Below are 572,505 nucleotides of genomic sequence, written 5' to 3' on the forward strand. Positions count from 1 at the left end.
AATAACCTATAATAGAAAAGAATCTGAAAAAGACTAGATATAAATATAGATATGTATAGATATATCTGAATCACTTTGCTGTACTCCTGAAACTAACACATTGTAAATTAACTATACTTCATTTTTTTTTAATGGTTAAAAAAATAAAATAAAATCTAGGAAAATAAATGTAAAAACTGAAACCTAAAAAATGGGAAAAAAAAAAAAAAGGCATGCACTCTGGAGACAGCCTACCTGAACTCAAATCCTAGCTTCACAGTTTTTTGCTTTCCATTAGGGCTGTTCGCAAATAATCCCATTCTCCTCCTCCTGAGATAGATGGTGGATTACGTGTCCTGCCACCTTGAAGTTGGGCGTGTCTGTGTGACGTACTTTAACTCCTATGTGAAAAGTGATGAGTCACTTCTGGGCAAAAGCTGATAAGCCCTCCTTACTCGAGAGTGGCCCGTGTCCAGCAGTGTAGGCATCACCTGGAAGCTTGCTAGAAGAGCAGAATCAAAGGCCCGCCCCAGACCGCCTGATTGGCGATGTGTCCTTAGCAAGCTCCCCAGGCCACGCACGTGCACACTGGAGCACGAAGCCCTCCTCTGAGACGAGAGCACGGCTCACCATCTTCTCGGCTCGCGGCCACCGCGATTGATGATGCTCCAGATGGTGGCCTAAGCCCTCGGCCTGACCTGAGATGGACAAGAAGTAAAGCACGAGAGAATTAAAGCTTCGTTCTAAGTCACTAAAACGTTAGGGCTGTTCCTGTGGCGTAAACTAGCCTGTGCTGATACAATCACTTAGTGCTCTGCGACCCTGGACAGTTACTTAACCTCCCTGTGCCTCCGTTTCCTTAATGTAAAGCGGAGACGGTAACAGTACTGATTTTTAGGGTTGATGTGAAGATTACTGAGGTAACATATGAATAGAGCCTGGCACATATCCGATGTAAATGCTAACGTCTATCACTGACACATTCCGTCCCCACAGCTCAAATCTTGCCTAGTGATGTGTGATTCCTCAGTTACGGTAGGGTCAGAACTTTTGCCCTCTGGCAATCCCCTACTCCAAACCACACATACTCCAGGAAAGACAGTGAAATCATGCACATCAGAAAGAGAATGAAAAATGACTCCTTCTCGGAAAGAAGCAGGGGATCTTTGTAATTTGGGCCAAGCATCCCTAGCCTGGGTCTTCACATCACTACCTTTCCTCTACTCTAATATTGCATATGCAGCCCCTCGCCCTCTCACCTGCCTTCCCAAATCCTACTTGCCTTTCAGGGCGCAGCTAGTGTCCCTCCTTCTCCATGAAGTCTGCCTCAAATACTCCTTTACTATGCAATTTAGAATGAAGACATAGTATCTGTCTGTCGTGCATAACGCTTTGTCCTGAACTCTGTGCTGGGTTACAAAAGAAAACACACACACACTCACACAGAATACCTAACAAATGTTTATTTTTTGTCTTTTCCTCTAACTCAGTGTATGTGGTTCTAGCACTAAAGGGTTACCAAGCCTGTTCCCCAAGAACTTTGGGGAAGGCACAGTGATGGGGATGGTATGGAGATAATTTCTGTTTAAGTCCTACTTTTTAAAAGGGTCCAATAGATTTCTGACATTATAGTGACTGCTCTTAAAAGTGATAGATACTTGATAACACTGTATATATGAGCGTGAATAAAGTGGTTTTCTTATTCTAGACTCAAGTAAAATGATAAATTAGCTTTTCTCCTCGCCACTCCCTTAAAGCGTGTGTAAGGCAACAAAATATTCTAAGCCAGGGTAAGTATTTCAGTGCCTGGATCTCTCTTTCATATTTATAAATCGACTTGAAGAGAGAATCACAGCACTGAAGCAATTCACCATGGCTGCGCAGTGAACTGCATGACTCAGTTCCAAAGTCACAGAACTTGAATAAGCACCTTAGAAATCCAGCTTCAACATTTTATATTCTCTAGACCAGGCGGCAGCAAACATTTTCTTAGAGGGCCAGACACTGAATATTTTAGGCTGTGGGAACCACAGGTCTCTGTCGCCACTGCTCGACTCTGCCACTATAGCAAAGAGGCAGCCCCAGACAATGCAGAAACAAATGGGCGTCGCTGTGTTCCAAGAGAACTTAATTTATGGACACTGACATTTGAATTTCATATGTTCACAGGTCACTAAAATCTCCTTTTGACTTTTTTTCAACCATTTAAAAACATAAAACCATTTTTGACTTGTGAGTAGTACCCAAACAGGCAGCAAGCTGGGTTTGTCAGCTCCTGCGCTAGACCCCCAAGTTCATGCTTCTTCAACCACATCATGAAATCTCCCTGGTAGTCATGGATACGTGGTATGGAGCCCAACGGTCACTTACAAATCAGTTGAGAAATAATCCCACGAGCCTGTTTTTATTAGCTCAACTTGAAAAAACAAAGATCCTAAAGATGTCAAACTTTCACCGGAACATATGCCAATCTTACCACAAAAATAACAACGTCACCCATCACCCCTTTCTTCACCACACACGATTAACAATTTACAGAGTAAGAAAATAGTTGGCAGTTGTCTTCATGGATGAAGTCAATGTAGTCTCATTCCTTTGCCAAAAGGCAGGGAAAGCAGTTCCTGATGCCTCTTCTCCCCAGGGCTATTCAAGGCCAGTTGATGCAGAACGACTGGGAAGGACAAGCTTTGGCTTGGACATGGATTTTTAACCAGGAATCTCGCTACTTAAAAAAAAAAAAATGTTAAATGTTAAATTTTTTTTTTTTTTTTTCAAAAAGAGCCTTGGCTTTTGCTATTTTTACTGATAGTCATTTTGAAAGTAGCAGCGCTTAAAACATTTTAAGTCTAGATATCTCTATGGAAACCCAAGAGAACTCACATTTTATGGCCAAATGACTATCTACTAGATCCTCTCAGATCACCACAGGCCATCTGTGAAACCAGAAACATCTTAGACCTATTTTTCCAAAATGCTATCTATCAGATATATAATTAATTTGATATAATTATTAGTTTTGCTGAGGAAAAGATTAGGGAGAACTTATTTCTAAGGCTGTCTTTTGATTTTTAAGGCATCCCTATTTAAAATATTATTAGCAAAATAATTTTGTAAAGAATTTAATAAATTTTGGCAGAAAATAAAAGAGGAAGAATACAATCACATAATTTAACGGTTGCTTTGAAATATACATTAATTTTCTTTCCCTCCTTTCCATCAATGTCAAATACATTTTCTTTTAAAAAAATGTAACAGTTCCTTTCCCCAGACTGCATATTCCTTGCAAGGCAGGGGAAAAAAAACTCCAGTAATTACATGGCAAAGAAATTAGATAACACATTCACCAGGTGACCAAAATGAACATCACCAGAGAGAGACAGATGGTCTTTGGGGGCCTCCAGATACGACATTCTGCGAACATAACATCACCTAGAATGCATAACCTGAATCTAATCATGAGGAAACACCATTATAAAAAAATAAAAACAAAGAAGGTGGGGGCAGAAGGGCTGTATTATTTTTTAAATGTCAATGTCACAAAAGACAAAGAAAGGCTGTGGAATGTTCTAGAATAAAAGAAGTTACAATACGTGACAATCAAATGTAATATGTGACCTTAGAATGGATCAGATATTGCAGGGGGGTGGGGAAAATTCTCTAAAGGAGGTAAAGGGGTCAACTGACAAAACTGGAATACAAACAGTATTTTAGATAAAAGTATTATATTGCTGTTAAATTCACTGAAGTCAATAAATATACCATGATTGTATAAGAATTATATAAGAATGTATGATGATATCAAGTGTGTGTATATATACATATTTACATTTTTTGTGTCCTCCATTTTCACTCAATAATATAATGATTATTTTCCCATGTATTAGATGTTTTAAAAATATCATGAAAAAAATGTATGATGTATATAACTTTCTACTAAATGGTTCAGAAAAACATATATTGATATATTTTTTATACATCATATATTTATATATATACTTTTTAGAGAGAGAGAATAATAGAGATCAAATGATAAATCTAAAGGTATAAAATGTTAATAAGTTTAAACAATAAGGGATATACAGGTGTTTTTGCAACTTTTCACTAAGTTTGAAATTATTTCTAAATAGAGTTTAAAGAAAAATTAACAATTCTTGCCTACATTGGAGTTCCTGGCTATGTATTTTCTCTCCATGATATCCAAATACAACACAGGAAAGGATGCTTGTGCCAAGTCACAAGAAAGCACAAAGATATTTTAACATGATCTTTTATCAGTGATTGAAGCCTGCCAAAGCATTACACACCACCCATTCTCAGCAGAGTCCAGTGCACAGACCAGTAAACACTGGATACTCTAGCAACTTAGAAGCAATCATTTCCCACTAATTTCTCTAAACAAGGCTGTGATTCAAAAACCTTTGTGCATCTCATAACTTGCAGAATTATGTCATACACAAAACAAGCCTCTCAGCTGGTCCTTTAGACACACTCCCTCAGTATCAATCAATCGGATTCAATCTTTCAAACTAAAACATCTTAATATTTTAAGCCACATATAATATTTTAGCTGGAGAATGCGCGACTCGGGAAGCAGGACCACCTCATCATATGTTCTCAACTCCTCACCACCACTGCTTAACTTCTGTCAAAATCCCACAGCCCTCATGTCTATGAGCCCACAATGGTCCTGTATCAGTGCTGGAGGTGCTGACCTCCAATCTTCAGTACTCCATCTGAACTGATTGTTCCCCAAAGCAATGGAGATAACTGTGCCTAAGGCCAAAAATTTAGGAGAGACTATTCTATAAAGTCAGTCATCACTGGAGAGAGAATCAAAAGGAAATAACCAAAATTAAAATTTTCAGCCATGCTTAGGAATTGGAATACTTACCCATTCTCCAAAACAGCAAAGACAGATCTGTGTATACTGGTGTGTATACACAGTATACTATGTATACTGGTAAGTCTTTTCTATCCTTCCCTGTTTATAGTTTTAGTAGTGACCATCTCTGGGTTAAAATATACAGGTACCATTTTTGGCTTTGGCTTTTTATCCCAGATAGTCTCCTTATTATTCATTTTCCCCTAAATTTCAATCGATAATTTTATTTAGCAAATGTTTAGCAAGAACCTACTTGACATAAGAAGCTTGGCTGGACTTACTGGGTGGTACTCCCTAGGAAAAAGTTCCCAGGTTTTTTGTCTACCAACAATTCCCAATAAAATGACAAGAAGACAACAAGTGCGATGAAGTCTGCTTGCAAAAAAGCATAAAAAGCAGAAATGAATCATGACCAATGGCAAAAAGGAATAAACTCATCAAAGCACTAAAATTTAATTAGATCGTTTTTAAAGTAGGTGAAATTGAAGGGCAGGTACATGTAACATTATTATAGACTTAAAATCATGCATATTCTTCTCCATAAAACTTCTCAAATGCAGTTTAAAACACACACATACAAAACCAAGCAATTATAAATCCTCTGAAGCATGTAACTGTGATTAGCTGCTACTCTCAGCAATATAAAAATACTTTCACCACAATTACATTCCAGCCTGTAATGTAATTCAAAACAAACAAGTCAGAGACATCACTCAAATGGCAGAACCAACAAATACAGATGCTTTGCATCAAGGAAATGAATCCACTGAAGAAATGCAACTGAGAAGGAGCTGCCCTCCAGGGCCTGGAGCTGGGCTTCTGGTGGATCAGCGACGCCCCCTTCTGGGCAGACACAGAGCATCCTGGCGTGGCTCTGCAAAGCTGCGGCTCATCAGAGGCAACCCCTGCTGCCGTCAGGAAGGTGAGTGTCTGGGACTTCCTGCTGTGGGTACCCTTTCCAGGGTTGTGCTCACACTTTAATATGTTAATTTTGGTTTTGGTTTATTTGTTCATTTGTTCATTTGTTTGCTTTGCCACGCCGTGTGACATGGGGGATCTTAGTTCCCCGACCAGGGCTGGAACCCTTGCCACCTGCAGCGGAAGCTCACAGTCTTAACCACTGGACCTCCAGGGAAGTCCCTTTACATTTTAGATTTTAAATTCTAATTCTGGATTTTTATAAAGAGAAATAATTGTGTTTGATTTCACATGAAACTAACCATTCTATTTAATTCTGCACATAGCATTCCCACCACCAAATCGCACACCCACCCCCTCTACCCTGTTCTTTTTCTTTTCACCGGAATTCTTATCACCCTCTAACATACTGTGTAATCTATTATGTTCATTACCTGTCTCCTGCGAGCACATGAGCTCCGTGAGGGCAGGACTGTTTGTTCTGCTCACTGATTCAGTGAACCAACAGAGCCTGGCACAGCACAGTTGCTCAATAACAAAGAAGGAGTTGTCCATTCATGCATTGCTTTTATTTTTAAGACTATTCATCTTCAAAAAAGGCATAAATAAGGTTTTAGGATAGCCGTATGCTGTAATTTTTAAATGATACTTAAGCACTTGTTTCAAAAGTATGTATTTTCTCTAAATGCTTTATAAAAGCAAAAAATCTGTTCTAAGGACCATAGAATCATGGTCTACATGTATATGATTCACATACAGTTTCCAAGGAAGTCATGCCTCCCCACCAACCCAACACACACACACACCCTGGAAGAATACAGTGGCTGACAAGAATGAAGGGTCCGAGTCCAAAAGGCTGGGCCAGGAGCAGGTGTCCACAGGGGGACATGCTCCATGCAGACACACCAGGTAACTAAGTCCGGATACACATCCTCTGAACGTCAGCACGTTCCTGGACAGAGCCTAATGATTTTGGCAGGAAGCGCAGGCACTGCTAACTAATTGCTAAAAACCTCAATCTTTCACTTTTCCCCTTTTTAAAAATGTTCCAGCTTGTGGAAAAGCTAGTTGTTTGCAATTTTCAGACGTCTAAAAAATATTAATTTGTTCCCTTAACACAGCAAATAATGAGAAGCCATTTTCCCAAGAATTAAGGACAATGTATAAACATATGATTCAATGATGTCAACAGCTTTCTATCCAAGAATGTGGTCCAGGGGCATGAGTCTTTCATTAGAACAAGTTCAGGATTTCGGACATTCCTTTTTCCGAACCTTTGATTTTGGTGCTGTGAAAAGAAGAGAAAAGATAAAGAGAAAACAAAGAGGTGAGCGCATGCAGCCTCTCTTCGTACTAATTTAAGTGGAGTACATACATACAGTAGCAGAAAACTGACCATTTGGATTCTCTTGTTTGTAGAAGGTCTTTAACATCTCCACTGCTTCCTCAGCCCCGTATCCAGGGATGCACTGATGAAACGAGAAAGCTGAGAATGAACACAGGCCTAGGAAAATGTGTGTTGTATCCCACAAAAACTGCAATATATTCAGAATTATGTGAACACATTTCAGATAACGTTAACACGCCTTGTGGACATTAATAACACATGTAAGGAAACACATTTCCAAAAAAATAGAATATAGTCTCAATTAAACATCTCTCTCAATCAACTAATTATTATTTCTCAATCAATTACTGTGATCATAGTACAACTCACAAGCTATGTGATCTTGGGTAAGATACGTAAACTTTCTATGCTTCAGTTCCCTCATATGTAAAATACAGGTAATTACAGTAATTAACCCAAAAGGATTTTGTGAGGATTAAATGAGATTAGATAATATACCCCTGTTAAATACCTGGCATATCGTTAAGTGCTCACTAAGCACTAAGCTATTTTTATCTGCTGTTCTTTACTGGTGGCCCATTAAGTGTTTGATTCTATAGAGCTAGGGTTGGCAGTCCACAGCTAGAAACAGTCAGCTACAAATGGTTTTTATATTTTTAAAGGATTAAAAAATAAATAATACACGACAGACATAAGTGGCTCACAAAGGCTAGAATATTTGCTCTCAGGCTCTTTACAGAAAAAAATTAGTGGATCCTTACTACAGAGGATTTTTTTAAACTATTCAGTTTGTTCCATCTTCGGTAGATTCCTTCAGAGAAGAGATCAACACATGAAAGAATAAGAAATCGTGATAACAGTAGGGAGGGTGAAACTTAAACGTGCCTTAATGACAGAGACTATTTAAAGAGACTGAGCAGGTCATCTTAGGGAAAGAGTAGGAATAAGCTTAGGTTGTGAGTGAGAAAAACCAGCTGATGGGGGTGGGGTGATTATTAAAGGAGTAGAAGGAAAAAATTAAAGCAATAAAACATGGCTTTGAAGGAGTTTGGACTTGACATGCTGCACCCTTTGGAGGTGCACAAAGCAATGCAATGAATGGAGGCGATTCCAGGGAATCTTCCATCTGGAAGCAGTGCCCAGGAGAGGACGGAGCCAGCACAGGGCGGGCGTGTGTGGTCCACTGCTTAAGATAAGCCTCCCTTCCTCTTCTCCCCTCAGTCGGCTCCTGCCTGGGCCCACAAAGCCTGTATAAACCTTCCCCATTAAAACAAACAACCTTTTATGAGTTCAATGTTTTTGGATTCCACATGCAAGTGAGATCATACCGTATTAGTTTTTGACTTATTTTGCTTAGCATAATGTCCTTGAGGTGCAGCCATGTTGTTGAAAATGGCAGAATTCCCTTCTTTTTTATGGCTGAATAATATTCATATATATATATATATATATAACCATATATACAATACTTGCTTTATAGAAGCAGAGAGTAGAATGGTGGTTGACAGGGATGGAAGAGGTAGGGGAAATGGGGAGACTTTGGTCAAAGGGTACAAACTTTCAGTTATAAGAGGAATGCTTTCCAGCATGGTGACTATAGAGAACAATACTGTATTGTATGCTTGAAAGTTGCTGAGAGGGCAGCTTACATGTTCTCACCATAACACAATAAAAACAACAAAATGATAATTATGTGAAGGATGTATGAACTAACGTTACTGTGGTATAAACATTTTGCAATATATACATGTATCAAATCATCCCTCTGTACACCTTAAAATCACACAATGTTACACATCAATTATATCTCAATAAAGCTGGAAAGAAAGACAAATAACCTTCCTTCTACCCTGCCCCCCACACAAGCTGACACCCTGCTCCTCCCTGAGAACATTCCCGAATCACAGCTACCGCTTTTGCGGCTCTTGCTTCCTCCACAACCTCATCCTCACTGGCTTGTGCTCCCAGGACTGCCCTCTCAGATGTCCCAAGGGCCCTATTGACCAAACACCGATCTTTTCACGCTCCTCAACTCTCTGCAGCCGTGGAGACTTCTGGCCACACTTGCCTCTTTTTAGAACCCACTCCTCCCTTGGCTTCTAAGTACTTCATCTTCTAACCACATTGGTGAGAATGGTATTTCCTACCCTGTTAAGTGTTCTTGTCCCCTGAGGCCCTCGCCTCCCCTCACTGTCTCATGAGCATCCACCTGCACAAAGCGCTGTCCTCTCAGGTAGAGTTAGAACCTTGGTTTTCCACCTTGGTTGCTCAGTGGAATAGCCTGGGAGATCACTAAAAAATACCCCAATGCTCCCCCTCCCCCCACGGCTTCTGATTCAGTCGGTCTGGGGTGGGGACCAAGCACAGGCTTGGGTCTAAGCCCTCCAGGTGATGCTAATGTGCACTCAGGGACCAGACCCACTGAGTTACAGGTGGAGAAGGAAACTGCATCCCTCTAAAATACCAAGATAATCTTTTCAGGATCTAGTGCAGCCACAAATTTGTGGCTTTTAACAAAAAGCACATATTCTTATTAAAGTAATTTTTTTAAACAAGGCAGGTAAGGTAAATTAATCACCATCTTCTTTGAAAAGAATAGTTCTGTAGGCCTCCCCTATGAACTTTAATGCTGCTTATAATGCAGTATTAAAAGAATCTATAATTCTACAGTACAAAAACAGCATCCCACCTCCCACAAACTCCCTCCTCACCCGCACCCCCACCCTAAGCCAGCCAAATAAAAGAATAAAACACAGCATCCAGAAGCCTGGGCTAGCGATAGTTTCTTTAGAATCTCAGAACGCTGTTAAAAAAAAAAAAAAAAAAAAAAAAACCATAATTTGGCATCAAATCTGGAGATGTGGCTTCAAACCATGGCCATTCATTTTGATGGAGCCAATCTGGCCAGGTACACACAGCAAATGAACTTATTTTTTGGTTCAACCAGATCAATTCCGTGCAGGGATTTGCAGGAGAGGACTGTGTGCACTCAACGTCATTGGCATGTTGGTCAGAAATGTTCTACCCATGTCTCATATCCAAGGGCTCATCTCTGTTCTGCCCAGAAGCTCTGAGAAATTCTTTAGATCTTTCTCATAAATGAAGTAGAGTCAGCAATTCCCTTGCAAAGAGTTATGTAAGCAAAATTTAAGCTACTGATAGAAGCGACCGGAAAAAGCAAATCACTTTGCAGATCTTTTTAATGATCAAACTAACTGTATTGCTTACTCTCCATCATTCTATTACAATTTCTTTTCTGATGTGATGTTAAAAGTCATCTGTTCTCAAAAGTGCAGGAGTTGTTAGGAAAGCCAATGTTCAGCTGGGAAAACTCAAAATAGAATGTTTTCCAAATCTTGTTCTCACTGGGATTCAGCCAAATTTAGCCCTTGATAGGTACTTAATATTCTCCGAAGAATATCTGAAGTCTTTGTTGTTAACTACCCACCACACCCAGCAATTTGTTAAGTCCTTTTCTTTTTAAAGCATAATACTTTTAACCTGACATCTTGGAAAGAAAAACAATCAAACCAGTTTACGGAAACTGGTATTTGTCTACAGATCAAACTCTGAACTATAAATTCTTACTGCTCATAGCCTTAAACATAGAAACTTTGGGAGAAATGGTAAGGTTTAAGGGAAAGTAGAATTTCTAAGTGGATTCTTGGGCCTGGGAGGAATTTCAACATTAAAATGGCAGGAGAAAAAAATAATGAAAACAGGTATTGATTGCTAGACACCAAAAATAGTATAGCACAATCAAGCAAAATGACTGACTTTGTGCAAAAATATTGTGCATTCACTGTAAATAGCAACTACTGTCACTGACACAGGCTGAGCTGCACACAAACTTGGTACAGTGTGGAGCTGGGCACGTGTGGAGGGAGAACGCTCACAGGGGTAGGGTCCTCAAACATAGCTGAAGCTGTGGGTGAAGGCTGTTAGAGGAAACTGGGAAGACTGGGGGCCCTCTTTCTGGAGGGATCCTGTTAATTAAGAAAGCTGAGTACTTACCTGGAAACGATTACCTGTTGTCTTACACTGAGGCATCACTGATCTTGACCAGAGGTCCCAAGAGCCCACCTGCTTCTAGCGTGGCTTCTTGGTATACTGAGTACACACTATTTGCAAGCCCACAGTAAGATCCCAGTAATTAGAAAGAAAGAAAAAGTATAACAGTTCATGTTACCTGAAATGGTCTCCCAGTACTCGGTAGATCAGCAGAGGCAATATCTAGAACAGAGCCACAACCACCAAATCGTTCATTCTGACAGCCGTAGACAACCAGAGGGATTTCAAAGGAAGAATTAAGGTCCTACAGAGAGCATGCAGTTCAAGTGCCTATCATGACAAAACTAGGGTGAGTTTATACCAGTTAGCCTGGAGAGAAAAGCCCATGCTACTCTTAAAAACAATACAACTTAGGTTTAGTCTTAAAAATCCAGTCACATGATCCAATTATACAAAAGAAAGAGGTGTAAAGAATATAGAAAGAATATAGAAATTAACATCTCACAGGACTTCCCAGGTGGCGCAGTGGGTAAGAATCCGCCTGCCAGTGCAGAAGACATGGGTTCGATCCCTGCCCCAGGAAGATACCACATGCCGCGGAGCAACTAAGCCTGTGCACCACAACTATTGAGCCTGTGCTCTAGAGCCTGTGAGCCACAACTATTGAGCTCATGTGCTGCAACTACTGAAACCCACGTGCCTGGAGCCCACACTCTGCAACAAGAGAGGCCACCACAATGAGAAGCCCATGCACCACAAGGAAGAGTAGCCCCCACTCGCCGCAACTAGAGAAAGCCCGTGTGCAGCAACGAAGACCCAACACAGCCAATAAAATAAATAAATTTATTTAAAAAAAAAAATCTCACAGTTGCAAATGGAATGAAAACTGACGGTGTAGCTGATAAATGCTCACAGGTTGGTGCTCTCTCTGATCTTTCCTAGATGACTTTTTCGGGATCATTATAGAATTAGAGCCAGAAAGGAGGCAGTAATTTAATCCAGGGAATCTCACCTCTTAGAAATAACAGATTTTTCCCTGTTCTTTCCTCAAAAAAATATAACCTGTGACCTAGTAGAAACCAGACTAAAGCAGAGCCACTCTGTAAGGCAGGATGGGCAGAGAGTTTATAAAGTGGAAACTGTACATATTTTCATACTCAAAACCCTATTATTTTTAAAGTGATTAAATGATTCACACATATAGCAAAATAAGTACATAAAAATATGCAAGTATGAGATTGAGTTGAATTATCAAATAATTTTTTAAAAGCTCTTCTGAGGCTAACTTGCTATAGTCAGTATTTGTGTCACTTATTCTGTGAAAGACACAATTCAAAGAGCTGTAACTTTATCAATTGCCCATTTATTTACAATTACAGTATCATAAATGATTTGTTTGTTTTTTACCTTGTATTTACTTCTGATTTAAAATTTTTCAAGCCTTCTATGTAATAGGTATTCATGGCAAAAACAAACAATAAAAACATATAAACACTGAGACGAAGTGAGAGAGTAGCACAGACATATATATACTACCAACTGTAAAATAGATAGTGGGAAGTTGTATAACAAAGGGAGTTCAACTAGAGGATGGAAGATGCCTTAGAGGACTGGGACGGGGAGGGTGGGGGGGACTCGAGGAAGGGTGGGGGGGGAGTCGAGGGAGGGAGGGAATATGGGGGTATGTGTATAAAAACAGATGATTGAACTTGGTGTACCCCCAAAAAAATAAACAAACAATAAAAAACATATAAACAGAGAAAGAAAAATTTTAAATCACCAATAATCTCTTAACTAAAGGCAAAACAGGTGCATATTCTTCAGATCTTTTCCTATGCACATTGTTTTATAATCTAACTTATGGTTTATCTTTACATGACAGTTTAAGTCGTGTTTCTCACTCTAGCTTACTTAATAGCTATTTGTTTATTGATATTAAAAAAAGAGGTAATTTTATTATTCAGAAATCTTTCTTAAAAATTCTTTGGCCTGGGACTTCCTAGGTGGCGCAGTGGGTAAGAATCTGCCTGCCAATGCAGGGGACATGGGTTTGATCCCTGCCCCAGGAAGATACCACATGCCGCGGAGCAACTAAGCCCGTGTGCCACAACTATTGAGCCTGCGCTCTAGAGCCCATGAGCCACAACTACTGAGCCCATGTGCCGCAATTACTGAAGCCCATGTGCCTAGAGCCTGTGCTCTGCAACAAGAGAGGCCACTGCAATGAGAAGCCCGCGCACCACAAAATGAAGAGTAGCCCCCACTCACTGCAACTAGAGAAAGCCCGTGTGCAGCAACGAAGACCCAACACAGCCAATAAAATTAAATAAATAAACAAATAAATAAATTTAAAAAAAAAATTCTTTGGCCTGCTTGGTGACAACCTAGAGGGGTGGGATGGGAAGGTGGGAGGGAGTCTCAAGAGGGAGGGACTATGGGGATATATGTATGCATACAGCTGATTCACTTTGTTGTACAGCAGAAACTAACAAAACATTGTAAAGCAACTATACTCCAGTAAAGATCTGAAAAAAAAAATTATTTGGCCAAGGGATACTGTATTTTATAACATGCACCTCCTGTAATCTTTTTTAAGTCTGTTTTCATATAGTAGAAATGGGTTACATGTTTGGCCATTTTCAAGTTCACAGGAAGAGTACGAGACATTAACCATGAAGTCAAAGGATACTCATCAGGCGGAGAGCAGCTGCACACATGATACATGGCTCCACGGTGACGTACAGCACAGTGTGTTCAAACACTTCAGAAGGGCTCTTGCTGCGTTGACGACACCAGTCTAGGGCCTGGTCGATGGCCACCATTTCTGCATGTCGAGTAGCCTGAAAAGAGAGGTGCTTGCATTGACCTCATTGGCTACATGTAACTGTATTTTACAAATATTCAAGAGTAAATATGAAAAATGTGCCTATCATTTCTGCCAACATTTTAGCAAATAAAGGTTTCAGGACACCCTTAGCAGTTGACAGTGTGTTTCCTAGTTCAAGTACCATAACCTTACCAACAAAAGATACCTAATCTGAGATGCCAGACGAATTATGCTCTATTTTTAGTTAAGTACCTAAGTACTTTAGGGGACACTCTTTCAATTAAAATGCCATAGAGAGATAAGACTCAAAAAAAAAAAATGTGTCTATGGTTCCTGAATGTTTCAGGGGACACCTGAAATTTTCATAAGCATGTGTTCCAGGTTCGAGTATGTTTTCAAGGCTGTCACGGACCTCACTCTAAGCAAATCTGTATTTGGAATGCTGTCACATATTTTCTTTGGGATGAGATTTTATATACTGGCAGACTCTAAAGAGGAGCAGATTTGGTATCAGTCTCAGATACCTCGTGGGAGTAGTTGAGCATAGGAGAAATCACACAATGTGGAATCAACCACACTTCAGTCTGAATCATAAATGTGACATTACTACTTATCTGGCCCTGAGCAAGTTATATAGCTTCTCCAAGCCTTGGCTTCCCCAGTGTAATACTGGATATACTGGTATCTACATCTCATAAAGCGATCTGAATTGTATGAAGCACAATGACACATAACGTGATATATGTCCTCTGCTATATGATAATTATTTATAATATTCACGATGCTCATGTTTATCAATAAACTTACACTGAGTGTCAACCAGGTACAAGCCACTATGCTAGCCTCTTTGTGGGAAAAAAAGTCTCTGTCCGTAACAAGCATAAAATTTGGTGGGACAAACAGAAAGGTGTTCATTTACCTGTGACGTAGGGCAGGGTGTGGGAAGTGCTGGCACAGCGGCCAAGGTGCCATGGAAGCCAGAGGCAGATGGGAACATTACTGGCCCAGAACTAATGTAAACTCAGAGCTGGAAGGTACGTTAGTGAAGAGGTTCCCACACCTGACTGCATACCAGAACCAACTGGGGAGCTTAAAAAAGAAAAGTTTCCCCAACTCGGGTGCTTTTTAAATATCAGATTCAGAATTACTGAATCAAATGTCCCCATAGTTTTCAAGAAATAATCGTTGACCTAAATCATCTCAAACAACTCTTTTACTGCTGAAGAACCAGAAGCTAAGCTATGTTAGGAGGTTACTAGAGACACGCAGCTGGGAGAGGTGATGATGGTGGTGACGGGGGTGATGGTATCAGAGCCAAAATAGGATTCGGGTCTCCTCATTTGGGGTCAAGAGTCCTTCTATACTGTGATTACAGGGTAATCTTCTATAGAGCACAGAATACTAAAAATAAATCCAGGTTAATTTCAAGGTGTGGAAGAAACCCACTGGGGGTTTAGATAGATGTTGCTAGGACATTCAACGTTCTCATGTTAAAGATATTGTACTGAACCACAAAATACACACAGGGAGATATGACAATTATTTAAAACAAAAAACCCCACTTCCACATAAGTATCTTTATATTCACTAATCGCTGTATTACAGTTTATTACTTATCCCATAGGCATTTTCATATCCACATAACAATTGCTTTGTGAATCTGGGTTCCTATTTTGCTTGTGTGTCACTAAATCTGAGTTTTCTTTTTGATAGGTGTGATGGATGAACTTTAAAGTCCTCATAGCACCAGTTCCAACACCAGCTTGTTCTCTGACTCCCAAGTAAGATCAAGCTGTGTGTGAGGCATATGAAGGTTATAAGCTATCCCTGAGTCCACCTAGCACTTTTTACAATCCTAAAACTTGATACTTTATTTATACTTACTGTGACACACTGTTGTGTTTCCATGTTCAGGAAATGCTGCCTTAATTCATGTACTTCTTAACCTAACCACAATAAATTAAAGTCCCACAAGCCTTTAATGTGTACCTGTAGATACAGAGACAGCAGGTGGTGGAGACTGTATTCCACTGAATTATCTGATTTAGGAATAGCTTCCTTTATACAATCCTTTTATACCTCCACAGCTATCAACTGAGGGTGACTTTTTCATTTACCAGGAGGGATGTATTATTTAAAGGTACTAAAGGATATGATATGAATTAAATTGATGTGTTTATTATAAAGTAGAATTTTCATATATTACATTTGCTTAAAATGGAGATGGACTCATGTCTTCTGTATGGACAAGTGTAATAAAAGCCCCTCTTGGGTTTTCTCAAGTGCTAAAGTAAAACGCCATGAAATAGAAAATCAGACACAAAGAGGTTACTGCTTCGTTCAATTTTTCTGAATTATCCAAATTTTAAAAAACTAACAGAAAAATAATCAGAAAAAAAAGGCATTCAAAAAAAGAGACGTTTAGGGAAACTATCGTTTCACTGATACTCACAGGACTCTACACAGACCCATCTTCTCGCTGACTACAATAAATTCATTCCATGTCTACCATCACTGCCATATGTTTGCAATTATACTATTCAACTCACATACATTTTTGGTTTGATTAACTTCATTTCTTCCCTTCCCCACAACTTCATTGTTGTAGACCAAAAGGCAGCCAACAGGAACCTCGATATTTTCTAGGGCTTCTTTGGCCTGAAAGACAAAGAGGAAAATCTAAAAGGTAGTGTTCAGTACATGAAGAGATGGTAGCAGAGAAAAGATACAGACTGAGCAGTACACACATGTGCAAACACCAGGACAAAGAAATGCAGGTCAGCTTCCCTTTTCTCAAACACACTTCAGTATTTAGTGCCTTTGTTCTCTGTTGTATCCATATTAAGGGAGACTCAGGAACAAATCCCCTTCGCAGGTCCTGAGCCCCCTGATTTTTTACTTCTCGTTGGAAAAGGAAGTAATCAAAAGACTGCTATTGACTCTTGTTCTTAAATTGCCAGGGTCTATGCACCTTTCTACCTCTGCAAAGAGGTAGAAGAATAAGTAACATTTATAAATCTTTCATATTAAAATTCTTTCCATGTTGAAATTCTACTTGCTTAATTTTTTTTTCTTTAAAAATTACAGAAAATATCCTCTAGAGTTCCAACAGCATAAAGGTGACCAGGTTGGATATCTCTCTGGGCCCACAATCTCTGCTCTAAGTAAGGCAATAAAAGTTTCAGAGCACTCTATACAAAAATGGCACAACCACTTTGGAAAACATTTTGGAAGTTTCTTTAAGAAGTAAACACACATATAGCCTATTCTACTCCTAAGCATTTATTTAAGAGAAAGGAATATATGTCCAGCAAAAAAACCTTGTAAAAGAATGTTCATAACAGCTTGATTCGTAATAGGCAAAGTCTGGAAATAGCACAGGTGTCTATCAACAGAAGAATGAACAAACAAACCATGGCATAGTCACACAATGGAATACTATTCAGCAATAAAAAGAAACAAACTACTGATACGCACAACAATATGGATGAATCTCAGACACGCTAAGGTAAAAGAAGTCAAACACAAATCACGTGAAATACTAGAACAGACTGAAGTAAACTACGATGAAAGAAAATTGGAACAGTGTTTGCTTCATGAAAGGGGATTGTAGATTGATTGAAAAGGAACACAAGGAAATTTTCTGGGGTGGTGAAAACTTTATCTTGATAAAGATGTAGCTCGCACAGATGTCTGCATCACTCAAAAGGGAATGAACAATACATTTAAGACCTGTGCATCTCACTGGATGTGAAGTATACCTCAACTGAAAAATACAAATGAGAAAGATAAGTTAAGGCACAGTTCCACCGCCATCCCAGGAATGACAAACTAATTATTTTACTCACAAAGTCTCCCCTCTAGTAGAGGCTGTCCATTTTTCTTCTAACCCTGTGGTTGAGGGAACCCCAGCAGACCCAGGGCCCAGGACAGCTAAGGAATACTTCTTCGGGCAGAGAGCAAAAACAGGCAGATTATTTCTGGGATACCCTGATACCACAGGTGAGAGAGAACTTCAGAAGGGTGTAACCCCTGGACTAGTGTACAATCATTTCCGCCTCACTACAGTTAAAAGAACCCAAGTACAGCTGTTTCTAGAAAGGCATAGCATTTCTTACTTTGGCAGGCCGGAAGACCCTTTGGAAAACAAGACTCCCTTTTAAGCGGCGGTATCTTCACACACCATAGGGTATATAAAGTGCCAAGTTAAAGGCTTTGCTGAAAACAGTGTGCTCTATCTCCTACACTAGCCTCTTGCTCCCGGCTACACTATTTATAGTAGCAATAACGTCCTATCCTAACGCTAGCATGGGTTCCTTAGCTGCTTCAAGCATGCTCAACTGACAATCATTTGGCCAAAACTGCTGAAAGGAGAGGCACACGGTGGGAGCGTACTGTACTCCTCACCCATCTGGAGTGGTGGGATAGAGCTGCAGCGTGGAGAGGCGTAAAAGAGACAGTGTCTGAAGCAGTAAGACCGCACCGTTCAGAACTGTGTCATGAACTACCCACAGGCTAGTTCTGTCCCAGTTCTGTAAGAACAGTTGAAGCATACCCAGTTTATGCAAAGTTTGAGAGAATGAAGAGTCCCAAGGTTTGGTGAATATATACAAATAAATATACAAATGTACCATAGGCTGCTATAGAAAAGAAAGCCAGGAGGAGGACTGACAGCTGGGGAAGGTGGAGCTTTTAAGCACCAGTGCAGTTAAGGCAATCATCACACAAAGAACGAAATTTAAAATAAGCTTAAATTACTATTCTGACTTATTTTTGCCTGTTTTTGAACTTTATATAAATGGACTCACACAGTATATATTTTGTTTCTAGCTGCTTTTGTTTCATGGTTTCCAGTTTCATCCATGTTAATTCCTGTAACTGTAATTTACTTTCGTTGCTCTACAATATCACTTTGTATGCATAAACCACAGTTTCTTTATACAATCTGTTGATAGATGTTTGGGTTGTTTCCCCTTCTTAATTATTATTACTAATGCTGTATGAACATGTTTATACCTGTCTCTTCATGTACTATTAATTTCTGCTGAGTATATACCTAACAGTAAATTGACTTGGTTATAGTCTATGTGTGTGTCTGCCTGTAGATAGGTACTGCCAGTTTCCCAAAGTGGTTATAGCAATTTACACTCCCATGAACAGTGTATGAGAGTTCCCACTGTTCTACATCCTCACCGACAACTGGAATTGTTAATATTATTTACTTTTGATATTCTGATGGATATGAGGTGGTATTTGTGGTTTTAATTTTCATTTTCCTGATGAGTGAAGAGGTTTATCATTTTTTTCATAAGTTGATTGACTTTTGGATATCTCTCATGAAGTGACTTCAAATCTTTTGATCAATTTTCCTTTGTGTTGTTTGTCTTTACAAAAATAAAAAATTAATTGAAGGAAAAGAATAAAATAAAATAAGCTTAGGATGACACATAACCTGGGGTACACAAGAGAGACAAATCATTTATTCATCCATCAAATATTTGTCAAGGATCTTGAGACAGGAAAGTTACCCTGGGTTATTCAGGTGGCCCTAAATGCAATCATAAGTGTCCTTATGAGAGAGGCAGAGAGAGATGTGACACACAAAGTAGAAAGCAATGTGACGACGGATTGGCTTTGAAGATGGGGGAAGGAGCCATGAACCAGGCAAGGAATGTCGCTCCAGAAGCTGGAAAAGGCAAGGAGATGTATTCTCCTCTAGAGCCTCCAGAGGGCGCACAGCCTTGCTAACAATTGGTTTTGGCGCAGTGAGGCTCGGTGTGGACTCAGGGCCTCCAGAACCAAGAATAAACTTGTATGATTTTAAGCTATCAAGCAGTGTGGTAATTTGTTACAGCAGCCATAGGAAACTAATACGCCCTGTTAAGAGGAAGAAAAGATAAGCTAAAACTGGAAGAAAATATTTACAAACCACATTTTCAACAAAAGGTCTAGATCTGAACTATGTAAAGAATCCTCAAAATTCTCACTAAAAATTGTTAGAAAATGGGCAAAAGATATTTAAAGACATTTTATCAAAGAGAGCGTACAGATGGCAAATAAATACATAAAAAGATGGTCACATAATTAGCCATTAGGGAATGCAAACTAAAACCACAATGAGATTATCACTACACACTTACCAGAATGGCTAAAATAAAAAGTATCAATCCCAACTGCCCGCCAGGCAGAGAGACAGGATCACGCACATATTGCCAGTAGGAATGTAAAATGGTACAGCCACCCTGGGAGATTGCTTGGTAGTTCCTTAAAAAGCTAAACATGCACTTGACATATGACCCAACAACTGTACTCCTGGGCATTTATTCACCCAGGGAAATGAAACCTTATGTTCACACAATATACAATTTTGTACACAGACATGAATGTTTTATTCATAATAGCCAAAAACTGGAAATGACTCAAATGTCCTTCAAGGGGTGGCTGGTTAGACAAAGTGTGCTACATCTATCCATGGAAAACTACACAGCAATAAAAACTAATCAACTATTAATTGACTCAACAACTTGGATGAATCTTGAGGAAATCATGTTGAATGGAAAAAAAAAAATCCCCAAAGGTGACGTATTCATGTATAAAACATTCTTGAATGACAAAACTACAGGTATGGAGAACAGATTAGTGACTGCTGGGGTTTAGGGTTTGGGAGGATTGGTGGCTATAAAGGGGTAGCATGAGAGAGCCTTGTGGTGATGGAGCAGTTCTGGTGGTGATTACACAAAATTAAACAGGTGACAAAACTGCATAGAACTACACATACACACAAATGTGCACACACAGGTTAGGGTCAGCACATAAAGCTGATGAAATCTGAACAAGCCCTGCAGACTGGGTCAATGTCATATTCCTGGCTGTGATATTTTACTACAGTTATGTAAGATATTACCATTGGAGGAAACTGGGTGAAGGGTATGTGGGCCTTCTCTGCATACTCTGTTGCAACTTTCTGTGAATCTGTAATTATTTCAAAATGAAATGTTAAAAAAAAAAAATAAAGGTAAAATAAACAAAAACGCTGTTACAATGGCGATTAAGAAGAGATGCCAGGACTTCCTAGGTGGCACAGTGGTTAAGAATCCATCTGCCAATGCAGGGGACCAAGTTCAATCCCTGTTCCAGGAAGAGCCCACATGCCGCAGAGCAACTAAGTCCGCATGCCACAACTACTGAGCCTGCGCTCTACAGCCTGTGAGCCACAGCTATTGAGCCCGTGTGCTGCAACTACTGAAGCCCACGCGCCTAGAGCCCGTGCTCCACAACAAGAGAAGCCACAGCCATGAGGAGCCCGCGCACCACAATGAAGAGTAGCCCCCATTCTCCGCAACTAGAGAAAGCCTGTGTGCAGCAACGAAGACCCAACTCAGTCAATAAATAAATAAATAAATAAATTTATTTAAAAAAAAAAAAAGAAGAGATGCCTACTGAGGTAGGAGGAAAACCAGGAGTGTCCGGTATTATGGAAGATCCAAGGAAAAGACTATGTCAAGAAAGAAGGGTCAATTTGGGTGGAATGAAGGAAATGAAAACCAGTGGCCTGAAGAGTGACTTATCTATAAGCTACATTTCTAGTTTCTATTACAACAGACTGTTATGTCTACATCTCAAGTGTTCTGATTCTGAGCCTGCAAATAGGAAGAACGTAAAGCTTACTAAAAAACTTACCTTGATCCAGGACTATTTTAAGCACTTTATTAATTCATTTAGGTTATAACCCTATGAGACTGGTTCCATGAGCTTCCCCATCTTACAGACAAAGAGACTGAGCCATGTGAAGGTTATGGAATTAGCCCCCGTGAGGGGCTGGGACTAGAGCCCAGGCAATCTGGTTCCATCCACTCACTTGTCTGCCAAATCTTTGTGGAGCACCAACCAGGTGCCAGGTTCCTGGGCTCTCTGCCATGGCTCTGCCTCTAATTTCAGCTCCAGTCACCACTGATCAGATACTTTATCAGTGTTCAGGTTCTTAGTAGGTCTAGTTCAAGGGACAAAAGGAGAGCGATGTTTGGCAAGAGAGTGAAACACAGAAAGTGTAAAGTAAGAAAAACTGCAAGAGGGACTTCCCTGGTGGCACAGTGGTTAAGAATCCCCCGCCAATTCAGAGGACATGGGTTCGAGCCCTGGACCGGGAAGATCCCACATGCCGTGGAGCAACTAAGCCTGTGTGACACAACTACTGAGCCCACATGCCACAACTACTGAAGTTTCTCTAAAGTCATCATTCCCATAAACTACTTTCTAGTGATGCAGTGGTAACAGGAGGGGAGAGGGGGACAGAATGCAGTGTACACAGACTCTTGATGAGTCCCCAGGTATATCTCCTACAAAAGAAAAAAACAAATCAGGGGAAAAGACAAGTTATAGCCAGAACTCTTAGGTAGAAAATAATAACGTTCAGAAGGTCAAACTACACTACAGCTGTTACTAACTCGCAGAAGCTCTCTTCTCCCTCTACAGCATTAAATTCCTCAACCTGGCACCCAGAGCCTCCCAACTACCACCCACGCTCCCCACCAGCCAACTGAGCCAGCCTAACTTCCATTATTCTTCTAGTCCTTGGTTCTTAAACTTTCCGGAGACCCTTTGAGAATCTGATGAAAGTTATGGACTCTCCCACGTGAGAAAGGCACATGCATATGACATTTTTATACACAGCATCAGGGTTTACAGAACTCCCCAAAACCTGGGCTGCAGTTAGGAAGCCCTGTTCTGAACAAACAGCTGGATCATCTCCTAACCCAAGACCAAGTCCTCCATTTCTTTGGACTTGACGGTTCCTCTGCTTGATCAACCTTTCTCTTCTTTTCCACCCACCTACATCCCACTTTCCCTTTATAAAGTTAAGAAAGCATCCTATAATTTAACTCGACTGACTTGCTCAGGACTTTGTCACCTATTATCTGATAGAACTTTATATCTCTCTCTTAATTTGGACCCTGAACTTGTTACTATTAACTTTTTCATTTGTGCGTGGCTTAATTTCATCAATTAAACAGTATGCTCCTGGGAGGCAAGCACTAGATCCAAGCACTAGCAAACCTGCGCTGCTCACATTGGCAGGCCTAGCACATATCACAGGCCTAACACATAGGAAACACTTAATCACACCACATTTGTTACAACGGATGTGTCTGTGCTTGATTTCTTTTTTAACTTCCCCCAGACCTAGCACAATATTATAGTAATATTATATATAGGCACCCAGAAAATGCAATGACAGTAATATGCAATTGATTTACTCTAGAAAGCCTGCAATTTTTTTCACTCTATCTCTGACTCTAATATATATATATAATGTGTATATATATATATATATACACACCCTCAATCTTTCTTTTTTCCTAAGTATGAAGTAGGTATATTCAAGGCAAAAACATTTGGGGGTAAAAAAAATCCACACATGAAAAAGTAAAAACCATTCATAATCCCAACACTCCGAAATATGATCACTGTTATTATTTTATGACAGAAATTTTTCAGGTTTTTTTCTATGCCTGCATATACATATTTGTAGTTTTCTAAAAAGTCAAATTGATTTATACTATATATACAGTTCAGCAGTCTGCCTTTTTCATTTCAAGATATATTACAAACATTTCCCTATGTTGAGCAATGTTTTTTCAGCACATGATTTTTTTAAATTTACATGAGTATTTATGATTCATTTCACTGGTCCCCTATTGTCTGACTAGCACATGCGGCTATTCTTCAAATTCCTCATTATTATAAACAAGTGAAGAATGTTCCTATATATCTCCATCGCTTTCCTATGAATTGTTCCTAGAAACAGCTATAAAATACAAAGGGTTCCTACAATGTGATTTTTTAAAAATAGAACTAATAATAAAGTTGGGCAAAGGAGGATATGTCTAGGCTATTCACAGAGAAAAAAATCCAAGTGTCTAATTATGATGCTCAATACACTGTAGTCAGTGGGATGGAAGTGAAGAGGCAGAGAGGTCCAGCAGGGTACACTGTGAGCAACCAAACACAGCACAGTACAGGTAGGGGGTGAAGACAGGTGGCTGGGCTCAAATCACAGCTCTGTCCTTACCAGCTCCCTAGCTTTGGGAAGTTTACTTAACTCTAAACCTCAGTGTCCCCATCTGAAAATGAGGACAGTAATGATACACACCTGATAGCGTAGGGCTACTATGGGGCTTATGCATCACGGCCAACATGAAACACTGTCCGTGGCACTGTGTCTGGAACGCAAGGGTGCAATGCTGTTATTCTTCTATTTGATTCTAAGCCTATACCCTCAGAATTATATGTTGTGATGATTAAAACAATAACCTTTATTATACACTTAGCTCTTCAAAAGAAAACTGTCATGAAAAATAGTGATTTTACGAACAATAATAGTGTAGAGAACTTTATTTAATGTTTGATAACTTTATCAAAGAACAACAAAAAAAGTAATAGATATTACTTCTCACCTATAACATTGCTAAATATTAAAAAGTGATAATTTCAGAGCTAGTGGGAACAGGGATAGGACAGAACATTCTTAAACACCGGGGATGAAATTGTGACCATTTCAGACCAGTGCTATCCAAACAGAACTTTCTGTAATAATGGAAATGTCCTTTGATCTGCACTGTCCAATATGGTAGCCACTAGCCAAGTGTGGCTACTGAGTACTTGAAATGCAGCTAACGTGACTGAGGAACTGAATACTTAATTTTATTTCATCTGGAAGAAACATATACTATTGGCCAAAACCAAAAAAATAAGTGTAAACTAAGGACCTCCTTGATCCTGTGTACATAATCACACCCCTAGGTGTTTATAATCCAATTAAAAGACAAAAATGTTAAGGCCAGAGAGGGCCTAGAAATTACTTGGAGTTCATTCCACTTTATAGAGTAGAAAGCAATACCATAGGGGGATAAAGTGACTTGCCCAAGGTCATACCAAAAGGTAGTAAAAAGACTCAAATGTTTAGTCCATAAGTCTAGAGAACAGTACAAAGATAGGAAAGGATGGAAAGAAAACACGTTTTGATACACAAAGTGGAAAAACTCAATGACTGATTAAACTTAGCTGTTTCTGGAACCACTATGGAGTCCTGTATGACAGCATCACTCAAAATTTTGTCTACACAAGCTCCACATAAACACAATGAGAGCCCCTGAAGCAAATGAAAATATAAGGACGAGATCACGAATTCTCAGCATTCCAGCACCCTGGGCCCTCCAGGTCTCTCCACCATAGAAAGATATAAACTCAGCTTAACCTGAGATATTTTAGCCTTCGTGTGCATTTATTATCCTCACTACTTACTAAGATGCTGCCGAGGGACTTCCCTGGCTGTCCAGTGGTTAAGACTCTTAAGACTCACTGCTCCCACTGCAGTGGGCGCGGGTTCAATCCCTGGTGGGGGAACTAAGATCCCACAGGCCACACAGAGCCGCCAGAACAACAACAACAAAAGATGCTGCCAGGCATAGCATATTACTGAAATTATCTGGGGGAAGGAGAGTGAGATTTCTGATATCACATGACAACTCCTTGTCTCCAACTTGGAGAATTTAGTAACATAAAAGGAGCTCAGGACAAACAATTCCATATTATAAATTACAAATTAATTATTTAAAGGCACATGCGAACATTAAAGTATCAGACAGAAAGTTATGCATCCTGTAAGTTTAACGGGGGAAATAAATTTTGAAGTGGGCTTGAAGAATGGGTCTTGAAATCAAATCAGGGGTGATAACCAACATATTTTTTTTCCCCGAAATGCAACGAAAGAGAAATACCAGGAAAACTGTACATAGGAAAGTTAAGTACTGTTCTGTAAAACTGCCGTTTCAATTTTATCTATGTGTGTGTTTACTGGAATGTAATGCAAAATAAGATTTTTTTTTTTTACTGTGAGTCACTTTCGAAAAAGTATGAGAAACAAGTTTAAAATAAAACATGCATGTGTGTGCATGATTTACATACACATACATATACGCCGAATACACTTTTATCCCTATTAAAGAGTTCGCTGGCACGCGTAAGTATGGGTAAAGCTTGGATTATACACAAATCTAATTAGAGCCCTCCTTAATCAGTCCTGAAGAGAGCGAGGGAAGGAAGTGAAAGGCTGGCTAGCTGGCTAGCTGAATGAATGGTAAAATCTGACTGATCAGGGACTCGTTTTTATCCTGCTCTCTACCAGAAACATCCTCAGCTTCCTTCCTTAGACTAGATAGGTTCAAAGGGTCATAAATACAAAATACTGTGACTTCGACGATTTGCAAGTGTCCACAGGAAAGAAGGGGACGCAGCACGCACGTGCCAGCAGCCCCCGAATAGGGATGTTTGTCGCAACTTCAAACAAGTGAAAAAGAGATAATTTCTATATTTCCTCTCTTCCTTCCTTCAGGGCCACTGTGAGAATGGGCTAAAGAACATTTCAGGAAAGTAAACCCAGAGAATTGTGAGCGCCAGCGAGATTACTGAGACCAGAAAGCGCCCCCGGGGACGTTGAGTCAAATGCTCGGGTCAGGATTAGCCAGAGGAAATTCCCACCCTGTGCATTCACGTCCCGGCCCCCTCACCATTTGCATCGCCTGTTCCATCCACTTTTCGGTCTCCTCCGCCGACACCGCGCGCGCGCCGCCGGTAGCGGGCGTAGACCCTGCCTTGGCCTCCATGCTGTACCCGGGCCGCCGCTCTCCGCGCCAAAGGCCACGGCGGGGGAGGAGCGCTGGCAGCGGAACGCGGCGCGTGCGGGCCGTCGTTTCCGGGGGGAATCGTACGGTGCGGCACTCAGGAGCGAATTCCAGACGGACCTCGGTGCCCCGGACCAGTGAGCGGCGGCGGCGGCGGCGCGGCGGCAGCAGTAGAAAGCGCAGCTGCTCAGCTAATAGTCCACGCCCCCTTCCCGCTCCGGTGACAGTCTCTGCGGAAAGTCGCGTTCGTGATTTTTGCAGAGCACCGAGCGGGACGACGGCGGTCCGGCCGGGCCGTCCGTGCCAGGCGGCGAAGAAACGGTTTCCTGGTGAACCATCTCCCCTTCCCTTTAGACAACCCGCACCCCCAGGGCCTGAAGATGCTGAGATCTACGTGGAATTTTCTGAAACGTCACAAAAAGAAATGCATCTTCCTGGGCACGGTCCTCGGAGGTGGGTGACAGCGCTCTTGGAAAGGGGCATTGGAAGAAGGGGGTGGGGGAGAGGTGTCTGTCTTCTAAAATAGAGGAGGAGAGACCGTAGTCCAGGATTCGTTCAACCGTGGGGCGGGCAACGGGCTGACAAACCGCCAAGGTTCTTTACGTCTCTGCAGTTGTGAAATTTGTGGCCTTTGCCCTGACACTGCCCCTCACTCTGTTTCTCGCCTGTCTACTTATCGACCTTGGGAGAACCCACCACAATTTTTTTTTTTTCCTGTTTCAAGGCACCGTTCTCGTACAGACACTTTTTTTTAAATTCCCTTTTATTGTTTTATTGTGAGATTCTTCGTTTCTGTTTGGCACTCCCAGTGCTTTGGCTTTCATCCTTCGCAGAAGTTTCATAATATTCAAGAGAAGTTAACTAAAGCTTGCACTTCGAGTTCTTGTTTAAAGTTAATTTGAGTTTTTGAAAACACATTTATACTGAAGGACTGGAAGGTATATGCTAGACAGAAGAACACAAATCAATATTTTTAGCTCTGTTTCTGCTATTTTAGAATACAAGCTATGTAGCTAATTATGCAGTAATGAAGTGCTTTCGGGATGTTGTGTAATCTTCCTTAGGATCTTCAGGATTGGGATGAATTCCCACCTAGCTCACATAACTGAGTTGCACAGGCTAAGAGGAGATTTAGAAACAGATTAGATAGCAATCTTGAGAGCCTTTTTCCTCGTAAGACAGTTATGTCGTAATATGCAGGGATCTGAAGGAGATAATAAAATGTCGTGTGTGATACAGAAGAAGGAGATGTAAGAATGTTAAGAGGGAATTTTTAGCATCTGAGTTTTTTGAGAAGTTTTATCGCTAACTGCATGCTTTGGTTACAGAAGTAGTTAAAAACAAGAGCAGAAGTTTCCCAAAGAATTTGGTTGTTTTTCTCTTACTATAGATTGTATTCTGTTGACCCCAAACAATTTGAAATTAACAGTACTCTTAGCATCAGTAATTCAGCTCCGTTGATTCTTGAAAATTTGAAACAGGCTTCTTGGTAACGAGGCAAGGAGAGTGTTTTCCTTGTCTCCGAGGTCTGTCATAAACCATAATGATCATACGTAAATCTTAATGGCATTCTTTGAAAAATTCTTTATAGATAAAATGTATTTTCTAATATTTTCATCCACTGATATCTAATGTATGTTTAAATTATGCTAAGACTGCTGAGTCCACTTTAGAAGCTAATGATTTATGTGTGATAGAAGTATAAATAAAATATTTTTGCGTCTACTGAAGGAAAGAAAATGGTGTCTCTGTAGCAATCTCAGAAAAAATAGCATACCACGTCAGACTTATGGAACAACCTGATGGTAGGTTAGAAATAATCATAGGGGAAGCAAAAGAGTATACTTAAGAGATAGTGAAGATTTTCGAGAAGCTTTATAGTTACAGATTAAGAGGAATGAGAACGGCGGGAAGAGGTTCAGAGGAACAGAAAGAGAAAATAATCCCAGTGTTTTATAACAAAAAGGGATGTCAGTCTAAAAAGAAAAGAGTACATGACCGTGATCGGCATTTGTTTGAGCCTCATTGTCTTTCTATGAGGAAAGGTCCTATACATGGTACATATCAGTTAATCTAATTTAAAAAATATTTGTCCAGTGCCTGTAGTGTTGAAGGTAATACGATTAGAAATACAAGATTTACAGAGATTTTTAATAATAGCTACCATTTTGTGGGTGCCCGGTAGGCCCCCCTTCTGTTCAGTGGGGATGATGACAGGACAGTTATTGTTATCCCCATTCAGAAATGTGGGAGCCAGAGTGGTAGGAACTTTAAGAAACTTTTTGAGGGTCCCAGAGTTAGTAACAGGGAAGCTAGAACTCAAACCCAGGTGTGTTAGATCCCACAGCACATGTCTTTCCACACTGTACCACTCTGTCTTCATGGACTTTATGGTCTGATAGGAATGAAAACAAGTGACTTAGTTTGTTCACGCTGCTATAACAAATACCATAGACTGGGTGGCTTATAAACAACAGAAATTTATTTCTTACAGTTCTGGACGCTGGAAGTCTAAGATCAGAGTGCAGGCATGGTTAGGTGACGGGGTTGCAGACTTCTTGTATTCTCATATGCAGAAGGGTCCAAGGATCTCTGTGAAGTCCCTTTGATAAAAACACTAATCTCATTCTTGAGGGCCCTACCTTCATGCCCTAAGCACCTCCCAAAGACTCCCATCTCCTAATACCATCACATAGGGCATTAGAATTTCAACATGTGAATTTAGGCAGACACAGACATTCAAACCATAGCAACAAGCATACAAATAATTAAAATACAAAACAATAAGAGCTGAAAAATGCTGTACATATCAAACTGGCAGAAAGCATGTACAGTTGGAAGAAATCAGGAAAGGACATCATGGAACAAGTGGCACATTTTGACAGATTTGCAAATTAGGTAAGATATCAACATGCATGTTCCAGAAGCTTGGCCATTCAGTGGTGGGGGAAAAAAGCTTTAATGCCTAGTCTCTTCGATTTTTTTTTTTATTCATTCAACAGACATTTGAAAGAGAGGGCCTACTCTCTCTAGGTTGGGCTCTGGTGATACAAAGGAATAAGACACAGTTCTTGACTTTGAGAAACTCATAGTGCAGTCCAGAAAGCAGAAATGGAAATAAACAAAAGTAGTACAATGATAGTATTAGAGTAACCATAATAGAGCAGGGTACTGTGGGAGCATAGAGAGAGAAAATCAGGGAGGTGTCCCGCAAGCCTCCCTTAAGAATCCACTGGAGTTACAGCTAGCAAAGCAGAAGGGGGCACAGCAGGTAAAGGAGATGCTCAGCAGATTCAGAGACCTTGCTTTTAGTGAATCAAAGTGTGTTTCACTATGGCTAAGCACAGGGAACAAGTGGGGAGTGGCAAAAGATAAATTTGAAGTAGCTAGAGTGTAGATTGTAAAGAGCCTTACTTATTGTGCCATTCCACAGAATTTGGACTTTATCCTGTGTGCCGGTGCTTCTGACTTTAGTGTGGTTAAAAATTAAGGGGCTTAGAAAACTACAGAATTCTTTATCCAGACTCTGATTCTTTAGGCCCAGAGTGCAGTTCATTAATTCTTTAATTCATTCAACAAATATTTATTGAGCTCCAGTTGTGTACCAATATTATATATTGGGGGTACAGCATCATACAAGACAAAAAACATTTGGGGATGTTTTCAAGGAACTTCCTTTAAGGAATTGTGGTGTAAGTGGAACAGGAACTGTTCATTAAGAAATGATGGCAGGGTATTGAAGAATTATAAATACGGGAATACTGTAGTCAGATTTAAGTTTTAGAAAATCACTTTGCATATAAAAGATGAATTGGAAAGATGTGAGACCAGAAACAAAAGAGGAGAGTTAGGAAACTGTTAAACCGGTTCAAGAGCATTAATAATCTGGGTCTGAATGAAGACAATGGTAAAGGAGTGGACTAAAGTGGCAAAACTTAGAAAATATTTCTGAAATAGAATCAGAATAGCAGGATTTGGTGGTCTTTTGGATGGAAGTGAAGTTAATAGATTATTTTCAAACTCTTATTGACATTATTAATCTAGTGCAATAGTTACATTGCAGGGTTTTCATCCATGAAGACACTAAGAAAACCAAATTTATAATACAGAAAGACTAGAAGATATTTTGCTTAACCAGCAGTGTTCTGAAAGGAAACCTCAAAACATTTTACATTTATTTTTTGAGGTATTTAGTGAATGTTTTCATTATTCATAAAGTCATAGCTAAAGAAGATATTTTAAAGCTCATATAATCCCAGCCTTTCTTTTTATAAAGCTGTTTAGACCCAGAAGGGGGAAGGGACTTGCTTAAAGTTACCTGCCTAGCTGGTGCCACAGCCATCAATATCTGCTCTCTTCCAGGCCAGAATTCAGGCAAGTCGGGTGTATAGATGATCCTGAGCTCCATATTTTAGGTAATGAATTGTCTGCCTTCATTCTTATTTCCCTAGGGAGACAAATCTGACAAAATCAGAATTTATGAATTTTGGGAATGAGAGCCTGGGTAAATTAGTCCTTGTGTAGGAATTTACTTCAGTGCTAACTCAAGGAAAATAATGGATTGTGGGATTTTAGCCTGATGCCTTGTATTAGTTTGCTAGGGCTGCCATAATGAAGTACCACAAACTGAGTAGCTTAAGCAACAGAAATGTATAGTCTCTCAGTTCTGGAGGCCAGAAACCCAAGATGAGTATGCTGGCAGGACTTGTTCCACCTCAGGGCTGTGAGTGAGGAATCTGTTCCAGGTCCTTTTCCTTGGCTTGTAGGTAGCCTTCTCCTCCCTGTGTCTTTACATCATCTTCCCTCTACACGTCTATATCCAAATTTCCCCTTCTTATAAGAACACCAGTCGTTGTGGATTAGACCCACCTTAATGACCTCCTTTTAACTTTTCTCTGCAAAGACCCTGTCTCCAAATAAGGTCACTTTCTGAAGTACTAGGGCTTCAACATCTTAATTTGGGGTAGGATACACTTCAACTCATAATAATTTGTCCTTTTAGCTTTGGTAAGAATATACAACATTTACCAAATTAACACAGTACACTTAGCTGACCCTTGAACAAAACAGATTTGAACTGCCCAAGGACATTTACACAGTACATTTGAGTCTTGAGCTACTCAGGTTTGAACTGTGCGAGGCTACTTATATGCTGACGTTTTTCAGTAAATACTGCAACACAGCAGGTCCTCAGTTGGTTGAATCCAGCAGTGCAGAACTGTGAATTGGGCCCACTGTGAAGTTACATGCAGATTTTCCACTTCTGGAGTGAGTGTTCTGCACCCCTAATCCTGGAGTTGTTCAGAGGTCAGCTGTAGTTCCTAAAGTATTTTTGTCAGACACTGTTGAAAGTCTAGAAAGCAGTGGACCTTCTCCGCAGGGAAACACATAGACCAATCAAATTTACTGTTATTCCAGAAAATTCTTAACTGTACAAGAGTGTCATTGCAGCATTTAATTTTACACTATTTTTATTATTATTTGAGAAAAGATCATTTTACACATAACTTTTAGCCATCTGTTGTGCAAATAAAATAGGAAGCAATTCATTGAGAAGTAGCTGTTATGTAAGAGTTGCCTGTCAAAGGGTTACTTTGTGAAACATAAGTCAGTTTCTTCTTTCTGTTAGTATTATGGCACTGTCATCAGTTTATTGAGGATGGATTACAAAATAGCTCTGAAGCCATTTATATGAATTTTATTTTTTTAAGGAGATTATAATACATTTATTTGCATACAAACATAACAGCAGTCACACTTTATTTGTCTAATTGTAGCACAAACTATTTCACTGTCTTTTTAAGACATATAACATGTTATGAGTTCATCTGTATTGCTTACATTAGTGAAAATAATTCAGGATACATGTTTACTTTGCAGTTCTTGGAGGGCTTCTTGCTTCCCACCTGTGACAAACAGACCAAATCCAGTTATTTAGGTCATGCACAATTCTTATGTTCTTTGTGTGATATTGGAGGTTACAGACAGTTGGAGGTAGGTGAGGATTAGTTACTCTCCTGCAACCTTGTTGCCAGGTTATCTTGAAACAAATTATGGCACACATTAAAACATCTATTAGCAAGACAGATAAAACAGTATCATAACTTGTTCCATAAGCTCATTGAAATCCCAGTGTCCTTTCTTGCTGCTACAGCAGAACCATGCGTAAAAGATTTACCTGAAGCAAATGCAACAGTATTCTAGATGTAGGATTCTGCTGGCCATTTGATTAACTCTCTTGATTAAGAATTCTTCGAACTAGCAGCTGAGGATCCTAGACTAAGCCATTCATAAGGGTGAAGAACTTGCTAGACTTGTATATTCTTGTTCAAATGAATATTACTAAAATGTTGTAGTTAACCCAGTATCTTAAACAGCACTTATTTAATCTATGAAAAGACATTTCTGATATTCATTTTGCTAGGTAAAAGTTAGTTAAAGTGCTTAAGCCTTGAAATGTGGCTTTTGACCAAATGCTAACTAACCACGCCGGAGTGTTCAATCTCAGTCAGGACAACTGACTGCCCATAAGGTATGACCAAAATGTCACATTTATATTATACTCTATACTGAAAAGTGTTAAAGTAAATTACAGGCCACAAGACCCCACCTATATTTTTATACTGTAGTTTTATAATTTAGGAGTTTTTATACCCTCTTGTCCCTCCCTTTTTCACTTAAGTTTCTAGTTTTAGATGTCTGCCTGAACACCTACCTTTCTTTTATTCTCCCTTTTAAATTTTTTCTTATATTTTTAAAAAGTATTATATTTTGAAGAAAATGTGTAAACAATAGAGAAGCGAGCAGAAGGGGAAAAAATCACCTATCCCACTATTGAGCAATGATCATTGTTTAACATATGTTAGAAATTAAAATCCATCTGTTGTTATATATATCTACTTTCATTAAAAGGAAAACTTCCAGGATCTTATTTTATCATCTAACAGTATAACATGGATATTTCCTTGAGTCATTACCTATTTAGCAATGTGGTTACAAGAGTCCATTGTATGGCTAGACCATAATGTATTTAAATAGTTCCCTTTTGTTGGACATTTAGAATATCTCCAGTGCACTATTAAAGGCATTGCCTGACTTTGTAGATTTAATTCCTTTCTGTTTCTTTAGACCTAGTCTTGATATACCCATCTATCATTGGCTTTTAAAATGCCAATCTCCTTTTCCTTCTCTTCAGGTTTCTATTCTTAAACAGTTCTTTAATTTAGGTTCTTAAAAGTTGTAATTTTTAGCTTTTCACTAACATAACCCTTATATTTGGATAAAGTGGGTTAAAAATACTGTTTAGAATTTTTAATACTTTAATTAGCTGGATTAATATACTAACTTGTTTTAAAAAAAATTTTAGGAGTATATATCCTGGGGAAATATGGACAGAAGAAAATCAGAGAAATGCAAGAAAGGGAGGCTGCAGAATACATTGCTCAGGCACGCCGACAATATCATTTTGAAAGTAACCAGAGGACTTGCAATATGACAGGTAAGGCAAAGAGACATATTTATACATGTATAAAGTTGTTTGATGATTTATATTAATTTGCATACCTGCAGGACCAAAGTTAGAAGAAAAGGAAAAAATGATAAATCTAACAAGTATTTACATGATTTAACAGAAATACATCATTTAATGTGGATTTTAAAAATCAATATGTTAATATGCAACATAAATACTTGTTCATTCATTTTATTTATTCAATCAACAGAGTACTCAGCCCTAGGGAAACAGAAGGTGAACAATTGAAAAAAAAAAAGCCTGACTGTCAGAGTTTGTATGCTAGTGAGAGAAAAAAGATGGTAGACAACAGATAAATAACTTTAGGCAGTGATGACTGCTTGTAAGGAGAATGAGCTGTGTGAGGGGTGGGGATGCTCTTTAACGTTGGGCAACCAGGAGAGTCAGGCCTCTTTAAGGAGGTGACATTTGCAGAGAAATTAAGTGGTACAATGGAGGAAGCCATGCAAAATGCCTGAAGTGGGAAAAAGCTTGGCATATTTGTGAAATAGCAAACAGGCTGTATAGCTAGAGTAGCATGAGCGGTGGAAGAAGAGTGATAGGAGATAAGGCTGCAGGAGTGCACCTGATGCCCTTGGGCCATATATGTCATAGTAAAGAATTTCTTACATTTACAAGGCACCTAGAGACCTGTAAGTCTAGCACAGTAGTATACACTCAGTGTTAATCAGTGGTAATAATTTAATCTCCAGAGCCAGAAACCTACTGGGAGGATGCTATAACAAAATCAGCTGCCCATATTTTTGAAGAAAACTAGGTGTTATGTTATAATCGGCATAACTCCTTAAAGAATTAGTTCTCAAATCCATGTCAAACTTGTTTTTCTTTTTTATAGTTTGAAGCTTACTCCTTTTCTACCATTTCTTTCAATAACAATTAAGTTAGAAAAAATTTATAAAGTTAGGTTCTCTTTGTTCAATTTTAAAAGTAGAATTTTTTTAAGGTTGAAAGAACTCTATTTTTAGTTCTGTCTCATTTGATAGATAAAGAAGCTGGAATTAAGAAAGTTAAGAGATACATTCTGTTACAGCTGGAGTACGATTTTTTTTTTTTTTTTTTTTTTGCCACACCCTGAGGCATGCGAGATCTTAGTTCCCCCACCAGGGATAGAACCCGTGCCCCCTGCGTTGGGAGCACAGTCTTAACCACTGAACCAACAGGAAAGTCCCATGATTTTTAATGTTTGAAATAGTAATACTTCAATCTATAAAGTAAAAATTTATCATACGTGCTGTATAAAATGGCAGCTCAGATAAGGTACAGTAAGTAAGAGCACGGGCTCAAGGGTGAGGCAGATCTGGTTCCATTCCTAGTTTTGTCTGTAATATCTGTGTCTTTGGGCAAATCTAAATCTAGTTCTTTCCTCTATAAAATGATCATCATAAAACCCACTTCATAAATGTTTTATGAGAATGTGATGAGATAATTCATATAAAGTGCTTGGTACATAATAAATACTCAGTAACTGGTAACTTTTTTAAAATTACACAGTTCTTTAAGTCAGTGTTTAGCATTCAGTGTAGTGGTACTACCAAGGATATTGTAATGAATTTTTAGAGGATAAGAACAGTTCATTTCTTTTTTTTTCTTTTTTTTCTTTTTTTTTTTTTAATTGAATGAAAGATTCTTTAAATTCTGTAGTGCTTTACAGTTTTCCAAAGTTTCACACACATGATTTCATATAGGCCTGTAATAAGCCTTTCTTTTTTCCTCACCCCTGTATTGCCCCTGCCCTCTTCCCTCTCCCCACTGGTAACCAATAGTTTAAGAACAGTTCATTTCTAGTTATTACTCAGTTTTTCAAAAAAATGGAAAAAGCTAACTTCTGGGGTCTTAAAATACAGTTGGACATGGAGCCTTGTGTCAGTTTAGGTGCTCTGGGAAGCACAGCTAAGATGGATTAGATGTGCAGGAGACTGACTAGGGGAAACACCCATGCAGAATAAAAGGAAGGGAGCAGAAGTAAGCCAGGAAAGCCTTTAGACCACAGTACAGGTCTGATACTTGTGAATAGAGTGGGCAAAGGAAGGAGGGTTAGGTGAGAAGAGTCTCTGACTACTGCACAGTTTTAAGAAACTTTTGGCAGGCCAGTTGGGAGTCCTCAAGCCTGAGCTCCCCAGTAGAGGAGTCCGTCAGGAATGGGCCTGCTTAGGTATCCCCACCAAGCACTGTCATTGGCTGAGAGCAGTGTACATCTGGAGGGGTGGCAGCTGGAGCTGTCAGTTAATTATGCTCCTCCCAGCAGAAGATGTGAGTAGCACATTTCCGTGACCATCACACCCCTCAGATGAATAAATAGCTGACATAGGCAGTGAAAACTAAAATGTGGTGCTAAGAGCCAAAATATAGGTTCACTGAGAAAATTTCCAAATCAGCTTTCTGATATGTATTGATAATAGGGTTACAAATCATATAATTAAATTTCTATTCTTTTAAATAAGATGTAATGGACATAATAAAAAATTTAGTGCTTTTAGGTAAATATAATTAGTTTTTTAACCCAAGAAGTTGGCCCCAGCTTGAAAGATAGCATCTACTGGAATGCTTCTGTGCCCTGCCCATTGACTTTGCCATCTTCATGATTTTACTAAAGATTTGGGAGGAGAGCTTATTAAATTTACACATGACACCATACTTGGGTGCATAACTGACCAAAAATGAAGTTTTGGGATGCAAAATAGTCTAGTCCCATTTAAGTGCTAAACTGGGACAATGAAAGAATTGTCCTGCATTGAAAGTCAATTGTACTGATTCAGAATGATCCAAGCTTGCTTAGAAGCAGGATGTATGAGTAAAGGTTGGGAATTCTAGTTGAGCATAAGCTTGTTATGAACAGAGTATGATGTGACTTCTAGAAATACAAATTTAATCTTAGAGTGCAGTAATGAACTCTGTGGTTCAGCTCAGAGGTAGTTATAACACACTCTGTGGTAGTCAGAGCACAGTCCATTTCTGCCTTTCACATATTAAAAAGATACAAACTGGAACGTGTCAGGAGAAGCCAAATAAGGGTAATAATAAGAAGAGCTAACACTTATTGAGCATTTCCATGTGTAAAGAAGCACTGTTCTAAATGCCTTTTATCCTTAATCCTTACAGCAGTCCTGTAAGGTAAATCTACTATCATCCTCAGATAAGGAAACTGAGGCACAGAGAGGTTAAATAATTTGCTCAGGGTCAAACAGATTCAAGGCTGGTGAAGGGTTGTCCTGTGATTTGTGGTTGGACTCGGAGTGTTTATCATGGAGACCAGATGGCTAAAGCAAGACATGAAAGCTGTATTCAGCCCAATACAGAATTTTATTTGTTCAGTGTTAGTACAGATGGCTAGAAGAGAAGAGTAGCCTTGTCTTTGGCTGCATATGCTGAAGTGGAAAGTCAGAAGCTCTTATCTCTCAGGAGAATTATTGAAGAGACTCCTCTTAAATCATGTTGTTATACCACATAATCTTTAAAGTTCCCTACCTACTCCTTTTTCTGAATGTAGGACTCTAGCGTGGCTTTTTCTTGGTAAGATAAAATATCATGTTTAGGTTAGATATATATATCACGGACACTAAGAGAAAACCACGTTTTACATTGACTCTGAGCTGCTACTTTAGTTAGTGGTCTAAATAACTTAGGTGATTTAATCATACACCTTGGGGAAACATGCTGAAGCTACACAGTGCAGCACTGAAATAAATGTTTAAATTAAGTTAAAAGCTGAATTTTCTATAGAAAAAAAAAAACAGGGACTTCCCTGGTGGTGCAGAAGTTAAGAATCCACCTGCCAGTGCAGGGGACACAGGTTCGATCCCTGATCCAGAAAGATCCCACATGCTACGAAGCAGCTAAGCCCGTGGACCACAACTACTGAGCCTACACGCTGCAACTACTGAAGCCTGCTCGCCTAGAGCCTGTGCTCTGCAACAAGAGAAGCCACCGCAATGAGAAACCGGCACACCACAACAAATAGTAGTCCCCACTCACCATAACTAGAGAAGGCCAGCGTGCAGCAACGAAAACCCATCGCAGCCAAAAATAAAAATAAACAAATAATAAAATTTAAAAACAAAACAAACAAAAAAACCCCACATGGATCTTGTAATAATGTTTTGCCTTGTCAAGAAGTAAAAATCATACGCTAAAGTTTTCCCTTTTACAGTATGGCATTTGTAATCTCTTGATATTTTTTCATTTTGTTATCATTACTTCTTTAGTGTTAGAAATTCATTTTAAATTTATGTATGTACATTTCGCCAACATTTCTTATACCATGCGTAGAGCCATAAATAAACTCCCATAAATTACATACAGTCTTTTTTTCCATAGAGTATTATATCTTATTTTATCTTCATGTTGGTATTTGGAGTTACAGGCAGTAGCCGTTGTCAAAACCAAAACTACAGCTCGGCAGCTCTTAATTCTTAGCCTGATGCACTTTTGTCTAGATTATAACAATTGCTTTGTAGTAAAAATAAATAAATAAATGTTTTCTAAAGTTAGAAATAAAATGTGAAGCAAAAAGTATAGCTAAAGACAAAAAAGCATTTTATTAAATCGGAAATAAACATTTATTGTAAAAGATCTGAGGGAAAAAAAGAATTATCCATAATCCGTAGCCCAAAGACCAACACTGTTAACATTTGGGAATAATTCTTCCCATTCTTTCTTCTACATGTACTTGTTTACATCACTATGATCATAATATGTATATGCATAACTTTGCTTCATGTGAGCAGATAAATGATTTATTAGTATGTAATTGGTTTTTATTATTAATAATAATTTGAAAACTCTAGCCCTGACCTTCCCTCCCAGCCCTTGCTAGTTGCTAGTCCTGTCATAGAGCCTAAACCAATGTGCCTATCTCAGTGAGGGCAGTCCTATTGCTTGTGACCTTTTTAATTTTCCATTTGTATTACAGTGCTGTCCATGCTTCCAACACTGAGAGAGGCTGTAATGCAGCAACTCAATTCAGAGAGCCTTACAGCTCTGCTAAAAAACAGGTAAGTGCAGGTTACAGCAATTCTCATTTATACACTGCACTGAAAGTTCATAAACTGTAACAAATACTTTTCAAAAGTCTTTGTTTCCTTATTTTTCTTTCTAATTAAAGTTTATAATACACAGGCTCATTTAGAAAAAAATACTAACAGTATCATTGAGTTCATATTTTGTCCATTTATTTATGCTCTACCTTGATGTGCAAAGTATTTAGGGTGACAATATCTGTGTGTTTTCTGTTTTTCATATGAAGAGATCTTCTGTCACTTTAACATTTATTCAGAAATTTAATTATTGAGTACTTAGGGAATGTGTTCCTGAACCAGATGTTATACTAACAAACACAGTAAACATAAATGGTGTTCTTTCTTGGTGACTCTGTTTCCTGTAATGCCCTATGTTCCCTGTGTTTTGAGGGATTCAAGATAATTGTAATTCCTCCTTTGGAATTATCATAATTCAAGACATATTATGGTTAGTCTGTGGTATAAGTACAAGCAAACTGTGGGGAGAAAATGTGAGAGGCTAGAGAACAAAGGGATTTGATGGGTAATTTTGATGGGTAATCCTGGATAGCTTTAAAGAAAAGGCATGAGCTCTCTTTTCTTTATACACAGAGAGGAGAATTTCTTAAATTCTTGGAAGGTTAAGATGGGCAACAGTTCTCCTTATTGCCTGTTTCCTCTTTAAATATCTCCATGTTATTTTTTCTTGCCTTCCTTTTGATTTGAAATTACTTTTTGCAATTTGGGGGAGAAATGTCCATCTGAAAAGTATTTGCATAAAGAAGAGCTTGAGCCCTTACAAAGTGTGATTAAGTAAGGCCTCCAGTCTTATGACTGCCTTTTTTTGTATTGATTTTCAGTCAACTCTGGTCTTACATAAGCCTGTCAAGCAAGTTAACTTTCTTCTTAAACTAATTGTGATAACAAATCAAAAATAAATGAAAGATTTGATAGTCTTATTCTATTGGTTTTATAGTAGCAAATAAACAACCATCGCTGTTTTTAATATTTGGCATTTTTATTGATGATTGATAATGGCAGTGAAGATTCATTGGCCCAGAATCTTAAACATCCTTCATCACAGGAGAGGTAGAATACTTTCAAAGGAGCAGTTTAATTCTTAAACATATTTTGGTAACATTAAAGAGTTTGGTTGTATTTAACTTGGAGTTGATTTCCATCAGACAAATCATTTGAAAGGAATCTTGGTATAGAAAGTTCTTTTCTCTGTTCTTCTACATGGGTTTGGAATTAGAATCTTTTAAAAAGATAAGGTGAATTTTTTTCATTTTTTATAAATGTGTACCTTAAAAATGATTACCACAATCAAGCTAATTAACATATCCATCGCCTCACGTAGTTACCATTTTTTTGGTGTGTGGTGAGACCACTTGAAGCTGTTCTCAGGAAATTTCAAGTATATGAAAGCATTATTATTAACCGTATTCACCATGTTGTACGTTAGGTCTCATAACTCAATTAAATCTTCTTTTAAGTCTGATAGTGGTGAATATCAATGTCCTACATGGCTATAGTTCTGTCCTGTCCCACCAAAATCACACCTAATATGTACAGTTCCAAGACACATATCCTAATTTGCTTCCATAGCCTGCTATTGAGCACTTCCTGTATTAAAATTTTGGAACTGCTGTTTTCTTATCTTGTTTCATTTAGAATTTCTATAAGAATCACTTTGAAATTTATCTTAGGTAGCATTCAAAAGATACGATATAATTGCATTAAAATACCTTGAATTATGGTTGATTCCCAGTTAATATGGGACTAAAATACGGTATTCTGCCACAAGGCCTGAACAGTAGCATAAGGTGGCATAAGGGCCTGGTAGGATTTTCTCCATGTAGCTACCAAATTTGTGCCATCTAGGAAAGGGATACATGATGCTCTACAGTCTCTCAGGTGGCAGAGAAAGATAAGAGGCTAGTAATATCCCACAACTGTAATGGTAACTAAACTTCTTATTGGAATGTAAATTTATGTCTGATTATAATAATAAGGAATATGGGATTATATTTTGCATATCTTTGTGGTTTTTTAATTTCATTTTTCTAGTAATTTATTTTTATTGTATTTTATAAAAGTGTTCATCTGTGACAGATTGGAAATAAAAAAAAAACTGATTCTACCACAAAGGTGATTTCAAAAGCACTGAACTCCATCCGCATAGTACATACACTCAGTGGAGTGCTATGCCGTGTTTCTGTTTGTTTGTTTGTTTGTTTTTAAAAAAAGATGGCTATATCTGTATACTATTACGGAATGATCTCCAGGATTATTGTTATATTTTTTTTAAAGGTAAAGGAAAATGTGTATAGTATGCTACCATTTATCTAAGGCGGTAGATATGAATATATACACATATATGCCTGTATAAAGCAAAACAATGGAAAGTTAAAAGTATGTTTTTTTAATAGTTACCTATGAAGAAGAAAAAGAATAAAGGTGGGTAGGAACAGACTTCTTTGAATATACTGTGTTGTATAAATTTGAGTTTGGAACCATGTAAATATTTTATATATTTATGAAACTATGTTTAGTGTTTAAAAAGCAATGTCTAAAAAATGATAGTAAAATAAATGAATCAATGAGATTGTTAAAAAAACCCAGTGGTCCTAATTTTGAATTAGAAGTAACAAAATGAATTCATGATGTATTTTATCTCTTTGAATATATACTCAAATAAATAAATAAATACATATATTTACTAGCTTGGTCTACTAAAAAGGCTTAGAAATAATGACCTACCCAGTAGCAATGAACATCCTTAATCAAAGTTTGCAGTCTCAGACAACTATATTCTGCTACTAGGAACCAGGAGTCTCAGAGAAACGGATGATTTCAGATTTGCAGCAAGAATTTAATGAGATGAACCCAGGACAGCTTTTTATGTCAGGAAATAAGGAAGCTGTCAAAGACTAAAGGGGTCGTGTCTAAAGAACTTAGGAACTAACCTGAATAGTCCCACAGTGGTCAAAGAAGGGCAGTTTGAACATCAATAAGGATGATAACTACAGTGGGTGGAAACACACCGAGCATACATTTAAATGCATGTCTTTGTAATGATACTTTTAAACCAAAAATGTCATTACTTACCTTTGATGAATTATAGAACCTGCTTCATTATTTGTAAAAGAGTAAATAAGGGAAAGAAATAAATATTATTCCTGCTTTTCCAGTATAATTTTATAATACACATATGCTCAGAAAGGAGAGAAGGCCTGGAAGGATGTGCACTGGTATACTAGTGACAGTGGTTGTAATCATCAGTGACTGAGATTACAGTTGCTTTTACTGTATTTTATGGGCTTTGTTTCGGCATTTATCCTGTGATAAAATATAGTTAACTATAAAGCTGTAAAATTCAGAGTTTTCTATTAGATTACCTAGATTATTATTTTCATATTTTCTGATATTTTTCTTTAGGCCTTCAAACAAGCTAGAAATATGGGAGGATCTGAAGATAATAAGTAAGCCTACATATTCTGTGTAACAGCACAGCCTTAAAATATTTTTAATGAAAAGTTTTTGTGCTCTATTATGTGGGTGACTCTTCTTTACCTACCTCTTAGAGTTGTTGTCAGGATTAAATAATTCTCATAAAAGCAAGTAGATCAATGTCTGGTCATAGAAACTATTCAGTAAATGTTAGTGGTGGTGGTGGTGGTATTATTACTGTTGTGATAATATATAAACCTGTCCTATGCTAAATACATATGTGTATATTAGGTACTGATATCTGTAATATACCTCAAAGGAAGTTTTTACTCCAACCCAGATAGTAATTTTACTTTGATATTGTATGCAAACTTTGATTAGTGATAAAAATTTGAAACAAAAAGCTGCCCTAGAATAGATAGATGTATCTCTCTCCCTGTCTCAGAACTTCATACTCTATCATGATTCCTATGTTTTCCTGTCCATTCAGCTAATCCTTATCAACCAAATCATGCTTAAACTTTGCCTGTTTGAAAATGAGCTAAACCTTTGTGGTACCCTGTATTTCCTTTCAGCTGTTGTACTTTCTCACATCTCTTGTATAATATGAAAGATTCTACATTCCCTTTCTTTCCTTCTTTACTCCTACTCACTCACACCGAGAGCCTGGTTTCCACTCCTATATCTCCAACCAAGCAGATGTCACAAGCATCAGTAGTAACTTCTGTGTTGCTAAATCCACTGGACATTTTCCTCCTACTAGACCTCTCAGCCAGAGTCAATACCTTTCTCTCTCCTCTGTTTTGAGCACTCTCTCCGAGGCAGTTGTGAAGCCTGATCTCTGGGTGTTTCCCTGAATTTCTGTACCTTCCTTCAGCCCTTTAAAGGGCTTGTCCTTTACCCTCTTTACCTGCCGTTGATGGCTGGAGCTCTTCCATGCTCAGCCCTCTCCTCTTACGCGGAGCTATCTCCCTGGACAGCTCAGAGTTCTGAGGCTACAACTCTTAGTGCTTCCCAGTCTTTTCTTTTTTTCCTTTCTAAGCTAATATATATAACCTTTCACTGGACATATTGGTTATTGTTTTTATTGGTTATTGCTTCAATTAAGAGATCATTCCTAATTTACAATAAACATTTTGTAAGCAGATAAACTATGAAATATTTTGAATTGATATATTTTTGTACTTGAAACAATTGTATTTTTAAAGTCATCTTGTGAAAAAATAACTATAGGGATGGTTTGTGATTTTACACATTTGTGTTTTAATAATTAGTACCAAGTGGTTTTCTTTTTTCTGTGAAGGTTTCACAAGAAGTATCGTAGCTGTGTACAGTACTTGCATGCTGGTGGTTCTTTTGCGAGTCCAGTTAAACATAATTGGTGGATATATTTACCTGGATAATGCAGCAGTTGGCAAAAATGGCACCGTAAGTTTAATAGACTTAAATAAATATTGCCCTCTCTTTCAAGAGGTTCAGAATTTTATCATGCTAATTTATATAGGATAAATATCTTTATATTCATGTGGTTATAAACTTTTAGCATTATTCTTCTTCATATTTTGAAGCTAGACTTTTTGTTATATTAAAGAATAGTATTTTTTTCCTATCATCCCAGGTCCTAAAGAATCTCAGCTCAAGTCATAATGAGAATATTATTATTTACTAATAATATTGGGGATCTTATTTCTGTTTTGTACAGACAGTTCTTGCCCCCCCAGATGTCCAACAGCAATATTTATCAAGTATTCAGCACCTCCTTGGAGATGGTAAGATTCTTATTCATGACCTGTAAACTAATTCTGATTTGTTCATTTGTGTTGTTGAGGAACTGAAAGAGTGAACAAGGCTTTTGTGTTTGTTTTCACTTTGGTAGGCCTGACAGAATTGATCACTGTCATTAAACAAGCTGTGCAGAGGATTTTAGGAAGGTAAGGCATTGTGCTTTGGCTTTTCTGACTTCCTGATTCTGATGAATAAAAGAGAAATTAGAATTGTTCTAATGAAGTTAGCGATTTGACAGATGGTGGTCTGAGAAGCTCTTTTAACCTAGCACAGACACAGCCCTGTGGTATTCCGTTATGGAATCCATTTTCTTCATCAGTACCAACCTTTTTATACTAAGAGAAAAGTGTTAATGTTGTTTATTGAGTGACTTCCAAACAAACCAGAAATATTCAGATCTTGAGATAAAAGACCCACTTTAAAAAATCTGCCTCTAGGGCTTTTAACTCCCGTTCATACTACTACTATCTTTAGTTACAGTGGGAATTTTCTTGTGAAATCTGCAACAAGGTATTTCTTGGCCCTTAACTGGTGGCTGATTTCTTAATCTACTCTAGTGATTTCACAATCAGCAATTTCAGGTTTGACTGGATGAACCAGGATCTCGGGTAGTAACCTGTGGGGAACAGAGTGTATATAGGATGTGTTGTATAGTTTCAACTTATCCCAATTCCCTTTTCTCTGTTTCTAGTGTTTCTCTTAAACATTCTTTGTCCCTTTTGGACTTGGAGCAAAAACTAAAAGAAATCAGAGATCTCGTTGAGCAGCATAAATCTTCTTCTTGGATTAATAACGATGGATCCAAATCTTTATTATGCCATTATATGATGCCAGATGAGGAAACTCCATTAGCAGTTCAGGTGCTTAATTCATAACCATTTAACCAAACCAGTTACTCTTTGTTTTTAATTTTTTTTCCCACTATCTCTTAAAGTTTAGATTTCTGAGTATCTTGAAAGGTAAGTGATTAAAAGACATATATTTCAATAATTTAAATAAAACTTCATTCACTTAGAAAACAAACTAAATGTAACTGACTTCTAGTTAGAAACCACTTTAGATATTCATCAAAATTTTATTGAATGTGACAGACCCTGTGATGTGTGATTGGGATATAAAATTAATAAGACATGTTCATTATACCTGGGAAACTCAGGAGAAAAAATCATTTCCTGTGGGAAGAGCATGTTTGTATGAAATCAAGTAACAGAAGATAAACTGGTAGTTGGGGCAAGATCATAAAGAGCTTTGTATGCCAAGATAAAGAGTCTGAACTTCCATTTCTAGACAAAGGTAAATTTTAATCAGGCCAGTACCACAATCACATTTGCTTTTTAAGATAAATCAGTGATGGCAGTATCAAAATGGACTGAAGGAGATTGCAGTCATCCAGTTGAGAAACAAAGAAGGCCTAATCCAACAATTGTCAGCTGTGGTGTGTCCTGGGCAGTTGTGATTTAAGTTATTCATTGATTAAGAATAATAAAAATGCCAAAGATTGCAGGTTGTAGACCTCATTTTAGAATAATTGCTGTTTTTTTATACATAAGCAGATTGCATCTGTTTTTTGCAGTTGAGAGAAGACTATCTCTCACTTAACAATTGGAAAAGTCATACCGGAGAGGCCCCTATGTCATACGTCAGCATAAAGCCCCCTTTAGAACAAAGACTGCCATGTTTTTCATTGCCTGCCGGTTTTCCCCTCCCCTAGAGACCCCAGAGATAGACCTGGGTGGGTCCTGAGAGACCCTGCATCCATGAGTAGGCCAAAAAAAAAGTTGCAACCCATTTAAGGAAACCCTGTGAACTGCAGGATGGAGGCTAAACTAGACGAGCAGAACAGACCTGACAGAATTAATGAAAGAAACAGGAGAAAACTTAACTTACAAATTAGAATCTTGAGGAGACACAATAATAGTATTTAAAAAGCTTTCTGTAATGATAAAGCAATTTCCAAATTTTGAAATTCAACAGTGGAATTAAAAAAGAAAATGATTCAGAAGAACAGGTGAAGAGAGAGATAACGGAGCAAATCTTACCTGAATTGAATTTAAACCTGCAACTTCATATTGAAAGGACACACAGAGCCTTAGACTAAACTAGATTGATGAGAAAAGACACATACACGTCCTGACAAAATGTCTTAAAAATCAAAGAAAAAAAATCCCTGGCCTCTGCAGCTTCAAAGACAGTTTTTTTCTTTGTAAGTATATTCTAGAAATGTGTCCAAGAGGGGTCAGGTGATCAAAGATCTTACAAAGATCTTACTGTGACTCATGTTTTAAATACTACTTACCTGTGCACATGAATCTTTATATAGTTTTTTGGGTTTAACGTTTTTTGAGTGTTGATAGAACATAGACATTTAGACTTTCCAAACTCTTGAGTTTATTAATATGATTTGTTTCATCATAACCCTGTGCTAATATTTGAAACCCTGAAGTGTGGCATTTTAATTTCACAGGCCTGTGGGCTTTCTCCTAGAGATGTTACCACTATTAAACTACTCAATGAAACTAGAGACATGTTGGAAAGGTATGTATACTGCATGTAACAGAAAACATGTGTTTCTTTTTTGAATGTACTTATGACCATATTATAGTTTTTCTTGAACAACATATTCAACATACTATTTTGTTAAAATTAAATTTTAAATCTATTCCCCTGCCTTTAAATAGGATTTCCTACCTAAACTAGTGGTTCTCTTATTAGGATAGGGAGGGAAGCAAAGATTTTTTTCCAGATACCCATGCCTTGCCCCCATGTATTTTCTTAGCTTAGAGACTCTGATATACTAGTTAAGGAACTAGAAAATAGTTAGCATTTATATTTTGAGGAGAGCTTTCAAGGATGATTCTCATATGCCCAGTGTATACTGGTAAATGTTTAATAACCAGTCTTGTAAAGAGAAAAAAAAATAGAAACTGAAATTGTAGCCACAGCAGTGCTGACGACCAACTTGATGTCACTCAGTGCTGATTTGGAGAGTTGGGAGAAGATGCTCTTGGCAGCCAGAGCCAGCCAGCTCCAGCTAGTCCTCAGGTGTACACGCACATACTCAATTTTGAGAACTACTTCCCCTAACCCTTTCAGGATAGACTGCAATGTTCCTGAATCTTTGAGTGATAAAAATTTCACATCCTCCCTATTTATTACTATTTTAAATTACCCAGAAGAGAGCCAGAGTATTAAAAATGGAAAAAGCACCAGATTATGCATTAGAAGATGAGAGGACCTAGATTCAAAGTTGGCTGTCCTATTTATTAGCTGGTCAACCTTGGCTGAGCCACTTACACTCTTTGAGGTAATTTTATCATTGTAAAGTCTTAGTTGTAATACCTGTTACATCTGCTTTATCTTAAGTGATTAAAATATCAAAGTTTCTTTTCAGTTAAAGATAATTTAAGATCATTTTTTCTAGTTCTGTTTTCTGGACAAATTATATCCTCTGTTTATAATATTTTTTTCATAGTCTTGAAGAAAATCAGCAAATTTTTAGGTTAACTCAGCTACTGAATCTACTACCTGAATTCATCAAGTTCTAGTCTCTTGACTTACTACAGTAGTGATCTCCACTTTTTTCTTATTTAGATCACTCCATGAAGCTCTAGAAAAAGGTCATCAGTGATCTTTTGCCAAATCCAGTCAACATGTAATGTTCATCTTACTTGACCTTTCTCTAATAATGGATACTGTTGATCAAGGCTTTCTTGAAATTCCTTTCTCTTATGGCTTCAGTGAAAATCTCCCAATTTTTCTCCTAGTTCTCAGATCATTTCTTCTTAGGTTCCTCTATGCCTGTCTTTCCTTTAAATATTAGTGTTTCCCAGGTATTTGTTGTTATTTCATCCTCAGCTGCGCCAGGCAATTTTATATACTCCCATTACTTTACTATCTGTATGTTAATAATTCCCAAGTTTATAGCTGTAGCCCTTGACTCTCATGAGTTGACTTGAGATTTCTACACGTCAAAGATAGAACTAATCTGTGCAACTAGGCAATTTCTAATTCTCATAGCATACATATATTATTCTTTATAGCAAAGAGTTTTTGCAAGGTACTAACATGATGTAACAAAAAGAGCTTAAACTTTTAAGATCAAAAAGGCCTGGGTTCATATTCTGGCTCCCAGATTTATTAGTTACATACCTTTGGTTAAATTTCTTCATCCCTTAAGTATCCAGTTCCTCATCTATTGTACATGTTAATAAAATATTTTGTCTCACTGGGATGATATGATGGAGCATATAAAGGAAACCAATAATCTGTGACTGTAAGAAGATTCCGCTTCAAGTGTTTCCTCAAGAGAAGTAATACTGTTATCAATATTTATAAAAGGCAGTTATAAAGTGCTTCCTAAAAATGTAAGAAAATCTAGCAAATGAATATTCTCATTGTGTTGTGCTAAATAATAAGCTCACTTTTTATAATTAACTTTTGAGGTTGATTCCTTGATATATTTTTATACTGTTTTAGTCTGTAAAAGCTAAATTGTGACTAGAAATGTTGGGGTCTGTCAAAGGTAACCACATGGCTATTGAGTTTATGTCCTTTTCCATTGAAAATCTAAAAAGTAATTTATTTTCTTATTTTGTGTAGTCCAGATTTTAGTACAGTTTTGAATACCTGTCTAAGCCGAGGATTTAGTAGACTGCTAGACAATATGGCTGAGTTCTTTCGACCTACTGAACAGGACCTGCAACATGGTAACTCCATGAATAGGTAAGATGACATATAAGAATGTTATCAGTCTAATGAATGTTCTAATAAAATAGTGCTTTTGGATGTGTGTATTTTTTGTTCCAGGTAGCAAAAAAATCTTAGAGAATAAATTTGAATGTTCATTTTTTCAACAAATTAAACTCTGTTAAACCAATGACTCCTTCATTAGGAGGCGCTCTTTCAGTATTCAATATTAAAACTTTCATTTCCTCCAAAAATTTTGCCACTATATAGAAGGACTTAAGTTGTGAAACCACTTTTCTATAGGCTACATTTCAATTATTGAGACTTTTTAAATTTAACTCTTTAGAATACAAAACTGAAAGTGTTATTTAAGTTTTAATGTTTTCCCTTGTATTGTTCCAGTACTATAACCCATATTGGCCTGTGTAATTCAACCAAGCATTCTTTTTCTAGATTCCCATTTGATGAATTATCTCTTAGTTCTACAACCCTTATTGTAGGATTAGGAATCTTTAGTTAGTACAATTGGTAGTGATTTTAATCATAATTGTTACTAAGTCATGGGGTTCACAGTGCCAAAAAGTATCTTATGGTTTTAGTATATTCATATGATCTCAGCATGGGCACCTTGAATCTCCTATTAAGTTTATACTCTTTTGCAGTTTTTTTATAATAAATTCAGAAACTAATAGGCACTAAATTAACTGACTATAAACTCATTTGTTAGAATTAACAGTAACTGCTATGCAGTGTATATGTGCAGTGTCCAATTTAATTCTCAAATACATAGGGCAAGAGATTATTTGCCCAATTCTCTGGGACCCATCTTTATTATACAAAAAGGAACAATGTGCAGTTTACATGAGGGTTTGGAATGCTTAGGGTCATAAAGTTTATTTTCTGAAGCAACTTAAACATCATCCTAAAATATTTTTTAGCAGTTCTTTAACAAAAAAAAATTTCAGCCTCTATAAACTCCCTAAATCAAAGTGCTCCAGACAACAAAATTTCACTATAATCTCTGCCTAACAAAAGTATTGTTATTTCCTGAGTAGTGGTAAGAATTGTAATAGTTGTTTTAATATAAACAAATACTTGGGGAGTTCCCTGGTGGCACAGTGGTTAAGAATCCACCTGCCAATGCAGGGGACACGGGTTCAAGCCCTGGTCCGGGAAGATCCCACATGCCACGGAGCAACTAGCCCATGTGCCACACTACTGAGCCCGTGTGCTGCAACTACTGAAGCCCGCATGCCTACAGCCTGTGCTCCGCAACAAGAGAAGCCACAGCACTGAGAAGCCCGTGCACCACAATGAAGAGTAGCCCCTGCTTGCCACAACTAGAGAGAGCCCATGCGCAGTAATGAAGACCCAACACAGCCAAAATAAATAAATAAAAATTAATTAATTAATTAAATTAAAAAAATAAAATGTTGGAAATTTTAAAAGTTTTAAAAAAAAACAAATACTTTATCTTGTACACTAAAGAATTATAAAAATTATGTTACAATTACATCAGCCATTGATAGTCTTTTCTGAACTCCTGTAGCACTCGTTATCCCTCCTATAGTACTCAGTGTCTATACTTAACTGTTGGCAAAGAAACAAAATATCTTTTATTATGTGTACTACAGTTAATAATCCAGAACCCTCAAGAGAATCAACTGAAATGTGATGCAAACTAATAAAACTAGATTTTACATATATTTGTATATTATATATGTATATATTTATGTATATACTGTATATACAACATGCGTATGTGTATATATTTATATATATAAAATATTAAAAGTTTTCCTATCACAAGAAACAACCCAATAGAAAATATAATGGATAAACAGAGGGAAATAAAAGAAAAACTATGCTGACTTAAAGTATGAATATGGATATAAGAATCCTAAATAAAATATAAACAAATGAAATCCAGAAATATATAGCAATAATAATAGTGACCAGTACTTCCTTTTTCTTTTTCTGTGTGTAAGCATGATAGGTATTTTTCAGAACATTATCTCACTGAATTCTTAAAATAGCCCTAGGAAGTAAGTGGTAGTATTTTCCTCTTTCCACAGGTGAGGAAACAACGAGAGAGAAAAATTAAACAATTTGAGGTCATGCAGCTAGCAAGTAATAAAGCTAGATGTTCACTCACTTCTTTCTCATGTCAGAGCCTGGAATTTCTGGTTATTCCCCAACACTGTGACTAATTAGGGTTTAAGACTGCAAGGAGGTTTGAATATTAAGAAAGTTATTACACTAATTCATAACATTAATAAGTTAATAGGACAAAAACAAATGTCATCTTCAATGTTGCTGAAAAGGCACTCAATAAAACATAACATTTATTACTGATAAAACCTCTTCTAGAAATAAAAATCCTTTTTATACAGTAAAATATTTGAAATCAAAAGCAAATGTTATACTTAATGGCAACACATTAGAATTATTTCCATTAAATAAAAGGCACTATAAAGATTGTCACTATTGACATATTTACTCAACTTCCCTTTATTATTCTAACCAGTGCAGTAAGACTAGGAAAGAAATTTTGTGAACCAAATTCAGGAATGTCGCTGATTTTTATATATTTATTTTGCAAAGAGACATTTATGAAGTATGATATTTAATGTAATAAATCAAGTCTTTAACCCACACACAAAAAGTAGTTTCATTATTTAACAGTCATTATATATGTAATCACACATAACATTCATTTATTCATTTATCCAAGAAACGTTTATTGAGCACTTACAAGTTAGAAGGTCATTGCTGTAGTCTAGAGAAGAGAGAGTGCTTACTGTGGATGGGTTTGGCAGTGGGGAGAAGTAGACCATTTAAGAAATATTGAGGATTGTGGAGAGGCTGGATATAGGCAGGAGAAGGAAGTGCCAAGGATCCCAGCTGAATAGATAATGGTACAGTTCACTGAAGCGGAGGAAAAAAACATTTCACATTGCTAGTGAAGAGAAATACAGACCAAAGATGTGAGATACCATTTTCAGCTATCAGACATATGAAGGTTAAAGAAAAAGGTAATCCTTGATGTAGAAAGAAGGCATGATAGAGCAAGTATCTTCACACACTGTTAGAGAAGCAGAGGACATTTGGCAATATACATTCTGAAGCTTCAAAGCATTCGTACCTTTCAACGCAGTAATTTACTGTAAATACAAAGAGTTATTTATATTAGGGAAAATTAGGTAAAAACTTAAATGCCCAACTGTAGGGAGCTAATGATATAAATTGTCACAGCTAGAGGATAGATTACTGGATAGTTATTAAAAAACAGACAAAATCTTTGGAAGAACTTTTAATGAGGTGGAAAAATGATTATAACCTCTGAATAAAAATGCAAAACAGTGTTGCTTGGGACATTATAGTTGTGTTAAAAAACACAAAAAGTATAGATGTGTATTAAAAATTACTGGAAGAAATTAACTATGTCAATTGTAGTTATTTGTAAATGGTAGAATTATGTGTGGTTTTTATTTTCTTATTAATACATTTCTGTAAGTACTTTTCAATGACTATTACTCTTATGAATAAAATATTAAATTCCTATAAGATCATTTCAGAAAATAATTATTACTGTGATGATTTTTCAGTCTTTCCAGTGTCAGCCTGCCATTAGCTAAGATAATTCCAATAATAAATGGACAGATCCATTCAGTTTGCAGTGAAACACCGAGTCATTTCGTTCAGGTAAGAGGAAAGCTTGGGGGTATTATTAAAACAGATTGTACTTTTGGTTGTGATCCTATTTGTCCAACATAAAATTACATTTACCTTCTATGATATTTGTTCAAAGAAACCAAAAACTTGAAATCGTGTGTAGAGAATGGTAGAATGGCCCAAGAGGGTAATAATGTATCATGGCACTTTTATGAGGTTGGGAATACCTTTCTCCATGTTATAGTCCAACACGTGTTAGACAGACTGCATTTTAGTCCAGATACATTCTAGTGGTCATTTCAGTTTACAGTGTTAATGTTTTGCACTAAGCTGTGGTAGTGAGAAAGTTGAGCCTTGAGGCAAATCAAATCAGTGAACTAGTTCCTCAGATTTTGAGGAGAAATGAAAAATTTTTGTGGAAAAGAAAAGCATTTTAGTAGTTAATAAATATACCTATTAATAGTGCACCAATAATCTGCGCACTGAAAGCTGCATACTCAGTAGGTTATTTAAATTTTTCACTAGACTACCTATAACTCCATCTCCTTTCTTAGGAAAGCATTTTATCAATAGAATACATCAAGTAAGACTGATTTTATTAAAAGGACAACTTTGAATCCACAGGTTTTTTTCCCAGGTCACTTGCCAACTTGAAAACTGTATAACAGGTAATAAATTACTTGCAATACACCTAAATTCTGAACTACTGCCATAATGTGCAGTGAGAAGAGACCCTGGGCCTAAGTGTAAAGACGGTATCTTCTCAGTATCATTTGTCTCACAGTAGAGTATCTCTGTGGTTTTCTGCTTGAGGACACGAAGAGCCCTGAGGCTGTGGGTTGTAGTTCTTCCTTTCTCTGTGTAGTGTCACTAGCTTGTCCTTCACATGCTACTTTTCCTCACTGTTCTCTTCAGTCTTCTGTGTCAACCTTCTCACCCATGAGAGTTAGCCATTCATATTGCAGAAGAAAGAGTGAATAAGGCTGACCTCATTTCACTTAATTTTAAGCTTAATTTAAGCTCAAATTTTTTAAATTAAAAACTTGGTTTTAAATTTTTTGTTTATTTTAATTTTTACATGTATATTAGTGTGAGAAAAAAGTTGTAACTTCTGGCACCTAAACCTTAACTTTACCTTTCTCCATTTTCATAAAGTCTCTGGCTTCACCAGTAAGCTGTTCATCTTGACATATAGGAAATACAACCAAGCATAATACAACACCATCTTTGGTGCTTAAATAGTTTATGTACTACATTAATTAAAGTCTGTATAATTGAGAATGAAAACAAAGGGTTTCAACCTAGTAAAAACATCATTGATAGTAATGCTTAGTAAATTTTCTTAGTGGATATAGATTAAGTTTATATACTAGACCATTAATTTACAAGACTTCCACCAGTTTTTTAACTGTGATTTCTGTGAACTAAAATACCATGTGGTATTCAGAGAATTTAACCTTGAATTTGTGAGATCAAGACTTGCCCGAGCTCACTTGGGTTTTCTGATGCTTAAGAGAGAACACAAAGAATCGGTTCACTTCCTGTTTCTCTGCTGCTCACGGGGCACATAACGGTCTCTGTTGTCATGGGTCCTTTCACTCTCTGGGGAAGCCTGTGGATGCCTTCTCAGAATAATACCTATAAATGCAAATTGTAAAATACATAGATTTTAAAGAAAACCAATTGCATACAGTTTCAAAATACTTTTTAAAATAAAATTTACAAGATGTAGTGGCACTTCATGTAACTTCCACAACTACCTATCATATATAAAAATGTCTGATTTCTACTGAAGGCAAACTCACAGGTTCTGCTAATACTATCAGTTTGTTGCTTACATTAATAACTGAAGGAAATGCTAGATTTTAAAGGTTAATAATAATAAAGATGTAATTTTTTCCTCATCTACATTTACAAATCCCTTAAGACCCCCTGTTGTCAGGTGTATATGTGTGATTATGTACATGTGTATATATAATATATGACATACAACGTGTATGCTGTTAGAAAGTAATATACCTCAATCATGTTGTCAGCTTCCAGCAAAAGTACCTTTAGACTTGTATCGTTAGTGTTGTAATCATTTATTCAACAGATACTCATCCAGCGCTTGACACACAAAAATCCATTTGAAAACTATTTTGGGTCTTCTTCTCCAAGCCACACTTGCATACTTATCATATCCACTATCCCTCGTATAAGAACTTAAACAATAGATATCTCCAGGAATTTATTATAAGAAAAACTACTTTTTCCATTAAATGGTTTTCTTTTGGGCCTTAATGCCACAAAACTTAGTGCTTGATTGCAGAGATGAATTCAGATTATCTATTCTTTTTATAAACTGAGATGTTTTATCATCTTTGCTAGGATCTGTTAATGATGGAGCAAGTGAAAGACTTTGCTGCTAATGTGTACGAGGCTTTTAGTACTCCTCAACAACTGGAGAAATGATTGTTTTTTCTTCAAAAAGAGCTACAGTGGAATTCATTTATTGTAAAAAAAAATACACTGAATAAATCAACTATATATAGGGTAATGATTTGTTACTGAAATGTCTAATAAAAATATATTCTTAATCAAAGTCTTCATTTCGTAATAAAATAGATTTATTTGGCATCTTAATATATTTTTTTAAAGTCATCAACAGACTGGTTTTTGTGGGCATATCTGAGTGTACACAGTACAAATGTCAGAATTATTAATAATTTGTTACACCATGGATATTAGTTCCAAACTGATTAGTGTAGATACTTTTTTATATAATATGAAATTCAGTATACTTTGACATTAACACTGAGGTAAAATCTGGGAAGTAGGTGTGAAGTTTGGAAAATATGCTATTTCATCATAAAGTTCACTGGACTACAGGAACTACAGGAGTGAATCAGACTTTTTTCCAGTTAGTCTTCAAAGGGATAAATTATTTGTCTTAAATATACCTGATAGAAGACTTTGTTTTTTATAGAAATCAGTTAATTTAACAACTATGATAGGTACTTCCCTGGCGGTCCAGTGGTTAAGACTCCCCGCTTCCCCTGAAGGGGACATAGGTTCGATCCTTGGTCCCTGGTCGGGGGAACTAAGATCTTGCATGCTGCATGGCGCGGCCAAAAAAAACAGAAAAAAAAGGAACAACTATGATCAGCAATTATTTTCTTTACAGTTGTTAACAATCCTTAGAAAACTACATATTGATTTAGAGGCAAAATTGTGTTGATGCTGTTTACTCACAGCTATTACTAACTACTGTACATAGTTTCATTCATTTGTATGTAAATTTAATAAATTACTTTGTATTGATTTTGAGCACAGTGAATCTTACTGCAATAAAATATTTTAGTAAAATATGGTTTTATTGAATTAATGCTTTACAGCTATTAATTTGTACCATAGCATTTTTGCTGTTATTTTTGGAGATTACGCTAGTTTTCAAGTTTCATTTTAACTGGTAATTGATGCTTTTATTTGTTTAGAAAAACTAAATAGCATTTCCTTCTGAAAAGAAATAATTCATTGTTCTAGTAAATCTATAGTTCTTTATGTGGGTAATTAGGGCAGAAATAAATTAATCATGTATCATCATTATATTAGATATATTTTCAGTGGCATAAGAATATTTTCAGTAGCATTGTTTTATGTTGTTTTATGTTCCTATAACATATAACATATAGCTAAATAGTAGAAGGTAAATGAATTAAGTCTCTTTTAAGGCCAGGTTAGGCCTGAAGCCAACTACTAGGGAATCTATGCCTAGAATATTTTTTTAAAAAACCAGAAAACAAACAAACACAAAATAATCAACAACAGAAAAAACATGTAAAAGTAGAGAGGAGAGCAAATGCTTTTTTTCAAAATTTGACAGAATATAATGATGTTTTTTCTAATAGGGCGGTAGAAAAACTGTATTTTGGAAAATTAGTGAATGTGTGTGTAATAGGACATGAATCTCTTCCAAAAATATTAACCCAGGATTTCATCCAAGGAAGTTTTGAGACTGAACAGGTGTGACCTTGTAAGGATACAAAGCTGATCATCTGAAAATTACCACCTGAAATCATCTACATCTGTAGAGTTGTAGCAGTTGTAGCGATAAGGTAAAAACCACATGTATTTGAAGCTAATTGGCCTCAGACATTACAAATTTGTCTTCTAATTGTACAGTAGGAATTCTTTTACCTGGAACCCTTAGTTATTTGGTTAATCCAAAAAGTCATTTAAAGCAGGGTATCATTAAAAAAATAACATATATATTCTTAGATATTTTAACTGAAAATATAAGTAATCTTTATTTGCCAGTTATTGAATGTAGGACCCAGGTCTTTTCTACCTTTTCAGTTTAAGTCTGCTAATAGGGGTTCTCTAATTGTCTTTCTTATACAAATCACATGTATTACATTATATAGTTGTAAACCAGGAGTACAGAATTCTTACTCTGTTTCCCTCCAGTCTTTTAGAACTGTTTTGCCACAATTAATTAACCAGTATGTTTAAATTGGAGGGGAAAAAAAAAGGCACCATACTTTTATCTAGGTTTTCCAAAGTATTCAACTTGGTTTTCACAGAAACTGTAACTCTTCACACTCATTTCAGCTGCTTAGGTAACATGATAAAAAGTTCTACTGGCATAATCAGTTTGGTAACTGTATTGGTTTCCTAGAACTGCCATAACAAATTACCACTAGCTATGTGGCTTAATAGAAATTTATTCTGTCACCATTCTGGTGCTTCGAAATCCAAAATTAAGGTGTCAGCAGGGCCATGCTCCCCCTGAAGACTCTTAAGGAAGAATCCTTCCAGTCCTTTCTTGACTCTTCCAGCTTCTGATGGCCCCAAGTATTCCTTGGCTTGTAGCAACATAACTCCAATCTCAACTTCTGTCTTTACGTGGTTATCTTTTATGTGTTTGTGACCCCCACATCCAGTATGATCTTACCTCAATACTTACCTTAATTGCATCTGCAAAGACACGATTTCCAAGTATGATCACATTCTGAGCTTTTGGGTAGACATGGATTATTGGGGAACACTATTCAACACACTACAGTAACAAACTCAGCTAACCCTGGGTAAACATACATTGCAGCAAGTGGACATCAAGGGGAAGCATGTGCCAGACAGTAGCCTGCTCACTGAAGCGTGCAGCTTGCTTAGGCGTCAGTCAATGTGTTTTTCCAAGGAGACGGAAAGCATCCATTAATCTACCGAGTTGGTTAAGTGGAGGTTACTTAAAACAGCTTCTACTTTCTCCTTCAAACTTGTATAAATGTGTTTGTTACTGTGTATATATAAAAATTTGATATGAACAATTATTTATTTGTTTGCAAGTTAGGAAGGTTTTTATCTAACCAGGTCTTTTACTTACAAAATCGAAATGAACAGAAAGCAAGACATCTGTCTTGTTTTCTGTTGTCCTAATTCATATTTATTTGATTAGCCTGACCTTTTAAAGTAATCCTGTTGCTTCAATATGGCACTCATAAGAAAATGAGGTAGAATCTTATTAAAGTGATATCCATCTTTTAAATGATATCAATGTCTAAATCATTCAGTCTAATAATCTAGCTTTGTTTGCCTTCAATATTTCTCTCATCATTAAAGAAAAATCTGAAGTTACTGAAATTCAAAACAAGTCAATTTTGTGCCTATTTAGTAACTCTGGGAAAAGAATTAATTGGTTATGGGGATAAGAACTATTGGCCTAAAATAGGTAATGAGAGATCTGATTTTTATTTATCCTTACTTTAATTATTGCCCTTTATAGCAATGATAATCCTAAGAATTTGATGGAATATTTTTAAATGCTTGTTATGAGTCCCACTTACAATATATTTCACATATAAGCAAGATATACTGTAAATAAATTTGGTATCTCATTCTATTTCATATATAATGTCTGGTTGTTAGCAAAGCATTTTATCAGCACCTCTGAATGCTGAGCTGTATTTTATCATTTAGCTCCCTCACAGCTACCCACTAACTAAACCCTATACCTAACTATAATTTGCTTAAATAGTCCCATTTTCCCTCTATATTCTCTATTTGTAAAGGTCAAGATGGACAGGGTAGGAATTTAAATGATTGACAGGTTTTAGTCTCAAAAATACTTTCTTCAAAGGAACAGATGACCTCACTTTTATGTTAAGATTCTTCTAACCCTATTTATTTGGGTTTGTTTGAGGGCATTTTTCCTTTTTTATGTTTTTCCTTAGTCTAGTGTTTGGGATCATGTAAATCTGTCCTTGTTGGGCCTCTATTATAATGTTAATTGGGATTTAGAACTCTTAAAGTACTTACTCGTGTAACTACTTTGGCATGGTTTCAAAATTTTGATGGTTGTGAAAACTTCAGCAATGAAGAATTTTTTTAAAGATTTTCAACTTCAAGATGATTTTAGAAAATAAATATGAATAGTGTTTTATTGCTGTCTCTACTTGAAGCATTTATAGGGAACAATGAGATGTCTGCCTTTGATTAATCTGACAAAATGAAGCCCGTAGCACTTCAAATAAAGATCTAGCCATGTGGAACATCTTTTGTTAAGGGGAGTGAGTTCTTTAATCAGCGTTTCTTTAAATTTACATCAGTGTCAGCATTATTCGTGCTTCATTCTTAGGGAAGATCTGAATAGACTTCCTAATTTTCACCTAGGTGTTCAACTTCCTTTGCTTAAAGGCATATACAGGAAGTAAATTTATTAATTTAAATTAGACCTCATATTAGCCCACCTACAAAAACAGGCCCATACCTCCAATCCCACACCCTCACCCCACCCACCCAAAAAAAAACCCTGGAAGAATATATACTAAAATATTATTACCAAGAGGAAAAAAAGACAAATTTTTTTATAAAAAGACAGTTACTGTAAGCATTGGAAATAAACAGTAAGTCAAATTTATTGTGTACCTATGAACCTATATTAGTCTGCTAGGGTTGGCATAATAAATACACAGATAGGATGCCTTAAGAAACAGTAATTTATTTTCTCACAGTTCTGAAGGCTGAAAGCCCAAGGTGTCAGCAGGTTTGGTTTCTCTTGAGGCCTCTCTCCTTGGCTTGCAGATGGCCACCTTCTCACTGCATCCTTACATGGTCTTTCCTATGTGTGCTTGCATCCATGCTCTCCCTCTCCTTATAAGGACTCCACTCATACTGTATTAAGGTGCCACCCTTATGACTTCATTTAACCTTAGTTACTGCTTTAAAATCACACGGGCTTAAGGCTTCAGCATATGAATTTGGTAGAAGACACAATTCAGTTCTTAACACTACCAATTCCTCACTATTCTAAAACAAAAATCCCCACCTCTGAATCACACGTGGAAATAAATTTAATGTGAAGAGATGTCGATAGCAAAGAACACTGGAGAGTTAAAACAGTTATGTGAGTAATTTAGGAAATTCTTGGCCAATTTTACATTCGCTTTTTCTGTGTGCTACAATTGTAGAAACCTGAAACATTCTAGTCTTGGACATAACTGCATCAGGAAGCACTCTGCTGCAAATCAGGTCACATTAGTTAGCGCTAGAGCCCAGCCCCATTTACAGGGCATCTGATGAACAGTCAGCTGAGGTAGTTCTACCGTAATGCCATTTTGCTTCAAAGGAGTCCAGTGAAGTGGCTGTCCATGTCCCAGTAGTTTAACCTGAAATTAAAAACATACACATGAATGTCTCCAAATGTATCTCTGACTCCCTCACTTTATTGGGAAGGAGTGGTTGATATTTCTTAAAAAGCAATGTAGACAGGAGAGTCATTTTTTACTTTTATTTAGTGGGTCACAAGCCATTTTAAAACGAGTGCATACATCTGTCTTGCTCCTATTTTACTCTCGAAAGTATGCAGGATTTGGGGAAGAATTGTAGAGACTGAATAGTGTCACAGTAGAGAAAATTATTCTTGAACCAATTTGCACAACTAAAGCCTGCCTGGTTCTCACAAAGAATGTTTGAAGAAAGGCTCACCTTCCTTATCCAGCCACCATTCCTCCCCAGATGTTGCAATAACCTCCACTAATCAATAATACCTAAATGTGATCAATTATTACTGTAATTGTTCTACATTCTTAGTCTTATACAAGGTGAATTTAAATAAGTAGTTTTCTATACATCTGTGGTTATTTTGAACCAGAAAACTTTGCTTATCATGTAGAGTAATACAAAAACAAAACCCATGAACTTTCAAATAACAGTATTAATGGTGGCCAAAGAGAACATAAATAAAAAGATAATGTCATGCCCAGGTCACTAAGCTATAATTAAACATCAGATTTGAACTCTTATCCCTTTTCTGCCTGATTGGCCACAAGTGTTAGAAATGAAATATGGAAAACTGATGGAAGGAGAAGCATATTGACAATTCATATCCCAGAAAAATTTCAGTTTCTTAAAAATAAGCTATATCAAAGTGAACTCAGTGCCACAGCTGATGGTTACAACTGTGAGATTAACCTTTAATTTTCCTCCAAATTTTTTATGAACTTAAAATGGTAGGGCTATGACATCCTATATTTATTCAGGTATGTTCTGGGGTGGGGTGTCAGGGAAAGGATCTGAACTCCAGTTTTAAGAAAAGAGTCATTTTGGATGCATGCAGTGAGCCTGAATGACACAGAATGACTGTGAAGAAGATATTTTCATTGATATGCATGGAGATAATATAGCTGTTTTTATAGGTTTGGCTTTTCTCGAAATGAAAGAAAATGTTCAAAGTCTTTTGCCAAACATTGACATTGATAACCTTCATTTTTAAATTACTCTTATGAGGTATAAGAGGAACACATATAAGACTCACCCTGAAGTTAAAAGTTATGTCCTCATCAGGATATTCTAGTCAGCAAGTTAAAGGAACAATAAAGACAAAATTCCCTCTTACCTCTGTTGCCCCCAGAGTAGCTTTGGGCTGACCAAGAAACAGCTGTCCTGATGTGGGCCATTTAAGAAATATGGCATAGACCAATTTGTTTTTAGGTTTAGATGTGTACCTGGTTAAAAGGGAAAAAACGCATAGTAATATTTCTCATTATTTATGGGTCAGATATAGAATTATTTTAGAGATACTTCCATTTTGTAAATATTTCCCTATGTTTTTATTAATAGAGGGAAGGGGGAAAAGCCCCATGGTAGCATCAAACACACCCAGAAGGGTTCTGATCCCAATTCCGTGTATGTGTGTGGTGTCGGGGAAAAGTTCCCCACACCACCAAGCAATTCTCGGACACTAGCTGGGTGTCCTACAATCCAACTCAATTCTGACACCATCTCCCCCGAGATAGTGTCAGATTCCACAGGTTAAGGGTTTGGTCCTACAAGACTGCCCCCTCCCCAAATTCAGGCACCAGTCACAAGTCCGGATTGTCACCTGGGCTTCTGACCCACAGGTTATAGATTGGCAGTTCCTACAACCCCCTCCTTAAGTTCAATTAATTTTCTAGAGCAGCTCACAGAATTCACAGAAACATTTTACTTCCTGGATTACAGGTCTGTTATAAAAGGACATAACTCAGGAACACCCACATGGAAGCGATGCACAGGGCAAGGTATGTGGAAAGGGGCAGGGAGGTCCCATGCCCTCTCCAGGTACCCCACACTCCCTGTACCTGCACCAATCCAGAAGCTCTCTGAACCCCATCTTTTGGGTTTTTATGGAGGCTTCATTAGTCATTATTGATTACATCATGGGCCACTGACGGTTGGTTCAACCTCCACCCTCTCACCCCTCCCTGGAGGCTGTGGGTGGGACTGAAATTTCCAATCCTCTAATTACATGGTCGGGTCTCCTGGCAACCAGCCCTCACCCTTTGGTAGTGTCCAAAATAACCTCACTGACATAACAAAAGACACCTGTATGGCTCTCATCACTTAGGAAATTCCACAAGTTTTAGGAGCTCTGTGCCAGAAACAGACAAAGACCAAATATATATTTCTTATTATAAATCACAATTACCACAGCACCTCTCTCCCCCACTTCCCCATTACTAAAAGGAAGTTCTTGGAACAGAGATTTTTCTAGTACTACTCTTCTTCATCAGACTGTTCTCATGGAGCTGGAAGCAGGCAGGGGAATGTGAGCAAAGACGGTGAGATGCAAGAATAGATGGCTTTCCACCTGCTGATCAAACCTGCATAATCCTTCACTCAACAGCTCTGTATCTGTCAATGCCAGGCCCAGTACCGTGCTTGGTGTTAGCAATACAAGAGGAAACAAAACATACTTAGTTCTTGTTCTTGTAAATCTTAGACTAGGGTGAAGAAGAGAGACATTAAATAATCATACAAGTAATATATGTGTGAATTTTTATAAGCACTATGAAATAAGAGGAAGTTGAAAGGTTATAATAAAGTCATCTTTTTAGGAAATAACCATTAGCAAGAAGCCTCTCCAAGAAAATGACATTTAATCTGAGACCTGAAAGATGAATGAGCAAAAGGGAAAAGGTAAGAAAAGTCTAGACAAAGAAAACAGAATTCATTCATTGTTTCACTCAATTATTTGACAAATATTTATTGACATCTTAAAATGTTGACGACTGTTTCAGAGCTGGAGACATAGCACTGAACGCAGTCCCTGTCCTCATGGAGCTTACATGCAGTGGAAAAAATTAGAATGAGCAAAAAAATATATGTCAGGAGATGATTAAGTGTTATGGAGAAAACGAAAGCCCAGTAAGAATAATAGAGCATGCTAGTGTAAACATTAATAAACAGAAACCTCGATTAAAACAGAGTCAGGAGACCAAAAGGGGGCACTCGCATGCCCTGCAATAATGGCAGAGCCCACCAGGAAGAAGGCAGACTGCTCTTCGCTCCTGGCAACAACTCAGCCAATGAAAGGCCTTGCACTCTTTGTCTACTACAGCCCTCCCTACTTCCTTTTCCCCCTTTAAAAGAGTTCTCCTTCCCTTGCTGCGCAGGGACTTGCATGTGGCTTGCCATGGTTGCAGTCCCCAAATTACAATTCTTTGCTCATCCCAAATAAACCCATTTTTGCTGGAGAAATAACCGGCAGTCTGTTTATTTTAGGTCAACACTAGGTTGAAAAAAAGGGATCTGGGTGTTATTTTAATAGAACAGTCAGGGAAGACCTCTTTGAGGAGGTAGCATGGAGGAGACCTGAAGGACATGAGGAAGAATCATGTGCGTATTTAGAGGAAGACAGAATAGCAAGCACAGATGTCCCAATGCAACAGTATGCTTGGCCTGTTGATACAACAGCAAGGAGGGCAGAGTGGCTGAAGGAGAAGAAATGAAGGATAGCATGATAGCCAACAAGATCACCGAGACAACAAGGTACTCGTTATTGTAGGAACTTATAAGCTTTTGCAAGTCCTGGCTTTTTCTCTAAGACTGAAAGCCATTGCAGGAATTTGAGCATGAGAGTGACATAACCTGACTTATTATTTAAAAGGTTTTGTGGCAGACAGATTAAAGGAGCAAGGATGGAAATATATCAGATAAGAACCTACAGAAATAATCCAGGGGAGAGACAATGAAGACTAAGAGGATGAGAGAAGATAAGAAGTGGTCAGATTCCAGATATATTTCAAAGATAAAGATGAGGATATTTGCCGATGCCTTGGCTGTGGGATGTAAAAGAAAGGGAAGTTAAGGACTCCAAAGTTTTGAGCCTGACAACCACCTAAAAGGATGAAGCCACCATTAACTGAGATGGGGGAGACCGTGGGTGGAGCTACTTTAGAGCAAAATTTTAAGGACCTAAGATTTGGACACAACAAGTTTAAGATGCTTATATTTCCAAGTGGAGAGATGTTGACTAGGAAGTTGAATATATGCGCCTGGAGTTGAAGAAAGACATTTGTACTATAGAGGTCATCAGTATGCCATTTAAAGCCATGAAAATAGATGCGATCACCCAGGGAATTAAGATAGCAAGTAGAAGTCCAAGGGCTGAGCCTCAGGGCACTTCAAGGTTTAGTGGTTTGGGACAGGAGGGGGAACCCACAAAGGAGACGAAGAAGGAACTGCGATAGGTAGAGTGAAGACAAAGAGACGGCAATCGTCTGCGGCAAATGCTCGGATAATAGGGACTGGGGCTGACTCTGGGTTTGGTGAGGGAGAGGTTCCTACGGGCCCGGAGAACCAGGATTTTACAGAGTGTGGGGTGGAAGTTTGACCAGAGTGAGCTCAGGAGGAAAACTGGAGCAAGAAGTTGGAAATAGCAAGCAAAACCATTCTTTCAAGATGTTCTACTATAAAGTAAAATAGAGAAATGGGAAAGTAGCTGGAGATCTAAGTAGGGTCAAAAGAATTTTAAGATGAAAAAAATAACAGGCTTTTATGCTGATAGGAAAGGAGCTAATAAAGAGGGGACGTTGAAGATGAGGAGCAAATGGGGAGAAGTGCTAGAATAATACCCTTAAGTGGATAATCTGGGATGGGATTCAAGATACAGAGGTTTGCTTTAAAGCCAAAAGTGAGACCATGTGACGTGTGTGTGTGTGTGTGTGTGTGTGTGTGTGTGTGTGTGTGTATTTCTACTCACATTTAGCTGCCCAGGGGCAGACATGGAATAAGTGGAGCTGAATTTAATCAAAGTTGAGTTTTACTGAGCACGACAGAGGAAGCGAGTTAAGGGGGTGAGGGTGGATGCACTGGAGTGATGGACAGAATCTGACCTGGATCAGTAAGAAGAAAAGACAGGAGAGGGCTGAGGCATGAGGGACAGAGAAAAAGTGACAGAACCAAAGATGGCAGATCCCTTTGGAAGCTGAAGTGAGCTGGAACATAAGAGGTTGGAGTTAGGCAGTGGAATGCTTCCGACTGAGATCATGCAAGGAGTACAATTGGAAATGCAAGGTCTAAGATACAACCAAAAGAAGCAGACAGGATCTTTAGAAGAGAGGAGGTTCGGGAAAGGAGGGGCCAGCAAATTAGAAGAGCCATCAATACAGACATTAAAATCCCTAAGAATTTAGAGTAGTTCTGGGGACACTGACAGTGAGCCAGGGCTAAAATCTCAAAGGATTTCAAGGATGGTCCTGGGAGGGGCAGGAGGAGAAGCACACACGATGAACCTGGGTAGGGAGAGCTCCTCCAGTGAGGAGGGGAGAGCGGGCCACCTGGGCTTGGTGCAGTGGAGACAGGTATGGCTTTATAGGTCTTGTTAAGTAGTTTGGCTTTGGTCTTTACTTATTGAAAGAAAACAATGAAATAATGGTTAATACTTGTCAAGTCCCAGACCAGACACCCTCATAGTCAAATATAAGCACAGAGGCAAAATCTAAAACCAAATTTAAACTAGCCTCTGTAAGATGAAAGATTGGTTCTGAGTTCTCCTATGGCTTCTCCCAGACCCAACATTCTAAAATTCTGTAGTTAGTTGCTTCTGTGTAGACTGCCTTACTTCATTTTCTTCAATGAATTGACAACTTGTTCTAAGTCATAAGTTCAAGAAAGATTATTTAGTCCCATCTTTTGATATATACTTGATCAGGCTGTATTCACTTTGGTGGCAACACAAGGTGGATTTTTAGAGCTTCACTAACACTACTCTTATTTATATACGTTGAGACGCCACATCAGAAACCACCATGTTGGCAGAATCTGACTCACTGGCCCACAGAACTTTCGAAAGCTCAGACAGGACCTGAGGCAGGGCTTTTATAGGAGATACTAGTTAAAAGAAAAGTTAGCCAGTTAAGATGATGAATTTTAAAGAAACTTCAGGTTTCGATTTAGTAGAATAATAGGAATAAGCTATAAGAGTTTTAATCAATTTAAATAATGCTGTGATTTGAGCTGATTTTTAATATGTTTTCTGCCCTTCCAACCCTCCTGCTAATCTGATGCAACGTAACACCTGCAAAAGTTAGACTTTACCTGACTAAACCAGAAGTCTCTTGGATTAATTGCTCATCATTTCTTTTCTTTTTTCTGAATGGCCTACAATTTTTCTAAGAGATGAATATTTTTCCCTAAAATTTGTCCACAATTTGGAGGAATCTAGAGATGATTTCAGCACAGTTTGATGAGTGTTTTAAAATATGCTAATTTCTTCTAGCGTAAGTAAAGTTAATAAAGTGTGTTTTGTATAGGTGGGCATTCATCCATTTCCTTTTTTATTATAGTGTTCTCTTTATCTCTGGGAAATGTTAACTGCCTTCCTCTAGCTAATAGTACGTACCATACATCTGGGGTGACAGTGTCATTCTGGGATCGCCAAGCGTGGGTTTCATAGATGGCCTCTCCATTGACTTTTAGCCAGGTCCCCATTTGCCTTAATCGCTCCTCAAAAATTGCAGAAATGGTGCCATCTTGTGTGGGCCCAATATTCATCAAAAGATTGCCTCCACATGAAACTGTTTCTACAAGTTGCTAAAAATTAAGAATAAATATAGTTCTTAGAGAAAGAAAGCAATTCCATCATGAATGTGTTAACATGTTGTATTTATGGACTTAGACATATATATATAGTTACCATCTAGGAGAACACACACAGAAAAAAGAGTAATGTCCTGTGTTTATAGGCCACTGAGCTATACAATTTAGAAAAAGTAATTCTTTGGTGGTCGAATGGCTAAGACGCCACACTTCCAATGCAGGGGGTGCGGGTTTGATCCCTGGTTAAGGAACTAAGATCCCACATGCCACACAGCCAAAAAAAAAAAAAAAATCTCACACACACCTGCACTACTACAGATATTACCATAATGGCCAGCAGACATTTTACTGTACCTTCACCAATTCTTCAATTGGAAGATAGTCAGAGATTCCAGCATTCCTCCTATAGCCCCAGGAAAATTTGTCTATTGTCATGCAGTTTTCCCACTTATGTGGCAAAAGATGTCCTGGGTTATAACGGTCACTGCAGGTATAGTAGCCACCATGCTTACAGATGCTACCAGCTCCCCAACGGTCATTGGTAACCACTGTGTCCCGAACGGGGCTGAAATGAAAAGGATGATTTTTTTTAAACAAAAAGTAAAACATGTTTACACAAAAGCAATGTCACTGGAAAGAGGTCTGACTGAAATCCACTCCTGGAAAATAACCATAGTGGAATATAATACAAAGCCCACGGTTCTGAAGTCAAATAGACCTGGGGAGATTGTAGTCCTTGCCTATCACCTTCTAAGCTACCTGTCCTAGAGCAAGTTACCTAACTCCTCTGAATAATCAATTTCCTCACCTATTATTAGAACAGAACTAATTTATGTAGAACACCTAGCCCAGTGCGCAGCGCACCCAGCACGTATAAGAGTATCATATTATTATTTGAAGGTTCTCCCCACCCACATACGGTGAAAGATAGCTAAAATTAATTTACACTCAAGACATTCTTCTCACCTAGGACTGAATCATCTCCTACATAAATTCTAGCCTTTCTTTCTCTTATAATTGTGCCTAATATTGAAAAATCTCAGGAAAGTTGACTGTTATCATGGAATTTACTGTGGCCTGAAATATCCCCACGAAATCATTCATCATAGCAGGTGGTACCTCCTGATCATTTTGGTTCACAAACTGAAGTGGAGGGCTCCCAGTCTTTCCTTTTGGAAGGCGTACCTAAAGAGACTGGGTTACATATCAAGAGCTCTCTAGAGTACTTGTATGTGCACCCTTTGTGGGCCCAGAGAACACAGGCAGGACACTCCCTGATTTCATAGCACAATACCAAGTATTTTCAACGAGTTACAAACATAAATTTGGTTCATATAGTGTAAGCCTTATAGAGGAGTTCAGCCAGAACTCCCTGTTCTAACGGGACAGCTTGGAATATGTTAGAAAGCAAGAGGAAAGAACAGGAAGAGGTGAAATGCTGACCATGAGGGAAAAAGAGGAGACGGACAAGGGTGCCATTGTCTGAGCAGCAAAGATTATCAAAGGTAAAAGGATGAAAAGAAGCAATTAGAGGGATTGAAAAGCACATCATCAGAAACACTGATGAATCAACAGAGCTGTCCCAGAAGAGGCGATGAAAACAGGGACCCTCAAAATTCATGTCTTCAAAGTTCTTGATCCTGTGATTTTTTAGTCTGATTTCAAAACCAGACTATTGAGTTGTAACTGTTGATTAACTTGAGTAAATATGGATATATTTAATAAGCATGATTTACAATGATTTCCTCCCCCATACCACAAATGAGCCTGAAAGGAAATATTTCAAGAAGCAAGGGAATTAAAATGTTATACAAGTATTAGGAATGTTTAAGGTCATGACAGCAATCTAATAACACACACCTGTCATTGTACAACCAGGCTAGGAAGCCTGTGCTGTTCCAGTAGGTATCTGGGGCCCCTCCATCACCATCCGACCACAGGACCTCAGGCTGATACTGGTTCACTAACTCGTAGAGCTCGGGCAGCATCTTAGACACTGGATATTGTCGTTTCTGGAATGAGCTGGATTCATCCTCAAGGAAGAGCGGATGAAACCATTCAAAAAGGGAATAGTACAGTCCAAAGCGCAGGTCGGTCCTGTTCCTAATGGCTACTGCAAGTTCCTTGACGATGTCCCTCTTCGGCCCCTCATCTACAGCATTCCAGTTCCATGAATACTCTGAACCCCACAAGGTGAAGCCTGAAACATTATGTTAGAAAGCTCTGTAAGCATATCGATTCTGTTTTAGTAAATTTCCACATATACAAACACCAAAACAAATTACATAGGGGGAATTTCCTGGCGGTCCAGTGGTCAGGATTCCGCACTTTCAGTGCCAAGGGCACGGGTTCAGTCCCTGGTTGGGGAACTGAGTTTCCACAAGCCCCACAGTGTGGCCAGAAAAATAATAAAAATGTCTGCAAATTTCAGAGGAAGTACACGTGATGTGTAATATGAATAACTGTTTCTACAAACAAGTGCCATGTGACAATTTTTTCCATAGTATATATTTTGCTTTCATACAAGAAACAAATGAGAATTTAAACAAAATAGCACCGAGACGATTTTAAAGCAAATCTCAGGCTACCCCATAAGGTCTGTATAGTCTGATCCAGCTCCTGTATCCTCCCTCTTAGACTATAAACTCCTTGAGGGCCAGCATCATACCTGCAGTGTTCCCCGCTTTATCCTCAGCCAATGGCTAAGCACAGCGTCTAGCGCAAAACCAACAATCAACACTCGCAGATCACAGCTGAGATAGGAACATCTTCCATGTCTACTATGCTAAACAATGACTAATACTACTTACAGTGAAGATCCTGAGATGCACTCCTGCAAGATCTGTCTCCTAAACCAAAGACTAAAGCATATTCCCTGGCTTTAGGATTCTTTATTTTATTATAGTATGATTCTTAGAACACTGGCAATCCATGTGTAGTACTAAATCTCCTTTCCCCTCATTATTCATTTAACCAAGGTGGGTGTGGGGTACTATTCCCCAGTAGTTCTGTACTTTCCCCAGGAGAAATGCACCCACCATTTGTAATCTCATGCTACTCTAAAATCATAAGCTTGGACGTTGTGCTTTAAATTACCTAAAAGTGAATTATCTACTAACTAAATGGGTAAGAAGAATGTCTGACTTTACACAAGCACTTTGAAATAATTCATATTTTAAAAGGAATTTGCATTTAGATTGCTGGTTTTTCTATATAAAAACCACAGAAGCGCTATATAAACTGAAATACTTAAGAAATAATATAAAAGACAACATTTTTGTTAGCATCTAGGAACATAAATACTGGTATTGTCCCACTAAAATCTAAAAGAATCTTTGAGAACAGCCACACATCAGGTGCTTTGGTATAACACTACTCTTAAAATTGGGACAAGTCTATGATGGACACACTTTTTTTGTTTGTTTTCTGGTTTTATTATTTATTTATTTTTGGCTCTGTTGGGTCTTCGTTGTTGTGTGCCAGCTCTCTCTAATTGTGGCGTGCCAGCTCTCTCTAATTGTGGCAAGTGGGGGTTACTCTTCGTTGTGGTGCGCAGGCTTCTCAGTGCGGTGGCTTCTCTTGTGGTGGAGCACAGGCTCCAGACACGTGGGCTTCAGTAGTTGCGGCATGCGGGCTTAGTTGCTCCGCAGCATGTGGGATCTTCCCAGATCAGGGATGGAACCCGTCTCCCCTGCACTGGAAGGAAGATTCTTTCACTGTGCCACCAGGGGAGTCTCCGACACACTCTTTAGATTCACTTTGAAGAAGCTTTTAAAAGAGCTCACACTGGCTCTAAAGACCTTTGTGGTAAGCTTCAAAGCATTGTCCATGATATTTTAAAGTCTTATTCAAAATGTTTCAACTTGACAGGCACTAATGTCTGGAGGTACTAAAACCACACAGGTCTTCAGTTCAGTAGCACCACCAGAAACTCACACAGTGGTCTTCCCACCTAACCAGGCTTAGCAGGGTCTCCTCCATAAGCATGAAACTTCTAACAAGGATCCTAGAAAGTTTATAAATGTGGGCTACATCATCTGTCCTCACACTGTGATTAAGAGTTGTTTTGTTTTGTTTTCAAATAAGTTCACTATGTAATACTTTGTGCCATACAGCTTGGAGAAGTTCCTAGACATCAGGAAATCAACATGTTCACAAGCAAATACACTTTATAAATATCCATCTCAACCTGAGAAACATCCATAGGAGAGAATCATTAAGCCACTAGAATGTGGCCAAAGAGAAAAATATTCTAAGATAAATCCTTATTTTGGGTTTTGTTTCTTCCCTTCTAATCCCCTACCTATCCCTGGAGAAAATAATGAGGCAAAAATTTTTATTCTAAGGCAAAGATGGCTATGCAAAAAAAACTGTCTAATTATTAACATGCTGTTGGAACACTAGTAATTTGCTGATGCTTCCTTGATCTTGCAGATACTGGAATGGTAATGGTAATCTAGCCTATTAATCTGAGATCGTTATAATGGTTAATTTTGTGTCAACTTCATTGGGCCACTGGGTGCCCAGGTATTTGGTTAAACATCATTTAGGATATGTTCCTGAAGGTGTTTCTAGATGAAAGTAATATTTGAATAGGTAGACTAATAAGTAAAGAAGATTGCCCTCCCCAGTGTGGGTGGGGAGGGCATTGAATCCGTTGAAGCCCTAAATAGAACAAAAGTCTGATTAAGAAAGGATTCTTTCCCTCTGCATGTCTTTGAGCTGAGACATCAGTCTTCTCCCGCCTTTGGACTCATACTTGGACAGGAACCTAAATCATCCACTCTCCTGGTTCTCAGGCCTTTGGACTCAGACTGGAACTATACAACTGGCTGTCTTGGGTCCGGACTTCTCAGTCTCCATGGTTGCATGAGCCAATTTGTTATGATAAATCTTTTTACACATATTACACTTCCTGTTCTGTTTCTCTGGAAAACCCTAATGCAACCACTATGTTTCCTCTGAGATATTCTTCCATCTCTAATATTTCTGGGCAACCATTACAGCTCCATAATCCTGGTCTTTCCAGTGACCTATATCATTTTCATCACTAGCAAACTGTCCTCAATTGGGCCATATAAGAGTTGGCCAAAAGTACCACCTTGTGTGTCAGTCATGATACAAAACTACAGCAAAATAATCCCCAGGGCACCTTCCCAGAATGCATTACAGAGGTGGAAAGAAAGGAAAGAATGGAATTCCAATTACAAACTTTGACCTGCAACCCACGTCCCACTTCAAATAGCTTTAATCAAATCTTGGATTACTTGGAAATTAATGGAAATTTGTTAAATATGCATATAACAAAATGTGATCAGTTTCCATTTTTTCTCTGTTACGCGGAGGGTATGATCTTTCTGCATATTTAGTGCCTCTTAATTGGATGGAACACGTGGTCTGTTAAATTACAAGAAAACGTCAGTAGCCACTTACGATTGCTCCTAAGGGAAAACTCTGATTTCATGTGGATGACCTTGCTTTAGTATCTTCTTCTAAAAGAACGACTTTACATTTCATAACCCCTGTCAGTATTTGCAAATATTCTCCATACTTACCTTCATGATGTTTGGAAGTTAAGACAACGTATTTGGCACCAGACGCCTGTAAAATATCTGCCCACTGGTTCGCAGAGAAAAAATTTGCTGTAAATAGTGGTCCAAAATCGATATATGTGAAATCAGGAGGGTAATTATTTTTCATAAAGTTCACATAACTTGGTATCTTTTCCTTTTGCCAATACCACCTAAGGGGATGAAGGGAACAGCATATAAGCAGCATACACAGAAACATTTGAAATACAGTAATCCCTCGTACCCCAGGAGCCTCAGCAGATACCAAACTCTGTGGGTGCCCAAGTCCTTTATATAAAATGGCATAGTGCAGTCAGCCCTCCATATCCAGTTCAAGCAACCGTGGATGAAAATTCAGAGATGCAAAACCCTAGAATATAGAGGGCTAATTGTGTATTTATTGGAAAAAAAATCCACATAGAAGTGGACCAAACCTGTGCTGTTCAAGAGTCAACTGTAACTGCCACAGCTCCCTTTTCTAAATCCCTCTTACTCAGATATTACCAAGATTTTCTTCCTCACTTCCCCATTTAGTCTGACTTCACCTTAAAGAAAGCTTCTGTAAGCTTTCATAGTTTTCCATCTATCCCTCTGTGAACTCCACTCAGCTCATCAACCAGAACATTCTAGACAACCCAGCCACCCATAAGCTCTTAATTCTTCACTTTTAAATTGCAAAATGTAGTATCTTTACATAGTTAGTCCTTTGTAACATAAATGATGAAGGCTTCAAAGAAGACAATATGCATAAAACATAATACAAATGTATTACATTCACTAGCAGAAAACAAGTGAGGGAGGAGATGACAGTAAAATTAAGAAGATGCTGTTGTTTTCATATATTGATTCAGCCTTCAAGGATTACTGGTTATATGCATTTATTCTGAGCAATGGGGCCTAAACTGCCTAAGCAAAGCTTCAGGAGGAAAACAACATCAAAAACATAATTTTTAGGTAAACATTTTAAATAAACATGGCAGTAATCTTATACTCATGGAACAGATGCAAGCCCCATCTCTGACCTACCTTCCACTCTTCCTTCTACCACTCCTTTCATAAGAGTGTTTCTAAGGGATGAGAAAATTCATAATCAGCACTACATCCCCAAAGATGATCAAGAGGTTATTCTTGCTGAGAAGCGTTCACTGAAGGACAGGATATGTCACAGGCACTATTCTTTACCTGCCCTAGAGTCAGATACATACTTTCCCAGTTTCCATCACAGCTACCACATGGACACCTGACCCATGCTGGCTGATGGAACTTGAGGGGAAGCCAACTTGGAAGATTCTGGGAATGGTTTCCTAATAGAGATACAACCTGCCTTTGGACAAGGTTGCATGAAGTGATGCCTGGCCACCATCATGTGACCATGACAGGACAAGTCAACCAGCTGAGGATAACAGAAAGAGCCTAGGTCTTTGATTTCATCAATGAGCCAACTACCTCTAAATTTCTCATTAGCTATAGTAACAAACCCCTATTATTATACCTTTTATTTGGTTTTTCTACAGCTTGAAATGAAAGTATCCTAATTGATCCATGATGCATTGTTACCTTTTAAATAGAACTACAAAAGAGAAACTGGGACAGTCAGAAAGTTAAAAGATAAGCGATTTCTATTTTCTCCTAATACATCTAATTTGAACCTGCATCCTCAATTGTAGAGTCACTTCTCAAATTTCATACTAACAGAGATGAGAAGAGGCACTTATGGTAAACAGCCCATCATTTATATTTGGTTTTGAACTGCCATTAAGGAGAGTCAGATATACTCATCTCTACTGTTGATTGCCCCAGGTCAAACTGGAGTGGGGAGCAGAGATTTAGAGGGGACACAAAGGGAAACTATAGATTATTAAAGGATCTTCGATAGAGTTATTGCACTTCCAGACCATCAAAAACATACGCTGTTTTGTATGAGAATTATCTTTGTTCTAAGTCAAAACAAACAACGTTATGTTCATTGGTAGGAAATAAAAAGTTAACCACTGCAAAGAATAAGGTGACTCAAAACTAGCTGTTTTGCACAGAGCACTAGTTTCAATTAACAAACATCAAATCCTCTCCCAGCACCAAATATATATTTACCTCATCTTCCCAGTTGAACAAAATGGCAACTTAAAGTATAATTTATTATATCTTAATATAAGAGGAAGAAATCTGTTAATTTAGGTACTTTCCTAATCTGAAACATTTGAAAAATAAACTCAATATGCCTACAGCACAAAACTTGCAAAGAAAGATTGATAACATCCTGAAGCAAATATGTCTGGTAATACATGTTATGGGAAGAAAGAGTCCCTTGGTTTCCAAGTTGATTTCAAAAGAGCACACGAATAGTTCTCCATAGTTTATATAGTTCTTTTACATCAACTGGCCAAACTGATTAAGAAAAGTTACTGGTTGCACATAGTCAATCTCTTTATAGAAAGTGATACAATGTTTACAGTGTAATGTTAATACAATATAGAGCTTATACTCTGTATTGTATCTGCCAACTAAAAGTTGTCACTTGCCTTCTGGTTCTATTAGAATAAAGCTGCTACCCACTGCAGTGGCTGACCTTCGACACACCCTGAAAGGAGTTCAGGGTGGAGATCAGGAATGCGGCACTCTGTGTCTAGGAAAAACTGGCAGAACAGGCCTTCAGGTAGTGAGATATTTTTCAGGAGAAGATTTTATGAGCCCAAGTCCTTGCATCTCCTCATATCTAGAAAAGCACTAAAATCATTAAGGGAGACATGGGCTCCTGGTGACCGGCAGAACCCTTCTCGTAACCAGCGGTGACTCTCCGCCAGAATGTGTGGCGACAGCACATCTCCGCCTTCCCCAAAATCACCTGTACTCGCCTCCCCCCACCCCTCCAGAGCAGCTCCTCAGAGCTCTCTGAGAGGCTGTCTCCCCGGCTCTAGTTCTCATTTTGCCCCACACAAAACTTAACCCACAACTCTCACATTGGGCTTATTTTTTTTTTTCAGTTGACGTATCTAACATATACTGTATATATTAAATTTGTCATACACTACGTGTATAGTATAAAGTAGATTTAAATACTCATTGTTTTTCTTATCTTACTTAGGAATATATGATATATGTGAATTATGTGTATGTGTATATGTATACATACAAAAAAATAACATTTCTATCTTGAAGAACTTAAAATACCTGAAGTATTTCATCAGGAAAGGTAAGTGAGACACTTCAAAGTTGTAAGGGATTGCATGCACATTTTTACATAGATCTCAAGGTAAAATCTAATGAGCAATTTTTGTGCAGCACTTTTAACACAGTGGTCTATTAATATTTTGGGGTTTTTAGGGTTAACATTCTAGAACCTTTTTTTCTTCTTAATTGTTCCTTGAGCCACATGTGGTAACATGTTAAGGTTGAAGTGCCAGTGAATGCCCAAATGAACAGAAGTCTCACACACCCATGAATTTATGTTTAAACCATACTTCATGGCAGAACAACTGAAAAATGGCAGGTAGCAGCAGAACAGCGAGGGACAAGGAGTCTGACTCTCTAAGCACAAGGACTGCAGTTTAGGCCCACGCTTCACAACATGACCCCACACAGTCGATTAATTTTCTGTTGTAGTCATTCGGTGGATACAGAGTGATACTACAAATTGCTACGTGCAACTATCAAGAAGCTGGGAAGCCAGAGTCACAGTAAATGTCTGACAACTCTTGCAGTCACAAGGAAGAAAAATTCGGTGTTCACCCAGGACGAACCACTTACACAGTCAGTCATACATTTAACACCCGGAAATGCTAAACGCGGTTAAAACAGCCGGAGTGAAACTGACTAGTGGGCAAAACAAGCCGGTACAGGCTGGGGTCTGGGTCGCGGCCAGAGGCCAGTGGGGAGCAAAGCGGGGTCAGAGGAGCCGGAGGGAGGCGCGCTCACCAGAACCACTCGCTCCCGAAACTGGGCACGGAGAACACACCCCAGTGGATGAAGATGCCGAACTTGGCCTGGTCGAACCAGGCGGGCAGCGGGCGGGCGTCCAGGGACTCCCAAGTGGGGTCGAAGCGCGCGGCGCCGCCAGCGGGACCCGGCGGCAGCAGCAGCAGCTGCAGCGACAGCAGCGGGAGCGCGAGCCCGGGCAGCTTCGGGGACCGCATGGCCCCGCGTCCGCCGTCCTGTCCGCACGCCCGCGGCCTCCCGAGCGCTCGTCCTTCCGCGTCCCCGTCTGAGTACGAGCCGCCACGGTCACCTGACCAAGCGGTCCTGGGACAAAGGCACCCTCCCCGCTGGGATGGGGGGGCCGCGGTCCAGGCGCTGGAACAGAACGACCTCAGGAGGCCTGCATCACTCACTTGCCTAACTAAGGAGGCCAGTATTACCCCAAAGCCAGCCCCGAGGCTGCTCAGCTCAGCCTCCTAGTCTCTCCGCTCAGTGGAGAAAAAAATGAGGCCGGCTCAGGGACCTGTTGGGAGCGCCTCTCCGCTCAAGCGGCAGAACCCTTCCAGAAACCGCCGGAGAAGGCACGCGACAGGCCAGCCTGGGTGGAACCGTGGCCCTGGAGCCCAAGGCGGGAACCGCAGCAGGGTCATCCAGTCCCTCCCTGGTCGGGGGCACGGGAGAACCCACATGTTTCTCAGCCTCTGCATTTTACACCCCGCTCCCACCCTGCAAGGTCCTGGGTATGTTTAGAACTGTGGCTGTCAACTGGAGTCTGTATCAGGTGAAATTCCAGGAGTTTCCAATTCAGGTTAGAGCCCCAGAATTTGCATTTCTAACCAAATTCTAGATGATGCTGATTTTGCTGGTTGGAGCACCAAACTTTGAGAACCACTGCAGTAGAAAACAAAGTGATCTAAGACAGATGAAACCAGTGAAATGAATGTTTAAGAAATCTTCAGGCTTGGATGAAAAGCCAGAAACTTGGAATGGTTAATCAAGGTGAAACTGCACAACTCAGATGGGCTTCAAACCCAGCCAAAGCTCAGTTGGGACTTGAGCCCACTGTCCTTTTTTTTATTTCTAATACACTTATTTATTTAATTTATTTATTGGCTGTGTTGGGTCTTTGTTGCTGCACATGGGCTTTCTCTAGTTGCTGCGAGCGGGAGCTGCTCTTCATTGTGGTGTGTGGGCTCCTTATTGTAGTGGCTTCTCTTGTTGTGGAGCACGGGCTCTAGGCACATGGGCTTCAATAGTTGTGGCAGATGGGCTCAATAGTTGTGGCTCACGGGCTCTAGAGCACAGGCTCAGTAGTTGTGGCACTCGGGCTTAGTTGCTCCGTGGCATGTGGAATCTTCCCAGAGCAGGGCTCGAACCCATGTCCCCTGCATTGGCAGGCAGATTCTTAACCACTGTGCCACCTAGGAAGTCCAAGCCCACAGTCTTTTAATTGAAATGGCACAGTAAGTCTCAGGACTTTCTGGAGCTAATGTTCTTTATGTCTCAGCGCAGAAGGAATTCAGCGAGGGGCAAAGTGGTAAGTTGATTTATTTAGAGAGATACACATTCCATAGACAGAATGCGGCTGGTTTTAAAAGGCAAGAGTGGCCCTGGGAGAAACACACTCCACAGACAAAGTGTGGGCCATCTCAGAAGGTGAGAGGCCCCAGAATGTGGGATGGTTAGTTTTTATGGGCTGGATAATTTCATAGGCTAATGAGTGGGAGGATTACTCCAACTATTTTGGGGAAGGGGCAGGGATTTCCAGGAATTTGGCCACCTCTCACTTTGTGGCCTTTTATGGTCAACCTCGGAACTGTCATGGTGCCTGTGGGTGTGTTATTTAGCATATGCTAATGTATTACAATGAGTGTATCATGAGGCTCAAGGTCCACTGGAAGTTGAATCTTCTGCTATCTTGGGCCTAATCAGTTCTCACCAGTTTTTGTCATATCCTCAAGGGCTATGTCATTTCTTCTAAAGGTTGTGCCCTACCCCCTTTCCTCCTGTTTCAAAGGGAGGTCTTCAGAAGTTCATTGTCTTCTCCTCATAAATGCTTTCAGAGTAAAGCCAGAATCCCCACTCCTTCTGCTCTTGCAGAAGACTGCCTCTCATTTTTTCCATGGGCCAGTTCAAAAGTCAGTGCCTCTGTGAAGCCTTCTATCACCACCTTCCCTCCCAGACGTTTTACTCCCTCCTGTGTGTTCCCATTAATATCTCATTCCAATTACTAATATTGCAGCCCATGGATTCTCTTGTAGCTAGGATACAGATCTCATTTCCCATTAGGCTGTATGTGAGCATCCTGAGGACAGGAAGTGATCATCCTTTCTGTAGTCCCTGAATTTATGGCAGAGGCTGACATGGAGCAGCACTCAAAGCATATTTGTTGAAGTGCTTCAGTGAACCAGGGTTCTAATTATTGAGTGTGTTCAAAAAATCAAAATTCAATGGAGTAAATTTGCAGATCAAATTGGCTTTATTCAACCACTCATGAAAGGGCAGTATCCTATCCAGCAAGTAGAAAGGCAATTCAAGGAGTTGCACAAAATAGAAAATTTTTATGGGCAAAAAGAAAGTGGGACAAGGAAGTTCAAAGACTGGACTATTTCAGGTAAGGTCACCTTCCCTTAGGAGAATGCAGGGGGTCTAGGGCAGATTACCTCCCTAGTGCAGACCAGGAAATTTCAGACTGGATGATTTAAAATTCTGCTCCTGGGAGAAGCTGAAACTGCAATTGGTTAGGTATTGTCTTGGTGGGGTTTAGCACAAGTGACTCCATTTGGGACTGCTTGTTTCCTTTTAACAAGAAAGAACAAAGAAGGGAATGACACTAAGTAGCTGTTGCCTTCATTCTCCTATCTTTGCAAAGATCTGTGAGCAGCAGTAGCCACTTGTCGCCCCAGGTATAAAGGCACTTACTCTCTTGATGCAGTGTCAATGTCTTCCCAGAACCAAGCTCCATCATAAGGGCCCCCAGTCTTTCCAGGGTGGGTCTCCTGAAAGAGAGGGATCTGAGAATCCACTGAACATTACCAATTGCAGTAGCCCTAGTTAGTGATAAAGTAGGGTGACAGTTTTTATTATCTAGTCTTTGATCCTAGAATGATCTAGTACCTCAGTGACCCCTGAACATCCAGGGCACATTTGAACAAAAAAATGGCCCTTTAGTCACTGCACCTTGATGTCCCTTGAAACAGACAATTGCATAAGAAGTGTAAAAGACATTTTTCACAGCAACAATGAGATTGTGAACTCTCAGAGGGACAGTAGATATAGCCATGGTGACAAGGCAGTAGTGGAGCCCTGTCTTATCAAGCATCCTTTGCCCATGTTAACCTCAACTTTCAAAATTTTCCATCTTCCAAACAAATTTCTTTCATCATGTAATAAGGTATTTACGTTTCCAAGTATTTCAGTTAAAGAGTGCTAATCAGAACTCTGATCTGCATAAATGCCACTGGGTCATTTATCACTTCACTTGAAGGCAAAGAATATGTTTTTAGTTAATAAGTACAACCTTATCATAAAAGTACAATTTCTGTAGGAAATACTGAAAATAGATGAAAGGCCTTCCTTAGTGCCCTGAGGACACATAAGAATCCTAGAATGCCAGGTGGGGGTACCGTTGATATAAGATTTGGAATGAATAGGAAATAGATTCATCTGGAAATGAAGAGATTCTACTGAAACTATACTTGTTAAATGACTGAAAAGATGAAATTATGCAACATTTTAAAAGAAGATCACTGATGGAGAGATTGTATTTCCATTTTATAAGATAATACTTTACAGAGCCACAGCCTTTCCACTTAAAGCTACTGCCAACTGAGCAATAGAAGCACACGACACTAAGACTTAAACTATGTATTTAAAGGTTTTGATAAAGGATCCAGATATCTGAGAAACAACAGATCTCCAAGTGCGCTTGGCTCGTCTTGGGGAGCCTTGGGCCTCAAGGCGCAACACAGTCAAGGAGCCCCGATCCCATCCTGTTTGTCTGAGGTCACCTGGAGGTGCCAGGTGAAGAAAGTATAATAGAAGGATAAAGTATTTGTCCCTTGTGGCAGCAGGTGGGCCTCAGTGTGGAGACACCAAGGCCAGCAGCCACATGTTGGGCAGCTGCAGGTACACACGGTGCTTACCGTGCTCACCGCTCCCGATCTCTCAGCAGGACAGGGCAGCCCAGCCAGCCCTGGCCAACTGCTGCGGCTGCCAGAGGAAGCAGTCATGCTGTTGATGTCCTCGGGGATGTGAGCTGCGGAGGGTGGAGCTGATATCTGAGTGAGGCTCTCGAGGACACATTCTGGTTCTCCATCTGGGAGTTGGATGGCTGCCACCAGCCAGTCTCCGCAGTTCCCAGAATTCCTCTGCCGTGGACAGTGGAAGAAGTGAAACATTTGCCTCATGGCTGACATCAGCACACAGCCTCTCTCTGGAAACACAGAAGAAAAGCGTTCAAAATACACTGAAACCACACCATTCTTTATATGGTAAGTAAACCAGCTTCATGGTAGCGAGAGAGCATATGATGTGGGGAAATAAAATCCTGCCTTTTTTCTGGCCTGGGGGCAGGGAGTAGAAGAAGGAGGAATGAAGGGAAAAGGCCAAGGGGATCAGAGGAGGCAGGGGAGCAGCGTGGCACGGAGTCTGAGAGCACAGATTCTGTAGCCAGGCCACCAGGATGCTTGTCCTGGCTCCACCCTCAGCTCCAGGGCTCTGTGGTCCTGCGGGAGTCATGCAGCCTTTCTGTGCTTCAGTTTCCACACCTGTTAGATGTGAATGATAAGAGTACATCTTCCTTATAGGGTTGTTCTGAGAATTAAACCAATCAAAGCACATAATAAACCTCATCTAAGTATAGACGAGTATTATTATCTGTGCCAGATAAATAAGGGGTGACTAAGGGAAGGGGTATTTCTGCCCTGATTCCCACTCAGGACTCAAGAGGACTCTTTTAGGCTGATGGACACATTTAACTAGATGGAGCCTTGTTAGATGGAGGGAGAGACTGTTTTTAGATTTCCTGGGAGACCTTGATACTCCAGTGATACAGACAGGACCCAGAGGTAGCAGAGAAGCTAACAGGAAATCTGGCTCCAGTGGTTCCTGGGGCTGGGCCTCTGTGCCAAGGATTTGGGGTTCCCAGTCATATCTTAGAGGACTCCAGCATACCATTGAGAGCTGAGGTGGACCTGATAGAGACCAGATCATGAATTATAGCAGCTTCAGACTTTACCTGGGAACATCAACAGGACAAATATTGGCACCAAGGACCAGAAGGGGCAGGGGCGCCATGTTCCTTGCCAGCACCTGGACAACAGCACCTAAGTCTGCCACCTGAAGGAGAGTTAGGAAATGGAGAAGCATATGAGATACTGAGCTTTTTACCCAAAGAGGAGCCTAAATATTTGCTAAAGAGGCTAATTTATGGGATTTTTCTACCTGTAATCCAGGTTGAACAATTAATTTCGCTCACCAACCAACTGGGGGGGGGGGGTGAGGGGGTGGCAGGGGGGTTAGTCTGGTCTGCAAGGCAAGCAAGTTAACTATTAACAAAACAAAGGAGCCACATTTTCTCTGGATGAGAGCGGGTGGCCCAGGTAATTTGATGATCCTGACATGCAGCCAAGCATCAGAATGTGCAATGCACTTGCCTTCTGTTTCTCACCTTCCCAATGTCTTCATTGAAAAATTAATGATCTAATCAGTGCCTGTGCATGGAGGCCCAATTCAGGAAGAAGAGGTCTCTGTCACACATCAAGTCTCCCTTCCTGTGGCCTTTCGTGGCTGTGTGGGTCTGAGCAGAGGGTGGAGTTTCCACAGCCCTGGTTAGATGGGAAGGAAGGAACCATGTCCTCAGAGGAAGAGGAAGTAGATAAAAAGGAAAGGAACTAATAGAAAACTGAAAAGGGGCTGGGCAAAAGGGAGAAAAGAGACATTAAAAAAAAAAAGAAGAACGTAAGAGCATGGAGCTCTTAAAAAATAAGATAAATAAATAAAGAGGTAGCAGAAGAAATAAAGAGTGCTTGAACTTGGACTCAAAAGGAACTACAAAGAATAGCTGAAAATGTACAAGAATAATGAGTGTCAAGAAGGAAGAGAGGGAGAAGGTGGAGGGACCCAAAGGCACTGCCAAAGAGGCAGAGCAATGTGAGAAACACAGGGGAGCATCCAAGAGGTGAAGGATGCTGAAAGCTAAGAGGATGCTAAGAGTGTGTTAGAGTGAGCCTACCAGCCCAGGTGGAGGAGAGTGATGGAGGGGGAAATGGGAAAAGAGGTGAGCGTGGGCAGGAAACCTGTGGATGAGGAGGTGCGGGAGGGCTGAGGAAGCAGTGGGAGAGAGAAGAGTGAGGGGAGCGGAGTCCACTCTGCAGCCTGGCTCTACCTGAGCACATTTGCTTTCCAAGGGTAGACCCAGAATAGTAAAATCACTTATTGCCAAGCTGTGCTTTCTCAAGGAGCTGCCTGCTCTTACCAGAAACTATTCAGATGGTGCACGAAAGTTGTGACACAGCCACGCTGGCATTTTTGTTCTCATTTCTTTTAACTGAAGGTGAAAGCTCTGAAGCAGAGTGTCAGGCTGAGAACTGCTGGGCTGCATCTGACTTTCCTGGGCCCTGGGCACTGTTGCCTTCAGGGCCCCTTCCTCCTCCATAAAAATAAATAAATAAATAGATAAATAAATCATTTATTTTATGACTTTGCTCGAGTAAAGGCAAACATAGTAATATTATATATGAAAAAATTGTTCTTTAACCTGAAAGCTTTTTTTTTTTGCCCCTTCAGATTTTAGAAGAAATAAAAACATTTTTGTGGGTCTCTACAAGTATTGTGGGCCTGGGCACTGTGCCTACTTCACCGATAGATAAGTCAGCCTGGAGAATGTAGAGACACAGGAAAATAAGCACTAAAAATATACAAAGAGATTGGATGAAATATTGATATTAATGTGAGCCAGGGTGAGTGCATTAGAATAGCAATGGCTGAATGTGGTGATCACGAGAATTCTGTGATCACTGGGAGGGGTTTTTTAAGGTATCGGTATATGCTATTCAGTCCTTACTATATGCTGGGCATTCTTCTAAATATTTAAAGATACACATACAGATATTTATCTATCTATTGGTTGATCTATCTGTATACATACACACAGTTTCATTAAATCCTCATAAGGCACTTTTATTATCCCCATTCTACAGATGAGGACAAGAGGGACAGAGAGGCTAAACAACTTGCCTAAATTGGCTAAGGCCCATGATTTTGACCATCAAGCTAAACTGAAGAGAGCTACCTGGACTCTGGTTATTATATTAATGAAATACTCTATTCACTCTTTCATTCATTTAGTCATTACTCCTTTATTTCATTAGGTCAATATATATTTAGTTATCCGTCAGTGAGCTGGACCCGGCAGATGCAATTGCAAGAAAACAAACCCAGTTCTTTCCCTAATATGGTTTTCTTTCCAGTGGGACACATGGGCATTAAACAAATGACCCAAATATAATATTGCAACCTGGGGTACATGCTATGAAGTAAAGGCTACTATGAAAGCATATGGCAGGAGACCCCAGTCTAGTCTGGCAGGCTGAGAAGGCTTCCCTGCGGAATTAAAATTTGAACTGCGGTCTCTCAATCATGAGTGAGTTAATTAGGTAGAGAGACAGCAGAAGCAAAGGTATTTCAGACAGAGGCCAACAGCAGGGATCGGAATATAAACCCAGCCCTTAAGAAAATTCCAAAACTCAGGTGCCCCCAAGAACCAGAGTCCAGTGTGAAGAGAGAAGGAATCCACAGAGGTGAGCAATGATGCCATGCTGCTGTGAGAGAGATGTGTGGAGCATTTGCGTGTTAGGAGGGAAAGCACTGCGGTCAAGGGTAGTCTAAGCAATAATCTAAGGGTAAGACCTGTAAGGAAGCCTCAAGAAGCCTCAAGCAATTGTTACAAGAGGCAGGCAGAGGATCTTATCCATTTTAGAGCCCTGGGGGCTGTTCACTAGAGTAGCTGAAGACATAAGAAGGTCAAGAGTCAGTCCTGCAGACAGAGTCGAATGAAGAAGAAATTGCTACAATCTTCTGATAAGATGACCAGATGGCAGAAGAAATTGCTACAATCTTCTGATAAGATGACCAGATGGCAAAGGGGAATTCAGACTGCAGATGGCTGATGTGAGACCTGTATCACTATCAAAGATTCTATCATGATGGTCAAAATAGAGAAGTGAGTATGTGCAGTATTGAGGTGGTGGTTCATCTGAAATGTCATGCCCAGACTGGCACCAAGCAGAGACCCCTTTCTTATATCATCTGTAGAGTCTCTTATTGAGGAATAAAGATGGTGGCATGTGTAATACACATGACTGTGCTCCCTGCAAGCCTCTAGTTGGGGGCCACACCCCAGTTCGCTTCACAATGCAGTCTCTTCATCCATGAAGACTGATACCTTGAGAACTTACCAGAAAGGACGTCATTCGTTCTGTAAAAAATCAGTAAAACCCACATTATCTGACCACAGAACTGCTCAAATGTTCATTCCCTCGAATATCCGTGTAAGATTTATTCTCTGTATTTTATGTTTTTTCCCAATTTTCTTCGCAGGAGATTTAAAATTTAAACCATGTAGCTATTCATTAGCAAGGAAAATGGAATTATACAAATGGAACATTCATTACAGTTTTCCAGCAACTATCAGTACTATGAAATCTTGCTTACTTTTGAAGACAAGAGCAATAGCTAAATCCTTTTATATCAGCTATGGAGCAACATAATAAATGAGGAACTCCCAGGGCTGCCTTACTTTTGTCTACAGTGTTGAAACTTACTCTTACATGTCTGGATTCATCCTCAGAATAACAGGATTTTTTTCACTTGCTCTTTTTTTTCCCCTTAAGTGCAGGATTGAATCCTGCCTTTATTTCAAATTTTGATGTTTTGTTCATAGTGTGTTGCTCGTTTGTATTAATTCTGCCTCAATACCCACTTCTCTTCTTGGCAGAAGGCTTATTACCTCCCTCTTTCCACATGAGCTGTTGTAGGCACTCATACTATTCAAAAAGAAATAAGTCCAACTTCCACATTCCAATGGGGAGAGCACTGTTGTTGGACCGTCCACAACCACCCTGCTTTTTGCTGCTTCCTGTACTAGTTATGAAATTTGTTGTGAACTGCCCTATGGAGTTAAATGATTCTAGTTCTGTGCTGTGGCACCTTTGGGGCTGGCCCCTTGGGTTTTTCAAGAAAGGGTACTTCTACATGCTTTACTTCCACACATAGTCATTGTCCTGAGTGCTCAGGGCGATGGTGCCTGGGTTCTCACAATGGTCAGCTCTCCATGATGGTCAGCTCATTGAATTCACATGTATGGCCATCTCTTGCATGGCCATCTCTTGCATGCCCAGGTTGCCTGTACATAGGTTCTCAAAGTTGTAGGTCTTTGCAATCAGCTGTTTCTGTTTACATTCTGTGGTGGGCAAAATAACAGCCCCCCAAGGGTGTTCTCCACTCCTGACCCTCAGAACCTGTGAATAGGCTATAATAGATGGCAAAGGGGAATTTAGACTGCAGATGGAATTAAGGTTGCTAATATGCTGACCTTGAAATAAGGAGATTAGGGACCGGCAGTCCAGTGGTTAAGACTCCACTCTTGCACTGCAAGGGTCACGGATTCAATCCCTGGTCTGGGAACGAAGATCCCGCATGTCACGTGGCATGGACAAAACTAAAAAAAAGAAAGAAAAAAAAGAAATAAGGAGATTATCTGGGATTATTTGGGCGAACTCAATGCAACCACAAAGGTCCTTAGATAGGGAAGAGGGATGCAGAAGAGTCAGAACCAGAGGGACGGCATCACGAGAAAGACTTGACTGGTCGTTGCCAGCCTTGAAGGTGGACGAGAGTCAGGAGCCAGAGAGTGCGCGCAGCCTCCAGAAGCTGAAAAATGAAAGAAAATGGATTCTTCCCTAGAGCTTCCAAAAGGAACACAGCTCTGCTAACACCTTGATTTTAGCTCAGGGAGACCCATTTTCGACTCTGACCTACAGAACTGTAAGGTAATAGATTTGTGTTGTTTTCAATCACTAAGTTTCTGCTAATTTGTTACAGCAGCAATAGGAAACGAATCACACAGGGGACCTCCCTAAATTCCCAGAGTACTGGTAGGTAGGTTTTCAAGGAGGTAACTCTCCATGGTCCCTTCTTTTGACTTGTAGCTATGTTCTAGAGGGCCTGGGGGTCCGTGTCTGGATTTTCAATGTGACAGGTCTTTCCTGTTAGCAATTTTGACTCACATGAGTGGCCACCTCTCTCCGTGCCTGAATGCCCTCCTCTCTGAGTTCAGTGCCTTCAGTTCACACACACGGCCGACTCCAGGATGCTGGGGGCCCTGCAGCGTGACTAGTTCTGGAGTCTGAGCCCTTGTGGTTTCGGAACATCTGTTCTGCTTTCCTTCCCGGGTAATAAAAACTTAGTGCCAGGAATAGGAACACTTTTCCTTGTAAACCCTCAAAACACAAAGGGTCTAACCAACCCTCTCTGACCACTGATTTTAGAGCTACTCACTAATTTCCTGAAGGAAGATTATCTTCAGTGCTTCCAGGGGACCCCATGGCTCCGTAAGGGAGGCTACCTTCAGCAGTGCCGAGTTTCTTTACCTTTCAAGGGGCCATATCTACCTTTCTAGAAGTGCGGGTAATTCTAGAAAATGCCAACTAATTCATAATGACAAGAAAGCAGATCAGTGGCTGCCCAGGGCTGTGGACAAAGGGAGGAATGGATTGCAAAGACACAGGAGGTATCTTCTGGGGGTGGTAGAAATTGTCAGTATCTTGATTGTGGCAGTTTCATCGGTGTGTCCATCTGTCAAAATTCATCAAATCATACATTGAAATAGACACGATGTATTATATGTAAATTAAACTTCAGTGAAGTTGATTTTTTTTTTTTTTTTTGGTAAGGGAGAAGGGGTACTGCCCAAAAGAAAATCAAAGGACTGTTTAAAAAAAAATTGTCCACAACAGAGAGAATAAAGTTGAGAAAGATTTTTTTTTTTCGCCCTCAAACTAAATATATGGTGTTGCTAGTGTGCTTTCTGCATGAAGTTTAAAATTTTGCTTTCATTTCTGATACCATCTTTGATAGATAGGTATAATATCCTTCCACAGTATATACTTTAAAAAAAAAACCTTAGAAGGGTGAGTCCTCTGATAATTATTAATATATATATCAAATCAAGAGACAACTTCATACTTGAGTGAAATTCCAGAGACATTCCTATTAGATTAAGGAAAAAAACTGATATTTATTATAACCAAATGTACTGGAAATGCTGGCTAAAAAAATAACATATCAAGCCTAGATAAGGGTTGTATTCTTAGCAAGGAGGAAAAAACATCCCTACACCCTCTTCTTCCTTCCTTTCCTCACTCCATCCCTCCCTTCCTTTTGTAGATGATGATTATTATAGACTCCCAAAACCCAAGAGAGAATCAACTAAAAACTCTTAGAGCTAAAAAGAGTTCAATAAGGTACTAGGTTATGGAGAGATAAAAATCAATAGCTTTCCTGTATACAAAACAACCGGCTTGAATAAAGGAAAAGAATATTCCATTAACAATAGCAACCCCCCACCCCCCAAAAAAAGTAAAATAGAAACTGAAAGGTGAACAATGAAGTGGGCAAATACATTTTCTACAAATATGAAAAAAAAATTGTACTTTTCTTGGTCTATAAAGTGCTCATATAAATCAATAAGGCTAAAATTCCTGCAGATAAACAGAGAAAGTGCATGAACAACCATTTCACAAACAGGAAATGCAAATGGCCAATAAAGGTATCAAACAGGTGATTGAAGTTACCAGACTTTTAAAATGCTAATTACAGCAACAGACACTTACCATTTTCTTTCTTGTCAATTTAGAAAATTTTTTTTTTTTTTTTAAATTTTATGGCCAATGCTGGCAAAGTATGATGGGTACTCTCAAATACTGCAGGAAGTGTATAATTGATACCATCTTGTGAACCATAATGTAAACTGGATACAGTACTTCGGGAAGGCAATTTACTTTTTAGTTTGTTTCTTAATTGTTTTGCATTATAGGTTTTTATTTTTATGAAGTCAAACATTGATATTTTTCTTTGTGATTTCTTCCATTACTTTCATTTCTAAACAGTGCTTTTCTATCTCATGTTTTCCTCTAACTTTTTATGGTGTGTGTGTGTGTGTGTTTTAATATTTAATTCTTTAATCCCTCTTTATTTAGTGTATTAGTGAATGTGCCAAAGGAAGTCTTAAAAAGTAGTTTTCAAATACTTTGGATAATTTCCAAACACTGTTCATTGGTTAATTTCCATTGATTCGTGATGGTACCTTCATGATAGACTAAGATTTAGGTATATTTGGGGCTTTTTAGGATTCCACATTCTGTTCCATTGGCCTGGCCCTGGGTAGGAATGTGTGGTTAGAGTATGGGCTCTGGAGCCAGACTACCTATGAGCTTTGGACTTGGGACATTTTACTTATCCTTTCTGTGTCTCTGCTCTTCATCCTTAATATAGTGCTACTAGGTCCCCGTCTTGAAGGTTTTTTGTGAGGATTACATGTGTTATACATCCAGGCACTTAGAGGGATGCCTGGTGCATTATACATGTCAAATAAATCTTAACAACTCAATACACGAGCACCAAATTATTTTAATTATTATAGCTTTGTCTCATTTAAAAATATTGAATAAAACAAGTCTTCCTTATTTCTATTCCCCCCCCCCCCAAAAAAAAAGCTAATTTTAGCATTTATTTTCAAGCCAAAAATCTTGCAGTGAGCCCTGGTTCACTGCTTTTCTCATCCCCCACCCTCAACCCATTAGTACTTGCATTAAAAAAAAAAATCCAGAATTTTTAAAAAATGTAATTCGGATCCTGTCATTCTCCTGCTTAAAACCTTTCATTGACTTCATTCCTCTTAAACTAGTGGAGGGTCTAGGCCTCCCCCCCCCCCCCACCCCACCCTTCCAACCTCCACGACTTGCTCATTACATCCCAGTCTCCCTGGCTGCCTTTCTGTGGCTCATTCTTCCAGCAGAGTTTTCACATCTGCTGGTACCTCAGCTTGTAACGGCACCCTCTGTGCTCCTGATACCTTGGATGCCTCATCTTTCAGGTTTGTACAAAGGTCCCATCTTTGGAAAGGCCTTCCCTGACCATCCTAGCTAAAGGAACCCTTCTTCCAGCTGCTTCCTATCAGATCACCCGATTAACTGTCTTCAAAGTATTACAACTGTAAGAAATGACCTTGTTTGTCAGTTTACTTTTTTCAGCCTCTGCTGCTGCACTCCCTGTTCTTCCTGGAGCTTTCTGCAGCCTGCCCCCTCACTCCAACAGACCCAGCCTTCAAAGCAAATCCTGGGATTGGATGCTATTCTGAGATAGAATGTAACAGAAAACTTGTCAATAAGTTACATTACCTTATTTTTCAGCAGGGCAGTCTCCTCAGGGAATAAAGGTAATTTTTATCTACTCCTCCGCTTCTGGAAGTTCAAGCTTAAAAACAAACAAAATTGCAAAGTCCCAAAGACAACCCCTAAACTGACCCCTGGTTTTGGATGTTACTCTTGTTTGTTTTGGTTGTTTTGTTTTTTTCTAAGTCCCACTTCCACCCTTTCGGAAGGGTAGACCTTTGCTTCCTGGGAGCCATATAACAGCATTTTTTTTTTCTTTAAGAACTTTTATTGAGATACAATTGACATACAATAAACTGCATATATTTAAAGTGTACAATTTTATTTTTTTTCTTATTAGTAATGTATCTATGGCAATCCCAATCTCCCAATTCATCCCATCCCAACCCCCCAACATCCCCCCCTGCCCCCCCCCACCGGCTTTCCCCAGTTGGTGTCCATATGTTTGTTCTCTACATCTGTGTCTCTATTTCTGCCTTGCAAACCGGTTGATTTGTACCATTTTTCTATATTCCGCATATATGTGTTAATATACGATATTTGGATAACAGCATTTTTAACATTTTAAAAATGTTTTTGTATATTAGTACAAGGCTTCCAGACCAGAGAAATTTCTAAGCACAGAACAACCTCTAAGCAGGTCTCTGTTTGCTGAAAGTCTTGGCCAGAGAATTAGGCTGGATTGTCCCCAAAGGGAAGGAAATGTGGTGGGTTTTCTCTCCTTTTTCTTTTTTTTTTTTTCTTTTCTTGAGGTGTAATTTACACACAGTAAATTTCCCTCTTCTTGGCATCCACCTCTATGACTTTTGACAAATACAGTTGTTTATTCACCACCACAGTCAAGACATAGAACAGCTGCATCAACCCAAAAGTCATCACTTCTCTCTGCTCCCAGCAACTAGCAACACTGCTCTGTTTTCGGTCCCCAAAGCTTTGCCTTTTCCAGAATGTCACTGAAGTGGAACAATAATATACAAAGCCATTTGAGTCTGGCTTCTTTTACTGAGCAGAATGCTTCTGGGATTCTTCCATGTTGTATGTACCAGTAGTTCATACATTTATATTGCTGAGTAGTATTCCATTGTATGGATGTACTTATTTGGGTTGTTTTCAGTTTTTGGAGATTGTTAATAAAGCCACTATAAACACTTGCTTTCAGGTTTTTGCATGAACATGAATTTTTCATTTCCTTTGGACAAACACCTATGAGTGGGATTGCTAAGGCACAGGGTGAATGTACATTTCACTTTATAAAAACTCTCAAACTAGTTTCCAAAGTGGATGTGCACTTTTACATTCCCACCAACAACTGGTTTTAGTTGAGAGTCAAATTAAGAAGGATCTAATCCCCAGGTGTGCAGAACACTTCCACCCCCACTGGGAATGGGGTTGAGAGTCTTGACATCTAAGTGATGGGCACCCTAGCACCTTCTCTGACAGTCTCTAAGGAGTCAGGACATGGAAGGGGTAGCTTCAGTAAGGACTGGGTGTCCTGGACGCAACACGTTGATGCCTTGGAAGTCTAGGTGAAAGAAGCTATAGCTGATCCTGGCAACCACTGGACTAAGAATAGGACAGTCCCTTCCTATCTCCCTAAACCCAAAAGCACTAAAGTTCTTGTTTGATACACGGAGAAGGAAGGAATCCTGGAAAATGTCTTTTGGGTAACCTTTGTGGATACAGCTGAGCTGGGTATGATTTATGGAAATAAAGAAATATAATGCATGTCCCCAATGTCTTAGAGTACTGAGTTCCCAGCATATACCAATCATTACACCCAGCACTTTACATACGTTTTTCAATCCTTAAAACAACCAACAAATTAAACATATGCATCACACAGGTATCAGATTTAGGTATCAAAATTGAAGCAAAAGATAACCACTGTGATCTATTACTGTGTTACTATTATGCTTAAATCTTTTCACAACCCTCTCTTGTTTCACAATCCACCACTTCCCCACTCTCTTCCAAGTCCTGCCAGACTCACCTCCCTACTCCTCTCTACTATTTCCTACCTGGGGCCTCACACATAGTATTCCCTCTGCCTGGCAGCTTTTCCTGCCTTTTCCTCTTTTTCATCCCCACTCACTTTTATGATCCACTTGTGTTTTCTCCGTTGTAGTTTTCCCTGACCCATCCAAAAAGAGTCAGTGATCCCCTCCATTGTATCTCCACTGTACTTTGTGCACCTCTGTCTCTTAGGCTGTTAGTCTGAGATTAGAGAGATTCCTTTACCTCTGTGTGCACAGCATAGAGCCTGGGCATCTTAGGACAGAGTGGTTGTTTTTAGAGGGAGAAGAAGGAAGGGAGGAAGAAAGAGAGGGAGGGAGAATGGGAGGAGTATGCAACCTAGTGCCATAAGGAGAAATGGTAGTTTGGGTTCAAAACTATGAACAAGTTTTGGCCTCTCTCATGAGACAATCTCATCTTCGATTTTAAAATGAATCCAAATTTTCACAGAATCATCAACTCTCAGACCAGAAGAAAGCTTCAAGGTCATCCAAAGCTAGCTTCCTGTTTCTTGTGGGTTTTTTTGTTTTTTTAAATGGAGACCTACTTTCACTATATGATGGTCCTTTACCCTCATTTCCTTTGTTACCAGCTCTTTGTTACCTGGATTCCTTGTCTCTCTCTTATTCCGTTTTGACTGTGTATCATCCATTCTGATCTCTGCCACTTCTTTTCTGATATTACTTTGGTCACCTTTTTTTTCACTCATGGAGATTTTATCTACCTGTATTAAGGAAACAATATTGTCCATGAAAGACACTAATTTCTAATGCTGTGTATTTTGGAATAGTATTTCCTAAGAAAATACGTATACTATATTTGCGTGTGTGTTGTACATATAAAGTCTAATCAATGGAACTTTGTGTATGTGTGGGGGGAGGGGAAGACAGCAACATAAAATTGCAATTGTAATAATAACCCACCTGCTCCTGCTGAAAGCAGGGTGGACTAAGCACTGATGGGCAGACCAAGCTAGTCGATATACTTTCATATGTCTTTTATAATCGTACATAAATCATAATTTTTTTAAATGGTAAAACAAAGATATTATCATTTTGATGTGTTAAACCACAGTTACAACACTATGTAATTAAAAGTAATTTTTTTTCACCTTCAGTTTTTATTTCTAACCTTTCAGAAATGATATTTAATGAAAAGAGCAGAACAAAAAAAAGCAACTAACATTGAGAAACATTTTGCTTTGAAAAATGGAATGTTCTGCCTCTCTTTTTTATCAGTCTGTCAAATAGCTACATTTATTAAGCACTGGGCAGAATACTGTCCTAGGTGCTGAGGGACATTGCTAAGGAAATTGAAATCTTATACTAGGGTGAGATAAGATCAGCAACACCGGAAATAAAGAAAATCCCCAATAAATACGATGTCTCATCATTTTAGGATTGCACAGACATAATGGCATTTGAAAAGTGAATCCTAATTCGCTTCTTGTCCACTTTTCAGGCTCAAAAATTAGCGACTTCCCATGGACTTCCTGTTCTCCAGCTCTCACAGTGTCCTCAGGAGCCCCACTTTCTCAAACTTCTGTGTCCTTCAGATGCCCTCCCTCATCCTGGGTGCCTGTGTGTCTCCAGTGCCACTTCCTCCGGGAAGCCTTCCCTGATCCTCCCTCTCAGACAGGTTAGATGCCTACTCCTCTGGGTTTCCCTAGCCCTTCCATGAATTACCAGAGAATTATTTGTTAATGTCTGTTTCCCCAAATAGACTTCATTCACTGATTCACTCATCCAACACACAGTGGTGCTGGAAGAACAAAACCCAGCCTAGGGACTTCCCGCCCTGAAGCTGCTCACAGGGAGTGGGGGACATAGATTAGCACCCCAACAACTACAGTCCTGTGTGAAAAGGGACACACCGGAGATACACACATGGGGCGTCATGGCACTGCTCAGAAAGGGCCCTTGCCTGGCTCTGAGGTCGGGGAGGTGTCAGGAAAGCTTCATGGATGGGGAGACACCTGACCTGAGGCTCAAAGGAAACGTGATGATCCGTGAGTTGGGCAAGGTTAGGGAAGGTGGAGGATGCTGCTGCAGGGAGAGGAAATGGGGGTGGCAAAGCTGCCATTAGAAGAGGAACAGGCAACTACAAATAGGTCTGGACACTAGGGAGCAGGGTGTGTATAACAGCAGCAGGATGTAGAAACCTGATACCTCACGCTAAGGAGCATACACTTGAATGTGTGGCATGGGTACTTGTTTTGAAGGGATGTAAATGGGGAAGCAGCAGAGTCTTGTGAGCATTTTGGAAAGATCATTCTAGGAGCACGGTGTAAGAAAGTGAGCCTCGAGGCAGAGCCCCTTCCTTTAAGGGGAACTGGAAGATGAAAGTTCAGGCTAAGGACATGGCAGTGAAAGCAGGGTGGAAACCCATTCTGGAGATATTTATTTTAGATGGAGAATAGACAGAACAGATTCATGGAGGAGGGAGAGTTCAGCCTTGGGAACACTGAATGTCAAGTGTCAAGGAAACACCCAGAAGACAAGCCCTGTTAGATACTGGGATCCAGAGACCAAGAAAGAAATCTAGACAGGAGGAAGAGATTTGGGAGGTATCTCTGCACAGTTTAAAGCTGAAGGTGAGGTTTCCCAGAAAAAATATGTCAGGTGTGAAGAGAAGAGGGCTGATGCTGGATCCCTGTGATGCACTGGGTAAGAACAGATGGAAAGAAGAGATCCTGAGACGAGGGTAACGGGGAGGCAGAGAGCTGAGATGAGCATCCCAGAAACCAGGGACACAGAAGTCCAGAAAAGGAACAAGTGGTCCAGAGGGTCAAGAGCTGCAGCAGGGGTCAGACCTGAGAGGTCCCTTGTAAATTTGGCAACTAAGTGCTCCAAAGTGATAGTGGCCAAAGCAGCCCATGTAACAGCAGGGGCAGAAGTCACGCTGCAGATAGTGAAGGAATGCGGATGGGGAAGGCGGACTGTAGGAACAGGGACTAGCAAGTGGAGGCTACTCTCCAGAAGCTTGGTGCTGCAAGGAAAATGCATGGAGGAATGCAGGGTTGAGGGCCCATGGACTGCCCGGCACAGCCTCTGGCCCTCAAGAGGCACTCTCATACGTACTGACTGAGTGAAAGCTGAAATGATAAATTTCTGAACAATGAACAAGGGAAGACTTCATGTGTTTTGGAATATTTAGTTACTAATTTATTTAGCTTCAAAAGAGATGACATACAGGATAAACCCCAAAGGGAGAAGCAGGAGGCTTGGAAGGACTGTGGGGGCGCTCACGCTGTGAGCAGTGGGTTGAGACCCAAGTGCAGGGAAGAGGCAAATGTGCCCCAGAAAGAATACCATCTACTCTTACAAGGGAAAGCGGGAAATCCTTCCAAGGGCCCTTTCAATCCTACCAAAGACCTATCCCCTAAAACAATGCAAGTTAATGCTCTGAACCAGAGGCATCTTTTTTTCTGTCCTAAACTACACAAGATATCAAGGCAGTGACACTTGGAGCTGTGTAAATTTAAAGAGGTGGGAAAATAGGAGTTATTTAGAGCGGGACCAGACAAGCATGGCTGACTTTGTGGAAATGGACCTGTATTTGCAGAGTTCTCACAGCAAAACTGGGATAATCATGCCCTTCCCAGAGTTGCTGTGAGAATTATAGGTGAAAACCCTTTTAAATCGTTAAGGGTGAGCTGCTATTGTTATATCCTCATTGCTACAAAGGCCTTTGTGGGTATGAATGTACCTCTCTACCTGGCACCCCTCACTTTTGACCCCCCTTTCTCTTACCTCCTCTGCTTGGGTTGGTTTTTTTACTAAAAGATATCATATGTGCAAAGTGTCTGACATCATACGTGGAATACGGGCGTGTGTGTCAATAAATGTGAATCGCTAACCCTTCCCCCTCCCCCCCCCCCCCCCCCCCCCCGTCATCTCCTTCTTTTCCTGCTGCCGCTCTATGGCCTGTGGGTGAACCCAGGGACCCTGGTCCCTTGCCATGAGCTTTCAGGAATGGCGACTCCTGAGTCTGAATCTGGACACATCACAACTTGGGGGCATAATCGTGAAACTTACAAAGCTCAGGTTGTGAAATCACCCACTGAATCCGCAAAATCTTCATTACCCATTTCACACAGTCCTACAAGGCCCAGTGGTAACTCACGATTTCCAACCAACAGCAGCTGGGAGACCCGCATTTCCACTAGAAAACTTTGACTCAGACTTCCAATCTGTGTTAACTGATTCACTTCCCTGGAAGCCTGGCCTTTGAAACATGACCTGTGAGTCTCCCCAGCAGACAGAAACCCAGGAATGTGGGCAAAAGTGGGAGGCAGAGAGGGCCTTGAGGGCAAAGGGTGAGAGGCGAAGGTCACTGGCCTTGACGTAAAGGTCTCCAGGATGGGTCACGAACCCACCAGCAAGTCCAGTGCCCACTGGCGCTGCAGGTTCGTAGTTTTGCATCCTTAAACTAGGTATCATTTGGGTTCCATCACAGGGCGCTTAAGTGTGTGCACGTGGCATTCCTCGCAACCCCCGCCCACGGCTTCTCCCTCCCCCCCTCCCCCCGCCCCAGCAAATGAAAATAAGTATTGTTAACCTTGACCTCGCATCCCAGCTCCTGAAGCCCCAGCTCCACGACTCTGAGGCCTGCTACCTGGGTGACGACCAGAGGGGACCCTACTGCTGCCATCCTGCAAAGGGCCGTGCCCGGGCCCTGGGGGTGGAGCAGCGGGCAGGTTCGCGGGCACCGAGGACGGCCCAGCTCCGAGCCCTGCCGCTTTCGCCCGCGGGAGCGAGAGCCGGCTGTAGGCGGCTCCTTCCTGTGCAAACTTTTCTGTCCTCTTCCTCCTCCCGCCCTCCCTGCCAGCTTCTCGGCGCACGGCGTCCAGCCTCCCCGCCCTTGTCGCTGCCTCGGGGTCGCCGCGCGCCGGGCAGCGCGGTCCTCGGCGCCGGCCCCACCCCGCGCTCCGGGCCGCCGGGAGCCGATGGCCGAGGCGGGCAGGAGCCCCGCGGAGCCCCCGGGAGAGCCGGCCGGGCAGGCGGCGGCCGAGGTCCCCGAGCCCGAGGCGCCCACCCGGCCGCCGGCGCCTGCCCTGCGCAGGCTGCCCGGAGACCCGAGCCCCCGCGGACGCTCGCAGAGCGACCTGTCGTCATGCTCGAGTCGGGGTCGCCCGCTCCGGGTCCACATCTCCGGCTCAGGTAAGGGCAGCTCGGGCGCTGGGGGCCGGGGGAGGGCTGGCGCGGGCAGGTGGCTGCGATGGGGACATGGCCAGCCCGGGGCGTCAGCGGGCAATGGCCCAGTAGGCTGGCGGCGGGAGGGGAGGAGGGGCTGGACGGGGGTCGGAGCTGGGAGAAGCTGAACTCCCCCACCCTCCCACCCCCACCCCCCTGCCGCTCTCCTCCTTGGTGGCCGGTGGCTCGGTCCCCTCGGCGGGAGATGCTCCAACCCGGCAACAGCTGGTGCGCCGGGTGGGCGCGCGTTTCTCCGGGGCGAGGTGTACCCGGCAGGATGGGGAGCGCTGCCGCGCGGCAGTGCGGCTGTGCAGCGCCGAGGAGCACCGGCCGCTCTGGTTCTTAGGCTTGCCCATCAGGAAGAGGAACCTCTCGGTCTTCAGCGTGACTTCGGTCCCTCGGAAGGGTGCGGTCCTTTCACTTGGGTTGGTGGGGGATGTTGTTGGGTCAGTGCAAGTCTTGAAAACCCTCCAAACGGCTTCTGCTTCTGAAATAAAGCTTTCTTTGGGGGTTTGCTTGTCAGAGGACGCGGAGTATGAATTTTTCCTCCCTGTAAAACCCCACGCAGCTGGTGGTTTGGCCGTGCTGTTTGTTCATCCAGTGCTTCACTGTTTGACCAAGCCAGCATCTCTGCTGTAACACCGGCCCGCTGGCTCCCCACTGCGCGGCGGCGTGGATCACCGGCTCCTGGGGCTGCTCCGGGCACCGCATGGGCAGAACCAGGCTGAGGGCCGGTGCTGCCAGCGCCGAGCTGTGTAACGTGGGGCAAATCACTTAACCTTGTCTCTCATATCTCGGTATTTAAAGTGGGAATGAGAGTGTGGAACTACCACATGGGGAGGTTATGGGGATTAAATAATTAATCATTTCTAAATGCGTTTGAACAAAGCATTATCCCAAGAACTGTAGAACTGTTTTTAAAAGTCCACCAGACTTGTTAAGTTTCTACAGATTGTTTTCTGGTTTGCAGTCTCGGGAGGATGTGTGGGAGCTGAAGGGACTGAAGCTACTAGCATCAGAACTACCAATGGCAGTGACAGGCCCCTTGCAATGGTGTGGGGGCTTACATGCCACCGGCCACCACTGCCCCCTCAGGCTCTGGGCTCCAGGGCCAGGCCTTGATGTGCTCAGGCAACCTCTCTCCTACCTGAAGCCTTTTCCCCTTCAAAATAGGGGAAACTTTTTTTTCCACGTCTCTGACTCCACTCCACAGGCAAGCCAGCCCTGTTTTCCATCCAAGCCCTCTTTCTTATTCTTATAATCTTGTTGCTGCACAACATAGAAGACATCAAAGATGCTGTTGATCTGACGTTGCAGATCACTTTGAATAAAGCTGGTCGGAATTGTTACATGCAGGTAGTGGGCTGTAGGTTGTGGGATGTGTGTAAAGAGTCTTCTGCCAAATTCATCTTGTGGAAAGTACTGGGTTGAATGTATTTTTTCCTCCTGGTTTTTATGTCTTGGCCAGACTGAATTTGACCCCTGGATAATCTTGATTGATTTTTTTTTACAAAGATTAGCCATTCAGATGGCTCTAAAGCAGCAACTGAAAATGTGTCCAGTTGGTGACTGTAGATAAAATGAGCGTAGCGTGTATCATCATTTTTCATTTCCATACATGGAAATCAAGGCCCACATACAGAAAAGGGGCAGAAAAAACCTTTTAAATGTAAATGTGCAAAGTGCTCCTCATGTGAACTGTGGCCTTCAATTTATAAAATTATTTTACCTCCCCAAACTCTGTGCCTTCTATGTGCTTGTAAAGGATGTTAGGAAGTGACAGCGTTCAGCTGAGTTGTCCCCTGCACGCCAGGATGCTGACCCATGTGTGAAAGAGTGAACTTCTGCGTGAGTGTATTTCATCTTCAGCACTGAGCCTTGGATTTCTTTAGCAGCAGGCTAAACATGCCAAGGAGCTCCCTGCATTTCTTAGGAGCCAGAGAGATAACGAATGAGTTGGTCCCTCACTGACACACACACAGTATTTCCCCAGAATCCTGCAGCCTCTGCAGCCAGGCCGATGGATGGAGAATCAGCCAGATGACTGGGCTGGATAACGGAATTGTAACCATTCCTTCACCATAGAGGAGCACAATTTCTAGGCCTTCTGCAGATGCTCTGGGCACACAAGTGGGCAGTATCCAAAGTGAGATGATATGTGGCCTGGCCACAGCCAGCCCCAGACCAGCAGCACCAGCCCTATCTCAGAATCTTGGACCTCATCCCAGACATACTTAATCCCTAACCTGCATTTTACAAGATCCCCAGGTTGTTTTTGGAACATTAACGTTTGAGAAGTATTACTCTCTGCCACTGCTTTTCAAAGGTGGTCACACATAGGACTCCCTTGGCGAGTTCAAAAAAAACCCACCACTATCAAAATCACAACAAAACAATTTATGGGTGGGTCCCAGCTCCAGGGATTCTGATTTAATTGGCATCAGGTGATTCCAGTGTGTGGCAAGGTTGGAGAACCACCGTGCTATGGCCTGCGTATCAGCATGGCTTGCTGCCATATGTATTGTGATACTGTGACCAGGGTTGGCCTGGGCAAGTGTAAGGTTGAAGAATTTGGTTTAGTACCTTCTCACATCCCTGTTGGTATTCTCCTCTGCGGCCACCACCTCCCAACCAGCTTTTCTCTCTCCCTTACTTGATTTCAACTAGTTGTCAATACGTCATTCCTCCGGGTTAATTTCTAATGAGTTAACTCCCTGGTATGAGTCCTTGGGAGAGTGTTGAGGCAGGAGGGGACTTTGCAATGGTGTGTGGCTGGGAGGGAGCAGAGGAGGAGAGGGGGAGGAGGGCTGCAAAGTGTTCTTCAAGGGCTGTCAGAGAAGAGCCTCACTCCAGAACCACCAGCCATCCGCACCTCTCACCCCCCCTCCCAGCCCTGCTTCTGCTCTGCCCTTCTCTCCACGAAAGAATAAGAAAAACTTGAAACTCGAAAATGTTGCTTACTATGCCAATAAGAGACAGTCCAATACAAAAAGTATTTTTCAAAGACCAGCTCTGTGCTTGCATTGTGTTGATGCTATGGAGATATCACAAGAGAATCCACTTTGCCTGTACTTTATTACTGGCTTTTTGTCAGGAAAAGCATCTCAGGCTTCAATGGCTTTTATTTCACTTGTGATTTGAACAGTTAATTTTACATAAAAATGCATGTGCTTTGTCAGCAAAAACTCGTTTTAAATTTTAAAATCCGTACAAAACATGTGAAGAAAGCCATATATTTTCAAATAAGTACATTTAAAAAATATAACTGAAGTACAGTTGGAATTGATACATCAGCCCTGTTATTGAGCTTAGAAAAAGATTGTTTTTGCTTTATGGTTTTGAACTCACAGCTCTGGAATTCAACAAAAGTTCTAGATTTTTAAAATCTAGTATTTCTTTGTAAATAAAGTGGTGTCTTATCCATTTAAAAAAATCCCAAAACAAGGTTTTCATGGTATATGGACAGGTGTTCTCTTAATTTTCAGGTCAATCTTCTTCCGCATTGGGAACTTTAATGTATTCAGTGGGTTCTGATGTTGTTTCCTGATAAGCCCAATGTTTAGTAAGTAAACAACCTTAGGACACAGCCCAGGACTTACTCCTATTGTAAGCGCTTAGCAAGTACTGACTGTGGACCTGCTGTGGACCAGGTGCTGTGCTGGACCCATCAGGCTCTAGGGGTACCAAGAGGCATTTGCTGTCTTCAAGCTATGACTCAGTCTTGCATGTAGGGCTGCACAGAACAGAGAACACTTGAGCCACCTTAAAAAGGGAGATATGAGCAGATGGACCACTTTATCAGCTTGGTGTCCAGACACAGTGTGATATCTTTTGGTACCCTGATTCATCCCTCTGGCATCCTTTTGCTCTGGTATATATAGCTGAATAGGTAATGGCAAATCCAGTATTCTTTTCTTGAGTCTTTCATCCCTGGTGTGTTCAGTGCCAGGTGGAGTGAGAAATCTAGCCAACCTGGATGCTCTGTCCATCCATACCTACTACTACCTGACCACTGCCACAAGGTGCTGCTCTCCAAGATGGGTTCTGCCCTTGGTGGTCACCTGTCCCACTGGGGGATGTCCTTGTTGTCCACACCTTGCCAGTGTCCCAGAGTGCCTCCCACTGCCCTCTACGGTTCCAACTATTCCAGTTGGTGTTTGCATGCTCAGCAGTTGTTTTCCAAAGCACGATGCTGTGCCCTGCCAGGGTAGGGAGGTCCCAAGGGGACTCTTGGGCCCCGATCACAGCAGGGCTGGAACAGCCCTAGGCGGGAACAATGGATGCCGGCTCACTTTCTGTTGACATAACTCAGAGTGGGTTTGTTTGTTTGTTTGTTTGTTTTTTACCAAAGACCATTTGGCTCTGGGTATACTTTCTGTCTCTGTCTTCTCATGGGAGAGTAAAGCCATCCTGCCGGGAAAGGTGGGGCTGCGTGGGCAGAGCAGACAAGGCGGGGCTGAAATGCAGCCTGTGCCCTGCCCCGGCCTAGCTGTGCAGTCTGCAGTGGATCTGCACGCCCCCTCCTCCTCTGAAAAGGGAACCGTTTTCTTTGTGCAAAAGGCCATGGGCCTCTCTCCCAGCTAGGAGCTGACCACCGGTCAGGCTTCATCCCAGAAGGCACCATAGAAGCCGAGATGGTCCTATACCCAAGGGTAAGAGATTTTAAAACTCAGCATCCCCTGTTACCCTGTAGCAGAGGCTGAAACACTAAAAATCATCTTCACCTGTTAGGTAAGGGCTTGCCTGTTAAGTCAGGTTGCTGAGACCAGAGAGCTGTCAGGAACAGAGGCGGCCCTTGGGACCAGTTCCTCTTTCCCTTCTAGCACTTCCTCAGGGATGGCATGGCCTCCCTGATTCTCAGATTCTCTTTGCCTCTCTGCTTCCTAATTTGAACAGATTCTCCTTTGCAGGTGCTTCCTCATCCATCTGCTTACACAAACCCTACATCCTAGCTCCTACCTGCCCTACCACAACTACCTTCACTTCCTCTTAGCTCTTGTCCGTATATTTACCTGGAAAACTTTCTTCAGTTTTTCAGTTCAGATTCCCTAGAGAAGATCCACTGTTTGAAGCCATAGGTCATAGGTCACACAGAGGTCACAGAGACATTGTCTGTCTTGATCTGATACCCACCCAAACTCATGCCAGTTGTGACCTTGAGGGTGAAGTCATCACTTAGTGCCAATAAGGTCACTTAGGAAGAACTGAGCTGTCGCAGTTTCATTTATTCATTCAACTATATAATATCTGTTGAGGCGAGGGCTGATTCGTGCCAGTCACTGTTCTAGGCTCTGGGCGTACAGAGGTGAGCAGATAGGGTTCTGCTATCTGGGGAGTAAGGATGAAAGCAGGATATGGCCGGCCAGAGACAACAGCATGTCTAGTGGCCTAAGCCATTGTTATCTGCCATGTTTATGCTTGGAAAATGACTGGCAGTGGTGGTGATGACTGTTCTTGTTTTCAGAGGATGCATAAAGAGCGAATTATGCCTAAACTGGGGAAGCTCTAGTTGGCATCAGTTGTTCTATGGTAGCTCTTGGGACTGCTGACGAAGCTGTGGATTTGTCTTGAGCTTCAGCCACTGCAGGGGGTACTAGGCAAGGGGGCATATCTTGATTTTTCCATCATTCATTCAGTCAACAAACAGCCAGTGGGCTAAACACAGAGGCTGCAAAGACATCCCTAAAGGAACAGGGGGGGAAGACAGGCAAATAAACCAATGATTGCAGTGCTACAAAGTCTGAGCTATGACCTGTGCCCAGTCCTGGGCCTGGGGGAGAACTTAGAAGGCTCAGCTATAGGAAATGCCTTGCTGGAGGGTACTCAGGAAGGGCTTCCTGGAGGGGGTGAAACCTGTACTATCTCCAGGCAAGAGGAGGAACAGGAAGATGGAGGAGCAATGTTTGGGGAGAGAAAAGAGTACAGAAAAAATGCCAAGGCCTGAAACAACCTGGCATCATCAGAAAACACTTAGCAGTTCGTTTGGCTCTGAGTAGGGTCTTGGGGAAGAGAAGGGAGGTTAGGGCGCTGGGCCAAGGCCAGAGAATGTGGGCTTCCTGTGTCTGAAGGCTTCCTGGGAGACACAACTTAGGTGACCTCGGTCAGGCATTCGCAGGCTTGATGGGGGCATGTTCAGAGTATATTCTGACATGGACACCGAGGGGCAATGGTGGGGAGAACGCAGCCACCTGAGATTTGAGACACAGAATCACGGTTATTACAGGTGTGATCTTGGTCAGCTTACTTCCCCTCCCTCTGCTTGGCTTCCTGATATCTGACCTGGAAATGATTAGTAACGGTAACACCTAGCTCACAGGGTTCACGTGAGGCTGAAACTGTGAAAGTGCTTTTGGACTTTAAAGCGCCATGTAAATGGTAGCACCTTGGGCCCCCGTCTGTTATAGGACTTACTATGGTGTATTAACTGTGCATCCTTCCTCATGCTATAACAGCACTGAAAACAGAAACGATGTTTAATTGATCTTTGCATTCTCAGGGCCAGATACGGGGCCTGGTGTATAGTCAGTGCTTACTAAATATTTACAGACAGTGCGTGAATTCCTTAAAAAGTCAGTTCTTTCTACATGAAATCATAAATCAAAAAACTAAGCAAAGTGATAAAAAGTATAAATGGGAAGTTGGATTGAAGCTATGATTTCCAAATGTTTCAAACAAACACACAAAAAAACCCCCAAAATTAACCAGAGTGTTTTTGAAGAGCTGTTGAAGAGCCCTTCCTTGGGCATATTATGTAAACCTTTCTTCATAACATCTTCGTAGAAGTAGTTTGTGAAAGGGAAGTCCTGAGTTTGGGCTGGTGACAATGGAACCCAAGTAACAGGGGTTCTGCAGCCTCCTTGCAGGTTGGTGCTGGGTGATGGATGCCAGAGTGTAGGCAAGAGGGCTTAGAAGGAAGTGAACTCTCACGCGAATCCAATCCTACACTATTTACACACGCCGTTACATTTCGTCTTTATAGCAACCCTGTGACATACCTTCGTATCAGCTCCACTGTTTAGACAAGGAACCTGGCTTCAGAAAAATGGAGTAACCCACCGAGTCCCACAGGTAGCAGGGAAGTAGCGGAACCGATACTCAAATCTTTATGACTTCAAAGCTCACACTCTTTTCCTTACCTCATAGAACCTTAGTGCACGGCCATCACCCCTCGGAGAAAACGACTCGTGTGTACCGCCCACCAGCAGGGAGGAAATCCAGTCATGTTTTACTCCACAAATACTGTTCTGGGAGGGATCATCAAATCAATGTTTCCATCAAAAGGTCATTTTCAGCCCCCAGCCAGCTGTCTCTGTGTTTTAAAGTCTATCCAACACTTCAGATTTCTAGTATAAACAACAAATTTGGATTCACTGTGACGGGATTCTGGGATCCAGTATTTTAAGGCAAGCACGCTTCAGTGATCATTACTGAGGTGCGTTCTTTTAACCTAAAACTACCCAGTCTTGGAGTCATGTGTGTAATTCATGCCCAGGAACCCTATCTGGTCTCAAAGTTCAAGTGTAGTTTCAGTTACACTGAAGCTCAGGAAGAAAACCCTGAAGCAGCTTTAGTGTTTTTAAAACACCCTACCGGGTGACTCACTATCTTTGATCACACTAGCTGAAATGTGCACGAAGTGGGTTGCATGGCTTGCCTTAGAAAGGTTTCTGAGATCTAGCTCACTGCATGACCTATTGGCTAAAACTTGACATTTATATACCTTACTTAGCAGTTTCTCGATGCCTCTGTGAAGGCTTAAGAAAAAGTAGCTACTGCTTATCCCTCATAACAGGAAGAAACTTGTGACTTAAAGAGAAGTGTGTTATCTATCCCCGGAGCTCAGGGCTGTGACTAGGGTGGGAATATCATCGATGTGATGCTTTAATTCTGGGTCAGCAGGTCACATATTTAAAGTGTGTGACGTATAACTTATGGCCATGACTCAGGTCGTCAGGGTTGGTATGTAAACCTTTTGCCTTCATGTATATTTTCACCTACCTGAATGGCGTCTTCTTTACAGGTCTTATTTCCATTAGATACTAACTAAGTAACCTAAATATCAGTAACAAACATTTATTAAACCCTTCTGCTCCAACCTACTGGGCTTTATAAATCTTTGATTTCTGCTTCTCTGGATGAAGGGGACAGAAAGATGTGCTGATGACAAAGAATGTGATTTATATTTAATAAATGTAATAGAACTTATGTCTTCAAATGAATGTTACCTTTTAGAATTGTCATATGCTTATTCCAGTTACAGAAGATAAGCTTATGTCAGTTAGGATTCTACTGGGTGAAACAGTGTTTAACAAAAGCTTTATGATTAAAATGTTCGATCCCTCATTTTATCCACTTTGCCTGATTGCAGCACAACTGTAGCTCTTTCTAAAAATCAGGTCCAACTTTCAGAGACATGGATTTACTGTCAGTGGGGAAGATTTGAAGAGACATTCCAGAAATGGCTGGGATGGTGGCCACATCGTGGGCATTCATTTGTTGTCTCCCAGCATGGTTATTTTGGTGGGAATAAACATTTGGGCGTCTAAATCATTCATATTACTTTACAGTAATACTTCATACCCCCAGAATATATGACCATGGGAAGTAGTATGTGGTAACCAAGCAGGTCAGTTTGGACTGTTAACGTAGTGACTCTGAGGTTAAGAAAGTAGACAACGTGACATTTATGAGAGGGACTCAGTAACACATGAATAGGAGGACTATTAAGTGATGGCAAGGATTTGCTCAAAAGGAACAATTTTCCATAGCCAGTAATAGAGACTCCCTTGTTTGAAAGAAGAGGGTTTTTGTTTGTGTTTGTTTAAGGATACAAGAGCAGTTCAAAACCAATAAGTAGAGTTGTGTACCATGAGGACCCAGAACCAGGAGCTGGTAAATTTCCTGCGGCCAAGGAAGGCACTCTTTCTCCATCTCTCCATCACTTTTTCTTTCTAGGGCCCTGTGTGTGTATGTATGTATGTATCTATCTATCTATCTATCCATCTGTCCATCATCTTTCCATCCCTCTGCGCATCCATCCATTCACGCATCCAGCCTTACCAGATTCTTCTGATGTTACGAGCACATGTTTCCTCAGAGTTCCCGCATTCACACGTCTTCAGTTAGAGCAAACGGAGACTCCTCGCTGTCCTTGGATCCCAGTTCCAAACGTCCAGCCTGGGCCAGGTAGCCATGCCCGTAACCAGCTACATCCATTGCGTGGAACAATCAAGGCTGCTGGCATGCACCCTTACAGGTGCGGACGGGGTAGTTCTTAGATTAGAGATGGTTAGGATGGGAAGACACGCCAACGGTATCCATTCCCTCAGTGTACCCAAGGACTGGCAAGGTGAGGAATTCCTGGGCTTCTGGGAAGTGACAGTGTCACAGAAAAAAGCCAAAGGGCTGTTAAAGTCAGAAAGAAGAAAAAGAGTGGGGGTGGAGGGGGGGCAAATTAGGAATATGGGATTACCAAACTACTATACGTAACATAGCTTAATAACAAGGATTTACTCTTAGTACAGGAAATTATACCCAATATCTTGTAGTAACTACAATGGAATATAATCTGCAAACAAAACCAAAACCAAAAATGAATCACACAACTGCACACCTGAAACTAACGCAGTGCTGTAAATCAACTATACTTCAATTAAAACATAAATGAACTAAAAAAAAGAGTGGGGTAATAACATTGAATAAGGAAACATTTGTCCATAATGGAGCGGATGCTCTATAGTACAGTGGGGTGTTTTGGAATTATGGAAGAGGAAGCCAGAAGGAGGGATTTCCGTAAGGAACAAGGTGAGACTAGCAGGATGATGGAGGTCATTGGCCTGGGTGCAGGGCGGGGGTACCTGTTGGAGGGGTGGGTCCCACGGGTGGATCTTGTAGACTGAGGACTGTGAAGCACATGGGGGAGATGGTTGTGAAGACAACCTTCCCTCTTGGCAGACTGCTGGGATACCCCACATCGCCCTCCACAGCCACCACACCAGCTGCAGGGTGCACGTGACCGGGGAGCCACCTAGGCCCCTTGTGTTTCCATTCAGCCCTCGTGGTCACTTATCAGACACCCCCACGCCCCGCCCCTTCCTCTAGGAGCGTTAGCAGTGGGTCTCACACAGCACATCAGGCCTGTGCCTCTTTCCAAGTGGAACCCGGAGGCAGTGAGGCTGAGTCAGACCCTGGCTCCCTGGGGATTACGTTCCCCCAGAAGGTGACCCTGGCTTCCGGGGCCTGTTTGGGGTATGGATGGCATGCCTCTGGCCTGATCTGATAAAACATTTCTCAGCATGGGTTTAAGGTTGGCATTAGGTCACAGGCAATTATCCAGATCAAGATTGGTAGTTTTTCACTGGGATGACGGCTCTTTAGGCAGCTGACAAATTCCCAGAGGGCTGTGGCCTTAGGCAATGGCAAGACAGGATTGGCTGCCCAGGCCCAGGAGCACAACCCTGGAGGGACCTGCAGTTGCCAAACAGCTGCAGGAGGAGAAAGGAGGTGTTTTGAACTTTCTGGTGCCGAAACACCTACCTTGTCCATCAAAACCTATGCGTCAGTGTCCCTGCGTCCCACTTCCCACTGTGGGCTGCCGGCTCCCGCCCCTCCCTTCTCCTCACGCACGCGCCTGCTTTAAGTGCTGCCCTTTCAGCCTTTCCCTCCAAGGCGCCGCTTGATGTGCCTGTCGCAGGCGCTCACCTGTGTTAAACTCTGGCTGAGGCCGGGGGTGGGGGCGTATCGATATGATTCAGCGGGTCCCTGTGCCCCAGCAAGGAAGCCCTTAATCCCAGGCTGTGGTTTTCAGCCATCATCACCTTGCTGCTCTGTTCATAGTCAACAGGCAACAGAGGATGAAACGTTAAGAGTCTTAGTCAGCCCCTCCAGGAAGCACTAAGTCCACCATTTCCTTGAGAAGGGGTGGTGTTTCATTGCATCAGCGGAAAACTCATATCAACCGTAGTGGCCTGTTGACCAGAGCGCTCCTCTGAGTCCACACCCGACTTAGGTGATAGAGTTATAGTATCCAGTTCCTCAGATGTTACCATGCTTATGAATCGCCTGAGAATCTTGTTGAAATTCAGTAGGTTTGGGGTGGAGATCGAGCTTTTGCATTTTCTTATAGGCGTCTCAGTCTTGCTGATGCTGCTGGTCAATGAACCACACGTTGAGGAGCAAGCGTCTGCGGGCTTGTCGACTATTTTAAGTGGATTCCTATGGATTCCTTCTCGCACTAACATAGCTTACAATTCCATCCATGGAAACTTCTAAACTGCTTGAAAGTCTACTCTTGCTTTTGTGTTTGGTCAGCCTGACTATATATTATTTATAGTAGGTGCAGGCTCTGAAAGATTTAGTGGGAGGGAGACTTTAGAACTTCCACCCATGCCGGACATTTCGCTTCAAGAGTGCCCATGTGAATTGGCTCTTGCAATTTTATCTGTAAAGGCTTTATGTGTCTAGTGTCTAATGGGTTTTCAGGTAGCAGGATGAAGAGATGGAGATAGAATCTTTTCTAAAAAATTTATTTATATATTTATTTGCTTGTTTATTTTTGGCTGAATTAGGTCTTTGTTGCTGCGCACAGGCTTTCTCTAGTTGCGGCGAGCAGGGCTCTTTTCGTTGTGGTGTGCGGGCTTCTCATTGCCGTGGCTTCTCTTGCTAGAAGTTTTTTGAGATGTAATTTTCATATTGTATTAGTTTTAGGTGTACAACATAATGATTGATGTGTGTATGTGTTGTGAAATGATCAGCACAATGTTTAGTTGACATCCATCCCTGCCTTCAGTTACAAAAAAATTTTTTGTTACGCTGAGATTTAAGATTTACTCTCTTAGCAACTTTCAAACAGTACATGTAATGTTCACTGTACATTACATCCCAGGACTTATAATTGGAAGTTTGTACCCTTGACCAAGAATTTTAAACTTTAACCCAGAATTTCTTTTAACTTAAGATTAAAACACTTTATTCACTGGAAACTCAAGACCCAAATCCATTTTCTGAGATGGTATTACCGCAAACATGTAAAGACAAAAGTAAAAGATGAATATACACTTTTGAAAAGCTTTATATCTGTGGAGCATTTTTCATTCCTCATTTCTCAGTGTCTGTGATGCCTTTTGTAGAGAAGAGGGAGGGACTGAAGGGGACTGGAATTGAGGTTATTGACACCCAGACCAGGGTTTCTCATGGACATGAGAAGGAACTTCTGCCCTAATGGGCTGGGCATGGCCTTCCTTCCAGGGAGACTACAGATGCTAAGATCACAAGGGAAAATAGGCAGATTTGAGGGTGTAATAAGCAGATAACATTGGTTTTGTCAACTGTGGTTGACATTACAATCTCCACAAAAAATACCTTTAGAAGTAAGCAGTATGACAACGGGGAGAAACCTCAGGTCTAAATGGAGAACTTTGACTTACCATGTCAATCATGTGACAGTTTATTATTGCCTTGGGTAGTGCCAGAATTTTCCTACATAACCACTTCATTCAACAAATAATTATTAAAGCAACCCACGTGCAGCAAACTTTAACTTCTCATATGAATATAGACTGTCTCCCCTCTGAGTATTAGACGTTTGTCATCTCTGTACTGCCTCACTTATAGTAGTTGCTTATAAAGCATGTTTTGGAAGTGACAGATTATACTTGGGACAACTTGTAGTCACCTAAAAGTGGTGAGAAGCCACCGCTGAAAGAAAAAAAAAAAAATGAGAAGAATAAGGGAGAAAGAGTATGGTGAGGGAGCTTAGGAGCCCTCAGAACACCTAAGAGAACCTAAAGAATAAACACTGAAAAGACATCACTGGATCGTATCGGAAGAAAGTTACTGGAATGCATAGCCAAAGCACTTGCATTGAAGTTTGGGGAATGGAAGCCCAGAGAGGCATGGGGCAGGGGGGACTGGGTTGAAGGGCAGTTTCAAAACCAGGGCCATGGATGCAAATAAAGGGTGGGGAGTGGGGGAAATAACCATCAACAATAAAAGTCTTCCTGTGAAGTCAATACTTTTGCGCAGTCCCTTTCAGGAGTCGTTCATTAGCTGCTATTCTGTGCTCAGTCGTGTACGCTTATGAAGGGTGTTAAGTGTGTAGCAGATGGTGCTCTATCGGGATTAAAAACAAATCGAAGACAAGTGTAGGAAGCCTGGAATGATCTGTGATAGGCAGTCACCTGTCACTTGCCAGATATTGAAGGAGTGAGGTGAGCAATATATTTAATCTAAAAGCTTAGACCTGCTTATCCCAGCCTGGAGATGTGCCTGCGGGACTAAAACCCGTGCACAGTTGTTGCCCCAGCAGTGATGTTTAGCAGGTGTTTACTGCGTCTGCGCTATGTGCCAGTGTGAAAACGGAATCCAGCCCTCGGAGCCTATATTACAGTGGGGAATGGTAAACCTAAACAAAGCCTGATGCTAGTTAAAGTGCAGGGGACAGATTTTGAGTGGTAACATTCTAGGCAATTGGGAAAAGAGTCCAGGATGGACTGAACTCAACTTCAGTTTGTACAGAGGTGACTGGGTGTTTTAAAGGAAGAAGGTGGTGGAATTCCCTGGCAGTCCAGCGGTTGGGACTGCGCGCTGCCACTGCAGGGAGCACAGGTTCCATCCCTGGTTGGGGAACCAAGATCCCACAAGCTGTGCAGCGTGAAGTGGGGGTGGGGAAGAAAGGAAGGGAGGGAGGAAGGAAGGAAGGGAAGGGAAGGGAAGAAGGAAGGAAGGAAATATATATATAAGAAATATTTTAAAATGGAAGAAGGAGGGAGTGGTGAGGGGAGTGGGCGGGGGCTCAGTGGGGTTGGGAAGGGAGAAATTACAGGACATGTGAAAGGGGGGCGTTGGTCCCTGTGAAACCCGTTTGGGCTTCTTCACTGGTGCTCATTGCTTATCACTTCTGGAAGTTAGGCTCCTACCCTCCCACAGAGGCTGGGAGTCAGGGGGTCCTATCTTCAGATTGGTTGGCACAAATAATAAATTCTTTGGCAGTCTTGAGTTTTCTCTGGCAGGCTCTTTAAGGGGGGCTAGGGTCATCCTAGGGAAGCAGCCTTGAGCTGTTAGGGACGTTCGTGTTTGTTCAAATATCTATGGGTTAAGATTGAGGCCAAGTCAGGAAGAGGGCTCGGAGGAGCCTGGCTAAAGCTTGGGCATGGACATAATCTTTGTCACTGGAGAGAGACAGTAAACAACATAAATTTTAAAAAAATATTATAGATGGCGATAATAAAGCCGGGGAGGGACAGGGGATGTTGGGGTGGAGATGTGGAGCTGGGAACCTTAGATGTGGTAGTCAAGGCCGGCCTCACTAAGAAGGCACCACTCGAGGAAAGCTCTGAGAGAAGTGATGGTGAGAGCCGTGGGAATACCTGAGGGAAAAGCCTTCTGGGCAGAGGGAAGGGCAAGGGTGAAGGCTCAGAGGCAGGGATGTTTTCTGTGTCTGAGGAACAGAAAAGAGGCCGTAAGGGTAGAGTGAGTTGACAAGAGCAGTAGGAGACTGTGGGTCTCTATAGACCATTGTATGGATGTCAGTTTTTCTCTGAGTGAGATGGGAAGTCAGTGGAGGGCTTGGGCAGAGGGGTGCCAATTTCTCTGATGAAGGAAAAGTGGAAAGTGAACTTGGGGAGACAACTGCTTTGTACCAATATCCACTGAAGAGTGAGGCCACAGATCTGACAGGGCTGTGATGTCTGCCTCTTCTTTCCCACTCCTCTTAGTTAAGGGACAGTAATTAGCAAATTAGTGGGCACTTTAAATGTTCTGTAAAGGTAGCTGAACTAATCAGTGACCTTCAGAATGTCCTCACCTAACCCCAACGATTGATGATGAGATTGAAGAACAACCCAAAGAGCAATTTTCCACTTTCCAGCCTCAGCAAAAGCAATCTATATTTTTTCCATTATTAAGGTAAATAATACATTCTTTTTTTAAAAAATAAATTTATTTATTTTTATTTATTTATTGGCTGCATTGGATCTTTGTTGCTGCACATGGGCTTTCTCTAGTTGCAGTGAGTGGGGGCTACTCTTCATTGTGGTATGCGGGCTTCTCATTGTGGTGGCTTCTCTTGTCGTGGAGCATGGGCTCTAGGTGCACAGGCTTCAGTAGTTGCGGCACACAGGTTTAATAGTGGTGGCTCACGGGCTCTAGGGTGCAGGCTCAGTAGTTGTGCCTTAGTTGCTCCAAGGCACGTGGGATCTTCCTGGAGCAGGGATCGAACCCGTGTCCCCTGCATTGGCAGGCAGATTCTTAACCACTGCATCACCTAGGAAGTCCAGTAACACATTCTTGATACAGATACATATGAAAGAAGAAGTGTAATTCCTCTCACATCCACCCAACCTCACCTGTCTTCAGCTGGTGTCCTTTTAGACTACGTCTGTTGAAATATACATGGATATATAGGAATCATTTTTTTTCTTCACAAATTTGGAATTATGCTGTGTATAATCTCATTTTAAGGTTTGTAGAAAATTTCAGTCTAGCTGTATCAATTTTGTATAAGCACTTCCCTGTTGATAAACTTTGTGTTTTCCCTGCATTTTTGATATTACAAACAATGTTCAGTGAACCTTCAACGTGTATATTTTTTCTGAAAATGTGGGTGTATTCCCATGAGAAGATACCAAAATCAAAGGTCATTAGTTTATAAAATCTAATCTACCATATTTTCCTCTAAAGACTGTACAAATGTACACTTCCAGGAGCATGTGAGAGTACTTGTTTCCCCATACCCTCCCCAGGACGGAAAACTATTCATGTCTTTTAGCTTTTGCTAGTTTAAGACAGATAGATTGTGTCTTTAATTTTACCTTTCTCTGATCACTGCGGTACTTAGCAAGTAGTTTATGTCATCAGCCATTTGTATTTTGTTTTCCTCTGTGGTCTTCCTATACATTTCTTCTGCCTGGTTTCTAGTGTAGTACTGTCTTAACTCTTGGTGTATTAAAGGTAATACTCCTTTGTCTGTTGTATACGTTGGAAGTATGTATTGTCTACAATTCAGTTGCTTTCACTTCGTTCTCAGTACCTTCTGTGGCTCAGGAACAAATCCAGTTTGATGTGTGAAGGTACGTGTTTATACACACATATGGAGGATTTGCAAATATGCCATATATGTCTACAATGGCTTTGAAATACCCTTCAATAAAAGCCATTCTGGCTTCTGTGATTCTTATCTTCCATTTCTAGTGTGGGAGGCTTCCTGCTTTACTTTTGTCTGTGCCTTTGCATAACTTCATTTAACCAGTGGGGAAATACAGAGAGAAGATATTTACAATCAGGTCAGGTTACTGTGAACATCTGTGAAATTCAGGATATATTCTGGGGATAAGTTAAAATGTAGGACACCACCCTCCCTGAAGCAAGTTTCTATTGTTGTTGCTGGGCAGATTGAAAGGTGTTACTTGGAGCCAAAGCCTTATCGCTTTAACACCAGAACTGCTGCTAAATTTCATTGCCTCCAGCCCCCGATCCTTGTATAAGTTTGGAAACAACTGATATAACCATCTGTGAAAACTTGTGGGAAAAAAGCGGGGCAGTCTTTCTGGTCTGTTCTGCTCTCAACCATGATGATCACCAACAGAAATACTTTGCATTTCATTTACCAGTTTACTGTCTGCTTTTCCTCTTGCTCCAGTTTGCATTCCTAAATTTCTGGCCATAGAGGAACAAATAAAATGTGTGACCACTTCATCGGAGTGTCAGAATTTCCTTGATCAGACAGTAACCCCGGCCACTTGAGTAATTTTTTTCCCCTGACCAATGTGAATTGCTTTGTTTTGGTCAAATGTTGACATTCCCACCTAGTCCCATCTTTCTGCCACTACTCACAGATAAAATCTAATTATCATCTCAGGATGGTTTCTTGTCATATAATATAAACACAGGCACAAAAGAATTTAGGACACTTGACTAGTGGTTGTTTTTTTTTTAACTGTTGTTTTTTAAACTGATGTTTTAAGCTGATATTTCACAATTATTTAAAAAAAAAGAGAGAAAAGAAAAAAAAAAAGAAGGAAAGAAGGGAGGGAGGAAGGAGGGAAGGAAGGGAACCAAATATTTTATTAATCTTCTTGTAGTGTTACATAGAAGTTAGTAGTAAAAGGGACAGTGAGAACTCAGGTGTTTAAGAAATTAATGAATGAAGGAACAGATTTCAGGGACCTCAGGCAGGTTTCTGTTCTCTGTAGATAATTACCAAATTCCCCAGCTTTGCTTCTTGATTGCTCAACACAGAATTTTATGATACCAGGGTACTCGATCATCCAATCCCAGGTCATTCCAGACTTTAGTCCTTAAAGTTATTTATTTCCAGACATTAAGCACTGACTTTTGGTCTGAGCATCTCCAGTGCACTATAGGTGCCAGGTGTAAAAAGTGGGCCAAGAACTAATGGGAACGATGCTTGCTTGTCTTCCCCCATCCTAGAAACCATGTTTGTTTCTGAAATAAAAATGACGCCAGAATGAAAGGGCTGACTGGCCCCGGACTCCCTTACAGGGGGCCAGAAGAATTGGTCGAGCAGAGTTCACCAATGAGAGATTCATTTGATTTGACAAACTTGCCATTTTATAAATAAATATTACCTGAAGAACAAAGGCCATTTAATGGTCATTCACACTGGTCAGTGTGTAAACCACTGTAATCACCATCATCGTGACTGTCGTGTTATAAAGTTCACTGTTAACTATTCAATCCTCATCATTTTGGACTCCCTTCTGACTCTTTTTAAAAAATATTTATTTATTTATTTTGACTGTGAAGGGATCTTAGTTGCGGTATCTGGACTCTTAGTTGCAGCATGCGTGTGGGATCTAGTTCCCTGACCAGAGATCAAACCCGGGCCCCCTGCGTTGGGAGCACAGAGTCTTACCCATTGGACCACCAGGGAAGTACCCCGTTTGACTCTTATTTACCCCACTTCATAGATGAGGGAAGTGAGAAGTAGCCTTGGGTCAGGCCACCAGTGAATGCCAAGTGGCTTCAAACCCAGGTCTTCTGATTCCAAGTTGAGGCTGCTGCCACCACACCAGATAATCTACATTCCCACATTTGTGGGAATAGGCACTTTGGTTGGGGATCGTAGGAGGAGGAAGGAGAAGGGTATGGGAGTGTTGGAGGCAGGTGGGCAAAGGGAGACGTGGTCGGATGGTGAGATAGCTCCCGCTTTCTGCACAGGGTCTGGATAACTCACCTGGCCATGAGGACCTGGTCCAGTTCCTTTGAAACCACAGAAATGTGTGTCAGGGGTTCCAAGGAGCTCCGGTTCTTTATGTCTCAGTGCAGAAAGAATTTAGCGAGAGGCAAAGTGATAGATAAGAAGTGATTTATTAGAATAGGATGCTCGTGTGGCTTACAGGTGGGCAGACAAGAGGGTGCCTCGCCCCAAGAACTTAGTGGGCTACAGTTTTAGAATCAAAGGAAAAGTGGGGAGGGGGAGAAGACCACCTTCGTCCTCATTCTTGGGTAGACATCACGCTTCTATCCTCAGTCCCTCCTCCATATTAAGTGGGGGAGTTTTCTTGTCCCTACATGCTCAAACTGGGACTGCCATGGTGCGCTATTTAAATTAGCAGAAGGGTGGTAACATATGCTAAAAATGGTAAATCATCTCAGGTTTATTATAATATCACCTTTTCCTTATATTTTTGTTTTTAATGTGCTCAGAGGAACGTGTCCTAGGAATCTTTGACTTACTGAGTCACTGGGCAGGATGTGGGCCTCATTCCACCATTGCTTTATTGTTTGGGGGCACGTCTCATGCTTCTGTTAATGGTTTTGTTGCTCAGCAAGCCTGCTTGGCTTTGTGGTTAAACAAACCTGCTTTCTTGAGTGATCAGTAGCTTACAGGGGTCTCATACTGTTTTTTTTCTACTTACAATCCCCTAGTGGGATTAACTATTCAGTCACCTACTTTGTCCCTTTACTCTGTCCCTATCACCTCCAGACTTTAGTTGTTTTACCTTGGCCACTTCTCCCTCCAGATGGTCTTGCCTCAGGCCTGGAGGCACCAATCGCTTGAGCTTCCCCACCTCTCCTCCCCTGTTAGCGTGCTGCAGCCTTGGAAACATAGATGTGTCGTTTCTTTTGCCTGGACTCTGAAAGAAACATAAAGGTGATACCTTGTGAGTAGAAACATAAGACAACCACGTTCTTGAACAGGTCAGATTTAGGCCAGTGATCCATGGAACAAGCTTGGAATCATCTTCCATCCATGAGTGCAGTCTGCACATTGCTGCCAGAAGCACCATTCCCCAGTGGTGCTTTTATTTTTCTCATTCCTTCCTAGAAACACACCTGAAGGATGGAGAGGGTCCCTCATGGTGTCCAGTTCAGCCTCACTGGCTTCAGGAGACCCCCCAGCGTGAGCTCTTTTTTCTGAGCCTCCCTTGGCTCCGTCCACTGAGCTGCCCCAGGGGCATTGTCCTTGTTACCTCTTGTCTCATAGCTTTATTTTTGCCACAAATCAGGAACCCACAGGTTGAAAGAGAATTAAGAGAAACATCACATTACATTTGATAAAATATTATAATGTTCAAATCTCCAGTTCACCTACTTCTTCCCTTTACTGTATAAACAATGTTCCATCAGCATTAGAAATGTTCAGTTACTAAGTTCACATGTAGTAATTGTAGTAGGTTTTAAAGATATACCTTGTGAATGTCAGATCTATTATAAGGGCCAACTTAAATGTTTTCATGTTCATTTTCACTTTTGGGGCCACATGGTGGAGAGACCAGGAAGCTCACTATTTTACTTACTCTTGTCATCTGTATCATTTTTTTCTTAGTAATATTCTGGGCAGAGGAAGGTAAAAAGGATATGTAAGTGGATTATGTATTTCCGAGGTGGATTCAGGCAGTTTTTATAATGCAAGGAGGTAGAGATCTTCTTACAAAATCTAGTGAATGCTATTTGTTTCCGAACTGGTCTTTCGATAGACAGGTATGTTTGACTTTTAGCCCTTTGAAGGAAATCCCAGGACCTCACTACAAACCGTGGGCCAGTAGTGGTGACCAGATGGCTGGGTTGGTGCGTAAACTTCTCTATGATGATTGAGCAGCTGGAATGCCTGGGTGTGGGTTAGGCGTTTCCCCTCTCCCTGGGGGGAGGGGAGGTCTGTGACAAAGACCAATGAAAGAAAGGCTGCTTGGCAGATTATAATGGCTTTCAGCCCCTCCCAGCCCATCTTTGGCTTTCTCCCACATACGGGGTGACTGGAGGGGTGCTGGGCCAAGTAAGGAATGACCTAATCTTTAATGGTCTGTGAAGGTTTCCTGGAATGGGGTCAAGGCTTTCCCCCACTAATACAGAGAGGACTGTTCCGAGAGAGCAAGTGTCCTTGTACTCCGCTCCTTTGGGGTAGCTTTGGGTCTTGGCTGAAACATCCTCGTTGCAGGCATCTGCTTTTGATTTGCACCTGATCTAGTGGGTCAGCTCCGGCCACATCTCTCGGACCATTATGAATTCAGAGTCAGCATGCCCTGGATCTAACGTGAGACCAGCCCGTTTCAGAATCGTCACACATCCTACTGAGCAAAAGTCGGGAGAAAGGAAGAAAGGGAGAAGGGGAAGAGTCATGGATTATTTATTAGTTTGTGATACTATGTATATCAATGGTAACTGTATCCTGACATCGCTCTCTCCCACCCCCACCCCTCCCTCTTCCTGGGTCTGAAGCAGGAAGAGACAGTGGAGGAAGGAATTGAATATAATTAATTTATGAGCATATAAGATAACTCCTTCTCCACTCCCCTCTTACTTTGTCATTTAGCAAATGTTACCAGTTACTTTCCAGTACTTCAAAAAAAAAACAAAACAGGGATTATGAAGATTGTTATGAAAACATTATGAAGACTAGAGTTCTCATGCATATGGGAATTATGTGAAGAAAGTAAATACTTGATATTTTTTAACATTTTTAGTAAGTATTACATAGTATTATTTATTAAAATAGAATTCATTGGGTTTTAAAAATTAAAATCAACCCCTTAAATAATTCTACTTAAGGAGAGAGACTTGGGGGGAGGAAAGTATGTTGCAGAATTTTTATCTTCATAAAAATAGCCCTGCAGTTCTGATTGATCTGAGAAATCCATGAACTGATTAGAAACTGAAGCAGGTGTTCAATTCCGCATCTTAAATTAGGCTAATTCATCTGTAAACCATGTGACTAGTAGCCAATTAAAAATGACCAGAAATCTGATTAGTTTAGGGCAACTGTCTTGAGCTCTCTCTCTGATTCTACCATTTTCCATTTATTCATTTGATCAGTCCTGATTGAGAATCTACTGTGGGGAAGGTGCTAGAGGCATAAATCGGAGTAAGACATCATTAGTCTCTGTATCTAGGAGCTTATTTCTATGGCGTAAACAGACCTCTGACTAGTCCACTTCTGTTACCCTTCCACATAGTGCAATATGGGCTACTGTGGGGGGGAGGCCTGACATGGATGGAATTGTCAGGAGAGGGGTCCCCCCTGACCCAGAGGAGGTGATGGATGCTGAACTGAGTTGTGAGCAATTAAGTGGGTGCTCGCCAGATGAGGGAGAAGAGGTCGGTCCAGGCAAGGGAAGCAGTGTGGCTACACAGATGAGAGGGAGTCTAGGGACCATGAAAAATATAAAATGCAAGGGGTGTGTGTGTGTGTGTGTCTGTGTGTGTGGGAGAGAGAGATAAGAGGGGAGGAGGGGGAGAAGGGGGATGTCAAAATTTGCTAGGAATTGCAGGCTTGGGACCAGTCAGAGCTCTGGGGAGCTTTAAGTGATGATCTGGCCAGACTCCTGAACCTGGCTGCCAGGCTGGGTTCATCAGTCTTGGACCAGTTGGGCTCAGCCGGAGGCCGGCCTGGCCCAGGCCCAACGTACCTCAGACACAGGCCAGGATTGGAGTGGGAGGAGCTGCAGCAAGACTGACCTCCTTCTGACCTTGGCATGATGTGTGTGCTGCTGATGAGCCATTCTGCCTCTCTCAGGAGGTTCTGGTCTTCCGAGCAAGGTTTCCCTGTCTGTGTGAGAGTGCTCTTAGCGCTTAGGGATGCCGTGGCTTGTCAGTCATGGTGGGGCAGGGGCTGTCCCAGTGCTATTCAACCAGGGCATCCACGTGGTGCTTGCAGACTCTTCTGAACTTGGTGGGTGTGAAGACCCTCAGACCCTCCAGCACGGCAGAGGGTTCTTGGATGTCCGGGATGCTATGGAAGTTGTAATTCCTGCTTCTTCATGCGGACTGCTCCACAAAGGGGCCTCACCCGCAAGGCCTAGGTGACCTCACATCAGACACAGACCAGATAAGAAGGAAAGAGTTGCCTTTAAGGAAAATGAGTCACCGAAAGTTTTCCTTCTGTTATTTATATATCATTGCTTTTATTACATATGGAAGTAAAAATGAAGTGAAATATTTTTTTATCTAATTTGAACATGAAATGTTATTAGTATGTAGTGTATCTTTTTTTTATTACTAGATACTATTTAAAAGGAGTTTCCTAACTCCATTGGGAGATTCATTCTGTAACTCTGAGAAAGTGACGTTTGTAGTTTATTAACGTAACCAAAGTGTGGAGTTGCTCTCAGCCCACTCATCGTTTTTGTGGAGGTTCTGAGCAAAAGACAAATTTCTGCGCCTGAAACAAGGCAGTGTGCTGTGCATTTGGTGGGGTGGGTGGTAAGAACGTAGGGTGTCTGTTCTGCTAGTGCCCTCCCAGGAGGGCCTGGCCACCCCTCACCTGAGCACCTGGGACCCCTTACACCCAGCATCACACTCCTCCACCCCCTTCATCCTGCAGCACCTCACTCACTAACATCGCCTTGCTGAGTTTTGTTTGTATTCCCCTCCTCCTCCTCCCGCCCCACACAGCTTCATGAGAACAGGGGCCTGCTCTCTTCTTCTTTTTTATTTTTTATTGTTTTTTTGGCTGCGCTGCACAACATGCGGGATTTTAGTTCCCAGACCAGGGATCGAACCCGTGCCCCCTGCACTGGAAGCACGGAGTTCCAGCCACTGGACCACCAGGGAAGTCCCTGCCATCTTCTTTTTAACTCTATCTTCAGTGTCTAAAATGTTAGAAGGTTGCTCAATAAATATGAGTTGAATAAATAACTGAATGAGGAGGGTTGATGGAGAAGACCTTTCAGGAAGGAATGTTGTGGTGGGCACCCATCAGGCCCCATGGTTTAGGCCTCAGTCCTTTGGAGAAGCGAGCTATGAGGCTAAAATGGGCTGGATTGACAGGGGCAGCTGTGGGCGCAGAGGGCAGGGGCCACCCACAGCCCCCTGGACGGCTCAGTGCGCAGGGCGCCCCGCACGGTACAAGGTACGGGAGTGCAGCACCACGGGCCTCTGGCGCAAGGGTGGCAGTGAGACGCCTCATCGGGTGCCCTTGAGGGCAGGTCGTCTGAGGGGAGTGGAAGAGCAGGGATGGAGACTCCCAGATTCATGGGACAGCTTTGCTGGGGCCCAGAAGCCCTGCATCAGCAGAGAGGGCTGCTGTATTCCTTAACCACTGACTCACCAAGGCTGAGGAAATTCACGTGGCTATATGGATGTTCACCTCCCTCAAGACTTTTGCTGGTTGAGATTCCCGAGCATGTTTTATCCTCCTTTGATGTGTCTGTGGTGTGGAGCTTGGTCTCTCAGCTATGTCCTGTTCTCCACACACGCCCTCTCTTTTCACCCCCTGTCTTGACATGTGTGAGTCTCTGTGCTTCCAGGGTTTCCTCTTCCTTCCTTCCTTCCTTTTTTTTTCTTTCTTCCTTCTCCCTCCCTCCCTTCCTTCCTTCCTTGCTTTCTTTTTCATATTTATTTACATATTTGGCTGTGCTGGGTCTTAGTTGCAGCACGTGGAATCTTTGTTGCTGTGTGCCGGATCTTCGTTGTGGCACATGGGATCTTTTAGTTGAGACATGCAGGCTCTTAGCGGCAGCAAGCAGGATCTAGTTCCCTGACCAGGGACTGAATCCGGGCCCCCTGCATTTGGAGCATGGAGTCTTAGCCACTGGACAACCAGGGACGCTCCCAGGGTCTCCTGTTTCTTCTTTCTCTGATGTAGAGCTTCCACATGTGCTTCAGAACCCTGGTCAGATGCTCACTGCATACGTGAGTAGCTCCTGTGGCCAGAGTTGCTTGCTCCCTCCGTCGTGGTCTCAGAGCTTCATCCCCGTGTCTCTGTATTGTGCTGGAATAATCTGTTGATTCAACTGTCTCTTCAATGTGACTGAGTTTTCAAGGGTAATAGTCCTCTCTTGAAATTTGCTTATCCCATCTTCATGTCAATATCTGGTTTTAAACGAAAAAAAAAAATTAAAAAACAAACAACAACAACAAAAACCATGTTCAAGGACTTCCCTGGCAGTCCAGTCATTAAGACTCCACACTTCCAGTGCAGGGGGAGTGGGTTTGATCCCTTGCCAAGACACTAAGATCATACATGCCTCATGGCATGGCCAAACAAAACAAAACAAAACAACAACAATAAAACATGTTCAAAATGTTAAAAGCAGATCACCCACAATTTTTTCTAAGAGGCAGTGAGCAGCTAGATAAACAAGATGCAATGGAGTATTATTCATCCATTGAAAGAAATAACATTCTGACACATAACTACAACATGAATGAACCTCAAAAACACTATGCTAAGTGACACAAGCCAGACACAGAAGAATAAATATTGTGTGATTCCACTTATGTGAGATGTCTAGAATAGGCAAATTCAGTGACAGAAAGTAGATTTGAGGTTGCCAGGGGCTGGGGGTAAGAAGGAGGAAACAGGTACAGAGTCTCTGAGATGAAGAAAAGTTCTGGAAATAGTGGGGGGTGTACTTAATGTCACTGAATTGTACATATAAAAATGGCTAAAGTGGTCATTTTTATGTTATGTATATTTTACCACAATCAAAACAAAGGTAATGAGTAGAGAAGAAATAAATGAAAGAATTAGCAGTAAAATGTTCCAAAGACACAAACGCAGGATAGTTCAAAAATATGTAGACCAGTTAAATATGATACAGCTCACTACAGACTCTTTATCAAGAGAAGAAACCCTGTGTTCTTTCTCTTGACACTGTTTTTAGGGAAGGCAGTAAGATTCCATCAAAGTCAGCATCCTATTCTCTTATTCTTCTGCAATATCTACAGCAAGTACTTTTCCCCAACATTAAACTACTTCAATGAAATGTTATTGCAAGTAAGCTGAGATAACTCAAACTTGGGGTATTGAAAAGCCTTAGAAAGTTAATTTCCTTGGTAAACTTTGGTTTTAATCTATGTTTTAATATTATATATCCAAATAATCTTCAAGAGTGAAAATTAAGTAAGCAGTTATAACATGATAAGTGGTTATATTTTTATTTTCCTGGGATTGGAGCCCTCTGTTACACCAGATAAATCCTTTGCTTGGATTTTGTATTTATAACCCATGCATATTTATGGGAACTCATTAGAGGGGGAAGCCTGTATTTAAAATTTCCCTTCATGAAAGAGTTAGAGAAGAAAAGGTGAATTGTGTGGGACATGAGGAGGCCCGTAAGCTGATGATGAGGCCTGTGGTTGTGTTTTGGGTCATGTAGGGGTGCGACGCCCCGAGAAAGTGCCTAGTAAATGATCAGATGGCAGTTCTCGGAAAGGTTGCTGAGCAGAAGCAGAGGCTTTGGCAGAACCTAAATGGCAAAGTCACAAACAGTAACAGGCTCTAAAAATAACAGCTGCAACCCCAGCAAAATGCAAGTCCTTATATGGGGGAAATATAATGGGAAATGTATCGATTGGTATTTTTGCCCAGATACATGAATAATGATCAGAAGTAGAGATGCTCACCTTTTCTCCAAAGGTGGGTGGTGTAAAACATCAATCGCGATTAGCAGAGTCTTTTAGTAAGAATGACAACTCAAGTCAATAGATGTGTATGAGGAATTTTCTGATTGCAAGTGTCTGGAGTAGCACTAAAATCAGCTTTCATGTATTCATTCTTTCAGTCTACTCCTGTTTAATGAGCACCTACTATATGCCAAGCATTGTTCCAGGTACTTGAAATATATCACTGAATCAAATCAAGACCAAGTTCTCTGCCCTCAGGAAGCTTATGTTGTAGCAGGAAAAGGTAGAAAATAAGAAATTAATACATTATATGATGTGTTCGAAAATGGTAAGTGCTACAGAAAAAGGAAAAAGTAGAGCAGGAAAAGGAAACTAGAGAGTGCCAAAGGGAGGTGGACGTGGGGGCAGGCGGCTGCAGTAGGCTGGTCAGGGCGACCTTATGGAAGCGGTGGTACTTGGACAAAGCCTTGCAGCAGGGAGTTAGTATGACTTCCGATGGAGGGGGCTGGTGTGTGAGAGGAGTCTAGGATGGCTCCGAGGTGTTTGTCCTAAGCAATGGAAGGATGGACTTGCTATAGGTTGAAAGCATGAAGGCTGCGGGTGAAGATCAGGAGTTCACTTTGGACCCATCAAGTCTGACATGTCTATTAGACATCCAGGGGGAGATGTTGAGGAGGTAACTGGTATGTTCATTTCCTATTCTTGCTGTAATGAATTACCACAAATTTAGTGGGTTAAAACAACACAGATTTATTATCGCATGGTTTCGAAAGTCAGAAGTCCTAAAATTAAGGTGTGGGTAGGGCTGTGTTCCTTGCGGAGTGTCTAGGGGAGAATCTGTTTCCTTGCCTTTTCCAGCTACCAGAGGCTGCCTGCATTCTTTGACTTGTGGCCCCTTCCCCCATCTGCAGAGTGCATCACTCCAGCCTCTGCTTCATCGTCCTATTCCTTTTTCAGATCCTCTTGCCTTCCTTCTTTTTCTAAAGCTTATTTATTTATTTATTGGCTGCATTGGGTCTTCATTGCTGCACGTGGGCTTTCTCTAGTTGTGGCGACCAGGGGCGGGGGGCTACTCTTCATTGCAGTGCACGGGCTTCTCACTGTGGGGGTTTCTTTTGTTGCAGAGCATGGGCTCTAGTAGTTGGTGCACAAGCTTCAGTCGTTGTGGCACGAGGGCTCAATAGTTGTGGCTCACGGGCTCTAGAGCGCAGGCTGAGTAGTTGTGGCGCACGGGCTTAGTTGCTCCCCGGCATGTGGGATCTTCCTAGACCAGGGCTGGAATCCATGTCCGCTGCATTGGCAGGCGGATTCTTAACCACTGCGCCACAAGGGAGGTCCTTGCCTTCCTTCTTATAAGGACACTTATGATTCTATTGGACCTCCCTGGATTATCCAGAATAATCTTCCCTTCTCAAGATCCTTAAGTCAGTCCCATCTGCAGAGTTATTTGAGTCTAGAGTTCTGGTAAGAGACCCGGGCTAGAGTAAATCTCTGGCATTTAAAGCCCCTGGGGTAACTCAGTGGCTCCCGCAGCTTAGGACAGGGTTGAATTGGACACTGGATACCTGGATTGAAAAGCTGTCCTCATGTCTCTTATTCTCTCTCTCTCTTTCCACTGTTCTCCTCTCCAACCCGCCTCAGCCCCGCTTTGGGTGTCTCAGACGGGTTCATTCTCTCCCACTGCAGGATCAAGTATGGTTGCCAGTAATTCCAAGTTTAAATGACCTTAGTGAGAAACCCCAGAGAAAAAATAGACCTTCTCTCTCATGGGGTCCACACATAAAATCCCTCAGGGCTCTGATAGGGTCTGACCTTTGGGGTCACTGACTTATGGGGACTTTGGTGTCACCCCGGTAGCTGGTGACTGTTGGTCCCCAAGGAAACCAAAGGGAACCAGGGGAGGGACAGTTTCCCAGAGTAAAGGGGGAGGGGCTGTTTCTAGAGAAGAGAAAGAGATGCTGATGAAACAAAAGCCAGAGCTACACTAAAAACACTGCAGACTTTTATTTTTTTAAGATTATCTTTTAGAAAAATTTAAATATAACCAAAAGTATATAGAGCAGTCTAATGATCCCTCATGTACCCACCACCTGCGCTTCAATAGTTACTCTTAATCCAACTTACTTCTTCTATGTGCCTAACTCCTCCCCTACCCCCACCCCAGACGGTATTAAAGTAAATTCCGATATCATATCACTTTTCCTGTAAATACTGCAGTGTGTAGCACTAAAGAATAAGGACTCAAAAAAAAAAAAAAAAAAAGAAAGCCACAATACCATTATCGCACTAAAAAATTTTCAGCATTAATATCACTAACTATTCAGTGTTTAGATTTCCCCAATGGTCTCATAAATGATGGTTTAATCAAGATCCAGATGAGGTGGGTCCATTCCATCAGGTCCAGAATTCCCTTGTGAGATACAGCTGTACATTACTTGTCTGAATCCATTCACAAACACACGCTTGGTTCTGTGCTGCTCATGACCTGTACGCCGTGGACATGATTCTGTCTCTGCCAGGTCAGCTGCCCTTCTCTTGTCACTGTAACACTTTCACTTCTTTACATTCACTGCCTCTAAACACCAAAGTGGCTTTTGCACAGAAAGTATTCTGGAGTCATTTTGAAAGCAGCAGATGTGGTTTAGTGAGTTTGGCTTTTGAAAACCCCCAAGATCTAGATAGGCAGCCCTGCTGCCATACTTCCCTTCCTCCATGGTCTCCCCTTTGGAGATGGAAACAAAGACGTTTCCCCTGCATCGTTCTCTCCGTACAGGCTGCTGTCCTGTGGTTTCAAATGCCAGTTTGCTTCAGGTAGAGCCTTTGCTGAGTGGCACCTGGACCTGCAAAGACAGACAGATTGCTGAGCTGAGGAATGAACTTCCCTCTTTGTGGTCTGTGTGTGGGGATTTTGACCTGTCAGTGGATCCCTTAGAGCCGTTTCAGGTATGCTCTAGGGGAGAAGGAGGGAGAGAAGGAAGAGGGCCTTGAGAATAAGAACAAAGAAGCACCAAGTGTCAAACCTGCCCGTTAGGAAGGGTTCAGCAACTCCCACTGTGCTCTCAGCGCCGTGGAGAGAGTGGCATAGCTGCTGTGCAACTTTTCATGGAATTGTCACCATATATACAGTTTTACTCTTTCCATTCACTGTGGTACCGTAAACACTTCTTTCTTGTTATTATGTATTTTCCTTTATCTTAATTTGTTAAACATTCATAGTAGCCAAGACATTCTTTTTTGGCAGAAAGATGACCCTACCGGGCAGTAAAAGGAGCACTTGGAGTCAGGAGGATGGTGTCGCAAGCCTGGCTTTACCCTGAACTAGAAATATGACCGGAGGCCTAGCCCCAGTCTTCTCTGGGTTTTCTCCTCCATTAAATGGGGACAGTCATTCTTATTTCACAGGATTGTTACAGAGATGAAATGAAGTCATGAAATTATAGGGCCTTTGTACACTCTGAATGAATGTTCAGAAATAGCGTGCTAATGTCTGTGTTTAGGTTGCTTAGGTGCAATAAGTGAGGTAGAAGCTCTCATTCTTCCTGTTCATCAAAGATACTCAGTCCTTAAAGCCAGAGCCTGACAGTCAAGGGGAAAGAACGTGCTTGTTTAGACTGGGCTCCTGTTGCTGCTCTTTCTGGAAGATGTTCATTCTCTTCCTCATTCCCTCCCTCCCGTGTAGAAGCCGCGGGGAATTCCTAAAGCACAGGTGAAGCGTTAAGTCCAGAGTGTGGTGAATCTTGGGAAAAACTGATTTCTTTATAAACGGAGCTGAGAATCTCAAATGTTTCTAGTGAAGATTTGCAGAGTCTTCTCATTCTTCTCATGTTTTGTGTTTATATTTTAGGATGAATGTGCTTAGAGTCTAGCATGTTTCTTGCACATTATAGGAGTCCGATAGATCTATGTTGACCTGAGTTAAGGTATAAGCAGAGGATATTTGCAGCAACATGGATGGACTTGGATGGTATTATGCTATGGTTACCAATGGGGAGAGGGAAGGAGAGAGGGGCTATATAGGCATAGGGGATTAAGAGGTACAAACTATTAGGTATAAAATAAACTACAAGGATACATTGTACAGCATGGGGAATATAGCCAGTATTTTTGTAATGACTATAAATGGCATATAACCTTTAAAAATTGTGAACAACCACATTGTACACCTGTAACTTATATAATGTTGTATAGCAACTATACTTTAAAAAATTACATCTTGAAAACAATAACATGTATTTTGCATTGAAAACAGGTATAAGCAGAGGAGAATTATGCATGTAAATATGGTGATTATTTCTATTTCTCTTATCATGGAAGAAGTGATTACAGCATTTCTACAGAATAAGAGATCCACATGCACATTTTAGGCTTTATTAATCAGAGCTGCACGTATGATTTGGCAATACCTCTTATCCATTTGGTTCTGTTCCCTTGGCTGTTTTCTCGCTTCCTATTCCCAGATACATTTCTCCCTGGAGATTGTTTTCTTCTGGACCAGTGGCTTAATCTTCCCAACCCATATTTGGTAGAGACTTGTAGTGCTCACTCACGTCCATGAGAAAGGAGTGCACTTTCCTGCCTCCCTGGCAGCTGGGCAGGGCTGTGATTAATCCTGCCCACTGGACTATGAGGGTTAGAAAAACGTGCACTTATGAGCTAAGGCAGTGAGACGCTCAGCTCGTGCATAATTCTCCAGGCTTCCCTTCCTCATCTCATCAACCGAGGACAACACAAGTTCAGGACATTCACAGCTACATGATGGTAAAGCCTCCATCAGCTTTGACCTTGAGTCACCTCCTGAAGACAATTTCCTTGGAGAGTTACCAGGCCCCACAGTGGACTCTGTGATTGAGATACAAATTTAGGTGGCATCAAGCCAATGAGACCTGGGGACTTTTTGTTACTGTGGCACAATCTAGTCTGTCCTGACTGCTGCATATTCCATCTCTAAAATTGCCTCAACGTATTCTCTGATTGTTATTTGAATAGCATGTGAATAGTAAATCCTTAAAGTTTTGATGTATCTACATTTTTTAGGTTGTATCGAAGTATTTTCCAAACTGTAGCATGCATACCACTAGTGGTAGGTGAGATAATTTTATATGGGATATAGATAGACTTGTTCATATTTTAGGTATTTATTTACATTTATGATTTGCTTCTATTTATAGCAAGCAATTCCCATTTTCCATTCATAGTAGTTACATAAATATTTCTTTTAAAATAACCTTGGAGAAAATGAAGTCATTTAAAGGGAAAAATCCAGTAGATAAAAGTATAATCGGTATGCATATATGGCAAAAATCAGAGAGGCGGTATTCAAATGACTGACTGGTTGGAAGCTGCATATGGTAAATTATTTGATGCCGTGTCTGGTAAAGAAGACCCCCATCTGACAGGGAGACTTTCATTTTTGACACCCAGTGCTTAGCATCAGATTCAATCAATATTTTTGAAAGAGTGGACATAATAATAATAATAATGACAATTATTATAATACTAAAACACTATAAGCCGCAGTCCAATTCTTCGAGGTCATTTCAATGTCTTTCCCATTCTCCTCTGTTCCTGAGAGGTTCTGTTTGCAGTAAGTGTATTGGACTCAAATCAGAGTCAACCAAAGATTAGCATTTGTGGCATCATGGCGTTTAAGAATTAAAAATGTTGGGAGCACAGTTGACATTTTTTAAATGGTGATTTGTTGAGCTTATGTTCAGAGAGGGTGTTGCTCTTGGTCTGACTGCAGTCACACGTGTAGCCCCGTTGGTTCCTTTGCTCCATCTCCTGGGCCCTAACCACACATGACTTTGTATTCACGGTCATACCGGTCGGTCACACTGTCCAGGGTGGTGCTTTGACTTCTCTCCCTGTGCTGGGTATTACGGTGTGAGATGAGAACTAACATGTTTATCAGCAACATGGACAATAAACATTGTTCTTGTGGGATAACATCATGTATTTCATTTCAGATGTAGCCAGGAAGATGTTCTATCAATAGCTTTCTCTTGATTGGCATTTTCATGCTTTTCAGTACAGCCCCCAGAACTGTTTCTGAGGAGGTGGTGGGCATCGCGCACTAAGTGTGTCAGCCCCTCCCGCTCTCCCTCTCCCTTTGCTCTCCCTCCCTAAGACCCACACATTATTAGGCAGATTAATCAGTTTAGCAGCAGCGTTAGAGACGTCTACAAGAGAAGAAGAATCCACGATGTGGTGGCCAGAGAGGGGTGCATTTGCACGTGAAGTGAGCTATTCATCCCCTCTTCCTAGTAGAGGGACTTGTGCTCTGACTGAGCAAGTGTCATTCTAAGCACTTCCAGAGTCTGACAGTCAGCTTTACTGTGGGCTGATTCTTGTTCTGAGTCTCTGCTCAGCCACCAGAGCCTTCCCCTGCACTCCTCCCCTTCCTCCAAAATTCCGGTGGAGGATGAGTGCCCTGATTTTCCCAGCCTAAGCGATGGCGCTGAGAGTAGTTATTGATGCTTATTATCGTCATGACTCTGAGACCTGAAGAGGCAAATTATGTCCATATTTTTTTCATAAAAAAATTAAAACTTTCTAATCTAAAATAATGTTAGTCTTATGAAACTGTTGTAAAACGGTGGCTTCCCCAAATGATAACATCTTACAAAACCAGTTACAGTTATGGAAACCAGGAAATGAACATTGATAAAATGCTGCTGGCTAATCTACAGATCTTATTCAAAGTTAGCCAGTTACCCCACTGAGAGCCTTAAACAATTCTTGCTTGCAACGGTTATTGTTGTGGTGCTTGCCACATGGTGATTTTCTGTATCTGTCATTCCTTCTGTATTTTATTAATTGGAATTCCACTGTAAGGAAGAGCTGTCTCTTTTGAGCCATTTATTATTCATTCAGTGATTTGTTTGTATCAGTATGGACTCATGAATATTTATTTTATTCTGTGTGTTCTAATCCATTACTATTATTATTTTGTTGCCCAAATTGTTACATATTTGGCTACTGAGAGCTCGTTCAGGTTGGCTCCCTATATCCTTTTGACCTGTCCCCTTCGTTTTTTAAAGCACTTCCTTATTTTCTGGCACCATATGACATTCCCTGTTCGCTTTGTGTTCCCTGTCCCTATCCTGGAATCAGCCACTTCTGCTAGGAGGCCTCGTTTAGCATTATTTGAATGTTCTGTTTATAACATTCTCTTCATATTCTTTAAAAAATGATACTCATCTTGCAGGCTGTTTATGTAGGAGATATTGGATATCTTCCTACCATATACGGTACTTGATTAATTCTGAAACATTGGTCCACCAGCATGTCCGATTACAAAAAAGCATATTCTCTGTTGTTCTGTATGGTTAAACAAAAGGGGTGGGGGAGCCACAGAATTAGGTTCACAGAAAGATGTGCTACGCTCTTCCTTATTTCTCTGTTTCTTTTTTGTACCTAACCACAGAGTCAATGACATTTAGACTTTTCCTTGCTTTTAAACTTTGTTCTAGCTAAACAATTCTTTTCTCCCTCATATAAATTTTCTCTGACATTCCTCTTCTGCACTTTAGCTCCTCACTGGCCTAAATGCCTCTCACCTCATATTTTATCCTGACACCTCTGCCCTTTGCTGAATTCCTGGTATAGCATCTCTGTTTCTCTGACACTTGCGCCAATTTTCTAGTCAATTCAATCCATATATACAGCTCAACACTGTGGTGGACCGGAAAGTTTCTTGGCCAGATCTAGAGGGTCTAAATGCTTCCATCAAATGTAAACCAGTCATATATATATATATATATATTTTTTTTTTTTCTTAAGAGAGGGATTGTATTTCTTATAGAAATTGACTTCAGGCTCAAAAAGTGGTTTCTTTTGAAATTCACAAATCTTACTGCTACAAATCTATTTTTGATTGTCATATCTAAAAAAACCTAAATATTTAATCTGTGGACGATTGGGCTTCATCATGTCTAATCCAGACTACAAAGTGAAATGTTTTTAAGTTTCATTTTTTTTTACAGTGTACAATGTGATTTTTTTTTCTTATTAGTAATGTATATATGACAATCCCAATCTCCCAATGCGTCCCACCCCAACCACCTCCCCCCGCCCCCTCGCTTAAGTTTTAATTTGAAATAATTTTATATTTACCGAACTGTTGGGAACCTAGTATACACAGTGTTCTCACTTACCCTTCATGCGGGTATGTGTATAACTTCCTATAGGATGTATTTCATTATATATTACATCCATGATCTCCCTACTTAGACTTAGCAGGGCCCACGGTCAGCGCTGGTTGGTGACCGCCTTTGGGCTGATTTCCCTTGACTCCCACCAGTTACCCTCAGGTTTTCCTGTGGAGAGACCACCTCTGTGCAGCGCTGTCATCCGTGTGGTCTAGAGGGAATGACTCGGTCTTTGCTTCAGGGCTGACCTCTGATTGGCTGTGGCGTTGAGCTTGGTTGAAGGGTGTGTGTGTCTGTGATCCAATCCGGCCAGTGAGATGCATGGAGACTTTTTCCTGGGGCTTATGGAAGAGAAATGTCTTCTGTATTTCATGGTTCCCTGTGACCCCTGTGGTCATATTTTTCAGTATGGGGGGGAGCCTGCCCCAGTGTGAGAGTGGCACACTTAGGAGGGAAGAGCCTGAAGAATTTCTGAGCCCTGAGGGTGAATACAACCATGCTGGAGGCCAGCCCTACCTCCAGACTTCAGTTTTGTGAATCAGTGAATTCCTCCCCAGTCGTTTTTTTTTTTTCTCTAAGTTTTTTTTTTTTTTTTTTTTTGGATTTTCTGTAGCTTGCAAAGATTTCTATTGATACAGACCATTTTCTGTGCATCCTGTCATGTTATTGGACCTGTGTTAACGTTTATTTTAGTTATTCATCAGAGTTGATCACATGCCCATTTTTCCTCAAATAGATTAGGACATCCTTGGAACTATGCATTAAACTCTTACCTGCCTTTCTGATCCTTGTATAGGGCATAGCACATCCATTTAGCTATGCTGCCAGGGCCTACTTTATGCCAAGCTCAGACCTGGACCTAGTTCTCCATGTGTGTTTGTAAAATTGTGAATTTTATTTACCATGCTACCTATATTAGTTTTATATTGCTGCATTACAAATTACCACAGATTTAGCAGCTAAACCAAGTCACAACTTCCCTGAATCAGAAGCCTGAGACAACTCAACTGGGTTCTCTGCTAAGGGCCTTGCCAGGCTGCAATTTAGGTGTCAGGCTGTGTTCACACCTGGAGGCTTGACTGGGACAGAGTCTACCTCTAAGCGCATTCGCCTTGCTGGCAGAACTCCTTTCCTGGGGGTGTATGACTGAGGGCCCCAGCTTTTTGCTGGCAGTTGATGGGAGGATACTCACAGGGGGCTTCCTCAACATGGCTGCTCACTTCCTTAACCCAGAAAGGAGGATCTCTTGCTCTAGTCTGCTGAAACAGTCTTATATAATATAACAATCATAGAGCGACACCCCATCCACTTTGCCACATTCTGCTGGCTCACAAGTCACAGGTCCAGTGCTCACTCAAAAGTAGGGGATGACACAAAAACATGGACATCAGGTTGTGGGACATCCTTGTGGGTCTGTCCACCACACTACTTTAAATGTTCACGTTTAAAGTACAGGCGATATTGTGGGTTCAGCCCCAGACCACCACGTGATAAAGTGAGTCACACGAGTTTTTTGGTTTCCCAGTGCATATATAAGTTATGTTTACACTACAGTCTGCGATAGCATCATTATATCAAAAACAACCCCCAGGGCTTCCTAGGTGGCGCAGTGGTTAAGAATCCGCCTACCAATGCAGAGGTCACGGGTTCGATCCCAGCTCCAGGAAGATTCCACATGCCGTGGAGCAACTAAGCCCGTGTGCCAAAAAAACAAAAAAAAACAAAAAAAAAAAACCCCAAACAATTTACATGCCTTAATTTGAAAATACTTTATTGCTTTAAAATTGTTGACAATCATCTGATCCTTGAATGAGTACAGTTGTAATATCAAAGATCACTGATCACAGATCATCATTACAAATACAGTAATGATGAAAGAACTGGAGATATTGCAAGAATTACCAAAATGTGACAATGTGACGGACACATGAAGTGAGCAAATGCTGTTGGGAAAAATGGCGTCGATAGACGTGCTCCGCTCAGAGTTGCCACAGACCTTCAGTTTGTAAAGTAGAAACAACCCGCAGTATCTGAAGCACAGTCAAGGGAAGTGCAATACAACGACGTCTGCCTGTATCTTCTTTTAGCTCCACGAGTGGGTTTTATCTCTCTCAACATACAAGCTCCTATAGAATTTAGTTTTTAAAAAGTATAGATAGGGACGTCCCTGGTGGTGCAGTGGGGGAGGCTCGGCACGCCCGATTCAGGGGGCCTGGGTTTGACCCCTGGTCGGGGAACTACATCCCACATGCCACAACGAGATCCCGCTTGCAGCTAAGAACTGGCACAGCTGAAAATAAGTAAATATTTTAAAAAATAAAAATTATAGATACATTTTGTTTTTCACCTCAAGAGAGGCATTGAGTTGACTTGAAATTTCTTTTTACAATCACCTGCATTTTCTTCAGGTTGAATCATTTTATAAATACTCATAAAATGATTCTTGAGGACATGTTTAAAATTTCAAAATATTTTTATGTGCTTTTCATGACATTAAAAAAGAAGCAGCTCCTAGAGTTGGTTGCATTGGAAATTTGATGTAAGTATTTTTCAGACAAACTGGGACCTCTTCAATAGCATCACTGAAAAGATCCGTGAACAATGAGGCACTGTCTCTTACAGATATTTCATTTCAGTTCTCAATCTAACAGCTGGCCTTCTGCCATTTGTTTTTTTTCAGTAATAAAATGGTATTAACAAAAAAAGCAAACTCCTTCCCCAAATGTAAAAATTAACACTTTTCATAAGGACCTGTGAAATTTGGCCAGATTTTTCTTTGTCTCTACAGTATGGCTAGGTATGACGGTTGGATTAGATTTCTCAATATTTACTTGGCTAGTTAATTCCAACAAAATATCCTTTTGGAACATAATTTAGAGCCATAATTAGGGAATAAATAAATAATCATTGACAACTCTGAAAACATTTCCAACTAATAAATTATTTTCTTGCATATATTTTCTTATTTTTATGTTTTTGACTTTATATCTGCCAGTATTTTCCCCCATTTGAACTGTAGAGTCTATGAATGTCATAATTCCTAGCCACAGTTCAGTATCTTAGTTTTCTCACTTACAAAACGTTTTAAAAATATAAGTTGGTCAGCTTATTCCTGTCTTTACCTGTGTTTTAAAAATTGTTTTATATAGTTTGACATTTTATAGGCACCCAATCTTAATTTCCTAAGACACCTGGAAATGTCATGGGGCAGAATAGTTTATATGTAAACAATCTGTCCTTTATGTTCTTGGTAATAAACTATGTTCAAAACGCCTGCTTGCAAGATGGCATTCAGAAAGATGGGTGTGCAGAAAATCTCTCCTTAGTTGCTGTTTGAAGCTCAGCCACTAGATGGCATAGTCGTTATACTGATCAGCAAACGTTAGCCACAAAAGAGACGTTATTTGCACTTAATAGGTTCTATTGAAAAGACATATGTACCTGTAAATGCGTTCTTTGAGTTTTCCCTCTTGTAAAGTACTATCGTCCTTGGGAAGCAATGTTAGATGAATAACTTCTTGTTTTTAACTACTTAATGTTTATTTATCTTCCAATCCATTAAAACCATTATTGGACTGTTTGGTTAAAATAAAAATCCAGTCCCTCTTGGGGTAAATTGTTTTCAGGATACAATTGATTCTTAAGTACATTAAGTCTTTCTAAGTGGACATTTGTTTTCAATTTAGAAAAATAGAGTGTGTGTCCAGGCTGTGAACAATTGTTTACAAAGTTTTTAGAAACTTTTAAAGAGTTCCTGTTTTCAGCTAATAGGGCATAATCACATTTCTGGAATGAGATATGTCAGAGAAAGCCAATGCCCTTGGCTAAATTGCATCTCTTTTGAATCAATGTCCAACACAGCGGACGTAGATGTTATAAGCTGTACATCCATAGTGCTTTTCTTTATGTTGGCCAGAAATTTGGAGCGTCTCCAAACTTGGTGTCTTCACATTAGTTTGCTCTTCGTGTGACAGGATTTGCATGCTAAGCCTGATTGTCTTCATTACACCCAAGGTGTGACTAGTGAGAAAAGCTGCTGTGTGAATGATACTAGGCTCTCACGACCTGGCTCTGGAAGGGGTCCCTTCTCCCACATTTCCTGGATTACATATTTTACAAGTCAAAGGGTAATTTTCTATTCCTGTAAAAGAAAGTCTGGCGTTGCATTCATTCAGAAAGGAGCTGTTTTGAAAACAAAAATGTTTAACAGACTTTACATCTATTAACGTTTGGAATAGTGTTTCATTACTACCTAAACAGCTGCAAGTGAGAAATTTGTTTCTAACATTTAGTTTTTCGGTTTTAAAACATAAGTTGAGAGAGGTAATATTTGTTCCTTTTAAAGTTGGTGACCTAAAATTCTTTACAGAGGGCTAGATGTTCTACCACAGCTTATGTTGTGGGTAAACTATACTTCAAACTCTGTAACACACATGCACACATATACAAACACACAAAACAAAAAGTTTCTATATCGGATTATGTATTTATGTCCTTTAATGTTGATAAGATGCACATTTCATAGTTTGTGATTAAACTTTATAATTAAGTGAACTTTTTTTTTGAGAAGGTGAATGGAATGTAACAATAATTTTTATACTTTCAAAGTCATCTTTTAAGTCCACCAAGAATTTTTTTATGGTGGCTCTTCTAGTAAAAGGAAGACTCAATCCATCAATGATTTTATTTTGCTTTTGTGCAAAACCCTGTGCTAGGCAACATGGAAGGTGAGAAATGGTAGACAATTTCTCTAGTTCCTGCCCCTAAGAACTCATAGTCAAGGGCCTCCGCATTTTAAAATAAATTATTACATAATGTAGGGAAATTAAATTGTGATAACAAATAATATAAAAGATGAGAAGGGACTTTAGTGGTTAAAGGACTTAGGAAAGGCTTTGGGAGAAGGGAAAATTTTAATGTTAATGTTTAACCATTAGTATGGTAAAGGTTGTATAAGATTTTGATTTAAAAAAAAAAAGGTGTGTAAAAAATCCCAGCCAGAAGAAATGGGGTGGGCAGAGGCACTGAGAGGAGAGAGCTCCAGGTGAATTTTCAGTTTGGCTGGAATCACAGCTTAGCAGAATGGGAGATGAAGCAGAACATATACATTGAGACCCACTAGGTAAGGCCTTGAACCCAGGTGAAGACTTTGAGCTACAGCCTCTAATCAGTGAGGAGCAGTTGAAAATGTTTGGGTACCACAGTGATATCCTGAAAGTCGTGTTTTAAAGAGGTTAATCTGGTAATTATGTAGTAGATGGGAAAAAAAGTGAGAGAAGAGAGATGCAGGAAGAGCCCTAAAGCACCTACGTAAGTAGCTTAAATGTGACATAGAGCAAAGGCTTCACAAGGAGTGCAGGCAGAAGCAAGGGGTACATGGGAGTGTAGTGAGGAGAATGTGGGTATGGACATAACGTTATAATAAACTGTGCAGGTGAAGTCTGGGGATGTATCTTTCTAAATTAATCCGAGTCTGGCCCAAGACACCTCACCCCTCATTTATGTGCCCACACTGGGGAGACCGCCATGATCAGTCTGCTCAGCAGGCCCCCTCCCCCTCCCCTCCTGTGGGTCACGGTTGGGGGGGGGGAGTGGCGCAGGCACCGTGGGGGAGGGAGCCTCATTCTTGTTGCTGTTGCTCCTTCACAGACCATTGCGTGGGGGGGGGGGCTCTGTGGCTGCTGGAGAGGCACCCCCAGACCTGCCATTCTCATGGTCTAGGGTAGGGAAGTCATAGCTTGATTTACCCATTCCCCCTCTTCAGTGCAAAACATCCTCCTTCGGCTCCCCACTTCTTGGATAACCTAATTTAATTCAACTCTTGTTGGCCCCTGACTTTCTTCAGGGAGGCTAGGGAGCCCAGACCTCAAGACAGCAAATGTCTGGCCCTAGGCTTTCCCTGTGTGAAGGGTTGAGCAGGGCAGCAATGTAAGGATGCATAGGTTGTTCACTGTGCAAGAGTATTGGCCCTGGGAGAGAGTGCAGTCTGAAATCCAGCCTGTGCACTGCTTGCCAAGTTAGGAAGCTGCCAGGAAGAAAAGGACCCCTTTAAAATTTGCATGAAGAAGCCTTATTGGCTAGCAGAGGTCCTGGTTGAAGGAAGGAAAATATTTACATTTGGAGGGAGGGTATCTTTAGTAGAAAACAACCCAGCAGAAACCAATTTCAGCAAATTACTGTTATGTGTATAGTTTTGTTTTTTGTTATTTTATATATATATATATATATATATATTTTTTTTTTTTTTTTTTTAATTTTATCTTTGGTTGCCTTGGGTCTTTGTTGCTGTGCGTGGGCTTTCCCTAGTTGTGGGGAGGCTGCTCTTCATTGTGACGTGAGGGCTTATTGTGGTGGCTTCTCTTGTTGCAGAGCACGGGCCCTAGGTGCACAGGCTCCAGCAGTTGTGGTGCACAGGCTCAGTAGTTGTGGCTCTCGGGCGTAGTTGCTCCAAGGCATGTGGGATCTTCCCAGACCAGGGATCGAACCTGTGTCTCCTGCATTGGCAGGTAGATTCTTAACCACTGCGCCAGGGAAGCCCATGTGTATAGTTTTAAACTAGATTTTCATATTTCAGGTTTAAGATGGGTGATATGGCAGGATTCACCCACACCAAAGAAATAGACTATCTCCAAAAACTTTTAAAATATCCATTCCTGAAACATTTATTCACCATATTATTATTATTAAGGACCTTTTATGTTCAAAGGACAGTGGTAGGAACTGAGGCTAACACAGTGAACCAGATCAGCATGGCTCCTGTCTTCACTTAGTTCAAATTCTTAAAAGAGGCAAGTGGACAGGTGTGATGAGAAAGCAAAAGGAGCCCGCAAGTCAGGCAAGATCTCAGAGGAGGAGCTTGTTGGTGGTGGACAGACTAGGACCTGGGAGGGTGGGCAGTAGAGGGTCCTCTCCCATAGGTGGTGGAACGTGCCCTAATCTGGGGAACACTCCTTTCCCACTGCAACCAGGGCACTGCAGGAAGGTGAGTGGGTGTGTGTGTTCCTTACTTACTGCTGGGTAACAGCAAATTACCCCAAAATGTAGCTGCCTAAAACAATGTGTTTATTATTTCTGTGGGTCAGGAATCCAGGCGTCTTAGCTGGGTCCGCTGGTTCAGAGTGTCTCCGAGATTGCAGTCCAGGTATGTGCCAGGGCTGCAGCATCTCCACCTTCAACTTGAGAAGGATCCACTTCTAAGCTCACTCACGAGGTTGTCGGCAGGATTCAATCTCCGGTGGGCTGTTGGACAGAGGATCTCAGTTCCTGGCTGGCCATTGTCTGGGGCACCACCCATCAGTTTCCTGCAATGTCAGCCTCACCATAGGGCAGCTCATGACAGGGCAGAGGGAGGTGGAGAGAAAACAAGGGAGGGTCAGCAAGGTGAAAGTCATTGTCTTCGGGTAACCTAACTTCAGAGGTGATACATCCTGTCACTTCTGCTGAACTCCTTTCATTAGAAGGGAGTCCCTTGGCCCAGCCCATGGCCAAAGGAAGGTGATAGTATAGGAGTGTGAATCCTGAGAAGTGGGGTCATTAGGGACCATCTTACAAGGCTGCCTGCCATGGTGGAATTAGGTTGCAATTTGGTGGCAGGAAGGCTGAAGGAGTTCTCTGATGGCTTCTGTTTCTTCTGGGAGGACAATTCTTTGGTCAAGGGCTGTGGAGAGAGTCAGAGTTTGCTGGAGAAGGTTTGAAATGATTGTTGCGTACATGGCAGAGAGAATTAACTGTGGAGACCTAAAAGCTTCGCTGAGCAGTTCAGAGCAGCCAGATACAGAACTTGAATATAAGAGGCACCATCTACATAGCTTAGGTGGATTTTCCCAGAAGGAAGGGGAAGTTGTGAAAAAGGCGGACCGTTGGATTCCCTGAGTTTGGTGTTTTTGTTCAGGCGGGTACAACTGAAAGTTGTTCGGGCACAGTGGGTGGATGGAGAGTGTGAAGTAAACTGGACAGGAGGAAAAGGGAAGACTGGAGGAAATATCAAGGAGGTAACTGAATAAGAGAATTGGGAATATAAGAGATTGTGGTCCAAGGGTAACATGATGGATTCAATATTTTGTAGAGGTGGTACCATTGATGTGGTGGAAAAGGCCCGTAGTGGGTGGCTGAAGGAACGTGAAGAGAAAGGGCACTAAAAACGAGAAATTCAAGGATTTGAGAGGCTAAGATGTTGCTTGGGTCATCCGCATCCATGCTGTAGTGGCCCAGAATGATGAGAGGGCTTGGAGTGGCGGTAGAACTGTGAGCTGGGTGCCAGCACTTCCGCAGAGTGAGGAAGAGTGACAAGAGGTCTAGAGGTGACAGATGGGACCGCTTCTGGCAATATGGCAGACGAGATATCCCAAAAACACTTCCATTGCAGAACACCTACAAATCAGAGAGTGAAAAATAGATAATCCCTTTAAATGTCTAGCTGAAATTTCAAAACTGTGGGAAGTCCCTCAGAGCCAAAGCCAGAGGGGGTCGGACACCAGTGTGATAAGGAGGCACCAAAGCCAATGCCGACCTCAGGGCTTTTGTCAGTGTCCTAGGGCTTCGAGGGAAGCTCTCTGCTCTCCAGATAGATAGGGGAGAGGTCATCTGGTGTCCTGCAATTGACTGTGTCAATGTCTCTCATTGACCTGGAAAGTAGGGGGCAGGTGTGACGATGACTGGAACAAGCCTTTCTCCCCTCCTCTGCCGGACCACCGAGACCCCTTTAAATGAATGCAGTTTATCTCGACAATTAGACATGAGGATGGCAAGGCAGCCTCCTGGGAACTGGCGCCAGGGCCTTGGGTTTTAATGCCTAGGTGTGTCACATAAACCCTAGACAAAGGGCTACACCCTTAGTAAGAGGGAAAGCTGGGGGGAAAACCTGTCATTAAAGGGAATAAGGAAACTTACCTGTTTCCTCTTAGGCAGTGAGTGGAAAAAGACTTCTTATAAAAATTCATAACCATAGTCCCATCCTCATGCAGGCTGGACCTAGAATTTATGCCACTTATTTAGCCAAACAAATAACTTGGTTCTGGATTGGAGCACCGTGGGGTACTGGCAGGATCCGGACCAAACTCCTTCTGGAAGTGGAACCTCAGTCCAAGCTTCCTGCCACTCCCACGATGCTCAGCTGACCGTGAGCTCACAAACCACAATCACAAAATACACTAGGAAACAAGCCACAAGGAGAGGGAGGCAGAAGGGAAATAATATGACATAAAATTAGATTCCTAATTATCAGGTATAGACAACGGATACCAGCAAGAGGAGAGGAGGCAGGTAATTTAATTCCATAGCAGGTAACTGGAACACAATTTGGCTATTTACTCGAAAACCTTAAAAACGTTCATTACCTTTTATTTAGCAACTTGATTCCTTGCAAGTTTTTACCAAAGAAGGATCAAATATGGACATAGAGTGATAGTCATCATAGTGTTATTTATAACAGTTAAAAAAAACTTGGATGTCCTTCATATCCAAGAATAGGGCAACAAGTAAGTAAATGATAGGAGTTGTGGAGTATTATCCATATTCCTCAACAGCTTTAGTGACATGGGGATGTGCTTACGATATAATATTAAGGAATAAGAGCAAGATCAAAAACTGCTTGCCAAATATGGCAGTGTTCAACTCTAAATTATTTAGCTAAATAAAAATATTTCACACTGTTTAAATAGGTATTTGGTCAGCAGTGGCAGAAAGAGCATAGGAAAACTGATAGCTTTGCCAAGGTTTGTTGAAGGATTCAACTGTATTAAAAGAGAAAAGTCTACAAAGAATTTGTGTAAAAATATATAAATAATAGTTTGCCCACATAGACTTTAATTTCAAATCCTGATGCACTTAAAACACGCAGTCAGCATTCACATACTTGAATTAGAAACACTGTACTACTGAATCTTTCTATTTTGGATATGAAACACAGAGAATTTAGAAATTAGTAAATTTCTGTTCCTGTCTTTGAATATAGTTTTGTATCAACTATTTATGCCATAGCAGCCAAAATGTGGGCCACTTAGGTAGCAATGATTTCACCATGACTCACAGTAGCAATAAAGAGCATTGCTCTGCAATCCTTCTGTCTCTATGAGTTGAGAAGATTGAATATTTTTTACTAAACAGTGGTTTAGCTAATGGAAGCACTTGTCATATCACACAGGGATGGATTGTAGAAATGCATGCTAGCAGCTGTCCTTAGATTGCATCTGCACAGACCATCCTCAAAGAAAACGCAATCCCTTTCTCACTTTTGATGTTGGTAGAACACTGGTTTACACGCTGAAGATTTATCCTAAAGTTGTCAAGTGACAAAATGATACATTTGCACTTTGCTTAATCACAAAAGCAGGGAATCTGGCAGGAACTTACGAAAGATCTACAGAATACAAATGCTATGGAACTGGCAGTAACAGAGCTGTGTCATCTCTGTCTTGATTGGAAGGCAGAGAGTCATACTGGCAAGAGTGAGCCTCAGGTAGATGGCATTAGATTCAAATCTGGCTCAATACAACCTGACTCATTCATTCAACAAGTGTTGATTTTTGATGGGGGCATGATTATTTTATTTTATTTTATAATTAATCTTTATTAGGTTATAGTTCATTTACAATATTGTATTAGTTTCTGCTGTACAGCAAAGTGAATAGTTATACATATACATATATCCATTCTTCTTTAGGTTCTGTTCCCACATAGGCTTTTACAGAGTATTGAGTAGAGTTCCCTGTGCTATACTGTAGGTTCTTATTAGTTATTTGTTTTGTATATAATTGTGTGTATATGTCAATCCCAATCTCCAAGTGTATCCCTCCCCCCATTTCCCACTTGGTAGCCATAGTTTGTTTTCTACGTCTCTGACTCTGTTTCTGTTTTGCAAGTAGGTTCATTTGTACCATTTTTTAGATTCCACATATAAGCAATATCATATGATATTTGTCTTTCTCTGCCTGACTTAGTTTACTCAGTATGACAATCTCTAGGCCCAGCCATGTCACTGCAAATGGCATTATTTCATTCTTTTTTTATGGCTGAGTAATATTCTGTCATATATACGTACCCCACATCTAAAAATCCATTCCTTCGTCGATGGACATTTAGTTTGCTTCCGTGTCCACTATTGTAAATAGTGCTGCAGTGAACTATTTCTAAAGCCCCAGTGGGTACATGTATTTTTTTTCAGATTATGGTTTTCTCCTGATATATGCCCAGGAGTGGGATTGCTGGGTTAACAAGCATTGATTGAATTGGAAACAGTATATTTCAAATACTGCTAAGTGCTGTGGATACAAATTTTTTAAGACGTAACTCCTGACCTCAAGGAGAGTATAGTGTGGATTGAATGAAGCTGTGCATGTAAAGAGACTGGCAGATAGTAAAGAGTCAATGAAGATTAGTCCCCTTTCCCTTCAGGATAAAAAAGACATATTTTTTCTATGAAATTTAGCGGGGCACGAGCATAATGGTTAAAAGTGTGAGCTTTGTCATCCAGTTGCCTCCATTCAAATATTGGCTATACTCCACACTAGCTGTGTAATCCTAGGTAAGCTGGTGCATCTTCTGTCTCCATTTTCTCATCTGTAAAATGGGTCTAATAATAGTACCTTCATTATAGAGTTGTTGTGAGGGTTATGAGTTTAGCACACTACCTGGCAGTTAGGAAATACCCTAAAATGTTAGCTACTGTTTTTAATGATTTAGTTAGAACTTGAGGTGAAGGGTGAGGATATTTTGTAAGCAGTTTCTCCTGCATAGAAAAAGATGGTAACTGTGAAAATCAAAATACCTCATTCCAAACAGGGCAGCCCCATGCTTTGGTATTAACGGACTCTTTGGAAAGGGGTGGAATGGCTTTTCTTTTTGGGAGCCACTGTACACCATGCGTTATAATCAGACATGGTTATAGAGCATTTGGGATGTTTTTCTCACGCAGATTTTGATTTTGGCCATTGCCCATGATGTGCATTGAACGTTCCAGAGCAGCGTCCAGCCTGTCAGTCTGTCTGTGTCTCCTGACAGCAAGGACGGGTCTGAGGAATCTGTGGCTGCCAGAGTCAGGCTTTCTGGAGCCCGTGTGTGCTCTGGGGGAGGTTCAGGATGGGAGCCCAAGTGAAATTATCATCTCCAGCTTGCTTATTTGGAAATAGGAGTTTTGCTTAGAAGGCTTGATTTTTGAATGGCGGAAATTGCCCTAGGCCCAGTTTACATAAGCAGCTCTAGTAGGGATGGGCTTCCTCAAACAGCGTGACGGGTCTAGGGCATCTCATTACTCCTTCACCGGATGTCCCATCCACCTTCCGTGCCAGCTCTGCAACAGTGCCACCAGAGGTAACCCCGCCACGCCTGCCTGCAACTCCTACTTTGTGTGGGAAACAGAAAGGCTCTTTATCGGACCCAGACTCTTTCCTCCTTAGGTTGGTGTAACAGTGATTATGGTCAAGAGCCTAGCACTATAGAGGTGTGAGGTTGATATTAAAGTAGTAAAACCCTGCCCTTGCTAACAAGAAGTTTGTTACCTGCTGGCCTAAGACAGCCCCTGGAACCCTAGCAGGCTCTCGATAAATGTTTGCGGGTGCAACAGTATGCTAACGCATATATATGGAATCTGGAAAAATGGTACTGATGAACAGAGTGGCAGAGCAGGAATGAAGATGCAGATGTAGAGAACGGACTAGAGGACACGGGGGAGAAGGGGAAACTGGGACATAGTGAGAGAGTAGCACTGACATATATACACCATCAAATGTAAAATAGATGGCTATTGGGAAGCTGCTACCTAGCCCAGGGAGATCAGCTCGAGGCTTTGTGACGACGTAGAGGGGTGGGGTAGGGAGGGTGGGAGGGAGGCTCAAGAGGGATGAGATATGGGGATATATGTATAAATACAACTGATACACTTTGTTGTACAGCAGAAACTAGCACAACGTTGTAAAGCAATTATACTCCAATAAAGATATATTTAAAAAATAAATAAATAAAATGTTTGTGGGTGGAGATTGATGGTTGTTACAAAAATTTGATGTGTTCAGTCTGGGATATGATACCCAGTCTGGGATATGATACCCTAGGAATGTCTTACAGAAACAAGTTCATTTAGAAAACGCAAATAAGAATCCTGAAATCTTCTGAAATTGTGTGCCATGGGGATCCGTTGAAGAAGTATAAGACATGGAGGCTAGAGAAAATCCTTTGAGGGAGATTGTTGAATTGCTCTTGATGCCAAACGGTTATACACAGTCTGACTCAGCCCAGTTGTCTGTGGTGGGACAACGTGGTCGGGGTGGGGGAACGAGGGGCTGGTGGTGAGGTGGGGGGGCAGGCATATTATAATGAAGCTTCTGTCTGTTCAGGGGGCTGATAGCACACAGCCTCCGAAGGTCGTGACCACAACCACAGGGAGTGGCTCTGGCTCACAGTTAACATCTTCGGAAGGCTGACGGTCAAAGGAGGTGGTCCTGGGTCGGAGCCGTTTGGCACAGCACGGCAGTGGGAAATCCAGGGGTAGGAGGTACTCGGAGCTAGTCGGCGGGCACAGACATAGGCAGCTTCAAGGAGATAGTCTGGCAGTGGGTTCAAGAGCGTTAGCTGCCATTTGTAAATCCATTCCTTTATCCGATTGTGAAGAGTATCCTGGGTGTCAGGCATGATGCTAGGCAGAGAAGCAGCAGTTATCACTAAGACACAGTCCCTGCCCTTGAGACCCAGAATCCTGGAAGCCCTCCTTTGAGTGAATTCTGGTTATGCTAGGTCCCTCTCAGGGTGTGATGCATGCCACCTCTTATAGTAGTCCAGGTATTTTTAAATCAATTGATCGATCAATGATTATTTTGCATCTAACGTGCTAAATACATATGCTTCCGGACTCAGGTTCAAAACCATTGGAGGGAGCTAGCAAAACAGAGCTACCAGTTCTGGAAATTATAGTAGTAGGCAGGTAACTAAGAAAGGGATTTGGCCTCTGGAGCCAACTATTAGAACTCGGGTTCATATGGGTTGGCTTTCGGATCAAAGCAGTTAAGTAATGAGAGCTGGGACCAGAGAATTAGAGATATGACTAGAGATGAATGGAAAAGTGGCTTGATGTTGAATCTCAGAGTGTTGGACTAGGCATCTGAATCCCTCTCTTGTACAGCAAGGGTTGGTCCCAGCTGTGACCTCAAGGGAAGATCAAGTGACCTCAGTTCTGGAGGAAAAAGGGTAAAGAATGGAATGAGCAGTGTCTGATTCAAGTGAAGCATCACATGACCTCTAGTGATGGCACCAGAAGAGGCTGACTTTACTTGGTGCTATTCCCTGGAGACCCTGAGGCAGCGTTTCATCCGGCCTGGAAGATCTCAGGAAGTTCAAATGATGTATAGGGTTTGATGCAACTATTCAACAAACCTTGGCCAATTTCTACTATGTGATGCAAGAAATGAGCACATGTGCATTGCTGGCCCTATCAGACTCTGCATGGTCATGTTTGCCACTGCTCATTGGGAGGGATGAGTACAGGGTGAGAGGGAGCAGCTGAGCTGGGGGCAGGAGTTTCTTTGGGACCAGAGTAATGGACAGGTAATAAAGACTAGGACTCCAGCACCAGGGGAGAGAAGAATGTATGGCTGGCAGTCATGGAGAGGGAGATGCTGGCTTTCTCCTCTAAACATCAAGAGCCTGATTTATGTGGTCCAGATAAAGGAAGCTCACCTCTCTAGGCTTGCCTGTCATAACTCAAGTAGGGGAAACTCTTGACTATTTAATCAGCCATTATGGCGTGGTTGATGGGCAGGACCAGGACCCCACATTAGACCTGCACATCCAGGGAAACCAGTGGAAGAGTCTTAATGGGCTGCAGGCACTGAGAGTGGGACTCAGCTGGGTGGAACTGCACCTGCACTCAGAGGCAGATGGAGGCTTGTAACAGGGAATGTGGGGGAGAAAGGACATTGGAAATGCAGCCAAGTAGTCTCTGTCAGGAAGCAGGTCTGTCTGTTGGAACTGGATTCCAGCCACTAGGAAGTGATTGGAAGCTGACTTTTCAGTCTCGGGTGAGATTGATTTAGCCCAGGCAAAATCTCTGTTCAGAGTAACCAGATAGAACAGGGACAACACATTGGAAAGAGGGAACTAGGTTCACTGCTAACCTCGGGCTTAAGGAGTAGGGAATGGATTCACAACCAGAGTCACTGGAGCCTCCTACCTAACAGGATCCCCAGGGGCACCCTGCAGCTCAGGGGGCAGTACAGAGGCTGATGGCATTGTCTTGATAATACTGGGCTCTGCAAAAGACCAACCAGGACTAGAAAACAAGCTCCGTGAAGACAGAATCTTCCCTGGTTATCACTGGGCTTGACACCTGATAGGTGCTCAGAAATGTTTGTGAGTGAATGAACTATGTGAGTGACTGTCCCCCAAACCCCTCAAAATGATGTGGAAGAATAAGGCTTCTTATGTAATTTGATGCAAATTAAGTTTGGCCAGGGAATGAATGTACAGAATGTTTGACGAGCCCAACAGCAGGGGATTTTAAGCTGGGGCTTCTAGCACTTCATGGAAGGGACAGATTCTTTTTCTTTCAAACAAAACATAAACCTCAGAAACCCATTTATTGTGTGCTTGGATGAGACCGAGCCTTCTGCATCATATAAAATGGAAAAGAAGTTTTTATTTGGGATAATTTTAAGGGTAAATAGTACCAACTGGCCACACAGCTCAAAGGAAGCATAGTATGTCTACTTATGAGAAGACCTGCCATGGGTCCATCATGCTGTCTTAGCTGAAATATATCTTTCTCCAAAGTTCTGAAAGGATGCACGTATTTCATGGTGTTTAGCACCATGTATTACAATATTAAAGACTGTCTAAATCAGCAATTGAGATTTTTGTTATTGTTGAGTCATTTTTTTTTCTGATGGTAATTTGCTAGCTGTTTCAGCTAATTACTGCTCCTGGTTTGTGAAATCCACATCATTTCCATGAAGACAGATAATCGTCTATTTGCCATGGTTGGAAAGACATAATTATTATAAATTTTAAATCAAATTACTTAGCTGCAAGTGTAAAAAGAGAGAGTTACAACTGACTCAGTACTGTTCTATAGGATTTTAATTTTTAATTTGTTTTTCTAACAAACCATCACACTAATTTTTGGCAATGAAATGTGATACAGACATAAGAGAAACATTTATAGACTATTTATGCCAAATCATATAGATAAGTCTGTAAATTATTTCTGCCTGTGGAATCAAAGGCATGTACTAGATGAATTAATGTTATCTGAAGTTTTACACTAAAAAATAGCATCTGGGGACTTCCCTAGTAGTGCAGTGGTTAAGAATCCACCTGCCAATGCAGGGGACATGAGTTCGAGCCCTGATCCAGGAAGATCCCACATGCCTCAGAGCAGCTAAGCTGGTGCACCACAACGACTGAGCCCGTGCTGTAGAGCCTACGAGCTACAACTGTTGAGCTCATGTGCCACAACTACTGAAGTCCACGCGCCTAGAGCCGGTGTTCAGCAACAAGAGAAGCCAACGCAATGAGAAGTCCGCACACCGCAACAAAGAGTAGTCCCCCACTCACTGCAACTAGAGAAAGCAGCAGTGAAAACACAACACAGCCAAAAATAAATAAATAAAAAATTTAAAAAACCAATCCGATGTTATTCTTAACACATCTCTTAGTAACATGAAATAGTTTATGGCAGTGATCTATAATAGAATAATTGTACCAAAAGCCTGTTACCAACTCGTGCAAAATTGAAAGATTAAGTCTGGAGACTGTGGAGAAAAAAGCCGTGATAGTTTTTCATAGACATATTCAACAAACTAATGAAATACTTGAAAGCAAGAAAATTGTCTGTTTTGAAACTGAGAAATACCATTCTTTCATCAATCTCACAGGAACTCTACCTGAAGGGATATTTAGAATAAAAATGTAGTCCAATACTCAGCACAAATTCTAAACATTACTGGGCAGTGAACGATCTTCCACAGCCTTTTATGCTTAAGATCATTGATCTTATAAGTATTGATGGAATCACAGGATCTCAGTTTAGTTCTGGCATTGACAAATGTGGAAAGATTTCCCTAGTTATAAATCGGTACTTCAGTATTAACTCACTACACTGTCAGTAGGAATATGTGTATCTTTAAGAACTAGGAATTATGATATGGGAGAAATAGATCTCATTGGCTCAATCCTTCTGCTGTCTTCAAATTTTTAAAAAAACAGTCTCTTTTTTTAGAAAATACAACCATTTTCCCCCAAATTTTATGGAAATTCTGCATGTAAAACTGATAAAAGTAGAGCTACTTTGATTTTCTTTCTTTCCTTTTTTTTTTTTGGCCGTATGGCACAACTTAGCTCCCCAACAAGAGTTGGAACCCGTGCTGCCTGCAGTAGAAATGCAGAGTCTTAACCACTAGACTGCCAGGGAATTCCCAGAGCTACTTGGATTAAAACAACTGAGATCTTTTTGTGGCAAGCAGGGTGGGTGGGAGTGAGGAACCCTCGATGGTAGCCTTTGAGACACCACCAAAGAGTGTCCCAGGGTCTTGCCTAGCAGAGCTTGAAAACCACTCATTTACACTGGATGCCCCACATGTCAGTTCTCAGAGTGAGACTTTCCCAGAATCAACCCAAAGAAAGCAGAAGGAAGGAAATACTAAAGATAAGTGTAAGAATTCATGAAACGGAAAAAAATACCCGAGGATCAACAGACCCAAAAGTTGGCTCTGTGAATAGACTAATGGAAATGACACACCTGGAAATATCCATGAGGGAAGGAAGAAGAGTACGATAAACAATAGTAGAAATGAAAAGGAATACACCTGCAGAGGTCGCACGGCTTAAAAGTTAGCCAGAGGTTGTGAAAAACAGTTTGATTTCTGTAGCCTTGAAGACAGATGAAATGTACACATTCCTAAAAAATTTGGCTTGCCAAAACTGGCTCAAGAGGAAATAGAAAACTGACAGTTTCCTGGAGTGATTAATTTAAATCAGTAATCCAAACGTTTTAGCAGACCCAAAAAGGTTTAACTAGTGAGTTCAACTCAGCCTTCAAGGAACAAGTCATTCTAATTGTATTAATTCACTAAGGCTGCTATAACAGAACACTGCAGTTCCAGTGGCCTGAACAACAGAAATTTATTCTCTCACAGTCTGGAAGCTAGAAGACCAAGAGCAAGGTATCAGCAGATTTGATGTCTTCTCAGGCCTCTCAACATTGGCTCACAGGTGGCTGCCTTCTTGCTGCGTCCTCTCAAGACCCTTTCTCAGTGGTGATCATCCCTGGTGTGTGTCTTTAGGTCCAAATCTCCTCTTCTTATAAGGGCACTAGTCAGATTGGATTAGCGCCCACCCCAAGGGGTTCATTTTAACCTAATCACCTCTTTAGAGGTCCTATCTCCAAATACAGTCATATTCCGAGGTACTGATGGTTAGAACTTTAACATATGAATTTGGGGAACAAAAGTCAGCTCATAACACTAATCTTACACAAGCTATTTCATATTACAGAAAATAATGAAACACAGCCCAGCTCATTCTAAAGCCAGAAAGGAAAATGACAAATGACTCTCACTCATAAAAGTAGATGGAAAATTCCTAAACAAAGTGTTTGTAACCTAACCCAGCAATGTATTTAAAAATATAATATTCTTGCCCAGGTTGAGTTTATTTCAGAATATTATAGTCACTGAAACTATGTGTTCAACAATTAAAATTTTTGGTAACAGTTTAAAATTGGTTACTGGTACTCAGTGAGTAAAGAAAATATACTTACTTGAAAGTAAATTCGATTTGCATAAGAATTGGAATTTTGGGTGGCCTTACATGCATAGATATCTACAGGCTTTTTACAAAACTGATTTTTTTACTGTGGTATCTTGCATGTATTTGGTCTTAGAGTTATTAGTAAACTTCTCCTGTGCTGTAGACTTCTTCCAGGAACTCAGCCCCCTGAAGATGAAGGATGCACACACATAAGATCATCGTTGTTTTCACACGTGTCCTAACCAGCTTCCATTTGAATTGTTCCGAGGGAATGCCAGCCTCTGACTTTAAATGTTCTTTTGAGTCTCTGGCTTTCAACATACTTTTGGAGCCAAAGTCTATCAGCGTGTGGCTGCTCACTTCTGTTATTTTAAGATACTAATCAAGAGGAACACAGCATTTCACCTCCCCCATGTTATTTATGTGCCTTAATAGAAAATTGGTGTTAGAACGCTAATTACAGTATTCCGGATTGCACAGTCAGTAGGCACTTGCGATCACAAGTGGGTGCTATTGAAGATGAGAAAGGAAGAAAAGACCCCCCCCAAGCAAAGACCGTTCAGTGAACTTTTTCGGCTTACATGTCACTCTGGGAGTTCAGTGACTTTCTATTTATTTACTTGTTTGTGTATTTGTTTATTTGTTTTAGTTATAGGAACAACCTGTCATATGCTATTTCTGAAGAGCTAAGAAAGAAAAAGCCTGTGTTTTATTCGCTGAGGTTACTGTGGGAAAGACAGTCAGGAGAATAGTCTGTCATGATGTCTTTGTGTGCCTAGATACCCTTGCTCCTTTGTGCAACCTCATCCTGTCCCCCAAACCCAGATGGCCATCTTGCCGGTAAATGTGCTGGTCGCCAGGCGGGTGAGATGAGACCATGGACAAAGTAGAACAAATCCATCCCCACCACCGGGAAATCTCAACATCTGTATCCTACAAATGGACAGCCAGTGCAACTGTATTAGTATGTGAAGGAGTACTTCATTTACAATTTCTTATACTAACTTTACATATGTTTTGGAGACAATATTTTGAAATAGCGACTGATTTTTTTCTGTAATCTTTGTGCCTTGCGACATTGCCTTTGGTGCAGGCAGCTGGGGCATTCTGCATTCACTTCCTTACGACGGGGTGACAGAGCCGAACGCAGAGGAGAGTGAAGCCAATTCTTGACTTCTGGGTTTCCAAGGCCCGGGGCTGGCATAAGATAAAAGACTGGAGAGAATTCCTCGAGGATAATCATGGAGGCAGACTGAGGGAGACACATTTAGGACACTCTGCAGGGACACTGCAGGAAGCTCACCGAGAAAGAAAAAGAAACATCTGCTTGGTGTTCTGGGCCGCTTGCCTGACTGAGAGTGTCACCAAGTTCCCTGCCCCACAAGAACAGAGAATGAGCTCGTGAGGCCAGCGGGGCCCGAGGCAGCCTTTCTACAGTCGAGAGTTATGTGAGAGCAGTGGGAGCTTCCAAGTGCCAAGAGCAGCACGAATGGGCCACAGAGAGGAGGCTATACGTTCAGGAAGGAGGCTGGACACCCCCGTGACCTCTGAGGGCCTCTGGCGTAAGGCCAGCAAGGACCAGATGGGATGAAGGACTTCCCAGGGGATGCCAGCACAGCCGATGCTGACCCTAATGCCGCCCTCGGAGCCAGGCATCAAGAGGAGCCCTGGCCCTGGCCCTGGCCTCCTCCGTTTACCTCTCTCTCACAAGGAGAAACTGTGCTGCCCCCTTTCTAGGACATGCCTTGCGTACCTGGGGTCCTGGAACTCCCATTCCAAACAGCCCTCAGCCCACTTCCAGGGCCTGCCTGGGCTGCTTCCCTAGACGTGTTTTTCTGAGGAGGACAGCAGACTGTCCTGCTGGTGTTTGTACCCCTAGACCAGAGGGGTGGCTGTGTGTGGGGTGTGTGACAGAAAGTGCATGTGTTGTTCTGGATATGAGTGGAATGGGCAGCTCTCACAGTGCAGGACAAACCTGGGGGTGGGCAGAGAGGGGTGGGCCTCAGATCTGCCATGTTCTAGGTCATGATGAAGGTGTATTTATTTATTTATTATAAATTTATTTATTTATTTATTGGCTGTGTTGGGTCTTTGTTGCTGCACATGGGCTTTCTCTAGTTTGGTGAGCAGGGGCTACTCTTCATTGTGGTGCGCAGGCTCCTCATTGTGGTGGCTTCTCTTGTTGTGGAGCACAGGCTCAGTAGTTGTGGCGCACAGGCTTAGTTGCTCTGCAGCATGTGGTAACTTCCTGGGGCAGGGATTGAACCCGTGTCCCCTGCATTGGCAGGCGGATTCTTAACCACTGCACCACCTAGGACGTCCAAAGGTGTATTTATTAAGGTTGGAGGACAGAACACATTCTCACTGACAGTTTGTTAGCTTTATTTATAACACATATTTAAACAGTGGGATGTGGACTTCCCCTGTACACTTGTCTTATCCTCTGCCCACTGTGACCTCTCAGAACAGTGGCCTGTCCACTGCTGAGCCCCTTGGTCGATACTTGGCTACATCGGTGCTCAGTGAATGTTGATTGAATGAGTTTGTAAAATAAATGTGTATTTTTGACAGCTCTGCAGCTGAAAAGCCATTTGAGGTTTAGAACCAATAAAAATATTCCCTGGGATATGGAAACAATACACAGTGATTGGAATAGACTGGACCCCCCTAATTCTCTTCTAAGTGGAGATGGGGTGTCCCTGCTTTCTTCGGGGAAAGGAAGTAGGAGAAGCCCTTGACTTGATGATGATCCAGGGAGCAGGCCCGGGCTTCTGCCTTGGCCAGACCCAGCGAACCAGCTTCCTCCAGAGCTGGCCATCAACCGGACTAGAGCCAACAGCCTACGCGTTAGGGCAAGCAGGGCTCGGCCCCTGCACCCGTGCAAGGCAACAGCGCTGGGCCTGCTACAGAGCACTCGCCCCTGCCCTGCTTCCGTCCACCAGGCTGTCGGTGGGGTGAGTCAGGTCTGCGGGGATGTCTGACCTGGGGCTCTCTTCTTCTCATCAGCTGGTTTAAGCAGACTTTCTTTGCAGACACATTAGCTAGGGGAAGAAGTTCTGAAAGGAAGATTATTACATAATGATTTTATGAATAACGTACAGCTTCCTAAAATTGGTCTTTTACATTTTCAATTCAGGTTTTCAGAAGCAAACCAATTTTAGAATCCTATAGTAAGAACAAATTTAGAAACCTTTATAAGGTGTGACGCATTTGCTGCAAAATATAGATGGATGAGGAATGACGTTGCTCAGTAAGAAGTCCAATTAGATGATGGGCACTGAAATATACATGAACTAGGGTAAGGATGTCAAGTGACACAGGAAAGGCTAATTAGATAAAAAAAAAGAAAAAGGAGGGTAAGTGATAGGCCTCTGATATTCTGCCTTTATTTGGCATGAAACAAAAATGGATGGTTTGGGGCTACATTTTTATTAAGTGGAGGCTTTTGTGCCACATTTACTTGATGTTGGGGGAGTTTTTTGATCTGTTGACTTGGAGCACACAGGGCCCAGGACATCTCTAGGGTCGTAGCATTCTGTGCTGACTGGCTTTGGAGCTTAATTATTTAAATGTTTCCAGACTCAAATGACTGATGAGCTGACATTTTTAATTCAGACGTGCACAGAGCGAGCGGTAAGTTGTGCTCAAAGCAAGCATCGCAGGGGACTTTGACAAGCCGACGCTAACTGAAAGTCCCACGCCGTGTATGTTATTTTGACACTCACATTTTAAATTACAAGTTTTAAACTTTATCCGAAGTTCAAAGAAACAGAGTCCTACATTAGGCTTTCACGAAGAGGACTAGAGCGTGTTTTGTTGTTGTTTTTTAAAGGGAGAAAGAATGCTGTTAGAATCAAGAAAAAAATGTTGCCAGAATGTTCTGCTTAATTTAGCCTTCCAAAGATAAACACGCTGGTGAATCACTGCATGCTGATGTTCCTATTTTAACATTAATTCTGTAACTCTCCCCCCCTCCCTTCCTGTCTCTGAGTAGGTTGGTTACAGGTAGTCTCACTTAGAGGTTTGTTCCTGTCAGATTCCTTTTAAGCTTCCCTTGGCTCCAACTATTTCTGATGTCAGCAGTGGCTACTGGGGGCCCTTAAAATAGTACTTTAAAGAATAAGAGTGTATTTGAGAATTGTCCAGTTCGCAGAGATTCTATAAAGATAAGAGAATTTACTAATCATCAAATTACTAGGAAATTTAATTTGACTCTCTCAAATGAATTCGAGATATTTTATAGCATGGTGCAAATGAATATTGAATCTTGATCATTGGTCCTGCAGAATTGGCCATGAAAGATACATTTTTGTCCCCAGTGAGCCAGATCTGGATATCACTCTATTCCTGGTCTCCTCTCAGTCTTGATTCAGTGTCTTTTTAGCATGTTTCATTTTCCAAGTTGATGGAAACTAATAAGCTGGTCACCCTTTCTCAGACGGTTTAACTCTTGGTGGTTATTCTTTGTGCAGAGGTTCCCATGTGCCTGGGCTTCACTAGCAAAGAGACGGTCTTAGTTTGATCTGCATCAGAGTATCTATAATAAACATTTCTGAGTAGATAATCTAGTAGGTTTTAAGCAAGTGAATGGCTTTTGCTATAGAAATACCGAATAGCGCTGTGAGAATCACAGCATCCACCCGTGAGGCTGTTCCGAGGGCTCTACAGCCCTGGCTGCAAGTCCTGTGACCTCACTCGGCTGGCCCCTTCTGTCTCCACCTCGTGTCCTGTGCCAGCAAGTCCCTTGGCTGTCACGATGCTCCGGCTCCTGCCTCCTTCTGGCCTTTGCTTTTGTTCCCAGCATTCGCGTCAAGGCCACGTCGTTCTGCGCTGTACTCTGGATCTTTCTTTCTACTCTTGGCATATGTTTCCCTCTTCAATGTTCTCATTCTCCATGCTGAGGAAGAGCCCATTCATTTTTATCTTGGGAAAACCCATTGTGGGAGAGGGACAAGAATGACTTCCAGGAAGACAGTTACTCACCTCCAAGAAATGGGAGAAACGGCTCTTATGAATTGATGGCCCATCCCTCCTGTAAGGAGCACTGTGGAGGTCAAGGACACCTCCGTGGCTTTGCTTTTTCACCATGAGCAGTTGGACTGAAACATAAGACTGGCCTCCAGGAAAATGGTGAAGTCCTCATGCACTTTCATTAAATAGTTAACGGTGATTCCTTTTACTCAAGGTGATATCATCCTCTCTCCGTAGACCTTCCTAAAAATAAGGTGAAATCCCTACGCCCTACAAGCTATATACCAAACGTGGGCATAAAGGTTGGAATGAGATGTATTACATATGCCGTGTTTGCAGAGTTCTGACTCTCAGATTTCTCTTCTGCTATCTGTATTTCCTGATGGGGAGCCACTGAAACAGGGGTTGGGGGACTTGATGCCCCCATCCTCCCTCCTATAACACATAGTTTCAGCTGTGCTCTTGCAAAAAGGTACTTAAATTCTTCATCCAGCATTGGCCTAAACACTTTTGGTGGTAGCCTCAGGGGCATCCCGGACTCAGTTTTTTGGAATGCCATATGGAGTTAGATTCTTAGAAGCCCCCCATGTCCATTAGTATATTGACCTTCTTCTTTGTAATTCTTCTGTCTTTTTCTCTTGCTAAATACGCTTTTATTACCTGCTCAAATCTCTTCTGATACCCCTTCCACCACTTTCTACCTATTACCCAACACTCAAGACCTCAAATACACTTAAAGGGGCAGCAGGAGGGACTTTGGCTGTCTCTGAGCAGTTTCCAGGGAGAGAGAACTTTTATTAAGATGACTGGCTGGATAAGATGTAGTTGGTTAAGATGATGATGATGTGGTAGGTTGAATACTGCGCTGTTCCACCCCCTTCCCCCCACCCCCGCCCCTGCAAAGTGGTCCACACACTAATCCCTGGGACCTGTGAATGTGTTTCTTTACATGGCATTGGGGACTTCGCAGTCCTGAGTAAGTTAAGGATATTGAGTTGAGGAAATTATCCTCGATTATTCAGTTGAGCTCAATGTAATCCCAAGGGTCTTTATAACAGCGAGGCAAGAAGGTCAGGAGAGGAGAAGGCAGCGTGACAGCAGAAATAAAGATTGGAGTGATATGGCCACAGGCCAAGGACGAGGCAAGGAATGGTTTCTCTCCTGGAGCCTCCAGAAGTCTGGTCATGTCCTCACTTTAATTTCAGCCCCATAAAAACCTCATTTCAGACTTCTGACCTCCAGAACTGAAAGAATAAAGTTAGGTTGTTATAAGCCACTAAGTTTGTGGTAATTTATGGCAGTGGCAACAGGAAACTAATGCAGATGAAAAGACAATGGAGAAAGCAAATTGAAAGCAGAACTGTGAATTAGGTAGAGAAAGCAGTCACAGGATGGCTAATCTCTTCTAAGAACAGCCACACAGGCTCACCCCCTTGGCCCATTTCCCTGCTGCTCTTTTAGAACCTGGTTAAACCCTGCTTGTTATCCAGTGCCTTTCCTTGTCTTGACCCTCGCATCAGAGACATATGTTCATCTCTTCTTTTTCCCCATGGCTCCCAGGAACTTTTCTACAACCACCTTGGAGGAATCACTCGGCCTTACATCCCTCAAAGACTGCAGCTAGGTGTTTGCTCTGGTCCTAATAAGTCCTTCTAGGACCGTTTAGATGGCTGGTGCTTCTCTCTGGTATCTGTGCCAGGGTTAGTGGGGTGAGTAGTAAGCACATGAGATTAGCCCCTAGTAATTAAGTTATGGTCTTATCCCTCACTCCCTTAGAACAATGATGTTAGTGGGAAAAGTCCGAGAACTTAGTCCCCAGTTAAATCAGCCAGGCATTGATTGATCCCTACTGTGTACTCAGCACTTTGCTCTAGGTGTCCTGGGCTGATATGAAAAACTCAGGTCACCTGCTTCTGTCTTCAGTGAGTGCCTGGATGAGGGGCTAGAAACAGCACAGAGGAAGAGAATCATTTCCCCAGTTGATCTGAAGACTAAGTATTAGTACTTACCCACTATTGACTAATAGATGGCAAAGTGTACTTTTGTAGGAGAAAACTAAGTTTTGTTGGGCCCTTTAAGGAGATCAGGCAGATTTTGATGATTGAGTGAAAAAAAGTGACCAGTGCTTTTCAGGCATGGTGGGATTCTCCCGTTGGAGAAATGGATGTGCCTGGACCACAATGTTTATTTTTTGCCCATCACTTATCTAGTCATGTATTCATCCTAAAAATAATTGCTGGGGGCTTCCTAGATGGTGCAGTGGTTAAGAATCCGCCTGCCAATGCAGGGGACATGGGTTTGATCCCTGCTCCAGGAAGATCCCATATGCCGCAGAGCAACTGAGCCCGTGCGCCACAAATATTGAGCCTGTGCTCTAGAGCCCGTGAGCCACAACTACTGAGCCCATGTACTGCAACTACTGAAGCCCATGCGCTTAGAGCCCATGCTCCACAACAAGAGAAGCCACGGCAATGAGGAGCCTGCGCACCACAATAGAGTAGCCCCCACTCACCGCAACTAAAGAAAGCCCGTGCACAGCAACAAAGACCCAACACAGCCAATAAAATAAATTAATTAAAAAAGAAACTATTATAAAAATAATTGCTGGGCACTTAGGACTGTTTTCGGAGCTATGAGGAAAACTGACCAGATCCCTCCTTTCATGGACTGCATCTTGTACTAGAGGTTAATCAGTACATGTTTAATAAGGAATTGTTCAAGCTAATAAACATCTTGTCACTAAAGAAATGTTTAGCTATTTAAATATAATTCAGTTAGAGCCCACGACACCTGGTTGCATGAATCCCAGAAAGGTATCCCATGAAGGAACTTTTGGTTGCAAAGTGGTGTTTCTCATGCCAGCCTGTAGGAACAGCTCATTAAGATCCAGCCTAAGGACTTCCCCGGTAGTCCAGTGGTTAAGACTCCGTGCTTCCACTGCAGGGGGCGTGGGTTTGATCCCTGGTTGGGGAACTGAGATCCCGAATGCCACGCAGTGCAACAACAACAACAACAACAAATATCCAGCCTAAACATTTCCATCTTTCCAAGCTGTACAAGTAGTTGAAATATTCCATCCTTTCTTTATAAAACCATGATTCAGGAAAGGATTTGACGGGTCATCAGTCCCTTCTGCTGGCTTGGACACAGATGCTTTCAAGAGCCAGGCAGGTCACAAAGGTGTGTGCAGCTCAGTGTAATACAATAAGGAGTTGTGGGGACTTTGGCAAACTGAGAGGATGTGATTCATTTAAAGCTTTTGGGGTCTGATCTGGCCAAATGATCATGTTAGTGGGCCAGATTTGATTGGACTGCCAGTTGGCAGCCCTTTCTTAGATTGCTCATGTAAGAAAACTGTAGTCCGACCCTTTCTTCAAGTCTGCCAAAGACAATCATCTCTGTGAGTTTGGGTGGCAGGCTGCCTCCAGTCAGCCAGTGTGCACCTGCCAGCCATCTGTCAGTTGAGGGGAACTTGCTGTCTGGTTGGGGTGGGCACCCATCGTGCTTTCAGCTAAGTGATGAATCGTGGGGAGAACTTGTTGAGGCTATATATTCCTGGAGCAGATTCTGTGAATCAGTTTTCCCCCTTTGTTTGCTGGTTTTATCACAGTAGACTCATCCACAAGCATCTGTAACTGCCCTTTAAGCAACAAGCCACCGTTTTGGCTGATGGATGGAGTCAGGAGCTATCTTTTGCCAGTTACTCAGTACTGAATTAGATCGATGCCTTCCTCTATGTTCCAGTGACCTGGTTGTGTTGCTGCTGACTCAGTAATTTTTTTGAGAATTGGCCATAATAAAGTAGATGGAAAGTTCCTGAAAACTATTTTTAAAAATCCTTGAAGTGATAAATAAATTGATCTGGATAATGGTAAGCATATATCATTCTGCTATAACTTATAGATTTATAATTTAGTCTCCCTTCAGAAATAATTTTTAAATGCAGCTCTCTCCCGGAATTTAGAAAAAGGCTCATATGTCTCTTTACAGGCAGAAATTCTACCACGTTTATTTTCATATCAACACTATTGAATATTATTGAAGACCAAGAGATTTATTTTTTGGCAAGGCACAAAAGATTAGCTTTAAATGTTTTATTAGTCAAATTGAGACAGAAACCTGAAGCCTTAAAAGAAATTATTCATAGAAAACAAACTTATGGTTACCAAGGGCGATGGGGGAGGAATGAATTAGGAGTACGGGACTAATTGCTGCACACCACTATATATAAAATAAACAACAAGGACCTACTGTTTAGCACATGGAACTATGTTCAGTATCTTTACTTAAAATGAATTAGAAATGAATTAAGTAAAATATTAGTATGAACAAGCTAAATAGTAATTATGTTTTGAATGGTGATCAGAAAAAGCAAAGTACTGGAAGTTTCATGTGCTTCTAGGTTGTTGGGGAAAGTTTTACAGACAAGGTGTGAAGGATGTAATTCTTTGAATGAAGGAAGGAAAGTGATTTAATGATTGATGGGAGAGTAAATGTGTCTGGGAGTTTAGTGACCAGTAGAGAGAGAAGGATATACAGACTTCTTCCATGGTAACAGCAGCAGGACATCAAAAACAACAGCAACAACAAAAACCCTAAAAGACAAACAAAGAGGAGAATTAGGAAGAGCAAACAGAACTTGCATGGAAGGAGCTTGTGCTGTAGATGCCTGGCAAGCAGGGTGCCACAGTAATCTAAATCAGAAAAAAATAGCATGTTCTCTCAATATATGTGTGTTTACTAATTGAGAAGGTACAAATGTTGACTACTATATTAATATATCATGTACACTGTGTAGCATAAAAACAAAACATTTTATTTTTTTTCTTTAGATCTTTATTGGAGTATAATTGCTTTACACTGCTGTGCCAGCTTCCACTGAACAACAAAGTGAATCAGCTGTATTTATACATATATCCCCACATCGCCTCCCTCTTGAGCCTCCCTTTCCCACCCCACCCCCATCCCACCCCTCTAGGTCATCACCAAGCATAGAGTTGATCTCCCTGTGCTCTGCAGCAGCTTTCCACTAGCTATCTATTTTACATATGGTGGTGTATATATGTCAATGCTACTCTCTCACTTCATCCCAGCTTCAAGGTGAAATAAACAATATTTCAAAGACAATACAAGTTATTATATTAATAGGACAAAAGTCCTATAGACAAAAATTTTTAATTTTTTAATGAAGGCAATGACTGAGAATGCATCATTCTTTTAATAAATTTATTTATGTATTCATTTATTTATTTATTCATTTATTTATTTACTGGCTGTGTTGGGTCTTCATTGCTGCGCGTGGGCTTTTCTCTAGCTGTAGCGAGTGAGGGCTACTCTTCATTGCGGTACACAGGCTTCTTATTGCTGTGGCTTCTCTTGTGGAGCACAGGCTGTAGGCACGCAGGCTTCAGTAGTTGCGGCACATGGGCTCATTAGTTGTGGCTCGTGGGCTCTAGAGCGCAGGCTCAGTAGTTGTGATGCAGGGGCTTAGTTGGTCCATGGCATGTGGGATCTTCCTGGACCATGGATCGAATCCATGTCCCCTGCATTGGCAGGCAGATTCTTAACCACTGCACCACCAGGGAAGTCCTCTGCATAATTATTTTTTAAAATCTTAGTTTAATGTTTCAAGAAATAGCAAGTCCACTGTTTGATTCTCAATGAGTTTATTGTCATACCTGGTTTTAATGGCAGAGTTGAAAAACATATCCAAGTTGAAAAAGTGCATCATTGGCTGAACTTGCTAAATTGTAATTCAATCCCATCAACTTTTCATGCAGAATTCTTGGTTGAAATTCAGCTAGTAAATGGCTTTCTCCCCTGTTGTCATTGGTTGTTCTTGAAAACTAATCAATATGTGTTGCACCTTTGTATTTTAGCAAATGAGTTGAAAATCCACTGAAATTCTCCATTTGGAAGCTTTTAAAACCAAATTAAGAATTCGGTTTCCTAATTTGGGTCAACTTTATGATATGGAACTATTTACAGTATGTTTCAAGTCTAACATATAGAAAAATGAAATGCCAAGGAAATCTGTATATTAAATATTATTACAGCTTAGTAATTTATCTTTTATACAAAAAGAAATGTTAATCGACATTCTAGTATTTTCTTCCGTCAAAACAGTGGATCAGGACTTCCCTGGTGGCGCAGTGGTTAAGAATCCACCTGCCAATGCAGGGGACACGGGTTCGATCCCTGGTCCGGGAAGATCCCACATGCCACGGAGCAACTAAGCCTGTGCGCCACAACTACTGAGCCTGTGCTCTAGAGCCTTCGAGCCACAACTACTGAAGCCCGCAAGCCTAGAGTCTGTGCTCTGCAACAAGAGAAGCCACTGCAATGAGAAGCGCATGCACCACAATGAAGAGTAGCCCCTGCACACTGCAACTAGAGAAAGCCCAGCAATGAAGACCCAACACAGCCAATAAATAAATAAATAAATAAAATTAAAACAAACAGAACAATGGATCATTTTGTACTTCCTTGGTATGCAATTCAGTTGATTTTAGAGACTTGATCTAAGTAACCAAATTATTTCTATTCATTTAGTGGTTGTTCTTAATTTTTACAAAACATATATAACTATAAATTTATCTACCAATTTAAAATTTAAATCTAAAGTTATTCAGTGTTTCTATTTTCCTTTCACACTTCAAGTTCTTATTAAACATCTCCCCTTATTTTGTTATGTTTATCCTGTTTAACCTCTTTTTGCAGGCATTTTTGTGAATTATATAATTATTGTTTCATAATCAATAGGTATTTAAATATACAAATACGTCTTAGCTTCTTATTCATCATTGTTTTTTATCCTTTGCCTTCTCTCTGGATTGACTTTTCATCTTACTAAACTGCATCCTTTAGCAATGTTTAGTCTCTGTGTCTGTCAGTGTTTTACTCGTGTATGGTAGTAAAGCTAGGTATACAATTCAAGGTGGACATTTATTTTCTTTTAGTCTCTTGTGTGATGCCATCTGTGATTGCTGATGAGAAGTCTATGTTGGTCTAAATTTCATGACTCTCTTTCATATCCAAGATTTCCTGTAAGTTATTTTCCTATCCATCTCTTCTTGTCTCATAGCCATCTATTTTCTTTTCCTGTTTGTTTTTGATAGATATCATGCCTTCACTTACCTCTTTGATAAACACAGTTATTAAAACATCTTTAGGGACTTCCTACGTGGTTCAGTGGTTAAGAATCTGCCTGCCAATGCAGGGAACCCCGATTCGGGCCCTGCTCCAGGAAGATTCCACATGCTGAGGGGCTTAGAGCAACTAAGCCCGTGAGCCACAACTATTGAGCCCGTGTGCAGCAACTACTGAAGCCCACACGCCTAGAGCCATGCTCTGCAGCAAAAGAAGCGACCGCAGTGAGGAGCCCGTGCACCACAATGAAGAGTAGCCCCTGCTCACCACAACTACAGAAAGCCCGTGTGCAGCAATGAAGACCCAATGCAGCCAATAAAAAAAACCCAAAATAATATAAATAAGTAAATAAATAATATGCATTGGTCTAGGTACATTAAAAAATGTAATGGTGGGCTTTAAAAAAGAATCTTTATGAGACCTCCATAACATTGATATCATAAATATTGAAATCATGTTTTATTGGTTATTTTATTTACTTGCTTTTTAAAATATTAGCAATCTTAATTTTGGGATTCAGCTTATACATTCATTTTGAGTGAAAGGTCTTTTTTTTTTTATTTGCTTCACTGGTTTTGGTTTTGACTCTCTCTCCCCTCTAATAGTTTTATGGTTTGAAGTTGCCTCTACCTTGTCCTGTGGTCCTCCAGTCCAGAATCAGGTCTTCTAAGACGTTGGGGGCTCCCACTCTATTTTGAGGGGATATGGCAGAGCTTGTATTGAGGGAGACAGCACAAAGCCTATTTTGTTCTTTGTTGTGAGGGTTTATCTTCCCTTCACCCACCTAGGCTTTATAAAGTCTCGGCTTATGGAAATAAGTCAACGGCCATTTTTTTCAACGTCCTTTCTTGAGTCAAGGATCCGGTGCAAGCAGAGCCTGACTCTGACCCCTGCTTTCTTTTAAGTCCATCACCACACAGGAGCCAAGCACCTGGCCTCCAGCCTCTACTTTTGCCCCTTGAGCACAGCAGGGCTCAGTGGAAGCTCAGTCAGTGCTTTGAGCTTTCCACTCCTTTCTAATTCATGGAAATGGTTATCTAGCTTTTCAAGCCCAGATGTGATTTACCTATTTAATATTTTATATCATGTTGCTGTGTCTTTGGAGGAGAGTATGGTATTCTGGACCAAAAGTCTAAACATGTCAGAAGACTGTCTGATGGCTATAGCTTCATTAAGATCTAGATGCCAGCTGAAGTTCTGAGTTTGCTGAAAAGTTTCACAGCCTCTTCATTAAGAAGTTATCTAAGTCTGTGTGAATAGAAGTCATAACCTAAGGATCATGCATAAGGAAAGAGAAGCAAATATTAGCAAGTAATTCAGGAGAGCCCTCCCCACACCGCCACCTTACGATAGAAGAGAAATCTCAAAAGGCGAATGGTTAGGAATAATAAAAAAAAAAACATAGGGATATCAAGTAAATATTGTCCTAAAATGCAGATAATATAACATTAGATAAATGTCTAGTGTTTTTCTGCCCAGATCTTCCTGGAAATACTATCTGTTGCAGAACTTCATCCTGTAAACTTTTTTTTTTATTTAATAGTTCAGGGATTGGGTTTAGTACTTAGGAGAGTTATAAATCCAAGCACTTCACTCATTCAAAACTATCTGTATCCCACAGCTGTTCTTGTCAAAGCAGTGGCCGAAATCTTTTCACAACAGATTTCCAGTGGGGACCAGGAGCAAGCTTGACTACTTCCTAAATTGGTAGTCAATATTTCGGCTCTTCTTTATTTCTTTGGATGAATCAAGAAACGACAGACTGATCAGGGTGTTCCAGAGATCTGCTGGGCCAAGCAACGTCATTGTGGGCGTTTCATTCTCTAATTCTTCCATTCTAAGGAAAAGAGTCTAACTTGGCAGCGAAGGATCCCAATTGGTCCCTGAAAGCTAAACCATGATATTTGTAGCCTATGGTTCTGGAGTCGCTCCACCTCTTGGAAAAGCCTTTCTGCCTCTAGTTCTCCGTAGCCTCCATTTGAACTGCCCTTGGTCCACCTGGGCTTGGATTCTAGTTAGAGAAGTAGAGCATGGTTGCCACCAGTTCTTCCCTGTGTCCCCAGCACAGGAAAGGACCTCCTAGGAAAGTTGAGAAATAATGTGAAACAATGTGAAAGGTACAAACTTCCAGTTATAAGAGAAACAATTACTAGGAGGTAAAGTACAACCTGATGGCTATAGGTAAGGTTGCTGTGTGGTGTATTTGAAAGTTCTAAGAGAGTAGATCACAAGCTCTTATCACAGGGGAAAAAACATTTTTTTCTTTTGTATCTATATGAGATGATGGGTATTAATTAAACTTACTGTGATAATCCTTTCGCAATATATGTAAGGTCATTATGCTGTAAGTCTTAAACTTATACAGTGCTATGTCAATTATATCTCAATAAAACTGGGGGCGGGGTGAGAAATAATGTGAAATAAGCAGAACTTTTCTAGGAGGCCAAGACATCCTCTTCTTCTTTGAAACAGAGAGGGAGAGTTGCTAACAGAGTTTGCTGTTTTTTGGTTTTGTTTGTTTGTTTTTAACAAAGATGTGATACTAGCCAGGTGATCACCAGGTGCTTGGCGGCACATTTGAAGGTGCTGGATGCCACTGGTGGCCTTGCAGTGGCTACTCGAGCTAGCCAGGACTGGAGTCACAAACACTTTACAACCAACCTCAGGCAAACAGTTCTTAGAAAACCCAGCTGGTGACAGGTTGTAGCCTCCTTTCTGCAGGTGGGATAGCACAGAGGGTATTTTGGGTGCAGGTACTCCAAATTACCACTGGCCTCAAACACATTAGTCTGATTCTAAGAAAGTTGAGGAATATAGATATGGGAAGGTTAATAAAAACAGGAACTAAATCTATTTTAACACCTTATGTAGAGCATTAGGCTGATTGATGCTACTACTATTCTTTACAGCATCTCCAGGACCATTAGAAAGGGTCTGCTTTGTACTCAGGCATTCCCCAACTACAGCATATTATTTGTGGGTCTGAATTAAGTCAGTGGAGGGAGTGGGTTCTCCCTGGAGCTTGAGGGAAATGTTCCACTCACCATGCTTTTCCATTGTTATGTTGGCTTCTTCTGATGCCAGCATAACAGTGGAATATAACAATGGTTGGGACAGCGGTAGTGCCGGTGGCAAGTAGGGAGACCTGAAGCAGATGTGTCCTTGGCAGTTTGTGCAGTTTTTAAATGGCCTGATTCTTAATAGACAATCAACATTAGTTTCATTATTTCTCAACACTTTTCTATGTTGCCTATCCCTTGTTTATCTCATACAGCATCAGTGGTTAGAGAGATTTAGGTACCTAGCAGGTGAGGGAGAGAGATTGTGAGTTCCTAAATAAGGAAGATGATCCTGAAGTGAAATAGTAGAAAGGATTATTTTCGACTGTTTGAAATTGCAAAAATGTAGTGAAGGACCATAGTCCCTCATCTGAGACCCTTGGAATCAGATATGTTTCCAAATTCAGAATTTTTACATTTTAAAAAGGTAACATAATGCATATACTATATACTATATATCATCCCCAGCAGGGTGTGGACAGATTCCCATACGTGTAACATTAAAATTTCTGAAGCAAAACATGTTATTCATTCTAAGTGAGATAAATAAAAATTTTAAATAGCCTAAAATCACTTCAAGTTGGTTGTGACACCATATGCATTTTGGAGCCAGACTTTAAAAAAATTAAGATTTTCAGAACTTTCTGGATTTTATCATTGTGTATAAGAGATTGTGGATCTTATATAAATCACATCATGAGCTAAATACTGTTTAATGTTCTGTTCTTGGAACCTAATCAGTGTTTATGAGAAAAAGTGTTTTGCAAATAACCAACAAAACAAACTTCTTAAAAAATTAATTTGTTTATTTTTCGATGAAGTATAGTTTATTTACATTGTTGTGTTAGTTTCAGGTGTACAGCAAAGTGATTCAGGTATACATACATATATATCTGTGTGTATGTATATATTCTTTTTCAGATTCTTTTCCCATGTAGGTTATTACCAAATATTGAGTATAGTTCCCTGTGCTATACAGTAGGTCGTTCTTGGTTATCTGTTTTATGTATAGTTGTATGTGCATGATAATGCCAAGCTCCTAATTTATCCCTTCTCCAACCTTTCCCCTTGGTAACCATAAGTTTGTTTTCTATGTCTGTGAGTCTGTTTCTAGACTTTTAGAATTCTAAAAGAGAATGCAATCCGTTTGTACCTTGGGGACTGACTGTATTAATAAAGATAATCGTCACGTTTTGAGCTGTATGCAAAGGTAATATAAATATATTCATATTAGTCAGTATGCACAGCCAATAGATGACACTTCGTAACTATTCCTTACCAAAAAAAAAAAAAAAATCTCAGACTTCATGCTATATCTTCTCTCTCATTTAGCTTTTGTATTTCCCTGACTCTTTTTTTTTCTTTTCTTTCTTTTTTTTTATTTGATGGTTAGTTTGCCCTAGATTTTCTACAGATGACACTCATTCTGGGTAGTTGGCAGTCTTAATCAGGGCAAGTTGATGAGTTATGGAAGCCACAGTGATTTCAGTCTTAAGGGATCAAAGCAATTTTCAAAAACATATGAAGAATGTTTTTCTGAAATTAATAGAGTGATATATCCTCAGATTTGTGTGACAGGACTAAAATAATGCGGATAAAAATCTCAGGGCAAAATCACTGAGAAAGGCAACTTTTCTTTGAGGAAAATATTTCTGTTATATCATAAATGAAATAATTTGCCTAAACAATACAGGAACCTCAAATCTATAGAAAAATTTGGTGACATTAAAAACAAAAATACTTAGAAGCTGTTGAAATAGAAGATGAGATTATACATAATTTGCAAGTTGTTTGTCTCTAGGAATTCCAATGGCATAAAGAAATACTAAATAAATTAATTGTGCTTTAAAATTTAACAATGCTGGGGGTTTGACAACACGAGAACTGTTTTTTGTTGTTGTTTTAAAGATTTATTATTTATTTTTTAATTTTATTTTATTTTTGGCTGTGTTGGGTCTGTTACTATGCACGGGCTTTAGCTGTGGAGAGAGGGGGCTACTCTTCGTTGTGGTAGGTCAGTTTCTCATTGTGGTGGCTTCTCTTCTTGCGGAGCACAGGCTCTAGGTGCACAGGCTTCAGTAGCTGTGGCACACGGGCTTAGCTGCTCTGTGGCGTGTGGGGCCTTTCCGGCCCAGGGATCGAACCCGTGTCCCCTGCATTGGCAGGCAGATTCTTAACCACTGTGCCAGCAGGGAAGTCCCAGTACTGTTTTTAAAAAGTTGCCAAAATATGGGGAGGGTGGGGGGGGACTCGAGGTGGGGGGGGAGTCAAGGAAGGGAGGGAATACGGGGATAAGTGTATAAAAACAGATGATTGAACCTGGTGTACCCCCCCAAAAAAAAAAAAAAAAAAAAAAAGTTGCCAAAATAAAAAACCTGTAGAGTCTTACAGTACTGTGGATTCACTGTAGCATAGGTCAAATGAGGCCATTGTATTTTTTTTCTTCTGTATGGTAGAAAATGCAGTAAACAGAGTTGTGCTGTCCCCAGATTCTAATGTCACAAGAGCCTCAGGGCACGGCCCACGATTACTTCAGCACTCTGCCCATCCTTATGCCCTGACCCCGAAGCAGTCTCAGGTGTCTTTGAGGGTCATCTTTACATAGTTAAATTAAAGGAGTGAAATGGCCTTCTTGTGTTAGTAAACTCATTTTTCTTGATCCTCAAATTTCTGTCACTTAGATGGCTACAGATGGTAACATATTATAGGGTCCCCTGACATCTTTTGACAATGATTTCTTGTGTTGTTAGTGACACAGTGAAATGCCTTTGAATTTCTCTGTTAGCATAGGTGGGCAGAAATTCTGAACAGAAGTAGGAATGCTAGTCATGATGAAAACATCACCAAAATGGAATGAGAATACCCACCTTGTTAGCATTTATGTAGGGCAGAAATATTAAAGATAGCCTGTATTTTAGAATGTCTGACCTGCTCTTCCTTGCCTACCCCCAACGACAACAACAACCACCAAAAATAAACTTGACAATTCTAAATTGAAAAGTTGCCCAGTCATCCAGTGATGTCAGTGATAAAGCCTGGACCACATTTAGATCGGTGCCCCCCAAAAGAATAATTTACCCTATTTTTTAACATTTCCTTTTACCTTAATTATCTGTGCCTGTTCCTGCTCATGTTTGCTCTGGCATCTTTTGGAAAAGCACTGTGTTCTGCATAGCATGTGCACTGCTTTTCAGAAATGTGCAATACACTCAACATTGCAGTGATTTTTTTTTTTTCCCTTTTGCTTGAACAGAGGTGAAAACCCCAGTGGATTCAAGTATCCACTTGATAGGCTCAGTCTCTCTTAATCAGCCTATAATGGAGCTAATGGCTGTTTGTCATCCTTGGAGATATAAATTTCCTGGCGGTGTCTCCTGCAGACAGTGCATGAAGTATTCTCTGTGTGCCAGTAAGGACTGATAAGCAGCAGAAGGGCAGAGTGCTTCGTTAGCCAGGAGAAGAGCCAGGGCTTCCCAGCTGCCGGGCTCCAGAACGCGCCTTGCCACTCCTGAGACATGGACAATGCCGGTAGGTAAAGCAAGCATGTCATTCTTAATAGCCTCTGGGCTCGTTTGCAGTCTGCATCCTTTGCTGCAGAAGGTTTGCTTGTTTGTTGGTCTTATTCTGCACTTCAGTGTGCAGGACAGGGAGCTATGTCACGTGTTAACCCTGCCGCATTGTCCACAAGGCAGTCAGTGTTTGCTTTCAAGTTCGGGAATTGAGAACGCAGATTGTAATTCCACATTCACCTTTTGGAAGACTGCACTGTTATTTCGGTGGCTGGATGTGTGCTGTTTGATCCTTTTGTGCTCAGAACAGTGGGTGAAAAAGGCATATAGTTAATGATAAAACTATTAGTAAGGGCAAGGGGCAAAAGGTAGATGGTGTTAATGAGCTGAACAGAAATGTTTTTTCCACGTTACAATATGCAAAGTGTAATAGCAGAAGAATTCTTGCGTCTGAAGCTTAGTCTTCATGTTAGATGCAGTGCAGGAAATGTCTCAGTATCCTCTGATATTTTAATTTCAGAGCACAGAGCACAGGCATTAGTGGCCAATCGTGTACCTTTTAATAATGTATTTGTTTTTAATATCTTGACAGCTAGACATACGTGGCTCCGCAAGTATTCTAATGCCAATCACGTGATTAGCATAAAATTACTTCTCATCCAGAACTTTTCCTTTTTTCTTTGCTGTATTGAACTTTTAGAAAATACACACTATGGGATTATTCTCCATTTCGGTCTTACTGACGCGAAACGCAGAACTCTCCCAAATGTGTTACAGATTCTTTGCCTCCTGAAAGACATTAGTTCAGTTACTCAGCTGGTATCCGTTTTACGGTGATGCCCCACAGCGCCCGAGGCGCGGTCAGCTCTGCTAAGAGGATGCATCATTTACAGCACATTCTACACCATAAGACCACCCATTTTTCGTAAAACAGGTTTGTTTATGAAATGTAGCTGTTTCAGTCCTTGGCACAGGTAGAGCAGGCAAGCAGAGATTTTGAAGGTAGAGTATTTTGAGTTCTTTTGTGAAATCGCTTACCAGGAGTAAAACTCTGTAACTAAAATAATTTTGTATTTGACGTTGAAAGTGTGGAAATAAATTGGAACAGTACATTATTAGGGATGAACGTTGAAGGTTGTGAAAGAAACACATGTTGGGGGGGGTGTGTGTGTAGAGTAGTAGTAGTCAGGAAGAGGCTGGACTAATGCATGTGCGTTCCCCCCCATCCTGATCATTAAAAAAATCTGCCATAGGGCTTATCATAAAAGCATGTACGTATGCTATTCCATGACAAGGCACAATTTCAAGATCAACTAAAACTTCTCTAATTACAGCAGTAGAGTGAGTAAAAAATAAATAAACTGGAATCCCTAATTTAGCCTCATTTAAAACTCCTGCCATCCACAATTAATTATACTGACGTCCTGGCAGAATTATCACTTTAATTCAAGCAAATGCCTTTCTTAACTGACTCATATATTTAGTTAAAGGCCACTTAAGAAAAAGAAAGAGACTACTGTAGCAGCCTTTTTGTAGGTTTAAAAAATGCTAAGGGTTATGATTTACTTTTTGGCTAACTGTAGCTTCGGGGGATAAGTGTTTTCACAATTTTGTATTTGTTTATGCTTTTAAATGCCATTGATAAAATACCTCTGCTCCTGACACGTTTAAGAATATTTATGCATGGTGTCAAGTGGCTTTTAAAGCAGCAAGTTCTATATCATTTCAAATTTTAGGTGGAATCCCAAATCTAGGTATGAATACCTATGAGTGAAATAACAGGCTTTTAAATGATATTTTTTTGAATATTTCAGAAATAGCATCTTTATTATAATGGTTAATTGTCAATGATCACTTTTCATGGTAATTTCTTGATGATGTAAGCAGCCTGTCTTATAGCAGGGCAATGTATACATCCATCTCACTCACACACACACACACACACACACACACACACACACACACACTTTCAATAAATTGTACTGACTATAAGGAAGGCATTTAAGATAGTACTGGTAAGTGGCCAAAAAAAACTCCTCGGAATATCTTTAGCATTATACAAAAACATCCAATTAACTTGGAGTACTGCAATTTCTCCGATTTAATTAAAACAAGATAATGATGTTGACTATCTGCCTAAACTTTTCCAATCAGAAATGGGTTTAAGCCCTGATAACAGAGGCCAGCATTTAAGAGCTGAGCACCAGTCCTAATGATTGGACCATCAGTTGCAAGGTGCCAGGCCTTCTTCTTGCGGGGCTTTCTCTGCTGGGGTTTGGATAATTGTTAGAAAAGAAATGCAATAATGGCTACCCATAAGCTGAGTGCCTCTGATTGGTTCAAATCACACAGAAGCTGCATCAGAGATACTTGTGTGTGTGTTCTCTTGTTAAAAAATAAGGAAGGATGGCTGCCTGGGACTCTGGCTCTTTCAATGTCTATGTGTACATTTCGGCAAGTGTGCCGGTGTGAGTCTATCCACCCCCTCCTCAGCAGCAAAGAGCTGACATTCCTACTATCTCTGAGAAGGAGACATCCCTTCCCCATAATTGCTGGCTTATGTATTCCTTTAAAAGCTTTTCCTGGAATAACAATAAAATATTTATCAAACAGTGTATGTGGAATATATCAGGGCAGTCTTAGCAATATCTATGCTTTTCTTCTTTTTTCTTTTCATATGACTACCCCTTCTTAATAAGTTTTGTAACAATTCAGATGGATGGTCCTTTATTAAAACAAGTCTGTGAACACATCTGCAGTCCATATTACTCTGTCCCTGCACTTGTGTCCCTTTGCTGCTTCTCTACTTGCCCTTCATCAAGTGGTTCTCATGAATGAGTTGTGGAGAGAGATGCTGAGGCAAAGTTGATTAGTGGTGTGTGATTAATTTCTGAAAGCAGTGTTTTGAAATGTGATTCCATATTCTACAGGGGCAGAGTATTGTAAGAAGTTCTGCAGCATGTGTTGAGCTAATTTTTCTTTGTTTGGGCTCAAGATATTTCTGTTCCCACGTGGGTCATAAGAGGCACACTCATTTGGAGGGCAGGTGGCAGCTCTGAGAGCCCTGAGCCCTCACCTTTCATTCTATCCAGTGGCTTAAGGGCTTTTGACCCTTGATGTACAATCACTGAATGTAAGAAGTTCACAGTCTGTGAGGTCCTTGCAAAAGAGACTGGAGGGTTACTTGGGAACCAGATTGAAGAAAGGTTTATAATGGAGCGGTCAAGAGCATCTGATAATCTGAGATGAACATTGGTTCTGCCACCTGCCATCCCAGTGACTGTGAACAAGCTATATAAATTCTGTATGCATTTATTTTCCCATCTGTAAGTGCCGGTAATAATCGTACCCATCTCACAGGATTGTCATGAAGAGAATATAAGGGAATACCTGTAAAGCTTTTGTTACAATGGCTGGAATATGGTAATACTGAATGCATGTTGGCTGCTTAAAGAACCATCGGAAAACTGAAGCCAGATTGCTTCCATTATGAACAAATATATGCTCTAGCAGGGTGGCGCTAGCAGTATAATGATGGTGTGGAAAGGTAGCAGTTATACTGGAGACCAGTCAGGTGGCTGTCCCAAGAGTGTAATTGGAAATTGATGAGGGTGGTGCAGTGAGGGTGGGATTGAGGGATACCTTGGATACGAATCAGTAGAGCATAGTGCATGGATAAGGAGGCAGGTGGAACTAGACCAGTCAAAGCAGACCTGTGAGGTTTCTAGCTTGAGAATCTAAGATAATAGTCCTGCACTGTGGAACACAAGAGGAGTTTTAAGAGAAATAATGAGTTCCATTTTGGAACTGTTGGGTTTGAAACATCTTTGTGTGACCCACTAGCTGTAGTAGCTGTATACTGATGACTTTTTAATCCAGTAAAAGGTACACACACACACACACACACACACACACACAGACACAATTCCTTACTAACCATGGATTGGAGATAATGCAGGATTATTTATTTGCTGGGTTTTTTTTTTTTACCACCAATTTAAAGTCTTTTCTATTTTACATATGCTTTGTTTTATTCATCCTGGTAAACCCAGCAGCAGCTAATGCTTCCCTGCCCTTTCTCCCCTGAGCCTGTGGGAGGTCCTGTGGTGTAGGGGAGAAAAAGGAGACTTCCAAATGCTTCTTGAAAATCTTTTCAACACAGTTGGAGATAAGACCAGGCCCCGAGAAACATGCCCCTAAGCACTGAAATAATTTGGGTAAAGGCCAGGCTGTTATATAAGAAAATGTAAGCGTAAAGACATTTCATTTCAAACTGGTTCAAAACTTTCCTAGGAGAATTGTATCTTCACAGCTCAGGCTGCCATAGCAGAATTCCTGAACGACTGAAGAAGGTGGTTCAGGAGGATGGTTACCTAGTGGAGCAGATATTTTATATGAATTAATTTGTTTTTTAAATGAATGCTTTCTAGGACATTTGACTGTTTGAAAACTATATCTGGTGCAACTTAAATTTTTTCCCTCTAATCCCCTACTTTCATGATATCTTGTCTTAGTATCTATAATTTTTAGAAATGATACTTTGTAGAAATATGTTATATACACATACATACGTACATAATACATATGCATATATTTGCATGTGTATAATATATACTTTATATATGTACTTATGTGTAGATTCTTTGCGTGGGGGATTATCAACCTTGATGTAGGGGAACGAACTTAATAAAAATTTAGAACAGGTTTCCTTTTAAACTAAAAAAGAAATTCATTCTTTTCTCTGAAATGCCCCTTATATTGTAAAAAATAGTTATTATTAAACATTTTATTAGTTATAAAACAAATAATTATAGCATTTTCCTTTGAATTTATTGTGAAGTTTATTGTGCTATCATACCATGTCATAGTTTATCAAATAAGTATTTCTAAGAGCACCCAGGATTCATACAAAGATATATTTCTAAGGGAGAGATTAAAATATGATAACTAGTCTGCTTTTTTGGAACATCTGTTTTCAAAATGCTAATATTGTTATAGAAATCACTGTCCTTTAAAACAAAAATGCCAAAAAGAAAAACAGGTTCATGTTAAAACATAAAAGTTCTCTAAAAGTGGTATTAAATTTTCTTAGTAGTTTTTACTCAGATTGTACAATAACTTTGGCCTCCTGAGAATGAACCGGCGAACTTGGCTTAAGAGTATCTTGGCAGAAGCAGAACAAAGTCTTTGTTTCTAAAATAAAGTTTTGGGTTTTGTTCTGGTTTTTTATTTTTCAGATCACTGGGATTAATGCTGAGAGTTTTTTCCTTTGCAATTACTCATCTTTTCAAAGGCAAAACGAATTCTGATATTTCTATATCCGTAAGATAAAATAGGAATTCTTGTCAAATGGCTTTCTTGGGTGAAGAAAAGACATAAAGAACCAGCGGGAATGCATTTCGGTGGCAGAGAAGGGAAATCAATACTCTAACCATTTTCTAAATTATATGCCACTGCATGTGAATTCCACAGGATATTAATTAAGTGCCACTCCCTCCCCTTCCTTTGCGGATGCCGCGCAGGCCCACACACAGAATTTAGTGTTCAGGCAGCTTTGGGATTTGCTGAGTTTGACAGTGTTAAACAGGTTTTATGTAAATCCTAGCCTGTGCTAATATTTATCGTGAGTTCCCAGTGTGGTGTACAGAGGGCATCGTCTCCCAGTTGCATTAACTACAGGCTCCCCTGGGGATGCCTAGTTACAAGGTGTATCACTCAGATTTGGGGATCACTGTTAAAATTCCTTCGTTCTCATTTTTGCTTTCCGTTTTCCCTTTATTCTTTCTCTCCTGAATTCTTCTCAACTTCCCGTTTCCTAACATAGAAGCCATTTGAGGGCACGAAGAAACTAGTCACCTGTATAAATATCGATGCTTGATTCTTTAGAAATGAAATATTTGTGTCAGCTCTGTCAAGGGTTTCTCTTCTTGCTCCTTGTTTCTAGGCTTTGGGGCGCTTCACTGCTCATTAGCGTCACCATCAGATGAAATAAAGAAGGAAAGGGAGCTCGGACTCAAACCTGCTTTGGAAATGAGTGGGATTCAGTTACATCTATGCGATTAGGAGCAATGTGCAGATTTTATTTATCCAAACTAACATTTCACATGAATTATTAAAAATTAATGATAGATTTTATACATTAAAAATTTAATTTCCAAGTTCTGTTTTGTAAGTCAGGCATCAAAAACATACATAACAGGGGCAAATCCTATTTAACTACATGTTAAATGTCTTAAAAGGAAGGAAGCTGACTTTTTTTGAATGCCTGTTACGTTCTAGGCACCAACTTAAGTATTTTATATAGGTTACATCATTAATGCTTGCAGTCAGTCTGTAGGTAAATGTTATTTTCTTCAAGTTACACGTGAGGAAACTGAGGCTAAAGGCTCATTTAATAAGTAGTGATTTATAAACTAGAGTCCGACTCTTTTTGGCAATAGCAAAATTCAATCCAACATTTTTTGTGTTGTCATCTTGCTTTAAGAGTGGGAATTCTTCATCTTTGTATCTTCCATAGCATCGACTACAGTGCCTGTGACGCAGTAAGAATATAATAAATATTTAAAATTAAATCAAGGGACTTCCTAGGTGGCACAGAGGTTAAGAATCTGCCTGCCAGTGCAGGGGCCATGGGTTTGATCCCTGCTCCAGGAAGATCCCATATGCTGCGGAGCAACTAAGCCCGTGTGCCATTTTAAAAAAAAAAAAAGAGGAAGAAGAAAAAAAAATTAAATCAAATGTCATTTAATTAGTTCAGAGCAATTTTTCCAAAAGAAAATTCTTTTTTAAATATCAAAGTCAAAGATGATCTTCCATCTAAATGCTCTATTAGATAGAAGTCAGTACATGGTTAAGAAAAAGGATAGTTGAAGTGTTTTTTCATAAACGTTAACACATTTATGGCAATTTGTAAAGTAGAATGCTTTTTGATAGAGTCCACCTGTGAAATTTGTTACTGCTATAAAAAGAGTGTTCAAAAGTTTCACTTGAAGGATGTGATAATATTAGGATCGTTAACAGAAATGATAAAAAAAGCACAAAAGAATTTTTAAACAATATTTAAATAAAGTACAGAGATATTATTCTGGTCTGTGGGAGAATTTGACCCTTTCATTTTCTTTTAGAGAGATCGTGGTTAGAAGGAAGGTCACAGAATAGTGGTGGCTGCGTCTCTTTTTACAACACCTGTGCACGATCAAGTCTTTCATCAGTAATGTATACATTTCACATTACCTTTTTTCAAACTCTATACTACCCTGTGAACCCCTGTAAGATTTGAAAAACATGGGGTGAAATAGTACTCTCCTTTATTTAGATTTTGATACATACGTCAAGAGAAGCCATAGTTCAAAGAGAGGTTACCAGGTTTTCCTACTGATATAAAGGATCTGCAATTTTTTGGATAAGTAGCTCTGAATAATTCTTTAATAGAAGATGATTCCCTAACATCCAGCTATCTATGCCCCCCAAATTACAGTTTGTTTCCTCACATAAACCAATTTTTTCCAAATAATCTTCTAATTATGTACAGTAACTAAAATTATGCCTCATTAACTTTTCCAGCTTTAGAAACATGATTTTCTTTCTTAGTCCTGGATCATTCAGTCCTGGGGCAGTTTTTACACCTTAACAGGCGTGAAGTTCAAATCTTGACATCTGTTTCTATGAGGACCTGACTGTACGTGACTTGCTTATTGTCAGTTATTTCCCAGGCAGCCTCTACTTCCACCAGGCTGTCCTACTCTCTGTTCTACAGACACAAACATGCATGCGTGTTCCCCTTTCTAACCCTTGTTCTTCCTATTCTTCCCACCTGGAATGGCCTTTCCTCCTCGCCATTCAGTCATTCTTTCTTCCGTACATCCAGGAAATGTTGGCTGGTCACTCACTCTGCACCAGGCCCCGTGCTAGTCAGTGTGGGTACGAGTGAATGAGACATGAGCTTATCATCATGGAAATTCATTCTAGCAGAGAAAGCAGAAGTCAGTGATGAATAGATAAAATACTTGGCTTGGGGTGAGTGCTGTGAAGTTCATGAAGGGGCCTCAGGCCAATCAGGAAAAGCCTGTGGCTTGGCTTTTCTTCTACCAATAGGTTTTGGGCAGTCATGGTGTGAAGGGACTGATGATTTCAAGGTACAACCATGGGGAGGACAGATGGGAGAGAGGCAAGAATGGAAGCCCCTAGGAATGAAATCCATTTAGAAAGCTCTAGATTGGGGTGTGGCAGTGGGGGAGGGGAGAGAGAACCTGACGAAAACCCAGCTCTGTTTCCAGGCTCAGCACATCCCACCTTCAGGAGGTCTTCCCACCTGGTCTGGAAGCCATGCCTTTCCTCAGGGACTAACAGAACTGTGCAGCTTTGTACTTCATGGTAGTCTATCTGAGATTACCCCCCACTTCATCTTTTCTTCCCAGTCTTTAAGCATCTCGAGGGCAGTTGATACATCATAGGCATCTGTGTCCTCCGAAGAGTTAGAGTAATAGTTCTCAACTCTGGCCATCCAGTAGAACCACCTGGAGAGCTTTAAAATATACCAATCTCTGGACCAATTAGATCAGCATCCCTGGAGTGGGGTCAGGCCATTGGTACTTGTTTAAAAGCTCCCCAGGCCATCCTAATGGGCAACCAGGAGGAGAACTACTCTCACAGACATCTAGAAATACCTACCTTGCAGAAGTAAGCAGCCACTCCTCGCCCCCTTCCTCTCCCTCTCCCCCTTTCTTCTTCCTCATCTCTCTCTTTCCTCCTACAATGAGTAGGCCAGTCTAGCTGAGGATTTGTGCCTGGGAATTATCTGCTTGCAGGTGGAATGTGAGGCTGGCAGGGTGAAGAGACCTCCAAGGAAACAGCTGAAAGAAAAGAGTGGAGGCAAAAGACTGCTTTTGGATGACATGTCAGGATAGGAGCACAGTGAGCTGGACCCAGGCTTTCTGTAATCCATCCTTTTGGAGCATGTGGACCTGATCAAGGAAGGCGGTGTGAAGAGACAGTCAGGAATTCTCTTCCTAATCAGGAAGTTTTTTTCCTCCTCCCTAGCAAATTAAATATTGAGTAAAGATTCACCATAGTAGCAAACATGTTCTCTGGTGAGACTTCACATGTGAATTTTAACTAATAAGAGATGTTAAACATCCCTTGTCAAGTTTTATCTAATAGAAAAGGTACATTATTAGACCCCAAAGAACACAGCTATGATTTAATCATCACTAGCTGTGTGTCTGTACTGAGTGGCTGGGTCAGAGCCGCTCTCAGACACCGAGGCTATATTTGCTGTATCGTGTGACTCACCACAGGCGTCCTGCTTTTTAGTGATGGAGAAATAGGGCCTGTTCCACCTTACACGTCTCCACCCTCCAAACACACACGTGTGCACACACACAGGCACGCACGCATGCGCACACCCCGCCCCCAAATGAGTTTCAGATCGTTTTGAAGAGTGACCTTAAATATTAAAGCATAGAGATGATTTGATAATTTGCTTTTCTGAGTATTTTGGTTAACAAATGGCGCTTTTTACACAAGGCTTAATATAGAACTTTTCATGGAAACAACAACATTCATTAAAACCACTTTTTATAATATTTGATTTAACTATCCCATGTGGTTGTAAGGATCACTTGATGTGTGTGGCAGAGGGTTTTAAACGCTAAATGTTTTTGCAAGTGAGGTATCGAGTATGGGAGGCTGCAAGGGGCCCCCCTAATCCTGGTTTTACCTGTGATGACACCCCTGCACCAGCATTCCTGCATCAGCCCTCCCGCCCCCGCCCCGCCTCTCCTGCGCCACCTCCTGCCTCTCCTCCCCACACCCCTCACTGTCACAGACTGTGGTCTGGCCACTCTGCACTTCTCAGTAAGAACCCCAGAAACACACATAATGTAAACGTGCTGATCCTTCGATGTGGAACCCCCATCACCGCAACCCCGCTCGCCACCTTGAAAAGCCTCCTCACTGAATAAGTCCCAGCTCAAGAGTCTCCTCCTCTGTGGAACCTTCTGCAGTTTCTCAGGATGAATTCGTGTTCTCTCTTCTCTACTCCCACAGAGCACTCTCCTGCCCAGCCCCACACGTGTCAGCTGCATGGAGTGCTATTCTATGTGTCTGCCTCTTTGACTAGGCCACATGCCCCTGAGGACGGGGCTATGTCTTCATCATAAGTTCATCCCCGAGGGCAACGTCTGGCAGAAGATAATGTTCAATAGGAGGGCAAAGGAATAAACTGGCTGAAATAAAGCCTGAGGTGTATCTTTTACTGTGTGCTTATACGTACATAGAGACTATGAATTAATTTTTACTGACGGCTGAGTGACGTAGCCAGTTACCATTAGGACAAGCAGTGGGGAGCCCATCAGAATCACTTATGGAATTAAAAATCTGTCTGTCTGTCTGTCTGTCTGTCTGTCTGTCTATCTACCTACCTACCTACCTACCTACCTACCTACCTACCTCTCTATCGCCATCCCAGACCACACCAGACCTACTAATTCAGAATCTCCCATGGGGGAGAAAGGATAGCTGTATTTTAAAATAATATTTCATGGGTGATTCCACTGCACAGCCCTGATGAGACTCACTGTCAGTCTAATCGGACATTTAACAAAGCTGCTCAGACAGCAACTTTCCACCGCTTTGTGTGTTTTTAAGATAACTGATTGTTGCCCTTATGAGATCACATTATTACTAGAATCATAAAGATCTTGTGCCCTTTACAAAAGTGCTGTGATAGATCCTGTTGGAGATCTGCACTGACCTGTAAATGAAGAAGCATCTCTCAGTGAGACAGTTGCCTGGGAGTGGAGGTGAAGCCTGTGTCCTCTTCACCCTGTCACTATGGAAAGCGCTCAGGAGGTTCCCTCCCTTGACTGAGACTTACTTAAAACTTCATCTACCCAACTTGCTTTTAATTTATCACCTGCTGCCTGCCTCTGTCTGTGCTTTATATACTTGGGTGTTACTTCCTTAGTGATGGAAATTGGCAGCCATCCATTTTACAAGCAGCTTAACATAGGGCATTTTCAATAAGGGGATAAAAGGAAAGATGGCCAATCCTGACCTCTGAGAATGGCCAGTGTGATGCAAGAGTAAAAAATATCTTAGGTGTCACCGTGAGACTTTAGTCTTCCCGGCACCCATCATGGTCGTCAGGGGGCTTTTAGAACAGGCATCAATAGGTGGAACCAACCCATTTCCTGAAACAATAAGCATTTTACAACATTCATTAACCTAAGGGTCACTCCTTTAAATTAAGGAAGTTCAAAGACATTTGTTTAAATAACTATGTGACTGTGATTCTAGCTGAAAAAAACCAGAGAGTTGAAAATTAAAGCCAACTTTGTCTTCAAAATCCAGACTTTGTAGAAAACCAGGAGCCCTGTAGCATATATTCAGAATGAAGCACCACCATTAACTTTTACATTTCCTGGCTTATGTCCGTTTTTCTCACAACCTTCTATAAACAAAGGTGTCTTTTTTGCTAATGGACATGGGCTTAGTCCCTAGCAGTTCCAGGGAACCTTCCAAGGAAGGTTTTCACGTACCCTCAAAACTACAAAAGTTCCTCACGTACCTCTGGGTGCCTGGGTAATTTTAAAAGAAAATTAAGTCCCACGAAACTATGTTTTAAATGCAGAACGAGAAATAAGTGATTTTTTTTAGAACTGTACATGCTTCAATAATATCCCTTTCATCTTCAAAAATGCTTACAAATATAGTTCATTTCTCACAGCTCTCCAGTGAATTATGTAAACATTTCAAAAGATCGGTTCTTCTTTTACAGATATGAAACCAAGGCAAAGAAGCGTATTTATGTATTTATTTTCAGAGATCAGCCTCATGCACAGCTTAACTGCACATGGGAAACGTTGTATTGACATATACAAAGCATGTCTGGTTGAGGATATGCTTGGCCATTTGCCAACACATGAGGCATGGACCATGCCAAATCTGATTCCCATTGACTTTTATGCAGAAGAAAAGCCAAACACAATTTACCCTTCAGGTTGCATGCAATATTGTTTTTCAGGGAAATGTGGTTATATTTGTCCTGGCCACAAAGGCTGTCTCAGGGGAGAACAGTCAAATGACTTTGGTCACAGTGTCCATGAAACACAACTGTCCCAATCTGTCATCTTGAAACTGTCTGTACTTGGATATGCAATCAGGTGACCAGGGACTGGAAATCAGCTGGAAATTTCTGTAGACGTTCATTAATTAGGGGTCCGTCCATACGAAGGGTATGTGTTTATAAGGTAAGTGGGGAGCAGATGCGGGGGGCAGTACAAACCCTTAGAGAAAGGACAAGAGTATGAAAACTAGGGCAGCCCTAGCATTTTCACATAGAGATGGGGTATGAAAATCCAGTTCCAGAGTAGGGGCTGGAGTATCGGGTGGGGGATTTGGACAAGTTAGAGAGAGAGAGACCAAAGTAGATGCTAGTTTACGAAACAGGTCAACAGAAGATGTTGGGAGGATGCACAGGCTTCATTCTGGCTTCTTCAACAAAGAAAACTCAGGAGATCAGGGATGCGTTCCCACCCCCCCACCCCAGCCCTCTCAGGCCCACTCAGCGTGGGAGGGCGTTTTGTGGCCATGGCTCCAGCCTCTCTGGAACAGCACTGGACTCAGGAGGCCAACAGCTCTGAGGATACAAACCTACCACCAACTCTTGACTTTGCATTTTGCATGAGAATCATTCCCCAATTGCAACGCTTTCTTACAGGTAGTCGTATTTACCTGCCTTCTCCAACTGAACATACTATAATATTTGGAGTCATGAAAAGAAACTAGACTCAGAGTCTAGTTTCTTGGCTGAGCCTCTTCCACGGGCTGGCACGACACCTTGGGCACATCCATGGGCCTCACTTTCCTCATCTAAATATAGGATTGATTATACTTGGCTCTGGTAAGAGTATAACATAGCAGTAGACTCATTTGGCGCCTACGTGCATGGTAAAGCTTTACAAATATTAAGTCACTTGGTCCTCACATCTACCTCTCAGATGGTTGTGCCGGCCTCCCCCTCACCCTGCTCTGGCTCCCCTGCCTTCTGACTTTGTGTCTTTAGACCCTCAGCTGTCCCTTTTGCTGTTTTCAGTGCGCTGGCTTCTGGCAGCTCCCATTTCCCTCCCTTCCCATGTGCTGTTTCTTTCTTTTTCTTTCAGTTTTATTGAGATATAATTGCTATACAGCCGTATATAAGGTTAAGGTGTACAGCATCGTCATGACTTGGCTTACATACCTTGTGAAATGATTACCGCAATAATTTTAGTTAACGTCCATCATCTTAAATAGATACCAAATTAAAAAAAAAATGTTTACATGTGCTGTTCTTATCTTTTGTGGTCTGGGAAACCAGATAGTCAAAGATTGTTATCCTTTTATCCAAAATAATAGCACACAGACCTCAGTGAGGGCCTGAGTAGTTTTCCTGTGATTCATGCGTATGGGCTGGAGTTCATGAATTTTTTACATTTACTTAAACGAGGTGGCAATTCAGTGTATTCCCTAGTTCTTGACAAAATCTTCAATGATCTTGCGCTTGCTCTCAGGAGAAAATGAAAACTCAAGGTCTCATGCAAAGCTCTTGTATTCTTGGCACCCACCTGTGTCACCCACCTCTGGTCACCCCAGGACCCCAGACTCTTCATCTCAACCCCAATACCGTGTCTTCTTACTTCTTCTGCCTTCCTGCATGCTCTTCTCCTTGTCATCTGTTCCTTCCCTGTTCTTCACCTGGTGGATTCCTGTTTGTCTTTCGGGACATGTGGCTCCTCTGTCACCATCTGGAAATCCTTCTCCACCTCACTGAGGGGCTACTTACCCCCTGGGCTCCCCTGGCCAACATACCATTGTGTTGTCATCGGTCCTTCACATCCACTGTCCCCATCGGCCAGGTGTCCACCTTGAGCAGTTGCTCAAGGGCAAAGTCATATGCTCCTTGGTTTCCTTAAGGCCTAGCACAGTATGTGGCACACAGTAGGTACCTAATATATGCTGGCTGACTCACTGCTTGTGCCGTTGTTACCAAGCCGCAAAATATTCTATGTAGCACAATGGCGTATTTGTACATTCTCATTATATAAATTTTAAAAGTTTAAGGAGAAAAAGATAGTTGGAAGGAAGTATAGTTGGAGGCAAAAATGCGAAACATGGCTGCCTGCTTGATGATGTTGATAAAATCTAGAATTTTTAAATGTAAATTTTGTAGGGATTCCTTGCAGAGGAAGTTATAACAGGTAATAATTACAATAACATGTATATTGAATTTGGTATCTCATGAAGAATGAAGTACCATACACCTAAAGAAAAAAAATTTTTTTTCTCAAGGAGGGTTTGATGATATCAAAGGAATGAGGCACGTGAACCTTGGCCATAAGTGAAGAGTAAAAAGGAACTGGCCTTTGGGAATTCCCTGATGGTCCAGTGGTTAAGACTCTGCACTTCCACTGCAGGAGGCGCAGATTCAATCCCGGATCCCTGCTTGGGGAACTAAGATTCTGCATGCAGTTCCCAGCCTTCAAGGGAAGAGGCTCAGTCTAGTGATGCTTTTTACCCATTTTCTTTGAACATTTCCAATTTCCTTCCTTAGAAAGAGAAATTCTTTTTCAAAATATCTAAAATGTATCAGTGTGCTTATTAAATGTATCTTGCTGGTAATACATACAGGGGAAAAAAAACTTAGTTGTAATACCCAGATGAGAGGGAAATAATTCTGAACTATTGTTAAAAATAAGTTAATGTGATTATGGCATGGAAACCTAGTTTTGTATTTATAAAAACAATTTGTGTGTGCATGAGCAATGTCTGGAAAGAGTATTTCTTGAGCTATTAGCAGTTCTCAATCCCTGGGGAATGAAAGGGGGACATCTATATTTTACTTCGTACTTTTCGACTTTATTTGAGGTCTTTCAAGTTTTGCTTTTGCAATAAGCATGTAATGCTTTTAGAAATGTTTGAAAGTCAATACATTGTGTTTTAATTGGTTAACTGGAAAGCGGTACATATGATACTGCCTTGCCACGTATGACGCAACATCCTGGTTGCACCTCAGATACTAACGATGAGGACCCCAGCCCGACAATAACTTGGGATGAATGGTTTAAAGGTTCTGCCTCCCCACCACTCCCCACACTGCCCCAGCATAAGCTGTTATTGAATTTGTTCATTTATTAATCAGAACTAGCTGTGAATCTTGTTAATGCTTATGACCAAGACTCAGCTATCATGATTAATTTGCATGTAACATTACCACAGCAAGAACGTTTGAACTAGGTTTTCTTCTAGCTTCCTATGTTGAGAGTGGACTTGAGGTTTTTGTGTAAAGTAAGCAATTTGGAATTATACTGTCATCCCGTTTTCATGGTGTAGGGAAGCAGTTTGTTTTCATGGGATGTAGTTGTGTTCAGATGGGTAAACTCCACCCTGTATCTACTGGGTGAGGGCACTGTGTTCAAGCTGCCTTTGAGGGACTCCAGCCCAGTAGGTAGGACCCCAGAGGTGCACTGGATCAGGTGAGGTGCTTCCTAGAAGGGCTGAGTCAGGAAGCCAGAGGGTGACCCAGCCAGGGAGGTGAAGCCAAGTTTATCACTGGGTCTAAGAGTTGAGTGTAGTGGTGGAAATGAGAGACGGAGACCACAGTCACGAGGTGAAAAATATAGCATAATGAACCAGGAGTCAAGGAACATGTTGGGAGCAAATCTAGTATTATTACCCTGATCTCCTGTTGTAAATACTTGCCGAGCGCATTCTTTGTCTCATGTTAAAAATATGATCACAACTATACAATAGAATGGGATAGTTTTAAACAATGCCAGAATTGTGTTTATTTTGAGATATATCAAAGTTTTACTTGGTGACTCAGAATTTAAACTCTACTGCTACCTGTATCATTCATTCAAATAATATTTGATAACTTATCAAATTGTGTGCTACATATTTTTTAATAGTAGAACTTTTATTTATTTATTTATTTATTTATTTATTTATTTATTTATTTATGCTGGGTCTTAGTTGTGTGACAGGCAGGCTCCTTAGTTGTGGCATGTGAACTCTTAGTTGTGGCATGCACGTGGGATCTAGTCTCCTGACCAGGCATGGAACCCGGGCCCCCTACATTGGGAGCCCAGAGTCTTATTTACTTTGCCAGCAGGGAAGTCCCTGTGTGTGCTACATATTGATATCAACTTCACCTGAGCAAGGAGATATATGCACTTTGTTTTATGTCCCCCTTTATATCGCATCAATGTGTCTCTAATGGCTTAGTTCCATTAGCAAGTGTATGAATTTTGCAACTGTTAACAGTGACTGGGGGAAGCTTATTGTTTTGAATTACTTCGAAATACCTCTTTCTTATACCTCCTCTAATTATCACAATTTTAGAACATAATTTAGGTGAACGATCTATTCAGCACATATGAATTGAGAACCTACTGTGTTAGCCACCCTTTTGGCTGCAGAGAACACAGCAGTGATAAGACATATCCGGTCCCTGCTCCATAGAACTCACTTGCTATTGGGACAAAAAGACAGTAAACAGATAAGCAAATAATTATATGCTATAATGCCAAGTAGTGATGAAAATCGTGAGTGGTTGTGCAAGGGTGATGAAAGTGCTATAATGTAAATTTCATCCTAATGATTGGCTGTTTAAATAATACTGGGTTACAAAGCCTGGGAGATTTGTAAGCATAGCTTTGTAAAATCTTCTGTTATCAGTTTGGTGTAGTTTCAAGTGAACACTGTTTTTTCTTATTTCAATTTGCTTGAACCCTTTAAGTTTCATGCTGTTTCAAGTTTCAAGAAGTGGCCCAAGGTCAAAGAAAAATGCTAAGAATTTCATCTTGTTTTGTGTGACAACAGAATGAAGGCACATAATTACACCACCGTCCCCATGCCTGCAAACCTGCAGTGGCCCAGATTTGTTTGAAATTTAGCACAAAACTGCATTGTTATCAGAGGATGTTCCCAGGAGATAAGAAAGGCCTGGAAGAATTGTGGTGGCAGCTTGATTACAAAAATATTAAAACATTTCTTCCTTAATGACAAAGACCCGTTGTTTACTTTTATAAGAGCAAGTTAGCACATGTTTATTTTGAAAAACTTTGGTCTTAAGAGCATCTGCCTTAAGATGCTTAAGCCTGCTATGCATACCAGTCACCCCAGGGGAGAAAAGGTATAAGGCATGTCAGTTAAAGGTCAGGAATGGATTTTAGCAAAGACATTAGAATTTAAACAGCCAAAGAGAATTTCTCTCAACAACCATACATATTAATTTCAGAATGTTGATGTTACTCAAAACAAATAGGAAATTCTGATTTTCGAGTTGTCTTTCAAGTCAGTTTACAAAACCAAACCAAACTCTGTTCATTCAGTTGTTCATTAGTTCATACATTTTGTCCTTCAACAAACACTTGTGAAGCCTTCTATCTGCAATCGTGGTGCTTCTTCCTAAGTGTCTGTCAATAAAATAGAGCTATTGTTTTCCTTTGAGCTGACACTGCTGTGGGAAGACAGATAAGTTCTAGAACTGCAAGTGTTTAGGTAGCTATGTACAGTACAAAGTGAAAGATACAGGAAGGAAGCTCTGCTTGACAAGGGAGGAGAAGCTTCAAGGTGAGGTGACGTGTGGGCTGAGGGTTTGAAGAATAGGTTCGCTAGGCAGAGGAAAAGGTGTTACCAAGCCAAACTTGGGTCTGCTCGCGCATGTGCCAGAAAGCCAATCTACTGACACTGGATTGTGGTGAAGGAAAGTCCAAGGCGTCCAACATGGGGCCAAGCAAGGAGAATAGACAGCTCATACTCAAAAGATCTGAACTCCCCAGTGGCTTTCAGGGAAGGGTTTTTTAAGGTAACTTGAGGGAGAGGGTTACAAGGTGCCTGCCCAGTTCACGGACATTCTTCTGATTGGTTAGTGATGAGGTTACCAGGTGGTATTTCAGGAATCAACACCATCAACCTCTGGTTCCAATTGCTCTGGGGTCAATGTGCTGGTGGTCAGCTTGCAGTAATTTCTTCCACCTGGTGGGGATTTTAGTGTCTGCAAAACAACTCAAAGCTATGGCTCAGAATGTTATCTGTAGCCCTTGAGAAAGAACTAAAGGTCCTTGACTTCATTTTATGGCTAAACTATTATTATTTTGTCTTGCTTGACTGCTTTCCTTTGTTTCTGCATTTTCTCACTTCTCTGATTAAATTTGCTTTTTGGAACTTGGGGAAAGCTTAGGAGGCTAAAGCTTTTCTACAAATGAGAGGCAGGGGACTGGGGTCGGGGGTGGTCTTTCCCCAGGAAGGCCCCACAGGGTCCTTCTCAGTTTCATGAGTTTCTGGCAGTAGTCTCTGACTTTGTAGTTACATATTATTATTTTCACAACTAAGATGGCCTGACGCAGTTTGATAACCTGTCTTATTCAATGAGATCTTGAATGGTCTTGATCAATTCCAGAAAACAAGTTTACTTTCAAGACAAATATTTTCTACCATTAAATTTCATAAATATTTATTAAGCATCTAACCACAAGCAATATAATATGTGACTATGTAGGTAGCCTTTGAGAATTCAAGGGAGTCTTCTCATCTTAAAAAAAAAATTTATTGAGGTGAAATTCACACAGTATAAAACTAGCCATTTTAAAGTATACAATTCGGTGGTATTTAGAATCTTCATAATGTTGTACAACTACCAACTACTCTATGTAATTCTAAGGTATTTTCATCACCCAAAAGAAAACTCTGTACCCACTATGCAGTCATTCTCTATTTTTTGCTCCCCCAAACGCCCCTTACAAGCACCTATCTGCTTTCTGTCTCTATGGATTTACCTATTATGAAAATTTCATATAAATGGAATCATATGATATATGACCTTTTTGTCTGATTTCTTTTACTTAGCATAAAGTTTTCAAGGTTCATCCACATTGTAGAATGTATCAATACTCCATTCCTTTTTTATGGCTGAATAGTATTCCATTGAATGGACATACCACATTTTGTTAGTCCATTCATCCACTGATGGACATTTGGGTTGTTTCCACCATTTAGTTATTGTGAATTGTGCTAATTATTGTAAGCATTTCTATACATGTGTTTGTTTGGGAATCTGTTTTCAGTGCTTTGGGATATGTACCTAGGATTAGAATTGCTAGGTTATACGATGATTCTGTGTGTAACTTTTGAGGAACTGCCAAGCTGTTTTCCACAGTGGCTGCACCATTTTACATCCCCACCAGGAACATGTGAGGGTTCCAGCTTATGCACATCCTCACCAACACTTGTCACATTCCATTTTTTAAGTAATAACCATTCTAGTGGATGTGAAGTATCATCTCACTGTGGCTTTGATTTGCGTTTCCCTTATGACTAATGATGTTAAGCTTTCTTTCTTATGCTTGTTGGCCATCTGTACATCTTATTTCCCCCATCTCTGATGGCAATTCCAAACAAAAGAAGTTATAGAAGATGTTCTGAACAATGATAGCCTCATTAGAATGAGTGAAGTACCTCACAAGAGGACTGATTTTAGGCAGAAAATAATTACTTGTCTCTGTAAATTATAGCGTGATTGTTTAAAAACCAATCTTATTTTATGTTTATTATATTTATTTTTATATCACACACAGCTGTTGTTATATTGCTTAAAATATGGATTTGTGGGTGTCTTCTCAAGCATAAGCATTAGCTTATTCTCTGCAGTAGGTTAGGTCTTATAGAAAGTTACTCAGTTTGAGCCTGATCTATGATCCACCCATGTCTTCACAGCCTTTTGAGATGTTGTTATAGATTTTGCTTGTGGGATAAAGTTTCATAAATTCTGTACTATTCCAATATGTATTTTTTTGCTATATAAATTATATATGTCAGTATATACAAGAGAAGAGAGAGAGTGTCTTAGGATTAAGAGGGATATTGAACTTAGATTTCAACAATTCAACTCCACAGTTATTTCAATACAGCATATTTATTCTATTGGCTACCCAGAAATAAAACTTACTCTTTCTCTCACTCAGAAAGGGAGAGACATCTTTCTTAATATTTCCAAGAGAAGTTGCTGCTCATTATCCTCATTAACTCCATAAGTATACAAAGATTAGACACTCAGGACAAGGAGAGTCCTGGAGCTAATATTCTTTATCCGGAGAAAGAGAGATACCCTATTTGCTCTGCCAATCAATACCCCGCATAGTAGTTTTGTGTATTCAAAACTTTTGTGTTGAGCAGCCACAATGTTGCAGGAATTGTTCAGGCTCTGACAGTATAGCAGTGAACAAAACACAGAGCTTACATTCTATCAGGGGAGATGGATACATGAGCAAGCATATGCAGTAATTGTAAGTGTTGTGAAGCAAAACAGAGCCAGGTGTAAGGGGCATGACACAGCTGCTTGAAGAGAGAATGGTCAAGGAAGGCCTCCCTGAGGACGTGCAGATACATGAAGAAACTGTGTGAATATCGGGAGAAGGGAACGGCCTGTGGTGGGGCAGGCTTCACCCATTTGACGGACAGCTTGGAGGCCAATCTGGCTGAAGTGATATAATTTCAAGGGAGAGCGGTAGAAGATAAGTTCAAAGAAATAGGCAATTTAGAATAGATCAGTGCTAAAGATTTATTTGAAATTGCAAGGATCAAGTTTATCTGTCCTTGTGCTGGGAACCAGTTCTAGCTTCCGGTGGGGTAAAGAGTGTCCATATTAGTTTCCTATTGTTGCTATAACAAATTGCTACAAACAGTGGCTTAAGCAACCCAAGTTTATTATCTTATAGTTCTGGAGGCCGAAAGTCTGAAATATGCCAGCAGGGCTGCATTCTTTTGGAAGCTCTGGGGGAGAATCCAATGCCTTGCCTTCACTGGTGTGTAGAGCCCACCCACACTCCTTGGTAAATGGCTCCTTTCTCCATCTTCAAAGCCAGTAGTATAACATCTTCTCATCTCTAACATCGCCGCCTGTCCTTACATCTTCTCCCTCTGACTCTGATCCTCTTGCCTCCCTTTTATAAGGACTCTTGTAATTAGATTGAGCCCACCCAGATAATCTAGGATAATCTCAATCTCAAGATCTAATTTAATCACACCTGCAAAATCTCTTCTGCCATATACAGTAACATATTCCAAGGCTCTAGGGATTAGGATGTGGACACTTGGGGTGATGGGATGGGAGAGCATTATTCAACTCTCACTGTGGTCTTTCTTGCTTAAGCAAAGTCTGATTTCTTTGGCAGTGCTCATCCCAACCCTCACTAAGCTGTATTTTCATTACTGAAGTTTTCATTTTTAAGGTTCTTTCCCTTCACTTTCTGGCCAGTGGGAAAGGAGATAAAAGTTTAAATGTATTAGAATTTTGTTGGACTGCACATTCATGAGGGCAAAGATGGCCTTATCCATCTCTTTATCCCCAGTGCCTAATAGAGGTCAGAGTACATGTTCGATCAATATAGAAGGTGGTGGTGAAGATTACATTATGAAATGAAGGAGGGTGTAATTTTATAGTTTTCTTAATGATGCCCATAGAAATGATGAGATTTTCCAAATATAAATATAGATCTATAATATGAAAATCATATTGATCATATATCCTTTTCCTGGACAGCTCTCTGGGTAAAAAAAAAAAAAAGCTACAAAGTGAAAGGGACGGAATTTTACCGTCTCAGAAAGAGAAGAACATATTTCTGGTACCCAGAATAAATTTTCCTTTCAGTGGAATTTTTAAAAACAAGTAGATTTTCAGCATTTGAATTTATATCAAGCCCCACTTTTGGCAAGGAATCAGCTAAATAAATTAGGTAACTTGGGCTTTGTTCCAAAGGAACTAGCACCTCTCCGCGATGGAGAAATACAGTTTGGCCTCATAATGGTACCTCCAGAAAGTGTCCTTGAGTGTTGGGATGGAAAGTGATACAAATTAGAGCTGTGAATATGCAGAGGCTGAAGAGTTTACCAGCCACTTTATAGGGCATGAACAGGCTCCACCGTGTAGGTGGCCTTTAGCTTGCAGTGTTGTGTCACTGCATGGTAGTCCTGTGGAGCTGTTTTCTGCTGAGCGTGCTGCAAAGGGGGGGAAAAATTCCAAGGAGACACTCATTGAAAGGGAGCCCAAAACAGCAGTGTGCTCTTCCAGGACAAGAATTCTCAGCCCTGAGATAATGAAATTCAAATTAAAGGAGCGTTCAGACTGCTGCTCAGATTCATCTGGAGTGTTCTCTGCAGTGTGTTATTCATCGCTGGGAACAACCTGTAAAATGCTCCATCTGTAACGTGGCATCACAGACCTCGTCAGAGAGCAGACGGCATGATCCAAGCCGGCCTCTGAAAAGCAATCAACGGTATCGCTGCTCCTATATTTTCACCTTCTTGTGGTTTGCATTTTCTGCTAAGGTAATTTCTGTGACAAGAGGAGGATGAAAATCTTGGATGCATGACCAAAAACTCAGCAATGGGATTTGAATCTTTCTTATAATAGTAAGATGAGTATTCATAAATATTCTTTATTTAAGGTTTGATAATTAAAAGTCTTTATTTTACTATCATTTGAAAAATCCTCTTGTCTTGTATGGATGCAAACATTCAGGAAATTAAGTGTCTAGGAAGGGACAGTCAGTTATATCAATTCTATCTAACTTTAGAGGAAATTTAAGAAATATATGTGAACATCAAATCTTTGATTTGGTGACGTTTAAATTCATTACAGTGGTAGGATCTCTGTAAATACCGTATATCCAGTTCCAACTTATTTTACCCAAATTTTATTACTAAACATCAATCCCCTTATTATAGCTCAAAAATAAATACTTTGTAAAACTAATGCTGAATCAGTAGACATCATTAACCCTTCCTGGGGTTGTTACACAGGTTAGATGAGTTAATATTAGTAAACCCCCATTCGTGACATACTATTTATAAAATGAATAAAGATCATGAGAATGAATTCCACTTATGTAACACTCTTGGTAAAACAAAGTAAATTCGTTTGTTTAACAGAACTTATTAAAGCAGGTCTGTATCATATTCAATTCAGTTGGGTGGCAGGGAGGGGATATTTTGCACTCTGTCTCTCTCACAGTAAGTTACTCATAGGTCTTCTTACTAAGCAATGCCTCATGGTTTTGTTTGTTTGGTTGGTTGGTTGGTTTTTTGGGTTTTGTTTTTTTGTTGTTGTGGGTTTTTTTGTTTGTTCGTTTGGCCATGCCATGTGACTTGCAGGATCTTAGTTCCCCCACTAGGGATCAAACCTGGGCCGTGGCAAGTCCTAGCCACTGGGCCACCAGGGAATTCCCAATGCCTCATGTTTTTAATGGTTACTTGAAGCAACTCAAGCTATAGGAATGCCTTATACCACAAATCCTTTCTTCTTTCTTTTCAACATCAGCTTCCTCATTGAAAGTCATGAGGCAGGGATTAAAGTACTTCACGCAAAAATGGAACATCCTTCTTAGGCTTTAATAAAAGTTTTTTTTGTTTGCTTTTTAATAGTATCTAACTCTTATGTGTGGCATCACTTCAAGGAGATTCAAGCTTCTTTAAAGGAAGCCGTTTTCAGAACCCTTCCTGGCTCCATCTACATCACCGCAGTGGTGCTCTGCCTATGGTACACTCATTGAGTATGTACTCAATTGAATTGAAGGCTTTCTCACTCTAATAGGGAAAAGATGAGGCCATAAATCTAGCTTCATTCCCAGATCCCACAAACTGGGTCTCATCAGCAAAGGCAAGTTTAGAGCCTGGTCCCTGGAACTATACATGCATCTTAGAAATGTTGAACTTTTTATAAAGGGCATGTACTCTAAAAAGCATCATTAAGAGACAAAGTGAGTAGAAAAGGACAAAAATGATGGAAGCCCTAAGATTCTTTCTTATTCTGTAGTGCTATTTTTTTAATCAAATCTGTTCTATTTCTAGGGTTATGAATCTATCTTTGTTATGGTACAATGCCATTTATTCTGGAAAATTGAAACTAAGGTGTGAAAGTAAGTAATGAGGGAACCAAGCCAGAAACACACTGCCATAGATTGGCCTTGGAATCCCAGTAAAGAACTGAGATGGTTCACTTGCTAGGCCTGCTGCCCATCCCCCAAATCACCTCAGCCAGACCCTCGCTTGACCTGATGCTAAGCCAACGCTTAATGTATATTCTTCCAGAACTGGAGAAGCAAAAGTACATTAACCACCAAAAGGGGAAACTTAAGCTGTTTCCTTTCCCCCATCTCAAGCACTGGCTAAAACTCACCTAGAGATGGGTGCTTCTTTGAAATCCATGTAATATTGTTCTTTAGACTGCTTCTATTTCGGGGACAATAAGTATGTTTTTATGCCTTATTCTGGGTATCTACATTTTACTTAAATATTTCTTATGTTAAAAAAAACTAGTTAGAGCTCCCCAACTTACTAAAATAGCTTAAGCTAGTATTTATAAATATTGACAAATAATTTTGAATGCTTGACATTTTTAATTGATAAATTTTATTTTTTTTAGAGTGGTTTTAGGTTCACAGCAAAATTGAGCAGATAATACAGAGAGTTTCCATCTACTCCTGTCTTCACACAGGTACAACTATCCCTACTATCATCATCCCCCATCAGAGTGGTACATTTGTTACAATTGAAGAACCTACATTAACCCATCATTCTCACTCAGAGTCTGTCACAGTCTACACCAGAATTCACTTTTGATGTTGAACATTCTATGGGTTTTGACAAACGTGTACCACCACAAGTATCATACAGAATAGTTTCACTGCCCTAAAAATCCTCTGTGCTCTGCCTAGTAATCCTTCCCTCCCCTCTAACCTCTGGCAACCACTAATCTTTTTACTGTCTCCATAGTTTTGCTTTTTCCATAATGTCCTATGGTTTGAATCATACAATATGTAATTTTCAGACTAACTTCTTTAACTTTAAATTTTGTTTCCTCCATGTCTTTTCATGGCCTCATAGCTTATTTCTTATATATTTTTAGCACTGAATAGTATTCCTTTGTCTGGATGTACCACGGTTTATTTATCCAGTCACCTACTGAAGGACATATTGGTTGCTTCCAAGTTTTGGCAATTATGAATAAAGCTGCTGTGAACTATCCAGGTACAGAGTTTTGTATGGACATTAGTTTTCAGTTCATTTTGGGAAATACCTAGGGACATGCTTGTTGGGTCGTTTAGTTTTATAAGAGCCACTGTCATCCAAAGTGGCTGTATCACTTTGCATTCCCAGCAGCAATTCCTGTTATTCCTCATCTTTATCAGCATTTGGCATTGTGGCTATTCCAACAGGTGTGTAGGGTATCTCGTTTTAATTCACATTTCCCTAATGACATATGATGCTGGACATCCTTTCGTATGCATACTTGCCATCTATATATTTTCTTTGGAGCTGTTTAGATCTTTTGTCCATTTTAAAACTGGGTTATTTTATTATTGTTTTGAGTTCTTTATGTATTTTGGATAACAGTCCTTTATCAGATGTGTCTTTTGCAAATGTTTTCTCCCAGGCTGAGGCTTGTGTTCTCATTCTCCAATAGAAGGTTTTAATTTGAATGAAGTCTTATCAATTATTTCTTTTATGGACCATATCTTTGGTGCCGTATCTAAAAAATCACTGCCTTACTCAAGGTTATCTAGATTTTTCCCCTTTGCTGTCTTTAGGAGATTTATAGTTTTAAGTTTTACATTTAGGTCCAGGATCCATTTTGAGTAAATTTTTGCAGAGGCTGTAAGATCTGTGTTTAGATTCTTTTTTTTTTTTTTTGTCTTTCCCTTGCATATGGATGTGCAGTTGTTCTTTTTTAAAGATGAATTTGTAAATACAGGTTATGTGAATTAGGCGGCTCCCCGTCACCAGTGTGATGCTGAATGCTCTTTGTGTGGACTGAGCTGGGAGTCAAAGACTTTCTAGAAAAATAATAAATCACTCAATCACTCATTTAGTGAAAAACAAACAAACAAAAAGATTGAAGTAGAAACAATCTTGGTTTAGAAGCAAACATTTTACCTATCAAGGCAGTATCATGAAATACTCTGACAATTATATTTCATTCTACTTTTAGAAAACACTAGTCAGCGCAAATGTGTCAACAGACTTCATTTTTACTATACTACAGTGGGTCCTCACTAAGAAAGTAAAATAATCTTGAAAATGGCCTAGAAAATTTCAAGTTTCAAGTTCCATGTTCACCTTATTTTATGTAATAATTTCAGGAACGATATTTCTTTTTTTCCTTGAAGACAATCCAACAATAACAATATAGTTAGTGAATTGCAGCCTCTTTCAAGGAAGTTCTTTTTTTTTAAATTAATTAATATACTTATTTATTGGCTGCATTGGGTCTTGCTGAATGTGGGTTTTATCTAGTTGCGATGAGTGGGGGCTACTCTTCGTTGCGGTGCACTGGCTTCTCATTGCAGTGGCTTCTCTTGTTGCAGAGCATGGGCAGACCATGGGCTCTAGGCACACGGGCTTAAGTAGTTGTGGCACATGGGCTCAATAGTTGTGGCTTGCAGGCTCTAGAGCTCAGACTCAGTAGTTGTGGTGCACAGGCTTAGTTGCTCCAGAGCATGTGGGATTTTCCCGGCCCAGGGATCGAACCTATGTCCCCAGCATTGGCAGGCAGATTCTTAACCACTGCGCCACGAGGGAAGTCCCAAGGAAGGTCTTAATATATGTTCTAAGTCCTCTTGTAGAAAGTTGCTGCCCATTATTCAATTAAAACCCCTTTTAGGGGAGGTTCCCATGTATGTTCTAAATTTTCCTCTAGAAAGTTGCAGGCTAAGAATGTATCATTCTCTTCAAAGACTGTAATTAAACAAATATATCTTCCTGCTGCCTGATCTTGCCAGAATGGGAACCCTTAGTCCTGTTCATTCAATGAGAGAGCAATTTTGCTGAAAATGAAACTTGCATTTTTTCATTTTGATATATAGTATTCTATACATTTGAAGATGGTATTTATACACTGAGAGGCTATTGAAGAAAAGCTGGTCTGATTTTTAGATTGCGGTCTCGGAGCCAGCTGTGACTCATGCTACTGATCAGTTTGTGTTCATTGTACGATAAGTGTTCACAACAAAGGAGTCTGATGATAGCAAGGCCGAGTCAGTTAGATGATTTATCTTGTCTATTCCATTGGAGAGTGAGCCTTGGATTCACGCCAAAGATGATAAAAGCCAAAGCATCCATGTTATAAGGTGTCAAGCTGATGACTGTGCAGCTGGGCATGTGCAGATTGCTGCGGGCAAATCCTGGGTGATTTACGCGCCACAAATATTTGTACGTGCCACAAATATTTATTCACTGGATCTGGCTGGCAGAGGAGACAGGAATTGCAGCAGATATCAAACATGGTCTTGTCCCTATGGGATCTCATAGCCACAAATTAACGGATCATTACCAATTTAAGTATCAGCAACAGTATTTAATTTTTTTCACTTTTTTTAGGAAGGACAAGCTAATTTAGATAATCCTAGGAATTGAAGTAGTTTCTATGCACAGAACATTAATCTACTATAAGGAAATCAAACTTTTCTTAGATTCACTGTTATCATTAAAAATGGCCTTATGTATTCAAACATATGACATTTATCCTCTCTACCTTCTTGTTACTTGCAGAGAGTATCTCACTTACATATAGTGTATCTTTTCTTTTTTTAGCCCAAACAGGATTATACTTATTATTATATATCAATAATTTTTAACTTAACAGTGTCTCTTGGCTATTCATCTATGTTGATATATATGAAGATTTTAAGTAAGTACTGTTCCATTATTTGGACATACCCAAATGTATTTAACTAGTCCATCTTTGCTGGGGACATTTAGGATGTTTCTCTGTGTGTGTGTGTGTGTGTGTGTGTGTGTGTGTGTGTGTGTGTTCTGTTACAAAAATGCCACACAGAGCACACATATTTAGAAATCTTTGTTCACTTAAATATGTCTATAGGACAAGAGAAGAAAAAATAAAGAAAATGATGTAGGAAATGTAATAGTGATATTTAGATTTTCTTGGGCTGGTCATCCATCAATTCCTAGTCCTCAGGATGCTCTCAGTGATAAATGTTTGCCAAATAGTATTCATTTTCTATACTGCATAACAAATGACCACAACGTTAGTAACGTAAAGCAACACACATTAATTATCTCACAGCTTTTTATGCATCAGGAGTCCAGGCACACCTCAGTTGGGTCTTCCCCAAGGCTGCAATCAACGTGTCAGTTAGGGCTGGGTTTGCATCTGGAGGCTCCCGTGGGGAAGGGTCTGCTCCCAGGCTCATTCAGGTTGTTGGCAGAATTCAGTTCTTTGTGGCTCTAGGACTCACGGCAGTTTGCTTCTTCACAGCCAGCAAAAAAGAGCAAGACTCTAAAGCGAATCTGGTATCAAGAACAGGAGTCACACAACCAAACATAACCACAGGCAAACCATTCCATCACCTTTGCCATGTAAGATCACATACGTAGTCATGGGAGTGACGTCACGTCACACATCTTCACCGTGTTCTATTGATTAGAAGCAAGTCACTGGCGCCACCCATACTCAGGGGGAGGGGATTACACCAAGGTGTGAACCAGAAAAAAGAGTTATTATCTTGAATTCACACTTTGTTTTATGTCCATATAGATCACCCATTTTTAGTTTTGTTATCTAAATAATATTTGGCCCCTTCAAAATGAATCCAGTTGTTCTGGGGAAAAAGTCTTTGAGTTTTGGGGTGATAAAACCGGAATCATCGTGAGAGAGATGACTAAATCTCCATCAGATGATAGATGGAGAGTCCAATACGAGTAAGGATAGAGATACTTCGAGTAACATGATTGACAGGCTTCATCTAATTGATCAAATGGATCTGTATAAATTCCTTTTAGGTACATATGAAAAATATACAAATATTGATTGTTTACTAAGTCACAAAAGAAATTTTAAGAACTTTAAAGGATTGATTTGATGCAGAAAATACGTTCTGACTATAATGCAATTAAATTAGAAGTCATTATGGCTGCCATAAAGATAGTGTGTTCTGGTCCCTAGACTGGATGACAGATTAATATCTTCACTGTACTCCATTGACTCTCATTTTTGTCTCCATGGGTAGATTAGCACATGGTGCCACAAATTCCCATAGGAAGGACATCAAACACAGATTTGTTGTGTCAGGAACTCTTCTTAGAAAAGTCACTCTTGGACTGAACCCAAAGGATGGGCAGAGGAGAAAAGTTAACTAGGAGACTGAGTCCAACAGAATAGAATAAGATCCTCAGGCAAAAACCCTGAAGAGAGACAGTGGAGAGCAACTTGCTGTCTGGCTGAAGTGCAGAGAGGTGGAAGAGAGGTGGGCCGAACGATGAAGCTGCAGGCGAAAGCAGAGCTAGCAGAACTCGTCAAAGCCAGTAGAAGCTTCATGGAATTTCTGTTTCTCCTGAGTTAGCCCCAGTATGAACACTTCCTGTTTTCATTTTCTGTCAACTAATATACTACTTCTAATATACTAATATACCATTACTTAATTTGAAAAATATTAAATATATTATTAACATACAAGGACATTCTCTGTATGTTAATGTGTATGTTGATGTGTAGACAGATGTGTAGCAAGTTGAAAGGTGCCCTGCCCCAAAGATGTGTCCACATTCCAACCCCAAGGACCTGTGAATGTGACCTTATTTGGAAAAAGGGTCATTGCAGATGTAATTAAGGATCTTGAGATAAAATCCTTCTGGATTACCCAGATGGGCTCTACATCAATGATAAATGTCCTTATGAGAAATGGAAGAAGAGAAGATACGGACACACAAAGGAGTAGGCATGTGAAGACAGAGGCAGAGATTAGAATTATGTAGCCACACGCCAAGGAACCACCAGAAGGAACCACCAGAAGCTGGAAGAGCCAAGGAAGGATCTTCCTCTAGAGCCTTCGGAAGGAGCACTGCCCTGCCAACACCTTGATTTTGGACTTCTGGCTTCCAGAGCTGAGAGAATAAATTTCTGCTGTTTTATGTTACCAAGTGTGTGATCATTTATTATAACAACCACAGGAAACTAGTACAAGCTGCTTAGATGAAATTTAGTTCTATATCTTCTTCTTGCAATACCGAAGAAGGCTTAGATCTTTATGCATGTAACTAAGTAATAGTGTTTTTCCCACCCATGTGTGGCCAAAGCTACATAGAGGCAAGTTGTCTATAGCTGATCTGGGGTCAGGGAAATTGCATCCTTCTGATTATCAGGATACTCTTGATTGAGAATGTCCTTTCTATTTCACGTACTATATTTCCAGATCTTAGGTGAGGTCAGATACACTGGCATTGTACTGATTCAGTTATACAATAAACAGTATTTCAGTCAAGGTCCTATTATTTTTAAACACCTAATTTCTATAATACTTTGTTTTTAGGGACCAGTTTATTATTGTCCGAATTGTAATACGCTTGCTTTTGGAAGCACTTGGAGAACCGGAAAAAAAAAAAAAAAAAGGATCATTGGCCAGAGCAATGAAGATCTATGCTAACACAAGTGAATCAAATTCATGAATAAAACAAACATTTCATTTGAGTCAAGGGTTTGAACCTGCTTATCTTCACAACTTTCATTAGACCTGGCAATGTGGGGTTCTGTTTGGGCATAGCTTGTATGTTTGTGTTATGGATTGACTTGTGTTCCTCCAAAGTTCATAGGTTGAAGTTCTCACCCCTTCTCAGAATCTGTCCTCATTTGGAATAGGGTCCTTGCAGACGTAATTAGTTAAGATGAGGTCATTAGGGTGGGCCCTAATCCGATACAACTGATGTTCTTATAAAAAGGGGAAATTTGGACACAGAAAAAGGCACACAGGGAGAAACACCATGTAAAGATAAAGAGAGAGAGATCAAGTGATGCTTCTACAAGCCAAAAAAATGCCAGAAATTGCCAGCAAATGACAAAAGCTAAGGGAGGAACCTGGAACAGATTCTCTCTTTCTCAGGACCCCTTGTTCTTGGGCTTCCAGCCTCCAGAACTATGAGGCAATAATTTATGTTGTTTTAGCTTCCCAGTTTATGGTACTCTGTGGTACAGCATCCCTAGCAAGCTAGTACAGTTTGTTTCCTATTAATTTGCTTGAGAATTGTACGTAAGCACCAATACAGCACAATAGAAAGGAGAAGACTCAATTTATATTGTATTTTGGGTGATTTCATCCTAAATTATTTTAGAATTAACTATATTAATATTATATATTGCATATATAATAATGAACTGAATACACCATTATTTTTTAGACACATTATCAGTAAGCAGTTTATATAAATTTCTGCTTAAACAGGTCTTTTTTAAGGGCAAAATGTTGTACAAGTTATCTACCTTGATTGGTTTCAGAATTGCATTGGAATAGATATAATCTCAAATGAAATTTAACTTTACTTGTATTTGGAAAATATTTTAATGGCCTAATTCAGAAATATTTTTAAAAAATCAACAGATAGCATCATATTGTGAACAGGCTACTTATGAAAATTGGTTGATTTATAGCTCAAAAATAATTAACATTTGGGTTTAGCTCAGTTTGGGATTCATTAAATTTTGGTAACTTTTGTGTGTGTGGAGTCAAGTCACTGATCATAACAGTGTTCTATCAATTGATCACAAAGATTGATTATAATGGTTTCATTTATCTATATCTAAGTCATGGACATTGAGGCAGGATAATGTACCTAATAGTGAACTTTGAAATTTAGTTCCTCAAAGCAGTGATATCCCTAGAGGTAAATAAAGGTAAAAGTATAAAACTCACTATGTATGTGGTTCATAAATGTTCAGATCTAGATAATGATATTTAATTGTCACCTTTGCTTGCCATTTGAAATCAGACCTCTAGGTATTTTTAATCTAGCTGTTTAGAATGCTAAATGTTTTACTTGAAATGCACATTTAGTTTATAAGGAGCAATTTAGTGTTCTGCTTCCATGATGCATTGATATTAAATAAAGCCCTGGAAAGAAGTAATTTATTACAACTAGTTTCTCCTTTGTACAAGCCCCTATATGGACTTCATGTTGCTTGCTGGATATCAAAAGACATTAGAGGCAGCATGATTTCAGATGATAAGCTTCTGCCTACCCCAGGGTTTTCATTTAAAACATTTTTTTTGTTTCATTAAAGAAAAGTGACAACCGAATTCTAAATGAAACACAATTTGAAGGAACTAAGTAATGTTCCTTAAATGTTTAATAGCTGATACCTCAAGCTATTAAACATTTATATTTTTTACCTTGTACTAAAAGTCAACTTATTTGCTGAAGAATGCTTAAAATACACTGAAATTTTGCACACTAGTACAGTTATCAGCCTGTATTATTCTAACATATTTAGACCCAATAGACCCAAATGACTTTTCATGACATTTACTTGGATTATTTTTAGGCTACTTTTGTTTTCATAATAGAAGATATGGGTTGTTTATTTAAAGTTAGATTCAGTGTTAGAGGAGGTGTTTCTAATTTTATGCTCTAGGTCCAGCATCCCCAGCTGAAAAGAAAGGTGTGAATGTAGTGAAAGCATTTTGCAGGTTTGATTTACTGAGGGGTGAATTCCTCACAGGAAGGAAAAACTTTGGGTGAATATATTAAGAACGATTATGCTGGCATTTATAGTTCTCTATATTTCCCATTTTTGAAAATATAGATATATGACCTATAATTTTTGTTTTATGGTTATGTCCTTTAAATCAACAGAGAACAAATAAATTTTAATAAGTAGTGTTTGGCATTATTAGTGAACAATTTGAAGGAGACTACATATATCTCATCTCACGCAATGTACAAAAACAACTTACAGGTGAAATAAAGATTTGCATGTGAAAAATTAAAAGTTTGGAAGAAAATATGAAAAAAAGTGTATTTATATATCATTAGAGTATGAAAATCACTGCTTAATACAATACTAATATCAGAAACCATAAAAGAAATGATTGAAAGATTTGAATACCTATAAATGTAAAACAGTGCTCTATAAGAATATATATTTAAAAAAACTGGGAAATATTTATGCAGAAATAAACATGTCAGAAACAATGGCATGAATACTTTAAAAAACTTTTTATATTAAGATACATGTTCTCCAGTCCTTTAACAGGTATTTAGATGATCATCTGATATGTCTGAAGTCATAGGCTAGGAACGAGAGAGATACAGATTAGACTCAGGTGGGCTCTTCGAAGGGCCCCAAATCTGGAGTTTCATTTCCATTGTGACTGTCTATCAATAAATGGTTATTTTTAAATTATAAAACTATATCCCAATTTAAAACCTCTAAATAGAATAGGTATTATCTAACATTAATGTCATAACATGTATCCTTAAAGTTTAATGACTTTTTAAAGTAACAAAATTAAGTAGCTTCCAGATATCCATAATATAATGAGCTACAGACCTCTAGGACCTAATTACCTTTATTTGACAGACACGTGCAAACACATATACGTGTATTTTAACATAATTTTAACGGTCACTTCTTAGACGTAACTTCATTCTCCCAATACAACTGAAAAGCTGTCCCACTTTGCGTGATTTATCATTGAACCAAAGCCCCCTTTTCTGTGTTCATGGAGTAAATAGGGAAGATAATTAGAATTCCACTTTTCTTGAAATGTCAAGAAAGGTAGATGCACTCTGACCTCAGCTTTAAATTTAACCAAGAATATGGGAGGATTTGAGGCTGCTCAACATGCTTCTCAAGGAATTTCCCCCGAGCGCTAATATCTGAATAACCTGAAAAAATATGCAAGAAAAGCCTTCGTGTCTCCTGACATGAAGTTACGCTCAGCATGCTAACTCTAAGGCCAAGGCTTAGTTTCAGGACAGCAAAGAACAACATTTTCCCCCTCTTTGTAATGTTTGTGCTAAAATAACACTCTTGTGTTGATTATTGTTATTCTCTATAGTCAACATTTCTTAAGTGACTACAGTGGGGTAAGGCTTGTTTCTAAAGAATTTAAAAATGTGCTTTTAGCAAGGCTCTAAACACTGACTCTTTACCATGCTGTCAACTGTTACACTTTTTAAAGGGGTAAAAAGAACAAAACACAGTATGTGTATAAAAACAGATAATTGAACTTGGTGTACCCCCCCCCCAAAAAAAAAAAAAAACAAAACAGAATATTCTGGGTCTCCATTAAAATGCAGAACATTCTATGGTGACTGGTTGCTAGCGACCTACATTGATAATTAGAAATATTATAACTTATTGAAACAGTGCTAAGTGACACTTGTTGTAATAAGCACTTTTTATTGTTTTGACGTAATTTCCATATTATCTCCATTTTGCAGAAGACAAACCAAGATTCAGAGAGGTTAAAAAACTTGCTAAGGTCCCACGGCCATAAATAACAGCAAGATTCAAACTCAGAACGACCTGATTCCAAACCCTACTCTTAACCAACGATGTACTTTCCTCTCAAAATTCCTACAATAAAGGGAAACAATTTAACATGTGTCCATTCATTCACACCTACAGTGTGCTAGGCCCTGGGCTAGTCTTCAGGGATCCAATGGTAAGACAGTCTGGGTCCCTGCCCTTGTGAGCATTCATTTGTTTGAAATTTATAAATACTTAATGTTAGTTAAGTGATATGGGAGGAAAATAGACAGACATTTATGGGAGGGACAGTTTTATATAGAGGCAGGGAAGGCCTCCTTGAGAGTCGTTGGCTTATGGGGGACCTTGGATGAAGGGAGGGAAGATGAAGCCATGCAGATATCTGGGGAGAAGAGCATGTGATATAGAAGGAACAGCAAGTGCAAAGGCCCTGAGGTAGGAATGTGCCTGTGTTTGAGGACAGTAAAGACAGCCATTGTGGCTGGAGAAGGGAGGGTGAAGGAGAGGATGAGCAGAAATGAGGACACAGAGCCAATCAGGCCCAGTTCAGGGAGGCTTTATAGCCCATAGTAAGGGTTTACAGTTTTTTTACATGTGCAATGGGAACCCACTGAAGGGTTGGGCTCGGTGGAGAGACCGAGTCTCAGTAACCCTGGCTTTGTAGCGAATGCACTGTCGAGCGGTCATAGAGGAAATAGGGAGAACAGTTGAGAGGCTGCTGCTGAGCCCCCAGAGGGAAGTGGAGGCTGAGATACAGCAGCAGCAGTGGGGGACTGGTGAGAGGTTGCATTTGTGGTCTGTTGTGAGAATTCAGGGGATTTACCCTCTAGCTGGGGACATGAATAAAACTCAGAACAGTGGAACAATAAAGACAGTTGTCCAATTAAGAACTGCATTGTTAGCTGCAAATTCTTCCACATATCTCCTGCATATCTTTTGGGGAAGGCAGGACCCGGTCACAATGGTGGGTATTTTGAGATGGGAGAAGGTTGTTAGAGCCTCATTTGCATTTCCCTGAGAGCTCATTTAGTCATCCATTTGCCTTATTAGTTAGTAAGAGTTCATCACAATTCTAGATAGATTTCTCCAAAGAATGAAATCCAAAGGACAAAAGGATAGCAAATGGATCTGACTGTCTACAAAGTGGGAATAAGTGGAGGGGGAGGAAGGAGCGGCACAAAAAGAGCAAAGCAGGGCTGATTCAGAGCGAAGGCTGTGATCAGAGGGGTAGGTGAGGGAAGACAAGAGGCACAGAGCGGTACAGAAATCTGAAGGCACTGGTGATGTTACCAGCCAGGGTTCTTGGACTCTTTCATCAATAGAAATTGATCCGAGGTCAGACAGGAAATTCAGGCAAGGCTTTATTGGGATTTATGCTGCAGTAGGAGGGAACAAAAACAGGTAACAGGTTCCCTTGCTCACTCCCTGAGGGGGTTGGCGACCTGGTTGCTTACATGGGAGGATGGGGTGGGTCCGGGGGTCGGACGGAGGGGTGACCTAGGTGGTCTGCCCACCCCCTTGGTGGCGCTGTGTGCAGGGATCCTGTGCGGTACCCTGTTTTTGCTCAGAAGCAGCAGCTGGGTTTTTGGTCTTTTTGTACCTTGTTGTTCGTAACTTGCTCCAACTGAGCATGTATGTAGTTATTTTTAGTCCCTTATATTTTCTTTGTATTTTGTTGCTTGAGGAGATGTTTGTCCAGGTGCAAGCACTGCAGCACTGTAGCAAAGGGTCCCAGGTCCCAGGTTTCAGTTCCTAGCCTGTGGCAGCCAGGGCTGTAAGCCTGAGGTAGAAAGGAGTGAAGAGCCAGTGGGTTTTTAAGGGCTCTGAGGCACGAATACTCTGAGGCCTGCAGGCATAGTGGAAGGTGAAAGGCAGCTCCTCCTTTTCCTGAGGCGGGTGGACAGGGGAGCCTCTCCTTCCTATCACTGCTGCTTCTCCCCAGAAAGTGTGTGTGTGTTTGGGGTGGGGGGGCTACCAGCCAGATCTTGTCTCCCCTCATGGTTTCCAACTGTCTTGTGCCCGACCAACCACCACCCAAAGTCAACAGCGTTTCCTTCCTTTTTTTCCTTTATTTTGGTATGTTTGTTTATAAACAGTGACATTCAAGTCCAAGGGGTAAGGAGGGTGTGAAATGGGTCTGAATCAGAGAAAATTTAAGAGATGCACAAATGAGGTTTTTGCTTTGGTTTTAAAATGTTGGTAGGCTTTGTTGAGTCTCATTTATACTTAAAGAAGGGGGTGTGTGTGTGTGGCCAAGAGTTTATTAGAGGACTTTAGGATGTTTGACCAAAAAGGAGTGAAAGCCACTACCTGATGCGCTCATGTCTTGAATTGTATTTTTTTTCCTTCCCATTTTAAAAAAATTGAAGTATAACTGACGTACAACAACACTAGGTTAGTTCTAGGTACACAACAGTGATTTGATATTTTTTATATATCACAAAATGATCACCACTGAAATGAATTTTTTAAGCACAGCTGAGTTTTGGGGTTTTGTGATTAAATGTGAAATCCTCAATTAAAAATGTTTCAGCTTCTTCCAAGAATAAGAAACTTCACCTAACTGCATCAGATTCCAGCCTTGAGCTAAACAAGGGTACTTGAGCACCTGCTTCTCTTCCTGTATCTGCTGGATTATTTTAGCTGAAGGGCATTCCAGCAGCATTTCTCAAATGAAAATCTCTTCCCAGTGACTCGGGCCATAGTTTTCCCTGTGGGATGTGTGAATTACCTGTGGATGTTGTGAGTACACGTGTGTGCATGGCTTTTGTTTCCCCATCAGATAGGTTCCCTCTAAGCTGGGTCAGTTTTCAGATCTTATTACAAAGCTCAGAGTTTCGGGAATCTGACTGTGCCGCTAATTCCTGTTGGCAAAGGTGAGCAGTCTCACAATTCCTGAATAACTTGTGAGGTAGGCAGAGCGGAGGGTGGTTTTCCCAGAAGCAGTGGCATGCACACCTAGGGGCTGAAGTAAGGCTGAGTGCCCACCTGGAGCTTAGCCTTGGCTGTCACACCTGGACTGTTTGCTGGTAGACAGGTGTGTGTGTGTGTGTGTGTGTGTTATAATAGTTGACAGCATATAAAATTCAGTTGCTTTTTGGCAGCCACTCTGAGCAGGATAATTCATATGCCCCGTGCAGGCACAGCCGCCAGCCCCATCTCAGGAACATCCATGTTATTTCCGGCAAGCTTGAGGCTGGAAGTTCCTGGCAGACAATAGAAAAGCACCAGGTGTTCCCAACAGCAGCCTCCTTCTTCTCCCTTAAAAGTTATGTTTGGCAAGTTTCCCAAAACAGGAGAGGCGCTCTTGGTTGCAAGTGGTGTGACTGTCGCCTCACTGCAGGAGCATTTGTCCCGGATGCCTCTGCACCTGGCTGTCTCAGAGGTGTCCCGTGCAATTAAACTTGGGCCCTTTGGAGACAAGGCCAGTCACAGGGCACATCAGGAAGCTAATTCGTGCTTAGAAACCAGGCTGCTTTGAGGTTTCACTCTGGATATTGGACAAGCTATTGCAAAGTGAGCTGGTCTTTCCACCTTCACATAACAAAGGCTGCTCTGACTCCTGTCTGTGAACTTCACCTACTTGCCTGGAATGAGGCAATGGGATGCTTCCACCCCTCTGTTGCTTAAACCCCTTACCTTACTGTGGAGACATGAAGCTAAAATCTCCAAGCTGTTAGTTGTAGGGCTTCAAGGACTAGTAGTTTACTACTAGCCTGAAAGAATTAATGCAGCTCTCCACAGACCAAGTTTATTTGTGGAGAAGTAGTTTATGTATGCAATAAATGGAAGAATATTGAGAGTCTGGAAATAAACCCTCACATTTATGGAAAATTGATTTTTCAACAAGGATAAGTTGACTGCCAAGATAATTCAATGGAGAAAAGAGCCATCTTTTCAGTAAATGGTGCCTGGATATCCACATACAGAAGAATAAAGTAGGACCTCAATCTCACACCATAAGCAAAAAATTTAACTCAAAATTGACTAAGGATCTGAATGTAAGAGCTAAAACTATAACACTCTTAGAAGAAAACATAGGTGTAAATCTTCATGGTCTGGGATTAGGCAATAGTTTCTTAAATATGACACCAGACGCATAAGAATCAAAAGAAAAAAGTAGATAATTTGGACATCATCAAACTAAAAACTTGTGCTTCAAAGGATACCTCGAAGAAAACCGTCTGGCAGTTCTTCAAATAATTAGCCATAGAGTTATAATATGACCAACAATTTCACTCCTAGATATACACACAAAATAAATGAAAACATGTTCATGTCAATAAAAAATAAATATATTTTGTAAAATATATTTCACAAAAAACTTGTTCATGAATTTTTTGGCAGCATTATTCATAATAGCTCCACAGTGGAAACAATGCAAATGTCCATCAAACTGATGAATGGATAAATAAAATGTAATATCTACATACAGTGGAATATTATTTGGCAATAAAAAGAAATGAAGTACTGATATATATTACAACATGGATGGCCCCTGAAAACATCATACTTAGTGAAAGAAGGCCACGTGTTGTATTTCATCTATATAAGTTCAGAATAGGCAAATGCGTAGAGACAGAGAGTGCATTTGTGGGTGCTTGGGCTGGGGGAATTGTGGGGAAATGGGGAGTGATGCTAGCACGTACAGAATTTCTTGGGGTAATGAAAATATTCTAAAATTGATTGTAATGATGGTCACACAACTCTATGAATACTAAAATCCATTCAGTTGTATACTTTAAATGGGTGAATTGTTTGCTATGGGAACTGTATCTTAATTAAGATGTTCTAATAAAACAACCATAGAAAATAGATGGGTAGAAATTATCTGATGCCAGACTTTTCCAAAGTGGCTTGTATCCGTGAAACTCTAATCAGCATGGAACAGAAGTCCTGCTGTCCTCACATCCTCAACACGATACTGACCAAACTTTAACTTTTTGTCTTTCCGATGGATGTGAAAAAAGAAAAGACGGGTAGTGAGGATGAACTCTGCCATTAACTGTAATTTTTCTCTGTTTTTCATTTTTCTCTCTTAGCCTCCATCTGCTTTTCCAGGTGTTTCTTAGAAAGAAACCATCTGAAGCAAAAATTTATAGCTCATTGTATGGAAGCCAAATAATTTGTGAGAAAAAGCTAGAGAGATGACTGCAGTATAGTGTTTACATTTAAGATTTACTTTTTGCTCATGTTTCAGACTTAATTCTTAACTTTGCACCTATTCACATACTAGCTATTCTCTCTCTATAGAGGTGCAAGGTCTTTGGAATTCTTAATAAAATGTCCTCAGTTTTTTGGTCAAACCTGTCTACTGAGAATCAAATAGTTTACTTTTCACCAAACTTGCTTCCAACAAACTGCCACCTGAGAGGCAGAGGAAAGCAGAGGCAACAGATGTGCTTTTTTCCCCTACTTTGTAGCAAGTTATATCTCTGTCAAGATCAAAGAAGTGTCCTTTTTCCCACCAACTGAACTTCTTATCCTAAACTGGGAAACTGTTATAAAGTAAGGAACATCAGTGGAGGGAAGAGGAAATCACAGGATAAAATACATTCTTAGGTTTTCTTCTCCAGGCTGTGCTGTGGAGGGGAGCGCTGGCATGGGGCAGCTTGGTGGGATGTGCCCGGGGATGTCCGTCTATTCCCACCTAGACCTGGGCAACTGACCTTGGCAACTCAGTTTATCTCCTGTGAGCCTAAGCTTCCTTGTCATCAAACTGAAAGATCTCAAGTCTTTCCTAGCTCTAGAAATCTAAATTTTATGATTTCACAATCTGATCTAGAATTCTTTGAATGATCAATGCTAAATGAGGATACAGGTAGATGAATCTATAATTTAATGAATATTGTACCCAATATTTTGAATAATGAATAAATGTCATAAAAGAAGCAATCTCGTGACTTTTCTCAGGCCTTTGGAGCCATAACTGATTAGCATAGCATTTTAAATTAATGACTCAAACCGAAAGATTATGTCTGTTAGTTTTGCGATCCACAAAAAGATGAGCACGACAGGCATGTCAGTTTCCAAACGTGTGTTTAAAAAACTAACTGCCAGTTTCCAAATGAACAGAGGCTCAGTTGGCCACAGTGAAACTTTAAATATTTTGAATGTTGGATGACAAGTTCTGTTTGAACCAAGTTTAATGTGGTTATTGTTTCCTTTCCTTTCCTTTCCTTTCCTTTCCTTTCCTTTCCTTTCCTTTCCTTTCCTTTCCTTTCCTTTCCTTTCCTTTCCTTTCCTTTCCTTTCCTTTCCTTTCCTTTCCTTTCCCTTCCTTCCTTCCTTCCTTCCTTCCTTCCTTTCTCTTTTTGCTTGCAGTATAATTTACATACAGTGAAATGCACAGATTTTAAGAGAACAGTTCAATGAGTTTTAACAACTGCATACATCCGTGTAACCTACACGCCTATGAAGATACAGAATATTCCCAACCCCACAAAAGATCCTTCATGCCCCTCCCAGTCAGTACCTACCCAGAGGCAAACACGGTTCTGATTTCTTTCTCCGTCCACTGGTTTTTCCAGTCCTAGAACTCTATCAGTGGAATCATACAATATATATACCCTTTTGTGTCTGGCTTCTTTCACTCAGTACAGTGGTTTTGAGGGTCATCCATTTAGTTGGGTTTATCAGTAGTTTCTCACAGGTTGGATTCCCTAGAAAGAGACAAAGATTAACATGCAGGGCATTTATTAAGAAGGCCTCTTGGGATTTACGGCTTTGGAAGGGAGAGAAAGAAGCAGGATTGAGCAGAGGGAGAAGTGTAGCTGTGAGGCAGCCTGAATACCAACCCCGGCTGCACTGATCCCCTGGGGAGCTCTCAGTGACAGCCACCATGGGTGCGTGGGCAGGTCAGTGGTAGAATTCTCTTCTGTCAGTGGGAGCTCTGGAGCTGCATGGCCTGTTAGCATCATCTTAAACTGCCCCCACTCCCATGTTAATCCGGCATTGGATGTGGGCTGCTTCTCCAGGAAGAGGATGGTACTTTGGGTAAGGCGATTTGTTTCAGCCAGGAAATCTGCCCCGACCCCTTCCAAAAGGGCTGACTGCTGAGGGCTGTCTTCCAGGAGCAGCCCCAGCAGCTGGGGAAATAAGCCCGTTATTTCTGAAGGGGGTTCTGGGCAGTGTTTTATTGCTTAGTAGTATTCCACTGATGGCTACACCAAACTGTATTTACCCTGTCTCCTGGCGGTAGGCATTTGACTTGTTCCAGTTTGAGGCTATTATGAACATAGCTGCTATAAACATTCTTAAATAGATCTTTTTATGGATATGTTTTCATTTCTCTTGGATAAATGCCTTGAAGTAGAATTTCTGCCTCGTAGGATAGGTGTATGTTTAACTTTTTAGAAACTGCCAGGCCAAATTTCCAAGTTCCAAGTTGTCATTTTACACTCCCACCAACAATGTATGACAGTCCCAGTTGCTATATATTCTTGCCAACACTTGGTATGGCCAATCTTTTTAATTACATACAGAGAAGACTTGAAAAGTATCCTGATCACTTAGATGGAAATATCAGAAGGGATTTCTGCTTGGGTTAGAATTTGGACTAGACAGATTCTGAATTTATGAGTTATAATAAGCACAACTTCATATCCATTTCTACAGCAAAAATCACATTTAACCTGTTGACTTCAAGTCCTTTGTTGTTATGGAGGTGTACTGCCATATCCAAATTTATTTCAAAATGACTTTAAAATTTTGAAGTTCAGGTTAAACTTAATGTGAACTTAAAACTTCACCTATAGTTGAACCTCCTTAGTGGTAAGTTTCTCTTGTACTGGAAAATGAATTACAGCACTCAGGTTCTTTCTCCTAACAGGTTCCTTCAACAAAGTATATTTCGATATTATTCTTTAATAGCAGCTACGTTTTACAGATCAGGTACTTCATGAGAAGCTATGTTCTAATCATTTCACGTGTTACATCACTTAATCCTTACACTTGATTCGGAAGTACTGTTATTATCACTCCTGTTTTACAAAGGAGAAAAGGATAGGGAAAGGTAAAGCTGCTCCATTCATTCAACAGGTATTTATTGATTGCCACCAACTTGCAAGAAAATAAGGTTTTTTTTTTTTTTTTGCATTTTAAATGTGTATATTTTATTTTTATTTATTTTATTTTTTTTTAAAAATATTTATTTATTATTTTTGGGGGGGTACACCAAGTTCAATCATCTGTTTTTATACACATATCCCCCATTCCCTCCCTCCCTCAACTCCCCCCCACCCTCCCCGTCCCAGTCCTCTAAGACATCATCCATCCTCGAGTTGAACTCCCTTTGTTATACAGCAGCTTCCCACTGGTTATCTATTTTACAGTTGGTAGTATATATATGTCTATGCTACTCTCTCACTTCATCTCAGCTTCTCCTTCACCCCCCGCCCCCCTAAACCTTGAGTTCTCCAGTCCATTTTCTGCATCTGCGTCCTTGTTCTTGTCTTGTCACTGAGTACATCAGTACCATTTTTAGATTCCATATATGTGAGTTAGCATACAATATTTGTCTTTCTCTTTCTGACTTACTTCACTCTGTATGACAGACTCTAGGTCTATCCACCTCATTACGTATAGCTCCATTTCATCCCTTTTTATAGCTGAGTAATATTCCATTGTATATATATGTCACATCTTCTTTATCCATTAATTTGTTGATGGGCATTTAGGTTGCTTCCATGTCCTGGCTATTGTAAATAGTGCTGCAATAAACATTATGGTACCAAACACATACGGGCACCTTATCTCTGACAAAGGAGGCAAGAATATACGATGGAAAAAAGACAGCCTCTTCAATAAGTGGTGCTGGGAAAATTGGACAGCTACATGTAAAAGAATGAAATTAGAATACTTCCTAACACCATACGCAAAAATAAACTCAAAATGGGTTAAAGACCTACATGTAAGGCCAGACACTATAAAACTCCTAGAGGAAAACATAGGCAGAACACTCTATGACATCCATCAAAGCAAGATCCTTTTTGACCCACCTCCTAGAATCATGGAAATAAAATCAAGAATAAACAAATGGGACATCATGAAAATTAAAAGTTTTTGCACAGCAAAAGAAACCATAAACAAGACTAGAAGGCAACCCTCAGAATGGGAAAAAATAGTTGCCTATGAAACAACGGACAAAGGATTAACCTCCAAAATATACAAGCAGCTCATGCAGCTTAATACCAAAAAAGCAAATAACCCAATCCACAAATGGGCGGAAGACCTAAATAGACATTTCTCCAAAGAAGACATACAGATGGCCAACAAACACATGAAAAGATGCTCAACATCACTAATCACTCGAGAAATGCAAGTCAAAGCCACAATGAGGTATCACCTCACACTGATCAGAATGGCCATCATCTCAAAATATGGAAACAACAAATGTTGGAGAGGGTGTGGAGAAAAGGGACCTCTCCTGCACTGTTGGTGGGAATGTAAGTTGGTACAGCCACTATGGAAAACAATTTGGAGGTTCCTTAGAAAACTAAAAATAGAACTGTCATATGATCCAGTCATCCCACTACTGGGCATATACCCAAAGAAAATAAGGTATGAAACAAAAAAATTCTTTTCTCTTGGGGAGCTTACATTCCAATAGTAGGAGATAGATAGATATATAGGTACATGGATAGATAATACGAGCAGTTTCACTCTTTTTGGGCTTTCAGTCCATATTTTCTATTTGATATAGTAATTAGGTAGAATGCTAGAATGTACACTGCCTACATTACACTCTATTATGCTACGATACGTTATACGACACAATAGGCAATCGACAACTGGTTGTCTCAGAGTTGCAGGTACGGGTCCAGATAATTGTTTGAGGGTTGAGAGTGGGTCACAAGTCACAGTCATTGGAGCTTGGACTCATATTTTGGGCTCTAACTGATTTATTTTTTATAAGATTTATTTATTTATTTATTTTTATTTTTGGCTGTGTTGGGTCTCCGTTGCTCTCCATGGGCTTTCTCTAGTTGTGGAGAGCAGGGGCTACTCTTTGTTACAGTGCATGGGCTTCTCATTGTGGTGGCTTCTCGTGTTGTGGCTCACGGGCTCAGTAGTTATGGCTCACGGGCTTAGTTGCTCCAAGGTATGTGGGATCTTACCGGACCCCACATGATCAAACCCATGTCTCCTGCATTGGCAGGCGAATTCTTAACCACTGCACCACCAGGGAAGTCCCTCTAACGATTTAAGTGAATTCTGAGAATTGCTTCTACAATTCAGAGATGGTGGGTGGGAGTGGACAATTTGGCTATGCTAGTATAATACTTTTGAATTAAATATGATATAGGTTCATAAATGCCACCTGTTTTGCTATACAGACTACATTTCTCCCCAACTATTGTCTATAGTCTTATTTTTCTGGCTCTGAACTCATCACAGCAGAAAGTGTTAGCTTAACCACACGACTTTCTTTATTTTTATCTTATTTTATTTTTTTAATTTGTTGTGTGTGTGTGTTAACGCGTTTTTGGTTTTTTTTAAGCTCTTTATTTGCATATAATTGCTTTACACTCTTGTACCAGTTTTTGAGGTACACCAAAGTGATTCAGCTGTATTTATACATATATCCCCATATCCCCTCCCTCCCGTGACTCCCTCCCACCCTCCCTGTCATGGCCCTCTAAGGCATCATCCATCATCAAACTGATCTCCCTTTGTTATACAGCAACTTCCCACTAGCTATCTATTTTACAGTTGGTAGTATATATATATGCCTGTGCTACTCTCTCACTTTGTCCCAGCTTCCCCTTCACCCCCCTGCCCCCCTAATACCATGTCCTTCAGTCCATTCTCTGCATCTGCATCCTTATTCTTGCCCTGCCACTGGGTTCATCAGTACCATTTTTTTTTTTCTAGATTCCATATATATGAGTTAGCATACAGTATTTGTTTTTCTCTTTCTGGCTTACTTTACTCTGTATGACAGACTCTAGGTCTATCTACCTCATTACATATAGCTCCATTTCATTCCTTTTTATGGCTGAGTAATATTCCATTGTATATATATATGCCACATCTTCTTTATCCATTCCTCTGTTGATGGGCATTTAGGTTGCTTCCATGTCCTGGCTATTGTAAATAGTGCTTCAGTGAACATTATGGTCCATGTTTCTTTTTGGATTATGGTTTTCTCTGGATATATGCCCAGGAGTGGGATTACTGGATCATATGGTAGAAAAGGAATCCAAATTGGAAAAGAAGTAAAATTGTCACTCTTTGCAGATGACATGATATTATACATAGAAAACCCTAAAGGTTCTACCAGAAAGCTGCTAGCACTAATCAATGGATTTAGTAAAGTAGCAGGATACAAAATTAATGTGCAGAAATCTCTTGCATTCATAGACACTAACAACAAAAGAGCAGAAAGAGAAATTAAGGAAACTCTCCCATTTACCATTGCAACAAAAATAAAATAAAATACCTAGGAATAAACCTGCCTAAGGAGACAAAAGACCTGTATGCAGAAAACTATAAGATTGGAAGAATCAACACTGTGAAAATGACTATACTACCCAAAGCAATTTACAAATTCAACGCAATCCCTATCAAATTACCAATGGCATTCTTCACAGAACTAGAACAAGAAATCTTACGATTTGTATGGAAACGCAAAAGATCCCAAACAGCCAAAGCAATCTTGAGAAGGAAAGACAGAGTTGGTGGAATTAGGCTTCCTGACTTCAAGCTATGCTACAAGGCTACAGTCCTATGTTTAGATTGAGTAGATCTTCCTTTCAAGTAATCTATGTTCCCACCTGTGTTAGTTATCTATTGCTACAGAATGATATAACCACAAATTTAGCAGCTTCAAACAACGTATCTCACTTGCTGTGTGTCAGGAGTTAGGGCACAGCTTAGTGGGGTCCTCTGCTTATATTCTCATGATGTCATAAAGCTGTAATCAAGGTGTCAGCCAGGATTGTGGTCTCACTAAAGGCTTGATTGGGGAAGGAGATATTGCCAAGCTTGTGTGCCTGCTAGCAGTGTTCCATTCCTTGCAGAATGCCAGACTGAGGGCCTCAGTTTCTTGCTGGCTGTCAGCCAGAGGTTGCGCACTGCTCCTTTCCTCATGGCTTTCTCCACGTGGTGGCTCACAAGTGCTTCTTCAAAGCCAGGAAGACAGTGAGTGTCTCCTAGCAAGAAAGATGTTACAGTCTTATACAACATAATCTCACACATACACACACACACACACACACACACACACACACACTCTCTCTCTCTCTCTCTCTCACATACATCCTCACCATAGTAAACTGATTAAGAGAAAATCACAGATCCCATCTGCCATTAAGAGAAGCTACTTGCACAATGATATGAATATCAGAGGGCCACCTTAGCCTTTCCATTGCACCCGCAATATTAAGAATCACTTCTTGTATTACCTCAGTCAAATGTTTTATTTCTGCAAAAACAGAGTAAGCTAGAACCCTTCATCCAGTTTGTTAGTCTGTATACAATGATTTGCAAATTAATGAATATTTCTGTTTAGTTTTAGCACTGCTGTATTTCAGCCAAATCAGTTTTTAATAAGACATAGGCCAGTAATCTCAAAGGAGAGACTGAACAAAATTTTAACTGGGGCTGTTGAAAACATAATGTATATATGTAGTAGATGCATATTAATGTAATTATGACAATATTCAGATTCTATGTTTTCTCAATCACTGAATCAAAAAACCCAAGTAATCATCATAAATCGTATTCTATTGACACTATCTGTTACTGCTAGGCCTGACAGTAAACCCCCCAATACTTTTATGAGCCCTCGATTTCCTTTTTCTATTTTCCCTGGTAGCCACAGATCTAAATGGTGCATTCATACAGATCTCATTCATTCATATATATATGTGTGTGTGTGTATATATATTTTTATATATATTTATACATATATATATTTATATATATATACACACACTCCCTTAGCACTTATCCATGTTCTGGCTCTGTGCTGCTGTTGTAAACCAGACATGGCCTCCAGATGACATTCAGTCCAGTGCAAGAGATAGATGAGGAGACAGCATTGAGGTAAATTCCATGGGACACATCGCTATGGAAATACATGGATTAAGGTCCCAGAGGATTTGACATCTAAGCCAACATATCTCTTAGAACATAAAATATGGGAGAATTGGAGGCAAGATATTGAGAATCAGTCAGCCCAAGTAGACACAGGAAATGAAACCCGAGGAAGGATGAGTCCTCTAGTTAGTAATAAAAGAGGGAGATGTATGGAGGTTTGAGAACCGACGCTTGAGGTAAACCTAGGTAAGAAGGTGGGAAGAAAATAAACCATGAATTTTTAGTAACTGCAGTTTTGACAAGCTATAAAGAAACTCTCATTCTTCACATGGTAATAATTTTCAGAATAAGGTACTTGATATTTCTACATTGACACAAATAATGGACTACAACTAAATACTCATAATGCTTTTGCATAAAATGAAAGTTTGATTACCCTAGATGAAATAGGGTAATACTTATCTCGGAAACAAAGCAAAACTTACCCTAAAATCACAAACTCAAGTGAGAAATGTATATGAATATTGATTATTTTATTAACAAATGTAGCTGAGTATTGTATTCAGCATTGATTCACAGAAAGAAGTCACTAGATATGTCGTTGGCTCACAAAACAGTACAGTATACACACCTATAAAGAAGAAATAAAATAATCTGTAGAAACAGAGAAATCTTTGGAGCTTTATGTGGGTTTTGGAACATTAATAGCAAAGCAAAATCCACAGCATTTTCTCCTGCTAAATAAATAAATAAATAGAGAGAGAGAGAAACAATGTTCTTTTAAAGTATGACAATAAATCTTTCATGTAAAGATTGCTTCTGATTGTATACTGGGCCCCTTTCTCCTTTGTAAAAATTTCCCTTGTGCATTCTCATAATTGAAAGCCCTCTGCTTAGGGAAGTTGGGGAATGAAAACCCTTCAATGAAAGAGCCTCATTGCTTTGGAGAGTGGTGTATAGATTTTAAATGGCAATATTCCAAGCCCATTTTGTATGTCTACTTCTTAATTGTGTGATTATATGATTTCTCCCTGAATAAATCTTGTTTTGATGAAAGATTAAGTCTGAACACCTGCAAGTTGCCTCATCCCCCTTCTCGACTCCCATCTTTATCACCTGTTTGGAGAATGTGTCAGCTTTCCTTAATTGAAAAGTAATTTGCAGTTACTGAAATCCATTTTATATTCTAAAGCCTCTTCAATATGTACAACTTTCCCTAGAGGGCTGTTTTACTTGGAGGCATCTTAGGTTTAGATTTAAGTTCTAATAAAACTAAGTATGCTTTCAGAAACCAACCGTATAACTATTTTTTTTTTTCTGTTTTAAAATACCAGAAGCATAAAAGTAAATGACAGTTGAAGTTAAGCCTGTTAAATACGAGAAACTACTTATTTGTGATTCCCTTAAGATGTCATTTGGAGTTTAAAGGATACCATTGTACTACAAATAAAAAATATTACAAGGAGATATTTATTTTAAAGCAGCGGTCCCCAACCTTTTTGGCACCAAGGACCGTTTTCATGGAAGACAGTTTTTCCATGGACTGGGGGGGTGGGGGGATGGTTTCTGGATGATTCAGGCATATTCCATTTATTGTGCACTTTATTTCTATTATTATTACATCAGCTCCACTTCAGATCATCAGGCATTAGATCCCGGGGGCTGGGGACCCCTGCTCTAAAGGAAACAAAAATAAGCAGTAGATTGGAATTCTTCATCTGTTTTTTGTTATAGAATGCTGTGCTATTTAATAATGAAAGTGGTTTAAACAATACTAAATGTGCATCTGTATTTTCCCTGGGATGCAAAATAGTAAGTTTTAAATTCGCCTTTGTACTAGTGATGTTGCAGTTCTTGTAACTACCAGATAGTTCTGTTTTTCATCTTGAATTGTCTTTAGGTGCATGGCAGTTACTTTTTTCCAGTCAAAAATACAGAGCATTCTCTTAATTTATTAAGTCAACACTGCTTTTCACATGGATGAATGAAGGTTCTGAATCTACCAAAGCAAATCCCTTGATTTTTAGTTCTTATTTCATTTGCACCCTTATTTGTATTATTCCCTTTCATACTCTGTTCCTTTTCTTCTTTTTTCTTTCCTGTTTTAGCTTCATCAGTTTAATACTTACCTAATTTATTTGTATATTATTTCTCTCTGAATAATCCTCTCTCTCTTTTTTCAGAAATGCAATTAAGATTTTAAATATACCTCAGATTACCATCATCTCACATATTCCATAGTGCTTTCATTGTTTTGTTCTATACTTCTACACACTTTATAAGTTACGATTTGATTTCCTTGTGTTGCTTAGGAGTGCTTTTTTTTTTTTTTTTTTTTTTCAAAAAAAGTGGGATTTTTTTTTCTTTTAATTTTGTTTTTAAATGTTTTTCTTACTGGTATGTAAGAAATCAACACATTTCATTACATTATCGTCAGAGATTGTGGATTATGTAACATGAATTCTCTACAATTTATTAAGATCCAGTATTTACTCAATGTATAGCTATTTCTTGAGTATCGGTCTCTACATATATCTGTAACACCAAGTTTATCAATTAGATTGTTCAAATCCATAACCTTAAAAATGTTTTGTCTGCTTGATCTTATTACTTTTTCATGGTATGTTAAAAATCTCTCCATATTATTGTGAATTGGTCTATTTTTCCTTCTAATTCTGGTAGTTTTTATTTTTTGTATTTTAAGATTCTGATGCTAGGGGCATTACTAGCTGATAATTTGTACATCTATTTTATTGTTAAATTATTCTTTTATCATTATATAATCAATCCCTCTAAGCTATTTATTATTTTTACTTCAATTTTAATTAACCTATTATTAATATTAATATACCAATTTTCCCTTGGTAAGTATTTGCTTAAGTATGTATTTTTCATGCTTTTATTTTCAGTTTTTACTGTTGTGGATGTCTCTCCTATAATTGGCAGATAGATATGCATCTTTATTCTTCCCCTGTCTCTGGGTTTAGCAGTACCATTATTTTAGATTCCATATATATGCGTTAGCATACAGTATTTGTTTTTCTCTTTCTGACCTACTTCACTCTGTATGACAGACTCTAGGTCCATCCACCTCACTACAAAGAACTCAATTTCATTCCTTTTTATGGCTAAGTAATATTCCATTGTAAAAAAAAATCGCAGATAAAGAGATGCATTGTATTCCTGCTCCCTCCAATCTTTTACTCTCTGTCATTAGATATGAATATTTCTTTCACATTTATTTGCAATTACTATTTTGGACTTGACCATCTTAATTTGTGTTGTCTTTTTCTGCCTGCTCTTTTAGAAATTTTCTCTCATTTTCTTGTCTCATTATTTGGATTAGTGAAAAAAAATTTTTTATTCCCCTTTCTTTTATTTACTGATTTGGAAGCTTATTATTGTATTTTTCTTATTATTTGAAACAACGTATTTTTCAAACAAAGTCAAAAGTATTTACCTTGTCTGTCCTCCTGGTCAAAATCAGGACCTTAGCATATGTTAAAACTCATTGACTACCTCTCCATTTTGCACAGCCAATAGTTTATTAAATTCTCCATAATTTTATCAATTTCTATACTCACTGTTGTTTTTTGCATCCCACCCTTAATCTGGGCTCTTTTTCTTTCTTGCTGAGGAATATTCTGTAGAAGTTCCTTTAGTGATTAATCATTTTTAGGGAGTGATTGTTTGAGTTAGTGAATCAGGGCATGGAATTCTAAGTTATTTCCCCATAACACCAAGAAAAGAAAATTCTGTTGTCTTCTTGGATTTATTGTGCTTCCTTGATGTGGCATCTGTCTCTTCTATATACTACTGTTTAAATTTTCTCTTTATTTGTACTCAGTGTCCCTAGGATGAATCTAGGTATAGATTCATTTTTTTCCTTGGTGACACCTAGGATTGTTTTCATTGTACACTTGAATGCCTAATTGAACATTTCACATTTGAACTTCTAATTTTTTACCCCAAACCCACTTCACTCACTGTTGTCTCAGAGTTAATTAATGGCAACTCAGCCCTTCCAACTGTTCAAACAAAAATTTGAAGTCACCCTTGCTTTATCTCTTTTCTCCCATACTCCACATTCAATCCATGAGGAAATTTGGCTCTACCTTGAAAACGTATCCAGAATCTAGGTACATTTTTCCATTCCCACTGCTGCCAGCCTGGTCTAAGCCTCTGTCATTTCTTGTCTGGCATATTCTTATAGTCTCTCCCAGTATCTCTGCTTCCAACCTCGTCTCTTCTATCCTCCACTCAGAAGTCATAGTGACCTTAATATATAAGGCAGATCATGCCTTTCCTTTGCTCAAAACTGTCATTGCTTCCTCATCTTATTTATAGTAAAAGCCAAAGTCTTTATGGTCAACTGCAAGGTTCTACATGGCTTGTAATCCCCTTCTCATCTCCCCCTCCCTTACTGTCCTCCAACCACACTGGTCCCTTAGTGTTGCTTGAACATACAGCGTACTCTTGTCTTTACATTAACTGGTCTTCTGGCTTGGGTGCCCTTTCTTCAGATAACCACACGCCTAACTCCATCATGTCCTTTGAGTCTGTGCGCAATGATTACCTTTTCAGTGACCGTCACATGCTCATCCATCTCTCTTACCCTTCCCCATTTATTTCATAGCACTTTTCATCTTCTAAATTGCTATAAAATTTACAGATTTATTATGTTCATTGCTTATTTTCTTTCCTTTCATTAAAATATGTGTGTTGAATGCAGATATTTTTACTTTTTGTTTAATTCTTTATCTTGAATACCTAGAACAGAGCCTGGTACAAAGTAAATGCATAATAAATATTTGTTGGATGACTGATGAACCAATAAATGAATTCTTATTGTACAGAACTATCATTTAGATAGATAGATAGATCTTATGTATTTTCACAGAATAGGAATACAATGAAATACAGTTACAACCCAAATGCCCATTAACAGATAAATAGATAAATACACTTTGATATAGCCATGCAGTGGAACCCTACTCAGAACAAAAGGGACATGGATGAATATCAAAAACTTTAAGTGAAAAAAGCCAGATGTAAAAAACTACATATGCTGTTATTTCATTTATATGAAATTTTAGAAGAGTCTAAACTATGAAAATGGAAAGCAGGTCAGTAGTTGCCTGATGCCAAGGAGTGGGACCGGGATTCACTGCAGGATATGATGAACCTCTTCAGGATTCTCAAAGTTTTCTAAAATCTAACTGTAGAAGTGGTTGCACTACATATTTGCTAAAACTCATTGAATTGTTTACTTAAAATGGGTAGAATTTAGGGTTTGTAAATTATTCCTCAGAAAGCTGTCAGCAATAAGTAAAATGCAGTTAATACTAACTGCATACTATCAGAATTTAATCTTTCATTTAGGAAGCCCTTCACAGTCTTGAGTCATCTTCAGAATGAGTTGCTGACTCTGTATTGGAAAGATGTGGATTTAGCAATTAATAAAGTTCAGAGCCTCCCCTGTAGCAGCCTCAACTCTCCTTATTAACTCTTGGTGGTACAGACCTCTATCATTGTACTCTCTGTTACAGTAATTTACTTGTAAGTCACAACACCCACCATCCACCATATATATGTATACACTATGAAATCCTCCAGGGTACAGTCTGTACCTAGCTTACCCTTGCATCCCTTATACGAGAGGTGTGAGACCCATGGGAGATCCTTAGTTAACTCTAGCTAAATGACTAGATGATTATTAATAGAATGGCATTTAAAAGGAAATGTATAGTCAGTGACAAAAATTGATATCGTCTTGCTATGCAGTCCACATAACATCACCAAAATCATACATTTATTTCTAGCTAGATTTTTTCATCCACGCATCAAGTTGCTGTAATTAAAGGAATCATGTAAATGCTTATTCTTTGATTTATCACGGATGTATTGAGTGCCCTCTGTGTGCCAGACACTGTTAGGTTCTAGGGATAGATATGATGGTTGATAAAACAATCATTTGGACCTTATTTTAAGCAATTACTTTCTGCAAATTGGGCAGTAATGATTAAAGATGTCTTGAAAAAATGTTCTGTATTTGATTTTGGTTAGTAAATTAAAGATTGTTAATTTTATAGCAGTTGCCAGAGTTTTAAATACTGTGAATGAGTAATTTGTTTTTCTTGTAAAACAAAGGCAGCAAATTACACACTTTTTCTCCTGGGGTGGGGGAAAGTTTCTGGAAAAGGAAATTCCAGCACCACCCCTCAAGGTCTTTATTTTCCAGAATAAATCTTCCAACCATCGAGCTCAATCACTAAGTAAGCACACATGTGAAACACCACGCCCTCTGCAGACACTCAGAGCAAAACAGAGGCATGGTATTTTGTTAATCCTTTTAGCCTGAGCAAGCAGTAGAAGAAAAACTCAGGAAATAAATCATATAAAAATATGAGAACAATAGGAAAGAAAAGCCTGTCTTACAGGTTTGTTTCCTGTTCTAATACTTCTGGAATGTGGTTTTCTTTCCTACTGAGGCTGAATACAACTAAAATGTCTAAAGTTGTAATTTTTTTCTTAAACAGAATTCTTTGTTTATATTATCATGTTAAAACTAATATCTCTCAGAGTTGTCAAAATAAAAGACATAGGAAGTATTTGGTGGCAATTGCTATAAAGTAACATTTTAAAAAGTAAACACTGGTTGTATTTATAGAATTTCGACTGAAATTATAAGATTCTGTTTGCTTTTTAGTAATTATATGTTTCTAAGTAAGGTCGCTTTCACTAAGTGTAGCTGAGTTTTGAGTAATACAAAGGTTTTTAAAAACTGGCAGATATTCTAGTAAAACCTAGTTTAATACTTGAAAACTTTGCACACCAGTTTTTAGTTTCTGAGTTTTATATTCTTGTACCTGGTTATTAGAACCCTGTGTGTTAAAATAGCCTTCTAATTTTAAAAATTGCCCTTTAGCACCTCCCTCAGAGAAATGGAGAAAAGACAGTTTTCTGCTCTTTAATAAGTCTGATAATGGTAGGTAGGAAGAAAATAAATGACAAAACTAATACTTTTAGATGATCTGTGAATTTCTGTTGTTTCTTCTGACCATTGTATCTAGAAAACAAACGAATACATTTTTTAAAATCCTATTTGGAAAGTTAATACGTTTTAATTACTAGGTTTCATTTCCTTCCCAGTAGGGAAAGGTTTTCTGTGGCTATAATTCCCATCACTCAGGCAAATGTCAGTAATTCACTAGATCTTGATGGCCAAATCCAGGATAAGGTTGCTGACTAAGAGATCTTTATCTACGTGTACATGGCTACCACCGGCCACTGTTGCTTCCTGGACCACCACTGCTCTGATCCACCATCTCATCTTCTGGGACTCTGCCTAACCCTTCTTCCCCTACCCCCTGCTCAGCTACTGGTGTCTCAATATGGGGGTCCTAGCAGAGCCAGCAGCACCTGGGAAAGCAGACACCTGGGATGAGTATTCATGGCATCTGTGCTTTCAGGGAGGAAGATCTCACTCTTTCTCCTACTCCAAGCTGAGATTTGGCCACTAGAAAAGCCTGTCAGTGACCTGAGTTACAGGACTTGGTAATGGTGACTGTACTCATTGCAAACCGTCTCTCTAGCATACAGTTTGGACTTTGACCTAGTAGGAAAGAACTTTTCCATGAACAGATTGGCTCAAGTTTGAGTTTATGTCTGCTTTTAACGTTTATCGGATGGAACTAGTGATTTCCACCCACGAAAAGTGCAAGTGTCACTTTGGGTACCCCAAATGGATGAACTTAATAACTCCTACCTCGGACAAGCCAGTGAAATCTGTATTATAGGGTAGAATGCTTGAAAACCTCAGGGAGTACAATCTCTTTGTCAGAAGGCAAACCCGTTTCAGGGAGGGGAAATTCTAACTAATTCACCCAATTTAATTTCTGGAAGTCAAGGAATAAGTCACAGAAGGTCTTTCAGGGTTGAAAAATATTTATACTGGCTAGTGGAAAAAAAACAGTAGATGCTGTCAGTCTATATTTTTAGGAAGGTTTAACATCAACTATTTGTCACAATCAGTCATGGTGTGACTTGATGACAGCATATTATAAAAGATGAAAGTGGTGCTATGCTGAAGGCAGCTCATACAGGCCAGTTAAATTTCCAGAAACTTGGCAAACCAGTTGACATAAATTTTGCAAGCCAGTTGACCATTTGTTGAATTGGTCATTGTAGGAGTATTTATATCATAGAAAACAGCAAACACAAATCGCACATCAGACTTGTCCCCATCTCCAGACCAAACCGGTTGTTGAGCATTTACCAGGATATCGCTGGATAAGAGATTGGTTTAGAAATATAGACTAAAGAACAGGACCAATGCTGAGGAATTATAAATAGATCATTTCCTCAGAGTTAGATGTTGGCACTAATCTTCTTTAGCACTTTTATAAATTCTCTGGAAAGAGGTAACACAGAGAGATGTCCATTTTTTTCAGATGACATTAAACATTCCCATAGTTAGACTATAAACTCGAGGGATTAACATCCAGTGCTCTTAGTAAAACTGTGAGTTGGCTGAATAATAGCGGATGAGCTGTAATAAGGCAAGAAAAAGGCAATTATTTTAGCATACCCTTGTTAGATGATAAATTCTAAACTTTATGTTATGATCTATAAATGGAATTTAGGGATTTCTGTAGACTTTTTCTGTGTTCATTAATATAATTTGTTAGCTGTGATTAAAAGCCTGTTAAAACACCAAGCCTCATCAGAAGCACTGGAAACAAAATAGAATAAACTGTCCCACCCTTATAAAGAAACCTTAATGCACACTTCCTGCACTTTTGGTTGACGTGCTTTGAGGATAATTTAATGGAACTGGAAAAATTTCAGAGGAAAGTATGTAACCTGATTGGGGGATTATAAGAATCCCAGATGATGCTAAGATTATATTAACTAGCAAATCACGAAAGGTTTTGAATAAGGTAAATATAGATGGATTTAGCAAATCCTGAAAGACTAGAGCTATAGAGTACCCCTTTGATGTTTGAAATATAAATTGTCAGAAGAAATAAAAAGAAACACATTATTGTTTCTCAAGGAAAAGAAGTAATGATAGCAAAAATAACATTGTACCTCAAAGTTTATTTTTTGTCAATTTCAAAGTCATTATATTTACATATTCTAACGTGCAAAATTTACTGTATATTTCCTCTAATCAATGACCTACCTCCCTTATCAATTAAGCTCTATCAGGAATTCCCTGGCAGTCCAGTGGTTAGGACTCTACACTTCCACTGCAGGGGGCCTGGGTCTTCGTTGCTGCACATGGGCTTTCTCTAGTTGTGGCGAGCGGGGGCTACTCTTCACTGCAGTGCACGGGCTTCTCATTGTGGTGGCATCTCTTGTTGCAGAGCACTGGTTGTAGGTGCATGGGCTTCTGTAGTTGTGACTCATGGGCTGAGTAGTTGTGGCAGACAGGCTTAGTTGCTCCTCAGCATGTGGTATCTTCCCGTACCAGGGATGGAACCCATGTCCCTTACATTGGCAGGCAAATTCTTAACCACTGTGCCACCAGGGAAGACCCTGTTGTTGTTTTAAGGCAATTCAAAGGAAGAAATAGAGGAGCCTTTATAATTGTTTACTCTCACTGCTGAACCCCCCAGGTGGAATGTGTTCCCAAAACACAACAGTTTTCCACTTTATAAGGAAATTTAGTTAGGATTAATTTCATTGTCCTAAATAGAACTCGCATCTTGGTTAATCCTCAATTTCATTAAGAAAAAATCAGAGTTTCTTTGTGGCGCTGATTCTCTGGCTCTGCAGCACCAGCTCAGGTAGATTGAGGTCTCTGTGGCTTTCGTGGCCCTGCTTAAGCATTCCCACTGTGTCCCAGCTCTGCTCTCAGCCTGCCTCCCACTGCAACCCCCATCACCTGGGGAGGGGGCAGTGCCCCAAGGCCAGGGGCTTTGGCTCAGGAGACATGTCAGGCTTCTGGGAACCTCTGGCTTTGGGCTCTACTGGGGTCTAGGTGACCTGGGACCAGCTGTCGCCCAGAGATGCACCTCATCCTGTGCCTCAGGAAGGGCTAGGGAACAATTTTGTTATTGTATTAACTTTACTCAGTTAACTCACTTGAGAAACTAACCAATTTTTACTTTCTTTCTAGAATGATGTATGTGTAGGAGAGTGAGCCATAGTGCTCCCAAAGTGCCTCGCTTTTCTCTGATATAAATACATTCATAAGGACCTGGTCCAGTGGATCCTCGGGTGTGTTTGTCACATCAGGATTTTAGCGACTTGGCTTGTGTGTAGTGGGGATACAGTATGAAAATGGGTCCCCTTCTGGTGAAGATGGAAAAGGAGCTTGAGGTGGAGATGTGAGCAGTGGAGTTAAGCCAAACCCCTGAATTGACCCTTTCCTCATTACCCTACTCCTCTCAGATCCTTAGAAGATCACCCTGTTTTTCAAAGCCCTGTGCCTCCAAGCCTTGTCTCATTTGAGCCCCTGTCCAGGCTCATGTGTGTACCACATCAGCACCCCAGTGATCTAAAGATTCTATGTAATTGTTTTACGTATACATGTGAATACATAAATGCCAACTTATTTTAAATAATTTGATAAGGTCTTTGTAGTCACTCAAAAAAAAAATCAGGGTTTCTTAAGAGTGAATGAGGCAAAAGGAAGTAGATAATTGATCACACTATTTTAGGGAAAAGATTTCACCACAGTAGAGGGTGGGCTATTTGGGTATAGAATAAAAGAGGAAAATTTATGATGAAATAGACAAGCCAATGTCTTTCAAAAAACAAAGCGAGGCTCTATGTGATCTTAATAATACAAACTTTAGAAAAAAAGATTTGCATGTTTAAAGTATTAAATAATTTTGATTATTTTTCATAATATATATACCATATAGGTTTATTTTATTTTATTTTTTAAACATTTTTATTGGTGTATAGTTGATTTACAATGTTGTGACGTTGTGTTAGTTTCACTGTACAGCAAAGTGAATCAGTTATACATATACATGTATCCACTCTTTCTTTTAGATTCTTTTCCCATATAGGTCATTACAGGGTATTGAGTAGAGTTCGCTGTGCTATATAGTAGGTCCTTATTAGTTATTTATTTTATATATAGTAGAGTGTATATGTCAATCCCAGTCTCCCAATTTATCCATCTCCCTCCTCCCCCTCCCGCCCCCCCATTCCCCGGAACCATAAGTTTATTTTCTACGTCTGTGACTATTTCTGTTTTGTAAATAATAGGTTCATTTATACTATTTTCTTAGATTCCACATATAAGCGATATCATATGATATTTGTCTTTCTCTTTCTGATTTCCTCTGTCTGACTTTCTCTCTCTGACTCAGTATGACAATCTCTAGGTCCATCCAAGTTGCTGCAGATGGCATTATTTCATTCTTTTTTATGGCTGAGTAATATTCCATTGTATATATTTACCACATCTTCTTTATCCACTCCTCTGTCAGGGGACATTTAGGTTGCTTCCATGTCCTGGGTATTGTAAATAGTGCTTCAGTGAATATTGGGGTGCATGGTTTTCTCTGGATATATGCCCAGGAGTGGGCTTGCAGGATCATACGGTAGCTCTATTTTTAGTTTTTTAAGGAACCTCCATACTGTACTCCATAGTGGCTGTACCAATTTACATTCCCACCAACAGTGTAGGAGGGTTCCCTTTTCTCCACACCCTCTCTAGCATTTATTGTTTGTAGATTTTGGGGATGGCCATTCTGACCAGTGTGAGATGATACCTCATTGTAGTTGTTTGCATTTCTCTAATAATTATATACTATATAGATTTTTAATAGTTCAGAGTTGAATGTCTAGTATAACCTAAAAAGTGAAAGCTGTGGCAAGTGAGCTAAATATAGTTTTTTTAAAAAAAATATGCTTTTAAGGGGGGAGGTGGATAAATTAGGAGATAGGGATTGATATATACACACTACTATATATAAAATAAATAACTAATGGGGACCTACTGTATAGCACAGGAAACTACTCAATACTCTGTAATGACCTATATGGGAAAATAATCTTAAAAAGAGTGGATATATGTATAACTGATTCACTTTGCTATACAGCAAAACTAACACAACACTGTAAATCAACTACACTCCAATAAAAATCAATTAAGAAATAAAAAATACACCTTTTTGAGAATCCCCTGGTGGTCCAGTGGTTAGCACTCAGCGCTCTCACTGCCAGGCCCCAGGTTCGATCCCTGGTGGGGGATCTAAAATCCCATAAGCTGCAAGGCCTGGCCTTAAAAAGAAATACACTTAAAAAAAAAACCTTTTAATGAAATATATACATTCAGAAAAATGCACAAATCATAGTAAACAATCAGTGAATTTTCATAAAGTGAACCACATTTATGTAACCACCATCCGGTCTAATGCCATATCTATCCCCATGGGGATAGATATGGCATCTAGATTTCTCATCAGTTGTAAATACCAACAGTATTTATTTGTATTCATATTTTCAAGGAGTTTGAGGTTGAGATTGAATTACAATAGGATTTAATTTAACTTTTATGGAATGTTAGCTTCTAAAATAAATTACCATTGTTTTCGTTGTTCTCACCTTTTGTATATTTTAAACACCTTACCAGGCAGTTTCATAGTCTCACAGCAATTCTTTTTTTCTTTTTTTAAAATTTATTTATTTAATTTATGTATGTATGTATGTATGTATGTATTGGCAGCACTGGGTCTTCCTTTCTGCATGTGGGCTTTCTCTAGTTGGGGCCAGTGGGAACTTATCTTCACTCTGGTGCACAGGCTTCTCATTGCTGTGACTTTTGCTGCTGAATGTGGGCTCTAGAAGCACGGGCTCTAGGCGCTTGGGCTTCAGTAGTTGTGGCATGTGGGCTCGATAGTTGTGGCTCCAGGGTCTAGAGCACAGGCTCAGTACTTGTGGCACAGGGGGTTAGTTGCTCTGCCGCATGTGGGACCTTCCTGGACCAGGGCTCCAACCGTGTCCCCTGCATTGACAGGCAGATTCTGAACCACTGTGCCACCAGGGAAGCCCTCACAGTGATTCTTTTGAATACACGTAGGAGAGCTGAGCATTCCAGAGTCAAGGTGGTAGAGAGCAAAGTGTACACTTTGTCGATCTCACACATAGATCCATCATTCCGATTTATTGTTCAACCTGATTGAGGCCACTAATGCTGCTTTTTAAAGCTGTATTTGTTAAAAGGAAGATAATTTTTAAAAGGAGGGAAAAAAATGCACACATAACAGCAAACAATGTGAGGAAGGAACTAACTTTAAAGAAACACATTTTCTTAAATTAAGTACCGTGACTAAGTACTTTAATTGCTTTTCTTCCAGCCCTAAAGGAGCATTTGACAGTGAACCTTTTAAGTTAAACGGGGGTCGCTCGAACTCTCTGCTACCCTGGAGGGGGGAGGTCGCGGGTCTTTCAGACCCCGCAGGCGCGGCTGGACCAGCCCGGGCTCTTCCCCTCCCCACTTCCTCGCTCCCCTCATTCCACCGCCCCCATCTCCCACTCCCCCTCTCTCCTCCCCCGTGACCCTTGACCCCAGCTAATCTGCATAGAGGAATGACAGGCATCCGCTGGGCAGGATCCGCCGCGCCGGCTGCGGCCGGCCGGGCTGCGAGACCCGCGAAGGGGAGAGGGTGAGGAGACCCGGCGGGCAGCTCCGCACGGACTGGGAAATGAACGCCTGGAAATCTGTCTGCGAGCGGACCCATGCTCCAAGGACCAAACGAGCCGCGTGATCGCCCGCCCTGGCCCTGCGACCCGAGACATGGGCCAGACCTCGGTCTCCACGCTGTCCCCGCAGCCCAGCAGCGGTGAGTCCGGGGCGCACGCGGTGCGCTCCCGCCGCGCGGGCGCGGGGCTGGCTCGGGGCAGCCGGGGCGGTCGCGGGCTCCTCGGCTAGCCGGGCTCTGCCCGGACCCGCCGGGTCCCTCCCAGAAACCCGAGAGGTAGCGCTCCCCCAAACTCTTTGTCGTGGAAAAGTGGAATGCCTTTTGGGATCCAGCCGATTTTACCTTAAAGGCACAGGCTCCATTTTCTGTCCAAGATGCCTCGCTTTCGTGTTTATCTGAATCACTTCTGAGCCTGAGATTTACGAGAAACGCCATTTGTGTATTGCTTTGTTTTTAAACCGCGAAACTTCGAGAGTAAGATAAACGCGCCAACAGGTTTTTCTGTGTTTACGCTTGGCTTCCGAACAGTCTAGAACTGAATTCTTTCAAGCTTGTCAACTGATTTATGGTTTGTTTTTCGGAATAGAAGAAGTGCTGATTGCCTTCTCTTATCCTGACAGAACGCTGAATACTTAATAACTAACACGAAAAAAGCTTAATTGTCTCAAATGATGCCTGTTTATAGTAGACACAAGCTATAAAAGTCGGTGAAACATTTCATGAACTCAGTTATTGAGGGCTAAAGTTCGTTTTATGGAAACGTGTGTAATGTTTCTGAGTTATATTGCCCTGCTTTAAGTCTCTTTTTTCCATTTTCTTAAACCAAAAAAAAAAAAAAAAAGGAAGGAAGGTACGTCTGGCGTTTCTCCAGTAGTGTAGGGATAAACAACTTTTTGGTAGCGAGACTTGTGATTGGTTAATGAAACAAATGTAAAAGGTACTATTTTGATATTTTTTTCCATCAAGAATTTGAAAAAAAAAAACTTCAAAGGGGACGTTTACGTTATTCCTTGAGATATTTGATCCACTTTTCAAATTGTGTAAACATCAACAGGATCTTGCTGAAAGGAAATGACAGGGCACAGATGAAGGTTTTTTGTTTTGTTTTGTTTTAATCAGCTCCAGGATGTCTCTAACTAGATAGCATTCTGCCATTCCAGCCTCCCCCCACATGGGTTTGTTTATATTGTAGAGCTTCACTCCCTGAAATATCATAAGCTTTGCTTGGGCTTATGTTAAAATCTCAAGAGAACTAACTCTCTGCAAAGGAGAGAAACCAGAAAAAGCTCACACCTTCCCTTACTGTTAATGACAAGGTTGTACGGTGCTCCTGTTGAACAGAAGAGACTTCATATTGATGGCTTTTGAGGGAATTTGGGGGGGGGTGTTGATTAGGATCTTCATTTTGGTAAACTGTTTTGTGCAATGGGGACTCACTTTCCTTTGTCTTAATTTAAAGCAGTGTGACTTTTTTCGTCTCAAGGAAGAGTTTTATTTTTAAATTTCTGCACTGGCAAAGCACAAAATTTGGTCAGTATTCCAATACCACAGGTGTAAAGTACTGCCCTGAATTTAGTTCTTTTGCTACAAAGTATTGTTAGGGTTAATGTTAGAAAAGTGAATTTGGCCTTTGTAAAAATCAAGGAATGTTACATAAATGATGCCTAAGAAGCAAAGTAGAATCCTAAAATGTGACCTTCCTAACTCTTACAGTACAGCAAAAAATACCCAGATTGCTGTAATTCCTAATACAATGACTAATCATGTCAAGAGATTGGGCACTTTATTTATACGTAAAGTAATTTAAACAAAAAGTTATATTTGACCATAAAAGATATTTCAGAGAAATATCTCATGGAATGGTGTTATACTTAAATCACAGGTCCTCTGTTTAGTTGATTGAAAGTTTGTATATACTGAAGTGAGCAATTCAGACTTCATAAGTAGAGGGTTTTTTTTGGTTTTGTTTTTGTTGGTTAACAGATGATAATTGTTATGACTGAAGTTTTTTAATGGTTAAGAGCAGAGGAGTTTTCACATGATATCCACTTGGGTCCTCTAAGTGTATTACTGTCACTCCATTTCCCTGAAGTTTTGTCCTTAGATTAGAAATGAAAATGGAAAAACAAGAAAAACAGAACATTTGGTTGCCATACCTAAGTTTTATATTCATGTTGGTATTCTTCTCTTGAGTCTGAGAATGTCAAACCCTCTACTCTTCCAAGTATTTTGTTCCCTCCTAGCTGTTTGCCACTGGCTTCATGAGTGGTGTGGATAGCTTTGTTGTCTGTGATCTCAGGCATCTGCTGGTTGTTTAAGTGGCTGCTAAGGGATTACAGTGGTGAAGATGATTCCCATTGTAAATGCTTAACGGGAAAATCTGTTTGAGTCTGAGGAGTCAATAGCAGAGAGTCTGATAGTTTATACTTGTTACTTGGTTTGAGCTTTAGTGAAAAGCGACACTATAGGCCGCACGTTAGCTTGCTTCTCTTTCTTGATTTCAGGCTCTTCTGAACCTTTCAGCTTAGGGGTGCATCTATTTCCCTGGGTTCTAAAAAGACCAGTAATAATGATTTCTGAAAACGTGTAGTTAGAGTCATTATTTCTATTTTTAAAAACAGCTTTATTGACATATGTTTAACACACCATAAAATTTACCCATTGAAAGTGTACAATTTGTTGATTTTCAGTGTATTCACAGTGTTCTGCAACCATCCATCCCTGTTCCCATCCTTCTCAACCCCAACTCCTATCCCTAATTAACCACTAATCCACTTTCTGTCTCTGTAGGTTTGCTTATTCTGAGGAATTTATACAAGTGGGATCATACAACATAACACGCCTTTTGTGACTGGCTTCTTTCACTAGCATGTTTTCAAGGGTCATCCATGTTGTAGCATGTATCAGTACTTCATTTCTTCTTATTGCCAGATAATATTCCATTATTAATATACCATATTTTATTTATTCATCCATCAGTTGATGGACATTTGGGTTATTTTTACCTCTTGACTTTCTGAATAGTGCTGCCATGAACTTGAGGTAAAAGTTTTTCGTGAATGCTGGGTCATATGGTAACTGTGTTTATTATGTTATGTTATATTTTAAGGAGCTGCCAGTTTTCCAAAGCAACTGTACCATTTTACATTGCCTCCAGCAGTATATGAAGGTTCTAATTTGTCCACATCCTCATCAACACTTGTTATTGTCTTGACTATGGCTATCCTAGTAAGTGTGAAGTTGTATTTCATTGTAGTTTTGGTTTCCCTGATGCCTGATGACATTGAACATCTTTTCCTGTGCTTATTGGCCATTTGTATATCTTCTTTGGAGAAATGTCTATTCAGATCCTTTGCTTAACTTTAATTGGATAATTTGACTTCCTGTTATTGAGTTATAAGAGTTCTTTGTATACTAGATACAAGTCCCTTATTAGATAGATGGTTTGCAAATACTTTCTCCCATTCTCAGAGTTGTCTTTTCACTTTCTTGATGCTATGATTTACAACTGAATTTTTTTATTGTTCAGTGTATCTATTTAGTTGTTGTTTGCATTTTTGGTCCCCTATCTAGGAAATCATAGACTAACCAATGTCAAGATTTACACGTATGTTTCCTTCTAAGAGTTTTATAATTTTAGCTCTTACATTTAGGTCTGTGATACATTTTAAGTTAATATTTATGTGTAGAGTGATGTAGGGTTCCAGTTTCATCCTTTTACATGTGGATATCCAGTTGTCCAGGACCATTTTTTGAAAGCGTGATTCTTTCCCTGTTGAATTGTCTCAGTACCCTTGTCCAAGATCAGGTGACCAAATATGTCAAATTTATTTCTGAACTCTCAATTGTATCCCATTTGTGTATATATCTACTAATATGCTACACTGTGAGGATTACTGTAGCTTTGTACTGAGTTTTGAAATAGAAAAGTGTGTCGTCTCACTTTGTTCTCTTACAAGATTGTTTTGGCTATTCTGGTGCCTTTGCGTTTCCTTTTTTTTTTTCTTTTTTTAATACATTTATTTATTGGCTCGTTAGGTCTTTGCTACTAGGCACAGGCTTTTGGCTTTCTCTAGTTGCGGAAAGCAGGGGCTACTCTTTGTTGCGGTGCACGTGCTTCTCATTGCAGTGGCTTCTCTTGTTGTGGAGCATGGGCTCTAGGCATGCAGGGTTCAGTAGTTGTGGCTCTCGGGCTCTAGAGCACAGACTCAGTAGTTGTGGAACACAGGCTAAGTTGCTCTGCAGCATGTGGGGTCTTCCTGGGGCAGGGATCGAACCCCTGTCCCCTGCATTGGCAGGCAGATACTTAACCACTGCACCACCAGGGAAGTCCCGGTCCCTTTGCATTTTTGAATGAATTTTATAATCAGCTCCTCAATGTCTGCAAAAAATCTAGCTGAGACTTTGATAGGGATTGTGTTGAACTTGGAGATCAATTTGAATAATATTGCTCTCTTAGCAATATGAAGTGTTCCAACCCATAAAGACAAGGAATGGAAATGGACAATATCTTTCCATTTATTTAGATCTTCTTTCATTTTTTTCCGCAGTGTTTTTTAGTTTTCAGTGTGTAAGTGTTCTTTGTTAAATTTATCATTTATCAGTATTTTTATCATTTTTATGCTATTTTAAATGAAATTACATTCTTATTTCATTTTCAGAATGTTGCTTGCTAGTATATAGAATATAGAAAATTGATTTTTATATATTGATCTTGTACCTTACAAATTTGATGAACTCATTTTTTTTTAGTCCTAGTAATTTTTCAGTGGATTCCTTAGAGTTTCTGTATACAAGATCACATTATGTGCAAGATTTATATGGAAGGTCGTCTGCAACAGAGATACTTTTACTTCGTCTTTTCCATCTGACTGTCTTTTAATTCTTTTCCTTATTTAATTGCCCTCACTTATGTACAGTATAATGTTAAAGAAAAGAGGCAAGAGTGAACATTCTTGTCTTGTTCCTGATCTAAGGAGGAAAGCAATGAGTCTTTCAGTGTTAAGTGTCATGTTAGCTGTGGGTTTTTCATAGATGCTCTTTATCAAAAAGTTCCCTTCTGGTCTTAGTTTGTGAGCATTTTTATCATGCAACTGTTAGATTTTGTCAAAAGCTTTTTTTTTTTCCCCGTTGAGCTGATCAGATGGTTTTTGTCCTTCATTCTATTAATATGGTGTATTACATTAACTTCAGATGTTAAACCAATCTTGCATTCCTGGGATAAAGCCTACTTGGATATGATGTATAATCTTTTTTATATGTTGCTGGTTTTGATTTCCTAGTATTTTATTGATGATTAGATTTATTATTTCTAAGCACAGGCTAAACAGGTTTATCCCCAAGTAGGGTGGTTTCAGTACCCTCTGACCTCATTCCTTAGAAGGGTCGAGACTTCTAGTATTCTCATTGCCAAGTACAGGGCATGATAGATTGGATACAAAAGGTTTGTTAAGTATACGTATGAATCAAGAAGTATTCCCAGTGCAGTCTGACTACTTTAAGCCAATGATTATATGAATGAGAATTTTGTGTTATTTTCATTCTTTTTAATTTCAAGAATTGCGTGCTACTCTGGCTCTGTTGTCTGAAGGGTGGTATCTGAATCTAGTAACTATTTTTTTCAGCCTTCAGACGCACCCAATGCTCACTGTGCCACAGATCAGCTCTTGACTGTTTTGCATGAGCCCTTGAGTTGAAAGGGCAGACAAAGCCACTTTTCTTATTTTTAGGAGACAAAGGAACAAGCGAATAAAGTATGCAGGATCACATCTAGGCCATGATAGAACCTATATCTATCTGTATTTCTAGGTTTCCATATCTTGGTCAGGGCCTTATTTCTGTCCTGCCCAGGATATTATTTATCCATTTCCTTGTAAAGCCAGTATTAGAAGAAATCATAAAATAAAAACGGATAATTTATTTTTCTTAATGAAAATAACATGCACATGATCAAAAGTCAAACTTTACAAGACAGTTCAGGATAAAAGTGAATTTTTTTCCCTCCCAGACCCCCAGTCCCTCCCTTTTATTTTTATTTTTTATTTCTTTAATTTTTTTAAGAAAAGAAGTGCTTTTATTGAAGCCAGGTTATAGGAAAAAGCTATAATGGATCATCTTCTAGAACCAGCCTTTTGAGGAGAGCCCTGGTTCTGGGCACAGGGTGGAACCCATACATGTAATTCATTCTGAGAAAAATGCTGCATGTTTTAGAACCAGTGCGTCTTATCCACGGGCCCTTTGTGGGGTTTTTTGTTTGTTTTTTTAAGAACTTTATTTATTTTTTTGCTGCATTGGGTCTTGTTGCTGTGCACAGCCTTTCTCTAGTTGCAGCAAGTGGGGACTACTCTTTATTGTGGTGTGCAGGCTTCTCATTGTGGTGGCTTCTCTTGTTGCAGAGCATGGGGCTCTAAGCCACACAGGCTTCAGTAGTTGTGGCACGTAGGCTCTAGAGCATCTCCCTTTTAAATTATAACCCAGCATGAACATCTTTTTTTTCATTCCAGACAATTTTAGTTCATGTTATGTATCTTTATCAAAATACAAGCAGACATAATACACTTACTACTCTGGAGTTTGAGTTTTTCATGTTATAATGTAAACTTGAAAATATTTCATAGTGATGGTTTTAATCTATAAACAATATTATAGTATGTGGATATATCATAATTTCCTTTAAAAGAACTCTATTGTGTTTTTATATTTTGTTTGTATTTTTATTTTGTTTTTGGATTCTTTGTGTGTGTGTGTGTGCTATTATGAACACAGCTGAAATGAACATCCTTATCTAAACATCTCACACCACCTGTGTCAGTAAAATCCTAGCAGTGGAATTGCTGGATCAAAAGATTTCTATGTTTTATTTTGATAGACTTTGCCAAATTATTCTCTAAGAGCTGTATCAGTATATCTGCTCACTAGATGAGATTTCCTTTCTCTGCACTCTCACCACCATTGCATATCAGGATCTCTCTTAAAGTGTATTTCTTTGTGAGAAATAGAAGGCACTCCCTCTGGGTGAGGCAGCCCTGTAGGTATATGGTACAGTAGCAGGAATTCAGTTCTAGTTCACTCCCTTCTCTAGTTGTCCTAGTGCAGTGGACACTCTGCACAATGTTGTGCATAATTAACTTTTACAAATCCTTGTAAATCTATATGTAAAAAGTGATACCTCATTTTGATAAGTGAAATCGGGCATTTGTGTTTCTTTTTCTCTGAATTGCCTATGTATATAGCCTTTCCTTATTTTATGTTTTCTTTTCTCAAATATTTGTATGTTAGGGAGGTTAGTCTTATGTCTGTCACATATTGTGAATATTTTTCTGTGTTTTTCTTACCTCTTCTGTTTGTTCGATTTTTTAAATATAAAAGCTTTAAACTTTTATGGAGTCAAATCTATCCTTTTCTTTCTTACAAACTCGAGTTATTAAAAACGTTTTCCTTTGCAGTTTTTCTCATATTTGACTTTAATTGCTGTAATTTATTCTGATTTAAAGTGAATGATTTAATGATATCAAATCCTTAAGCTTCTGCATGGCAGAAAAATCATCAGCAGCATATTGAAAAAGGAAACCATAAAGTTGACAAAGTATTTGCGTTGCATATAGAAAACAATGATTAATATCTTCATGTAGTAAGACCTCTTAAAAATCGGTGAGAAAAATAAATCAATGAGAAAAAGGTAAATACTCATAAAAATGAGATAAAAACATGAACAGGAACTTTTCAGAATATCTAATGGCCATAATTGTGAACTCATTATGGGTCAGGAATTATTCTAAGTGCTTTACTTGAATCAACTTTTTAATCCTCACAACATCCATATAGGGTAACTACTATTAATATCCACATTTTGCAGATGAGGAACAGTGAAGTACAAGAGTTAAGTTAATTTGCCCACATTACTTACCCAAAGAAGAAATGCAAGTGACTATTTGGTATAAGCAATTCAGTGAAAAAGATGGATGCCATTGAGCACCCGTGAATTTAGTAAAGATTAGAAGGAATGATTTCCAGATGATTGTCTTGTGGTAATTTAAATTGCTACAACCTATCAGGAGAGCAGCTTGGTAATATATATTAAAAAATCTTAACATGAGCATATACTCAGACCCAGCATTTATACTTCTAGAAGCATATTGTTAAGGCAGTAATTATTTGTTCACTGGAGCAGTATTTATGAAAGCCCCAAATTGGAAATAACCTAATAGTCAAACAGCAAGAGAATTAATTGGGGTAGGGTCATGTAATAAAACAGGCCACTTAAAAATAATATAAAAATATTTTTGAAAAGTGATTTTTATAATAAATAGGATGAAAATCTGAAAAGGCAGTTTTTTGAAGTTATATGACTCTATTTTTAAAATGTGTGCATGAAGAAAAATCTACATGGGTGGAGAAAAAGAGAGGAAATTCACTTATGAAAAGGTAGTGTGACAGTTATGGCTCTCCTCTGCTTTGGACATGATCAAAGCCAGAGTTTCCACGTGCAGCGTCCACTTGGACCTCCACTGGAATTAAAGCCATGAGCTAACTTGCAACTGTCAGTTTTTCTTCAACTGTCATGGACTGTGACTCAGCTTTAAGTTCAATGGCTGTTTTTCACCCAGTTTTTATTCTTTTTCCTTGTGAATTCAGTGATGAAGACAAAATTATAGGCCCTAAGATAGCTATCTGCTTTTTAGGTTTAATTTTTTTCTTCATGTTTTTGATCATAATGCAAATGTCAGTCACTTGGAAAGAAAGAAAATGAACAAAAATTTGAACCTCAGCTACTTCTCTTTGGTCCATTGCTCATCAGATCTGGCCAGTGAGTAATATCCCAAATGTTTTTAGCTTAAATTTATTTTATCCTCAGCCCTCTGAAAAGATAACAACCATTGGGCGAGTCAGACTTCATCCTTTGCTTACTTAATGCTGGAGTGAAGGAGATAAGAAACCAGGATTGTTGATCCTCTGATTAAGCCTCATTAATTTGAGTAGAGGAAAGGTTCCAACATGTTTTCTTGTCCCGGGGACTTTAGTGTAACTGGCTAACTGTGCGTCTTTATTCTTGGGAATAAAGATTCATATTTAGTGAACACTCAATTTATATTAAAACTTATTATTGAGATAGAAACAGTCTTAAGAAAATAAACATTTCTTGGCTGCCCCACCCCCATGCCCATCTGAAGCAGGGGAACCAAAACCAAAAACAACAGTTTTTGTTTCCCAGAAGGGAATGGGCAGATAACGTAACTTTAAAAACTTGGTCTGACCATTATTATTTATATTTGTAAACTACTCCTCCACTTATTTTCATTTCAAGGGACTGGATGTGTTTATTCATGTAAACCTTCTGTCAGATATAACATTGCAACCCTTAATACTAGGAAAATTTTGGTATACTATTGCAAATCAGCTCATTTTGTGAGGGAATAGTAAGGAGAAAGAGTAGCACCTTCATCTAGCAAACAGTTCCTGCACTGAAGTAATTACGTGAAATGTACCGGGCTAAGCTGGGGGAGAAAAGATTCAATGATAAATCATGCACAGACCTTGCCCACAAGGGTCTGAGCCCAGCAGACACTTAGTGAAGATGTGTGGAAATGGAACTGGAAGAAAAGGGACCCCAGAGAACTGTGGGGACAAATCAGGGAGGCCGGGAAGTACAGAAGCGGGACAGGAATTCAGGCTCTGAGATGGACAGGGTTGGAGTGCAAGACACAGGCGGTGGCAACCATGGAAGGCTTTTTATCTAGTGAAAGAGATGATTAGAGCTTTGCTTTAAAGGGGTGAATCTCTCTGCTGCTTGCAGTACTGATTTCGTGGTGGAGACTTTAGGCAGGAAGCAAAAGGTAGGCTGCGGTAACCCAACAAGGTGAGATGAACACCTGACCTGGGGGGTCCCTGGAGAACTGTGAGTAGGTTGATGTGCAAGTTTGTATCTGCAACTCTGCTCTTTCCTTGTTGTGCTCCAGGCTCAAACAGGCAACTGCCTATTTCACAGGTCTGCTTGAATCCTTAATGCGCATATTACAGGTAGCAGGTCTAAACAGAAGGTTTGATTTTGCCCTCCAGACCGGTTCTTCCCTTGACTTCCTACATTTTACCAAATGATGCCTCTGACCACTCACTTATTCTAGCCAGAAATCTAGGATTCATCCTTGGGTTTTTCCTTTTCCTCTTCACATTGATTCATCAGTATGTCCTGCCCATTTTTCTTCCAAAAAATAAATCTGAAGTCCACTCACTTCTCTATCTCTCTCATTTTTCTTCCGAAATAAATCTGCAGTCACTCACTTTCTCTCTGTCTCTGTCTCTGTCTCTCACCATCCATGCAAGCCCTGGCCATCATTGCATGGACCACTGCAGTAGATTCAAGCTGGTGTCCTGCTTCTGTTCTCAACCTTCTGTAGTTCATTTTCCACACAACAGCTAAAGTAATATTTTAAAAACAGAAATCATGTCACTTCCTTATGCAGAACCTTCCCGTGACTTTCCATTGCATTTAGAATGAAATCCAGATTTCACCCTGCTGTCCTCAAGGCCATACATGATTCTGTGTGATCCCTGATTTCCTCCCATCTCTCTGACTAATTTCCACCACTTTGCTCCTCACTATCACCCCCCAACAGCTTCACTCCCCTTTCCAGTTATCACACAAGCCTGGCTCCCTCTTACCTGTGACCTTGGCACTTGCTGCTCCCTGTAAGTCCAGGAGATCCAGGACATTCTCCCTCTGGCTCTTTCCAAAGCTGGCTCCTTGTGAAATGGAGCAGGACCCAATGGTCCATGCCCCCCCATGTCCTCAACCTGCCTTTTGTCTGTGAAAAAACTTTAGCCAAACAATAAGTTTAATCAGAGAAGTGAGAAAATGCAGAAACAAAGGAGAACAGTCAAAGGAGACCAAATAATAATAGTTTAGTCATTAAGAAAAATTAAGGGCCTTTAGTTCCTTCTCAAGGGCTATAGATAGTATTCTGAGCCTATAGATCCTATGAGCTGTCTTATAGATACTGGAACCCCCACCAGTTGGAAGAAGTTAACTACAATACACGATGACTAGACTGTAGCCGTGACATAAGCTGCCACAGTGCCAAGAGTTGGCCTCAGAGAAGATGGGAACAAACCAACCGTAGAACTGAAGATTAACTGTACCTAAAACAATCACAATGATGCTGATCACTTGGAAGTAACCAAGATGTCCTTCAGTGAGTGAATGGATTAAAAACAGCCAAACAATGGAATGTTATTCAGTCCTTAAAATAAATGGGCTATTAAGACATGAAAAGACATGGAGGAACCTTAAATGCATGTTACCTAACTGAGGCAGAAGAACGAATAAGTGGGTTTGAAGATAGAATGGGGGAAGTAACTGCCACAGAGCAGGAAAGAGAAAAGAGAATAAAAAGAATGGAAGACAGTCTCAGAGACCTTAGTGAAAACATTAAGCGCACCAACATTCAAATCATAGGCATCCCAGAAGAAGAAGAAAAAAAGAAAGGGTCTGAGAAAATATTTGAAGAGGTTATAGTGGAAAACTTTCCCAACATGGGAAAGGAAATAATTAATCAAGTCCAAGAAGCACAGAGTCCCATACACAATAAACCCAAGGAGAAATACACCGAAGCACATATTAATCTAATGAAAATTAAACACACAAAAAAATATTAAAAGCAGTGAGAGAAGAGCAACAAATAACATATAAGGGAAAACCCACAAGGATAAAGCTGATCTTTCTGCAGAAACTCTGCAGGCCAGAAGGGAATGGCAGGATATACCGAAAGTCCTGAAAGAGAAAAACCTACAGCCAAGAATACCCTACCCAGCAAGAATCTCATTCAGGTTCAACGGAGAAGTCAAAAGCTTTACAGACAAGCAAAAGTTAAGAGAATTCAGCACCACCAAGATGCAGGAAAAGACCTACAAAAACAAACCCAAAACCATTAACAAAATGGTAACAGGAACACACATGTCAATAATGACCTTAAATGTAAATGGATTAAATGCTCCAACCAAAAGACACAGCCTGGCTGAATGGATACAAAAACAAGACTCTTCTATATGCTGCCTATGAGAAACCCACTTCAGAGCAAGGGACACATATAGATTAAAAGTAAAGGGATGGAAAAAGATATTCCATGCAAATGGAAGTCAAAAGAAAGCTGGAGTAGCAATACTCATATCAGACAAATTAGACTTTAAAGTAAAGACTATTAAAAGAGACAAGGAAGGACACTACATAATGATCAAGGGATCCATCCAAGAAGAACATATCACAATGGTAAATATCTGTGCCCCCAGCATAGGAGCACCTCAATACATAAGGCAGATGCTAACAGCCATAAAAGGGGACATCGACAGTAACACAATAATAGTAGGAGACTTGAACACCCCAGTTACATCAATGGACAGATCATCCAAACAGAAAATAAATAAGGACACACAAGCTTTAAATGATACATTAGACAATCTCGACTTAATATTTATAGGACATTCCATCCAAAAACGACAGAATACACTTTCTTCTCAAGTGCACATGGAACATACTCCAGGATAGAGCACATCTTGGGTCACAAATCAAGCCTTGGTAAATTCAAGAAAATTGAAATCATATCAAGCATCTTCTCTGACCACAGTGCCATGAGACTAGATGTCAATTACAGGAAAAAAACTGCAAAAAATACAAACACATGGAGGCTAAACAATACACTCACTATTAAACAACCAAGAAATCACTAAAGAAATCAAAGGGGAAATCAAAAAATATCTAGAAACAAATGACAATGAAAACGCAACAACCCAAAACCTATGGGATGCAGCAGAAGCAGTTCTAAGAGGGAAGTTTATAGCAATACAGTCCTACCTCAAGAAACAAGAAAAATCTCGAATAAACAACCTAACCCTACACCTAAAACAATTAGAGAAAGAAGAATGAAGAAATCCCAAAGTGAGCAGAAGGAAAGAAATCATAAAGATCAGATCAGAAAAAAATAAGAAAGTGAAGGAAACAATAGCAAAATCAATGAAACTAAAAGCTGGTACTTTGAGAAGATAAACAAAATTGATAAACTATTAGCCAGACTCATCAGGAAAAAAAGGGAGAAGACACAAATCAACAGAATTAGAAATGAAAAAGGAGAAGTAGCAACGGACACCTCAGAAATACAAAAGATCATGAGAGACTACTACAAGCAACTATATGCCAATAAATTGGATAATCTGGAAGAAATGGATAAATTCTTAGAAAAATACAATCTTCCAAGACTGAACTAGGAAGAAATAGAAAATATGAGCAGACCAATCACAAGTATGGGAATTGAGACTGTGATTAAAAATCTCCTAACACACAAAAGCCTAGGGCCAGATGGATTCACGGGCGAATTCTATCAAACATTTAGAGAAGAGCTAACACCTATCCTTCTCAAACTCTTCCAAAATATAGCAGAAGGCGGAACACTCCCAAAGTCATTCTACGAGGCCACTATCACCCTGATACCAAAACCAGGCAAAGATGTCACAAAAAAAGAACATTACAGGCCAATATCACTGATCAATATAGATGTAAAAGTCCTCAACAAAATACTAGCTAACAGACTCCAACAGCACATTAAAAAAATCATACACCATGATCAAGTGGGGTTTATCCCTGGGATGCAAGGATTCTTCAATATATGCAAATCAATCAACGTGATACATCATATCAACAACTTGAAGGATAAAAACCATATGATCATCTCAATAGATGCAGAAAAAGCTTTTGACAAAATTCAACATCCATTTATAAAAACTCTCCAGAAAATGGGCATAGAAGGAAATTACCTCAACATAATAAAAGCCATATATGAGAAACCAAAAGCAAACAACTTTCTAAATGGTGAACAACTGAAAGCATTCTCTCTAAGAACAGGAACAAGACAAGGGTGTCCACTCTCACCATTATTATTCAACATAGATTTGGAAGTTTTAGCCACAGCAGTCAGAGAAGAAAATGAAATAAAAAGAATCCAGATTGGAAAAGAAGTAAACTTGTCACTCTTTGCACATGACATGATATTATACATAGAAAACCCTAAAGATTCTACCAGAAAACTGCTAGCACTAATTGATGAACTTAGTAAAGTAGCAGGATACAAAATTAATGAACAGAAATCTCTTGCATTCCTATACACTAACAACAGAAGAGCAGAAAGAGAAATTAAGGAAACTCTCCCATTTGCCATTGCAACAGAAAGAATGAAATACCTGGGAATAAACCTGCCTAAGGAGGCAAAAGACCGATATGCAGAAAACTAAGACACTGATGAAAGAAATCAAAGACGATACAAACAGATGGAGAGACATACCATGTTCTTGGATTGGAAGAATCAACACTGTGAAAATGACTATCCTACTCAAAACAGTTTACAGATTCAACACAATCCCTATCAAATAACCAATGGCATTTTTCACAGAACTAGAACAAGAAATCTTACGATTTGTATGGAAATGCAAAAGACCCCGAATAGCCAAAGCAGTCTTGAGAAGGGAAGATGGAGTTGGTGGAATGAGGCTTCCTGACTTCAAACTATGCCAGAAGGCCACAGTGATCAAGACAGTATGGTACTGGCACAGAAATAGAAAGGAAGATCAATGGAACAGAATAGAGAACACAAAGGTAAACCCAAGCACATATGGCCACCTTATATTTGACAAAGGAGGCAAGAATATACGATGGAAAAAAGAGCCTCTTCAATAAGTGGTGCTGGGAAAACTGGACAGCTACATGTAAAAGAATGAAGTTAGAACACTTCCTAACACCATACACAAAAATAAACTCAAAATGGTTTAGAGACCTAAATGCAAGGCCAGACACTATAAAACTCCTAGAGGAAAACATAGGCAGAACACTGTATGACATCCATCAAAACAAGATCCTTTTTGACCCACCTCCTAGAATCATGGAAATAAAATCAAGAATAAACAAATGGAACCTAATGAAACATAAAAGCTTTTGCACAGCGAAAGAAACCATAAACAAGAGAAGAAGACAACCCTCAGAATGGGAGAAGATACTTGCCAACGAAGCAACGGACAGAGGATTAATCTCCAAAATATACAAGCAGCTCATGCAGCTTAATACCAAAAAAGCAAATAACCCAATCCATAAATGGACAGAAGACCTAAATAGACATTTCTCCAAAGAAGACATACAGTTGGCCAACAAACCCGTGAAAAGATGCTCAACATCACTCATCATCAGAGAAATGCAAGTCAAAGCCACAATGAGGTATTGCCTCGCACTGGTCAAAATGGCCATCATCAAGAAATCTAGAAACAATAAATGTTGGAGAGGGTGTGGAGAAAAGGGAAGTCTCCTGCACTGTTGGTGGGAATGTAAGTTGGTACAGCCACTATATAAAACAATTTGGAGGTTCCTTAAAAAACTAAAACTAGAACTACCATATGATCCAGTAATCCCACTCCTGAGCATATACCTGGAGAAAACCATAATCCAAAAAGAAAAACATGGACCACAATGTTCACTGCAGCACTATTTACAGTAGCCAGGACATGGAAGCAACCTAAATGCCCATCCACAGATGAATGGATAAAGGAGATGTGGCATATATATACAATAGAATATTACTCAGCCATAAAGAGGAATGAAATGGAGCTACATGTAATGAGGCGGATAGACCTTGAGTCTGTCAAACAGAGTGAAGTAAGCCAGAAAGAGAAAAACAAATACTGTATGCTAACTCATATATAGGGAATCTAAAAAAAAAAAAAAAAAAAAAAAAGGTACTGATGAACCCAGTGACAGGGGAAGAATGAGGATGCAGATGCAGAGAATGGACTGGAGGACACGGGGTTGGCGGGGGTGGGGGGGCACGAAGGGGAAGCTGGGACGAAGTGAGAGAGTAGCACAGACGTATTTACACTACCAACTGTAAAATAGATAGCTAATGGGAAGTTGCTGTGTAACAAAGGGAGATCAACTGAATGATGAGTGATGCCATAGAAGCCAGGACAGGGAGGGTGGGAGGGAGTCGCAGGAGGGAGGGGATATGGGAATATATGTATAAATACAGCTGTTTCACTTTAGTGTACCTCAAAAGCTGGTTTAATAGTGTAAAGCAATTATATTCCAATGAAGAGCTTCAAAAATATAAAATAATGCATATTACCAAGTGAATTCAATATGAAAAGGCTACATACACACTGCAATTCTAACGTTACATTCTGGAGAAGGAAAATTATGAAGACAGTGAAATGGTCGGTCCTTGCCAGGGGTCAGTGGGGTTGGCAGAGTGGGATGAATATGTAGAGCACAGAGAATTTTTTAGAGCTGTAAAAAATACTTTGTATGATACCATAATGATGGACACATGTCACTAAACATTTGTCCAAACCCATAGAATGTATAACACCAAGAGTGAGCCGTTATGTAAGTTATGGACTTTGGATGATTATGATGTGTCATTTGCAGGCTCAGCAGTTGTAACAGATGTACCACTCTGGTAAGGGATGTTAATAAGAGGGGAGGCTATGCATGTGTGGTGACACAGGGTATATGGAAAATCTCTTGGCTATTGTAAATAATGCTGCAATAAACATGGGCATTCAGATACCTTAAAAAGAAGAAAAAGATGATGCTGATCAGACCACCGCATGATCAATTTCAAGATGACTGTCAGAGCAGACTGTGCTGTTTCTGCATGTAGCCCCCTCCCTCCGTCTATAAAAGCTCTTGCCCACTGGTCAGTGGAGGGGAGTTGGCCTTTGGACATTCGCCCCCCGCCCCTACCCCAACCCCAGTTGCTGGCATCCAAAATAAAGCAAACTTTCTTTTCCACCAGCCTGGCCTCTTTATTGGCTTTTGAGCATCGAGCAGCTGGACCCCACTTTCAGCTACAGTTGTTTCAGCTCCTGCATCACCCGCTTCAGAGGGACCTCTCCTGCCCACCCCTTAGTCACACTTCTCTGCTTTGTCATTGCACTTATCACTCAGATTATCTTGTTTGTGTGTTTATTTGTTCCTTGTCTCCCTTCATTAGATCCTAAGCTCCAGGAGAAAAGGACTTATCTGTCTGGTTCCCCACCGTGTCTTCTTATTCCTAGATGTATGCCTGACACAAAAACCGCTGAATAAATGAGTAGCTCTGGCCAGGTTGTATGTTAGTAGAGTGATAGGCACTGATTGGAAAGTTAAGTAGCATCCAAGAAATGTAGAATCTTTTTAAACGGATTCTTTAGTATTTACCTCCCATCTCTAAATAGCGTGCTCATGTTGCTAATTATTGGTTGTTCAGCTTGACACATTACCACTGACGTCACAGCATGGAAATTGAAGATCCGGCTTCCTCTTTCACACCCGCTCTCACCCCGCTCCTGCCCCCACTGCAGTCACGCATTTCCCATCCTCAGATGTTCTCATTTTCCGAACATTTTTCTATTGTACTTTAAATCAGATCAGTATTCCTTATAACTACGTAAGAGCTAATGGCAGCTAAGCCTTGAGGTAAACCGTAATTCATTTTTCCTTCCTGCATAGCGTTCGCTTTCCCTACTCATGTTTTGGCTTGCTGACGTTGCTGTATACTCATTTCCAAACCTTTCCCCAGTTACAGACATCTCTTCTCAGTATGTGCAGACATTTTCGTTATTCTTTCAGGCTCTTCTTTGAGAAGTTTATCTGAGGTCTTTGCTCTGTTCCAACTTGGATGGCATTTCCTCTAAGTCTGCTTCCCAGCTGTTGTCCTGGGATCTCTCTTCACATCATCCCAGGGATTCCTACCACTTCCCTCCTATGTCGAATCTCCAGATAGCTGGATCCATGTCTAATTTTTTTCTGCATCTGTTTCCTTATTTTGGCAAAGCACCCAGATAGCTTCTTGAGAAAAGCTTAATGGGATTGTTTTGTTTTGTTTTATTTTTTTAGACCTTGTGTTTGTACCTTTTTTCTGGCTTCCTGCTTGGTTGATGACTTGGCTGGTCATAAGGTAGCAAAGCAGACTTGCTGTATGTGCACAAACACCCACCATCACTTATAATTCATCACGGTGAACATTTTCCCTTTATATAGGAGGCTAGTTCTTTAGACGTTTAGCAGATAGCTTTTAATTAATTTCAAAAGACCTCCTTGGATGACTGTCCCAGAAGAACTCATCTTTGACCTGCTTTTGTTGTTATGGTCTAAAAACATTTTATGAAAGTTTAAAAGTTGTATAGCTGAATAGCCTAATTAAAAATATGTTGGGGCTTCCTGGGTGGAGCAGTGGTTAAGAATCTGCCTGCCACTGCAGGGCACATGGGTTCGATCCCTGCTCCAGGAAGATCCCACATGCCGCGGAGCAACCAAGCCCGTGCGTCACAACTATTGAGCTTGCGCTTTAGGGCCCGTGAGCCACAACTGTTGAGCCCATGTGCGGCAACTGCTGAAGCCCATAAGCCTAGAGCCAAGCTCCACAACAAGAGAAGCCACAGCAACGAGGAGCCCGCACACCACAACGAAGAGTAGCCCCCACTCACCGCAACTAAAGAAAGCCCGCGCACACGCAACACAGCCAGTGAAAGAAAGACAGACAGACATTAACTAAATTAAAAAAAAATATGTTTACTGTGATTATAATCCATACCTTTGTTTTGAAAGATTCATGTTTAAGGTCTGTGTAAAATAACTGTAGTTTTCCTGTATTTTGTGCATTTTATTTTAAGGATGTGTCATCCTTGTGCAGTACTGGCATGGATGGAAACCTAGGGTATTTCAACTGAAGGTTGCATTTCACAGACTTGTCCAATTGTGAGAATTACCTAGTGTGCTTGCTGAAAACACTCATTTCTGGGCTTCACATTCTAGACCAGCAAAATCAGAATCTTTGGAGAGGGGTCTCAGAATCTGGGTTTTCAAGTGTTTACAGAAGATCCTCTCTCTCTCTCTTTTTTTTAAAAATAAAGTTCCCCTCTTTATCTTCTGTGGGTAGGATTGGGAGAGTAGACTTTCTAAAATAAAATTATTTATTTATTTATTTATTTGGTTGTGCCAGGTCTTAGTTGCAGCTGGCGGGCTCCTTAGTTGCAGGTCACTGGCCCCTTAGTTGTGGCATGTGAACTCTTAGTTGCGGCATGCATGTGGGTTCTAGTTCCCTGATCAGGGATCACACCCAGGCCCCCCTGCATTGGGAGTGCAGGGTCTTAACCACTGTGCCACTAGGAAAGTCCCTGTATAAGATTCTTGAGATGAGAAACCTCCTCTGGAGATTAGCAGTATTTAAAGGGTGGCTTCAGATGAAAATTTCTCTTCCCCAGTAATGTGTATCTTCTCTAGACTTGAGGTGGAAGTTACAGAGTGTCCAGTTCAAAAACCCTGATGTTCTGTACCCAGGGCCTTGATGGATTTGGTCATTAATATGTCCTGTTCACGAGCAGATATTCCCATTGCCAAGTACAATCTTGGCAAAATCTCATTGCCAGAAAATCTTTCGCTGTTATGTATATTTTATTAATATTATAAGCTGCAAAATAATTCATTTCCCACAGTCAGGTTTGAGCTAAATGTAGTTAACATTCAAAGGGAAAGAGGTTTCAGCAGAAGGGCAATTACTGTTTAAGGAAAAGGTGCAGAATTTCACCTCTGTTGCCTTTTCAGGAAGACCTCTGTGAGCTTCTAAGGTAGCCGGTGTGCGAATTACTTAATGAGGAACCAAAGTGGAAGCACAGGGCGTTGGATGAAAACAGGTGTTTAATAATGAGTGGGAGGACCTGTAAGAAAGATTTGAGTAAAACATATTTCTAAAAAGGAAGCTGAGCCCTTTTCTGGTTCAGAAATGTGGGCAGCAAATTCTGAAAACTCCAAAAGCAAGCAATCGGTTATTTAAAAATTCTTTTCATATGTTCCTTTTTGGAAACGTGTGGCTTTTTATTTTTGCCCTTGTACTTAAGGGGTCTTTCCTTTCAATGGCGGGCCTATTTGCAGTACTTTGCCTACTGCGAAGTAAATTCTAGTCGGTTTCCATTGGGATCGTTTAAAGCTCTTTCTAAAGAGTCTCACAGCCTCTCCGAGGAAGGTGACTGTTCTTTGCCTGAGGTGTTCTGAGGAGGCCCTGCTGAGCTGGCCTCGGCCCTTTGTTCTAGAATAAAAATGTTTTTGACAACAGCTGGGTAGCCGCACAGGACTGAGGAGGCAACTTGACGGGACAGTTCAGGTGTGCTGTTGTCGATTGCATCTACTTAAAGGCATTTGTGTGTTTTTCAAAATTTCCTCTGCATCTGTAAAGTTAACTTGTGCTGACCTGCCAGGCTCTCTGTGGAGTCGCCGGCTGAGGATGGAAACTTGCAATAAGGCAGAACGAGTTACTAGAACTCACATCGAATGTTCCTGCGGGCCCACCTGAGCTGAGCTTCATTTTCCTAACATCTTCTGAAACGGAATTTTACACACGTGTGTGCCACTGGTGTTCTGTCTCTTGGAAAGGACTTGGCTGCCAGTGTTTTGGAAGAAATCCTGAAAAGGATAAAGTCAGACTTGGGATTTTAAAAAGAATGTAGAACTGTGCACTTTTAGAAAACTGACTCCCCCAGTCATCCAATCACAGAATGTCAGAACATGTTCCACCTCATTTTTTAAATGGTGATGCTTTAATTTACGAAGTCATCATAAAGTCAGCAGAGCAGGAGCCTTTAAAGCAGCTTTCTTTTCCCCTCTTTTCAGTGGGGAGAGGTAGAGGTGAGGTTGAAAGCCATGTGACATTTTCCCTGCCTTCAATATATGAATACATAGTTTTACAGACAATAGTAAATGTCTGCGAGAGTTTGCTAGGGCTGCTGTAACAAATCATCACAGACTGGGTGGCTTAAACAACTGAAATTTATTTTATTGCAGTTTTAGATTCCAAGAACTTAGACCTTAGAAGTCCAAGATCAAGATCTGTTTCCTTCTTAAGTCTTGTAGATGCCACCTTCATCTTGTGTCCTCATATGGTCTTTCCTCTGTGCACTTACATGTCTATGTCCAAAATTATCTTCTAAGGACACCAGTCACATTGGATGAGGGCCCACCTATAAGACCTCATTTTACCTTAATTACCTCGTTAAAGGCCATATCCAATACAGTCATATTCTGAGGTTCATGGAGTGGACTTAAACTTGTGAATTTGGGGGGACACAACTCAGGCCATGACAATGTGCTTAAAACAAGTTTACAAACTAGAATCCATTCACAATGGCCCGTAAGCACATTGGATCCATTATTCTTTTTTCTGGTTTCTTCATATGCTTAACAGATTACAGCCTCTTCTCTGCTCACTCCAACAATGCCACATATTCAGTAGATACGACTTGAGTAAGGGGATGCATTGAAGGTGATTTTCAGCCATGGTAATCACCCCATGTCACTAGGCACTGCCACTCAAGAAGTAAAGCATAGAATGCAAAGCATATCTAGGCTGAGACTGGAAAACAGTGTATGTGAACATTATAGTTCCACCATAATTGTGTAAGAAATAATTACCAGTATCTTATGATTGGAACACCAACTTGATTTGGGTAGTGCTGAGAGAAAAAAAAAGTTTATCAAGATTCTAATTCCTGTGTGGTCAGCAACTATATATGTGCTACCTGACTGGTTTTATAATCTTCTTTGAGGTCCCTGGCTGTGAGGCACTCTATTTTGAGAAACGTTTTGTTCCCAGATGTCACTCTGTATATACTTTTTCTTTTCTCTACTTGATTTTTCTTACTCTGTGTGCTTTCATTGTCTTAGATGTGTTTGATATCCAGCAGAGTGGCATGTCTCTTCACAAAGAGCTGCTAAAATAAGGAAGAAAATGAATAGGGATGCTAAAGAAAGATAGTGTTTAAACACCTGTCAAAGTAAAACCAGAACAAGAATGTTCTCACCAGAAAACGTAGCCGCCCCGTTGAGTCAGGTTGGTAATCCGAAGATGATTCGTGTGACTAAACACATTTGTATTATGTCCCATCACGTTGCAAAACACCCAGAAGGCTTTCGTTGATACCTTCCTATCTCTTATTAAATTTCACAGGACACTCTTCACTGGGATGGACAGTTGGGGTGGACTTGCTCATTTTGTCGCAAGTCATGAAGATAGGGCTTCAAAAGCACGCTCACCTCCTTGAGGTTCAAAATTCCTTAATTTAAATGGAATAGGTCCCTCAAGACATTTAAGCACACAGGTAGGATTTGTATGCACCTGAATCTAGCAATCCTAGGTCCTCTCTGAAAAGGATTTGAAATTCTCCAGTAACCTCAAAAATTAATTTTTTAAGGCATCTTCTGGACCAGGAGTTTCTTAGAAGTAAGTTCAGACCTTGAGATGGCTGAGATAGAAAACATTGCCAAAAAAAGCTGCACACAAGACCCAGTTCTTTTGGGCCTGGATTTGAATCCAAATAGTGATGGGGTGGGGGGCCTGCAGGAACTCTTAGCCAAGCCTCCACCCCCGTTAGTTGTGACTCTGTCACTTTTGTCTTTTAAGGCATTTTTGCAGATTAGAATCTGCTGAACAGTCAACCTAAGGAAGGTTAAAAATCACAGAACGCTGGTGTTCTTCCAAGTGAGAACCCTTCATTTGGACCAAGATTCTGATATTTCAGATGCAAAATTCAGTATCCTAAGGCTTAGAAAATGAAGTCTTATTATACAGTGGAAATAACGGATCAGGATTTAATAAATAATTACTTGTGGTCTCGCAGTGCCAGTCCAATCTTATTTTTATTGCTGGAGACCTAGTCCTAGGGGTGAAGAGAAAGGGCACAAGGTTCTGGTTAGATCTCAAAAAGGGAAGGGTGCAGAATAAACGGAGGCCTCCTTTGCAGTGATTTCTTAGCCAGTCCAGTAGATAACGAATCCCAGTAAACAAGTCTTTCAGGGCTTAACTATCTGTGTTGAACTTAAAGGTGGCCTTAACTGCAAAGGATCTGAGGTAAAGAGTCACAAAACGGAACTTTTTTTCCTCTTTAGATTTTGACATCAGGCATATTTGGAAACAGGAGTAAAATGCAATTTCCTGTGCTTGGCAGCTATAGCAAAAAGAAAAAAAAAAGAAAGAAAACAAAACTAAAAGCAACGACAACTAGATGTAGACAGTTCCATAACTGGATATTCAACATCACTAAGTATTTTATTAACCAAGTAAGCAGTCAGTCTTTTGAATAAAATAGTTGCTTTTTTTAACTTTACTTTTTTAGTTTTTTGAAGGTTTAAGTGTAAAAATAAATTGTGCAACTTCCCAGCTGGTGGGAAATAAAGCCAAGTCCAGTTCTAGCTGCTCTCTCCCATCCTTGTAAGTGATGTAGGTCGACCTTCTTGCTTTGTTCCTTTCCTTAGTCCAGGGCGTTTCTGCTAGAGGACAGTGGGGCTCTCCCTTGAGTGCTCGTTGGTCTCAGCAGCTCCCAGCAATTGTCTTGAGACCAGTGGAGAACGCGTGTGGCTTTATGCAGGAGTCTATCTTGCAGGGGGATGTTTTTGTTTTCCTGGAGCCCTCTGGACAACCAGGAAAATAGCTTTCAAAGAAATTTCATTGCCCCCATTGCTCCAGATGAGAAATAATCCACTTCTATCATTTATTCCCCTCCAAATGCTTTTTAAAAAAAAAAAAATTCATTTTTGAGCTGCGTTGGGTCTTCGTTGCTGTGCACAGGCTTCCTCTAGTTGTGGCCAGTGGGGGCTACTCTTCGTTGAGATGCACGGGCTTCTCATTGCAGCGGCTTCTCTTGTTGTGGAGCACAGACTCTAGGTCCGCGGGCTTCAGTAGTTGCAGCGTGTGGGCTCAGTAGCTGTAGCTCACAGGCTTAGCTGCTCTGCAGCATGTGGGATCTTCCTGGAAGAGGGATCGAACTTGTGTCCTCTGCATTGGCAGGTGGATTCTTAACCACTGCACCACTAGGGAAGTCCATACCCTCCAAACCTTTTAATAGCCCCCTTTCCACTTGCTTGGGTCAGAACTAAGAGAAGTGGGAGACATTGGCCTTTCTTGAATATTGGTGAGTCAGTATGACCCTTCACATCTATTAATTCTGGTACCCGAGCAATGACCCAAATGGTAAATTGTTTTATCCCATTCTGTGGATGAGGCCAAGACTCTGAAAGGTTGAAAGACTTCCCCAAGGTTACCAGCTAGGATGTGGAGGAAGAAATTATTCAAGTCTTTCTGGCCCCCAAACCCATGTTTTTCCTCTACAGTACTCACAGGTCTGTGTTTATACTTAAATGACTAATTATTTCTTTTTTTAAAAAGCATGTACAGTGTTATCAGGGTGCCAAATAAGCTAAAGAATGTAACAGAACAGAACATTTTCTTACTTCTCTAGAAGTTATAATACAGAGCGACGTAAGTGTCAATCATTTCTCCATTTGTGTTTTCCCCCCTTAAGATACCGGTATAACAGGAGATTTTGATTCTCAATTGAAAGTTGAGATAGGAGAGGTGGTTTTTTCTGTTTAGATTAGAACAAAAACTTGCTAGTTGCCAGTCTTAATGATTCCTGGTAATTGAGCATGTTACATTATAAAGTCAGATATTTGCTACCACAACCCTGGGCTTTGTAATTCTACCAGTTTCCGATGTATTTAGTGAATCAAACGTAGTAACACAGAGCTCAATATCCCTAATACTGTTATGAAAGAATTTGATTTCAGGTTTAAAAATATGGCTTCATGGTTTTCTAGATGGTTTCCTAGTTTTCTGAGAGATTCAAATTCTCACGTGCAATGCCTGAAAAGAATGGAGAAAATAAAAGCACTTGGGATTTAGTTCCAATTTCCTTAGATAGTTTACCTTTCCTAGTTTCTTTACCATGAAAGTGAGTTGCCTCTCTCACTTCTCCATTAGGACTGAAGACAAATCTGAGATGCCTGATGTGTCCAGAGAAGGAAGGGGCAGTGTCAGCATGGTGTGTGTGGATGGGTAGCTTCTTAAAAAAATAATAATAATTTTCACCATTTGTCACTGTGTGAAAAGAGAAAGTTCCCAAAAGATAATTGCACATCTAAATGTTCCAACTGTTTTTTTTAGTGATTTGTCTTTGATGGTTGTCTTTTAAAATTATTTAAAATGACATAGTAAGCAGCAATTGTTTGTTCACCTGAAAAATTTGTCAACAATGTGTGTACCATTCTTCTGAGTTCATCATCCTTCCTGCTGGCTTTGATATTTTCTCAATTTCAAACTTTAGTGTCTGTTATATTATCTTTCAAAATATTTGGAATTCTACAGGAAGGCACTGTTGGAAACAATTTCCTCTGTGTGAAAAATCTAAAGACCTGCTAAAATAAATCATAGCCTAGATAGGCCAGGCCTTGTAAATTATTGCCAAACATTTGTCCATGACTTAGTTATTCATTTTGTAAATATTTATTAAGTACCTTCTGTGGCTTATGGCATAGCAGGGGGCATCATCAAGGGTAAAACCCTTTTGGTACCTGTCCTCATGGGACTCCTGATCTAGCAGGGAGGACTATTCATTTGTCTTCATATACTTAATCCTCGATGAGACAATCTTTTTTCCCCTGCTCACTTAATAAGAACAACAATTAAAAATAATTTTGTGGCTTCTGGAAAAGTCAGATTACTTCTGAATCTCAGTTAGTGGCTTTTATTCATCGTTCTAGTACACATTCAACATTCCTTCAGGCCAGTATTGAAAATCTTAATAAAAATTATATCAGAAAAGAACTTTGGAGTCAGCTGGTTGGCTTGATGGTGCCCTAATTGGATTCAGAGGCTTTCCGTGTGGTGTTATACCCAGGTCCTGCTGGTACAACTCGTTCTCTGGAATGCTTGCTTGACACACGTCATTTTCAAGAAAGAAACCGAAATAGAACATCTTGTAAGTGGAATTGTTTAGTGACTATATTGGAGAAAAAAATTAAAATCAATCCTAAAGGCATCATTCCTATATAAAACTATTTTTTTAAAAAAACCACGAATAGAATTCTCTCTCTCTCTCTCTCTCTCTCTCTCTCTCTCTCTCTGTGTGTGTGTGTGTGTCTCCATCTCTAGAGAATTAGGTGTACAAACTAAGGAATGTTAATCCTTTGCTTTCCAATGACTTTTAAATGGCTTCCTGCTTAATTGAGACAGGGTGTTTCTACCTTTTAGTCAATGTTATGAAACTGTACTAAATCTCTGTAACCTTCAAACAGTTTTATCCTGAGTTTTAACTCAGAACTTGGAGACCATTTCATGCCATGCCTGTCCTGAGAGCTAATGCTGCCCTGCCTCACGGCCAGCCCGTCAGCCACCCCATCCCCAGTGCTCTCAGTACCTGCTGTTTTTCTGCGTTGGAGTGGGTGGTCGCCAGGATAATGTCAGACCCTGTCATAGACCATAAGCCTCTTGAGAGCAGAGATCCAGTCCATTTTGCTGACTGTCATTGCCCCGGTGCGTTACCTTGTCTGTAATAGTTACTCAAGAAATTAATTATGGATGGATGACTCCATTCCACAGGAAGCAGAGTTTCCTCCATCCTCATCTTTTTGTGGACTTGTCCTTCCTCCTCTTTCTCATTTTATCTGAAACCCGCCTCTCCTTGGCAACCCTCCCCTGTTGGAAGAGGCTCAGCTTTCCTTCACCCCTCGCCACTGATCTTCGACCCACTGCCGATCACCATTCCAGCCTGTTTTGCTTCCGGTATTGTGTGGATTCTCATTTGAAATACGTGCCACCCTGCTGAGTTTCTCTTCCCATCTCTCTGCTGCTGTCATTTCCTGACTTCCTGGTGACTTCCTCATATTCAGCACGGGAGGTTCAGGCTCTGCTCCTCCACCCAAGCCTTGCTGTTATCCTGAGGGCATCCAGTTACCACCTGCGAGTCTGTTCCTCTTCGATCTTCACTTTCTCCCTCCCTCCAGGTTCTTTCTTCTCAGTGCATAAACATGCTGAGCACTCCTCCACACTTTGTGAATTTAAAACAAATAAACTAAACTTTTTCCTTTACCTGATGATTCTCAGTACGAAAGAAGTCCAGCTTTCTTGGAATTTAACAGAACATTTTCTTACTTCTCTGGAAGTTTTCTTAAAGAGCAACACAAGTGTCAATCATTTCTCCATTTGTGGTCCCCTCCCTTAAGATACCCGTATAACAGGAGATATTTGATTCTCAGTTGAAAGTTGAGATAGGAGAGGTGGTGTTTTCTGTTTAGATTAGAACAAAAACTTGCTGGTTGCTAGTCTTAAAGAATGATTTCTGGTAATTGGACATGTTACATTATATAGTCAGATGTTTGCCACCATAACACTGAGCTGCTATGCAAAGGCTTTGTAATTCTACCAGTTTCCCATGTATTTAGTGAGTCAAAAGTCTAAAGTAGCAACATAGAGCTCAGTATCCCTAATACTGTTATGAAAGAGTTTGATTTCAGGTTAAAAATATGGTTTCATGGTCTTCTAGATGGTTTCCTAGTTTTCTGAGAGATTCAAATTCTCATGTGTAATGCCTGAAAAGAATGGAAAAAACAAAACCACTGGGGAATTAGTTCCAATTTAGTTAGATGGTTTACCTTTCCTAGTAAAGGCTACTACCTCCTCAATGTAATCATCCTTTAAGAGGTAAACTTAGCTCTGCTTTTGTTTGGAAGACCACCCCAAATAACTTCTTTAACTTCAACTCTGATTTCTTGCTAGTGTGCCAGTACTGTATTCCTTCCTTCCTTCCTTCCTTCCTTCCTTCCTTCCTTCCTTCCTTCCTCTCTCTCTCTCTCCACACCCCCCCGCCTCCCTCCCTCCCTCCCTCCCTCCCTCCCTCTCTCTCTCTCTTTCTTTCTTTCTTTCTTTCTTTCTTTCTTTCTTTCTTTCTTTCTTTCTTTCTTTCTTTCTTTCTTTCTTTCTGTTTTTTGGCTGCATTGAGTCTTTGTTGCTGTGCGCTGGCTTTCTCTAGTTGTGGTGAGTGGAGGCTACTCTTTGTTGCAGTGTGTGGACTTCTCACTGTGGTGACTTCTCTTGTTGCGCAGCATGGGCTCTAGGTGAGCGTGAGCTTCAGTAGTTATCGCATGCAGGCTCAGTAGCTGTGGCTCGTGGGCTCTAGAGCACAGGCTCAGTAGTTGTGGTGCATGGGCTTAGTTGCTCAGTGGCATGTGGGATCTTCCCGGACTAGGGATTGAACCCTTGTCCCCTGCACTGGCAGGCAGATTCTAAACCACTGCACCACCAGGGAAGTCCTGGTATTGTATTTCTGATTACTGACACATTCCCCTGAGTGTTCATGGTTCCTGAACTCAAAGCATAGGTCTTTTCTCCAAGTCTTCATCTCCTCTTTACATTCCACCATGTCCTCGGAGAGAGGTTCCGGCCATGAAGTTGCCTGTGCCTTCTCCAGGCAGCTCCTCAGCCTCCTTACTTCTTCCTTCTTAATGTCTCTTGGAGCCATTCATCACTTGCAGTCCATTTTCTCTGCTTCTGTCCAAGTTCAGATGCCTGGGTGTTATAGTCACCTCTTAACTGAATGACGGGGTATAAACCTGAGTGCCTGGGAGACTATAACTAAATGACATCAATTCTGCCAGCTTTCTGCCTTCCACTGTATGAGCCTATGGCTTGTATCTCCCAGTGTCCTGAGTTCCATTGTATAAGATTTCATTTCTGCCTTGGGGGCATAGTCCAAAATTTTACATGTGGCCACCAGTCTCTTCACAGAACTTGCCATGACTGCCAGGGGACTGCTGGACTGCAGAGAGGGTTAGTCATATTGCATGTAGACTCTCCTGGATTTTTTGACCCAAAGATATTGGTCCAGATTTAATGTGTTATTTTAATAATACTTGTGTTACATTCATACTCTATGGGAAATTTTTCATAATTTTGTTCCAGGCAGAATGTAACCACTCACTTCAAAATCGTGAAGTTTCATTTGATCTTATTTTACAATTTATATCTAAAGTCTACCAGCTTCTCTCCTAAAGTTTCATCCACATGGACGTTCTCAGCGTGAACTGAGTGCTCACCATCTTCCGCAGAGGTGAGATTCTCTCTCACTTGGTAGTTTGTCTACTGGAGATGTGTCGACTTCTTCCTTCCCACAAACACAGCACACCCTCCCCACCCCATGAGCTGCTCCCCACCCCGTGACCTGCTGCCCACCCCAGGCTCTGAGGGTTGCTGTAAGAGATGGTTCGGGAAGGGAAGGAAGGTAGGAAGCTGGTTTGTTCCTTTCTTGTTTCTCTGTAGCACACTTCTTGCTGTTCTTAAACACAGTCATCATATCTGTTCCTGGAACCCTTTGCTTATAGCGATAACAGTGATATATGGAACTTAAAATGCTTTTGTTTATATTAAAATTGATTTTTCCATTTGCAAAGTGGCCCTTTTCCTATTCAGTCGGAGTTTCTTCAAACTAAATACAAATGACATGATTTAATCTGTTAAATATCCTGTAGCAAGTCTAGGGGATATTGTTCATGTCAGTGCACCAGGATGTCATACAGCTGCACAAACACGCTCCTTCTGCAGGCCTATCAGCCACAAGTTTAAACTCTGAAATTCTCTGTCAGTGTTTGCAAGACAGATGGAAGTCTTTAGTAGCTTTTCCCTTTGGGGGTTTAAAAATAATGGCTGCCTCTGTTAGGAAAACAAGTCAGAAAACTGATGGTATCAGATTTCTAAAATTAATGCTATGTTAAATAAGGATTCTGTGCAAATGACCATAGTCAGTGTAAGTGAAGAGTACACACTGCCTGCAACCAGCATGAACTTAGCTGTGATGACAGTAGGCGTGTTTTGGAGAGTAAAACAGTATCTGCCCTCTCTCGCTGGATTAGTCCAAGGGAGCAGTTGGACATAGAATTGAATTATTATTCATTAGGCTTTATGGCTTGCCTTCTTTTAAAATATAGTCCTATTCCCCTGACTCATTTTGTGCAAGGAATACTCAGGAGGCAAACTACCTGAGTTTAAATCCTTCTGACCAGCTGTGTGACCTTGGGTAAACTACTTGGTCTCTCTGGACTTCAGCTTTCTCATTTATAAAATGGAAATATTAATAGCACCTACTTTATAGGGTTGTGGTGACAACAAGGCAGTAGTCATGAAGCACTTAGAACAGGTCTTAATGTGACATAGAAGTATATCAGTCTTACTGAGCCTAGAGATCATTTAACTGAGTCTTCTCATCTCAGCAATGAAATATTGGGGTCCTTGCTCAAGGTCACAGGGCTAGTTAAGTAGCAGAGTTGGGTCTGGGACTCAGTTCTCTTCTTGGCTTACAGTTAACTGTCCCAACTGGATGGTCAAACCCCAGAACATTAACTGAGATTTATTGCCTGTCCTGATTGTGTGATTTGCTTTTTGCTCTACAGATTCTTGCTGCTCTTATAGAGGTACTAGGAGGTGCTGCTGGTTCACCATGAGTTTAGCTATCATATTCCAGCCCAGGAGAATGGGAAAAAAAGCCCCTTGACCAGAAATCAGATGACCTAGCCCATGTCTGTGCCACTAGTTAATGATTTGGAAAGCCACATAGCCGTCTTGGGTCTCAGTGTCCTCATATATAGGGCTTTAATATATATAGGATAATGCAGAACTCCTGTAATAAACACAGTTGTTCCTATAATGGGTAATGTTATACTCAGTGTTTCTCTGAACTGCATTGCTCAGAATACTGCCTGCTCTAATATGCAGAATAATTCTAAACATAAAGCTGTCATTATTTGTATAAAATAAACTGCTTCTCCATCGTTAAGCTTGCTGAGGTGAGCTTCTAACTTAGCATGGCTTCAGGGCAACCTCAAAAAATGGTAGAAAGGTAGATTAGCTTTCGCAGCAATCTAATAAGGAGATATTATTTATGTATTCCACATGAAGAAGTGAAAATGATATCCTTTCTAAAAACAAGAGCTGTGAAAAAGCTCATCGTATTCAAGTACTTGCCCATCTGAGGTCTTGCTGAGATATGGCATATTTTTCATTTTGTACCCAGGTAGCTTTGCTTTGAAATGCTCGTCTATTTAGATGAATTTCACAGACACAATGTTCAGTGAAGGAATATGGACACGCAGTATGTTGTATAATTCCACCAAGTTGAAGTTCAAGAACAGTTAAAACAAATCAGTGGTGGTGGAAGTCAAAACAGTGGTTATTTGGGGGCATGGATAGAGAGGATGGTATTGACTGGAAGGAGCACAGGCAGCTTTCTGGGCCTGGAAATGACCTAGACCTTGATCTTGCTGTATGCATGTTATACCTCAAACATTATTTTGGAAAATCTGCATAGTGTTAATCTCAATGACAATGAAAAATACTGATTTCATCTCAAGTCCTTTTAGCTAACTTTATCGTTTCTTTCAAGTGACAAGGGAATGGAAATTGGCAGCTTGAGAGGCAAATAGTGAATAATATTTATTAGTCTTCCTCCAGAGGAACTAAAATTCCTTCATTTTACTCTATTGTAGCAACGTTTTTCACATTCTTTTCTTCTTTTTTATTAAAAATTTTGAGGTCTAGTTTTAATTTATTAAAGTAAGGTCTGGTGCAGAAGGGGGCCGCCTAGTCAATTACAGTCCAGGTTTTACATGAATCTCTTGACCTCTGCTCTTCTCACATACCTGGAAATGCTTGTGAAATTAACAACAACAAAAATCAAAAATATCTACAGATTTGCTTCTGGTGACAAGTATGATGTGACCAAGAAAATCTATAGGTGATGCATGTAGAAGAGCAATTGGAGATATTTTTCTTTAAATTAAATTTCTTGTTTACATTCCATTCTTTTTATTCTTGCTGGATTTCAAAAGATGGTGGCTAAACAATTTAAAATATGTTTTTAGCCATGATTATTACCTTAATTCTGATTATTTTTAAAAGGAACTATCAGCGAGCGGGTGAAAGCTATTTTCTTTTGCGCCCAGATCTATTCTAACTCTAAAATTCTGTTTTTCTCAGATTTTTATCTGGTATTACATACGTTGATATACAGAAAGTTCAAAAATTCTCTTGTTCCTTTTTAAAAATTTCACCTTTAACCATTTCACATGTTCAAGAATAGGATTTTATAAATTTGTTTTTCTTTCCCCCCCTAAATATGTCTCCTGTGTCTGTTATGAGCACAGCACGGTGATAACGAGAACATTTTTCTTGGCATTACTTTAAAAGGTCAGCCATCCTTGATTTGCCACTTTAGGGGCATTCTCTCCTTGATTTCTACTGGAAAGGATACTCATCTTGCCCGTCCCAGTTCAAACCTCCCAGTAGTCCTGAGCCATCCCAGCCAGAGTTCACTGCTCTCTTTCGGCTGCTCTGTCTCTTCCTTTATTCCAACACCTCCGCAGTTGGCTGGCATCTTGACCACTGATCATGTCTGCTTCCCGCACCTTCCTGCGAAGTCTTGTAAGGGGAAGAATCCTATATTGGTCTGTCATAGCCGTGAACCTTACGGGGTGAATCAAAGCACTGAGTTAAAGCAGCCCTTGCAGAACAGTGGTTAGAGGGCCAGCTTTGGAGGCAGCAGGCCTGACTTCTGATCCAAGATCTCTGCTACCTGCTCAGTGTGTCCCTCGAAGAAGATACCTATTTTATTTTATTTATTTATTTTTGGGCATTTGTGAAGCATGTGGGATCTTAGTTCCCCAAACAGGGATTGAACCCATGGCCCCTGCATTGGGATCTCGGAGTCTTAACCACTGGACTGACAGGGAAGTCCCAGATGATACCTATTTATCCATTATCTAGTTACATATTTAGTCAATAAATATTTAACCTTTCTCTATCTGAACACACACACACACACACACACGTTCCCAGATACCAAATTAGATGCTTAGTCTCTGCGTTATCTTAGTTTTCTCATCTCAAAAATGAGGCTAATACTTAGAGCTAGTGTAAGAATTGGCATGGGCTTAACACAGTGCCTGGCTCACAGTAAATACTCAATAAATACTAGTGGTTATTAATCCTGCTCTTAATAAAGTGCTTGTGAATTTCCACTTTCAGGAGAGAATGAAATCCAGGGTGGGTCAGTGACTAGTTCATGGTTGGGTCTGCTCATTAAACTTTTCACACCAGTGTGAGATATGGGATTTCTGTTCCTGAATTATACCACTCTTCTCCCATGCCCATGAGTTCAGGGAAAAAATGGGTGAGCTAGAAAAGCTATCCTCCATTGTCATGAAATAAACTTCAGTCTTTTACTTTTGATTCCCAAATAGAAGTTTATTGTTGAAAATAATTGAGCTTCAGTGATTAAAAAATAAAGTACAGGTAACTTAAAACATTTTTATCCCCAGATTTGTCATTCTGTGTTAGCAGTACATGCTGCTAACCCAGCACGCACACATGTGTTGGGGATCACCTCTGTCTGTGTGGTTCCACAGTAACTGTGATCAGTAGTAACTGGGCCCATGGTCTACTCTTTTGCAAGATGTTAGATAACCACTTACCTTATTGGGATCCATGGTATAATACAAAGTGTTGAAATAGCAATTTGATGACCTGTAAATATTCTCTTAGTGATAAAATACTGAGAGTTGGAAGTGTTAGTAAAGGGAGATTTTGGAGAGAAAAATGGGCAATTCTAAAGCACATTACTTCCTAAAACTTAGAGCAGGAATCTTTACTGTTGGTAAATGACAACATACCTGAGGTCTCTCTACAACTGATATTCTGTCCCCTAGGAATCTCCTAAGTCCTCATCCTCTCCATGCTAGCTCATCCACATTTTGAAAAATGAAGCCTGGACTTCCCTTGTGGTGCAGTGGTTAAGAATCTGCCTGCCAGTGCAGGGGACATGGGTTCGAGTCCTGGTCCAGGAAGATCCCACATGCCATGGAGCAGCTAAGCCCATGCGCCACTACTGCTGAGACTACACTCTAGAGAACTACTGAAGCCCCCTCGCCTAGAGCCCGTGCTCAGCAACAAGAGAAGCCACAGCACTGAGAAGCCCACGTACCGCAACGAAGAGTGTAGCCCCTGCTCGTGGCAACTAGAGAAAGCCTGTGCGCAGCAACGAGGACCCAGCACAGCCCAAAATTAATTATTTAATTTAAAGAAATGAACCCTTTATTTTGGAATGGTTTTAGATGTGCAGAAAAGTTGCAAAGACAGTAGAGAGTTCTCATGTACCTCCAGCTTAGTGTCTCCAATTGTTCGTCTCTTAAATGAGTAGAATACATTTGTTACAACCAAGGAAGGCGTTTTGTTGCCTTATTATTATTAACTGCACTCAACAGTTTGTGAGGATTTCACTAGCTTTTCCCCTGAGGTCCTTTTTGTTGTTCCAGGCTTCCATCCAGGACACCACTTTACATTTATTCTTCATGTCCCCTTAGCCTCTTCTGGTCTGGGACAATTTCTCAGACTTCCCTTGTTTTTAATGACTTTGACTTGTATTTATTCGTCAGGTATTTTGTAAATGTCCCTCAGTTTGGTTTGTCTAATGCTTTTCTTATGGTTACAGTGGGGTTACAGGTTTCCACGTCTGGTTCTCATCCATCATATCGGGGTCCATGCTCTCAACATGGCTTATCAGTGATCAAGTTAACATCCATCACTTGGCTGAGGTAGTGTTTATCACGTTTCTCCACTGTAAAGTCCCTCTTTTCCCCTAACTTTCCATACTGAAGCCTTTCTTTCTTTCTTTAAAAAAAAATTGTATATATTTATTTTTGGCTGCACTGGGCAGCTTGTGGGATTTTAGTTCCCTGACCACGGATTGAACCTGGGCCCTCTGCAGTGAAAGCGCATAGTCCCAACCATTGAACCTCGTGGAAATTCCCTATATTGAAGTCTTTTGAAGGAAGTCACCATGTACAGCCCACATTTCAGGGTTGGGGAGTTAAGATCCACCTTCTCGAGAGTGGAGTATTTATATAAATTAATCACAGTTCTTCTGTACAGACTTTTCTGTTATCCCACATTTATTTATTTATTCAGTATTTATCTCAATATGGACTCACAGATATGTATTTTATACTTTGAATTATAATCTAATACTGCACTGTTTATTGCTCAAGTTGTTCCGTCTTTGGCCTCTGGGACTCTCTTAGTTGGCTCCTGTGTGACCGTGACATGCTCTCATCAGAATGTTTTTTGAGCCCTTGTTTACTTTCTGGCACTGTAAGATGTTATAGGCTCATAGAGTGTTTTCCTTGCCCCAACCCTAGAAGCAGCCACTTCTGGAAAGAGGTCTGATTCCTCTTATTGGAGCGTGCTATTAGAAACCAAGACCTGAGTGCTCATTGGGGTGTCATTGCTTCTGTCCCCTTGGAATGAATAGGAAATACATGTGTGTATACTGAGCCGTGTATATACACATATCTGTTGCCTCTCTCTCTCTCTCCCTTTCCCTCTCCCTCTCCCTCTCTCTCTCTCCCTCTTCCTCTCGCCAAAACAGGACTTCATACCATTGCCTCCAGCTCTTAACCCAGGGCCACATGGGTCATTCTAGCTTTCCCCTTGCTTCTCTGTAACCTTCCTTTCCAAGAGTGACAAATCTGGCTCCCAGCATCCACCATCCACTTGTCCCTTCCAGTTTACAAGTATACCAGTTTCAGAATCTACTTCTAATCCCATGTAATGCCACACATTTTTATTCCTCTGTTCCTTTTCACATCCCTTCCACTGGTCATTCATCCTATCCCCAAAAGGAAAAGGTTTGATCCAGCCCAGTGTAAATGCTGATTAGCAAGAGAGTAAGGACCTCCTTTAGACCTCTCAAGACAAAGAGAGCCACTTGGCTTTCCTAGAAACTATTACCCAGTTTCGTCTACCATGGTTCACAGCATCAGTTCCATCTGACCTTGTTGTCTGCTTGGTTCTGTGCCCAGAATCGGATGTATGCCCCCGTCTGACAGCATGTTTTCTAAGTCACTGTTTTGTGAGAGAGAGGCCTCATGTAAGAGTAGGAAATAAAGTTAAATCTTCCCTAAGAGTTGCCCTAATGTTTCTTTGCCATGTGTTCTGTGGCCTTTAAAGTGGAAGGTGACAGAATTATAGTGGAAACATAAAAACTGTAATAGAAATAAAAAATATATATAGTGATAATATTATGTAAGCATGATAACTTACAAAGGGACAAAGAAAATAGCCTAGAAACCATATTTTAAGGAAATAAATGTTGGTTTGCTTGTTTTCTTATTTCAAGTTGTGGATTTTTAAATGTCAGATGTTTTTGTACAATGCCCATTTAATAGGTACATTCTTTGGTACAATAAAGTCACTATGAGTGGTATTGTAAGCATATACTTAGCACAGCAGAGTATTAGCAACACATCTTTTTAACCACATATGAGTTCTCTTTAATTGTTTTTGTTATTGGCTTCAAAAACGTATTTTCATTAACCTTCAGATATGTAAGGATATTTATTTATTTAGCTCTTTATTGGAATATAATTGCTTTACACTCTTGTACCAGATTTGAGGTACACCAAAGTGAATCAGCTGTATTTATCCGTATATCCCCATATCCCCTCCCTCCTGTGACTCCCTCCCACCCTCCCTGTCCTGGCCCTCTAAGGCATCACCCATCATTGAGTTGATCTCCCTTTGTTATACAGCATCTTCCCACTAGCTATCTATTTTACAGCTGGTAGTGTAAATATGTCTGTGCTACTCTCTCACTTCGTCCCAGCTTCCCCTTCGCCACCCCCCAACCCCGTGCCCTCCAGTCCATTCTCTGCATCTGCATCCTTATTCTTGCCCTGTCACTGGGTTCATCAGTACCATTTTTTTAGATTTAGATATATAAGTTAGCATACAGTATTCTTTTTTCTCTTTCTGGCTTACTTCACTCTGTATGACAGTCTCTAGGTCTGTCTACCTCATTACATATAGCTCCATTTCATTCCTTTTTATGGCTGAGTAATATTCCATTGTATATATGTGTCACATCTTCTTTATCCATTCATCTGTTGATGGGCCTTTAGGTTGCTTGCATGTCCTGGCTATTGTAAATAGTGCTGCAATGAACATTATGGTCCATGTTTCTTTTTGGATTATGGTTTTCTCTGGGTATACGCCCAGTAGTGGGATTACTAGATCATGTAATAGTTCTATTTGTAGTTTTTTAAGGAACCTCCAAACTGTTTTCCATAGTGGCTGTACCAGCTTACATTTATTTACACTGTTTTTGCTGTACTAACTTATATTCCCACCAACAGTACAGGAGAGTTCCCTTTTCTCCACACCTTCTCCAACATTTATTGTTCCTAGATGTTTTGATGATGGCCATTCTGATGGGTGTGAGGTGATACCTCACTGTGGCTTTGACTTGCATTTCTCTAATGATGAGTGATGTTGAGCATCTTTTCCTGTGTTTGTTGGCCATCTGTATGTCTTCTTTGGAGAAGTGTCTATTTAGGTCTTCCATCCATTTTTGGATTGGGTTATTTGCTTTTTTGGTATGAAGCTGCATGAGCTGCTTGTATATTTTAGAGATTAAAAGATATGTAAGGATATCTAGAGGACAGTTGAGGCCATCTTTGCCACCTTTTTTTTTTTTCACAGAGTGGCTATCACTTTCTTTAGAATCAGTACCAAGAATCCTTTTATTGAGGTTCTTTTCTAAATGATCTTTTACCTGCAAAATTTGTGAGGTGGAATGCACTGCCTCATTTGTTTCACTTTCTCAGTGACTGAAATAATTGTGTGGAGAAAACCCAAAAATGAATATCTAGAATATCAGAGAACTGTCGAATATTACAAAAATACTGCAAACTCTCATATTAACTAGAATTAATTTTTCTAAGATTCCTTGTCATTCACATCTCAGAGAAAAGACTCTCCAAGTCTATAACTTAATTTATATGATAATTATCTAGCTTCATTTATTTTTGGCTTCTGTGGTCACAGTAGCACTGGGCTTACCTAATTGATAAATTTCTTTTTAAATGAAAAGTAAAACCTTCATGTATTTTCTGGATCTTACTGGTTGGTGGAGTGGGGAAGTCCTGTTAGAAATGAGCTTATTTTGGTGGGAAGATAGACTGAATTGTGTGGTTTAAAATGTCCACATTCGAACAGCTAATGACTGTTTTTCCTTTTCTTTTTAATTTATTTATTGGCTGTATTGGGTCTCCTTTTTGCTGTGCGCGGGCTTTCTTTAGTTGCGATGAGTGGGGGCTACTCTTCGTTGTAGTGCGCGGGCTCCTCATTGCCGTGGCTTCTCTTGTTGCAGAGCACAGGCTCTAGGCGGGTGGGCTTCAGTAGCTGCAGCACATGGGCTCAGTAGTTGCGGCTCACGGGCTCAGTAGTTGCGGCTCACAGGCCCTAAAGTGCAGGCTCAATAGTTGTGGAGCACTGGCCTAGTTGCTCCGCAGCCTATAGGATCTTCCTGGAGCAGGGACCGAACCTGTGTCCCCTGCGTTGGCAGGTGGATTCCCAACCACTGTGCCACCTAGGAAGCCCATGACTGTTTTTCAAAATAGTTTTAAATAATATTTACTAGGCTCAATATTCTGTGATAACTTAAGTGGGAAAAGAATTTGAAAAAGAATGGATAAATTGTATGGGTATAACTGAGTCATCTTGCTATACACCTGTAACTAATACATCGTTGTTAATCAACTATACTCCAGGATAAAATAAAAATTATAAATAAATGAACTTGATTTTCAAAACAGAAGTAGAGTCACAAATGTAGAGGACAAACTTACAGTTACCAGGGGATAAGGTGGGGGGAGGGGGGGATAAATTGGGAGATTGGGATTGACATATACACACTACTATATATAAAATAGGTAATTAATAAGGACCTACTGTATAGCATAGGGAACTCTACTCAGTATTCTGTAATGGCCTATATGGAAAAAGAATCTAAAAAAGAGTGGATATATGTATATATATAACTGATTCACTTTGCTATACAGCAGAAACTAACACAACACTGTAAATCAACTATACTCCAATAAAAATTTTTAAAAATTAAAATTAAAAATAAATTTTATTACTCTCCTCAAGGAGATAATAAATAAATAAATATTTAAAAGTGTTGATTTCCAGTGTGAAAAAGAAAGTCCTGCTGAATGAGAGGTCACTTTTCATAACATTTAAGTGGATCAAAGTTAACATTTAAAACAGGAAAATCCGGGACTTCCCTTGTGGTCCAGTGGTTAAAACTCTGTGCTTCCAATGCAGGGGGCATGGGTTCGATCCCAGGTTGGGGAACTAAAGTACCACATGCCAAGTGGCACCAGGTTGGGGGGGGAGGGCAAAAAAAAAAATGATGGATGTTAATAAAAATAAAACATGGAAATCAGACTTTCACCTGGGCTTTACCTGGTAATTTGTTCTTCTCTGTGTGTAAATGCCAAATTCACTAGACTTGTTGTGAAAAAATTTTTAGGAAGTTTCAACTCAACTTTAATGGTAAATTGTTCCAAAAGAAAAATAATAGAATTATCAATGGTCCTGGCAGTATCCTAGGTGTTTGGAGGAGAGAAGGGAGTAAATATTCTGTTCATACTACTCCAAAGCAGGTGACAGTCCCGCTCACGTTCATGATTTAAGAGAAGTACAAGGACAGCGTGGCCAACGGTGCCAACGTATGGCTCCTAATTGCAAGTGTGGTTTACTCTAATAGCCCAATCATTACAAAATTATAGGTGGGTTCATTCAGTCAGGAAAAAGGTAGGCGTGTGCCTGCTCTGCTGTGGTCATGGGCGCTGGCCCAGGCCCTTTCCAGAGCAGAGATAAAGACTAAAACTGTAAATGCAAAATTAAAAAAGGGGTGGTAGTTAATGTCTTATGGAGCTATGAATTTAACATGAAAGCTTTTATTTTTCATTTTTCATTTTTCAGTGACCTCATTCCGTCTCCCCATCTGTCACCTCCTGTCACCTAAGGAATTATTTAATTTTTGTTTTCATTTGTTTTTGTTTTCAGGAGAAAAAATAGACTATTCCTTAGTGGTTCAGATCAAAGGCAGAATTTTGATGGAGTGTCAGGGAACTGGATATGTGGGTTGAGAGAAAATGAGAACTAAATGAGTCTTAGAGCCACAGAGGTGAATTTGAGATGGTAACTTTAGTTCCTGTGTTTGCAATCGTCAGTCCTTTTATATTTCACAACATTGAGATTGTTCAAAATTGAGCCTTCAGCATAAAGGCTCAGTGGAGAAGAAATACGTATGGTCAGTTTCTCCCTGGGTTTGTCCCTAGTTTAAGGAAGGCAGTTGGAGAGAAGTAGAAGTGAAATTTTTTGAAATTTTACTTTTTAACTCTGGCCTAGCCTCAAAATTAGTCCTTCCCATCTCTGTCTCTGCTGCACTGTGGCCAGCGCTGCCGGGGTAAAGTAGGGTTAGGAACCATTTACAGGAGAATTGGTCACTCACTGCAGAACTTGCATTTCTGCCTGAAATTAGAGTTGACTTTACGAGTGGGAAGAATGGGATTTATCATTTTTGTTTGGAAGGAGGACTCATAAGGATGAAAGTGTTGCCATGTACTGATTGTCTTTTTTCATTTAGTTTAAGATTTTCCTGTTTCTTGGTATGTCAAGTGATTTTTGATTGAAACTTAAAACATTTTTGTATTCTGAGACTGTAAGTCTTATTGAAACCTTTTGTTTTAACTGGCTTTGTCTAACTCTTCTCCAGCGAGGGAAGCAAGGGGTGCCACCTCATTTCAGCCAGGTGGAGGTAAAAAACCCAGATTCTCGCTTCGTCCTCTGTTGATATTTGGTGGCCAAATGGAGAGAAGGGTCTTCATTACTCTTGGGCACCGTTCAATTTCCAGATCCCTACTCTGCTGACACCGTAGTGGGTGGGGGTGGTCTTGTTCTCACTGGGCAGAGGTTTGGTGTGACCCCAATACTGAGGGGGAAGGAGAAGAGACACCTCATTATTGGGTATGGTTGGAAGTCCAGGTTCCCACATGGTCTCCACTTGGGCACCGTTCAATTTCCAGATCCCTACTCTACTGACACCGTAGTGGGTGGGGGTGGTCTTGTTCTCACTGGGCAGAGGTTTGGGGTGACCCCAATACTGAGGGGGAAGGAGAAGAGACACCTCATTATTGGCTATGGGTGGAAGTCCAGGTTCCCACATGGTCTCCACTGACACTGTAGAGGATGCTTCATCCTCAGCTGGCACTCAGGAGGGTCCTGGCTCCCTGCTTGGTCCTCTGTGACAGCGCTCTGATAGGGGTGTTGGGGCTCCTCGTTAGAGCTCTGTGAAGGTAGAAGTCTAGTCTCCTCACTCAGCCTTTGTTGCCTTGGGCGGTCATAGTTTCTTCTGCGGTGTTCAGCTGTAGTGGAGCAGTTATTGTCTAAAAGTTTTCTGTTTTGCTAGGCTGTCCCTTTCCTGCTCCTTTGGCTAGAGAGAGCAGGCTTTTGCTGAGGCTTTTTTGGTCTGTGCCCATTGGTGTTTTCAGGTCCAGCTGCAAGTCTGGAATACATGGGACAAAAAGAAAACCCAGGGATCTTACCTCCATGTTGTTTCTTAGGTCCTGAGGTCCCAAGCTGGTCTACTTTCTTTTCACTGTGTATAGTCTTTTCATGTTTGTTTTATATATCGCTTGCAGGGGATTTTTTAGTTTTATGTAGCAAGAGACATAGGAAAAAGTAAGTCTACTCCATTTTCCTAGAAGCAGAGGTTCTTGCCATTCAATTTTTGTTTTATTTTTCCCAATATTTTATTATGAAAATTTTGGAGATGGAAGAATTGTACAGTTAATCACCACGCTTCCACCACCTAGATTCAACCCTGAACATTTTGCTGTATTTTACTGTATTGTAAATTTATCCACCTCCATTCCTCTATCCATCAATTTATTATTTTTGATGGACGTTTGTACAGTTCACCCCTAAGCATGTCAGCATGCATGGCATTAATTGGACTTCACTGTTTGTTTATGGTTTTTTTAAAGGTAGATTTTACATGAAATAAAATGCACAGTATCATAAATACCATTTGATGTGTTTTGTTTAACCCATCCTTTATTGAGATAATTTCCATCACCCTAGGAAGATCCCTCAAGCCTCTTCTCAGTTAATTCCTACCTCCATCTCACTCCAAGAAGCAACTACTGTTCTGATTTTCTTTCTTTATTCTTTTTCTTTTTTTTTCCCATAAATTCATTTTGTCATTTTAAGAACTTCATATAAATAGAACCACACATGTACCCTTTTGTGTGTTGCTTTTTTTTTTCAGCACAGTGTTTTTGAGATGCATTCACGTTGTTGGTATCAATGGCTCTTTTTAAAAAAAAATTGCTGAGTGCTATTTCATTGCATGAAAAATATCATAGTTTATCCATTCTGAGTTGCTTCCAGTTTTTTGTCATTAAAATTTGATCGCTGGGGACTTCCTAGGTGGCGCAGTGGTAAAGAATCTGCCTGCCAATGCAGGGGACACAGGTTCGAGCCCTGCCCTGGGGAAATTCCACATGCCACGGAGCAACTAAGCCCGTGTGCCACAACTATTGAGCCTGTGCTCTAGAGCCCGTGAGCCACAACTACTGAGCCCATGTGCCCCAGCTGTTGAAGCCCACGCGCCTAGGGCCCGTGCTCCACAACAAGAGAAGCCACTACAATGAGGAGCCTGCGCACCACAATGAAGAGGAGCCCCCACTCACAGCAACTAGAGAAAGCCCATGTGCAGCAACAAAGACCCAACACAGCCAATAAATAAATTAAATAAATAAATAAATTAATTAAAAAAAATTTGATCATTGGGTTAACACAAGTTAGCACTGTCTTCTTTCTGTTATGAACATAGTACAAGGCAACTTAAGGCTTGGGGCCTTTCTTCTGATGGATGAAATGATTGAGGCACATAAAGATATGTCTGTTACCTATGACACCCACATTTTCCACATATTTCTTGTTATTTGTGATAGCTATCAGTTTATTTGAAGCTAAAAACTTTTTTGTAATAGAAGCAAAAGATAGTTTTAGAATGGTAAAATTTAGAATTTAGCTTCTTGGCACTAAATTTTATTTTGTGAAGGAAAAAAACCTGGTTTTAACTACACCATAACTGTCATACTGATTAGTGAGAATGCCAGACTAGTCTCTGGAGGAGCATTGTATTTCACTTAGAATACTCTATTTCTGCACAAAATATTGATGTAGTTGTTGCAGATGGATTCAGCTGTGTTTCACAGACCCTCATTTATCTGGCCTTACCTTCTATGTAAGTCTCTTGCTTCTTTTCTGTTTCCTCAAAATGAGTATCTAAGGGGACTCTCATTTCTGAATGGTTGATTTATTGATTGATATTAGAGGAGCTCTACCAGCAGGGAAATAGGGCAAAATAAACTTACGTGAGATTCCATTAAAGTGGGCATGCTTATTTGCACAGTGCAGGAAGAAATAGATGATGTTGTTTCAGACTTTTATTACAGCTTTTCTCTGACTTGACTTTTCTTTATACAGTTGACGGACTGGACAAAGCTTCTATAGCGAACTCAGATGGCCCAACAGGAGGCTCCCAGACACCTCCCTTCAAGAGAAAAGGGAAACTCTCCACCATTGGTAAAATCTTTAAGCCTTGGAAATGGAGGAAAAAGAAGACCAGTGATAAATTTAGAGAAACATCAGCAGGTATGAATATCATAACTTTGTTTGAAGATAAATTATTAAATTTTCCAAAAGGTAAAAAGTTATATTTTGCAGGGTTTTTTCCCCCCAGGGAGAAAGTTAATCTGTATTTGAAATGCAGTTATGTCATTTGAGGGTGAAACAACTTAGGGTTCTAATTTGCCTTCTTTTTCTACTGACTTTGGCTTTCTCATATATGGAATAGTCTTGTTTTTAAATGTATACTTGTAAATTCATATAAAAATTTATGTATAGGGAGAGGGAGGCGAAATGGAAAATTAGAAGTGGAAATGTTATTTGTCAGTACTGTAGCTGCAAGTATCCATTTATACACACACACACACACACACACACACACACACACACACACACACTTTATTATCTATCTGTCTACTTAGTTCCAGTAGCATGATCCTGTTTGTTAATGAAGAATTTTTAAAATGTCTTGTAAATGTATTTGTTCTGTGGTCAAAATTTAAATGGCTGTATGAATGAAAGGTGTTGCTGTATTTATTGATTTTAAATTTCCATCGTGTCCTTAGGACAAATAAATAGTCTGTGTCCAAGAGGAGTCATAACCCTAATGGTGGGAAAACTTTTTATTGTTATTTTATTTTGTGGATTCGTTAAACCTTAAGAATTACATTATTTAGTACCTTTCATATGGACTCGTGGAGTAAGTTGATTTTAAATCTCAGGCCAGAATTAAGCCTGATTTAAATAAATGTGCAGTATCTCTTGGTATAGCTTTAGCGTTCTCCACATTTGCTGTCTAAAATAATCCCTTCATCAGAATTCCTCATTGCACCAGAGTTAATATTGTCCGTGTATGTACAGGATCACAGAGCATATCTTACTGGTCTGTGCTAAGAGCTGGCTTTTAGAATGAAATTGGGTCATTTGTAGAGACATTGGATGGACCTAGAGAGTGTCATAACAGAGTGAAGCAAGTCAGAAAGAGAAAAGCAAATATCACATAAGAATGCATATATGTGGAATCTTAAAAAATGGTATAGATGATTTTATTTGCAAAGCAGAAATAGAGACATAGACATAGAGAGCAAATGTATGGATACCAGAGGGGGAAGGGGGTGGGGAGGGAGGAGTTGGGAGACTGGGGTTGATACATATACATTATTGATACTATGCATAAAACAGACAACTGATGGGACCATACTGTATAGCACAGGGAACTCTCCCTAATGCACTGTGGTGACCTAAATGGGAGGGAAGTCCAAAAGGGAGGGATGTCTGTATGTGTATGTCTGATTCATTCTGTTGTGCAGTGGAGGCTAACACAACATTGGAAAGCAACCACACTCCAATAAAAATTAATAAAAAATTTTTAAAAAGAGGTGGCCTTATATATATACAATGGAATATTACTCAGCTATAAAAAGGGATGAGATGGAGCTATATGTAATGAGGTGGATAGAACTACAGTCTGTCATACAGAGTGAAGTAAGTCAGAAAGAGAAAGACAAATATTGTATGCTAACTCACATATACGGAATCTAAAAATGGTACTGATGAACTCAGTGACAAGAACAAGGAAGCAGATACAGAGAATGGACTAGAGAACTCGAGGTTTGGGAGGGGGCAGGGGGTGAAGGGGAAGCTGAGACAAAGCGAGAGAGTAGCACAGACATATATATACTACCAACTGTAAAACAGCTAGTCAGTGGGAAGTTGTTGTATAACAAAGGGAGTCCAACTCGAGGATGGAAGATGCCTTAGAGGACTGGGGCGGGGAGGGTGGGGGGACTCAGTGGGGGGGAGTCAAGGAAGGGAGGGAATGTGGGGATATGTATATGAAAACAGTTGATTGAACTTGGTGTACCCCCCAAAAATAATAAATAAATAAATAAAATTATATAAAAAAAAAAAGAGGTGGCCTTTAGTTCTAGAGCTGTGAAATAAAATGGAAAATACCGCCAATAGCACAAGGGTATAAGATAGAGACACCAGGGCTTTCTAGAGAAAATTGTCTCTGCTGCATCTGCAGCTGTATTGTTTCTTTGAGCATTTAATATTTTAAAAGAAATCATGATCGTATTTCTGGGACTTGTTTCAGAATAATCCTGGAGGAGAGGGGAATATAGATGAAAGATGATCGGTCACAAGTTGGTAATTGTTTAAGCTGGGCACTAGATATATGGGGTTTATTATTCTCGTATCTCTACTTGTAGGTATTGGAAAGTTTCTACAATAAAAAGATAGGCAAAGAAAAAAGACTTAGCTTAGGGGCAAATAATGATAATGTGCTTATTGAATCCTCTTTAGCTCCTAATTGACTTTCTTGGGTTAGTAGCATTGGGATGGGATGGATAGTGTGCTGTGCTGAGGGAGGACAACTGGGTTCTAGTGTCCTTGCCACCAAGGTGCCGTGTGACCTTGAGCGAGTCAGATCAGAGTTGAATGAGTTGAATTCTAATGTGCTTTCAGTTCCAGATTCTGTTGTGGGTCCTTGACTCATTCCAACGCCTGGCTGGACATCTTGTTCTGCCTTGTTCTTCAGTTTTAGATGGAAGTATGCTCGTCTTCTTAAGTACTTCCTGCTAAGCATTGAGGGAGGCTAGCTCTTTGAGTTACCGTGGATACCCAAGATGGGAGTAGGGCTCTGGACAGTAGCACTAAGAAGACGTTGAAAAAGGATGATGGAAGTCTCTTCATTTGTCCCTCTTGCCCTTTTCCTGAGTCTGGGCTGCTAACTTCTCTCTCCCTCAAGTGGAAACAGTTACAAAGAACTTCCCTGCATCTTTTCTTGTCACCTCTTTTTAATTATTTTAATAGCAGGGAGGCTGTCACATTTCCATCAACCCAGAATATTTAAGAAAAGTCATTTTAAACAGTGTTAAGTGTTATTTTATACTTATCCCATATTTATTGAGGATAGCCTAGCAATCTTTGTATTCTCTGTTTCCTTTGCAAATTCACACAAGATTTTATATAAGTTGAGCTCCCAAGTTATTTGTGGATACTGTATTTCTAACTGCTAAGGACTACCGAACTACATTAAAAACCTGAGAAAGTTATTAGATGCCTCATTAGGTTGTTTTTTGGTTTTTGTCTTTGCATCACAATTGTAACATAACAGTAATAAAAACAAGCCAAGTGGATGTGTTAACAATTCATTGTGAATTTTTCTGCTACATTTACTTGCATCATTTCTTTTTAAACCCATATTATTACTAATGTTCTAGTTGAATTTCATAAGATGTTATCAAATGTCCCAAGCATTTTAATGTCACACTATATGTGTACATATATGTATATATTTATTTTAATTCAATTTCTGTTGAGTTTTATGGAATGTATTAGTAAAGCCTAAAATAGAGGGAGGAACAAAATAGTGTAACATGTTTTTTTCACATTGAGGAAAGATGTCACATCTAGAGGAAAACTGATGCATTTGGAAATAACCAAGAGAAGAGGGTTTTCTTCTTTAATACATTGTCTCAAACAGTGACATCTAGGGGTTTGGATACGACCAAGGCCATCTGCCGTCAAAGAACACCTTAGACAAGATCTACAGTATTTTACGATATGAAAGAAGATGAGTTTCTTCCAAGAAGAGTAACTCTTCTTTGTTTTTCTTTCTCCTAAACTCTTGGCTTGAGTCACATGAACATGAACCTTACTGTGTTCTATCACACAGAGATTAATACCACTTTTCCTAGTCTGGGTGTCTGTTGTAGGAATTTTTAATTGGTGGTAGGTAGGATGCAACACTGATTTATTAATGACGTTGTAATAAATGCCATTGCTCTCGTGTTTTTGGTGGTGGAAGTTAGGAAAGGTCCTGTGTTCTACCGGCTTGGTGGTCCTTGAGTCAGCTCGATTTTGGAAGGCTGTCTTGTCCTATAAGGCTGGCTGAGCCTATGCCCCAGCTTCACATTCTCTGGCCTTGTTTTTAAGCAGAAAGTTACCTGCATCTTCAACTCTGTTTAGGATGGTCCACAGGCTGTTGGGTTTTATGGCAAAATAGTCTTTTCTGTTTACTTTCCCTTGGTGATTCTTTTCTTCAGTGTTCATCTCGTAAATGAAAGCGCCCTTCTTTGGTCCCATCTAAGCTCCATCTCTTCCCTATCTTTAGAACTCAAAATCTCACTTACACTTTTTTCCCTACGTAATCATTTCTTCCCCTTTTGGGCAGCGGGGCTGGGTAGATAGTGGTGGCTGAGGTACCTCCCTCTGGATCTTTACATATGCTTTCATCTCCCCAGAGCTGACAATACAAACAAACACCCTATCTAAACACAGTTGTTCCTCTAGCTTCTACACGGGCAGTTACCACCAAGACCAAATGTCTTGAAAATCCAGCCTGTATCTGCTGCTTCCACTCTCCCTCCTCACTCCCATCCCTTTCCTGCTGCAGTCTGCCTCTGCATCCAGCACTCCATCAAGCAGACTCCAAGCCTCCCAGTCCTGACATTTGGTGTTCCTCTCTCATTGTCATCCATCTCAGACTCTACCACACGTGCCTTTACTGAGGTGTCCTTCCTTGTTTTACAAAATAGCTCTTACTTTACTTTATAAAACGTGTCATTATCTTGGTTGTCTTTGACTTTTCTTTCTCTTTTGTTGCCTCTTTTCCCCTTTCCATTTCCCCTGAACCTGTGGGGGAGGTTCACTACCTGTCTCAGCCCTTCTCTTTCTGTGAACGTGCCCTTCCTCATCCTACTTTATTCTCAGTGCCCACATCTCTCAAATCCAGGCATGTCTACCTGAGCACCTCATAGGCAGTAATGCCTGACCACTGTGTGTTAACTCAAAATCTATTCATATGGTCTACATAGATCTACATTGAAAACGTGGTATGTGCCAGGCACTGATTAACTTCCTTCTGGGTGTCAATATTTTAATTAAAAAAAAAAATCAGAATTTTGTTGTGAGAATTTTCTTTTAAGAAACGTGCATCAGATTTTGCTCTCACACAGTGAGGTGAGGTGTTCAGTTAAGTTGGACTGTAAGATTGCAGAGTTAGACTGAGAAATTTTCACATTGAGAGGTTATGATGTCTGAGAGCAGAAGAATTGCTGTGAACATGTGCTGTATGTCCTCCAGTACAGAAGAGAGTTGTCTGTTGACCTGTGACCACACTCAGTTCTTCCTCTAACCCATGAGTGACTGGGCAGGTGACTGGAGTAGCAACCATCTAATTCTACTCCTCCCTAAAGGTGTTGCAGGGTTTGAACAGAAGAAGAGAGAGCAACAATGATCTTTTCCAAGAATGACTCTTAAGGCAAAGGCACCAGAGATCTTACAACTTGATTCTTTATTGTTCTCTTCAACACATATCCACAGTTAACAACACTGGCTTAACATTTAAAAGATCTTCAGCTAAATATCTTTACTTTTTTTCCTAACTTGTACCTTCACAAATACTTCTGTGTTTCGGGGATAGTATTAAAAGGTAATTTCAGGAATAGAAACAAATTATTTTTAGTGAAGCAAGAGAAAATTTAACGTCCACTTGGCAGCAGTAGCAGTCACCGGAAGGTTTCATTATGTTAGCCCTACTCATCTTTTCACGCGTTAATGTAAACTTTCATTTTCGAGAGGGAAGGTACTGACCCCTGCTCTGAATAAGCACAGAGAGGGAGGAGAGTGGGAGCAGGAAAGTCCTATGTACAAATACTTCCCAAACCAAAGCAGATCCCCAGGGATACCTGCGACTGCAGATGTGGCTTTCTTTGGCATCCAGGCTTTGACTGTGAAGTTTCTAATCCTTTGATTTATTTCTCCTAGTGCAGGTCTCTACCATCAGCCTGCCGTCTTGGTCTCCATTGTCTGGTCCTTATCACTCTATGTCTCAATTATTGCAGGTGGCCTCTTTGCTCTACTTAGGTATTAGCTGTCCTAGCTCTAGAAAGCTATGGAATGCTAGAGAAGGCAGGGAGAGGCTGGATTCTGGCATTAAGCCTGCCTAGGAGGGGAACCTGACCCAGCTGGTGACGCTGACAGAGAAGATTCAGGATGGCACGGGCTGTCACGAACCCCAGAGTAGCCAAGATAGCATTCAAGTCTCAGGCCAGCAAATAGAGCAGTGGGTCCTTCACAACAAAACGGTGCGTGTTCCACCCGGTAGGGTAGCATAAGAGAGCACCCGGGTGAGTGAGACTGCAAAAGCCAGGCAGGCCTTAGGAGTCAGTGTGTTCTTTACTTAGGTGGTAGTATTTGTGGGCAGATGGTTCCGGAATCAGAAAGACTCAAACTTTTTTTTTTTATTTTGTAAGGAACCAGGGATTAGAGCTGATAACTAGGACAGGAGGTTACCAAAGGATTCAGGACAGAAATGCAGTGTTCGAAGTGGAACACAGGGGACAGGTCTGTGCGAGTGGGCTCCTCAGACCCCAGACCTCAGGTGCTAGAGCTCCTGTTGCTACAAGGGTACAGCCCAAGAGCTGGGTCGGCAGAGAGGGCAGGGATTATTATGGTTCTGGGAAAAGAGGTGGCGAAATCCCTCCCATCCCTCCTCTCTCTAGATCATTCTGGATACCACTACGGGAGAAATCAGGTGGAACGTCGGTCCTTTGCTTCTTGCTTAAAAAGCGTGACCGACTCCACGTTGTTTCCTAAATGAATTGCAGACTCCTCAGCTCTCCGCGGTGTAACCCACGCTGACCTTTTGTGTCTTACCTTTCTCTGTCAGTCACTTGCCTTGGACTTCTGTCGCCCAGGGTCCCTCGCTGAGCAGGCCCGGAGCCTCCGTGTACCCAGGCCTTCTTCTTGCTCTTCCCTCTGCCGTGGAGCACCTTCCCCCACAGCTCCTGGGGAGATACTGCCAGTCACGCGAGGGGCCTAACGTGGCTCTTCTTTCCCGAAGATATTCTTGACCTTGATTCTGCATCATCTGGGAGGAACCTTTCCTCCTGTGCTTGTCCTCCTGCAATGACCTGTGTTTTGACTTCCCAATTTATGGGTCTGCTACCAATTTACTATGTACATTTTTTAAGGGCAGAGACTATCTCACTCATCTTCGCCCCACTTTAGGTGCTTTAGGTAATAATTTGAGCCTGGTCTGTACTCTTAAAATACGCCTTAAAATATGTTATTTATTGAATATCCACTGTAACTAAAAAAACTGCACTGTGTGCTTTAGGACTTTATAGAAGAAATTGAAGATTGAAAAACTATCATGGAAAAGATAGACAATAGATTAAAATACAAACCAAAAACGTGTACGCACAATTACAGCCATGTACAACTATTAAGAAGCTCATAAAATAGTCAGGGGAAATTTCTGTTTCTTATCTTTTTGCCCCTATTTAGAAAGAAGTTATACTCCTAAAAAAAAAAAAAAATCGAGGCAATTTATTTTCATTATAATTGTGATTTTTATTTGTGTTGCTAGTAATGGGGAAGGAATACCTGTCTAGATTTTTACATAACATTATTGCAAGTTATCAGCCTTCTAGGAACCAGAGTAAATTGCAGAAAGTCATCTGGTGAAAACTTTAATTTACAGAAGGCTCTCTTACTCTCTAATAAGATAATGGCTATGTTTTTATTGAATGCTATTCTGTGCCAGTTCTGCTCCAAGAACTTTATTCATATTAACTCACTTAATCCTCAAAGATTATGAAGTTTAAGTGCTAGTTTATCCCAGTTTTAGTGATGAGGACATTAAGGCGAGAAAATTCAAATGACTTGCCCAAGGAAACACACCTGGTAGGAGGCAAAAGCAGTATTTGAACCCAAGCAATATGGTGCCACAGCCAAAAGTTTTTACCATTATATTAGGCGGCCTCTCTAGAAGATAACTTCATACCCAGACCAGTAAGGGTTGATCACTGCTTCATATACTTGAGTTTTTGCTGTAAGAAGGATTCGGTCTAAAGAATTATTTTGGTTCTACTTGAGTAGCCTGATTTCAGCAGTGTACACAGAAAAATGGTCGGCAAGGATCAAAATTCTGTTTGGTTCATTTAAGATACTCTTCTTTGTAATCATAGAGGCATGATGTTGCCGCTAGTGATTCTTTTCTACATCTAGAAGGTAGGACAAAGAGGATTTTCCCAGGGTGATGTTTGTTCAGGACTGGTCTGGTTGCATTAGTAAATGACAGCCTTTTGATTTTCTCTCTCTTGTTCCACTAAGAGGGATGGAAGTGCCTTCATGTATCATTCACTCTCACATCATATTGGAGGAAGGGAAGAGAATCTCTTCCTTTTCCCAATTTACAGCAGCAGAGGGAAGTTACACAGCCCACAAAGACCACACAGCACATCCTGGTCCACATAGGGTTCCTTGCTTATATGTTAGACAGTACTCTTTTGTCCTCTCAGCAGGTGTTTACTGCACATCTACATCTACTGTATGTCAGGCACTGTTGTAGACTCTGGTAGCAACAGCGGGAGCAAAAGAGATACACTGCATTCTCTTATGGGACTTCCATTCTAGTAGGAGTAGGAGGCAGAGAGTAAACCCAGTAAGTTAGACGGTATATTAGAACGTGAGAGGAGAAAAAATAAAGCAAGGAGTAGGGAATGGGGGAAGGAATTTCCAGTTTAAAATGGGGTGGTCGGAGACCTCCCTGGCAATCCAGTGGTTAGGACTCTGCACTTCTACTGAAGGGAGCAAGGGTTCGATCCCTGGTCAGGGAACTAAGATCCCCAAGCTGCACTACGTGACCAAAACAAACAAACAAACAAACAAACAAAAAATGGGGTGGTCAGGGGAACTTTACTGGGAAGGCAACATCTGAGCAAAAACAAGAAGGAAGGAAAGAAAAGCACTTGGGGAAATCCTGTTAAGTGATCACCTGAGTTAGAGATGCATGCATTTTCTTCTACCTAATAATGGTGTTAATACACTGTGAATGTAATCCAGTATAAACTTTACTCTGTCCAGTAATTTAACAATTAACGTTTCACATTCATGAACCTCATGGTTGCTAATCTTGAAATCTTGTTGGCACCATGGCTCTGAAAAAAATCGTGTAATTTTACTCTGCAGTTCTGCTGGAAGAGGAGCAGGAATCCAGAAAAGGGATTTAACTCTGTAGTACAAATGTTTCATTATGGCTTCCTTTCCTAAATTCAGATCTAAGAGCCCATTCTGACAGGCAGTCAGAAAGCCAGCTCCATGGAGGCCAAGTTTGGAATCCCTCATAGGTTGATGTTTTTTGGTGGATTCAAGTATCAAGTTCTACAAAGAATGCCTTTGTAAGTTGAAACAATGCATTATCAGTGTTCAAACAGTCCTTAACTTACATATTAGTGGTGTCGCCATACTGCTTGGTTAGATTATGAGGAATGACAAGTAAGTTCCTAAATTAAATAACAAAAAATTCAGTTTAATCTGTAACACACCTGAAACCTGGTACTTTTAAGACTCATTCCTCCAAATACAGCCAAACACTATTTATTGTTACTGTAGCAAAACACCTTCTGAGTTTTCAATGGAAATTGAGAAGTTCAGTGTTGGAAAGGGCCTTACCTGTTATCTAGGTCTGTCTGCAGGGCAAGAATCCCTCTTGTCTCCAGCAACCCTGATAAGATATAGTCATTCAGCTTCTTCCTGGGCTCCTAATTCCTAGCTCTCATTATTGAGGAAGTTTTCTTTTATGTTGACCTGTAACAAATCCTCTCCAGGTTTTCTAACTATCCCCTGGTACTAATCTATCTATCTATCTACCTACCTACCTATCTGTCTGTCTATCATTTACCTATCTTTCTCTATCTATCTGTGTATCTATCTATCTATCATCTATCTATCTATCTACCTCCCCCTCTCTCTCTCCCCCCCTCTCTCTGTCTCTGTCTCCTAATCACATTGGTACATGATGGTGATCCCATCTTTTTTTAAACTTCTTTCATCCCCTTGATCTATTTTCTTTTTTTTTTTTTAAACTCTTTATTGGAATACAATTGCTTTACACTGTTGTGCTAGTTTTTGCTGTACAACAAAGTGAATCAGGTATTTATACATATACCACATATCCCCTCCCTCTCGTAACTCCCTCCCGCCCTCCCTATCCCAGCCCTATAAGTCATCACCCATCATTGATTTGATCTTCCTATATTATGCAGCAACTTCCCACTACTTATCTCTTTTACATTTGGTGATGTATATATGTCAATGCTACTCTCTCACTTCGTCCCAGCTTCCCTTTCGCCCCTCCGCGTGTCCTCAAGTCCGTTCTCTATATCTGCATCTTTATTCTTGCCCTTTCACTGGGTTCACGCTCGATCTATTTTCAGTTTAGAGTTTCTCACCATACTAAATTATCTAGATTATTCAGTTAGTTTTTATTGAGTACCAGACCTAATGCAGCTGGTGCTGGGGTCACAGTGAGGAGCAAGCCTGACAGGTACCTGCCGTTCATGGAGCCCACAAGGTCGCTTGTGGGTCTGGCTATACTTCATATTCTCAGTCTTGGCTATTTTCATGCCAAGATAACATGGTGACTTTCCCCCAAATTCTTATTCTTGCGCTTTACCAACCACATTTTTAATATTTAGAATCAGTGTCCAGAATAGGAATTCATCTTGTTATTAAAATGATGAGAATTTTTCAGTAGGAATTAAGTGTCTTATAAATGTCTAGGGAGTAGAAAATCCCCCATTGATCGTCTGTATTACATTTTTGCCCATTTAACGTTCTGTAGGTAGAAGATGACCATGTCCTCCTCGTTGGGTGATCTGTTTCACCCCTTATAACAGTCTGATACTGTCCAGCGAGGCGTGCTCCTACCTGGCGTTAGACCTCCCTTTTATATCAGGTCTGTCTGCTTTGAGTCATCAGAATCCTGTCCACTGTGTCTCAAAAGTTCCTTTCTTGTGCTGACACCTCACAGCGCCTTTTTTTGTTACTCTTCTTCTGTTTCTGCACCCGTTCATATTGTGTCAACGTTTCTTGGGCTCTGTTTGCTCTGAAGGCACTAGATTTCTCCACTGCTGTTTTTGCTGTCCTTGCTGCTACCCTCCATGATACTTGGTTTTATGCTATTATCTGGATTTTTTTTCCTTCCTCCCTCACTCAGCTTCAGTAGGCCAGTTCAATCCGTCTCCGTCCAGCATATCGCTTCCATATTCATGGAACAGACCCGACGTCCTGCTGGGCCGGGCATTATCGTACGGATGTTATGGTCCAGAAAAATCAGACCTCGCCTCTGACACCTTCAATTCAAATGACTGTTCACAGTCGTTGCCCACTCTTTGGATACCATGATCTTCAGCCAGAAGAGAAGAAAAACACACCCGGCCTTCTGTACCTTCCTGTTTCCTCCTCAGGACTTCTGATGGATGGGGCTTCTGATTGCTTCTAGGGAAGACAGTTATTCCTATTTTAAAAAAATCAATAGAGGAGGGTGTGCGACATCTTGGCATGCTCTTCCTCATATCCTAAAAAAACACATTTTTTCAAAGAAATTGTTTTTTAAAAATATTTATTTCTTTGTTTGGCCGCATCCAGTCTTAGTTGCAGCAGGCAGGATTTTCATTGCCGTATGCAGGATCTTTAGTTGCTGCATGCGAACTCTTCGTTGCGGCGTGTGGGATCTGGTTCCCTGACCAGGGATCAAACCCGGAGCCCTTGCATTGGGAGTGCGGAGTCTAGCTGCTGGACCACCAGGGAAGTCCCTAAAAAACACATGAAAAGCTAGCCTTCCTTCTGATGGGCCACGCAGACCACGCACATCAGTTAGAGCTCCTCGATGACCACTGTTGGACTCTTCCTGCTGGCTCTTATCAGTCTCCTTTCTAGTTCATTCGTACAGCTCATATTCACCGATCTACTGTAAGCCCAGATCTGTTCTATGCTATGGGGACCCAAGAGTTAACAAAAAGGGAGAGTTCCCAGGCTCTTGAACTTTGTCCTTTGCTCTTTGCTTTGGTGTGTCTGGTACCACTGTTCTCTGTCTGTCTGACCTGCTGTCCGGCTCCAGATCCACAGAGCTTACCAGCTTCCCCCTCTCCTTTGTGTTAACTTTTTCTTCCTCTCAACCTCTCAGCTGCTGTGTTGATTCTTTTCTTCAGCAGAACATTTCTCTGTGTAACTGCCTTAACTGTCTTATTTTTCCTTTCCTTCCAGATAGCATTCACCTTTTCCAGAGCAAAGGGAGATGTTCCCCAACTCCTTTACGTTCCCTTATGTGAAAATTGCTTGTGTTTATAGCCCGCCTGTTGGTGGCTCCTCTCCAAGGAAGAAAAGCGACGGTCACAGCTGAGAGATCACTGGAATGGTTTATGCACTGTCCAGACCCCGGGTCTCGAGGATACCTGTACTCAGTATTTTGGCATCTCCTCTTGGAAACAATCCCTGTAAACTTTTCCCAGTAAACCGGGCCCCTAGGAATGAAGCTTTTCACTGAACACTGGTTTGTGCCTGTGATGTCAAACCATAGCCCTTTCAGAAAACACAAATAGGATTTTGATTTTTCCAGAACTTTTCCCTGCCTTTGCCCCTCTTTTGGACTGTGGTCTTAGGTCAGTAAATCTATAGTTCACAAGCAGTTATTCTTATTCTTCTGGACAACTGTGATGATGGACTCCTGAGATTTTCTTAAAAGTGGCTGTGGTTGGCTTAGGTGAGAGACAGATATGCAAAGGAACTGCCAGCTAGCTCATACTCCATCATTGCATTTGTGATCCAGACTTTCTCAAAAGAGGTCATTTTCTTGGTCATTCGCCACTCCTGTGTTTTTTCTGTGTCTGTTGTATGTGCATGTGTATATATGTATGTGTGTACAGTTCTATGAATTTTAATACCTGTATAGTTTTGGGTAACTACCACCATAATCAGGATGTATCACAGTTCCATCACTCCCAAAATCTCCCTTGTGCTGTCCTTTTATGGTCATGCTCTGCCTCTTCTCCACCCACCCCTGAACTCCTAACCTCTGGCAACCACTGCTCTGTTTTTCTTCACTATCATTTTGTTGTTTCAAGTGTGTCATTAAACTTGTAATCATTCAGCATGAAATCTTTGAGACTGGATTCTTTCACTTAGCATAGCACCTCTGAGGTTCATCCAGGCAGTTGTATATATCAGTTATTCCTTGTGACTGTTAGGTAGCATTCCTTTGTATGACTGTACTATAGTTTATTTGTCCACCTGTTGAAGGATGTCTGGATTGTTTCCAGTTTGGGATGATTATGAGTAGAGCTGCTATTAACATTCATGTAAAGTTTTTCTTGTGAACAAAAGTTGTCATTTCTCTAGGGAAAATATGTAGGAGTAGATTTTTGGGTCATATGTTAAATGTGTTTTTAGCTTTATAAGCAACTACCAAACTATTTTCCAGGGTTGTGCATTCCTGCCAGCAGTGTCAGAAAGTTCCAGTTGCTCCACATCCTTGTCAGCACTTAGTATTATCATTATTAATTTTTTTATCATGGTGAAAACATATCATAAAATTTAGTATCTTAACCATTTTTTTACTGTACAGTTCAGTAGTAAAATATATTTACATTGTTGTAAAGCAAACCTCCAGAACTTTTTCATTTTATAGAACTGAAATTCTATACCTATTAAACAATTCCCCTTTACCCCTTCTCCCCAGTGCCTGGTGATCACCATTCTGGCATTAGATACATCATATAAGTGGAACCATAAAGTAGTTGTCTTTTTATGTCTGTTTTATTTCATTTAGCATAATATCCTCAAAGTTTGTTGATGTTGAAGCATGTGATAGCATTTCCCTTTTTTAAAAGACTGTGTTGTATTTCATTGTATATATGTACCACATTTTGTTTATCCATTCATCAGTCAGTGGACATTTGGGTTGCTTCCACTTTTTGGCTATTGTGAGTGGTACTACTGTGAACATGGATGTGCTGTCATTATTTTTTGTTTTAGCCATTCTAGAAAGTATGTAGTAGAATTTTGTCATGGTTTTAATTTGCATTTCCCTAATGGCTAATTATGTTCAATTTCTTTTCATGTGCTTATCTGCCATTCATATATCCTCTTTGGTAAAGTTTCTGTTTAAGTATTTTGCCCGTGTTGTAATTGGCTTGTTTGTTTTCTTGTTGTTGAATTTTCAGAGTTCTTTATATATTCTGGATATAAGTTCTTTGTCAGATATGTGATTTGCAAATATTTTCTCCCAGTCTGTAGCTGGTGTCTTTGCCTAACACCAGGCCATAAAAATTTTCTCCTATAATTTCTTCTAAAAGTTTTATAGTTTAATGTGTTACATTTAGATCTATGATTAGTTTTTTGTTTGTTTTTGTTTTGTTTTGGCAGTGCCACATGACTTGTGGAATCTTAGTTCCCTGACCAGGGATCAAAACGAAGCCCTCATCAGTGAAAGCAGGTAGTCCTACCCAGTAGACAGCCAGAGAATTCCCCTATGATCAGTTTTATGTTTTTTTTTTTTTTTATGTAAGGTCTAAGGTTTAGGTCAAAGTTCATTTCTTGCATATAAATACCCAGTTTTTTCAATATCATTTTTTGAAAAGACCATCCTTTCCCCATTACATTGCCTTTTCATCATAAAAAAACCAATAAGCATATTTTTCTTCCATGTACTCTTCTTTGGTAAAGTTGTGTTCAAGTGTTCTGGCCAGTTTTTAATGAGTTGTTTGTTTCCTTAATGTTGAATTTTGAGAGTACTTTATATGGTCTAAATATGTATGATGCCTTTGTCAGATATGTTATTAAAGATATTTTCTGCCAGACTGTAGCTTGTCTTTGCATTCTGTAACAGTGTTGTTTACAGAGAAAAAGTCCTCCTGCTGATGAAGTACAGTTTATCACTGCTTTCTTTTAGGATCATGCTCTTGGTATCGTGTATAAAAACTTTTATTAAAAATAAAGCTGCTGTGAACATTCATGTGCAAAAAAACCTTTCAAGAGCATTTGTTGAGAAAGCTATTCTTTCTCCATTGAACTGCCTTTACAGCTTTGTCAAAAATTTAATTGGCCACATAGTCTTTATCAAAAATTAAGATCTGGATTTGTGTGGGTCTATTTCTGGACTCACTATTCTGTGCTCTTAACCTGTGTATCTGTTCCTTCACCAATATCATGCTGTCTTGATGGCTGTAGCTTTACAGGCCTGAAAATTAGGTCCTGTGATTTCTCCAACTTTACTCTTTATTTTCAGGGCTGTTTTTAACTAATCTGATTTCTTTGCTTTTTCAGATAAATTTTACAATCAGCTTGTTTATATTCCCAAATTTTCCTACTGAGATTTTATTGGAATTACATTAAATCTGCAGTTTTGGTAGAACTGATATCTTTACTGTGTTGAACCTTCTAATCTATGAACGGATATGTCTCTCCATATAGTTAGCTCATCAGTTTCTTTCGTTTGTGCTTAGAAGTTTTTAGAAAACAGTATTAGGTTTATTCCTCAGTATCTTTTTCCTATTCTTTCTTTTTTTTTTTACAAACTATTGTAAATGACATATGTATTTAAAAGCTTTTTTCCAGTTGTTCATTGCTGGTTTATAGAAATACAGTTGTATCATCTACCTTGCTAAACGTACTTATTAATTTTAGTAAAATTCCTTGTGATTTTTTATGTAGGTCATTATATCATCTGTAAATAGGGAATGGGTTCCTTTCTTCCTTTCTCATCTCTCTACCTTTCATTTCATTTCTTGCCCTTTTGCACTAGCTGGGGCTTCCAGCATGATAGTAAATAGGAATGGTGACAGGGGGAGATCCTTGCCTTGTTCCCATTCTTGCAGGGAAGCACTCATTGAGCGTGATGTTAGCTGAAGGTTTTTTGGTAGGTGTACTTTATCAGGGTGAAGTTCCCTTTATGCCTGATTTTCTGAGATACTGTGATGTTATGAAAAGATGTTGAACTTCTCAGATTTTTTTCTGTATCAATTCATATGATCATATAGTTTTTCTTCTTTAGACTATTATTAAGCTTGATTACAGTGATAGGTTTTTGAGTATTAAACCAATTATGCATTCCTGGGATAAACCCCCCTGAGTTGTGGTAAATTATTCTTTTTATATATGTTGCTGGATTTTATTTAATACTATTTTGTTAAGGATTCATGATATTGGTCTGTAGTTTTCTTTTCGTGTACTATCTTTGCCTTTTTTTGGTAGCAGGGTGATGCTGACCCCAGAGAATGAGTTGGGAACTCTCTCCTCCCCTTCTGTTCCTGGGAAAGATTGTTTAGAATTGGTGTTATTTCTATCTTAAATATTTGATAGAATTCACCAGTGAAACGATCTGGGCCTGAAGATTTCTTTTTAAAAAAGATTTTAAACTGCAACTTTTGTTTCCTTAACAGTTATAGGACTATTCAGGTTATCTCTTTTATCTTGGGTGAATTTTGATAGGACCTCTGGTGCTTTGACATGGGAAACAAAAGGAGGCTCTTCCTCCAAATTTCTATATGATTAACCAACTACCTTATCTCCTTTATTGACGTCCATGTTTACATTCTAACTTCTCAGTGAGAACCACTTTGATCTTCCTATATTAAATCTCCTCTGTCCCCCAGCACTTTTTTTTTTTAAAACAGCTTTGTTAAGATATAACTCATATACCATGCAATTCACCCATTTAATGCAGTGGTTTTAAATAATAGTCACAGCTATGCAACCATCACCACAGTCAACTTTAAACACTTCCATCATCCTAAAAAGAAACCCCATTCCATTAGGAGTCACTCCCCATTTTCCTTCCAAACCCCCAGCTCTATTTTCTGTCTCTATAGGTTTGCCTGTTCCTGATATTCATATAAATGGAATCATGTAATAAATATGTGGTCTTTGTGACTGGCTTCTTTCAGTTAGCATAATGTTTTCAAGGTTTGTCCATGTTGTGACATGTATCGAGACAATTTCTTTTTATTATCAAATAGTATTCTTTTGTGTGAATAAGCTGCACTTCAGCTGTCCATCAGTTGATGAACATTTGAGTTGTTTCTACTATTGGCTGTTATGAATAATGCTGCTATGAACATTTGAGTATAAGTTTTTCTGTGGTTGCATGTTTTCACTTCTCTTGATTATATAACTAGAAATGGAATTGCTGAGTCGTATGATAATTCAATGTTTAACGTTTTGAGGAACTGCCAAGACTGTTTTGCAAAGCAACTGCATCCTTTTCCATTCCCACCAGCAGCGTATGAGGGTTCCAATTTCTCCATACTCTGGGCAGTACTCGTTATTATCTGTCTGTCTTATTATTGCCATCTTGGTGGGTGTAAAATAGGTCCCCTGGCACTCTTGGTTCCTCTTTTTCTGCCTTACTGTTTTGTTTTCCATAGCACATTTTACCGTCTAACATTTATTACTGTTTCTATTGTTTATTTTCTGGTCCCACTTCCCACTAGATTATAAATTCCATGAAAATGGGGATTTTTATTTTCTTCACTGAAAAAAATCCCAAGCAACTAGGATAGCGCCTGGCTTATGTTAAGCATTCAGTAAGTGTTTGTTGAATGAATGAATGAATGACAGGCTCTTGGTGGGCCTTATCCTATCCCAGTATAGGACATTGGGAAGTAAATGTTTGTAATTTGGAAAGTGCTAGAATTTTGGGGGGGAAAAGACTATTTTCAGTTCTTCCTTCATGCTCATATCATTTAGAGCTGCTTAAGAGCCTTAAGGAGTCTCGAAAAGCCAAAATAGACAAAGTGAATATTTCATCAAATTTAACGGACAGGGTGGGGGCCCATTCTCTTACGAATGGATAGTGAACTTAAGTAGCTGTTACTGTCTGCTCTGTATGGTACCAGCCTTTTAAAGGTCAGTGTGGGGCATCATCAACCCAAAATGGAGGTGGGCTGGGGTTGTGTTTAAGGTCAACCATTTGTGTACTTATGTCTTTTATAACCGAAGCTAATCAGACCAAATGAGTGTTAGAAATTCTGTGAATAAGAGATAATGTATAATAATCTTTACCATAATACTTCCTTGAAATCCTTTTATTCTGTTTTCCTAAAGATATATGATGGTGTTAAAACAAATTTCTTCTGTGCGTTAAATGTGAAGGAGACTTAAGTATTCCTCTTCATTTTTTTTCTCCCAGTAGAAAGAATCTTTTCTCGGTTCCGTCTTTTTACTCACAGGTGGATGGAAGGATCATCACGGCCCCACCTTTTTACTTGTGGAGCATTTATTATTCATTATAGGTCTGTTCTAGGGGTAAAACCCATTTGTGGGAAAGAGTAATATACTTTGAGTGCTAACTTTTTTGTATATTTGTCATAATTGAAATCAGTGGTTTCATAAGTATGAAAACCTTCCATCGTGGGTTTAAAATAGCCAGCTGCACAGTGAATGACCAAACCATCATGACCCACCTTCTATAGATAAATAAAAACCATAAAATCTTACTGCTAAATGGAGTTGAGGAGACTCCCTTGTTTCCTGTACATTCTAGAAAATGTGATACTGTTTGTTGAGTCCAAGGTGAGCTCTGGGTTTCAGTTTGTTGAGCCATAGAGCTGACTGGGATATGAGGCCTCTAGCCTTCCCCAGGGGGAATTTAGATTTTTCTAGGGCAAGTGAACTCAGATAAGCAAGGCATTTTCATGGAGCATTCTATGAAAACATTCTCAAATGTGCCGTGGATGCTATGCATGATATCTAATAATCAGATTTTGCTGATTTCTGATTATAAATGACATTTTAAAAAGAATCACACCCACTAGAATGAAATGCAGAATTGTTAACTTTTCTTTCTTTTTTTCTTTGCCACATTTACTTACTAAGGGAAGTAAGTATGTGGAGGAAAGGAGCAGTGTTCCCATCAATGTTTTTAATAAAGAAGGCTTCCATTGGGATGAGACACAGTGACTTCGTATTGTTTTAAAAGAGGATCTGATTGTTTATGTGCCTTACTAGGGTGGATAATTTCCTCATTTCATTTTCCTTGGGAGTGGTGCCACTCTTAAACACTTTTAAAGCTACTACAGAACTCCTTCTGGTCTGGGTCAGAGAACTCATGTCAGGAAAATCCATTATTTTATTTCCTTTGCATATTATTTCCCTTTGTGGTTTTGTTTTGGTTTTTTTCATCCTGTGATACGAATCTGGTCTTTATCACTAAGGGCTAAGTCCTGGAAAGTGACTGTTTTTTGGCTTATATATTTTCCTGATTCGTTTCCCACTTGGAATATAAATTATAGTTTAATTCGTATTTCTCTTTGTTAGGTGAAAGGAGTTTGCTTATCTAGGTTTATAACTTTTTTTTTTGTCCTGAGTTTTCTTCAACTGCTTTTACAAATGCAGACTCTTTAGGTTTTGAAATGCATACTCTTAAAATTTTCTTTATTTAAAAGTGTAAGTGTTTACTGGTACCTATTATAAGATAGAGCATGAGAGACTGTGAGAAATATAAGAGAATAAAAAGCATGGTTGGACAGGAGACTGGTTACTGGAAAACAGTGAACATATAATACATCAGTGTAGTTAAAATTCTTTGAAAATTCTCTCTGATCTATTCTTCCTCTTAGACATATGGCTCTCAGCCTTAATGTAGTCCAAAAATATCTTACAATTTAATTTATTTTTAAATTTGTGGTAGAAAAGCCATAACATAAAATTTACCACCTTAACCATTTTTAAGTGTACAGTTCAGTAGTGTCAAGTATATTTATATTGTTGTGCAACGGATCTCCAGAACTTTTCATCTTGCAAAAATTAAACTCTACCCATTGAACAACAATTCCCCTTTTCCTTTACCCCTCAGCCCCTATAATTTCTCTTAAAAAAAAAAAACAACCTTACGTGAATCAAGTGCAAAACATTTGTGACACAAACTAAAACTTAATCATCTGTTTAAATCGAATGTTAACATATTGCTGGCATTCTTTAGCCCTTGCTTGTTGTTTCTCAGTTCAGTGCTGAAAAGGTAAATTTAGTAGCTACCCCATGAGATTTGAAAAATGTTCCCTTAGAGAATTGCTTGGTGGTCCAGTGGTTAGGTCTGCGCTTTTGCTGCTGAGGGCGTGAGTTCAACCCATGGTTGGGGAACTAAGATCCTGTAAGCTGTATGGCGCAGCAGAAAAAAAAAGTTCTCTTTGAATAACTTGTATAATTTGCCGCACGTGCAGCATATGAAGTCAAGTGTTTTTTTAAACAAAAGTAAAATAACTTTTATTTCTGTTACTCATTTGAAGTTTTATTTGTGATTAAACTTAAAGTAGGAACAAGATATGTGGCTATTAATAATAATGATAACTAACCCTTATTAGTTACGCTTGTTGAGCTTTTACTGTTGCCAGATGCTGTGTTAAATGCTTGAAGTCTTCCCAGCTCCTCTATGGGTATTTTGCTATTATAATCCTCATTTCACTAATGAAGATTAGAGGCACAGAAAAGTTGAATAACTTACGCTAAACTTCAGGGCTGATGAGTAGCACAGACTGTATTTGAACCTCAGAAGCCTGGCTTAAGTCTTCATACTTAACTCCTGTACTGTGCTGCCTTCTAGATCAGTAAGCATATCAGGTAAAAATATCAATAGGATATTATCAAAGGGATATAGATACGTATAAGGAGAAAATGGAAAGTAGGGGAGAAAAATACGTAATATTTATGTGGTGCCTACTTTGTGTTAAACACTTTACAAGACATCCTAATCATTCTAAAGTCCATCCAGGTCAGGTTTTACTACCTCTGTTTTTTCATATGCAGAAGCTAAGGCATGAAGAAGTGGAAGAGCTTGCCTCTGATCACCTGCAGGTTGCAAACTCTGGATTTGAACTCAAGATATATTTTTTGAAGGACTAGAATATATACTTCTATTTTCTATCTTTTTCCGTCTTCGAGAAGAATTGAAATCACTCGATATCACCTTCATAATCAGAAATTTCGAAACAGAATGGAAAGGGAAAGTACTGAATTATATCAAAGTGGGAAGTTAGCATTGCTATCAAACTTTTTTTTAAATTAATTAATTTATTTATTGACTGTGTTGGGTCTTCGTTGCTACGCATGGGCTTTCTCTAGTTGCAGTGAGTGGGGATTACTCTTCATTGTGGTGTGCAGGCTCCTCATTTTACTCTTCATCGTGGTGTGCAGGCTCCTCATTTTGGTAGCTTCTTTTGTTGTGGAGCACAGGCTCCAGGCGCGTGGGCTTCTAGTTGTGGCACACGGGCTTAGTTGCTCCGTGGCATGTGGGATCTTCCTGGAGCAGGGATCGAACCCACGTGCCCCGCATCGGCAGGCGGATTCTTAACCACTGCGCCATCTAGGAAATCCCAGCATGGCTGTCAAACTCTGAACATTATAGTTCCAGTTACAATGAAAAGGAACTTTTCCCCAAACACCAAACCTTTTTTGGTATTTTGCTTTGGAAAATAAAGTTTCGGTGAAGTTACTCTTGGTCCTCTCACTGCAGGGTCAGGCAGGAATCTAGGTTTAGTCTAGGCATGGACCGGTTTTGCCAGAGAATTACTATTCTTTACAGATACTGTACATTCTGTTGTGTAGGCAAGATGGTAGGTAGAAGAGGGGAATGTTTAAAATGCTCGAGCACAAACTTTTTAATCGTCTTAAGAAAGCTGGTCTTATTAGATATGTATATGAAAGTAATGAACATGGACTCGGGGGGATGCCTACCGAATCTTCTTACTTAGACGGGTTATCTACACCTATCGGTTTGAATTGGTAATATTTTAATACGTATTGTTCATAGGCTAACTAAAATAGGTGCTAAACACCTGATATTAGTATTATGTTGTATGTCAATTACACTTCAATTAAAAAAGATAGCATGCTATTAAAGATTATAGTAACCCCCTTAAAAAATTGGGCCTAAATTTCAGATGCCTTTAATCCTGGGCAGTAGAATTTGTATTTAAATGAATGAGAATATCTTCATTTCAGAGAGTTTAGTGTTACTAAGGTCTCTTTCATATCCACTCTTGGCTTGTCACTTGGCTGCCTGATCAGTGTTAAAACGAGATATTATCCCATTTCAATCAACGTTGTTGAGTCCCTGAAATGGATAAGACTGTCCTAGAGCGAATCATGGGGGAGGGTATCAGAGTTAGAAGTTCAGGCTCTCTAGAAGCCTCTTCTCTCATGGATATTGTTTATGATCTTCGAGCTTAAAAAAAGAAAAGAAAACAACCTCTTTACCATTCAGAGCTGAGATTTACTTTTCTGTCACTTCTCTAGCCTATTAGTGGGAAGTTAGAATTTGATTTCTCTGAGGATGATTATCATTGTCTTTATTTGAAACATCTCTGCCTTTTGTGATCTCACCCTGTTTTGGGTTTACTGTCTTTGAATGTGAAGAAACAAGAAATGGAAACACACAGACTTTCCATCAAACGGGATGAACCCCCGGGGCACCTGTCTAGTGGCTTTGTGCCTCTCGTGAGTTTACAGGAGTCTGCCTGGAAGAAGGCAGGGCAAGCAGTGTTTCACGTAGCTCACAAATCCTGGCCTCTAATTACTCTCCTGAGATCATTTGTACTTCCTGGCCCACCTGGGATTGGGGACTTCATTGTTCTAGTCCTGAACCTTTATCCCTTGAGAATAAAACCCACGAGGCCCTTTGGATGGATTTACCATGGCTGTTCCCAGCTCACCCTCTCTGGAAACAGCAGTGATTTCAGCTGCTGCTGGTGCTGTTTGCACGAGGCCAAAGGCCATCGCCTCTTCTCTCTTCCCATCTCAATTTTTTCTGTCACCTCTGTTACCTGAAATTTTAGAAGTATTACACACCTTGTTCAATGAAAAAGAATGATGCTGAACAGTTTTAAAACATCCTACCCTTTATGTAAAAAAGGGAAAAATTAAAGTGAACATTTGACTTTGTCTAAGAAAGTCTGGAAGGATACACAGGACACTAATAAAAATGGTTATTTGCTTATGGAGTAAGCGTGAGTTTCAATTTGAACAGGTGAGGGACAAGGTAAGAGCCAGTGGGGGACAGGGAGAAAGTGAGATTTTCTGCTGTTTCTTTTATACTTTGAACTATGAGAATATGCTTACATCTAAAAATTGTCTGTTGACAATTAACTTTAAAAAGGTTTTCTTCTGAGACAATCTCTGTTGTCACATATGTGCGGAGTCTAAAAAGATAAAGCAAGTGAATCTATATTAAAAAACAGAAACAAACTTACAGATATAGAGAACAAACTAGTGGTTACCAGTGGGGAGAGTGAAAAGGGAGGGGCAGATAGGGGTATGGGATTAAAAGGCACAGACTACTATGTATAAAATAGATAAGCAGCAAGGATATATTATACAGCACAGGGAAATATAACCATTATTTTTAACAACTTTAAATGGGGTATAATCTATAAAAATATTGAACATCCATGTTGTACACCTGAAACTAATATAGTATTGTAAATTAACTCTACTTCAACTTTTAAAAATAATATAGTTATATATGTTTGTATTTGCATAAGCAGTGAAAGAATACACAAATGACCAATAAGAGCAAGACTTCCAAATGTATATTACCTGTACAAAATATTAAATTAATATTTTAAGAAAATTTAATGCCATGAATGAAGGACAACAGAGCTGTGATATACAACTGTTTATATATTTGTCAGAAAAAGAAAAAAAAGATCGTGTTCTGTCTCATGTCTTGAAGGAAAGTTGGAAAGCATTGCAGCTCTCTTGGGAAAGTTGAAATCTTTGTAGTTATCAACTCAGGTTGGAGAATGCAAGTGGCCGGCTTTTGCTTAGACACAGATTCTAAGCATGTGACCAGAAAACGTTTGGCCTCGTTAAGTCTCAGTATCCTTATCTATTTGAGAGAGATAAAAATAGTTGATTAGCCTGTCTTTCAGGGAATACTGGGAGGACTGATGAGAAAACAAATACTAAAATGCTATCCAAGCACCAAACAGACGATTACTATCAGGTTTTTGAAGGAAATTGTGTCACTGATTTCCCAAGAGGAAGAAGGGACTGTAGACATCTTCCTCTTTTTTAAGCCTTGAGGGGGAAAAAGAGGGTCTGTGTAGTTCTTCTTTCATATTTCTGCCTTGAAAACCTGGAGACTCTTTGGGCTCTGCTGGAAGCAGATTTAGTATTAAAAAGCATCTATTTAACACCATTTTGATTAGTTAGCGCTTTTCACTGCTGATGAATAAAAACAGGGAATTTATTGGTTCACTTAACTGAGAAGCCCAGGAGCAAACAGCCTTCGGACATGGTTGGATCCAGGTCCATAGAAGCTAAGATTAGGAATACAGACTCCTTTTGAGTCTGTGTTCCTCTGTGTTGGGGTTTTTTTTTTTTTTTTTTAAGTTAGGCTCTCCTCTTATGGAGGCAAAGTGACTGACTACTAGCAGCCCTGGGCTCCTATTCAGCTAGTTTTATACCAGGGTGTGTCCAAAATTATCCGCACTCTGGCTGTAGATCCAGAAGAAAGGAAATGCCTTCTTTTCCTATTGTTGCACCAAAATTCTTGGGCCTGGGTCTCATTGGTACACTTCGGACACAGCCCCTCTCCGAACCAGCACCGATACCAGGGAGATACTGGGCTTTAACTGGATAAGCCTGGGAACCCTGGAGCCCAGGGATGGGGTTAGCCTCACACAGGTAACATGGACTCAGGGAGGGGGAAGGTGGTTCCTCAAAGGCTAAATATCATGAGGGCTGTTTCTAAGATAAGTGGAAAAGGTAGAAAAGGGCGCTAGACGTGCCTCCCCTCCCTCCCTGCAAAAAACGAAACAAAACTGAAGCGCACACAGTGTCTACTCTGTGCAATGTATTGTTTCTGGCATTATGGAGAGGAAATGATACACAAGACATATCTCATAGGCTTAGACTAGAATGAAGTGAATGTGCAGCTGTGTACACATGTAGCAATAAAAAATATAAGTACTATAACAGCAATAATAGTAATAGCTAACATTTATTCAGTGCTTTCTAGATTCTAAATATTAGTCTAACGTTTCTTTGTTTTAACTCATTTAGTTTCCAGAAGAACCAGAAAATAGCAGCTATTATTCCATCTTGTAGATGAGAAAGCTGAGGCACAGAGAAGTTATTTAAAAGTGCTCTAGGGATTTCCCTGGTGGTCCAGTGGCTAAGACTCTGTGCTCCCAATGCAGGGGGCTCAGGTTTGATGCCTGGTCAGGGAACTAAATCCACATGCCACAACTAAGAGTTTGGATGCCACAACTGAAGATCCCAAATGCTGCAACTAAGACCTGGTGCAGCCAAATAAATAAATAAAAGTGCTCTAGTTAGAAAATAAACTTACGGCTACCAAAGGGGAAATGAGGGGGGAAGAAGATAAATTAGGAGTTTGGGATTAACAAATGTGCACTAGTATATATAAAATAAACAGCAAAGACTTACTGTATAGCACAGGGAACTATATTCAATATTTTGTAATAACCTATAATGGAAAAGAATCTGGAAAAGAATACGTATATACTGTGTGTGTGTGTGTGTGTATCTGAATCACTTTGCTGTACACCCGAAACTAACACAACATTATAAATCAACTGTACTTCAGTTAAAAAAAAAAATGCTCCAGGAGCATAGAGAATTATTATGGATTCTACCAGCCAGAATAGTGAGATCACCGTGCTGGGGGTGCTGTTTGTAGAGGACTTCAAATTCTAGCAGGATTTCACTGGAGAGGAAGAGGGAAACAGCCTGATTCTAGGAGCAAGAAACAAAGGAATGGAGGAGAGGTGGTGCAGGAAGTGTTTAGGAAATGGCAAGAAGTAAAGGTTGACTTTAACTTTGGGCTTGTGTGAAAGTGAGATGAAAAAAAAGTGAGGGGAGGAATGGTTCTTTGGGACCAGTTGTAAAGCTGGGCTGCTGCTCTGAGGAGTTGGGCTTGTTCTGGAGTCTGCAGGGTTTGTGAGTAGGGGAGTGGCGTGGATAAACAAGAAAAGGGCCAGACCCCTGAGTGTTCTGAGATGGAGATGCTGGCTTTGTTTCTCTGCCTGACATTCTTGGGATGTTTTGGAAGGTTTTTGCAAGTGTCCTGTTGGGTGGCATTTTAGTGGTTGTAGTTCTTTGAATGATTTAGCTAAGCCTTAGTGAAGGGTCTTTTAAAAAGGAGACCATTTCTTGACATTATGTTTTCTGTAACAACTATTGAGGAGAGGTAAAGCAAAGCCAGGCTCTTATAGAACACTTTCCATGCAAGACAAGCAGGTCTCTGTTTCTGTCTCTATTTCACAGTAAGGCCATTCAGTACGCAAAACCAAGAAGATAACATGGTCCGCTTCTTTAGTGGTCTCCTATTTGCTCTTCTATTTTGTTCCGACATTAAACGGTGTTAGAATCGAGAATTAGGACTCTCTTTCCTCGCCAAAAGAAAACACAAGTGGCTTGTTGACTGCAAGATTTACTCTCACAGATACTTCCAGAGTAATATAAAATCTTGGCCATGCGTCCACAGAAAGGAGCTGGCGGCATATACCCCAGCCTCCTCTCCTGAATGCAGGCTCCGTGCCCAGAAGGACATCATAAATCACGTACAATTTATGTTGAGCCCAATCATGTGCTACACCCTCCTAGTTGGCTGGTGTCTGTCCTCTGCGTGCTGTGACCTCCCTTCTAAAGAGCATACAGAGACGTCTTCAGATGAGCCACAGGACAGAGCTGAGCATTTTCCCTTTGGCTCGCCCAGCTGTGCAGTCGAGGGGGGAGAAGACTGAAGACTCTTGTTCTTAGAGCGTTGCCACAGGTTTGCTTGCTCTCTCCTAGTTTGGATATGGGGAAGGGGCAGAAAATAAGACCGTTATTATTGTTAGCCTATTTTCTTTTTTTCTTTTCTTTTTAGCCTATTTTTTAATCCATTTTTTTCAACAAATACACATTGTTTCTGAGTGCCAGTAACCTGCAAAACACTGTTGGGGATGCAGCAGTCAAGGAAACAGTTTTGGTTCTCACGGAGGCTACACTTACACGTAGTTAGTAGGTGCCATGTCGGAGGTCAGGATGCGGTTTGCAGGTTAAGAAGAAAGATTAAGATCGGAAGAGGAACAAGCTATTCTCCATCAGGTGTGCAGGGAAGGGACATCTAATAAGGTGACCTTTGAGCAAACACTTGAAGGAAGTGATGGAATGCGCCATATGGGGTCTGAAAAATTGCATCCTGGTAAGGCCAGAGGCCACCAGGCAGGGGTTTGGCTCCAGCCAGAAGCAGATGGGGCCGAAGGGGCTGGAGCAGAGCAAGGCGGGAGGGAGTGGTTAGGGGAGGATCAGGTTGGGGGAGGGCCTCCCGGGAGTGGGAGCGGGGCCATCATAGAGACCAGCAAAGGAGTTGAGGTGTTATTCCATGTGAGATGGGCAGCCACTGGAAGTTTTTGGAAGATTGGTCCTTTTCAAATACTTGGAAAACCAGAGTATGAGCATGAAGTCAGGAAAACGGGGCACAGTGAGTGCTTCCTTCAGTTAGAAGAAGGTGAGCTGTTGTAATCAGGATTGAACTGTCGGGACTTTAATTCACCCAGGGTGGGGAGTGAAACAGAAGTCACGGTTTTGCACAAAGAAATGTTGGCAAGGATGTGGAGAAAAGGGAACCCTCTTCCACTATTGGTGGGAATGTAAAATGGTGCAGCCACTGTGGGAAAGAGTAGGGAGGTTCCTCAGAAAGCTAAAACTACAAATACCATATAATCAGCAATTCCACTCCTGGGAATGTATCCAAAGAAAATGAAAACAGTAATTCAAAAAGGTACATGCACCCCACTCTTCATAGTAGCATTATTTACGATAGCCAAGATATGGAAGCAGCCTAAGTGTCTATCAACAGATGAATGGATAAAGAAGATGTGGTATATATTTATAATGGAATACTACTCACCATAAAAAGAATGAAATTCTGCCATGGGCTTCAGTGGACCTAGAGGTTATTATGCTTGGTGAAATAAGTCAGACAAAGAAAGACAAATACTGTAAGTTGTCCCTTATATGTGGAATCTAAAAAATGATGAACGAATATAACAACACAGAAACAGATCACAGAAAGAGAGAACAAATTAGTGGTTACCAGTGGGGATAGGGGTAGGGGCTTAAGAGATAGAAACTACTGCATATAAAAGAAATAAGCAATAAGAACATATTATACAGCACAGGGAAATAAAGCCACAATTTTGTAATGACTTTAAATGGAGTATAATCTATAAAAATATTGAATCACTGTGTTGTACACCTGAAACTAATATAATAATGTAAATCAACTATATAAATTTTTTTTAAAAGGAAAAAAAAAGAAATTATGGTTTTGCTTGGCCTTGCTGTAAAAATCACACATGCTTTTTCAATTAGGATAAAAGTGAGCGACCATGAGCCATTTACTCACCTGGCAACAATACTTTTCATGGAGAAGCCCAGCTATTACATTCAGTGATCTATGTCCTGCTAAGTCTCTTCCCCAGCAAAATTCTGGGTGTGCTACAGCTGTGAGTGAGACCCCCAGCATTACTGCCGTTGTTGCACAGATGAGTGTGTGAGCTTCAGAGTGGAAGAGCAGCTGGTGGATGCTTGGGATCAGATTCTAGGGGGCTTCCATGACCCACTTTGCTCTCAGGGGACCCAGAGTCACTCTTGTGGTTTTCCACTCGCAGGTGACTTGCTCGAGTCTAGAGCTGTGCGATTTTGGCCCCATATGAGGGATCAATGGGAGGGAGTGCGATTTTGGCCCCATATGAGGGATACCTTCCTAAAAGTGAGGGGGATGGAGAACTGGAGAGGACTCTGCCACAAAGGGAACCTCCTGAAGACCTCTGAATGTCTTCAGGCAGGTGAGCACATCTCAGGAATGTTCCTGAAAGGACTCTTGCTTTGTGTGGCATGTTGGACTAGAATGACCTCACAGATTCATTCCAACGCAAAACACTTCTGAGCCCGTGAAAAAGTGTCCAGTGAATGTGTTCTGCAAACAGACAGACACTCTGTAAACACGAGGCACATATTTTAGAAGATGAAGAGTGAGATACTTGTTCTGGGAGCGCGGTGGTTGGAACTTGGTGCCCTGGCAGCATACCTTCCATGCTTAGCTGCCTGCAGTTTGTTCCCCTTGGCCCAGGACACAGTTATCTGCATTATGTGTTAAAAATGCCCTCAGCCAAAGACCAAACAGATAGCCAAAGGCATTTTCCTATCAGGGCCCCTTTACAAGAGGTAGAGCAAAAGAACAAAGCTGTCGGGTTTGATTCTTGGCAGGAAGTGAAGCTGCCGCTTCTAGCTCCAGTATTTACAGGGAGAAAGAGGCGGGATTTTTAGCTGAGATTAAGTTAGAATTAAGGCAACGGAAAACTTAACACTAAAACTAAAGCATCCTCTGGGACCCATAGTGGAGAGGCAGAAACAACAAGGGAATACGTTCCGGGCTCTCCGATGATTTTTTTTTTTTTTTTTTTTAAGTTCAAGTGTGAAAGCTTTTAAAGGTGCCCAAAGCAGAGATTACAGAATGGCATTGATTAATCATCCAGAATCACCCAGTATTCAAGCTGGACGAGCTGTCCTTTAGCAATCATTGAATCTCATCCCTCAATTTACAGATAATGGATGAGAGGCCTTGGAACTTGAAGAGTTCCCAATACCACACAACTGGTTATGGAAGTTCTGGGACTAGAATCCAGGGCTTCTGACAGCTATTTTGTGTTTTAGGCCACTTTACCAGAGCAGCAAACACTTAGAAGCTCTGTTTCCTAAGAGCCAGGGGCACACAGCCACAGTGACTGTGTTTTGAATTAGTAGTGCCTTCAGTTTCCCAGGATGTGGCCTCCTCCCGTGCCCCGTGACGCCTGCAGCCTCAGGCTTCGTGCAGCACAGCTGGGGGTCTCTGGGCCCACCCCCAGGAATGGGGGTGGAGACCCCCTGCTGCAAGAGGTCTCAGAGGCCTGCCTCCTCTCGGAGCCCCAGTCAGGCACGGATGGGTTGTACAATCTGGCGAGACTGTAATGGTCAGGGTCCTTTTGAACCCCCTGCACAGTCTTGGCAGTGCCCCAGTGTCATTGTGGGTGTTGTTGTTTGGCTTCCTGTGCTGACCAGGGTTCTCTCCTCTTTGACAAAAGCCTGAACACACTGAAGCTGCCTTTAAGTAGCAGCACTCTTTTTACATAAAAGAGCTCCGGTAAAAGAACAGCTTCTGCTGGCCCCCCACACCCAGTTATCTTTGTCTGTGAGCTGTGGCTACTTGCTTCCGGAAGGGGTGGTGGAGAGTGGGGGTAGGTGGGTGACCTAAAGGGAGGGGAGGTCCTGTGTGTGTCTCCACATGAACCCATGATATGTTCCTTATTGTTCTTTTGACCTTTCATTCGTGTACTCACTCATTCATTCATTCATTTTGTTTGTTTACATTCGGATTCTAACCAAAAAAAAAAAAGTTTGACAGCACTTAGAACAAAGAGTGCACATGGGCTATACATAAAATATAAATGAAGTCAGGTCTCTAAGAAGGAGGAAACATTTCATCCATGAATCGTCATATGAAATCTGTGGTTAATATCAGGCTTTTCTCTGACTTTTCTGGCAACCAAGATACATAATTCCTAGTTATCAGAAAGGGGAAAAAAATCCAATTTCTTCAAGAGAGACTAAGTGTCGCTGTTTTGAGGCTCATGTCATTGCTTGATACAAAGCTGCTGGTCCAAGGCACGTCTCTCCCTCCCCCTACTCCCTCCCCAGTGTCCTAGCTTTAGGCCACCTGGAGCACCCCCAAAAAAACATGTTCTTAGTATGTGTGAGAATGTCACTTGGGGCAGTGAGGTTTCATTTGGGTCTTGAAATTATGTTGTCTAGGGTGACTTTAGGATTTGCAGAGTGTGAAGCCAGGAGGAGGAATTTAGGGAAGGTCAAAATCTATTCCCACTGTGGCTACCCACTCTCCACCAATGAACCTTTCCTTCTCCCCAAAGAGCCCTAACTAGATCCCTGCTCTGGTGCTTTGTTAGGTGTCAAGGTGCTTTCTTAAACAGGATATCCAGAGGGAATAGAGTTTGGCAGAACGCCCTCTAAGGACTGTTGGCTCAGAGGATTAGAAGATGGTATGACCCTGTATTAACTTCACGCACCTTCTTGGCTCCTGAAAGTGGGGAATGGAACTAGTGGTTATAGAGACATGTGGGGTTGGGAACTAATCTTATAGACATATAAGGTGAATACTACTGAAGTCCCACCCTGAACTCCTAAGCTCCATTCTGAAGTTATACCAGGAATTTAATTTCTTCCAGAAGAAGAATTTGTGTTAAGATTTCCATCCCTTTACATGCTATGAAAACAGATAAACTCCATCCTCCCAAGATTTGGGATTTGTCAGGGGATGCACTAGAACACTCTAGAACTTGTGAATATGGCAGGGAAAAGAATTACAAAAATGTCGGACTTTTGTAATCGATGGTGTGAGAAAGAAAACGCTAGAAAAGTAGCTCCTTCTGTCCAGGATTCAGATGAGTTACCTGAGTGTCTACTGAAAGTTTGCTTTTCATGTAAGCATATATATCCTCTACATACATTGCACATTCATAGAAACCTGTCTTTTAGAATGCATCATTGCTAAAGAAAGGAGTATTTCAAAGTGAGAAGTAGCTTTGGTGCTCCGTAGTTGATATGAGATAATGTGTCTGGATTCTTGGCTAAATACCATCATTTGGAAGATGAGGCACAGTGGCTGGGCTTCGGTTGTGGGCTAGTGTCATTTGCCCTGTCCTAATTATGTTGATTCCAATCACGTGGTTTGCTAGGCAGCTAGAAAAACTGGGGTTTGAACCCTCAAGTGAACAGAATGAAAATGCTCAATTTTACTTGGAATGTTTTTCATAATTATTTTAAGCGATGACTTGATTCTTACTTGTGCTTATTCTTTTTAAAAGTATTAGAAAGGAAGATTTCTACAAGACAAAGTAGAGAGGAGCTGATAAGAAGGGGAGTTCTTAAGGAATTGCCTGATCAAGGTGAGGAAATTAATCATACCTTTAAAATAATTTGATCCTTCATTCTTTGGTCTTTCATTTTCTTTTGAAATTTAAGATGATCATGGTCTTTGGGAGATAAGGTACCACACTCTGAGAATCTTGCTTTAATTCAGAATGCCTTTGTGGGCTGCCGAGAATCTAAGGTTTTCTAGAGAAGAAATTCAATGACCTCTTTGGTGAGTCCTTCACCATATGTGACCCTGAACCTAAAGCTTTACAAAGCTACTCCATGGCAGGAGATACAGATAAGATACAAATGCTTACATGATTCATCCTCTGTTCTTAAGCGTCATTTTGTCTATACAGGTAAACTCAATTGTTTGAGTAAATGCAAAGTTTTAGCTCCGCTCAGGCCTTTTGTTTCTTAAGTATACTAGTAAAAGGAAAGAGAGAGTAAAGAGATGGTAAATGGACCTCTCATCCTTTATACTCTATAATACACTCAAATGTACAGTAAGGCATGCATGGGGCAAATTAATCTGTTCTATGCGTTCTCTCAAGTAATTTTCCCAACATTGTTCTCTTTTCATTTCTTTGAGTCTAGCTCTCTCTCACCTTTTCACTAACAATTATTATTTCCAAGTGTTTTTTCCCCTACTTCTAATCTTCTTCCCTTTTTCCCTCTATTGTCTCAAGGGGGAATCTTGTTCAAAAAGACGAGGATTAGATAGAAACTGAGATAGACCATCAAAAGAAGATACCAAGATTGGTTGTTTCTCCAAATAATACTGAACAATTTTCATTGCCCCCAACTACTATAAAACTAAAGGAAATTTTTGTTACAACATTGTTGACTTATCTCGTGCCTTTCCTCACCCCACCCCCTGAACATTTACAGGGGTAAAATATTATTGTGCTTTTATGGGCACAAATAAAATGCTATTATTTTGGAACTGAAATAATAGTACTTCCCTTTTCCTGCTATATGTTCCTTGCAAAGAGATTAAGCTCTTTTGGCATTCACTATTTATAAATCTAAATAACACGCTTTTTCCAACATCTGAATATTCTAGAAGGAGCTAGAAGGTGCTTTACTATTTTACTTCTGCTTCAAAGAAAACAGGGAAGCCTGGACTGAATAATGCTATTTTTTCTTGATCCCTCAAAATTGTAGGTACTTTACTTCAATTTCTGGCCTATTATATTGACTTGTCTCACTCCATTTTATGAATGAACTTTAGGTATTCCCTAATTTTCTGTTACCTGGAAGCTGTTCATTTCCTGCCTGGGACTTTTAGAAATAAAAAATCCTTAACATTTTTTACTTGAAGGTGGGCTTGCAGTAACAAAGTTTGCCTCTTCTCTAATCTGCCCAGAAGTGGCAGAGAAGTTATATGTGTACTAAAAGCTCAGCACTGGGTAATCACCTTTACAGGGTGGGCCAGTGCACTTGTTTGGTATCCTTTATTTGAAAACCATTTTAAAGAAAGAAAAAAAATGGAAAAATTTATGATCAAACTATTAATGAGTATTAGAGACTAAAGTTCCCTTTTTTTATCCAATTAAAAAAAAATGTAGCTAGAAAAGCATTTACTTTTTCTAAAAACAAGTGGGAATTGGTTAATTTAAAGAAATGCTTAGTGTTGCTTGGTTTTTATTTTGCCTAATCTCTTAAACTATTTGCAAGATGTATTACAATTTCTTATGTTTACAGAAATCTAACTCTGTTGTGTCGTTTTATTTAACATTTTCAGACTGCACGTTAAAAGTTTTAAAACATAAAATAACAAAACAGTCTTTAACCTAACCATAGTGTAGTAGGTTTAATGTTTAAGAAATCAATTACTGAGTTTTGCTTTCTGAGTTTTGTATGGTCCCTGTATAGAATTATAGAAATTACCTTATGCTTAGAAGTTCCAGATAAGGCTTATTGTAAGTAGAGTCCTTCCCCTTTTTCAGCCAAGGGCTGGAGAAAACAATTTTCTGTCATTTTTCCAAAAACAATTATCTTGAGAATTTTGGTCTGTTTTCAGCTCTAGCCAGAGACTAGAAGCTGCTGAACTTGGTGACAACCTCCTCTCTTCTGCCAGTGAAGGTTCATTCTTTGCCTTGATGTTCTTGACCTTGACTTAGGTCTTGACAGGGCTTGTCAATTATGCCCTTTATTCTGTGAGCCAAATAGACTTTTAAAATCCCGCCAGCTACCCTAGGTTTGACCTTGTCCCATCCCACCGCATACCTTCACTCCCAGCTGTTATTATTCCTTTTAGATGACCTTTTTTATGCCAAGATCTAGCTTCAGTCTAAAAATTCAGTGGTTGGCCTTCTCTCCTGAGAAGTCCATGGACTAGTCCCAGTTTAGTCATCTTCTGGTTCTTAACTTTCTTTTCCCTTAGCTTTAACATGAAGGCGTGTAGATATTTTTGCCTGCATACTGGCCTCCTTTCTTTTTCTCCTGTGGTGTCCTTTTTAACCTTCTATTGTTACATGATTTTCTTCTTGCCTCTGTTAACTGTATCCCCAGTGCACCAGTTTACCAGAAAGAGGGAAATCCCTCAAACACTGTCATGCGTCTTATTTAACCACTTATTTCTGTGTACTTTATCTCTTGGTTCACTTTAAGCTTAGACTCTTGTGTGAGTTTTCTCATTCTTTTGCATACAAATGCTCCTGTAAGACTTGGAGTGACCACATCTTACTGTAACCTGCAGCCTGGCCTCTAGCATCTTGTCTTACCTACCTTTGCTGAGCTAATATTTTACTTACATACATAAACTATATTAAGGACTTAACTTATTTTAATTCTAATATAATACACAAAACTAGAAAACCTTTTCAATACACACACCAAGTAATTAATAACTTCAGTTCTCCTCTGTTTTATTCTTGAATTCCATATTTATTATAAATGTGGCTTTTTTTTCTATTATTTCCTGTACTTTAGCTTTATTTCATACCTCAGAGTAAGTAGCTTTCTGCATTGTTGACTATTTCTATCATGTGATAATCCAATTTCTTCTTGTGCCACAATTATTTAATTTTCTCTCTAGCTTTTGTGTTCTGAATTTTAAAAATTGGTTATTTAATCTACTAAAGAATTTTTAATGTAATAATGGTTGAAATAGAATTAAATTGTCATTAACATGATTTCAACATGTTTTTATTACCAACTAAAGTCATAGAAAGCAAAGATAAATTTATATTTGGGTTACCTAAAAACTGAGGATTTTTATATAAAGAAGTAGTTTTCTATTTTCTCTGGAATTTTCCATTCTTATTTTTTATTTTTCTGAATCTAATACCTGGACATTATATTGTGTCTCTCCTCCCTCTTTTTTTTAATAGCAAATTTCTTGGGATCCAGTAATAAAAACTAAGAATCTTTTGTTTTCTTTTTGGTTTGTCATATAGTCTTTTAAAAATTACCTTAATTTTATTGAAAGAGTTAAGATTTACTTGTAATGGTACTTACTGCCTTCAATTATCGTCTATTTTGGTTTTATACAGAAATCAGATTACAGGTACTTGGAAGTTATATGACTAAGGAGCAATTGTTTGTTCATTTTAAGTATGACATAATTTCATGATATGTTTTTTACTTATTAAAATGCCATGCTTGTTTTTGTCAAAAAGGCCAATGGATTTTATTGTTGAGCCAGATCAATTCAATCATATTTAATGAAAAGTTGGGAGATAGTCTCTGTTTTAGAATGATTGCTAAAATAAGATTAATCAAAATTGCAAAAAATCAACTGTAATCATACATTCTTCATGTTTGCTAAGTAAAAACTTGAACTCATTAATTTTTCTTACAATGGTAGCACAGCTTCTTAAAATTTTCCTGATATTGAACTAGGGTTAAATTTTCAAGCATCACTGAATTAAGAGTTTCTGTAAAATCTCTCTCACTTTAAAAACTCCTAGGAATTTATAAACCTTCAGGGATGTTAAAAATTAGTTTTTCGTGATTTAGATAACATTAAATTTTAATTTCAGTTGTGATTTTTCAAAAATTCCCCTGTAATTACTTTTTTTTTAAATATTTTTTCCTGTTTTCAAATTATTATTAGCCCAACTTAAAGACTTTGGTCAGCTTTATGTAACAATGAGCACATTTTAATATTTCCATAAATAAGAAAATGAAAATACAGTTAGCCTTGCTGCCATCTTTCCCTGAATAGAGTAACAGTTATATTACTGTGTAAAGTTGACATGTCATGGATGTAATATTCTGGAGACAGTGGTGCTTGGAAATGTTCATATTCTCCCACTAATCGTTTGTATGTGTAGTTGCATTTCATGTTATTTGTGTATTTGCATTCACCTTGTGTTTTTGGTGCTTGTTAAAAATGTTTATTCCATTTTTCAGATTCCTCCTTTTACCGTTCAGTTTCTGAATGACAAAGAGACTCCTAAGTATTGACTTCAACCAAAACTAAGTCCAAGAAGAGAGGGATTCTGCTGCCCAGGGGTATCTTATAATTAGGTTAATCGTTCTTAACTTTCTTGAGATGGCGCCTGGATACCACCCCCCCAAAGCTGCTTCCCCCCAAGACTAAGAATTTTGTAGCTCTTTCATTTGAACAAATTACTCAGTAAAATGTGGTGAAAACATTCCAGGATGTATTTGATTCCCAGGTCTGAAACATAAACCTGAACCCTACAGTCCTAGTAACTGGAAAAACTGGGTTTTAAGAAAGCCATCAAGTTAGACATCTAGGTGTTTCTCTCCCCATTTTTAGATGGAGATGTAACAGTTAACTTTGAAAATTCAAACGGGCACATGATACCCATCGGAGAGGAATCTACCCAAGAGGAAAATGTAGTAAAATCTGAAGAAGGTAATGGCTCTGTAGCTGGAAAAGCATCACCTCTGGAGGAAAAGGCAGAAGATAAGAAAGGTAAAATCAAGAGAAATCCCATATTCTTTTACAGCTCAAGGTTGAGAAACAGATCTTAGGCTGCAAATAGTGACCCTAAGACCAGCAGAGAGGAGTTCTGCAAATACAAAGAGAAGAGAAGTGATAACTAGCAAAGAGAAATTGGATGGTTTCCTCACTTAGATACATCCATTTTATAAGCACATCATTTAGTGTTTTATTAAAGAAGGCTAATTAACAGTAAGAATCAGAGAGAGTGGGTTCTTCTGTCATTAGAGATGTCTGGGAATATTATCCTTTCCTTGGGAGCTTTTTCTCAGTATCTTCTTTAAAAACAACAACAGAAAGAAAGCCAGTGGTCTGAACATCTTTCTCTGCTGGTTACTTTCAAATTTTATCAGCTCAGCTTGGAGGAATAGCAAAACAAAATGGCTCACTCAGTCCAGTGTTGTCTCTTTACAAGTGGGAGCTTGGCTGGTGGCATCCACACACCCAACACTGTAAGTTCTGGTCCAGGTTCAGACGTTTTTGGGAGACCCAGGAATAGTTTCCAATAATGCCAGGGATTTTGGTTGCTGGAGTGGCCATAGCCTCTGCTCCAGGATTTGTCTGTGCAATTGGAAGTTTCAAAATATGCCAGAGGCAATTATGCCATTCCCAGAAGGCTTCTTTAGAGACTCTGGTTTCCAGGGTGAAATACTGTGGTAAATTGCAGAACTTGCAAAATGCATTCCTATCAGGGACCCCTGGAACATTCACAAGTTCCTAGTCACTGACTGAATGCATCTCCATACCATTCCTATCACCATTGCAGGAACCCCAAGCCAGTTACTTATGCAAACCTGAACTGAAACTCCCATAAGGTAAGGATTTGTTGGGAGATTCTAGATGATTTCCTGCAGCATAGAAATTAAGCCTCAGGAAATAGGTTATTTTTCCATAATGCCTGCCTCTGAGTTGAATGGCAAAAATTTATCAAACCTAGTTTGAGCTCTCTAGGCATTTTGAGAACTCTTAGAAACTTCTAGAATGAAAGTTCTCTTCCTCTGTTCTTGACCCAAATCCTCCAAAGGCAAAGGGAGCAAAAGAACATTTGACAGACATTATAACTTAAAATCATCTTCTTGGAATCTCCATAACCCCTTATTATTTGCATATAAATTAGCCTTTAAAATTTTTAGATGCCTCTGTTAATGATCTGTTGGAAATTTATTATTTTTGCTTTATTCACTATTAAGTATGGTACTCATGGGGCTTTACTTAGTCTTTCCATTGAAGGACTCTGGTTGTGCTTAAGAAAACTGATGATGAGAAATTAATGAACATTTTTAATGATAATATTCCTGGAACATAAGAGAAAACAGACCTGAATAGATTTTAAGACGTTTCAGTTGAAATGCAGTGATTTCTTTTTTTACTTTTTTTTTTTTCCAGTCCAACTGTCCTGTCTCACCACACTGTTAAATTTCAAATCCATCTGTGCTTTGTCCCTGGTACAGCCTTTTCACGTTCAAGAATCACATCCTTCATTATGTAACAGTGCCATCTCTAGTGCTTGCCTGGTCTGTGTGGAATCTCAGTCAGTGGACTGGACAGACTTCAAAGGACGTGTTTCTCTTATCAGCCTAATAAAAAGTTGCTGACAGTTTTATGTTAATTAAACTAGCAGGCCTTGATGTTCCAAAAAGATGGCAGACTTCATAGGTTCATGGATATTTGAGAGATGTTTTTGTTTTCTTATTTTTTTCTTCGGATTAGTACGTTCAGGGTTTTTTGGTCAAATAGGGTCCGAGATAGCATCTTGCTTGGCTAGTCTGCACGTAAGGAGATGGAAAGGCTGGATGTGGTGCCACAGCACTAATAAGACAGGAGCCTCCCTCTCGCTGTGTGGACAGTGCCCCCGCAGGAGCTGTGCTGAGTAAGGGGAAGCATATAGTATGGATACCACTTCCTGACAGTAAAAAGAATGTCACTGCTGACCAACCTCATGTAGTATCGTGTTAAATAGAAAATACCTTATAAACAAACCATTCATTGCTCTGGAAAGACACATTTAATACTGAAAACAGCAGCTTACTATTACCTCTGCTCCTCTTCTGATCTCGCTTCTTATTTGAGCGTACTACCCTGCAAGTCCACCCACCCGTGTTCTCAGTTTATCCTTTATTTTGAGGTGCAATGTGCCCCTTCCTTTTGCATTAAGTCAACTTACCCAAAAGCTTCATTTCATCTGTTAATTGGTTATATTCACAAAACCACATTGCTTGCCATTTTAGATGCTCATATCTCTCTCTTTTTTTTTTTTTTTTTGGCTGCATTGGGTCTCTTCGTTGCTGCACACAGGCTTTCTCTAGTGGTTAGCGGGGGCGGCTCTTCATTGCGGTGCACGGCTTCTCAGTGTGGTGGCTTCTTTTGTTGCAGAATGCAAGCGCTAGGCACGTTGGCTCAGTAGTTGTGTCACTTGGGCCCTAGAGCGTGTGGGCTTCAGTAGTTGTGGCATGTGGGCTCAGTAGTTGTGACACACGGGCTTATTTGCTCTGCGGCATGTGGGATCTTCCTGGACCAGGGCTCAAACCTGTGTCCCCTTTATTGGCAGGCAGATTCTTAGCCACTGTGCCACCAGGGAAGTCCCTCATACCTCATTTTAAGACAGCATGTCAGTACTTTAATATTTGAAACATAAGTGTCAAAGAAAACAAAACAAATGGCAGGTGGCCTTCCCATTGCTCTGGGGACAGATTCTACCTAGGACACGTGGTATTCCTGGGTCTCCCGAGAGTACCTGATTCTAGAGTTAGTGTGGTGGTCCTGGACCTCTTCTGCTTAACACTTGAAACTTTTCTCGTAATGGCTTTTGGGCCTCTTAGTGTCCCATTATTCCTTTTCAATAAATATATGAGGCAGAAAAACTGATCTTCAATCTGTTAAATATAACTTGGTATTACATATGAGCAATCTGAAAAGTATCTGATATCATTTCTATTGAGTCATTGTAGAGAGCTTTCCGTGAAGTAACAACTCACTTACATGCATTTGTTCCCCACATGAGCGTGAAGGTCAGCCATGGGGGCCAGGGAAAGAGTGCACCATGCATGAGAAACAGCCTTTGCCTTCAAGCAGATTGGGGCCTGTGTGGAGACCAGCATGCACACAGGCAATTGCAGCACAAGATGCAAAGTGCTCCGGGAGGCCCGAGGACAGCAAACCAGGGAGCTTGCAAGGGGGACCAAAACTGGGTCTTAGAAGAAGATATTTCCAAACTGAGACCTGGAGAAGATAAGGAGGAAGCCTTCAGGTGAAGGAGAGGAATGGGGGCAGGAGCGCATTCTAGGCAAAGTGAGGGCCACCCGCAGTTCTCAGATTTGGTGTAAGTGTTCTTGGACTCGACTCTCCCTGTGGTGGAAGGAGGCAAACTTGGAAGTGTAGTCAGCAGCTCGCCTCCAGACCATTGTTGGTGAGATGTAGTATCCTCATCAAGCCAGAGTACATAGGCAGGCCTTTCTTAACCACCTCTTGAAAAAATATTACTCCTCTACACCATCAGTTTATGTCTTTTCTTCAGATCATATGGTAATTGTAAAAAATACCTCTTGACGTTTTTCAATATCTCCCAGATACAAGAGTTCGCTTCCTACGGACATGTGTGTATTAATAACTATCAGCTGATCAGTTACATTCACTGAATAGACATAATGTTTAGAGCATCGTACTTGATGGGATGTAAAATTTCAGACAGAAGGTGTTTACAATGTAGTCAGAAGAGCATCCTGTTTGCGTGCATGTGCACGTGTGCGCACATACACACTCACGTACACCTGTTAGGAATCCCTGCCAGGTAGACATAAACGTTGACCATGTGGCAAACACACACACATAATTGATAGAATTTACAGAGGAAGGAGCATTGGAGTGTGCTTGTCCAAGAGCAACCAGAAGTTTGCGTGTGCTGTGTACGTTCTCAACCCAGTAGGAATTGTCATTTCCGGCTGTCATAGAGTGAACCATCTCCTTCCCAAACTCAGAAGCTGGATTCTTTGGGATATAACTTCAGAATTTAAAAACCCTAGGCAGACAGAAAAAAGATCTCGTCAGTAATATGCCATGAAGGCAGAGGATAAGAGATGTAAGGCTTCATAGCAGGAGAGAGAATTAAGGTACCAAATGGTACAGATCCCTGTGGCTGGCTTTCACCATGGTGGGTGTTATCAGTGGATCTCTGTTATGCTAGGGGCTGAAGGTACAAAGATGTACTTCAAGAACAGGCCTCTAACCTAAGTCAGAAGACTAGCAAATCAATGTACATTTGTATGTTTTACATTAAAATAAATGTTTTCAGTGACTATCATTTTGCATTGTTCTGAACCCTGACTCTTCTGGTTCAGACCTGGTGGGTTAGGAGAGCCACTCCTGTATGATGGATGCTAAGCAGCTTAGTTGAAGAGATAAGATATATAAACAGAAAGGCAGACATACAAAAGTAGCCTCTGATAACTGTTGACTAAGTAGCTCAGATAATGAGTGCTTTAAGCTCAGATTCAGGAGGAGTCCATTTGGGCTGCAGTGACTGGGGTGGGTTGCATGGCTGAGGGTAGGAAGAGAAAAGTTTTATTCATTACATACTGAAATTTAAATCATTTTTATGGTAGTTATATATATGGATTGATGGGGATATAGAAAAAAAGGGGAGGAGTCTGGGATGAGACATGAAACAAATAAAATGTGATGCATTCCAATATTAAAATCCTTTCTTGGTCATTTAATAATAAAAGAATGTATTCAGTAAAGGCTTAGTGTTGTCTTCACACTGTCTTATGTTTTTTGTTGTGCTCCATTTTTAAAGAAATGCTGCTTAGCTCTTTTTTTCAATAAATTTGTTTGTTTGTTTATTTATTTTATTGGCTGTGTTGGGTCTTTTTTACTGTGTGCGGGCTTTCTTTTTAGTTGCAGTGAGTGGGGGCTACTCTTCGTTGTGGTGAGCGGGCTCCTCATTGCTGTAGCTTCTCTTGTTGCGGAGCACGGGCTCTAGGCGTGTAGGCTTCAGTAGTTGCAGCACATGGGCTCAATAGTTGTGGCTCACGGGCTCTAAAGTGTCGGCCCAATAGTTGTGGCGCATGGGCTTAGTTGTTCCGCGGCCTGTGGGATCTTCCTGGAGCAGGGATCGAACTTGTGTCCCCTGCATTGGCAGGTGGATTCTTAACCACTGTGCCACTTAGGAAGCCCCTGCTTAGCTCTTTGGACCCAAATTGTATTTTAATTTTAATTAGTCACAATTAGAAAACTTAAGGATGTGAATACATAAGTGAACGTTCAGCATCACCACCTTGTAAAATGAGATACTAATACCCTCCTAGTTATGCAAAACCTTGTGTGAGGCTTCTGTTCTTAGGTGTGATTTTTTTCAATGAATTTTAACCTTTATCTTTTTAAACTTGTTGCTTGTGTTTATACTATAAAACAAATTGGATATTTTTTTTGGAAACTGCACCCTCTGGTACCTGCAGTTGCAACACTGTTTGGAAAGGTCAGAGGAAGTTATTGTAAAACAGGAAGCTGCCCTAGTGCACTGGGAGAACTTGAGAAAACTTTAATAGTAGAAAATAGTTTATTCTTCAGTGCATGTGAGGCTTTCTGTACCAGATTCTAGAGAGTCTCCCTTAGCTTAGACAATAATTGATTTTTGACCGTATTGAGACAGAAACGGAGCACAGATTCCTTTCAGGTTGATGGGGCTTGACTTCTCCTGAGAAAGTCCGTCAGTGGAGGGGAACTGTGAGTCCAGCCGTTGCTGTGCTGTCAGCCTCACCCCATGGCAGTGTGTGTAATGCGCTGATCTGCCGCTCTAGGGGTCCTTCAGTTTGGTTAAAAATTTAGCGCTCATGCCCACATCATCATCCAGCAACCACTGATTCAAGGCTCGTGCCAGCCTCTGGTGGTGGACATGTACGCTCACCCTGAACTTAACCACAGTCACTTGTGCAGTCCTGTTTAATCACGGGAGTGATCGAAGGACCCGAAGAACACACCCTAGATTGGCTTTTAGGCTTTGATCTTCTTTACCCCAACCTTCACTCTCTCTGGTGCAGAACCCCACTGGTTCCCAAGGGCCAAGCAGCCGCATGTTTGTATCACTGTTGCACTGTCTCTTGCTCCTTCTGTTTCTATGGTGTGTATGTTGTGTGTCTGTATCAGTCTGCTTCTGTTCACTTTCTCATTGTAGAGAGCACTGAAAACCACTCTGAAACATCGGCAGCTCCTGCTCCTCCTCCTCCAGCTCTTCCTAAGCCTAAACCCAAAACTAAGCCCAAAAAAACATCTGTGCCTCCAAAAGGGGCTGCTGCTGGGGCCAGCCCCAAGGGTGACGAAGTGCCTCCTACTAAAAAAAATACCAAGGTTCCTGGTAAGCAGGCCCCCGTCCCTCCACCCAAGCCAGCAAGCCGAAACGCAACCCGAGAGGCTGGTGAGTATGCCCTCTGTGCGTTGAGTCTAAGGTGCTTGGCTCTGGGGTGGGGCTCATTGCTGCTTCTAGGAATGATGGCCTTTTTGGTGTCTGCTGTCTTAGAACGTAACACCAGTGGATTCAGCTTTGACACAGAGACTGCCCAGGAGATTCCTTTGTTGCTATCTCTACTGAAGAAAAGTCAACCAGTTGATCCATTCACCTCATTAGGTTTAGGGTGAATAGACGTCTTTCATCCTGAGTGTCTACTATCTGCACGGAACCCAGTAGAAGGATACAGGGAGTTGTCTGCCTGATGAATAGCGATAATGTGATCTGACATCAGCTGGCCTGCCTGTTTGAGTTTATGGGTGGCTCTTTGGCTTGGGTTTTTTTTCAAAAAGATCTTAAGTTTGCTCATAAAAACAACACATCTCTGACATATTTGCTGGATCTTAATGTCTTAAATCTTATAGTCGTCTCTCTACTGACAAATGACAAAGGGTTCATATCATGCAGTTGCTCCACCCCACCACTCTCTACTGGAGTCACAGCTGCTCAGCAGAGTTGGAAGTTACATGCTCAGTGCCCGCTTCCCGACCCCATAGACTCCTGCGTGTTACAAGGGAAAGTGTCTAGTGGTGCAGTTACAAGCTGCGACTGCAAATCACTAGGGGATGTTTGGGTAACTACATCACTTCATGTTAATGTGTGTCAAGCTTCCCTTTCACATCAGATATGCTTCGTGCAAAGCGGAGCCCCCACCCTAGTGAAGTGGAGTAAGGAAGCCTCCCCTGTCATCCAGCCTTTAAAAGAAGGTTAATCGAGATACATACGCTGAGCGTCTTTTTCCCAATTAATGCATGCATAAAAATTCTTCTGTGTTATTGCAAACCTTATTTTCCTTAAAACCAGCAGCAGCTGTCTCAAACCAGCTACCAGCATATGCCTTGGTGTTAATCTTTCCCCCTTGTAATTTACACCCATAATGCTCAGATTCAGAGAATGACTTAGGTGACAGTATAACAGAACTCAGAATGCAAATAGATGTCTCTCTCCTGGTGTTCCTGCCTTCCACTTTTGACCGTGCGTGTCTGAGTCTCTTCTAGTAAGCTGTAAAACGAACATCTCAGAACACTGTGCCAACAGTGCCTGTGAGCCATTTTCTCAGGGACTAGCTGCCATCACACATCAGCGTCCATTCTTGTTGGTGTCTGTATGTGTTTCCAGACTGCTAGCACGCCTCAGGAGCGTGCTTGAAGTGATGCAGGTGCTGACTGACTTCTTGAAGAAAAGCCCCAAGCTCTCACCCTGTCCTTGGAGGTGAAGACCCACTTCCCCACGCCCCGCGTGGCAGCAGCTCCCTGTTGACTTGGCTTCTCCTCTCTCTTCTCTCAGAAGGGAGCTGGTGATGGACACTAGGGCAGGGGACAGCTTTCATGAGAGATTCGGAGTTCTTTCTAGATATTTTTCTTGAAGATTTATGTATAGATTCATGATGTTCCTAAGAGAAAAGTACAGTCATGTTATCCATTGTATTAAAAGAGGCCCAGCTGGCCTTTAGTGTGAACAAGAAGTTTGCTCAGGGTTATCATGGAGAAATAGGTGTTGCCGTGAAGTCTACCAGCAAGCCCAGCGTGCATGGATCCTTTTATCAAATATTGATAATATTCCTTCAGAATCCTGCTCATAGGCCATTTGTAACCATTTAGAATTTTCTACCTGGTTGCTTTGTTTTATTTGAATAATGTTGACTTTCCTGAAAAGTTATTTCAGTCAGATGTTTTAAGCTCTTAAAAAGAATCTGTTGGTTCAGATTCTTCCTCTAAAATGTATTTAGATTCTTCCTCTATTCCTAAGTAGACCTCTAGATCACCAGATATCAAGTTAGCACACTCTCTTGCTTTGCCAGTGAAGCAAGTAACATCTCATTTTTTTTTCTTTCTCATTGTTACACACTGTGTTAACAGAAGTATGTAACTGAGGAGAGGTGGCAGTTCTTTTTTAGTCATGGCCGTAATTCAACTTAAGCAACATTTCAGCAAAATCCTCATTTTAGGAGACACTTAGAAGTATAATAACATGGCTTGAATTTGCACTCTAGGCATAAAAAATTATCTTTTTTCCTTAAGCCAGACTAAAGTTAACTTTGCTGTTAGAAAAAAAAAAAAAAAACTTCCTAAAAGAAGAAATTATTAGAATTGACATGTGAAGGAGATTCTTTTCAACTTACCTTAGAACTGACTGAACACGTTAAGACAGACAGTAAGCCCTCAGTGTCTTGGTTGTGAAAGATGAATTTGAAATGGACTTCAGTTGTAGGAGTATGCTTAATACGTTTGTCCTATAAGCACGTGAAGACTGTTTATTCCGAAGAAATATTAACAGACCCTGGCATAGGGGAGGGGAATTCTCATAATCACGGATATCAAAAATCATGGAGCCCCCAAGCCATAGAGACTTGTTTTAAGTCACCAGGTGAGACTGGCTTTTTTCAGTAGAGTTGGTGAAGTCATCCATCGCATTGTCTATTCCTTTATTTGTTCTTCCTCTCCTGACTCTCCCGACTGATTTCAATAAAGTTAAAACCAGAGGTAAGTTACAATAAATAACATCTGTATGCAGTGGGGATCAGCTGCACAATACTAACAAGATATTTCTAGTTTTTCTGTGGAAGATAGTTTGACCCCTCAGGAAAAGAGGGTATATACAATGTTGTAACAGAAGAAGCTATTAGGTGAAACGTGTAGATTGTAAAAGTCATGAAATAAAGGAATATTCTCATAGAAGTTTAAATGTATTTCCTATGGAATTCCCTGATGGTCCAGTGGTTGGGACTCTGTGCTACCACTGCAGGGGGCTCAAGTTTGATCCCTGGTCAGAGAACTAAGATCCCATGTGCCATGAGGCGTGGCCAAAAAAAAAAAATGTATTTCCTATGATGACATAAAATGAGAGTTAACCTTTTTTTTTTTTTCCCTGAAAATGGTTTGGTTGAAGACAGTCCTATCCAGAAGCAGGCAAATACCATAGCCACGGTCTTGGTCATCCTCTTATGAAGATCCTCTAGGAACATAAGCAGTTTTAGAAGATCTGAGAATGATATTTTTTCCCTTCAAATTATTCAAACAATACCCATTTACACATATTTTGTAAAAAAAAAAAAAAAAAAAAGACTTTTTCCTGTCTCTTGATGTTTTGAAGGGGACTTGTCTTTCATACGTGGCTATGTGTGTTCCCTCTGCCCCATCATCACTGCAGATGAAGGTATGGGGCAGTAGGGCCAGCTTCTCTCACTATACCCATTGAGGAGAGCTGGTTTGGAGTTTGCTCTTAGTAGTAAGGTGAATAAATTTGCTTTTGGCTGGAGAGGAGCTGGTGGTATATACGCCAGCATCTTCTGAATGTGGGCCACTCCATTCAGAGTCATCATAGAAGATGTGCAATTCGTGATAAGCCCAGTCTTGTACTGTACCCAGACAGCTGCTGGTGTCTGTCCTCTACACACTATAATGTCCCTTCTTTGGAGCTTGCAAGGGCTTTTTTCAGGTGACCATAGGACAAGGAGGTGAGGATTTCCTGTTGGCTGGCTCAGCTAAAGACTGGGGGAGGAAGTAGAGAACTCTTGTCCCTCAGGGTTTGACCTCAAGCATCACATGCTCCCTCCTAGATTGGAGGTAGGGAGGGGGCAGAAAATGACCATTATTATCATTAGCCTGTTTTCTTTTGTGCACTTATTCAGACAAATTTTTAAAGTTTAAAGGGCACATTGTCATTGACAGTTGCAACTCGGTTAGTTTATTTAAAAAGCATTCTCTTCTTTGACCCTTAATGCAAAATCTCTCTACTTTAGCTGGTTCCTCTCATTCAAGAAAAACTGGCTCCAAAGCATCAGCTTCACCATCTACTTCCTCCACCTCATCTCGTCCGAAAGCTTCAAAGGAGACAGTTTCTAGCAAAACAGGGACGGTGGGAATCACAAAAGGCAAGAAAAAAACTGGCAAGCAGCCAACGTCTCAACCGTCCTCGGATGCAACCACTTCCGGCACATCTGACCTTAAAGGAGAGCCTACAGAGACCAGGGTGGAGAGTCTCAAACCCGAGCAGACTGTCTCTGGGACCGAGGAGCGGACCACAGGCAAACCCAAGTCTGCAGTCCCTCCGCCCCCTGTGGCTCCAGCACCTCCTCCCCCCGCCCCTCCTCTCCCTCTGGAGGAGCAGAGCAGTGTTGCCTCAGACACTCCTGTCGTCCTGGTCAGCAATGGAGCTGACCTGCCCATCCCTACCTTAGACCCCAGTCAGCTTCTCTGGACTGAAGAGGCGACAAACAGAACCACTGTGCCCTCAGGCACTGGCTTAAGTGTTAGCGGAGAAAATGCAAAATGGTGAGTTGGGGCAAAACCCCCATATTCTGTCTGTATTCCATGAAGCTGGCTGTTAGAGATCACTAAATTACTCTACTGGCAATGAAGGAACCTACTTTGGTTTCTTTTGTAATGTAATCTGGTGAATGTTAGGTAAGCTGACCTGTAATCTAACCACTGATTTGTTTTTTTAATTGGAGTATAGTTGATTTCCAGTGTTGTGTTAGTTTCAGGTGTACAGCAAAGTGATTCGTATATATATGTGTGTGTGTATACATATTCCTGTTCAGATTCTTTTCCAATATAGGTTCTTAAAAGATATTGAATATAGTTCTCTGTGTTATATAGTAGGTCTGTGTTGTTTATTTTACATTAGTAGTGTGTATCTTTTAATCCCAAACTCCTAATTTATCCCTCTCTCCCCCTCTTTCTCCTTTGGTAACCATAAATTTGTTTCCTATGTCTGTGAGTCTATTTCTGTTTTGTAAATAAGTTCATTTGTATCATTTTTTTAGATTTCATATAAATGATATCATGGTATTTGTCTTTCTATGTCTGACTTACTTCACTTAGTATGATGATCTCTAGGTCCATCCATGTTGCTGCAAATGGCATTATTTCTTTTTTTTTTTATGGCTGAGTAATATTCCATCATACCACATCTTCTTTATTCATTCATCTGTCAATGGACATTTAGGTTGAGTCCATGCATTGGCTATTGTAAATAGTGCTGCTGTGAACATTGGGGTGCATGTATCTTGATTTCTCACAGCCCTGCCCCAGGAATGTCACAGACTGCTGGAGACAATTACATTGGTCCTACTGACAGATACATTTCAGATCTGTGGCTTTCAAGGACATTTAGAATCTTCATCACTGCTTAGCAGTCCTTTTTCTTTTTCCTAGACAGTTCCCTCCACCTTCCTTATAGTGGTTATTTTAAATCTTTACCACTTGTGTCCAGACTGCTCACCCATTCCTGCCCACCTTCATTTCAAGAAGTTACTTAGCCTCCTCTGTCTCCAAGAAAAAAAAGAGCATCAGGAAAGGACTCTTTTCCAGCTCCTTTTCCTCCAACCTTAGAGCGGCTACCTTTCCTGTGTCCTCAATTCCCTACCCAGTTTCAAGTGTTATCTCCTCTGTGAAGCCTTTTGATATTCATCCAGACAGACTTGGTTATTGCATGTACTCTAACAGCACTTTTTTCCTATCTATGGGACAGAACTAACCATCATGCCTTATTTACCTCTCTATCCCCCACAACCAGTACAGAATGCAGTAGGCATGCCATCATCCAGTTGCCCAAGCCAGAAACCTGGGATTCATCCTAGGGTCCTCATTCTCCTGGTCCTCCAGATGTAATCACTCACAAAATCCTATAAATTTTCTACTTAAAGGTAAATAAGACATGTTAGCTCTGCTGTCCCATAGGTGTGAGGTGAGAACTGTCAGAGTTTAATAGATGTCATTAACAATTCTGTCTCGGAAAGGCTTAGAGCTCGTAAATCCAGCCTCTAACATTTCTAAGAATAAAACCAAAATTCACCCTTCACATTATTTAATATTTCCTCTTTCAAAAAAATCCTTGTCATGTTGTACTTAAAATAATTAGTACATTAATTAAATTGATTTGGATCAGGAGATGAAAATATCAACTGTATTCAATTGCTAGTAATATTAACCTTCATTTATTGAATACTTATTTAATGTCAGGAACTGTCAGTTATTTAATTCACATAAATCTATCCTGAAATATCTGTTGAATAGATGAGAAAACTGATGCTGAGAGAGAGAAAATAGTCTGCCCAAGATCACCCAGGCGGCACGAGTTAGGATGCAAACCCAGAGCCACACATCAAATTCAGTGCTCTAAGGAATTTCATAAGTTTCCAAAGCACTTGCTTCTACTTCTTTTGCAATTTCTTTTGTGTTTGCTTTGATCATTTTACACACTATCATTTGAAGGAAAGTCAAGGAGAGATAAATATTAAAGTACAAATTATTTTATTTGACATTTTAATGCATGAAAAGGGAAAAGATGATCTTGGAATGAATGAGTATGGTGTCCTGAATCCTTGCAGCACAGAGCAGATGTCTTCATTTAATGATGAGTGTTTGCCAGCACTGCCGTCAATTCAGCCTTTAGAACTGAACAGTCCTTCAGCCTTCCAGCATATATTTTTTGCTTGCTTCCTATGTGCCAGGCAGCATACTAAGCACCAAAGATACAAAAGCAGACAAGACATTATAGTTGATTGATTTTTACCAAAATAATGTCCAGTGTGCCCAGGAAGTATAAACGCTTAAGATGAAGTCTGAATTTAGGGAAGGAGATCAAGTGTATGGATTCACTATTCAGTGTACTACAGAACAAGGTGTAACATATGAAATAATTCCTCAGATAGTCTTAAGCACTGAGAAAGCCCATTTCCAAAGGTGACCTGATTCTGTCCAGCCCACTTGCTTCAACATGATAGGAAGGGCACGATATGGTGCTAAGCTCCATGCTGCATGCTGGAGGCTTAATGTCTGTCTTTCGGCCCAAGTACTTGCAGGATTGTCAGACAAAAGAGGGGAGCATCTGTTCTCCATTGCCACTGGGACTGTGATCAGAGGGAGAGAGCTGAGAACATCATTAGACACCGAGGTATTTATAATAGATTTTCCTGTCAGTCAGGGTAACTATAATGCTTTCCTAGAAGAGGGCATAGGGATTTTCTTCTCTGTACATTCTTCAAAATTAAAAATTTAAATTACACTTCATCCCACAGGGGCGGTTTGTTTGCTCTTGAGTTAATGAGCTTGGAATAAGTAGTCTCTCAAATTTCCTTCCAAATACTTTCTTCAGTTTTTAAGTGGATATGTGAATTAGAATTTCTGGCTCTTAGTCACTTGCTTTACTTAGAACTTTCCCCCAGTTATGTTTAGTCAACGAATGTGTGAAAATCCTGTCATTTTATGAAGAGCCTTCTGTTTGAAATACAAATGTGAAAACTTTAAAGAAGACAAGTGGCCATGTGTAAAAATATCTACTTCTGTTCACATAGTGCAGGGTAGTTACTATTTGGTAGATTTCTATTCGTTGGTAACATCAGTAACGTATGATTCTGGTATATATTTAAGGCAGAAACTAATAAGCCCATCTGGAACCCATGCCCAAATGGGATTTGACTCTTCTAGTTCATTTCCACAAGCATTTATAGAGTTCATTGTATTGTCCAGTGTGCCCAAGAAACACAGGGGAAAAATGAGAGCTAAGTCATGAATAGATTGATAAAAATTTGGAGTAAAATATTTAATATTAAATTAAATATAGTCTCTGATATAGTATCAATATGACATAATATTAAGTATAAACTAAAATATATCATCACATTCGATAGGTTGACTAAGAATCTTAATAACATAACATTTGACAGATAGACTAAGAATTTGAAGTCTGGGTTGTAGGCTGGGCTTGCTACCTTGTTTGAGCAACTCATTCATGGCCTTCTTGGGTTCCATGAACTATAAATTACCTGCCCTCCTTATACTACAGAATAATTGTTAAGTTGTAAATATATGCAGAAGTCTTTGAAAACTGCAAAACGTTATAAAATGCAAATGATGAGATTAAAATAATAATCAGTATCGTGATGAATTAATGAACAGTGATATGAACACATACTAGGACTCAGCTCTCAGGTGTCTTTGTTCTGCTCTTCAAAATGTGTTATTAATTGGCATATCTTTTAAATGTGCTTTGGTCACCCACAGTGGCCTCCAGTGGCAGTACACTAGAAATCCAGACTGTGAAAAAGATTTCCCATAAAATAAATCTTCTCTTATTTAAAATGAGATTTCATACTTTGGAAGCAATATGGTGGTTCCTCAAAAAATTAAAACGTAAAATTACGATATGATCCAGCAATTTTACTTCTGGGTATATAGCCTCCAAAAAATGAAAGCAGGTATCCAAAATAGATATTTATACACCAGTGTCCATAGCTGCATTATTCACAACAACCGAAAGGTAGAAACCGCCCAGATATCCATGGAATGATGAATTAATAAAAATGTGACATATGTATACAGTGAAATACTATTCAGCCTTAAAAAGGAAGGAAATTCTGACACATGCTACAACATGGATGACCCTTGAAGACATCCAAAGTGTAGTAAGTGAGACACAAAAGGACAAATGTAAAATTTCACTTATAGGAAGTACCTAAAATAGTAAAATTCATAGAGACAGAAGGTAGAATGGTGGTTGCCAGGGGATAAGGGAGGAGGAATGGGGAGTTACTGTTTAATGGGTACAGAGTTTCAGTTTGGAAAGATGAAAAATTCTGAAGATGGATGGTGGTGATGGTTGCACAACAATGTGAATGTACTTAATGCCACTAAACTATACACTTAAAGATGGTTAAAATGATAAATTTTATGCTTTATATATTTTACACAGTTAAAAAGGAAATTGCATATTTCCTTCTTTGAAACCAGGAATTTTTGGCTGTTGGATTTTTCTAATAAGTGAAAAATAGAAAATTTTGAGAACGCTTAGGCTTATCAGCCACAAAGTAGAATTTTCAGTATCTCAGATTCTGACAAAGTTTACCTGTTTTTATTATTCAAAGAAGTGTTTTTTGATTTTTTTCAGTGAGAACAGCAAGCACATGTATTGCACTAAACGGTCTTTCAGAAGTGTGACATCCAATTTCAGATTCTTCTCTTTATACTAGAAAGCAATTGTGGGGCAACTTCTGTATCTTAAAGTGAAGATTACATTGTTTTTGATATGTTATGTTTTTGATGTAAAGTATTTTTTTTAATTCTAGTCTAAAAAATGGCAAACTTTGTATATTTTTTCTATTTTCTATTTTTTAAATATTTTATTTAGTTTTATTTATTAATTTTTTTTGACTGCATCAGGTCTTAGTCGCAGCATGCGGGATCTTTGTTGAAGCATGCAGAATTTTTCATTGCAGCATGCAGGCTTCTCTCTAGTTGTGGCGTGCAGGCTTCAGACCACGTGGGCTCTGTAGTTTGCAGCACATGGGCTCTCTTGTTGAGGCACTCGAGCTCAGTAGTTGTGGCGCACGGGCTTAGTTGCCCTGCGGCATGTGGAATCTTAGTTCCCCAACCAGGGATCCAACCCACGTCCCCTGCCTTGGAAAGTGGATTCTTTACCACTGGACCACCAGGGAAGTCCCAAGCTTTGTATATTTATAGTAACTTTAAGTCAGAGACTCTTACCAAGCTAAATAATAGAAACTCATCGCATCCTTACATATCACCTTTCTTCTAAAGAGTCCACTTAGCTTTCACATTTTCCATCTCGTGTTGTTAATATAACCTTATGACAGGCGGAGGAACTAAAGCACAGAGAAGATGTATAATTTTTTACTGTTAATACATTGGCTATGATGAAAATAGAATTAATTCATATAGTAATTGAAGATGTACTTTTCTGTGTCAGGTCCCTTCTAGGTGCTGGGTTGCAAAACGATGTGAGTTCTGCTTGTTAAGGAACTTTGTGGGGTTGGGGAGGCAGACCTGAGATCAGTGTGCTAAGTGCTCCAGTGGGGTGGTCTTCAGGTCACCATGGGAGCAGGGAGAGGGGGCAAGGAACTAGTCTGATGGCCAGTGAAAGATTCTTCAGGGAGCTGAGGCTTTAACCTAAACATGAAAGATAAGTAGGGGTTACAGGTCCGAGAAAAAGTACAAAGTCAAATATCCATGAAGTTCTAGCCCATTGTTCTTTCCAGTGAACCCCCTAATTGCTAGGGAAAAATAAATTTTCAAAATAGAGTTTTACAATATTCATGTACTAAATATATCAGTCGCCACCTGGTCAGTCCTTCATGTTTTACAGATAGAGGCTAAAGCCTTGAAAATTAAGGAATGCAGAACTGTTGCTCCATTTCAGTGACTTTAGCTGGCCTGTGTCTGCTTTCTCCTTTCACCAGCGTGAAGGATGCTTATGAAACTAGAGTTCTCTCTCATGTGTTGGCATCACCCCCGAGGGTTGCTCTGAGCTTGACACCACCCCCGTGTTTCTGTGCCTTTCGCAGTTTCACAACCAAAGACGAGCTGGGGAAGGCAGCGCCTCAGCTCCTGCCTCCTGGGCTGATGGGAGAATCTTCAGAATCCTTCAGTGCCTCAGAGGACGAAGGCCAAAGGGAATACCAGGCCAATGACTCTGACTCTGATGGGCCTGTCTTATACACTGATGATGACGACGGGGAAGAGGATGAGGACGAGGATGGCAGTGGAGAAAGTAAGACTTTTTTTCAAGAGGTAGGGAGGCAAGTCCTTGGTGGACAGAAGCAGCTGGATTCCGGAAAGGGCAAAAGCCTCATTAGGAACCAGGCACCTGATGTTTTCTTTCCCTTCATCTGCCCTTCTCAGATGTGTATCTTCTGAGGTTTAGCTTTAGATGCCAGGCCTTTCTGGAAGGTGATTCCACAGGGCAGGGGGGTGGGAGAGTCAGTCTGTGAGGTCAGTATGCATATTTGAATTTGTCCAAAAAGTCAAACGATGGAGGCCTTTCTCAGACTGATGGAAGATGGTGCTTCCACCCTGGGACCTTTCTTGAATAAAGAGCATCAGTGCAGGATTCGATGGATTACGCAGGGGAGGTGTTTGAGAATTTCACTCACTTTTATACTGTGGTTTAAAAGGAGGAATGAGTCAAGAATGACTAATACCTTTTAAGAGTAAAACAGTCACTCATCCATGATAAGTAAGGTGGTATGCCTTCTAAGAAGGAATGACCGTATAGTGGAGAAAGCCAACCATTTATATATAATTAGGGAACTGGAAAAATGCTATTTTTTTAATAAGCTTCTGAGAAGGATGACTTGGGAGCAGTTCATTTTGAAATTAAATTTACAGATTATGAACAGTTATTAATACATTCATGATTAAATAGCAGTTTGTCAAATTCGTTCTAGTTTGTACTGAAAAATAAAAAATCATTATCAAACAGCAATAAAATCAAACAATAACACAAATCACTATCATCCATTGGCATTTATTAACCTCTGTGAGATATCAGGGGTTCCTCAGTAATTTTGGATTAAAACATTGTACCAAAGGTAGATTTTTGTCAGTGTGGTTTTCTGAGTTGGGGAAGGAAAAGGGAAGACAAGGATTTACTACACAGAGTAAGCAAAGGGGCTAAGTCTTTAAGACTTTAAAAAGAAAAAGCATTATGCAATCAGTAATTTCCAAGATATGCCGTCTCAGCAGAATGAACTTCATATATCACTGTCCAAGTGATGAGGTGATACTTGAAGGTTTTTTTCAGTGTTTCCCAACATTTTTCAGAACATTTAAAAAAAAAAACAGTTCTTCAGTTTTTCAAAATGAACTACATCCAACTCAAAACTTTTTTTTTTTTAGGTTAATTAAAATTCTACTCTTGCATGTGGATAAAGAATTTGGTCTGGGCTCTATTTAAAGTCCCTGCCATGTGTAACCTGAGTGCCACTTGCTGAAAGCCTTTCTCTGCATTTCTGTCTTTTCCAATCCTCAGGTGCTTTGGCAAGTAAAATACGACGAAGAGATACTCTTGCTATCAAACTTGGCAATAGACCATCTAAGAAGGAATTAGAGGACAAAAACATCTTGCAGCGTACATCTGAAGAGGAGAGGCAGGAAATCCGACAGCAGATTGGAACCAAGCTAGTCAGGTAATTACTGAAATTTGGGGGACAGCACTGACTAATTCTTACTTTTCCCCCTTCTGCAGTTCCCCTCCTAACTGAGATCACTGTGAATTCCTCATGGAAGGGCACACCTGGCCTATCTGGTCTTTTAAAGTTGATCTTGGATAGTGAATCACTCAAAGAATGTATGTTTTGGTCCAGCTAGCCAGTGGCTTTGAGGTCGCCAAAGCCTGATCGAAGTGGGGACAGACTTTTCCTATATAGGACCAGTTAGTAAATATTTTAGCCTTTGTTGGCCAGACAATCCCTGTTGCAGCTACTCGACTATGCTCTTGTAGCATGAAAGCAGCCGTAAACAATACATAAACAGATGAGCGTGGCCACAGTCCAAGAAAACATTGTTCACCAAAACAGGCAGCAGGCCAGATGTGGCCTGCAGGCCATAGTTTTCCCAACTCCTGGTGTGATTCATAGAATCCCTAGCATTCCTATGATTGCCGCAAACTTCTGCCCTGGGGACTACGAGGCTATAGAAATAAATATTAATTAGCTTCAACGGCCAGCTCCATCCTAGTCAGGTAGCCATAGCCCGCATATCGAAACGTCCCCCTTTTCACTTCAAATAAATAGTCATCTGACTGCACTTCTTGCCTCCAGCCATTGTAGGATTTCTACTTTTGCCACTTGTGGCGTTGGAAGCCCATGTAACTGGCAGTTTTAATAGAAGTGAGTGCTGGAGCTCTCCTTTTTATGATCAGTTTAAGCATATTTAAGGATTAGTTATGTTGCTAACTTCCCTCACTGCATAAAAAATAGGTTGTGTAAATTGGGCAAAGGGGACAGTCCGGAATACCAAAACAAGATTTGAAGGTGGGAGAAAAGTCCTCCTTTGCTTGGAAGTGGAAGATTTCTGTGACTGGGGGGTATCTGCAGGGTTGGCACGTGGGGGTTCCAGAAGCCATCGTCTGTTTTGTAGATGGGAGCAAGCCGGGGCTTGTAGCCGTTAAATGAGATGGTACACTGAAGGCGTGTTAGTGCCTAGATCCTAGTGAGCACTTAAGAGAATTAAATATTTTTTATTAATTTAAAGTATTACGTCTTAAATTAGCAAAACACTTTAATAAATTAAACCCAATATTGGCAACTTCATGAGAAAATAGAACACATAAACCTTGCCCTTGTTCAGTATTTCTGAAGAACAACTTAATAATATGAGAAAAGAATTCTAAAGTGGTGTTTCTTTACATGGTAATTCCATTTGGGAGGTTATACAAGAAGGAAATAATCCAAAAGGGAAAAAACCATGTGTTTTCCAAAGATGTTTATTTCAAGGGTATTTAGAGCAGTGACAAATTAAAACAAACCCCAAATACTCAAAAACAGGGGGCTGATGAAGAACATTGTGAGATGTTGACACCATGAAATAACCATAGAGCGGTGGTTCTCTAACTCTGCATTAGGATCTCCTGGAGAGGATACTCAGGCTTCCTGGGAGAGCTAGGGAAGCGGGTGTGATTTTGGGGAGAGGCTGGAGGGAACTCCTTCATTGTAGGTCTAAGTAGTCAACCAGAGCAGCACTTCTGTCTGTTTTATGTAAAATTCCAGTCCAACCCCTAAACGTTTGAGAGCCTCTAGAAACACACATACAGGCCATATCTGTACAAATGTTATCAGAGTAGGGGTTTCAGTTTTATAAGTATATAAATTTTACAGAATTGTTTTTCTACGAACCCAGCACACCTAGTCCCTGTCTTTCAAAGATAAACCACCCACAGTTCCTACCTTAGAGAACTCCATGTCTAGTGAAAGAGACAGAATTATATATTGTGTGATGGGGATTGTGTGAAAAGTACAAACATCTAAGTCAAGAGAACCAGATATGAGTCCTGGCTCTATCGTTCAACAGTATTTTCTGGGAGACAAGAGAATTAATCTCTCATTTTCTTATCTGTAAAATGGGAACTGGCTGCTACCTTGTTGAATTGTTTCGAGGATTCAAGATAATATGTTAAGCACCCAGCACAGCGACTGGGACTTGAAAGGATGAACTAATGAGTGGTGTGATTATTATCTTTATAATCATGATAAGTGCTTTAATAGATGTATAATTTAATAGATGTATAATTTATGTAGCACCACTGTAGAGGGACAAAGAACCAGGAGCCTTTAATAATTTGCAAGATTTCAATAGGTGAAGAAGCACAGAAGGGCATTTCAGAGAAAGGAAACTTCGTAAAGAAAAGAAGAATCTCTTTGGGGGATGATATAGTACAGACTAGTACAGGATACATGAATGGCACAAAATCTGGCTGGTGTAGGTTTCACTGGGCTTTTTTGTGGGCACACTTATTAGGTGAATTTCGAGGTAGCACTGATGAAGATTCTGTTAAACTTTTTAATGAGCTATTCAAAATATCATTGATTTTAATTCTTCATACCATTTCTGTCACAGCCATAAACATTTAAAATTGATAGTATCTTGTATTAAGATTCCCTTTCATGTATATTAGTTTAACTTGCACAAATTCAGTCTACATCCACAGGAAGTTTTTGTCTGTAATTAACAACAAATTAGTAATGTAAGTAAGACCAAGAACAAATTTATAATGGGTTATTAGGACACTGAGCTCTTGTGTACGGATGGTCAGGTACTAATCCCAAATGAGGCTGGCTCTTCTTGAAAGTAGATGGGAAGGGCCTGTATGTCTCGAGATAACTTTATATACATTGTAAATTTATTTGAGATCCCCAAAGCAATATTTTCCTGAAAACACTGTGTGGTATAGATCAATCATCTCATGAGTTGGTACAAATCCTTGAGCAGCAGCCTTTTCTTAGAGTCTAACGATCAGTATGTTAATTAGGGTTCAGGCTAAGCTATTCTAACAGAGACCAAAAAGTGCAGTGGTCCAAACAAGGCACTTCCACGTGTTTCTTTCTTTTTCACATCACAGTGCAGAGGGAGGTGGGCTCTCTAGCCTGCGTGGGGAGCATAGCTCCTGGCAGTCAGACAGGCGCCCAGGTTCCTTCCATCTTGTTGCTCTTCCATCGCTGTGGATATCCTCATCTGTATGATCTGAGCTGACTCGCATGACCATGTTTAAGTTCTAGCCTGTGGAGAAGGAAGGAGAAAGAAGGGAATACACACCCAGGCATTTTAAGGGTAAAAAGCAGACACGAAACACCACTTCTGCGCACATCACATCATAAGAACTCAGTCACATGGCTGCACCTCGCCCATAGGGAGGCAGAAATCTACAGCTGGGCGTTTGGCTAAAACTCTGGGGGTTCTGTTTCCTCAAAGGAAGAAGGGAAGATGGGTATGGGGGGTAGTTAGCAGTCTCAGCCACAATCTCTAGTCTCCAAACCAATGGAAAGGAGGTTTTTATTTTGTAGGCTTAAAAATGGATTTTTTGTTTCTCAAAACACGAAAAAATACACCTTTGCGTGTTGTTTTATTTTGCGTCTCCCATTCAGGGGGCCTTGTTTGTAACCTGCAATGTATCTGTTTTGTCATCATAGGAGACTTAGCCAGAGGCCCACAACTGAAGAATTAGAGCAAAGAAATATCCTGAAGCGTGAGTATCGTCTACCTCACAGTGAATTCCTCACATAATCATGAACAAGCTCCCTCTAGAGACGATCTGTTTATCAACAGGGAACTTATATTTATTCACAAGTGACTGAAATGGCCCATTTAGACTGTATTTTTATATCATTATTCATATCATTTAAAAGACAATTTCTTGAAGTTCGTGTTTCATTTTATGGCTTTCAGCCTGATGTCCCCCGGAGGAGCGTTGTGGTTGTGACAGTTGTTTTTAAGAAAGATGAAATATATTCCATGTTTTCTTTCACCCAATTATTAAATAGAAGAAAATGCTCTAGTCTGCTTGCAACTAAATGTCAAAGAAAAGGCCAAAGAATCCACAAGGAAATAAATCAAACTTTCCTATATTATTATTAATAATATAGTTTGTTGCCAGATTTAACAAGTGACTCCATTTAAAACAGAATTATGGGAAAAGGAATTTTTCAACCCATTTCATTTTCCTTTATTGTGATAACTCTGTTTCCCTCTTGAGTTGTTTATAATTTCTCAGCACTGAAGGAGTTCGCCGTTCATTTTCCTGCTTCATTTTCCCATTCTCTTTCCCCCTCTAGTTTCTCGGACTTTACTGTTTACTCACCAGTCCAGTTGTGTTTATCTTATTGGAGTTCATATGTTGAAGCTATAAAACGAATAGAAGCGGTTTGTCGTGCTGTAGTGGATCAATGTGGTTACTAACCACAGTGAGTTAAGTAATGGATATTTTTAAATCAAGCCTAGCTGTAGTTTTATATATTATTAACCCAGTTTCCAAAGAGCTTTTTATTGTAGGAAATATCAAAGAGCAGGGATGGGCAGAACTCCAGAGACTGCTATAATAGTAATCAGCCGCTGGCGTGCGGGAAATCTTTTTCAACCAGGCTCTTAGAGTCAAGTTGGCGAATGAGCCCCATTCTCCAAATGAGTCGTTTTCTTTCCTGAAGGAAAGAAAGATTTTAGTAGTATGTGTATACTACAGTCACTATTACTAAGACAACCCGACAGTGAAGACTGAACATTGGGATGAACTGCCAGTCTATGGGTTTCTTTCCTTGGAAGGCTTTTTTTTTCTGGCTGTTTGTGAGCATAACTGGCTTGGAACCCAAAGAAGAAGGACGGAAATGACCATCCGTGTGTAGAAGAGTCAGTTTGGAGATGGGAAAAGTCATGGCTAGATAAGAAAAAAAAATCGTGTTTAGCTTTCTGAGGAAGAATGAAAGCAACATCTAATTTTGACAACAAAACCAAACCAAAAAGGCTCATGGCTTTTGATACTAGGTTCCTGGAAAATATTTGTTGAATTAAACTGTAGATAAGCTGAAATGCAGTCCAGAAGCTCCTAAAACACAGAGTGTGTCTTATTGGCTGCTTGATGCAATACCTAGAAAAAAAGAACGAGAGAATTCTGGGTAATTCTTTCCTGCTCCTGGGAGACAGACAAAGCCAAACCACATTAGTGTGTGGTTATTTGAGGAACTGTTTCATAGATCTAGAAATTTATCACACATTGATCTTAAGTGCTGTGTTGGCTTTTATACTATATTTTCCTGGAGGTTTGGTAAAGAGTGAAACGCCAAAGCCAACTACAGATTTGACTCCAGCCCTTTTTTTTTACTTCCTTCTTAGTTTGTCTAAATGTGCTTATTCTGGAAACACAAGACACGTTTTCAGTCTGGAGAGGCTGATAACTGGCTTATGGTCTCCTGACATAATGTATGGCCAAGGGAAGCAGAAAAGAGAACTGCTGGAGGTCGCCCAGAACATGCTGCTGAGCAGTCCCAGGGAACGGGATGGCCAGAGCTGACCACACTTTATTCAGTCCCTCTTTGCCTCTGTGTTCTTCCATGTAGATTACTCTTGTTTGTTTGTTTTATCTCCAGCTTTTGTCCAAAAGCAATATGACTGTCTATTTGAAGAAAAGTCTGTGTGTGACATGGTATGGTTTTTAAGGACACTTATTTAACTAGGTCATCTTTTCTTGACAGGTTAGGAAACTAATTCACAGCATAAAACATTCAGCAGTTCTCAAATCCAAGCCTATGACTAGTTTAATAAACATGAATCAACACTCATAGCTTTAATTGGAGACCACAGGACAAATTTTATTTCTTAGTATCATTCCCAGTATCACACCATACTTGATGTCTTTCCTATTTTGGTGCATCTGGGGTTTTTGTTTTTAAAAAAAAAAAAGTATATATTGTTAGATTTTAGAACTAGTTTCTTAATATTGTTAAAATAGAAAGCAAGTTTTGGTGCTTGAAAGGTCAACTTTTGCTTATCAGGGAAAGAGATGTTCATGGAACATCTTTTACAGGGTAGGGATAAAATATTCAGATCTTCTTACACTATTTAGCTGTGACCATAATTCCAGCTAAATCTTGCATAGAGAAAACATGTGTTAGGCCATTGAGTTCTACATGTATTTTTCCCCAGTGTTTTGTTATGAAATTTTTTAACATGCAGAAAAGTTGAAATAATTGTACAGTAATACCCATATATCTACTATCTATATTCTACTATTAATATCTTACTTTATCACATCTTGCTTATTCATCGGTCTGTCCATCCTTGGAGCCATCTAATTTTTTGGGTGTATTTCAAAGTAGGTTTATTACTGTATTTTCATTTGTTAACAACACCCATATAGAAACATGTAAAACAGCAAAAAGTGAAACAATCCCACAAAAAATGTTTGGCTGTTTTTCAGACCCATGTTATCTGAGTTGGTGACAGAAGAATATAATACTCCAGTTGCTGCTGCTTTGGTGCTTTTCTTTCTTCTCCTTGTAGCTTATCCATAAAAGGCTCTGGGCAGCACTTGGCAGGCAGGTTTCCTGTAGTGCCCACCGCTGTTAAACTACATGTATTGTTTGTGCTTCCTGTGGCTATTCTGATATTCTCCCCTCTCTGCTCTGATGAGTTACTAAGGGCGAGATTTGTCAGCGAGCCAGTCACTTCCTTCATGAGTATCCCTCCATCTGTTTAAAGTGATCAGACATGTTTACATCCTACTTTATAATTAACCCTCTAATAAATTTTTTTAAGGTTCCGAAAACTAGGTGAATATTTTCAAACCAAGTTTAAGGTTTAACCTTGACTCTTAGTAAAAGATTTAACAATGACTGTTTAATAAGATTCTGAGGAAGAGTCACATTGGCTTTCCTCCACCTCTCACCTTCTTCCTCTAACTTCTTTAGAAGCATAGTTTCAAATATGGGAAATGTAAGGAAGTCAGTTCCTGACGGTAGAGAAGAATTCCCAATTGGTAAAATCCTGTTTAACTGACTACAGTTGGCTGGTCTTTTTTTAAATATCGCTGACTGGCACCTAGATGTGTAATGTGCTTCATAAGGCAAAATTATGTAACATTCCCTTCAAGGAAATAAAATTGTACGTATTTCATGAAAATTGGAGCATTTGTTAGCTTTGAGTCATATTAGATACCCAATATTTTATCTTTGAAAAGTACCTTTGAAAATGTAGCTGTATCATTGTATAGGAAGAATAACTGAAATGTTTGAATGATTATATTTTTCTTTTTATTAATATCATCAAATACCTAACCTTGTAAAGCCCTAGTTTGAATCACATGAACCACAAGTTTGGTGTTTGCCTATTATGTATAGTTTACAATCCACATACCTTATCCAACTCATATAAAGTAATTATTTGACCCTAAGGATGTATTTTAAGGATTTCCAAGGATATATATTTTGTGAAACAATCAGAAAAACCTACAGTATTTTCATAGGAAGAAATCTAAATTATAATCAGATTTTGTTTGGCACTCACAGGCACTTAATGAAAGCATACCAACTAGTTTCTTGTCTTACAGGGTGATTTCAGTTTATGTTCACTCTTTGTCTAAATAGCCAGACTGATCATCCTCTTTCTTATGAGTTAAAATTAGTGTTTCAGAAGAATGTCAAAACTTTCCCTGTCCAGATGAGGAAAATTAATAGAGAATTTAGCATATTCAGTTAGAAAATACAGATGTTGCAATATTGAATACTGATATATTCACTATAAAAACAATCTTAGTGGTAAGGAGTCTATTTGAATTCTAAAAATCTATCCGTTGTAGAGGAGAATTTTCTTTTTGAACCTGTTGGTTGAGCCTTTATACAGTGTGATTTTCCTTCAGTAGAATTCATAACAGCACTTTCTAAAAGATAATCTTTCATTAAGCATTGGTATCCAAGAATCTGTGCTCACTTATCAAACAAATAATGAGCTAGGGAGCAACAGAGAGAAGTTCATCAAATAGCAACCATTAAATCCTGAGCGGTGTTTATTTCTTTTAAAGTCCTGGACATATTTTTCTTAGTCCCATGTGTTGGATAGCATTCATTTGAGTTGGCCATTAAATTGTACTGCTTGGTGAAGCACTAGAGAAAGAGAAGACTTAGGAAAGTTAAAGTCACAAGAAAATAAATCATCTCCCATCAACCGTACACCATAACCCCATTCAGAACATTCTGGTTTGAAAGCAAAGTCCAAAGAAATGATTACATTCTGCTTCTATGGAAACCAAAGCAGACAAATCAAGTATTTTGCTTGGATTTGAATGGAAATCAGCAACTCAGACGTGCATCAGATGGTTCTAATTTGTTCTTTTGATGTGATTCAGATTTTCACATGAAGGCCAGATCCAGAAGAAAGTTTCTATCTGGATTCTGATAAATTGTGCTTATAAGCTTATGAGATGATCAGCAATAAGAGGCTTTCACCAGAGTATGGGCATGCTTCTGGTTTTCTCAGAATAGAACAGGAAGTCAGGAAGCAAAAAGGGTTACAATTAGTAAATAAACCAATCCTATAAGGAAAAAAATAATATATGATAAATTAATGATTGATCTTTCTGCAGAATCTTTCGACAGCTTTTTAAAGATGTTGGTGGAGTGTTTGATCAGTATCTGGGAAGTCAAACAATTGTGGCCTGATCTACTTTTCTGATTATATAATCTTTTATAGTAACTGTCTTCATGTCTTTCCTCTCCTCCCCCCTACCCAATTAATACACAGAAAAGAATGAAGAAGAAGAGCAAGAAGCAAAAATGGAACTTAAACGTAGACTCAGCAGAAAGGTGATGAAACTGTGACTGTTAATGAGCATGTGTATTTTGAGATATACTTAGTTTTTAAGATGCGAGTCAGCACTCTACATGTAAATCTGATAGTTAGGAATGATTGTTCCTGTTAGTCTACTAACTAATCATAGACATTAAACACAATATAATGCTTCCAATATGAATTATGTTTATGTTAATAATTGCATAATACGCTAATTTTGAAAAATTGGCAATCAGAAGTTTTATATTGCATTTGCCGATTATGAAAATTACGTATAATCTGTGTGAAAAATTTTTAAATGCCAAAAGGAACAAAAAGAGACTAGAAAATCACACAGACAGCTCCCATTCACGGAAAACCATTATTAACATTTCAATGTATAGTTTTTAAAAATGCTCACACTTTCCGTGTAGTCTTAGAAATATTGAATAAATGTTCTGTTGTTACTGAAGATTCTGAGCTGGGTGAGTAATTTATTAAGTGAACTTGATCATCCAGCTCGCCTGCTGCAGTGCTCCCCAAATTGACAAATAGCTTACCTCCGAAACTCAGACCATTGTTTCTACCCGCTTATGAGAATCTAAATCTGATACCAGGGCCATCGCTTTTTTGAGTGTTAAAATAATAATTGTCTTTGGAAAAATTAAGCATTTTCAGAGTTTATATTTCGTTGTAAACACCTTGCTCAGTAATTCTTTAGATATATGCCTGTCACACCTGGGTAAGGCAGGATGAATAAAAAATGACATCTGCAGTGAAGTGTGTGACCTGACCCACATTTATCTGGGCTGACTGGGGAATTCACAGCCAAAACATTCCAAGGCAGGTAGAAGAAGCACTGCATTCCCATGGAAAAGTTGGAGACTGTATTTTGAGAGGTTTTGGTGTTGATTTTTAGGGAAAAAGACCCTTAATTCATCTCTTTTTTCCTCAAAAATTCTAAACATCAAACAATAATCAAGTTGAAAAAGAGTCTGTAAACTGAATTTCTAGAGATGGCTCTTCTGGCAATTCAGTGGCCATTAAGTTACCAGCTACAGATAAGCAATAGCCCCTCCTCCTTGCTTTAGCTCACCCCTGTCATATATATAGTCTTTTCTCAATCCAGTTGGGTCCTTCCAGGAGACAACAGAGCTGCCCTACCCCCACTTGCCTGCATCACACAGAGCTCCCTGCCGTAGGTGCAAAACATCCTGTGTTACTAATAGCTACCCTGTGACTGGCACAGCCCTGAAGGGCAAGACTAGATGGAGAATTTCTGACCTGTGTGGCCATTGGTCACACATTTTTGGAAGTCCCCAGAGACAAGAGTTTTTCTACCTCCTTAACCCTACCTGCCCTGGAGAGGCAGTAAGAAGCTAGCAGTATAGATAGGACAGTAACTGAGAGTATAACAGAACCACTTGGATTTTTCCTCCCTTTGTCCATCACCTACCAGGGCTTTATGAACATGGAAGGAGCTGCAGGTGCCGTATGGCGGGTCAAGTGGGCTCAGGGTGTCGATCCAGGCCTTCTAAGAATCCTTGAATGCATTGAATAGTTAGAGCATTGGTAGTTCAGCCTCACTGAATTGCAGTTGTGGCCTCACTGAACAGCAGCTTTCTAGCAAGTTCCGCATTCCTGCATATCAGCTTTTCTGGCCAAGGGTACATGTCAAATCTGGGCCTTTGTCCTTAGACTCTCACAGAAGACTGCCATAGGCACATAACTTCACTGGACCATTTCTTTGTCGTAACTTTGTGGATTTCTGGACATGCAGGTTTAATATAGTTGGAGCAGAGATTTTTATCCTCATTTCTACAGGTTGTAGGGCTTTTGTCTTAATAATTCAGTCTTCAAACCGGCCATCCCACATCTGGGTTAGTATTATGTCTTTACTGCTCCCTGTACCCCATGTCTGAGATGGCAGGCACCTTGATCACAATGCCAGGCAAGGTGGGAAAAATAGCATAATGCAGATGGTTGCCAAAGACTCTGACCTATCTAACAGTGATGATTTTTATAGTCGCAAAATTAGGGCACACTGCTTTCTAGTTCTCATTAGAAACTCCCAAGATGCTTCTGTCTTTTTTTTTTTTTTTTTGATATCTGAAAGTGACCTTATTTAACCATAACTTTGAAGTTTTCTATAGAAAACATGCCACCATGAGGCTGTAAATGGTTTACTGAACTCATCCTCTTTTCCCTGTCCTCCTGCAGCTCAGCCTGAGACCCACAGTGGCAGAGCTGCAAGCTCGAAGGATCCTGCGGTTTAATGAGTATGTAGAAGTCACCGACTCGCCTGACTACGACCGCCGGGCGGACAAGCCCTGGGCCAGGTTAACACCTGCAGACAAGGCAAGAACCTCGGTGGCTTGAGCCATGATTTTATTTATTTATGATTGTATTGCTTTTCTAAAAGTTTCAATACCTACTTACCCCCTACTTTGTCATCTTGGGAGACTAGGTGTTACCAAATATCCCAACCATTTTCTGCCTTTGATTATTCAAGCCACTTAAGTGACATATTTAGTAATATCAATGTAGTTCTTTCAGCTAAGTCTCAGAAAAAACTGGTTCTTAGTAACCCTGTAACCTGCCTGCATTCAAACCTGGATTGGGGGTGGGGGAGGGGCAGGTGGTGCTCTCCCACAGCCGGACTTACCTTACTGTTAGAAAATATAACTTACGCAAGTTATCCTTTTAAAGGGATACGTTAACAGTGGAAAAGGTATTGATCTATATCAAGGCCAGCACACTTTTTCTGTAAATGGCCAGAAAGTAAGTATTTTAGGCTTTGTGGGGCATCCAGTCTTTGTTGCAGTGGCTCAGCTTTGCGTGAAAGCAGCCGTAGACAATTATATGTAAGTGAATGGATGTATATGTGGTCCCATAAAACTTTATTTATAAAAACAGATGGTGGGCCATATTTGGCCTGTGGGTCATGGTTTACCAACCCTTCATCTATATAATGGCTCACAGCTCAGAATAACTGAAACATACAGAGGGTTCCATCATGAAGAAAGACTGATTATTTTATGAGTACCATGGTTACATAAAGAATTTTGCCAACCACTTGTTTCTTTTTAAATTCTTCACTTTACAGTTTTCCTAATCTCCCAAATAATGGTTTCTAATTTTTGTCTTTAAGCAAAATCTGGTATTGAGTAAACTCATGCCACACCCAGTCTTAATGCTAGAACTAGGTATTTAGTTACACTCTGTGCTGACACCCTTCAATAGGAGATTTCATTGTGTAAAGCACATTCTGTGTGTGAAGCTCATATTGGAAATACAGACTCAATAATTACTAGCTCATAAGAAGAAATGAAAACTAGGAAGGGGTAAGATCATACAGGAGGAATGTTCACAATGAAAACAGAAGGGAAGGAGACTGGGAATAACACCCGAGAAACCCAACATGAAGAGGCATTCGAAAAACACTGAAAAGAAATGTCGGTGAGGTGGGGAAAGAGAAGATGTAGCCCAGCAGCCTAGGAAGGGGAATGTCAGCTCACAAGTGGTTAGTAACGTAGTGAGAGAAGGCATTTTAGCAGACTGACTGTGGAAGCCTGACTGTGGTCGGGACTATGAGAATAAAGCTCAACCTCAAGTGTCTCGCCATGAAGAAGAGGTCTGGTAAGGTAGTCACTTAAGGGAGAATGATTTTGGAGGCTGCAAGCTTGAGTGAGTAGATTTGGAAAATAAGTATATTAAGGGAGTGGGTTTTTTTTTTTTCTAATTTATGGGAAATACCTGAGCTATCTTTTATTTATTTATTTATGTATTTATTTATTTATTTTTGGCTGTGTTGGATGTTCATTGCTGTGTGCAGGCTTTCTCTAGTTGCCGAGATTGGGGCTTACTCTTCATTGTGGTGCATGGGCTTCTCATTGCGGAGGCTTCTCTTGTTGTGGAGCATGGGTGCTAGGCACGTGAGCGTCAGTAGTTGTGGCACATGGGCTTCAGTAGTTGTGGCTTATGGGCTCTAGAGCGCAGGCTCAGTAGTTGTGGCGAACGGGCTTAGTTGCTCCACGGCATGTGGGATCTTCTCAGAACAGGGATCAAACCTGTGTCCCCTGCATCGGCAGGCGGATTCTTAACCACTGCACCACCTTGGAAGTCCCTGAGCAATCTGTTATGCCATGAGGAAGGGAGAGGTTGTCTGTATGAGAGAAAAAGTCAGTAAGTGATAGAATAGGGCATAATCAGTGGAGCAGCAGGTCAAGGCTTATGCAGAAAAGGCAGATGGTGAGGATGTGATGGAGAACACAGGCTGAGGAATGTGCCCTAAAAGAGGAGGCTTCCCCAGGCAGGTGAAATCACTCAGATTGAGGGCAGCCATGAGGGCATGAAGAAGACTGGGATACTCAGTCCTGTGTCAAGCTCACCATCAATCAATACCATATGTCTCCTGATGGAAATATAAGTTTATTTATGAGTTACCAAGAATTGCCTGTAAACTATTTAATGTGGTTTCTAGCCCTCTGGCAGTGACTCAGGTCACTCAGTGTTATTCAGCTGACAGATGGGCTGCTCTCACGGGTCTGAGGTGGCTTGTTTATGTGTCTGGTGTTTTGGTGAGGATGGCTCGGAGGCTAGGCTTAGCAGCTGGGCTCGGGTGGGGCTGTCCACCAAAGCACCGACATGTGACCTCTTCAGCCTGGTGGTCTCAGAGTTGTCAGACTTCCTACATGGTGGCTGGCTTGTCCCAGAGCAAGTGCCCCGAGAGAACCAGGTAAAAGCTGCATGGCCTTATCTGACCCAGCTTTAGAAGGCGCCCAGCCTTGCTTCCACCACATTCTCTTAGTTCCAGGCAAGTCATAAGGTCAGCTCAGATTCAAGGGGAGGGGAGTTAGCTCTGCCTCTCATGGGGGCATGCCATCAAGGTCATATTGCAGAGGAGCACGTGAGCTGAAATTATTACTGCTGCCATCTTTGGAGAATGCAGTTTGCCATATCCACTGTTCCCAGCATCATGTTCCTCTGGTGTTGAACTTCAGAAAAACAGGTGGGGGATGGCCAGGTAAATGAGTGAAAAATCACAGCACGTGGAAAGTATACAAGCAGTGAGAGTCTAAATGATCAACCAGCCTCATATGGAAACTACATTTTCCATATGCTAGAAATAGTCCTTCCTAACTCTTGTCTACTGCTGGAAGGTAAAGTTTGTCCACCTCTAGCTATAACAGAAACAATTTTTCTTTTTAATTTTGTGTTGAAACAAGAATAGATTTTTGTGCTGGACTTCTAGAACGCAGGGGAGTTGTACTTGGTCAGGTTTTCTTCTTCATGCTTGATGTCTGTTCATGAATAATTTGAACATGACTTTCACGTGTCCCCTGCACATGGAACCTTGAGCCCCAGAGCACAGCCAGAGGCCCTCCCTACTCACATTTGAATCTCATTTTCTCCCTTTGATATTGTCTTTCCCATTAACCTTAAGACTTTTGAAGGCCTAAAGGACTGCATTTTTAGAAATGAATTTGTATTATAGGTTTTTTTTCCTTGAAGAAAAATAAGAATAACTTCTTTTAGGCAGAAAAAAATGTTGTATATTTTTTAAAGATAGAAAATATAAAAAAGATAACAGTTTAAAGTGCTTTTTTTGCTATACACCTGAAACTAACAACACTGTAAATCAATTATACTCCAACAAAAATAAAAAATAAAATAAAATAAAATGCTTTCAAAAATAATTTTATGCAGATCAATTTGGAAATTATGAAATATTTATTTATTTATTTATTTTTGGCTGCTTTGGGTCTTTGTTGCTGCACGCAGGCTTTCTCTAGTTATGGCGAGCAGGGGCTACTCTTTGTTGCGATGCGTGGGCTTCGAAGTGCAGTGGCTTCTCTTGTTGCACAGCACAGGTTCTAGGCATACAGGCTTCAGTAGTTGCAGCTCTCAGGCTTAGTAGCTGTGGCACGCAGGATCCAGAGCACAGGCTCAGTAGTTGTGGCGCACGGGCTTAGTTGCTCCGTGGCATGTGGGATCTTCCCGGACCAGGGCTTGAACCCTTGTCCCCTGCATTGCCAGGCAGATTCTTAACCACTGCGCCACCAGGGAAGTCCTAAAATGCTTTTAATTTATAGTACATTGTATATACACAAGTGACTCATGTTCATTGATAAAAATCAGAATATTCAAAAATACAAGAAGAGGAAATAGCAATTACAGTGCACATCAATGCATGGTATTTTTAAAAATTTCTAAAAATGCTGTTTTCAACCTAACACTGAAAATAATAATTTGTTTTCTGTAGATGTTAAAAGATTTGTATAATGAAGTGTTACTTATTGCCCAGAGATACTAAAACTATCAATGGTCTTAGTGTATATTTTATTTTAGAATGAAAACACATGCTAATCATTATTATCATAACAAGCATTTCTGGATTTCGGTTGCTTTTTACTTTAATTATACTTCATAATATATAATGGTAAGATTTATAAGAATGCATTTTTCAATAGATTGATATAAAAGCTTGTAATTTACCTTCATATTAAAAAAGTTTTACTTTTTAACTTTTGAACTATATATTACATTTAAAGGAAAAAAACTAATGAAAGTAAATATGTCTACCTCTGCTCTCAAAATAAACACTGAATTTCCTGCCAGTCTAAAGAAGCCATCCTTTCTCTCTCTTTTCTTAGTGCTATGTTCTTAGCCCCACTAAGATACCACTTTGCATTTATTTATTTTTTTAAGCTCTTTATTGGAATATAATTGCTTTACACTCTTGTACCAGCTTTTGAGGTACACCAAAGTCAATCAGCTCTGTTTATACACATATCCCCACATCCCCTCCCTCCTGCGACTGCCCCCCCACCCTCCCCGTCCCAGCCCTCTAAGGCATCACCCATCATCGAGTTGATCTCCCTTTGTTATACAGCAACTTCCCACTAGCTATCTACTTTACAGTTGGTAGTGTAAATATGCCTATGCTACTCTCTCACTTCGTCCCAGCTTCCCTTTCGCCCCCCGCACCCCCCCCCCCCCCAACCTCATGTCCTCCAGTCCATTCTCTGCATCTGCATCCTTATTTTTGTCTCGTCACTGGGTTTATCAGCACCATTTTTTTTTTTTTTTGTAGATTCTGTGTATATAAGTTAGCATACAATATTTGTTTTTCTCTTTCTGACTTACTTCACTCTGTATGACAGACTCTAGGTCTGTCCACCTCATTACATATAGCTCCATTTCATCCCCTTTTATGGCTGAGTAATATTCCATTGTATATATGTGCCACATCTTCTTTATCCATTCATCTGTTGATGGGCATTTAAGTTGCTTCCACATCCTGGCTATTGTAAATAGTGCTGCAGTGAACATTATGGCCCATGTTTCTTTTTGGATTATGGTTTTCTCTGGGTATTTGCCCAGCAGTGGGATTACTGGATCATATGATAGTTCTATTTTTAGTTTTTTAAGGAACCTCCAAACTGTTTTCCATAGTGGCTGTACCAACTTACATACGCAAAAGACCCCGAATAGCCAAAGCAATCTTGAGAAGGAAAGATGGAGTTGGTGGAATGAGGCTTCCTGACTTCAGACTATACTACAAGGCCACAGTGATCAAGACAGTATGGTACTGGCACAAAAATAGAAAGGAAGATCAATGGAACAGAATAGAGAACTCAGAGGTAAGCCCAAGCACATATGGGCACCTTATCTTTGACAAAGGAGGCAAGCATATACAATGGAAAAAAGACAGCCTCTTCAATAAGTGGTGCTGGGAAAATTGGACAGCGACATGTAAAAGAATGAAATTAGGACACTTCTTAACACCATACACAAAAATAAACTCAAAATGGATTAAAGACCTAAATATAAGGCCAGACACTATAAAGCTCCTCGAGGAAAACAGGCAGAACACTCTATGACATCCATCAAAGCAAGATCCTTTTTGACCCACCTCCGAGAATAAAGTAAATAAAATCAAGAATGAACAGATGGGACCTAATGAAACGTAAAAGCTTTTGCACAGTGAAAGAAACCATAAACAAGACAAGAAGACAACCCTCAGAATGGGAGAAAATACTTGCCAACGAAGCAACGGACAAAGGATTAATCTCCAAAATATACAAGCAGCTCATGCAGCTTAATACCAAAAAAGCAAATAACCCAATCCACAAATGGGCGGAAGACCTAGACATTTCTCCAAAGAAGACATACAGATGGCCAACAAACCCCTGAAAAGATACTCAACATCACTCATCATCAGAGAAATGCAAGTCAAAGTCACAATGAGGTATCACCTCACACCCGTCAGAATGGCCATCATCAAAAAATCTAGAAGCAATAAATGATGGAGAGGGTGTGGAGAAAAGGGAACTCTCCTGCACTGTTGGTGGGAATGTAAGCTGGTACAGCCACTATGGAAAACAGTTTGGAGGTTCCTTAAAAAACTAAAAATAGAACTACCACTTTGCATTTAAAAATTTTTTGAACTTCAAGCATAAAGAAAAGGGAGCAGTAGCCAATTAGTCAGTAATCAATAAATGCCCATTCAATGAAAACACTGTGCTTGGTGTTCTGGGGGATCTCAAAAATATGGTAGTCTTGTTCAACTGCCCAAAGTGGGAAAAAGAAGTGGTGGGGAAAATGCCTTAGTAATTGTGAACTTGGTTGAGCTTAAGTCACCTTTAACATAAAATTTTTTGATTTTAGAATATCTTTACTTGGTAGAGCACCAGAAACAGTTACACATACTTTAGGATATATATAGGCTACGTAAGATGTATATGGCCTATATCAATATCTGTGCTGAAGTAGATGAGCTTTAAGGTGACAAATAAAGCCAGAAAAAGCCATCAACTTGGCTTGAAGACCAAGGCTCACATAACAGCTGCCATCTCCCTGGAGTAGGTCATGGAAGCTGCCTGTAGAGAGGGGAGGGCAGGCTTTGAAACTGGGCGCTTATGGGTTTGCTTCTTGCTTGGCCACGTGGTAGTTGTTTGACTGTGGCTAAGTCATTTAACTTGGGTTTTCTCACTAGTAAAGTAGAGCCAATTATATGTATTTTGAGAATTTAGTAGATTATCTATAGAGTTCCAGCTCATCAATAAATGATAGCTCTCATGGTCAGGCTTGATAGTCTAAACTTTGTTCCCCATTGGTGACGTTTTCACTACTCATCGAAGCCCCAGTTTACAATCTAGCCTAAATTTCTCCAATGAAAGAGAATCCAAAATTTTTCAGATGAGACATGGCTTTGCCCAGATTACTCAGTAGTCATTTATTAAAACCCTCTTAATATATTAAATATTGTCTTAGATACTGGGGACATAAAGGTGAATAAATAGAACATACTACCCTCCCAGGAATGCACTGTCTAAACAGGTCCTAGGAAAGACTGAGATTTTAATTCCATACAGAGATATTCTTTGGCATATCCATGGTTGCCCAGGCAGCAAAGAGTACACTTACCTACCCGTGGCATTGAGCTTGATGAGAAGTCAAGAAATCCCCTCCATGTTAAATATGAGATTTTTATCAAAGAAATAAGCAAAAGACATCAAAATGATGGGAGTTCTAGTTAATCCTGGGCTCGTAGCTCAGGTTATTTGAGAAGGCAGCATGGTCCATATATTCAACAAATCACCTCTTGTCTGTGACCAGGCTGACCCCTGAGCTGACTGGGAGTGATGAGTAGACCGTCCATCACCAGTCATCACGAGTCAATTTTAAACTTAGTTCTAGTGATTTTTGTTTTCTTTTTCCTTTCTATAATTCTCATGGTACCAAACAACACTGCAGATTTGGTGCTGCTACTGTCTCCTGTGGACTTGTCTTGTTTCAGTCTTAGAAATACCTAGTTTTGGCTAAGTGACTTCCCATTGTTGATCCAACTCCGCACCATTCAGGCTCCAATCCTACTACATCAGCCTACCTCTTTCTGTCCCATTATCTTTCCAAAAAATGCCAGTCCCATTTACACTTATATGAAGAGTTATTAGACTTAAACTCTGGTCTCATTTGTATAGAAGGGAGTTAAGATTACTTACTGTACATGTATTTCCCTAACATAAAGTGTACTTGATTACTTTTTTCCTCTCAAAACTCTCTCAGGAAACCTTCTTTTTAAATAGTAAGGGGGGGACTTCCCTGGCGGTCCAGTGGTTAAGACTCCACACTTCCACTGCAGGGGGTGCAGATTTGATCCCTGGTCGGGGAATTAAGATCGTGCATGGTGGACAGTGCAGCCAAAAAGAAAAAAAAGAAAAAAAAAATGTGTATATATATATATATATATGTATATTAAGAGGAAATAACTCTTGGAATAAAACTGCGGTCTTCAGTGAATTTTTTAAATGAGTATTGCATTTCTTTAAGCGGCTGTAAGTCATATCTTCCTGACACATATTTTCAAACAACCAGTCTCTGTAAATTTCACATCACATTCATTGCCTATAACTGACTCATCATTTCTCATTGCGAGCCAGCACACACCACATGGAGATCTGAGACAATTATCTGGATGACTTAGGCCCTGCAGCGCATTTTATTGGAAAGAGTGTGGGACTTGAATTAAGAAGGCCTGTCTATCACCATACAAAGTCGTTACAATATTATTGACTGTATCCCCTGTGCTGTACATTACATCCCTGTGACTTACTTATTTTGCAGCTAGAAGTTTTTTCTTCCTAATCTCTCTCACCTATTTTACTCATCCCTCTGCCTACCCCCTTCCCACCCCCAGCAGCCGCCAGTTGGTTCTCTGTATCTAGGAGTCTATATCTGTTTTGTTGTGTTTATTTGTTTTGTTTTTTAGATTTCACATATAAACGAAATCATATGGTGTTTGTCTTTCTCTGTCTGACTTAGTTCACTTAACATAATAATAATACCCCCAGGTCCATCCATGTTGTTGCAAATGGCAAGATTTCATTCTTTTTTATGGCTGAGTAATAATCCATTGTGTATATATACCACATCTTCTTTATCCATTCATCTCTCAGTGGACATGGGTTGATTAAGGAAGACTTTTTGATAAATGTCAATAGGTGATGAACATAGAGAGTCTTCACTATTTTAGCTCCTGGTTCTGGGTATCAGTTTTTACAATGAGTAAAAACAAAGTATCCTTACTACTGATCTCACTTGTGAATCAGGATATATAGTCTTATCACAGGGAACTTGGGCCCAGAAATATTTCTCTATTTGATTCATCCTCTTCCAAAAAGCCAATAGCAAGAACCACTGCCACAGATCCCAGCCTCAGGTTCCTCATAGAAACTACAGGAGCTGAGGAATATATTTGGAGAGAGACAATCTGTGACTGTAGGATTTAAACATAACATTGAAAGCAGCATTGGGGAAAAGCTTGTATATTGCAGAGTGATAGCTAGTGATGGGAGAAAGCCAGAGAGAGACCCGAGGGCTTTCTTTTGTCTTTTTTCTTTTCTAAAATACACTTTCCAACCACAAAATATATTTTCTTATCTCTCCGTGAAGCCATTCTTTGTGGTTTGTAATGTCATTCTGTGTTTCAGCAGAAGAGTCTATTTCTGAGAGGTAATGGGGATGCTTTTATTAGTATTTTTTCATTTACATGAGGAAAAACTTCTCCATAGAAAAATTAGGAAATAAAGATAAGCACAAAGTTGAAACCAAAAAACCATCCATGATCCAGCCAGTATTGTTAATACATAATTAATGTTAACATTTTGATGAGTATCTCAGCTTTTCAACCTGAAAGGACATAGCATCTCTTCCAACCCTAACATGTACATGACATGGATCATGTGTTCAATAAATAGTGATAGTAATAGCATTCTACTTGATATGTTTTTTGAGTGGCTTTAAGTGTTGTGCTGAAATTTTTAATCCTGTTTATCTCAACTTTCACTATTAAAAGAGTAAATAGCAACTGCCTTCTCTGTAGCTCTGTGGCAGCTTGTCAAAGCCATGTTGCCGTGGGTGGTATGAAATGAGAACTTTCGTGGGAAAGTGATATTGTTCCTCAGAAAATCTCATGACCTGTGCTATCCTTGTGGTCATTGAGGATGGAGGATGTGTGTGACTCATAGATCAGGCCCCAGGGTGAGTTTGGCAAAGGCCCCCTTCATCTCTGCCTTGTCAATGACACTTGAAGGAAATCGGTCCTGGTTTTTGTTTGGCTGTAGTATTGATATTACATTGATAATACCTTTACCTCATAGAAATTAGAAATTCCTTTCTTCAAGACATTTCGTAAACGAATGTCTGCTTCATTGATGCCCTATATGCTGAGGAAATATGTGATCTAAATAACAGTTCTGTTTATCTATTTTCTCCTACTTAGGCAGCCATAAGGAAAGAGCTAAATGAATTTAAAAGCACAGAAATGGAAGTTCATGAAGAGAGTCGACAGTTCACCAGGTAGGTAAACAAAAATGCAGTTGAGCAAATTAAAAATGAGTAAGGTGGTAAATGTTATGTTACATGTATTTCATGATAATATACAGTGTAACACAACACCATCTAGTGAACATTTCTACAACTGTCTTTTTGTTCCTTTCAAAAAAGTCCGAGTCATTCTAAAGGGCTGTGTTTCATTTCTTTCTTAGTTTTATTTTCTGGGCCAAGAAACGAGCATAAGCATCATTCATTCTGCTCTTGAAGAGATTCATTTGAAGGTTTATATCCAGGACAGATGCTGGTGAGAGCCAGTGTGGGCACATTTGTGTCTGCTGTGGACTCACAGTAGACATAACTTAGAGAGGGTGGAAACTCAGTTTTTAGAAGACATCTTAGAAGGGAATCCGATTTTTACGATGCCACAGAAGATCACTGTGCTTTTACCGTTTTTCCTACCAACACACTTCAGTCCCCCAGGCTGCCCGACCCAGAAGGGACCTGAGTGATCGTACAGTCTGAGCCCCACACTTCACAGGTGTTCTGTTTAGTTCTGTCTCACAGGTTTACATGCTCTGCTACATGCAACAGATGTTATAATAAGATTTTTCAAAGAATTTGCATGCCAATCAAATCCTTGAAACTTAAATTGTTAAAAAAAAATCCCAAGACAGATGATTACATGAGGAATACCATAGTAGGTCTTTCTGGAAAGCGAATACTGATCCCAAGATTCGAAACAGCCTCTGTAGGGCAGCCATACATCATGGTGTGATGGTATCTGCAGTGGTTCCTGTAGGTGGTGGTGTTCTTTGCTGGGGAGCGTGTCCCGTGATAAAGGAAGTACTGGTGTAACTTTATGATTTAATAGCAGATCCCTTCCCTGAGGTTCATGGGGGCCTGCTGGCTCTATAATGGTCCTATAATAATGGTCCTATAATAATGGTCCTATAATAATGTCTGGCATGTAGAAGAAACTCCCTTTTATCCTAGGCATATTTCTTCCTTATTTGTTTTGTTTTCTCCTATATCATGTTTATTTGTAAATGCATGTAGGGCTTTTAGACATCCTGAATGTATAGACTTTTTCTCTGTTTGAGTGCTTTATCTTATTATAATCTACCCTTGGACCCATCACCTGCTCATATCAAGCAGACCTATTTGTCCTCCTTTTCTCCCTTCCACTTCTGGGGTCAGGAAGCGTTCATGCTAACATCTGACACTGTGGTCACACTTCTCCAGGTGAGTGGATCATCATAAGGTAGCTGGATATTTATGGTGACATTGAGCTGGTTGGGACCTCCGGGCAATTGGGAAGATGCCATGTGTTTGTGTTGTTGAGTCCTGACCCTGAGAGGTAGTGACTGCACTCAACCCGGTCTTTGACATTCAGGATAGTTGTATGTCTGTATAGTTTTCCTAGAAATTGTAGTAACTGATTAACTCATTTTCATTTGATAGCATTATATGAAAAATAAATTACAATCGAAAATAATCAAATTTTTAAAATGCATTTATACGAAAATTCTCATTTTATGAAAATTAAACATATAATCAAATAGGTTCTTCTTTGCACACTATGAATAAGTAAAAAAAAAAGTAGGATGCAGGGAGAAGTAAAGATCATTTCTTTTTTATGTATATATTTTTATGTACACGAATAATATATTCTAACTAAGCATTCAAACATCACAAAAATCTATCAAGGAAAAATGAAAACTTCCTTCGCTCCTTCCCCAAATTCATTCCCATTCTCACAGGTAACCACTGATAGAAGTTTGGTGTAGATCTTTCTAGACAGTTTTTTGTACATTCACAAACCTTATATATATGTGATATATGTGTACATACCTATATGCATGTATGTACTGCTCTCAGTAATACACAAAGACAGCAGCTTGAAAATCTATCCATGTTAGTATATATTTCATTCATTTGAATGACTCTGTGGCATTTCATAGATAATACAATGTGCTGTAAGTTATTGAACAATTATCCTATTGATGGATGTTTATGAAAATTTCCCTTTTCCGTTATTTAAACAATGCTGCCTTGACTTTCTTTATAAATACTTTATTTGAATGCATGCCAACATTTCTGTAGTATAAGTGTATTTGCTTTATCCACTAAATATATATATTTTTTTAACATTTTGAAAAATAGTATTCAGTTGTCTTCCCAAAAGGACACAGGTTACATTGTGACCACCAGTTTATGAACATGACTGGTCTACTCACCCTGTCAGCATTTTGGGATGGTTGTGGTGATGGGTGGTGAGGGGTTTATATTCTAAAGAATGAACAATAGTATCCTATTTCATTGATTTCTATAAGGTTAGGCATTTTTACATATTTTTATTGACCATTTTTTTTTTATTCTTTGATTTTCTTTGACCAGTTTTCCTTGGGGTTGTTTGTCTTTTTCATGTGGATTAGTTAAAAACTCCTTAGATATTGTGGATATTGGCCCTTTATTTCATGTGTCACAATACTATCCCCTAATCTGTTGTTAATTTTTTAACTCTTTTTATGGTCTTTTGTTTAAATACCTGCATATTCAAATTTGTCTATATTGTTATTTTTTACTTCATTATTTTGTGTCTTATGGAGGAAGGTCACGATTATAAAACTATTATCTTTAGTTTTTATAAATGCTTTTTTTAAATACTTAAATCTTTCATTTGTTGGGCATTTATTTGCAAGTGTGATTCAAGGGAGTAAACTAACTTCACTTTGTTCTAAATAATCAATTGTCCCAATGCCATTTATTTCCCCCTTTATGTGAAATTCTTTTACTGTACACATGGGTCAATTTCCAGATTCTTTATTGGGCTCTAATGAGCTGTTATCCATCCTGGCACTGTGTCACACTGTTTAATTAGAATATATCTGTAGTATGTTTTTAAATCTTATGGGATCTTTTTCACCTTCAGAATGTTTACTCATCTGTAGAAATTTAGAGTGTGTTCCGTAAAATAGTCTATTGTTATCTTCATTGTTTAAGCAGATATTAATAGATGCAAATAGGGGTGACTACACATCAAAAGAAAATTATAGGCCTTTTTTTTTTTTTTTTTTTTTGGTAACAGCTGATATGAAGGTAAGCTTTAAAAGTTTTCCCCAGAATATGTTGGTTAAGGCTCTTTAAAATGTCTTTTAAAGACATTGGTGGGGGAATGAGTGAATTAGGTGAAGGGGGTTAAGAGGTACAAACTTCCAGTTATAAAATAAATAAGTCATGGGGGCATAATGTACAGCACAGGGAACATAGTTAATAATATTGTGATAACTTTGTATGGTGACAGATGGTAACAGACTTATAACGGTGATCACTTCATAATGTATGAAAATACTGAATCACTATGTTGTGTATCTAAAATGAATATAATATTGTAAGCCAATTATAGTTCAATTTTTTAAAAAATTTCCAGGTAAGGAAAAATTAAATATATCACTAAGATAAATATTCCTTGCCTAAGTGTTCTTTAAAACTTGCCAGTAAAGCAAGTGTCTTCTCTTTTTCCATTAATTTATGTTACATCATTAGAGTTGCATTCCAGTAGAGAAATATTTAGACTCTGAGACTTATAAAAATAGTACTTATGATTTTTTAAGTTCTTTTCAGTATTTCTTTTAAAAGGTAAAAGGTTTGGTAAATACTGCTTAGTCTTTCCAAAATAATACAAGTATATGGTAATGTTTGACATTTAGAAAATTGCTCATGTAGAATATGGTGGTGTGTTTAGCCCCAGCCACCCTTGGAGGGAATAAATACGCAGTGGATCTTGACCTGGCCCTTTAAATTCAACCCGGATAGAGAGTAGCTCACTTGTTAGCCTTTCTCCTTTGCGCCAAGCATTATCTCCTTATATCAAGTAAGCTTTCCCTTTAAATCTAAACCTATTAACTGCCTGCAGATTTAGGGTGGTTAATAAAAGGGTTGAGACAGCCCTGCTTCCTCTGCCCAGGAACCTCTTTATCCAGAGATAATCTCCCAGGCAGTGATGTATCAGTCAACACTGGGAGGATCCATTTCCATATGTAGCTTCCGTTGCTTCTGTATTTCTGGTGAGAGTCACAAAAAGCTGATAACATTGGTTGTCTCTGGGAGGGAAATTAGATGACTAGGGGCAGGCATGGTTAGGGGAGAAGACTTCCCTACTCACCCTTTGGAACCTTTTGAACTTCTGAAAAGTAAGAATTTATTACCTTGTCAAAAAAAAATTTTTTTAAGAGAAAAAAAAAAAGGATCCATTTGCAAAGTCGTCTTTCTGTAAATGAGAATTCCATCATGGTGGCTTTTCGTGAATAGCACGAATACTATGACCCTCCTGCTATTGCTGTACCAAGAAGACACCTCTGAAAACTCCATTGTGGAGCATCTGCATGTTTGACCTGAAGAGGGGTTGTAGTGATTGACTCTTTCCTCCAGTTCCCTCAGTTTCTCCAGATAGCTCTTGTAATTGGAATGCATTCTAGGGCCGTGGGAGAAGCATGAGGATAAGTGATCCCCCATAAGAATTTATCCTTTGGCCTGCAAGGTACCAGGCTCTAACCTCTGTTCTTTAGAACACTTGCTGCTTGTCCTGGCACATACTGTTTTTTCCTCTCCCTCCAGCAGCTGTCCACCCAGCTCACTGTCCAAAACCCAAAAAACCATTTGAAAGGCACTGTACTATTAAATGAGGCCCATTGCATTCTGGAAAGAGATCAACATAGCAAAGAAAACCCACTTCCCTTTCCATAGTAAATGGGATTTAAATTCCACGATTTAAAATAATTCTCTAAATTACAAAGATATGTAAATTGTTTAAAAAAATATACGTAGAAACGAAACTTTAAAATGGTTACAGCTGAGTGGTAGGATCTATAGCTAGTTGTAACCTTTGGATATTCTCTGTTTTCCACATTTTTTAAGATGTCAGCGTGTACCAGATTTGTAATCAAGAGAAAATATAACTTTTAAAAATAAACTTTGAATTTTGTAAATAAGAACATTTTTAGAGTATACAAAGTAGCACTTTCATATGTGTCATTTGATTAGCTTTTAAATTATTTGCTATTATATTAAGCAAAGAGTCAGTAAATTGACAACTCTTAGAGTCAAGATAGGCCTCAAGAGATTTTTGGCATAATGTTAAATGGGAAAATCCAGATACTGACTAAAGGTATATATGTGTACATATGTACACACACGCACAGGTATATATGGCAGTGGTTTTCCTTCATTTTAAAATTCAGATGCATAGAAAAAAAATTAAGAAACAACACTAAAAACAGCCATAAAAAAAGAATGAAATATTGCTATTTGTAGTAATATGGATGAACCTAGAGAGTATCATACTAAGTGAAGTAAGTCAGGCAGAGAAAGACAAATACTATGTGATATCACTTATGTATGGAATCTAAAACATAATACACATGAATCTATATACAAAACAGAAACAGACTCACAGACATGGAAAATAAACCTATGGTTGCCAAAGGGAAAAGGGAGGGCGGGAGGGATAAATTAGGAGTGTGGGATTAACAGATACAGACTACTACACATAAAATACATGAGCAACAAGGATTTACTGTGTAACATATGGAACCATATTCAATATCTTGTAATAACCTATAATGGCAAATAATCTGAAAAAATATATATATAACTGAATCACTTTGCTATATACCTGAAACTCACACAATATTGTAAATCAACTGTACTTCAATGTAAATAAATAAATAAATAAAAGCAAGTAATACCAAACCTTAAAAAAAAAAAAAAAACTTCATAATGGTTTGTTATAGAGAGGGCCTACAGGTTTTTCTTTTTCCTTTTCTCTACTTTTCAGATTTCCTTAATGTAGTTATGTTGGGCTGTGTGTGTGTGTGTGTGTGTGTGTTTAAAGCAATTATCTCATTCTGTGCCACCTTAGGTTATTACTATCCTATGTGGATTTACAGGTAAATTAAACCACTCTGAGCTTCTAGATAGGTTTATCCAAATGTGACATGGCAGAAACTACACTTGTGACCTCAGTAAACATTAACTCAGGGGCCCTCCGCAGAGAAATGAGAAGGCTGCTTCTGCAGTGATACGCTCTCAGGTGCTCCGTTTATTTGCTACCTGGACAAAACTAAAAAGAATTGCAAAATGCTTCTTTGACCACAAGAGTTGCAAGTATAGCTCCGTGTTTGTACTAACAAAATCCCATCCAATGTGTGATCTGACTTCAGTGGAACCAGAAACAGTGTATAGGAGAACCTCCTCATTTGGTTAACATTGAGTGTACGTGCCATGACCATTAAACCCTTTTAAATAAAGGGAAAATGAACTATTCAGGATTTCTGTAAGTATCAACTAGGAAATTATAGGAAAGTGATATTTCACACTTTGTGGGCAACTTCATATTGTATATTATCTGAATGAATTTACAGGAAGGTGAGGAAAATTTTATATATTAATTTGTAGAAGAGCCATTATGGAAAATAATTTTCTTTACCTGAATTCCGTGACTTAAAATTAGCTTTATCCTCCTGCTCACTCCCTCTCAACAGTATGAAAATAAGAAAAAATTATCAGTTTTAACAAGAAGAAGATGTAGATTACTTCAAATTTCAGTTTCAGGAAAGTTCTGCAAAAAGGGTGGACGAAAAGCTCAAGTATCCTGAGGGCACAGTAAATCTATTTATTGCTTCATCGACTTGAAGCCTAAAGCCAAAACTGTCATTCTGTCAGACAGGCAGACTTTCCCGGAGGTAAAGCTGAACTTCATTTACCTCAAAATGAATGCAAACCGCTGAGTAGTACCAAACTTAAGGGTAATTTGCATTTTCAGTACCTCTAACCATAAACTTTTATAGTTGATTTTGAAGATAAGATTCCTAATTTAAACAGGATATGTGCTCTTTTCTGATTGGATAATGCAGGAAAATATATGGGTTTTTTGACGCGATCCAGGCAGCACATAGGAAGAGAGGTTACATTTCTGACTCCCCAGCTTTGTCAGCATATTGTTGCGTTCACAGTATTGGTTGGTCATCTTCTTCTCTTCTCCAGCCTAGAAGCTATGCTGATGGCCTGACCTTCCAACCAAATCCAGTCTGTGAACTCTTTTTCTAAGGGGACCCATGGGAAAATAGTAGCAAATTGTAGTGTCCTGCTAATTTTTAGAAATTAAAAGCAGGACACTTTCCAGGAAAATGCTGGGCTTTAAAAGGTTCTGAATCTCTTCTGGACCACTGGCTGCCCACTCTGTTGCCCAACCCAATTCTTAATATACCTCCTTCATCCCAGAGACATTACTGATGGGGAGAGAGCCTCTCGTGTCAGCGTGCCCCACACTTGTCCTTTGAATCCAAGACCAAATGAAGATTAGGACATTATGGAATGTTTGGTGTATAAAGTCCAGCAAATTTGGAGAGGCCTAAAAAATGGCTAAATTAGATGAGTTTGTATTTAATTCCTAGAAAAGAAACGAATATAACAAAGAGGGAGCTTTGCTAGTGCACTGTGTGAAGATCCTGCAGGTGAGGTAGGTTTGTACAGTCAGGGTCCCCGGGGCTCCTGCTCCCCCCGAGTGCTCTGAACGGTGCTCGTGTGTCCTGCACGGAGGGAAGCTGCTTCTTGTTTCACACCTGAGGACATCACTGGGCTTGCTTTTCTAGCAACTGCAGGAAGTTTGTCCTGAGCCCATTCTCATCTAGTTCCCTTTGTGGCAAAAGGCAAATGTGTTTGAGACAACTGTACAATCAAAGTGTAGCCTGGAAATGTGGACTGGGACTTTTCCCTGGTCAGAATGGGTCATAGCTGGCAGATGTAGAAGTCCAACTGATTACCTTTTCCATTCCATTCTACGCAGAGGACACCAAAAACACCCTTTGAATGAAAGCCTGGATGAGGCATGTTTTGATCTCATAGTCTTGCGTAGGTTACGAATAGTCTTGAGCCTGGCATGTCCGCTTACCAGCTCTCTACCTTGGGTACATGACAGTGTCCCTGTGCCTCAGTTTCCACGTCTGCACAAAGGGGATACAGGAGTACCTACCTCATTGGGTTATTTTGAGGATTAAATGAAGGAATGTATATATATAGCACTGGGAATTGTGCTAGGCACATAGTAAAATTGGATACAGTTAGCTATTATTACTATTATTATCTGCCTCTTTCACATTTTATATAAAAAGTTTGATTTAAGAGGTTTTCAATAACTTGAAATATTTTTATATAATTTCCATACTTCTCTTCAAGTTATGGTTGCCTCTTCCTGGAAAGCTTGATGAAATGTGCTGTCAGATGGGTTGTCATAGATTGGTATATATTGATTTGTAATTAATGTTAGGGGGTCTCATGATTGAACTCTTCAGTTACATAGAATTATTTATAGAAAAAGTTATCAAATAACTAAGTGCACGTGTATACATGTACTCAGTTATTCATGTGTTCAGCAAATATTTGTTGAGCACAGAGAGTGAGCCAGACTCTGTTCTGGGTCCTGGGAATTTGGGATCCTGTCCTCACCCTCACGTGCTTGTGTTCTAGTGACAGAGACAGATCATTAGGAAGTTAACGGATACATAGATGTGATCGTTTCAGATAGTGCTAAGTGCTGTGAAGAAAATGTCGCAGGATACTATGCAAAGGACACGGGTGGATGTGGATAGGATGGCGAAGAAAGGGGTCTCTTGAGGAAATGAAACATTCTGTGATTTAAATGACGAGCGGGAGCTATCTGCACTGTTGGAGGAGAGGAAAACACTGCCCCTAAGGGGGTCAGCTGCTGCGGAGAAGAGCTTGTGCAAAAGGTCTGAGGCGGGAGAGAATTTTGCATGATCAGAGAGAAGGGAGAAAGCCCAGGTGACTGAAACAGTGATGTTATCTCTGTTTTAACACATGTAGAACGTGGAGGTTCACACAGCTGCCCAAGGTTGTGGTCGGGATAGAGTCAAGAATTGAACTCATGGTGGACACATCCCTGTTTTAGTCACAACATGTTTGCTAGTTTTGGAAAACTTGACATATCCTGTTTTTATTTGGACTTTTGGAAAGTCGAACCTGCAGAAGTAATATCACAAGCCCCATGCATCCTTCACACAGCCTCTCCAGTTATCAACTTATGGCCAGTCTTTTCATCTGTCTTTAATTTTTCATTTTAAAACAGCGACATTTATTTCATAGTACCATATGCTAGATATTGTATTCTGTGAGTATATAAAAGTGAATAAGCCCAAGTCTTTCCTCAGTGACTCATGATCTAAAAGGAGATGCGCACTTATACAGTACACACGCACGCACACACAGAGTGATCAATAACTGGTATAAACCAAACGTTATGGGTACACAGAAGAGAAAGCAATTAAGGTTTTCCTGAGAGGTGGAGAAAACGGAGTTTGGGGAACTCACAGAGTAAGATTGTGGGAGGCAGAGATGGGAAGAATGATAAGGGTAAAAGAAAGTGGAAAGCATCTAGGGGTCACATGATTGAAATTTAGCGTATTTTGGGAGTAGTGGTGAAGTTAGAAACATGGGTTGGGCCACCTCCTAAAGAGCTTCAGTCACCACTCTAAGAAATTTAAATTTTATTTTGTTGGGAGTGGGGAGCAATGCAGTGATATTAACGAAGAACTGAGATGATTGGATCAGTACTTATGATCGTAATGCCAGTGACAGTGTGGAGTATAGATCTGACCTCCAAATCTGTGAGCCTGAGGCAGGGAAACGAATTTGGAGCCTGGACAGATGAACCTTAGCTTAGGCAAGACAAATGAAATGCCAAGTAGAGTTGCATAATTGTTGAATCACTGAAGTAGGCTGAAGAGGTGGATCAGATAAGGTCTTCTGGAGAAGATGGCTTTTGGCCTTGATCTTTTTTTTTAAAGATTTTTTGATGTGGACAGTTTTTAAAGTCTTTAGTCAATTTGTTACAATATTGCTTCTGTTTTATGTTTTGGTTTTTTGGCCCCAAGGCATGTGGGATCATAGCTTCCCAACCAGGGATCCAACTCTCATCCCCTGCATTGGAAGGTGTGAAGTCTTAACCACTGGACTGCCAGGGAAGTCCCATGGCCTTGATCCTAGATGTGGAAACATAGATGGAAAATGAAGGGAGGGGGTTGCAGTATTAGGGAAGAGCATGTTTAAAAGCAGAGGGCTACAAAAGCACAAGGAATGTTCAGGAACTCACATGGAGGGACATGAAGCCAGCCAGCTAGCTAGCATGCTGTTAAAGTAGTGCCAGTAAAAGGTAATGGCTCGAATGAAATCAGACACAGGCAGTCGGGGCAGGACTTGGTGACTAATGGGATATGGAGAGTGAAGGAGAGAAATGAGTTGCATTCTTAGGTTTCTAGACAAACTACTTTAAAAGGTAGACCATTTAACAAGATAGAAAGTATAAAGGCAAGTTCACAAGAAAAGGTAATGTGCATAGCTGTACACATGCTTAGTATGCTGCCTGTGGAACATTTGGAAGGAGATGCCTGGTAGGCATTTAGAAATTCAGGTGTAGAAAGTACATTTGGAGTCATCAGCAAGAGGTGATGAGAGTCTGAAGCTAATGAGATAATGACTCTTTGATGGTGTTTTCTTTTTATAACGACAAACCAGGTGTCACCAAATTTTTTTATGAAACATCTCACTCTGCTCAATATAGGTCAGAACATGACTCTCAAGAATAGTGATGTTTTGGTTATCCATTGCTCTTTATCCCGGATGATATAACCGGCATCTTTTGCAGAGAGGCTGAGGGCTTTCCCACATGACATTTGTAACAGTAGTCTGTTATGACAGTAGTTTAGAACAGTAATTCAGTTGGGGATGCTAGAGCTGCCTTTGATCATAAACATTACTAAACGTTATTCACTTCACTGAATGCAGAGTTGTGTTTCTCTGCCGTATCACAGAGTTTATTTCATATTTCAGGTTTCATCGTCCATAATGAAGTGTGAGATTCTTTGGAAACAGACTGATCATCTTTGGGGGAAGCCTCGCTTCCTGAAAACCTGATGTTGCACTGGGATTTGAATGTGTGTGTTTCCGTTTAACTTGTGGTGAAGGAAGCGTGTGGAAAGTGCTCCCTACCTATACAGCCCGGATGGGCCAACATGCAAAGGGAAGGGTGCAGCGACTCTGCTGTCCAGCATGTGGATTGATGGTAAGGGACACCATGGTTACACCACTAATTCTTCATCAAGAGTTTTAATCAAAGAAGATGAGCAGAAGACAATCGCTGGTTCCCTGTTGCCAGAAAGCCACATTTAAGAGTGAGGGTTAAAGAAGAATGGGGAGTGGAATTTCTGAGCACTGGAAAGAGGTGGGGGATGAAAATCAGAAAGCCAGAGAAATACTTCATTATGTTAATGAAAAGAAGAAATTGAAGCATAAATGTATTTTTGAAGTAGGCTTTTGGTAGTTGAGAACTTATTAAGGGATTTGGGGGTTTAATCATTCAAGGTGGATTTCTTAAAGACCTAGAAGAATATTCTTGTTTCATCACTATACTGGTACAGTGTAGTACCATTACTTTTTGTTGTGCCAGTGAATCCAGTTGCCAGAATTAAGTCTAAGTGTTTTCATGTATCTTTTTCTTAAATGCAAGAGGCTTTTACTGACTCTTAATAAGCATGCTTACCCAAATTCTGTTGCATGCTTTAAGTAGCGTAGCTATACATACGTTACATTTTTTTTAATACTCCTTACCTAATGTACCAACCTTCCACAAAGATTATAGGACTAGGAATGAAGTCAGATGTAATGCGACCCTATAAATCTGTAGCAAGCTTTAGAAATAAATCTTTTGGTCTTTCCCTCACTTGATTATCTCCAAAGTTGAAACAATCATGCTTGATCTAAGGAAGATAACATCGACAATCATGGCACCTTTTTAAAAAATCTGAATCCAAAGTTAAAACTCAAGTAAAATGCAAGTGTTCTTCCAGCAGTTAGCACTAAATGGGAATGGAAAGAACTACTTATTTTCCATGCTGCATTAAGTTGGATTGCTGCTATTAAAAATAATAAAGCACATGGATTAAAAAAATACTCACCCAAAGACTTAAAAAGAACAGAAAATTCCTGCTAAGTTGTGAGAACCTCATTTAGTATTTTAAGAATCTGCAGATTGCATTCATAAATATAGCACTGACTTTCAGTGCAAAAGAATCATCAGTGAGATTAAAGATTTCCCTATGAGCCTACAGTCAATACTGTTTACATTAAGAAACCCTCTGTTGTCATCTTGCTATTTTCCATGGAGTCATGGACATAGCATGACTTATGCTCCCAAGTATATATGACCATATGTAAATACTACCTTGCATTTAATTGTTCTTTCATGATTGTTTTGTACCCCTTTTATTAAAAACACATGAGATGTATAACAAGACAAGACCTAAATAGATGTTATTTTATTTTCAGAGTTTGGACTAGGATTTTCTGAAATGATTCTGGTTCAATATATGGAAATCTGTTATTTTCTATTTCAACCAAAAAGCAAACATTTAATCTGGTGGACAAATTTGGATCCTGCCACTCATTTATACTTTAAAGAGCCACTTAAAATTGGATGATTTTGCTTCAAAAAAAAAAAATTTAGTCCCCTTAGCCTATTACAGAATGCCAGGACCATTTTATAACTAAGAAGAGTAGCCAGCATTGTTGGCACCTCTTGCTGTATGCAGCTATGTGCATTAATAAAATAAACCTAGAATTCTACACTATTGTCATGTCATTGATAGAAGAAGACATATTTTTGTTTTGAAAAAATTTTTCTGCATGCCCAAGTGTCTCTCTCTGGATGAAGTTTTATCCATTTCATAGTGTTTAAATCCAGCCGTAGATATTAACTATGTTCCAGTTTTTTGCTGAAGCCATATTTTCCCTTATGATAGTGTTCTGTTGCCATTTTAGTGTCTTGGGAAAAATACTAAGGAATGTAGTGTTATTTTAATTTTCTGTACTTATAATCTTAGAACATTGTTTTAATTTCTGATCACAAGTCCTCTGTAAAAACGGTAAATGTAAGACATTTATCACTGTTTTATCACTCAAGATACATGTTATAGAAAGTCTCTATTTGGTTGATAAAAGGAACAGTTTCTTCCCTCTAGTCGTACCTGTGATACAATTGTTTTATTCCCTATATACTGAGATGTACACTCAGTACAAAAATGAGACTCTGGTCCCTCAATTTATTGTTTTCCTTGTATGATATGTCAGATTTATGAACTACCCATACTTTTTCTTCTACTGATTGACATGCTTAGGGAGAAGTTTAAAAGTCAAAAAAGTTAACCACAACTAGTTTAATATTTAAGAATTGGAGCCACAAATTATTTCATTAGAATGATTCTTTAAATAGAAAGTTGTGGAAAGAATGGAAGGATTATGAGCTAAGCTATATTTTGCAGAATGAAGCTCTATTTTAAGAGCTAATTTCAAAAGGCAGAAACACTGCATCTCCACCTCGACAGCCCATCTAGTGGTCTCTTGCCCGGCAGCCCTAAGAGGGTACAAAGATGTGGACCACCCTCCATAGAATTATGTATCTGCCTAATGCCAGCATTTCTGCAATCCAACGAATAAGCTGTGGTTCTATAAAAATAAATGTGTATGTGAATTGGGTTGTTGTAATACAACACCAGGGTTTTTCCTGTTTAAAGTGCAACATTAGGCGGACATAGAAGAAGTGAGTGGTTTTCCTGAGTCCCCAAGATATGATTAAGGAAGAGAACAAATCCATCTCCAGAAAGGTTGCAGGCAGGAAAGAATTAGATTGTAAAAACCAAAGTGGCCATTTCCATCTTTTTTTAAATGGAGAAAAAGAACATTAACATTAAGGTAGTAAGAAGATGTCATGAACTTTATCAGCATCTTCATGGTCATTACCAATCAGTCTGACAAAACTAGTTCTCTGGTGATTAGCGTTAACTTTAGGCAGCCCTGCCTGATAATTTCCCGCGTGTGTGAAATGTCTTGCATTTTTTTTTGTTCAATATAGTTTACCTTTATGATAATTCCTAAAATTATTTAAATGAAATCTATAATACTATTTTGGGTATTTGAACAGCTGTTTTAAATGGAGAAAAAAAGCACACTCATCTATCTGATTTACCCAGAAAAACCGACTTTCTGGTTTCATTTTCATATCCTTTATTAGCATAATGATGGCAATTGCTTATCTTTCTCTTATGTTAGTAAATATATCATGTTAGTAGAAAGTTCTGAAATGTCAGTGAAAATGTTTTTAATGAAGTAGAGGCATTGAATACACCCTTCAATAATCGTCAGATACTGAAAATGAGAGATAAGTCCTTAAAACCTGTAACTCAGGTTTTACAACCTGCAGTTAATTCCGTGCTGCATTGGCACTTAAAAAAAATACAGTAGCTTACACTTAAAAAGACAGAAAAATCTGCATTAACACTGCATATCCTAATGTGTACCACATTTTAACACAAAACAGACATTGTTTATACTTAATAGAATCAGACACAACTTTTACAAATTATACTATATTCACAGTAGAAAAAAGCAGCCCTGTCTATCACATAGTAGTATCTCCACATTTAAACAGTGAAAGGTCTTCAAAAATGTCATATTATTTCTTTAATTCATCCCAGCAGCGCATTTCACACAGAGTGAGAAATCTTCCTCAGAGGAGGTGAGATGTAATCAAGCTAGTAAAAGATAGATAAATTTATGTCATTTCATCAGTATGGTAGCTTAAACATTCCTAGATCCAGTCATATTATGAAGCCTAACCTTACTATTGAAAGTATAACTTTGAGACAAGAATTAATTTCTTCACATCATTAGAGAATGTTATGAGCACTAAGGAACCACTAAGATGCAATTTGTTTACAAAGTTTTCCCTTGGCCACTTGAACTGGCTAATCTTCCACTATTGGGTATTTGAGTGTATGTCACATTATTTTACTTGCCAAAGCAAAATGAACTTCTAGAGCTGAAATATGTCCTAGAGGGGAATGCAACAGCAAAAGTAGTCATCATATTAATAGGACCATCTTTCTGAGAGAAGGCACATTTCCAGATAGTTGACACCCAAGTTTCAAAGAACGGCATGAGGCGCTGTTATGATTTAGCTGTGATCAAAGGGTGGTAGAACAAGGGTAGAATACTCCCAAAGCATTCTCATTTTCACTTTCCATTTACTTTTTGTAATCATTAACCTTAAACTCTTTATAGAAACACAGACCACCATTAGCATCTCTAGAAAAGAACCAAAAAATAGCCCACTTATGCTTTTTCAAAGAGAGGCTCATCCCAAATTAAGAAATCTTATTGTATACGCTGTAAGATTTCTGGCAAAAAAAAAAGAGAGACTCCTATAGCAGCTATTCCCACCAAAAGCCAACCCTATAGGCAAGGGTCATTTTTAGCTATGCTGGGATTTACTGCACAAAAAAAATGTCATTCAGCTTGTCGCACTGCTAGCACAGCTGCAAATATGAGCAAAGCACTCCATCAGTGTTTCTCAGTGGGGGTGCTGTTGGCATTTGGTGCTGGGCAACTCTTTGTAGTACAGAAATGTCCCACACGTTGCAAGACAGTTACTCTCCCGGGCCCCTGCTGACTAAATGCCAGTAGTATGTCCAGCCAGTAATACTAAAAGTAAAAAGCCCTCCCCCATGTTCAGCTGCCCTCCTGGGAGGGCAGTACCACTTCCCTTAAATACCACTGTCTACTGCAATTTGAGGACACAGGAAAAAGTGTCTGTCTCAAAACATCATCTTGATTCCCTTGCGTTTCTCTGGTCCCTGAGTAGTGTCTTCCCCCATCATTTCTCTAACCTTCTGCTTCTCGCCTTCTGATGCAGCTCTAGTTTAACCGGTTCTTCAGGGAGGAGATTGTTGGGTAGGCTTGGCAGTTCCAGCAGGCATTGTCACTTGGTTAGTCCCTGTGTGTACTTAAAGGAGAGATTTCACATGAAGCACACTTTTTCTTGCCCCTCACAGTTTTACCTCAGAACCACATTGTTGGTCCTAATCCTTTTCAGTGTCGTGAGGATTATTGCGTGGCTTAACCACAAACACAACAGCTAGCAATCCATGTAAACAGAACTAGTTAGTGGTCTGTGAAAAATCACCATTCGATTTCACCTGCATCCCATGAGTTCCCAGACAGTCGCCTCTTTATCCTGTTAAAGAAGCATTTAATCCACGTGCACATGCTTGAATTCCCCCTGCATAAACATAGTCATGCAGTTCAACTTTTCTTAGCTCTGTGAATACTAAATCACGAAGGAAACAAGGGTGAGCTGTGGATTGCATGCACATATTGTTCATATTTCAGCAATGACCATACACAAAACAAGATGACTTTTACCTAGGTGAAACATTTTTATACTATACTAATGATACAGAAACATACTTCCTCTCTTTGTAACTCTTTTTCTCCAAAACTGAAGGATAAACGTCTTGAAATTATTTGGATGAATTGTGGCTCATGGAGAGAATGAAGTTAGCCGCCGTATTTTTTTTCAATATTAAAATTTCTAAATATCTTTTTTGAAGCAGAGCAACTCAGTCAATAAAGGTGGTTATACTGGGAACTTTTAGATGGTGCTTAAGAATTCTTGTTAAATACCAGTTTGGTTTTTTGTTTGTTTGTTTTTATTTTTAAGAATAAATTGAAAGGGAGTAAATGAGGCAGAATGCCACTCCACTCTCAGGTCAATTTTGTGGTATGCGAAAATGCCAGTAATATTTGTGCCACTTGCCAATTTGAGGGGCTTTTCCCTTACTGGATGTTTTGTTATAGTTTGACTATGTATTACATTGCTTAGAGAGCTTCCACAAGGAGAAGTCACCAAGGCAATGCTAACAAGCATTCGAAAACAACCTGAATGAATCTAGGGTCAAACCACTTTCATCACTTAAAATAGAGGCACTAATTTTTATTTTTACTTTTTTAAATATTTCTTCTGTGGCTTAGAAGTGTGCCAATGTGTTCAAAACATTCTGCACCGATTTCACCAGATTCAGTACCTACTAAAAACTCAAACTCATCATTTTTTTTTCTACGTAACAGTGATTTTTAAATAAAGTACTATATGCATTCTTTTGTTATTTCAAGCTTTGGTGAAAGTGCTAAGAATGGTAAGCTGCGATTGTTATCAGACTGACTGAATGATTTCTAATTTCCAGTGAGTGATCTAATCCTACATATTACACAGGTATAATATCTGTGACTGTAAATAACTGGAACTGTATACTGATTAACATGAGTTTCTCTTTTTTTGTTCTTAAACCTGTACTGTATTATAGTGTGTGGGTATGACTATCTACACGTATCCACACATGTATATGTAATTCCACTATTGTAACCTGAAAGAAAGACTGTGTTATCTTTTTTATTCTGTATTGGTGTTCGTGTTATTTAAAAAGCAAAATTATGCTCTGTGTAGTTGTATGATATTATAGGATACTTTGCTGTGCACAGTTCCAAGTGCCTTAGAACAGTGTTTAGCTTTCTTAAGTATATATAAATGCATATATGTATAAAATTGGGAAAAGTTACCTCAATAAAATCATTGGGAAATCCCCGGCTTTAGTTTGTTCCCGTTTCTATTGTATTCAGACAGTGCTCAGTATTTTTAAGTTAAAAGCTCACAGAGTCCTCATCTGTAAAGCAAGAATAAGATATCTTTTCTAGTTGCCTGTAACTTCAGCTATGCCTGACTTAATTTTCGTATGTAAGTCCTTGTGGTTTGTACTTTTAATTTCAGATATCTGTCTAAAGAGTTACTGCTTTAAACAGCAATTTACAGTTTATTTTTAAAACTTGCTCTCTTTTTATATCTGAGGAGATTTGATATTGCTGTTTTCATTCATATTTTAATGTATAAAGAAAGATAAGATAGTCCCTTTAGAGTTTCTAATATAGAAAATAAACAGACTTCCTCATTTTGCCTACTGTTTAATGTATTACAAGCAAGGAGAGAGCCTGGGAACGTATTTTGACCAGAAAAGGAATTGCAATATACTTTTCATGTTTTTCAACAGTGATTACAAATTGTACGTGAGCCTCCCTCAACTCCAGGACAAGGGCAAAGATATGAAAGTTGAAAAGCAATTTTGCGTACCTTTATCCTAGAGGGAAGACCTGTAAGAGAGAAGATTGGGACCAAAAAAGTAAAGTAGGCTTGAAAATTGGCCCCAAGTATGCCATTAAAAATCAGCAGTACATCTCCAAGCTTGGTGTAGTAGTTCAGCAAGTACTTTTCACTTTTTCTCACACGCAACCAGGTTCAACATGGAAACATTACTTTCTAAAGCCTAATGGAGGTAAGTAATGGGCAATTTTTCATTTTCTACAGTGCTCTGATAGCATTGGATTTATTAAACTTTATTAAATTCGACAAAACCCTTGCGGGACCTCAACTCAGACCTGGTGTGGAGTTGCTGCCACCAGCACTGCTGTCCAGACAACCCAAGTCCTTGTTCAGTTTGTGAGTTTTGAACTCTGTCCTGTAAAAAGTGGGCACTAATAGTAGAACACATAACACTCTAGAGAAAGGTGAAGAATGTAACATTTGTGTAAAGGTTTTCTTGCTTTTTTGCTAAAAGTGGTACCATTTCTAGGTACCAAATAGCTGGAAAAGACAGTTGAATTCCTCCTAGAAGGACAGGTGGGATGTTACGGAATAGAGGAGAATTCCATTTGGAGGGAATGATGTAAACAAAGTCGTAATGTTAGAAGAGTGTATACCATATTTGGGGAAAAATTGGTTTCATTCAATTTAAGTGAGGAATAAAAGGAAAGTAATGTGGAACCGTGGTCTGTGATGAAACTACAGAAGATTTTGAGGGCTATATTAAAGCACCTGGGAGGTGCTGAGTAGCCAGTGGGGACTCTGGAAAATTCTGAATGGGAATAATATGAGACTTGTCTTTTAGGAAGAATAATGTGGTAGCAGGGTTAAGAAAGGTTGGAAAAGACTCAGGTAATGACCAAGATTTCAAAGGAATCAAGGACTGAAGAGGTAACAAACTTAAACTGTGGGAAAAGACCATTTATAGCTTAAATTTGAACTGCTGAGTATACCTACAAGAACAATTAGGGGCAAATTCTTTCCTATGTTGAGTACTCCTTACTCCAGATTGTCTGACTTGGGCCAGACAGTAAAAGTTCATCCAGGAACACATCCTTAGGTCAACAAGCAGTGAAAATGCCAGCTCTCTCCTCCCTAGGGTATTTACCTAATTATGAAAGGTTAGCATCTACAGCTATATGTGGATAGATGTACAGTTGGATATGTGACTCTGGAAGTCAGGGGAAAAGGTCTGGGCTATAGAGAGGAAGTTGAGAATCATCAGCACAGGTAACAGAAGCTGTGAAAAAGGATAAAAATACCCCCACAGACAGTGCAGCTTAAGACTGTGAAGAAATTACTACAATGAAGTTTTAATTATTTCTTCATCACCTGACTTAGTCTCCAAGGCTGTAAAATCATTTCATTTACACATCATTTGAGTACTTTGAATACAACCAAAACGTACCAAAGAAAACTCAAAATTCATTTTATAATTAGAAAGGCACAGTAAAGGAAATTAATTTGGATCAATATTTCTAAAGTGTATTCACCAGTGAAATGTATGTACTTGTGACTCTTAAGAACAGGAATCAGTAAGCAGAAACCCAAGTAATATCAAGAAGTTCAATTAAAAAGAATTTTAAAGAACATACAATTGCTAAGGACTAGAAGCAAGTAAAAGAATCTATGTATGTAATATAAGTGACCCAAAAGGTACCAGCAATTAAGGGAAAGCAAAAGGATTAGGATTCTAGGAAGCTGATAGGTTGTGTCAAGATGCAAGCTAACAGATTCCCATGATGTGAGTGTGATGTGAGGCGAAAAGCATGTGTTCGCTGACAGATCCCAGATGCTGAAGGCCCTAGTTTCAGGAGCTGGCCATTATAAAACAACAATGACATTAGGTGAAAAACTACACAGCTGGGAAGAGAACCATTGCTCACCTTCATTGAGCACCGAACATGAGCCAGGCACAGTTCCAAGCATTTCACATGTAGTTTCTCATTTAATCCAACAACAATCCTATAAGGTAAGTGTTAATAATATTACCATTCATATTTTACATTCAGGTCAGCAAACTGAAGCTTACTTGCCCCAGGTTACACAATAAGAATGAAACAAAGCCAGAAACAATTTGAGCTAGTACACCTAGCATACTGCTGTTATCATTCAATATTGTAGGGGAAAATTTGTGCTTCAATGGAAAATGATGCATTTTTTTAGACAGGCAAACCCATCCAATTCTGACTTGACTTTCTAATGCCTCAGTTTTAGTGTTTGTAAGATAGTGAAGGTAACAGTACCTCTCTCGTAGTGCTATGGTCAGGAAGACCTGAGAGGATTCAGGTAAAGTGCCAGAACGTTACTTCATTTAAACAAATATTTATTGAGTATACATGTCAGGCACTATTCTCCTGAAAATAGTTATGTAGTAAACAGAACAGATCAAAACAAAACAAAACCTGCACTCATGAAGCTTAGTTATGATGAATGTGTAGCATATAGAAGTGTTATGTATCAATATTATCCCTGTTATAAGGCGTTATCCCAACACAAGTTCTGTGGTCCTAATCTAAATTGTTTCTATAATTTTTACCGTAATAAAAGTATAATATTCCATAGATATTTATAGTAGTAATAGGAAGGACATAAAGACACAATTCAAGGTAACCCACATTGGAAAGATACCAGAAATTGGGAAGGGGCAATACAAATTTGTGGAAAGATCTGCTGATAAAACTTTGAATGTATTCCTATCCTCTTTTGCCCAGGAAAAGCTGAGTGCATCAGCGCCTGCCTGAAAACTTGTTAAGTAGGTGTGCTTATAGCCTGCTTGCTTAAACTACATTCAAATGTTTGAGGAATGGCTTCAAAAAGAATAAACATTAGTTTCCACCTTCTAAGATAAAGTATACAAACGCCAAAGAGATTCTGAAGATATTTTATTAGTCCAAATGCCTCTACTGTCAACAGAGTCGGGGTGGGGGGCGGGGGGGATTGTTAACTGGATGTTTGAACGCAGTTCATTAAACGGAAAATAAAGACCTGATTAAGCCGGGTGTAGCCTAGAATAGCAAGGCCCCAGGATCCTCCGTTCCTAAGGCAACAAGCTCAGCACCCGCCCTAAAGAGAGAACCTGAAACCTCGGTGACCCGAGAGGGTGACCACCTTCCTTCTGTGTACACAGTTTATTTGTGTGTCCTCTTTTGTTTTGTTTTGTTTTGTTTTGTTTATGGTTGGGAATAGGCAGGGAATACAACTGTCAATGGGGATGCTAGATTCGTGGCTTCTGCTCTCGGTAGAGGGCGCTATAAAAGCAAGTTCGCCCATAGACAGCGATCCCCTTTCCCGCCTCCTCGCAGCACAGCGCCCGGAACTGCCTGCCCCAGCTGATTTAATTTTGGCCTGAAAAGCCCCGCCCCCCGGGAACTTCTCGCGATCCTTGAGCTTTGCGTAACTTCCGGTCGTGATGCTTCAGCTTTTGGGCGATTGGTCCGTTTCCACGGCCCGCTGCGTGACTTCCCGGCCGGTTCCTGGGGCGGCACGTGTGGAGCGGCGTAAAGACGCGGCTGAGCTAGTTGTTGGAGGCGCTGGGGAGGTCACGAGTCCGTTCCGTCCGGCTAGGAGAGTGCGGTCGCCGCTCTTTGGGGTGAGCGCCGCGCGGCTGCAGGCATGGTGAGCAAGCCTCGCTGTCTCGGGGGCGGGGCGCTCTGGTTTGGCAGAAGCCAGGCTGGTTCCTCTAGTGCCAGTGGCTACTGCGGCCTGGAACTGGGAGGGCCGGTCCGAAGGTGAAGGCAGGCGACTTGTGGCCCAGTGCCCCGGTTTGGGTCACCCTCATCACCCCGGGTACAGTTTGCAGTTTAGAGTGGGTCTCCCACGGCCAGGCGTTCCTGGGGAGCAGGTAGAAGAGAATAACCTACCTTTACCCCCCGCGAGGCCTAAAAATCTGTGACAGTGCTTCATGGGGTCTGGCGGAGAGGGAGTTGCTAGTCTCTCCAGACATTGGAGTGGCAGGTGTCTGCCCATCAGTTTGCTCTGGGGAGAGGGAGGGTCTAAAGTTGGGCCCGAAGCCAGGCGGAATGATGCTTTTTCAGTTTAGAGAATCAAGGTTGTGTAGTGGAATAAGAAAGTAGAACGGTGATGAGTCTTATTAAACTTAAGCTGTTGTGTCATGGTTTTACTTAATAATTGGTACAGTAAGTGTGTATCCTGCTTGTAACTGTCTCCCTCAGATTTTCCTGTGGCAGGCTCCTGTCATTCTGGTTCAGACTGTCAGGGACCTTCTCTGGGCACCCAGTCTAAAGTAACTCTTGAGTCGTTTGCAGATCGCTGTGTTTTGTTTTTGTCTTTTCCTGAAATCGTGTTCTTGATGATTTGCTTGTGGAGAATAGGGACTTTGACTTTCCCGTTGCTGTATTCCCAGCGCCTAGAAGAAGGTCAAGCACAGAGTAGGTGCCAACAAACATTTGTTGAAGGAAGGTAGTATACATTCTGTTGAACATAGTTGATGTTGCCTGCCCTGGAAGTGCAGATTTAAAAAATCTGTTGACCCTTCACATAACTTATTGAAGATGCTTATGTGGACTATGATATTATTCACTGTTTTGTTCTTGTTGTTCTGATTTATTATTCTGATTCTGTTTCTTTGAAGCCTCACAGGAAGAAAAAGCCCTTTATAGAGAAGAAGAAAGCTGTGTCTTTTCACCTGGTCCACCGGAGCCAACGAGATCCTTTAGCAGCAGATGAGACTGCACCCCAGAGGGTTCTGTTGCCTACACAGAAAGTAGGTCCTGTTCCATAGCCAATAAGTTTTTAGGTGGACTGTTGATAGTTTTTAATAAATTATGTTAGCCAGCTGTGATCTCAGGTTACTGTGATCTTCTGGGAAACAAAATATGTGATTTAATTTTTAGTAAATATGTTCATTTTTTACTTTATGCATATTTATTTGGTTGAGAGGATAATTTATCTTTATTGAAGATGTTTAAACAAGCAGTCTTGTAAAGTAATGGAAAATATTTACTAAACAATCAGCAACAGTGCTACATGGTGTTATTTAGGGCACAACCATATGCTCAGTCTCTGCTTTCCATAAGATCTTGCCATTTCCTACCCACAGACTGCATTTTGCCTCCTGGTCATCTCTTGAAATGTAAAACTCATGAGTTAGCTTTAGAAAATGCCAGGGAGCCTTTAAGAGGTTGATTTGGTAATTATCTGTCAGAGTACTTGTTAAGTGTGGGTAATGTGAAAGGAAGTGTTGGGGAACACTGGCATATGTAGTAGCTTTTTAGTAAAGCCAATTGGTGTTGTGCATTGAGAAGTTTCTTTGCATATAAATACAAGAAATTGTACTTACCTTTCAGTACCCCCTAGTCTTCTAATCCTCCACGTACAAGATAAGACAAAGTGTGTGTGTGTTTCTTGATTTAAATTGTTGCACACAGATGTCTGGTGGAAGGAGGAATTGTTTTCATTTTGTTTTAATATGGCATTCCTGAGTTTGTCAAGAATACTTTGTCTCAGTCTATCAGCCAAAGTGTTCATCTGCCATCTGCCCCCTATTCTGAGAGCTGTGCTCATTGGAACGTTCCTGGGCTTTATCCTTGGAACAGGTACTAATTCTGTTTTATTATTCTAGATAAAAGATGAAGAAAGGCGAGCAGAACAGAGGAAGTATGGAGTGTTCTTTGATGATGACTATGACTACCTGCAGCACCTGAAGGAACCATCTGGGCCCTCAGAGCTTATTCCCACAAGTACCTTCGATGCACCTTACAGGGGAGATGAGAAAGGGGAACCTTTAGTAACTTCGGTAAGACTTTTTAGTAATTCAAGTGTGAGAGAGAGTGTGTGAGGGGCCATGAGTGAAGAAACCACTATTTTTACATCAGGATAACTGTTTGGGGCAAGAAATGATGTCAGTCTGAAGAGCACAAAGATAAGCCATGCCTTCGCTTAAGTTTGTGTGTGTGTATGCATATGTGTACCATCAGGAGGGAGTAGGTCTCCTGTTCTCTGGTTGTCAAAAGTAATGGTTTCTGACAGGGTTAGAACTTTTGATGGACAGATATGGTCATGCTAAATACCGCTTTTCAATAGAAGAAAAGCAGCTAATGTTCTATATGTTAACAGCTTAACTGTTTCAGCATCATAAACTCTGCCCTAAGATAGACTTAATTTTTGCTGAATGTTCAGATCTTTAGCACTTATAGAAGCTGCAGGTTAACCATAAGAGAATGGAGGCAATAGATTGTAATGAAATTCTTGTTACTCTTCTCAACAAAAATGCAGTCCACTTTAATATTTTATTTTTTAAGTACACATGAGAGGATATGTTTATGTGAAATTACTGCTGCTAAGTTGTTGTTCTCCCCTGTTTACGTTAAGGATGCCCATGTTGCATGCTTTTGTTATCTTATTTTTAATTTAGTATTTGTATAGGGTAAATTTCTCTGTGAAACTTTTATATTACTTAGCACTTAAAAAAAAGACCGTAATGTATTGAGTTTATTGACAAAAAGGAGATACAAAGGGCACCAGTTTCCCTTGCGTCTCATTCTCCAGTCCTATCATGGTCTAGACATTCTTTTTCTTGGAGAAAATGCAATCATAGCTCCTCCAATCCATTCGTGTTGCTTAAGTAGAGTCAGGAGCGTTAGGTTTCAGGGTATGGTACCAAAGAAAGAAGTAATAACTGCACCTGTTCATTCACTCACTAGGTTGTAGCTGTTTTGTGAGGCCACACACCCTACTACCACATCTGTAACAGAATCTGTTTCTCTATACCTTCTTCCCCAAGGCTGTTACATCTGTAGTAGGATATGTATCTTATTGATTCATTTCCTTCTACGACCCATTGAGGGAAGGGAAGTGGTCCAGTAGTGGCTCAACTTCTTTATCTTATGTAGTAAGAAAAGTTTTAATGGAGTCCTGACATTCTTTTGGCTGAATTGTATTTGCCGGTAAAAGATTAGCTTTTAATTCTGAATTCATTTCGGGTAAAAGTAACCGCTGTGTAATTGGCTTTTCTAACAGAATAAGACTTTCTTTTTCTTTTTTTTTTTTTGCCATGCTGCACATGGCATGGCATGTGGGATCTTAGTTCCCTGATCAGGGATCAAACCCGTGCCCCACTGCAATGGAAGTGTGGAGTCCTAACCACTAGACCGCCAGGATATTCCCCAGAATAAGACTCTTTAATGGACACTTCAGCGATGTTTACAAAGATGAGTGAATTATGTTTGAAAACAAAGGCCATTGGTTTTCTGTAGCATGATGCAGAAATATGGAGGAGTCCCATATGTTTCTTCAACTTTAAAGTAATTTGTAACAAACCACCAAAATTGAGTAAACCCAGAAGTATTGAATGTGCCCTAAACATAAAGTAAAGCAGTGCAGAAAGGCAGTGGAGAAATTAGTAATGCTTGATCAGCCCCTGATTTTCATGTGAAGAAAAGTAGGTGCTGCCACAGTGGAAAGCAGTTGGGCAAACTCGTGTAGTTCAGAACCACTGGAACCACTAAAAAAAAATTAGTCTTCTGTTTTTAAAAAATGTAATCACTATCTAAACTAATTATATATATGATTCTTTGTTTTTCATGATTTGAAAAATATCACCAAAGATAATTCATTAAGCATAACTGGTCCTCCTTTTTAAAAAAATGAATAAATAAACCCCAGTTTCCAAGGATAATGACAAAGAGCATCTTAAAAAAATATATTTCACCACAATTTTTTAAAAAATTAATGTAATGTGTACCAAAAATCATTAAATGGTGCACTTTAAGTGGCTGAATTGTGTAGTATGTGAACTATATCTGAGTAAAGCCTTTTTAAAATAGGATGCTACAGTAGAAAGCCAGGTCGTTGACCATGTGTATGCCACCGAAAAACTCTTTGGAAGCGGCTTACTAGGTACGCACTCATACTCCTCAGAAGCTTCCATTTCAGCAGGCTCTGTGTGCCGGTGAGAATGTGTGCCTCGGCTTTGTGCCTGCTTCTAGACTGTAGACTGAGGACAAGGATGGTGGGGAGGTCCACAGACAGAGAACACCTGGTGGTGACCCTCACAGTATCAACTGTGTGGTTGAAGGGATGAAACTAAAGCATTAAGACCACTCAGAAAATATGTGCCGGCACATGTTGGAGTAGATTTTATGGTTTGCAGAATGAGGGGCGTTCACACGAAGGAAAGTTCCAGAACAGTAATCAAGAAGGGCTTCATGGAGGAGGGGACTGAGCTGGCCACTAAAAGGGTGGGTTCAGGAATTCCCTGGCAATCCAGTGGTCAGGCTTTCACTGCCGTGGACCCAAGTTCGATTCCTGGTTGGGGAACCCAGATCCCACAAGCCCTGCGGTGTGGCCAAAAAAGAAAAAAAAAAAAATGGGTGGGTTCTATTGAAGAGAGAAGAAGGACCATTCCAGTCAGAAAGAAGGGACATGAGGTAGTATGGTGGGTCATCTGTCCAGCACATGTGTGCTCCATAAGTTACTTTGAATTACTCTATAATGTGAGAAACTGGACTTGATTTACATGGAGGTTGCATTATTGAGTCACAGTAAGAAATTTGAATAAATAGTGTAGACCTTGAGATTATAGAGCCTTGAAAATCAGGAGTGAAAAAACCTGTTAAAAGTTCAGGAAGATCATGTTAATATAATTTTAAGGAGTTTTAACCTGGCAGTAATACAAAGATTGGGCTAGATGTCGACTAAGCAGCAGTTATGGTCATCTATGTCCTGGTGAACCATGAGTAACATGGTGCCCCGAGGACAGGTGTGAACTAACTGTATACAAGAGAGTTAAAAGGGGTGGGTAGATAGAAATAATTTACGACCACCCTAGGATTTAAGGAGCCAATTTGGAGAAAAGCTGTGCTAGTACTAGAGATTAGGAAGTTATCTCTGGTTTAAGTAGGAAAAGATTAATTTTGTTTTGAAATTTGAGGACAGTGGAGTTACGAGACCTGGATTTGAATCCCAAAACCCCACTTAACTAGTCTCAGGCATGCGATTTAACCTTTCTTAGCTTGTGTTTCACTAAAACATGCTGATAACTCACGGGGTTGTACGGAGTAAATAGAACAATATGCTGGAGAAAGCTTTGTGAAGTATGGCAGGGAGGATGCGTTTGCGATAATGATGGAGTATACATGTTTAAAATATGTAACTGGAGCACAAGTGAGAGAGAATGCAGAATGTAGTTATATTAGTAGTATTGGCGTAACAAATTACCACAAATTACCACTGGGTGGCTTAAAACAACAGAAATTTATTCTGTCACAGTTCTGGAGGCCAGAAGTCTGAAAGCAAGTTTTCCTCTAGGTTGTCCCTTCTTGGGGCCTCACAGGAAGAATCTGTTCATGCCTGTCTCTAAGCTGCTGGTGGTTGCCAACAGTCCTTAGTTTTCCGTAGCTTGTAGGTACAGCACCCCAGTCTGCCTCCATCTTCACGTGTTCTGCCCTGTGTGTCTTCTTGTCTTCACATGGCCCCCTTATAAGGACACACCAGTCAGTGGATCAGCCTCCACCGTCACCTAGTATCGTCTCAATTTGTTACATCTGTAAGGAACCTGTTCCCATAAGGTCACGTTCTGAACTCCTGGGTGGACATGAACTTTGGGGGGCACTTCAGCGCTTAGGAGTTCAAAAGGGTTTCTAAATAAACCTAACCATTGTGTAACTTCTTTTTCAAGACCACTGCAATTAAATTGCCTTCCTCAGTGTTTGCATCAGAGTTTGAAGAAGATATTGGACTGTTAAATAAAGCAGCTCCAGTTTCAGGTGTGTATGATTTCTTTAACTTCTCAAGTGAATAGAGCTGTGTTTTACAAAAAGAAACGTTGTAGTAATGATGAAGAGTTTTTCTGTCCCTGATGTTCTGAAACAATTGAGATGTGTTTGAATTCAGATTAGAGATCATTAAGTTAGGAAGGGATGACTGTGATCTTTGTCCTTTTCTTTTATTACCATCAAATTCTTAGTCTTTAAAGTTCCTATTTGGAGAGGAAAGTGGGAAAATTATTTCTGGTGATCTAGTAGGGGAATTTTAGCCTTGACCTAACTTTTTACAAGGGAAACAATAATATTCAATAAGCCTTACATTCATATAGTGTGATCTTGAAAATACTTAATCTGTTAGCTTTCAGGATTTCTCCCAAGAGTGTAGAAGTATTTTATAGAAGTCTGTTTTACCGTCTATTCCGGATACACCCAAAATTATAATGTTTGTTTTTTTGCGTTACCAATACTATATTTTAGAACAAACACAGAAGTCCACAGAAGTGGTGTTTGATATTTCCTACTCAGTTGCCTTAATTATTGACTAACCTTTGCCATGTGGCATTCATTCATTCATTCCGTAGATTTTTGAGTTGCCACTGTGACCATGTTTGGGTTAAATCAGAATAAAAGCATAAGCCCTGACCTCAAGGAATTTACCATCAGTTGGGAAAGGTAGACAATAAATGGGAAATTATGATTATAGTACAAATGAATAAATAATGGTGAGGCACCAAACCCATCCTGGGGGAGTTGGGCAAGATGTCCTAGAGGAAATGAAGCAAGGTTGATTTCTTAGGTAGAACTTGGGCCAATGGATGAATGAGAGTGGGGTGGGGAGGAGAGGATATTCCAGACAGAGAAAACTATGTGCACAAGCAAGAGAACACAAACAGGGAACTTGCACACCTTTTAGCCTGCTTGGAATGAAGGGTAAAGATTAACATGCTATGAGGCTGGAGAGTTGAGCAGTGGCCATTTTGTGAAGGGTTAGAAGCCATGTCAGTTTACAGGTTTGAACTTGAGAGTTTTTCTAGGACTCTGTAGTATTTTTACTGATACATATTGAAGAACACAGCTGAAGAAACAGGTTGGGATTTTTTTTAAATCTCATAGTCTGAAAAGACAAAGTTTCACAGGCTACAATACTTAATTTATTTCTTCTAACAGGTGAGGTTACTTCTAACAGATGAATTTAAAGCCCAGTTTTTCTGTGGGTAAAAGCTTTGGATTTTGCTAAATAGACACAGCTTAATATTGTAGATCTATAATGAAAGTTTTTACCAATGGGTATTGAAACCAGAGGGATTTTTTTCTTTTTTACATTTTCTTAGAGTTTTCGATCTTCTGTGTCTATTCTTGAACTGAACTTTTTAAAGTTTCTAATCATTGTTTTATCTTCAATACATAGATGGAGTCTGGCATATAATAGCTACTCAGATTCATGTTAGTTAAGTGAAGGTATCATGCTTTCTTGGGAATCATTGCTCAGTTTTTTCCTTCTAGGACCTCGGCTGGAGTTTGATCCTGACATTGTCGCGGCTCTTGATGATGATTTTGATTTTGATAATCCAGATAATCTACTTGAAGATGATTTTATATTTCAGGCCAATAAGCCAACAGAAGACAAAGAGGGAATGGAGATACAGTATGTATGGTTTGTTTTGAAGCAGGAATGACCTGACTGGTGCTTCTTCGATAGGATAGTAACCATTAGATGCTATAGCTGGAAGAGGCCTTCGAGAGCATTTAGGCTGAGACTTCTGATTTTAGAGCAGAAAATGTGAAACTTGAGGTCTCTACAAACCATCGATAGATGGGGCTAAAGTCCAAGTTGCCTGATTGCTAGTTCATTACTTTTCCAATCAAGCCAGATGGGTCAAGCAGCACAGCTGTTCCTGCCTAAACAAGAATCCTCCCTGAAATACCCTTACATTTTACTTGTGTAAAGTCATTCGGTTCTGTTGTTTTTCAAGTTGTTTTGACATTTAATTTATGGCTCTGACTTTAGGAAATCTGAGGCTGAAGATGACAGTGAGTGGGAAGATGTGGATGATGAGAAGGAAGGAGGTAGTGATGACGACAAATATGACCCTGCAGACTCATCAGATGAGGATATGTCTGCCCCTGGAAAACCTCTTGGGGCTGTAGAAAATCACTTGTTCTGGGAAGAGGAAACGAAAAGTCGCTTTACTGAGTATTCTTTGACATCCTCAGTCATGAGGAGAAATGAACAACTGACCCTACATGATGAGAGATTTGAGAAGGTAAGATCTCCAAAAGAAGGGGCCTTTTAATACTAGTTCCTAGTACATTTTATAACATTGAAACGCAAAGCTAGAACTTTCGGCATTAGAAACAGACTATGTCTTTTATTAAAACAGAGCTTAAAACCACCCCACTTTTAATTCTGGAAAGACTGTGTATAAGTCAAAAGGTAACTGATCAAACTTCCTGACTTCCTCTTAGAGTCTGATATTTTGATTCTGAACCTCTCTGATCCCAATCCATAAGATTATGCTGTCTTCCTCAAACATTGGCCTAAGCATCAACAAAATTCCTTTTTTTTTTTTTTTTTGAGTGCTTTTCTTACCATTACGTTCCAAGGCCTAAAGTGGTGTCTGGCATATGCCAGGAGTTCAGACTGTTAAGTAAATGATGAGTAAATTTCTTCAAGATGAATCTAAGTTAAAGGTTCTAACTTTGCTGCCCTTTCACTAAGTACTCATTTCCCTCTTCTCTCCAAGAGATAGGCAAACTGTCACTAATAACCTCACTCTTCAAGGGTTGTTATCATCCTCCTTATTCTTTTACAAAGTCTTAACAGAGTTAACAGCATTTGAATAATACAGTAAACATCATCTAAACAGGAGTGAAATTTGCACATAAATAGGAGGCTGTTTGGTTACATGATCGTTTACCTTCCATAATCAGTGCATTGGAAAGTATCTGTGAAATATTCTGAGGTAAAAATTTCTGCCTAGCATTTTCTTCAGGCTGAACAGAATAACTGCCTTTCATTTTCATTTTTTTAAATTGAAGTATAGTTGATATACAATATTGTGTAAGTTACAGGTGTACAATATAGTGATTCACAATTTTTAAAGGTTATATTCCATTTACAGTTATTGTAAAATATTGCTTATATTCCCTGTGTTGTACAGTATATCCTTATTTTATACCTAATAGTTGGTACCTCTTAATCCCCTGTCCTTAGGTTTCCCCTCCTCCCTTCCCTCTCCATTGGTAACCACTAGTTCTCTATATCTGTGTTTGTTTCTTTTGTTATATTCACTAGCTGTTTGTATTTTTTAGATTCCACATATGTGATATCATACAGTATGTCTTTCTCTCTCTGACTTATTTCATTTAGCATAATGCCGTCCAAGTCCATCCATGTTGTAGCAAATGGCAAAACTTCATTCTTTTTTATGGCTGAGTAGTATTCCATTGTGTGTGTTTGTGTGTATGTGTGCGTATGCATACACATACCACATCTTCTTTCTTTATCCATTCATCTGTTGATGGATACTTCCTATCTTGGCAGTTGTGAATACTTCTATGAAGATTGGGGTGCACGTGTGTTTTCAAGTTAGTATTTTTGTTTCTTTCAAATATATACCCTGGTGTGGAATTCCTGGGTCACATGGTGTTTGCATTTTTAGTTTTTGAGAAGCTTCTACACTGTTTTCCACAGTGGCTACACCAATTTATATTCCCACCAGCAGTGTGTGAAGTTGCCTTTTCTCCACATCCTCACCAACATGTTATTTGTATTCTTTTTGGTGATAGCCATTCTGTCACATGTGAGGTGATATCTCATTGTGGTTTTGGTTTGCGTTTCCCTGATGACTAGCATTGTTGAACATCTTTTTATGTTCCTATTGGCCATCTGCATTTCCGCTTTGGAACAATGTCTGTTCAGGTCTTCTGCCCATTTTTTAATCAGGTTGTTTGGGTTTTTTTGATGTTGAGTTACATGAGCTGGTTATATATGTTGGATATTAATCCCTTATTGGTCATATCATTTGCAGATGTTTCTCCCATTCTGTTGGTTATCTTTTTGTTTTGTCAGTGGTCATTTTCATATCAAATGGCAGCCTATTTTCAATCTAGATGTCAGTCTTAGAGTGCTGAGTAGAATGTCTTACACATATTGTTATGATTCTAAATCCCTGCTAATACTTAAGTGGTAGGTGCGATCTCATGGTAGTGCTTAAATATTGTACAGGAGTAAAAGTAATGTAAAAGTAACATTTAAATGCTATAGTCTTAACGAATTCATTCATTTTTCTTTATATTCAAGTTTTATGAACAATATGATGATGATGAAGTTGGAGCTCTGGATAATGCTGAATTGGAAGGTTCCATTCAAGTAGACAGCAATCGCTTAGAAGAAGTTTTGAATGACTACTATAGAGAGAAAGCAGAGAAGTATGGGGACTTTTCCTTGACTTCTTGCTTTTTTTCGTTTCAAATAAAGTCTGTAATTGCACAGCTGAATATAGAAAATCACCCAGTCAGAATCCATACTTAGAAAGTGTATATTTTCCTTAACTTTTGGCTCATATTTTGCTGTTAAGAGTTCTGAAGCTGAATATAACAGTGAGTGGAAACATACTGAGTACCACTTTCTCTATAGCTTAGATCTGAGAGTCATGATGAAATAACTGAGGACTGGAGTACAAGGTCATGTTCCACTTAGAGAAGGAGATGGTGCTTCTAGCCTCTTTGGCTGAAGAATTATTCTAAGTATATACACTCTCCATCTTCCTGAAAAGGTGTTCTGAGAAGTGGATCAGAGTTTGCCTCTCCAGCCTGATTAGCATAACTTTCTAAAACATTTGGTAAATCATCATCCACATCAAGGTGATTTCTCTGAGAGAAACTAACAGGGTGTTTACATCTGCTAGAAAGGTCTGATGTTCTCTGATCACTATCATATGTAGATCCCGGAGCAGGACAAGGGCTGTATTCTTTGAGTTATTTGAATACTTTGAAGAGGCAGATGGGTTAATGCTTTTCAAGGCTTTAAAAAAGATCATATTATATAATAGGAAAGCTGCCATCCTGTTTAATGTGTTAAAACCTTGCAAAGATGCAGATAGAATTTTCCTTCCTATCAGAATGAATGTCAAAAACCTGCTGTAGAGGAGAGGGAAGCCTCAGTAGACCGAATTTTGACAGGAAGTGCCAGATGAGACAAATAAGTTTGTGGATTTAAAAAAATGCTGTTGTTTCCTAAGCTCTTTAAGTGTAGTTTCAGTAACATATAGTGTAGTAATGGGTGTATTCTTTTTCCCCTCCTCTGTCTTCATTTTTGAAAACTCGACCAAAAGTTGTGTAAAACTGAATACTCTTGAACCCTTCGAGGATCAGGACCTGCCAGTGAATGAGCTCGATGGGTCTGAGGAGGAGGAAGTTGTTACTGTAGTTCTTGAAGAAGCCAAAGAGAAGTGGGATTGTGAATCTATTTGTAGTAAGTATCTTAGACCATTTTACTGTTAAAAGTATGATAGTAATTTTAAAGTGTTGGGTGCATCAACTTTTTGGAAAAGCACATATTTGTGAAAATGATTTGGAAAAAGTAGTATTTCTCCTACTGAGTTGTAATTGAAATATTTAAAAACATAAGAGAGACTCCGTTGTTACTTTCAACTATGAAAACAGTAAAGTCGGGAGTATAGAAGGAACTCAGTAATGTTTTGCTGAATGGAAAGTATACTTATAGATACATGATTTTTGTGTGTGTTTTTTTTAAGGTACATACTCGAATTTATATAACCATCCACAACTTATCGAGTATCATCCAGAGGTAAGTCCTAGTGTCCTGAGCTATTTGAAATATGCATTGTAGGAAATGTAGTGTACAAAGTATTTTCTCACAGTAGCTTTACCCCATTGTGGCTTGTAACACCATTATGAAAAGCAACAAAAATGTGCCATTGGTGGGCTGTTTTTTAATAGGAATGGAAAATAACCCAGTACCATTTGATCTTTCAGCGCAAACAAATCCGACTATCTTCTAAAACAGGAATACCTCTCAATGTCTTACCTAAGAAAGGACTCACAGCGAAGCAAGTTGAACGGATGCAGATGATTAATGACAGTGATCTGCCTAAGGTGTCAACCCAACCACGGTCTAAAAATGAAAGCAAGGAAGATAAAAGAGCAAGAAAGCAAGCTATAAAAGAAGAGCGCAAGGTAAGTTTTTCAGATGTGGGATTTAGAAAGAGTTGAGGGGCTAGAGGTCATGGGAATTTTATTTGTAAAGTTAGTTGGCATCACTGTGAAGATTTGAATAACATGAACCTATTCTTGAACAGGAACGGAGAGTGGAGAAGAAAGCTAACAAATTAGCCTTCAAGCTGGAGAAAAGAAGGCAGGAAAAAGAGCTGCTGAACTTGAAGAAGAATGTTGAGGGTCTAAAGCTATGACAGTGGAACATTTAAGATCAGGTGCATTCCCCATTTGGGCTCCTTGTTATGTACAATAATGAATGAGGATCTTCGAAGAGATAAAACTGTTTGATCTGCCATTTTTACTGGCAAGTATTCAAAAGAAAACAGTACCATATTTGTATTTATACCAGCAAGTTTTCTCTGCCAACTGTCTTGTAAATATTGTAATATTTTAAAATTTAGTATTATAGGCTTAAATTTGCTTAAATAAATGACTTCATGAACATGAAATGTTTGGATAAATTAAAGTGTTTTCATAACTTAAATGAAATTGATTTGTTCTTCGTTTATTTGTATGTTTGTCCCAGTTGCCTTTTGCAGATGTTCTCAAATATTTCTTTGAAATCTCTCCACTCCTTTTCAGGACTTAAGTGGTTCGATTTCCTCTATGTAGAAAAGTAACCCAGTTAAAAACTCAAATTTGAAATAGAGTGGCAAGAAGAGCTTCCCTGAGAAGGTTCTACTGGTAGCAATCTAAGTTTCCCATTGCTGTAGCAATGGCTTATTTCAAAAGGATGGTAAAACAATATTGAGGTTGTTGGGACTCAGTTACTGCCTGACTTGTTTTTGGAATTTAGGAACAGTGAAGACAGGAAACAGAATAGAAGAAATAATCAAGAAAACTTCCTTGGCTTCAGTGAGTACCTGGCTCAAAATCAGGAATATTTACTTCAGTTTAAACTAGAAAGCTTGTCTTTTCAACATTATTTAATGCTTGGAACCATTCATAGTTGATTAAAACACATAGTTGAAAACTTTCCCTGTTTTTTTGATGAGATTTTTTACTTCTTAACTTTTTCAAGGCTCAAGCAGTGATACCATCACAATTGTTAATTATTTGGTAAACTGTGACTTTCTTGCAATAGACAAGTTGTTAGTGACCCTTGTTAATGTGTCTATGACTAATGTGTTGTTATCTGGACTGTTCTGAAAAAAAATCTGGACACAGTTGGTCTGAGTTGAGTAGCGAATGGCTGAGGCAGAACCATTCTTAGGTGAGCTGCATTTGATATCTAAATTATTAGAAAGCATCTTCATCTATAATTCATTTATGGCTTTTCTTAAGTGGTAGGTGTTATCTTGTTCTATATGTTATCAATTCTAAATATAAGTAATCGTGGAATTTTTTAAAGAATTGTGAAAAACAATAGCATTAGGTACTCTAACCACACTGATAGAAAAAACTTGGCTGAAGAGCTTGTCATTATGGAAGTAGAACACTGGAGAGCATGTATTTAAATGCCAGCCTGCAGAAGCAAAGGGCCAGGTGATGGTTTATGTTAGTATTGGAAATGTACTAAATCCTAAAGAGACTGACCATTTATTTTGGTAGCTATGTCATTTGAAGGTTCTTAAAACCGGCAAGAATCTTATAGACGTGGAATGTTACTTTAATTTGGTGCTATTCAAATTCCATCTTCGGGGCTTCTGATTTCACCACACCTGACCCAAATGGTTTAAATCAACACGTTATATATTTTGCAATTAAGAGAATGTGACTGTAAGCCACTAGTCTTGGTGAAGCATATTGTAATTTGGGCTGATTATCCTCCAAATTTAAAGATCTTGATTTTTATTCTGGAAAGAAAGTTCTTATGTGATATTTTGTATTATTTCATAACGTTTTGGAATGTTTATGATGTGAGTCATATGAAAAATGTTTGGGAACTTAACGTGAGCTCTGTGTTAAGTGTTGGGTGTCCAAAGCAATAATAGGGTTTTGCCTTCAAGGACTGCGTTGTCTGAGGAGGCAGTATGTGCAGCAAAATATAACTAGCAATGCCAAGGCACTGTGATAAGTACCACTTGAAATGAGGATCTTGTTACTTGCTGTTCCCCGTGAAGTGCTCTTGCTGTAAATATATCTTCCTTAGGGATGGTGCTCAATTGTCACCTCCGCTATAAACTTTTCCCTGACTATGTATTTAAAAATAACACAAACATCCTTCCTCTGCATTCTTTATGCTCCTTTCCTGCTTTATGTTCTCCATAACATCTTTTGGCATCTGAGATGTATCTTGTTTTTCAGTCTCATCTCACTAGAACAAACCGAAGGCAGGGTATTTTTGTTTACTACTTTATCCCCAGGGTCTAGAACAGAGCTTGGCATTTGGTAAATGATCACTAAGAAATATAAAAATGAACGGATAGTTGGGACAGACAGTTCAGAGAAGAATTGCTTAAACTTGGAGCAAGAGGATCTAGCCTCAGTGTTAGCTGGAAGGAAGGCCTCAGGCATCCCAGACAGAGGGCAAAATCATGAAGAATTTCCCTGCTGTATCTTAAGGATCTGTTTTGTTTAAGCAGTATCTATAATTGGTATAAAGTCACTTTTTCAGATACTTCAGAACTTATTTTACAAGTCAAAGTATCAGATGTTCTTAACTATTTGTGCTTATTACCTGTGATGTATTGTATCCACACCTCCATTGTGATGTCATCAGATCACCTCAGGTGAAGGACAGAACTTTAGCTATCTTGTAACTTTACTGTGATATTATCAGAACTTTTATGTTGCTTCTTGTGTGTTGACGTTAGTTTGTTTTATCCAGCTTGTTTGTTTTAGTTAAAGGTCAGAAGGTAAAAATTCTAATGGCCTTATATTTTAATTGTGAAACTTATAGGAGAATGTATAATAAAACAAACATACCCGCTCTTCAGGTTAAGAAGTAGAACAAGTTATTCAAGTTAAGAAATAGAACACAGAAACCACCTGTGGGTTCATCCTCAAATTATTCAATTTTTTCTTTTCTTGGGTAACTTTTACGAATTACCTGGACTTGTATATTAATCATCACCCGCATGGCATCCCTATAAACACAGTATCTTGTTTAGTTTTGAGCAACTAAGAAGCACAAATGTAGCTCAGTGAGACCAATATTTGCTAGCATTTGATTAAGGCATCCTTGAGAAGATGAGCTGAATAGTCTCTGAGTCTGACTTCATCTCCTCGAGTTTACAAGAGCCCCATGTGGCGATGTCAGTGAGCCAGGTGTTGAGTGAGTCCTGGGAACACAAGTCACCACAGTTGGAGCATCCTGAATCTCCTGCCAAAATAAGCTTAGCGGTTATATGCTCATTTTATGTTTTCTGCTTCTACACACACCATAACCTCTCTCCATCTCTGAAGAGATCAGTGCAGAGCCTTCCTGTGAAATGAAATGAGAGTGCTCAGCTGATCTAAACAGAGTATGAAGGGCGAGCAAGCACTTTTCTGGGATTTGGTCAAGTAAGCCAAGTATAGAACAGAATGAGAGGCAAATATATATAGGACATGCTATCCTCAGATTACAAAGGCAGTGGATATCTAGGTTATGACAGCCTTCAACATGTCTGTGTCTTTAGTCACACTCCTCCAGTCTGAACTGGTTGCTTCTCTAATTCTGGTGCCTGGCTGTTATCCTGGGGATCCCTTTTTCTCCCATCTGTGTTGAATTGCGTATTTGCTGTATCTTATACTCACCTTATTGTGGAGTATACCATTCAGTAATTCTTGAGACAAAGTACATCGGATGTAAACTTTTTGAAGATGTGCGTGTCTGGAAATGTATTCTGCCCGCATATTTGATTGATAGCTTGGCTGGGTATAAAACTCCAGGTTGTAGATTATTTTTCCTCAGAAGTTTAGAGGATTTTCCCCCATTTATTTCCATTTTTACTATTTGTGAATGTGAAGCCATTCTGACTCCTGATACTTTGTATGTTACTCTTTTGAAGAGTAATATTCTGAAAACATTCTGAAATTTTACAATGATATTTATTGTTTATAGGTCTATTTTCATTTGTGCTGGGTCCTCTCAACCAGGAGGCTCATGTCCTTTCACTTCTGGAAATAGTTTAAAATTATTTTTATGTTCTTCCTTGCCTTTTCTCTCCTGAACATCTGTCATTTGGAGTAGGACCTTCTCTGGACAAGTTCTCTAATTTATGTTTCTCTCCATTTCTATGTCATTTTACTCTGCTTTTTGGGAGATTTTTCCCTATCTACCATCCTACTATTGAGTTTTTTATTTCTCCTATAAGGCTTTTAATTTCTAAGAGCTTTAATTTTCCTTTAAATTTCTCTTTTGCTTACTTTGGGCTTACATGCTGGAGAGTTTCCTCAGATCTTTGGAAATTTCTGTCTGTTCAGATTAAGATTTGGAGGAGGAGAACACTGGGAGCTCTGAATGGATGGGTAGCATTGGATGATTTTGAGCTTTTTGGTAGGGTGTTCTGGGTGAGCTGTTTGGGAATCTTCCCAGTGTCAATATCTTTAGCTCTTTCCTCATGGAAGGATTATATTCCCAGGGTGGCTTTCATTCTGCCTTGAGAGTGAGGGGCTGGCAGGCAGAATTCTTGGAGCCAAGTAGAGGAAGGTGGGTGTGGGATAGTCTGCTTTCAGCATCACTCTTCATGAGATTAATCACTAGATTATATACATACACACACAAGTGTATGTGTATGTATGTACACACATTTACAGTTAATCCTCATTAATCATGGAATCCCTATTTGCAAATTCGCCCATTCACTAAAATTTGTAAACCTACGTCAGTACTCATGGTGCTTTCATGGCCATTCACAGACATGCACATAACAGTTAAACATGCTCCCAGCTAAGGTAGAATAAGGTGATGCTCTGCCTTCTTGTTTCAGCTGTCCTACTGTAAACAAGTGTCCTTTTTATGGTCTGCTTATTGTCATGCTTTTCCTAATTTTGCACTTTTTCTTGGTGATTTCACTGTTTAAAAGGCTCCCAAACATAATGTTGAAAGGCTGTCTAGTGTTTCTAAGTGCACGAAGGCTGTGCTGTGCCTTATGGAGAAAATATGTCTATTAGACATATGTCTATTATATATAATTCATAAGCATGAGTTATAGTGTGGTTGGCTATAAATTCAATGTTAATGAATCAATAACATATTTAAATAAGGTGTCTTTGAACAAATACATAAAAGAAGGTCGTGTGTTTCTAAGTTGATAAAAATGTTGTGACCAAGAGGCTCACAGGAGCCTAACTTTGTATTTCCCCCAGGAGCAATGAATGAGTATTTGCTCATGTAGTGCTCACAGAGATTTATGGAGTGTAACTAGAACTGTGTATATGTGTATATCTCTGTATCTGCGTACCCATGCCTTCAGCTGTGCCTCATGTTGGCTCGTGGACAGACCTCCTCTCATCCTTTCTGGAGAGTAGACTTCTGCTAGAATTGGAGAAAGGCAATCACCCAGGGGCTGTGGGGTGAACGGGGGTGGTTCTAGGAATCTTCCCTTTGTAGAAAACTTTTCCCTGATCCTTCATATTTTAGCAGTCTCTTCCTCCTCCTCACGTGTCCTGTCCCTGTGTCAGGTCTGTGCTGTTCCCAAGAGTTTCTGTGATTTTGAAGGGTTCTGCAGTGTAAATCTGGATGGTTCTCGTTTTTTTCTACCATCAGATGGGAAGTGGATCTTGATGTAGTTTTATGTCCTCCAAGTTGGTTATCGTGTCCATCAGCTTTCCAGATTCCAGTATTTTATTCTTGCCGTCTTTCCTCCCTGTCCTCATGGTTCTCCGTGTCTTTATGTCCCTTTACTGTAGTATTTTGGGGGAAAGCAAAAATAAGATGGAGTGTTCTCTTTGCTGTCCTCACTCATTAGTCTCAATTCCTTTTCCTTTTTTATAAGTCATATTCCTTAGATGATAAGTTTTGGGTAGTATGCCACCCTCTTTGCCGTAGGGCCCTGGAAGATGTCAGTATTGCTAATATTTGCATGTTCTAAACTGCAAAGGACTCAAGAGTTTTTAGACTCACTGACAACTAAATAAGAAAATGTCTTCCTTTTTCCTTTTCTGTAATACATTTATGAGGAAATATGGATTGGTAGGTGTCTCTACAAAGCATTCTTCACTTCCAGCTCAGAAAGAAAATGTCTAGTCTCAAGTAGAAGTTTTTCCAATTTCATTACAGCCATAATCCTCTCCAGGTTTCTTATAAAATGTTTGAACTGAGATCTTTGTAATGTTTATTTTTTCATTGTTAACATGCTAAACAAAACTATTGATCATTTCCAGATCACTTTCCTCATTTTAAAAATTGTCTTAAGATTATGAACCAATGTATAAAAACAATAGCCACTTTAATAGTATACTGAGACTCCTCCAATTACGGTAAGTTAGAAATAGCTAAGTTAATACTCATTGTTTTAGAATCTTTTCTATCAAAAGGGTTTTTATTTTTTTGCATATCATTGTTTTATTTTTAAACAGCAATGCATGATCTTTGCAGAAAAATTGAAAATTTAGGAAACTAAAGAAATAGTTAACATTATTCTTACCACTCAGAGGTAATTGCTGTACTATATATGTGTAGTGGGTGTGTACCATATATATGTGTGTAGGTGTATATATGTATATCCTTCCAGTCTTTATAAATACATGAATAAAAATGCATATTAAAAATTTCCATGTTACTCTCCCACAAATCATTTTTAATTACTACATTCTTATTCACTCATTGGCAGCCTACTTCTGTAAAGGCCAAAAAGTATAATTTTTGGCTTGCAGGCCATATGATCTCTGTTACAGCTACTCAACTCTGCTGTTGTAGTGTGAAAACACTAGATATTATATAAACAAACAAATGGACCTGACTGTACCATTAAAACTTTATTTACAAAATCAGGCAGCCTCAGATTGGGCCCACTGGCCACAATTTGTCATCCCCTAGATATTTAAACTTTTAATTTTGTCATAGTTCATTATAAGTTGCAAAATATTACAGAGAGATTCCTGCACTCTTCATCCAGTTTCCCTTCCCCCAAGTTACATCTTAACGACAGTACAATGTCAAAACCAGAAAGTATACATTGGTACAATGAGTGTTTATCGTTCCGTACCATGTTGCAACACGCATAACCACCACCACAGTAAAGATACAGAACTAACCCATGACCCAAAGGTCTCCCTCATTCCGTCTCTTTATAGTCACAACCACCTTCCTCCCTTGATCATCCTTACTTCTTGGCAATCACTAATCTCTTTTTCCATCTCTCTAATTTTGTCATTTTGAGAATGATTTACGAATGGACTCATACAGTATGTGACCTTTTGAGATTGACTTTTTTCACTCAGCAATGAGATTCACTCAGGTTGTTGCATGTATCAGTAGTGTTCCTGTCTATTTCTGAGCAGTGCTCCGGGGTGTGGATGTAGCACAGCTTGTTTAACCATTCACCTGTTGAAAGGCATCTTGATTGTTTCAAAGGATTCTTTTAAGGTTCTGCTGATCTCCATGTTTGGTTCTCCGTGTTTCCTTTCTTACTCATTGTTAAGCTGTTGAATATGGTTGAGAATGTGGTGGCCCATTTATTTCAGTTGTTCAGTTGAATCATATTTTATCTGTCATTATTTCAAGGTCTTCGAACTCAGAACTCCACTGATTTAAACCAAAGGGCATTGATCCTCCAGGGACTGCCATTTGTTTTGCAGATTAGTACTGATACAGAATCTTTATATTTATGGTGATGGTTGAATAAATAGTCTTAATATTTGTAGAGTCAGAGACTCTAAGTTTGAGTTTCAGTGTTACCACTTACTACCTATTGTCCTCAAGAAGGCACCTAACCTTGAACATTCATTTTCTTATCTGCTAAAGGAAAAAAAAAAAAAGTACCAACCCTATCTCATAGGATTGCTGTGAGGAGTTAAATGAGATTACAAGGAAAAGTGTTTGGGGAACAGGAAATCACCCTACAAACGTTATAGTAATATTCATAAAAGTAAATCATCCTTCATTAGTGTTTTAGAAAAAAGCAGTTTTATAATTAGGATGAGTAGTTTTTATTAATGAGTAAGTATGTGGAGGGGTGAAATATCCTTGCTGGGGAAAAAAAAAAATTAAGAACCAGTTTTTACAGAGTTGGAAGGCCAGAAGAACAGAGAGGAAGAGTGGTATTTCTGTATGCTGTAATGGATGACCTGTGTTGCAAATACAATACCATCTGGCAGATGTGAGAAGAAATCATTTAAATCAACAATGTCTGTAATGAGCTACCATCTGATTCCTGTTAATCAGGCCTTCCTTTTTCAAGCCGTCTTCCCATGGTTTCCATGACCCTTTTCTCTCCTGCTTCTCCTTCTGGCTTATCATCATCATCTTCTTGGCCCTTAAATATGGAGTTCCCTGGGGATCATCCCTGTACTTCTCTTTCCATGACCTCTTCCCTGGCAATATCATGCCTTTACATCACTCTCCAAACAAAGCCTACATCTGTGTCTCTAGCCCTGACCTCCCTCATTTCCATCCTGCTGGCTGGATAACTCTATCTCAAACTCAGTATTTCCAAAGCTGAGGTCATTTTTCTTACAAAATGGCCCTTTTTGAATTCTTTGTTTCTATCCATAGTCCCACCGTCTTCTCAGTCCCTCCGCATCCTTCTCTCTGTCACCTCGCAGCTCCCCCTGAAATCTAGTCATCTTATTGATTCTTTGACCACAGCGTCTCCCATTTCCTCTTTCCTTTCCATTTCAGGCCTGCACCTTTAGCTTTTTAACTAAAATCCCACTTTCCGTCCCCACCACCATCCATTCATCCCTCCTCACCTTTGTCACTTGAATCTTCCCCAGCTCTGTTCGGGTTCTTCCTACTCAGTACCCTTGATTGCTCCCCTTGTTTGTAGGATGGAGCCCAAATGGTTAGCCTAATATCAAATCTTCTCCATGATCAAACTGCTTTTTTAATCTTTATGAACTCAACTCCAGATGAGCTGAAAGGCAGCAATATGAAATAAAACTTTTTTTTTTTTTACAGTATTCCACCATAGTTTGCTTTTCTAATTTCATTTAAAGTAATTTATGGGCATACTTTCTCTCCTTTTCCATGTGGACACATGTATGGTTTCTCTCAGTATCCCCACAGAGTTGCATATGGCAGGTGTTTAATTATTGAATGAATGATTGGTCCTATGGTAGAAACTCAATTCTTGACTTATACGTTCAACAGGTAATTTTTTTTAAAGCTCTTTATTGGAATATAATTGCTTTACACTGTTGTGTCAGTTTTTGAGGTACACCAACGTGAATCAGCTGTATTTATACATATATCCCCATATCCCCTCCCTCCCGTGACTCCCTCCCACCCTCTCTATCCTGGCCCTCTATGTCATCACCCATCATCGAGTTTATCTCCCTATGTTATGCAAGAACTTCCCACTGGCTATCTGTTTTACATTTGGTAGTGTATATATGTCAATGCTACTCTCTCATTTCATCCCAGCTTCCCCTTTGCCACCGCCGCGCCCCCCACGTGTCCTCAAGTCCATTCTCTACCTCTGCATCTTTATTCTTGCCCTGTCACTAGGATCATCAGTACCTTTTTTATAGATTCCATATATATGAGTTAGCATATGCTATTTGTTTTTCTCTTTCTGGCTTACTTCACTCTGTATGACAGTCTCTAGGTCTATCCACCTCATTACAAGTAACTCAATATCGTTCTTTTTTATGGCTGAGTAATAGTCCATTGTATATATGTGCCACATCTTTTTTACCCATTCATCTGTTGATGGGCATTTAGATTGCTTCCATGTCCTGGTTATTGTAAATAGTGCTGCAGTGAACATTATGGTACATGTTTCTTTTTGGATTATGGTTTCCTCTGGGTATATGCCCAGTAGTGGGATTGCTGGGTCATATGGTAGTTCCATTTTTGGTTTTTTAAGGAACCTCCAAACTGTTTTCCATAGTGTCTGTACCAACTTACATTCCCACCAACAGTGCAGGAGACTTCCCTTTACTCCACACCCTCTTCAGCATTTATTGTTTCTAGATTTTTTGATGATCAACAATAACTGGGAACCTTACTGTGGATCAGGTACTTTGAGGCATTTGAGGGACATATGGGGCACAGCCAGTCTTTTTTTTTTTTTTTTTTCTTTTTTAATATTTGAGTTTATTCTTCACTTATTTTTTTTAAATTTTTTTTTTAAGATTTATTTTATTATTTATTTATTTTTGCCTGCATTGGGTCTTTGCTGCTCTGCACAGGCTTTCTCTCATTGTGGCAAGCAGAGGCTACTCCTAGTTGTGAGGGTTTCTCATTGCAGTGGCTTCTCCTGCTGCAGAGCACAGGCTCTAGGCATGTGGGCTTCAGTAGTTGTGGCTAGCAGGCTCCAGAGCGCAGGCTTAGTAGTTGTGGCGCATGGGCTTAGTTGCTCCGCAGCATGTGGGATCTTCCTGGACCAGGGCTCGAACCTGTGTCCCCTGCATTGGCAGGCAGATTCTTAACCACTGAGCCACCAGGGAAGCCCCCATTCTTCATTTAACTTTGAAAACACAGTAGCAAGTGGTGAGCATATTATGATTGTCGTCCTTCACTGATTACTGCATATAAAATGTCAGAAGTGAGTGTTCCTCACAGGCCCCATAAAGAGATGCAACACTGAGCACCACCTCTGGGATGATGTTCACCATCCTCGTGTGCTTCTGCATTGTAATGGCTCTGTCTTTCCTGATTTGGAGCAAAGCCTACCAATTCTACTTGGTCCATTTCATCCTCTTTTACTTCCTTCTTTTCAGGTAGGGGTTTTTCCAGCAAAGAGATTTATCAGGAGAGAGAAAGCCATTCTCAGCAAAGTTTATCTTAAATTCAACAACAACATACTCTGGTTTCTCTTCAGATCAAATAAATCTTTCGCCTTTTAAATTCAACAACTAGGTGACCCTTTTCATACAGTCCATGATAAATTGGCATGCCTTCATTTAGCACACACATGATCTTGCGCTCTAGTAGCAGTCTTAAAGATGTTACCATTGGGTTATTTATGACTTTATACTAGGGGATCAACTTTCTACTTATGTCTAAAGCAAAGCTATCAGGTACTTAGTTTAAGAATATATTAAATATTAAATAATTATACTCTGGTTGCCTGAAGCATATGGAATGTATCTGTTTAGTGAAGCGAGAAGTCTAGGTTAGGAGACGAAAACACGGGTGAGCTTTACAGAGGATCTTCCTAAGAGAAGAAAGTAGTTGGGGCCGGGGGGGAGAGAGTGAGGATATCAAGCTCTTGAGGTCTCCTCCAGTTAGTCATTTCTTCTCAGGCAGGCAATTCCGTGAAACTAACACAATGTGCTCTTGGATCCTATACAGATGGCAATCAGGAATTATTTCCCTGTGAAGTCTGTGGAAGACGCTTTGCAGCAGATGTTCTGGTAAACATAAAGACATTTTGTAGATGTGTTTCATTGGAGTTAAATGAACTGTCAAGTTAGTGAGGAGGCTGCAGTGGCAAAGATTAAAGACAGATGTGGAGGGAAAGCAAGGGGAGAAAAGTACATAACCTATGGCTGGCGGGCCCAGAGGACACTTAGGCAAATCGATGCTGCCCCATTCAAAAGGGAACTTGTTAAACGTGGTCCTCTAACTAAAAGGAAGCCAGATGAAAGTGTCTTGGCACAGCTGATTGTCTCTGGAGAGGTTTTGGCTCTTTCGCCTTTTCTATAAGCATCAAAAATTCAAATTTTAAGGCCAAAGCACCAGGGAAATTAGCTAGTCAAGAGGAATGAGCATTGAATTTGGAGCATCTGGAAACTTGGCTTTTAGCCTCAAATTTGTCACTAATTCTGACAAGTCCTTTAACTTCCCTCTGTTTCCTGCTTTGCCACGTATAAAGACAGAACTCTTCAGTCTCAGGGGTTTTATGTAATTTGAACAAAATGGATGTAAGGCCTGTTCCAAGACCTAATTGTTAATTAGATTCAAGATAACTGCATGTCAGGTCCCCTGATTGATGCCTATAAAGTTGAATAAAAGCTTGATTTATTTCAAAATTAGGAAAACAAACAGGTATTAGGCCCCAATATTATGAAGGCATTCTCAAGAAAAACGATTAAAAAAAAATGATAATGATATGATGATAACTGTTAGTTGGGACATTTAGATCAAAGAGAGCTTGTTTCAAAAACGTAAAGAATTTGGACTATAAATCTGACTACATTTGGGGCAAAAGACTACCAAATGAGATTGTAGGTTTTATTTCTCTGGGGAATTTAAAAATGAAATATCTATTCTAGTTAACTGCAGCTAGAGTTTCCTGGATCTAGAAGGGAAACTCACAGGGCCTGTTGTGGCCCAACAATCCACCAGGGAGCTGCCTTTGGTAACCCAGCACTGCACCCATGAGGATGGATTTGAGACCTAGGAGGTACCGTTTGAAGAGGGATCACTAAATGCCAAGTATTCTTGGTTCCTCTTGAGTTTTACTTCATTGACCTATTTCTAGGTTACAGAGAGCATTTGATCAAGTGATCTACTCTCTCTCTCTCATTCAGTTTAAAATGGTTTGGCTTGTTTATAGCCAGGTGCAGTGATTTTCATGCAGACCCTGTATTTTTGGGGTCTGGACAAAGCAACTGTGTGATAGCTGTTATGAGTTACACAACCACCAAGGAAGAGGACTTAGAGTAGAAAGCAAAGACGTTGGCATAATCCCATAATGGTACAGTAACGGACTTTATAAAGGTGGTACACAGGCAAAGCACTTTGTGCTGGTTCCCTGGTTTTTGTACCAGAAATGCTGAGTACTTAAGGTCTACTGGCTGAATTAGTTTTCTCTGTCAGTTGTCTTGTAAGTATTGTAATATTTTAAATTTTAATATTATAAGTTTAGATTTGCTCTAAAATAAATGACTTCATGAATATGAAATGTTTGGACACACTAAGGGAAAATGTCTTCATAACTTAAATGGAATTGGTGTATTTTTCATTTGTTGTATGGTTGTCCCAGTTGTTTCTTGCAGATGTTCTCAAGTATTTCTTTGAAACCTCTCCACTTCTTTTCAGGAGTTAAGTGGTTTGATTTGCTGTATGTAGAAAAGTAACCCAGTTAAACTCAATTTTGAAATGTTGAGTGGTAAGAAGAGTTTTTCTGAGAAAGTTTCACTGGTAAGAAGCTAAGTTCCCCTTTGCTGTATGCAAAGAGTTACTTCAAAAGGATGGGAAAACAATGTTAAGGTTGTTGGGACTCAATTCCTGGATGACTTGCTTTTGGAATTTAGGAACAGTGAAGGCAGGAAACAGAATAGGAGAAATAAAACTTCCTTGGCTTCAATGAATACCTAGCTGAATATCAGAAATAATTTATTTCAGTTTAAACTAGAAGGTTTATCTTTTCAACATTATTTAGTGCTTGGAACTATTCAGTGAGCCCGAGTGGTAGAGTTAAATGTGTAAGACCAAATTTTAAGTAAGTTTCTTTAGCTGTAGAGGCCTTTTATTGACCTTGCCCAAACACAATATCTCGTTATGTGTAACATGGGTGAAGAGAGCCAGATGGATTTGCTCTGCTGTGATTTGAGAGTTAGAGAATGAACTTGGCTCTGAAGGTGCAACCCAGTCACTGCAGCAGGGGCTGCTTGAGTACACTGAGGCATTACGAACTTTGTGATTGTACATGTTAAAAATTTTAATCCCCACTCCTTCTTTTCTAGGAAAGGCATGGACCAATTTGTAGAAAACTCTTCAACAAAAAGCGTAAACCTTTCAATTCTTTAAAACAAAGATTACAGGGCACTGACATTCCCACTGTGAGGAAGGCTCCTCAGTCCAAGGTACTATCGATATCTTCCTTGCTGTTGTTGATTATATCCTTCAGTACATTAAAGCCTCTTTCTGGCTCTCTGGTTTCATTTTTTCTTGATAGTGCAGTGTAATGTCATGTAAGTATAATCCACCTTTACTGTTTTCTTTTTAATCATGCTCACTTAGATTTCCAAATGTATTTCAGATACTTTCCAGATGTGGCAAAAAAAGAATCTCGTTTATATTTTCATTAGAGTAGCATTAAATCCAGCAATTAACTTGGAAGACAGTCACTTTTAATCTTACATTTAAGTCTTCCTTTAAAGTTTTGTAACTTCTTTGTTTTTCTGATTGATATTTTGTGTTTTCCCTCACTATTGTGACTTGCAAATTTTATTACTGTGTTTTCCAAACCTCTTCTAGTACTTTTGGAAAACAAATTCTCTTTTTTTCTCCAAATTTCACAGTTCTGTTTCTTGTAAATTCAAATCCCAGCTTAAAAAAAATTATAATGGTAAGATATATAGTCTAGGTTAGTATATGTTGATTTTATTTTTTTATAGCCTCAACCTGTGAGAAAATCTAACTGGAGACAACAACATGAAGACTTCATTAATGCAATTCGATCAGCAAAGCAGTGTACACTAGCCATTAAAGAAGGCCGGCCTCTCCCACCTCCACCCCCTCCATCCATCAACCCAGGTGTGTGATCAGTTTGGTTTGCTTTTGACTTTTTACTCTTAACCAATTGAGGCTGTGCTTGATTTTTGGCCTAGTCACATGCCTTCCTCCTGTATAGGCTAAAATTAACAATAGCATTTAGATTATATAGAAGTAATTTTATCATAAAATATATCATCCTATTTTTTTTTTTAATTCTGTGTAAAGATTCTGTGTTTCCTTCTAACTCTGTCTCAACATGTGAGCATCACTGTACCCAGTGTCATGGCATTACAGAACTCCAGGGGATGCCGTTCATATCCTAGTTTATGAGAATGGAGCTGGGCAGAGCAGTTTAAGAAGTTCTGTAATAGCTCTATAGCATGAAATATCCATGGCTCTTTTAATTTCTTGAGATAAAAACATAAGATATAAAATCACCATTTATTATTTGTACAGTTAGTGGCCCACAGCTTTTTTACCCTAAGCTTTTTATTCTGAACATTTTCAAACCTACAGAAAAGAGGAAGGGATAGTACAATGATCGCTCATATACCTTCCACTTAAATTTTTTTTTTTTTTGGAGAACTTTTATTGAGATACAGACAACAGACAATAAACAGCATATATTTAGAGTGTACAATTTGGTATCCCAATCTCCCAGTTCATTCCCCCCCAACCCTCCCCGCTTTCCCGACTTGGTGTCCATGTGTTTGTTCTCTACACCTGTGTTTCTATTTCTGCTTTGCATTTCCTCTTTCATAGTTGTTAGCATTTGCCTTATGGATTGAGGTGCTCCTATATTGGGTGCATATATATTTATAATTGTTATCTCTTCTTCTTGGATGGATCCCTCGATCTTTATGTAGTGTCCTTTCTTGTCTCTTGTAACATTTTTTATTTTAAAGTCTATTTTATCTGATATGAGTATTGCTACTCCAGCTTTCTTTTGATTTCCATTTGCATGGAATATCTTTTTCCATCCCCTCACTTTCAGTCTATATGTGTCCCTAGGTCTGAAGTGGGTCTCTTGTAGACAGCATATATGTGGGTCTTGTTTTTGTATCCATTCAGCCAGTCTGTGTGTTCTGGTTGATGCATTTAGTCCATTTACATTCAAGGTAATTGTCGATATGTATGTTCCTATTACCATTTTCTTAATTGTTTTGTTGTTGTTTTTGTAGGTCCTTTTCTTCTCTTCTGTTTCCTGCTTAGAGAAGTTCTTTTAGCATTTGTTGTAGGGCTGGTTTGGTGGTGCTGAATTGTCTTAGCTGTTGCTTGTCTGGAAAGCTTTTGATTTCTCCATCAAATCTGAATGAGATCCTTGCTGGGTAGAGTATTCTTGGTTGTAGGTTCTTCCCTTTCATCACTTGAAATATATCGTGCCACTCCCTTCCGGCTTGCAGAGTTTCTGCTGAGAAATCAGCTGTTACCCTTATGAGAGTTCCCTTGTATGTTATTTGTCATTTTTCCTTTGTTGCTTTTAATAACATTTCTCTGTCTTTAATTTTTGTCCATTTGACTACTATATGTCTTGGTGTGTTTCTCCTTGGATTTATCCTGCCTGGGACTCTCTGCGCTTCCTGGACTTGGGTAGCTATTTCCTTTCCCATGTTAGGGAAGTTTTCAACTATAATCTCTTCCAATATTTTCTCAGGTCCTTTCTCTCTCTCGTCTCCTTCTGGGACCCCTATAATGCGAATGTTGGTGTGTTTAACGTTGTCCCAGAGGTATCTTAGGCTGTCTTCAGTTCTTTTCATTCTCTTTTCTTTATTCTTTTCCACATCAGTGATTATCACCATTCTGTCTTCCAGGTCACTTATTTGCTCTTCTGCCTCAGTTCATCTGCTGTTGGTTCCTTCTAGTGTATTTTTCATTTCAGTTATTGTGTTGCATATCTCTGTTTGTTTGCTCTTTAATTCTTCTAGGTCTTTGGTAAACTTTGTGATCTTTGCATCCAGTCTTTTTTCAAAGTCCTGGATCATCTTCCCTATCGTTATTCTGAATTCTTTTTCTGGTAGGGTGCCTATCTCCTCTTCATTTAGTTGTTTTTCTGGTGTTTTATCCTGTCCCTTCATCTGGTACAAAGTCCTCTGCTTTTTCATTTTCTCTATCTTTCTGTGGCTGTGGTTTTCAGTTCCACAAGAGGAAATACTGCTGATACTGCTTGATTCTGCTGTCTGCCCTCTTGTGGAGGAAGCTATCTAGGAGCCTCCTGTGTGCTTCCTAATGGGAGGGACTGATGGTGGGTAGGGCTGGGTGGGTGGAGCTCAGTAAAGCTTTAATCTGCTTGTCTGCTAATGGGTGGGGCTGTGTTCACACCTTGTTGGTTGTTTGGCCTGAGGCCACCTAGTTCTGGAGCCCACAGGCTCTTTGGTGGGGCTAATGGCGGACTCTGGGAGGACTCACACCAATAAGCACTTCCCAAAACCCCTGCTGCCAGTGCCCTTGCCTCCTCTGTGAGCCACAGCTGCCCCCCCACCTCTGCAGGCAACTCTCCAACACCAGCAGGTAGGTCTGGTTCAGTCTCCTATGGGGTCACTGCTCCTTCCCCCTGGGTCCTGGTGAGCACATTTTTTTGTGTGCCCTCCAAGAGTGGAGTCTCTGTTTCCCCCAGTCCTGTGGAGGTCCTGCAATCAAATCCCGCTGGCTTTCAGAGTCTGATTCTCTGGGGATTCCTCCTCCGGTTGATGGACTCCCAGGTTGGGAAGCCTGATGTGGGGCTCAGAACCCTCACTTTAGTGGGTGGACTTCTGCAGTATAACTGTTCTCCAGTTTGTGAGTCACCCACCCAGCATTTATGGGATTTGATTTTAACGTGATTGTGCCCCTCCTACCTTCTCATTGCGACTTCTCCTTTGTCTCTGGATGTGGAGTATCTTTTTTTGGTGAGTTCCAGTGTCTTTCTGTCGATGCTTGTTCAGCAGTTAGTTGTAATTCTGGTGCTCTTCCAAGAGGGAGTGAGCGCACGTCCTCCTACTCTGCCATCTTCTTGATAGGAGTCAATAATTTAAGGAATATTACTCAGTCATAAAAAGAATGAAATATTGTCATTTGCAGGAACATGGGTGGACCTAGAGATGATCATACTAAGTTAAGTTAAGTCAGACAGAGAAAGACAACTATTATATGATATCACTTACATGTGGAATCTAAACAAAAAATCCCTTCCACTTAAATTTAACAGTTTTGACATTATTGTATATTTTCTATCTCTTTCTCTTTTTTTCTTTTTTGTAAGGGGGCATAATTATTTAAAAGTAAGTTTCAAATGTCATAACAGTTTACCCATAACTATTGCAGCATGAGTTTCTTAAGTGCATTTTCTTGCATAACCACAGTACTATTATCACACTAAATAGTCATATTTTCCCAATTATCTTAAGAATGTCTTTTGAAGCTCTCTACTCACCACTCAGCCACAATCCACGATTCAGTTAAGGTTCATGCATTGTCTTTTGTTGTCTCTTTAGTCTCTTTTAATCCTTCACAACACCCCTGCCAAGCCAGTTATCTTTTAGAATGTCTCATGTTCTGGATTTGTCTACTTTTTAAGTAACCTTTAACTTGTTCCTCCATCCCCTGTCTTTCTGTAAATTGAAAACTAGGGCCAGAGGCATGATTAGATTAATTAATGTTACTATGAATTCCTTATCAGATATAGGTTTTTCAGATATTTTCTCTCATTCAGTGGACTGTTTTTCATTCTCTTAATGGTATCCTTTTATGCACAAAAGTAATTTGATGAAGTCCAATTTACCTGTTTTTTCTTTTGTTGCCTAGCTTTTGATGTCAAATCCAAAAAATTATTGTAAACTCCAATATCTGGAAGTCTTTCCCTTGTGTTTTTTATTCTAACAGTTTTTATAGTTTTAGCTCTTACATTTAGGTCTTTGGTCCATGTAATTTTTGAATGTGGTGTAAAGTAAGATCATTGGAAGTTGGGTATCTAGTTTTATATGTGGATAGGTACCTTTTTCAGCACTATTTGTTGAAACAGCTGTGCTTTCCCCATTGAAAGATCTTGGTGCTCTTATCAAAAGTCAACTAACCATATACGTGAGGGTTTATTTCTGGGCTGTTTATTCTATTCCATTTTTCTATATGTCTATCCTTATGCCAGTACCACACTGGTTTTTTGTTTGTTTGTTTGTTTTTTTAAAAATAAATTTATTTATTTTATTGGCTATGTTGGGTCTTTTTTGCTGTGCATGGGCTTTCTTTAGTTGCGGTGAATGGGGGCTACTCTTAGTTGTGGTGCGCAGGCTCCTCATTGCCGTGGCTTCTCTTGTTGCGGAGCACGGGCCCTAGGCATGTGGGCTTCAGTAGTTGCAGCACATGAGCTCAATAGTTGTGGCTCACAGGCTCTAAAGCACAGGCTCAATAGTTGTGGCACACGGGCTTAGTTGCTCTGCGCCATGTGGGATCTTCCTGGAGCAGGGATCAAACCTGTGTCCCCTGCATTGGCAGGTGGATTCTTAACAACCACTGTGCCACCTAGGAAGCCCCAGTACCACACTGTTTTGATTACTATAGCTTTGTAGTAAGTATTGAAATCAGGAAGTGGAGAGTCTTTTAAGATTGTTTTGGCTTTTTGGAAACCTTTGAGATTCTGTATGAATTTTTAGGTTGGGCTTTTTCTATTTCTGAAAGTGCCATTGGAGTTTTGATAGGGATTGCATTAAATTTGTACATCACTTTGGGTGGTGGTGTCATCTTAACAATATTGTCATTCAGTCAGTGAATGTGGAATGTCTTTCCATTCATTTATGTCCTCTTTAATTTCTTTCAGCAGTGCTTTGTAGTTTTCAGTGCTTGAGTCTTTTGCCTCTTTGGTTAAATTTATTTCTAAGTATTTTATTTTTGATGTTATTGTAAATGGAATTGACTTTCTTTTCAGATTGTTAGTGTATAGAAATACAACCAGTTTTTGTGAGTTGATTTTGTCCTGCAACTTTGCTGGATTTTGCTTATTAGCTCTAACAGTTGGTTTTTGGTGTGAAATCTTTAGGATTTTCTGCATATTAGATTATGCCATTTGTGAACAGAGGTAATTTCACCTATTCCTCTCCAATTTGTATGCCTTTTATTTCTTTTTTGTGTCTAAATCTTCTGGCAAGAACTTCCAATACCATGTTAAATAGCATTGGTGAAAGCAGACATCCTTGTCTTATTTTCCATTGAGTATAATGTTAGCTGGGTTATAATTGACTAAACCATAAGTAATAGCATATTATAGGAATTATAACATTTGGAAGTGAAAGAATAAGGCTTGAAATAATAGAGTAAGTTTGAGAATAATAGAATGAGGCTGTGAGGAAAATATAAATTTTTGAAAGGTTCTTATGGTATACATGAATAGATATAGTATTGTTTGAAGGTAGAGTGTTATATCATAAAGATGCCTATTAATAAGCCCTAGAGTAAACATTCAAAAATATTGACATATAGCTGATAAGACAATACGTAAACTGGAGATAAAATGGAAAAAAATTCAATCTAAAAGAAGCCAGGAAAGGAGGAAAAAAGGAACAAAGACCAGGTGGGATAAAAATAAATAACAAGGTAGATTTAAACCTAACCATATGGACAGTTGCATATAAATGACCTTAACACTTAAGATAAAATGCAGAGATTGTCAAACTGAGTAATAAGGCAAGGGCCAGTTACATGCTTTCCACAAGAAACACAAATATAAAGACACAGATAAGTGAGCCAGGCAGGTAACAAAATGAGGAGGTGAACCAGGTGGGCCTGGAGAGGCCACACCCTCCCTAAGGGACCGCTGCTCCTGCCTCAGCTGACTGCTGCCTCAAAGGAACGCATACCCAAGGTTGCAAGGTCTAATTTCTCAAAGGATGGCAAAAATGCAGACTTCCTTATTTATAAACATGAGAAACTCAGTTTTTTAGAAACGTCAGACTTCAGTCTCTGAGATTAGAAGTCAGGCAGTGGTTTTACTTGGAGGGGCGGGGATAGCTAGGAGGGGACGCAAAGGGGACTGGTGGGAACTGTCTGTGTCTTGATCTGGGCTGGTTTCATGGGTGTGCACAGTTTGTGAATGTCTCATGGAGCCATACACTTATGATTCGTGCCTTTTCTCTTGGATAAAAAGACAAAAAGAGAAATACGAGCAGTGTCTGAACAATTATAGATTGACACGTTAAAAGCACAGTAAAAGATATACATGCAAATAATAATCATAAAACTGGAGTATCTAACGTTAATATCAGGCAAAGTAAACCTAAGGCAAGTATTATTAACAGAGATAATAATTAAAAAGATATATTCATCAAGAAGACCTATCAGTCTGAAATGCTTATAACATTTTGACCTAATTGACATCTGTAGCTATAATGTGATACACAGCAACAGCAGAATGTAATTGTTATCAAGTACACATGGAACGTTCAACCAAGATAGGCCATGTGCAGGACCACAAAGTGGGTCTCAATAAATTTGAAAGGATTGAAATCATACAGACTATGTTATTTGACCACGACAGTATTAATTAGAAATTAATGATGAAAATATATCTAGAAGACTCCTGAATATTTGGAAATTAACAAATCATTTCTGAATACCACATAGATCTAAGAAGAAATCACAAGAAAAATTAGAAAATATTTTGAACTGAATGGTAGTGAAAACATATCAGAATTTGTGGGATTCAGCTAAAGCAGTGCTTAGAGGCAAGTTTGTAGGTTTAAATGCTTATATTAGAAAAGGAGAAAGGTTTAAATCAATTGTTTTAAACTTCCTCTTTATTTTTTTTAAGCTCTTTATTGGAATATAATTGCTTTACACTCTTCTACCAGTTTTTGAGGTACACCAAAGTCAATCAGTTATATTTATACACATATCCCCATATTCCCTCCCTCCTGCGACTCCCCCCCACCCTCCCTGTCCCAGCCCTCTAAGGCATCCCCCATCATCGAGTTGATCTCCCTTTGTTGTACAGCAGCTTGCCACTAGCTATCAGTTTTACAGTTGGTAGTGTAAATATGTCTATTTTTAGACATATTTACTCTCTCAGTTCATCCCAGCTTCCCCTTCGCCCCCAGCCCCCCCAACCTCGTGTCCTCCAGTCCATTCTCTGCATCTGCATTCTTATTCTTGTCTTGTCACTGAATTTATCAGTACCACTTGTTTTTTATAGATTCCGTATATATGAGTTAGCATACGGTATTTGTTTAAACTTCCTCTTTAAAAAGTTAGAAAAAGAAGAACAAATTACACCTAAGTTAAGTACAAGGAAGAAAACAGTAAATGTAGTTTATCATATTAACAAAATATTTTTTTAAAGTGTATGATCACATCAATAACTAAAGGAAAAGCCTGTGACAAAATGTAATATCCATACATGTTTAAAAAAGAAAACTCTTAGAAAGGTAGGAAAAAAGGGTACTTCCTTAATAAAGGACATCTCTGAATCTACAGCTAACATCACACTTAATGGTGAAAAGCTGAACACTTTCCCACTGACTTCAGGAAAAAAGCAAGGATGTATTTTCTGACCACTTCTTTTCAGCACTGTACTGGACATAGTACCCAGTGTAATAAGAAAAAGATTATATATTTTATACACACACACACACACACACACACACAAATTTAAAGGTTGGAGAGGAAGAAATAGAACTATCCTTATTCACAGACAACGTGGTCATGAATGAGTAAATGTAGACAATCTTAGGAAACTACAAAAAAAGTTACTGAAATTAAAAGTTCATTTAACAAGCTTTTAGGATGCAACGTCAATATACACAACTGAATTGTATTTCTATATACTAGGCATAAACAATTTAAAAAAATGAAATGAAAAATTCCATTACAATCATATAAAAAACATGAAAAACTTAGACATATATTTAACAAAATATGTGTAAGACTTGTAAAATGAAAACCACAACACATTGCTTAGAGAAATTAAAGAGGACTAAAACAGATAGAGAGATTTACCATTTTCATGGTTTGGAAGGCTTATGTATTGTGTTATGTTATTTCTCCCCAAATCGATCTGTGGATTCAGTGTAATTCTAATGAAGATCCCTGCAAGTTTTCTTTGCCAAGTAGGACTTAACTAGCTGATTCTAAAGTTACATAGAAATTCAGAGGATCTGGAATAGCCAGGATATTTTTGAAAAAAGAATAAAATCGAAGGATTTACACTACCTGATGTCAAGGCTTAATATAATGTTACAGTAGTCATGACAGTTTGGTATTAGTATATAGGTTGAACAGAATAGAGAATCTAAATATAGATCTGCCTCCAATCTATGGGCAGTTGATTTTTAACAAAAGTAATTCAGCATGGGAAAGGATAGTCTTATACCATACACAGAAATTAATTCACAATGAATCATCAACCTGACATAAGCACTACAACTATAAGGCTTTTAGAAAAAACAAACATCTTTGATGTAAGAGTCAACAAAGATTTTTTAAGCAGGACACAAAATACAATAACAATTTTTTTTAAGGAGATTGATAAATTGGGCTTCACCAAAATTAAAAACTTTAGTTTTCAGAAACACCATTAGGGGAATGCAAAGGCAAGGTACAGGATAAGAGAAAATATTTTTTAATACATCTATTATAATATCTGCTGAAGGTCAAATATCAAGAATATATAGTCTTATGACTCAAGACAACAGCCCAATAAGGAAAAGGCAAGAGATGTATTTGAACAGAATGTCACAAAATAATGGTAAGTAAGCGCATGAGAAGATACTCAATGATCATTTTCATCAGGGAAATGTAAATTAAAACCACAGTGAGATACCATACTACACACCCACTCAAATGGCTAAAATTAAAGACTGGCAATACAAGTGATGGCTAAGCTATGGAACAACTGGAACTCTCATACGCTGCTCCTGCTGGGAGTCTAAAATAGTACAGCCACTTTGCACTGGTATTAAATTAAACATACACTTACCTATACAGCAATTCCACTCCTAGCTATTTACGCAAAAAATGGAAAACACGTCCTTAAAAAAGACTTACATATTAATGTTCATAGAAACTTCATTTAAATAGCATAAACTGGGGACAACTGAAAATAACCATCCACAAGTGATGGATAAACAAACTGTGGAGTAGTTACAAAATGTAACACAACTGAACAGTAAGAAGAAAGTGCAACTATACATGCAGCACCATGGACACTCTCTCATAGTAAGATACAGAAGAGGTAAAACTTACCTTCAGTGACAGGGAAACAGATCTTTGGTTGCTTGAGTCTGGGTTTGGGGGAATATTGACTGAAAAGGGGCATGAAGGAACTTTTGGAGGTAATAGACTTGTTCCGTATTTTAATTGAGGTGGTTACACAAATGTATGTATTTGTCAAAACTCATCAAACTGTACACTTAAAATAGGTACCTTTTTTTTTAGAACTTTTATTGAGATATAATTGACATACAATAAACTGCATATATTTACAGTGTACAATTTGATTTTTTTTTCTTATTAGTAATGTTTATATGGCAATCCCAATCTCCCAATTCATCCCACCCCAACTGGCCCCCCACTTTCCCCACTTGTTGAAAATAGGTACATTTTATTGAATGTAAATTATTCCCCAAAGTTCATTCTGAGAAGTATAAAAAGGGAATTCCTTGGCAGTCCAGTGGTTAAGACTCCGCACTTTCACTTCCGAGGCCCCAGGTTCCATCCCTGGTTGTGGAACTAAGATCCCACAAGCCACACGTCACAGCCAAAAGATAAAGTCAAACAACTAAACAAAACCACAGTGTAATACTATAAAAATCATCCAAAAACTAAATCATCTGAGCTTCAGTACCAGAAAATACTCTTAATGATTGCTTCACTTTTGCTAAGAGCTAATGAAAATGTAACTTAAAATAAGTGTTGTCTTAAGGTGTTCCATAGAAAGATCTGTGGCTGTGATTTTGATAATATTTTGGCAACCAGCTTTGTATAATAAAAGCATCTTTTATGAGAACTACTTCATTTTAATAGCAGAAGCTGCAGGGTTGATGGCTACCTTCTAGTTCTTTAGTTGAATAGTGAAAGCATGTCAGATGTCCTGCTATGTGAATTTCTCTAATTTCCATGTTGGATTTGAAATGTGGGGATTATTGTTTCTTTAAGATAAATAATTCCCTTTGTAAGGATTCATCAAGTGTACAATTTATTTTTCTGCCCTTTACATTTTTATGCTAAAATATAGTTTTATAATTAAATTCTTCCCTATGCCCTTATTATAATTTTATGCAGCAAGCAAAATGATTACCTCCAATAGCACACTTTCATTACTATTTGATTATTTTGATTGTTCAGAGATTTTATATTAGCCCATATATTCTCCAGCTTAAATACTTAGAAAATTTATACAGACATAACTAGGGTTATTAATCATATGGCCTAGTATGTATGAGTTTGCAAGTAATTTCCATTTTTTTTCCAGCACGCTTCCCTAATTCATGGCTCAGTTTTTATGACATGCATATATTTATTCTAATTCTTACTGACTTAAGTAAGTTTGCCAGTCATTCAACTTTCTAGGATTATGTGACAGCTTACGGGGGCAGTGATATATTGTATTTACAATTGAGATTTTCAGTGAGTCCTGGGATATTTGGTCACCATTTCACAGGGCTACATAGACATGGGCACTCAACAAAATGCTTGCATTTTTAGATGATGCTTGTTTTTCTACTTTAATCTTTTCTTTTAAATAAATTTGTTTATTTATTGGCTGTGTTGGGTCTTTGTTGCTGTGCACAGGCTTTCTCTAGTTGCAGTGAGCAGGGTCTACTCTTCGTTGTGGTGCGAGGGCTTCTCATTGCGGTGGCGTCTCTTGTTGTAAAACACGGGCTCTAGGCGTGTGGGCTTCATTAGCTGTGGCACGTGGGCTCAATAGTTGTGGCTCTCGGGCTCTGGAGCACAGGTTTATAGTTGTGGTGCACGGGCTTAGTAGCTCCTCGGCATGTGGGATCTTCCCAGACCAGGAATCGAACCCGTGTCCCCTGCGTTGGCAGGCGGATTCCTAACCACTGCGCAACCAGGGAAGCCCTACTTTAATCTTTATAAGATCTGGAGTAAGACTTTAAAAATCATTATCGGAAATTCCCTGTTGGTTCAGTGGTTAGGACTCCGAACTTCCACTGCAGGGGTCTCAGGTTCTATCCCTGGTTGGGGAATTAAGATCCCACCTGCTGCATGGCATAAATAAATAAATAAATAAATAAATAAATAAATAAATAAATAAATAAATAAAATTATCTATGAAATAAATAGCACACAGTAATTTTTATTACATCATTTTTGATAGAGGAAGAGGTGACTTGGATTAAGACGGGTTGAACATGTAGCTCAGTCATGCTGTGTTCAAACTTTTGTTGCAAAAAAGGACTTTCTCAGTATATTTGGTGTTCTCTTCCTCTGCCCCCTTCAGTCTGGGCTTCTGTTCCTCCCATGGACTCCTGGAGGTCCTAGTGCTTCCTCCTGTCAAAGCTTATTCCACGGAGTGGTAATTGTCTGGTTTTTTGCCTAGTCCTATAGTTGTCTTTGAGATTTTTGTCAGCAGGGAAATACACTTCAACTTGGTTGTCTCCGTGGTGGCAGATAGTGCCAAACACACAGAAGGGTGCAATGAATGAGTGAACAGGTGGGATTAAGGCAACAGTACAGTCACTGCCATAATCATTGTCTTTGCCCAAACTCAGTCGGGTTTACGGTAGCAGCATTTCTGATATAAACCTTGACTTTTCAGCTGGTAAAACCAAAGAAATAACCACTGAACCACGAACCCAGTTCTAGATGGTTTTCTATACCATCGTAAATGAGTTCTGCATGATAATGGCACTTTCTATTTTACTTTTTATAAGCAGTTTCTTTCCTGTTTGATGGTTGGAACACAGTGCAGCCGGGCCTGTTTCCTTATAGTAACAGCATGTTCTACCCGCCCACTGTGCCAGGCCCTGCTGTGGATGATCACAGTTAACTTTCGCAACAACTCGATGAAATAGGTGATATGTAGGTGCTGGAGAAACTGAAGCTTAAGGAGGTTAAGTAACGTGCCCAAGTTCACACACCCGGCAGGTGAAGAGCTCCGGCTCAAAACCAGTCAGGCAGGCTGCAGAGCTTTCTCCCTTTCCCAACGTTGTCCCATTTTATTCTGTTCAAGGAATTTGTCACTGTGGGAGAATTTTGTTTCTGTATTAGAATGCTTAGTCCTTGATTACAGAGACATTGTATCCCCAAGTTGCTTGTAGCATATAGGTATTCAGTAAGTATGGAGTTAATGATGAAGTAGTGCCTTCCAGAGTGTGAGATAAAAGGTTAAGTGCTAACCGTTTATTTCATTCCAATTTCTTACATATTTCAGTTCTTTCATTCTGTGAGCATTCATTTTAGGAAATGATTTGTTCAAGTTGAAAACTCCCCAAACTGCTTAAAAAGATGCCTTCAAAAAACTCTTAGCTTTGAAGACATCACTGCCTTAAATATCCATTCACACATGTAGGAATTTTGACTGTATACTAACCCAAACTTCCATACAGAGTTTAAGGTGGTGCTGTCTCAGATCCTTCCGGGGGAGAGGGGTAGTTATTCTCTTGCACCACACATATCTACTTTCTCATCCCTTCAGGGTGCCTAAAGCAAAACAAGACAACACAACCCCCCACGGCACCCCTTGCTTTGGAGGAGGAGGCTCCAACCTGGCTTTGGAACGTGTGAGCATCTCCAGTTCTGAGAAGACCTTGGATCTCTCTCACTTCTCCTATCTCCCACCATCTAGTAACTGCAAATGAGACAGTTTGAGACAAACGGGTATTCCTCAGAACCCTAGAGGACCCCGTGCACCCAGAGCTGCCAGAGAGGTTCTAACACTGGAAGCTGGAATCCTATCATCCCTTATTTCCCATTTCTCTTTTTGAACCTTCACCTGTTCCCTTTTGCTAACTCCCTTTCTGAACATATTAATTGCCTCCTCACTTAGGAGTTCAGTGGGAAAATCTAGCCACTGCAGAAGAAATGTGACATTGGCTTCAAATCCCATCCCCCAGACCCACGTTTTTGAAACATCTTACTCTCTCTGTAGCTCCATAACTTTTGTGTGACCTTCTGTCCCACTCGGTACCACAGCCTGGGCTTTTGAATTTTCTGTGCCCGTCAGTTCATCAGTACCAAATTTCTGTGATTCAAGGACTACTTTCTTTACATAAGCATTCACTAAATAATTCATTGAATTGGGAAGTTCCTAAGTATATGTAATTAATCTGTTTTCTAGAAAAACATAGCATGTAAACATTTTAAGGGAAGACTCTTAATTGAAATACGTGCATAGGTAGAAAAATTTTCCCCCCACCTTGTCCTTTATTTGAACCCTTGCATGTCTCGCCCTCTGGAATAGGATGTCTCAAACCAGAGTTTGGTACCTCGCTCTTTGATGTTGGAGCAGAGTTCATATCCTATTTATTTCATTTCATATACTCCCTTCCAGAGTTGTTTTTAAAATGTTAATTGCCTTTTTTTTGTTATCTTTACATTCAGATTATATTCAATGTCCATATTGTATGAGGAAGTTTAATGAAACCGCAGCCAGTCAACATATTAATTTCTGCAAAGATCAGTCTTCTCGCCGAGTCTTTGATCCAGCCCAGACAGCAGCCAAATTGGCATCCAGAGTACAGGTAAGTATCTCTCCCCAAGTGTTGGCTTTAGTGTCCTTACATGCCTTGGGAAAGCATGTAGAGTTTGCTAGGGAGTCTAAATTACCCACCCTGAGAATTGTAAGGATCAAGATAGCCAATTACGGTCACTCATCTTCATGGGACTTGGCTTCTTTTGAAGGATGCTTTCCAGCTAACAGCACCTTTGGGTGTTGTAGAAAAAAATTTTCTGTAGTGTCTGAAGTGTCTTAGGTTGAAGACTTTGATATATAAGTAGTGTTTCTATAGTATTAAGGTAAAACTCTAACCAGTGGTGGTTATCAGCCTTAACCACCCCCAAAAGAATTTTGAACCTGAAGTGAAACTGGCCTAAGTGGAGGAAGCTGTCACAGGAAGACCTGTTCTACAGGTCATGTGTGTGCTCTATGGAGAGGGGTCTTCAGCCTATTCAGAGCCACAGGATCAGCAAAGTAAATGAATAAAACAGCTGTTATAAATAGGTACAAATAAGTAAAATGACAACTGGACCAGGAAGACAATAGATTTATAAAAACAGACCTGGAGACAGCAAACAGCTCCATACATTTCAAAGGTGCTAGGGACGTAGCTTAAAGCATACAGTGAAAACCGTTCATTTCATAAACATGGCTTACATACCAAGAAAAGATGAAATGTGTGTGCATGCTTAACAGTATGAAGCATGTTTAGAAGGATTTCCGTGATACCCAGCCTGTGGCAGGAGTGGGACCCTCTCTAACAGTAGCACACCCTGCGGACTGTGGATGCTGAGCTCTTTCTCCACATGTACTAGACCGTTGTTGAATATCTGTGCTGTACCAGCCCCTGTGCCACGTGCTGGTTGATCAAGAATGTGTGATCCAGAGGCGGCAGCGGCCTTGGAAACAATGCGGTAGGAAGGCGTAGTGGTGACATGTATAGGAGCACGGTGGAAGCAGAGGCCACCTGTGATTCATGGAAGGTTTCAAAGAGGAGCAGATCCTTTCCCTGAAATATCAAGTCAGGTTTACCAGTCTCGATTTGAAGTTGGGAAGGACATTATGTGCAGAATGTCCAGCTCATGACCCAGGGAGCCTGCCACGTGCAGCTACAGCATGGAGTGCCTGTGGGCAAGTGACAGGGGATGGGACAGGCAAGGCGAGCATCACAGCCAGAAGGGCTTTAACCCAGGCTGGCTCAGAGAGGAGGGAAAGGGGGATTAAGTGGATAGATGCCCTAAATCTGAGGCCAACCACCCTGAGGACCTGGAAGCAGGGATCGGAAAGTCCCCAGGAATCCAAGGAAGTCCTCTTCTCCATCTTTCCATCTTGTCTCTTCTTCCTGCTCTGCTGCTGCTTTCTCTTCTCCCTGCCGACTGACCTTCTCGGCTTTTTTATCCAGTCACCCATCACTGGCCTTGTGTCGTTCTGTACGCGGTGTAGACTGGTTGCATAGTGCAGGCTGGAGTGACGTGGAATTGGTTTTTTAGAAAGATCACCCTTGCAGTTAATGTTCAAGATGGATTGGCGTGAGACCCGTTAGAAGCCACAACAGGAAAGGAAAATGAGAGCCCAGAGTAAGAGGACTAACGGAGGGGGTGTGTGTGTGTGTGTGTGTGTGTAGGAGGAGGGGTGGATTTAAGAAATAACCGTTGGGACTGAGAAGCTGATTGGATATAAAGTAAAAGAGGATCAGGGTTGACAGAAAGGTTTTTAGCTCCAGAGCCGGGCACATGATTATCCCATGTCTAGATAAAGGAACACAGGAGGTAGGAGGTAGGTGTGTGGGTGGGGCAGGCAAGGTGGGTGTGATACATACAGTTGCAGAGATTCAGTCTTTACCCCTGAACTAGCATGGGAAGCAGTGCGGCACAGAGCCCAGATGCTACAGTCAGTAGTCAGGGTTTGGCCTTCAGTTTTATAATATATTACCGATAGGTTAACTTGGACAAGTTACGTAAATTCTTTGAGACTCACTTTAACCTGTGTCTTGCCGAGCTGTTGGGAGGATTATAGGTAATATCAGTACAGTGCCTTGTACACAGGGTTCCCCTGGCTTTCCTCTTTCCCCCTTGCCCTGCCCTCCTGCCGCTCTCTGCCCGTCCTTTCCTGTAGTGGGATAGGCACCACAGTGCGGGGGGAATATGACTGCTTTGGGCTTGAATTCAACTTAGTTTTGGAAAAAAAGTACAACTCTACCTATACTTTCTAAAGCAGTAAAGGGTGCATTATGTTTCTTCGAACAATTCTTCTAACCAGTCCACGAAGTTAGTCGGTGTTAGTGGGGCCAAGGGGAGCAGAGGGAAGCAGCGGACGGAAGTGCTTTTTATTCCTGAAGAAGGCCAGCTGGCCGTCCTGAGTGTAACCAGTGACTTGGCCCTGTTCCTCTCCTTGTTTTCCAGAGCTAAGTGGTGATTGGGAACACAGAAGAAAAATTGCTTGCTTTCTGAATTGCTTGCTTTCTGAGTAGACTCACTGTAGAGTGTATCTGAACAGCAGCGGTGTTTCCCTTATGCCAGCTTCACCACTCTGGGGCCCTGCCTAATAGTGGCGCTTATTCAGAAAGAGAACAAAAAGGGAGGTGTTGTTTCAGTTTTGAAGGGCTGTTAACAGCACAGCTGAAATGTGTTTCTATTTTAAACATAATCAGGTTTAAAAATGTGTTATACCCTTAACCAAAAGAGACCAATATGGGCCTCTGAAAGTAGCTTTCTTTGTTTGGCTGGGGATGAGCTGCCCGCTGAAGCCTTGTAGCTATCCTTGCCCAAGTGGGGATTCTCACTTGGAGAAACAGGTTATCTTTATACTGGAGTTGCCATGGAAATGTTGAGGGATCAGTGGCGAGGTGAAAAGGAGTGTACAGAGGAGATTCCGAGGAGCCTTTTGGTCCTCCTTCTGTATTACTGTGACTGCCCTGCTCCTGCTGCTCAGCAGGGCGGGGAGTGGCGTGGGGGTGTTGGGATTCCATGTTTAAAACATTTGCAGCCTGCCAGTGTCTGTTTTTCTTCTCTGTGCATGTATTTAAAAACAAAATCATCTTCAAGTGTAATGAAAAACTAAAATGTTCCATAGCTGTCCTTATTGACATTAAGTGATTTCTTATGTCCCCATACAACTAATTGTACAGGATTAGCATATGTCAGCACTCCACCGAGGGCTTGATTATGGAATGAAAGCTCCAAAACCCAGAGGTGGTTGTGAGCCCTAGCAGGGAGGACACGAACCAGGCTACTGAGGTGCGGGCTGTGTGTGTCCCCCTCCCCTGGGTGTCGCAGGTCCCAGACATGACTCCACCCTGCTGCTGGTGAAGGGAAGACGGCTTTACCTCCTGTGACCTGAGGTTACAGAACCCTTCTGTTCTCCCCACCCCTGTAGGGTAGGGCCCAGATGAGTCCAAAAAAAGAACCGACTGTAACCAGTGCCGTGGGAGCTCTGCTACAGAACAGGGCCCTGGAGGCCACCGCGGTCCCAACCAGGCCAGGTGAGTTGGAGTGAGCATCTCAGCCATCGAATGATGGGGTCAGAGGGGACCACTGTTGGCTCTGGGATTTGCTGGCCTTCAGCAAAAGCTGTGACATCCAAAGTTGCTTTGGGATATAAAGATACGTGGGTTTGTTTGAGGTTAAAGCTTATTTGCCAAGAAAGGTTATTTTCTAATTTACCAGGATTAGACAACTCTGACAGTATACAAAGTCAGATCTGATTACAACAGCAGGATCTAGAACCATTGTTCTCTGGTCTGGTAAAATTAAAAAGAGATTAAGGGTGGGAGATGGCAGTGTGTCAGGTTTTGTGTTGAAAATAAGGGAAGAAAATGAAATCACTGTCTCAGAGAGATATCTGTACTTCCATGTTCATTACAGCATTTTTCAAATAGCCAAGATATAGAAACAACCAATGTGTCCATTGATGGATGAATGGATAAAGATAGGGTATACATACACAATGGAATCTTACTCAACAATAAAAAGAATCCTTTTATTTTCAATAACATGGATAAACCTGGAGGGCATTATGCTAAGTGAAATGTCAGAAGGAGGACAAATACCGTATGATCTCACTTATGTGTGGAACCTTAAAAAGCTAAACTCATAAAAACAGAGAGTAGGATGGTGGTTGCCGGGGGGGAGGGGAGGGTGGGAGAAATGGGGAGATGTTGGTCTAAGGGTACAAACTTCCAGTAATAAGATGATAAGTGGTGGGGATCCAACGTACAGCATGGTGACTATAGATAACAATACTATATTATACACTTCAAAGTTGCTAAGACAGTAAATCTTAAATGTTCTCAGCAGATACACATGAAAGTAACTGTGTGAGGTGATGGATGGGTGTGTTAACTAATCTTATTGTGGTGATCATTTTGCAGTATATACAGGTATCAAATCATCATACTGTACACCTTAAACTTATATGTTATATTCAATTAGATCTCAGTAAGCCTGGAAAAAAAAGAAAAAAGGGAAGAATTTCCTTCCTAGAATGAAATAATTTCTTCAAAGTAGCAAAAAGTTACGACCACCATTATAGTACTTACTATATGCTTGACCCATTTCATTTAATCCTCACAATAATCCTCCAAATGTTTTAATCTATGGAAAGGGAAACTGAGGCTCAGTTAAGACGCACGAGCGGTAACAGCAGAGCGGGATTAGATATCTACTGTGCTTTCCCTCCTCATCGAGCTACATTACTAACAGTGGGCATTCTTCTTTATGATCAGCATGCACTATGAAGGCGATATGAATTAATTCTTGACCACATTGGCACCTCTGGTCAGAAGTCTTATTTCGAAGGTATTATCAGAACCAGAATAAGAAGTGCCAGTTTTTCAGTCCATAAAGTAATAGTACTAGAAATCTTTATCATTAGTTTTTAAATTCTTCATGAGTTGCTTATCATGGGCTAAAAATTGAATTGATATTTTAAAAATTTCCCCACAGCCATCTAAACACAAATCATTAGTTTTTTCCTGATGTGTAAAAACTTAATAATGAGGTAGGTTTCAGTTTTCACTTAAAAAAGAATTCAAATTATATATGTATTTTTTTGGTAAAACTTCCAACTAACAAGCTTTTTGGTGAAGTATAATGATCACTGTCCTTCAGAAAAGACAATTTCTTTATATTATGGTTTCTCTGCTTATTTTTTCAGCGAATATATTATAATACTTCCCTTCCAGTGAGAAACACCCTTTTGATTTTGAGGTTGAAGCTTATTTGCCAAGAGGGAATATTTCTGAATTCATCGGGATTAGACAACTCTGACAGTGTGCCAAGTCAAATCCGAGCACAGCCGCAGAGTCTAGGACCTTCGTTCCCCAGTCTAGTAAACCTGGAAAGAGGCTGGGAGTCAGGGGAGACAGGCGTAATGCTGAAGATAGGGAAAGAGTTTCCTTCCTTGAACTAAATAATTTCTTTAAAGCAGCAGCAAGGCACAGGTGGAAAGGTCCTGAATTAGATCTCAGCAGTCCCGTGTCCCAGTATGTGGCATTAAGCAGGACGTTGCAAAGATACCATTCTGATACACTAAGAAATAGATGAGTAGGCCAGCAGATCGAAGCAAAATGGTATTATGTTTGTTCTTGACTAGTTAACAGTGGTATATAACTACTGTGATGTTGCTAAATGCAAGGCCGAGGCCAGCAGAGCTCACACTCGGTTCTGTGCCACCACTTGACTTCGCCGTCCGCTGTTTCCGCTCAGTCCAGCTCCAGTGGCCTCTCTCCTGTTCACTCCTGACTGAGGGCCTTTGCACTGGCTGCCACCTCTGCTGAAAACCAGAACACTCCCTTACTAACCTGCACTGCTGTCTCTCCCTCCCTCCAGTTCTCTGCTGAATGTCCTCTTCACAAAGAGCCCCACCCCCAACCTCTGTATTTAAAAGTAATCAAGGCCTCCATAATTCTCTTTGTATTTTTTCAAAATGGCATTTATCATCATCTAATACATGTTTATCTCCTTCCTGCTCCCCCACCCTGAAAAAGGAATGTAAGTTTCAAGAAGGCAGGGATCTGTCTACTTGGTCTATTTTGTATCATACTGCTGTATTGCTACTTGTTAGAATTGTTGGGGACACTTATGAAGTGCTCAGTAAATACTTTTTGAATGAAATATATTGGAGAAAGTGGGTCTCTTGAGTCTATAATTTCTCACTTAAATTACTGGCATATGATAGAATTGTCATGTTAATTAGCTTTGAGATAGCTTTTTATTTCAGGCTTAAAATGCTTTTTCAGTTTAATTTCTATTCTTTCCTGTGGCCTCACCTGTTTACATTTGAAAATAAAGTTGTCAGGGTTAGTGTGTGTTTAAATTGGTCACATTTCATTCGGAGCCACTCTGAAGAGGAAGCAGAAGTATATTGAGGGGAGGTTAATTTTCAGAACTCTTTATGGCTTGGAGAAAAGCACTGAGTAACTTTCACTAATGTAAACAGGCCCTTGTGTGAATCAGATTTACATCTACTGGCCATCGTTTTTGTTCTGGTCAGTGTTAATCTATTTGTAATATGAGGGTCTTTTAAAAATGGTTGGTATTGCCATGTCTAGATTGACAATCAGTAAGTAGTTTAGGCTACGTGGTGTCACTTGCCTTCCACATAAATCATTTATTGTCTTTCACCTAACTGGTAGTTAGCCCTTTAAAACTCTGGCTATCATTCTTCAAATCTCTTGAGTAAAATAAGCATTTAGAATCTCTCATTTACAACGTTTTGTTCTAAATTCATAGCCAGGGGAAGTGTGTGTCAGGCACAGTCCTTATCCACCCCAGAGTCTTCTAAGAAGTTATGTATGTACAGGAAAATCTCTGACCCAAGAGAGCGTGTGATGTTACGTGACGTCGATACACAGCGGCCATGGATGTTCAAAAGGATTCATTCATTCAGTACATAGTTACTGTGCATGGTTACCTAATATTTAACAGTGGGGTGTAAAAGTCCTAAGCATTCAAGAAAGAGATCAACTTTGTTGAGGAGGCTTTATGGAGGAGGTGACAGTCTGAGAGAGAGGAAGCTTCATAGAGGTAGAGGCATTTGGGATGAGCTTTCAGGACGAGCTAGATTTTCACCAATGGAGAAAAGTTGCAGAAGCAATGAACAAAGATACTCTGGAAACAGATGACCCATTTGGGCAAAGCGTGGAGAAGACCTGGGGTTAAAGTTAGAATGGAAGGCTGGCACTAGAGCAAGGAGAGCCGTCAGTGCTTGGCCAGGCATCCAGGCTATATGTGATTCATGCCTATGCTGGTGTCACATCCCCAGGCACGCGTGTCTTTGTAGGTTAGGCTATTATGATGACCTAGAAACTTTTTGGTTCTAGACACTTTGTTAGCCTGCAAAAAAGCTTTTTTTTTTTTTTTTTTTTTTACTTGCCATATAAGAAATTGCTTGCTGTAGAAAATATTGGAATGGAGAAAAAGTATAAAGAAAATAAAAATCATCCATAATTCCACACCCTGACGTGTCTGCTGTTAACATTGATATCTCTTTTCATTTTTCTCTTTATACTCCTCCTTTTTTGTTTTCCTTTTATCAAAGTTAGGATCATAGTGTACACATCTTGGTTTTTTTCGCTAACAAACTGAACATTTCCCTATGGCAAAGAATTTCTTTAAAAACATAGTATATCACAAAAATACAGTGTAACTTGTTTATATGTTTTTCTGACTTGAATAGGTAGGTCCTTTCTACTTTTTTGCTACACTGAATATCTCCCTTCTTCATGGACAGTAGCCCATGCTTAGTTGTACACTCTTCTGAACTCTTCATATATTGATCTTCATTAATCCTCCTTTAATCCTCGCAGTAATGCAAGGGAGTAGATATACTATTCATATCCCTAGTTTACAGGTGAGGAAAGCACAGAGAGGAAAAGCAACTTGCACAAGTAATTTTTAATAGGAAATGGTAGAGCCAAGCAAATCTTTACTTTGTGAAAACTGGGTCAAAAAATATAAACGTAAAGGAGACATTTATTTAAGCATATATTTATATATTATTACATATTACATATTATTTAGCACATATACTAGTTTATATATTATTTAGTAGTTATATATTATTTAGTAGATATATGTTAGGAAATTGTTTTAGAAAACGGTATGGCTCTTCCTTCATTCTCACAAAGATTCTGATGTCCAGATGAGAACTGAGTTTATAGCCTAGTCAGCAAATATCTACATGGCTGTTTTCTCAAGGGTTTTGCTATAAGAATGACAGATTTACAGGCAAGGTACCTCTGGGCAGCAGCTTCTCCAGCACCTTTTGACAAAGTGACTAAGATCACTGTGAAAATGTAGTTCTGGGTCCTGGAGCTGTGTTGCTTCATGTATTTAGTGAATTGCCTTTTACAGCTTTGTTGGTATAGGTACTGCTTTGGTTTCTGGAGCAGTGGATTTGATCAAGTTAAGCATCTTCCCTGCGCTAGTCTCCCCTCCTTACCTAACTTAATTGTGTAGCAAATGTAATGAGTATTGAAGGGTCAGTTGCTGATTCCTTGGAAAAAATAAAACTTGTAGATCTTTGGATCATATGAACACAATTGTTTCTGTCCTGTGTCCTTTGATATTGATTCACAATTTCCTTGGGTTATTTCCCCTTTGTAAAACACTGATTAAAAAGGAGTCCTCTAGGACAGAGAGTACTAATTCTTTTTTTTTTTTTTTTTAATGATTTCTCTGAGAATCCCGACCCATACCATGTGGTCCAAAACAGACTACGGTGTGGTGTGTCTCTATCCATAACCTCCTACATCTCCATGCCCCGCAGTGCTGCTGGACACAAAGGAAGAGTCCTGTTTGGGGAATGAGTCCATCACTGTGTAAATAACCCCTGGGAGGGAAGGCATCTCATGCTTCCATGAGGCTTATCAAACCCTTCCTAGCATGAGAGCAGGAAAAGAATTGTGAAGACGTGAAATACTCAGGGTACGTTTTGAAAGCCAGGGCAGTAGTGGGGAGAGGTGTGGAGGATCAGCTTGTATAAACGGTGGGCCACTGAGGTGGTGGTCCAAAGGGCCCATCCACGGGTAAGTGAAGGCCTAGTGGTGGAGGAAAGAAGGCTCCTGACACAGTGTCTGTTTTCATTATTATCTGGCCCAGGATGGGGACTGAGCACTTGTCTATAGCTACAAAACTAAATAAACAAAACAGAAAGGAAGAATAGAGACATTTGAATCCAATGTGAGGATTTCATAATCGTGCCTTTTTTCCTGTTGTTGCTAATGTTTGCTTTTACATAATAACAAATCTGTTTATGTCTGCAAAGGATTAGCAGTGGACCCTGCTTCTGGAGCAAAACTCAGACAAGGATTTCCTAAATCTTCTAAAAAAGATTAACTCCTAGAGGCCAGGTAAGAAAAAAAAAAAAAATTAACGTCTGATCCAGGTGTTGCTGATCATCTAATGGGCAAGACAGTTAATGAGCCTTTAAGCAAATGAATGTATAGCGGGCCAATCAAGAGGAATTTGGGCAAATCCTGATTTGGGTTACATAAAATGTATGTTCTTGAAACTTACTCTTTTGTTAAACATATAGCTTGAAATGACATTCAGTTTTTATTTCTTGGATTTAACAGGAAAGGGGAATGATTTTTCATTTTGACCTAGAAGATTACTGCCCCGTCCCTTTTCCAAACAAGGACAGTCCCCTAAGATTGACACTGAATGGGACTGCTGTGAAGTTGGAGACTTTTTGATATTGTGAATTGTTAAAACAAAAGTTTCAAGAGGCCTACATTACTTAACGTTCTGAATGTGGAAACAACGAAGTTCTAAAGTAAATGCCTTTTCTTTCTGCTTCCAGACTGGCTCCCAGAAAGTCCTCAGCCTGGATGGCTGTGTACCCTGGAAAGCCACCTAAGGGGAAGGAAGGGGAGGCATCTGTTTACACACCCATGATTTCTCTTGAGACATCATGTAGACCAAGTAAAAACTAGCTTCAAATTTTCTTATCTGCTCCCTTCAAAATTTTCCCCCAACATCATTAAACAGCACATCAACGTGTGTGATAATGCTTGAATTAAAGTTTCACTTGAAGCGTTTTTTTTTTTTAAGGGACATTTAATAAGCTTTTAAAGAAAATTTTGCTTTGCTATTGGAAACTTTTTGTGAAAGTCTTTGAAGTACCAACATTATTACTTTCTAGGAAAATCAGTTTTTAGCTAGCTTTATTCTACATAAAAGCTGTGAAATCTCAGCTTTGTTATTTGCTTCTAATGTATATTAAACTATGATTAGTAACTACTCCTATTTTAAATGTCCATCTGGATATCATGTAGAATTGTCTCACATACACCAGTGTACACAGCTGGTTTGGGGGGGAACACTACAGTGGAAGGAACAGGTTACAATAACCTTCACACCCTGTGGAAGATGCTGTAAGTGGCCTCAGGCCATCTATTTATCATGGCCAACTTAGCAGTCAACTGTTCATCTCACCATCACTTTATGTAGCTCTGTTGGGAGGTGGTGTCTTAACTATTTTTTTCTCTTAATCACTTAAGGGTTAGTAAACTCTTTTTGTAGAGTCATTTATCACTATGCTTTTTAATCTAAGAATTTTTATCTTTTGTTAAACTCAGGGAATTTTATTTAGGAGTAAGCCATTTTTTTCTTCGTAGGAGAATACCAACCTACTCTCACTTGTGGTACAGCAAACACAACATCTGCAAGTCTTATGATCTGTACTTTGGGAAACAAATGTTATGTTTTATGCTCAGGTAAATCAGGTATGTGTTCTGGAACTGACTGAAGACTTGTAAGCTACATAAAAGTATTTGTGGAAGCTTCTATAAATGGAATTTGGGAAGCTTTAACTGACATGAGCTGCCTCTCTGCCCCTCTCCGCTTGCTCTGGGAGATGCCTTCCCTTGGAGAGGTAAGAGTAGATTTGGGAACTTAGACATCCCAGGGCAGGGGATTCCTGCTGACAAGGTAAGCTGTGTCCCTTTGTCTCATTTCTTCCCAAGTGAAACTGCAGTTTAAGGACCCACCATGTCAGTCTCACACACACACAGCCCAGCCCCAGATGGCTTGTCTACAAGGCCTCCCACCCTTTATGGCATCAGCATCACCATTAAGGGCTGTGAACCACGGTTTCTCACATTTGGCTAATATGTTGCTTTAATGGGCAAATGAATTCAGGCTTCCCTTTCTTTACCCACCCCCACCCTATTTAGAGGTAAAACAAGCAAAAGCAAGCAGTATTATAGGGGCATAATACTTGCTGAAGAAACCCCAATAACTTCTCATTTGTACTAGAATTTAATGGTAAACACCACTGTAAAACTGGATCATGGTATCCCAGCCTAGACAAAACTTTAGTAGCTAGTATTCTGACCTATACATCAGAAATAAATAACATAGTGTTCTGGAAGGATTCAGAATGTTATACAGTAATTTTTAGAAATAAGTTCTTAGCACTGTGAATTTAATGAAGCATATAACCTTCTACTTTAAATCATAACTATTTTACTCAAAAAAAAAAAAATAGTAGTTTCTAATAGATGCTGAATAGAGGTCAGAATAGTAGTTTCTGTAGGGGATACAGTGACCAGGAGGGGGCATGAGGGAGCCACCTAAGGAGCAGGAAATGTTTTCTGTCTCAATGTGGGTAGTTCCGTGGTGTGGTTGTACATAAAAATTAATCAAGCCATTTGCAGAATTTGTAGAGTTTATTATATGTAAGATATATCTTCATATAGAAAGCCTCTAAACACAAAAGACAAAGGAGCTTTAAAAAAAGGTTAGGTTTTATATTTTAAAAACTCATTAGATACCAAATTCAAGAGATAGATTATAGTTACATTGTAAAATGTTATCTTTTTTGAATAAAACTAATATTGACTTAAATGATGAATTTTAAAATGCATTTACTTATTGGTGATTAAAAATACTTAAGCAGAGTAGTATTTTAAGCCAGACAGAGCAAAGGAAATTCTTGTTTAATATATATATATATATATATATTTTAAAATTCCAGTAATATTCTTAAATTCCTGTTAAAAATATAATCAATATTAAAGTCAGTAAAATGCTTTTTTTGACTGACGCCTGGATTATTTTACCACTTAACCTGGTTACACAGTGATTTTTTTTTTTTTTTCTGTCAGATGTAACTGACAGTCAGTTTGTCTTTAAGATAAATGAAGTGATAACTCACATTGTAGCATCCTGTGGAAAATATTCAAACTACATTTAAAATGCTTTTTTAAAATGGAGACGTCTATTATTCCACAAGAAATTGTTTCTGTAAAACTATAGGTTGGCTATGGCAATAGTAACTAAACTACATCCAACCCTGAAGGTAGAAAAATCCCTGAAAAGAAATACACAGCCTAGTCATAATATGCAATATAAAGGTTATTTTCTTATTTTAAAAATTCTCCCATTTTGGAGAAACCCAAACCTTTCCATAGTTCCCTTACTAGGCAGTGCCACATAAAGTTATTTACTTAACGTTATTATGATCATGGCTTACGATTAAGTTCAATTTGACAAACACCTATATATAGCAGCCCTCGTATGGATGTCGGTTATGACAATGGTTGCAGTTCCATTAAAGAATACTTGCTTATTAAATTTGGTACAAAGCATGAACACTCAGGACAGATTGGCACAATACATGCAGTTCGAGAACTCTCTTCTGTCAAGCCAGTCATCACTGAATAAACCATATTCCAGTCCTGCTTTCTAAATCTTTCCTTGTATCATAACTGATGTTTAAAATGCTTCTTAAAACATCTTCCAGAATAAGAAAAGTACGCTTTAAAAACCAGTCATCTGAATGCATGGTGGAAATGAGGCAGGATAGCTGAACCAGTGCCAGCTGGGAAAACATGGGGGATGGGAGGAAGGGGGAGCTGGCCCAGGCTCATAGTGCTCATGGCTAGTGAGGGGTCTTGTTGCTGCTGCCCCAGACAGCTTAACCTATGGGGCAGAGATTCCCCAGGCCCCAGGGTGAGACTGCTGTTCCCAAAGGCATTTTGGGTAGCAGGAGGGGGCAGCTGCCAGAAGCCCAACAGAGGGGAAAGGTCCAAAGAGGCAGGTATTGTTAGGTTCACAGCATCTGCAGGTAGCTCCTTGGGCAGGTTCACTTTACCAGCACCTCCCTTAGCCAGATCAAAACCTGGGTTGAGCTTGTGAGGTGACTGAGGCTCTTGCAGAGGCAAGTCCTCAAGCAAATTGGTATTGCAAAATCCTTTAGTATCTGCTTTGAGGGGCAGGCTTGCAAGTGGGGAGTATGAGGTAGAACTGGTGTTGTACTTGTGATTCTGGAGGGGTGGGGGAGGAGAGCTGGGGGATGCTACGGGGTGGAGGGGGGCCAGGAGCTCTGGCAGCGCTTGTACAGGCTGGGAGGTTTGCTCTGAGGGGTTGTGGGTGTGGCTGTGTACCTCAGCTGGCAAGCTACTTGCAAGCCCATTCTGTGCAGGAGCCCCTAAAGGGAAAGGAGACAGTGGGGCAGCCTTCAGTTGAAACTGGGGGGAGATGGAGTGGAAGGTGTTCAGAAGGTCACCAGACTGCAAACTCTCTTTCATCAGCTCCTGTGAGTGTGTCTTCTTGGTATGTCGTGTGAGGTGGTCTTTGCGCCCAAATCTCTGGGCACAAAACTGACACAGGAAGTCCTTGCAGCCTGTGTGGACCACCAGGTGGCGCCGCACGTCCTTCCGGGTGTAGAAGCACCTTTCACAGTGGTCGCACTGGTGCTTCTTTTCCTTGGTTCCAGTAGGGGGCTTTTCTTCGGCGTGGGCTTTGAGGTGATCCAGCAGCACTTCTGTGCTCCCCAGCTCCAGGGCACAGACCCCGCAGGTGAGGTCGCCGCTGCTAGCCGCGTGGAGGGCCAGGTGCCTCTTGTAGCCCAGCATGGTGTTGTACTTCTTCCCACACTCCTCACACCCAAAGGCCATTTTGTTGGGATCGTGCGTTTGGAGGTGGTTTTTCAGGTGGTCTTTCCGGTTGAAAGTCTTCTCACAATGAGCACACTGGTGAGATTTCTGGGGTGAGTGGGTAGCCATGTGCCTAGGAGCAGAAGGAAAAATTTCACAATAGACCTAGTTTTTTAAGAGCCGAAGAAACGTATAGAAACAATATTAAAATGTTAATAGTAGTTTTCTCTAAGTGGTAGTATATGTATTCTAGTTTTAAAATACTTTTCCATATTTTCCAGGTCCTATACATGAACTTTATAATAAAAAACAGGTACTACATGATGCAGTTTTCACACCTGTAAAGAATATACTTGGAGAACATATTTTCCTAATGTATACAGAGAGATTTCTAAACAAATACAAGTATACAAGTATTTTAAAACATATGATCATGAAGAAATATTTTTCAGGAAGGGGTTTAAGTGACTATTCTATCCTCTTTTAAAATTTCTGAATTTCCAAAAGTGATCCAATTTGCCTTCTACACAAACCCCATACCCCTGTCCCCAACCATTGTTGTTTTTATTGTTTCTAATACAATTTCTGCTTGGTCTTTATTGAGACAGAAAGTTTAGGCCTTAGACATAATGCTAAAAAGTCTATCTTTAACCTCAGAGAAAGTGTCTAATTGGACCCAGAATGCCAGCCCCACCACCTGTTCTCTGAGCATCAGCCTCCTGCCTCCCATGAGATCTTTACGCTGAAGTCTTAGTTTCTGGCCGTTGAATACTTTCCTATTGGCTATCATGTCACATGCATGCAGCCTGTGTCCCCATTTCTTCAAGGTCCCTCTGGGACCTTGCTGGGCTACACTTTCAACTTGCTTCCTAAAGGTCATTGCTAATTTCACTGGCAAAATTCAAAAGGACTTTTTCTAGAAGGACTAAGCAGCTACCCCAGGACAGTAGAGGGAAACATATACTGACTGCGGCAGGTTCTGTGAGACAGGTACAAACACCGTTGAGGAACAGGGGCCAATGCAATAGGTATTTGGGGGATCTGCAGTGATGCTGGTCTCTCCAAGTTCCAGATGTATTTAAATACATTCACAGGTTGCTGAAAGGGTTTTTCGAGCCTGCTAGAGGGCAAACAACAAACTTGGCATTTGGTCCAGCACTAGTGTTGAAGAACCCTACAGCTCTGTTCTGGATCTTGTCCCTCTCCCCCTTTTCCTTTGTGGAGGACTTTTATCTGATTAGATTTCATTTATCACCCATGTGTAACAGAGCGATGCCAAGTTAACCGCTCTGGACCTGGTATTTCCTACCCACGCTTTCCTGTCCTACTCCTAGTCCTACCTGTGAGAAAGGTGCAAGGGGACGACTCGTACCTGAGCGACACACCACTTTTCACATTCCACCAGCTCCCACCCCTCTCTTCTGACTCTTTCCTTTGCCTAGTACCTAAGTCTTCTTTTAATTTACCCCTCACTTGTTCATGCAGCACTTCCAATCCAGAACATGATCTTATGGCTGAAATTACTTCCACATCTTGTTTCCCTCCCTAGCTTCTTACCTAACAACCCAAGAAACCACCAGTTTCAGTCCTATAGTCACCAAATAGCACCATCTTCGGGTGTCACCTGGACCACACCAACGATCTTCAAATTCTCCCGGGGTAACCGCTTGCACTGGGACTCCGCCTGCCTTGCCAAGTCATCTGTTCCTGCGCTTCGCTGTTGCCATCTAACTGCTTTCATCCTTTGCTGTATGAGGGCCCATGTTCTCTTTCCTAGTTAAGCAAGTCAGTCATTTTATTCTTCAACCTCTGCTTATAAAACGGACCTTGTTACAACTGAGGGACGTGGGATGGAATGCTGCCCTTTTTCTTTAAAAAAAAAAAAAAAAAAAGAAAGAAAGCAAACCTAAAGCATCCTGCCACCTCGCCACTCTTCTATCCCTTTATTAGGTCACTGCTTCAAGACAGAGAGGCAAGAAATGTTGCTGGCTGTGGCAGGGAAGGCCGTTCTTGCATAAAGTACACTGCTTCCCTTTTTTGCCTCACTTCACACCCTCAGCTGACCAAGTTGTTTCCCTTGCTCAGAACTACCACCTCCTAAATACTGCTTAAGACATCTTCTTCAGTGCGGTTTACCACAGTAATCCCACCTAATTCCTGTCATTCCAATAATCTGTAAGCTCCACTGTCTTTTCCAAATACGTATCTCCTATATGTGTTTTGGTCTTCATCCATGGTTATAATATCCTCACTGTGGCTTAACTGCAGCTAACGCCACTTTTGGTGTTCGGGTATGAATAATTACTGTGTACACATAAGAAGCGTGTTGCAAAACAGGGAAGCCTTTGCAACAAAATTGGTGCACACAGTAGGCACTCAATACTAATATTTATGGCAACTAGAGATTGGCTGATGAACAGAACACATTTGAATTTTAAACATTTATAGGCTTACTTTAACAAATCGCCTTATTATATTACATTATCTCTAACAGTGCTGTTCTTAAGGGCAAGGAACATAATTTATCTCTCTCTTTAATTCTTTCAAGTGCCTTCCTCCAGGGGCACTCCCAGATCTAATTATTATGTGGTTCATGTTCACACCACTCAGATGGAAATTCTCTCTTGCTAAATTCTGACTCTTACCTATACATTTATATGTTAGTCTGAAAGTTAAAGTTCATTTCATGAAGGTTAGCAGCAAAAGATGCATTTCCCTTAACCAGGTATCAAAACAGGCATGTGTTACTGGGAGTGCTGCGTGTCGTTCTGAGGTGCCACACACACAGCATCACTGTCAATCGGCCTACTGTGTAACCTACTGATTTCAAGTCTATATTGTCTTTCTATGATACAAAAATCCTTTACAGGCAGAAACTGTATATATTCATTTCCCTCAGGGAAGTGAGTATCTAATAGGCACTCAAGAAATATTGATAATTCAGACTAAATGTACTATTTCTAAAAAAGGACCTATCTCCTAAAGAGTAGTTTTTAACCTTTTGTCATATCATGGATGCCTTTGAAAATCTGATTAAATGCACACACTTAACATCTGTATACCCAACAGAATTCCACTTGTTAGGGTGGCTTTTAGAGCCACGTTGAGAAAGTGCTCCAAAAGCTGACACTCAGAGATAAACCGTCCCTTCCATCCTCACTCTCAGGACCTGGGCAAGGTCACCATATTTCATACCTGGACTGTTACACCAGATTGTAAATCAGTCTAGTAGACTATTCCCTGTTCTCCAAATTACTACCAGAGCCATCTTTCTAACATCCTGATCAAATCATGTTTTTCAGTTCTTAGACTTAGCAGAAAAAAACAAACCCGTTAGGACAGCAGACAAGGCCTGTTTTGCGCTGCTTCCTTCTTGCCTACATTTGGAGCCTCACCCCGGTTCTCATCCAGCACTATCCTCTGTACATGTGTGCTTCAAGGCCAAAGCTTAGGGCTCCCCCAGAACCTCCTCTCTGTCCGCCTCCCATTCATTCTTTACATCACAGCTAAAGACTGTACCTTTCTGAGGAGCCTCCCCAGGTCTCATCAAGCAGTGGAGAACAACTTCCGCCACCTGCATAGCTCTGTCAAAGCCCTTAGTTTACATTTAATGGTGTCTGCATGACTATCTCCCCAGCCATGTGTCTTCTCATCTTTCTGTTCTTAGGCCTGGCTTATTGTAGGAACACAAGAAATATTTGTTGAAAAAGTGAACTGGACACTGCAGAGCACAACTGTCACATAAAAACTGTAGTAATCACTGGAGATACAGCCATAAAGGCTAAAATGCATCCACGTTCTGCATCCCTTTTCCCCTGCCGTGTTTGGTCTGAGGGCTAGCAAAGCCTTTTAAAGGTATGTGTAAAAGTACATACCTTTTCTAAAGCCTCTCACCTCATTAATTTATATCTGGAAATGAAGGCTTTGCCACAGTCTGGCTGCAAGCACTTGTAAGGTCGCTCCCTGGAGTGGGAATAATTGTGGATAGTGAACTTCTCCAGGGTGAGGAACGTCTTGCCACATAATTGGCAGGGGTAGGTGGCCATGGGCTTTGTCTCTCACACCTTCCTTTTCAGATGCGCTGACCAAATGCTGTGCCATTTAAGTACAAATAGAAGGACGGTGCTGAGCACATCAGCAGAGCCACAGCAGCGGACCGCCAGGCCAGGGGGCAGGCAGCGTTGTGGTCCCGGACCTGGTTCTACCCAGACATGGGCCTCTCAGTTACCACTATCTCTGCTTCCTGCTTCCCACATCCCAGTTTCCACGCAGTCTCAGGTTGAGAGGAGCAAGTCTGAGGCACGGATGAGGTTCCAGAGCAGAAAGGCGATCTGCATCACGAGAGCTGGGGCACGTCCTGCGTCACCAGGCTGTGGGGAGAAGAGGGACAGTTTTCCTGCGTTAGCTGTCTGAAAACAGTGCTGCTCCTCCACCAGTTCAGCATCAACTCCCCAGAACCAACATGTTCCATTAAATGGCATGAATGCAGCACAACTCTCCATCCTCCCGTGTGCTTTCAGAGGTCCTTCTGCATATAAATCCACCTGTCTGTGCTTCTCCTGGCGGCAGGAGTCAAGTGCACAGTGCTTTGATGGTGGATGAAGCACACTGTCCCTTGTGATAGAGAAAGCCATTTCCATAGACTCGGTATTATCTACTTCAAACCATGATTTCAGGTCAGTGTCAAGTTCAATCTGCCAATTCAAAGAAAAAAAGAAAAAAAAACCTCCCCAGTGTGTTTGAGTGTCTTACTGGTACAGGAAAAAAAAAAAAAATCATCCCTGCTTATTCAAACCATGGGCTATTCCTCTTCACTCATTGTTGGCAGAACATGAGTTGTTTATCACACCTGTTTAAACTTCCAGGGGATGAGATGAAATAATTTGTATACATCTAAGTTAATTTGTTTCTGAGGTTACCTTGCAGAAGGAATCAAGTCTATGATATAAACAAAGTGGGAATAAAGCTGATGTGGTGCCTTTAGAGGGGAGATTCCCATGGAGACAAAAGTGACGGCTCAGGCAAAGCTCAGAGCACATTCAGATGTGCAGGCACCATCCTCCAGGAAATTGTTCTACTCCTCTTTTCCCCTTTCATTTATGAAGACATTTCCTCATTCCCCAGCCCCACCCTGGGGGGCCAGCTACCTGCTGGAAGGCCACTCCTAGGAGGTGGGCTTGCCTCCTCAACCTGCCTCAAATCTCAATTACCACCCTTCCAACCCACACAAATCACCCAAATCCAGGCTCTTCTTTTTCTACCAACAGACCATGAATTTGGAAGCCTTAAGAGTCCAAAGCAGCATCATGAACGACACAGTAAAAGCCTGGCTACCTAGGATCCTGTACTGTTCTAGAGAGAGTTCCTGCTCAGGCAATGGACATTAACCTTTCAGGTGCCAATACTAAAAAAAAAAATAGCATACTGTATGCTTACATTAAACACACTGGAGTAGCTTTAGTACACAGGCCAACCTTTTCTGAACTTTGTCAAGTGAGCAGGGCACTCATGGTAACCTGACCAATCACAGCAGGGCAAGGCGTCTGTTCCCTGCAGTCATTCATTTATTGCCAACTCTTTTAGAGCTGCTCTTTATTGTTAAAAGTTAATTTTTACTTACCTTTGTAGTTACTTTCAGATCAGAAAGCTGGAGTATAGCTAGATGAAATTTTACTATAATAATAGTGCAAGCATCTTTAAATATATCAGCACCTAGCACATGCACAGAGACAAACACACTCCTTTTTCAAGAGACAAAAATTGCAGAAAACTTCTTGTGTTCCTCATCAGCTAGCTCAGATGTTTTTAGTGTCTGGTCAGAGTTCACAAGGAGCCGGCATCAGGCAGACACCCCTCACCATCCTGCCCCACCTGCTTGGAACCTTCAGAGTTGACGTGCGCACTTTGACCTGAAGCTTCAAGTACTGATCCAAAGCCGGGGACACGGGCGTTCTCAGCCAGCATCTTGGCACCAAACCTCCTTTCTGACGGCAGCCCTCACAGACCTTATTCCTCTGTGACCAAGTGTGACTTGAACTGAGCCCCTGTCCCAGCTCTGTCCAAACCTCTCTCCCCCAAGCTCCTTGTTCCCGCACTGTGTGCCAGTTCACCCCGCGGCCTGGCCTCGAGGCATCCCAACCACTCTGGCCACAAACAAAGTAATTCCTTCCAGGAATTCTACCCTGTGTGGCCGAGTTTTTGCTGCCAGGACTCCTGGTGTGTCCTACTTCTTCATCTAGCCTAAGTCTGGCCATAGTACTAGCCCAGCTATAAAGGCGTAGAATTCATCATTAGCATTAAATACACTCAGTCACTTGAAATTTGCTGTGTTTTTTCCAGGTCTATTTTAAGAGATTAAAATGTACACACAACATGAAGTGTGAAATTCATTTTTTCCCCTGTTCTCTTTATAGCTGAACTCAAAATAGCACTAGTCACTCAGGAGAAGGAGCTGGTCTGGTGGTGAGGATTTTATATTTTCTCACCTATACCAATCCCCTGCATATATACTTTAAATTCATACCCTCCAACTCTTGCTTTATGAGAGATGACCAGTGTCCAAAAGAACTTTCTGTGATGGGAACGGATGGCTACTGAACACTCAAAATGTGATGCTGAGAAACTGAAATTTTTATTTTATTTAAGTAGCCACAAGAGGCTAGTGGCTGCTGTACTGGATAGCGCTGGCAGACTCTCAGTTTCACTGTCTATAGAGAGACGAAGGCAAGGCTAGGCTTTCCTTCAGACACAGCCATGCTGCTGACTCACCCGCAGGCGTTTCCCTGAAGCACAGGAGGTATTTACGTAGATCCAGTCCCTTGTTTTATGAACACAGTAGAAAGATTCCCTAGTTCAAATGCAAGCTCACCCATTTGTCAGCTGCCCTGAGCTGCAGTTTCCTCATTTGTGATACCTATCTGATGCACATAAATGAGCTGGCTGGTGGGGACAACCCACTCAGACAAGATGGATCTGAAAGCACTCTGCAATCCCAAAACACACCACACAGACACATGGCAGTATTGATAAACACTGGGATTAAAAGTAGAAACCATCGGCTGCAAACTGGCACGTGGTTCTAACCACTCAGCTATGGATATAATCGAAAAGAAACACACGTTCCCTCCCTATGTATACTCCACCACCCGTTACTCATAGTGGGAGGAGCCTGGATAATACACATGTTCAACACGCAGGACATACGAGGTTGCAGGTAAAAACCGGCCTGAGTTTCTCAACAGATACCAACTTTGACTGCTCACCAACACACCAAGCATACAAAGGAAAACTGAGGTTTATCCAAGAAACAAGTACCTGCCCTTTAGCACTGAATAAAGTTTTCCCAGATACACTTTCCAGCCACTTCCCTGGATCCAGAAGTCCAACAAACTGTAAACATCATTACATTTCCCTTGAGCCTTCAAAGATGGTGGGTATATAATCAAGGCATTTTAGACATGGCCATACTGTATTTAAATGTAAGACATTTCCTCCAACTCTTTCCCCATTAAACTTGCAAAGAACAACAACAAAACATTAAGTCACTTAAATACTTTTATACTTATTTAACTTACTGCATTAATGTCTTTGCCCAAGACTTTCATCTTTTTGAGTTTTAGGTCTCTGTGTTAAATACACCTAGCTCAACCCTAAGTGCAAAATTAGTCCTCAGATGTTGAACTGAATTAATTTATAATAGTAAACATTCCTTAGTTTCTTCAGGAAGGCTTTTGTAAATGATGTATTCAGATTCACAAATAGTTATAACATTTCATTCACCTTTTCAACTGTGCATTTCATTAACATGGATATTCAAATATAAATATTTGCACTGTTTTCATGATAGAACCACAAACTTCTATAAACATAGCCTCTCCCAACACATTATAAATTCATTGTGGCCGAGGATCAAAGCCCAGCTATTTTTAAAAAATAAACCGTGTGGATACTACAACATCTCCCATCACCATGTACTTGACCAGTGCTGGCTGGCTGCTGCTGATTCCAATCTTTGGTTGAAACCTGATGAGCTTTCTGGCCACACCCTTAAAACAGACGTGTGATTAACTTTCTATGACTTGGCAAACCTCCAACAACCCTAACAGAGAACTAACAAAGGGATGGTCCTGACGATAATCAGCCTGGGCCGTGACTTGACATACAGATTGCATGTGAGTCTTAAATACGGTAATATTTCAACACCTGTCACCCTGGAAAGATAGTAAGTCTTCCCCCAAAACATCTCAGGACATAATTTTCAATCCCCTTGATTCTAAAAATACGGAGTGAGTGATACAGATCTGCGCGTATGCCAGCGAAGGCTTGTGCCATCTGCTTCATTCTGTTCATGCTGATTATTCTGGGGCCGAGCGCGGATCAGATTGGAGTAAGAACATATATATATGGCAACAGCCAGGAAGGGCTGTGCTCCCTGAGGGCCGACGGCATACGGCGGTGGAGGGAGAGGTCAGAGCACAAGTGTAGTTCCAGGGCGTCCCCGATGCTGCGTAACACAATCACCTAATGGGCGACAAGTGTTTTACAACCTTCTCAAAATAAACTGTGACTTCTGGCTTCTATTTCCATTGTCCCCGGTGACACAATGCAAGGCCCATTTCTGAGAGGAAACTGAATTTCCATTTTTAGTCTTCCAGCATGGGTACGCTTAAGTTCTTTTTCTGACTCCATTCATCACCACTCCTGTGAATAAGAAGGTTCTACTCCAAACATTTCTCTTTCTCTCATACTCCTAAAACCTGGAATTGCTTTTACATAAACGTTAAGGCCAATTTTAAAAGGGCCTCTAATAAGGTTCTGTTTCTTCTTAAACTCACAAAATATGAAACAGCCAATCATGGAGCAGGGCAGGTGGACATTCATTGTCTGCTTGGCTCCAGGAGGCTTCTAGAGAGGGTGCTCCCCTCCATATTTGAAGGACTCTGGTAGCAAGTCTCTATCATCTATGAAAAAACCATCCGGAAACATCAGCTGGAGGAAGGATACTCCGAACCTGCAGGTGGCTGCTACTGCTTGTTTCTCATGGAGCACATGCACTGTAAAATTTGTTAGGTGTTGGATCTGAGCAAATACGCTGTTAGAAGAGCTGCGGCGCATTATATGTCTAATCAGCAAAAGAGGAGCTTAGGGGGCTGGACTAGTAACCTGGTTGAGGACTGCGGATGTGAAGCGTGATGAGTACCCTACCAGATGGCTATGGCTGGCCTTTCAGTCTTTTTTTTTTTTTTAATTGACTGTGTTGGGTCTTCACTGCTGTGCGCGGGCTTTCTTTAGTTGTGGTGAGTGGGGGCTACTCTTTGTTGTGGTGCATAGGCTCCTCATTGCCGTGGCTTCTCTTGTTGCAGAGCACAGGCTCTAGGCGCATGGGCTTCAGTAGTTGCAGCACATGGGCTCAATAGTTGTGGCTCACAGGCTCTAAAGCACAGGCTCAATAGTTGTGGCGCACAGGCCTAGTTGCTCCGTGGCATGTGGGATCTTCCTGGAGCAGGGATCGAACCCGTGTCCCCTGCATTGGCAGGTGGAGTCTCAACCACTGCGCCACCTAGGAAGCCCCTGGCCTTTCAGTCTTAACTGAGAACAGGGGTTCATAAGTGGGGCCCACGGCAGTGCTTCCAGGGCCAATGGCTATGAATTCTCAAAAATTTTGTGCAAAATTAGGAAGCATGTGTACTGGAGTTCTTATGAGGAGAGGGACCACAGCTTTCTTCATTTTTTCTATGGGGTTCTAGATTTAAACAGGTTAAAAGACACTGACTTAGATGAAAAAAAGAGAAAATCCCTATTGGTGCTATTAATTCAGTTTGACTTTTCACAAAGTCACTGATATTTCCTAAGCCATGGGCCATATCTTTTGTGCTTCAACCACTGTATTTTATTAGGTCAAGGTAAAAAAAAAAAAAGGGGGGTGGGGGGAGGGGCTGTATAATAATGATCTTTGGAAATTCAAGCAATAAACAACTTGTACAAATTTCATTCCAAACGTGTGTACAGATGATAATTTAATAGATCTTATCATGTAAGACAGGCCTACTTTTTGACTAGAGGAGAGGTTGCCCTCAAAAGCATAGGAATTCATTTGTCAGCATCTTTAAAAATCCTTTATTAAAGTGTGTGTGTGTGTGTGTGTGTGTGTGTGTGTGTATCCTCAATAAAGTACTAAGATACTGTCATTAACATCCACCATACCTGAGCTGACTACCACGTGGAAGAAGGCTCTTGCCTAGGATGAACTCTCAGGCTGGATCCCTGCTGAGACGCTCTCCCACAGTGGCCCAAAGGCAACCAGAGCTGCAGATCAATCTACTTGCTATTTCCTTAACATGCCACCTTCTCCCATGCTTCTGTGTTTTCCACACTCCGCTCCTTCCTGGACTATCCTGCCACCCCTTGTCTACCTGGCCAACTCCTATTTTCCTTGTCACTCTCAGACAGAGGAATGAGCTCCTTTCCACATGGTGCGATGGTGAAACGGGGAGACCACTGAGGGAGCGATTGTAATAGTCCAGGTGAGCCCGCAGGGGCTTGGGCTAAGGTGGTCGTGATGGAGGTAAAACAGAGCACTGAAAACCACAGCTCAATTAGAAAGGGGAGATTGCTTTGGTGAGAAACTACTTCTACGAAGGGTTCTTCTGTGTTCCCTCCAAAACTATTTATTCAAAACGGGGTAGACACCTCCACTATGTTAAAGCAAATTTGAAACAATCTGCTCTGGGTGGTGGGAAGCACTGGCTGCCCGCCCGCCACTCTGCTCTGGGGAACGCCATGTACAGCAAGCCCCCACTGCCCCAGCCTGCCAAGCCAAAGGGTTTGCTGCCTACTGACTCTTTTAAACTGTCACCTGGAGAGACTTAGTTTTGTTAACCCAGTGACTAAGCTCTTACTTTCTTAGAAACGAGGCCGAAAATAAGCAAGAAAGCCGAAGTGAATTGTTTATCTAATATTTAGAGAGAAAATTACACCACAGCTTTAGAACATCAAATCTATCCATTAGAATTAGAAAAAAAATCAAAAAGGACAGGGTGCTAACCTTCTATTCACAAATAGTATGAGTAATATCTAGGTAAAGACAGTGAACTGAATAAAAGCATGTAGATCCAGTCTCTCCTGAAACTCTACTAAAACAGTATTAATGAGATTTTTTCAGAAACACAACCTATGATAACAGGAAAGGAGAAACCTGCAACAAACTTTTGGAAGCGGGAAAGCAGGTAAACAAGAAGTAACTGACTTAGCTGTCCTAAGAAAGCTGAATTCTAAGCCAGAAATGAGAAGCTATGAAGCAACCCAAGTCACCCCGGAGAAACTATGGAAAGTCTCAAAGTTGGCACTAAGTACTTCTGGAAGTGGGGATGAGAGTGGGTATGGAAACAGAGTGGTTTAAAGTCTGTCAGTGCATTCAGCCCTCTGACCCTGCCCGATAGAGGGTGTGAGAAGGGGGTAATATGCTGAAACAGGGTGAATTAAGTGAAAGTTTGCATACTTCCCCTATTCGGCTATCGGAACAATGGCAACCAGGCCTATTATACTCTCCAGGACAGGAGACTGAAAGGGTCTTCTCTGGGAAAGCTGACTAGCCCAAGAGAAAAGAGCTGACGACAAGGACAGATGGCAGTCCTGAAGGGTTTACCCGTATTACCCTACAACGAAGCCCTTGTTGACAAGCCCTCTCTAAGCACACAAAGCTTCCGTCAGCTTTGCTACGGCTCCACTCACAAGTCAGTAGGCAGCCGAGGAGCACCAGAAATCAGAAGCAAGCATCTGTCAGGAAAAACTGACACAGAACAAACACAAAAAAGTAGCTAGGATAAGAAGAAGGAAAAAGACTATACGGAGAAAAGAAAACTTCAGAAACAACTATCATTACTCTCCTAGAGAGAAGAGAGCTATCCTTAAAAGAATAGGATTTAAAAGAAAAAAGAAAACAACAAACAACAACAGCAAGGACAGTGACAAGTGCAAGACCCCAGGGGCAGGCATTTGAGTGAGACTTGCTGAGAGAGCATCTGAGAATCTGCAATTTTAATAAACTCCCCGATGACTCTTAGGCACATTTACATTTGCAGTGTGGCTTCTTTTCAGGGTACCTGCTATTTTTACATCTTTCCTAGTCCTAGTGCTCAATAGTGATTAGCACCATGAAGCGACCTTTTATAACACAGCTAATATAACCCAGAGACTAATTAACAGTAAACCACCCATAGGTTAAATAGTTAAAATATGTATCACTAGATTAAGAAACAGGAAAGAGGAGATAATTAAGATAATGAAACAGTTTACTATCTTTGTCATATGAAAAAGGTGTTTTCACTGTTTCTTGTTAAACATATGTATTAGAAGTTGTAGTCCAAACAATAAAGCAATAAAAAGCCTTAAAACTGGAATGGAATAAATCTTTTGTCATTCACAGATGACTACATAGAAAACTCCAAAGAATTCACACACAGAATATAAGAATTAGAAAGTCTGACAAGGTATTTGGTTATAAAAATCAAAATACAAAATCAGCTGCGTTTCTAAATGCCAGCAAACAGAAATATAATTTAAAATTATTTAGCCACACACATATATACAATGGAATATTACTCAGCCATAAAAAAGGAATGAAATTGAGTTATTTGTAGTGAGGTGGATGGACCTAGAGTCTGTCATACAGAGTGAAGTAAGCCAGAAAGAGAAAAACAAATACCGTATGCTAACTCATATATATGGAATCTAAAAAATATGGTACTGATGAACCCAGTGACAGGGCAAGAGTAATGATGCAGATGCAGAGAACAGACTTGAGGACACGGGGTGGGGGGCAAAGGGGAAGCTGGGACAATGTGAGAGATTAGTATTGACTTATATATACTACCAAATGTAAAATAGATAGCTAGTGGGAAGCTGCTGCATCGAGGGAGATCAACTCAATGACTGGTGATGACTTAGAGGGGTGTGATAGGGTGGGAGGGAGGGGATATGGGGATATATGTATAAATACAGGTGACTCAGTTTGTTGTACAGCAGAAACTGGCACAACAGTGTAAAGCAATTATACACCAATAAAAATTTTTAAAAAATTAATTAGCCACAAAGCAAAGATAGCTAGGAATAGATCTAACCAAAGATGAGCAAGATATTTATGGAGAGAGTATAAAACTATACTGAAAGACATAAAAGAAAACTTAAATAAATGGAGAAATATACCATGTTCATAAATAGGGAAACACAGATAGAACTGTTGTAATATTATCAGTTCTCTTCATATTAACATGCTGATTCAATGAAGTTCTAATAAAAATTCAACAGAGTTCTTTGTTGGAACTTGACAAGATCATTCTAAAATTTGATATGGAAGAGGAAAACTCAATAGTCAAGACTTTTTCCATTCAACTGGATCAATCTCATCATTATACCAACAAACCAAAGAAGAAAAGGTAAAAGATAACAGATAAATTTTTTTAAAAAGCTACAGTAATTAAGGCAGTATGATATAGGCACAGGATTAGACAAGTGGACCAATGGAGTGGAATGAAGCCGAGAAACAGACCTACCTTTGTATGGAAACAATATACAACAGGGCTGGCACTGCAATCATTGGGGAAAGAATGGACTACTTAATAATTGGTTATCCATATGGAAAATAAGGAAATTGGATTCCTACCATACATCATATAGGGAATTAATTCCAGAGAGATTACAGGCTTAATGCTTAAAACAAAACCTTTAAAACCTTTAAAGCTTTAGGCAAGAACAAAAAAAAAAGGTATTTTACAGAAGGGGAAACTCAAGCAGCCAATAAACAAATGACAATATGTACAATTTTATCCACGTTACATCTCTTGGTCCATCATTAAAATCACTTCGCTTCCCTTGTGCATTTTATTCTGTGGGCCTTCCCTCTTCTTGACTGGTCAATTTATTTAATCCCCACCCCTACCACTGGCACTCCTTATGCCTCCATTCCCTGCCTTTTTTTTTTTTTCTCTTGTATCACGCACTTACTGCAGCTGACATTTTTTATTTCTTATCACCTGCTCCCCCCCCTCCCCCAATTAGACTGGCAAAAATTAGAAAGTCAGGAAAAACCAAGTAATGCCCAGTGGAAGCGAAAGAGGCAATATGCAAGACTGGAGTCAGGACGTGTGCATTCTAAGATGCTCTTCCTTAAGAATTAAGATATGATGCAATTAAAATGTTCTATAAAGACTTATGCATAAAAAAAAAGTGAAAGCAATCACTGAAACTCAAGATGGATAAGAAATACGGTTGTTGAAAGAATAATTATCTCTTGCTTGGGGGATCAGGAGGTTTCATGAAGAAACCAAAGTTTAAGCTGAGCTGGTAAATTTACCTGGTGTTCAAGGGGGAGGTGGTCTGTTTCAGGCCAAGGGAATGAATCAACACAAGGGACTTGAAAATAAGTACTTCACAATGACTGGATATGGACGTAAACATGGGGGTACTATGGACAAACAGGCTGGAGGGACAGAGACCAAATCATAAGTGTCAGTGATGTATCGCTCTGTTGCACTAGGAGAAGGTGGGCTTTTCTGTTGTAATATTTCAGCAGGCTGACCAACATACTTAGTCAAGGGTAGCCACTAACTCTGGGCTTATGGGGAGGCAGAATGAGCAAGGTGGGAAGAGAAGCAGAAACAGGTAGAAAAACGCCAACAAAACACTGTCTCGACAGGAATAGGAGGCAGCGATGGAAAAGGCATAATAAACACAGGAATCTAAGCCTCAAAGAGCCACAGAAGACCAAGAGGAGCCAAACTACAAGAGGCAAGGAATCCCAGGACCAGTGACCAGGGAGCCGGGCAGCAGGAATCCATTACAGTAGCCCCCCTTATCCACGGGGGACATGCTCCAACACCCTCAGTGGATGCCTGAAACCACAGACATTACCAAACCTTATATATACTATGTTTTTTCCTATACACACATACTTATGATCAAGTTTAATTTAGAAATTAGGCACAGCCAGAGATTAACAACAGTACTAATTAAATGAAACAGTTATAACAAACACTGTGATAAAAGTTATATGAACGTCGTTTCTCTCTCAAAATGTCTTTTTTCTTTTTCAAAATATCTTACTGTACACATTTAATGCCTTTTCCATCTTAACTAATGCACTTATCACGAACTGTGGCCATAACATTAGCAGTTTGAGGTGTGACAGCAAAACTAGCACAAATTTCTTTTTCCTTCTTCATAATTGCACAGATAGAAGATTCCTTCTTACTGCAGATCTTAGCAACCTCTGCATATGATTTTTCTCTTTATTAAGTTGATAAGTTTCATCTTTTCACTTACAGGAAGCACTTTACAGCTTCTCTTTGGCTTATCCAAATTGACAACATCACCACTCTTGCTCTTATCAAGTAGAATAAGGGTTATTTGAACACATGCACTGTGATACCGACAGTTGGTCTGATACCTGAGCCAGATACTAAGGGACCAAGAGGCCAGATATTCTGCATGAAGGGATGACTCATGTCTCGGCTAGGATGGAACAGGCTGGCACGAGATTTCATCCCGCTACTCAGAATGGTGTGCAATTTAAAATTTATGAATTATTTCTGGAATTTTCCACTTAATATTTTCGGATTGAGGTTGACCGTGGGTAAGTGCCATGAGGAGGGACTACTGTAGTTAAATTAGGACTTAGAAAATGTTAGAGGAAAAAGGTGACAGTGATGGCAGCGAGGGAAAGGTCAAGTCCCAGAAGAAAAACCCAGTAAAACACAGGAGTTTGGAGTTCACTTTTAGATGTGTTGAGGGTAATGGTACCTAACAGGCATTCAGGCCAGCAAGGAGACCTCCAGCATGGAGAAGGCACTGAGGTCACCTTCCAGAGTAAATACTGGTGAATACCCTTGGCTGCAGGGAAGTGGACACCATTCTGAACCTGGCTTCTATAGATGATTTTCTAAAGTACTCCGGGCTCTATGTGGGTGGCTGCATATCATCAGTAAGCTCACATGGTCAACCTTGATCACCAGTGTTTGCCCTCCCCAGAGTGGTTTGCTACAGTGGGATGTCCTGGGGTGGAGAGGGGTTTGTTTTCTTAATGGCAGGCTGCAGCCAGACTGATCCTCCCTCAGGAGATCTACTCTGCACTGCGGAGCCGGATGGAAGCAGGCTTGTGGGGGCATGTAATTCTCAGAGACCCCAAGGACAGAAGAAGCCTTCTGCCTCGAAATTCCCTCAGCTCCTCTTAGGTAAGGTAGTGTAGTAATAAGTCTATGGTGATAAAAATAAGCAAAATGAGAATTAAGTTTGCATTAAAAGAAAACAACAAACTTGATAAGATATTCCAAGTAATTTCTAGATAGTATAAAACAAGACCCCAATAGCTCAAAAATCCTGTTTGGTTGCCCACACTACTAGAGAGGTGGGCTTTTTTACAGATGTGAGCCTTTTGTTATTATAATGTGTTTAGCAGATGGAAGATAACATGTAACCAACTATGTCAAGGCTAACCACTCTAGGCCTACATGGAGGTGGGGAGAGAAGTAGAAGCAGATAGAGAATGCCCACAAATCTGTCTTGACTGGGATAAGAAGAAGCACTGGAGCAGGCAGAAGCCCAGGAATATGAGCCTCCATGAGCCACAGAAAACAGAGAAACTAACTACCAAGGGCAAAAGAGGACCGCTGATTGGGAGCCGGGCTCCATCACCACACAGGCGTCACCTGAAACCAGCCTGTAAGGACCCCACTCCCTCCTGCACCTGCACAGAGTGGAAGAAGGGGGCTTACACAGCTCGGGACTCCCCAGACAGGTCAAAGCACCTCTACGGGATGGGTCACTTGGCATAATCTCCTTCAGGCAGAGGAGAGGAAAGAAAACATCTTTACAGATTCTTAATCCTCCCCACTCCTCCTGGCCCCACGTCATACATTGTTTTTAAATATCAACACTTAGGAAGAAACAGACAAAGGTCCACAAGCAAGCAAAACAGGCACGTGCATCCAGAGAGGCAAGCGTAAGGCCCAGGGCTGGTTCTCAAGCTGAGATGGGACGGAACGTTTCAGGAAGACGGTTAATGAACTCTAGGTAGCATGGTGGGGGCAGGGGTGGGGCACGGACCTGAAATCCAGACCAGAGCCCCTGGTATTAGGAGAGGATTTTCTAGTCATTAAAGTCAGTGGCGGGGACTACTCCTTTGTGACAGCTGGAGATACATCCCCCTTCTCCCTCCCAACAAATCCTGGGCTACTCGCCTTTACGCCCTTTAGGGTGTGTTTCTATAGCTGACCGCGGTGATCTCTTTTCCTGGGACTCTAAGAGCAGGGCACAGAGGAACCAAAACTCACCTAATTATCGGCAGGGGCTATTGTCCTAATACGGTTACCATTCTAGGCGAAAGAAAAGCCCGATTCCCTCCCAGGAAGTGTGTGAGGGCAAAGGCTCACACTGAGAAAAGAAATAAGAAAAGCTTACTAGTCACGTGGATGACAGAAGCCAGACCCCTCAGTTAAAATCTCTCAACGGAACCTTAAAAGCTACGTGAGATCAGGAAAGGATGCTCAAGACTTGGGTGGACTCCTTCATCCTAACACAACAATCGCTCTAAATAAACAGAAAAACGACTGAAAGTGCAGCTAACGATATGTCAGCAAAGCGTCAATGGGGGGCTGAATCAGAGATGACTGTTTTTTCTCTTTGAATACCTTCACTTTCTAAATGTTTATAATGACTACTTACGCTGAGTTTAGGAGTGAACCAGGTGGGAAAAAGGGTGTAGGTCTATTTCAGGTAGAGGGAAGGCCATGTAAAAGCACAGAGGCATGAAGCAGCATAGGGCAGCGCAGGCCTGCAAAGGAGGTAGTGCCCAGAACACAAGGGGTCTGATGCGCCAGGCAGAGGAATCTGGGAGCCAGTGAAAGTGAGGACGTTGCATCAACAGACAAGTACATAAGAAAAAAGTTACGAGTTATCACTAATCCCTCCCCCATGGGTAACTTTATTACCCTGAAGGAACAGCAGATTTAAAAGTACTGTTCTGAAACTCTAAATGGTTCCTTTTTTCCCCACGAGGAGGGCCTGAGACCTAATCTGATTAAATGAATGGACACAAATGTAACTGGCAGTCTTAAAAGACAATTTACACTTTTTTTTTAAAAAGCTTTTTCAATGGATGAACATCCAGAACTCGACTATAAACTGTGTCCACAGTTCAGAGAGAAAAGTGAAATTGCTGCACCCACTCCAATGCTCCCTCTCCTTCCTCCAGAAGCAGAGGTCTGCCCACCTCAGTGGCCACATGCCTCATTTATGGGACAAAATTACTACCCAGTGCTTGACTGGAAATTTTCTCTTGGCCTTTCCACGGCACATCCGGTAAATTCAAAAGATGCCAAGCAAATTGTTCACCTAAAAATACTTGGTTCGAAATATAAAAATATGTATCACTAGTCCTTTAAGAGGACCCCAGTTTTTCATTTTTTCTTTGTAAGGGGACAGACATTTTATTTCATCATGTTTCCAGTTTAAAAGGAAATGGCCCTGGAGAGACAAGGCAACTTTTCCAAGTTACTGCACTGTCTTCTCTGAAAGAGAGAAAGGAATGTTGAGGAAACAGGGGAGAAAGCTTAAAAAGAGTGGAACCCTAGCAAGCAGGGCCGCCTCTGCTTTTCACCTTACGTCTTTTCTCTCCCCCATTCACAGCTTTAGGTCCTTTGTTTGTTTAACAAACCATTACAATCATACCCAGCTCAATGGGGAGGAATGTGAACCTCTCTAAGTAGCTGTCCTCGGCAATCCACATGTGTGGTCCATCCGCAGCCCATCCGCGGGGGCCTCAGTGTGCTGTTCTGTGCTCCTGTCGCCCTGGAGGCCAGGCACCTTGCTTACAATAAGCCCCCATTTCCCGCCGCCCACATGCTTGCTGCTCCTTCCCAGTAGCCTAGAGAGATGCCTCACGTCGTTCTCCCTTCCCTGCTTGCCTAGCAATCGCCCTGTCCATCCTGTCTGGGCTTGTCCTGCTCAGCACCAGAGACACACAGGGCCTGGGGTGTTCGCCTCCCCCTACCTGTCTTCAGCCCACAGACTCACCACCCAATACTTGGCAGTCATGTTCCAGGATCTCACACACAGTCTTCCAAAGTCAATCACACAGTGACCAAAAGATACAATGGCAAGACACACCCCCCCCCCCCCCCCCCCCCGTCACCTAATGAAAACTGCTAGTGCCTTTCTCAGTTCCTAGTAGATATGCTGAGCACATTGGGATGAATTTCAATTTCTGGCCAATAAGTCAAAATATTACTAAGAATATTCTATTTTAAACAGAGCCAAAATAACCTTTAATAAAACAATATTATGTCTCAGTTGAACTCACAGAGTCCTCTCCTGCTACTTTGTCTACTAATGTCTATCTGACAACCCTGTGAGATGGGAGAAAGGTGCCTTTCTAGCCTATCTAACAGATAAGGAAACTGAGGTCCAGAGACCTCAGTTCTTTGCCCATAGGTATTGACTAATAAAAAGATACTGCAGGTAATATACTGTACTAAGCAAAGCCTAATACACAGTGTTAACTTCCACGAGTGTTAACTTCCATTAATGTCATGACAATGATGGTGACCAGAGACCAAACCCAGGTGTTCTGAGCTAAGCCGAGCACGCTCCAGTTTCACCTTGCCATCCTCCCTGGCTAAGCTGTCTATACAGCAGCAGACTTCGGCAGCAGCTTTTACTGCAGTATTTCCAAACAAAGCCCCGGAGACTGTAGCTGGACTCCCTAGTACAACTGGTACGTTACCAGCATCTTCCTTAGGCTTATCACTCAACATCTTCCACAAATGGGAGGCAACCTTTACACATCTTCTTATGTACACAAGTTAGGAGTGAAGATAGGGCAGCTTTAAAGCTTTTGAACTGATGCGGTTGTCAGCAGAAAATTCCAGAGATCTGCAGGTATGACTGGGGCTGTGGGTGGGGGACGGCAGAGGATATGAGAAGTTGCTAACTACAGGATCTGATTTCCCCGAAACAGAGGATACTAATGCTTTTAAAAAGAAAAAGGTTAAAAGAATTCTATTCTAAGGTAATTCACAGTTTGAGGGGGAAATGTATTCATTCTCTACCAGAGCCTTTTTGAAGTGCCTTGAACCTCCTGCATGTCCTTGACCTATTTTACTATGTGTTTACAAGCAATTACTAATAAACATGCTCAGAAAGAAATAATTTTTAAAAGCAATCATTGCTTGCATACCTACTCGGTGACAGGAAACATCAGCTCCAAGGCAGTCAGGGAGTCCTTTCAGAAGTCTGAGGCTTCAAACCTGTAAGAAGAGATCTTGCACACCTTTAGTGAACGAAGCTAGAAAAACATCCCCCCCACCAACCCCTTACATGGCAACTTGAGCTTGCTCACTTCAGGAGTGTACACACACACAAATGCTAATGTGTAGAGGAGTTTTTCTACTGCTTTTAATAGATGACAGATCAGTTTCAAATTTTAAAATCCTACAGTATGATACTTCAATAGACCCACAATCCTTAATTTTAAAATGTCTCAGGTACTCCATGTGGCAAAAGTCTTAAACATTTAGATCATCTGATATATTTAAAACGTGTGCTAAAGTTCATAATGTTGTAACCTAAAAGATTTTCAATATCTCATGTAATCTTGCCCCAGAAGATCTTTAAGTATTTATACTATAGGCTTTGTCCTACTTGCAACTGGGTTAGAAAAACCCTGATGTTTTCCCCTGCTTTCTGCAAGTAGAAAAAAAACAACAACATGAAATTGCTTACATCAAATATTCAAAATAGAACTCAGAGGAAATGGCATTTTTTTAAGTCAACAGTATTAGAATACCATAAAACAGGTACGCAAATCTATGTAATAACAAAATCTAAAACAAATCACGAACTGAAAAAAATCAGTGACCAGTAGACATTCATTTTCAACAAAAGCTTCGTATCTTCATATAGATTTATCAAATGCGCAGGGTAAAAAGGATGAAGTCTCCAATTTCCATACACAATTCAGTGGTTACCAAACCTGGCTATACATTAGAATCACAAGGGCAGTCTTTTAAAAATACAGATTCCTAGGCTACAGTACAAACTAACACAGACCGACAGTATCGCTGGGATGCTGGGAACATGGGCACTTATGTTTTCACCAAGTCTCCAGAAAAGTCTATAGCCAGCTTTGCACCACTGTTCCCTGGTGAACATTTGGAAACAGGTATCTCTGTTCACCAATTAATTATAAAAGTTGGCTTCTTCCAACTAAGACTATTCCAACCAGTCGATCCTCTTAGGGGGAAAGCTTTTCGGGATTTTACCAGTACAAAGGTAAATCTATTATGTAACAGCCAATTATATCTCACCTAAGTGATTTATTCACTTGGTTGCCTGTTTTCTTCTCTTAATTTGATCAAAAAGGCTATGTCCATTTATTTTGAATAACATCCTTCTAAGTTAAAAACAGAAGAATTAAGGCCATTTTCAGACAACAAAAGTTTAAAAATACCCCACCGCAACTTAGGGGAAAGCTGGAGGTGAGTAGGTTCTTTCAATCATCCAGAGTGTTTGTTTTAAACCTATTCCTCACTTTGCATGTGTAAACACTTCACAAATCATCTTCGCGGTCCATCTCTCTTCTCAAAAATACTCAACCTTTATCATGGTGGTTTAATGGGGTGGTCTCCAAAGGCCTATATTAATTTTTTTAAGAGCTTTAAACAACATTAAAGCAAGAGAGTAAAATTCTTCTGGATGATTCCTTCTTTGCTCCTACCCATCTCACCAATGGACAATACCGATTTATGAATTCAGAGAGGCAGGGGCTCTCCTCTGCTTCACTAGAAAGGGCGCACATGACATGAAGTACGCAAACCAGGCAGCAGAGTAGCTTAGCTTCATTGTCAAAATATTCAAATTATCACTAAAAGAAAGCGATTCCTTTCTGAATTCAACAATACTCCTTGGCCTCCGAGGGCTCACACTGGAGCTTATTCTTAAGCCCTTCAATGTAAGCAGCACTAGTGAAAGCGGAGAACTCTGGCAGGGAGGAGATCAAGTCCCTCGGCCTTTCCCACCTGCCATCTCAGCCCTAGTCTAATGCTTAAATAGTTAACAATGCAACAGAGAACCTGAAAGCATGCGTGGCCCCAGGGGAAAAATCATGTGCAGTCTACAACAATTTAATAAAGCAGGGCAGAGACAGTTAGGAAAAATAACACATCTACGTTTGACAGGATGCTACTTGCAGACTGATTTCAAAAATCAAAGAAAAAGGTTTTAATATGTCGATTCTAATTTTTTTCTTTAAAGAATATGGTTTTTAAAATGACCCTATAACATTAAACACTTCTAAATATACTTCTTTCTGAGCTCCAGAATAGCAAGAAAAATCACATTTTTCTAGGAACAGGGACTGGCGCACGGCAAACAGATCAGTTAGTGAATTGTCTTAAATAAAAGGGAGATATTGAGGGGGAAGTGATTTGTTTATTCAGTGATGACAAAAACCAAAGTTTCCTGAATCTAGAGCGGTAAGATTTCTAGAATGCATTTTTGCTGTCACAATCTGTTTTTCTAGGCATTAGCTTCTGAGAGCCGCATTTCAGAAACATGTCTTTTCTCTGTTAATGAACTGGTTTAGCTGCCTGCTGAGCGTTCACTGAAACCCGAATTGAACAAAGGGATTTCCCTCCAGTTTCAGCTCATTCACTTGGAGCTACTCCTGATTTTGCTTAAGTAAATTCTTCAAACTGACTTTTTTATTTCAAATGATTTGAGTGGAAAAGAACTGGGCAAGCCTCGACACCGGGAGGCCTGCCTTGGCTTTTGGCGAAAGACTCCTCTGGGTTGAGGATGTGCAGGGCCTGTTTTCGAAAAGCCTCTGAGATAAGGTTTTTCTTTTCCAAGGACTGTAATTCCAGATGGAAAGGAGCCCACCTGATTTGGTAGATTACGGACAACTAAATCTTACTTTGGTGAGCTGCTGCATCACGGTGACTGAGATCCCAGCCCTGAAGTGGAGGCCGTAAACAGGATATTCACACTCATCTCACGACAAGAGTCATTTTGAACACGACACCGAGGAGCATGTTGCGAAAGGGTTGCTCGAAAGGGTCACTCAAGTTTGAACAGATCTGTGAGCCTGGCACCTGGCCCTCTACCTTCTCACACAATTCCTGGGGGACTTCAGTCACAACCCAAGGTTTCAACTGTTCCTTGGGGTCACAGGTCTCCCAAATCTCTATCTTCAATCCTGAATTTCTTTCAGATTTCAGGCGAATCCGTCTACCTTCCTTCTGCACCTCTCAGCTTAAACATGGTCAGTGCCCCTGAAGGTCACCTGTTCTAAAGCAGGGGCTCCACACGGCTACCTCTCCAGGCTTGCTCCTCCAGCATCACTGATTTTAACTACTGGCACCACTATATATTAAGAGTTAATATTTATTGGATGTTCACCAGGTCATGGCCATCGTTTTAATCACTTTACTTAATGCTCCGAACAACTACATGAGTAGGAACCATGAACCCCATCTTACTTATGGGGAAACTGAGGCTTAGAAGTGATGCCAATCTGCCCATGGTCACACAATCAGCGAGCAGCTAAGCAGGGCTATGCATCCAGAGTGTGGATTTGAGTGTCCACATTATTAATAGGTCAGTCTCTTCACCATGTTGCTTTCCAGCTGCTCCAAAGTCAGAAACTCTGGAGGCATACGAGATTTTCTCACTGACTAAACTATACAGATTCTTCGAGCTTAATGCCTCTCAAATCTGCTTCCTTCTCTTCATTTCCATAGTTACCAGTGTTTGGGTGATGTTTTGCCTTCATTACGGCCTCCAAATCAGTGCAGCAGGACAACTCTGGAATTTTACTTTGTCCTCCCAACATCCTTTCTAGCTCATTTAAAACAGGTGCAGGCTTTGTAATTCCTTGTATTTTAGCCCAGATGACAGCAGAAGCAGTCTGTCTTTCCTAATGTCTAAACCCAATGAGGAGATTCTGCCCAACTTCAGTGTCGGGAGAAGGAAAGGATGGTAAGAGGGTGAGAAAAAGACACTCTCCCTCCACCCCCAGCTCCTGGGGCTGGAAAGGAAAAGGTGCCCTGGCACAGCTCTGTCCCCAAGGCAGGGCAGAACCCTCTAGAGGACAGCTGCAGGTACGCTCAGGAAGGCCAGGCCTGGGGCAAGAACAGCAGGACTTCAAGAGACCACTATCCCACTATCATCATATACCAAAGGCCAGCCCTCACCTAACAGATGCCATGGAAATCTCCAGGTTCTAGGACACACTCCATGGGGGAAAGGGAAACACCTAAAAATGACTGCAATGAAATTTCTCTCTAGGTTGACAAAATGGGGAATACAAAAGGAAGTACTTCCTGTATACTTGACACCATGGAGTAAGATACAGACTTGTGAGGGGTGCCTGAGTAAGGTGCAAAGAATCACAGACTCGTGGGCATCTGTGCTACAGACTAGCTTCAACTGCTACAATGGAAGCCAGATTAGTTTTCAAAGAAAGCCACCCCTTCACCTCCCCCCGTCCCCCCCCCCCCCCCATCACAGAGAGGAGTGTGGACTCTGCAAAGGTGCTGGGAACCTGGCGACAGTCCTATGCTTTAGTCCCTGGGGCAGATAGAGAAGTAAGGAAGGGAGGGAGGGAGGGAGGGAGGGAGGGAGGGAGGGAGGGAGGAAGGAAGGAAGGAAGGAAGGAAGGAAGGAAGGAAGGAAGGAAGGAAGGAAGGAAGGAAACAAGAGCAAATGTTAAGAGTTTACTCACAAGATTAACGCCTCTGATTCCTATGCAAATACCTAGAAAGGGAGAGGCAGAGAAAGTTATCTTTAAGGCTTTTATCTTAAACTCTGAATTGCTTAAAATCCAAAGGGAAAAATGAAGTCTACTAGGAAGAGGAAAGAGTGAGGCCAGCGCTGCTAGAATCTTGAGGCCCAGGACACCCCTGCTTCCGAGCCTGGACGTGCTTCCCAGACCAGCTGCCGGGACGGAGTGGGACTGCTGGTTTCCAGAAGATGGAAGTTAGAGTGTGCTGGAAACTGAGGTGGTGTCAGGCAGGAGAAACGATATAAATGTGACAAATATGTTGATTCAAAGATGTTGCAGTAATGATAGGTCCTTGTGGCACCAAATGTCTACAGGGATTTGGACTTTAAGGTCAGTCACGTCCTCAAAACAAATTCCATTTAAATTCTGTGGCTAAATATCTGAGACTTTGGATGAGGCTTATGAAGGCCCTGATGAAAACCAGAGAGGATTCTAGATAAGCCGAGATGTATCAGCCTGTATGCTGAGATTAGAACTTTTAGAACAGAGACGTCCGGCTGGAAGAACTTCAGACGTACAAGAATCAGCAAACAGGGGACCCCATTTTCCTGCTGCACAAGCACCCACTCAGTCTGCCAAGCATGTGGGTGTGTCCAGAGAGAAGACAGACCTGGGAGAGGAGGATCTGTCTGGGGAGCAAGTGCCCCATCACAGAGGCAGGGTGTGCCAAGCCAGTCTCCCCTCTCTGCTTTGGTTATTAGGAAAATGAAAATTTTGTTTTAAATGGTACCCAAGAAGAGAACCCACAGACAGGGAACGTGGAAGCGAGGGTGTGCTGAGCAAGCAGAGAGAGGTTTGGAAAACCAGAGCGAGCAGAGCATGGGGCCACTCTGCTCTCACAAGGGTCTGGCCTCTGCTGACATGCGCTTCCCTTCTCACACCAGACAGGGGTGGCCCAGAGGGGAGAGAGGAGGGGGCAGTCCGTGAACACTCACAGGGCTCAGCACTCACAGCCCTCACCCCCCAACTGGGGCAACCATGTACCGGAGGCTACTTTCCCATCTATGGTGCCCCAAGACGTAGTGGGGGTGGAGAGTATGCTGGAGAATGGGGGACCAGCCCACTCTACTGGCCAGAATTCAACTTTCCTGTGGCTTCCTTCAAACTACTACCAGCCTGACAAGTAAAGAGCTTATCAGGAAAGGGACATTTCCACGTACTGGAGACCAAGATCCCTACTGGCTCCTCAGTCTCACTGTTCTCAGACTGGCTCGCCTTCATCCCTTCATTCTAATCACAATGCTGCTGTCAGAGTGATTCTTCTAACATGCAAATATGTTCTCGTCACTTGGCTGCTTGGAAGTCTTCAATGGTCCCATTAATTTCTGTCAGTTGCAACCAAGAGTCCTGACGGATCCACTGAAAGTTTTTAATCAGGAGAGCAATATGCTTGGGCTTGAAAAATAGAAAGAGACCTCAGACAGCAGATGGACAGATGACGCTCCTGCATTTATCCATTCTATACATTAAAATCAGTAAAGTAGTAATTCCTTAGGAAAAACCTCAGAAAACAATTTTTAAAAACTGTGCACAAAAAGACTAACTGCAATAACTGAACACTGAAGCTTCTCTGAGAAAAGAAGTGTTCACAGGGAGCTCTAAATCGCCCCCGAATTGGAACTAGCGATGCTCTAATGTGCTATGAGTTGAATATACAGGGCAAATGGGACCCATTTTAGAAAAACAGCAAAAAACGATGATCACCCAAATGTGGTTCTAATTTACATGTTGATTGTGCATGTGTGTGTGTGTGTGTGTCTGTTTTATGAATCACTTTTAATCGTATGCTCAAACAAGAAGGAAAAAATTACCTTGGTAAATGCCACATAATGAATCAATTAAGTTATTCTCCAAATAAAGTGCACTTTGTTATAGTATAAACATGCATAACTCCTAGCGCTATTTTAAACACATTGATAGAGAAATGTGCTTTATTTATTAATTTTAACAATAATATGTAACATTCTTTCATATTATGACCCCCCAATGCCCTTCATCCCCAACTGCCTTCATTTCAACTTTTTGTCTGTTCAGGGAGACAAGGTAAAAACAAAAACTTATGCTATTCCTTAGATAGTAACTTTCCTCACCTAAAAGCGGTATAATAACGTGTTTTACTTCCCCTTATTCTTTTACCAGAAGCATACTCTACTTAATACGAGGTTGTGTTCCTACAGTTAGTTTAAAAACGTTAACCAGGTGATAGTACTCTGCCAGATGCAGCCTAAAGAAGGTGGGCTGGTGGAGTGCAAAGAGCACCGGCCTTGGAGTCAGATGGCTCTAGGTCTGAACACTGGCCCTGCTACTTGCTAGGTATGTACGTAACCTTTGGCAAGGTCCCTAATTCTCTTTGTGCTCACATCCCTCCACCTGGCAGAGCTGTTATAAGATTATGCATTACATACGTCCATACAGAGGCACAATGACTGCAGCAGAGTCTGAAGTTTATGTACAAAATAGATGTGGCCTGCTAATAAGTATCGAGAATGATTTTACACATTGGGTAAGTTCACAATTAGGAAATATTAACAACCTGTATCAGAATACAATACATATAACAGAAAGAGTATAAATTATTGACTCAGTTCAATAATCTTTCCTTAATTTGGGTCAGCATGACACAATTCTATCTTCTAATATGTGCTTGAAAAGAAATTTCTAATTATTTCCTGCCTGCTTCGAAGTTTTGTATGTCACGTATTTGAAAGATTTTTAAATTCTTAAGCAGTATAATATTATTAGCTGTGTTTTTAATGGCAATGTCACGTTTAACTAGAGAAAACAATTACAAATGGGCCTGGCGTGAATTGGTCTTACAGGTATCATAAAGTTACCCAAATGACATATAGAAGTGGTTCTGGCAACTTTGGATTTTGCTAGAATCTTTCTTTTGAATGTGTGGGTGGGAAAGTGGATTAATTTCAATTAGAACAATTTGCAGAACAGGAATTTAAACACACACACACATCTAATATCGTCTTCACTTTGGCCTTTCACCTGGGGCAGCTGTGGACAGCCTTTCTAGAAGTCAGTCCCAAGAGCAAAATAAATTTGGAAGTGGTTTATCTAGTTGAGGGGAAAAAAACCCCAAAAAACTCAAGTGTAAGACGGGATATAAGAAAACTTACAAAGAAGACTGGAATAAAAAAAATATGGCATATTACAGTCAAGGACATTCTGCAAAAAAATATGTGGAGAGAGGCCAAGAGTTATGGTTAAGCAACACTGTTAGCACTAAAGCTGCAAAACAGGAGGAGGGTTCCTTCAGGGTGAAGAAGGTAATGGGCTTCAACAGAGAACTAATATATGTTACAGGAGGAAAAACAACCAAAATGTCAGATATGAAATTTAAGGCTGGAACTAGGTGTCATTATTTTGAAACAGGCGTTTAAAATAAATCATAATCTCCATATGCATGATGGAGGAAAATAAAAAACAAAAACTTCTGGTAAATACTGGAAATCCTGTCAACCACGAGTTCCCTCAAATGCAGGGGCAAATTTAGGTTCCCTGAGCTGGATTTAGCTGCATATTTATTTCACAATTTTAGGAAACTTGGACAGAATATACGCAAATTGAGGATCACCTCCTATTCTGACTTTAGAAGCATGATTCAGAGACTGAATTGTAATGTATGCAACATACTAAATGTGATTCTAAATGGAGGATAATACCCCAAAATTCCCCCTAGTATTAATTTGTTTTTATTATGTCTTTTTAAATGTCAGGAAGGGAGAGCACAAGTTTCCAGTAAATAAGTCATGATAAAAGTCATTTGTATAACGCCCCTTATTTCTAAAGTTATGAACAAATATATATGACAGTTCTTGGCATGTTCTCTTGATTTTTCTAAAAAGTAAAATATAGGCTTTCATATTTCCCAACCCTCTTTCTTCCCTCAAGGTCTGCAGTTCCTCAAATGAAAATTCTCGGAGAGCAAGTGTTTTCTGGAACATAAGCCCCTCTACCGTGGAGAGCGGAAGACTCTCGGATGTGCGCTAACGTAGGAGAATGAGAACACAGACTCACGACTGGCCACGGAGAGCAGCCTGGGCAGAAGTCAGAGGGTGTAGCGGAGACACACTTACCTTTCTAAGTTTGAGGTACAGAGGAGTTTCAGATGTGACATGAAACAGAGGCCACATCAGATGTGAGAGCAATCCTAGAAGAAAAAAAAATCAAAAGGTTAAGAAAAAAAAAACGGCATTGAGAAAAACCACACTGATACTGTGTAAGGAGACATTTATATACAGAACGTGAGTTCAGGAATGCCAGGATCAAAAGCTTCTCTCCGTCAATATGCCATCCTGTTGTATTCCAACCTTCCAGAGACACATCTCCAAGTTCTTACAGGATTTTTAGTTTGAGAGACACGACACGGTGACGAGCTAGGGCCATGGTGCCAGAATGCCTACGTTCAGATCCAGGTGTCACCTGCAGCCACTCAGAAACCTCACACCACTTGCTGAACAGCTCCCTGCCTCGGCTTCTCGCCTGTAAAGCAGAGACGACTATAACGGTACCTACAGCCCAAAAGCCTTTTGAGGATTAAATGAGTTAATGTGAGTGAAGTGCTGAACACTGCACCTGGGAAGCAAGGTGTACTCCTGTATTTTCAGCTCTTTTCCAGAGACCCCAATTCAAATGAAAATATCTCGGAGCCTCAGGAAGAAATCAGATGATAATCAGAACCTTTTGTAAAAGGGTCAACTAAGAACATTATCCTTTAGGAAAAGGAAGCAAGTACCGAGCAGGGCTGAGGGTACGCTGGGGAAGGAGATGACAAAGGGCACGGAAAGACCATTAAAGGTCCAAAACCAAACAAGCAGGCAAACAAAAAACAAACAAAAAAGCCCAAACCAAAAGGAATCTTTGCTTAACTCCTTTTTTATTTTTCCTTCAAAGACAAGGTTACTACTCAGAGGAGAGGCCTGAAGGGCAGAACTTGTTGACAGTAAGCATACCCGTCTTTCTTGTAATTCAACCTACCCCATAAGGAGGATGTCTCCCTTTCAATGACTAGATAAGCCTATATTAGGGCCGTTTTATTTGGATGGACGGAAACCGTCTAAGAGGGAAGTATCTGGTATCTTTCTGCTAGGAAGTTTGCCTATGGAGATAAAATACATAAACACAAAGACGTAATGTGTGTCGATCCCCCAAACGTATTTTGAGGGTTTGACTCAAACTATTTGAAATTCTTTTTCTTGCATATGACAACAGTCTTCAGGCCTGATAAAAGCGCTCCTTTACGGAGGATCATGTAGTTGACGTTATCTGGTTCTATAAACACAGCAAGAATACAACTTTAACTGCAGTCACTCCCTGGGGCCGGTATGTAGTTCTATCAATGCAGACAAGATATGCCTCACCGCTTTTAAGCTGAAACATCAAACGGAAAAGTGTCGTTTGATTTCCTACTTCTCCTTCCACCCTCTACCCCTCCCAACTTTGGTATGATGTCACACGAAATTACTTCCAGAAACTGGAAGGATTGAGCAGCCAAGTTATAAAACCTAAGTGCAAGGCTTACAGCTTTCTTATCTACAAGTTAATACTTACGGGGGCGAGAGTCTATCAATGACCAAGGCCATGGTAATTTTCCTGTTTCGTAAGAAATCTAAAATCTCAGCAGAATCACAACCTGCTGAATTGACCACATTTGTACGACCCACAACAAAACCTATCCCTCTGCAAGACTGCTACCACGACTCACAAATTTGTACACCTGTATTTTAAACAACATCCCTACTTGTAATCAAGACCGAAAACCAAATAGGTATCTTTTAACATAGTCTTGGTGGTAAAAATATAACAAAAATAACATGGAGAATAAAATATTAGCCAGCTCCTGTACGTGTGTGTGCTTACCTACCTTCCCCCTCCACCACCCCCACATTTTCTAAAGTTTTCCATTATGATTTTAAGATACTATTTTTCCCAAAGAATGCTGACAACGATTTCCCACTTAAAGTTCTGGTTTAAAAAGAAATCAGGTTTAACTTGAGAATAACTCGGAAATTAGGCTTGTCCTAGGGTCCTGTGAAATCATGGGAGTTAGTCCTTTAGAATCAAAATTTCCCTTACACTTTTCACTGAGAAGTCAAGGTGTTTGCTTCCTTTAACAACAGGTTCATAACATACAGTGGTGGCAAAGCTGGTTAAAGAAACTATCAAAGGTTTTGTTCTGCATTATTTAACGTTACATCATAGAATTAAATCATGTAAAATGGAAGTCTATCCATCCCAATTACTAAATCTGGTCAGCTGAAAGTCTACAAAATTCTAAAAGTTTTTTCATCTTCTTACTGAAAATATCTACACATTATGCTGAGACTTATTTTTAAAAAAGAATATTAGAGAAGAGAGCTCAGATTTGAAAAGGACAATGTCATACACTTTCTATGCCTCCTGTTCAGAGGCTGATGGACTGCCCAACAAACTTGCCACACTGAAAAACTATTTAATAATTCTCCATAAAGGAAAGATTTTAAAAAGCTATAGCAACAATCAGGTAACAACCGATCAATCAGGTCTTCCTAAAACATAGTATTTGCAGTTGAAGCCTGGAGAAGTAATTACATTCAAAGTAATGTACAGGGAGCTATCACTCCCCACTCACTGAGCACACATTCACTGAGCCAAGAGCTTCGCTGGGCCTGGAGATATAAAAATGAATACGACACAGCTGCTTTACTTCCAGCTAAAAGAACACACCGAAACAAAGAGCTACAGGGCAATGTGTTAAGTGCTGTAACAGAGGTGTGCACAAAGGGCTGAAGGCCAAAGGAAGAAGCTATAAATTCTTCCTGGGAAATCAAGCAAATGAACGGAGAGAGAAAAAAAGGTATGGTGATGTTTCCTTGGGATAAACTCGACTACTTCTTTACTGTGTTGTCAAGAGTAAGGCAGTCATTTTAGGATTTATGAACTGTTCTTATCACAAGTGCTAAATTAGTCTACAAGCCAGTTGCATTTATGTTTGACACAGACATCCGGTTATAATATTCCAAGAATATACATTTTTAAAAATAAATGTGATTTGTAGTATTCCCACTCAACACACAATCCAGAACAGCAGGAACAACTAACGTGAATGAAACTTAGATACAACGTTCAAAGATGTTTTGAAATATAAATGAATGAAAGACACATTCCAGAGACTTAGTAATATCATACTAACAATGCTTATTTTAAGTATCAATTTTTTTCTCTTCTTCTTAAAGCAAAAATAAAAGAATCACCTGATTATATATCATGGTTAATATTTGTCTTTCTCTACTTCTGTGTTCAAAAAAATAAGGAGGGTATTGAATCAACTTCTACTTAACATCATTTATTATGCATATCATATTCCTACTTATAACACAGTTGTGACAGAACCTCCATTGTTCATTACACACTAGCCCCAAACTTGAGTAATTCTAAAGTAAGCATGAGAAACCACCGTCTCCTTTGGGGTGAATTTCCAAATTCCTCTGTGTTAAATTGAGGTCTAATTTTCCCTGTGCCTGGTTTTCACAAGAAGGTCCATTCCACCCCATGTGCTCCTTTTCAGCTGTCAATAAACAGAGGCAGTGAATTCCCCCACGGCTTCACAAAGCTAGTTAGGCAGAGCCATTCATTCCTTCAGGAAAACAGGGCATTGATTTCAGTGAGTTCCCAGGGAGCAGCTGCAACAAAGAGATCAAAGGCCCACCTCTCTTTCCCTCCATTGCTTTCATTAGGCCAGGCCCAGACAAACAGCGACAGGTTTCCTCGAGACAGGGAGAGGGCCCGGCAGACCACCTCATGGTTCAATTCAAATTCATCCGTTTCCTACATTCCAGTGACAGTCCAGAATGCTAACCATGACAAACCAGCACAATCACCCGGCATAATATACTGCTCGCTAGTTCATCCAAGGTCAGAGGGAGAAAACAAGCACTGGGGGAAGTCCTCTGCTTCTAGGGCCCGCTGAGCCACGATGGCCCCCCGACATTCCATAAATAAACTTCGCCTGCTCACTCTCCCTTTCTCTCTCCACCCTGCAGTCCCACAAGCGATGCTCTCACTTAATCTGCAATTTCTTTCGTGTCACCATACCCAAACTACTCGGACACTCTATTCTCAACCTAATGGTTCCACTGATGACAGGAGGACGGCTATACGCACTGCCCTTCTTCGTTCACACCCAGTAAACTACTACCATATGATGAACTGAGAGCTGTATAACTCTTGGGGCTTCCCTCAGGCCTCATCTCCAGCAAAGGCCACGTGATCTAAAGAGAGACTCCATTTGCATAAATTCTGTTTGCAAAACACAAACACAAACAGAGATAGAACAGTTAGCTTTCTGATGTGAGCTAGGTAATCACCGAAACTGGCAATCCAAGCTCTTCGATAACAGTCTGTAGGTTAATGAGCTCTTGTGTGCGTGTGTGTGTGTGTGTGTGTGTGTGTGTGTGTGTGTGTGAGAGAGAGAGAGAGAGAGAGAGAGAGAGAGAGAGAGAGAGAGAGAGAAGAGCATTAGTGAGGGGGAGGGGAGGGCCAGAGGGACTAGGAAAGAAAGTAGATTAACCTGATTGGTTACCTACACTGAACACACAGAATTAAAAGATTTCCAAAGTCTCCACTGAATTCCGAACTGCTACTTTGACACCACATGCATGAATGCCTGTAACAAAATGCATTCATTTTATTGTGCTCCCTTCCATTTCTGCTGCTAATCCTGAGTAAACATGGGAAGAGATGGGTTAAGTTTCAAAATTCCTAAACCAAAAAGAAAATAAACAATATTGGAATGAAAGGTATGGAGAACTCACTCCTTGACAAAGAACACAACTTTCCCATGTGCCCATCTTAGGAGCTTCGGGACTGACCTGCAGGGTCCATTCACTGATTACTCATTTGACTGCCAACCATGCCATTTTGTATAGGGTGCTGAACAGCCCTCAAGGTAAAGACTTTCACTCTTCTCAAACTGGGACAGAAATAAACTTAGAAAATACAGAACTCCCAACTGCGCAGGAAAGGTAGTGGAATTCCTAGTAGGCTCCGTGTGACAGTTATATTAGGAACCTCAAAGCTGACTCTGGCACTGACTCACTTTGGCCTCTGTGTCTCCCTACTCTTCCAAAATGGAGACAGAAACATCTGTGAAGAATTCCTTTACTAAGTATTGTGAAATAACCGTTCCTCAAAAACGATGTACCTCATCGAAGAGAGCTGGTCTTATGAGTAGAAACTCCTTCTATAATGGATCACACTAATTCAATAGAGCTGCTCTGGAAACTCACTGCGTTTCCATAAATCAAATCATTTTTTAAAAGCACTCAGAAAATTTACTACTTGAAGAAAGGCTATGGCAAATGACGAAATATATTCATCAATTCATCTATATACCTTTCAAAAGCATTTACAAAGCACTTAGAAACATCAATTTGATCTTCACCATAACCATGTGAGACAGGTGGTTTTATGAATTTCTATTTTTGAATGAGGAAAAAAGCCTCAAGAGAGGTAATAAATTGATTTGCCAAAGTCACAGAACAAATAAGTAGATGAGTCACAACTTTAAATACTGTTTCTAAATCCCATGCTGTTTCCACTGCACCTAGCTACCACCTCTGCATATAATTATTCACTGACGTTCTCCATAATTGTATTCAATAAGTAATCAGAATCTATTTCTAAACCCACTGCACTGTACCACTCATGCAAGAAGGCAATGTTTAAGAGTATGGACTCTGGTGTCAGATTCACACTAAATGTTAGTGTCACCTTTTAGTAGTTTTGTAAATTAAGCGATTAACAATATTTCCAGAACCTCAGTTTCTTCATCTGTAAAAGAGGAATAATAACTTCTTTCATAAGGTTTGCAAAGGATCAAATTAGATAACCTGTATAAAGCACCCAGAGCAGTGTTAGCATATAAGAAACGCTCAATTATAGTAGCTACTATCATTGATGTTGAAAATCAAACCAATATAAAACTTGATAAAAGGGGGAAAATGCTTCCTTTTCAATAAAAAGACAAAATTTAACTTTCAGCTTCTAGATTACATGATTCCCTCTAGCACTAAAAATTTAGCACTCAAGTCTAGGATTTCATGGGGCCAAGTAATAAACCAAGATCAAACTATCATAAAAGATAAGCTACTATACAAAATAGAAACACCAATTGAATTGTCTTAAAAAAAAAAAAACTAATTGAGGCAAGTCCCTGGTTGCTATAGAGCAGCAATGTGGTTTTTCTTCTTGCCGTTTAACCATTTTAAGTAGAAATATACTGGTGTTAGGCAGAAATTCACAGACTATTGCCACATGAAGAGAAAAATACCTAATGGAATATTTGTTTTATGTAGCCAGTGCATTAAAGTTTTCAAAGAACTAATACACGTCTTACATCACTTGACCCTCACACTACCTGCTAGGAGAAAATGGATTAACTTTGTAGCACAACAAAAGACTGCCAGTGATAAACGGCAAACTTTACTTTTTACTCGTCTCATTTTTCATAACCCCTTATTGATAGATGATGGTATGTAGATGCTACAGTGCAAAGTGCACAAAATACTATGGGAAGACAGAGACAGGCCAGTAAGTCTTGGAGAACCAGAAAAGGCATTGGAAAGGAGATAACATTTATCCAACTTTTACCTAGTATACAAGCACGTTTAAAATATTCCTGATTGTCCCTGAGCTTCATGGGATTTTCTCTGAATTCTGAATACGTCATTCAGTGATTTAGTTATCCTTCACTGTTTTTGCTGATCTGCAAACTTAAATGGATCCTCCTTTAAAAAAATTTTTTTACCCAATGCTTTGATATTTATAAAGGCAGGGAACTGAGGACATTGTTTGACTAAACACCACTTGAGGCTCCTTCTAATTCTACAGTTCTGTGATTTTTTTAAAAATCACCACTCGTTCTTATATTGCATTACCTACTATATAACACATCAGTTTAAATGTGTTTATTAATCTATAGCCTATTAACACTAAGAGAATTTTTTTTCCTTCACTACCATTTATCTCAGAAATTAATAGTTAGGAAGAGCTCTTAAGAATGTTTAAGGGAGCATGCCTCACTAAAGAAACTCAGTCCCTAGCTGTGGAAGTTTGATGGTTATTTCTCTCCTATGAAGGACTAAGAATTGCCTTTTTATAACCACCTCTAATTGTCTTCTCCAACAATATGAAACAAACATATTTTTTAACAAAAGACATTCAGATATTTGAAGACAATGTTAACAATCCCTTACCTTGAACCATTAATTTGAGACTGTCCTTTCCTAATATAGGTACCTAGTGCTATAAGTTTTCCACTAAGCACTGCTATAGTTGCATCCCAGTTATTTGGAATTATGTTTCATTTCCATTCAGCTGAAAATACTTCCCAATTACCCTTTATATTTCTTTTATGTCACATGGGTTATTTGTAAAATTCACCTGTGTGACCATTTGGGCCTGGGTGTTTTCTTTTTTGGAAGGTTTTTGTTGCTGGTAGTAGTATTGTTTGTTTATTTTTAATATATACTATTAATTTGGTGTCTTTAATAGATATAGGGCTGTTTAGGTAATCTATTTCTCCCTGAGTTTCGGTAGTTTATATCTTTCTAGGAATTGGTCCATTTCATTTAAGTTCTCAAATTTATGGGCAGAGGTTGTCTGTAGTATTCTCTCAGTAGCCCTGTAAAATCCATGAGGTCAGTAGTCATGGCTCCTCTGTCCTTCCTGACACTGGTGATTTATGTCTTCTCTCTTTTTCCCTTGGTTAGTCTCACTATAGGGTTATAGGGTAACCATTTTATTAATCTTGTTCAAAAAACCAGCTTTTCATTTTGTCGATCTTTATCGTTTTCCTATTTTCAATTTTGCCGACTCCTCTAATTTTTATTATTTAATTTCTTCTGCTGGCTTTAAGTTTAATTTGCTTTTCTCTCATTTCATAAGGTAGAAACTTCAGTTACTGATCTTAGGTTTTTTTCTAATATAAATATTTCATGCTACAAATTTCCTTCCAAGCACTATTTTACTTGCATCCCACACATTTTTAGACTATAATTTCAATTTTAAAGTATTTTTAAATTTTTCATGAGATGTCTTTGATGCAACACATGATTTAGAAGTATGTTAATTTCCATATATTTGAGAATTTTCACACTTTCTGTTATTAATTCCCATTTTAATTCCTTTATTGTCTGAGAATGTATTTTGTATGAGTGGCATTCTTTTAAGGGCAAGGTGTTCTGTACAGCCTAGAATGTGCCCCTGGGTTATTTAGAAGTGTGTTGTTCAGTTACAAGATATTTTTCCAGTTACCTTTCTGTTCTAATTTAATTCCATTATGGTCATGAACATTCTTTGTATGATTTAAACCCTTTTAAATTAATTGGCTCACTTTCTTACCCAGAATATGGTCTAGCTTGATAAATGTTCTGGGCGTGCTTGAAAAGAATGTGTGTTCTGCTTTTGTTGGGTAGAGTGTTCTTTAAATGTCAATTAGGTCAAGTTGGTTGATGGTGCTCTTTAAGCCTTCTACATCTTTATTAGTTTGTTACCTGCTTGATGTATTTATTGAGAGAAGGGTATTGAAATCTCACTATGTTTGTAGATGTGTCTATTTCTCCTTGTATATACTGAAATTCTGTTATAAGGTGCATAAACATTTAAGATGATGTTTTCTTGATGAATTTACCACTTTATCATTATGAAAGAACTCTCTTTCTCCCTGGCAATACACTCTGCTCTAATTTCTACTTAGTCTGATATAAATATAGCCACTCCAGACTTTTTTAGGAGTTAGTGCTAAAGTGTATATTATTTTCCAGCCTTTAGCTTATAACCTATTCGTGTCTTTATGTATATGATATGCACTTTTTTTGCAGGCAGCATATAGTTAATCCTTGCTGTTTTGTTTTTTAAAAAACCCTAATCTGATATTCTTTGCCTCTTAATGAGAGTATTTAGACCATTTATACTTAATGTGATTATTTATATGCTTAAGGTTGAAGTGTAACATCTTGCATTTTTTGGATAAATTTATTTATTTATTTATTTAATTGGCTTGTTAGGTCTTTTTTTTTTGCTGTGCGTGGGCTTTCTTTTTAGTTGTGGTAAGTGGGGGCTACTCTTCGTTGTGGTGCACAGGGCTCCTTATTGCTGCGGCTTCTCTTGTTGCACAGCACGGGCTCTAGGCATGTGGGCTTCAGTAGTTGCAGGACATGGGCTCAATAGTCGTGGCTCACGGGCTCTAAACTGCAGGCTCAATAGCTGTGGCACATGGGCTTAGTTGCACCATGGCATGTGGGATCTTCCTGGAGCAGGGATCAAACCCGTGTCCCCTGCATTGGCAGACGGATCCTCAACCACTGCACCACCTAGGAAGCCCCGCATTTTTTTTTTTTTTTTGTATTTGTCCCCATCTGTTCTCCATCCCCCTTTCCCTTTTTTCCCTGCCTTCTTTTGAACTTGTTATTTTTTCCTGATTTATCTCCTTTGGCTTATAACTTTTTTTTTATGCTTTAGTGTTGATTAAGGGTTTATGGCTATATTCTTAACTTATAACAATATCCCTAACTTACAACAATATCCCTTCAGGGGAAATTATACTTCTTCACATATAGTAGAAAAACTTCAATATTATAATTCAATTTTCCCCTCCTGACCTTTGTGCAATTATTGTCACACCTTTTATATAACTCCAACTCCACTATTACTATTTTTGTTTAAATGATTATCTTTTTTAAAAGATTTAAATTAAAAAACCTTATACATTTACCCAGGTGGTTGTCACTTCTGGTGCTCTTTATTTCCATTTGGTACTATTTTCCTTCTTCCTGAGGACTTTAACATTTCTTGTAGTGTGGGTCTAATGGTGATTAATTCTTTAAGCTTCTGCATATCTGAAAATGTCTTTATTTCACTATCTTTTTTTGAAAAACATTTTCATTAGCTATAGATTTCTAGGTTAATAGTTTTTTCTTTCATTACTTTAAAGACATTGCTCCACTGTCTTCTGGTTTACATTGCTTTTGATGAAAAGTCTGCTGTCATTCTTTGTTCCTCTAAATTTATAGTTTCTTTGTTCTCCACTTTAAAATCTTTCTCTTTATTACTGGTTTTAAATTATCTGATTATCTTGTGCTTTGGTGTAATTTTCTTCATTTTTTTTTTTTAATAACTGCTAGATATTTGTTGAGCTTCTGAGATTTGTGGGCTTATAGTTTTCTTCAAATTTAGCAAATTTTGAGCCCTTATTATTTAAAATACTTTTTTCTTGTTCCCTCCCTCCTTTGGAGACTCTAATTATACATATATTTGGCTATTTAAAGTTATCCCACAGCTCACTGATAGGCTTTTTCCTCAGGATTTTTGTGTGTGTGTTTTATTTTGTATAATTTCTACTGCTATGTCTTCAAGTTCATACAATCTTTCTTTCTGCAGCATCTAGTCTGCTGTTAATCCTATCCAGTGTATTTCATCTCAGATGTTTATGTTGTCTCTAGAAGATCAACTTCGGTCATTTATAGCTTTCAAGTCTCTCAACAAATTTATACTTCCTCTATTATCTTGAACATACAAACTTATACTAATGGTTTTAATATTTTCATTTAGTGAATGGTTATTAAAATCTTATTAAATTACTTAAAATCTGTTTATTAAATCTGGTTATTAATATCTTTATTAAATCTGTTTCATTTCTGAGTCTATTTTTATTTACTGGATTTTCTCTTAACTACTGAATTTTCCTATTTCTTTGCATATCTGGTAAATTTTGATTGAATGCTAGACATTGTGTACTTCACCTTGTTAGGTGCCAAACATTTTGTGCTTCTTTAAGTACTCTTGAGCTTTGTTCTGGGTTGGAGTTAAGTGACTAGAAACAATTTGACCCTTTTTTTCTTTATTTTAACTTTTGTCTGCACTGTGAGGCATGCGGGATCTAACCCATGCCCTCCGCAATGGAAGTGCAGTCTTAACCACTGGACCTTGAGGGAAGTCCCTCAATGTCGCCCTTTAAACCAGCACTCTGCAAATTATGGTCCACAAGCCAAATCTGGCCCAGAGTCTATTTATGTAAATAAAGTTTTATTAGAATACAGCCACCCCCATTCATTTACATATTGTCTATGGCTGCTTTAACATTACAATGGCAGAGCTAAGTAGTTGCAGCAGAGGTCATATTGCCTGCAAAGCCTAAAGTATTTTCCATCTGGTCCTTTACTAAAAATTTTGATTCCTTTTTAATGGCTTACTTTTAAGATTTTTGTTTTGTTTTGGTTTTTTGGTTGCATGGTGCAGCTTGTGGGAATCTCAGTTTCCCCACCAGGGATTGAACCCACATCCACAGCAGTGAAAACCTGCATCCTAGTCACTGGACCACCAGGGAATTCCCACTTTTAAGATTTTTTAGGTAGGATCAGGGCAGCTGTTAGTCTAGGGCTAATTTTTGCCTCACCACTGAGGCAATGCCCTTCTAAGCACTCTATCTAATGCCACTTGTATTACAAAGTTTTTCTACTCTGAATGGTAGAGATGCATACTTTTCAGCCCTACATGAGCTAACTTCCCCTTCCCAGTGGTTTTTCTCCAAGTCTTGAGTAGTGCTCTCCTAAGCATGCAATAATCAGCACTCAGCTGAAGACTCCAAGGGAACCCTCTAAAGATCTTCAGAGCCCTCTCTCTCCTCTCTGGTCCTCTGTCCTGCAAATTCTAGCTGCCTCAATCTCTCTGAATTGCCAGCTTTATCACCTCAATTCAGGGTGACTACTGGGCTGTGTTTGGGTTCCTCGCTTACACTGTGGCCTTGGGCACATCATTTGTTTCCTTTATCTCAGGTTTAACTGTCTTATGCCACTTGCCACGCAATATCTGAAAAACTTTTGTTTCAAACATTTTGTGGGGTTTTGTTTGTTTGTTTTGCTAAGACAGGACAATAAATCAGTTCCTGTTACTATGTCATGACTGGAAGTGACCTCAGTATGAAGTTCCAATTCCTTACACTTGCATTAATGCTTTATATTTACAAATAAGTACTGACAAATCTACATTATCTCATTTCAACCTCTCCACATTGCTAAAGTGTAGAGATTACAAAAAATTGTCTGGGGTTACATTACAGAGCAACCCATGTCTCCTAGTCATTTTTTCCTTCCATAAAATATATAGAATTTTTTCAAAATTTACTATATATGTAATGACATTAATGATAAGAGACTGTCTTCTCTACAAAGTACAGTGTAAAATAATTTACTAGTATCTCCAGCTTACAATACTGAGCAATATCAGATTAAAGGATTAATAGTTACTGAACATTGCTAATGGCCAAGTCTGTCACCTCAATTAATCCTCATAAGCCTCACAGCTATTATTATTTCAATTTTATAAAAGACAAATCATGGCTAAGAAAGCCTCACTAACTTGCTTATAGTGTACTTACCGGAATCACAGCCAGAATTCAAGCCAGGCTATGCTTGGTTCTAAAACTTGTGCTATCCACCATACTGTCTGCTCTCTAATTTACAGCTCTTAAAAAGAGCACTTCTGCAACTAAATTCTGATAGAACACTCTAAATCTTCAATAACAAAATGGTATTAGGAATCATTTACTAAAAGTATCAAGATTTATTCATTTTTACCAAAGAACTTCTAATCAAACAAGCACTGAAAAGAAAATGAAGTATATTCTTGGAAGAAATTTCTAACCTAGTTTTTTTCCCAGTAATCCTTAGAAATATACAGATGATTGAGATTTTGGTTGCTTTTTTCACTTACCCATGTCTGTGGTCAGGAGGCAACAGGAGAACATTGTATTAGGCAAAGTCAGTAACTACTACATAATCCATTTTCCCTATGCTACTTTCCCATCTTTGTAAACAAAATACACAAAAATTCCTACGCTTGTGGTGCTCACCTTCAAGTGAAAGGGAGACAGATAGGTAAAATATATATCAGAAGGTGGTTAAAAAAATAATGTACTGTAGTGATAGGAAGTGCTGGGAGTGTAAGGCAGGGAGAAACAGTGGTAATTTGAAGTAAGCGGGTCAGGGAAGGCCTGGATGAGAAGATGACAATTTTGCAAAGGTCTGAAGGAGGTAAGGAGGCAAGTCATGAGGCTATTTGTAGGAATAGCAATTGCAAAAACACAATGTAGGAACAAGAATATTGGTATGGCTGAAGAAGTGAGTGAGGGGGAGCAGTAAAAGGTTAGGTTAGATCAGAGGTAATGGGGGCCCATATCGTGTAGAAGTTGATAAGCCTCTGTGAAGAGTGTTACTGGAGCAGAAAAGTAACATGATCAGACTTAAAGAGTTTTAAATAATTTATCTGGCTGCCATTTGGAGAATGGATTATAGGGGAGAAAGTATAAAAGCAGGGAAACCAGTTAGGACGCTATTTTAATGAAAAGATGAAGACTTGGACCAATATGGTAGTGGAAGATATGGCAAGAAGTGGTCATCTTCTGGATATATTTAAGGTAGAGCTGACAGTATTTCCTGACAGCTGGCTGTATAGGGGGTGATAGAAAGAAGAGATGATGATATGCCACAGAGACTATCAGAGCAACTGGAAGAATGCAGTTGCCATTTACTGAGATAAGGAAGACTAAGGAAAAAGAAAGTTTGGTTGGAGTGGAGAGGATTAGCCATTTAATACTGTAAGTGTTTTCAGTGATACAGGGAATAATTCATTTCCCAGGTTAAAAACGTTTGTTCAAATCTATTTCAAATGTTTACATTTCACTGAATTTTTTAAAAAACTCATAAAATGAGAGATCTAAATTTTTCTTCAATATACTACAAAGAAGTTACTGAACAGAAATATAGCTACTCCAAATGATAAAATGAGAATAAAGCTAAATTCTCCCAACTTGCAATTTTCTCTTCTTTTCATCTAATTGCCAGATTTCCAAAGACAAATGAAACAGAATTTGTTATACCTCATTAGTCAAACCATAGCTTTCTCCCAGGATGTTGTGTCCCTCTAATCACCTGCCACAAGGATGTTCTAGGTGAAGACTGTGATGTCCAATAGGATGGATGTATATACAACCTCAGCTCCACAGATGGTACTTCACTTCTGCTAATCATAACCCTGATAGGAAGTCACTCCAAAGAAACAGATGGCCCTAGCCCAAGATGTGTAATTCAAACTTTTTCAAAATAACTATCACCTAATGGTACCAGAAAAAGTGAAACTGTCCTTAAAATAATATAAGAACTAAAGAATTTAAAAGTTTTGTTCTAATTTTTGTTCAGGTTCTCTAGAAAAATATTCTCATGTAATTAGGAAACATAAAAGGTTGGAGGTGAAGGATAAAAAAATTAAAATATCAACTTACAAAAGCCAATGATGACTATGTTGTCAATCAGGTGGGAAAAACCTAAAAACAAAAACAAAAATTATTTATTAGTTTTATATAGTAGTTGTGTGTGCATTTTTAATTGCAACTTTATTGAGATAATTGCAGATTTACATGAAGTTTTAAGAGATTTCTTGAGTATCCTTTATTCAGTTTCCCCAGCAGTAATATTTCACAAAACTAAAGTACACTGTCACAATCAGTATATATACATATGCTATATATCATACATATTATACAATATATTGGTCTTTTGAGATTTCCCCAGTTTCATTCTATTTGTGTGTATGCATTTAGTTCTATAGAATTTTATCATCTGCAGGTTCACAGATTTCCCCCCCACAACCACAGCCGAGATAGTGAGCACCACAATGATCCTTCATGTTGTCCTTTCATAAGCACACCTACCTCTTTCCCCACAACCTCCTTCTGTCTCTAACCCCTTGTATATCTATTTTTAACACTGAAATAACATCCAGTTGTGAACAATAAGTATTTTACTCACTGTGTGTTAAGAGTCTACTATGTAGTTGCATGTTAAACCATGGATAAGGAACTCTATTTTTCTGCATTAAAGAATAAGTTTCAGTTTAAGGAACAAATTCTCTGGAGAGATGTTTTTTCCTCATTACCTTAACACAGACCACTCACTGCAAAAATCAGAATGGAAAAGGTAAGCTAAAGTAGTGTCTGAACTCACAGATTTCGTATTTTTAATATTTCAAAATATTTTATTTTTTAGAGCAGTTTTAGGTTCATAGTAAAAACGATGGGGAGGTGTTTTTAATTTCAAATTCCTTGTTTGTTGCCTGTATATAGAAAAACAACTGACTTTTATATAATGAACTTGTATGCTACAATGCTGCTGTAATCACTTATTGGTTTTGCTTTTGGGGTAATGTGAGCCTCATTAAAAAGTATTCCCTCTGCTTCTATCCTTTGAAAGTGATTACAGAGAATTAGCATTAATTTCTTCCCTACATGTTTGGCAGGATTCACCAGTAAAACCATCTGGGCCTGGTGCTTTCTGTTTTGGAAGGTAATTATTTACTTGAATTCTTTAATTGAGAAATCCTCTTCAATTTATTTCTTCTTCTGTGTTTTGGCAGATTGTGTTAAAGAGTTGGTCCATTTCATCCAGGTTATCAAATTTGTGGGCACTGACCAGTTCCCCGTATTCCTATATTATCCTTTTAATGTCCAAGGGATCTGAAGTGATGTCCCTTCATTTCTGACATTAGTAATTTGTATCCTCCCTCTTCTTTTCTTAGTTAGCCTCATTAGAGGCTTATCAATTTTATTGATCTCTTCAATACAACCAATTTTGGTGTCACTGCTTTTCTTTATTGATTTCCTATTCTCAATTTAATTGATTTCTGCTCTAGTTCTTATTACTTCTTTTCTTCTGCTTACCCTAGATTTAGTTTGCTGTTCTTTTTTCTAGTTTCCTAAACTACTGGATAGAGCATCTCATGTTCCCAATACTAAACCTACAAATTTCCCTTCCTAGCACCAAAAGTCAACCCCACCTCTCCATCCAATTTTCTCTCCATTATCATCCTCTCCCTTTCTATTAGAGGTACTTCTCCCCATCACAAAGTCATGCTCTGGTATTTCCCAATCTTTAATAAACAAAACCTTCACTGACCTCATGTTGCCCTCCAGCTCCCACTATGTTTCCAGACTAACTTTCTCAGATTAACTTCACAGAAAAGAAGTGAAAACAGATAATCCCCATTTCATCACCTCCTATTCACTTTCCAACCCATTCCCTTGGCTCTTATCTCCACCACTCTATCCAAGGATTCTTATCAAGATCATCAAAGCAATTCTTATTATCCTCATTTAAAAAATCAGGACACTGAAGCTCAAGAGAGATTATTAGGTTGAGATAGTAAAGATACACACCATCCCTTGGAGATAAGCAAGAGCCCAGGGCTGCCCCAAAGTATACTTTGCAGGATATTAGACTAAGGACTTTAACTTCCAGGGACCCCCACCTCTTTCCTTCCTTATATCACCCTTCCTATATTAAATACCAGATTTACTCCTTCAAATACCTCATTGCTTTTTATCATTTTAATTGAGAAAAAGCCTTCTTTGCTTGACCTATGAATGTTTTCTGTGTAGGCCACTTGGTGAATATTATATCAGTCACAACAACCTGAGAATAGGTGGTTCTATCCCCTTTATACAAATAAGAAAATTTGGGCTCAAAAAGAATAAAAACTTTCCCAATATCAGACAGTTATGAAGTAGCAGAGCTAATATTTGACCTAATCACCCATATTCTGCACCCCAGGCCAACTGCCCTTCGTGATGGTTAGTTCTCATAGTTTCTTAGTTTCTCCTATTCATGGTAACAAGGTAAGGGCATCACTCAGACAGATGTGACATAGTCCCAATACTTCCATAAGGTCAGAAAACCTAAGATTGATACAAATTTGCTATGAGCAAACACATAAGAAACTGATTCATATATTGTAATGAGTGCTTTATAACAAAAATTTAACTGTCAAGACATTCAACTCAACTTTGGTTATCAGTGCATTTTCCTTTTCTAGCTCTATCTAGGAGGCTAAGTTAGTAAACACCAGAATGGTACAGATTTGTGTGTTTATTCATATCTTATTCTCACTTTCTAGGCACACAGATATTACACTTGCTCAGCACTGTCCTTAAACACGGGCAAAAGGTGTTCATAGCAAACCCTTCCCTCTACAGTGAAAAGTCTGAATATCTAAGGGGACATACCCACCAAGGCCCAGACTCCCCTCCTAGACCATGCTCCAGGATCCTGGAACCACGGAATTCCTTGTTCAAAGAGCTTTAAGCTTGCCACCAAGGACTGCACAGTCCTTTCTCCCAAACCTGTTATTTTTTAGGATAGATCATGCCATTATATGTGCCACACTAGGCGCAACAGGTGGCCAAAGGGTGGCTGTTTGTAGGGGTGTGGACAGAACCAAATGTGTGCCCTTCATGGTGTAGAACCGGGCCAAGAACATGAAGAAAAGAGAAGATGGGCCAGCTCTCCCTACACTGCTATGTTCTAAAGGTGCAGAAATCTCAAGGCTAAGAATTCCACCTGGTATTCCAGGTCATTTGAGATCAATTTGTCAAGGAATGATAAGAGTATATTTTTATAGTTTATTGTCTTAACTTATAACTTTTAACTATTTAGATTCACAGTACCAGTCCTTCTGTTTATATTCCTGCTTGAACTTCTCTACCCCCTTATAGTTAGGCAGGGCCATGTGACTAGTTCTGGGCTGCTATCAAACAGTTAATTATTGGCAAAAGACCATTTAATATTATCTTTACCTACCACATAAATGGAGAAGGCCAAGTATTTCAAAAAGCATACAGCTCAAGATGGTGGTGCATCACAGGCTAACGTCTGACAGTGCAGATGGAGTAGAGTCTCCCACAAATTCACAATGGATGTTTAGTATGAGCAAGAAAATAAACTGTTCTTCTGTGAAGCTACTGAGATTTTGGGATGGCTCATTAGCACAGATAACTTTAGCCCATCCTGACTCTACAGAAACTGGTACCAGAAGTAGGATGCTTCTCTAGCAAAAACCTAAAACACATGACCATGGTTTCATGGTCGGGAAGCAGTGAAAGAAATTATTTTTAGAGCTAGAAAAGTAGTAGCATATTTTATACAGTGGTATAATGTTTGGTAAAGCATTTGCTTCTGGTGCCTTGGGAGGTAGATCACCTACCTAACGAAACTGCAGTTCTAGAAGAGGTAACAAAACAAAACATAGGAAGTGTGCACTGGTTACTGGCTGCATTTGGCAAGGTATTCAAGAAAGAGATGAGCTCATAAAAGGACTATCCAGTTTTCAAGAAGTGGAGGAATGGAGAGATCAGACATTTCAGATTTGCAATGTCAAAAGAACTAACCACTTCTCAACTCCCACACTAACAGTTAAAGACTTTGAAGGTCATAAGCCTAGGAAAATCTTTTTTTTTTTTCAATTAAATTGCCTCAGGCAATGACAGATAATGTATCCATTAAATAATTTATTTGGATAAAATGACTGATGAAGATCAGATTAAGGGTAAAGATTTCCAAAAGAGGCCAGCCAGTCCCAAAATAACTTTCTTTGGGTTGAGAAAGAGAGCTACAGGAATGAGAAAGCAAATTGATGTAGCAAATCTGAGAACCATATCTCAAAACAAAAGAAAAAATAGGAATGTGTTTACTAGCACATAGAACTGACTAGAAAGAGACAAGAAATCTTCTAGATTTTGGAGAGAATTATGCTGCCAAAAGAACCAGCTTATCAACCAAAGTCTTAAAATGATACTGTGGCTCCCAACCTTCTATTCGGAGGAAGTGAGCAGAAAGAGTTGCTCAGTTCCTAAGTAGAGCAATTTCTTTACTCTCCACTTCACATGTGGCCAAGGGAGAGAAAAGAAAAGAAAGAGCCTTCCAGAGGGAAGATCCAGACTTCTTAAAACAATGAACAAGAAAGTAGAATCAGGCCCTAATTAAGAAACAATTTGCTCCTCTATGTGTCATGATACCTGTTATGAGGGATTTCAAAACTGCTATGGACCAGTGACTCCAGTGTGACTTCCACGTTTCCCTTTTCCAATCTACTTTGGATATGTGGCACAGGCAAACAATAAACTAATAATTTTTACTGTGTTAAACCACTGAGCTTTTGGAGTCATTTGTTCTATAGCATAACCTTGCCTCTCCTGACTGATACACAAGGCTCCTTAGTGTAATCCAAACAAAGTAAGTTAGTTAAATGATTTTAAGTTAGTTTAATGATTTTATCAACTGCTGACAGTCAGAGGAACCAACTTTACCACTTTACAATGCAATACAGATGTTGGGGGACCCAACAGTCTTTTCCATTCATCAAGTCTTTCTTCCTCGGTCATGTTAAAAATGCTATCAAATCTCTTGTGGAAAGAAACGTGTCCAGTTGATACATTCTTTCTTTAATTATATAAATAGCATTTATAAGCTATAGCTATCAAATCCTGATCTTCCTGCTTTCTGATCTAAAAAGAGATTGTGCCTTTTAAAGTAGTTTTCTGCTATCAAATTTCTTCTATTATGTTGATTTTTCACTAGTTCTAGGACACCTCACTATTGCCCCTATATACTGTCTGTGTTTTTATCACAGTCACCTGTTTTTAACAGATTTATTATCTCCTTTTCACTTGGAAAACTTTTCTATTTACTTCACTTCATTTCCCCCTTACAAACAGGGATCTGAAAGTGACAGTTCAGGAGGAACCATTATACATCAGTCTGTGCTCCAAAAAGGGAGGTCAGATGCTGCCTTTCCTCAAAATAGCTTTACATTAGCTGTTCCTAAGTCTTCTGCAAAGATTTTGTGTAGCCCTGGATCCTATTTGGCCAGTGAAGTTTGACATTTCCAATTTAAAAACAACACGAGGTAATTCAGGACAAAATACCCAGGCAAGATATGGAGAAGACTACATCAATTTCTCTACCTGTCAAAACAATTACAGGAATAGGGATGCTGGCTTCTAAAAAGCTGAGAGCTTCCAACATAAGATGCATGGAATAAACATGGACTTCAATATATATAACTTTTGATCAATCTTCTTCAAAATCTTTTAACCTCATGGACCAACCAAGTCTCTTCTCTTTCCTATTTTAACTGAAGCAAGCATAAGAGGGGGCAGGGAATTTAGGTAATTATAAGATATTTTGAATTGTCAACCTAACAGGGGAAATCAAATGTTCCTTCTTGTTTTACACACAAACGCACAGAGATACCATCTACTCTAGTTTTTAAAAATCTGAGTAACATGTTTATGCTTTAAAACTAGAATGTTTTCCATCATCTACTCCTCCAACATTGTGAGGAAAAAACTGGGATTAATTGAAACAGGTAAGTTACTACCAAAAGAAAATTTCCTAAAATGTACTCGTGAAATTTATAATCTATGACACCCAAAGATGGACCTGTATTATCTTAATAATCCCAGAAAGGTATCAGAAAAATCAACAATTTTCCTATATCTGTAGATTTTAAAATGTCACAATGAATGGTGTTCTACATCACATCCTCTGAGAATATGGACATCTTTCCCCGGATGTTTAAAAACAATTATCTAGATTGCAGTTTTAAAAATCTGTTTGAATATGACATGGTATTATTCCTAAAACATATGACACTGACTTCATGCTTCACAGAAGTACAGACAGATTTAACATAACAGCTCTACTTCACACAAGCTCTCAAAACCTCCAGCAGGAGCTAAACTAAACTAAGCATTATAAAAACTCCTATTATTCTTATAAAATATATGGCAGAGAATGAGAGTAGCATGAGCACTAAAGCAGCTTATATTCATTCCCAATGTTTTACAATGTTTTGCATGCATTTCTAGAAAACTCACTGTTATGGACTGTATTATGTCCCTCAAAATTCATATGCTGAATCCCCCAACGTGACTGCATTTGAAGACAGGGCCTTTAGGCAGATAATTAAGGTTAAATGAGGTTGAGGACGAAGCCTTAATCCATAGGACTGGTGACCTTAGTAGAAGACAGAGAGACACCAGAGACCACTCCCTCTCCATGCACACACCCAGTGCATAGAGGAAAGGCTATGTGAAGACACAGCAAGAAGACAGCCACCTGCAGGTTAGAAAGAGAGGCCTCATCAGAAACCAAATTTGCTAGCACCTTGATCTTGGACTTCCAGACTCCAGAACTGTGAGTACATTTCTGCTGTTTAATCCACCCACCCTGTAGTATTTTGTTATGGCAGTCCAAGCAAACTAATACATCTATCCTTCCAAGCTATTTCAAAGTATTTTCCCCAGGAATGAAAGAAGGAAGAACATAACACTAGTGGGTCCAACAAGCCTTAACTATCAATCAGAGACCTTTTGTTTCGAGGTCTAGCAATACTAAATATTTTGTATGAAATGAAAAATCTGCATCTACTAACTGCATTAATGGTAACCAACAGTAAAATTACCTGGAATCTAGACTTCTAGCCTGTTTTCCAAAATATAAAGGATGAGGGATGTTAGGAGCTAACCAAGACCAAAAGATGTTTTATTTGGTCTCCCTCCCACCATAGTCCACTCTATTATAAGACCTCGGGAGCCACATCTTTCTTTAGATTTTTCTTGATTTAGGATTTCATTCCCTCCCAACTTCTAAGATGACAACAGTGCCATATAAAGAAGAAACACTGGGTAACTTGAGAGGAACTTTAACAAGATCTGAACATCTGTCTCACTAAGAAGTAGCTGACCCCGTCACTACTTGGCATTATTCCCGTTAAGCAGATCTGGGAAAGTCTTCTCTCACAGGCCTGTATGTATGATTATGAGGCTGCCATTAGAGGTAGCTGAGAGTTAATTAAATGAAATACTAAGCACCTACAAAGGGCATACAAATAGAAGCTATGGTGACGACTGCAAATTCTCCCCGATATCCATTCTTCCCTTAATTCCTTTGTAATGTAAACTCTGAATTTTAAAAGGGCAGCTATACTGAAAAAAGTTAACCTTGACCCTTATCTCACATCATAACAAAAATTTAATTTGAAATAGATCACAGAATGGATTACAGACCTAAATGTGAATGGAAAATGAATTTTCCATTTGTGGAAAATGAATTTCCTTTCTGACTGTGAAATGGGCAAAGATATTTAAAGCAGGACACAAAACACAGTAACTATTCAAAAAACTGACAAACTGGATTTGATTAAGAACTATTCATCAAAAAACATCACTAAAAGAGAAAACATAAGAGTCACAGACTGAGAAGTCATCTGCAATACACACATCCAACAAAGGACATTATCCAGAATACAAAGAATTCCTACAAATCAATAAGATGACAAACAACCCAAATAAAAATGTGCAAAAGACGTGAACAAGTACTGCACCAAAAAATATATCTATTTTTACCTTACCAAATTGGCCAAGACACACGTGAAATGGTGCTCAACATTATTAATAATGAAGGATATGCAAATGAAAACTATGAGACAGCATCTCATCCACCACAAGGCTTAAAATGAAAAATAATAACAATATCAAGTGCTGGTGAAAATATGGAACTATAGCTGTTAACTCTCACTGCTACCAGGACTGTACATTTATTCATTCACTGTTGGTAAACTGGCAGAATTTACTAAAACTAAATATATGGCTATTCTGCGACTTAATTCTAGTCTTACACACGTTCCCCAGTGAAATACTACAAATGTCCACCAAAACATCTGCGTATGACTATTCATAGCAGCTTTATTTATAATAGCCAAAATTAGAATACACCCACATATCTATTAACAGAATGGATAAACAAATTGTGGTATACTGATAGAATGGAATGCTAATCAGGATAAAATATATATGAGAAAGAACAAACTATTTATACATGCATGAATAAATTTCAAAAAATTTATGCCGAATGAAAGAAGTCAGACACGAAGACGTACATATTACTTGGTTACCCCTAAAGTTCAAGAACAGGCAAAACTAATCTACAATGATGGAAACTGAAAGAGTACTACTTTCAGGGGAGGTACTGGCTGGGAGGTATGTGAGAGAATTTTCTCTTTTTGGATGGATGTAATATTGCCTATCTTCATGCAGTGATTATACAGGCGACACATTTTTAAAGAAATCAGCAAGCTGTGTACTTAAGATTGGCACACTTTATATGCTCCTCCCCACTCCTGTGAATTTTATACATAAATAGAAAAAGTACTTCACAAAAGACAAGCAAACTATTTTTACCTTATCATTGCCTAATAAAGCATTATTAGGCAAATGCAAAATATTCTTCTTAAAAATAAAACAAATTGTGCTTAAGTTTCTATTTCACTTACCCCCCAAATAAGCTAAAATTAGATTATCAAACCTTATTCATTAGTATCAATGAAAACTTGGAGGGAAAATCCAAAAAAAACAGCAGTACATCAGTTAGTCCACAGTAACTAGCTTAGTCACTGAAACAAAGACTCCAAGTAGCATATTGGTAATTTAAGTGAAGCAATTTCAATGATGTGTTTTACCAAAAATACATCTGTTTAATAATTTCATTGAACTATTTATTTTTAGTACCAAGGTGGGATGACATAGAAGAAATAGCAAAAGCTTTTGAATCAGACAAACCAGTTTTGCCACTTACTAACTATACTGGTGTTAAGCAAATGTCTTAATCTCTTTGATACTGAGTTTCTCCACAATTTAAAACAGAGACAATAATACTTACTTGGCAAGACTGTAGCACAATTATAGTAGGTATTTAAGAGTGGTAGCTATTTAGCAATAGCTCTTTGTATGCAAAGTATCATAGCAGGTACTGGAACCCTATCTCTAAGAACCTGACCAACTGGAAGTGACATCTAGATATAAAGATTGGTGATGAAAGGGAAGAATTTAACAAGGGCTATAGATTACAAATTACAGGGTTCCTATCTAGCTAGTAGGATTGTGGAATGAGTATTCTCTGAACAGAGCCTGGAAGATTTCTCGAAAATTCACTTAAGGCAGAGGAGATGGCATGAAGAAAAAGCATAGTGTCAAAAACAGCACAGTGATTTTGGGTTCTAATGAGCAGTTAAGACCAACTGTGCCGCTAGACTAATTCTGAGTAAGACTATCAGGCTAGGAAAGCAACTTGGGACTAGTTAGGCAAATGTTTTAACCTCTTTGATACTGAGTTTAACTTAACTACTTAACCTGATACACTGTCAGGTTAAGACATCAAGTACCTGTTTTCTCAAATCCTGGGATGTCACTGAAGGATTCTTTCCGGGGAAATGACCCCAGTGGTCATTATACATGATAGGAAGGGAAGGAAAACCTCAACATGGGGGGAAATAGCATAGAATGATAAAGACCTAATCCAAGATGTTCAGAGAAGTGGGAAAAACAGATAGGAAAGATATTAGAGTTCAATTTTATCAACTTCTTAAAAAGTAACAGAAATTGAGTTTCTCTGAATACTTCAAGTAGGCCTGACTTCAACTTCTAAAATGACTTTGACTGTCCCATAAGCTCCCCCAAGAGCAAAACACATATCCCAAAGTAGAAAAACACATTGCCTGGTACACTGAAAGTGCTCAATACATACTGTTGGCAGATGAATCTTTTAAAATATTCCAAATATTGAAACCTCTATAATTACATAATGTTCCAGGTAAAACATGTAGAAAAGTTAAAAATCATTTTTTCCTTCCTGCTGAGTGGCCATTTTTTAAAATATATGCCAAGTTCTGAATTTACTCCATTTAATATTTTAAAAGATTCATTTGCAAGAGCTATCTCTATCTCTAGCTTTACCAAAAGACTCAGATAGAAATCGCTCTAGAAAGTTAGGTATGTTGCCACCTCAGTTGCTAAGCTCTTGTGTAATTTATATATATATATATTTTTAGGAACCTATCATTCATTGTGTCCTTTGCTGTGGCAAAAGAACACCTACTGTATGACTCATGAATACTACATGAAAAATTAAAGAGTAAATTAAATCCAGATCATATATGTAAGCTTTACCTGAGTATAAGATGATTTCATAATTAGATAACTTGTATAATTATTAAAATAATTAAAATAACTTACCACATTAAGAAATAAAGAAAAAATGAGTACTTCCTTGGCACTAAGCACAATTCTTAGCCCTTTCTATGTATTAGCTCTTTTAATTCTCTCAATAACCTTCTATGGTAGGCACTTGCGATCTAAATTTTATAGATAAGAAATCTGAAATATAGGGGAGTAATTGTCCAATATTACACTGTACAGCAAGGAAGGGGCAGAACTAGGAACTGAACTTAGGCAGTCTGGCTCCCAAGTCAGAATTTCAATTAATAAATGTAGACAGAATAAAAAAAATGGAAAATCACCACCAGAACCACAGTAATAACTGCTGCAGGTAAGGTCGGTTGAATGCTAAAATTAGTGGGCAAAACTTTAAGGAGAAACAGGACATTTGAACAACCTCAAAATCAATCCCTCAAGATACTTATTAACTATTATGGTAGCTTTAATATATACTCACAAATCATTTGATATTTTTCCCTCTCCTTTCCTTGAATGTGGACTTACTTCTAATAAATAGCATGTGAAAAATGAAAAACAGAAATGTTACAATGGAGAAGCCTGGCAGACACTACCTAAACTATGCAATGAAGGTTAACGTGTTGATATGGATATCATATGCCCCCAGATATAATGCAATAAGGACACAATATCTCTGTAGTATTTCTTCCTTTGAAGTCCATAACTACAGTCTAATTGTGAGAAAACATCAGACAAACCTAAATTGAGGGACACTGTACAAAACACATGACCCTTACTCTTCAAAAGTAGCAAGGTATCAAAAAACAAAAGACTTCAAAACTGTCACAGATTAGATTATGGAGACATGACAACTAAATGTAATGTGGTATATGGATTATATCCTGGAACAGAAAAAGAACATTGGTGGGAAAACTGGGGACATCTGCATAAAGTCTATAGTTAATAGTATCGTGCCAATGTTAACTTCTTAATTTTGGCAAATGCATTATTGTTATGTGAAATGTAAACATTAGAGGAAGCTAGGCGAAGTGTACACACGAACATTCTATGCTATCTTTGCAACTCTTCCATAAATTTAAAATTATTTCATATTTAAAAGTTTAATATTCTGATACACACTTGTGAAAACAAATTTCAGGAAATCAGAAACAGAAGAAAAACTTCTCAATCTGGTAAAGAGCATCTAGAAGAAATGTACAGTAAACATCATCCTTAAAAGTGAGAAAAGTGAGATATTCTCCCTTAGGATCGGGAAAAAGTAAGGATGTCCATTTTAACACTTCTTTTAAATACTGTTTCAGTGTTTCCAGCCAGTGCAATAAGGCAAGAAAAAAAAAAAAGGAATAAAGAATAGAAAGACAAATTTAATCTTTTTTTTAACAGAGGACATGATCATACATTTAGAAAATCTGCGAAAATCTACAAACTACCAGAACTGAAAAGTGAATTTAGCAAGGTTACTAAACACAAGCTCAATATACACAAATCAATTGCATTTCTATATATTAGCAAGATGGTTGGAAAATAAAATTGAAAAAAGATACCATGTACAGTAGCATCAAAAAAATCAAGTGGCTAGAAATAAATTTAATAGTGTGTAAGTCCTCCACACTGAAAAACATACAACAATGCTAAGAATAACTGAAGAAGAACTTATTCAATTAAGAGGTATACCATGTCCATAAATTGGAAGATTCTATTAAGATGTCCATTCTCCTAAAATTGTTCTGTAGAGTCAATGCAATCCCAATCAAAAGTCTGGTAGACTTTTTTTTTTTAAATAAATGTTGACAAGGTCTTTCTAAACTTTGCATGAAAAGCACTTAAATAGCTAAAACAATCTTTAAGAAGAACAAAATTGCAGGGTTTACACTACTATATGTCAAGACAGTATAAACTACAGTAATTAAGAAAGCGCAGTATTAATGAAAGAATTGATAAATAGTTGAAGAGGAACAGACTAGAGTCTAGAACAGACCCAAATATATGATCACTCATTTTTAACAAAGGTCCCACCTCAATTCAATGGAAAAAGTAAAGTCTTTTCAATAAATGTGTAGAGTAGCTAGATGACCACAAGGTAAATAAATATTGACCCCACCTTACAAAATCAACTGTACATAAAGCAAAGACCCAACTGTAAGGACTAAAACTATAAAGCTACAGAAGGGAAACAATAAGCAAATGTCTTCATGACCCTGATGGAGGTGAACAATGAAGGTGGAAGAAAATTCCGTGGGCAGAGTACAAAAAAGCACTAACCCTTCACCCTCTGCCCACCCCAACCCCCCCCAAAAAAACCACTGATAGACTGGATTTCATAAAAATCTGCTCATCCACAGGCATTATTAAGAGACTAAACAGGCAAATTCAGACAGGTAGAAAATACTTGCAAACATGTATCTGATAAAGGTTTCCTATTCAAAATACATAAAGAACTAAAAAATCACTAACAAAAAGATAGCCTAGTTAAAAAAAAAAGTGGGCAGGCACTTCATAAGAGAATGGCCAAAAATATATATAAAAGGATGTTCAACATTATTAATATTAATGGAAATGCAACCAACTTACCTAAAAACCATCAATTCAGCTCCTTGGTATATATCCAAGAGATATGAGTATATACATTCACTAATGGCAGCTTCAAGAACATCTATAGCAACTTTATTTATAATAGCCAAAACCTGAAAACAACTCCTATGCTTATCAACAAGAAAAAGGATTAATAAATTGTGCTATATCCCTATAATGCAATTCTATAGAAGAAACATTACCAAACTTTTTCTGTAAAGGGTCATATAATATATAGTTTAGGCTTTGTGGGCCATATGGTCTCTGTTATAACTACTCAACTCTGCTGAATGGACGTGGCTATATTCAATAAAATTTCATATATGAAAATATGTTATAGGATGGAATTAGCCCATAGTTTGTCATCTCTTGCTACTTATACATGCAATGTGGGTGAACAAAAGAAAAGCAATATAAAAAAAATAAACCATATGATTCCAGTTCAAGAACCCATGAAAATAATCCACGGAGATAGAAGTGAGGAGAATAGTTGACTAGGGGAGAGGAATGACTCTACTGATACAAAGAGACAGGATGGAACTTTTGCAGGGATGAAAATGTTTTGTTTCTTTATCTGGGTGGTGATCACACAGGCATATACACAGGTAAATTTCATCAAGCTATACACTTTATTCCTATGTCTTCATTGTAAATTATTTCAACATGGACAAAAATATGTATAATATATAAAAGCTAGATTAAAAGACACGGATGACAGAATAACAAAAGTCTAACAGAAGTCTAATCAGAGTTCTTGAAGGAAAGAATGGGAAAATGGAGGACAAGCAACACTGAAAGGCATAAAAGATAAAACTTGCGAGAACTGATGAAAAACAAACCTTAGAGACCGGAACACAATAAATCCAGGATAAATGAAATGTCCACACCCAGACACGCTCTGTCGTAAAACTGTACAAAACAAAAGAAAAAAGAAGATCTTAAAATCAGGCAAAAAACAAAAATAAAAACAAATTACCAACAAATAACAGGTATTTGCACTAACTGTAACGTTGAAGGTAGAAGTTAATGGAATGTCATCTCCCAAGGGCTGAGAAAGATACTGTAGGCCTGGAACTATATGTCTAACAAAACCATCATTCAATCATGAGTGCGAAATAAAGACATTTTCAGATAACATTTGCCCTTAGTAAACAAGCTTGTAAAATATATATTTGAGGAAGAAGAAAGATCTGAGATGCAAGAAGGAATAACAAATAAAGAATTCATGAAAAAGAAAAAACAGTGATATCAAATTTATAGGAAAAAATCAAGATGGAGCTAAAGTCTGGAAGACAACAATATTTAAGCTGGGAGATTAACTGGTGTCAAGGCAACCCATGCTTCTTGAATTATTCAGAAAAAGAAAGCAATAAACTTTAGATTAAGTTGGTACATTAAAATTTTGAATGGAACCACTAAAAGAAATAAATTTGTAATATTCATACTAGTCAAGAGGGAGGAAAATGGAATAAGAAAAAATCCAAAAGGTGGCAAAGAAGAGAAAAGAAAAAGAAGACAGGAATAAAAACAACCATAAAAGATAATGCTAACTGTCATCCTAAATTCATCAGTAATTACATTAAACTTAATTGGACCGAGAGATCCAGTGAAAGGACAGATTGTCAGAGAGGATTAGAAAAAACTATGTTTTACTTACCTGAAAGAGATAGTCTAAGCAAATGCTAACTAAGAGAAAGGTGTGACTAGGAGATTATAAAACAAAATGGATTTTAAGGTAACAGGTGAGGAGGCACAGAAAGTCACTATAGAATGACAGAAGGTCCAATGCACAGAGAAGAAAGAGCAATTCCAAACTTGTATTACTGTCAACTTTTATAAAGCAAAGTTGACAGAATTACAAGAAGAAATTGAGAAAATTCATTATTTTATTGTGCTATCTTTATTCTACCAATCTCAGTAATTAACAGATCAAACAAACCAAAAAATTAGTATGGTTAGAAAAGATTTGAACCTCACAATTTTTATGCTTGACCTAAGACATATACGTGTGTGTTCATTTATTTATATACCTACCTTGCCCCCAAAGTCTTCTCCATCGTTCAAGGAGCAGTTGAAAAACTAACCATGAGGCCATAGAGCAATTCTTAAATTTCAAAGAATTGGTAGCATAGAACCCTCATTTGCTGACTACACTGCAAGTTAAAACATCAATAACAAAAGGATAACTCATAAAACTTTCCACATTTGGAACTAAAAAATACTTCTAAAAACCTCACAGGAAAAGAAAAGAAATCACAATGAAAAAAATTTTTAATTCTTAGAACTGAAAAATATACTACACATAAAACAAAAGTAAATAAAAATCTGTAGCATTTGCAGAAAGAGACAAATCAATGACGAAGCAAGGGGTAGGGAATCCAGAAATGAGCCCAAGCATTTCTGGGAATATGTATATGACAGAGGTGGCACCGAAAATCACTGGTACTGGGACAATTACCACTCCACGTGGAAAAAGCAAGCAAATTAATCTTGATCTCATTACATGAATAAAATATGTTCATCTATATGTACATATACACATATAGATGTAAGGTAAAGTAAAGAACTAAATATAAAAAAAGCAAACTTTAAAACTTTTAGAAAAAATTTTCAAACTGTTTCCTTAATAGTAAAGAACATCTTAAGATACAAAAGCGCAAAGAAACTATTGCCCGCAGTTTATATAATCAACAAAGGGTCTCTATCTTGAACAATGTTTTCCGATAGAAATTTCTGCAATGATGTTAATGTTCTGTAATATAGCACAATATAAAATAATACAGCATAATAAAATATAAGAGCCACTAGTCACATGTAGCTGCTGAGCACTTGAAATGTGGCCTAGAGTGACTGAGGAACTGAAATTGTTGAAGTAAATATAACAGCATGTTAGCATTCTATGGACCATAACAGACCTTTATGGACCTCCTTGATAAAGGTCCGTAAAGGTCTGTTATGTTTTCAAATACTTTTCAGTATTTAATTTTTTTATACAGAACTTGATTTTAGCTTACATTACTATATAAAATATAATTTCAATTTTGTAAAAAATATATAAAGGTCACTTTTTAGAAAGCAAGCACACTAATATGTTCATAGTATTATCTGTGAATTATTTCTATTCTCTTCTAAATATTAAGTAAGATATAAAACATGAAGAATTTAATGAACAGTTACAGTCACAACATAGTTTATGAAATAAAACATTATCGATATTGCTTAAATTTTCTAGGTTCCTCTCCCTGATCATGACTTTTTTTTTTAAAGAAAAGCTGTACAGTGTCAGGTTTCTTCATTTTGCGATACCCATATTTTAATACACTTTGGGGGAAATTTAATATACAGACATTATATATAGCATTTAACAGAGTTCTAAAGCAAACACCCATGTAACCATTGCCCAGGTCAGGAGATAAAGCATTTTCAGCACCCAAAAACCTCGCAGGGTGGCCCTTCAGATTCATATTTCCCCTCTTCATTCCCAGGAGATGACCACTAACTTGATTTTTATGGTATTAATTTCTTTACAATTTTTCTTTACTATTTTTAATGCCTACGTATGCATCCCTAAACAACAGCTTTATTTCACCAGGTTCTGAATTTCACATAGATGATATCATACACTCTTCTTCAGCAACTGGCTTTTTTTTTTTTTTTTTTTGGGCTCAACATTATTGAGACACATTTGTGTTAAGACACAAAACTACTTCATTCACCACTATACTGGGTGGGTTCCATTTTATGACTGGAGTGTAATTTATCTTCCTCCTTCAGATGGACATGAAGGTCGCTTCCAGCTTTGGGGTTTTACAAATAACACTATAGTAAACCTTCTTGTACACATCTGCTTGTGTATATGTATGAAAATTTATCTAGGGCAGTGGCTTTCAAACTTTTTTGACCATGACTCATACTAAGGAATGACGTTTTACATCATGACACACATCTGTGTGTGTATAAAACTGAGAGAAGAAAAAAAAAGTTTCATGAAGCAAATACCCTATGACCTGAGACCCATTCTGATATTTTCTATTCTCTGTTAGCTCATGTTTTACAAATTCTGATCCTTATCCACTTAACTGATTTCACGACCCACTAAATAGGCTTCAAGCTTGGAAAAACATCATGCTACAGGATAAATACCTAGGAGGGGAACTGCTAGGACGTGCAGCACGGACATCGGAGGTTGTCAACTTTTCTAGATCCTTAACTTTAAGTAAATGTTCTTATCTAATTTACCACTCTATAATGTTAGAGCTAAAACTGTGAAGCATCAGCTCGTTTTATCTTTTCCTTTGGTCGTTAAACAGTATTAATCACTTACCATGTGCTAAGTATCCACTGGGCTCCAAGCGAGACTGATGGGTTAATACACGGGAGGGGGGTGGGGGGAGGACATAAGGGACCAGGACCTCAGTGAGGCCCCAGAAAGCTCACAGGAGGGGCCTCCGATCCTGCCTGGGGAGGGAGGGGTTAGAGAAGGATTCCTGGAAGAAGGAGGACCTAAGCTGAGTGTTTCTATTTTTAATTTTTATTGGTTTCCTAAAACCTAAAAGTTACACATTTGTTGAAAAAAAAAAAAAAGTCAAAATTACAAGAGAATATTTATTAAGAAGCAAAATATCCCCAGCACTGCCCTTAAAGTTTGATGCTGAGACTAAATAACCAAAGTTGCATTATCAGTTATCCTAGGAAATTTTTAAGAGCCCACACTTTAAAATAGTCTTAAGAGCATACCTGATAGGGTCCTTAATACTAACGCATAAAACGAATCACATTTTCCATAAAGAAGGTGAACGCAAACATTTCGTGTTTAGTCACATTATTACTTTTAACAGACTTTTTTTTCCCCTGGCCTTTTGGCAAGGTTAGAGTGCCAGGTTTCAAAAGCCGAGTCTATTTACCGCATACCAAATATATGCGAGCGCTTCAGAAAGTGGCACTAGAAACGACCAGGCGAAAGAATCTGTTGTTCGAGCCGACCTGGCTTGCCCGGTGACAATTTGTCAGAGTTTCACACTTCGTCCCGAGGAGCCCCGGACCCCGTCACGTACACGGCGCGTCGGCACCGGCACACCCTCCCGAGCGCGGCACGGAGCCCAGCGCGGTCCTCGCTCCGCGGCAACGCCGCCGCCCCGCCGTCCCCAGGCCGGCCGCGGCCCCACGGCCCCTGAGCGCGGCCGCGAGCCCCCCACCACCTACCCTGCGGGGTCCGGAGCCCCCCGGAACTCAGGCGCGGCAGCTCGGGCGCGCCGCCTCCGCGGCCATGACGGCGACCCGGGGAAGCGCCCCGCGCGCCAAGGCCCGCGGTCCGCCGGGCTGGGAGGAGAGCCGCCCCGTCCGTCCGTCCGTCCGTCCGCCAGCAGAGTGAGGCCAGAATCCGCCCCAGACGTGTCTAAATCAAGGCTCGGGGCGGTACCGACGGGCTGAATGACAAATGGCAGATGCCGTGGGCTTTGCCGCCCTCGGCAGCCGCGAGGATGGCTGCGCCGAGGAGGCCGCGCACAGGCGGAGCCCGGGAGCCGGAACGGCGCGTCCGCGAGGAGGGCGCTGGGGCCCCTGGCGGGGGCGTCACGTGGCAGGAGGAGGCCCCGCTGGGGAGCCAGGGGGTCGGCGGCCTGGGCGGAGGAAGAGGACAGGCGCCCAGACGCCTGGCCGATTGAGTCATCCGTGTGGGCTAAGCCAAGGTCGCCCAGGTGCAGAGCTGGCGCAGGTAGACCCGAACCAGCCCGAAGCCCCGCACCGTATCGGGGACTGTTCGCTGAAGTCACCACCAGGATGAACCGCCCAGAGCCAAATCAAAAATGAGAAACACGACAGATGCTAGAGAACACTGCAATAGGCCAAACTCACCTCCTATGCGTGCCGCGTGGAAATCATGGCAGCCTAAACGTGCCCACTAATTGTGAGCCAGGCACTGTTCTAAGCGCTTCACAGGTAAATAAACGCAATCCTCACGACCCCTCAGTGAGAAATACTCCTCCCCCCAGTCTTACAGCTGGAGAGACTAAGGCACAAATAGATCTGACGGAAATTATTTGATAGTTATAGAACCACTCTGTGTATGCTTTAAGTAATTTTTAAATGTTCTTTGGATTTAAGAAAAAGAAACAAGCAAATCTCCAGCGGTTGCTTTCTTCCATACAAGATACACATTCCTAAAAGAGGCCTGTAAACATTGTCTTTTTAATGTTTATAGGCCTTAATGTAATATGGAGTTCACTGCATGTTTCAGACAGTCTCGGAACTCTGAAATATGATGTTAAGAGCATCTTACACTTCTACCCATCTTCACCGCAAGTCTCCCGATTTACATCGCTTGTATTACTTTCAGCTTACCAGCACTTAGTACATACACAAGAGCTCCACCACCTTATTCTCCCAGATGTTGTCTTAATTCTATATTTAAATGAATTCAGTGTTCATCATAACGTATCCGTTCCTGAATTATTTTTATTTATTTCCTGATGGACTGCTCTTTTTCAAGTTGTTTTCTTAAGGAGTGCTTATAGAGTAATGTTTTATCTGTTTTTTTTCCCCCAACACATTAAAAAACAAAACGAAAACCGTAGCGGGGTAAATACTCTGGAGTCACACCTTCCTTCAACACCTAACAGAAAAAGAAGGCTATTGCCTCACTGATCTTAGACATCATAGATTTCTGTAGAGAGAACTGAATCCTATGTGATTTTCCTTGGGAGGTGATTTGATTTCTCTACTTGGATGACTAAAGAATTCTTTATCATTAAAGCACCTTGTATATCCTTAACTAGGCTATGTCTTAGAGTCACTCTGTATCAGTATTTTTTCCCCAGTATAGAGCATAATCTTTCAACTTACAGATTCCATTCTTTTTAGTATAGTATCCCATTCATATTATATATCTGAATAAATTTCATTGGTTGCCTTTTCTACTTCTGGTTCTATAAGAACTAGTTGTGCTTATACTTGATCTTTATTTTCTGTATCCATCTTCTTTTGATTTGTATTCACTCTGATTCTCTAAAAAATTCTATTCATTGGTTTTTCTAGCTTACTGGATTTTAAAATCATGTTCTTTTGAAAATCGATTTTCTTAGCTATGCAATTTCCTTTTTCATCACTTTCTTATCTTATATTGTCCTTGAGCTACTTCGTGAAATCATACTATTTTTTTCTGTTGAGTTAAACACATATAAGGAATATAAATTTCTGTTCCTTGGTTGTGTTTTCATCCACACTTGGTTCTTCACCTGTCTTCTGCATGTTATTTTCCTTGCTTCCCACTCCCATCTCATAACATGTTTACACAACAGCTATGTCATATCTTCTATCTTGCTTGTCCTTAAATGTTACCAACAGACCTTGTGTTTGCACTAACATACTGAGAGTGAATTCCCGGTAAACTTTCCTCTTTGCCTGAGATGTATTTGTCTTCCCTATCCAGAGCTTCAGTTTTAGGGCTGAGTGTTGTTTCTCTCTACCTTTTATGTGACCTGAGGGTTTTAGGAAGGTGGGGGATTGTGGAACTCAGATTAAAGCTGAATACAGAGCTTGCTGGGCAAAGTCAGCCATCACTTCTGAGGTTCCTTTAAGTCCTCACCAACCCACCTTCAAGCCAGCCAAGGGAATAGTCCATGCCTATAAGCTTCAGTTCATTTGCCCAATTCAGCACAATACTCCAAAAGGTGGCAAACTTTCCTGCATCTGGCAAGATCCAACAGTGGTATGTAAAGGTTCCATGATGTTTTACAAGGATGCCACTGACTTCTTTCCCAATTGGAGGAAGTCTGTGAAAATTCTCAGGATTTGGTCTGATTATCCTCAGGATATCTTGTACCACACATCTGTGGTGGGATATAGACATCACACATCTGCAGACTCTTTGGTATCTTTGCTTTGCCATCCCTTCTCACATTTTACATCATAAGGTTGTACTTCTTTCTTTGGTTGCAGTAGGTGAGGGGGGTTTTTTGTTTGTTTGTTTGCTGTTTTCTTTGCATGGTTTAGGGTTTTGATTTTGATCTTTTTTAGTGCTTCTTTGTCCCATCTTTATCCATAAGTCAGTTGATCAGACTGTCTCCCTTGTTGCTAATGAATTATATGAAAATCCTTTTTTTTTTTTTATCTTTAGGTTATTGCTACAAAGTTCTCTTTGAACATGAATACTTTGACATGGCAACTGTGACACCCTCCTTTTCTCCAGACCTTCCCTCAGTGACACATGCTTTGGCATTACAGTGTGCCCCAACAAAGGTTCTAGGGTAAAGTTTGTAAACTCAAATTTCTATGGAGTTTAAAACAAAAAAGAGGGATTATCATAAAGTGAGAACATTCTTTGTGTAAGGGGCAGATGCTGTACAGCTCAGGCCAGCATTGCCAAATGTATATAATTTTCAGGAAAAGCATGATATATAGTGTTTCAACATAAAATTCCTTAATTTTGGAAGCACTATGGAAGCCAACTGAAGTATCGGTCAATGCCAAACTGGACCAGTGGGTTACCAGTGTGGTCCCTGTTACAGAGAACCAGGCAGGATAAATTTCACAATCGCAGTTTTTCTCTTCTAAGTATTCTGAGATACAGTTTTCTTCTCCTGACTCTTCAATGACTTCCTAAAATGTCTTTAGCAAATATAAAGCAAGAAGATCCATGCTGACATATTTACAATTTGAAACAGTGTCAGGACCCAACACTTTCACAAACAGGTGTTACTGGAGTAACAGCTATGATCACCCTAAAATCAGTACCATGAGAGCAGAGAGTCTATATAGATTATGACCACGTTAACAAGATAGCAGGAAAAAAGATTTTTCAATTGATGCATGAAAGGCATGACAAAATCCAACACCCGTTCTTGGAAAAAGACAAAAAACAAAACTAGGAAAAGAATGGAACTTCCTCCACCTGATAATGGATGCATTTGTTTCCTATGGTTGCTACAATAAACTACCACAAATTTGTGCCTAAAACGAGAAATGTATTCTCTCACAGTCCTGGAGGCCAGAAGTCCGAAATCAAGGTGTCAGCGAGGCTTCACTCCCTCTAGTGGCTCTAGAGGTGAATCCTTCTTCGCCTTTTCCATCTTTCGGTGGCTGTTGGCATTCTTTGGTTTCCTTGGCTTCCTTGGCTTCTGGCCACATCACTCCAATGTCTGCCTCTCTTTTTTCACATTGCCTTCTCCTCTGTGAGTGTTGTGTGTTTTCTCCCGCGTGTGTCTATCTTATAAGGATATTTGTCATTGGATGTAGGATACACTTGAATAACTCAGGATGATCTCTCTTCATCTTAAGATTTTTTTTTTTTACTAGTACTTATTTATTACAAAGGATAAAGATGAACAGGCAGGTGAAGGGGTACATAGTGCAAGGTCTACCAGGGTCCCAACCACAGAAGCTTCTATTCCTACAGGGGACCGAGTATACAACCTTCCTGCCATATGGATGTGTTTGCCAACTCAGAAGTTTTCCAAACCTCATAGTTGAGGGATTTTCGTGGTTTGGGGGGTTTTTTTGTTTTGTTTTTAAGAACTTTTATTGAGATACAGTTAGACAATAAACTGCATATATTTAGAGTGTACAATTTGGTACATCCTAAGATCTTTAACTTGATTACATCTGCAAAGACCCCTGTTTTCCAAATAAGATAACACAGTTTCAACAATTAGGATATGGATATATCTTTTGGGGGTCCACCTTTCAACCCTCTTATAATAGGCAAAATCCCAGTCAGCCTTGTTGCAGAAATTGACAAGCTGACTTTAAACTTTACATGGAAATGAACCTAGAAGAGTGAAAATGAAAAAGAAAAACGAAGTTGGAAGACTTACACTACCTGATTTTAAGCCCTATTACAAAGCTACAATAATCAAATCTGGATCATATTAGCTTAAGGATAAATGGAGCTGTATATTGAGTCCAGAAATAGACCCACACATGATTTATTGATTTTGGAGAAAGATACAATTCCATTGGAAAAAGATAAATGGTATGGAAACTGGTTATCTGTATGGAGAAAAAAATACTTACACTTAACATCATACACAAAAATCAGATCACAGACCTAAAAAAAAAAAAAAAAAACAGGAACTTCTATTACTGCCCTGTCCTATATGGTAGCCACTATATCACTGAGCACTTGAAATGTGGCTGGTCCAACTGAAATGTCCTATAAGGATCAACAATACTCCAGCTTCCAAAAACTTCGGATAAAAAAGAATGTAAAATATTTCATTAATAATTTTTATATTGATTATATGTTGAAATGACAGTATTTTGGACCTATTGGTTTCAACGGAATGTATGATTTAAATTAACTCCAATTATTTTTTAGTTTTTTAATGTGGCTACTGGAAAACTTAAAGTTACGTGTGTGGCTCACATAATATTTCTGTTTGACAGCACCATTCCAGAAGACAACAAAGGGACAGGCAAAGACCGTTTGGGTAGGATGCAAAAAGCAATGACCATAAAAGAATAAATTGATAATTGGATTTTACCAAAAAATAAAACCTCTGTGCTTCAAAAGAAAGCATTAAGGAATTGAAAAGTCAAGCCACATACTGGGAGAAAAATATCCACAATGTTCATATCTAACAGAGAATTTGTGGGACTGCCCTGGTGGTCCAGTGGTTGAGACTTTACCTTCCAATCAGGGTGTGCATGTTCGATCCCTGGTTGGGAGCTTAGATCCCACATGCCTCACAGCCGAAAAACCAAAACATAAAACAGAAGCAATATTGTAACAAATTCAATAAAGATTTTAAATGGTCCACCTTAAAAAAAACTTTTTAAAAAAGTATTAACATAGAACTTAGAGTATTTGAAGAATTCATACAACTCAATGATGAACAGTGCAATAAAAATGGGCAAAGACTTGCAAAGACACTTCACCAAAGAAGATATATGAATGGCCAATAAGCACATAAATGACACTCGACATCATTTCCTCAAAGACTAATGCAAATTAAAACCATAGTGAAATACCAGGCATACCAACTACAATGGCTAAAGCTTAAAAGACTGACAATTTCAAGCGTTGCCAACAAGAGAGAAAACTAGAACGCTCAGACGTTGTTGGTGGGAATATAAAATAGTACGACCACTCTGAAAAACTGTTTGAAAGTTTCGTATAATGTTAAACATACACTTACTATGTGACCCTGCAATCCTACTCCTAGGTATTTATCCAAGAGAATTAATAACGGGCATACACAAAGACTTACACACAAATATTCATATTAGCCCCAAACTGAAAACAACCTCAATGTCAGTAGTAAAATGAGTAAACTGATGATCATCTCATAGATAAATCTAAAAAACATTATGCTGAGTAAAAGAAGCTACACATAAAAGAAGACATATGTACTGTGTGATTCCATTTATATGAAATTTTAGGGGGAAAATGTAATCTACAGAGTGACAGAAAGCAGATCAATGGTTTCCCAGGGTGAATGGAGGGGGAGCCTGAGGAAACTTTGTAGGGTAATAGAAATGTTCTATATCTTGATCAGTGAGACAATTACATGGATATATATGTATATGTCACACCTCCCTGAATGATACACTTAAAATAGGTGCATTTTGTTATATATGCACATTAAATCCCAATGAAGTTTATTAGAAATGTTCTATTCTTCCTTGCATGGAATGGGGAAAAAGAAATTATAGGAGACTGTTTTTCTCTTCCTCCACAGCAGTTTGAATTAGAAATCACCTTCTGCTTTTGTTGACTTTTTCATTAGTACTGCCTTGTACTTTATCAATTCATTTTCTCACCTGGAGGATTTAGGTGGCAGAAATGAAACTCAAATCCTCTGACTCCTAATCCAGTGTTCTTTCATTACACAGTGTGCATTATGTTTAACAGATTTAAACCATAACAACTTTATCTTCTAGCAAATTCAACTCAACAAATATTCAATAGGTGCCTCTAGATTTAATTTTCTCTAACCGAAACATAACACTTTCAAATGCATATAAATATATAGTTCTTCTGAGGCCCGTGGCTTCTGGCCAAACTACCTCTCACTGGCCATATGCTAGCCTCGCTCAACCTTCAAGTCACTTCTCCTTTTTAAGAGACTGTAATTCTCGGCTCACAGGATTTCTTCCCCCTTCCCTACTCTTGCCGATATTTGCAATGACTTCTTCATCCAGGTATCACTTCCTCAAACAGCCCTCCATGAGAACGTCTTTTTATATTTCCCAAAGCAACGCTGACTAATGTCCATTTCTTTCTTCAACTGACTGATATTTGATGAACACAGTAAGCTCACAAGGCAATATATGTCAATATTTTTTGCATTATGTGGCAAAGATTTTCTATTACTTGCATATTAGAAAGTACAACAAAATAATCATGTTGCTTATAGCCATATACCAAAGACCAAGATGGTAGGTGAGATGGAAGAACATGGCCACTTGTGGCTCTCAAAGGAGTTAGTAAGGATGACTCACTGATGTAAGCAGCTACGTGTTTTCTGTTTCTATAGTAAAACGTACTGATGTGTTTCAAATTATACAAAGTGTGGATATGAATTTTAAATTTTTAAGTAGGAAATTTTAATGTCTACCTTGAAATGAAAAGACCACATTAAAAGTGAAAAGAACCTCAAACTTTCACCTTTTATTAATAAGCAACCAGAACCAGTCAGAAGTGATTTAAAATAGAATCAATGGCATCAATTTTCATTCCTGTTTCATGTGGCATGAAAAAAACTAAGCTGACAATGATTGACCAAAGGCTGGCCTTTGGAGCGAAGAAATAAAAGCAGTACACAAATATCAAATATTGATAGTTATTCTCTTTTTCTCTCTACTATAATTAAAATTTCATCACAAAATCCAACAGTAATAAGCAAAATGATACAAGAAATAGGGAAGGTGGTAGAGGTTTTTCATAATTTAGGAGTACTAGCTACTCATTTGAAAGTAAAAGGAATAAAAATCCTTAAAGAAAAAAATAATAAAGTAAAAGGATATGGGAGGCTGACTGTATCTATTTATCTTATCTCTCTTCCAGACCTCCGCCAAAAACAAGGACATCAGAGGAGAGACATGAGCTGTCTTGGAGAGAGTTCAATGGATTTTGAAAGACGAAAAGCAAATGCAAAAGCAGTAACTGACTTAGGAACGGAGAAGAGCCCCGCTAGGGGCTGGACGCTCAGCAGTGCCAGAGAGTAAGAAGTCGCAGTATGAGGTTGTCAGAAGAGCTTTGGATGAAAGTTGTTATTTTGCGTATGGAACAACTGGGCGACCGGGTCCCTTCTGTAATCAGGTAAACATGCCACCCCCACACCCAGAGGAAACCAGAGAGTTATCATCTGGATAAACTGAAATAAGAAAGATGCAGACTCAGAGATCCATAAAGGAAGAGGATTAACACACAAGAATTACTGAGCATCTGAAGACTGAGCTAGGGGACCAGATATCATTTTGCTTTAAATCTATCATACACATTTCATTAAAACTTTTTTAAAAACACTTAAAAAATTAAGACAACAATGAACTGCCTTGCACTAACTGCATAACTGCTTCATCATAGTCTTTATTGTTCATCTTATTTAAAATTTTCCTTTCTTTTTCAGAGTTAGTAAGCTGATCACTTGAATTCTTAGTCCACGAACTTCACCAATAATTAAACATGATTATCAGAAGATATATTTTCATCCTCTTCCCAATATGTCCCCAATGACTCTTAAGCTTCTGCTTTAACACATTAACTCCTACATCTTTATCCTAGAGGGTAAAATTTGAAGAATAGGATATTTACATAGTTTCCAGAGTTTCCAAGCATCTATCACCCCACAAATTACTTCTTAATTTAAAAGATGAAAACAGTAACTTTACAGCAAAGAAACCTACCAGATACCACCTCAACCAAGTTATCAAATTTAGTATCACCAATCATGGAGCAAATTGAGTGTGCCTCTTGATGCAATACACTGATAAGAACACAACATCACTTACGTAGTAGTCCTGCTAAAAACACAAAACCCAAGTATTACAATGAGGTAACAGACAAACCAAACTTGATGGATCTTCAAAAAATAATAATAGTAATAACTAGACTGTATGCTACAAAAATACCAATGTTATGAAAGACAAGGTAACGCTTAAAAACTCTTCTAGATTAAATGAGATGAAAAACACTACACTGAATGCAATGCTTGACTCTAAAAGTCCTGGATTTTTTTAAGCCCAGACATTTGGAGAAACCTGAATATGGACTACCCATTTAATAACTGTATTGTGACCATGTCAAATTTCTTGAGTATTATCATTGCTATGTGGTTATGAAGAACTTCCTCACTCCTAGGAGATAAATACTGAAGTATTTAAGATTAAACAACCATAAAGTCTAACTTACTCTCCAACAGTCCAACAACAATTATTATATATGAAAGTGATAAAGCAAATGTGGCAAAATGTTAACAAGTGGTGAATCCATGCCAAGGGTACCAGGGAGTTCATTCTTTCAATTTTTTATCTTGAAAAGCTTCAAAACCACAAAAAATTATTAAAAACACAAGGTCAGATTTAACCACCTGATTATGATGCTCCCATATCCTGTTGAGAAATATTGGGAGAACTCCCACAAATGAAGACATTCATGAAGACGGATATTGCCTTGTATTGCCTGGTCAGCTCAATCCCATTTGATGGGTAGCTTTTCTAAATTTTCCATTCCTCTCTTCAAACTATCTCAAACACCCTCACCATCTTCCTACTTCCTGGAAAGCTGAGATTATTGAGAACAAACTCTCACCTTCCTCGCCTTCCCACTACCTATGAGCTTGTCTGTATCACCCATCCTGCGCCTTCTTTTGTCCAGAGCTCCTTCCTCCATGTGTCCTGTGAATGCGCATACCCTTCCTACTCTTCAAAAAACTTATTCCATCAGTCAGCACCCCTGTATCTCCTCAAACTCCCATCTTTTAACTCTCCCTTGGTTCTTTCTCCTCTGTAAACAAACATATTAAAGTTTCCCCCAACTTAAAAAAAAAAATTAAAACCCAAATCCCAGATCTCCTCTAGCTACATTTTATAATCCTGCTTCCCCTCTAAGTATCTTGAGAGTAACCTCCACTTGGGCTCTCTACTTTTTCAGCATCCTTCATGCCGCAGTCTTGAACTCCCAGCTGTCAGCTATTCTGTCTCCCTCACTACTCCACAGATGCCCTTCTATACTTGATAAGCCAATGGAAAGCCTTTTGTCTGGGATCTCTCTGCAGCCTCTCTGCAGCTATTCCCCACTCCTTCCTGCTTGGAATAACCCTCTCTTCTCAGTGTCAATGGTACCCTTCTCTCTGGGTTTTTCTCTTATTGCTCTGACCATTGTTTCTGAGCCTCTTGGGAAGGGTAAGAGTTTCTACAAGGACAATTTTGCCAGGGAATTTCAACAATAGTCTCTTTCACAGGCTCCTGAAATGTCTTTGGTCCTCTGATCTTCTCACTCAAAACACAACACCTAGGTGACCTCATCTAAACCAGTAGTAGTAGCAGCAGCAAATATTTATGCCAGGCACTGCACTAAGCACCCTTTAGGTTATATTAGTTTCTTTGACACAGCAATCCAAGTAGGTACTGTTATTATCCATATGGTACACATGAGGAAACAAAGTTTAGGGAGGTTAAGGAACTTGCCAAAAATCTCTCAGCTAATAAGTAATGAAGTTCAAAACTCTCTCTTTCTGATTCCAGAGCCTGTGCTATGCTACTCCCACAAAATCATTAAGATAAGACAACATGGGCATAATGGCAGAGGCCAGAAACAGAAACTAAATGGGTAATAGGACTTTCTATGAGATTTGAGTTTATAACGCATTGCACTAAAATTGAAGTTGAAAAGGGTCTCCATGTCCCACATTTATCTGATAACGCCATGTGAGCCTCCACAAGTTCAATTTTGTTAGGAAATTTTAGCAATTATTTCTGTACTTTTTGTGTTACTATTCTAAGGTTTAATTAATATCTAAAATTATTCCATCTGTAGATAACCTTCAAGGTACTGTACCTTTACTCTTTGTGAGTCTCATAACTTGCAGTTTTCCAGTTCTGCCCTTCAGGGGACATTTTTTGCAGGGAAAATACCCAACTTTTATAGAAATGGGGTCTGCTTTTTAATGACAGAGTAACTACACAGAGAAAGGACAGAGAGAAATTCTAAACGGCCAATTGTTTTCTCACCTGCCTACAAGTGTACAGAGTTTATAATACTTGGTAAACATGGAGGTCATTTCTATGAGCAGTACCTCTGAGACATGACCCAGTAGATTTTTGTCCTATTGTCATTTTAAAGTTACTGACAGATTTATTTCACTCTGGCATGCCATCATAACTGTTGAGTTTTAGGCAGTGGGAGTAATAAAATTCCACAAAGAAATAAAAGGCTCTGGATGTCTGGATCATGCAGTTCTTTTCTTTTGTGAAAGCACTTAGAAAGGTAAGGAGATCTAACTGTATACTGGTAGCATTCCAGGAGAGTTTCAAAAGGTCAGGTGGTCATGGAATCACAGAACTGAAAATTGAAAGATACCTGCTTTCTGGAAGGTAACTTAATATTCCTCACTTTACAGATGAGGCCATCAAGACCCAGAGAGGCTGACTAGTAAGAAATGGAAAGGGAGGGGAGAAGGTAGCTGAAGAGGTGATCCAACTCTCCTACTTCAATAAGATCTAGGGCTTTGAACTAGAGGTTCAGAATCACCCAAAAAACTTTTAAAACCCATATGCCCATGACCAGACACAGACTGGGAGAAAATATTTGCAAATCAAATATTTGATAAAGGACTTGTCCGTAGATATACAAAGAGTACTTCAAATTTAACACTAAGAACACAAGTCAATTAAAAAGATGGGCAAAAGATCTGAATAGACCCTTCACTGAAGGAGATATACAGATGACATATAAGCATATGAAAAGATGCTCAACATCATTTGTCATTAGGGAAATGCAAGTTAAGACAAGATACAGCTACACGTTAGAACAGCTAAAATCAAAAAAAATCTGACAATACCAAATTCTGCCAAGGATGCAGAGCAACAACTCATCATTGCTGGTGGGAATGCAAAATGGTATAGCCACTTTGGAAGACCATTTGACAGTTTATTACAACGCTAAACGTAGACATACCATACCATCCAGCCACCACCCTCCTTGGTATTTACCCAACTGATTGGAAAACTTGTATCTGCACAAGAAATATGCACATGAAAGTTTACAGCAACTTCACTTATAATCACCAAAAACTGGGAGCAAGATATCCTTCAGCAGATGAAAGGATAAACAAAGATACATCCATACTGTGGAATATTATTCAGCAATCAAAAGCAATGAGCTACTAATTCATGCAACAACATGGAAGAATCTTTAATCACATTGCTAAGTAAAAGGATCCAGTTTCAAAAGACTACATACTGCATGATTCCATCCACAGAACATTTTGGAAAAGGGAACTCCGTAAAGATGAAAACCAGGTTGAACGCTCCAGGAGTTTGGGGAGGGAAGAGTACTGACTAGGTGAAGCACAGGAGACTTTTTAGGACAGTGAAGTTATTTTGTATGAAATGTAGTGCTGGATACATAACACTATGCATTTGACAAAACCCATAGAATTATACAGCATAAAAAGTAAACCTTAATGTATGCAACCTTAAAAAAAAAAAATCAACCAGGAGGTCAAGGGATCCCACGATGCAATGCAGATTGTGATAAAAGAATCTACTACTAATGTATGGCACAAATTCACTGAAGGGGGTTGGAGGAAACAGATGATGACCTAAGTAACTTTGGAAAGGACTAAAGACAAAAGGAACTGTACATAAGTGCTGCACTCTAGCTGGTAAGGTTGTTTCCCGTGGGGGTACAAATTAACAGTTCTGAAACCATACTGGAATGAAAAATGAGTAAATAAGTGGTGGATGCCAGGACCCCAGTTTCTCCCACTGTTGGAGAGGGAGCTTACAGATGAGAAAGAGGGGAAGGCTAGAATAAGCCATGTCATACTGGATTAGAGTCAGAGATATCATTATGAGCTCATGTTTAGCTTAACAAAGATACAGATGGATATAGAAATAGTTAGAGATGTGTGTAATACACAGGTTCCTATTTCCTATCTCTTTCTGAGAAGACCCAGATGCAATGACACACCATAGCAAAAAGCACACCCAGTGCTCAGATCTTTCTTTCTAATAACATCCTCCGATAAAAGGAACTGGCCCCCTTGGAGAAACTGCTGATTCTAGGGCTGGGACAGGGAGTACACAAGATAAACCTAGAGCATCACGTAATGCCAGTAAGCAGGGAAGTGCTCAAAAACAAAATGATGATGGCAGTATCCCAAAGGGACACAGGAGCCAACCTGAAAGAGTTCCCAATGACCCAAACTGGAACAATTTGAGCAACAAAATACTCCACACAAGCCAAAGTATGAAATAAACATCCATTTATATCGGTATGAGCCCATACTGATATAAACAAGTAAATAAATGAGGGAGAACAGACAAATCCTGTGTAGGAGAACTCCAGATAATTTATGTAGCCACCCCACCAAGGAGGTGGAGTGTAACCCCCGCTGTCTACGTGTGGGCTGCAAAGAGCCACTCCCTTCCAAAATGTACCCTATGGAAAGGGGAAAAAAAGGTAACACTGCAGTGGAGAAACCTGACAAACACCATTTCAGCAGGTGATCAAGGTCAACATCAACAGCGATAAGTCATATTCACAGCATGTATCCTTTTCCTTCACCTCTATGGTCTTCTTCCCCCAAACCCTAGTTAATTGTGAAGAAGACAAACCCAGACAAGCCTAAATTGAGGGACCTTGCACAAAATTCCTGACCAGTATTTCTGAAAACTGTCAAAGTCATCAAAAGAAAGAAAATGTGAGATATTGTCACCACCAAGAAGGTCCCCAGGGAAATAAGAGGACTAAATGTATGTGCTAGCCTGGATGGGATTCTGGGACAGAAACAGGACATTAGGGGAAAACTCATGAAGTCTGAATAAAGTATAGGGTTCAGTTCATAATGTTGTCTCCTTATAGGCTCACTAATCATGACAAATACACCGCAGAAATGGAATGGAAGACGTTAATAGTGGGGGAAACTGGGTGCTGGGTATCTGAGAGTTCTCTGATGACGTTTGCAACATTTTTGGACATCTAGAACTACTCTAAATTAAAAAGTATTAAAAAAAAAAAAAACCCACTTGCCACCTAAAGGGATTTGAGTTCAGTCACTCTGGGAACACTGCCATGGATAGAAGCCAACAGGAATACTAAGTAATAAAGGACAACAAGTAATAGACAAAATCTACCTCTAAAGAATTTCTTTACTTGACTCCAGCTCCTTACTGCGCATCCAATTCAATCATTCATATATTTGATAAGCATTTACAGAAGGCCTACTATGTGCCAGGAGCTCTATGAGGTACTATCAACCAAAACCTAATAGGCCACTGTTTTTGAAACAGCGGGTCACAAATTATTTGTGGGTCATGAAATCAATCTAGTGGATCACAACCAGCATTCTCTCCCTATTGAAAGGATTTTTTTAAAATTACGATTTCCATAATAAGATTTTGCTTTGAGAAATTATTTTGAGTACATGTGTGTTTGTCCTGGATTGTGACGTAAAATGCATTTCTTAATTTAGATTAAAGATAAAAGAACTTGAAAGCTACTGCAATAAGGTACGTCCCTGGCCTCAAGGAGCTTAAGTTTAGCAGGAGAAAAGAACCAAGTGAATCTTGAAGGAAAAGTTTTTTAAAACTATAACATAATGAATTATTTTCTATGCTTCATAAAAAAAAAAAGAGTACAATGCTAGCTAGTTCACATAATCTTAGCCTAAGTAGTATCCCTGCATACTTACAATTATTTACTTATAATTCATTCTTCCTGTTATATACTGAATTGTGCCCTCCATCCAAATTCATATGTTGAAGCCTTAACCCCACATATGACTATATTTGGAAATAGGGCTTTTGAAGGGGTAATTACGGTTAAATGAGGTCCTATGGTGGGACTCTAATCCGATAGATCTGGTATCCTTATTGGAAGAGGGAGAGACATTGGAGATCTCTCTCACCACGTCCACAGAGAAGAGGCCCTGTGAAGACAAAGGCAACCGTCTATGAACCAAGAAAAGAGGTCTCACCAGACACTGACCCTGATGGCACATTGATCTTGGACTTCTAGCCTCTAGAACTGTGAGAAAATAAATTTCTGTTGTGTAAGCTACCCAGTCTGAGGTATTTTGTTAGGGGAGCTCTAGCAGATGAATATGCTACTGTACACCCCCAAAGGAATGTGAGGCAGCCAACTAGCTAAGATAGTCATCCAGGCTATGAAATTTAGAGACCTGCCATTCATCTGCTGTACAAATTTTCTCTACAAATGGCCTAACAAATTTCTGATAACATATTTTTATAGAAATCCTTATGTCCATAATTTTCCAATAACTCAAGCCTCTGAATTGTTTACTAAATCTATTTAGCTGTTATTTTGAGTTGGGATATATATTCATCTCTAGGTCAATTCCATAAGCACACAACGATGCTTAAGATCAATTAATTTTTAATCCTTTGGCTGCCCTGCAAACCATTGTAACTACTTGCAAGCAGATGGAAAAAAAATATTTAACGACTGGAAAATTTAGATTTCCAGGTTGGAACAATTCACCCAAGGGTTCTCAAATGCAAATTAACCATATTAATAAAACTTAGTATTAACATTATTTTATCTGAAGTACAAAGTTTTTAAGAAGTTAAATCTATAGTAGTCAGAATAAAAAGTGAAATTGCAAGTGAGAGCCTTCTCTTTGTTTCTTTTACAATTCCAAGAAAAGAAGCTAAGGAGGAAGAGAAAATGGGACTAAAGAAGAGTAGGGGAGAAGCAGATGATGGGCAGAATGAACAGGAGGTTGCCCAAACCACTCAAATGTGAGGGAATTAAACCAAAACAGCCAAAATGACAGCACTGATCCCCACTCCCACCCATCTCCAGCATTAACTGTACCACACTGAAAAGAATCTATGAAATTTCCACATTTCAGATTCTGAGATTGTGCAATGGTTTGATTTACACAAACATAGGCTCTTGCTCCAACAGATGAAAGCTTCTTTAAGTGTTTCTCTTTTGAAATGAGGTTTGATATTTAAAATAATCTCTTTACCGGGAAACACTCTGCTCTGTGGGGAAATCTTAATCATGTTTGCCAAACTTGCTATTATATATCTATCCTAATTATCTCAATTTCTCCAGTCTCGCTAATATGTTTACAGACTCACATATAAGATCCTAAAGAAGGGATTTTGCTAATGCTCCCCAGTTGCCTCAGAGTATCATTCATTTTGATATGAGCATAAACAAATGCCTTGCAGGATTAAGAAAAAAAGATGACTAGGAAATGCAAAGAAATCAAAACACCCAAAATGCATAAGACTGTCCCTTTGAAGTCTCAGCACCTCAAAGAATTCAACTAATGGCTCATATGGCTCTTTATCATGTTTACTTATTACAATTTTATGCTATAACCAAAGCAGAGTTCCTTTGTGAAGTTAATTATTTAACTATATACAGTTACTGTATAAGCCATTAACTTTTCAAACATTTATACCTCTTTTGAAAACTCTACCTAAAGTTAACTGTCACTTTCATAGGTGTTCCAGAGTATATTAGTATAAAATACATTATATCTTTTAAATTATATATTTTTTAATGTCAGGCCTCTGTAGTCTCCTGATGCAAATGTTCTATCTTAATTGTGGTGGCAGCTCTAAGAATAAACACATTTGTCAAAATTCAACCATTGAGACTGGCTGCATTTTATTGTTTGGAAATTATAACTCAACAGAGCCCAGAAGAAATATTCTACCAAGTGTTATGATGGTGTAGAGAGCAAAAAAGAAAAAAAAAGGCTTAATTTGAAAAGAAAGGCAGACCACTATTAAGAATTTCAAAGAGAATTTTTTAAAAATCACTATTACACACTGACTTTAGGGTACCATTGTAATTTGAGCTGCACTTATTCTACAGTGAAATACATAAAGGAGAATGTTCCCTGAGATCCTGATATCTGACAATAGAAAAAGAAAAGAAGAAAATCTGGATAAACTAGCTCTATTCTGGACAATTATCGGTTTTCTTTGTCCCACTGCTGGGCTGCTGAGGGTGTGGAGAATGTCAAGTAGCTGAAGCAAGTGGATCCTACAAAGCACACAGTATACGATGCACACAGAGTTGCAGGGCCATCCATGTGGCATTTTTTTCCTTACTATAAAAAGACACGCTCATTTTAGAAGTTGACAAAGAACTAGAAGACATTTTAAATAACAATAAAATAATCTCACCACCCAATTACTATTATTAATTTGCCTTCCATTTATTCCTTTCCATTTTTATATATCATGGAGATGATCTGGAATAGAAACAGTCTTGATTCTGGTCTCAACCTGAACACAAACATCTTGCTATGACATTCGTTTGTAAACACATGAGGAACTTCCTCTAAATCTTATTTATATAGGTTGCGTAATAACCTATTATATAGCTATATCACAATTAAAGCAATCATTCTTCAATTATTGAAATTCTATATTGTTACCAACTTTTTAAATTACAAAGAATGCAATAAATGTCTTTACATATAAAGCTTTCAACATACTTAAAATTACTTCCTGAGGTAAGGAAAGCCTTCCGAAGTTTGACATAAACTCTAAAAGCCATTAAAAAGAAATCGAAAAATTCAACCATATAACCAAGTCAAATTTTCTGCATGACAAAACACACTATAAGCGGAGTTAAAAAACAACAAGGCGGGGGGAAGGAGGTACTGTGACTCATGACAAAGGGCTAATTTCCTTAATATAGAGAGAGCTTCTACAAATCAGTAAAGACCAACAACTCAATAGAAAATGAGCAAAGCATATGAACAGACACAGTTCATTTAGTGAAGAATACAGAGACAGCTCTTAAATCTGTTAAAAGATGCTTCTCATCATAAGAGAAATGTAAATTAAAACTGCTGAGATTTTTTCACTTATCAGATTGGCAAAAATTCCAAGATTTGAACACATACGGTATTGTCAAGGGTTTGGAGAAATGCACCATCACTCCTCATGTACTGCTGGGGAGAGCATAAATTGGTATATCCCTGCAGAAGGCAATCGGACAATATCTATCAAAAGTATAAATGTGTGTACCCTTTGATCTCACAATTACAGTTTTAAGAATATATCCTGTAGCTAATGTGCTATATGACATATGAACAAGGTTAGGCAATAAAGCAATGTTTACAATAGCAAAAGTCCAATAAGACAAGATATAAATTTCCACACTTCCATGAATGACCAACATGTGAAAGACAATTCTGATACAACAGAGTAAGTGAAGCTGAAGGACCACACACTATTATGGGAACAGAGTTGGGCCACCTAGCTCAACTTAGCAGCAGAGTCCAATTTTCTAGAAGAGATTACTCTATAGATTAATAAATAAGAAAATAAAGACATCAGCTAATACAGTGGGATGAGCATGATAGGTACTATGGACTCAATGTCTGTGTCCCCACCCCCAAGTCAAATGTTGAAGTCCTAACCCCCAATATGATGGTATTTGGAGGTGCGGCTTTTGGGAGAGAATTAGGTTTACATAAGGTCATGAAGGTAGAGCCCCTGATGATGGGATTGGTGCCCTTGTAAGGGGACGATGAGACCAGAGCTTGCTCTCTCTGCATGCACACACCAAGGAAAGCCTATGTGAGGATAAAGCCCGGAAGAGGGCCCTCACCAATAACCCAACCATTCTGGCACCCTGATCTTGAACTTCCAGTCTCCAGAACTGTGAGAAATAACTGTTTGTTGTTTAAGCCACCCAGTCTATAGTAATCCGTTACAGCAGCCCAAGCCAACTAAGATGGAAACTGGTACTGAGAAGTGGGGTGCTGCGGTAACAAATACCTAAAAATATGGAAGGGGCTTTGGAACCGGGTAATGGGTGGAGGCTGGAAGAGTTCTGAGGTACATGCTTGAAAAAGCCAACACTGCTGTGAAGAGACTTTTAAAGAAGATTCTGGTGAGAACTCAAAAAGCAAAGAGAAGAGCTGAAGAGAAAGCTTCTAACTTCTTAGAAAATACGTAAGTAATCACATATGGATGCTGGTAGAAATATAGACAGTAAAAGCCTTTGTGATGAGGTCCCAGATGGAGATGAAGAACTTGCTATTAGACCACGGAGAAAGGAAACCCTTGTTATAACGTGACAAAGAACTTGGCTGAATTGTGTTCATGTTTCTGTGTTTTGCAGAAGGTAGAATTTGCAAGTGCTGAAACTGGATATTTAGCTGAAAAGATTTCTAAGCGAAGTTTTGAAGGCGCTGCTTGGTTACTCCTGATGGCTTATTAGTAAAATGTGAAAAGAGAGAAATGAAGGGGAAAAAATGTTAAGCAAAAAGGAACCAAGAATTTAAAGATCTGGAAGAGTCTCAGCTTATCCATATTGCAAAAAAATGAGAAAGTATGTTTGGAGAGAACACTGGGTCTGACTGACCGTTTGATAAGGAGATTAGTATGGGTGTGAACCATGGACCTGACCTAATCAGCCACCCCAGCAGGAACACTGCCAGTTTGAACTGAAGGGGGAAGAGATGGGACAAAATGAAGGAAGACTGTCAGACTTCTCAGATCCTACAGGACCTGACCGTAGAATTATTCGGTTGTGATCATACACTATTCTTCAAGACAAGAGAAAGAGTGACACTTCAAGAAGATTCAGAGATTATCAGGGCTGCCATTCCCACCACAGACCCAGAGTACATGGGCCCAGAGAGGGCAAGGCTGCCCCAACCTAGGTTTCAAAGGGTAGGACCACTGCCTAGCAGAGCTGTGTGGGTGAGGCCCACCCAGAGTGGTAGGGACACGACCCAGCCTGGCACAGCTGCAGAGTCAGGACTATTGCCCCAGTGGGTTCAGAAGATACAACAGCCAGCCGAAGAAGATTACTCTCAAACCTTAGAGTAGCAAGGCATACTAATGGAGTATGCCTTGCTAGGTTATGGACTTACTTGAGACCCCCCCATCCCTCCCTCCCTCCCTCCCTTCCTTCCTATTTCTCCATTTTAGGATGGGAAAGTGTATCTTACATCTGCCCCATCACGGTAGTCTGCGGGCACACAATATATTGGTTTCACATGTTCATAGCTGGAGAGGAATTTTGCCTCAAGCTGAATCATACTCACCCATAGCTGATCTAGATGATACTTAGATGAGACTCTGGACTTTAGAGTTGATGCTAAAATGGGTTAAGACTTTTGGACCTGTTGGGATGGAATAAATGTATTTCGCATGTGAGAAGGATATGAATTTGGTGGACGGCAGGGGTGGAATGCTGAGGACTGAATGTTTGTGTCTCCCAAAATTCGTATGTTGAAGGCCTAACCCCCAAATGTGATATTTGGAGGTGGGGTTTAGGGGAGAGAATTAGGTTTAGATGGAGTCATGAAAGTAGAGCACTTGGGATTATCAAAAACTTATAAGGGGATAATGAGCCCACAGCTCGCACTCTGGGTACAAGTACTAAGGAGAAGCTATGGGAGGACATAACCAAGAAGAAGGTCCTCATCAAAAACACAACCATGTTGGCATTTTGATCTTGGACTTGCAGCCTCCGGAACTGTGAAAAATAAATGTTTACTGTGTAAGCCACCCAGTCTATGATAATCTGTTATAACAGCCCACACTAATACATTAGGTAAAGGGAACACCATAAGAAGTGCAGAGATATGTAAATGACATGATATCTACAGGGAACTACTAGCAGCTTGTTATCACTAAAGCCTAAAATACACAAAGACTGGTGAGTGAGAATGCTAAAGAGCTATTGAAGGGTCGGTCCAGACGTGTGACCTATAGAACTGTCAGGTAATAAATGTTTTAAGCCACTAAGTTTATGTGAATTTGTTATGGCAGCAACAGAAAACTAATATGGACTTTGGTGCCTAACAGTGGTAGGCTGTTACATCAAATATCTAAAAATATGGAATAGCCTTGGAATAGGGCAGTGGGTGGAGGCTGGAAGAATTTTGAGAAATATGATAGAAAAAGCCTTGATAGCCTTAGACTGTTAGTAAGAATATGGGCATTAATGGTGCTACCAGTGAGGACTCAGAAGGAAATGAGGAACACTTTACTAGAAATAAAGAAAGCAACACCTGAAATTGATCTATAAGTACAACACAATCTATCAAAATCCCAGCTAACTTCTATGCAGAAATTGAGAAGTAGTTCCTGATATTCACATGGAAATTCCAGGGAACCAGAATTATCAAAACAATCTTGCAAAACAAGATCAAAGTTGGAGAGCTCTCCCTTCCCAATTTCAAAACTTACTATAAAGCTACAGTAACCAAGACAATGTGGTACTTGAATAAGACTAGATATAGATCAATAGAATAGAACTGAAGGTCCAAAAAAATAAACCCATATATCTATGGCCAGTTGATTTTTTACAAGAGTGCCAAGTCAATCCAATGGGGAGAAATCAGTCTTTTCAACAAATGGATAAATAAAATACAATATACCCATACAAAGAAATACTATTTGGCGAAAAAGAAAAATAGTACTGATACATGCTACAACATGGATGACCTTTGAAAACACTATGCTATGTGAAAAAAAAATTAGTCATAAAAACTACATCTTGTATGATACCACTTATACGAAATTCCTAGAATAGAGAGACAGAAAGCAGATTAGTAATTGCCTAGGACTAGAGGGATGGAAGGATTGAAGGTGATGACTAAGGAGTATGAGGTTTCTTTTTCAGGTAATGAAAATGTTTTAGAGTTGATTATAGTGATAGATGCACAACCCTATGAATATACTAAAAGTCAAAAAAATGTACATTTTAAGTGAGTGAATTGTATGGCATATGAATCATATCTAAGTTGTTTTTTAAAAAAAAAAGAAAGAAAGAAAGGAAAAGAAAACCACATCAAGACACATCATAATCAAATTGCTGGAAATCAGCAATAAAAAAATTTTCAAAAGCAGCTAGAGGAGGGGGAAAGGACACAAAGAACGTGAAAAAACAAACCACAAATTTGGAGATAGGCTTATTATCTCAGAATTATAAAGGACTACTATAAATAAATAACAGAGATAAACAATCCAAAAGAAAACTGGGCAAAACATTAAATGGGCATTTCACTGAGAAATAAACCAAAATGATCAAGAAACAAATGAAAAGATGGTTGACTTCATCAGTAATGTGATAACGTAATTTAAAATATCAGATACCGGGAATTCTCTGGTGGTCCAGCAGTTAGGATTCAGCGGCGCTTTCACTGCTGTGACCCAGGTTCAATTCCTGGTCAGGGAAATAAGATTCCGCAAGCATCGCAGCAGGCCCAATAAACAGAATAGAATAGAATAGAGTAGGGTAGAATAGAGTAGAATAGATAAAATATCAGACACCATTTCACATCCCCAAATTTAAAAGTCTAACAAGAATGTTTACACTTGTGATGGGATTATCAAATAGCATAATCACTTTACCAACAATGTGTAATATTCGATAATACAAAGGAGTGTATACTAAATGTTCCCGAAATTCCATTCCTAGGTATGAATCCTAGAAAAACTCGTGTATATGTATGCCAGGATACACATACAAGAATGTTTATAGCAAACCCATTTAGAAGAGCATTAGTTCCAAATGTCTATCAACAGGAAAATGAATAAAATTTGGCATATAATGACATTCTTTATGCCAATTAAAATGGATGAAATTATAGTTTGGTTCAAAAAAGCAAGCCTCCAGATAATGTACACTGTACAATTCCACTTAAAAGTTCAACAACATACAAAAGTATTAATAAATATGCACAAATATTAAGTAAATCTATGAAGAAAGTAAACCACTCAGAGAAAAATGCGGAGGGAAAGATTTAGGGAGAGACACAGGGAACTCAAGTTAAAAGTACTAAAAACATAGGGACAGAAAATAGTTTTTAATTTGTGTATCTAGTCAATATCTCATTTAAAAATACAATCTCTACAGAGAAAATAAAAGCTAATAGAAGAGGAAGAAGTAGAGACAGCTAATCTTGGATAATCTTTAAAACACTTGGGAAGGAAGAGGAAAGAAAAATATAGTAGTTAAAAAGGGACCAGGGTCAAGAGAATGTTTGGCTTTATTCTTTTCCAGAATAGGAAATGGTTCAGCAAACATGGGCTAAGGGGTGAAAACCATAGAGATTTAGAGATTAGCAGGTTAACAGCGGGAGGAGGAGGAGGAATGGTGGAAACTAACATTCACTGAGACTGTTCCAAGCCCCTTAGCCTGCTTTAGCTCATGCTGTGCTCACAGCACTATAAGTGCTACTTCCAGCCCCATTTTTCAAATGGAAAAACTGAAGCACATAGAGGTTAAGCAATATGCCCAGGGACACACATTTAGAAAGTACAAAACCATATTCCAACCTGGCCGACTCTGGCTCCAGAGGCAAGATTTTTACCCTCTGTATGGTCAGCCTCCGATTATGAAGGAGAGGGTATAACTGAGGGAGCAAAGTCCTGGGGAAGACAGGTCTTAACTAAGAGAGAGACCTCTGAGGCTGGAGAAGAGAATAAACAGCAGGGGTGGAGAAGGATGATGGGAAGGAAGCAGTTAGCAATTTACAGCCTTTTTTTTTTTTTTTTTTTTAAAGGTAGGAGGTCAGCTTGTTTGCTGAGAATAAGTGGGGGTACAGTTGTGTTGAACTAAAAATATTTATGTATCTGGTAAGAGCTGAGCAGGATTGAGCCCAACTAAAGGAAGAAGAGGTTCACAAGCCCATGATATACTATTCCAGAACATAAACCCATTGTGTGAAATGCTAGGTACAACTTTCTGCACTAATTATTAGTTAGTTCTTCTCTTTCTTTCTCTTGACTTTGACTGGTTGAACTCAAGTACAATAAACATGCCCATAATGCAATCCCACTGGAAGGTATTTGATACCAGCAACCAGAGCTCACTCAGCTTTCCTGCCCAGAACCCTTCGCTAAGAAATTTTCTTTTGTATGTTACTCTCCTGTCCTCTGCCTGAGAAGAGAAAAACATCTCTATACTCTTTTAAGGTTAGCCTTTCTTCTGTGTTTCTGTCTCCATAATTAGATTATAAGCTTACTCTAGGGAATAAATTCATGCTTTGCAAAGAATAAGCACATAATATTTAAATACATCTCTGTCCTGGTCACCTCAATAATTGAGTTTCCACACATATCTCTGAAATAAATTACAACATAGAAAAGTAGGTTTTTTTCCTTATGTGCTTCCAGAGGTGTATTTATACACACATTTAAAACTCTAAAAATCTATTTGCACAGTTTTTTTTAAGCAACAAGCTCTTATCTTTCCAAAGTTTCAATCCAATCCCTGCCCAAATTATCACAAATTCCAAATTAGTGTTTTTTCCAATAATCTATGGAAAACCCCAATTTAAGGAACTGCATCTGTTACTTTTTTTTTTTTTAACAAATAATATCTTCAGGCAAAATCCACTAATGTTTAGAAATTAAATGAAAAACAAAATATTAAATAAGTTAGTATGTAATATTTGATAACTTTATTAAAGTCTAATCAGCTGTAGACTTTATCATAATCAGATAATGTATAGGACATTGCCTGAATTAGTTACTTTATTTCCCTAAGTTTCTCTATATGCCATGCAATTAAATTACAAAATACATATGTTTCAAAAAATAACGAAACCACTCAATACAGGAAACCGCAAAAAAAAGTATAGGACACAGGGAAACCAGTAACTGCAACGTGTGTGTGTTTAAAGAAAAAAAAAAAAAATCTGTTCAGGCATATATTCAGGTGCCAGATAACTTCCACTACTACTTTCATCACACAAATTCTACTTTATTGCTATGACTGCTTTCGGTAAACAACACACACACTCAGATGACAGCTAATAATCATACACCTCAATTTTTGTCACAAACACTATCTTACCTGATGCCCTTTAAACCAACGTGTTTCAAACGATTTTGACCACAACCAACAGTCAGGAAAAAATTTCATGTTGCAATTTAATACAAACATATAATCATCGAATAAGACTTTTACATAATATTTACCTTACTAGTTGTGATGCACTCTAAGACTTTTTTTAATTCTTTTTTTTTTAATGCTGGTTTCACTATACCAAATTAAAACTCAAGATTTTGGAAAAGTACTGCTCCAATTTATTTTACTCATATATTATTTTTACTAGCATGATCCTAGGTTACTATTCAGAAACTGAATATGATCTGCCCTAGGACACTCTCAAAGACAGCATCTCTCTCGGCATCCATACCATTCTGCATAGGATGGAAGAGTGGACCACAAACAAGGGGAGAGCAAAGAAAAGGCAGACAGAACCATCCTGCTGATCGTGGACCAGGGTCCTCCAAAATTACCTGAGATAGTGTGGTGTAGAGGTTAGAACACTGAACTTAGCATCAAGTCCCAATTCTACCACGTTGGGCAAGACACTTTGGAGAGATTTAATTTTCTCATCTGCAATGAATAACATGGGGCAGGGGAACTTCCTTCGTGGCGCAGTGGCTAAGAATCCGCCTGCCAATGCAGGGCACATGGGTTCGAGCCCTGGTCCTGGAAGATCCCACATGCCGCGAAGCAACTAAGCCCGTGCCCCACAACTACTGAGCCTGCATACTAGAGCCTGCAAGCCACAACTACGGAGCCCACATGCCACAACTATTGAAGCCTGCACACCTAGAGCCCATGCTCCGCAACAAGGGAAGCCACCTCAGTGGCTTCCACACCTAAGAGTAGCTCTCCACAACTAAGAGTAGCTCTCCACAACTAAGAGTAGCTCCTGCTCATGGCAACTAGAGAAAGCCCCCACACAGCAATGAAGACCCAACACAGCCAATAAATAAAGAAATTTATTAAAAACAAACAAACAAACAAACCTGGGGCAGCGGCCTAGTCCTGTGCCCACGACTCTATTCCCAAACAGAGCCAATACCACTATTGGCAGGTAGTAGGTTCTCAACAGATACTGTTTAATGAATGAATGGATGAATCAATACCTTGTTCATATGGTTTTAAGCAGGATGTCATCCAAATACGTGATTTTGTTTTTAAATTCAGTCTGAAATAATTGGAGAGACAGTGTGCTGGCAGCTTCACATTACTCTGTGATTAAGTGCTTTCCTCTTTTTTTCCCCAAGAAAAAAAGGTGGGGGGAAGGGATCGGGACTTTTGGTATTTTTCCTTCTCCACCAGCTACTACTTATGAATGTAAACAGTATATGTGCCCCTCTCTCTACATCCAGTATGTGTGCAACATGGGTGCCCTTTTAAACCACATCTTCATTTACGTAAGCCGCTTAACTCTCTCTTGGTGTCAAAAATTGAGATGATTGAAGAGGGTCACAGAAAGAAAGTATAAGTCACAGTACTCAATTTTTCAGCTTAACATCAATCCTGGTAAATATTTCTATAATGGAGAACGAAATTATTTATTTTAATTGATGCTCAATCAGATTGATTATCCTTATTATCAATAATTTCACACTGCCCAAATTAGTCATTTACTTCATTAGTCATTAATCACTGACTTAAAGTACAGTATCATGCCAGCTTCTGTGAGGAATACAAAAGATGTCAGTCCTTGCAATTTTAACATGATTTATCATGAAACTATCCACTAACTAAATAAAATAATATCTGATTAAATATAATCTATAGTAGAGTCCTTAAGAAATCTGGACAGAGAGAAATGTTTACCTTCACAAGGAACCTTATCATCTAAAAGTCCTGACTTCAGGGATAGCAAAAAATGGCAAAAGATTAGCCATTTTCTTTATCCTCTAGTGCCTATGTCAGGCCAGTTGTTGGAACTTAGATATGACCAGAATCTTTCTCAACACATCCCTCCAGCCACAAACAAGTATGATGAAACTTATGTTTCATCTCTGGGCTCAAGCCTTGTAAGGGTTGAAGAAAAGTCTTTGCTTACACTGCCTATCACATTTGTTCAAGTACACAGCCAAAAGAGCAGCATCAACTCCTAAATTCAGCCAAGAAGAGATATTCATTTCTCTACATGGTCTAACAAAATGATACTATTTTACTTTAGGTCTTAAATTACTTATGTCAAATGGTGATTGTATCTATAAATCCAGTAAAATAAGATACTTGATAGTCATAAAGGCTCATTCTGTAACAAAGCACATGCATGAAATTATAAAACAATGTGTTCATTAACAAACAATACAAAAGTAGCTAAAGCAGAAACTGCAAGTTTACTGGCCCTCCTAATAGTCCATTCCCCAGAGGTAGCCATGATTAAGTTTGGTGTATGTCCTTCAAACTTCTATACTTAGGAAAGGAGAAAAAAAAAATGTGTGTGTGTATTCATGGGTAAGCTATACTAGAGTTACTTTCTTTACCAAAATATTTCTGGCAAATTTAAAATTTGTAAATGAAATACAGTATTTAAACAATAGATGACTGATATGCAAAGTTTAAAGCCATTTAATTTTGTTTTAATGCCATTTTATTTTATATCTAACACAGCTTAGTGTCAAAATGAAACAAGGGGAAAATGCATTAACCCAGTGCTTTTTCAACATGAAAGATGTTCCAAATACATGTTTCATCTTTCATAATGAAAGATTCCACCCAAATCTTCTTAAAGCTCAAAAAAATGGAACTTTTGACTGAAAAACATCCTGAACAGATGGTGGTACCACATAGACTGAAAAAGAAATATCTGATTTGTGTTTATATGAGAAACGTGAAATTTGAGAAACGTGCACTGAGAGGCACATCCATAGATATTCATGAAAACACACTTGCCCTAAAGCACAGGTTGTTCAGCAGAGAAGGAAGCTTGCCGAGAGCTTAGTTTAACACTTTCATTTTACATATAAGGAAGCAGACTCAAAGGTCACAAAGCCAAGAACAGAGGCAGCACCAGAACCGCAACCCACCGTCTCCTGCTGTGCTTGCTGCAGAAAACCGTGCTGTCTCGGCATTCTTTAACACGAGGAATTGTATTATTATAGATGAGGGTTTTTTTTTTTTTTAATATGGTTTAAACACAAATGCCTTTGTTTCCAAATCTCACTTCTTAGCATCCTGGATGCCTTTATGTCAGGACCCTCAGTCACCTCCAGGCCTGCAATTCTTTCCCCTCCACTCCAAGCTGGGTTCTCCAGTCTCTTCCATTAGCGACCCTCCTGTTGGTCCATCTCCTCTCTGCCCAGAAACCTGCCCTACATTCATCCTTAGCAAAGTCTTGAAGCTCAAAAATGGGAAATGTGGATGTGCTCATCTCCAGATTGGGAACCACAATTGTCAGAGAGATAAATCATAAGTTCAGGCAGCTCTAGGAAGGCCAAAGGTACGTTTCTATTATTAATGATAATCAGGCCTGGAAGAGAGAATCTGATCCTCACAATTACACAGCCAATGTCTTGACTCGAGTACGATATTCATGGGGAGATTCACTTTCCAAATACAGGGCACCCCTATAATTCGGGCTAAAATTTAACCTTCGAAAGCTCACACAATAGTGGCGCTCTTACTTTTGAAAACAGATACACTCCTTTTCATAATGATATATCAGAAGCTCAACATAGAAAACAGATAAAAATTCAACAGATGAGCTGAAGAAGCAACATGGCAAAAGACCATTTGCTTTACTTTGCCCTCATCTCTTCTCCCAATCCACACCTACCCTGAGGAATCTAGAGTTCCAGAGAACCACTTTGAGAACCACTACTTTATATCTTTTGACACATTCACCTTTTTTAAGCAATGTCAACACCCATACAAGACAGGGTAAATGATGAGTGTAAAAACACTGTAAATTGATAATAATGGAAAGTGTTCTATTTATCTGATGGCTAAAAACTTCATGTTCTTATTTTCCCCAAACACTAATGAACTATTTATAAATACCTTGTTCTGTATTGGATAATATGTATATTAAAAACCATTTTTTTTTTTTCTGATCACAAATGCACCTCACCTGTATCCCTGGCCAAGGGCTATTTCATCCACGGCAGAAGGGCACGCCCAGCACCAGTTGCTCAGGCATGCTGCCCAGAAACTCTACCCTTCCCCGCCCCAGGTGTCACCTCCCACATAGCCCCCAAATTCCAAACCTTCAAGCTGCTAAAGACACTACTTCCTGTGATCCTGCTCCCCCCAAACCCACAAAAATTAGCTTTATCAGCTCATGCTTTTAGCCTCTCTCCCCCAAAGCCCAGTTTAGGAAATTGTGCTCCGGGGGCAGGGGGTTGTTGAGGGTGAGCAGTTGCCAAATACCATACTATCCCATCCCCTCCCCTCCACACCACTCCCATCCATCTCTCTTACCTCTAGACGCTTCTCCTCTCTTCCTTCAGCTCAAAGTCCTCAAGTTCGTAGACTGACACAAACTGATGGCTGAACTGATGGCTATTATTATTGCTGTTGTACCTTCAGCCAGATGTTGATCCGAGTTGAGGCCGAGCCAATACTTATCTCTGATATGAGTGGCTCCGAGTTCACACACCTCTACTGAAGCTAAAATTGGTGTAGTTGCCAAAATAGTACTCAAAAGTACTAGACTTTCTCCGGAGAGAAATGACCTCTAATTTGGGAGAGATGATCATAACTAGATGAATCAAAATCATCAACATCTGACATGTGGTTGACAAATGTATGCAAAGGCTGGTGGCGATATCTGGGAACCTAGGAAAGGAGACTCGAAGAAGAGCAGTGCATTGGACAAGGCATCTCTACCCTATGAAAGGGGGAGGCTGGCTGGCTGGCCTGCCAGCAAGGAAGTCCTTGTTCATGGACAGGTGAAGGGCATATCATGGGCATCCATGGCTTTATGACACTGGCACTGAATGGGTCAACTCTTCTGTTCTCTTTTCTCAGCAAGTAGCCCTCCAGCCTTTAATTGGTTTCCCCTGCCATGATGAAAAGGCCTAAACCTGGCAGAGAAAAAAGTAAATGGGCCTACTAGGCACCTTCATCTTTCAGATATAACTTAATGATCTGAAAATGGGATGTGTTAGATTCTTATGAGTTAACTTAGTGTGACCCAAACCCACAGGTCCTGGTAAGGTGCAACCAACATCTGGGCAAGACTCAAGAGCCTTTGTGTCTAATAATAAAAGTCCCAATCAAAGTCCTCCCCCGATAGCTTCCCTCCAGTTTTCTTTCCCAGGGACCCTGTGACTTCATCTCTCATCCCCATTCCCAATAATAGAGAAGAATCATTTATATTTTGATAAATCTATTCACACCCCATCCCTAATTCTAACCCTAACTTTCCCAGATATTTTTGATATATTTAGCAAAGGTATTCAACCAATAGATACTGCCTGTCATAGCCACTCGAGAAATCTTCTCTCATGCCCTGTGAATTTCCAGCAGCCTGTCAGAGGAAGCTTTGCCTTGCCACTAATATTCTTCCATCCAGAAGGCTGCCCAGCAAGTAAGCATGCTTTAGTCTTTTGGGATACCTGGTGTCATGCTGGGGGATCAGCCTCAAGGTCTCAGTTTCTTGTACCTTTACTCTTTCATCTCTCTATCCCTAATGCCACCCACTGTTCCTGCATCCCCAGGTGACAGGGATTTGAAAGGCCATTTTCACCCCGCAGCAAGGACAGGTCCCTTCTCCCCCTCCAGGAAGCTTTCTCAAACTCTTTGAGAACCTTCTGATCTCTTCTTTGCAGGAGACCGTGCCACACCTATTTAGCATTTATATTAATTGCACCCTAGGCTAAATAGTCTACATTCCAACATCACCTGTAGCATCCAACACTAGCCTGGGCACACACATTTTTAATTGCTTGATTAAGAAGGTTAAAAATGCGGAATTGAAAGATATGACATTGGGGGCCATCTGCACCTGAAAGTAGAAAGGTCATCTATGAAAAGTAAGTACACTTCTTCATAAGAAAAAAATGAACCAACAATGAGGGGCTATTCTAAAAACATTCTTCCTTTATACTTTTCTGTATCTTTGTACAATAAAGAGATTCTTGGTCATCCTTTTCCACTCCAAATTACCAATTAACATTCTCATTAAAATCTGACCCACATCTATGCGCTCTCTGTACAGATCTAGGATCCCTCCCCCCGACCTCTTCAGGGACCAGACATATGTATGTGAAAGGGGATATGCTAGGGAATATTTCTGCACCAGAACTACCAGCTGCAGATGAAAGCAGTTAAGTCGCTGAGCAATAAAGCTGACTATTTTTTCTAGTAATATTACAACACATTACTGGAAGTTGGAGAGAGGGGTTCCCCCTCTGAAAGCTCTTCCATGTCTGACTTCCTTATGGCTTTCCCACTGTCTCCCCCTACCCCCTGCAGGAATTGATTCCCACCCATAAACCTCGAAGGAAAACCTAATTTACGTAGAACTCAACAATAAGTGGAAAGTCACGGGGTGACAGTGTGCACGGACAGTTGTAACAGATGCCCATGATTACAGCCTCTGCCCCTTTAAACTCCAGGGAGAGTCAACCTCAGTCATAGTCCACTCTGCAACAACATGGAGCAGGAGAAAGGCACAGGACTAAATTGCAAAAGACATAGCTTCTCACTTCAGTTCATCCACACATTAGCTTATATGACTTTAGCAAGTCAGCCTCTCCCAATTCCAGTTTCTTCAGCTGGCAAGAAGAACAATGCTCTCTGCACAGTTTACCAGTGCTTCCACTAGGATCCAGTACGGTGAGGGAAGAAAAACAAGAGCAGAGGCCACTTCTGATTGAGGCTTTATCACAGCCAGGTGTCCAGATGAACAGCATCATGGCTGTTAATCCTCACAAGCCTCCTGTAGCTCACATTAACATCTTCATTTTACAAACGAGCAGACACAGCTAGTTAAGGCCCTTGCCCAAGGTCACTAGCTAGTAAATTATTCAAACTTGAGGCTCCTTAGCCTGTGCTTTAACTACCATATTAACATGCATTAACTACCACATGCTTTAACTGCTGTTTTCGAAATAACACTGAAAACTAAGAGCCTATAAACATGTTCACTCAAAATGTGTAGGACACCAGATCCCCGCAAAAGCTGGCAGCCATATTTGATTCACCCATTTCTTTCTGACTCTTTTCCTGGTAAGTGCTTACTTCCATCCCTTCTCCCACTAATTTTGTCAAACTTCTTTCTCCTCCTGAGCTCCCTCCTCTAGTTATTCCCTTTTTACTCTCTAACAGTTTTCCTTTTGTGCCTCTCTCCTCTATTAAATCATTTTAAGCTTTCCGAATTAACATGGTGAAAACCACTCAAAAAAAGCATAACTTTAAAAAATGCATGTAATTAAAAGACCTTATCTGAATATTATTTTAAGTGGAACTATATAGTAAGAATGTAGGACACGTACATTTTTTCTTCTTGTTTAACAACCTCTTTCTTGGATTAACTTTAGACATCGCTGAGACGTTTACGAAGGTAAAACGACAGAAAGTCTAGTAAATTTTTAAAAGAGTCATCATGAAACCAAAAGTCATTTCTACTTTAGACTGTCAGCAGATGATTACACGAGAATTTCATCAGATTGAAAAATAAGAACACAGATTTGACTCTACACAGAATCCTAAATTCTCAAAGCTTTTGCAGAAGGGCGCTGTTTACCCTTCCAATGTTGCCTCTTAGTGATGCCCTTCCCCCAAGGCTGATGGAGCTGCTTTTTCCTCGGGGCCACACGGCACTTTGTGCATGCTATACCTGTGTTATCATCGTAACCAGGTTATATTGTGACCTGTTTTCACATGTTGCCTCCACTAGACAGAGTTGGCTAGGACAAAACCCAGCATTTACTCATCTTTGTATCTCAAGCATGCCAACATCACGGTCCTCAACATGGATTTGTTGAATAAAGGAACAAAAACTCACATGTAGTAGAAAAACATGCAGCCTCACAGACTGGGGTTATCACAAGGCAGGACACACTGGTGATTACGGGTTCTTGATTTGCCTAAATGAAAATAATCTAAAGCCTTTGGGTTTTGAAAAGAGGAAATATACACAGTGCATTTTTCAAACCATCATCCACAGATAGGGCAGTGGAGCGTGCTTGCTTTCCATCCAGATGATAGTGATTTTCTGAGTTAACAGTTTACACCGACACTGTTGCAGATCTGATCACCTGAAAACAAGCCTCCTCCTTCCCAGGCACAGTGATTCTTCCACTCCCTTCTCACTTAGTCTACCCATCACTTGCAGAACCAATGCAGACATCCTTTGTTGCCACTGCACCAGAATGTTGTAGCATTATTCCCACTTCTCCCTTTTCAACACACTCCCACACATCCTACACTATCTTATCTTTAGAACAAATTCTTAGGGGCCACTTTACAGATGAGGAAACACTGCTTAAAATTTCTTCAATGCCACATAGTAGAATCCAGTTCTTCTACCTCTGATTCCCAGCCAGGCTCCCCCAGCAAAATCCCCGGAGAAACTTTTACAAAAATGCCCAGGTCAGGGCTTCAGCCCCATCACTTGTGATTCGGCATCTCTGAGTTGGGCCCAACAGGCATAATCCGAAAAACGCTCTAGGTGCTTGAGAGAGGCGCCCCAGGTTAGGCAGCCCCGCACCAGGCAACATAAACCTTGTCTGTCATTTCGTGTTCCCTGAACACTGGGAGTTATTCCTTCTTTCATTCTAAGTGGCCAAACAGACAATACTACGACGCTGAAGTAGCTGCAATAGTTGTCCCTTGACTTTTTTTTTTCCCCCGGTGGAACGAGAAAAGGAGCTCCTGTGGACCTCCTCACGCTTGGTAAACGAAACTAGCACCGGGGGTCTTTTTCCCTCGGCACCCCTCGCCCCGGCACACACACAGAAGCACGGGAGCCAGTCGCTGACACCAAAACGACACAGCTGCGCACTTGCAAACGCTACCGCGACTACTGCCGCGGGCGGCGTGTCCCGCCTGCCACCCAACAAGGACACCCCCCCCAATATGCTGCTCTGTGCGTCGCCTAGGGTCCCGGGGGTGTCACGGTCCCCGGTCCCTTTTCTCCCGAAGTCTGTGGGGACTTCCCTCGCCTCCACTCGGTCATTTTCTTCCCATCAACTCAGTCTCTCGGGGGACGGGCTACGCTTGAACTTGAGATTCTCACGTTTCGGGTGGTTCAGAAATGATTACCCTGCGGTAAGGCAGACCTCCCGCACCCTCCGCCCCCCAGCCTCCGTGCACGCTGAACTTGGATCCGGCAAAACACGCCCCCCGCGGGGGACGGCGGGGCGGGCGGGAGGTGGCAGCGCCTCCGCTCCCTCGTCGCCGTCACCCGCCCCGCCCCGCGCAGGAGCGAGGAGCCGCGGGCCGGAGGGAAAGGGGAAGCACGCCCCGAGCCGCACAAAGGCGGCCGCGCGCGGCCCGGACGCCCCGCAGCACGCGGGAGCGGCCTGGCCCGGCGGCCTGCACCCCGCGCCGGGCACCTGCAGCCCCGCGGCCGCCCGCGCGCCCACCCGGCCCCGCGCGCCCACCTGAGCGCCGCGCCCCCCGCGCCCGGCTCCCGCGGCCGCCCACCTCACTGTCTTCGTCCTGCCGTCTGGCCGCCAAGGTGCTCCTCCTCGCAAAGTTCTCGAGCCGGACCGCGCGGCCTGGCGCCGGCAGCCGAGAAGAAGCGGGCCGGGCCGGGCCGGGCCGGGCGGCCGCGGGGCGAGCAGCGCTGCTCCGGCTCGGCGACGCGGAAAAGGAGAAGGGGAAGGGGAGGAAGGGGCGGGGAGCCTCGGCGGGGTGATCCCCTCCGACCCCAGCCTGCCCGCCGTAGCTGCTCCGGGGGACTCGTGCGCTGGTGTTCCGCCGCGGCGTTGGCCGCTCTGCCTGCCTCCCAAAGACACCATTGTCATCACTTCCAGTGGCTGAGAGTTCGGGCCCTGGGGCCAGGCTACTTCTGTTCAAATCTTGCTCCACTACGTAAAAGTGTGTTATCGTAGGCGATTTACTCTACCCATCTTTGCGAAATTAGGAAAAGAATAGTACCCATCTAGGGTGAATTCAGATTTTGTGGGGCCTGAAACGTAAACAATGGCGGGGGTTGGGGGGGGTAGTCCTTCAAGGGGAGATAGAACATTAGATGCAGGACCTCGAGAGGGACTCGTGTAAGTGAGGGGCCTGCTGCTGAAGCCTCATTAGCTTTACGTGTCAAATGCTCTTCGTCAGGCTGTTGCGAGAATTAAATGAGGCGAGCGGCCTGAAACGCCTGGAATGGGGCCTGGCATACTCAACAGGTGTTGTTTATCAGGATGATGTCCCTGTAACCGGTCAGGTGGACCTGAGAGGGGAGGAAATGACACTGATTGTCAATTATGTGACAGATGCTTTAAGTACACATGTGCTTAACTCATGCACACACGTTACGCCAATTTTACAGCTCAGAACTCTCAGGTGCATAGAAGCCATGTAACTTGCCTGTGGCCCGTGGTCACACACAACCCAATTCTGCCACATTGCAAGTACCCGATTTTTCCACAGTCCCACCTCACATGTATTAATATGTAAATATGTCACTATAACTTGTTATTTGAGCAAGAAAAGAAATTCCCCCCATGAGAAAACAAAGTGCCTCAGAAATACCTGTATTTCTGAATTTTCATTGCAAAATTTCCCCAGCTAAGTTCAACAGCAAATGGATTGCCCTTGAAACTACAGGGCCTGCATGCGAAGTACCCTGTTGCAAAATCAATAAATGGCTTTACTTAAATGTGTTCAGGTTACACATTTGCTTGCTCTGCTAGCATTATGTGTTTACTTTTTCTATTGATTATTAATACTACTGCAATTCAGATTAATGGGTTTATAAACTATCCCCAAAGGACTTATAAACTAAGACAAACAAGAGCTTAATGAAAGGACAACTCCTTGTATAAGACACTTATGGTATAAAAAAATGACATACTTTTGAATCTCACTGAATCTCTACATCTCTTTGCTGTAGTTGTAGTTACCCTCCATTAACAGATGAAATCTCAAAACTGTAAATTTGTCTATTTTCACACAGATAGCCAGGATCTGAACCCAGTTTTGCTTGGATCCTAAACATTGGCTCTTCTTCTTACACTGAAGTGAGAAGAGAAGAAACTAACAAAAATACACGAAGCCATATGTCTTGCAAAGTAGAAGAAAAGAAGTTATCAGTTCTAGTAGTTATCTTCTTAAATTAAGTTTAAGAAACAAAGAAGAACAAAACATAAAGCTTAGACCCACAACTTATTTTCGTAGAATGAGAAAAGTGCCTAGTATAGTGCCAGGCACGTAACAGTATATTTGTTGAATGAATGAATTCATAAAAGAATTAGTGGGGCTTCCTAGGTGGCGCAGTGGTTAAGAGTCCGCCTGCCAATGCAGGGGACACGGGTTCAATCCCTGCTCCAGGAAGATCCCACATGCCACGGAGCAACTAAGCCCATGTGCCACAACTATTGGGCCTACACTTTAGAGCCTGTGAGCCACAACTATTGAGCCCATATGCTGCAACTACTGAAGCCCATGTGCCTAGAGCCTGTGCTCTGCAACAAGAGAAGCCACGGCACCTAGGAGCCCCGCGCATCACAACGAAGAGTAGCCCCCACTCGCCGCAACTAAAGAAAGACGGGGCACAGCAAAAAAAAAAAAAAGACCCAACATAGCCAATAAAATAAATAAATAAATAAATTTATTAAAAAAAAAAAAAAGAATTAGTGAAGTGGTACTTGGGTGGCGCCCGTTAAGTCAATAGGTATGATTCTTGTAAAGATATTATAGCAAAGAGGTTTTTCTTCCTCTAATTTTTCTCACTGTCTCCACTCTTGAGTCACTATTGGCCAATAAAATGTGCAAATCAAATTGTTGAGAGGGAACAAAAGCAAAAAGGGAAAAACAAAGAATAAAAGGATGATAAGCAAGAGCGGGGGTGGGGGGGTGGTAAGAGTGAGGAGGTGGTAAGAGTGAGGAGGAACATCGCTTTTCTTGCCTGTTTCTCAGCGGGAAAAGATTTATATCTAAGAAATATGAAAAAAAAATTCAAAAGGACATTAACTCCTGTAAATTGTGAGACCGAAGCCACAGTTTTGTTTTTATTGTATTTGTGTAAAAAAAAATTAAAAAGCAATATTTTGTTAAGACAAAATAAAACCTTCTTCTAAGCAATCTGCTGGTGCCGCCCCCACCAACTTGTTAGTCCCCTTGTGGCTTTGGATGAGGTGGGGGATGGGAGGTACATGTTTAGATAAAGAAGGCAAGTTCACTACCTCTCCCTCAGGCAGGGAAGCATTCATGCAGGAAGTGAACTTTCAAAGACTTTCAAAAACAAATTCAATAAAGGAAGTGAGAGAGGGGGCATACATGCAACTTTCAAGGAATAGGTGATTTTTCAGAAATCCTGAGGAGGGGATGAAATGGTAGCTCCAATGAAGGGAATCATGGTTAACATTTTAATGTTTACCCAGGCAAGCTGACTCAGAGTCCATGCTCTTTAGCCCATGCAGTTAAGCACTTCAAAGTAGAGCACGTTAGACCATCTGATGTAGATACGGCAGGCTGGAGAGTAGAAAATGAGGGGGAAAGGAACTCTAGGTGCTTTCTTAAATGACCTGCAGGAGATGTGAGTTTCTTGAGCCTGAAATTTAAAGCAAAGTTTAAAGAAATAGGTGAAGGGGGTCAAAAGGTCAAAAACAAAAACACAAGAAAGTCTGTTAAATGAATGAATATGTTGTCCGAACTGCAATCCGAGTCATCTCTTATAAAAAACAAGAGTACAGAATTGACTTTACTCATTCAACTTTCATTCAATAAATATTTAGTATTTTTAGTCTCTTTTTTTTTTTAATCACAATGTATAATATAGCTCATGAATGAACATAGTTAAGCATATTGAGACAAAATAACTTCCACTTTGCATTTTTTTCATTGAGCACAAGATCAGCTTTGATGCTCAGCAACTGAAATACAATTTTTTCAAATTATCCTTCTGTATTTTTAATAGATGATAGCGAATCACTTATTTTATAATTCTCTAGCAAGACCAAAAGACATGTATTACCAACAAATAAATAAATAAATACAATGATTAAAAAGGATACTTGTCTATACCCACAGATTTCAAGAGTAAGGTTATAAGACAGTATACCATGAAGTATTATAAGTTTTTTATTGCAGCAAAGTTATGGAACAACTGTATTAAAATTACATCAAAATATAAAATGCAAAAGATGGTAGAAATTCAAGGAAAAGTTGACAAATTCACTATTTGTTGGTCGAGGTCATCAAGAGAACGTGCCCACCGGTAGACTCGAGAGCTGGACCGGGGCAATCAGAGGTCCCTGACCCCTCCCCTGTCCTTGGAAACTTTGCTCTACCCACCCTTCCCACAGTGCAAGTGAAGTTCAAGGACACAGCCTTGAGAGAGAAAGGTGTTGCTGAGACCATCTGGACTGTGTATGTGACTGAACCCAGTTAAGGCCTCTATATAAACTTTTAAGATTGGTAGGTGCAGAGTTCTACTCACCTTTCAGCCGCCAAAGACAAGCCTCATATGTAAATTCCCTTGCTTATTAAACCTGCCACCTACCAATCTGGAGTGGTCTGCCTCTTACTTAGGTCTCTCCCTGCCCTCTGTGTACAGGGGCCAGTTTAAGAATCAAAACTACCAAAGGAGGTGATTTCAACAGAATCTCTCTACATTACTGTTGGGTTAAGCAGACAAAAATAGTAAGGATATAGGAAGCTTGAAAAACATAAATAACAAGCTTGATCTACCAGATATAAATAAAATACAGCAAATTCATTCCCCAATCCCAGATTGAGAATACAGTCCTCCTTAGTTACATATCTAGTGAGAACAACCCTCACATCCAAATTTCCCTAGTACATCCAGTGAACCTTAACTTGCAAATGCAGTATTTCAGTTGTGAACAGACTGCACAGTTGTACACTCTACACTAATACCCACCCCCCACGCCCAGCTAGCTGTCATACACCGAATTCCATCTGGGTCATCATCTGCTGAGAGATGACACAAGCTGCCGCATCATGGGTGGTGCTATCAGCGCTCACCAGCAGGTCAGGCTCCTGGCAGAGCCTGAGTAGTGCTGGGGGCTTGTGGCCCCAGTGCCCAGTGCCCCATGCCAAATGACAGTGTTCTTCAACCTCTGCTGCTCCACAGATGGCGTCTGGAAGGAGGCTGGATGGGGGGCGGCGGGTGGGGAGGTGGCGGGGAGGCAGGTCACATCCCAAAGTCTAGAACCTGCTCCACCCCTTGGGTGGGGGGGTTGTTCACGGTGGTTCTGGCAGACAGCCTCTACCCCTTCATGACAGCTTCAATCCCTGTCCCCTCCCCTGCTCCAACTAGGCAGACTGGCATGACCCTGGAAGCCAGGTTTAATCTCTCTAGGTGCCCGGGACGGGGTGGCCTCATGCCAGCCTCTGTCTATCTTCCTGCTTGGGGTTCCAGGATGGGGGCAGGGAGGCTGAAACGCTCACTTGCTCCCCAGTCTGCTCAAGCCTGAAGGAGCCAGAGCTTACGGAAACCATAACGAGGAATATGTAATCATTTCTTTGTTGTAGTAATGAGAACCATTTATAACATTTATGGGTTTTCTTTCATGATACATTTGCCTTTTGAACACATTTCCGGGAACTCATTAGGTACCAACGTAAGGGACTGACTTAGTGAATACATTACTCCAAGGTTATAGAATTCTCTTCTCACACCGCAGCCTCTTGTTCTGTCCTGTTCTGTCCTGCTTCCTATTTTCAAAAAATTTCTCTATGACCCTTAATCCCTAGAACCCCTTCCTATTTTTCTCAGTCCATTACCTCCATTCTCACTTCCCTTCCCTTCCTGGTCAGTATAGGTCAGTTTTTTTGTTTTGTTTCATTTTTCTGTATTTTTTTGTTGTTTTTTTAATGCACATATTTCCTTACCACCATGAAACTCTTCATTCCCTAGACCTCCCTCCATTCGGGGTGAGGAATCTTCTCCCACTTTTATTGCTACTTTTCCAAATTGTTGCGTGTTGCTGGAACACCAGAGGAATATGTTAATTGGATCCACTGTGAATTCGTGTAATCTCAGAAGAGCATTTACCACTTTTCAGTATCCTTTGCATCCTCTCCCCATTGCATGCTCTCTCTCCACAATTCTAAACCTTTGCCATTCAAGACCTCAACTGATGCCTCTGCTCACTCTCAACCGATGGGGCTTCTACTTCAAGTAGAAGTACTTCCTTCCCCCTGGAGTTTCCACAAATATTGTTTCATCTTCCCATTATTAATCCTTCTTCCTTCTCCTCTCTGAGAAACTGCTCCTTCCAGCAAAACCTAATCCTTGTACCTTAAACCCCAAATCCCCAATTTCTCCAGGATTAGACTGTATCAGTTGTCACCTTTTACTTGTGTTTTCAAAGTCCTCCATGTTGTTGGCTCTTGGGTCTCTGCCTTCAAGCAAAGTCCTCTGTTGTTCTTTAAATAAAAAATTCATATTAATATAAAATTGTCCAACAGCTCTGCTATTCCCTCAAACTGTTTACCTGTGGATAATGTTTCTTTACCATCAAACTTTGTCAATGAGTACATATTCCAATTGCCTCAAATTCTGGCCCCTACTCTCTGCAGAACATCTTAGAACCCACCCCTTTGGAATCTGGGCTTCCCAACCATTCTGCTTTACCTCCTTCTTTAGCAATCCATAGTCACGTCCAATCAGGACATGATACACTGGGCTCAGTCTTCAGCACCCTTGACTGACTACTCTAAACCATTTACCAGCTTGACCTGCCCCTCCTTCACACTCTCTTCCCAGGGCTTTCTCTTTTTTTAAAGGAAAATTAATGGATTTTTTAAATTGGCTACATGACATTTACCTGACAGTACCCTTATTAGACGTTTCTTTGGTAACCCATCAGTTCGAACACTTTAAAATAAGCCGGATTCCTGGGCATCCCATGTCATACATCAGTAATCCAAAATTATGTAGATTTCACCTACCTACATTTTACATACTCTTTCAATATTTTCTACCTATACACTTGCTGGGGAGAGGGAGAAAGGGTTGGAAACAGCCCCAAGGAAATATTTAACATCTCTAAGCAGAGGCAAAGCAATTATCAAGAAACTAAAGGAAATCCTACATGAAATTATCTGTCCATTGAAAGCTATTATCTCTGAATTGAGGAAATAATGTCAACTCTGGCAGCAAACAATTCCTCACTTAGCTTCTGTGATTCTGTATCTCCCGGTTCTCCAAACACTCAAAGCATTTCTTTATCTCCATCCTTTCCTCTTCCCTTTTCCTAAATGTGGGTGGTTCTTCAATGCTCTAGCTTCAGACCTTTTCCCTTTTCTGTCTTCTCTCTTTCTCCTTTCCACTCATGTCCTTAATAAGCTTATTATGAATCACTTGCAGACACACAAATTGTGAATCTCTAGCCCTGAAAGATTGTGAGTCATCTTCCCTTGGGCTTCCCACCAGCCCTGTTAACTCAACACTCCAACGTGAACTCAGTATCTTGTCACTATAACTAGCTTTGTATTTAAATTTTCATAATTCTACCAGCACCGCCGTTCTCCTAGACACTCGACTTGAAAACTTAGTGCCTTTTTGGGTTTTTATCTGTCCCTTTTCTCCCATATCATACTTCCCAAATTTTATCACAGGTGTGCCAGGAAAATACTTGACATATATATTTTTATGATACCTATCTTACCTTTTCATGAATTACAATATATGACAATTTTAAGAGAAAAAAATCTGTAAAAGGAAATTTAATAGTATTTACAATACTATTTAAATACTTTAATATCAATGATATTATTATTCACTCTGTAAAAATGTTATTTATGACAAGGACAAAATGTAAAACCCAACCTCCACCTTTAAATTTTAATAGACTAAAATTACATACAGTTATAACATTTTTAACCTAATAGGAAAAATTAGTAATATTTTAAAACTATATATTTTTAAAAAGTAATTTAATTTTATTATGTGTTATGAATGAAATTATGTTCCCCCCAAATTCATATGTTGAAGTCTTAACCCTCAAAATGACTGTATTTGGAGATAGGGCCTTTAAAGAAGTAATTAAAGTAAAATGAAGTAGTAAGGGTGGGGCCCTAACCCAATATGGTTGGTGTCCTTGTAAGAAGAGGAAGAGACACAAGAGATGCACATGCACAGAGCAAAGGCCATGTGATGACACAGGGAAGGGAAAAAGGAACCGTCTGCAAGCTGGGAAGAGATCCTCATCAGAAAACATTCCTGTTGACACCCTGATCTCAGATTTCCAGCCTCCAGAACAGTGAGAAAATAAATTTCTGTTGTTCAAGCCACTCTGTCTGTGATATTTTTGTTATGGCAGCCATAGCAGACTAATACATTATGAAAAATCTAAACACAAAGAAGAGAAAATAGTAAAATGAGCCCCCACAGAACCATTATTCAAATTTAATAATTACAGTCAACCCTCCACATCTGCATGTTCTGTAGCCTCAGCTTGAAAATATATATATATATTTTTTAATTAATTAATTAATTTTATTGGCTGTGTTGGGTCTTTTTTGCTATGTGTGGGCTTTCTTTTGTTGCGGTGAGTGGGGGCTACTCTTCATTGTGGTGCGCGGTCTCCTCATTGCCGTGGCTTCTCTTGTTGCAGAGCACGGGCTCTAGGCACGTGGGCTTCAGTAGTTGCAGCACGTGGGCTCAATAGTTGTGACTCATGGGCTCTAAAGTGCAGGCTCAATAGTTGTGGTGCACGGGTTTTATTGCTCTGTGGCATGTGGGATCTTCCTGGAGCAGGGATAGAACCTGTGTCCCCTGCATTGGCAGGCAGATTCTTAACCACTGCACAACCTAGGAAGCCCAAATATATATATATATATATATATTTTAAATTCCAGAAAGTTCCAAAAAGCAAACCTTGAAATTTGCCACATGTGGACAGCGACTTACATAGCATTTACCTTGCATTCACAACTATTTACATAGCATTTACATTGTATTAGGTATTATAAGTAATCTAGAGATGATTTAAAGAATATGCAGGGCTGTATGTAGGTTATACGCAAATATTATGCCATTTTATATAAGGTTTTTGAGCATCTACAGATTTTGGTATCTGAGGGGGACTGGAACCAACCCCTCTATGGATACTGAGGGACAACTATACCAAAGTTTTGCCACATGTATATCATTTTTTTTTCTTTCCTTTGCTGAAGCATTTAAAGCTAACCCCAGGCATCAGCTTATTTCACCCCTCCTTACTTCACTGTGTACCTCTTATACAGCATCAAAGCCATTATCACACTAACAAAATTAACAACTTGAAATTGTATAAAACCTAGTCCATGTTCAAACTCTCCATTGTCTAAAAATGTTTTTACAACTGTATTTTTGTATTGTTTTGTTTTGTTTCAATCAAGACCCACACAAGTCCTGCCCATTTGATTGCATTTGATTGCCACGTCTCTTAAGTCCTTCTTAATGTTTTTTATTTTCTATGCCATTGATTTGTGGAAGAAGCCAGGTCCTTAATGTCCTAGCGTTCCCCATTCTGCATTTGTCTGTTTACTTCATTCCTGTGGTACTTGTTCCTCTAGCCCCATATTTCCTGTAAACTTATGCTACTTGATTTTGGTTTTTTCCCTCTACCTTATGGGTCACTCATAAAAACATGTCTTTCAGTGATGCCTTTTTTTTCTGAATTCATTTCAGCTGGTTTTTAATCTTTTAATAGGTACCAATTGTGATGAATTAGTCATATTCTAATGGTTTCCCTAAGAGTAGAATGATGACGTAGTGTAGGATCTGAAGACACATAAAATGAGTCAAATAAAATTATTTTAGAAGAAATTCAGGAAACGATTTTCATTGTTTTATATGACTATGTACTTTGATACAGTATGCTCTACTGTAAGAATATTCTCTCTTTAAAAATTTACCCGTTTAAAAGAAATAAAATATTCCCACACACCAATTACCTTTCTTGACTATGAGGGCAGGATTTTGAAGTTTTTAGATGTACAGAAGCAATTATTTTTAAATAATTGGAGGGATTTAGCTTATGTGTGTGCAGACATGCTATTTTTAGCACTGTATGTGCAGAATCTTGTGTTTAACAATTAAAAACTGGAACTCAATAAAAGTGTCTTTTCCAAGTATATATACATATTATATATTTTATCATATATATGTATAAATTTTTCATAAGGATGTAGTTTCTAAATTTTTTCCCTAGGCTTGACTATTTCTCAATGTTACAGAAATTTCATAAAGGATATGGCACAATTATAATTACTTTCATTTATTAGGTACCTACAATATTGCAGGCATTAGTTTACATTCTTTATATGTAATAAAGCATTCAAACTTCGTAACATACCTAAAAATAGGTTCTAGAATTATTCCTATTTAATGTGTGAGGAATTAGAATCACAAACCGATTAGGTTCCAAGTTTTTTCTTACAGCCAGTAAGTAGCAGAGACAGGATTTGAATCTAGGCAGCTTAACCCTCTGATCCTTAGAGGCCTGATCCTGAGCCTTAGATCCTTAACTTCTATGCTGTGCAAAGCCTGTATTAAAGTGGTCTGAGCAGGGAGGGAGGCGGAAGTCACTAATTAGTTCTCAGCCTGTGCAGGCCAGTGCCCACTTCCCCCATGGCTCCGGGGGGACTTCTCCAGTTTCAGAGGGGATTCAGGGAATCCCCACCCGAATAAGGCGGTGTGGGATGGATCTGAGAATAGTGCTGAAGAGCAGTGGAAAGCCCCAGCCATTAAGAGACTTGAAAGAAGCTAGCTATTTCCCTTCCTGTCTCTTCTGACAGAGCTAGTCAAAGTCAGATTATAGAGACTGCAGCAGGTCAAAAAAGAAGTAGATATAGCTGCCTTTGGAGGAGAGTGGAACTAGTCTGTGTAAGGCCACGTTGCCTAGATCCACCATGCCTTCCAAGAACACTGAGGACAGTGGAGTTTGTGTTTTGAGATTAGTTCCGAGGGAACTGACTTGGTGACAAGTTGCCTATCACACATGATTTTTTATCCTTCAGGCTGAATACTTCACTTCAAAGACTACTGCAGAGAAAGTCTCTCTAGAATAAAAAGATATGTTAAAGTTGCAATTGCTCTGGTTAGGCTTTGTTTTGTTTTATTGAAGCTTACATAAAACAGCTTCTATTTATAATAGTTCTTTAAAACTTGATAACAACTTAAGTTTGAATATGTTCTATAGCTTTATATTTTATTCCCTCCCCCAAGTTTTATGTTTTTGATGTCACAATTTGTATCTTTTTTACCTTGTGTATCCCTTAACAAATTATTATAGTTACATATTTTTTTTACTACCTTTGTCTTTTAGCCTTCATACTAGCTTTATAAGTGATTAGCCCACCCCCTTCACAAAATGCGATTATTCTGACTTTTACCATATATTTACCTTCACCAGTGAGATTTATAATTTACATTTTCCTCTTACTAATCAGTGCCCTTTCATTTTAGTATATAGAAGTCCCTTTAACATTTCTTGTAAGGCCAATCTAGTGGTGATGAACTCCTTTAGCTTTTGTTTGTCTGTAAAACTCTCTATGTCTCCTTCAGTTTGAATGACAACTTTGATAGAGTATTTTCATTTGGCAGTTTTTTGTTTTTGTTTTTTTTTTCTTTTCAGCACTTTGAATACATCATGCCACTTCCTTCTGGCCAGCAACATTTCTGGTGAAAAATCTGCTGTTGGTCTTATGAGGGTTCCCCTGTACATAAAAGTTGTTTTTCTCTTGCTGCTTTTGAGATTCTCTCCTTGTTTTTAACTTTTGACTCGTTAATTATAATGTTTCTCAGTGTGAGTCTCTTTGGGTTCATCCTATCTGAAACTCTCCAGGCTTCCTAGATCTGGATGTCTGTTTCTTTCCCCAGGTTAGGGAAGTTCTCAGCCATTATTTCTTTAAATAAGTTTTTGGCTTGTACCCCCTCTCTTCTCTTTCTGGCACCCCTATAATGAGAATGTTGGTCTGCTTGATGTTATCCCATGAGTTGCTTAGGCTATCTTCACTCCGTTCATTCTCTTTCCATTTGGCTGCTCTGATTGGGAGTGTTCCCCTGTTCTACCTTTGAGTTCGTTGATTGTTTCTTCCACTTGAAGAATCTTGAATCCCTCTATTGTAATTTTCCAGTTCAGTTATTGTGTTCTTCAAATCTGTGACTTCTATTTGGTACTTTCTTATATTTTCTATCTCTTTGTTGAAATTCCTGCTTTGTTCATCCACTCTTCTCCTTAGCTTGGTGAACATCTTTATGACCATCATTTGAACTCATCATGAGGTCTTTTTCTGCAATTTTATCTTGTCCTTTCATTTGGAACATATTCCTCTGTTCGCTCATTTTCTTTGACTCTCTCTGTTGGTTTCTGTACATTCGATAAAATAGCCACCTTTCACAGTCTTGAAGGAGTGGCCTCATGTAGGAGTTGAAACTTCATTCAACCTTGCCCAGTTCTTGGTTCTCTCTCAAATCTTTGTGTTGGTCCAAGCAGCCTACTTTATTTTTAGTGGTTCCCAGTAGTTGAGGGTATGCCAAGCCCTGTCAGTATCTCAAAAGTGAGAATCTGACCCAGCACCTAGATTCAGGATGATTGGAATCCAGACCCTCAGCCAAATATTCGTCTCTCAGGGGAAGACTGGGAGAAGAGTGTTTCTGCCTGCTCCCTCTGCACTGAGCCCTGGGGTAATAGCCAGTTAAGAACTGTTTCTTTCTTTGCTACTGAACACAAGTCCCACTTGCACCAGAGCCAGGCTATCGTGGGATGTGTCCTCTGGGTGGCAGACACAAAACTCAGGGTGCCGGACATGTACACAAGCTCATTTCTTTGGGACAACAATGACCTGGAGCAGCAGAGAGACAGCGTGATGACAGCACCCACCGGCCTTCCTGTTCTCTGGATTGGATTGTAATCAGTGCTAGGTATAGATTTAATTAGAAGCCTGCTCTTCAGGCCACAGCTATGAAGATAAGATAATAGGCTTCTTTCACAGAGAGACTGGGTATCTCAGTCTGTTGCCTCTCTGCTGTGTCCTAGGGGTGGTAGCTGTTTAAGAACTCTCTCTGATTTTGTTTTCTTTTGTTTTTGTTTTTTTTATACTCTTGGGGGACCTGTGAGCATAAACCCTGCTGACCACTAGAGCCCAGGGATCTAGAGCTATCTCCTGGGAGACAGCTGCAAAAATCAGGGTACCAGATGAGTATATGAGCTTGTTTTTAGTAGATACTGGCGAGTTGTGGTAAGGCAGAGGAAGAGTACAAAGATGGCATCCACTGGCCTCCATCTTTGAAGAATACTTCAATAGGCCCCTAGATATGTGTTCAATTAGATGCCTACTCTCAGGTGGGTGCTTTAAGATAAGCAAATAAGCCTCTCTCAGATGCTTATTGGTTGCTTTTCAGCCAACTGCCTCTGTGCTGAGCTGGAGCTGGGTGAGTCTATGAGAGCCCCTAAAGAACTGTTTCTCAGTTCACTATAGTCTTATGGATCTCATGAATGCAAGCCCCATTGGCTTTCAAACTAGGTGTTTTGGGGGCTCATTCTCAGGGGCAGGTCTTAAAAGTTTGGGTGCCAGATGTGGGCCAAACCCTTCACTCCTCAATGAGAAGCTCGAGGTCTGAATTCCCTCCTGATTGTGGGTTGGTGCACTGGGGTTGGGGTTTATGGTGAGATTGTTTCTCAACCTCTCCTACCCCCTTTGATGTGGTTGCTCAGATAGTTTCTGATTTTCATTGTTGTTGTTGTTGTTTTTCAGAGAAAATTGTTCCATATATAGCTGTAGTTTTGGTGTGTCTGTGGGAGTCAGTGAGTTCAGAATCCTCCTAAATTGCCATCTTGGAATAGATCTGCTTTCCTGCTATTAGTTTCATTTCTATTTCTTTCTCAGATTATTTGCTCTGTCTTCATTCTCCAATGACAGATGTCAGAACTTTCTTCTTCATTCTGTACCCTGCCCCTTCCACCTCCTTCACTCTTCCCTCTTTATCCAGTCCTTTCTTCATATTGATTCCAGGTTAATCTATCAGCATAAAATTTTGAACAAGTAAATTTTAGCTTGGATATCCCCATTACCCCAATACTCATAATATTGAATCCAGACTCCTTCATTTGGCATTTGGGAATCTTTCACAATCTGGCCTCCAACACAGCTTTCCTTAAAAAACATCCACTCTTGACTTTCTCTGAACCACGCATTCTGGTCAGGAGCATCTTTCTTCCTAAAGCACATATTTTTACCAACAATTTTTCTTACCATCTATTCTATTCCTTCTAGAACACCTCTCTCTTCTTCTGTTTTGTGTACCTGAGTCACATACTTATGAAAATGCCAAGTTCAATACTCACTTCTTTTGGAAGAGAGTCCCTGCTTACATGATGTGACCCAATCTCAGAGATAAGAAAATGGGGATGGGGTGTGCATTTTCAAATAAAAGAAATGCAATATGTAACATGTAGTTTACTGACTGAATGTTTAACAGACTAAGCATTAGTATTTTTTAAAATATAAGTATTTATAGGAGACAACTATGGCTTATTTTTTTCCAGCATCCATTCAATCTTCTCCTGGTAACTGCTCCCCTATTTCTCTCAACGGGTCCACACTCTTGCCTACTGTGGGTCAGGTACCTCTGGAGGCATTGACTCCACTTATAATCCAGCGGCGGAACACATGCCCAAGGCTAAATTAATCAATGTGTTAATGCCCCTGGCCAAAATGATTGGTTCAGGAAAAGTCTGGGATTTGAACCTGGAAGTATATGGTCCCTGGAGCTATTGACAGCTTTCAGGAAATGAAGGCAGCACTGAAGAATCAGAAATAAGAAAGTAAGACAGAGAAAAACAAAGTTCTGGTCATGTATTTGAATCCTGGATCACGATGCACCAAGAGAGAAGCACTTCGACTAGTTCGTACATAACATGAGCCCCGAAGTTCCCGTTTTGCTTCAGACACTGTGGATCTCAATACCCTTCTTTTGCAACTAAAATAATCCTGATTTAGAATAGAGAAGACAAATCCCTAGGCGTAAAGACACATTCGATAAATATTTATTGCATGCCTACTATATACCAGCACTGTATGTAGTTAATGAGTATATAAAAATGAGGAAAATAGTCTCTCTGGTCAAGCTCCTCTTAGGTAGGAAGGGAAAATCCCCCACCAGCTTTGCCCGGGTCAGCGTGGAATTCTACCACAACTCCTTTGTATGCCCTGAACCGGATAAATATGAATTTCATGTAAGTGGCTGTACCAGGAGGAATTTCTGCAAGTATTCAATAATACTATAACAGATACATTTGGACTTTCGTTAACCACATATTTGTGGTAAACTTTATCCTTTTAGAAAACCATAATCTCTCATTACAAAAAATTAAGCCATGACACCAATTTAGAACGTGGATTTAACATTATCTCTTAAAAGCAGCAGTGCTGTTTCAAGGGTGCTGTGACTAAAGATACCACACAGAAATTAGAGGGTAGTTTGAATTAAATCCTTTTTAGGTTTACATGCTGTGCACTCCTGATATTTAAGGTTCAGTTACTTGGTGGAAATCTGGAACAGAAAATATTCAGCAGATTAGGCAGAAGAACAAAGAAAAGAGGTGCCATCCTGGGTACAGCACTTGGTGTACAAATCAATGCCATACTCACTTCAATGCTTAATACGAAGATAAGCCAACTGATGCTGATTATTAACATGCTGGGCATATAAAATTGCATTTAAGCATTCCTACAAAGAGTCTGACACTGAAAGATTTCAGCAATTTAGAGCTAGTCATCAACCGCATAAAAAGCTCATAAAAATCAGCATTACTACATGCATACTTGAAAAAATGGGCCAGTTACTATTAATACTAATCGGAATCTTGAAAATCAAAGACTAAGTGCCAGCACAGTTTCGGTAAAAATCTGTACATGTATGACATTATTATTTGCTACTTAAAAAAGGACATGTACATACAGTGAGAGCAAAATTTTACCCTGTTGATTGCCTGGGACCTTGTGTCAGAGGCAAAAGTGGTTTCATATAAATTAGTAATGATACGTTCAAATGGAAAGGGACCTCAATGAGCTGTAAAATTACCTAGATGTAGGGCAAACTCCTCATTTACAGAGGAAGAGTCAATTGAATACATACAAATATGATTTGCATAAAGGCATGAGGCAGCCCTAATCTGACAAAGAACAAATTTGAGGTAATTTTAGAGTCCTTGATTATCAAAGAAACTTTCTGTATGGTGATATATATATCTATATAACGACATCTATTTCTATCTATATATCTAGAAATATATTTATAAGTATATATATGTATATATTCTAAAAATTAAAATGATCAAAATCATTACAAAATACAAAATCAATAACCACTATGTCCAAGCTTTGACTCCCTAAGGGGCACTATTAGGAGGCACATAGCGCTATGGGCAAGACATGCCCTTTGGTTGGCTCCCTGGTAAGTGCATCCAGCCAGTTTCATCGATCTTCTCACTAGAAACACTTCCAAGAGTCCTGGCCTAGGTAGGGTTGTAGTTTTTAATCTCATTATAGAGTTTGCAGTGAGCCACATTACTGGCTTAAATAGTGAATAAACCCACGTTTATGGTCTCATTCAAAAAATACTTCTGTTAAATAAATTCACCACCCTTAAATTCTTTTAAAAGAGATTTGATACAGAAGCATAAACAACCAGCTCAAATATAATTAGTATGTTAAACACACTCAAGTGCTCCTAATACAAATGAATAACCCTGACAACCTCCTTCTACTGTACCCACTCATAAAGATATATAAATATTATTTAGAATTCAATTTCCCATTAATAATGCTCATTTTATTAAAAAAAATGTGTGCTATCAAACTATGGAATCCTTCACACAAATATGTCTTATTTGCTACCTTAAAATTTTATGTCTCTATGACACAAGCTTCAGAGTATGTGAAATTGATTAGCACTACACGTCTTAATATGTGAATCCTAAAGAAGTTTTATGGCTGAGAGAAAAGGTTAAAGATGTATTGGCACCATTACGCTAGTTATCTGTTAAGTTTCTTGACAGAACAGCAAGAATCAAGAGGAGATAAATGGGAAAGGAGATAAAAGAAAAACCAGAGAGAATATTAAAGACAGAGAAAAAAACGAATGCCAAATCAGCTTACAGCCTCATGAGTATAAATATATTTTCACAATTCAGACTCTAATAATTACAGTTCTGTTTAAATTAACTGGAAAAAAAGTTGCATATTTAGTCCTGTACTGGCATATTATACTCACCATCTCCAAAGTGGGTCCTTACTGAAATGTATTTATCCCAGATTTTATTTTCCATAAATTGATAATTATTTTCTACCACCAGCTCTATAGGAGATGTCTTGTGTTCGGCAAAATATCCTTTCCCCAAGAAATTAAGAAAAAGAATTCTCATGTGATCCTATAAAAAAAGGATATTGTGAAATTGCTTACTAAATCAAAAATATGTTTTGAGATTTACTTAGCTTAAGGTTTTCATTTTAAGTGAAATTGTCAAGTTACTTGGGTATTTGACATTTTTCACATTGCTTATTCATATGCCAAGTGACAGGCAATCTGTGTTCAGCATTTTCCATGCCCATATCAACTTTACACAATCCCCACTGCTTCTTATGTATTTGTTTATTCATTTGTTCATTCATTCACTTACTCACGATTCAGCTAATGAAGTTATTGAGTGCCTGCTATTGTAGAATTGGGAGTTGCATTTGTGTACTATGTTTTCCCCATTAATTATGACCTTATTTTTGTCATCTTTGTCTCTCTTCAGTGCCTAGGACTGTGCTTTACAAGGTCTGATGATAAAATCGACTAGTGTCGTTAGTCAACATATATTTTTAGAGCATTTGTAGTGTGTTGAATGCTAAGCTACATGATGAATAATATCAGCTAAAAATCATTGTGCTTGCTTAATAATTTTTTACCATCTAATGTTTGAGTTAACTTAGCAGGAAGACACAATGAGAGATGTTCAAGCCCTAAATTTTATGGGAAAATATCCATCATGCTCTTTTAAACTCACTTTCAGAAAAATTTTTTCCAAGGCTTCTACTTATTTTGCAAGGTGGGACAGAGTAAGGATAAAAGAAAGACTTTTGAAAAAGAGGTTGGGATGATTAAAATGCTGCCTGGGGGTTTAAATAACAAATGGAAACCATGCGGAGGGAAAGGTGGCAAGTGGAGGGAAAGAAGAATGAGAAGTTGAGGTGGTCCAGATGAAAACTACATGGCAGAAGGAACTGCCTTAGAGAGAACGAAGTGTTCACGAGTTTGTCACCTCTCATTCTAATCAAGTGATTACTTGTCTTCTTCCTCACAGGCTGTAAGATCCACAAAGGCCGTGACCCTGTGTGCCTTGGTGCAGGTTCAATAAACATTCATTAAATGAATGGATAAAAGTAAAGGTTCTGAAACTAAGAACCCTACATTTATGTAACTTTACACCTTTCAAAACACATGATACACATCTGTACCTTGACAGCACACCTTGCCCACATCTAAGAAGACATGTATAAAGCTGTTTGAAATAGTGAAACGCTGGGAGCAATCTCTGTGCCCTTAATTAGGGAATAGATATATAAATTGTGGTATATTCTCATGGAGTAGCATTAAAAGCAATTAACTACATGTCCATATCTTTCAAACAGGATAGATCTTAAAAATATAATGCATGTGATCATTTTGTAATGTATAAAAACATGGAATCACTATGTTGAACACCTGAAATTAATATATTGTATGTCAATTACAATTCAATAAAAAACATATAGTGTGTGAAGAAAAGCCTAGAATTACATGTACAATATATACTATATATATAAATACAGCTTTATTCAGACAATTCACACACCACACAATTCATTTAAAGTATACTATTCAATGGTTTTGATGTATTACATTATTAATGCAAAAAAAACTGTGGTAAAATACCTATAACATAAAATTTACCATTTTAATACATTTTAAGTGTAAAATTCAATGGCATTAATTTTTTTAATTTAATTTTTTATTTTATATTGGGGTATAGTTGATTTACAATGTTCTGTTAGTTTCAGGTGTAGAACAAAGTGATTCAGTTAAGCACATACATATACCCATTCTTTTTCAGATTCTTTTCCCATATAGGTTATTAAAGAATTCAATGGCATTAATTATATATACAATGAGCACCTATCACAACTATCTTTTCCAAAACTTTCTTGCTCTCTAAACAAAAATTCTGTAACTATTAAGTAACAATTACCCACGTGCCTCCGCACAACTGCTAATAATCACCAAGCAACTTTGTCTCTATGAGTTTACCTAGTCTCTGTATCTCATATAAATGGAATCATACAATATATGTATGATTGCTTATTTCATGTAATATAATGTCTTCAAGATTCCTCTATGAATCTTGTATGTATCAGAACTTCATTACTTTTTATGGCTGAATGATATTCTATTTTATGTATGTACCATATTTTGTTTATGCATTCATGATGGGTACTTGGATTGTTTCCACTTTTGGCTATTCTGAATAAAGCTGCACTGAACATTGGCTTACAAATAATTATTCGAGCCCTTGGTTTCAATTTCTCTGGGTATATACCTAGGGATGGAATTGCTGAATTGTATGGTAATTATATGTTTAGCTTTTTGAGGAACTGACAATTTCATTTGTATATTTTTTTAAAACACAAAGTATTTCTATATCAGATAGGTAAGTAGGTAGACAGACAGATAGACAGACAGACAGACAGACACTGAGTCATATGTTTGGTCTAATGGATATACTGAAAGAACACCCATAGAAGTCATTTTAGTGGCAAGGACGGGATTGATATGAAGAGAGAGGAAAAACTAGGCTAGGAGTGGTCAGAGAACACATTAGTTTTATCAGTAGTGCTTCCTTTCATTTTGTAGAAGAGCCACATTTACATACATAATTTGCAAAGTTATTTTAAAAATAGGAAAGAGGGAAGTAAATTTGACAGAATATAAACAGTTGTCAATTTGAGGAAGAAAGTATATCCATGTTATACCATTCTCTATACCTTTCTTATTTTTTTAATTAGGAAAAGACAAATTTTTCTAAAAAGTGCAATATCATTTGATCCATATCAAAACTGGTGAAGAAGATAGGACCATGATATTATCCTCATTGTAAAGGGTAGAATTCTGAAATAGACAGTGTTGGACCAGAATCAGGACTCTGGTCTGCTAGTAGAAGGCTTGGAGAGCAAGGGAGGCTGAAGAGGTGAAACACCCTAAACTCTTTGATGCTGTGTGCTACAACTCCTACAACCGCCTACTTTATTTGTTCCCCATTTTTAATGGTATGAAGACATTTCTGTTTTGAAGGCCACTGCTTTTGTGAGGCAACATGGAGGAAGAAAGGATAAAGTTCAGTAAACAGGAGGATAGAGTGATAAGAGGCAAGGCTGGGGGACAAGATAACAACTGAGAACACTGGATAGGAAACGAGGGAAGTAGAGGAAAAGAAGGATCTGAAGGTTAACACAGATCAAAGAGATAGAGCTTCAAAAGGCCATTTGCAGTAGGCCATTTGTGCCCAGTGAGTGATGAGATGGATTCCTCCATGTCTTGATTCCCTACCAGCACCCCTCACCCCTTCCCACTATTAATCACTATTAATTAATCACTATTTCCGTGCTGAGTGACTGAGTGGGCAGGTATGTGTGATGTGTGTACTGCAGGTAAGGAAAATGAAGGACACAGGGAGCCTGGAAGGAATGTGGGATGTGAGATAAAAAGCCAGTTAAATTAAGAACAAATTGTCATCTCCCTGAAACAGACCAACTGTTGGCTGTCAGATCATTCACTGCGGATGCTTTGTCAGTATACATCTTCCAGACGCTAATAAAATCAGTAAACAAAAATGTCCATATTCCTCCATAACATTGCTTTTTTCACATCTTTGCCATGGGAAAGAATGGACCTTAGATAGCTTCATAATTAATGTGTGCAATATAATTAAGTCTCTTGTTTCTAATGTCTTTAAGTTGCTAGTTCTGGAGACATGAAAAGCATCAGATCTGAGAACAAAGAACTCTTCACTCACAAATGTACTTATTTTCAGCTGAGAGAATTAGAATAATCTAAGAAGGAAAGGAAAGTTATCTGTGGTTATGAGTTCCACCTACGCACTGCCAGCAAATTCATTTTCCTCAAGCCCAGGGTTAAATACATCATTTCTCTATTCAAATTTCTTTCGTTGACAAAAGCAGTCTTCCCCCCACCCCCCAAAATTTCTCAAAAATATATTGGTATTTCTTGAGAAAAGGAACTCCCAAGTTCAAATAAGTTTAGGAAATGATAAGCAAAATTTCTTACTGCAAAACTTTAAAAAATTAATTTGAAGCATGAACCTCCATGGTATGGAGCAATTCTGAAGCTTATTTAACCAAAATATTCCCTTCCCCTTATTCTCCCCCCAGAAAACCATCTATCACTTTTCATGCAATTAGAATTCTGAGAGACATAGTTTGAAAACCTTGACCTACCCTATGAAAAGCCTGGATGCTAAAATCAGACCTGGGTGTAAGTCCCTGCTCAATTGTTGACTAGCTGAGTGACAGTATACAAAAAACTTAATTTTTCCTATTTCTGTTTGCTTATTGGTAGAAAGGGATAATAACCTTTCCAGGGCCGTTGTGAAGATTAATTGAGATATTTTTACCTGAGGATTTAGACCTTAACTTGCTTTTCCAACCTTCTGAAGAGAGCGGGGACCAAAGAGTGAAGGGCCCTGTAAGCCATAAGTTATTGGAAGTAATGGAAAGGTTTTAAAATAGGAATAAGTGGTTTGAATTCTCCTGCCCTTGCTAGGGCAGCTTGGTCATATCTCCAGAGGCTCGTTATGCCTTGCCCCTGTTTTAACAAATATAAATCCTACTTATCACTCAAGGTCCTACTCAGAAGCCTCTTTCTCAACAATATCCTCATCCACTCCCTCACAGGCAGTTTGAAAATGCTTCTTGCAAACTCTATCACCTTTTTTTCTATATCCTTTTTAGCACTCACCTCTTGCCATTACAGATCAGAGTTATTTATGTGGTGCTCTATTTATTTCCCTAACTAGTATCCTTTTAAGGGTAGAGTCTTTATCTTGTCCCATCCTTGTAAGTGTAATACTGTGATCTGTAGTATTCTTTACATATTTGTCAAAGGTAAACATGTTTATCAGTTTATAGTTCACAAAGTGGCTTTCTACTTACATTACTGTAAATAAATATAAAAAGAAATTATTTTCTCCCGTTACCAGAAATCTGCAAGTTTAGAGGTCTTTCCAAAAGCAATTTCTACCACAGCATCATCTGCTGCCCTCCTGTGTTTGATACAAATATTATTTTATACCAGTACAGAAAAAAGAGTAACAGTTTCAATTAAATTTATTTGGACTGCATTTTGTTTACTTTCAAATGTTTGAATGGATTTCTTCCACATAAACTATTATTCCCATTAAAATTATCTTTATTCTATATATTTCAAATTACATTTTTTTTACTTAGAGTTATATAAGAACTTTCACATTGGTCTGACAGTCCATCATTATAATCTTCTAAACTTATAATATTTCTCTTTTTCATCTGAGACAGTAACTTATTTCAAATTATTCTAATATGATTTTCATATACTAGACCTGTTTGGGCAACAGTATTTTTGAGACTTTGTACTTTGGAACTAGAAAGACCTGGTTCAAATCCTGGTTTAGCCATATAGTAATTGTGTGACCTTGGGCAAATAGCTTTCCTGAAACTTTTTCATCTGTAAAACATAGATAATACCTCCCAGAGATCGCATAAGATAGAACACTTAGTACACCATAAAAGCTATCAATGTGTTAGCCATTATTATTATCCAAGAAGCATGTTTTCAAATATCTCTTTTCTTTGGTTTGACCTACTTTGGTGAACTTGAAGACTGCCTAACACATAAATTAGTGTATTGTCTAGATTAAGTTTTATCTTTCCACATTCAACACTCAACATTTATTGAACACTTGTGATGTGCCGGCACCATTCCAGACACTTGAGATTTATCAGGTAATAAAACACCAAAATCCTTGTCCCTCTGAATCCTAACAGTATAAACTAAGCCAGATCATGGAGGTCTTTAGGTTACTCACTTCCTTGTAAATTCTTGTAGTTCTTTATCGTCCACATTTCTCATCTGATTGTTTATATAAGCTCCCCCATACTAAACATCCAGTCCCTTCCTCACAACTTCCAATGCAGGCTGTCATCTCTCTTGTTCTACTGCTACAGACTCCAATTAGGGACAGAGGCTCACATGCCAATTTTGTAAGGATGGGGATTTACAGCTTGACTCTCTCCTGCTCTTTATGGGGGAAAAAGCATTAGTATTGATACTTTTATTTAATTGCTGACAATTACAATCTGTTCTCTGTTACATTTCCTGTCTCTGTTCTCAACACAGCAGCCAGAAAGATCCTCTGAAATGCATTCAGTTGTTTTCCTTGAAGTGGTGGCCCATTTCATTCATTTTTGGGGAAAATATCTGCTAAATACTCGTCTAAATAACTATAGTTTAATCTATCAGTCTATCCGTTTTTTTCAAGTGAAAATAGTGGGAAAGGAATTTCAGAGAATCTGTGACGTTAATACTATTTTCATAATACTAAGATTTGACTTGCCATTCTCACTGTGTTAACATTTGTACAGATGGTACAAAATCAATAGTGAGCAAAACTACTAGCACTTAGCATCAATCAGGATAGTGGCACCAAACTACTAGTAGTCATTGTATTCTCCACTGCTGTGTACTCTCAATAAAACCAAACAAAATTAAAAAATCAACTGAGTTTCACTTAAGAATGTCCTTGATGAAGTAATAAAGTGTACTGATTTTATGAAATCTTAGCCCCTGAAGACACATCTTTTAAAATATTTCTCGTGATAAAATTGATAGTATGCATAAAGCATTTCTGCTGCCACCAAAGCACAATGGTTTTCTCAAGAAAAAGCACTTATTATTTGAGTTGCAAACTAAAATGGCTTTTTTTTTTCTCAAGGGACATCATTTTTACTTGAAACATTGACAAACTGCAGTTATTCAGAATTGGGTATTTGACAGATACTTACTTGAAAATGAACCAAGTGGGCTCGTCACTTCAAAGAAAACAACAGACAGTATTTGCTATCAGTGACAAATTTAGGCTATCAAGCAAAAACTCCAAATTGTGGAAAACTTATATCAACATTGTTAGTTTTTCAGCTTTCTAATACTCTAAGACTTTCCTGATGAGATCAGTGGTGATACTAATAATATGTACAAAGGACATTATTTCCATATGTACAATGAAATGTGTCAACACTTAGAGGGCCTGTATAAGTCAGTGAGCCAACACTTTCCAAGTTAGCAATGCAAAATATTACAAAACCACATATGGGTAAAAGATCCATTCAAAGTTCAAGACAGATTAATGGGTTTTAATGTAATAGAGAATGAAAAGTTGACTGAACAGATCCCACGTTGTAACTAACTTCTAAGAAATTACCACTTGCTGGGTTTTGCTGGAGTATCAAAGAATATCCACAATTATTTGAAAAGGCTATTGAAATATTTCTCCCTTCCTATATACTTATTTGAAGTGGGTTTTTTCATACTTCAACCAAAACTTCATATCCCAATAGTTTGAATGCAGAAGCAGATACAAGAATCCAGCTGTCTTATATTAAGCCACACATTGAAGACATCTGCAAAATTGCTTAAAAAAAAAAAGCACCATTTTTCTCACTAAATTATCCGTTTTGGAAAATAGTTATTTTTCATAAAAACTGTCTTTGTTAACACGTAATGGTTTTATTATTATTAAAATGAATTACAGGTATTTTAAATTTTTCTTAGTTATAACTTCTAGTTTGGTGACTATCAACAGCTATAACCTTCAAAAACAAAAGCTCTGTGGGGGTCTTCAAGAATTTTTAAGAATGTAATGGTGTTCCAAGGCCAAGATGTTTGAGACTTACTGATCTAAAATATGTCAGATTGTATCATTTAATAATCTTCCAATAGCTCCCCATCGTCTCAGGGTAAAAGCCAAAAGTCTTTACACTGGCTTTACTCTTATCTGTTCCCTTTCCATAATCTCTCCCTCTACTCTTCCCCCTGCCCACTCCCTTTGGCCATAGTTGTTTCTTTGCTGTTCCTCCAATAAGTCTGACACAACCCCTGTGCTAGGAACGTTGCACTGGAAGTTCCCTCTGCCTGGAAAGTAATTTCCCCAGTTTTCTGCATGGCCATTTCCCTCACTTCCTTCAAGTCTCTGCTCAAATGTCACCTTCTCAGTAGTCTAACATGGGTGTCCTATTTAAAACTGCAACCCTACTGCTACTCCCACTCCCCACAGTACCTTCGAACACTTGCTTATTTATGCCTACAGTTAGTGTGGCCTCCTGCTCCCCCAACTAGTGTAACATAAGTCCCTAAAGCGTGCGGAAATGCCTGCCACATTGCGCTCAACAAATATTTGTTGAATGTTAAATGAATGAAAGAACTCACTTGACAGCTTGTCAATTTTCAAGACGTCCACAAAGTCCCAAAAGAAAGAGGGGATGTAATTTACAGAGAGATGGCGATGTCAGCAAAGATGTTTTTGAATGAAAGAAAAAGAAGTGGTACAATGATCACAAACCTCAATACTGAAGGCGCTACAGGTCTGAAAGAAAGCTCTTGGGAAAAGTCGGGGTTGGGGAATGTTATAAAGATTGTGCAGGGCGCATTTGCGTAAGTGGATCGCAATGAACGGTGGCCCTGCACTACAGCCCAACCCCTCCCCAATCCTCCTCTTCTTTACAGCGCCGCCCCCCCCCCCCCCAATCGTCCCCGAAACCAGTTCCAGAGCCCTCCCCGGACCCCTCCACCAGCACACAAGTAGTCCACACCAAGAGACTGAAACATTCCTAAACTTTATGGAAAAAACAAGGACAATCAACTAGTGGAAAATGAGCCTCTAAATCCTGTCTCACTCCAGTGCCGTCTTCTCTAACGTTTGCTGGGCTTAGGATCTCTCTACCATCCGGTCACAGTTCTCAGAGGTCCTGACGGTCTCCCAACGCTGTGTTCCGCAGGAAAACGGAGTCCGCAGGAAGGCAGGTCAGGCGGGACGCCCCGGGTAAGCGCCTCTGTACAAGGAAAGCACTAGAAGCAGAGCGATGGAGAATCAGTCCACTCGAGGGAGGAACACGCGGGAATAACGGCAAACCTGAGGAACTCAGGGAGAGGTGCTCACGTACAGCGGCGACACGACGCGGTCTCAGTTCTCCTCCGGCTTGTCGGCTGGCGGGCCGCAAGGCTGCAGCATCTTCTCCATCAAGTTGAAGCGCACTCGCGCTTTGCTCTCATTCTCGGCAATGGCGAAGTAGTTGAGAAGATCGAAGTGGCCCATGTAGGAGCAGTAGGAGTCGCGGTGCTGGTTCACCAGCCACTCCCACTTGGTGGTGTCGGCGTGGCCGGTGCCGATATATTTGGACTGCAGATGCTCTAGCTGGCTGTGGATGGTGTAGCGGTCCGTCATCTCGCTGCTTTTCCCTTCGCTCCCAGGTCAGAGGCCGCACACGACAGGCAGCAGCTCTAGGGCTTCAAGCGGAGAGGGACCACCCCGCGGAAACCCCGGAGCCGCGCGGTCGCAGGCTGATGGCGTCACAGCGACAAAGCCGTGCAGACTCGCGGTCCCAGGGCTCAGAGGCGGAAGCGGAAGTGTAGTCTGTCTCTGAATTGGAGTTGCCTAGGCGACGCTACAAGTGGGCCGCTCCTATAGAGAGCCCCGCCCCCTTCGCGGAGCGTTGCATTCTGGTCCATTTAGTGGCCCTTTTCTAATAGGAGCTTTGCATGCGGGACTTGTGGTTCCCGAGGGTTGGTGAGCGCGGGCTTCTTGGGACCCCTGAGTGATGTTTAAAAAGCCGTGGACTGCTTAATGGAGGGTGGTGTCTGGGAAGCGGGAAGCATCCTCAGGCGGTTTGGGGCTGAATGGAAATAAGAAACGCTAATAGGGCAAGGCTGTAAGGAGCAGGGAAAATGAACTCTTGTTATAATTCCGCTTTCGGAACTAACGAGGCACAGTAGCCCCTTCACAGCCAGGGGTGGATCACCCTGAAGTCAGGAGACGCGAGTTCAGGTCCCAACCAAGTCTCTCACAAGTTGTGTGGAAAGTTCAACGCTTGCAGAGCCGCTGTTTCCTGCCTGGTGACCAAAGTACAGCACCAGTTCCGACACGTTCCGGCGCCCACATCAAGCCCCTCCTTCCTCTTGAGCTTCTAATTTTGATATCCTCCCTCCAGCTTCTCACCCCGCCCTACGCGCCCTCAGCCTATACTTCTTTTTCAAGCTTCCGTGCTGCTCGCTTCTCCAGTTCTCAGTACGAGCTGTTCCCAGCGCTTGGAATGCTTTTGTTCCCCTGGCAAACAATTCTCCCTTTAAGTCAGCTCGAAAGTATCTCCCTGAAATTGACCTTGGCTACTCCAGACATATGAATTCTTCCTCTTTTCATCCTGTATATCTCTTCGATATTATCACTTTATCACCAATTTTTGGTTTAAGAACTACCTTACGCGAATACAAACTACTTGAAAAAAAATTGTTTACTTTCTGTGATGATGTCGTATCATATGCTTCTTTTATGATATCCTCATAGCCTAGCAGAGATTGTTTCTCAAAAAAGGTTTAACGGGGACTTCCTAGGTGGCACAGTGGTTAAGAGTCTGCCTGCCAATGCAGGGGACCCGGGTTTGAGCCCTGCTCCGGGAGGATCCTGCATACACCAGAGCAACTAAGCCAGTGGTCCACAACTATTGAGCCCATGTGCTGCAACTGCTGAAGCCCCCACGCCTAGATCCCAGGCTCCGCAACAAGAGAAGCCATGGCAATGAGAAGCCTGTGCACCAAAAGGAGGAGGAGCCCCAGCTCTCGGCAACTACAGAAAGCCCGCAAGCAGCAATTAAGATCCAACGCAGCCAATAAATAAAAATAAGTTAATTAAAAAAAGAAAAAAGTACAAAAATAATCCTTATGGGATCAAATAAATGCTTGTATCAAAAATGAAAAAAATAATGTTGCCCCTTCAACTTAAATCTTGTTGTAACAAATGTTTCATTCATAAAACATAGAGACTGTTACAAGACTTGCCTGTGGATTTACCATCCAGATATATCAAACTTTGCCGTTTTGCCATTTTCGTTTCTGACTTTGTTTTTGTTTTGTTTTTTAAAGAATTAAAACTGTACAAATAAACTTGAGAAGTTTTTTGTATTCCTCTCCTTAATTTATTCACTTAAGGATCCTATCTTGAGTCTAGAATTAATCATTCCTGATCCTGTATTTTGGATTGCTGAAAGTTTGTATATCCATAAACAATAGATGTTTTTGTTATGCATGTTTTAAAGCTTCATATAAATGACACTATGTATATTTTGTTATGAAAGCTTTTTTTTCTTTGTCAGTACTCCTGTTGATATATGTAGTTTAGCTTTGTGTTTTATCTAGCGTTTTTTAAAATGTATTTATTGGCCTGTTATATTCCTGCTTCTGTGAATTGCATATTCATATCCTTTGCCCATTTTCTTATTGGGATGTTTGTCTTTTTCTTACTGATTTTTAAGGATATCTTTAAATATTCAGGATACTTCGCTTGCCAATTATATGCAATATTTTTTCCCAGTCTGGGGCTCAGTATTACCCTTTCTTGGAAAGAGTATCTTATCTTCTGTTATGCAGAAATTAAGTCTAAATTAGTCACATGTATCAGCCTTCCTTTATAGTTTGTGCTTTTTGCATTTGGTTTAAAAAATGAAATCAAACAAAACTCTATTCTACTCTGGGACCATAAAAAATAGTTTCCTTCATTTTCTTTTAAAAGTTTTAGAATTTTGCTTTTTCACATTTAGAAACTTAGTTCACCTGGAAGGTTTTGTTTTGTTTTGTTTTGCTTTAGGGATCTAACTTTTAAGTGTATTCCTATATGGCTAACTAGTTCCCAGTGATAATCAATCATTTATTAAATAGTACATCATTTCCCTACTCATCTTCAGTGCTTCTGTTGTACATGTAGGTCCGATTCTGGGCATTCTGTTCTATTAGTCTCTTTGTCTATACCCATACCAGTTACACAAGATCTTAATTATTGTAGTCTTAGAGTAAGTTTTGATATCTGACAGGGTAAAATCCTGTACAATTTCCTTCTTTCATAAATGTCTTAACTATTTTTGATCTTTTGCCCTTCCACATGAATTTAGAATTGTCAGTAAAATCCTCATGGAAATTGTGAGTGATTACAATTGTAAAATTGTGATTATTTGAGTAATCAAATAAAGCCATGGACATTAATATTATTTCCATATCATTAAGAATGATTCTAAGGATGTGAAAGAAAAACCTCAAATTCAAAGACCTTTGGAGCTGAGGGCAAAATACGTTTACGTGTATTAAGAGCCAAGGTGTATTAGTTTGCTAGGGCTGCCAAAACAAAGTACCCAAAACTGGGTGGGTTAAACAATAGAAATTTATTTCCTCACAGTTCTGGGGGCTAGAAGTCCAAGATCAGAGTGTCGGCAGGGTTGGTTTCATCCTGAGGACTCTCTCCTTGTCCTGCAGGTGGCCATCTTCTCTCTGTGTCTTCACAGGGTTTTCCCTCTTTGTATGTCTGTGTCCCAATCTCTTCTTCTTAGAAAAACACAAGTCATATTGGATTAGAGTCTACCCATATGACCTCATTTCACATCAAGGCCGTGTCTCCAAATGCAGTCACATTCCGAGTTACTGGGGGTTAGGACTTCAATGTTTGTTTGAACTGGGGTAGGGATGGGGCCCAATGCGTCGCTGTATTATACAGAGATGTGGAATATATGAGAACTTTAAAAAACATATTTGTAAATTTAATTCAGTTTGTGAAAATAATTTATATACATGAAAAGGTTTTATTTGTTAAGTAAGACAACTGCAGTACTTGTAAAAAAATTAAAGCATTATATTAAAAGGTATGGTATAAAATGTTTAAAAGTAAAAATTTGGAGTGAAACTAAATTTTACCCAAAAGCCTCTTAAAGGTGATAGTGAAAATTTGCTAGACTAATAAATAGTTTAGGATTTTTGGCTGAGCTTAAATGCTTAAAGAAAGAGGCAGTTTTTCAATTTATAACTTCAATAAATTGAACATTAACTTTTAAAATCTAAATAAATCTCTGAATAGTATTTTGTACATTCCCCCAAATAACCCTCAAAGTCACCAAAATAACCTTCCATGTATCAAAATCAGCTTACAGATAACACAGAAATCCTGCTTGACATTTAATTGTAGTTACATTGAATTTATAGATTTATTTGGGGAGAATTGTCATCTTAACCATATTGAATTTTCTCATCGATGCACATACTAAGTATTTCCATATATTGAAGTCTACTTTTCTGACTTTAAATAAAGCTTATATAATTTTCTCCATGTGGATCTTTCACACCTTCTATTAGATTTACTCCTGGATATCTGTTATATATATTTAAAGATGTCCCTTACGGGTCTTAAATTGTCGGCTAGTAAACATATCACATTTTCTTACACTTCTTCGCAATAAAGACTTTTGGTCTGGAACCAGTGGTCTTGTTGGCAAGACATGCCAGGAAGAGCTGTTAATATTTCCTGTCCCAAGATACAACCTCAAGTCAATCCTGCCGGTTAGGTTGCTTTGGTGTAACTATCAAATGCCTTCTTACAGTTTGGCATTTGAGTAAGGAAAATAAAGAAGCAAGACAAGCGGCAAGGATATAGAATAAAAAAATGTATAAGGAAAAGAAAAAATATATGTTTTTAGATAGAAAATCATATTTTGTCTAGTCTACTTTTTAAGTCTAGAAATGCAAAGCAACATTTTTTTTCTCTTTTCATCTTTTCTTGGTCTATTTTTAAAGCTGCTGGCTTAAAATTGTTTTTTAAGTCATTTAATATTTTGAATGGTCAAGGCATCATTCAAACCCGAAAAAGCATTCAAAGGAATGCAGTTCCCAACATCTGCCTATTTCCCATGCCCATCCTCAATAAGTAACCATTGCTGTGTATATCTTGTTTATCCTTCCACAGATTTTTAAAATGAAAATACAAATATATATGATATATTTGTTTAAGTACATACAGACATATAGGATATTTTACCCCTTTTAAAATTTAGATGGTATCAAAATACTCACCATAGTTCTCTACTTTGAATTTTTTGTTTGCTTTTTCTTTTATTTTCTTTGACATATCATGGTGATCATCTCATATGAGTACATAAAAATCTTCCTCATTCTATTTTTTTGTCTTGTTTTAAAGTTGCATAATATTCCATTATATGGATGTATTTTACTCTAAATAACCACCCTCTTATTGGTTGTCAAAGGTCTTGTGTATCCAGAAATTATATTTAAATTTTATTACTGTTGCAGAAAAATACAAAGTTCTAATTGAAATGAACTAAAATCACATCTCATTTGGTGAAAAATTATTTAAGATACCCTTTTTCTGTAAGCAAGTTTTAAAATATTAAAAGAATTTTCTATATGTACAGGTGTTGATATCATGTTTCACGCTAGGGGTCGCCAAAACAGTACTTAAGGCCAAAAAACAGACCAGTGATTGAGAACATTTTATAATTAGGCACCTTGAATTTCTCAACCATGGTAAGCAGGAAAGGTACACTGTGACTGAAATGCTGAAGACAAAATTTTGGTTTGCTGTATTTTCAAAGGCAATTAAGACTGATGATTTAGGAGAAAAGCAAGCAATGTTTCCCTTATCATCATACATCTTTTACTTTGGGGTTTTATGCTTAGCTGGATTAAGTGATGATGTGGAGTTTAGGTGATATGGAATCTAGGAAATTTTAAAAAAGAAGTTTGCTGCGCATGATCTTATTTTGCTGTGGTTAAAAATGTCTTTAGCTTCAGCTATTCTTTTCCCAGCTACCATGGGTTTCATATATCTGAGCAGATCTAGAACTCTCAATTTTTGGAGGGCTTTACCTCTATTTGGGTATGTACTTCAAAAAGATAAAGTGTTCTGTACTTTTAAAATTCTCCTAGGGCAGATATGATTGCTATGGGCATGTATTCAATAACTTTTCACTTGAGATTTTATAGGCTGGTCCTTCTCTGTTTAGTGATAACATTCAATCAAGCTGGTGAAATTTTTGAAAAAGAATTTCTCATAGGAGAAATTTCACAAAAGATCTTTGAAGTATTATGTACACTTTCCATTTGTTGCAGTAATATGAAATCTTGCAGCACTAAGATTCATGATTGACATATCATAAGTACTGAATAACAGTTAATGAATAAATGAATGAATGAATGTACATGGCAGCATCTTAAATGACAACAAAGATTGGAGGCAATTTTGGTGGCAACAATAAAGGAATAATTACATAAATCATGCTGTAAACTGGATACATATGGCATATCTCATTTGACCATAAGTTCCTTTGAAATATGTGTTTTCTACATTATATTAGCATAGTGATTTACCCATTGTCAGCACTCAGTAAATACTCATTGAATTAGAATATTGTTCTCACACTAGATTAAACATGAATATGCCCTAAATTTCAAAGCATCCCCCAGGAATTGGGACTATCCACCTCAAAGTCATGACCATGCTTTACTCTAAGCCTGAAAAATGTGGATTTGGGGGGAACAATTTATTCTATGGAGTTAATGTCAGCAAAAAAATCCATGACAAGGCATTACAAAATTATGAATATATTAAATTTTAACTGTTTTAGAGTTGCTTCAGTCAGTTATTTAAAAAGATTGCAAGGAATAGTTTTTCATCGCTGAGCCAGTTCAGCTGAGGTCCTTAAACATCAGTAATCACAAATTAGGGTATGGAATCTGAGAACAAGAATTGAAATGGATTGGGGAGGAGGGATAGATTGGGAATTTGGGATTGACATGTACATGCTGCTATATTTAACTAACTATATTAGATAACCAACAAGAACCTACTGAAAAAAAAAGTGAAATGGATGGGAATGACCTATGCAACACTTCGGGTATCCAATTAAACCTGTGATTCATTATGGTCTACCTAGAGTAGAAGTCACAGGTGAACCTGGAGGAAGGGAGCTGAGTTTACACCGTTCTTCTGATTTGAACTGAGAAAGCATAAGATTTGTCTAGTTCCTAGGGAAGGTTTAATGCCTGGCAGTTTTGATTCAACACAGGGAAGCTATTTCATCTTGAATTTTTAGAACAAGTATGTGTAGAGAAGACAAGCCTTTGGGCTTATTGAAGTATGGTTTCTTTCACTTTTCACAAGTTGCACTTATTTTCATAAAACAGAAACATATTTCAAAATCTGCATGTGTGTTTTTGTGATTTTATTCATTTGTAGTATTTCTCCATCATATGTCACATATGAGTGTTTTCTAACTTAGCATTCCCTGTGTTAATAAGCTGTGTACAGTGGCCCCAAAAGAAAATGGCACAGAAGCAAGCCTAATATTTTTAATGCTGTTAATTGATTTATGGTAGCTTAAGGCAGAAAAGGAATTTGGGGGATGGAACAGATTGGCACACACAGTCATCGCAAAGTACTGATGGTGCCCTTTGCCCACCTGTTCCTTTCACATTTTCTTCAGCTTATGTAAACCACTCTGCAAATGCAGTTTCAAGTCTCCCCACTTCCAACTACGTCTGCCTCTAAGCCTCTCTTATAAAGGAATTCTAGCATTAGAGCTACCGAGGACTGCTCTAATAATAAGCTACTTAACTACTTCCGTTGTTTGAGAAACTGATTTGTTCTATAGAAATATAAAAATATGTCCAGTCACCAGCTCATCTATGGGGCCCTCGAGAGAGCGAAATGCTGTTGGTATAGACTTTCGTCTCTACTTTTGTGTCCCTTGATTTGTTAGGATAATCTTTAAATTTGGCTTAATGGCTTTATTTTTTTATTTTATTTTATTTTTTTTTCACTGTACTTAACTGTTTTTATTTGTTCTCATATAGTTTTCACTACATACAGTCCTTTGAAATAGGAAATTAATTTTGTATTATTTCTCCCATTCTACATATGATGAAATGGAGTCTTAGAGAGATTAAGGAACATGCTCTTTGCAAGTCCGTAGCTTTAAACCCAACTCCAAAGTCCCTGATCTTACTATTCTTATCATGCTGAAGAGATAATGCCCTCCACAGGCTTTTACAGTTGTGCCTATTTAATGCCAGATGCTTAATCACAGAGTCATGGAAAAGGAACTTGGAATACAAAGAACATTTTTAAAATTCATTCATTCTGTGCACATTTATTGGGTGCTTACTCTGTGCCAGACAGAGGAGAAGCTCCTACTAGAATGGCTTTACTTTAAAAAGCCAGAAAAGCACCTGAAGTTTTGTCCTAGTTTAGGTGCAGTTCTGCCCCTAGATCGAGACAAGAGTGGGCCTGGCATTGGGTCCCCCTCACTTTATTTTTTTAAATTTGTTTTGTTTTATTTATTATTCTTTTTTAAAAATATTAATTAATTAATTAATTAATTAAGTTGCTCCAGGTCTTAGTTGTGGCAGGTGGGCTCCTTAGTTGCGGCTCCAGGGATCCTTAGTTGTGGCATGTGCTCACAAAGGCTTATCTTGCTGCTGGTGTGCACAACCCTGGGCCTGCAGAGGGTTCCAGGAATGGCTATTGGCTGGAGTATTTACTTTATGAACTCAAAGATTCAGGTTGTGAAATTCCACTTGAAGTGTTTGGGCTTGGAAGCCACTCTTAACTTAGAGATGATTTTTAGGACTCACGTGTCCACCCATAGTTCAGAAAAGATTACCCTGAACCTAAACTTCCCCCAGGTCCTCTTCTCAGTCTCAAATTTCTTACTGGTAAGTAATCTTTTGGTTATAAATTGCATAACTAGCAACAATGACTTGCTCCAGGTGGTAACCTCAGTTCTCCTGAAATAGAACCTCTCTGATCATCTTCAATGTTAAAGCTGCTGCTTCATTTAGCAGGTGAGTGACTTTTTAACCAGAGGAGGATTTATAATTAAATACAAAGTTGATAGGGACTTCCCTCATGGTCCAGTGGTTAAGACTCTGCACTCCCAATGCAGGGGGCCCGGGTTCGATCCTTGGTTAGGAAACTAGATCCCTCATGCTACAACTGAACATGCCGCAACTAAAGATCCTGCATGCCACAACTAAAAGATGCCACGTGCTGCATCTAAGATCTGGTGCATCCAAATAAACGATAAAATTTTAAAAAATACAAAGATGATAAATTAAATCATGCCATTAGTATTAATACTTTCATGTTAAGTTATTTAAAGCCACATGTACCTGGCTAGGTCTCCATTAATACCTTGATCCTCACATACTCCTGTGCTAACAAGGATGTCAGAAGGTGCTTTGGGTGTCTGGATATTAACATCAACTCAGACTCTGTATCTAATAGTCCTTAAAAGAGCCACGTGTTTCCCTTGTCTCCAGTGCATGGCTGCCCTAGTGCACAGCCAATAAGACCCTTAGGGGAAGAACTGGGGGAATAAGTACTGTATACACTTGCCATAGTGTTGCAGGATCCTTCTTCATGTAGACCTAGCCTCTTCTTCAGTCAGTGGAGATGTTCTGTGGTGGGCTTGAAAACTGGCTCAGGTTTGAAAAATGCACAAGGTATCATGACTTTCCATTGAAGCAGCTGCTCACAGTCTTCTGCTCATCCACTCTTGATCTCTTTTGATTACACTTATTAAGCAGTATCCTTGGATGCACATCTACCTCACTCTTTGGAACAGGGGTCACCAACCCCTGGGCATGGACCAGTATTGGTCTGCCACCTGTTAGGAACCAGGCTGCACAGCAGGAGGTGAGCAGCAGGCAAGCAAGCGAAGCTTCATCTGCCGCTCCCCATTGCCCCCCCATCACTTGCATTACCACCTGAACCATCTCTAGCGTTATCGCCTGAACCATGCTCCGCATCCTTCCTTGGAAAAATTGTCTTCCACAAAACTGGTCCCTGGTGCCAAAAAGGACCACTGCCTTAGAACACCTTACTCTCTTAAAGTTCTCCATAGATTCCTAGAGATCAGGCCCCATCCACTGCATTCCAAACTTGCTGCCCATTAAGAACATTATACCCATGTTGATTTTGCTGGTAAAGTGCTATTACTTGGCTTCTGCACTTCTGGGATCCTATCATCTCCATGACTTTTAGGGATCCTAGTTCTGTATCTGAATCTTTGATCAATTCTGGCCTACAGAGGAGCATTCTGACGCTGATTCAATGGGAGCTCTGGAACATTAATTGCACCTCAGAGTTGGTTCCGTCTTGAGACAAGGAGCTCAGTATTTAGTATCCCAGTGTCAGTCACTAGCTGTGATCTGTGCCAAGAGTGAGGTGGCTTCTATTCAACTGGGGCAATTCCCTGGAGAAGAAAGCACTGCTTCAAAAGTTGATAGCAGCCAATGCCTAGAGCAGCCGGGGGATGGATACAATGTTCTGATAAAAGTGATCTGGGAGGGGCAGATCCTGAAATTTCTGCACATTAGTTTCCTTTATCTATAAAATAGGGATATCAAAACTTCGTTCACAGATTTGGGAAGTAAAATGAAATTAAGTGGTAGGCAGCTTGAACCTAAGTGGAATCTGGATAAGCCAGGATGTCTGGGGAAAAGGCTGACTCAGCCTGCCAGTAGTCTGTTTGCATGTAGATTGAGGAGCATCGTGGGGGAAGATTCAGACTGTGATTGTTGTTAAGATGCACTCATTCGTTCACTCCCTGACAAATGTTTAGTGCTCTTCATTCCTGTGTCAGCTCTCTGCTAGGCTGTGAATGTTCTGACTGGTTTAAATGTGTGGAAGTTGGGGAGATGGCCCATCAGAAGTCCTTTCCTTTCTGTCTTGGAGCTAAGACGCATTGGGACATGAATCAGGCATGATGAGCCTGACCAAGTCTGCAACCTGGGAAGACTGGGGGCAATAAGGAAAAATAAAGAGTATTTTACTAAAATCTCTAATATACTGGAAGTGAGGAGCACAGCTTAGGAACTCAACTAACAAAGTCTTGCATGTGAATGGGGGTGGGGAGAGAGGCAACTACTTCCCACTTCACAGCAGCACATCAACAGCCTTGTCATCTTCAGGGCTTCACTGCCTCCAGTGTGATGGTAGATGACGCTGCGGGGTAGATCTGTCAACAGATAGCACTGTGACTCTGCAGGACTGTGGCAGCAGGTGACAGGTGCGGACATGCGTGAGTCCATGTGTGAACCCTCTGAGAACTCTCAGAAATTCTCCAGGGCCCCTCTTCAACGTCAGGCTGATGAAGCCTGGGGAAGCTTGGTTACAGCTCTAGCTTGTCTAGAGCACTCAGCAGGGTGTGCAAAGCTTTACTCCCATTACTCAACCCATTATTCCATTCGTCCTTCCCCAGTTCAGTGCCATGACCTTGTGCCCTGATGCCACCAAGGAGGCACCCTAAATACACATTTTAATTACTGCCAGTCTAAGGAACACTCTAGCTCCCAGACACACCCTCCCAAATTCTTTCATTTAATGATAAAGTCTCTGTCAAAATCTGTTTCTTTTCATTAAATTCCCAAACAGCAACTATTTATTCAAAGTGGGTAGGGGAACCAATAACCTAGAAAATCTAGTGTTCAAAATTAAGCTCTGCAACAAAGATACTGGTTTGTTGTTTTTGTTATGCTTTGTTTTGTACCTAGATGATTCCATGAGTCACTGGCTGAATGATTTGTCTTTTGTTTTCCCCTGCTCTAGAAAGTTAACTGACTTTCCTTGTATCAAAAAATGACTCACCATTGCATATAGAATTAGAACTAAAAATATTACCCTTATGGTTTATTTTCATCACACCCATGTACTTCCCTAAGCCTTCTCTTCTAGCTTAGGATTCCGCAGGAGTGATGTGTGACCCTGAGCTCTGACGGGTGCCCGATTCTTCCCATACAACCAGGGTTAATACAAAGTGCATGAAATAGTTTTAATCAGATCAGAAACAAGAAGTGTGGACCCAAAAAGAGGTCAGATGGACAGACAGAGGGACAAATAACATAAAATTACAAAAGTGTTAATATGAAATCCTATTGCTTAGGAAGAGGTGTCCTTATAAGGTGAATGTGGGTTTATTTTCAAATAACTTATTAATCTTAAGTTTGGAGTTTGTTTATTTCAACAAATACAGCCATATTTTTCCTGTCTTAACCTAATAAAGAGCTAATGAAATTGGCCAACATGGACAAATGATTAATATGAAATAGAAATTGTAGTCCTATTTTAACACACAGGCAATTCAATATTGAAACTATTTTCATTTAGACTGTCCATCACAAAAAATTAGTAGCAGTCAAAACTGTAATTTTTCCTTCTATTTCTGAATAGGCCTGAGAGGTTAAAATAGAAAGTTAAGTAACATAAGCGACATACTAAATGACCTAGCAAGTGTTTGACTGAGATAAGTTATAACACTTATGCTAAAAATTGAAAAACTGTCACTTCCTTGTTAGAGCTGAAAATAGCTCTCACCAGTTGTTCTTTCTGATGCAAATCCATAATAAGCTTTGTATTATTAACACAAATCACTCAAAACAATTCCAAATGAGCACATATAGACTTAGAGAGAATTATGTAATAAGTAATACTAGATTGTTGATAAAGCCTTTAATCCAATTTAAATGAATGCCTCATCCAAAGTGAGCTGGCTTGAGGTTCTTCTCTTTCCTTCTATAAATTTAGTGCTATACACCAATTTCATTTAATAAATATGTATTATGTAGCTGTTAGGTAAAAATTCAGAGATTAGGTGCTCCCAGTACTACAAAGGTAAGATGTAGTGAGTACTATGTAATTTACAATATAATTGTTATTATGAATATGAATATTTTATAATTTATTATAAAGGAACACAGCATAAAAACAGCAACTATTCAGAGAACAGGTAGGTTATTTTTAATGGAAGTGACAAAAAATGACTTTATAAAAGAAATATCATTTGGGAAAGGCCTGGACACTTGTGCAGCATTTCCAAAGCTGGTGATAGGCTTTTAGATCATTCTGGTGGAAAGTCTGTCATGAGAAAAATCATGGAGAACTGAAAGCTCATGGCGTATTCAGAAAATGGCTAGTTGAGAGGGATAAAGAAGAACAGGAAAGAAAAGGGAGACCAAGTTGAAATGGTATTATGGAGGATTTTAATATCATGTTCAGTAAAAGTGTCTAAACTTATACGTAAGTAATAGGGACCTACTGAAGACGACGGAACAAGAGAATAATTTAATTAAACCTGTGCTTTGAATTGATGACCAATGACAGTGACCTAAAAGAATCTGAAAGTGGAAGCAGATAGACTAATAAGGTGGTGTGATTATAATGTAGGTGGGAGACAAGGTCAAATTTTGGAGTGCCTTGAAATGTTAGGCACCTGAGACAAGGACAGCTTGTTGTCCCCACTGTCCATTTTCCTCTCTTTTTTTTTACTTATAAATCCCCCCATTTTAGCCAGACACATGTCTATTTGGAATAGAGATTAACCCCTGCCTCCCTTCCAGTTAGGTGGGCCATGTATCTAAGGTCTGGCAAATGGGTGTAAGTGGAAACAGCCTATGTAACTTCTGTGGAATGATATTAAAGGAAGAGGTTTCATATTCATCTTTTCTGATGGTTAGTATATAGTACTATAGACTGAATGTTTGTCCCTGTTCCCTCACCCCTAAATTCCTATGTCAAATCTTAACTCCCAATGTGATGGTATTTGGAGGCGGGGCCTTTGTGAGGTGATTAGGTCATGAGGGTGCAGCCTTAGTATATGGGATTAGTGCCCTTATAAAAGAGACTCCACAGAGATCTCTTGAACCTTCTGCTATGTAAAGACACAGAGAAAAGACAAACATCTGTGAGCCAGAAACTGGGCTTTCACCAGACACCAAATCTGCCAGCACCTTAATCTTGGACCTCCTGGCCTCCAGAAACATGAGAAATAGATTTTTGTTTTTTATATGCCACCCAGTCTATGTTACTTTTGCTATAGCAGCCTGAATAGACTAAGCCATAGGAACATGATGACTAGAAATGGAGCAGTCATGCTCTTGGGTCATTCCCTGAAGATACAGCCCTCTCATTCCCTGAAGATACAGCCCTCCCATATTTTTGCTCCTGCTATGCCTTCGGATTAGAAAGACTTCACCTTCAAGACCTAATCTGATGACACTGTCTTCAACATTCTCAAGTAGAGTTTTGTTTTTCCCAAAAATTTGCCCATTTGCTTATTTGTTCATGCTAATTGTGCTCTTTCAAACACATAAATAAATCTAACAGTTTCTTTCTGTTGAAACTCTTTAGCCTTGCAGACAAGGCTCTCCAGGAGCTGTCAGGTGTGCCAAGCAGTGTATTAAGCCCTTTATATGCATGATCTCTACGAATCCTCAATACATCTCTATGAGCGGGGTAGCCTGTCTCTAAGAACTCTCCACGACTTCCCGTGAAGCAACCTCTCTCTCGGTTATCCTACATAGGCAAGGGGATGCATTGTTTCTGCCCTGGAGCTTTTTAGGAGATCTTTGGGGAGATGGCTGTCCCTAGAGGTGAAAGCTCCCAGAAAGGAGAATGCTGGAGTGGTCGACAGCTATTGTCTTCTGCTTTCTGCATTAGCTATTGATACAATTCCTCAACAACAACAAATAAACTCTATACCCAGCTGTTGATCCAGCGACTAAACAAATATTTATTGAGTACCTATTTTGGAATTTACATTCTACAACTTATTTTGGTGAAGGAAATAAAAAAAAAACACAGTTTTATTTTATTTCACTTTATTTTATGCTATTTTACCATACATAGACTAGTCAGTTGTTCTAATACCACTTGCTGAGAGAATAATAGGTACATATTTCCCTCTCTGCTTTGAAATAGCATATTAATCATTCTTCGTAAATGAATTTCATACGTGTGTGTGCTTTTCTGGACTTTGTACACTCAAATTGAGAAATTATTCCTGGGGATATGACCTTGTAATTGTGTTTTTCTTTTAACTTTTTGTTTTGAAATAATTATAGACTCACAGGAAGTTGCACAGATAGCACAGAGTCCTATGTACCCTCTCCCCAGTGGTAACATCTTACATAACTGCACAATATCAAAACCAGGAAATTGATGTTGGTAAATTACTGTTAACCATACTTATTTGATTTTTCACCATTTAAAAATTTTTCATGCACTGTGTGTGTGTGTGTGTCTGTGTCTGTGTGCATGTGTAATTCTATGCACTTTTATTCCATATATGGACTCATATTCCCACCACCACATCAAGAGCGATTCCATTAATGACCTCTTTGTACTTGCACCCACCTCTCACCTTCCCCCACCCTTCCATTTTCGTCCCTGTCCACTGGCAACCACTATTTTGTCTTCATCTTCATCGTCTTAAAATTTTGAGAATGTTTTTTTAATTTTTTTTTTAATTAAAAAATTTTTTTTCTCTATGTTGGGTTTCTGTTGCTGTGCTGGCTTTCTCTAGTTGTGGTGAGCAGGGGCTACTCTTTGTTGCATTGCACAGCCTTCTCATTGTGGTGGCTTCTCTTGTTGCAGAGCATGGGCCCTAGTGTGCATGGGCTTCAGTAGTTGTGGCACACGGGCTTAGTTGCTCTGTGGCATGTGGGATCTTCCTGAACCAGGGATAGAACCTGTGTCCCCTGCATTGGCAGGTGGATTCTTAACCACCAGGGAAGCCCTTGAGAATGCTTTATAAATGGAATCACACTGTATGTAAACTTTTGGGAGTGCCATTTTTCATTGAGCATAATGCCCTTGAGGTCTATCCAGGTGGCTGCCTGTATCAATAATCAATTTCTTTTTATTACTGAGTAGTATTACATTGTATGGATGTATGTTTGTTCAACCAGTCATCCTTTGACGAACATTTGGGTTGTTTGTAGTATTTTGTTATTATGAGTAAAGCTGCCATGAATATCCATGTATACATTTTTTTATGAATATAGGTTTCCATTTCTCTGGGATAAAAGAGTGTGACGGCTCAATTACATGGTAAGTGCATATTTTGTTTTGTAAAAAATTGCCAAACTATCTTCCAGAGTACCTGAAAGATACCATTTTACATTCCCACCAGCAGTATATGAGAAATGCGGTTTCTTTGTACCCTTGCCAGCATTTAGTATTATCACTATTTTTCTATTTTTTTAATTGTGATACAATTCACATACCATAAAAATCACCCTTTTAGAGCATACAATTCAGTGCGTTTTAGCATATGCACCATTGCCACTATTTAATGCCAGAACATTTTAATCACACCCGAAAGGAACCCTGTGCCTGGACTTCCCTGGTTGCACAGTGGTTAAGAATCAGCCTGCCAATGCAAGGGACATGGGTTTGATCCCTAGCCGGGGAAGATCCCACATACCATGGAGCAACTAAGCCCATGCGCTACAAATACAGAGCCTGTACTCTAGAGTCTGCTAGCCACAACTACTGAGCCTGTGTGCTGCAACTACTAAAGCCCACGTGCCTAAAGTCGGAGCTTTGCAATAAGAGAAGCTACGGAACTGAGGAGCCTGTGCACCGCAACAGAGTAGCCCCTGTTCACCACAGCTAGAGAAAGCCTGTGAGCAACCAAGACTCAACACAGCTAAATAAAAGAAAAAAAAAAGGAAACCCTGCATTGGCAGTTATTCCTCACTTCCCACTCCCCCGAGCCCCCAGCCCCTGGCAACCACCGATCTACTCTGTGTCTCTATATACTTGCCTATTCTAGACATTTCACATAAATGGAATCAACATGTGGTCTTTTGTGTTAACACTAATGTTAATTTTAGTAGTTGTAATAGATGTGTAGTGAGATCTCATTGTAGTTTTACTTTGTACGCCCTTAACGGCTAACGATGTTGAACATCTTTTCACGTGCTTATTCGCCATCCTTATTTCTTTTTGGTGAAATATTTCTTCGTGTCTTTTGCTTGTTTTATAACAGGATTGTTTGCTATTGAGTTCTGAGAGTTTTTTTAGATATTCTAGGTATAAGGTCTTTGTGAGATACTGTATATGGCTTGCAAATCCTCTCCAAGTATGCAGTTTGTCTTTTCATCCTCTTTGCAAGGTCTTTCGTAGCACAAAAGTTTTAAATTCTGAAAATTTATTAATGTCCTCCTTAATGATCATACTTTTGGTATCGTTTCTAAGAACTTGCCTAGCTAGCCCTGTTCCAAAGAATACACAAAAACAAAAAGCACATAATAATCAACCCATTGGAAGGTAGTGATATAGAGAAAAACCTTAAAAGGAACTAAGAAAAAAGGTACATTAACTATAGGCTTTAAAGTGCTGGAAGGGAAGGTACAAAAGGAATTATTGATATTTTAATTTCATGAATATATATATGAATATGTGTGTCTATGCATATACATACAGGAGGTTGACCTTACACAATTGGATTTTTGGTTAAGCAGACTCTGCAAGGCTGATACTGGAGCCTGAAGTCCAGACAGGCAGACAGAAAAGAAGATGGGCAGAAAATGAGGGAGAGCAAGAACAAGCACCCCAGAACATGCCTCAGAAGGGTTTCAAACACTTTGTTTAATGGAGAATATATCTGGCTAGGCCCCAGCAAAAAGCAAGTCCCTTCCAGGCAGGATTTAGATGAGAATCTATTAAGTTTATGTAAGTGAGGACACATGAAGAGAACCAGGAAGGAAACCTGAGGCATCTAGAACCGGCAGGAAGGCTTTCCTTCCTCAGAGCTGCAAGCAGGCCGGAGCTCCACAGGAGCTGCGGTGATCAGGGACACGGCTACTGCCAGAACCTCGGTGTCACCTGCAAGGAAGTGGAGAAGGAATATTCTTCCTGGGCTCATCCTGCCTTCGGAACTCCTGGGGCTCAGTGCGGCAGCCAGAATGGCTGAAAATGGATCTGGGAGGACACATAGAGAATAGCTAGCACAGTGAATGATATCTAGTCCAGTCAAACTCCCTAACATTTTACCAAAGAGTCTGAAATAGTTATAATGATAAATAATATAGTATAGAGTTTACATTTTTTGTGAAACTTGTTCTTTTCCACTGGTGTTGAAACATGTTCATCATCATCTTGACAAATGCCATTAATTTTCATTTTCCCTCAAATGGAACATTGCCCTATAAATTATTTTCATAGCAAAGATGGACTCAGCTCTCAATAAAAGTGATTTATGGAAATCTGCCATGTTCTCACAGTGCTACTCATAAATTTTCCGCATGTAGTCAACTTTCTTAAGTGTTCTGAGCCACAATAACTCATGGTCAGGCATTGAAATGCAATTCAACTATTTCAAAGGTGAAAGTGTATAATGGGTTAATACGTCAATCAAGTAATAACATAAGAAAGCAAGCAGCTCAACAAAGTCAAAGCACTCAGCGCACTTAGTTTGAAAAGTGATGGATTTAACTCATAAAGTCAATAACAAAACACTTCTCAAGTACGCTCTTACCCTAAACTTAAAAAGTCAAGCATAAATCTCTGGCTCTTTCTTTGTAATATAATTGGCGCTCACCCTTTCTTCCTCTTTCCCTTCCTCCCTTCCTCCTTCCTTCCCTCCCTTCCCTTCTGTCTCTATTATGTATACTGTCTTATTTAATCCTGAATAGAGTTATTATCCCATAATGCAGATGATAAAACTGAAGCCCAGGAACTTTGAATAACTTGCCCACTCTATCCAGCTAGGAAAGGTACAATCCAAAATTGAAAGCAGATAATCTGCTTCCAAAAACTCCCTACTTTAATTAAAATACTTTATAATATTTTAGAAGACCATTTACTTGCCTGCTGATTCTGTAACCTACACTTTCTGTGACCTGTCATCTTTTAAAAATCAGTCTTCTAGCTCCACTTTTATGATTGCCCTGTCTTGCCAGAGGGCTGTGTTAACATATCCTTACAGAAAAGCTTTTTAAAAAAATTTTTTAAACCTCTTTGTAAACTTATTAGCTCTACAGTGATTTTGTTCTTTAAAAAACTGAAGTGTGCATAGTGACCTTTAAAAGCCACTCTAGGTCAGGAGGTAATAACTTGGCTATAGGGACAGAAGTCACCAAATGCACCTGAAATATACATAACCAGCTCCTAAATCAACTCAAAAGAGCAGTCTTGCCAAATGTCTGTCTAATTAATCTTCTTCAACAAGCATTGGAGAATGCTGGGTAGAGGGTTTCTCAGACACATATTTTCAGGAAAATCTACTCTGGCTTACCACTTTCCCTCCATTCACAATATAATATTAATAGTATTTATTGAGTACTTACTACTTGCCAAACATCGTTCTCAGATCTTTACATAGTAAACTCATTTAATCCTCATGTGGATCCTGTGAGGTAGGTGCCCTTATAATCTTGATTTAACAAGTAAAGAAGCAAGTAGAGGGATTTGTAAAATCAAGCTAGCACTGGCAGAGCCCAGGTGGTCTGACTCTTATCCTCTGCATCTTACTGCCCTCCAGCCCGGGCCTTCTTCAGGTCCCACTTAGATGTACTCTGATCCATCTGCAACCTTCCTCCAGAACAGGAGCCATTTGTTCCAGTAGAATGCTCAGTACTATAAGCACTCAGCAAAGTTCATTGAGTGATTGATCAATGGCAGAAAGGAAGGATGGAAGGAAGGAGAAAGAAAGAATATGCAAATAGGGGTTCAGAAAGGTCAGAAAAAGAAGAAATTCTTTTAGAATAGGTGGAGTAGGAAGAACAGGTTACATCAAGGAGTCTTGAATAACAGTAGAATTTCAATAAGCAGAGATAAAGAAAAGGGAATACAGGTGGACAATTATATAAAGAAATTGGAAAGCTTGGAGATACATTTGGAGAACAGCAAGTTGCATAAATTTGCAGTGGCTTAGTCTTGGGCTGCATGAAGGGAATGCAGGGAGAGGTCTGATCAGGTGAGTTGAGGCTACTTTGTTGAATGTTTTAAATAGCAGGCTGGAGAGATTGTTACATAAAGAACTGGAAGCTGCTGGAAGAGTCTGAAGGAAGAGGTGAGAGGATGACAGTCTCAGGACTGCACTAGGGAAGCTAAAATGACCTAAAGTGTAGGAAATTTCGAGCAGGAGCTACTGCCCTATAAGTGGATGAATACCTGGAGGCCCTAGATCAGTTTTAGGGAGTCTGTCAATCCCCAAAATGCATGCAAGATTTTGTCTGTACTTGTGTATATGCTCATTTCTACTGAGATTATCCTCAACCTCTGAATGACTCTCAAAAATTGTGACCTTACTGGAGAACTCGAGGTATGGGAGGGGGAGGGGGGTGAAGTGGAAACTGAGTCGAAGCGAGAGAGTAACACAGATATATATATACTACCAACTGTAAAATAGGTAGTCAGTGGGAAGTTGTTGTATAACAAAAGGAGTCCAACTCGAGGATGGAAGATGCCTTAGAGGACTGGGGCGGGGAGGGTGGGGGGGACTCGAGGCGGGGGGAGTCAAGGAAGGGAGGGAATACGGGGATATGTGTATAAAAACAGATGATTGAACTTGGTGTAGCCCCAAAAAAATAAAAAATAAAAAAAATAAAAAAATAAAAAAATTGTGACCGTCTCCCCGAATGGGGCTGCCTCAAGGCAAGAGCCAAGTAGGGCCCATCAATCCACATTTCTAAATGCTTTAAAATTATAAAGTTAAACTGTTAACTAAAATGTGTTCTTCATCCTATCGCGGCAAATATAACTGCACAATGACAAAACTGGAAAATACGTGACTCAAAATTGGCACAATATCAAAGTGACTAAATTTTATTACTATTGTGCATGTGTGAAGTGCTAATGGATCACCAATGTTTTGACGATTAAGAAAATACACATATATATAATTCATACATATAGCACTCTTTTTCTATATAATTTTTCTTGCCTTAATTTCAGCAGAATATTATGTTGTTATAATAAGATCTCATATAATTTGGTTCTATGACAGTAATGGTCTAAATGATTTAAAAAATGAATAGTAATGATGTTCAAATTTTAGTCTGAATGCACTTTTATCAAAAATGTAAATTGTTGTAAATGTGAAGAATCTCAAAATATTAAACCAAATATTTAAATTATTTATTAAAACTAAAAAACAATTAAAATAACAATAAGCTACTACTACATACCTATCAGAATGGCTAACATCCAGAACACCACCAAATGCTCATGAGGATGTGGGGCAACAGAAGCTCTCATTCACTGCTGGTGGGAATGCAAAGTGGTACAGCCACTTTGGAAAGCAGTTTGACAGTTTCTTAGAAAACTAGACACGCTCTTATCATATGATCTGGCAATCACACCCTTCAATAGGTGATTAGATAAACAAAATGAATGTATCCCTACAGTGGAATATTATTCAACAACAAAAAAGAAATGAGCTATCAAGCCATGAAAAGATATGGAGGAACTATAAATACATATCACTTAGTGAAAGAGGTCAGCCTGAAAAGGCTATGTACTGTACAATTCCAACTATATGACATTTTGGAAAAGGCAAAGCTATGGGGACAATAAAAAGATGAGTGGTTGGTAGGACTTCAGCTGGGAAGAGGGGCAGGATGAATAGGGTGGCGCACAGGAATTGTTTTTAAGCAAACTATTCAGTATGATACATGTGGATACATTTGTCAAAGCCCAATTAAAGAAAAATCTCACACACACACACACACACACACACACACACACACACACACACACACACACACACACACATACCCCAGAAGGCACAAAAAGTGAATCCTGATATAAACTATGGACACTAGTTCATGCTGTATCAATACCCGCTCATCTATTGTAACAAATGTATCCAACTAATGCAAAATGTTCATAATAATGATAGAGGAATAATAACATGGGAACTCTGCACTTTCTGCTCAATACTTCTTATAAATATAAAACTGAACCCCAAAATAAAATTTATCAACTAAAAAATTAAAAGGCAAAATGAAAATTATAATTAATGAATATAAAAACTTAAAATAAAAATTACTTAGATCAGAATGTTATTAATTTATTAATCCATGTATTTTGAGGCTGTTACTAGGTGCATAAAGTTTTAAGATTGTTCTTGATTATGTTTATCATTATGAAATTATTTTCTTTACCCTACTAATATTTCTGCTCTGAAATGTGTTTTATCTGACATTAATATAGCACTCTTGCTTTCTTTTGATTTGTGTTAGCTTGCTGTATCTTTTCCCATCCTTTTGTTTTTAATCTGTTGAAGATTTTATTATCCAAAAAAGATACAACAGCATCAACCATGATTGTGGTTTTATTTCAATGTGACTTTGACATTCTTATCCTTGAGAAATAGGGTCTATGCTACATCTTCTTGTATATGGGTAGACTTCTGACTACAGTAGAAGTGACACTGTGACTTTCAAAGCTCTGTTATAGAAGTCAATACATTTTCCTTTGGGGTTTTCCTAAAATGCCCACCATGTCCTGAGAAGGCTCAGGAAACCAGTAGACATACTCAAGTGGGGAGGAACCAAGGCCTTCATTCTACAGTCCTAAGCTCCCTCCAGCCATACTTTCCAGCCATGTGATGAAGTCATCACAAAAGTAGATCTTGCAGCCTCCAGTCAAAGACAGCTAATGATGCCATCTGCAGCAGGCATGAGCCTTTCCTGCCATACCTTACCCAAATTGCAGATTTGTGAACAAAATAACTAATTTTTCTTATTTTAAGCTGTTAAATTTTGGGATGGATTTTTTTTTAAGCTCTTTATTGGAATATAATTGCTTTACACTCTTGTACCAGCTTTTGAGGTACACCAAAGTGAATCAGCTGTATTTATACATATATCCCCATATCCCCTCCCTCCAGCGACTCCCTCCCGCTCTCCCTGTCCTGGCCCTCTAAGGCATCACCCATCATCGAGTTGATCTCCCTTTGTTATACAGCAACTTCGCACTAGCTATCTATTTTAACAGTTGATAGTGTATATATGTCTATGTTATTCTCTCACTTTGTCCCAGCTTCCCCTTTGCCTCCCGCCCCCCCAACCCTGTGTCCTCCAGTCCATTCTCTGCATCTGCATTCTTATTCTTGCCCTGTCACTGGGTTCATCAGTACCTTTTTTTTTTTTTTTTTTTTTTTTTAGATTCCATATATATGAGTTAGCATACAGTATTTGTTTTTCTCTTTCTGGCTTACTTCACTCTGTAGGACAGACTCTAGACCTATCCACCTCATTACATATAGCTCCATTTCATTCCTTTTTATGGCTGAGTAATATTCCATTGTATATATATGCCACATCTTCTTTATCCATTCATCTGTGGATGGGCATTTAGGTTGCTTCCATGTCCTGGCTATTGTAAATAGGGCTGCAATGAACATTATGGTCCATGTTTCTTTTTGGATTATGGTTTTCTCTGGGTATATGCCCAGGAGTGGGATTACTGGATCATATGGTAGTTCTATTTTTAGATTTTTAAGGAACCTCCAAACTGTTTTCCGTAGTGGCTGTATCAACTTACATTCCCACCAACAGTACAGGAGAGTTCCCTTTTCTCCACACCCTCTCCAACATTTATTGTTTCTAGATGTTTTGATGATGGCCATTCTGACTGGTGTGAGGTGATACCTCATTGTGGCTTTGACTTGCATTTCTCTAATGATGAGTGATATTGAGCATCTTTTCCTGTGTTTGTTGGCCATCTGTATGTCTTCTTTGGAGAAATGTCTATTTAGATCTTCTGCCCATTTGTGGATTGGGTTATTTGCTTTTTTGGTATTAAGCTGTATGAGCTGCTTGTATATTTTGGAGATTAATCCTTTGTCCATTGCTTCATTGGCAAGTATTTTCTCCCATTCTGAGGGTTGTCTTCTTGTCTTGTTTATGGTTTCTTTTGCTGTGCAAAAGCTTTTAAGTTTCATTAGGTCCTATTTGTTTATTCTTGATTTTATTTCCATGATTCTAGGAGGTGGATCAAAAAGGACCTTGCTTTGATGTATGTCATAGAGTGTTCTGCCTATGTTTTCTTCTAGGAGTTTGATAATGTCTGGCCTTGCATTTAGGTCTTTAACCCATTCTGAGTTTATTTTTGTGTATGGTGTTAGGAAATGTTCTAATTTCATTCTTTTGCATGTCGCTGTCCAATTTTCCCAACACCACTTATTGAAGAGGCTGTCTTTTTTCCATTGTATATTCTTGCCTCCTTTGTCAAAGATAAGCTGCCCATATATGCTTGGGTTTACCTCTGAGTTCTCTATTCTGTTCCATTGATCTTCCTCTCTGTTTTTGTGCCAGTACCATACTCTCTTGATCACTGTGGCCTTGTAGTCTAGTTTGAAGTCAGGAAAACTCATTCCACCAACTCCATCTTTCCTTCTCAAGATTGCTTTGGCTATTCGGGGTCTTTTGTGTTTTCATACAAATCATAAGATTTCTTGCTCTAGTTCTGTGAAAAATGCCGTTGGTAATTTGATGGGGATTGCATTGAATCTGTAAATTGCTTTGGGTAGTACAGTCATTTTCACAATGTTGATTCTTCCAATCCAAGGACATGGTATGTCTCTCCATCTGTTTGTACCATCTTTGATTTCTTTCATTAGTGTCTTATAGTTTTCTGCATACAGGTCTTTCTCCTCCTTAGGCAGGTTTATTCCTAGGTATTTTATTCTTTTTGTTGCAATGATAAATGGGAGAGTTTCTTAATTTCTCTTTTCATTGTTAGTGTATAGGAATGCAAGAGATTTCTGTGCATTAATTTTGTATCCTGCTACTTTACTAAATTCATCGATTAGTGCTAGCAGTTTTCTGGTAGAGTCTTTAGGGTTTTCTATATATAATATCATGTCATCTGCAACGAGTGACAATTTTACTTCTTCTTTTCCAATTTGGATTCCTTTTATTTCATTTTCTTCTTTGATTGCTGTGGCTAAAACTTCCAAAACTATGTTGAATAATAATGGTGAGAGTGGGCACTCTTGTCTTGTTCCTGTTCTTAGAGGGAATTCCTCCAGTTTTTCCCCATTTAGAATGATGTTGGCTTTTGGTTTCTCATATATGGCTTTTATTACGTTGAGGTAATTTCCATCTATGCCCATTTTCTGGAGAGTTTTTATCATAAATGGATGTTGAACTTTGTCAAAAGCTTTTTCTGCATCTATTGAGATGAACATATGGTTTTCATCCTTCAATTTGTTGATATGATGTATCACATTGATTGATTTGCGTATATTGAAGAATCCTTGCATCCCAGGCAGAAACCCCACTTGATCATGGTGTATGATTTTTTTAATGTGCTGTTGGATTCTGTTAGGTAGTATTTTGTTAAGGATTTTTGCATCTATATTAATCAGTGAAATTGGCCTCTAATTTTCTTTTTTTGTGACATCTTTGCCTGGTTTTGGTATCAGGGTGATGGTGGCCTCGTAGAATGAGTTTGGGAGTGTTCCGCCTCCTGCAATATTTTGGAAGAGTTTAGGAAGGATAGGTGTTAGCTCTTCTCTAAATGTTTGATAGAATTCACCTGTGAAGCCATCTGGCCCTGGGCTTTTTTTTGTTGGGAGATTTTTAACCACAGTCTCAATTTCCATACTTGTGATTGGTCTGTTCATAGTTTCTATTTCTTCCTGGTTCAGTCTCGGAAGATTGTATTTTTCTAAGAATTTATCCATTTCTTCCAGGTTATCCAATTGATTGGCATATAGTTGCTTGTAGTAGTCTCTCCTGATCTTTTGTATTTCTGTGGTGTCCATTGTTACTTCTCCTTCTTCATTTCTAATTCTGTTGATTTGCGTCTTCTCCCTTTTTTTCCTGATGAGTCTGGCTAATGGTTTATCAATTTTGTTTATCTTCTCAAAGAACCAGATTTTAGTTTCATTGATCTTTGCTATTGTTTCCTTCCTTTCTTTTTCATTTATTTCTGATCTGATCTTTATGATTTCTTTCCTTCTGCTCACTTTGGGGTTTCTTGGTTCTTCTTTCTCTAATTGTTTTAGGTGTAGGGTTAGGT

The 572,505-nt window shown here is 39.7% G+C and overlaps 8 protein-coding genes across 18 annotated transcripts; 4 read left to right on the forward strand and 4 right to left on the reverse strand.

Annotated features, from left to right (window-relative positions):
• Positions 1–3,995: 3,995 nt before the first annotated feature.
• ADAT2 (adenosine deaminase tRNA specific 2) lies at positions 3,996–26,669 on the reverse strand. The gene is made up of 6 exons (XM_057740058.1): positions 26,532–26,669; positions 16,519–16,623; positions 13,828–13,978; positions 11,317–11,423; positions 7,176–7,248; positions 3,996–7,067 (listed from the first exon to the last, which is right to left on the reverse strand). Exons 1-6 carry the CDS (start codon positions 26,625–26,627, stop codon positions 7,024–7,026), a joined length of 576 nt encoding a protein of 191 aa, XP_057596041.1. The 5' UTR covers positions 26,628–26,669; the 3' UTR covers positions 3,996–7,023.
• Positions 26,670–26,758: 89 nt separating this feature from the next.
• On the forward strand, positions 26,759–55,361 carry PEX3 (peroxisomal biogenesis factor 3). The gene is made up of 12 exons (XM_057738566.1): positions 26,759–27,098; positions 34,012–34,143; positions 39,086–39,167; positions 42,612–42,655; positions 43,927–44,051; positions 44,326–44,392; positions 44,500–44,554; positions 45,100–45,268; positions 46,873–46,943; positions 49,008–49,130; positions 52,703–52,799; positions 55,140–55,361. The coding sequence occupies exons 1-12, from the start codon at positions 27,026–27,028 to the stop codon at positions 55,221–55,223; spliced, it is 1,122 nt and encodes a 373-aa protein (XP_057594549.1). The 5' UTR covers positions 26,759–27,025; the 3' UTR covers positions 55,224–55,361.
• A 4,367-nt stretch (positions 55,362–59,728) lies between these two features.
• On the reverse strand, positions 59,729–77,162 carry FUCA2 (alpha-L-fucosidase 2). Its single transcript, XM_057738565.1, has 7 exons — positions 76,592–77,162; positions 72,665–72,852; positions 68,970–69,309; positions 67,464–67,674; positions 66,913–67,103; positions 61,645–61,753; positions 59,729–60,415 (listed from the first exon to the last, which is right to left on the reverse strand). The coding sequence occupies exons 1-7, from the start codon at positions 76,807–76,809 to the stop codon at positions 60,275–60,277; spliced, it is 1,398 nt and encodes a 465-aa protein (XP_057594548.1). The 5' UTR covers positions 76,810–77,162; the 3' UTR covers positions 59,729–60,274.
• Positions 77,163–97,006: 19,844 nt separating this feature from the next.
• On the forward strand, positions 97,007–367,049 carry PHACTR2 (phosphatase and actin regulator 2). Of its 4 annotated transcripts, none has more exons than XM_057738536.1 (12): positions 97,007–97,220; positions 272,938–273,105; positions 304,800–304,880; positions 309,584–309,742; positions 320,011–320,542; positions 326,575–326,780; positions 328,041–328,197; positions 331,696–331,751; positions 336,791–336,852; positions 339,038–339,175; positions 349,107–349,183; positions 360,065–367,049. In XM_057738536.1, the coding sequence occupies exons 1-12, from the start codon at positions 97,007–97,009 to the stop codon at positions 360,078–360,080; spliced, it is 1,866 nt and encodes a 621-aa protein (XP_057594519.1). In that variant the 3' UTR covers positions 360,081–367,049. The 4 variants fall into 4 exon arrangements, with proteins under 4 accessions (XP_057594519.1, XP_057594522.1, XP_057594520.1 ...); XM_057738539.1 differs by lacking the exon at positions 360,065–367,049 and adding an exon at positions 315,939–316,178 and having other exon boundaries at positions 349,107–349,187; XM_057738538.1 differs by lacking the exon at positions 97,007–97,220 and adding an exon at positions 229,558–229,801.
• A 3,674-nt stretch (positions 367,050–370,723) lies between these two features.
• Positions 370,724–383,708, forward strand: LTV1 (LTV1 ribosome biogenesis factor). The gene is made up of 11 exons (XM_057740082.1): positions 370,724–370,874; positions 371,851–371,982; positions 372,841–373,014; positions 376,897–376,984; positions 378,488–378,629; positions 378,993–379,248; positions 381,288–381,415; positions 382,321–382,460; positions 382,744–382,796; positions 382,985–383,185; positions 383,308–383,708. The coding sequence occupies exons 1-11, from the start codon at positions 370,872–370,874 to the stop codon at positions 383,416–383,418; spliced, it is 1,428 nt and encodes a 475-aa protein (XP_057596065.1). The 5' UTR covers positions 370,724–370,871; the 3' UTR covers positions 383,419–383,708.
• A 704-nt stretch (positions 383,709–384,412) lies between these two features.
• On the forward strand, positions 384,413–422,039 carry ZC2HC1B (zinc finger C2HC-type containing 1B). The gene is made up of 8 exons (XM_057737758.1): positions 384,413–384,437; positions 394,554–394,615; positions 396,893–397,012; positions 397,547–397,685; positions 411,171–411,310; positions 414,661–414,766; positions 420,553–420,637; positions 421,907–422,039. The coding sequence occupies exons 1-7, from the start codon at positions 384,413–384,415 to the stop codon at positions 420,621–420,623; spliced, it is 663 nt and encodes a 220-aa protein (XP_057593741.1). The 3' UTR covers positions 420,624–420,637; positions 421,907–422,039.
• Positions 422,040–423,002: 963 nt separating this feature from the next.
• On the reverse strand, positions 423,003–486,981 carry PLAGL1 (PLAG1 like zinc finger 1). 8 transcript variants are annotated; one of them, XM_057738741.1, is made up of 9 exons: positions 486,685–486,981; positions 482,322–482,391; positions 468,331–468,372; positions 454,091–454,164; positions 449,943–449,974; positions 445,402–445,467; positions 429,399–429,540; positions 426,769–426,943; positions 423,003–425,303 (listed from the first exon to the last, which is right to left on the reverse strand). In XM_057738741.1, the coding sequence occupies exons 7-9, from the start codon at positions 429,424–429,426 to the stop codon at positions 424,064–424,066; spliced, it is 1,443 nt and encodes a 480-aa protein (XP_057594724.1). In that variant the 5' UTR covers positions 429,427–429,540; positions 445,402–445,467; positions 449,943–449,974; positions 454,091–454,164; positions 468,331–468,372; positions 482,322–482,391; positions 486,685–486,981; the 3' UTR covers positions 423,003–424,063. The 8 variants fall into 8 exon arrangements, with proteins under 8 accessions (XP_057594724.1, XP_057594722.1, XP_057594727.1 ...); XM_057738739.1 differs by having other exon boundaries at positions 445,398–445,467; XM_057738744.1 differs by lacking the exon at positions 426,769–426,943 and adding an exon at positions 428,690–428,843 and having other exon boundaries at positions 445,398–445,467.
• Positions 486,982–546,427: 59,446 nt separating this feature from the next.
• Positions 546,428–547,219, reverse strand: SF3B5 (splicing factor 3b subunit 5). The gene is made up of 2 exons (XM_057740347.1): positions 546,803–547,219; positions 546,428–546,707 (listed from the first exon to the last, which is right to left on the reverse strand). The coding sequence occupies exon 1, from the start codon at positions 547,081–547,083 to the stop codon at positions 546,823–546,825; it is 261 nt and encodes an 86-aa protein (XP_057596330.1). The 5' UTR covers positions 547,084–547,219; the 3' UTR covers positions 546,428–546,707; positions 546,803–546,822.
• Between the last annotated feature and the right edge of the window lie 25,286 nt (positions 547,220–572,505).

This window comes from Hippopotamus amphibius, chromosome 6, assembly GCF_030028045.1.
Source record: "Hippopotamus amphibius kiboko isolate mHipAmp2 chromosome 6, mHipAmp2.hap2, whole genome shotgun sequence".
Lineage (NCBI taxonomy): Eukaryota > Metazoa > Chordata > Mammalia > Artiodactyla > Hippopotamidae > Hippopotamus > Hippopotamus amphibius.

Coding starts and splice junctions, on each gene's coding strand:
- ADAT2 (XM_057740058.1), bottom strand. CDS start 26,627: ATGGAGGCCAAGGCAGGGTCTACGCCCGCTACCGGCGGCGCGCGCGCG. Junction 16,624..26,531: donor TGGAACAGGCGATGCAAATG/GTGAGGGGGCCG, acceptor TTTGTCTTTCAG/GCCAAAGAAGCCCTAGAAAA. Junction 7,068..7,175: donor CAAACAAGAGAATCCAAATG/GTCAGTTTTCTG, acceptor TTCTTTTCACAG/CACCAAAATCAAAGGTTCGG.
- PEX3 (XM_057738566.1), top strand. CDS start 27,026: ATGCTGAGATCTACGTGGAATTTTCTGAAACGTCACAAAAAGAAATGC. Junction 42,656..43,926: donor GGAGGATCTGAAGATAATAA/GTAAGCCTACAT, acceptor TTTTCTGTGAAG/GTTTCACAAGAAGTATCGTA. Junction 44,052..44,325: donor CAGTTGGCAAAAATGGCACC/GTAAGTTTAATA, acceptor TGTTTTGTACAG/ACAGTTCTTGCCCCCCCAGA.
- FUCA2 (XM_057738565.1), bottom strand. CDS start 76,809: ATGCGGTCCCCGAAGCTGCCCGGGCTCGCGCTCCCGCTGCTGTCGCTG. Junction 72,853..76,591: donor TTCGGGAGCGAGTGGTTCTG/GTGAGCGCGCCT, acceptor TCATCCCCTTAG/GTGGTATTGGCAAAAGGAAA. Junction 67,675..68,969: donor GCCTGGTTGTACAATGACAG/GTGTGTGTTATT, acceptor TTTTCATTTCAG/CCCCGTTCGGGACACAGTGG.
- PHACTR2 (XM_057738539.1), top strand. CDS start 97,007: ATGGCCGAGGCGGGCAGGAGCCCCGCGGAGCCCCCGGGAGAGCCGGCC. Junction 331,752..336,790: donor GCAAAGAAATATCCTGAAGC/GTGAGTATCGTC, acceptor ATTAATACACAG/AAAAGAATGAAGAAGAAGAG. Junction 339,176..349,106: donor GGTTAACACCTGCAGACAAG/GCAAGAACCTCG, acceptor TCTCCTACTTAG/GCAGCCATAAGGAAAGAGCT.
- LTV1 (XM_057740082.1), top strand. Junction 371,983..372,840: donor TTCTGTTGCCTACACAGAAA/GTAGGTCCTGTT, acceptor TTATTATTCTAG/ATAAAAGATGAAGAAAGGCG. Junction 373,015..376,896: donor GGGAACCTTTAGTAACTTCG/GTAAGACTTTTT, acceptor TTCTTTTTCAAG/ACCACTGCAATTAAATTGCC.
- ZC2HC1B (XM_057737758.1), top strand. CDS start 384,413: ATGGCTGAGGCAGAACCATTCTTAG. Junction 411,311..414,660: donor AATTGGCATCCAGAGTACAG/GTAAGTATCTCT, acceptor CCACCCCTGTAG/GGTAGGGCCCAGATGAGTCC. Junction 414,767..420,552: donor CGCGGTCCCAACCAGGCCAG/GTGAGTTGGAGT, acceptor ATGTCTGCAAAG/GATTAGCAGTGGACCCTGCT.
- PLAGL1 (XM_057738740.1), bottom strand. CDS start 429,426: ATGTGGGAAGCAGGAAGCAGAGATAGTG. Junction 426,944..429,398: donor AGCAGGAAGCAGAGATAGTG/GTAACTGAGAGG, acceptor TTGCTTAACTAG/GAAAGAGAACATGGGCCCTC. Junction 425,304..426,768: donor CCCGAAGATGGTGCTATTTG/GTGACTATAGGA, acceptor TTCTGCTCCTAG/GCACATGGCTACCCACTCAC.
- SF3B5 (XM_057740347.1), bottom strand. CDS start 547,083: ATGACGGACCGCTACACCATCCACAGCCAGCTAGAGCATCTGCAGTCC.